This window comes from Pseudorasbora parva, chromosome 23 (genome assembly GCF_024679245.1).
Source record: "Pseudorasbora parva isolate DD20220531a chromosome 23, ASM2467924v1, whole genome shotgun sequence".
NCBI classification, from domain to species: Eukaryota; Metazoa; Chordata; class Actinopteri; order Cypriniformes; family Gobionidae; genus Pseudorasbora; species Pseudorasbora parva.
Genome location: NC_090194.1, coordinates 32,043,203 through 32,550,782, shown reverse-complemented (window position 1 = coordinate 32,550,782; position 507,580 = coordinate 32,043,203). Strand labels below are relative to the sequence as shown.

The 507,580-nt window shown below is 37.9% G+C and overlaps 18 protein-coding genes and 3 long non-coding RNA genes across 41 annotated transcripts in view; 8 read left to right on the top strand and 13 right to left on the bottom strand.

Moving 5' to 3' along the window:
- The window catches only part of slc4a5b (solute carrier family 4 member 5b), a 56,109-nt gene extending 48,040 nt beyond the window's left edge, over positions 1-8,069 (bottom strand). For 2 of the 6 annotated variants that reach the window (XM_067433419.1, XM_067433418.1), the window contains exons 1-2: positions 3,335-3,375; positions 3,146-3,207 (exon numbers count right to left, since the gene is read on the bottom strand). The gene's annotated coding sequence lies outside the window, so the exon portion shown is untranslated. Of the gene's footprint in view, positions 1-96; positions 165-3,145; positions 3,208-3,334; positions 3,376-5,706; positions 5,807-7,948 lie in introns of those variants that run through there. The other 4 variants (XM_067433414.1, XM_067433416.1, XM_067433417.1 and 1 more) reach the window with 4 other exon arrangements.
- A 63-nt stretch (positions 8,070-8,132) lies between these two features.
- Positions 8,133-20,411, top strand: tacr1b (tachykinin receptor 1b). Its single transcript, XM_067433421.1, has 5 exons — positions 8,133-9,007; positions 11,468-11,662; positions 15,343-15,493; positions 16,852-17,048; positions 17,117-20,411. Exons 1-5 carry the CDS (start codon positions 8,601-8,603, stop codon positions 17,400-17,402), a joined length of 1,236 nt encoding a protein of 411 aa, XP_067289522.1. The 5' UTR covers positions 8,133-8,600; the 3' UTR covers positions 17,403-20,411.
- On the bottom strand, positions 11,584-31,163 carry LOC137062542 (uncharacterized). The gene is made up of 4 exons (XR_010901242.1): positions 31,035-31,163; positions 26,323-26,448; positions 15,407-15,501; positions 11,584-11,710 (listed from the first exon to the last, which is right to left on the bottom strand). It is a non-coding gene; the product is annotated as an uncharacterized lncRNA (long non-coding RNA).
- A 639-nt stretch (positions 31,164-31,802) lies between these two features.
- Positions 31,803-44,150, bottom strand: scarb1 (scavenger receptor class B, member 1). Of its 3 annotated transcripts, XM_067433543.1 has the most exons (14): positions 43,768-44,150; positions 42,571-42,731; positions 40,686-40,827; positions 39,092-39,295; positions 38,904-38,999; positions 38,490-38,605; positions 38,232-38,398; positions 37,756-37,874; positions 35,416-35,489; positions 35,241-35,292; positions 34,692-34,838; positions 34,377-34,415; positions 33,816-33,888; positions 31,803-32,108 (listed from the first exon to the last, which is right to left on the bottom strand). In XM_067433543.1, exons 1-14 carry the CDS (start codon positions 43,885-43,887, stop codon positions 32,098-32,100), a joined length of 1,521 nt encoding a protein of 506 aa, XP_067289644.1. In that variant the 5' UTR covers positions 43,888-44,150; the 3' UTR covers positions 31,803-32,097. The 3 variants fall into 3 exon arrangements, with proteins under 3 accessions (XP_067289644.1, XP_067289646.1, XP_067289645.1); XM_067433545.1 differs by lacking the exon at positions 34,377-34,415 and having other exon boundaries at positions 43,768-44,149; XM_067433544.1 differs by lacking the exons at positions 33,816-33,888; positions 34,377-34,415 and having other exon boundaries at positions 43,768-44,142.
- A 6,599-nt stretch (positions 44,151-50,749) lies between these two features.
- On the bottom strand, positions 50,750-54,164 carry ubc (ubiquitin C). The gene is made up of 2 exons (XM_067433656.1): positions 54,030-54,164; positions 50,750-52,911 (listed from the first exon to the last, which is right to left on the bottom strand). The coding sequence occupies exon 2, from the start codon at positions 52,902-52,904 to the stop codon at positions 50,847-50,849; it is 2,058 nt and encodes a 685-aa protein (XP_067289757.1). The 5' UTR covers positions 52,905-52,911; positions 54,030-54,164; the 3' UTR covers positions 50,750-50,846.
- Positions 54,165-54,782: 618 nt separating this feature from the next.
- On the bottom strand, positions 54,783-62,009 carry tpst2 (tyrosylprotein sulfotransferase 2). The gene is made up of 5 exons (XM_067433056.1): positions 61,099-62,009; positions 57,401-57,718; positions 57,125-57,323; positions 55,909-55,957; positions 54,783-55,008 (listed from the first exon to the last, which is right to left on the bottom strand). Exons 1-5 carry the CDS (start codon positions 61,593-61,595, stop codon positions 54,986-54,988), a joined length of 1,086 nt encoding a protein of 361 aa, XP_067289157.1. The 5' UTR covers positions 61,596-62,009; the 3' UTR covers positions 54,783-54,985.
- A 9,186-nt stretch (positions 62,010-71,195) lies between these two features.
- LOC137062313 (seizure 6-like protein) lies at positions 71,196-142,944 on the bottom strand. Of its 3 annotated transcripts, XM_067433177.1 has the most exons (18): positions 142,816-142,944; positions 140,790-140,967; positions 95,766-96,212; positions 92,735-92,874; positions 90,967-91,162; positions 90,287-90,472; positions 88,445-88,616; positions 88,195-88,364; positions 86,881-87,075; positions 85,627-85,765; positions 85,200-85,396; positions 75,749-75,943; positions 75,434-75,625; positions 75,144-75,338; positions 74,649-74,684; positions 74,357-74,471; positions 73,458-73,563; positions 71,196-71,975 (listed from the first exon to the last, which is right to left on the bottom strand). In XM_067433177.1, exons 3-18 carry the CDS (start codon positions 96,169-96,171, stop codon positions 71,946-71,948), a joined length of 2,670 nt encoding a protein of 889 aa, XP_067289278.1. In that variant the 5' UTR covers positions 96,172-96,212; positions 140,790-140,967; positions 142,816-142,944; the 3' UTR covers positions 71,196-71,945. The 3 variants fall into 3 exon arrangements, with proteins under 3 accessions (XP_067289278.1, XP_067289277.1, XP_067289279.1); XM_067433176.1 differs by lacking the exons at positions 140,790-140,967; positions 142,816-142,944 and adding an exon at positions 133,039-133,342; XM_067433178.1 differs by lacking the exons at positions 140,790-140,967; positions 142,816-142,944 and adding an exon at positions 105,064-105,181.
- Positions 142,546-144,794, top strand: npm2b (nucleophosmin/nucleoplasmin, 2b). The gene is made up of 10 exons (XM_067433179.1): positions 142,546-142,633; positions 142,708-142,764; positions 142,858-142,940; positions 143,019-143,138; positions 143,972-144,065; positions 144,148-144,263; positions 144,342-144,370; positions 144,442-144,475; positions 144,547-144,592; positions 144,673-144,794. The coding sequence occupies exons 2-9, from the start codon at positions 142,728-142,730 to the stop codon at positions 144,586-144,588; spliced, it is 555 nt and encodes a 184-aa protein (XP_067289280.1). The 5' UTR covers positions 142,546-142,633; positions 142,708-142,727; the 3' UTR covers positions 144,589-144,592; positions 144,673-144,794.
- An 863-nt stretch (positions 144,795-145,657) lies between these two features.
- Positions 145,658-212,021, bottom strand: LOC137062315 (unconventional myosin-XVIIIb-like). 5 transcript variants are annotated; one of them, XM_067433182.1, is made up of 44 exons: positions 211,867-212,021; positions 204,744-204,877; positions 202,110-202,267; positions 199,718-200,143; positions 197,658-197,718; positions 196,707-196,819; positions 195,060-195,227; positions 193,492-193,699; positions 192,981-193,123; positions 192,609-192,709; positions 192,169-192,232; positions 190,906-191,050; positions 190,642-190,812; positions 189,027-189,117; positions 188,757-188,949; positions 187,604-187,684; positions 187,391-187,511; positions 187,164-187,311; positions 185,017-185,200; positions 184,776-184,926; positions 182,686-182,795; positions 182,405-182,470; positions 181,920-182,048; positions 181,497-181,640; positions 180,705-180,794; positions 180,295-180,414; positions 179,523-179,628; positions 179,305-179,429; positions 176,867-177,021; positions 176,624-176,747; positions 175,303-175,503; positions 174,332-174,442; positions 174,121-174,225; positions 168,736-168,897; positions 167,359-167,472; positions 167,154-167,270; positions 165,913-165,996; positions 164,990-165,127; positions 164,676-164,861; positions 160,227-160,360; positions 155,781-155,822; positions 149,302-149,472; positions 146,404-147,329; positions 145,659-145,955 (listed from the first exon to the last, which is right to left on the bottom strand). In XM_067433182.1, the coding sequence occupies exons 2-43, from the start codon at positions 204,778-204,780 to the stop codon at positions 146,417-146,419; spliced, it is 6,411 nt and encodes a 2,136-aa protein (XP_067289283.1). In that variant the 5' UTR covers positions 204,781-204,877; positions 211,867-212,021; the 3' UTR covers positions 145,659-145,955; positions 146,404-146,416. The 5 variants fall into 5 exon arrangements, with proteins under 5 accessions (XP_067289281.1, XP_067289283.1, XP_067289285.1 ...); XM_067433184.1 differs by having other exon boundaries at positions 202,170-202,267; XM_067433180.1 differs by having other exon boundaries at positions 145,658-145,955; positions 179,305-179,628.
- Positions 212,022-216,288: 4,267 nt separating this feature from the next.
- Positions 216,289-292,768, bottom strand: grk3 (G protein-coupled receptor kinase 3). Its single transcript, XM_067434089.1, has 21 exons — positions 291,302-292,768; positions 276,016-276,092; positions 242,546-242,619; positions 242,217-242,318; positions 241,472-241,546; positions 241,265-241,326; positions 241,104-241,155; positions 240,878-240,969; positions 240,695-240,794; positions 240,502-240,580; positions 239,645-239,775; positions 236,376-236,470; positions 234,924-235,031; positions 234,039-234,105; positions 228,849-228,949; positions 228,378-228,444; positions 225,451-225,546; positions 224,932-225,094; positions 223,155-223,291; positions 221,141-221,254; positions 216,289-219,896 (listed from the first exon to the last, which is right to left on the bottom strand). Exons 1-21 carry the CDS (start codon positions 291,412-291,414, stop codon positions 219,735-219,737), a joined length of 2,067 nt encoding a protein of 688 aa, XP_067290190.1. The 5' UTR covers positions 291,415-292,768; the 3' UTR covers positions 216,289-219,734.
- Positions 246,116-351,361, top strand: septin5b (septin 5b). The gene is made up of 13 exons (XM_067434091.1): positions 246,116-246,148; positions 338,520-338,598; positions 338,755-338,768; positions 340,421-340,511; positions 342,343-342,429; positions 342,506-342,629; positions 342,716-342,850; positions 346,137-346,254; positions 346,382-346,483; positions 347,839-347,935; positions 348,096-348,231; positions 348,322-348,424; positions 350,324-351,361. The coding sequence occupies exons 1-13, from the start codon at positions 246,131-246,133 to the stop codon at positions 350,384-350,386; spliced, it is 1,167 nt and encodes a 388-aa protein (XP_067290192.1). The 5' UTR covers positions 246,116-246,130; the 3' UTR covers positions 350,387-351,361.
- Positions 296,249-336,535, bottom strand: cryba4 (crystallin, beta A4). 5 transcript variants are annotated; one of them, XM_067434097.1, is made up of 7 exons: positions 305,452-305,595; positions 298,712-299,048; positions 298,397-298,443; positions 298,040-298,158; positions 296,848-296,989; positions 296,577-296,719; positions 296,249-296,481 (listed from the first exon to the last, which is right to left on the bottom strand). In XM_067434097.1, exons 3-7 carry the CDS (start codon positions 298,433-298,435, stop codon positions 296,334-296,336), a joined length of 591 nt encoding a protein of 196 aa, XP_067290198.1. In that variant the 5' UTR covers positions 298,436-298,443; positions 298,712-299,048; positions 305,452-305,595; the 3' UTR covers positions 296,249-296,333. The 5 variants fall into 5 exon arrangements, with proteins under 5 accessions (XP_067290198.1, XP_067290200.1, XP_067290199.1 ...); XM_067434099.1 differs by lacking the exons at positions 298,712-299,048; positions 305,452-305,595 and adding an exon at positions 336,489-336,535; XM_067434098.1 differs by lacking the exon at positions 298,712-299,048 and having other exon boundaries at positions 298,397-298,440.
- crybb1 (crystallin, beta B1) lies at positions 298,068-304,334 on the top strand. 2 transcript variants are annotated; one of them, XM_067434093.1, is made up of 7 exons: positions 298,068-298,171; positions 298,368-298,426; positions 302,768-302,914; positions 303,297-303,415; positions 303,591-303,723; positions 303,804-303,946; positions 304,028-304,334. In XM_067434093.1, the coding sequence occupies exons 2-7, from the start codon at positions 298,403-298,405 to the stop codon at positions 304,203-304,205; spliced, it is 744 nt and encodes a 247-aa protein (XP_067290194.1). In that variant the 5' UTR covers positions 298,068-298,171; positions 298,368-298,402; the 3' UTR covers positions 304,206-304,334. The 2 variants fall into 2 exon arrangements, with proteins under 2 accessions (XP_067290194.1, XP_067290193.1); XM_067434092.1 differs by having other exon boundaries at positions 298,133-298,426.
- On the top strand, positions 305,058-313,998 carry acads (acyl-CoA dehydrogenase short chain). The gene is made up of 10 exons (XM_067434090.1): positions 305,058-305,154; positions 308,394-308,557; positions 308,667-308,816; positions 310,073-310,184; positions 310,337-310,488; positions 310,656-310,826; positions 311,623-311,760; positions 311,852-311,947; positions 312,644-312,700; positions 313,463-313,998. Exons 1-10 carry the CDS (start codon positions 305,127-305,129, stop codon positions 313,613-313,615), a joined length of 1,221 nt encoding a protein of 406 aa, XP_067290191.1. The 5' UTR covers positions 305,058-305,126; the 3' UTR covers positions 313,616-313,998.
- Positions 318,666-320,237, bottom strand: cldn5b (claudin 5b). Its single transcript, XM_067434094.1, has one exon. The coding sequence runs from the start codon at positions 319,921-319,923 to the stop codon at positions 319,270-319,272; it is 654 nt and encodes a 217-aa protein (XP_067290195.1). The 5' UTR covers positions 319,924-320,237; the 3' UTR covers positions 318,666-319,269.
- LOC137063071 (uncharacterized) lies at positions 339,194-429,969 on the bottom strand. Its single transcript, XR_010901339.1, has 4 exons — positions 429,581-429,969; positions 376,886-376,991; positions 369,778-369,827; positions 339,194-339,856 (listed from the first exon to the last, which is right to left on the bottom strand). It is a non-coding gene; the product is annotated as an uncharacterized lncRNA (long non-coding RNA).
- Positions 356,563-413,006, top strand: mctp1b (multiple C2 domains, transmembrane 1b). Of its 2 annotated transcripts, XM_067434087.1 has the most exons (21): positions 356,563-357,552; positions 368,273-368,384; positions 368,547-368,689; positions 369,727-369,806; positions 370,813-370,936; positions 371,803-371,841; positions 372,908-373,087; positions 374,573-374,703; positions 374,860-375,046; positions 375,723-375,816; positions 379,198-379,300; positions 394,817-394,919; positions 395,276-395,377; positions 395,527-395,601; positions 399,625-399,744; positions 401,384-401,503; positions 405,861-405,917; positions 407,916-408,025; positions 408,133-408,242; positions 411,086-411,183; positions 411,268-413,006. In XM_067434087.1, exons 1-21 carry the CDS (start codon positions 357,091-357,093, stop codon positions 411,337-411,339), a joined length of 2,622 nt encoding a protein of 873 aa, XP_067290188.1. In that variant the 5' UTR covers positions 356,563-357,090; the 3' UTR covers positions 411,340-413,006. The 2 variants fall into 2 exon arrangements, with proteins under 2 accessions (XP_067290188.1, XP_067290189.1); XM_067434088.1 differs by lacking the exon at positions 371,803-371,841 and having other exon boundaries at positions 356,564-357,552; positions 411,268-413,003.
- On the top strand, positions 422,778-428,074 carry tlr8b (toll-like receptor 8b). The gene is made up of 2 exons (XM_067433058.1): positions 422,778-422,807; positions 424,497-428,074. The coding sequence occupies exon 2, from the start codon at positions 424,519-424,521 to the stop codon at positions 427,555-427,557; it is 3,039 nt and encodes a 1,012-aa protein (XP_067289159.1). The 5' UTR covers positions 422,778-422,807; positions 424,497-424,518; the 3' UTR covers positions 427,558-428,074.
- A 26,681-nt stretch (positions 429,970-456,650) lies between the features above and the next one.
- On the bottom strand, positions 456,651-461,501 carry nr2f1b (nuclear receptor subfamily 2, group F, member 1b). Its single transcript, XM_067432800.1, has 3 exons — positions 460,258-461,501; positions 459,102-459,629; positions 456,651-457,491 (listed from the first exon to the last, which is right to left on the bottom strand). The coding sequence occupies exons 1-3, from the start codon at positions 460,661-460,663 to the stop codon at positions 457,217-457,219; spliced, it is 1,209 nt and encodes a 402-aa protein (XP_067288901.1). The 5' UTR covers positions 460,664-461,501; the 3' UTR covers positions 456,651-457,216.
- A 158-nt stretch (positions 461,502-461,659) lies between these two features.
- LOC137063044 (uncharacterized) lies at positions 461,660-470,423 on the bottom strand. Its single transcript, XR_010901338.1, has 5 exons — positions 470,331-470,423; positions 466,510-466,705; positions 464,160-464,290; positions 462,179-462,394; positions 461,660-461,871 (listed from the first exon to the last, which is right to left on the bottom strand). It is a non-coding gene; the product is annotated as an uncharacterized lncRNA (long non-coding RNA).
- Positions 470,424-477,248: 6,825 nt separating this feature from the next.
- Positions 477,249-483,237, top strand: arrdc3b (arrestin domain containing 3b). Of its 2 annotated transcripts, none has more exons than XM_067432681.1 (8): positions 477,249-477,724; positions 479,714-479,795; positions 479,879-480,026; positions 480,137-480,239; positions 480,327-480,583; positions 480,753-480,909; positions 481,297-481,439; positions 481,529-483,237. In XM_067432681.1, the coding sequence occupies exons 1-8, from the start codon at positions 477,445-477,447 to the stop codon at positions 481,595-481,597; spliced, it is 1,239 nt and encodes a 412-aa protein (XP_067288782.1). In that variant the 5' UTR covers positions 477,249-477,444; the 3' UTR covers positions 481,598-483,237. The 2 variants fall into 2 exon arrangements, with proteins under 2 accessions (XP_067288782.1, XP_067288783.1); XM_067432682.1 differs by having other exon boundaries at positions 477,582-477,724; positions 479,650-479,795.
- The last annotated feature ends 24,343 nt before the right edge of the window (positions 483,238-507,580 follow it).

Sequence of the window (507,580 nt, the reverse complement as noted above, 5' to 3'; positions counted from 1 at the left end):
CAACATAATTACTCAAGTCTAATTTACATATCATTTAGCAAAAAAGATTTTCAGTTTCTCCTCCTTGTAAGCGTTGATGGGCCGCTTGTACTATACCTATTCATTATGTAATTAGGAATCAAACGTCTGAAGATGGAAAGTTGCAATAGTCTTTTCTTTTTGTGATGTCTATCCAAGTGAAACGGCTTCTAGAACAAGAAAAAAAATTGTCCCTCAGCAATTGATTGGATGGTTGTGAGTTGCTCGGTCGCCCTTACAAAAAATTATTTTATGAATTTGTGCTATTAGCAGCTATACTTCTTTTAAACTAAAAATAACAAAGTATACTTTCAGTCTACTTTTTATGCAAATTTTAGAAATATACTTAAAACTTGACTTATACTAACAGAAAAGTCTAGGGTCCCTATTTTAAAGATCTGAGAAGATGGTCTAAAGCTCATGGCGTGCGTGTGCACTTAGGGAGTGTCCGAATCCATGACGGATTAACAACGGAAAAAAAACGGTCGGCATGCCAGGCGCATGGTCCAAATGGTTTGTACCTAGTCTCTTAATGAGTCATGGGTGTGTTTTGGGCGCAACGTGCAGCGGAGTCTCATCTCCCATTCCCTTTAAAAGCCAGTTGCGCTCGCATGGCAGAATAAGTATGTTGTGCTATGCTACAAGCGAGTGTACGCGCGTTGTGCAACCGCCTATAGGCACATATTACTAACTCGCCCTTTAAATAACACAAAAAATACTGCAGTATTGACTTTACAGAGGTTGGTCAATTGTGCAGTTGATTTCATTTCCTCAAAAGAGCAACATGCCAACAATGCGCCTGAACACACCTGGTTTCAGACCAGCACGCCCGTGGGCGAACATGGGTGTGAGAGCATTCGCTATTTAAACAACGTGGAACTGTACGCTAAAATGATAACTGCGTCGGGCTGAAACTAGCAAAAAACACTTGCATCGCGCCTGGCGAGATATAATTAAATATTCTAAGTATACTTGGCTTGTAGTTGTTTACTTTTTTCTGATTGAGTAGCCTATTATGACAATGTAAGAATGTGTGCCTTGAATGCAATGTATGTCGCTTTGGATAGCGTCTACCAAATGCATAAATGTAAATGTATTAAATACTTTATTTTTCATACTGTCTTATAAACTTACATTGTTTGAAAATATTGATTTATAAATAAAACACATATGTTCCTAATTTTGAGTATCTATATTTTTGTGTAGGCTAGTCCACTGGTAGTGTAGCCTGACATGGTCATACTCAATTCTAGTCAGAATATGAGTCTGAAACTGCTCCATTGGGCTGTGATTATGGGGCGTGTTTCAACCCAACCAGGAAAGACCTCAATTGGACAGACCTGCAACCAATCAGAGCAACGAAGCATTGTCAAATGTCAACAGACAGAGCTCAACTACTGTGTTGCCAAGTCCGCGTTTTTCCCCCGCGGGTTGTTTTCTATGTCCGCAGGTTGAAGCGACTATTATGTGATATATAGACCCATGAGTGCGAATTTTAGCAGGCAACCTTGCCAAAATAACACACATTTTACCCCCGGAGAACCCCCCTGAGAATAAAAAATTAAATAAAATAATTTAATTGATTATCATTTTTGAGAGAAATAGTGAAGGTGAGTGTAGATACAAACAAGCTCTCCGTTTAGGATTCAAAGAAATATAATCCAAGCCCCTTTGATGACGTGATGATTACATTACTGTTGATCATCTGTCATTGGCTAAAGCCCGCCCTGATGATTTCAATGGTCCGAACAGTTTCTGTTCGGGGATAATTACTCCTCTATGGAGCGAGGCCAGACTGAAATGCTGACCTAAACATTTTGTGGGCGGGGCTAAGTTCAGCTGGCATCCAGGCTACTGGTAGTGTATACAGGAATTTACTTAAAATCTACTTAACTCTTTTCCCACCACTGACTGAATTTTACGGCTATCCATGTTCTCAAACAGTACAGAATATCCAGATCAAAACAAGAAGAAGAAGCAGAAAATTGCTTACCCAAATGTAAAATAATGCGATCAACAAACATTAAAAAGCGGTTCAAAACTGTTTAACGCAACAGAAAGAAATTTCAAACCCATGAAGAGAAACAGACTGTAAAGGGTGTTGATGGACTTGATCTGCTCAATCTGTGTTTTGATTTTCTCAGCTTTTTGTTTTAAATGTTGCTTTTTTTAAACAAAACTTATATAATAAAAAGGATGCATGAAGCAAGAATAAAAATGTTTTTTTTTTTTTTAAATGGAAAAAGTTAAAGTATATAATAATAATACCTCAAGAGGAACATGGTAGTATACTTAATATGCAAAAATAATACATCAGTAATAAACTATACGTATGAAGTTATGTTAACTACAAGTACACTTGTAGTATACAACTACTAAACTTGTAGTTTACATGAGAGTATATTTAAAAGTGTGCTTTCATAAACTAAAATAATGGGCTATAAGTATTAGACTAGTAAATTATCAGCGTACCTGAGAGTTTACTTCTAGTATATTTGCAGTATACACAAAAAACTTAGTTGTAAACTAGTTGTGTACTCAAAGTTTACAACTGCTTCACCTTATAGACTAAAAAGGGACAATTTATTCCCACAGTACACTTACAAGTATATTTCTTGTACATTATTAGTATACTTACTCCATAAAGTATCATTTAAAATATACTTCAACTGTACTTAAGTATACTTAATAAATAAACTTGAAGTATACATTTTTGTAAGGTTGATCTCATGTGAGGGAGGGGAAGTTATTCTGATTAAAGATTTGATTAATAATAATGTGCATGTGTGATGAATCATTTATAATAAATACTGCAATGTTCAATAAAAAACAAGAATTGTTCATTTTGATTTCATGGTGACTTTAACCCACAAAGAGAACTGCCTACAACAGATCATATATTTATTTATTAAGTATGTGAGAAGAACGCTAGTAATTGTATCAGTTTGTTCACTCATTGAAACAGACATGATTGCATGGCTCCATTCTTCAAAAAGATCCCTCTTCAAATCCAATTTAATTTGTGTGAACCCTGATATGGAGCATGTACATCCAATTTCTCTATAAAATTGGAATTGACATTTCATTTCTGGAGATCACGTGTGCATGGCGGCTTGTTAGCGCTCACCTGGTCCTGCAGTGTCGTATGTCACCCTTGCTTGTCATGGGCTCATCAGAGATAATCCTAAACTGAATGAATAAATAATTTTGCTAAATAAATACAACAGCTGAGCTCTTGACACAACCCTTAATGGGATTGAAATTTATGATGTTTGGGTCCTTGTGGAAAAAAAAGGCTCAAATAAGAGAAACTCACCGACTTTGATCAAACAACGCCATAATTTTCCAAACAAGGATCTGTGAAGATATCAGTTATTTAAAAACATATTAATTAATAGGATTTAAAGGGTTAGTTCACCCAAAAATGAAATTGATGTCATTAATGACTCATTCTAATGTCGTTCCACACTTGTAAGACCTCCGTTCATCTTCAGAACACAGTTTAAGATATTTTATATTTAGTCCGAGAGCGAATGGAAGTGTATGCACACTATACTGTCCATGTCCAGAAAGGGAATAAAAACATCATCACAGTAGTCCATATGTGACATCAGTTAGTTCATTAGAATCTCTTGAAGCATCGAAAATACATTTTGGTCCAAAAATAACAAAAACTACGACTTTATTCAGCATTGTCTTCTCTTCCTTGTTTGTGTTCAATCCTCAAAGATTCAAACGGTTATGAATCAGTGAATCGCTCAATGATTCGGATTGCTAATGTCACGTGATTTCAGCAGGTTGGCATGTGATCCGAATCATTGATCGATTCACTGAATCAATAACCGTTTGAATCTTTATTTGAGGTTTGAACACAAACACTGAAGAGAAGATAATGCTGAATAAAGTCGTACTTTTTGTTATTTTTGGACCAAAATGCATTTTCGATGCTTCAAGAGATTCTAATTAACAAACTGATGTCACATATGGACTACTGTGATGATGTTTTTATTCCCGTTCTGGACATGGACAGTATAGTGTGCATACACTTGCATACGCTCTCGGACTAAAATATAAAATATCTTAAACTGTGTTCTGAAGATGAACGGAGGTCTTACGGGTGTGGAACGACATTAGGGTGAGGAGTTAATGACATCAATTTCATTTTTGGGTGAACTAACCCTTTAATGGAATTGAATGAAAAAATCCTTAACATATAGAACAAGTCTAAAATACTGATTAAACATTGATGTTTTTTTCGTAGTAATGACTGAATTTTAAGAGACACAATAATTTATTCTCCTAGTTTAATGATATGGGACGGTATAGACTGTATTGATTATCAGTCACTCACTGTTAAAAACAGTTCCTCAACATGAATCTCTTTTCTATTCGTTGCATGCCTTCAAGGCAATTCTACCATGTGAATGAGTTTTCTGCAAAGCAGCGTCTCTGAAACTCAATTACCATTCATGACTCCAGGGTCAAGCACTTTGCAGGGCAACGTTTTAAATATTCATGTATTCTCTGGTTTTAATTCTAAGACTACAGCGTTATCAACTAGATACTATATTGCAGGGTGAAATTAATATTGGTCAAGTCTTCATGTTTAGTGATGAAGATATTAGTTTCTCTTTCTCTTCCCTTCATTCTGGTGGACTGCATTCTAGCGAGGTGACGTGTGAAATTGAATTTCCATTTCCCTGCTGTCAATTCTGATCGCTCACATTTGGTTGGACACTTGAAGCCACCAGGGAGGACTGAACAGGTGCATAGAATGGGACCAAAACAAAACAAATCAACGGATAAAACATCCCTGGTGATCTGAACTGGCCAAGAACATTCACCCCATCAAAACACCATTTGACCATTTCAAACTATCCCTGCACGCCTCTGACAGCACGCCATAAGTTCTTACTTTGATCCGATAACCGCAAAGCATCTTCATGGGTACCAACAACGGTTCCAGGTTAATTTCACTTTTTCTGTCTTATGGTGCATTGGTTTTGTTCCTAGATTTATATCTTTTGGGACACTTTCTTAACAAAAAAAATCTCAAAAATGGTTATGGAGAATATTACTTGTTACAGTAGCAGAATGAAGCAACATTATGTTTCAGACAAAAGATAGTTTGGCAGTGGAGCATGGCATTTTGGCAAAATACAAGAATTGCTTTTATTCTGCACTCAGTAATATAATAGCCCAATGTCCCCTCTGCTGTCAAGTTATTCTTAGCCTCTGGATAACCCCGCGTGCTTGACTGCATATTTCATTTGCAATGTACTGAAGGCTGTTGTGGAATATAAGAAAAAGTCAAAAGACATATTGAGAGATTGCATCACCCTCTTGAAGAATGAAATGACCTATAATCTGCATAGGTCAGTAAAGATATAATTATTTATTGGCATGTGCAGAGGTCACTTACTACTGGGTCACTTTACTAATAGAACTTGTCTTTGCTTTGATTAATTGATTCTGTTTCGGTGATTTCTTTTGTCACGCTTCAAGTACTGTTTTCCTCTTTCTTTTATTTTGTCTGGAAAATAATGTAATTTATATCCTTGGCCATCGTTTTTAACAACATTTTTCTGATGATGATTTATGACCCAACCTTACAAAAATGATTTTAGGCGTTAAGATGTTTTTTTTTTTTTTTTTGTAGTGAGAAATTGCTTGTCAATGAAAACCCACCCAGCTCAACTAATCGCAGACTCTGCAGCAGCTCAAGGATTGTGCATTGATCCAGTCATCATATCTTGATATATATGCACGCAGTGACCTTGGTGTGTGGCTGAAGGTTAAACGTTAATGGAATCTGATCTGAAAATGCCACATTCAGGGATGGAAAATCTAACATTTTTCTGAAAAAGATGAAAATAAAAGTAATTGATTTAGCCATCAGTTGATGTCATCACGTTTGAGCTTCAGCAAGAACCAATGAGGTTCATTCTTGTGTTACGCATCACATTTGAGCTTCAGCGAGAACCAATGAGGTTCATTCTCGTGTTACGCATCAACTTTGAGCTTCAGCAAGAACCAATGAGGTTCATTCTCATGTTACGAAGCACGTTTGAGTTTTAGCAAGAACCAATGAGGTTCATTCTTGTGTTACGTAACAAGTTTGAGCTTCTGCAAGAACCAATGAGGTTTATTCTCGTGTTACGCAGCACGTTTGAGCGTGTCAAGCAGGTTCGTTTGAGCTTTTGTTTATGTTCGCTAATCAATGTTTATATGTGAATAAAAGCCAAAATGAAATCTGTTTTATGATATAAAGTGATCGAGTATCATCAGAAAATTCAGAATAAACAGCTCAATTTATTTGGATTAGTTTTATGATCTCTTTATGAACAATTTGAAGCTTAAAAGTGGTAGTTGCGTAGCTGTCAATGGAGGGACAGAAAGCTCTCATATTTCATCAAAAAGCAAAAAGATCTAAATTGTTTTCATTTTTGGGTGAACTATCCCTTTAAAATAAAAAATACCATAGCAATTTGTATGTTTTAATTCTAAGAATATAACAATAAAGTTTAGTAAAGAAGCTTTCAGGATGATATAATTACACTGGTGGGTAACATGGCTGGGCGACAATATTAATCGCAATAATCAAACAATCAATATAAAATTAAAGAATATTGTGAAGACCGAATATTGTTGAAAATTAAGATTAATGTGCCAAAGACAGCACCAATTTGCCATTTCATTCCTCCTAAAAAACTAGCCAAGAAGTACTTGAGTTCCAGCAACTAGTTCCCCATCTGAAAGTGTTTAGTGCCAGTGAAAACATAGAGCCTCTTTTAAACCGTTGATAGACTTCACTAAAAACTTGTGAAACACTTGCATAATTTACCCTTTTGCAGTAGGTTGCGAGGTTGAGCCACTGTAGATTGGAGGCCAGGGCAATACCTTGAACTCTTCATTCTGTTCAGAACAATGTGTGCAGTGTGGCAGGCTACATTATTCTGCTGAAAGAGGTGGCATCAGGGAACACCATCGCCATGCCTGGTTTACAACCCTGATTAGGAGGCAAAACTGACGTCCACATGAACGGTAGGTTTCCAGCAAAACAGAGCATCACACTCCCATTGCCGGCTGTCCCACAGTGCATCCTTGTGTATCACTTCCCCAGGCAAATGGACCACATGTACATGGCTGCCCACTTTATCTGATTTCTAATTTGTGATGCAGCCTAAATCATAATCACACCATGTTCGTTCCTTGGTCAGAGGAGAACATGCACTTTAGTTTGGGACTAGCTTTCTGTGAAACTTGGGGTAAATATTCAACAATATTATTGTTTTGACTCCAATGACACAACAGGAAAATGATATCATCAGTTTAATCCAATTATCACTGTAAAGCTGCTTTAGAATCATCTGTCTTGTATAAAGCGCTATATAAATAAAGGTGACTTGACTTTGACTTTTGCATCAATAAGCCTTGGGCTTAATGTTTGGCTAATCAGTATATGTTTATTTAATTAAAAAGGTCTACATTTTTTGGCACTAAATATTTTGAATGTGAAGCATTAGCTATTCTATTGCAATCATTTTGTTGCTTTTTTAAAAATGGGTGAAAGAAAAACGTTTTGAATTATTCTAGAGCAAATCCAAAAATGTATATCACTCAGCCCTAGTGGTTAATAACAAATTCCTACAGTTTTAGTGTAGTAATAACTGTAATCTGGTTAAACAGGATGGATGTTTTAGAGAGAGAGAGAGAGAGAGAGAGAGAGAGAGGAGAGAGAGAGAGAGAAGAGAGAGAGAGAGAGAGAGAGAGAGAGAGAGAGAGAGAGAGAGAGAGAGAGAGAGAGAGAGAGAGAGAGAGAGAGAGAGAGAGAGAGAGAGAGAGAGAGAGAGAGACTTATACCACAAAACATCACATAATTCATCAGTCATTTCTAATACTGATGTACTGTTATTTTCTCTCCACTTACCGGAAGATGATATTCTGAGCAATTTGACAGACAGGGTGGAGCGTGATGTTGAGCACATGGAAAAAAACATTAAAAAAAATGTTTTAAAAAATGTCAACCTGAAAAAAACAAAACAAATGAAGAAACACATTTTTTAATATACTTCAATCCATTTTAAAGATGACAATTCACATACAATTGATAATTTCCATAATTTCCATCTTCAAAAATGAAGTGATTTTATCCAATCCAATACATTTAGAAATCCTTTACGAAAAATAACCATGGCTTTGCTACGAAGCCAAAAAAACATGGAAATGCTCTGCGCAGTAAGAATGAATAAAGTTATTACGTTCTTACATTGCTCGAATTTAAATGGATATTAATAAGTTGGCTTTTTGATCTCAAAACCCATTTTAAACTGACAAGTGACAGTAAGGATGCGCGTGTTGACTGGCGCGTGACTGGAAAGCTGCAGGTCAGCTCTGGATCGGTTCGAGACAGCGCAGTCACTTGGTGAGGCGCGCCGGGTATGCGCTCGCGATTCAGCCTGCAGCTGCTGGGAAATGAACACTGACATTTCATTTGGATCTAATTTTCTAACCCAATCTTAAAACAACAAAACCTAAACTTTTCTTTGTTGAAATGCTTTTCCTCTGATGATTTGTGGATCATGGATCCTCTCTACATCACTTCGCAAAACTCAAGCGGCAACGGGACCAACGGCTCATTGGTGAATGACACAGACGTGTTCTCGAACCAGTTCGTTCAGCCGGTTTGGCAGATAGTTCTGTGGGCCATCGCATATTCCTGTATAGTTCTGGTGTCGGTTGTTGGAAATATCACTGTCATCTGGATCATTTTAGCGCATAAGCGCATGAGAACCGTTACCAACTATTTTCTGGTGAATCTTGCGTTCGCAGAGGCGTCTATGTCGGCTTTCAACACCGTTATTAACTTTGTGTATGCAGTGCACAACGAGTGGTATTTTGGACTTGTTTACTGCAAGTTTCACAACTTCTTTCCAATAGCAGCTGTGTTCGCAAGTATTTACTCAATGACGGCAATAGCGCTGGACAGGTGAGCTGCTTATTTACACTGACAAATGGTTACATGGGGTTTTTGTGTTGTTGGTGTTGGTACATGTACTATGGCATTCTTGAAATAACCTTGGAGGCCAATGTAAATAACATAGTAACTTCCGTAATACATCAGATAGCATTGTGTTACCATCATTGTACAAGCATGGCACTGCCACTGTACTATTTTGTAAGGATCAACTGGGTATAAGACACACACTCCTTTACCTCTGCTTCATGGGTTTGCTTTAGAGAAGGTTTTAATTTTAAAAGGTGAAATAGTTTTGTAGTTTTATTTTAATGCCAGGTGAATCTAAATCACTGTCAAATGTGCAGGCTAAACAAGTGTATGAGTAAGAGTATACAGCACATGTCAAAAGTTTCGAAACTGATATTTTTTCAGTTTTTGAAAGAAGTTTCTTATGCTCACCAAGGCTGCATTTATTTAATCAGAAATACAGTAAAACAGCAATATTGCGAAATATTATTGCAAATTAAAATAACTGTTTTTATTTGAATATGTTTTAAAATGTAATTTATTCCCTCAAAGCTGCATTTTCATTCAGCATCATCACAGTGTCACATGATCTTTCAGAAATTATTCATTGATTATCAATATTGAAAATGTGTTAAATGTTGAAAATCAATGTTTAAATAGAAAACTTTTGTAACATTACACATTTCATCAGTCAATTTTGATCAATTAAATGCATACTAGATGAATACAAATATTATTTCTCTCTTTTTTTAATCTTATCACAAATGTTAGAATGCTTGTTTCCATAAAAAAATTTTAAGCAACAAAAACAGCATTGATACTAACAATCACAAATGTTTTCCTGAGTTTCTAGAATGGTTTCTGAAGGATCACGTGAGACTGAAGACTAGTAGGATTTATAACCATGTTCACTGTACAGATGTATGCTGAACCATGAAAAAAATACACCTCTATTGTGCCATATCTGTTTTTTATTAAAGGTATCATAAACTGGCTTTTTTAAAAATGTTATACTGCTTTACGTCTGAGGTCAACCAATGACATCTGTGTGTTTTTGACATTCAAAAACATAATGAATAAGTAATAGGCAATTTTCGACAGTGGTTTTGAGGCTCTCTCCTGAACACTGGGTTTTGATGGGCGTGCCGCACTGGAGAATTGGAAGTAAACACCCACCAAGGCTAGGATTGGATAAGATTTGCATAATAATTGAGCTTCAACTCCCCTGTCAGTTCATGGGAGGCATTGTTTTGAAAGCGGCAATCGGAATAATTCTCTGATGGGGCTCGGTCTCAAAACGTATTTATCAAACAAACACCACCCTCGATTGATTTCTTTTTTTATTACTTGAACCGCCCGATCGGTGGATCGCTCTTCAGATATAAAGTCAAGAGGGTGAACATTAACAACACAGATCAAGAAATTAAAGTTATTTCACTATTTAAGATTCACCGGCCTGCCGACGTGCTAAGGTTTTGGTCTAGGAAACACATAGTCCTGGGCGAGCCCCCTGGCCCATAACATTACATGTCCAATCTGATCTGTTCTGATCTCGAATCATAATGAACCAACAAATAAGGGATTCTCCAGCCTGTGACAGCATGCTACGGTAGGCTATGTTCTGTTAGACACGTACACATAATCGATCTGTAACAATGCAATACTATCACGTTTACTAACACGCTTTACTCACATAAATGTGCTGCATCATTCCTGTCAGATCCAATATAGAAGGCACAGCACAATGGAGATTGTGTTTTAATCTCAATATGTCTGCTAATCCAGTGTCGATCTGTGTCTTGATTACAAATTATTTTCTTGCTGTCTTCGGCATGTTTATTGCTCGGTAACGTGATCAGTTTAGCTCCACGAGTCGGTGGACGGGGCTACAGAAGCAGCGTTTCCTTCTAATACGTCATTGATTTGAGAGCCTCGTTTTCTGGGCCTGGTGTCTATAATGCTTTTCTTTTACTAACAAGGAAGTTATCAGCTCCGTAATTTACAGGATATTCATATATTACCATGACCTTTTATATATCAAAGGCTCAAGGGAAAGCGGACATCTCAATTCATCACCCCTTTAATCTATACTATGGTATTTTTACTTTAAGAGTCAGTCTTACCTTAAGTACTTTGAAATACCATGTAAATTAGTATTGTCACCATTTAGTACCATTGTACTGTGATCTGTTACATCACTGTAGAACCACTACTGGGATTTTTTTGGGAGGATGGAATTGATGCAGTTAGAAACGCTGTTGAAACACAAAGCAAATATCAAAGAGCAAAGCTGCATCCTTTCTATAGTAGCTGTGAGGAAAGACCCAACACACTAAAAAGACAAAATTCACTTGTTGTCACCTCTTACTCCTCGAATCAAATCAGCAGGACCAGGCAAATATTTGTGCTCCTTTGAGTTTGCATAAATAGCAGGTCATTGCTTTTGTTAAACTTCCCCTGCAGGTACATGGCTATCATCCACCCACTCCAGCAGCGCCTGTCGTCCACTGAGACCAAGTTGGTGGTGGGGGTGATCTGGGCCCTGGCGCTGCTCCTGGCTTTCCCCCAGTACTATTTTTCCAGCACTGCTCAGCTGCCAGGACGTGTCGTGTGCTACATCAATTGGCCAGAGTACAGCGTGTGGGATTTTCAAAAGACGTAAGTGCATGCTGTTGAGTCCGACTGTCAAAGTCAATGATAATGTACCTGTAAAAAAAATAATTCATAAATAAAAACTGTCACATATGATCAGTACTCTGAAATAAACCTAAATTGCATATTTGTTGGACAGCCTACCTGAAATAACATTTAAAAATGTCCTAATCCCCACAAAGGCCTGTAAACTGGAAATGAGCTACAGTCAAACTCACACTTCAAAACACCAAAAAAGACCTGCTATTGAAATAATAATAATATGAAAAAACCCCAAAAACAATTAAAATATCTCAAGGCATTAAAGGGATAGTTCACCCAAAAATGTTAATTCTGTAATTAATTACTTGACCTCATGCAGTTTCAAACCGATAAGACCTTCATTCCTCTTCGGAAAACAAATGAAGATAATTTTGATGACCATAGACAGCAATTTAATTAACACTTTCAAAGCCCAGTAAGGAAGTAAAGACATAGCCCATGTGACTCCAGTGGTTTAACCTATATTTTATGCAACGAGAATACCTTTTGTGCACAAAAATAACGACTTCATTCAAAAATTTCGTTCTTGCCTGTGTCAGACTCCTACGCAGTTTCTGTTGTACATACATGCAGCGTGGTGCTCACGTGAACAGCATTGGCTGCCGAAACTCGAAAGCGATTCATGTAAACTGCGTAGAAGTCTAATGCCTGGTTCAGCAGACTACACGATATTACCCGAATTTGGTACGATCTGTTTGACGTAAGGTGTCGTAGGGATTCGTAAACGGTAATGGACGTCGGGATGCAAGAATCGATCGTTTCATCTCGTATAGTGTCATAGTATACGACAACCGAATCCGCGTCTGCGATAGTTCACAACGTCACGACAGAAAGACTAGCATGTTTAATTTTTTTGCGGTCCTTCACGACGGGTTCTGTCACGTGTGACGCTGACCAACCGGAGCACAGACAGTTTTTGTACACAGCTTTCAAACACGGCGAAATGCATGAGAGATGAAGGAGCGGCTAACTTTAAATGGAATTATAAAATGGAGGAAAGGTTCGTGGAGTTGTGGCAACAGTACTCCTGCCTGTACGATGTGTCATCGACGGACTACCACAACCAAATAAGAAAAATGCTGGCGAACGATACAGGAAGCACTTCAGGAACCCGGTGAGTAACGTTACTGGAATGTAAGCTTAATAGATGTTTTACAAATACGTTGTGGTGGCAAGCTTTTACTACTGGCTAATAACTAAATATTTAATATAAAAAGAACAATATTTTAACTCAAGTTCTCTTTGGAGGATTGACAGGCCATAATGTCCTCTTCCAGCAAGTCAGGAACATGTCTTTGTTGGGTTTTCTTTTTATTTTTGCACTTTTCTAAACATAAAACAGCCAAAACACGCTGCTTCAGGCATCGTTTGTTTTACGTTATTGTTTCTTAAAGTTGATGACATCACGCACGCCGTGACAACAAGCGATGATTCGTCGAGTAGCAACGTGTAGTCTGACATGTTTCTAGTCCAGGACACGACAAGATTTTAGGAGTAAAAATCGCATAATCTGACACAGTAACTATCGTAACAGACAAAAATATCTTGTAGTCTGAACCAGGCATAACACAGGCTACAAAGGAATTGTTGAATAAAGCCTTTAGGTTTGTTTGTTTTTGCGCACAAAAAGCATTTTTGTGGCTTCATAAAATTAAGGTTGAACCACTGGAGTCACATGGAGGAATTTGTTTTTTCACTACCTTTCTGGGTCTTGAAAGTGTTAAATTAAATCGTTATCGTAAAAAAACAACAACAACAACGTATGAATCAGTGTGTCGATTCATGTTTCTGATTGCCAAAGTCACGTGATTTCAGCAATTTGACCCACGATCCGAATCATGAATCGATAGACTGATTCATAACACTTCAAAGCTTTGTTTTGAAATCGGCACATCACTATATAAGTCGTTATATTTTTTCACACAAAAACTATTCAAAATTATTGTAGAGCCACTGTAGTGAGATGAGCTTTGTAACGCCGTCTTTAGTGCCTTTATGGGTCTTAAGGAAGGAAATGACATTGATGTCAATGAAGGCCTTTCTGAGCCATTGATTTCAACAAAAATATCTTCATTTGTGATCCAAAAATGAACGGAGGTCCTACGGGTGTTGAACGGCATGAGGGTAAGTAATAAATGACAGAATTGTAATTTTTTCATTTACATTTTCGGGTGAACTATCCCTTTATGCATACTTACATCCTCCTTTTTTCTGTCATTCTGGCTTCTTAAGCAAAGGCAGCAAACTTTCAAGTTGGTGTAGTTTGGTTTGCCAAACACTAACAACATAGCAATAAGAAATCTGCCAATGCAGTATGAAAACAACATTAGGGTGCACTCTCTCTGTATTCGGTCGGACCAGTATGTGATGCCAGTGTATGGCGTGGTCTGATTTACGATATGAATATTTAAACTGTGGCCAAGTAGCAATATGCCCTGTCCTGCATCTTAATCACATATTTATCAGCTACTGAATGAGTTTTGATACCTCTCCGCATACGCTCAACACTTTAATTGCTACCGACTCCAATACGATCTCTAATATCCTGCCAGTTTCCTGCTATGGCTCTGTAGGTGTCAGGTGTCAGGCTTCTCCCTGTCACGCCAAAACAGGGAACGTGTCTACCTCCTTCAAGTGACCTGTCAGACCTCAACAATCTGACTTTGCAGTAGTCAAATCTTGAGGTTGTATCTCAAGCTTTTGTCTGCCCAAACTTTTCTTAGATACCGATAGTCTCTGAGGGACCAAATCTTGGTAACACTGGTGTATGAGATAAGAAGCACTGATCAATGAACTCTCTTTAACTGGCTGGTAGATCTTTGTGTGTGTGAGAGAGAAAAATGATAGATAGAGAGGGACGAAAAGGGGATTAGATTCAAAGCCGCTAATGTTTTCTGTCGCACTCACATATTTCGCGTCTAGCCCTCGAATTCTCCCGGATTTTGGTAAGTGCACTGCATGCTTTTGTTTTTGTGCAATCACCCATCATGTAAGCATGATTGTCTCATTTTCTTCCACGTTACAAGCGTTTTTGAAATTAATCAACTGGACAATATTTAATTACCTCTCACCCAATGAGATAGTTATGGAAGCTTGAAAAGGAAAACGGTCAAGCCCCACAACTCATTTGGATCATTTTAAATAGCATGTCTGTTGGACACGTTTTAACAAAACAACAAAAGAGAAAAAGGCATTTACAATGATTTTTTTGGATGGTCTTACGGTACAGGGATTCAGAATGTTTTGGTTCATGAGTGAAAGGCCTGTGTATATTTTCCCTCTATACCTCTCCTGTGAGGCGAGTGTCTTTCTAGATAAGCCTCAAGTTAATTGGCATGTTGAATTGCACAGCGCTCCAAAAGAAGAGAGGCACTGCCACAGCGCCTGAATCCTGCGAGCATTCACAGTTCACGACTCAAAAGTTTTCCAGCGGTTATTTTTAAGTGACAGCTAATGCGAGAAAACACTTGGGACTCTGAGGTATTGGTGTGTGGCATCCTTTTGTGTAAATGTGCACTCAAAATATGTCTCAACAACTTTGGGTCTATTTTCATCTTGGGTTTCTTGTCTTGTTCTTGTTCGCTGGCTGCCTCTCCCGTACTAATTCTCCATCTGGCTGCCTTCTGTCTCTTCCTCTCTTGCAGGTATTACGTTTGTGTGGTTGGCCTTATTTACTTTCTACCTTTGCTCATCATGGGTTGTGCTTACCTTGTGGTGGGATGCACTCTCTGGGCTAGCGAGATTCCTGGAGACTCTTCAGACCGCTATCGGCAGCAGCTAACCGCCAAACGGAAGGTCATCATCTGCAGAGTGACATAAAACATGACATAAATGTCAATTGCATTGCTAAAAAGATCAGCTTGGATAGTATGAGTAACCGAGCAAATTATCTGATGAAGCTTGGTGAGGTCTTGACAGATTATCTTGCTGTTAAGTCAGGTTCACACTGTATGATTCTGGCCAGGATTTGGTAGTCTACAAATGTTGAGAATCCTAAAAGATTCCTTTGTTCCTAGGCCAAAATCTGGAGTCTTTGATCGCTAGTTTGACATGTTTGCAGACAGCCGATTTAATGATCAAAATTCTGGCATTTCTCCAACGACAACCATCAAAACAAGAACCAATAAGAGTGCCAAACCTGATGACACAATTATTAAGACAACAACAAACAACCACTTGCTCCACAAACAGGATATATTCAAAATGAATGGTAGTAATTGCTTTTGTTTGCTAGCCATTTAAAACCTGCATGCTATGCGCTTCACAGTCACTGAACGTGTCACAGATTGATGATTTGGATTAGTACTTCAATTTTTAATGCATTTTGACTGTCGTACAGTCTAACATGAATGTCAGCTGAGATCCTACAGTGTGACATGGCTTACAATTCACACAATCTGACAAGCAACAGTTTTAAAGGGTTAGTTCACCCAAAAATGAAATTGATGTCATTAATGACTCACTCTAATGTCGTTCCTCACCCGTAAGACCTCCGTTCATCTTCAGAACTCAGCTTAAGATATTTTATATTTTAGTTCGAGAGCATATTCAAGTGTATGGACACTGATTCATGATTCGGATCGCCAATGTCACGTGATTTTAGCAGTTTGGAAGTTTGACACACAATCCGAACCATGAATCAATACGGTGATTCATAACCATTTGAATCTTTATTTGAGGATTAAAAACAAACCAGGAAGAGAAGACAATGCTGAATAAAGTCTTCGTTTTTGTGATTTTTGGACCAAAATGTATTTTCGAAGCTTCAAGAGATTCTAATGAACTGATGTCACATATGGACTACTGTGATGATGTTTTTATTCCCTTTCTGGACATGGACAGTAAAGTGTGCATACACTTCCATTCGCTCTCGGACTAAATATAAAATATCTTAAACTGTGTTCTGAAGATGAACGGAGGTCTTACGAGTGTGGAACCACATTAGGGTGAGTCATTAATGACATCAATTTCATTTTTGGGTGAACTAACCCTTTAAAGGACTATTATATTTCATACAGTGTGCACTCGCCTTTAGATTCCATTCTTGGGGACCAGCATCCAAAACATAAGCTGATGGCCAACTTTGGTCTGTTCAACAGGAACATGACTAGGTTTTTAACTTACTTCGGCTCCTTCTATTTTAACTTACGTAGGTGGTGAAGATGATGATCGTCGTTGTGTGCACTTTCGCCGTCTGTTGGCTGCCCTATCATGTCTACTTCCTGGTGCACCAGTTCCTTCCCCACTTGTTTGAGGAACCCTACATCCAGCAGGTGTACTTAGGAATCATGTGGCTTGCCATGAGCTCCACCATGTACAATCCCATTATCTACTGTCTTCTCAATGACAGGTAAGAGTGAGAAACAGGCTTAGGTTTTGAAGGGAATCATGCATAGTCATGCTAATCTATCTGTGCAGGTTTCGAGCTGGATTCCAACAGGCGTTCTTTTGGTGTCCATGTGTCCCTCAAGGCTCTTATGAAGGTTTGGAGCTCAAGTCAACTCGCTATCTTCAGACACAAGCCAGCATTTACCGTGCCAGCCAAATGGAGACCACAGTATCAACAGTCATGCCAATTGGCGAGGGGGACCTTCAGGAGAACAATAATCGAAGTTCCATAGATCTCACGTCCAATGGTTCTTCACGAAGCGCCTCAAAGACTGTATCGGAGTCCAGCTTCTATTCTAGTAACAACCTAGCTTAGAATGGAATGCAAGAAGTACTTTCAGTGTTATAGTACCAATCCTGTGAAGAGAAGTGCAAACATTTGTGTTCCAGGGAATGTTGTGATGTGAGGTAAAACAAACCAAACAGGTTTCAAGATTTTCTTAAGGAAGGGAGGCTAATGTATTGATCATTATACTTTATCATTTGAGCACATTATCATGTACTGTGAATCATTAATACTGTCTTTGTCTTCAGCTAAGTTTTACTTCTCGAGGCAGCTGGCCAGAAATCAACCCAGTAAGAGTTCACCCAACAACTTACCCAACCGCTATTTGCTTCAGGAGTGCAGGACCCAGCAGGTTTAGGAAAGCTTGACCAGCTGATGCCCTTGCCAATGATCTGTCTGCCATTACTGCTAGTTGTTGATGATATGATAGCCAGCATGACTACATGGAAGGGCTTGCACCTGTTGCTGCCTATTATTGGACTACGGAGACGACAATGTAAAGGATTTGTCTGGAAGGCAGAGGGTCATGATAAATATAGCACAGAGAGAGCGAGAGAACTCTGTACGAACATAGTTACTTCCATTTATATCACTATAATCATCTGTTAAATCCAGAGTTTATTCTTAGCAAGTTACATTTAGCAGATGCTTTTATTTAAAGTGACTTACAATTGATGAATACAACAAGCAATGCATCTTAAACAGGCAATAAACACAAAAATGTGCTAGTGAGAATTGTACAAGCAAAAGTAAGGAGGGATGAAAGAATAGTGAAATAGAATAAATTTTTTCATAAGTGTTAACTTTCCGTAGCAGCTACACTACCTTTACAAAAAAGACAAAATACATTTAAATTAATTAACTTTAAAATGTTAAATACATTTTATTAGGGGTGTATTTCTCTCTTTTGTATTATTTTAAAGGTCCCGTTCTTCGCGTGTTTTCGAAGCTCTGATTATGTTTACAGTGTGCAATATAACATGAGTTCATGTTCCGCGTGTAAAAAAAAACAGTATTTTTCACACTATTGACTTATCTGTACAGCGCTGTTTCCTCTGTCCTAAAAACAGCCTGATGATTTCCTTGTTCTATGAAGTCCCTCCTTCAGAAACACGTAACGAGTTCTGATTGGGCCAGCGCTTCCCGTGTTGTGATTGGACAGCAGCTTAGCGCACTTTGCCCGGAAAGGTCCCGCCTCTTACCATAACGTTCTCTCCACGTGAGAGAGCAACGAGACCACGCCCCCTATTTTGCGTGTACTTGTGGGCGGAGGGATAGTCAACAAATGGTTCTAGTGATGTCATTCATGCCAGGAAATGCAGAGGTGTAGTCCAAACCGGCCGTTCGCTGTAGGCTTTGAAAGGGAACTTCTGTTAAATAATATATCTCGCTTGGCATTGAACTTTGAGCTTTATAATTTTACAGGTATTATTTATGCTCCAACAGCAAAATTTCACACTAACTAAAGTTTGAAAGATGGAATCGCGAAGAACGGGACCTTTAAGACTCTCATTTTTGATTGTATAATTTAAAAACAGCCTTTTGTAAAAACTAGCTTTTGTTTTGTGGCGACTGATTTGCAAAAAAGAAAAGAAAGGCATAGATATATTCGTAAAGATTGTGCATTAAACTTATAATGGCATTTTGATATACTGTATTTGCCAAGCTATACAGCTTGTGCAGAATTTTGTGCAGCAAATACAGACCTTTTTCAGCATTATCAAAATCTATATTCCAATAAGTGCTAGTTTTACACGTTGCTTTTAATCTGAGGTCCATTTTCTCACACAGTGGTTGTTGTACATCTGTGTGTAATATCATGATGCTGTTTGGCGTGGCTTGTGCTCGCTTTACATGCTTTTTTTAGCATAAAATTGTAGAGGCTTTTGCTTTGTTGGGCAGGTGTTAGAGCTGCTTTGATGCCTGCAGAAGAACAAAAGAGCAGTGATGTTGCACCTTTTGAACTGCTCTGCAGCTGCATGCGCTTGCATCTAGCGTAATATCTCAGCCCTCTTAATGGACACATGTTTAGAGTCACTGTATTTTTTTAGACTGTTATAAAAAGACAGAAACACAGTACTGGTTAGAATTGCTTTTACATAATGTGACGCAGCACCATCTGCCTGTTCTGTGTGTTGTATTGATTTTATCAACAGATCTTTTACCAGGGAAATAAAAAATTTCTAGGGACCATAATATCAAGAAGAGGGCATATATGAGATCGAATTGGTCCATGTCTGTAAGCTTTGAGGTCTAGATTGTATGGAATATGCAGTAAGTTTAATTTTAGTTTAAATTTCAGCAGGAACACATTTTAAATGACAGTGTGTATCTAGGTAATTTGACTTATGTGGTCCATATTCAGTTTTTTTGTTTGATCAATTGCTCTCTAGAATGACAATGTCCCCTCAATTTAATATAACTAGCCACTACAACTTAAAAATAAAAAATCAAGGTTTTACCAGACGTAGCCTATAGGCTGTCCTTAGATACTTTGTCTTGTTCCAACGGGATATACGTAATACGTTGTATGTAAAGCTAGTTTAGAAAAGCTGCTGACACCAGAAACATCAGTGATCACAAAAAAAACACAATCTTTTAATGTGATTGTCTGTTTAAAGGTTAATAATCTCTGCTCTACTACAGGAAGCATAAAAATAATAACCTGCAAAAATAAATCAGGTTGACCAATCTCTCCTAGCACACCTCCGGATAGCTAGGTCCTCAACTCACACCCCCAGAAGTTGGTGTTAAAGCACTCCGACAGAGTATAATGTTATAAAGCATCAAAGAACCACATAGATTACACGCAAAAACATTCTGATTTTTGTATGTACAAATAATGTATTTAATTTATTTATCTGTTATAAGACTTGTGCATAAAAAAAGCTACTGCTTGTCTGTAAGAGTGTAAGAACTTTAAATCTATATAGCCATACACTGCTAATATTAGACTGCAATTAAATAAACATTACTGTGTACTGTGAGGCTTGTTATTGCTTTTTGATGTTCTGAGGGAAATAAAAAATCTCAAATGACTCTTGTTTGCATCTCTGCTTTGCTCAATAAAGTCAAATACCATTACTATATTATGATATATACAAGTGCTTGCTGTTATTTTTATTTATTTAAATTCTGAAAAAAGATAGCCTGCTTTTCACACTCCAGTCAAATTCTGTTGTTATTTAGCTGAATCCTTTTCCAACCATTTAGTCTCTAAATTTGGTAAATCTCTGTGGAAAATACTACTATTCTAAAGTTAGAAAGGGAGATCAATAAGATTTCTTTGAAAGAAATTCATTATTTTATTCCTGCATTACACTGATCAGAAGTGACACTATAAAGACATTGATTTATTTTGTCCCTCAAGGCTGTTATGAAGGTCTGAAGCTTAAGTCAACTCACTATCTTCAGACACAAGCCAGTATTTACAGTCATTGAGGCGCTTCGTGAAGAACCATTGGACGTGAGCTATATGAGACTTTGATTAGTGTTCTCCTGAAGGTCCCCCTCGTCAATCGGCATGACTGTGGATACTGTTGTCTCCATTCGGCTGGCACGGTAAATGCTGGCTTGCGTCTGAAGATAAATGAGTTGACTTGAGCTCCAAACCTTCAAGAGCCTTGAGGGACAAACGATTTCTAATTAAAATAAATGGCCATCTTCCTATTCTTTAAAAAAACATCAGATGTTTTGAGCAGCAAATCAGCATATTAGAATGATTTCTGAAGGATTATGTGACAGTATTAATGATGTTGAAAACTCAGCTTTACTTCACAGGAATAAACTAAATTTTATCATATCTATAATATAAACTAGTATTATTATTATGGAGCCAGAATGGTGACTTTTTCCTTTTTCAGTTCTGCTTTTGTTTTCAATGACAATTTTAATTTGTGATGCCAAATATTAAAGTCACCATTCTGGCTCCATATATTATTAGAATAGTATTTTAAAATGTAATAATATTTCACAATATTGCTGTTTTAACTGTATTTTAGATCAAATAAATGTAGCCTTAGAGACTTCTTTCAAAAATTTCAAATTCTTACTGACCCCAAAATGTTTAACAGTAGTGTACATATTTAAGCCAATTTCAAATAAAATCTTTAATATTTAACAGTTAAAGGGTTACTTCAGCGATTAGCATATGGCTTTGTATCAGTAGAAATCCGGGAGTATATTCGAATGACCTTGAAAGTTTAGCTTCCAAAGGCATGAACTGAAAGCGCGGCAGACTGAACACGTGCTGTGAATGTATGCCATGCCCGCGCTTGATGAATGTAATCTGACTCGTGCGTTTGTGGCATGACACTCGCTCTATAACACATTATATTGAACAGACACGTTCGGTTTTTAATTGTAGAGTCTGTTCTCTAACTGAACTAAATAATTTTATGAGAATGAACACAATGGTAGGGGTGTTGCCGCGGTGGGCAAGTGATCCAGTAGCGGTGGCTTTGGGAGTGGCCTCATTATAGGGCAGCGAAGCCAGTGCATTCTGGGAGTTGTTGTCTTTCATCCACATGAGATTTCTGTCTTTTCTCAGTCTAAAAGAGACCAAATTTAAAAATTATTTCACATTCCTACTACATTAATGACCCAGTTTAAATACAAAGCTTAATGCTAAATCACTCAAGTAACCCTTTAAGCTTCCCATTTAAACAAAAGCAATCATTGCATCGTTCTTATTAGAGAATTCAATTTATAGCACAAAACAAAGAGTCAGATATCAGGATCATTGAACCCTGAATGAACCAACGCAAATGGAAATGTAGAGAAGACAAATTAAATGTTCAAGGCTGTGTGGAAATAACTAAGGCGGTAACGGTAGCAGCAGATCTGTAATCTCTATGTCCAGACACTCTTCCGAGCGTGTGCATGTTTTCGGCAGCCTAAAGCACTAATATCAATTTGTTACCTTCCATATCTTGAAAGCTAAACCCCCTCCTGCATTAATGAATGAGCAAAATTGACAAGCCGAAGCACTGCAATGAGATTTTTCCTTCTTAAATACCCCCATCCAGACAGGGAAAAACTGGAACTATGCTGTACTTCTGATGAGCGCTATTTCTAAAAACTATTACAAATACTACAGCAAGCTGTTCAGAGAACAATAAGAACACCCTGCCAAGTTTGAGCATCGCTCTCTGAATTTGATAAGACAGAAACAGTCTGTTCACTGAGGAGAAAATGAAATCTGTTAGGTTTAATATCATCAGCGTATCCTGTGTGCTCTGCCAAGATGTCTGGCATTGCCCTCGCCCTTCTCTGTACAGCAATGTTCAGGAAGTGGCTTGTGTCAAGCTTTCATTTGATTTAATGAACTTTTTCATTAGCTCTAAAAGACTGGGCTCATACTTTTATAGAGAAGCCCTCGGAGACACTAACGTTTTAGCAAAAGACAGACTATTACAGACTACAGCACAGGGGGCAATAGAGTTTAGGCAAGTACTGCACTATCATTACATCTCATGCATTGAACACTTAAGAAATTGAAAGACCGGTTTATAGTCTGGGAAGTTTTATGATTTTAAAATAGCCCCATTATGCTATTTTAAAGTTCTCTAATTTAGTTTTTGGAGGTCTCCAACAGCAGGTCTACATGCATCAAATAAAAAAAATAAAAAATTCTCGTTTTCTCACAATATACATTGCACATCACCACAGTGTACAATGATTCTCAAAAAACTCAATGGATTAATCAGTCTCTCTAAATCACCACTTCCAAGGGCCTACTCTGCTCTGATTGGTCAGATGGCCCAGTCTGTTGTGATTGGTCTACCACAAACAGCATGTATTTCCGAAACAAACCCCCATCAAGAAGAAAACTCCACGAGGAGGCTTTTTAAAGCTCAGCATTAGGCCCTACTCGCTGTAAAGACGGTAATACAGACGTTGATTTTACATAAATCCCAGTGTGAGTCTGAATCGATGATGAAACACTGGAAAAACCCGAACCTTGAGCAGGATGTTTCTCAGTGATGCTACTCAGTTTGAGGTACATGAGATGTTTCAACTGTAATTCCTCACCTTTAGCATTAGCAAGTGTGCTTTCATCAACAAATACAAATCCGTGTGCGTGTTTCTAATTTATTGCGGTGCACATGTTGGAACTGTATCAATAACAGTGCATACGTTAGCCGAGCACTAACGCGAATGACTGATGTATCATTAAAGTTTGCCAAGCAGATCTTGCTCCATCCTTCATCTTTTCTCAAAGTAGTAAGAATTGCAGACAATATGCATTAATAAATACAATTTTAGGTTATACTGCAGCCCACAGCTGATTTACAGCAGTATTTCAGTTAGACAGTAAGTTAGCCGGTTAGCCAGATACTTAAAGGGTTACTTCAGCGATTAGACTGATCTATTAGTAGAAATCCTGGAGTATATTCGAATGATCATGCTCCCCCCTCTCATATCCCCCTGAGACGAGAGATTTATGCATTTTATTTCTGGAAAAATGACTACGGTGAAGCAAATATCGTCAATTTGCATCATCGGTAAAATGCTTGGCCAGATGCTAAAGACTACAGCCAGCAGAGGGAGCCATTTCTGCATGTTTTCAACTCGCACATGGGGGATGGGGGTCGCACTCACAGCTCAGCTCGGCTCATGCATTCATGGAAACGGCGGAATCTTCCAAAGCCATGAACTGAAAACGCGCCAGACTGAACACACGCTGAGAACGACTGCCGCGAGCGTGGTCGCATTTCCCTTAGCTCTCATCACGAGAGCTCATTCAGCTCACTCATCACGATGCGTGTAATCTGACTCCTGCTGCGTTTGTTCTGACACTTCCTCAGCGGCTAAATCACAATACATTGAACAGACACGTTCAGTTTTTAATTGTAGTGTCTGTTCTCTAACTGAACTGATTTTATGAAGATGAACGCGGTGGTGGGAAAGTAAAAGTGATTCAGTAGCAGTGGCTTTGAAAGTTGCTTCGTAGAGCAGCGAAGCATTCTGGGAATTGTTTCATCCCCATGAGACAAAAAACACATTTTCTGTCTTTTCTCAGTCTAGAAAGCACCAAATTCAAAAATAATTTCACATTTCTACTACATTAATGACCCAGTTTAAATACAGATTCATCTTCCCATCGCTGAAGTACCCCTTTAAACAATATGAAATAATGCGTGCAAAATAAGCGGATGGGCGGATATGCTAATGTTTTGTCTTGACTTCACAACCAAATGGCTTGCAATTCATTTCAAAGATGATTAATTTAATTGACTCTACCTTTTAAGAGGCAATAACTTTATACACGGTGCACTTTCAGATTTAAAACTGCAGGATGTTTTCATTCACTTAGAACTGTTACACACTACAACAACCCTTAGGAAAAAACCTGTAAATGTAAATGATTAAATGAAAAGAATACATATATTTTTTGTATTATTATTTGTTACCTAAAAATGTATATGATCAATAAATAATTACATGTTTTTTATATGCAACATTTTTTTTATATGCAACTTTTTTTTTTTTTATTAAAAATGTTAATACACATTTTTTGCATTAAAATACACATATTGTTTCTATTCTTTATTTATTATTTTACTATTTATTACTTTAATATTAATACAGATAACTAATTTGCTTGTGTTTCATTTGCAATACTGCAGATATTGTCAAATGTGTACATTATACAAAAATAGCAAAAGAATGACCCTTCACTTTTTCAGTGGCCTTGATTTTGAAAGTATTTGTTCTGTTCATTTTCTCCATAGAAAGAGTTTAAAGCCATAAACTGAGACAAAACGCTCTGTGATTTCAAACTTTGCTGATTTGAAGCAAAAAAAGAATGAGCATATGCTTAATGTCTTTTATGAGAGAATAAACTTGCAATTTTTAAAGTTAAATTCACAACTTTGGTTGGAAAAAAGTTTTTTAGAAAAAAGTTACCTGGTTGCCTTAAAATTTAGAGTTCATTGAAATTAAAATTTTGAGTTAATACAATGAACATTTTTTTGAGATTCGATAGCTTTATTAAAATATTATTAAACGATTTTGTAAGCATATTGGGTAATTGTGTGTGTTTTATTTCTGATGATGCAGTGAAACATGGCAAATTATGCTATTTTCATGATTTATCACATTTTTTATGTGGTTCAGATACAATAATATTTTGAGTTTCTATTTATTAAACACATCTCCTTCATTGTATCAACTCAAATTTTTAATTTCAATAAACTCAAAATTTTAAGGCAACCAGGTTACTTACTTTTTTAAGTTAAACCAACAAAAACCAACAACAATTTTTTACAGTGTAGGTAGCTTTTACAGAAGCATATTTTATTTTTTAACAACAAAGTTCAGGGTATGTCTGTTCTGAAAAGTTAATAGTTTATTGCTAAAAATCGAGTCCTCTATAGAAAAAATGAATGTGCTTTTTACTTTTGGAACTGCTCTGTAACGCAAGGCAATTTAGATTCTCAAGGCCATAGATGTAATTCACAAAGAGCTCACTGAAATTCAGCATAACACGTCGATGAAATGATTTAGTGCACCAAGCAGAACTGCTCTTTTGTCCATTACAGGGTTTAGGCCATTTGTTTTGCTAGAGGCGTGGATAGAGGATGATGAAGAGGAAGACGATGCACTTCTCCTGCATGTTTTGCCTCTATCTGTCTTTTACCATGACTGAGCTTTATGATTCACTATTAATTATTGAGGATTGTAAATGCAGACAGCTAGGCCTCATCAATCAAGGAATATCTAGGCTATGTATAATTATTCTATGCAGATGGCTTGGGGTGCTGTGATTAATCATTTATTAAAGAGGCATTCTTTGATATGTCTGCTTGGACTCCATAAAGCATATCATTAAAACCCATTTAGCTATTCGAAAGATAGAATGACAGGTTATCAAAGACAAGCTGATCCCCGCCTCGCCACTTCAGCTGAAGATGTCACTGTAGCATCTGATTATTTCAAGACTTACCGGTATGAACAGAACTCTCTGTGTGCAACCGGTCTCTGGGAGCCGCTCTCGGCGAGTGAGTGATGCTCAAAGATCCTTTCAAGGTAAATCATATTCTGTCCTTTGATAAGGGGTTGGAGAGCAGGTCTGAAAATGAAAACATGTGGACACACAACTTTAGTGTTCTGTGTTTAAGTGTTCTCCATCATATGTTTGGAATTCATTCTTGGTGAACAATGGGCCAAATGTGTACAACACTGGTTAAACTGCAGGGTTTTCATAATTTCCAACTGCTTGTTTAATGACTACTTGGAACGCTGCTGTGAAATAATCAATATGTGGTGAATGAAAAGCTAATCCGGATAAAAATATCAGAATCAATATTTTCCTCATGTTTTTCCACAGCACTGCCAAAAGACTTGTTAATCAAGATTATATATGCTTCATGACTGTAATATTAGCCAAAGTATGGGTGTGGCATCACAAAAAACAAACAAAATGAAACCAAAAGCAAGTTCAAATTCATGCATCCTTGCACGTCTTAATATTAGGCCAAAAATGTGATTTAATGTCACTATTAGTAGTATGACCCCTGTGTAATATCAGTTTTTAAAGCAAGACTATATACACTATATTGCCAAAGATTTTGGGAGGTCTGCCTTTACATGCACATGAACTTTAATGACCATCCCATTCTTAATCCGTATGGTTTAATATGGAGTTGGCCCACCCTTTGCAACTATCAAAGCTTTAACTCTTCTGGGGAAGCTTTCCACAAGGTTAAGGAGTTTGTTTATGGGAATTTATGACCATTCTTAGAAGCGTATTTGTGAGGTAAGGCACTGATGTTGGACGAGAAGGCCTGGCTCACAGTCTTCGCTCTAATTCATCCCAAAGGTGTTCTGTCAGGTTGAGGTCAGGACTCTTCCAGTAAAATTCCAAACCAAACTCACTCATCCATGTATTTATGGACCTTGCTTTGTGCACTGGTGCGCAGTCATGGTGGACCAGGAAGGGGCCATCCCCAAACTGTTCCCACAAAGTTGGGAGCATGAAATTGTCCAAAATGTCTTGGTATGCTGAAGCATTAAGAGTTCCTTTCACTGGAACTAAGGGCCCAAGCCCCGACCCTAAAAAACAACCCCACACCATAATCCTCTCTCCACCAAACTCTACATTTGCCACAATGCAGTCCCCTTCTCCTGGCAACCGCCAAACCAGACTCGTCCTTCACATTGCCAGACAGAGAAGTGTGATTGGTCACTCCACTGCTCTAGAGAGTCCAGTAGCGGCGTGCTTTACACCACTGCATCCAACGCTTTGCATTGCACTTGGTGATGTAAGGCTTGGATGCAGCTCCATGGAAACCGATTCCATGAAGCTCGCTATGCACTGTTCTTGAGCTAAACTGAAGCCAATTAGTTAGGAGGTCTGTAGCTATTGACTCTGCAGAAAGTTGGCGTTTTCTGCACACTGTGCACTTCAGCATGCGCTGACCCCGTTCTGTTATTTTGCATTGCTGTTGCTCCCAATTGCTTCCATTTTGTTATAATACCACTAACAGTTGGCCATGGAATATTTAGTAGTGAGGAAAGTTCACAAATGGACTTATTGCACAGGTGGCAATCTATCACGGTACCACGCTTGAGTTCGCTGAGAGCGTTCTACAAATGTTTGTAGAAGCGTCTGCATGACTAGTGGCCATGGAAGTGATTGAACACCTGAATTCACTGATTTGTTGGGGTGTCTCAATACTTTTGGCAATATAGTGTAAAGATGTAGTGTATAAATGTTAGCGGCATCTAGTGGTAAGTTTGTGAATTGCAATAACCCACCACTCACCCCTCCCTTTCGAGGCACATAGAGAAACGACGGGAGTCCATTTTGGAGTTTGTCCATTTAGAGCTACTGTGGAAATATGACAGTGCAAAATAGCGATTTCACTGTAAAGGCTTTAACATACTCCACAAGAACAGAGAAAAAAGTTTTTGCTCCCAGGGCTGTGAGAAAATGACGTAATTTTGTTCTCACAGCCCTGGTTAGGGAGTTCTCGCAGTTTGTTCTCGACACATCGCCTGAGCAGAACTTTTTTCTTGCGGGTGTCCGAGAACTATTGTGTGATTGGTCAGACATTTAAAGTGGCCGTGGTTAAAGCGGAGAAACGCAGATGATCGCCACCTGCTTTTCTTGTGAAGTATGGAATGTACTGGAAAGAACGAACTTTGTTCTTGTTCTTTTCACCTCGAGAAAACGAACAAATTTCTTTGTTCTTGCAGAGTACGTTCCAAGCTTTAGGGGACCAGTGGTGTATGTAGATCGAAATGGCTCACTCATTATGTAAGGTCTTTATACACCACTGAAAACATAGTTATGTATATTATATTGCATTTCTGTCAATAGATCCTCGTAAATACTACACACTGCACCTTTAAAGTGTACATAAAGTATACTTGCTATGGTTCCATTTTAGCACAATCAAATGTACTAAAGTATATCTTTATTTGGACTTCAGTACTATTTCTGGATAAACAATTATGTACAAAAATACTTTAAATATATCCAATTAGTTTACCAAAAGTAAAATTGCAAGGTATGTATATTAAGTATAAATATGTAAATGTATTTACAAATACATTTTGGTACATTTATTTTTCGCAAGGAGTGTATTTTTTCCTTAATTTTGGAATTTCTTTTTTCCATATGGGATGGAATACGACCTGGACATGTTTTCATTAACTTCACCATCATCTTATTCTGCATCAGCATTAATATTCTGTGTCTACTCCATCAAAATTTCACACCAGACTTTGGTCACACTTGGGTTCCAGACATCAAAGATGTTGGAAGGATGGTCACAATTGCATCTCGGTTTGATGTTTCTCGAAGGGATGACCTGCACCCTCCCTTTGGATGTCAAACCCACTCCAGCTCCAGTGGGGCGGTAAACAGGAGCCAAATTATCATCAGACACAACAGGAATACAAACACTGAATAGCTCAGGTAAACGGCTGGCCATGTTGACTCCAGGAGACATGAAAGAAATGGAAAACAAAATGAACAACGACAAACCAACAGGTACTGAATGCATGTTAAAGAGATAATCCTGTCATTATTTATTCACCCTCAAGTTGTCCCAAACCTGCATAAATTTATTTCTTCTGCTGAAGACAAAGGTTTTTTTTTTTTGTGTGAAGAATATCTTGTCAGTCACCATTGGATGTAGTACGTATATCTTCCTTTGTGTTCAGCAGAAGAAAGAAACGCATACATGTTTTGAACAACTTGAGGGTGAATAAAATCATTAATTTTTGGGTGAACTCTCCCTTTAACTTTTCATCATGTTTGATGGATAAAACAACTTTTACTGGAGTCCTCAAATAGAACAATATATTGACTGGCCAGAACCCAATGGAGGCCATTATATATTTGAAGCATCTTTTCTCCTTGCATTAGGCTCTTGAAGCACTGCTGCTTGGGTTGCCAAATCTGGTATGGCGTTGTTCTGCCTGTTTCCTAATTACTTTGTCAAACCGAGACTACTGAAACAGTTAAATCAAAGAAAAATAAATCTCTACAACACCTACAAAGTGGCAGACTACTCCTATATTTCACATGCAAGACAGCTTTGTGGCCACGACACCACGGTACCGTAATCAGCAGTGAGGGTCAAGGAAACACAGAGACAAGCGTCCCCTAAGGACATGTGATTGAAATGCGGGAGCTCTGCGGAAAAGGTCACAGCTACACGTTTGCCAACTTTATCGATTGAACAGTCAACAAACAGACAGCCGAAGCACATTTTCTCCTCCTGTACGCTTCGTTTCAAATGTTGAAGTTCTGATGACCTGCACTGATAAAGTGGTAACCCTTCCGTTAGGGACCTTCAGGGCCTTCACATACATCAAAGCACACTTTTCATTGACACATCAGGTTGACACTTATTAACTTTTGCTAATTTTATGAGAACATTTTTTAAACTAAAATATTAACTTGCTTTAAACAACACCCATGAAAATAATACATAATTTGTTTGTGTGGTAGGCTACTAGAACAAAAAGGATAGTTTACATTTGCTACCTATTATTGCAGGTGGAATTAGGGCAAGGGACAATCAAAGGCAGACATTTTATTGGACAAAAAAAAGAAAAAAAAAGAAAGAACACCCACTAAATAGATTTAAAATATATAGGGTCTAACTGCACAAATCTAATTGTGATTTCATAAAGCTTTACCCCTGTAAAGACTGGCATTAAATAATGGCCAGAATGGGACCTATAAAACATATGTTTCGTATGTTGTTACATCAGGGCTTTATGGCCCATTTAGTATGAATATAGAGCTTAAACTGGAGGGGGTGAATAGTCAGTTAAACTGGAGCAAAAATATGCAATTCAGAGGATGGATTATATATATTTGCCCAAAGTGTCAGAATAAATTCTGGTAGTTTAACGTAAATTAATGAAATTTACATTAGTATAAAATGCTAATTAAAACGTTTGCTTTATCCACAAAAATCCATGTATCCGGATGCTCAAGGTTACATGTTCAATAATAACACAACGTTACCCATGTTGTTAGTTTCACAGCATGATCAATTTTGAAGGTAAAATAATATAGCTCTGAAATGACTAAGCATGGCATTGAGTTCTCTTGGACCTTAAACAAACAGTTAATCTGAACCTAAAACCTTCCGTTCATGTTTTGGAATATCATTTTACTCTGTAAAAACTCACATCAGCAGCTCTTCGTTTCTGTCAACATAACAGCGACACTTTGCCAGGTTGTGCATTTCTTCGACAGCGCTCTGCTACGCAGTAATATTAATAAATTAAACCCATTTGATTAATAATCAACAATTAAATAAATGACATTCCAAAGAATGACTATTCAACACAAACCCGGCGTGGCCTCTGTACTGTTGCTCGCTTCTGCCATCTTGCGATGGTAAAGAGAACTGCGATTTTAGAAAATGGCGGAACTGCCATGGAGTAGACGCAGTCTCGTTACTGAAATGCTATTGAATAATGACAGTCATTTTGAAGTACAATTTATAAATCCTAGTTTTATTTATCACAAGATATCTTAAAAAAAAGTTATTCCATTTAAATACTGAACAACAATTGAGATGGCAAACAATGAACACGATTATTTTTTTACACATCCATCAAATACAAGTGGCTTTACAAATACAAGCAACAGGCATTAAGCATACCGAGAAAATGTGTTAGTTCAGCACTTTCTGCTATCTGAGGATTTCATTTAGTGGCATGCAGTTAGGGTTCACATCCCTTCCTTATTAACCGGATAAAAGGTTAAATGTCTTCAAATGCACATTTCCCTCTAAGGAAGTAAGGTTTGGAGTGTTTTGACCAGTTAGGCTCTTGTGTAGACTAGACAAATGCACCATTTGCAAATTCATTGTCTAGTATACAGTCAAGCCGCCCATTTTTCTTTGAGTGTACATTAAAAAAATGTTACCACAGTGCAGATTGTCATCTCATACAGATAATTATCCTTTTTTAGTAAATAGTATTGACCCCACAGAGCACTTTAGGCCCAACTGCTGTGCAAAAAAACCCACAAGAAAGCCACCCCAAAGTGCTCATAACCCTGTTCTTGATCCAGTCCATTCAACTACAACACAAATAACTTTTCTGCTCAGTGGGTTGTGCATTTAGAGTAATTTATAAATGAACATGTGGATAGTGGTTTTAGCTGGTTGCGGCCTGTAGTAACGGGGCCTTTTCACTGGCTGAGCTGGATGGATCCACATCTGTGCAGGGCTGGCCACAAATCTTAGTTTTTACCTGCCCAAGAAAAAAAGAAAAGAAAAAAAACATTAGTACAAAAACGGTCTCCAATAAACCTATTACAAACCTTGCATTTTACTTTTAGTAATAAATAAATGCTTTTTTATTAAGTCTGATTTGCACACACAAAAAACTAAACATTAAAGTATAAAACGGGGAAGGGGGCAAACTAAACTAAAATTGCATCCTTTTTTTAAATCATAAAAAGAAAAAGCTAATCAATCAGCTGCTGCAAATGACCATGAGTTGGTTAACATCTGGAGCCACTCTATTGGAGTGTTGTTTGTAATTTCTGTAATTAAAAGTCTGTTTGAAAAAAAAAAAAAAAAAAAGGGAACTGTTTGTCCTCTACACAGTTCTCTTTGCAATTTCCAAGTTTACAAGTAGTGCCGAGACATAACCGATGGTTAGTGCAGTACGGTTAATTTACGATAGTCTCAGTTGAAATGCCTTAATTTGCTTTCATATTAAGTCTAATAAATAATTAATCTCAAAGGGATTGGCATAGCAAGGGCCACAATACATTTCAAACAAAATAGAAAAAAAACCAACTAATGGGACTTCTTTGGGAAGCAGTTTTAAACTCAACTAAGCAAATGTTCTAGAAAAGTTCTCCGGCTGATAAACCTCTTTATGCTACTATTGGTCTGTGACAATTACGTAATTGGTAGCTGCGTTTTGAGACTCAACCTTCTTTCATGTAGAAATGCTTTCTGGTTTATTCGTTTAGTCTGCGAGGTTAAACATCTGCGAGTGAAAACATGCACACCTGAGAACTGTTTTATAGTAGAAAATTAAGTTGTACTTTTTATGAAACTGACACTTAAAATCTTTATGAAATGCACAGTGATCTATTGAATCGTGATATTTAAATAAAAGTGACTTTACTAGAGTGCCATAGAGCTTTCACATTGCTACATAAATGCTTTCCTTATGCTTTATAATAAAAAGCTTGCCGGTTTCTCAGTTTTGTTGTTTGTTTTGAAGAAACCAGTACATATTTACCATAGACTGTAAGAAAAAAATATGGACATAGAGTCCATTGCATCTCCCGTAGGTTCCTGAAGAGCCTTTTTGAAACCCAAAAGTGGGTGGAGCCAATGGTCACCATCTTAGCAGCGAGTCTCCACGCATCACTTTAGTAGCAATGCCCTTAATCATGCAGAACTTTAAGGCTTAATATTATTTAAACTGACAAGTTGTAGATAAAATTGAAAACCTTGTACCAAGATGTTTAGACACCGAAGGACATGGAGTGATATATAAAGATTTTAAAATCAATATGGTGGGTAACAAACACCACTGTCATTACAACAATGTTTATATAGCATCTAATAACCAACATAATCGTATAATGAACACTTAAACATACATGAGGAGTACTAGCTAAAAAGACAAACCAAAATTGTAGAAGTATAATTGGATTTTTAGTTTGGGTCGCGAGACATCCCGGTTGATTACATCGAAAAAGTGGGTTTATGACGGATACTGCGGCCAGTCACTGGAAAGGTGTTCAAAATGCGCGGCACTTAGTTACAAATTAGAAGGTACATTGCCCGCAAAGTTCTGATGAGATGTGATGGACAGATCAGTGAAGCAGATGAAATGGTTACAGTGACTATAAAAGTGAAAGAGCGCATGTGGCTTGTGACTCCAAAAAAGGAGAAGAGTTTGAGAAGAGGCATGTCTGAGCCTAAAACCCACCTGTGTCAGTCATGTTACATTTTTCATCCTGCGTCTCATTGGTGGGGTTGTTTTTTGTATCTTTTACGCTTTCCTAAAAGAATAACCAGACCTCATTGAACATCAGGTGGGCAGTGACAGTGATTTGGAGCCAGTGCTCTTCAGGTTGATTATTGGACACTGACAGTGTTGATCACAGCGGACAGAAACGGAAGGGAATTTGAACGGGCCGTAGTGTTCGTGCTTAGCAACGCATGCATGAAGTGTCATTGATTGTAAAGGGGTGGGAGCATGCAAGATGAACATGATCGTGCAGTCGTTTAAAAAAAAACAAAACAAAAAAAACACATGCTTTAATTTTTATAATAAAACTCGTGCAATAAGATTCACATCTGACGGGGATCATCTCACGCAGGCTTTTCATTTTTTTTTAGAGCAGCAACATTACATTTAAGGTTGATCAGTCTTTGCTCAATCAAGCAACGGTTTATAAACGTGGAACAATTACATGCATAAACACATTTGATTGTAATTCTCATTGAATTTTTTGATTTTTGAATATGTATATATAACATTGCTGACCCCTTGTGTGAGAGACAGGGATGTCTTTCTCCTGACTTTCTGCAACACAAACCATTCAAACGTTGCACTTTAGAGCAGCTAAGCCCATGCAGAGTGTTAGAGTTGAGTGATAAAGGAATATTAAATGTGCTTTTGGGTTCTTACGCCAAACTTTGCCTCCTCAGACACGCTTAAACACAAACCCACATTTGCTTCTCATGTAACCCCACTTCCTCTCCAAATATCTTGCACATGCACTCAGACAAACACTGATACAAACGTCACTTTTTTTAGTAAAACTGCATAAGCAGCATGCATACAAAGTGCAGTACATACCTTGTCACTGAGGTATAACATCACAGCTCCCAAAATGGTTGCGAGTCCGAGACCAATGAAGATGTACTGCATGTACTCCATGACCATGGGTAGCACCACCAGATTAGTGCGGAACGTTTTGAGAACAGGACCGTCAATGTAGCCGCTCTGAGAAATACAACAGATCAATTTCTACTGAATTCAAGTCACATAGCGCTTTAGACAATACAAGCCTTCCATTCATTAGTTCAATCTTGATTCAGTTTGGCTCAATAACAGTGTGAATGCTGCAAAATCCATAAGTTAAGAAATGATAGATTCAGCTATAAATCAGCTCTACAGAAGACAATAGTCATTATCCAGCACAATATCAAATTGATAATATTACTGAATATTAAGTGTCTAATTATAAAGAAATTTGAGAATTGAGACACGAAACAAATGTAAATAAATTTAAGTCACACCTGTATTTAGGCACATTTAAGCCATTTTAATATGCAGGCGTTTTTCAAAATATTTTAGGGCAGTACGAGTAATTGCGCAAAGGTTCTCTTTGTAATTCACTCTTACCTCTTCAAACCAGATCATGGGCATCACCACCTCTGCGATCTTTCCTGTTTCTCTGAAACAACCGCACACAAATGAGTCCATTGGAGACCGTAGAGTACAGAACGGTGCAGTGCTTCTGTCAAAAACATTTCAGAGTGCCATGACTGTTGACCTAGTGTATTTGTGCTGTACTTACGAGATGCCTGAAACGCTCTTCATGAGCAGGTTGAGCTGCAGCCGTATGGAAACGTTCATCGGCACTCCAGTCTCCTGTAATACAAAGCCCTCGATGAAAAACTGTTGCATATGTTATGTTAACACTCTAAAGAGATTCATTCATAAAGTGCATTGCACTCTGGAAGAGAATTTCAGCAAAAAAAAAAAAAAAAACACTTTTCAACAATTTGGGGTCAACAACATCAACTTATGTTTTGAAAAGTCAATCTGACCAGGGACGCATTAATTTGAACAGAAATATTACAATTTAAAAAATAAATATACATTTCTGTGATCAAAGCGTAATTTTCAGCATCATTACTCAAGTCTTCAGTGTTGCATGATCCTTCAGAAATCATTCTAATATGCCAATTTGCTGCACAAAAACTGTTTATGAATGTTGAAAATGGTGGTACTGCTTAATATTTATTTATGTAACATTTTAAAGAGGGGGGAAAAAAAAAAAAACCATAAAAAAAAAAAAAAAGTACTTTATCAGAAAACATTGAGAAATGTATGTTACGTAGAACAGGCTAAAGATAAGAGTCATAAAAACCTGAAGAGTGACTATTAGAACTGCTCACTTGATTGGCTTCTCAACATCTATGATATTTATGGGCAGTTATATCCAAAAGACAGAACTTCAACCTTGCTCCTGGCGACCCGCTTTGATTAGGGTTGGAGCTAAACTCTGCAGGAGTCCTCAGGAGCAGGGTTGAAGACCTCCAAGATATAATCTTCTGAAATGAAAGGCACTGATTTACTGTGAGATGATCAGAAGTTAAGTGCCAACAAGGCCTCTACAGCCTCAAAAGGAAGAATGAATTTTTACACTATGAACTGCAATATGCAACTAAACTCCAAAGTCATTAGTTTGATTCCCAGGGAACACAATTTTGTTAGTTGTAAATGGCAGTTGCCATGAAATAGGAGTTGGCATGCCCTGCAGTGGTATTTAGACATGGAGTTATGACCATATGAATTAGGAAAGCGTGGGAAATACATCTGGGGTGGCAGATTCACCGGTGGCCTAGTTATGAACAGAAATGGATTTGCTCTTACAGAAAACACTGAAGAAACCAAAGAAAGAGCTGTTTTCATGACAACTTCGCATGAGGTCTGATCCATTGAATCAATTACAGTGAATTTGTCCCAGACGTTCAACCCTGCAGCACTTTCAGAAAAAGGTCTTTGGAAAAGATGAAGGGAGAACGATGAGATTGCCATCACATTCTGCAGCCAGATCAACAGCCAGTCAAGCAGTGTGTTGGGGCAATTCTGTCAAATTCAGCAACAAATCTGTGTCCGTTATTGGCAGCTCTAACTAATCAGAAGTCATAAAGTGGAGTTTGTCGGCAGACATCAGGAGTTCAACATCTATATGTGCTCAGTGAGCACCACTTTAATGCAAAAACCAATTTAATAAATGGTCAACTGTCAGATTTCCAGCAATGCTTGACCACAAATAAACCACAGTACTTGTCACTAAAATTTGAACGAAAGACGCATGTAATCAGAAACCTTTAGTCAGTCACTGACCATATAAAAAGCACATAAATCTTAATCTTGTTTATAATGGGACATTCAGTTGCTGAGAGCTATAAAAACCATCATAAAGGTCATGATAACCGTAATTTCCAATTAGCTTATCAGATGTTGTAATGGTATAATGGCAGTAATGAACAACGTAATCTTATTATCAAACAAGTGACAAAGCTGAAACTACCACAACCCACCTTTACCCGTTTACATTCTGGTGATTGCCACCTACATTTGAGTTCTGTATTTTGTGCTACTCCAAAATGATTTTAGTTGAGGTCATTTGTAGCATAGGAAGGGTCCCAAACACAAACTCAAGCCCAGGGGCCCTCAGCCCTGCATGGCTCTTGAAATTAGGTTGGATAAAATGGTTATGAGTGTTAGAGGAAGACAAATCAGGCGTTTATGCAACAAATTTAGATAAGACATAAGGACCAATTTCAGAGATAAAGCTGTTAGTTTTTTTTAAAAAGTCATAACAGCCGATAATCAATAACCTTGAGAGATAAAGTTCAAAACTTGCTCGGTCACCCGATGAGAAAGAAACAGTCCACTGGTGATTTTGTTTGCCGTCTCCAAGTGACAAATATTTGTTATGCAATAGTTATGAAAGTTGACAAAATGAAAGTTACAAATTGTATAATTTAGAACTATACATGTTGCAAATACTTTTGTTCCTAGAAAGAATAAAATCAGTACTAGAAAAATGCCATGTAATGATATTAAGTAGTTCCCAATAGTAATGTCACATGTTCCGTTTGTGTGTGCCTGGATATCTTACCGGGTGAATATCGATAAAAAGTCCATGATCATCTTCATTTGGGCTCAATCCACTAACGGTTTCCAAAAGGACAGGATCAGCCTCAAAAAAGTGCGGATGGGAAATGAACACAGGGGAATCTGATATATGAGAAGGAAAACAAAAAAAAGATGATGAAAGATATAAAAGGAAATGAAATGGATAAGGTAAATATAAAAAAAGAAGCAAAGGATAGGACAAAAAAAGGAGACAAAAGAAAAAAAGGTAAGAATGTGAAAGAGGAAAGTGAGAATTAACAAACACAAAAAGGGTAGAAAAACAAGACGAAAAAGAACGAACAATGTAAGAAAGTAAAAAGAAATAAGAGAAAGTTCAAGAAAAGGGTAGGAAGAGTAGAGATATTTATATAGTACAAAAGAGAAAAAAAAAGGGTAAAAAAATGTGACCGATTTAAAAAAAAGGAAAGGAAAAAAAAAAAAAAGCATCTGGAGACTCACTGTGTCTGCAGCTGCTGACGTTAAGGAGGCCTGACTGCCGGCACGGACAGAAGCCCTCATTGGGAGGATAATCTGCACCATTCGCAAAAAGAGTCTTTGGGGCCACGAAGCGGTACACAGGAATGCCACTTGACACACCCGTACTCTGGAACACCAGCTCCATGGACCTGAGATTGGAGAGTTGCCACACAAAAACGCACCTTCAGAAACCATACAGCCCTTAAAAGCACATTCTGAAGGGCATAAGTATGAGTCAACCTGCACGCATCAGGGCTGTAGAAGGGCAGGGTGGACTCCGTGGTCATGAATGGAGGCCACATTTGGCCTGCTGTCCCATTGATCATGTTACACTGTTCAGACCTCCAGTAATCCACCTGCACCAATTTAACAAAGACCCTTTGCTATGGATTCGCATACAGAATATCATTTGTTATACAACTCGACATGATCTATTCCAAAACATGTTGCATCCCAATTCACCTACTTGTACAATGCCCTAAAAGTATTTGTTTTTGAAGAATTGCTGAACCATTACCAACGCAATCAAGTTTGCATTAAAAAAAGTGCGCATTTATGAACATGCACAGTGTATGTTTCATGCACTAAGTAGGTAGCTCACTAGGTTTGAAATGGAGCTAGTCTTATTGCATTACAAAAATGCATTTGGCTCACGTTTTTCAGGCCATTCCAAGAGTCCACCTTATGAACTTTCCGGATGTCATCTTGGCCTGTGAAGACTGTGAACTGCCCAGTGTTTGAGTTGTTAAACTACATGGGGAGCGAAACAAAGCAAGAAAATCAGCTGAGGCTAAAACACCAGCAACTGTAAAAAGACAACTCAATGCACAGGAAACACCCACCTCTGCAAACAGGCCAAACTTGCCGCTGGATGGAAGCATGCCAGGAAGATAATTGTTCAGGAAGTCCACCAACTTGCTGTCGTAGCCCCACATGAGTTCTCCCACTGATTTGGTCAAGAAAGGTCCCTCGTTGAATGTCTTGAATGTGGTGCTGAGCAAAATGCGTATAGGATACGGCATATTCTCCATCATTACCGATGCACCCTAAAAGGGTGAGTGAAGAAAAACGGTGTTAAAGTTCTCAATTGTTTTAAATGGTGGTAGGGTATAGTTTGAAGAAGAAAAAAAAATGATGTCGACTTCAGTAAGGTTTTCAATAGTGTTTTTGATTTCAATAGGGCCACAGAATAAATGTGAATGATACCCAAGGTTTTTTTTTTTAAGTCTTTTTGCAAAACAATTCATTATAGCTGGATGCCATGGAAATAAATGAAAAAACCTGCAGTCTCAAAACTCATGGTGTTTAAACAGAACCACACTGGACAACTAGTTGTTGGTCACGATGCAGTGAAAGTCACTCTGCTAAAGGGTTGTGTGGTTTCTGTGTTGGTTCCGTGTTACAGGGACAGAGATGTGAGCAGTGCGACCTGAAGTTTCTAGATCCAGTCACTGTTCTCCACTGGTGCGACTCGAATGCCCAGTCATGCGGCGAGAGTTCAAGAGTTAACTAGTTCGGCTAGTGTGATTGAAGCTTCTGTTGGTTAACGAAGATCTGACAAAAATCTTGCAGCTCAACTGGACTCTTGCCATGTCAAGTGATAAGACTTCAGTTTTATGGATGTCACCATCTTTGTGATTCTTTTCCTCACCTTCATATGGATACTGGTTACAGTATACAGGCTTGACTCCCATTGCACTCTCATACAGACAGTATTCGAGGCGCTACTGCAAGTTGCCGTGCGAACGGGACATTGAGACTCACACCTGTGGTTGTTAGTCCCAAAAATTGACTGTGAACATAGCCAGTATGAGAGGTGGATTTCTGTGAGCACAGCATGCAGATCTTACGCTTGAATGGTTTAAAGTCATTAAAATACATACACAAGGGATCGGAATTAATTTAACATCTGATTTCTGACCTTAAGAGATTTGTTTTGTGAACTAAGTTGTCATTACTCACCCTCATGTTGTTCCAAACCCGAAGATTTTTAGAACACAAATGAAAAGGGAACAAAGAACTAATTTCATGCTTTATATTTTAGCTGGATAGAAAATTAAGACATGTTACATTGTGATGTATTTTCTGGAATAAAGTTATTTTTGCACACAAAAAGAATTCGTGTCGCTTCACAACAGTAAGATTGAACCACTACAGGAACCATTTTAACAATGTCTGTACTATCTTTCTGGGCCTTGAAAGTTGCAATGACATTGCTGCCTATGGGTGGTTGAGAAAGCTTTTGGATTTTACCAAAAATAACTTAATTTGTGCTCCAAAGCTGAGCATAGGTCTCACAGGTTTGAAACGACATGAGGATTAATTCATGACAATTTTAATTTTTGGGTGAACTATCCCATATCTACTCCAGAATGGGAATAGATTACAATTCCTGACACTACATTGTGGGATAAATATTCTGACATAAATTCTCACCAGCACTAGCATGTTAGGGATGGTGACCACATCGGATTCATCTCCCACAGACATGCCCTCGTTAAAGAAATACTGCCGAAATTCCTTATACGAAACTGTGTTGTTTTCATGGAATGTGATGTTGTCCTTCCAGCGCTTTTCACTGAAAAACATGTCAAAACAGCAGAAAAATGTGACTCAGTGACATTATCCAAACACTGCTAAATTCAGATTTTAGAGGAACTTTGAAATTCTCAAGTCAGCATAAATTGGAAAGGCACACAAAAACACGCCGATTGTGCAACGCAAGTGCATGGCTTGTTTAAAGTAGAGATGCCACAAACATGTCATGTGTCTAATCTAAAAAAAAAAGACCACAACTGTGGAAACAAATGCACATTTAACAAGCAATGATAAAACAACAAAGGGACCTAGCCAAAAGCAACTTTCAAGCAATAAATGTCCTTACTCCAAAGTCCAATCAGCATGCCAACATAAGTACACTAATGTATGAAATGACTACATACAGCAATTAAAAGGCACTACTGATACTAATATTGTAACATTTTACACTACACAGTCAAAAAAAGAAAAAGGTCGCTGTTTGGATTTAAATGGGTAAGATTCTTAAGAGTCAAACTGGCTCATTATTGTGTTGCTATAGCGTGGCATGTTAGGCAACAGTTCTTCTAACACTAGTAGATGTGCATTTAGCTTTTTATCCAGCACATCACACAAACTTTCAGAAGAGCTGATTCATGTGTGAAAGGGATCCTTTATGCTCTCGCAACCATTCAGTCACAGTTTGACCTGATAAATCTTGTCATCCTGGAATATGGCCATGACACATCTTCCTGTTTGAAATGAAAAGCTACACTCCATCAGTTAGGGTTAGAGAACTGTTGCCAAACATACTAGAAACAATCACTGCATTAAATGATCCAATCAGAGACTCTTAAGCATTTGCCCATTTATATCCAGTGACTTTTTTTGGGCGGTGTATAAAATGATGAATAAAATAGATTCTAATGTAGAATCTTGTCAGTTTCATTCCAGAGAGAGTCTGCGATTAAAATATTTGTGTTAGAATCTTTTTCGTAAGAGTTAGACAATCAGATTGTTTTGGGCAGAAGTGTGGACCATCCTTGTACTCTGTACACCTTGTACTCAGTTCCAGCACTATGCCTGTTTTTACTCAGTGAAATGCTCTAGTATGCATGGCCCAAGGGTAGGATCACAGCTTCACTCCAATAACAATAAAAAGTCAGACAGATTAGGGAATAAAGAAAAAAATGGTGGACAAATAAAGTGAATGCATAAAAATGGGTCAAATTAAATAAATAAATAAAAAGGCATTACCATGCAAAAGTTAGGAGTCAGTTTTTGAAATAAGTCTCTTGCTCAACAAGGATGCAGCGTTAATTTAAAAAACCTGTAACTGTGAAATCTAATCACGTTCAATTTGAAATTTGATCACCACATGATCCTTCAGAAACTATAATACACTGATTTGCTTACAAGACCACTAAACTGACCAGATCCCGACTTACTGTATATGTTGGGGCAGGTTATGCACAAAAGGAATGCTTTAAGAGTCATGCTGACAAACCCAGTCTTCTCAAGTTATATTGCACAGTTATACATTTCTACAAGTCACTCTGGGATGGACAGGACCCTTTATATCCTGAGGGGGACCTAAAACAGCCTTTATGGTAGTCCTGTCTGGACAATTGACAATGCACATGAAAACCACTGGGCACACACCTACCATAAACTTCAGTGCCATAGGGCTTTGACATGCAGGTCTGAACATCAAAGCCATAATATGTCCAGTCAAATCTAGGGATTTGTACAATACATACGGTTTCAAAGCAGCTTTACAGAAAGAGAAGGAAACAGTCCTTACCTGTACACATATGGCCCCCTCTGTATCACCATGGGCTTTTCTCCTTTTAGGATTTCATCAGGATTGACAATATGAAAGAAATATACAGACATAAAGAAGGGAACCGGGATGTCCTTCCACATTGTGTAGGAGAGTTCATTCTTTGGGTTGATTTCTACATTCTGTAAGGATTTGAAGTATGCAGATGGTTAATGATCGGTGTAAGATATGCTGCATTTAAAAGAGTTTAGCCTAAAATATGTATAATCCAATATTACTACATGCATACTTATGGCATATTGAAGGGAGACAGAATATACACAAAAAAAAGGGATTTTCTTCAAGAAAATGAGTAATTGTCGGAACAGAATTCAGAAGTTTAGAACAAGTCTCTTCTGCTCAAGAAGACTGCATTTATCTGATTAAAACAGTAAAAACAGAAAAAGAGTTAATGAAAGTTTATTTTTCAGCTTTCTATTGCAATATATTTTTAAATGTAATTTATTCTTGTGATTGAAGACTAATGATACTCAAAATTCAGCGTTAGTGTCACATGATCCAGAAATCAATCTAATATGATGATTTAAACTCAAGAAACATTTCTTAATACCTAATATCAACGTTGAAAATGGACACTTTTTTGCATGGCTCTTTGGTGAATAAAGTCCCCTAGTACAATTTATTTGAAGTGTAAATCTGGTCACCTTCGAATTAAATGCCCTTGCTAAATAAAAGTATTAAGACTAATTTAATGACACCAGGGTAACATGCCTACAAGAATAGTACACCTCGGCAAATAGTATTTAAAAGTCCAAAACACAACATTAAGATAAAAACAAAACGTGACTTAAGGAAAGGAAGGAAACAAGGCGGCAGTCAAGACGACAATGTGATTGATTACACACGTTTGACAAATTAAGACAATTAGCCTATATAATCGTTGTTTGTCACGGATTTATGCTTGGAGTACATTTTTTAATCAGGCTACCAATATTATTAATAAGCCTTAATAGGCTATAGTTCCCCAAATACTGTAACGTTATAGGCTATACATTTCATTTTAAACGCACGAAGCAACTTTAGAACGTCCTAATCAAGCTCATTTTAATGATTTGACAAAAGCGTTTCTTTTTTTCCTTCAGGGCTCCTGTTTCTTTTTTTTTAATCTAAAGAGGTTTGATACGAGCGCCTCGTGCACCTGTGAGATGTAGAACTTACCTTCACTATTTGATCGTCTATTATAATAGGTCCAACAAACACCAGCACAGTCCCGAACAAAACTGCCAAACATCCGAGAACTAAAAAAACGATCGCTAGTGTAGATTTAGAAACCGCCATCCTTACTTCACACACTTCACGTTACAAGTGAACGCTAAAGTTTGAGAACAATAAAGTTAAATCTTCTGGAAAGCGCACTCAAAGCACGCGTCAGTCCTCACTCCACAGCTGAACAAACTATCACTTGTGGGCTACGCGATAAAGCCGTAAAACCCTGGTCATTGAGTTAATAACGCTGTCCCGTCTTTATGACCATGTACATTACAGCTGTGAGTGATGTTAAAGTCCGGTTCGCTGATCGAACAGCTTTTATAGCGTTCTTGCTGGGTGATTATCATGTTTACAACGCTCAAAGCGCCGCCTATAAGCCAGAGGATTCTGGGTAATGTAGTTAGTTACAGTAGCCTATATGTTTCCTCCATGGGGAGTCTGTCTGGATCGCTTTAAGAGATATGTTTACAAGGAGCATAAATATTTTTTTCTTCAAAATGTATGATAGATAGATAGATAGATAGATAGATAGATAGATAGATAGATAGATAGATAGATAGATAGATAGATAGATAGATAGATAGATAGATAGATAGATAGATAGATAGATAGATAGATAGATAGATAGATAGATAGATAGATAGATAGATAGATAGATAGATAGATAGATAGATAGATAGATAGATAGATAGATAGATAGATCGACTTATTGTCCAACGTTGAACTGTCCAAACTTGCTTGATATCCCAAAGAAAATAATAATAATAGCCTAATTGTTTACTTATTGTTTTAAGTACATTTTGTTGTTTACTTATTGTTTGACTGTTAACCCTGTCTTATGCCATTGAAAACATTATGTCTGACAGAGCAGATTATGTAGTGTTATGATAAATGTTCAAACAGAGCTGCTGAAAGAACATGATAAGAGTATTGAATCTTTGTTAGACAAGTATTTGACACTGATAATGCATATGTTACATGAATCTCTTATCTAGAGCCTGTGGTGACGCAGCTATATTTATCTTTGTGGAATGAACATTTCTGAGGCAGTATCTGTCATAGTTTGATACTTTCATAGTATCATAGTATTTTTGGGGAAAACAATCTACAAATATCCATTTAAATTGTTTTTTTTAAAAAGTATTTATGGACCTTACTTGTACTGGTGTGCAGTCATGTTGGACATCCTCAAACTGTCAAACAAAGGGACATCCTCAAACCACAAAGTTGGGAGCATGAAATTGTCCAAAATGTCTTGGTATACTGAAGCATTAAGAGTTCCTTTCACTGGAACTAAGCGGCGAAGCCCAACCCCTGAAAAACAACCCCACACCATAATCACACCCTTCACCAAACTCTACACTTGGCACAATACAGTCAGGCCGTTCTCCTGAACAAGTAATGCCACTGGGCATGCACACATTTCAACATTCAATTACTGGATTTGCATTATTGTAAGGGTAGGCTTAGGGTTGGGGTAGGTGTAGACATTAATAAAACCCAATCTGATACGTATAAATTTCATTTATTTTTATTTTATTGTGAGATTTTGTCTCACTTCCAGCCGTTGCTTTATCCCTTAATTCTAGATTGACACAACTGTCAATCAGGGGGTACCCTTCGTATAAAAACATGAATGGGGAAATGCGTGGCCTGGATGGGTTGAGTTTTCCCCCAGGCCAGCTCTGATGATTCCTCTCTTCTTGAGCCAGAAAGAAGACCTTCTCATCATGAAAATATTTAAAGAAAACTCCTTAAGGCAGTTGTTGCTGTTTCTGGAAACCGGTTTGCTTTGACCTCACATCTGGTGTTAATGCATTTATGCGGTTAATGAGTTGCAGCCTGGAATATTTTATATAGACCTACTTTATTAAAATAGAATATTCAGTAAACACTGATCAGGCATAACATAATGACCACTGACTGGTGAAGTAAATAACTCTAATTATCTCTTCATCACGGCACCTGTTTGTGGGTGGGATATATTAGGTAGCAAGTGAACATTTTGTACTCAAAGTTGATGTGTTAGAAGCAGGAGAAATGGGCAAGCTTAAAGATTTGAGGGAGTTTGACAGGTGCCAAATTGTTATGGCTAGATGACTGGATCAGAGCATCTCCAAATCTGCAGCCCTTGAGAAGTGATCGCAGTTTGCAGTGGTAATTTCTATCAAAAGTGATCCAAGAAAGAAACAGTGTTTAACCAGAGAGGCGGTCAAGGCTCATTGATGCACTTGGGGAGAGAAGGCTGGCCTGTGTTGTCTGATCAAAAAGACGAGATAGCTCAAATTGCTCAAAAAGTTAATGCTACTTCTGAGAAAGGTTTCACAATACACAGTGCATCACAGAAGGCAAGCCGGCAAAAGCGTGTGATGCTTTCAATGTTTTCCATGGGAAACATTGGGTCCTCCCATCCATGTGGACATTACTTTGACATGTACCACCTACCTAAGCATTTTTGCCGACCATAGGTGCTGGTCATATAATTAGAATATCATCAAAAAGGTGATTTATTTCACTAATTCCATTAAAAAGTGAAACGTGTAGGCCTATATTATATCAATTCATTACACACAGAGTGATATTTTTCAAATGTTTCTTTCTTTTCATTTTGATGATTATAACTGAAAACTAAGGAAAATCCCAAATTAAGTATCTCAGAAAATTAGAATATTGTGAAAAGGTTCAATATTGAAGACACCTGGTGCCACACTCTAATCAGCTCAAAAACTCAAAACACCTGCAAAGGCCTTTAAATAGTCTCTCAGTCTAGTTCTGTAGGGTACACAATCACGGGGAAGACTGCAGACTTGACTGTTTTACAAAAGATCACCAATACACATAATATTATGCATGATTGGTGTTTTAGAGGTTGGTTTTTTTCTACTATGAAGAGGGCTCAGGATTCTCTTGGAGCACCAGTACAAGTATAACATCAATGAATCCATCAACCAGTATGTAAAACTAACAGAAACCTTCACCTTATTTGACATTTTATACTGTAATACTATACAAAAGAGCTTTTAAAAGAGGCAATTCATGTGATTTTTGATACCAAATCCAAGACAAATCTAGACTGCACAATGAAACAAGAGAACTTTTTGAGTCCTGAAGAGCATGACAAATATGATTAACTGCAAATTATAAATGATATTTGCTGGTGCATAAATGTATCAATGGATTTAGTGAATGAAAACACATGACAATGTGATTCATCTGAAAATAGTGTCTAAATGTCATTATGTACTAACCTTTCATATATTGACACAAGCAATTAGTTGAATTTAGAAACTATTTAAAATCAGACACACTATAACACTGACAAGTCCATTTATTCCCTTTAAATTAAAAGGTCAGTTAATCTCATCAAAGCAGGTTAAAATCATTTCATTTTAGATGTAAGAATAATGCCACGCTTAGAGAAGAGCCACTCTTTAGAAAACAATGTACGTTTCTTGAAATTAACATTCAAACTGTCTTGCAAAATTACCATCCCCGTCTGAGATGCAATAATATTGAGATCACACCTCACATTGAGTCTATTGTCTTTTCTGCTTTCCTTCCCTTTACCCATCTTCCTCCAGCATTATACATGTTTGATATTGTTTGAAATGTCTCAGTGTGACTGGTTTCATCTCCAGAGCTAAACTAAAAAGTATAATAAAGAGTTTAGGGATATCTTGCTTACTCTGGATCATCTGCCAATATCTTTCATGCAAATCTGTCCTACTACCCAGGCCTGTATTAATGAAAGTCCAATTGTAGATTCATGTCTCACTTGGTCTAATGTCAGCATCCCACCGCTGGGAAGTTTGCTATTATATATTTAAAATAATAATATTTTAAAAAGCTAAAGTAACATTGGCAAACCATAAATAATTTGAAAGCTTAAACTTTAGTTTTCATTTTTCATGACTGATTTTCAAGATAAATTACAAATGAGCAGTAATTTATTCATTTGCAAAAATAATATGTTTATACATATTTCTTTCCACGTCTTTTATGTGTTAGAGGTTGATTTTAAATCAAATGCTGCCAAACTGCCATTCAAAAAAAGCGCCTCATGCTGCAAGAAAGCGTTCTGATCGGGGCCTAAAGAAACTTAAAGACTACAAATAAAAAAAAATTCACTAGCGAGGTAATAACAGCGCTGTTTAGAGAGGTAGCCTAAGGCCCCGATCATGATTTAGCCTACTCACCCGCCTTAAAGGGTACAAGAGGTAAAAACAATATAAATACTGTTCGTTTTCTCAAACAAACCGCTCGTTTGGTGTCTTAGGCCATCAGTGTGTACTTACGATGAGGGATTGTTTAATTTGGACTTCTCTGTGTATGCTCTTTGAGGTGGTGACCATAGACCTGCATTATGTGAGGCACAGACAAGAACGGTTTGACCTAAATGATCAAAATTGAAACTACTGGGGAAACAAATACTCCTACATCTCGGATGCCCATGAGGTAAGCTAAAACATATCAAAATTTTATTTCAAAGTGAACTATCCCTTTAAGCCATAAGTGTATATGACAAAGTTTCTTTCAGGCGAATAAAATTATATTTAAAAAGTCCTGGCTCTTCCACGCTTTTTTTTTTTAAAGTCTATAAAAGTGCATCTATCCATCATATAACTGCTCCACACCACTCCAGGGGGTTAATAAAGGCCTTCTGAAGCAAAGTGATGTGTTTGTGTAAGAAAAAATATCCATATTTAAAACTTTATAAAGTAAAATATCTAGCTTATACCAGATTGCCTTCCGTATACATTTACAGAAAAAGTGTAACGGCCATTTTGCAGTTCAAAATGCTTACATCTTAGGACACTGCACACCAGTTACGTTTTTTCCGATCTGGTGGAAGCTAGATATTACTTCACGTTACGGAAGGTAGCTTTAAGTGACATTTTTACAGTTCCTATATTGAGTGCAGGTTCTAATCCTTTCCAAAAAACAAAAAGACACCACATGACCATTCCTTCTGCGAAAAATACTATAAAAAAAGATATTAACATGTCTTATATTATTCATGCTGAGTTTTTGTCATACTGCCTAAACTGTTTGTGTGAAGCATTATAAAGTTATATCATTTTAATCTTAGCTTCTAAAAGATATAGCTACCATGTCAAGGCTATTGTGTCAAGCTTTATCACGGCTGTCAGTGTCCCTCTATGACAACAATTAATGTAAGTATTGTGTTACTCTAAAAAGTAATTAAATTAATTACTAACTACTACATCTTTAAATAGCCAGCAGGTATATGCCCCCTTTTAAGTAAATACTGTCAGATTATAGGCCACAATGTAGGTAAAACTTGTACTCAGAAATAGTCACAAATGTTGCATATTAATTATTCTTATATATATATATATATATATATATATATATATATATATATATATATATATATATATATATATATATATATATATATATATATACTGTAATATTGTAATGCATTACTTTTAAAAGTAACTTTTCCCAACACAACCTTAAAGTATATATACATTTTTGTGTATTTTTTGCTACTCTATAATGATATTCTAGTTTGTCTAGTCATTTGTAGCGTGGTTAGGGTTAAGTTACCAGGCATAAACTTAAAACCTAAAAAAAAAAAAAATGCAGGGCAAATAAAAATCTGGACCAGAATGAAACCGTAGAAAAGCTTTTCATTGAGACCTGCAAATACAGAGTTCCTTTTAAGACCTGCCTCTTTTGTTATAAAATTAAGTTTTGTTAAAGAGGAAAATATAATGTTAAAAGTCTAGGCCCACACTGTATCTCAACGCTGGAGCCAGGCCTGGCAAAACATGTTAGATAATGGTTATTTACCTTCAATTGACAATTTGACCATTAGGCTAAATATGTGATCAGCCCAATTATACGCTTCAAGCTGTTCTCTTGTGCAAATAGTACAAGAAGTCCATGTTCTATAAAGGGCAAACCGTTTTTTCCAGCACGTTAATAAACCATAACAGTTGCCCTCAAGCAACCTAGACTGAAGGATATTTGCACAAGGATTTTCATGAGGGCACCTGATATTACTCTGATTTCATCATTACCCACCATGTTTCAAGGGGTAGGACAAGACATCAAAAAGAAAGCCAAAACAGACATCCAAAAAATAATAGTATTAAAAGGGTCACAATGCCTAGCCTTTTTGCTTGACCTCTGGCGACATCGTGTGGCCAGTATAATAATTGCAACCTGTCACAGAGGAATTATGGCACATTTCAGAACTGCCTCAGGGTCTTTCTAATCTCAAGAAAAATAAAGTATCGTTTTAGATGCCATGGAACCCAAATATAAAAAACAAAACACCCACCTGTACATTTAAAGGGATTACCAACCCAAAAATTAAAATTTGATGTTTATCTGCTTACACTAGGGCATACAGGATGTCTCTTTAGTACACAAATTAAGATTTTTAACTCCAACCATTGCTTGTATAATGCATGTCAACATGCATAAAATAGTCTTCTACTGAATAAACAAACACACCTACATCTTGGATGCCCCTGGGTAAGCAGATAACCATCAAATTCTATTTTTTCTAAAACTAGCCCTTTAAGGCATATTTATTTTATAATGAAATTTGACATCCTATAGAAATACTGTTATGTGCTTGTTAACTTTTGTATATACACTTACCAATCAATCCAATGAGGTCCTGTTTGAAAACCCCTCTATTATTGAGACTGAACATCCCTCAAGACATTAGAACCACTTTTATTTTTAGATTTCAGTTAACATTGTGCCCAACAAAAGACCCAAATTAAATGCATCTTTCATGCAAATACGAGCAATTAGTCAACATTTCATTTTAAGTTGGGCTTACCCAAAATACAGAAATAAATTTGAAGAATTTAAACTTAAATTTGTAGTGTATTAAAAATATATTCAATATAACTGTAAATGACTCCAGAGATGACAGACAACAAAATCAGGAATGCCAGAACTTTATTGAATGATTAATAGGAACAAAGGAAATGGGAATTGGTCTGATAATTTTCAAGACTTATATATTAAACTCAAACAAATTAATTGCCCCCACGAAGACGAAGGACCAGATGAAGGGTGGACTCCTTCTGGATGTTGTAGTCGGACAGCGTGCGGCCATCTTCCAACTGTTTGCCGGCAAAGATCAGACGCTGCTGGTCAGGAGGAATGCCCTCCTTGTCCTGGATCTTGGCCTTGACGTTCTCAATGGTGTCACTGGGCTCAACCTCAAGGGTGATGGTCTTTCCAGTCAGAGTCTTGACAAAGATCTGCATACCACCTCTCAGACGAAGGACCAGATGAAGGGTTGATTCCTTCTGGATGTTGTAGTCGGAAAGGGTGCGGCCATCTTCCAACTGTTTGCCGGCAAAGATCAGACGCTGCTGGTCAGGAGGAATGCCTTCCTTATCCTGGATCTTGGCCTTGACGTTCTCAATAGTGTCACTTGGTTCCACCTCAAGGGTGATGGTCTTGCCAGTCAGAGTCTTGACGAAGATCTGCATACCACCTCTCAGACGGAGCACCAGATGAAGAGTGGATTCTTTCTGGATGTTGTAGTCAGACAGTGTGCGACCATCTTCCAACTGTTTGCCGGCAAAGATCAGACGCTGCTGGTCAGGAGGAATGCCTTCCTTATCCTGGATCTTGGCCTTGACGTTCTCAATAGTGTCACTTGGTTCCACCTCAAGGGTGATGGTCTTGCCAGTCAGAGTCTTGACAAAGATCTGCATACCACCTCTCAGACGAAGGACCAGATGAAGAGTGGATTCTTTTTGGATGTTGTAGTCAGACAGCGTGCGGCCATCTTCCAACTGTTTGCCAGCAAAGATCAGACGCTGCTGGTCAGGAGGAATGCCCTCCTTGTCTTGGATTTTAGCCTTGACGTTCTCAATGGTGTCACTGGGCTCAACCTCAAGGGTGATGGTCTTTCCAGTCAGAGTCTTGACAAAGATCTGCATACCACCTCTCAGACGAAGGACCAGATGAAGGGTGGATTCCTTCTGGATGTTGTAGTCGGAAAGGGTGCGGCCATCTTCCAATTGTTTGCCGGCAAAGATCAGACGCTGCTGGTCAGGAGGAATGCCCTCCTTGTCCTGGATCTTGGCCTTGACGTTCTCAATGGTGTCACTTGGTTCCACCTCGAGGGTGATGGTCTTGCCAGTCAGAGTCTTGACAAAGATCTGCATACCACCTCTCAGACGAAGGACCAGATGAAGGGTGGATTCCTTCTGGATATTGTAGTCGGACAGCGTGCGGCCATCTTCCAACTGTTTGCCGGCAAAGATCAGACGCTGCTGGTCAGGAGGAATGCCCTCCTTGTCTTGGATTTTAGCCTTGACGTTCTCAATGGTGTCACTGGGCTCAACCTCAAGGGTGATGGTCTTTCCAGTCAGAGTCTTGACAAAGATCTGCATACCACCTCTCAGACGAAGGACCAGATGAAGGGTGGATTCCTTCTGGATGTTGTAGTCGGAAAGGGTGCGGCCATCTTCCAATTGTTTGCCGGCAAAGATCAGACGCTGCTGGTCAGGAGGAATGCCCTCCTTGTCCTGGATCTTGGCCTTGACGTTCTCAATGGTGTCACTTGGTTCCACCTCGAGGGTGATGGTCTTGCCAGTCAGAGTCTTGACAAAGATCTGCATACCACCTCTCAGACGAAGGACCAGATGAAGGGTGGATTCCTTCTGGATGTTGTAGTCGGAAAGGGTGCGGCCATCTTCCAATTGTTTGCCGGCAAAGATCAGACGCTGCTGGTCAGGAGGAATGCCCTCCTTGTCCTGGATCTTGGCCTTGACGTTCTCAATGGTGTCACTTGGTTCCACCTCAAGGGTGATGGTCTTGCCAGTCAGGGTCTTCACAAAGATCTGCATACCACCTCTCAGACGGAGCACCAGATGAAGGGTGGATTCCTTCTGGATGTTGTAATCAGACAGCGTGCGCCCATCTTCCAACTGTTTGCCAGCAAAGATCAGACGCTGCTGGTCAGGAGGAATGCCTTCCTTATCTTGAATCTTGGCCTTGACATTTTCAATGGTGTCACTTGGTTCCACCTCAAGAGTGATGGTCTTTCCAGTCAGCGTCTTTACAAAGATCTGCATCTTTACGCTAGAAAGCAAAGAGAGTCAAATTAATTTCAGCATATTGCATTGGTGAAACGCTAAAAATCAGGGCTCAAAGCCTTGTTGTGCTTGTCATTCGGCCAGTCAATTGCCAGATAAATATAATTAATATTCTGAAGCAATATATTTGATTCAACCAAATCATCCAAAATGTTTTATCAGTAATGAAACGAGTGCTGCGGTTACATTTTCAATCTTGATGGTAGTTGCTCAACTAGCATATGGATATAAGATTGTGCTCATTGATTTCGATTTCCCCTTGGAGGCTTCGTGAGCCTCAACAGCGCAACCTTGAGTTACTGTCAGCAAGTTAGATCATTAACCACTACCGCCACTTTAACTAAATGTAATTAAATCAATTTTCACGTTATAGTGATTTCTTAGTTATTGTAGTTAATCGAGCCAACTTGTTACGTCAGGCAAGTAAAACCAATTTGCTCTTCAAAAAATAAAAATCCGTCAGAACAAGCGTTAATGTCTCTCTCTATAAAGGAGTAACGTAAACTTGTATGTTCATTTAGGATTGTTAGACAAGCCTGGGAATTTGCTAGAATGTTCCTCACAACAACAAAAAACAAGTTAGGTGAGCTCACCACCATCACGAGTGCTGACACAGCGGTGAGTCAGGTTTAACAAATGGCGATTGAAAACAAAATGGCGACATTAACAAAATGGCCAAAAAAAATATTGAAACGGAATAAAGACATACTTAGCAAAACGACTTATAATTCGTTCAGAGAAATCATTTGAAGTGGTTTCGACGGCTGACAAAGGTTTTGGAATGCCAAGATGAATTCAGAGATTCGACGACTTCACCGCCCTATTTCGCCGCCTAATTACTGACGTCGAACAAAACATACCAAATTCATCGAAGTACACGGTTAAAATACTAACCGTGAATAATTAAACTGAGCTACAACAACAAAAAGAACAAGTTTGGTCATCAGAAACCACCAGGCCGGCTACCATAAAAGCTAACGCCTTAGCCTTTTCAAAAATATACGTTCATATATTCGACAAAGACTTCCGAATCAAATCAAATACTGTTATTTTTAAGCAGTAATATGTCTAGCGTCGTTTGCGTATACTTGACTTCGTACTTACAAACAAATGTTCTTTTCTGGAAGAGCGCGGAGTGTATGAATCTCTGTCCTCTCGTCACGGGAGCGAATCTAACTGCTCAAAACAAAAGCTCTGGGTTTTTATACAGAACGCGCTGTATCCTTCCACCGCTACGCCCAACGCACTATTTAAACAGCTGTAGTTATTGGATTTGAAAATATGGTTTCATGGAAAACAAGGACATACATCTTATGTTGAACATATACCAATATGCGTTTTATAAATTAATTTTGTGGACTTAAAAATATGTATCTATTTATTTGGTGTGTTCAGGGTGAGGTTGGGAGACCAGCGGAGTGATATGATGTGCTGCACACGGTCGGCTGTGCCCAAATGTTTTGAGATCAAAATAACATAATATAATGATAATATATATCATTATATTATATATATTATATTATTACATTATATAACATAATAATAATATAATGCACTTTTGGAAACACTGATGAAAACAAATGTGTGTTTTGGCACTAGGAAAAGTAGTCTCCATTTAACTAGGTCAAGAAAATGAGCGCTAGCATAGCAACAACATTCTGTGCGTCACCAAGCGCAACGTCACGCTTCCCATGTCCTAAAACAAGATATGAAATTGCAATGTTCAGGAGAATGATGATGTCTTCTATCTGTATACTCTGAGAACATCAGTATGTAAACATGTAGATATCTGTCCAGTGTTTAATGTTCTTCTTGAGGCATTGCATTACAACATTGTGGTACATTATATTAAGTAGGCCTAGCCTATATTAAGATTCAGTTACTTGTTAAGGTGACACAGGAATATAATCACAGTTTTTTGCATATTAATGACACTATTCCTCGTCATGTTGCTCTTCTTGTGATCTTGTGAAAGGCCTCTAAGGTGTAAATGGTAAAGTCAACCAAATGCTGAACACAAGAACATATTGCAGTTAAACTCTGTTCAGTTTCCTCCTCCTTTAGAATTTATCTTTGGCGATACCTGTCAAACAAGAAATATTTTTAAAATGAGCATGGTTTATGGGAAGAAAAAAAAAAACAGGCTACAGTATCATAATATATAGGCTACTTAAACAGTGCGCAGAAAGTATTGGGACATATAATATTGCATTAGATAAAACTCCAATTAAGTGGCATCTGCACACAAGCGATGCATCAAAATGTTCTAACTAACCATTTTTGCACTTAAATCAACTGAAACCGACTTAACCGTAACCACACATGTAGTTCACCATAGGGTTAGTTCACCCAAAAATTAAAATTAGCCCATGATTACTCCCCCTCAAGTCATAGACGTTAGGCATATATGACATTTTTCTTTCAGACGAACACAATCAGAGTTATATAAAAATGTCCTGGCTCTTCCAAGCTTTATAATAGCTGTTATTAAAAATGCTCTGGTCAGACATATAGCGTAAGCATTTTAATCTGCAAGAGGCGTTACACTTTTTGAATAAGTTGAATAAGGCGATTCTCCGGAAGCTAGATCATTTACTTTATAAAGTTCTAGATATGGATATTTTTCTTACACAAACGCATTGCTTCACTTCACTTCAAGAGAACTTTATTAACTCCCAGGGCCGTGTGGAGCAGTTATATGATGGATAGATGCAGTTTCATGGACTTAAAAAAACGAGGCAACGGTCACTGCCATTAAAAAGCAGTGCCAGGACATTTATGTGAAAACAATCTATGTCCAAAATCATATACAATTTTTATTTATATCATTTCAAACCTAACAAACATATTTACATCAACTGTTTAGTCTGAAATGCGTGCTTGTGCTGTCTTTCTTTCAAATAAATGACACTTGCCATTAATGTAAGTGTTTTAAAAAAAGTATTTCAAAAGTATGTTAAACAATCAACAAGCATTCACTCACGTGCCCATCTTTTCAGGCTTGTGGGAGTTTTAAAATCTCCTCTCAACACCTAAGGGAAAAAACAGAGAAATTGCTTGATTACATTTACAAATGGCTACAAACTCTTAAAAATTATGGTTCTAAAAGTTTTTTTTTTCTCACAACAATGTCATTAAAGTACCATTTTTTTGTTCCTCAAAGAATCTTTTAGTTTTAAAGAACCATTTTTTACTTTTTAAAAATCTAAAGGATTTTTTATTTTTTTATTTTTATGTAATGGATGTTAATTGTTAATCACGGAACCAGATGCTAAAGAACAAGTGTTGGGCAGTAGCTCACTACAAAGGCGACACTACTAACTACTAGTGAAGGTTACACTTTTTTACATCCAGGTGAATAACCTTTTTAAATTGATTAATTGCCCTGCTTTATTGCACTAATGTCTATTTCTGATTTTATGATGACCCGTCATAGTTTAATCTGTCCCGCCATAGTTTTTTAATGTATGGAAGCTTGTTTCCACCAGATAATAAAATATTTTAATAGATAATTGCGACTTTTTATCTCACAATTCAGTTTTTTTTTTAATTGTGAGACATAAAGTAAGAATTGTGAGACATAAAGTAAGAATTGGAGATATAAAGTCAGAATTGTGTGATCTAAAGTCAGAATTGTGAGAAAAAAGTCAGAACTGTGAGATATAAAGTCACAATTGCGAGTTTGCAAGTATCTCTCTCAATTCTGACTTTTTTTCACCCAATTGCGACTTAATACCACACAAATCTGAGAAAAAAATTCTGAATTGTGAGGGAAACTATCGCAATTACCCTTTTTATTTTTTTATTCTGTGGCGGAAACAAGCTTCCATAGTAATGAAACTAAAAGATGAACAATGCTGTGCTTGGTGCCAATTGCTTTGGTGAAGAATCTGTCAATCGAAAAGAACTCAAAACAATTATTCAGTTATTTGTAACATACAATGTTATTTCAAAAGAAAATCTAAGTAGTTTCAATGTAGCTAGCTACTTTTTGATAGTAACTTGTAGTGTAGATAACTACCTTTTCTGAAGGGTATTGACTCGATATTGTCTTCATTTATGAGTAGCTTGTCAAACTACAGTTTTAGAGTAGCTTCCCCAAAACTGATAAAAAACCTTTTATTTTATGAGTGTAGAAACTCTGATCTTTGAGCTGTACTGAATGAATTGAAATGCACACATTCTGTGTTCAAATTTACCCTTTGAGTATTGTTGACCACTTCCGGATCCGGTTGGCCATAGTCTGGGGGATTGGCGTTGGGGTTGTAGCCCAGCTTACGGAGCATTGGGGCGATGTTCTCCATGTCCCCCTGGACGTCTGCTGGGATGTGGCCGACCCATCGTGTGAGAGCTTCCAGGTTAACAGGTTTGATCACCTGATCCGTGGAGCGTTCGGTTCTTAAAAACATAGTGAAAAGTGAGTATTGACAAGAAACAGCAGAAGGTCTAAAATGTGAAATGTATTTCCACCCTACCGAGACAGCGATACCCCTCCTGGCTGGCCGATGGCCTCCTCATGGTGAAGCACACCCTCATGCCACGGAGATTTCAGAAAACGCAGCACACGCTGCATGGTGGCTCGTGGCTGCAGCACCAGATCCTCATAGCGGACTGCCATACACCGCTTTTGGCCTACCGCCATACACTGGGAGAGCATCACTTCGATAGCGTTGCTCCATTTAGTCAGACAGTCCCTGTAGCTGGACAGGTTGAAGCCAGCGATAGACACTCGCCTGGAGATCATAGAATGCACGGACGCCCGACCGTCTCGGAGCATTAGCAGGAATTTCGAGCTAAAAGGATAGATTATGGCAGGTGGAATGAGTAAAATGTGATGAAATTTAAAGGATATTTCTGCAATTTGAGCAAACAATAAAATGCAAAGCATTTATTTTAGACATGTTTCAATTTGAATATATATTAAAATGTAAGGTAAATCAGAGTAAGATGATCCCCTCCCCCCACCTATTTTTTTTCCGTGACCATAGATTACAATATCTGAATGGTTATGCTATTTTTTGTAATTTCATCTGATTATCAGCATTTGTGAGATTTAGTCAGTCGAAACAGTAGCGCTAAATGACAAAGTGACCTGTGACTGTATTATGTGAAAGTTATAGGGTTACTTCAATGATTTAGCATTAAGCTTTGTATTGAATTGGGTCATTATTGTAGTAGAAATGTGTAATTAAAGTTTTGAATTTGGTTCCTTCTACACTGAGAAAAGCCAGAAAATGTACTTTTGGCTCATGTGGATGAAAGACAACAACTCCCAGAATGCACTTGCTTCTCTGCCCTATACAAAAGCCACTGTACACTTCTCCGCAAGTTGAATATGGAAGGCGATTCGCCAGAAGCTAGATAATTTACTTTATAAAGTTTTAAATATGGATATTTTTCTTACACAAATACATCGATTCACTTCAGAAGGCCTTTATTAACCCCCAGGGCCGTGTGGAGCAGTTATATGATGGGTGGATGCACTTTTATGGACTTCAAAAATGACCCAACAGTCACTGCCATTATAAAGCTTAGAGCCAGAAAAAGTTTGATATAATTTCAATTGTATTCATCTGAAAGAAGCATGTCCTATACACCTATGACTTGAGGGTGAGTAAATCATGAGCTGATTTTCATTCGTGGGTGAACTAGGGAGAGTAAGCGATGACTTTTTTGTCTTTGGGTGAACTATCCCTTTAAAGAGGACATCTTTTCCCATGTTACCCTAATATACAGGTCCTTCTCAAAGAATTAGCATATTGTGATAGAGTTCATTATTTTCCATAATGTAATGATAAAAATTTAACTTTCATATGTTTTAGAGTCATTGCACTCCAACTGAAATATTTCAGGTCTTTTATTGTTTTAATACTGATGATTTTGGCATACAGCTCATGAAAACCCCAAATTCCTATCTCAAAAAATGAGCATATTTCATCCGACCAATAAAAGAAAAGTGTTTTAATACAAAAAAAGTCAACCTTCAAATAATTATGTTCAGTTATGCACTCAATACTTGGTGGGGAATCCTTTTGCAGAAATGACTGCTTCAATGCGGCGTGGCGTGGAGGCGATCAGCCTGTGGCTCTGCTGAGGTGTTCTGGAGGCCCAGGATGCTTCGATAGCGGCCTTAAGCTCATCCAGAGTGTTGGGTCTTTCGTCTCTCAACTTTCTCTTCACAATATCCCACAGATTCTCTCTGGGGTTCAGGTCAGGTCCTTCTCCACAATCGTCCTCAGGGCCCGGTCACCTCTTCTCGTTGTGCAGCGTTTTTTGCCACACTTTTTCCTTCCCACAGAGTTTTTTAAAGCCTCAGGAATCTTTTGCAGGTGTTTAGAGTTAATTAGTTGATTCAGATGATCAGGTTAATAGCTTGTTTAGAGAACCTTTTTGAGATTTTGAATTTTGGGTTTTCATGAGCTGTATGCCAAAATCATCAGTATTAAAACAATAAAAGACCTGAAATATTTCAGTTGGAGTGCAATGAATCTAAAATATATGAAAGTTTACTTTTTATCATTACATTATGGAAAATAATGAACTTTATCACAATATGCACATTTTTTGGAAGGACCTGTATTCCCATGATGCAATGGTGAATTTTCAACATCATTCCTCCAGTCTTCAGTGTCACATGATCCTTCAGAAATCATTCTAATTTGGTGATTTGCTACTCAAGAAACATTTCTGATTATTTGTGCTGCTTACCATAATATTTTTTTTTCTAGATCCTGACTCTAACCCTTAATAAACACAAATTTAAAAAGAATTTAAAATTTTGGTTATAGTGTGAAAGTGTTGACTGCCACTTTTGATCAATTTAAAGGGTTAGTTCACCCAAAAACGAAATTGATGTCATTAACTCCTCACCCTAATGTCATTCCACACCCTTAAGACCTCCGTTCATCTTCAGAACACAGTTTAAGATATTTTATATTTAGTCCGAGAGCGTATGCAAGTGTATGCACACTATACTGTCCATGTCCAGAAAGGGAAAAAAAACATCATCACAGTAGTCCATATGTGACATCAGTTAGTTAATTAGGATCTCTCGAAGCATCGAAAATACATTTTGGTCCAAAAATAACAAAAACTACGACTTTATTCAGCATTGTCTTCTCTTCCACATTTGTTTTTAAATCTCAAATAAAGATTCAAACGGCCATGAATCAGTGAATCGATCAATGATTCGGATCACCAATGTCGCATGATTTCAGCAGTTTGGATCACGTGTCAAACTGCTGAAATCACGTGACATTGGCGATATGGCATAAAGTTTTAATTGGGTCGATATAATCCCACTATATCTGTGACAATAACAGCATGCGTGAGTCACACACAGAATTTTTTTTATTATTATTATATGTTTCTTTTACAATTTTAGTTGTTGTCGTTATTGGGGTTATACTGACAAAAGACAAATGGAAAAATAAAGCCAAAAATAGTCAACTTAAGCAATTATTTAATTCATGTCGCTATGGGAGTAGCCTACACTTCCTCAGATCTCAGATAGAATTAAGTTGTCAAAACTTAAACAGTTTAAGTAAGAGCAACTTAATGGGATTAAGGCAACGAGTTTGCACAATTGAACTAAGTAAGCTAAAAAAAAAGTTAACAGTGTATTGATACTGCACTTATTGGTGTGAATATTTTTTTTAGTGAGAGAGTAATATTTTAAAATATCTAAAATAAAATTGATCATGGAGGAGCTAAGGAAATGTCACCTGTCTACAAAGAGTAGCCTACTTATAGCTTTTAAAAATAGTTCATTTATTTACTTCAGTAGGCCTAGATATTTATTTATTTTGCTTTATTGTTGAATATGAAATTGTTTATTTAATGAATTATCTACAAAAAAATAATAAATCAATATTGCCTCCATCTTTAAGTGGATGTAACCTGCCATGCAATAAGAGAGATCAAGCTTTGCTTGGAGCTTTGTTTTTTTTTTTTAATGCTTTCAATTCCAATATTTGTCGATCTTTAACACATTTAAAACCATGCCGTATAATTCCGCAGATTTTTCAAAAAATTCTGCGCAGATATCACCAAAAAAAAAAAAAAAAATCCTGTGTGGCCCTGTTAATGACTAATGAACTGTAAATGTATTTGTGTAGGCCTATAACTTTTTAATTAGCATAAAAACAAATCTTCTAAAAGGGAGATATCTTACTTGGGAAAAATGTGTGACAGATAAACTGCACTCTTCAGAGTAAAGGGGTCTTTATTGCACAGCACTCGTGCAGGTTCTCCATGACGCGCGATGACCTCCAGTAGGAAGGCAGTGGTTGCAGCGTCCAGCATCTCTTGACTGACTCCCTCGTCCTCCAGGGCCAAGCGGTCCTCAGTCTGCCTCCCCCAGCCCTGTCGCAGCGACAGCATCCTGGGTATCACCCGCGTCTCTTCCCCGCAGCGGATGTCAGGGTGGGCGTCTAGCATGACACGCATCAAGGTGGTCCCTGACCGTGGAACCCCACCCACAAACACCATTGGTGTCTTCTGATTATACCGATACTTTGTCTGGTTCCAGTTTCGTGTCAGTACGGACACCATATGAGTTCTAGGAAACTCTCTGTGGCACGCCAGCACTCGATAAAGAGTCCTAGTTAGAGTACACGCTACGAACACGGTTAGCAAGAGCACAACTGCCCGTTTGACTGACAGCCGCATCACTCTTGAGTCATTGCACGAAAAATGTTACATTTAAACCGAATTGACTGCACTTCCTCTGTTGGCTACTTCTGCAAATATTTTGTTGTTAACTTGCAAAATAACTGTTTACATGTGTCTTTAAAGAGCTCGATGGATTAATCAGTTCGAATCACACAGCATTCTTTAAAAATCACTTTTGTTTTGCAAAAAAGTGAAAGTGGTTTTATGTCACATATGCAAAGGAAATGTTGACTGCATGTAGAGCTGAAAAAGATCTGATAAAGTGACATGAAACGAGATGCCTTAAACACAACACGCAGAACTCATAAAGGAAACCATTAACTCACCGTCACAAACTATGAACATTGCATGCTCACGAGGCTGTGAAGTCAAATGGGCAGAATGCACGAAGAGGAAGTGAACGCAGCTTATAAAAAGTATCAGTTGAGAGATCTTTCCTGACAACCACAAGCAGTTCTCCTCTCAACCAAAACTTTGCGACATGTCTTCCTGTGTTACTGAGCTGAATGGTTTTTAAAAGATATATAGGCTAAAATGTGCAATCTGATATAGCCTAATGCAGACATTTAACACTTTCAAAAGAATATAAAAAACATTTAAAGGAAATGAGGAAAAGGAGTGAAACTGACTTGTAATTATGGCATTTGCATGCATGAGGCTGGATGTTTCCCCTCCATTAGATGTGCTGACACACCCAGAGGGAAATGTTTTGCTTGCAGATTGCTTTATTGCTTATGTATCTCAGAAGATTCATCAGCAAATCTAGACAGATACTGACATGTACTAGTAAAAAAAAACAGAGCTATATAATGAAAGTGGAAGTATTCGATTGAATTATCATTTTGAGTTAAGGTGTTCTGAAGTCACATTTACTGTTGTTCGGCAAACTGCAGGCATCGATGCAAATTGCAGTTTTGCCCGGGGCGAAATATTTACCCACTCAGGTTTCACAAAGGTTTCAAGTTGGTCACACAAATTCACCATGTTGGCCAACAGAAATCTGCTTAGTATGATTTTTGTGACTGCTGGGCATCGTTACTGTAGAGCAGGGGTGGGGAACGCAGGGTGCGAACTACGGGGGAGCTAGGGGGAGCTCGGCTCCCCTAAATAAGACATGGGCTCCCCTGAAAACGTGATTTGAGAAATTTTGGGGGGTCTCAAAAATATTGACACCGTGTTATTTTGAGGTGCAATTTCAGTTTTCTGTAATGTGATCATCGTGGATTATTATATGTAAAATTGCTAAAAATATATAATTAATTCATGCATGACGGCAATTTAAATCTAATTCACTTCCATAAAGATCAAGTACACCTGGCTGCAGCCTGCAGATCGAGGCGGGGTTGCATGTGGGGGCGGGGCTGCACGTGTCCCCCCGCCCACAACTCGTCTCATTGGTTAGTGCCAAAGTATGACGTCGATTGAGGCGGGGTTGCACCTGGAGCGGGGCTGCACGACTCGTCCCGCCCGCAACTCTTCTCATTGGTTAGTGGCGTCAAGTCTGACGACGACGTTGCGGCAAACAGGAAATGCGATTAATAATATCGTTTCTTATACTTATGAAGTACTAGCATGCATAAAAAACAAAACGGTGAATGCGTTAATTACTTATACCTGGTGATAATATATCAAACACAACACATTGTAAATTGGTTAATTTTTGGAAAACGTTTTATGTATGTAGACTACTTTCCTAACAAGGTTAGGTTACTGCTTTTGACTTTTCACATCGCATTTGTAATGTTACAATGCAATAGTTTTAAATTATTTGTAAACTGTATATTATTTATTTATAACTTATTTGTAAGTTATATATCTTATTTGGTTGTTTATATTGTTATTTTAGTGTATTCTTTATGGTTACACGCATGCATTAACATATAAATAAAAGTTTAATGTTCTCAGCAAGAATGTCAAGTCTTATGATGTTATTAAAATGAATAGATTATGGGTTTACTTGATAATGAAAAGGGTTAGGGTAAAAATACCAGCATGGTTTGTATATGAATAACATGCCAAGACAAATAGTTAAATGTTATTGAGATATAAAAAACGTTTAATTAATTCTAATAAAGAAGGTGGGATTTGTATATACAACTACACACACACACACACACACACACACACACACACACACACACACACACACACACACACACACACACACACACACACACACACACACACACACACACACACACACACCCCTTCTCTATAATTCAATTCAAGAAGCTTTATTGGCATGACAAAAAATACATTTTGTATTGCCAAGGCATTCAAACAATAGAAAAATGATTTGTAACATCTGAATATATTTAGAGATATTAGTAATAATAATAGAACTAAAATAAAAAGACATACATAGTAGGCTATGTGCAGATATAGCAAAATAATACATTTTAATAAAATATTAATGATAAAATAAATAAATAATAATAACAATAAATAAAACATGTAATACAGAAATCATGTAACAACTGAACATATACATTATATACGATGTATAATATCTCTCTATTTCTCTATATCTTTCAGATATAGATCAGATTCAGATTTGTTTTATTGGCATGAATGTAAATCATATAATATTGCCAAAGCTAGGAATTTATGAACATAATTAAAAATACATATATGAACATTAATCATAATAATAATATATAATATATACACATAGCCTACATACACACACACACACACACACACACACACACACACACACACACACACACACACACACACACACACACACACACACACTGAGCTGAGGTTACTGTGGTGGACAGTAGAGAAACACACAGAGTTCAGACGCAATACATACATTACACACGTTTCAATGCCTTGGCAATACAAAATTTATTTTTTTGTCATGCCAAAAGCTTCTTGAATTGAATTATAGAGAAGCTGTGTGTGTGTGTGTGTGCAATGAACTATTTGTCTTGGCATGTTGTTATACAAACCATGCTGGTATTTTTTTTTTAACCCTTTTCATTATTAAGTAAATCCATAATCTATTCATTTTAATAACATCCTAAGACTTGCTGAGAATATTAAACTTTTATTTAAATGATGCGTGTACCATAAAAGATATATATAAAATATAATTATATTAACCAAATAAGATGGAAATAACAATAGAAATAACTTACAAATAAGTAATTAAGTTAATGTATATTGTTATAAACAATATACATTAACAAAAATAATTTTAAACTATTGCATTGCACAACCCCAAATCAGAAAAAGTTGGGACAGTTTGGAAAACGCAAATAAAAAAAGTAGTGATTTCTACATTTACTTTGACTTGTATTTCATTGCAGACAATATGAACACAAAATATTTCATGTTTTGTTTGGTCAACTTCATGTCATTTGTAAATATGCATCCTTTCCTGTCATTCAGACCTGCAACACATTTCAAAAAAAGTTGGGACAGGAGCAATTTAGGGCTAGTAATGAGGTAAAAGGGTTAAATAATGATGTGATTTGAAACAGGTGATGTCAACAGGTTATTGAAATTATGATTTGGTACAAAAGCAGCATCCAAGAACGATCTAATCCTTTAGGAGCAATGGGGCCGAGGATCGCCAGTTTGCCAACAAATACGTGAGAAAATTATTGAAATGTTTAAAAACAATGTTCCTCAAAGAAAGATAGGAAGAGATTTGGATATTTCACATTCAACAGTGCATAACATAATTACAAGATTCAAGGAATCTGGAGGAATTTCAGTGCGTAAAGGACAAGGCCGCAAGCCTAAGCTGAACAACCGTGATCTCTGATCCCTCAGGCGGCACTGCATCAAGAATATTCATTCATCTATAAGCGATATCACCACATGGGCTCAGGACTACTTTGGCAAACCTTTGTCAAGTACCACAATACGTGGTTACATCCACAAATGCCAGTTAAAACTGTTCTGTGCCAAAAGGAAGCCTTATGTTAACAGTGTCCAGAAGCGCCTCTGAAGCGTTCTCTGGGCTCGGAGGCATCTGGGATGGACCATCATCACTTGGTGTCTTCAGTCCCTAAACGTCTTTTACGTGTTGTGAAAAGGAAGGGCAACATTACAAAGTGGTAAATGCTTTACTGTTCCAACTTTTTTTGAAATGTGTTGCAGGTCTGAATGACAGGAAAGGATGCATATTTACAAATGACATGAAGTTGACCAGACAAAACATGAAATATTTTGTGTTCATATTGTCTGCAATGAAATACAAGTCAAAGTAATTTTAGAAATCACTTCTTTTTTATTTGCACATTCCATACTGTCCCAACTTTTTCTGATTTGGGGTTGTAACATTGCGATGTGAAAAGTCAAAAGCAGTAACCTAACCTTGTTAGGAAAGTAGTCTACATACATAAAACGTTTTCCAAAAATTAACCAATTTACAATGTGTTGTGTTTGATACTATATATTATCACCAGGTATAAGTAATTAACGGATGCACAGTTTTGTTTTATACATGATAGTACTTCATAAGTATAAGAAATTATAAACATTGTTATTAACATATTTTTTTTTTATTGCGAGAAAAAACATGTAATATGCAACAAATAAAACATATTAATACATATATACAACAAAATAAAATAAAAAAAGAACAATGAAACAAAAAAAGGCCAGAGTGTACAAACCTTGATAAATTAATTTAAAAAAAAGTATATTCATTAAGAATATTACAAGTCTTTCTTTCTTTTTTATTCACAATATTATTCAAACTGGTGCAATAGTCCTTAGTCTCCTGAAGAAAATGAATAAAATGTGGCTTGGATCTTGACCATTTCTTTTTGTGTTCCCAAAATAATAAAAGGTTGAACAATAAAGGTGAAATTATTATTATTATTATTATTATTATTATTATTATTACATCCATTGGAATAATATACATATATCAAAATTATTTAATTTAAATATAACATTTGTTTTCTTTCTAATGAAATTTTCCACATCTACCCAAAAAAATCTTTGTGTATATACAATAACAAAATAGATGAATACTATATAATTTTTCTATTGAACAAAAATCACATGAATAATCAATATCTAAATTAAACCTCTCTATCACACTTTTAGCTGGATATATACCATGTAAAAATTTAAATGTAACTTCTTTTACTTTATTATTTAAGCAGTATGCTTCAAAAATACACCAAGCTTTATTCCAGTTTATATTTCTAAACACACTGTTCCACAATAAACTTTTATGAGTAGCTGTTTCACCTGTTATAATATCCCTAATATGTTTATTAGTAGGCCTACAACTGTGTTTCAGAATATCAATGTCTCCTAAAAACATGCTGTCTTGAACATATACTGCCTCAGGACATTGTTATTAATCGCATTTCCTGATTGCCGTAACGTCGTCAGACTTGAACGCCACTAACCAATGAGAAGAGTTGCGGGCGGGACGAGTCGTGCAGTCCCGCTCCAGGTGCAACCCCGCCTCAATCGACGTCATACTTTGGCACTAACCAATGAGACGAGTTGTGGGCGGGGGGACACGTGCAACCCCGCCCCCACATGCAACCCCGCCTCGATCTGCAGGCTGCAGCCAGGTGCTTCTCATAAAGATAGCTATTCATGCTGTTCTTGTCATGACCATCAAGGTGTGGTGGCGCTGCGGTGCAAATTCCACTCATGTTTAGTACATGTCAACGCTAAGATTCGTAGAAAAAACTAAAACGAATATCCACTTCTTGATCTTGGATTTCTGGAAGAACAGCAAAGGAAGCTGACCCCATGCCTCTGTGGTCGATTCTGTGATAAGGCATGTTATTCCCAATTATGTGTTGTGGCTGGGTTGATATAGGTCTGCGCGACTATCGATGTCCTAATAAGACTAACGTTAATTAAATGGAGGAATTATGGTATTCTTCTGTATGACGACTCAAAGACAGCCGGATGCTTTGTTTATAGACTATTTGTGGGCTTTTTGACCTATCAATTCTTGTTTTTTCTTCCTTCATTAAAATCAAAGATGTTCTTTAATGTTTGTAAATTGTATATTAAGAGTCTCCGCAATGCATTAAGCAATAGATTGACCCGTTCACCAGTGTGTGAAGGAATATACACGTCTTCTCTTCCACGCGCACACCCCCCCCCCCCCCCCCCCCCCCCCCCACACACACACACACACCCGAAAAGTGGGCTCCCCCAAAGGCCACGATATAGTTCGAACACTGGGGGAACGTCCTGGAGGGCCAATCTCTTGCAGAGTTTAGCTCCAACCCTAAAGACAAACCCTCACCTGCCAGTAGTCCTGAAGACCTTGAATAGCTTCAGGTGTGTTTGATTAGGGTTGGAGCTAAACTTTGCAAGAGCGTGGCCCTCCAGGATCAGTGTTCCCCACCCCTGCTATAGAGGGTACGGCTTATGCATTGACATCAATTTCCCACCGGAACAGGTCCCCTCAAGCCGGACTGAGTGGCAAAATAGCTGCTGCATAAATGGAGTTAATAGGGGAAAAATGCAAAAACACGTAAAACAAAAATTTTCTGTTTAAGTTAAAGCTTGGACTTGATATAAGTGTTCCTTAAAACTTACCAAAGATCCAGTGATCAATGGATATAAATATCCAGCCAGGATTCATGTTTCCTGACATTTATATATGCCTGATTTTGATGCTGGGCAAGTACACAAAGCAAATTTGCCAGTGAACGCTTTACAATATGTGACCCAGGACCACAAAGCCAGTCATAAGAGTCAATTTATTAAAAATTGATATTTATGTATCTTCTGAAAGCTGAATAAATAAACTTTCCATTAATGTATGGTTTGTTAGGATAGGATAATATTTGTCTGGGTCCAAATTAAGTCCTTAGCAATGCATACTACCACTAGTACTAAATATTATTGTAACGACATTCTTAGCTGGGAAGGAAGGAGGCAGGAACCGGCGAATGTTTGACAAACTTTAATTCAAAATAAATAAACAAAATGAAAGTAAACCGCGGGCAGCCCCTCACGGACGACTGCCCGCACACACACAACAAAACGTAAACAAAACATAACATAAATTCAGGACCCTAACGAAACAAAAATATATTGCAGTATATTGGAAAATATCATGTAATACATTAGGCAATATATTCACATATATGGGATTTAATATTTATTTTCGCCAATATATTGCAATATATGAAAGCGGCAATCATTTGTATATTTTGCAATATATTACAGGAATATATAATATATTGTATAATACCATCAATATATTATTCCATGTATTTACAATATATTATAATATATTTTGAAGTAATATATTGGTAAATATATTTTCCTTTCATAAGGGGAGGGATTTTGGCCCACTCCTCCACACAGATCTTCTCTGGATCAGTCAGGTTTCTGGCCTGTCGCTGAGAAACACGGAGTTTGAGCCTCCTCCAAAGATTCTCTATTGGGTTTAGGTCTGGAGACTGGCTAGGCCACGCCAGAACGATATGCTTCTTACAGAGCCACTCCTTGGTTATCCTGGCTGTGCTTCGGGTCATTGTCATGTTGGAAGACCCAGCATTGGCAAACTTAAGAAGGACATGTGCTGGTTTAAGCAGGGGAAACTTCCGTGCCATGAATGATTTCAAACCATGAAGTCTTAGTGTATTACTAACAGTAACCTTGGAAACGGTGGTCCCAGCTCTTTTCAGGTCATTGACCAGCTCCTCCCGTGTAGCTCTGGGCTGATTTCTCACCTTTCTTAGGATCATTGAGACCCCACAAGGTGAGATCTTGCATGGAGCCCCAGTCCGAGGGAGACTGACAGTCATGTTTAGCTTCTTCCATTTTCTAATGATTGCTCCAACAGTGGACCTTTTTTCACCACGCTGCTTGACAATTTCCCTGCAGCCCTTTCCAGCCTTGTGGAGGTGTACAATTTTGTCTCTAGTGTCTTTGGACAGCTCTTTGGTCTTGGCCATGTTAGTAGTTGGATTCTTACTGATTGTATGAGGTGGACAGGTGTCTTTATGCAGCTAACCACCTCAAACAGCAGCATCTAATGTAGGATAATAAATGGAGTGGAGGTGGACATTTTAAAGGCAGACTAACCGGTCTTTGAGTGTCAGAATTCTAGCTGATAGACAGGTGTTCAAATACTTATTTGCAGCTGTATCATACAAATAAATAGTTAAAAAATCATATATTGTGATTTCTGGATTTTTTTTTACATTATGTCTCTCACAGTGGACATGTACCTACGATGACAATTTCAGACCCCTCCATGATTTCTAAGTCATATTCACAATAAATAAATTCACAAAATCTTCATGGAACGTGATCTTTACTTGATATCCTAATGATTTTTGGCATAAAAGAAAAATCTATAATTTTGACCCATACAATACATCACATGGGTATATTTCACAAATATTCCCGTGTGACTTATGACTAGTTTTGTGGTCCAGGTTCCCATATAGGTAGGTCTATATAATGTTGTCATACTCCAGCCCTAAAACTTGTATTTTTTTTCAGTGTTTGCTTAAAAACATCCAATTTACGCAGAATATAAATAAATATTTAATTGATGAGTTTTCAATACAATATATATGGTATGATTTTACCCCAAAATTCAACATTTTGACTCAAAATGATAACTGCAAATCCACATTTTTGCCTGGAGTCCAATTGTTTCTGTAAATTTCAGCGATCCATTTGCTTTTTTTCTGTAGCTTTTGGCAGTCTGTAAAAATTTACCTCAGATTTCTTGTCAAATCAATCTCAAAGCTCTCCTGTTTTAGATGTGTTTTTCGCAGCCTTCATGCTGTAAACCAGTGCTTCCTCTTTTTGCCACTCAGTGGTCGTAATTACCGTCAAAGCCAAAGGGGACATCACAGGAATTAAAAAAAGTATTTGTTAAAGAGTTATAAGCCATGAAACAAGCCAATCAGCTATGAGGCGAATCACAACATGAGAGAACTAAAACAGGTGAAAACTACAATCCCATGAAGCATTGCAAACAGCATAATGAATTAAAATGATGGAGAAATATAAAACTTCTTATGTACAAATGTTGATATATCAACAATATATTTTAAGTTTATTGTAAAATATTCATATATACAAATATTTACGTATTTTGAGAGCTAAACAGCTATTTTGGAGTTGACTTCCTGATTGGTGTAATTTGCTGTACAGCATCATGGGAAATTGAGTTTTTTCATTGGGAATTCTGCTTGTAAAATATCTGAAATAGCGTGGACTGATAACTTCAGCAGAAGCAAAGGCCATAGATTAACCACCTCGTCGCTCACAGTAGGGCTGCCTTTAAAGGTTTAAAAGTTATCGTTCAAAATCAACTTCTCTATGAAAAAAATGAGTGAACCGACTGACTTCCCCACAAATTTTTACGAATGTGACTAATGAGCAACTTTAAGACTTGACTTTTCTTAGGAAACACATCTGAAATTAATACATATTGGGACACTGTATCGGGAATAAATATCGAGACTCTAGCAAAAGTCTCCATACTAAATTACATTACATTTTTGTCAGATGTTTGGCAGATTTTGTCACTGATTTGTAATCACTGGAGCATAAATGCCCTATTTCTGTCAGATCTCTTTAAAAATAAAAGCCTTTAATAAAAATCAGGACGCTTCAGGGTTAGAAAAGATTTAAATTAATTTATTTTTCACATTTCTTTAGAGAAATCAGTTACATTTTTTTTCTTGATCTCCAAAATGAAGTATTCATTAAACAGCAGAGAACATTTCACATATACTTCAAAATAAATACATCATCTGGTCTCTGCTGCAGTAGGACGTCACTTGCAGGGGAAAAATACTACTTTAAAACCTGCACTACAAACTGCTCTAAGTACAAAGACTTAAAAATGACAGCAGGCAGGACGGGCCACAGACAGACAGACACAGGACGGCGCCACCACGACCCCTTTATATCGGAGCATGTACCTCAGGGTTAGACTGTCCCATAAGTCACGGTGCTGAGGCGAAAGAACACTGTGCAAACCCGTCACTCGTTTTTTTCCATTCACTCATGTCACACACACACACACAAACACACACACACACACACACACACACACACACACACACACACACACACACACACACGCACGCACGTTTGTGAACAGCAGAATGAGAACCTCCGGCTGTGAGTGCATACGTGTTTAGTCACATGTGGTAAAACCACAGTAACGTCTACAGGCCGAACAATCTCTGCACTGATACTTCCTGTTTCAGAGACCCTTTCCCTTCACGCCCCTCTCTCTCTCGGCTGATGAGCGCCCTTTCCTCTGGAGGTTGGGGAGGTGGGGAGAGTGGAATTTTCAGGATCTATTTACATCACTTTCTCTAAGAGCTGGAGTAATACGGGACGTGTCTGTGGGCCTCTTCATATGGACACCTCATATTCTCTCGTGTCCTGTAGAAAAAAACCCACAAAGAGAATTACGTTCATGTTAGCATTCTGGAGCATCTTCCAGCATTTGATCATGCAAAAACTCATTGCTCCCACAGGTCATGTTGTTCTACTAGGTGATTTCCTGGCCCCTGCGGTTGAGGATGGTTGGTTAGGCTATTGCTTAAGTTTTCAGGGAGTTGCTATGTGGTTTCTCAGATGTTTTGGATGATTACAAAGACTTATGCAGTTGCTAGGGTGCTCTTGGAAGTTGGCATGTCAGTCCTATATGGTTGCTAAGGGGTTCTAGATGGTTGTTAGGGAGTTGCTAGGTGATTGTTAGGGTTTTCTAATCTTTTTGGATGATTGCCAAAGACTTATGCAGTTGCAAGGGTGCTCTGGGAAGTTGCCTGGGAAGTTGCCAGGGCAGTGCTATGTGGTTCCTAAGGGGTTCTAGACGGTTGCTAGGGAGTTGCTATGGCTTTCTGGGAGTTGCTAAGTGGTTTCTCAGATGTTTTTGGCTGACTAGACTTATGCAGTTGCAAGGGTGCTTTGGGAAGTTGCCTGGGAATTTGCCAGGGCAGCGCTATGTGGTTCCTAAGGGGTTCTAGACGGTTGCTAGGGAGTTGCTATGGCTTTCTGGGAGTTGCTAAGTGGTTTCTCAGATGTTTTTGGCTGACTAGACTTATGCAGTTGCTAGGGTGCTCTGGGAAGTTGCCAGGGCAGTGCTATGTGGTTCCAAAGGGGTTTTAGATGGTTGCTAGGGAGTTGCTATGGTTGTCTGGGAGTTGCCAAGTGGTTTCTCAGATGTTTTTGGCTGACTAGACTTATGCGGTTTCTAGGGTGCTCTGGGAAGTTGCCAAGGAAGTGTTATGTGGTTGCTAAGGGGTTCTAGACAGTTGTTAGTGCTTTCTTGGAATTGCTAAGTGGTTTCTTAGATGTTTTGGTTGATTGCCAGGACTGCTATATGGTTGCTAGGGTGCTCTGGTAAATTGCTAGGGCAGTGCTATGTGGTTTCTAAGGGGTTCTGGAAGGTTGCCAAGGTGGCGCTATGTTGCTGTGGAGTCTCTATGTGTTTCTTCAGATGTTTTGGATAATTGCCAGGACTAGGGTTCTCTGGGAGGTTGCCAGGGCAGTGTCATGTAGTTCACAAGGGGTAGTTGCTAGGTGGTTTCTAGGGTATTCTGGAAGATTTCGAAGGTGGTAAATTACTGTAATATGTGGTTCATAAGGGGTTTTGAATGGTTGCTTGGGAGTTTCTTGGTTGTTGCTCAGATGAGCAACTTCAGTCCTGGAGGGCCAATGTTCTGCAGAGTTTAGCCTAATCAAACACACCTATTTAATCAATCTTCAGGGTTAAAGCTATACAGGCAGGTGAGTTTATATCAGGGTTGCAGCTAAACTCTGCAGGACTGCAGCCCTCCAGGACCGAAGTGCCCATCCCTGTTCTATTTGATTGCCAAAGCTTTGTTATGCAGTTGTAAAGGTGTTCTAGGAGACTCTCACCCCCCCAGTTTCGTAGAGGGGGTTGTCAAACTCGGTTTCCACTGTGATTTGGCTGTAGGGATGCGGATACATCAGAGGAAGTCTCAGGTTTGAATGATAACGGCACCTGAGGAACACAATGGACAATCGTAGTGTTTATCCACCCACACATCATTACACTTCAAGCTATTCATTGTTTTATGAAAAAAAAAAACAATCTCATTTCAAAACATTATTAGTACAAGCAGCTTTGAGCAGTCTATTAAATGAGCAACAGAACATGTGTAAGTGCTCATGAACAGGCAGCTCTTTATAGTTGTACAACAGTCAGGTTCCGGAAGTAAAACATCCACTCATTTTCTCCATTAGGAAAATGATTTTGAATGATAACTTATAAACCTTTAAAGACAGGCCTACTGTGAGCTATGAGGTAGGTAATCCATAGTATTTGTGTTGAAATTCCTGTGTAATAATCAGAGAATTTTGCTGCTGTACCATGGGTGCAGCGCCGCAATGATATTACGCAGCGCCTTATCATTGAGCTGCTGCACCCATGGCACGGCAGCAAAGTTTCTGGATTATTACGCATTTCATTTTTAATTTAATTTAGTCACTTATTGCAGTAGGCTAGATGGAGCCATTTACCTCCAGTCTTTGTGCTAAGCTAGGCTGTGTGACAGAGTTATGGCACGCACAGAGATGAGAATGGTATGTATGGACTTATCTATCTCTGGGGGATATGATGATTAAGCTAAAGACCCAAAAAGTGGCTGCGTTCCTTTTACAGCAGAATTCCTGGTGGAAAACTACATTACCCATGATGCTGTACAGAAATAAAAAATACTTCCGGCACCAAAAACGGGGTGGGCGCAAATGCACTCCATTTGTAATACTTACACTTTCCACAGTATATTGCTCACCTTGTGACATAGATGTAGGCCCCTCCCAGTAAAACAGACACTAGCAGCACCAGTATAAATATTGCTAGAGCCATACTTCCCCCGTCAAAAGAAGAGTCTGCCGCAGCTTCAGCCACTAGACAAGATACAAAGATGAGACACGACAAGAATTCATTTTCGCCCGCTTTACCCACTACAACAACCGTGAAACTTTATAAAATCTCTCTGATAACAAGGATAACAACGGGTAAATACTTCAATCTATAAAATTTAATTATTCGCTTAGATTAGTACATTAAACATTAAAACTTACCCTCTAGTGCATGATTGCCAGAACATTCATGATTGGCTGAAAATATTAAGGAAAAAATTATATATATTTCAGCTTCTAACATATTATATAATAGTAATAAAGCAATAACAAAAAAGCATTTTGTTTTTATGTACACTGTAAAAAAAAAATGTCTCCAATTTAAAATTTTCTAGTGACTGATCACATCAAAATTTTTGAGTTGGCCGAATTGAAATTCTGTGAATTGATGCAACTGAAAAAATTTAGATGTGATCAGTCACTTGTTTTCACATTACAGACATTTAAATATTTTATTTGAATATTCATTCAAAATGTCTGTTATGCAGCTTCATTATGGTAATTATAAATAGAAAACAAAATGCAATTATTGGGAATAGTAAAACATTATAGTAATATTTTTATAATAAAAATAATGATAATAACAATAATACATCTTGGTGTAAGGGATAAATCCCTGTACATTTATACTTATTCTCTGTAAATATCCTTTCTTACCTTTGCAAAGAGGTAATGGACCACTCCAAAATGAGGGATTTCCCAGAATGCACTTGATGGCCATCTCACCAATGAGCTCATAGCCTTGGTAGCACATGAAGGTTAGAGACTCTCCCGGTAGGTAAAGCCTTTTAGACAATATCTGGTAGCCGTTGTCAGGAAGGCCAGGATTCTCACAGGACACAGACTCTTCCGCTTTTAGAAAATAAAATCAGGAAAAATAGAGGGATTAAAAAGGCATTTAAATATAAAATACAGAAATTTTGGATGAAACATTTGTGGGAACTCACAAACGCAATGTGGCAAGCGAGACGTCCAAACAGGGGTGCCGGGTTCTCGACCATAGCAAGTGAGTGTGGCGCCTCCCTGCAGGATGTATCCAGGAATGCAGCTATACTGGATAGTGGTGCCAACCAAGAGTTTGGGATCAGACAGAGTGCGTGTGGAGTGCTCCACGTGTCCAGGGTCTGTGCAGTACATAACTAATGAGGGGAAGGGAGGAGAAAAAGAGACAAAGATGAGAAGGATGACATTTGAATCTGCAGAAAGTAAAAGTGCGTCAGACTCCAATTAGCAAAGAAGACATGCAACTATGCTTGACTTACTCTTCTCACAGAATGGAGGCTGGGTGTTCCAGCTTAGGTCCACCTGACAGGTCAGGGTTTCACTGCCCACGAGGTCATACCCCGGGTCGCACTGATATGTGATGCGGGCTCCACGCACCAGCGCTGCGTGAGACGTGGTCTTCCAGCCATTCTGAATCTCAGGTAGATCTGGACACGAGTCATTACGTGATACCTCTGGAAAACAGGGGTAAAATTATTTAACCTCTAGCATTCCTCAAACATAAGTTAGAGATTTGTTTTGTGCATAACCTGTTCATTGACATATATTAGTGCGTTCAAATCAACTTGTATGTTTGTAGATATAGAATATAGTATGTGTGTGTGTGTGTGTGTGTGTGTGTGTGTGTGTGTGTGTGTGTGTGTGTATACACTCACCTAAAGGATTATTAGGAACACCTGTTCAATTTCTCATTAATGCAAATATCTAATCAACCCATCACATGGCAGTTGCTTCAATGCATAAGGGGTGTGGTCCTGGTCAAGACAATCTCCTGAACTCCAAACTGAATGTCAGAATGTGAAAGAAAGGTGATTTAAGCCATTTTGAGCGTGGCATGATTGCTGGTGCCAGACAGGCCGGTCTGAGTATTTCACAATCTGCTCAGTTACAGGGATTTTCACGCACAACCATTTCTAGGGTTTACAAAGAAAACAATGGTGTGAAAAGGAAAAAAAAACATCCAGTATGCGGCAGTCCTGTGGGCGAAAATGCCTTGTTGATGCTAGAGGTCAGAGGAGAATGGGCCGACTGATTCAAGCTGAGAGAAGAGCAACTTTGACTGAAATAACCACTCATTACAACCGAGGTATGCAGCAAAGCATTTGTAAAGCCACAACACGCACAACCTTGAGGCAAATGCGCTACAACAGCATAAGACCCCACCGGTACCACTCATCTCCACTACAAATAGGAAAAAGAGGCTACAGTTTGCATGAGCTCACCAACATTGGACAGTTGAAGACTAGACCTGGTCTGATGAGTCTCGATTTCGGTTGAGACATTCAGATGGTAGAGTCAGAATTAGGTGTAAACAGAATGAGAACATGGATCCATCATGCCTTGTTACCACCGTGCAGGCTGCTAGTGGTGGTGTAATGGTGTGGGGGATGTTTTCTTGGCACACTTTAGGCCCCTTAGTGCCAATTGGGCATCGTTTAAATGCCACGGCCTACCTAAGCATTGTTTCTGACCATGTCCATCCCTTTATGACCATCATGTACCCATCCTCTGATGGCTACTTCCAGCAGGATAATGCACCATGTCACAAAGCTCCAATCATTTCAAATTGGTTTCTTGAACATGACAATGAGTTCACTGTACTAAAAAATCCTCCACAGTCACCAGATCTCAAGCCAATAGAGCATCTTTGGGATGTGGTGGAACGGGAGCTTCGTGCCCTGGATGTACATCCCACAAATCTCCATCAACTGCAAGATGCTATCCTATCAATATGGGCCAACATTTCTAAAGAATGCTTTCAGCACCTTGATGAGTCAGTGCCACCTAGAATTAAGGCAGTTCTGAAGGCGAAAGGGGGTCAAACACAGTATTAGCATGGTGTTCCTAATAATCCTTTGGGTGAGCATATATATATATATATATATATATACACACACATTATATATATATATATATATATATATATATATATATATATATATATATATATATATATATATATATATATATATATATATATATATATATATATATATATATATATATACGAGAAGGCCTGGATCACAGTCTTCGCTCTAATTCATCCCAAAGGTGTTCTATCAGGTTGAGGTCAGGACTCTTCCAGTCAATGTCCTCCACACCAAACTCGCTCATCCATGTCTTTATGGACCTTCCTTTGTGCACTGGTAAGCAGTCATGGTGGACCAGGAAGGGGCCATCCCCAAACTGGTTCCACAAAGTTTGAGCATGAAATTGTCCAAAATGTTTTAGTATGCGGAGGCATTAAGCGTTCCTTTCACTGGAACTAAAGGACCAAGCTCAAACCCTAAAAAAACGAACAAAAAACCCCCCACAAAAAACACCATAATCTCCTCTCCACCAAACTTTACACTTGGCACAATGCAGTCAGGCAAGTACCGTTCTCCCTACAACTGCCAAACTCAGACTCATCTATCAGATTGCCAGACAGAGAAGCGTGATTGGTCACTCCAGAGAACACGTCTCCACTGCTCTAGAGTCCAGTAGCGGCGTGCTTTACACCACTGCATCCGATGCTTTGCATTGCACTTGGTGATATAAGGCTTGGATACAGCCACTCAGCCATGGAAACCCAATTCCATTAGTCTCTCTATGCACTTTTCTTGAGCTAATCTGAAGGCCACACAAAGTTTGGAGGTCTAGCTATTGAAGAAGTTATTGAGAAAGTTGGTGACTTTTGCACACTGTGGACCATAGCATGCGCTGACCTCGCTCTGTGATTTTAAATGGCCTACCACTTCGTGGCTGAGTTGCTGTTGTTCCCAATTGCTTCCACTTTGTTATAATACAAATGGACTTATTGCACAAGTGGCAACCTATCACGGTACCACGCTTGAATTCACTGAGCGACACATTCTTTCACAAATGTTTGTAGAAGTGTCTGCATGCCTAGGTGCTGGATTTTATACACCTGTGGCCATGGAAGTGATTAGAAAACTTTTAATTTATCCATATACAAAATGTATGCGTATACATCTAGAAAACCATTCTATGGAAGCACATTTCAACCACGAAAAAGAAAAGAAAAAGTAATTGCCACTTTTATCTCACAATTCAGACTTTATAACTTGCAATTATAAGTTTATATCCCAAAATTCGGAGGAAAAAAAAAGAGTCAGAATTACGAGTTCTAAACCTGCAATTGTGGGAAATAAAGTCAGAATTCTGAGATATAAAATTGGGATTACAGGGAGAAAGAGTCAGAATTGTGAGATCTTTTTATTTTTAATCCATAGCGGAATGAAGCTTCAATATAGTAAGTATATACACATTAGATTTACCTTAAGAGGTGCGTTATTACTTTTCTAAGAGATTAGAATTATGATTTCTGCCTAGCAGATGATAGAAGTCCCATCTACATAGATTAAAGAAGGGATCTGAGTCATAGAGACCAGAATATCACTTGAGGGTGGATTTTATTGACCTAGGCCAGTAAGTAACCACTTAGTAAACACCAAGAACACTCTGGTGACCACATATAGCAAAGCACTAACAAATAACAACCACCCACCCACAGCACACTAGGATCTTAGAGGGACTTATGCATGGGCAAGTACCACACATTTTTAGGAAATGTAAAATCTAGTTTTATATTATTTTTGGCCTTTTGAGAATCAAAAGGTCTACTTGAACTTGCTTCACCCACACGAACGTGTCGGCTTGGTGTGTAGGAGCATGTGCGCTAACCACTAGGTCAGAGCCCTGACAATTTTACTTTATTCATAAGATTTCAGATCATGCAAAATAATTAAAAATAAATGTAAAATGTCTGAGCAAACACATTTTTTATTTAAAAGGCATTCAAAACAGATTCAAAAGCTTAGCATGGCTGGATGTTCGTGTATGAAGTTAGTGCAGTGCTAATGGGGTTTTCTTTATATTCCACATGCATTCAGTTCATTAGCTGTTTGATCGTGAGCCATTGTGAATTCATAAGGCATTGGTGACCTTTATTCTCCTGGGAACTTTATCCTCCACCATTATACGAACATAAAAAGAGTATCTCTGTCTCTTTAGTTCAAGCCATTACATGCAAACGTGCTATGTGTGTAGGGTATGTGTGTTTCCCATGGGAGAGGATAGAGACAAAACTAAATGTGAATGAATGAGGACAGCCAGGAGAGAAGGAGGAGAAAAAGGAGGAAGGGAGATTTCAGGAGCTGAAAATAGTTGCGCCTGTGCAAAAAAAAAGAAGCATTGATTGAAATGCATGCCGACCACTTGAGAACATAATGGATCGGTTGAAGTAATTTGAAAAGAAAGAGTTGCATCGAGACTCTCTGTGAGTTCGGGACACTCATACCCGACTGAAAGTTTGTGTATAAAGCTTGTCCTTTAGCCAGATTTTCAACAAAGTCTGATACAGTGTTGTACTAAACCTATAATATATAAATATATATATATAATAAAATAAATATAATTGAAATAAAGCTGAAATAAATAAAATTAAATATAAATATTTAAATATTTGATAAAATGTTGGCAACTAAATTTAATTAAATTAAATAAATGTAAAAAATGAAAACACACACACACACACACACACACACACACACACACACACACACACACACACACACACACACACACACACACACACACACACACACACACACACACACACATTTTATATTCTAAACTTTTTTAACAAATCAAAAACTGAAAAATTGGGCGTGCAAAATTATTCGGCCCCTTTACTTTCAGTGCAGCAAACTCTCTCCAGAAGTTCAGTGAGGATCTCTGAATGATCCAATGCTGACCTAAATGACTAATGATGATAAATAGAATCCACCTGTGTGTAATCAAGTCTCCGTATAAATGCACCTGCACTGTGATGCGCTCTGCTCTTTAAACGGACCTCTGAGACTATCATGAAGAACAAGGAACACACCAGGCAGGTCCGAGATACTGTTGTGGAGAAGTTTAAAGCTGGATTTGGATACAAAAAGATTTCCCAAGCTTTAATCATCCTAAGGAGCACTGTGCAAGCGATAATATTGAAATGGAAAGAAATCAAGACCACTGCAAATCTACCAAGACCTGGCCGTCCCTCTAAACTTTCAGCTCATACAAGGAGAAGACTGATCAGAGATGCAGCCAAGAGGCCCATGATCACTCTGGATGAACTGCAGAGATTTACAGCTGAGGTGGGAGACTCTGACCATACAATCAGTCGTATACTGCACAAATCTGACCTTTATGGAAGAGTGGCAAGAAGAAAATAGTGTCGTTTAAAATTTACCACAAGCCACCTGGGAGACACACCAAACATGTGGAAGAAGGTGCTCTGGTCAGATGAAACCAAAATTGAACTTTTTGGCAACAATGCAAAAGTTATGTTTGGCGTAAAAGCAACACAGCTCATCACCCTGAACACATCATCCCCACTGTCAAACATGGTGGTGGCAGCATCATGGTTTGGGCCTGCTTTTCTTCAGCAGGGACAGGGAAGATGGTTAAAATTGATGGGAAGATGGATGGAGCCAAATACAGGACCATTCTGGAATAAAACCTGATGGAGTCTGCAAAAGACCTGAGACTGGGACGGAGATTTGTCTTCCAACAAGACAATGATCCAAAACATAAAGCAAAATCTACAATGGAATGGTTCAGAAATAAACATATCCAGGTGTTAGAATGGCCAAGTCAAAGTCCAGACCTGAATCCAATCGAGAAATCTGTGGAAAGAACTGAAAACTGCGTTCACAAACGCTCTCCATCCAACCTCACTGAGCTCCAGCTGTTCTGCAAGGAGGAATGGGCAAAAATTTCAGTCTCTCGATGTGCAAAACTGATAGAGGCATACCCCAAGGGACTTACAGCTGTAATCGCAGCATAAGGTGGCCCTACAAAGTATTAACTTAAGGGGGCCGAATAATTTTGCACGCCCAATTTTTCAGTTTTTGATTTGTTAAAAAAGTTTGAAATATAACAATTAACCTAATCATCTGAATCAACTAATTAAATCTAAACATCTGCAAAAGATTCCTGAGGCTTTTAAAAACTCCCAGCCTGGTTCATTACTCAAAACCGCAATCATGGGTAAGACTGCCGACCTGACTGCTGTCCAGAAGGCCATCATTGACACCCTCACCCTCATCATTGGCACAGAAAGAAATTTCTGAACGAATAGGCTGTTCCCAGAGTGCTGTATCAAGCCACCTCAGTGGGAAGTCTGTGGGAAGGAAAAAGTGTGGCAAAAAACGAGAAGAGGTGACCGGACCCTGAGGAAGATTGGAGAAGGACCGATTCCAGACCTTGGGGGACCTGCGGAAGCAGTGGACTGAGTCTGGAGTAGAAACATCTAGAGCCACCGTGCACAGGCGTGTGCAGGAAATGGGCTACAGGTGCCGCATTCTCCAGGTCAAGACACTTTTGGGCTACAGAGAAGCAGCACTGGACTGTTGCTCAGTGGTCCAAAGTACTTTTTTCGGATGAAAGCAAATTTTGCATGTCATTTGGAAATCAAGGTGCCAGAGTCTGGAGGAAGACTGGGGAGAAGGAAATGCCAAAATGCCTGAAGTCCAGTGTCAAGTACCCACAGTCAGTGATGGTCTGGGCTGCCATGTCAGCTGCTGGTGTTGGTCCACTGTGTTTTATCAAGGGCAGGGTCAATGCAGCTAGCTATCAGGAGATTTTGGAGCTCCTCATGCTTCCATCTGCTGAAAAGCTTTATGGAGATGAAGATTTGTTTTTTCAGCACGACCTGGCACCTGCTCACAGTGCCAAAACCACTGGTAAATAGTTTACTGACCATGGTATTACTGTGCTCAATTGGCCTGCCAACTCTCCTGACCTGAACCCCAGAGAGAATCTGTGGGATATTGTGAAGAGAAAGTTGAGAGACGAAAGACCCAACACTCTGGATGAGCTTAAGGCCGCTATCGAAGCATCCTGGGCCTCCATAACACCTCAGCAGAGCCACAGGCTGATCGCCTCCACGCCACGCCGCACTGAAGCAGTCATTTCTGCAAAAGGATTCCTGACCAAGTATTGAGTGCATAACTGAACATAATTATTTGAAGGTTGACTTTTTTTGTATTAAAACACTTTTCTTTTATTGGTCGCATGAAATATGCTCATTTTTTGAGATAGGAATTTTGGGTTTTTCATGAGCTGTATGCCAAAATCATCAGTATTAAAACAATAAAAGACCTGAAATATTTCAGTTGGAGTGCAATGAATCTAAAATATATGAAAGTTAAATTTTTATCATTACATTATGGAAAATAATGAACTTTATCACAATATGCTAATTTTTTGAAAAGGACCTGTATATATATGTGTGTGTGTGTGTGTGTGTGTTTTCATTTTTAACATTTATTTAATGAGTGAGAGAATGTTGTCTGAATAAATTTTGGCTTGATATATGTCTATCTATCTATCTATCTATCTATCTATCTATCTATCTATCTATCTATCTATCTATCTATCTATCTATCTATCTATCTATCTATCTATCTATCTATCTATCTATCTATCTATCTATCTGTCAGCTGTCACATTTAGGTACACAATTAGATAATACCAATTTACGTCAACCAATGAACAAGAAATGCTTTATTCTGTTCAGTCTGTGGTGTAAAAGGTCACATTATCAATTAAAGAAAAAAACACTTCAGCAAAACTCGCTCAGAGAGCGCTCCAGTACCGCTCTATCCTGAGTACAATTCCTGCCAATGGCCCATAACATAACTGCATTTTTAGCCAGAAATCACACGTTAGACACATTTAACTAGCTTGATACAAATGGATCACTCAGATCAGAAGGAATGTTAAGGTTATGATGACAGAGATGGACATGAGGGGAATGTTACAGTTCAAGGAATTACCCGTAGATAAAATAACTAATGAAAACTTACTATTTTGAGTACAATCTTTTCAACAAAATATTCACTGCAAAAAGCAGCAATGAGATTTATTTTTTAATGTTGATAAAGCCTAATAAGCATGGCATGTCATAGGAAAAAATATTTGCACATTAGTTTTCCAATAACCCAATAATATTCCATTATTATTTTTTTTTAAATTTGTTAATAAATTTAACGTGTTATAAACCAAACTTTTGTGAAATTTCAGAGCTTACTTAAATACTTTAGCCGCAAATTTTCCATGGAGCGAAGAAGGAGCGATGTTTCTGCTAACAGTGAGCGAAGAGTGGAGCGGGGAGTGGGAAATTATTTGATTATTGCCGCTCTACCTCAATCACATACTCTGGTGAGAGCGGAACTGGCTTTTAAAGGGAATGGGAGATAAGACTCTGATTGGTTTATTGCATGTTATGCCCAAAGTACCCCCACGAGACAACCCTTTTGGACCCTGTGCCTGGCATGCCATCCGTTTTTTTCTGTCATTAAACTAGCAAAAGTAGATTCGGACTCCTTAAGTGCACCTGCGCCGTGCCCTTCAGAACATATACGTTCAGAATGTTATTTTCCGTTATGAAAATTTTCCCGCCATTTTGAATTTTCTGAAAAACCTGCTTTTTCGAGCTCCTATTAGGCCGTTCCTCTGATTTTCACAAAATTGAAAAAGATCATCTTCAGATCATGGCGACAGAAAACATGGAATTCAAGTTGATTTGTCAAAACGTTTTCGATAAACACGCAAAGAAATTTTACATAGCGGCTGCAAAAATACACGTAAGGCTACATCTCTGCACCGCTTTATCGTACTCAAACCAAACTTGGCACATATCATCACAAGCATGACTTGAAGCAAACTGCAGTGTTTCAGCACAGCATCCCCTACTGGTCCGGAGTTACATTTTTATTTTATTTTTAATTTTAACTTCTGAACCCTTTGGCAAAAAAATCATAAAATTGGTCTCGTGAGATTCAGGGTGTCATGCCGAGTTGACCATGTGGGCCATTTTTGCTGTCGGCCATTTCGAATTATGTGCTAAAATGCTGTATTTTATGAACGCATGAACAGATTGTTATGAAACTTGGTATGGGTCATCACCACGATGCCCTTAGGTAGCCTGAGAAGTTTCGATACAGCGCCACCTAGAGGAGATTTTTTTTCCCAAACACTTTTAACTTTGGGTGTGGTTTACATATTTTGATGGGAGTAATTTTTTTTTGTCTCCTAAACCCTTGATGAGTCCGACGATACCAGATTTGAAGGATTTTAATGTATGGGTTGTGCTGCGTTGTAATTAAGCGCTAATAAAACATTAGCTGATATCTTCCAAACCGCTAGTCCGATCAAGAAGAAACCAGCGTCAGAAGTTTGGAAACATAGATCGATAGCAAAATGCAATAAACCAAATGTCAAAATATTGATAGTAAGGGGTAGTAATATCCAATCAAAGTCAGGTGTCAGTCATTTTTTATGTGTTTTTTTTCACGTAAATGTCTATGTAAATGAAACGAGATATTTTCACCAAAATGCACACACACATCTATGGGCTAACTATGAGGAAACGCAACAAAAATGGTAGGATAATGCCTCTTGGTGGTGCTATAATTAAACAAAACATGAAATTGACACTATACATCAATGTATTAACATGGGGTTTCAACATCTCCAAATGTTTTTACTCATTTTTGCAGTTGGTCTGCTGCTAGCTTTCTTGTTTGCTTCTGTTGCGCTTTGGCCCTGGTAATGCTTGCAGCTGTATTTTTGGCTCTTTCTGTTTGCAAGATGCATGAGACTGTGTCTAATGTGGTGCCCTTTAACTGTTGCAATTAGCTTGAGTGTCCTTACCCATGTAGTTGATGATGAAACCCTCCCCCTTCCCGAAGACCAGGCCGGCTGGGTCTGAGTGGAAGGTGATGGTGAGGTCAGGGGTCGAGGAGGACATCTTAAATGGGCTGGTGCCTCCAACAAACTGGCCCAGTATACGCGTTGTGACCTCATCTCCATCCAAAATGGTTAGCATATCACTGTTGCTCAGATTCAAGCTAATGAGAGAGAGAGAGAGAGACAGTGGGCGAGAGGTGAGTGGTGTGGGAGGAAATGAGAAAATGAACGAGTCATTCAGGCAGAGTCATTCAGTTGGTGAGTCATCACATCCAGCAGGTCTGTGGGTTTCATTCGATTTCAGCAGCAGCTTGACGCATCAGCCACCAGAGCAGCTAAACCTGCAGATTTTTCTGTTGTTCTCCAAACAGAATGTTCCAGATGGACTTACAGCTGCACGTCTAACAGGACGCGTTTGTCCTCGCCAGCGTGAATCCTCCAGCTGCAATCCTCGCCCTCCCCGTACCACTCGGGCCAGTTTGGGGACAGAATAACGCCGCTGGGGCCGGACAGGTCACCGCCACAGAGAGCTGCAGAGAGTCGACATAGACACGCGTCACATTGATTTCTCTGACACACTGTCGATTCAGAGGAACATATTTCAAAAGTCTGTCATGTCACAGTTACTATCCTTTTTATATATACTGTATATGCATACATGGAATTGTATTTGTAATTTTATATATATTCTGGCTTTGGCTTTTAATATTTATTGACAATAATTATATTTATGTTTTCAAATATTTATAAGAAGTTTATATCAGCATATATATATATATATATATATATAATATATATATATATATATATATATATTGGCAATAAATAAGTATATAATTCTAAATAATTAAAATGAAATAAATAATTGTCTAATAAAATAGTGTACATAATAGATAATTTTTTTTTACATTGACACACACACACACACACACACACACACACACACACACACACACACACACACACACACACACACACACACACACACACACACACACACACACACACACACACACACACACACACACACACACACACACACACACACACACACACGCACACTACAGAACACCTGAGCGTCACCGGACTCACCTGGACCCGTTCAGGTATATATATATATAATTTTTTTTCCAGTTATACTCTGAAGTGTGTCTAGTTTGTCCATTTGGTAGTATGAATGTGCATTTTGATATTAATTGCATGTGACACTCATGCGATAACAATGTGTAATACATCATGTGGGGTTGACCAGTGTTACGTTCAGCTGTTATCTATTACGAACTATTGTCAGTCACAGAAAACCTAATTTATCCCATCTAAAGATGAATTACAACTAGGTTAAATATAGAGCAATAAGTAATACTCATCGACTACTGATGCTTAGGCCTATTTGTGAAAATATTCATTAGCCTAGAAGCAAGAAATATGAAATTCTAAAAAGCACTTCTTAAATCAAAGGCTTTTTTATTAACATGCCATTAACATTCAATGCAATTACCATAACATAATTAGAGAAAATGTTCCAATTAGCTTGAAATCTGCCATCCCATGACATTTAGTAAAGGATTAATGTTATCTTATGTAACATGCGGGGTAATGTAATAGTCTGCCGTAGATACCAGATCCTGCAAGTTCACAAGTCTACCTTTGCAGAGGGGCTCTGTGTCGTTCCAGTAGGGGTCTCGTGTGTTGATGCACTCAATGACGGGCGGGCCCTGCTCCAGCGAGTGGCCGGGGTCACAGGTGAACTGCACCACCGTCCCAACGCCGTAAGTCGGGTCTGTCGTGCTGAAGTTTCCATTTTGGATGTACGGCTCATAGCAGTGGCCCTTCTCGAATGCTAAGCGTGAAGAGTTAAAAGTAACAATAAACAATCCAGAGAAACATTAATCTTAGCTGTTATTTATATGTGTTAAAATGTTATTGCATGAGATATAATATAAGATATAAATATATAAAACAATCATTTTACAATAAGCTTCGATTTGTTAACAATTGCGAACATGAACAACAAAAACATGTCTAAAGCATTTATTAATCTTGGTTAATATTCAATTCAAGATTTACTAATACAATATAAAGTTGAGTCTGTTATTATAATTATTATTTAATGGACCTGAGCTAACATGAACTAACAATGAACAGTTGTATTTTTATTAACTAACATTACCAAATATTTATATACAGTATATATACAGTATACATATATATATACACACATTAATATGTGTTTATCTAAAATGTGTTTGGACACATTACTATTTGTAATGTTTTTGAAAGAAGTTTCTTCTGCTCATCAAGCCTGCATTTATTTGATCAAAAATACAGAATTTTTTTCTGTGGTACTGGTGCGCTTCACATTACCAATTCTTCATACGAACTGTGCCCTGTTCTGAATTAAACTGCCAGTGTAAAAACTCCCTTTATTTATATTCTTAAAATGAGAGAAAACACTGCTTATTCTGAATTTTTAAGCTTAGGCTTAAGAGACATGAACTAGTTCTTTGAAAAACATCTATGACCTTTGATAGCCTACATGTCTATTATTCATGCTCTGAGTATGGTTCCACTAATAATAAACGTAGATTTGCATAAAGCATGCATATTTGTCCATACCCATGTTGATTAGAGTATTAAAAACTTGAAACATATTAATTTAAGGTACATTTAGAACGGATAAAAATGTGTGATTAAACTGCGATTAATCTAAAATACATAAAAATATTAGATATTTTTAGATTTCTAAATATTAGATTTCAAGTACTACATTTCACTAAATTTCACTTTTATTTTGGGGTTTAAATGATAAAAAATAGACAGATTTCAATTTAATCTAATGAAATGGAATTCATACATTTTTAAGCTTTACTTAAATATCCACATATTTTTTTGGCTGCTCTACATTCAGTTTAAAAATCACCCAAACATATTTTGTGCCACAGAGGTCAAACTGGCCTACCTTCATAACGTATGTTAAAGCCAGTGTTGTGACTGTTAGGTTGGTCTGTTATAAACTGGACCCGTACAGCCGGGCCTTCACTGATCACGCCCTCAAACGGTATGGGGCCGCCACGTCCGGAATCAAACAGGACCACCGAACCTGCATCGAGGCCGCTCCATAAGACAAGCCTGTATCATGGGAGAAATGCTGAGCTCTTTTATACACATATATAAAAACATGCATTGATTTAGATGATACGTGCATTTACCTGTCTGTCGGACCCAACACCATTCTCTCCAAATGCAGGTGCAGCCTTTGGCCATTAGGAGCCTCCAGGGACCAAGAGCAGCTGCGGTCCAGGGTGCTGTTAGGGCCCGAATGGGGTGAGGGGGACAGAACGCGTCCCACCATAGCGTTTTTTACAACCCCGCCACACAAAGCTTGAAAAGAATGGGTAAATAAGAGCAAGGGTTATAATGCACATTTTTAAATAAATGATAAAAGAAAGTATAATATTAAAGGTGTTTATATATTACATGCTTATTATGAATATATTATATATAATATATATAATGTATAAATCAATTTTTTATTATAAAATAAAATAAAATAAAAAATATATACATTTTTTTTTTTATAAAAATATATTTATGTTTAATAAATATTTAGTTTGGGTGGTTGTCAGGGCATTGATAGGTAGATTTTAGCTTATTGTTGAGTGGTTGCCATGCCCAAGTCTGTAGGTATCTCCATCAATGTAAGTCTATGGCATTTTTCTGCCCATTTAATTTCTCTTCCAGGTGAGAATATACACCGATCAGGCATAACATAATGACCACTGAGAGGTGAAGTGAATAACACTGATTATCTCTTCATCACGGCACCTGTTAGTGAGTGGGATATATTTTGCAGAAAGTGAACATTTTGTCCTCAAAGTTGATGTGTTAGAAGTAGAAAAAATGGGCAAGTGTAAGGATTTGAGTGAGTTTGACAATGGTCAAATTGTGATGGCTAGACGACTTGGCAGATCATCTCCAAAACTGCAGCTCTTGTGCGGTGCACCCGGTCTGCAGTGGTCAGTATCTATCAAAAGTTGTCCAAAAGGAAGTAACAGTGGTGAACCGGTGACAGGGTCATGGGCGGCCAAGGCTCATTGATGCACGTGGGGAGCGAAGGCTGGCCCGTGTGGTCCGATCAAACAGGTGAGAGACTGTAGCTCACATTTGCTCAAGTTAATGCTGGTTCTGATAGAAAGGTGTCAGAATACACAGTACATGGGGCTGCATAGCCGCAGACCAGTCAGGGTGCCCATGCTGACCCCTGTCCACCGACGAAAGCACCACCAGTGGGCACAGGAGCATCAGAACTGGATCACGGAGCAATGGAAGAAAGTGGTCTGGTCTGATGAATCACATTTTCTTTTACATCACGTGAATGGCCGGGTGTGTGAGTCACTTACCTGGGGAACATGGCACCAGGATGCACTATGGGAAGAAGGCAAGCTGGCGGAGGCAGTGTGATGCTTTGGGCAATGTTCTGCTGGGAAAACTTGGGTCCTCCCATCCATGTGAATATTACTTTGACATGTACCACATACCTAAGCATTGCTGCAGACAATGTGTCCACTCTTTCACAAAAACAGTATTCCCTGGTGGCTGTGGCCTCTTTCAGCAGGATAATGCGCCTGCCACAAAGCAAAAATGGTTCAGCAATGGTTTGAGGTGCACAACAAGTTTAAGGTGTTGACTTGGCCTCCAAATCCCCAAGATCTGAATCTAATCGAGCATCTTTGGGATGTGCTGAACAAACAAGTCTGATCCATGAATGCTCTACCTCGCAATTTAATGGATTTAAAGGATCTGCTGCTTGGTGCCAGATACCACAGCACACCTTCAGGGGTCAAGTGGAGTCCATACCTTGATGGGTCAGGGCTGTTTTGGCAGCAAAAGGGGGACTAACACAATATTACGTCATAATGTTATGTCTAATCGGTGTATACGTTTAATATTTAGTATTAGGGGTTTGTTTAAATGACCACTAATTATTTTTATAAATATTTTTGATATTTCAGCTATTTTCACACCTGTTCGTGTGATTCTCAAAGTCTCACCTCTGCAGCTTGGCTCACGTTGGCTCCACACAGGCAGCGAGGCATTAAGGCATGTGAGTGTGTCGTCCCCCTGCAGATGGTATCCCATGTGACACTGGAAATGGGCCGTGCCTCCAGGATGTAGATTTTTGACTGACACCTCCCCAAAATGCGGCCGTCGAGGTAGGGCACAACTCAGGCGAAAAACTGGACAAAAAATACCAGATTATCCTTTTAAAATGCTCCTTTTATGACATCTGAGTAAATAATGACAGATTTTTGCAGGGTGAACTACTCCTTTAATCATTTATGAGTAAAATGAAAGCTAATTCTACTCGAGAACGCTGATCAAAACAAATTGCATCCAAGGCAGAACAAGAAAGCCTTGTGAAATGAGCCCTGGAGTGAAACTACAAGTACATTAGCCGGTTAATGGACATAGCAGAAGCTATCAAGTTAGATAACCGAGCAAATTAACCAAACAGAGAATTTTCCAATTAAAAGTTCGGAGAGAAAGTCAACTGCTGAGACTTCTGGATGAGGAGCATTTTTAACATTTTTACACAAGGACCTGTGGGATCCATTACCATAATATTATATAAACTTCAGTTTTATGTAAAAGAGCAATTATCTCTATAAAACCACAAGTCCCAAAGATGCGCTGTTTAATGCACAAGTGGCTTGTTTTGAAAAAGACTCACTTTGATAATGCAGCTGGAACATGCCGACTCCTCCCTCTGGAGACGACCGGTAGAACACGGACAGCGTGTTGGTTGGACTGCGGATCACCTGACCTTCCACCAGAAGCGTCTGATTGGCCAGTACGAGCAAGGCTCCACCTTCATCTTCCCCTCTGATTGACAGCTGCTCGCCCTCTGACAGGTTGACACTTTTGACCTACAACAGAAGAATGCCAATCATCTGGTTAGACATCCACAATACATTATAAAGCATGAGCACGACCACGTGCTGTTGTAGCTCCATCACAACTTGGCCTTGCAGTGCAGGCACGTCATATGGATCGGTCACAATTCCTGGTGGATACCCTTCATGGAATGGGATTTGCTTCCTCATACAAGGAAATTTTGCATTTTGAAAAGAATGTAGCAGATTCAGTTGCTCCAGATATGTTAGCGGATGACATAGATGTTCTTTTTGCTGGGGACAATGTTAGGCAATGTTGACAACAGCATCCTTACTATTGATCCCGCCATTCACAATAACATATTTTCAAGTTTATTTGAGAACAAAAGCAACGTGTACTATGGTACAAATATTTTATCTGAAGATAATACCGTGGTACTTTCATGTTTGGCTAGTTCTCAAAATATAGAGACATGTCCCGTTTTAATATATCTATATATAATGGAATATTTACAATATTGTAATTGTTCTTTTGATTCTTATTATTATATTATAATCATGTCAAATATTTAGATTCACATACAGATTATTATAATAAAAAATTGACTAACCTTGAAAAAAAAATCATGGTTCATTCAATATGATTTTTCACACCATGTTAAAAAGATATTTATTTAAATACATAGTTTTATTTGTGTCATAGGTGTTACACTGCTTAATTTTCACAGATTGGAAGGCAGAGGCAGAGGAAATTGATTGCAAGAACTTTTTTTTCTTTTCTTTGAAACAACATGCACCAATAAATAGCGCGCAATGACAGCAGGAACATGCATTAAGAAAAGCACATCACGGCCAGCATGGATTATCCATATATATCCGATCCCTGGAGGACAGTGTGTGTATACATACCAAATTAATTGGGACTGTTTTAATCCCATGAGACAGAATATTTAACACACACACAGACACACAACAGGCCTTTGGCGGTGGATTAGAGTGGTAATTAGAGATTATGTCACGGGCATGAATTATCCACAGAGGGAGAGCGGACGTGTACACGGGATTACGGCAGGCTGCACGCGGGCACTGCGGCAACAAGCCCCCGTTTCTCTCATTAACATCTGCTTGTGTGGCTCCAGCTCTCTGGGAACATACTGCTGCCGGCCCAAAGTGCTCAACTCCAGTAATTAGATCCCTGCAATTACACCATCTGCCACTAGAGGGCACGTTCCACCGGACGCAGAGTTGTTAAGCGCAGTCACCTGTATCCGAGGGTGTCGGGGACAATGTGCTAGGCACAGGAGAAATTGGATTGCAATGCAAGAAAAAAAAGCTTGTTAGGCAGCAGATTGCGTTTCCAGATAACTCCCTCGGGGCCACAGGCTGTGGTCGGTGTTCTGCAGCTGGTTATTTGCTGAATTACACAGTCTATTAGCATATCATTTAAAGAGGTTCATGCATTAACAGGTGCCTGTTCAGTCAAGAGAATCCAGCGCAGTTTGTCATATCATTTGAAGGAGTAGGAAAGTATGATTAATGAATGCAATATTCAATCCTCATATTAAAAGGCCTGCAAATATGAACCCAGAAGAGCTGGAAGTGTACCTGTAGCTCCACGCCGTAGCCAGTGTACACCGTCACGGTGTACGTGCACTGCAGGAAGGCTCCTTCAGGAAGGGGCGGATCGTCTGAAGAATCGATGTAGCCCTCTGGGTCGGTGAAATTGACCCTGCAGTTTGATACAGCTGGAGGAAAATGCCAGACAGACAACAACTGTTCATCTGAGAATTTATAAAAAGGGATTTGAGAAGGGCAACACCAGTAAGGAGAAACATCTTCATCATCGAGCTATACGCTACAGGTCAAAAGTTTGGAATAATTAAGATTTCTTAAATGTGTTTGAAACAAGTCCCTTATAATACCCAATAAGCTTGCGTTTATTTAATCACAAATACAGTAAAAATGTAAATTTTTCTATTTTAAAATGTAATTTATTCCTGTGATCAAAGCTGAATTTGCAGCATTATTACTTCAGTCTTCAGTGTCACCTGATCCTTCAGAAATCATTTGAATATCAAATGAATTAAACTTCTAGATACAGGTATTCAAACTAGCTATATTACCATTCAAGTTGCAAATTTAATTAGTAAAAAACTTAGTGGATAAAGCAGCAATTACATCTCATGTGTTCAAGAGAACTAAATTACTTCTGGAGGAAATTGTTGCAAATACATCTATACAACAAGTATAATTAGCAACAAATATCTTGTTTACACTAATGCAAACAGTGACAGATGCTATTAACACAAAATGTCATATAATATGTTATTAGTATATGATATCTGGGGCAACGGTTGGCAGAGTTAGTGAAAAAAGCATTTACACTCAAATAGACACCGGCTCGAATTTATATGATAAATTACTTTTAACAGAACATTACAGTTTAGAGCGAACAGACAAATCTCTCTGACAAAATGTTGTTAGTCATCACAATAGATATTGGATAGTAGCAGTATTATATTTTTTTAGCATTATTAATCAGTTGAAGGCACAATATGTACGATTTTTGGACATCTAAAAAACCACTTAAACAATGTTACATATTTTGTTGACTTGTGTACTTGTAGAATGTTTAAATCCCCCCCAAAATAAGTGATTTTAACCAGGACACTGATGTGTCTGTGTCTATTGACCAATAGAAGCACAGAAGCACTTCCATTAACAATGTATCAAAAGAGAGATGATGGTATTGGTGCTGCTAACTTAGCCCCGCCCACAAAATTTTTAGGTCCAGCAATTCGGTCTGGCCTTGCTCCATAGAGGAGTAATTATCCCCGAACAGAAACTGTTCGGACCAATGAAATCATCAGGGCGGGCTTTAGCCGATGACGGACAGATGATAAACAGTAACGTAATCATGCACGTCATCAAAGGGGCTTGGGTTATATTTGTTTGAATCCTAAACGGAGAGCTTGTTTGTATCTGCATTCACCTTCACAATTTCTCTAAGAAATGATGATCATGTTGGGTAAGTACTCGGTGTATCATTAAATTATTTTACAACACTGGCAAAGATCGTGTATTCCAGCCTGATTTCAGCGCGCGTGCAGACAGGGTTGCCATGTTTTTACAACAAAACGCGGCAACTACTGGGGGGGGGGGGGGGGGGGGGTTCTCCGGGGGAAAAAATGGCGTTTGGGGGGTAAAATGTGTGTTATTTTGGCAAGGTTGCCTGCTAAAATTCGCACTCATGGGTCTATATATATCACATAATAGTCGCTTCAACCCGCGGACATAGAAAACAACCAGCGGAAAAAACAAAATTGCATAATTGTAGTTATAATATCATTTAATATTTTATATTATTTCAGCTTTAATCTCAATTAACATTTTTTTTTTTAAATGGTTTTAGTTAACAAAAAGTGTGTTCTTTTTGAAGCGGTGATGGTTAGATGTCAAACAGCGATCGGTCTGCAAAGTGCATACACCTAAAAACGCCACAACACTGCATCTGACCAAATTATTCAGTCACTTTACTTTTTTGATTTGCATGTCTCACTTTAAGATAGCATATTTTTATGTCCATTCTGGATTTTATTCAGATCTTTGGGTTTCCACCCAGCACTTTTTACACAATCTCAGAACATTTGCATAACAAAAGTTAATGGAAACAGTTAGCTAATGATTTTCAGTGGTAAAGCAATCATAAGTCATTCACTTTCAATGAGAGTTGACGAGACTGCTGGGAATGTGATGATTTTAATTAGAGGTCAACTCTTAATTGGTTTGCCTGGTATCTTTCCATGAGAAATGTTTTATCCTATTTGGCTTTAATGAAATACAGGGGTTCCTCAGGGATCGATATTGGGTCCAATCTTGTTTTCCATCTACATGCTTCCCTTGGCTGATATTTATCAGAAACAATGTATGGGTGGGTAAAGGTGGGGGGATAACTTGGCTCTACAGTCCCTTTTTGGTTGTTTTAATGACATTAAGGATTGAATGGCGGCCAATTTTCTCCATTTGAATAAATCAAAGACTGACGTGTGCTTTTCACTGGGACTAGGAAATATGCATATATATATATAACCTGTATTAGCATCCCTCAATTGGCTTCCAGTCAAATTAAGAATTCAGTATAAGATGTTATTTGTTTTCAAGGGTTTAAATGGGTTGGCACCTGTTATATTAATTAATTTCTTCAACAACTAACATCCTCTAGCCATTAAGAGCTGTACAAAGGTTTTAGTTAACTTTTCCAAGTCTAAAATCAAAAGGACTAATCTCTGTTGCAGCTCCTCACTTACCTCCCAATATTAAATCCTGCGCCACTCTTGATACATTTAAATATCATTTAAAAAAAAAAATTCTCACGCATTGAACTGTGCTTAATCTTGTGTTATTTTGTATTTGTCATATACTTGGATTCATAATCCTAGATTTTATTAATGTCCTGGTATGTAAAGCCCTTTGGCCAACACGTGTTGTTTTTAAATGTGCTATATTAATATATGTGATTGATTTCATTGATTGATTGAACTACATGTAAATGTGCAGCAGCATAAGGAACAACTACTAGCAAGCAAGAGTATAATGACTCATTCCTGATTAAGGTTTTTCTGAAACTCGGTCTTACCTGAGGAGAGAACTCCAGACATTGTTTCAACGTTTACAGTGGTAGGAACCACTTCTGCAACCGAAGGCCTTGTGTGAGGGGTTGGAGCATCGGTATCCCAGCTCGGCGTTGCGACAGCCTCCGGGGGTTCGGTGGGGAGGTCGTAGGCTGGAGGTAAAGTGGGGTGGCCAGTGCCACTGTGTGCAGGGAGCATCTTCCTCAGGAAGGGCTGGTCGGGTGACAGGGCATCAGCTCCAGCCTCGAGCCCCTTTCCCAACATGGGCACCAGATTAGGGGGTAAACCGCTGGGAAGGGTCACACCCTTCTGGGCCAGAAGATGATCCTTGCGTGACAGGACAGACTCTAGGAAGTCCTGCCCCATGGATGCAACTCCTCTGGGGGATTCTTTAGGGGCTGGTACCTGCATCACTGGAGTGAAGCTGGGTGGAGGGGTCAAATCGGTCTCGTCTGGGACAAAGAAAAGAGTTTGAAAACAATTAGTAGGGAGTCACTAAGTTCCTTTCTGCAAATTTAACTGATATCCCAATTGTTTGAAAAATACAGCAATGGAGTGCAGAGACTTTGCTCTGCTTTTCAAAATTGTCTCCTGTGAAAAAGAGCCCAGTGACACTGCAGTTTCAGAAGAGATCTCAACACAGTTTGGATATTTCTCCTCAAAATCTTCCAAGATCAGATCATCTGAGCTGCTATCCATACTTTTACTTTTTTTTTTACTTTTGAAATTGCATACTCTGAGTAGTTGGCTCTCATTTTGAAGTAATTACTACATGACAGTTAAAAAAAGTATGTTCAATATAATAATAATGTAATCCAGACGTACTACATCCGCCATGTTGTCATAGTCATGTGACATACCAGTGTCAGTCACATCACTTCACTGTCATTCATAAATCCTCTCCTGTGGCCTCATGGGATAGTGTTCATTGTAAAAATATATTAAAAACATGTTTGTTTGTTCAAATAAAGCAGCGCCAGTCATGACACGTGTTTGTTGCTAGTTTCAGCAGACGCAGTCATTTTCATACACTGCGCCAGATTGTTTAAAAAGCAAAAGCACTCGCGCCCATGGGCATGCTGGTCTGAAAACAAGGTGTGTTATTTTGAAGAACTGAAATAGACTGAACCAACTGAAACCTGGTCTAAAGTCAATTTTGTTTAAAAAATAAAATAAAAAAATATTTAAAGAGTGCATTAGTAATATTTGCCTATAAAGCGGGTGTATACACACACGCACGCACGCACGCACGCACGCACACACATACACACACCCACACACACACACACACACACACACACACACACACACACACACACACACACACACACACACACACAACAAACACACAAACACACATGGACATGCAGCAGCACACAAAGATTTTCAAACGTTAAAAATAAAAAGATTCCTCTTTGGAGAAGACTTCAGTCTTTTCACTCGCAGATTTCGCCATGTAAATAGCGAACTGGCCTTGGTGTAAACGCAACTGGCTTTTAAAGGGAATGGGAAATGAGACTTTGATTAGTTTATTGCACGTTACACCCCATTACTCATTAAGAGAATAGGGACAACCCTTTTAGACCATGAACCGGGCGCCCCAATCATTTCTCCTTGTTATTAAATGTCCCAAAGTGGATTCGGACACGCCCTGAGTACACTTGCGCTGGTGCGCATTAGATCATGCACTTAGATCAGTTATACAGGTCCCAAAGTGTCACTGTCACCATTCTCACTGGCTCCACCACCACAACAAAAAATTCAATTTTATGTGTAAAGATAAAACAAATATACTTATGATGACATACAAATGATAACATATTGCTGGATATTATAAAACCATAATGCAACTTTCTTACTCCATAGTTAACATTTAAGAAATCTGATAATAGATTTTTACATTGTGTAATGTAATTCTTGTGAGCTATAACATTTTCCTCTGGAAAAGCATCTCACCAAACACATAAGAGTTTAATATGCATGCTTTACAATGAGGTTATGGTAAAGTACTGGCTTTCACTGCTGTATTCATTCAGGGCAGATGTCAGCTGTATCACTGATGAGGGGTCGCTGTACAAGAGGTGGGAGTTCCAGTTAAGGGAGAATCTAGTTTTACAGCACTATTCTGGGTCTGTCCGGTTGACTGGACCACTGCCAGGACTGTAAGTTATTAAAACTCCCTCTCTTTCTGTGCTGCCGATTCAGGTTTGCAGACAGTCCTTCACGGGGAAGATGGACTGGAACGCAAATGAAGCGTGTCGAAGAAATGGCGCCGTAAGAAATGCGCCGACACGCCGTATCCTATGTGTGTTAATATGTGGGGCTTCACCTCCTGCGCACCAACCCACTGCCTGAACTCATTCTAATGCTCACTGAAACACCTCAACCTTTCCTTTTCTGCCAAAACGGTGTCATTAGACATAAAAAGTGACATTGTCATGCTTATGTATTGTTTAAATTAGACTTTAACCAAAGAAGACAATTTTCTGCTCAATATATACTCCCACTAGCCTAGAAATTTAGACGCACCCTAGCGACAGCAAATCTAATCTGCCCGTGAGTGTCGTCTAGCAATTCACTTCTGAGCTGTAAACGCCAAACTCTTGTCAGGCCAATCACATCGTGTATAGAGTCGGTGGGCGGGGCCATAATGACGACGGCCGAGTTGCGTTTGCGTGCTTCTAGTAAACTCAGAAACTGGCGAACGACAGTCTTTCGAATCAGCTTTGACTGCGACTCTGGAAGACTTGGAGTTAAGCTTTTCTCTGAGAAAAGATCGGCACTGAAGTCGTTCTTAAAAAGAGAAGATGTGTTCGGAGTTTTGCCGACCGGATACGGCGAATGTTTAATCTTTTCAAGTAGCTCTGCTTCACCTTCGTTGCTCTTGTTGGTTGTAGCGCTATCCTATCGCGTGCAGAGGGAGTTTGAAAGACAACCGTTTATCCCGCCCCTCGGATTGAGCTGTCAATGGTGAGTTTCCAGACCAAACATCTTGATATACTCTGGCTTGTCAGGCTGTACTCCCACTTGTAAGGATCCAAAAATATGAGACCACATTCAAAATTTGGGATAATGATTATAATAAAATATAAAAAATGTATATTATAGTGTGGAATTACATTACAACACCATATACTAAATATACCTTTCCATATCAAACTAATTCAGATGCATACGACTTCTAATCTCTGTTGGCTTTTTCACCACAGTGGCCATTCCTCAAGGTGAAAAAAAGAGGAAGTGCCTGATCAATTAAATTACACAGGCGAAAAAAGCTATTACCCTCAGAGAGTGATAGAGTGTTGTCCAGGGACGTTGTCTGAGCAATAAAACATGTAATGAAAGTGAGTACAAGAGAAAACCACCTGACGTGGAGTACACACAGCCACTTCGTCCTCTAGTGAAAGTTAATTGGTCCATGTACGTTATACATGCACTTCTGCTCAATATAAGCAATTCTGAATTTATTAAGAGATTCAAACCAGAAGCCAGTTGACAACTGGATTTATAACAGATATTTTTAAAGGGGTCATGACATGGAAATTATATATATAGAATTGCAGGAGAATCGTGATCTGTATTTGAAATAAAAAAAATTGTGACTCTCTGTGACTCAGGGCTTGTTTATATTGAGAAGGATGTTTTAAGTTTGAAACTTACAGAATGTTTTTACAAAATGTAGATTCTGTTTTTAGGTTTTAGAAGAAAAAAAAATCCACATATGACATTTTTGCAACTTATCTCTTCACAGTCTGTCAGAAACGCTTTGTTTAGTTCCAGTCCCTATGAAGCTCCTCCTATTGAGATGCACAATGTGCTCTTATTGGTTGGCTGGATCAGTGTGTTACTGCGAATAACTGCGAGTTTCAACCAAGCGGCAACCTCCCCAAGTTTCTCTTGAAGCACATACGGAAGTAAATAAACTGCAATTCATCGACTGGCCGCTAGAGACGATTTTACAAATTGGGGTTTTGGTCTATATGGCTAATAAAAAAATAAAATAAAAAAAAGTTTGTCTGCTGTCTGTTAGTCGTCACGTCACCTCAGCTCCACCCACATCCCGCATCTTTGCCCATTGCCAGTTATCTGGGAGAGACTTTAAGCTTCAAAAACTCTTCAGAAATCTATCGTGATGCCATGGACACTACGTCCATATTTGTTTTACAGTCTATGGTTTCAACACACTACTAACTAAATCAACCAGTCCTTTTTTGTATTTTTTGGGTGGTAATTATTTAAATGAAAAATATGTGACAAAAACTCAAAGACTACAATCAAGGCATTTCAGGGAGTTCAGAAACAATGTGCACTGATATAGAGAATAACAATGGAGGGACTTTGTGCTTTGGAACTTTGCAGAGCTTTTTCATGCTCAAACATTACACATTAAAGACAGTTGAGCGTGAAAAAAAGCACAATAGATCCTCTTTAATGGTACAAAAACCTCTTGCATGTCAAAAGATCAGGGAACATTTTATTTCTTATATCATAAGGTCGCTTATTCATAGCTCAGAAATCAATTGACTTGCTCAATGACTTGCTAATTAAATTCCTAAAATATATATTTTTTAATTCATAAAAAAAGAGAAAAACAAGACCATTATTAAAACACAGTAAGTGCAGAGCTATACAATGAATGTGGATAAATGCACAGATAAATTGGTCTTAGGAAAATTTGATGAGAAATTTGTTTGAGTTTATCTTTTCTCTTTGATTGCTCTGAGAGAGCTAAAGTCAAGCTAAAGTCTGCAGTTTGAGATCTCTTCTGAAGCTCTAGAAGAGACATATTCTACTTCAAGAATAGAACAATCTCTACTTCAGCAATGCCTCCTTTTGATCTTCTAATCTAATCGCTGTCTAAAAGAAACAATTGAAGTATTAAATAGATTTGTATTCATATGAGATGACTAAAACATCTGACCTATGAGGAATTGGATTTTATAACATTCATTGCGATTCAGTGCTAAAAACAACAACAACAGTCCTTCATCCATTAATGTTTCGATTTGAGGCAAAAGCTTTCCGTGATCACTGTTTGTGAGTGCACTGCGTTATCTCTGTCAATCATTTAATCTATAGGGACAAAGAGTAGTAATTTCACTCCATTGTTCACTGGATCTTTTTCATCGCGTTGAATTGCTGTTCTACACTGTTGGACTTTTATTTATAGCAAGTGGGTCAGACAAAGCCAACACCATCTGACACTAAAACTCCAGCGTCACTAAACACTACTGGGTTGTATAGTTAGGACAGGAGCCATTATCCACACAGAAAGAGAGAGAGAGAGAAAGAGAGAGAGAGAGAGAGAGAGAGAGAGAGAGAGAGAGTTTTAATGACACTATTTTTCAAACCTGCTATTTTGAATGTCAAATGGACTATTTCACCAGTCAGAAATTGCAAGCAGACACATTAAAAGCTTGTCACCACCGAAACCATTTTTCTGCTGTCTGCAACCTCCGGATATGAAATAGATGCAAATGTCATAAACCCCTGCACATTAATAAATCAAATGAGCAATCAATTATAAAAAATAATAATAAAGAAAATTACAGTAAAAAAATCAATGAATAAAAATAAAAAAAATCAAATGAAAAATGCGGTAGAATGTATTACTTTTTTAATTTGCAAGATGTAAATTACACACACACACACACACACACACACACACACACACACACACACACACACACACACACACACACACACACACACACACACACACACACACACACACACACACACACACACACACACGCACACACACACACACACGCACAAATTAAACCAATTTTTTTTTAAATTAAAACTTAAAAAAATAAATTCAAATGGGAATTTTCAGTCTAACAAGTAACAAGTCTAATGTATGACTATGAATGCATGATTATGAATATGTTTTATAATGAAATTATGATTTATGAAATGTTTTAATTTGTAAAAACAATATGGAAATTATATAAAGGCTAATTAAACAAAAACAAAAATAAAGCGAATTAAATACACTAAAAATGCAATATTCCATTTAGCAATTTATAATGCATACACACTCACCTAAAGGACTATTATGAACACCTGTTCAATTTCTCATTAATGCAGTTATCTAATCAACCAATCACATGGCAGTTGCTTCAATGCATAAGGGGTGTGGTCCTGGTCAAGACAATCTCCTGAACTCCAAACTGAATGTCAGAATGGGAAAGAAAGGTGATTTAAGCATTTTTGAGCGTGGCATGGTTATTGGGGCCAGACGGACCGGTCTGAGTATTTCACAATCTACTCAGTTACTGGGATTTTCACGCACAACCATTTCTAGGGTTTACAAAGAATGGTGTGAAAAGGGAAAAACACCCAGTCTGCGGCAGTCCTGTGGGCGAAAATGCCTTGTTGATGCTAGAGGTCAGAGGAGAATGGGCCGACTGTTTCATGCTGATAGAAGAGCAACTTTGACTGAAATAACCACTCATTACAACCGAGGTATGCAGCAAAGCCTTTATGAAGCCACAACACGCCCAACCTTGAGGCGGATAACCTAAACCTTAATGTGTATCTGATATGAATAAAACATTTATTTAAATTATAATTGAAAGCATTATTATTGCAGCGTCCATAGATATCAGCGTATGGAATCAAAATTTAAAGGTGCCCTAGAATCAAAATTTTAATTAACCTTGCCATAGTTAAATAAAAAAAGTTCAGTAAATGGACATCACATACTGTGAGTCTCAAACACCATTGCTATTATATCAAACAGGCTATTTTCAACATAACGCCAACTGTGACGCTTTTCATAGCCTTCCCACAGATAAAAAATATTGACAGTCATGGTTGAAGTTTATTTACAATCGGATACAGCAACAATTTAATCCAAAGTTATTCGTTTGTTCGGCTCATTTCACCTTGGAGAGTTTTTCTAACCTGGGGCAATATAGCAGGATTCGCTCAGTATCTAAAACTGAAGAAAGGGCCGATTCCAACCGTATTCCTGCAAGCAGTGAGTAGTGATTTATCCACTTCTTGACTGTCAAACCCATTTCTGATTCAATTGACAGTTTCTTAGTAAGACATCATTACGGTAATATCCCCTGTGCGGTCTAGATCTAACGCAAGATGGTAGTATAGGAAACTCCAAGTTGCACACATAACAGTTTGTCAGATTACAAAAGTTAATATTATTTCCTGCCACTGTTGTCATAAAATATGTCGATCCTTGTAGCTAACGTCACCTTCTTCACCATCTAAGTTAAAACGATAGTCATTTGACAAGGCTTAGTCAATTTGTTAAATAAATATGCATTTTTGAGAACTGAAGTATGATTATTTTGCAGCGGGTGAGTAGTAAACATGACACTGACTATTTTGAGTGGCTTCTGCATTACTTTGTTTGTTCGATTCTAAATAAATCGACTTTTAAATCAGTACTCTACTGTCAAAATGTACCGTTACTGTACAAACAACATATTTACGCGCTGCCCAGTTCAGTTCGTGATTCAAAGTTAAGAAGCTATCATTGTAAAATCATTGCCATGATGGATGGTATAACGTTAGATGTGTTAGCTGTCATTGAGCCATGCGGTGAAACAGCCAATCAGAGCAGAACTCTGCATTAATATTCATGACCCATCCATATAAGGCAAAAACAGAGCATTACATCCTAAGGACAATTTCTATGGTTGTAAATGGACCTGTAAAACCGTATCTGAACAATTTTTGACCTTAAATAAGCCACATACCCTCTATGTAGATATCAGAGAACAATTTAAAATATTGTTTCAAATCATTCTAGGACACCTTTAACAAACTACAGGTTACCTGTCTTTTTTATATATAGGCTAGTAATTCATTTAAATGTCTATTGGTCTATAAGGTTGAATAGTGATAACGTTATATGAAAAGCACTGAGCGGGTCGTTTCTGGCTCAGCGCCAGCCAAAGCGGAAGCAGGTTTAAATGCATCAGTGACACAAACAAACCAAAATAGACATGACTTTCTCAGGCCACATATAAAATTAGATGAGTTAAAAAGATTACTAAAATAAATAGGTATGGATGACAGTTAGTGACAGAATAAAAAGTTCAGTTTATCCCCTCATACTGACATGGATGTTCACAGAGCAGAGGTCACCTTTCTTTATTTCCTTTCTTTAATTCCAAAGGGATTATTATTTTGTGCGGTTTTATTTTGTTACTGTGTTATTTCTGGTTCAAAATGTAGCAAAAAATAACACTATAATATCTAAAGAGTGTTCATGTGATTTTATAAATGGGTGTGAAATTAATGAATACATAATAATCGTGATAATCGTGAAACCGTGATTATTTCTCAGACTGAAATCGTACCAACAAAATCTATAATATAATGCGTCTCTATGTGGAACGGGAGCTTCGTGCCCTGGATGTACATCCCACAAATCTCCATCAACGGCAAGATGCTATCCTATCAATATGGGCCAACATTTCTAAAGAAAGCTTTCAGCACCTTGTTGAATCAATGCCACCTAGAATTAACGTTCATTTCTGAAGGCGAAAGGGGGTCAAACACAGTATTAGTATGGTGTTCCTAATAATCCTTTAGGTGAGTGTGTATATGTATATATATAGTGATTAATTATGTGTATATTAATTAGTGATTAATCACATCCAAAATAAAAGTTTGTGTTTACATAATGTGTGTGTACGGTGTATAATTATTATGTATATATAAATAAATACACACACGTGTATATATTTAAGAAATATTTGCATGTACTGTATATATAATTTATCTAATATATATATATATATATATATATATATATATATATATATATATATATATATATAATTTTTTAATAAAAATACAATTTAAATATTAATATGTTATATTTTCCACCAAAAAACTTTTACATTAAAAATGTCATATTGTAAATTGTAATAAATTATATCAGAATTATATATTCTTATGGCTCACTCTGCTCTCTCATCAACATCAACCATCAAAAAAGAAAAATGCATGTGCACCAACTTTAATAACCAGAAATGAGGGTGTTATTTTCCCCGCTACTCTGAAGGACAAATGAACTATTCCACCGGTTAGAAATTGCTCACGTCAAGTAAACACATTAACACCCGTCCACACCGAGCCAGCGAAGCGCCTCGCAGTGATGTCAGTACGTTTGAGCTGGCCTGTGAACGCCATTCATTCACATGAGATAATGAGCCCCAAACACAGGGGCCCCAACAGCACAGCAATTACTAAGAGCACAGAGTCCAACACTGCTGCTGATTGAGAAATTAATCCTCCTCTAGCTGTCATCAACTTAAACCTCACCGTCTCTCCCTCGCTCATGCTGTCTCTCTCCCTCCCCGTCTCTCTCTCTCTCCCGCTGTCTCCGTCTTTTCTTTATCTTGTTTCCTCGACTCGGCTTCTTTCCGTCCCCCCGCACACTGCTTATTCTGTCGGATTATGACTCAGACAGCTTTCCTGACAGTGACGGTGGAAACAGAAGAAATGCAATTCAATAAATGGACAGCGCTGAGAAAAACGCAGGAGGGGCGGAAAAAAAAACCCGGTGGCAGCTCAACCATGCGAGAAATATTAATGTCTAAAACTGGACTGAGCTTCTAATGGTAGTTTCTAGCTGCTGTTTTTCTGGTTTTGGTGCTTTTGTAGCATATCTTTTGGATTGTAAATATATGACTGGTAATCAAACTCAGCAAAAAAATAAATGTCCCTTTTTCAGGATAATAAAGATTTTTAGTAAAACCCAAATAGGCTTTACAGACCTTCATTGGGAAATGTTTAAACAATTTTTTTCATGCTTGTTAAATGAACCATAAACTATTTTTGCACATGCTCAGGCGGTAGACAATTAATGTCATTGTTTCAGTAAATTTGGATATTAAAGAGACCTCTTTACTGACTCTGAAATACAACAAGAGAAAGATGGCCATAGCTGGGGTGTCCAGGGCCTGGTGGTGTATTAGTATACACTGCTCCAAATAATAAAAAGAAAACACTTACGGCTGGTTTCCACTGAGCATTGCGGTACAGGTTAGTACAGTAAAATTCTTTACCGTAAACCCTGATCTGGCTTGCATTTCCACCACCAACAGTACCTTATGATAGGCATGGTGTAGCTATCAACGTCATTCTCGTGCAAAGACGAGAGCAACACAGTGGACGACATACAGCAGATCTTGTTCTTGTTTCTTGGCATGTGGCTGTTGTCACAAGAACAAGCCATGCTTTGTTTGAGCCAAGGCTGCAAGAAAAAACACAGCTGAATTATTATTTTTTTGACGATTCTGTCAACTAATTAATGTTCTGCAGTGAGTCTAGCTCCACCCTTTAGTACGGGACTACTGTGCTAGGTAGCCCAAGGGAAGGGTGCCAAAAAAGTGGTACGGTATGGTTCAGAATTAAGGTACCATTCACAACTTCTGACAATGGAAACTGCTAATTTGCATACCGTACTGAACCTTACTGGTGGAAACGAGCCAAACAAGCCAATTAAACTTCTGGGATATCGATCTGTCCAGTTAGGAAAAATAAGTGTCACGGTGCATTTTGGTTTTGTTACCTGTTCATGTCTTTTATTTTAAAATTGATCAGTCATGTGATTCCCTTGCCCTTATGTAATCATGTCATGTGCTTACCTAGTTTCGTGTGTCTTGTTCTGATTGGTTCCCTTGTCTATGTGTCATGTCATGTGTCTAGTCATAATGACGTCGGTTAGAGGTTTGATTTATCGTCCTGCCCTACCTGCAACCCAATCAGTTTGCATAGACATTCTTGCCGTGCCATCACTAGGAGATTTGGTGTGTCTCCCAGCACAGTTTCAAGAGCATGGAGGATATACCAGGAAACAGGTCATTACACAAGGAGAGCTAGATAGCAGGGAAACATAGCAGGGCAACAACCCAGCAGCAGAACGGGTAACTGCTCCTTTGTGCGAGGAGGAGCACTGCCAGAGCTCTACTAAATGACCTCCAGCAGGCTACAGGTGTGCATGTTTCTGACCAAACTGTCAGGAACAGACTTTATAATGGTGGCATGAGCAGAGGTGGACAAACTACACAACTTCATCACTTAAAAGTAACAGTACTATTGATCAAATATTACTCTGTTACAAGTGAAAGTTGTAAAAACTGATTTTTACTTGAAAAAGTTTTACTTTGTAAAAGTACAGAAGTATTTGTTCTCAAACGTACTTAAGTATCAAAAGTAAATTTCCTTGACAACTCATTATTTTATTAGTGTTGTATAAATGCATACTATGCCATCATGGTTTAAGCCAGTCAGTGATGCTCCATCCGACATACTAGCATATGACAAACTTAAACTCATTTACATACTTGTATAAAAGTTACAAAGAACTTTACAAAGCTGCAGTCACTTTGAGGCCGAATGCACGGATCCAATACACTTATACACATCTGATATTCTCCAACTGCTACTCAACAAAATGAACATTTTGACATCCGTTGTCTTCCATTTAGCTATAAACTATTAATCAATGTTCAAAAAATGCTGGGAAATCATTGAACTTCACGTGACTCTACAAGAGTGATTCCTGAAAGGCTTTCTGCAAAATCCCAAACCCATCCATGGAAAAAAATCACCCACTTACTTTAAGAGCTATTACAGAAACAACTTCAAGAAAAAATAATACTCAAGTAAAGTACAGATACTCAAAAAGTGTACTTAAGTACAGTACTCAGGTAAATGTACTTATTAATTGTCCACCTCTGGGCATGAGGGCTTGACGTCCTCTAGTGGGGCCTGTGCCCACAGCTCATCACTGTGCACTGCAGCTCGATTGGCATTTGCCAGAGAACACCAGAATCCAAGACCGCCATTGGAACCCCATTCTCTTTACGGATGAGAGCAGGCAAACACTGAGCATTTGACAGATGTGAAAGAGTCTGGAGATGCTAGGGAACGTTCGGCTGAGTGCAACATAATCCAACATGACCTGTTTGGTGGTGGGTCAGTAATGGTCTGAGGAGGAATATCCTTGGAGGGTGGACAGACCTCCATGTGCAATGGTTCCCTTACTGCTGTTGGGTACCAGGATAAAATCCTCACATCCATTGTCAGACCATATGCTGGTGCAGTGGGCCCTCCAGGAGGTTCCTTCTGGTGCATGATAATGCTCAGCCTCATGTGGCTAGAATGTGTAAGCAGTTTTTTAGATGACGATGCCATTGACTGGCCCGCACATTCCCCAGACCTGAATCCATTTGAGAACCTCAGGGACATTATGTATCAGAGCATCCAAAGCCTTAGTAACACCACAGACTGTCCAGGAGCTCACTGATGCCCTGATCCAGGTCTGTGAGGAGATCCCCCAGGACAGCATCCGCCATCTCACCTGGAGCGTACCCAAATATTGTCATGAGTGCATACAGGCACATGGGGGCCATACACACTACTGACGTACATTATGAGTTGCCGTTAACCAATCAGCCTGTGATTTCAGTGTTGTACATGGATTTTAGATTTTGAATTCAGCCCTCAGTGTTTTGATAATTTTGGTTTCCATTAACGAAACAGATTTTTTTTTCTTAACAAATTATCGAATGTATATAAATTAGATTTTCAAATTGAATATTTCAATCATTGAGATCCAATGTGAATCTCTTGACCGAATGATGCTTTTAATTGCAACAAGTACTACCAGCACACAATCATGGTAATACCATAGTTTTAGTACCATCAAAACACTGTAGTGTAAATATGGTAATTTAGTACCATGGTAGTAGCATTTACCACAATACATTTTTGTAATGAGATAATTTACAAAAAAGACATAAAAGTGTATATGTCATAGCTCAACTGTTAGAAAGTAAATTGTTAGAAAGTATTCCTTTTATTAGGAAGCAAATAAAACTTGAGTAACATACTGTATCTGCATCAGTTTAAATAATCCAAAAGGGTTTTATGTCATATGACATTATGGTTAAAAACATCCCATGCTACTCTAGCCGAAGCTGTCTCAGTAACAAGCCATATTCCAAGGCTTTCGTCTCTTGAAATCTAGGAATATAATTCCTCTCAGCAGCATCCTTTGACATTCAAACAGAGGTGAAAGAGGGCCAATCACACGGCACAATGGTCTTTTCATCACTAGGGCTTGACAAGAGGAAGATCCTGACCAATCTGGATCAGAAAGAACCCTGAGATCCTGTCAACTAAGTACAAATGCTTGATGGTTAGTATCCCGCCTCTCTTTGTCTGTCTGTATCAAATCCAAAAGCGGTTCGAAGCGAATATGCCAAAATCAAAATAAAGGCATTCAGTTGTCATAATTGCAGCCTAGAGAGCAGTTGGAGGATTTTCAGTTATACTCTGCTGCCGCAACAACCTGGAGAGATTTACCAAGCGTTCTCTGCTGTTGATAAAGCACAGCGTATTTACCTCCATGAGACACTGTTGTCTTTATCAGGATGCTGCTAAAAGCCAGCAGCTATAGAGAGCAGCAAGCGCTCCAGAAGTAAAAATACTATTCATTTTCTTTAGAGGAAAAACTGGCTTTTAGCAATAACGTATTAAAACCCAGAGTCCTACCGTGAGTTCTGAGCATGAGAGATGGTCTTCTGCTTTTACCATGGAAACAAAAAATGTAGCAATAGAAATTACTTATTTTATTAAAAATAAACCTTTCTTTTCTAAGCAAAAACATGCCTCTTTCAATGCAAATTAGTTGATTTTTAGAATATAAATTATTGAATGTATTGCTAGGCACAATTTAAATAATTTATGCTTCAAGTCAAACTTTGTAATGTTACGATTCATCTGGGAGCTGGTTGGTTCGCTTCAAGGTTCAGAACCCTTTTATGAAATCCCTATGGCAAAAATTAATAGGAAAAACTATTTCCAGAAGCAACAGCACTGAAAGAAATTGGGAAGTCATAGTACAAGAAAAGGCATTAAAATAAGCTACAAATGACTTGACCGAACCAATAAACACGCTCTCGTGGATTTGAGCAGAGCTTCCCACACACTTCCACATCTCCCCCGTTCTACACGGCATCCCATTATCACCGTTTAGTGCATGACTGTGTGCTGACTCATTAAAGGTGTCAATGATCCCACCATAGAGAAAGAGTAACAGAGTGGTTGTGAAAGGAGGGATTTCATGAGATAAAGAGGACGGTGGGAGGGGAGAGAGAGAGAGAGAGAGAGAGAGAGAGAGAGAGAGAGAGAGAGAGAGAGAGAGAGAGAGAGAGAGAGAGAGAGAGAGAGAGAGACCAAGCAACTGTGTGTTTCTGGGCAGAGCAGATAAAGGCCACCGCCATTGGCTGTATGGATGCGGGGAAGAATTGCATGCTTGTCAAGGTTTGAACGCATGGCTGAATAGAAAAACATATAACTAACCTTGACTTTTCAATCTCCACATTTATCTGCTTTTATGCCCTTCCTCTTTCCACCGCCGGTGACATTCTCTGCGCGCTTTACAGCTGTCAAACAGACAATTACTGTAACCGTAAATTCCTGAGGCACATTCCCCGTCTGTTCATATTCAGTTGCTGTAGAAAAGCACCGTGTGTGAAGGCTACATTGCTTATGACTACATGCTACAAAACGCCACGCATATTAGGGGGGGGGGGGGGGGGGGGAATTAGCTTAATAGCTGTCCGTGAGAATGATTTAACCCCAGGGAAAAGAAACACAAGTGTAACGTAAACATAACAGTGTTGGCAACTGACAAGTACCAGACGGTGTTCACAATTAGCAACCTTTATAGCTCCGACGGTTGTTCTTGGAGCCTAGCTGAGCGTTCTGGGAGGTCTATGTACAGCAGTGGTTCTTCTGCAGGAGCGCAGGGATCACAATCACCAAATACCAAATACCATATATGTATAGATAACAGATATGTATTAGCTGAATCCGATCGATAGCCATGGGTTTCTCCACGCTTGAGGACGTCATCGCTTTGCGCGCTCGTCATTCTTTAGCTCCGCCCACACGATACGCCTCCAGGCGCTCGTTTTTTTCGGAAAGACTCGGTACAGCCCATATTTCTTTTATAAATATAATAAAACTAAAGACTTTTCGGAGATATGAAGGATGCAATACTACTCTATAGATACTCAAGATTGACATGAGATTGACTGAAACTGAGTGTTTCACCCCCCCTTTAATAACTGCCAGCATTGGCTAAAAGACTGTTAGTAGAGCTGCACAATATACTCCCTGTAAAAAAAAATTAAGCTCCCAAAAAGCTTCATTTTGGGGTGAACTAACCCTTTAACTATTTTTCTTAGTATAAATAACATTTTAAAAATCCACTACAGTACAAATAACCTTTTGTGGAATGGTGAAGTTCCATGGATATTAAAGGTTTATCATGGGACCATATGACAATAGAGAACCTAGAAAAACATACTAATGAGTCAGATTCAATGCAACCCCATGAGCAGGATTTAGGCTGAATTTGAATTGACTCACTTAAAAAGAATCTGTTTATAAGAGTCATTTGTTCATGAATCGGATATCAATCACAGCTTGCGCTGTATTTGTTATTGCAGTTCACTTTACAAAGAAACTATGTCAGGTAAAACCAGATAGAAACAGAAAATATCATGGCGTATTAGTGGTGCTAAGGCAGATGTTTCAGGTTTTTTTGCCTGACAGACAATGCAAATACCATAGATTTATACTACCTTTCAAAAGTTTGGGGTTGGTAAGATTTTTACAAAAAGTTTTTGAAATTCTCTTATGCTTACCAATCCTGTATTTATTTGATCCGAAATACCATAAAACAAAGTTTACAATATAAAGTAACGGTTTTATATTTGGATGTACTGCTGTGATACGGTGGCCCAGTAGTGCACAACACAACGAAATTTAACAGCAAACATACGTTCACAACACAAAGAAATCAAGCCACAACACAATGGCAAGTAAAACTAACTTTACCTCACTCCGAGTGGTCGGGAGCATTTCTGTTGTGTTGAACTTGTGGCTTTATTTCATTGTGTTGTGAATTTATGTATGCTTTTTAAATTTCGTTGTGTTGTGCACTATTGGGTCACTGTACTCGACCACCGTAGACTTGGCTGAAGATCCAAATGCAGTCATTATTAACCTGTTTGCATCTTTTTTCTTATTTCTGGAAACTTTAAAAGTGTTTTTGTTTTTGTTTTGCTTTTTGATTCATGTCATGATTAAAATGCGTCAATGTCATATAACTAATGTGAAAGGTCACATGACCAGTTCGGTTTACTTCCTGCTTTCACATCTAGCAGATGTCTTCCTTAGACTACAAAAAGAAGATATATATATATATATATATATATTTCTCATAAGAGATGTAAATAACCCCCCTCCCCTAAGTGCTGTGTGTAGCATCACCTCCACTCCCACACTAAAAAACGGCTGAATTTTCTGCATCATTACTCCAGAAATGAATCTAATGTGATGATTTTGTAAAGTCCTTAGTAAATAAAAGTATTCATTTATTCTTTTTTCCCCAATCTTGCTGACTTTTGAATGGTACGGTATATCTAAGAAGGAACCAAGTCAAATCTAGAGATTAGGATATTTCATAGACTTGGAACTGGCTCATTTGACTTACGCTAGCAAATAACACCCTAGCAACCACTCAGAACACCATAGTAACCACATAGCAAAATGTTAAAACCAATCTTACACCTTACAGCAACCACTTGGAAACCACTCCAACACAATATTTTTCCAAACAATACCTGCATATTAATTATATTTGAACTATTGACTCAAGCGCACATTTCAACATTAATTAATCTAAATTCTCTATATGACGGCAGCCATTTTCTCAAGGGATCATTGGCCTGGCTCACTTATTTGAACACCTGCCTCATTAGCTGTGGCGCTCGGCCCTGAGCTCAATGGCAGTTACAGTGGCTATTACTAGGAAGTCACACCAAAGAGATAGAGACAGAGAAGAGCAGGATTCAGAAATAATGATTTTTTTTTCCAGTGGAAGCTAATGAGCACAGCACAGACATCGGGTCGATGTCTCGGGACAGTTGCTGTATGCCCCCAGTGGGTCAGCCGAGCCCTCTAGATCTAAAGCTGAACTGGAGCAGTCATTGATCGCATCGGGACGGGCCACATGACACATCATCTCTGCCTGAAGTGCTGCCCAATGCACCACGGACACAATATTAAACCAATGAACTACCACGCGAACATCTTAATCATCAGCCGAGAGTCTGTAAATATGTACAAATTACATCAAGAGTCTTGGACAAATGCCTGGTGACTTTATGAACAAATTGGTGGTGAATGTACTGTACAGTTCTAGATTGACTCAGTCGTCCGTCGATGTGGAAAATAAGAGCTGTCAATTCTGTTCCAGTACAGATGGCAAATTCACACGGCATGTAAAGCTTTTCAGCACAAATCAGCTTGAGTCTGTAATAAGATGGGTAAAAGACTTGGCATCAAAATGGTAAAATATAGGTGTTTAATAAGCTTATTTTGTTGCTTAAAGGTAAAGTGTGCTATTTTAAATATAATTTTTTTTCCTATTCAAGTGAAATGTGCAAAGACAACTATAAGCATTCATTAGTTGGTGATGAACATTCACGACTCATTTTACACTTGTAATGTGATGTATTTCTGAGTGAAACAGCACACAGAACCAAAAAATGTCAAGCAGGAAAACGGATTGTTTTACATTTTAATTCTACCTGCTCAAATTTGAATTGCAATTCTCCATCATGTTTGCTTTGCTCCCTCAATTCAAATCCAATTCAATTTCAGGATCTGAATTGGAATTCAAAAGGCATTCTTGAATCAATTCTGAATGGCTCACAACCTGATTTCATATAATGGGAACAGATGGCAAGTTTAAACTGTATTAAATAGGGCTGTGCAATATATCGAAATTATCGAAATATCGCAAATGTACATATCGCAATATGCATATCGCAACGACAGGCAATATCTGAATGATTTTAATCGGCTACTTCAACATTTTGAAAAGTATATGTCTTAGGTCGACAGAGTAGAGAATAGACTGGGCAAACGACTGTTACTTATGGGACTTGCTTGATGTCAAAAAGAGTTATTAAATGCGATAATTTGCGAAAATCTACAGTCTCACGCTGTCTGACACACACACACACACCGAAATGTGGAAATAAATGTTTGCTAAAAAACTGCTGGTCACTTTCAGGAGTTGTAGCGATGCTTTCTTTTTCCAGAAAGAATGTGAAACAAATTGTTTCATTCTCATTTTTTAAATAATTTTTTTAGTATAATTTAAATAGATTTTACACTCTAATAGCAAAATCGTATCGCATATTGCAGTATTTAACAAGATATTGCATATCGCATTTTCTTCAATATCGCACCACCCTAGTATTAAAGTATGGGCTCAAATAAATGTAAATCATACTTAAATCCAATTTATGGTGAGGTAAGTTTAGCGATCTACTACAATGTCGAATGGCTTTCACTCTAAGAAAAGTGTGTGAAAATATGTCTAATATGAAAGAATGTCCTGTATTGTTTTTTCTCATGTTTTACCCTTTTTTAAAATTGCACTGTTTTAACATTGAAGAAATATCCATAACAGAAAAGGGTACTGCCAGGATCTGTTTGACTTACAGCTACTTCAGCCTAATAAACGGGAGACGGGAGGGACTATTTTAATGCTTTGCATCGTCTCCATGATCATTGCTGCCTTTAGAGGGATCTCCTCCACTCTCAGATGCTCTGGGGCCGATTGTGTTGGATTCCCTCCAGGATGGCGACTGGCGCAGTGAGGCAGATGGCATCTCCTGGCCGTTTGTCATCCAAGCGTCTCCGAGCAGCTGCACAGGTGTGTCTACTGCACAGACAGCTGTCCTACCCCTCTCTCTCCTCTCACATCCTTCCCTCTTTCCTTTGCCTTTAATCTCAGCGCTCCTCCCTCAACATTCTGACCTTTGCTTCGCTTTCATTTATGTTATTTTGGGACGGTGCGTTCCACAAAGGTGAAACGAATAACGTTTTCTACGATACGACGAGAGCGTGATTAACCACTTCTCTGGAGAACAAAGGGTGACAATACATCAAAGGGCCGCATCCTCTCCATTCTTCCTCTCCTGCCTTCATTTAACTTACAAAGTGTGCACCGGGATCCAAAAGATCAAGAAGACTGATAGAACGATCCCACTCGCTTCTTTTCTCTTGCTCTGGGCATTAGCATACACAAACACAGATTCCTCACAAAATAGCACACTACTACCATTTCTTTAGTACGCATTATATACACAAATGTTCAAATGTTCGGGGTCAGTATGAATTTTTTTCTAAAATAGAAATAAATGATTTTATTCAGCAAGGACTCATTAAATTGATAAAAGGCGACATTTATAATTAAAAAAGATTTCAATTTTTTAATAAATGCTGTTCTTTTCAACATTCTATTCATCAACGAATCCTGAAAAAAAGACATTGGTTTCCACAACAATATTTCTTAGCACAACTGTTTTAAATGAAAATAATGAATATTTCTTAAGCAACAAATTATCATATTAGAATGATTTCTGAAGGATCATGTGACACTGAAGACTGGAGTAATGATGCTGAAAATACAGCTTTGATCACAGGAATATATTACAATACAGTTTTACCGTATTTTAAATAAAATAAATGCAGCCTTGATGAGCATAAGAGACTTATTTCTTGTTTCACAGAAATTCACATTACATACTATAAACAGTGCACAGCAATAGTATGCATACTTGCTTTCATAAAAGCTACTTAGTATGCCATTTGAAAAGATATTTTGCGATTCTTACCTACATATCTTTTCATGCCAATGTCGCATTTGGCATGTTCACTATGTACTTTTCTTTGTAAAGCTACTTTGGAACATTTTGAATAGAAAAAGTGTTCCATTAAATATAAAACACAATGGAACTGAGGCTGAATTCCACTCTTGTTTTTCCAAAGAATCCCTGTGTTGATATTCATATTGCCATGACAACCCATCTTAAAAGCCTTCTCCATTTACAATTAATGCGGTTGCATTTATTTATTGATTTATTTATGCTTTATGCTACCCAGAGGAAACCCGTCGTACGTCTAAAAATCAAAGTGCTTGTCTGTCATCAAAACACAGATCTTACAGTCTCATGACAGTGAGGAGGCTTCATAAGCAAGTTTGATGGATGCAAGATGGAAGGAAGGGGTAAATGAAAAGAGTGTTTTTCTCTTTTTTTCTCCCTCTTCTCCATGCCTTGACTCCTCCATCTTGAGCTCCATGCATGAACGGGAGGCAGTCAGGAGTGTGAGTGGTGTTTCAATGACTGTTGCCCACAGAGAAGCACTAAAGTGTGCAGGCCTGCCAAGAACCCTCCAACCGATCGCTCATTCACACGCTCAAAAGACCTGGATCCGACCGCAGCCGAGACCGCACAGACAGAAAACAGCCGGCCACACATATTTAACACCTAACATCTCACGCTTACTGCGTACCATGGTATTGCCATGCTTTTTTTAAATCATGGTAATATCACTGTATTCTTTGAAATACTTTGACTTTATCACTTTTGTAAGGAAAATGGTAATACCATAAATTAAATATTTACCATGCAATGCTTTTGATATGATACCAATGTAATTCGCACTTTATCAAACTCGCCATTTTATGAGGACATTTTTCGGTTTATGGATTATTGTATGCGACTAAACCTTAGCAGTAGCAAGCAAAACGGTTTTGCACGTCAGACTACTGTAACGTTATACAGAGAACAGCAATGGAGTAACCGTTAGCGCATTTGAATGACGAAGCACGCGATCGTGTCGTTTACTGATGTTTACTCACGCGACGATAGCCAACAGCACAGACATTTGAAGCAGTTTTACTCACCGGCTGCTTCCAAAGCAGGACCGAACCTTTATCACTGGGACCGCTCCGTCAAAAACACACTTCTTTGGTATGATTTGGTGAAGTCCTGTGACAGCAGTGGCGTGGAGATCCACTTTGCGACGCGACTAAAGCGATGTTGTGAAGCTTCCCGTCATTTCTGCGTTCAAATCGGTTTAAATGCAGCGCTGCCTTCCCGGAATGCTGTGCTGAAGCGTTGAAGTCGCTTGACGTCACCCATAGGAATAAAGCGGAGCGCGGCACGGACTATAACCGACATAAGTGAAACTTTGTCTATGTTTAGGATGGGAATCCAAGTCTTTAACAGTGTAAAAAGCTCAGTATGCATGAAACAGCATTTCACCCCCCCCCCTTTAAGTACAGTGGCGGTGCCATGGTATCAGACATTAATATGGTACTTTGAAACACTTACCATGACTTGTAAAACAAAACATTGTTTTACCTTGTACAAAAACACCATTGTAGTAAAATGCTGCATGTCTAAAGTACCATGTTCCATTTTGTAAGTTTGGTCTAAGGTAATACAATTTTTTGGACAATAGAATAGCGTGATATTTTTAGAAAAAATATCTAATACTATGTAAATAAATACTATAGTACATGATTTATAATAACATGGTAAAAACACTATTTTAAAGAGAAAATTGTAAAAAAAGAAAGAAAAAGAAAAGTTCACCCAAAAATGAAATCTATGTCATTAATGACTCACCCTAATGTCGATCCACACCCGTAAGACTTCCGTTCATCTTCAGAACACAGTTTAAGATATTTTATCTTTAATAGTTTTATATATAATAGTGTATGCAGGTGTATGCACACTATACTGTCCATGTGAATAAAGATTCAAATGGTAATGAATCAGCGGATTGATTCATGATTCGGATCGCCAATGTCACGTGATTTCAGGAGTTTGATACGTGATTCGAATCATGAATCAATACGCTGATTCATTACCGTTTGAATCTTTATTTGAGGTTTGAAAACAAAAGCGGAAGAGAAGACAATCCTGAATAAAGTGATAGTTTTTGCTGTTTTTGGACCAAAATGTATTTTCAATGCTTCAAGAGATTCTAGTTAACTAACTGATGTTACATATGGACTACAGTGATGATGATTTTTTTCCCTTTCTGGACATGGACAGTATAGTGTGCTTACACTTGCATACGCTCTCGGACTAAATATAAAATATCTTAAACTGTGTTCTGAAGATGAACGGAGGTCTTACGGGTGTGGAATGACATTAGGGTGAGGAGTTAATGAAATCAATTTCATTTTTGGGTGAACTAACCCTTTAATATATATTATATTTAGTAATGCATGACACAACGCTGGATGTCAAAAATACTACATGCTTTTTGGTTATGTACCTTACAAAAGTGAGGGTATCAGAAGGTAAATTACTATGGTGCATATTTACACAGTATAATGTCTAAAATACCAGGGTGCTTTTTTAAGGGGTTCAATGGCATTACCGTGTTATTTTGACATGCACTAATGCTATGCTACATTAATAATAAGTAAACATTCTGTATCCTGGTATAGCCTATATCAAAAGTATGATGGTATGGTATGTGTAAAGGGCATTAAAGCCCTTCGGTCACATTTCAAAACATTAATTCTCATTTACAAAAGCAGCAGGCACGATACTCTCACATTCAGAAATGATTCAGATCTAAACGTTTGAAATTACATTAATTCAGAGGCTCTGTCTAAAGCTGTCTTCATGCCCTGAATAAGTCATTTCCATAATAGCTGTAAAATGAAGTTTTGGCACTAAATCGACTCTCCCCACCTGCTGAGACTGTCCGTCTGCATTAGCGGCTGACAGCGCTCGCAAGCACAGGATGGAACAAAACCCGACAGCCGAAGGTGTGTAAAACATCGAGCTAAAACGTTAAGGCAAACACTCGCTCTTAATGTCACCGCGGAGACAGGGGAGCTGACGGCAATGCTTTGACTGCATTTCTCACCTCATCTCGACGCGCTAAATGCGCCCGTGCTCAGGTGAAGGCAGCTCTCAAGTCAGAGAAACAGGTTGGGACTTTTCAGAACATGCGACCTGTCAGCCACTGCTTTGAAGTAAAGGGAAGCTGAAATATTAAGCATGTAAAATGCTCCACGGAAATTGAGGTGTCATGCGCCTGACAGATGGCGCATGCTTTGCACCAACCGTTCCATCTGGCTGAAGTGACACCGTCATATTCAGAGGCTCAGATTCATCATGGAGCGTCTTCAAAGTTCAGCGCTGACGTTCTGAATCGCTCATTCACGTGCATCATTAGAGATGTAGCCGTGTTAGGAGCGATTATGAGCTATTCCTCAACTTTATCTCTCTTTTTAAATCAAGGCGTCTGTTGGCAACAGCAAACCTCTAGATGTTTTAAAAGCTTTGTTTTACAGTTATAGGGCCAGATTAAGGCTACTAAACAGGGCAAATTAGCAGGAAAGCACGATTCCATAAATGCGCTGATGGGAGTGGAAAGCTCTGCGCGTGATCTACTGAAAACGTGCAAATTAATGAACACAGACAATTTTCATAATGATCAATGCAATCTTCCCGTTAGCGTCTGGTTTAAGACGTGCTTTTTTTGGGCGGTAAATAACGGCGCAAATACCAGTAAATTGATGAGTGCAAACCTTTAAATCATCTTGCGTGATTAATTTAAATACTCTCCTTCCGTAAATTTTAAGGCCTCTGCCCTGTAATGTAATGTAGTGTAATATGTGTCTATGTAATTAATCTAAATTTTCTTTTTCCTAGATTCGCGGTATATTCTAGCCTGACAAGCCAGACCCACATCAAGATGTTTGGTCTGGAAACTCACCATTGACAGCTCAATCCGAGGGGCGGATAAACGGTTGTCTTTCAAACTCCCTCTGCACGCGATAGGATAGCGCTACAACCAACCAGAGCAACGAAGGTGAAGCGGAGCTAGATGACAGATTAAAATTTTGTCGTATCCGGTCGGCAAAACTCCGAACACATCTTCCCTTTTTAAGAATGACTTCAGTGCCGTTCTTTGTTCTTTTCTCAGAGAAAAGCTTAACTCCAAGTCTTCCAGAGTCTCGGTCAAAGCTGATCTGAAAGGCCGCCGTTGGCCAGCTTCTGTGTTTACTAGAAGCACGCAAGCGCAACTCGGCCATCATAATGTTAAGCCCCGCCCACCGCCCAAATGTGATTGGCCCGACCAGAGTTTGGTTTTTACAGCTCAGAAGTGAATTGAGAGTTGCTAGATGATACTCGGGGCAGATTAGATTTGCTGCCACTAGGGTGCGTCTAGATTTCTAGGGTATATTCGTTTTCTCCGGACAAATTTTTACCGGTCCAATCACTAACAGAGGGAGTGGCTGACAACGATGACGTTGATATTGTGCGCTAGTTTGAGTTGCATATCAGTAATGGCGGCGGAGAAAGTTGCGAGCAAAGGCATTCGGTCCATTGTGGCAACGCTGCCGAATTATATTATAAGTTAAAGCCAGAGCAAGAACAATCTTTGCTGAGTTTTGTTGGTGCCCATGATGTTGTGGCCCTCCATCCCATTGGGTTTGGAAAAAGTTTGATTTCTTCAGCTCGCTCTGTTTGTGGTAAAGGAGTTGGCTAAGGCGAACGCAATGACATACGACATGACCAAATGTTAGCGACTGGTTATGGCAGAGTTAACGCTTGTGAATGGAGAGTGGCCAGACTCTTTGTACAAATGAAATGTACAAAAGTCTGGTAGGACCAGGAAACGTACACATAATTTCATTACAGTAAACATGAGTTTATGGCCTTTTCTTTCCACAACAACAGTAGATAGCACATGTAATCAGAGGAAACAAAATCACAAAGACGATTCAAACTCACACTTCCCATTTGAGCATCATGGCTCAACATGTGGGAGAAACATGGTGGTCACAACCCAATGCAATTCATTTCTGAGACGATATTCTTTTGCATTAAATAATACCAGGATCATCTAAAAATTAATAGGTTGATTTTTATTCATGTTGATTAATCGTAGGCATGCACTCACACGCTTTTCAGTAAAACTTCAGTTTCATTTGTTAGCATTATTTATTTAACATGAACTAACAATGAAAAATACTTGCCGTTATAGATGTTAATGCCAACATGTCTTAAAATCAAAAGTTCCATCTGTTTATATTATTTAAAGGCCCACTGAAGTGCCTTGAAACATGCCGCATTATTCAACGTGTTGACATCATTTCCAAAGAAACAGGATGACAGGGCAGGACGTATCAAACAGCTCCTCCCCTTTTTTTAAAACAGCCAATAGTATTTTGTTTATATCACAGCTTGACTAGATCCTTTCAGTAAAGCTGCAGTTTCTTCCTAATCTCTAACAGTTTCTCTTCACAATCTCCATTTCACTTTGAAATACAGCCTTCTGTACAGAATTTAAATGAGCTCGATACGTTTTGTGTTCTGCGCGGACTCGATCATACGAGCCGCTCTGTGCTCTCGTGTCTGCGGCAGCTGCGGCAGTGCACGTGAAACTACCGTCAAACCAGACTTCATTCACCTCAAATGAAAGCATATTATAAAGTGCGCTCTGTGCCATTGACCATATAGAATATTAAATGTGTGAACAAGTGACTGATTTCAACATCTATTTAGGGGGTTGGTCACTTCAGATTAGAGAGCATTTGACTGGATAGAAAATCTGATGAGAAGCTGAAAGGCAGCGTGATGTCATCAAACTCATTGATCATTTTTGGCGGTTATATTTTCTAAATGTGAAGTTTGTCGTCGTTTTGGAGAACACTAGCTTATAGATAACAATAAGGCTAACATATTCATAAGAAAAAGCCAAAAAACTCCTATTTTGATTTCTGGGGGACTATAGCTAACATTAACTATTATGTAACTCAACAAAGATTAATAAATACTGTAAAAAATGTATTGTAGTTAATGCATTAACTAGTTAACTATTGGACCTTATTGTAAAGTTTACCCACTATCAGAGTAAACATTTTAGTGCATTTAATGATGCAATTCATAAATGGATCCAGTGCAAATAAACACAAAACATGCACTATTCTCTTTTCATGGTCAAGATGAACTAATCCTTTGAGCCATTCATTAGTTTTGTCAGATTCAACCGACCAATACGATCAGTCAGGGCTGATTAACACTGCCTGATCATTTCATTAACACTCTGAGGCAACAGATGCTCGGCTGTGAAACTCTTGTGTCAGGATGTTTACACTAAACTGTTTCCTCACGTTTTCATCGGGAAACATTAAAGAGGGCCTTAATTTCACATCAAGTCTTTTTTCATTTGACAGGCTCTGCCTCTTTTACACACTGCCTACTAGGTAAGGGAGTGTAATGGTTAAAATTAAATTGGCTGTTAACCAATAGTTTGATGGGCTAAAGAAGAAAAGCATCCATATTTTGCCCTTCAGCAAAACACAGATTGCTCCAGGGGGATTGAACCTGAAACAAGACCTAGAGAAGCATTTACCCGTGCAAAATAAATTACAAAGGTAACACTGTTTCTGGCAGCTAACATATAATATCACAGCTGAGATCAAGAGGGAAATGTAACTGGTTGTGAAATGTGAATTCTATGACTGAGTTTAAACGAAAGAAATGCTCTATAAACAATACATGCCGGTATATACTACAGCTGCACTGTAAACCGTTAAAAGATAATGATTTTGATTCAAACACCCATGTGATCTTATTTCTAAATGATAACTATTTGGCTGTTTGTGCTGCTGGCCGCTAAACCGAAGTACTTATGTATGAAACTGTATGTCTTTTCAACCACAAAGTATTGTTATTTATACAATAATTCAAATAATCATATAAGTATATAGCTTTATTTGGATATAAACACTATGCCTACGGTATAGTGATCAAAATATTGCAGATCCCTTTTGAAAGTAACTTATTGCTTCAAATAGCCATTGTATTGATTACATTTTGACAGTTAAAACATGCTTGTCATTGAATCATTCATTCAATAGATTCGTTCAAAAATCTAATCTAACAGCGCTTCATCTAGTAATGAAGCAAGTGAATTATTTATGATGAGTGAGTCATTGGGTTCTATCATACACCCAGCTCAATGTGATGGAAGTGAATTAGTCTCAACCCGACGCAGTTATCATTTAGACATCCAGCATGGTATGCACTCGTGCCCCCATCTGTTCGCCCATGCATGGGCATGCTGGTCTGAAAACATGGTGTGTTCAGGCACATTGTTGGTGTGTTGCTATTTTGAGGCACAGTATTTTTTGTTTTTTAAAGGGCGAGTTAGTGAAATTTACATATAGGCGGGTGCACAATGGGCGTAAACTCTGTTTATTACACACACAGGGACGTGCAGCAGCACACAAACATTTTTAAATATTAAAAATAAAAGGATTACAATGTAAAATTATTGTGTACATAAAGATAAAAATGTCAAATGGATGGTCATTGAGTGTGTCAGAAATACCTATTTGTAGTGATGATGAATGAAATTTAACCAAACGTGGCAATACACACATGTATTTAAAGCTACTGTGTAACTTTTTTAGTTTATTCTTGGCTAAAAACACTTAGTTCTTTCAAAAATATATGTGCTCATTAATGTATATTTACTTATGTAATGTATATATACTCTGGTAAGTTTATAATATGCCATTGAAAATGCATACGGGTGAGGGGTTCGAATGCTGATCGCCATGTTGCTCCTCCATCTTGAAAGTACATTAGCCAAAGAGGGACATACCCGTAAATTCAAGCTTCGCCTTTCACGTTTTAACACTCGATGGCACCTTGTCGAATGTGAAGAGAGGGATTGCCATGTTAATCTTGGACTTAATCGGCCACCGTAGGAGTTAAAACGAAATCAGAATTGAGAGGAACATAAACTATTATCCCCTCGATGGTCATACCTTTACACCGCTAGATGGAGGAAAATATCACAGTGTAGCTTTAAACTGAATTGTCGGGTTGAATGTTTCTATATTCCGCCCTGTAAATAGCAAATCCGCCGTGGTGTAAGCGCAACTGGCTTTTAAAGGAAATGGGAGACTCAGATTGGTTTATTGCACGTTATGCCCAAAACTCACCCATGACTCAATAAGAGACTAGAGTCAACACTTTTGGACCATGCGCAGACTGTTTTTATCGCCGTTAAAAACTAACAAAAGTGGATTCGGACATGCCCTAAGTGCACCTGCGCCATGTGCTTCAAACCATGCACTCAGATCGTTAAAATAGGGCCCACTGAATCATTCAATCAAGAGATTCGTTCAAAAATGCTGATTCATCTTTGAGTGAGTAATTTTTTATAATTCATTTAAATAAATTAAACATTTTTTTAAAATAGACTGCAGCAATTCATATTTTGTCAGAACCTAGTAAATTACATTATTTTATTTAGTTGTCTGTTCAGAATCGTGATCTCTATTTCAAACAAAAAACTCAATTTATTCATATTTTTACACTAGGAAGATTTCTAATAGGTTGTAATTCTTTAGAAAAAATAAGTTAAAAAAAGGTCTCCACCCCACTTATAATCTTTATGTTACCCACATCTCTTCTACCTCCTCAAAGCAACAAATCTCGTCTGTTTAGCGATGTAGGACACCACTGCTCAGAGAAAACTCGAGAAAGTCTCACCAAATCCCAATGACTAGAGAATCCTCTGTGTGAACAAGGAGGAGCTGCTGAGTCGGGCTCCAGGCGCTGAAGAGAAGCTGTCAGTCGCCCTCCCGTCAGCAAACCTCCAGGGCATCAGATGCAAACCTCTCGTTCGGAGGAAACTACAGCAGAAAGCACTTTCAAAGATCCACTGTACAAACACAGGCCGGTATAGAGCTACAGGATAGCTGATATTACGCAAGCTGCCCTACTGTCAGTGCTTATAAAATGCCAGTGATCTTGCGTAAAACATCGTATCCTGATGTAGACAGAAATCTTAAGAGCTTATTGCTATTTTTAATGCACCACATGCTTAACTCAAATAATACCATAATGCCAGCCAACAGATTATACTTGAGATATTAACTTAGCGAACATGCCAGCGTTCAACGGACAGCAATGTTTGTTTTCATATCAGATTAGGGCAAGACAATATTAGCAAAACGAACACCTGAAAATGGATTCAGAACCAGACAGAAGCCCAACATTTCCTGAATCAACAAACCCACACCGGAGCAATCAAATGAGTCATTCTGAAACAGGTTGGGTGCTTTTTGCAATTCAAAATTATATATTTGCTTAAATAATTGTAACCATAATTTTACACATTTAAAAAGTAATATGCATTTCATTTTTCAATTATTATTTATAATATAAATAATTTATAAATATAAACAGTTAGACCATTTAAGTAGTTTTTATTAGCATGCCTTAAAAAAGATTACTGGTGTCCATCTTGAGAAAATATTTGAAGATATGCCAGAGCAAGTAGCTTTCAGTTAAGACAGCTCAAGCATGCATTTTGGTCTAGGACAAGGCTTAAGCCGTGTCTGTAAAACCGGGGGATTATTTTCATGTTAAAGAGTCAAAAGGCACCAGATTTCCCACTCCATAAACACACAGCACAGGACACTGCCCCGGACACACACATTTGAGCCTGTTGTAGTCCTCTGGGAGAACATCTCACACACTTGTTTTAGTTCCTATCAGACATTTCCTGCAGGACATTCTTGCCCTTTCTATTCTGATTTGGCTTTGTGAATCAGAAACCAGGGAGAGCTGCGGAGAAAGACTGGAAGTGATGTGATGGGAAGAGAAGGACAAATTCCAGATGAGTGAGTTTCAGAAGGTGCAGAACAGACAGTCTGTCACCAAGAGAGTTCTGGCCCTGTGAAAATAACACTGACAGCACTGCCAGAAAAGTCAACTTTTGGGAGAGCTACTGTGAATTTGCTTAAAAACGTAAAAATGCATGCGATAGTTCTGTGGTATATCACAAATCGGTTAGGGGGTAGCAAGCATTGCAATTAAAGGAATTATTCACTCAAAAATGACTCATTTACTCACCCCTGTATGACTTTCTTCTGTTGAAGCAGAGCATATGACTACTTTTATGTTGCTTTTGAAGCATCAAAACTCTGTTCATTGTAATTGCATGGAAGAAAGCAACCAGAAGAATTCATACACGAGTGAAAGAACACCATGGAGAGTAAAGAGTGACAGAGTGAATTATTTCTTTAAAACAATCATTTTGATTCATTTGAGTCAGTGGTAAAATAGATATTTCATGTGTTTCATAGCATGGAAGAGCTCCAACTATTATATCACCAGCAGTAAATAAAGACACCTAGAGTGTAGCTAAGATCTTGTTCGCTTCAACAGTGTGCCAAAACAATGAGAGCTCTATTATCATGGGACCTAATCCAGAGTGAACACGAGGGATATGATAACTTTTGTAATCCAACCGTTCTAGTTAAAGGAATGTGCTGGGTTCAGTACAAGTTTAAGTTCCATAATAAGTAATTAACACAGATGCTGATGACAATAGCCTACTTTTGAATGCTCTTATGTTGTGTTTAATTTAACTCAACATGAATTTGAATGCGGATATCTAGAATTTAATCAACTCTAAGCAAATGCTAGCATTGCCATTTTATGTATTTATATATCATATTCTGAACAGACCGAAAACTAGATGGTTGAAATAGAAATATTTCACATTCAGAATTGATTTAACACAACATCACAATGAAAGTCAGTGGGGACACCGGAAAAATACGTAATATACACAAGACTAAGACTATTACTTATTCATTAACATAACACTTACCATTCATCACTGTGCAAAAATAGGCTATATCCAATATTTCAGCTGTTGTAATGGTCATTTGCATGATACATTACGGGAGGTAAACTACCTACAGAGAACTGTTAGTAGAAAACCACACTGGTATTATCAAGTCCTCCTGGGAATTTCGAGTTGAGAAGTCATGTTTACGACGTCAGGTGCGTTCGAGTCACTTTCGCCAGAGGGAGATGGCGGTGAACCGTCTCTTAATTAACTACAAGGTTTTTAAACTCTGCTTCTAGAAATTTTTTTCCCTTTTTTTCCCTTTTTTTTTTTTTTTTTTTTATGAAGCCACTGTAAATTTTATTGTTAGATATTGTTATATTACAAAGCTATATTTTGTGCAGGTAATTGTCTTATTTTATTGTAAATAAAAAAGCCTGACAATGTCTGCTTATGCTGTAGTTCTTGTTGTCAGAATGAACAGGAATCATGGAAACACTCACCTATTTGTTGGGAAAATGTTATTAAAATGAAAATGATATGAAGCGGCACATGAACTGACAACCATATAAACATTTTAGATTCTTTTCAGGTAAGGTTAGTCCGCTTTCTGTCGAGTTTCATTCAAATGCAGGCTATTTCACTGTATAGCCAAAACAAAAATATGCTTCAAATAATTAAATACAGGCCTACATTAATGTACTTTCATGTTGAGCCGATCTAGCTGTTTTGGGGGAAACTGATAAATCATAGGCCTTCCTGTCACAGTTTAAGGCCTACAGTTTGTCGCACACCCATCTTGAGAATTTGGGTATCAAAATTATTTCCGTGGTTCCCAGTCGTAAACACATTGGAGGGCGTTCATGTGCAGTTTTCTTACCTCACAAAAACATTGATCGATTCTGATAGTACATGAAGGCATACGTGTATTCTGCCACGTTTCTCATTGACACGCCCAACTCGTAAAGATTGGTACTTATGCTGCCTTTACGTGCTATCAGCACTATCAGAATCATCATAAATGCTGCTGGTAGAGGTTTTAGTGAGGCCAGCAGGAGGTGCTCACCCTGTGGTCTGTGTGGGTCCTAACACCCCAGTATAGTGATGGGACACTATACTGACAAAGAGCACCGTCCTTCGGATGAGACGTTAAACCGAGGTCCTGACTCTCTGTGATTGTTAAAAGGTCCCACGATGTCGATAAATAGTAGGGGTGTAACCCTGGCATCCTGGCCAAATTTGCCCATTGGCCCCTGTCTTTCATGATCTCCTAATAATCCCATATAATGATTGACATAATTACTAGGTCTCCTCTCCACCAATCAGCTGGTGTGTGGTGAGCGTTCTGGCGCAATATGGCTGCCGTCGCATCATCCAGGTGGGTGCTGCACATTGGTGGTGGTTGAGGAGATTGCCCCCTTCTATATGTAAAGCGCTTTCGGTGTCTAGAAAAAGCGCTATATAAATGTAATGAATTATTATTAATATTATTATTATTATTATAAAATATGAGTTTCCGGGGTAAAAATTGCACTTGAATGTCCTGATGTCGTGTTTACTACTAGGCAGTGCGGAAATAATTTTGATACCCAAATTTCCGAGATGGGCTTGCTATAAGTGAAGTTTTATTAACTAATTTCGGGAGGAGCACATTCAGATAATTAAACCAATTAAACATTGGAGCACATCACCTAATCAAACCTAATTAACAAGGGGAGCACGTCAGATAACTTTACCTATTTAAACAAGTGGAGTACGGCAGATAATTAAACCTAATTAAACACAAGTGGAGGACATTAAGCTAATCAATCTAATCAACCATAAGAGGTGTACAAACACAACAGATTTACCTTCTCTCGTTGATCATTTTTATTTTAGCAGCCCTCCACCACCCCATCTCCGCACTTTAAAGGAGTACTTCAGCGCTGGGAAGATGAATCTGTATTTAAACTGGGCCATTAATGTAGTAGAAATGTGAAATTATTTTTTTTATTTGGTGCTATCTAGACTGAGAAAAGACAGAAAATGTATTTTTGTCTCATGGGGATGAAAGACAACAATTCCCAGAATGCTTCACTGCCCTACGAGGCCACTCCCAAAGCCACCGCTACTAGATTACTGGATCACTGATCACTTTCCCTCTGCGACCGCGATCATCTTCTTAAAATCAGTTCAGGTAGAGAACAGACACTACATTTAAAAACTGAACGTGTCTGTTCAATATGTTATTTAGCCGTTGAGGGAGTCTCACAGCCCAAAACACTGCAGGAGTCACATTGACAGTCATGGATGAGCTTGAGAGCTGAGATAAACGCATCCGCTGCATAGATTCACAGCGCATGTTTAGTCTGCTGCGTTTTCAGTTCATCCCTTTGAAAGCTTAACTTTCATAGGAATTAGTTTGAGAAGTTGAAAGACTTACTTTGCTCTGCCGGCCCCACCGTTTAAACATGAATGCCTGAGGCTGCAGCTGTGAGCTGAGTGCTGTGAGTGTGATCTCCAGCCCCCACGCGCGAGTTGAAAACATGCGGAAATGGCTCCCTCTGCTGGCTGTAGTCTTTAGCCTCTGGCCAACAATTCCTCTGATGGCGCAAATTGACGATATATGCGTCATGGGAGGAATTTTTCCAGAAATAAAATGCATAAATCTCTTGTCTCAAGGTGATATGAGGGGGGAAAGCACAATCATTTGAATATACTCCAGGGTTTCTACTGATACAAAGCCATATGCTAATCGCTGAAGTAACCCTTTAATTCAACTACTCTGGGCTCGGGCAAAAATTCAGAGCCCGGAGCCCTCCCCTGGACAGCACGCCAAATACGCATTATCACTCTGTTTAATTTGATGTAAGTATGAACTCATGAAACCTTAAACATGGTGGGGTGAGAACTGCTGGGACGGGTATGAATATGATTTAGTTTTTTACTCCAAAACAGCTAGATCGTCTAGTCTTGTCTTTTAATGTAGCCTAGCTAGTGTAGGTCGCATTTACATACACAAGTAGGCTAATCATTTGAAGCAACTATTGTATGTTTTATTCACTGTGAAAATTTGACCGAAATTACAGAATCTGGCATCATGTTTATGGTTGTCACTCAGTGCATGTCATGGGATATAGGCATATCATTTTGGGTTTGATAAAATGTTCCTAATAAATAGGAGAGAATTAACATGGTGTCCTCCATGGTTCTTGTTAATTCCGACAGCAAAGCACTTGAATGCAACAAGCTCGTAATCACGACTTCTGACGTGTAAAGTAGCCAGGGCTGGACTGGGGCTAAAATTCGGCTCTGGCATACCCGGCACATCCGGCCCATGAGTTCACCGTGAATGTTTTTGCTGGGGTTGGGGCCTTAAATTGGCGTATATAAATAAAACTAGGACAAGGACAAATAATGAGAGATATCATCGAATTTGCTGCAAATGCTGATAAACATAATATTGCTTTTTTTGTCACACAGAAATGCCCTTGGTAGTAAAGCACTGATGATTTTGAGCTAGGATGCAGTAAAGTAAATGTACTTCTTTTAAATGCTGTCATCATTTACTTACTCTCGTGTCATTCCAAACCTGTATGATTTCTGTGTTCTGTGAAACACAAAAGAAGATGTTTTGAAGAATGTTGGCAACCGAGCCATTTTGGTTAGGCTACCATTTGAATATTGTATGAACAAAAAAACAGACTCAAATTATTTTATTTTATGCTTCACAGAAATAAATTCATTTAGGTTTGGAATGACATTAGGGCGAGTAAACGATCACATTTTTGGGTTGAACAATCATATTTTTCAAGAGTTAACACATCATTTAAGTAAGACACTGATATCTATCTTTCATGAGGATATTACATTTAATTAAATCTATTAAAAAAAGTTAATAAAACTTTTAAAGAGGAAAAAAAGCTTTGTCCTTAATTCATGGGATCCAGACTTAAAGCTGTTTTATAGAGTATAGTTTTAACTGTATAGGCCAGTTTCATTTAAATGTAAGATCATGGTAGTCTCAGGGTAAAAAACATATAATGAGGAGCAAGGTTTTTACAGTCTATGGCTATATGGTTTCCCAAACTATATAAAACATATATAATAAACTATTATATTTGTAAGTAAAAAAAATGTAAAAACACCTGTAGAAAATACGAAAACAGCCTCTATAAAAGTGATTTAAATTCTGCAATATTAATTTATGTAATATAGCAACATTTTTAATAAATGTTTCTTCCAAAACACCATATTTCTTCGCTGTTAGTAGCTGCAGAATAGCCTAAGTTGTGGTTCTGCTAAAGTGAAACGTGTGTGTGTATTGCCGTTTTCCACTTTACCTCGTCATGAATAGGCCTACATGCTCGCGGCTGTTTTCAGCTGATTCACCACAGAACTGTAATGTTTCCATATCACACGATTGTATAAAACAAAATAAGTCAAAGTGCCGTTCATAGAGCAGCATTTAAACGCAGCGTACGTTCGTCAGCGGCTGCGCTGTGCGGATGTTCGCCTCTTGCACTTACATGCGCTCAAATAATAAATAAATAAATAGAAAAAAGCGCCTAATATGGAGGGGAGGTCTCTCTCTTGCTTCGGCTTGTCAATTCAGAAGACAAACCAATGGGCCGATGTCGCTGCATGCTGTCAGTGGTACAAAAAAAACAAAAATTCTTTTTTTTTTTTTTTTTTTTTTTTTTAACAATACACCGGCCCCAAAGTGCGTCGGCCCACCGGGCAAATGCCCGGTATGCCAGATTACCAGTCCAGCCCTGAAAGTAGCCTAAGTTAGGACATTTCCGATAGCACGTGAAGGCAGCCTTAAAGAAAAACCTGAGCTTCCCACTCTGACCTTATGGTAACGTTCATTTGCGTTCAACTCATAAATACAATCTTTTCAACATGACTTGAATAACTCGGTAAACAGCCACTCACATTGATGACGTCATAATTGGTTGCTAGGCCTTCTTAGCGTAGTCAAAAATAAAATTAAAATAGAATATTACAAAACGTGACACTAATTTTTCTGAAGTAACACAATTCAAAAGATGCAGCTTCAGAATACTGTGTCTTCTATTTCAGACTGTTAATCATGACATACAAAGATAGATTAGTAGATGCAACGCTAAAAGCACTTGCGAGTGAAATTGTCTCTGCTATTGGCTGATCACGCTGTCAACGGAATAAAGCCCGCCCACGACGTTCACTCCAGGTGCGCATGAATGCAATTCACTAAAAAAAATAAAAACACTCTTTATAATCCCCCCCCCCCCCCCCCCCCGGTAAAATCTGAATCAAAATGAACTTGAAATGACTTAGTAAAAATAAACCTGAACCTCATTGTCTGCTACTACACGCTCGATAGATTTGATGATTAGGTCTATAGATCAAATTACGACTAATAATAAAACACTAAACAACAGTTTATAGTAGCTAAAGAATAACATATTTGATAACGTATTATTGTAGTAATATTTTTAAAGCAATGCAAATAAGGACGTTGATTGTAGCTATATAAAGAGCAGGGACACGTATGCTGTGATTTCACATTAAAAAATAGTCTCTCTCCGTAACAACGGCATACATGACTTGATATGTTTATATAAAACAAATTGGCCAAATAATATAAGCTATCTAGTAGTAATTTTTAGTGTAAGAGAGATGCTGTTCATTCAACCTGGATAAAGTGGAAACGTCAAAACTGCATGAGCTGGACCATGACTTATTAGACTAAAATAATCTAAACGCACAGTGGGGTCTTTTCCTTCTCATTTCTGATTATCACCGCACAACACTGAGGGGAAATAAAAAAAAAATGTTTTACTAGAGGACGGAACTGTGTTATGGAGCCACATGCACTCGCGCATGTCCCGATTAAAGATGAGTTGCCCACGCGCTTGGAACTGAGCTAAATTTACACAGCAAGTGATTAAAGAGCTGCTCGGGGAAGAAAAAACGCGGGTGGATGAACCAACACAGTCATTTGACTTCTTGTTCACGCATCTGCATGAATAATGCAACAGCATTGCATTTATTACACCAGGTCAGGGAGGGCGAGTGCTCCTGTATTGGGGAGGTGACACTTACTGAAATCAAAACTGCCCGTTTCTGATGAAAGCACAAATGGTTTACAAAACAAATAATTTATTTCTACCGCAACCTTGCACACACAAACTCATAACAGCTTGTAAATGAAGCATGCTTATGAATGGGCAAGCGCACGCACACAATAGCCAACAACAAACCAATGCGTTTTCATTGCAGTTAAAGCGCAAGTCTAAAGGGTCCTTCTGACCATTTCGAGTGTGATGTACAACGTTAAGCGCGATGTCTGTGCATTAAACCTATACATGTGTTACATTAGAACCGTCATTCATTTGGAATCCCGCAGCGTTTCTTTGTCCACGCGCGTTATTATGCACCAGATGCGCACATAAGCATGTTTCCTTCAATGTTTCTGCCCCACTTTTGTCTTGAAAACAATCCTGCCAGCGCATGCACGATCCAAACTGATCAAAACCGGCATGTTTGTCTCATCTGATCTTGTCCGCAAGCCCCACACGTCGCATCAGGGTGACTAAACTTGTGCTGCAACGAGTCTTTTATTAAACGGGCTGTGCGTAATTGTTATAAAAGTGAGGTGATTGTGGTGTTAAAGTTTCCAGGAGGGCTTCAGCAGTGTTAGTCCATCAAAGACACAAGGGCATGAATCAGTGCAGTGATGAACATTACCTTGGGTTGTGATCTCTCCCCATAGGATTCCCATCCAAACCATCAAGCCAAGCAGCAGAGCACCACTTTGAACTCCCAGCATGTTAAGACACAGTCCAAAGGGGGTCCAGACCAGAATAATCACAGATGCGGCGTTGAAGTCCACAGTAGAGCTGCTTAGTGTCAGAGACGTGGAGTTGAACTCACCGACGGTGTGTTTGCATGAGCTCCTGTGTGTTCACAGCTCTGTGATGTCGGTTTGGTCTCTGTCTCCAGCTCTCTTCATCTCTCCTCTGCTGAACTCCGCAGTGTGTCTTCTCCTTCACTCACCCCTCCTCTCTCTCTCTCTCTCTCTCTCTCTCTCTCTCTCTCTCTCTCTCTCTCTCTCTCTCTCTCTCTCTCTCTCTGCCTTCTGGTTTGTGTGTGTGTGTGTGTAAAAGTTGCTGATGCTGTGAGGGGAATATGCTTCTACAGTTTCCAATCAGAGTTCAGGGAAATAATGAATGCTTATTTGCTGGATGGATGGATGGCTGGCTATATAGATAGATAGATAGGCAGATAGATAGGCAGGACTTCAGAAATACATGTAAGAAGCATGAGCATAGTTTTCTACATGAAACATCTTTGACTTTCCAATCAATCTGCTGCTTGTTTTCTCTCCAATATGGTAGGAAGAATAGTTTTTGTAGTGTAAAATTAAGGAAATTAAATGATCAAATGTACAGTGTATACATGTGGATGTTAACTGTGACTGGAGGGTTGACAAGCTGGTTTATGGTGACAGAATGCATAGATGCAAATTTTATGATGTGCTGGTATGTCAGCAGGTAGTCTCGCTTTGCCAGACCTTCAGACTGACGGCAGCTTTCCAAACTCCATCGCAGCTTTCATTGGCAAGGCCCGCCCAGAGTCCACCTGACTGACATGAAAAACAACCAATCACAGTTTGTTTTGTTCATGCCATGTTTATGGGTGTGAAAATGTACCGTCCGTCAATATCCCAATGATAACAGACCGGTATGTAAAACTCTCTGACATATTTTAAAGAGTATACGGCGCAAACGTTACATAGCCTATTCCGATGCTTTCGAAAATCCATCCTTTAGTTGACCCTGATAAGCGCTCATTGTCACAGTCCAAACATGCCAGTGTTCTTCTTCCATGTGGGGGTTTGGCATCACAACGGCTTTGTTTCCAGGTGGACCATTAAAGAATGTGACACTCATATCTCCCGGACATCCTGTAGAATTCAACCAATCGAGTGGCGACTTATAAAATCCTAAAGTGTTTCCAGTTTGGTGTGCCATATGCACACTATGACGTTCAGCCAGCAGTCCCATGAGCATGACATTTGAGGCTGAGACTAGTCGACGGGTGGCATGGTGGCTCAATGGGTAGCTCTGTCGCCTCAGAGCAAGAAGGTCCTCGGTATGAGCCCCTGCTGAGCTAGGAGACCTCTCTGTGTGGAGTTTGCATGTTCTTCCCGTGTCAGCTCTGGTTTACAGGTTAGATGGACTGGACATGTCAAATTAGCCATAGGTGTAAATGTGTGTGTGAGTCCCAAGCCATGTAATGGGGAGGGTTGGGCAACCTACCCCAGAAAAAAATATTGCCAAGAAAATTCATGGACAGTCTCTTGCATATGGCGAGAGACGGGCATAGAATCACCAAGAGTCAACCGAAATGGTAATAGAACGATAGTAAGGCAACATGTTTGCCTTCTCTTCTGCTACAAACTTAAATGTATCTAATTTTTCTTCTTAAAAAAGTACACACATTAAGGGCATAGTATAAGAGATGTAGCAGATTTCTGAGAATTGGGTGACAACTAACCCCAGTCTCCATTTTACCATAAATGCAATCTAAAACTCCCAGTGGAAAGGTTAGGCTCTACTTACATTACAAAATATGATATCATGCATGACTTCACCGGTCAAGGGAATTCATAGTCCAGTAACAGCGTTAGCATTTATCCCACATCTCTCATCTCTGGCTAAAAGGCTCCTGGCCTGCACTAAGACATGAGACAGACTTCATGTTTGAGGTGCCACGATCAGAGCAGACCGTGGATTCAAACAGATATCACCCGGCTAAGTGAGAAGAGCTGGACAGAAACCACATAAAGACATCTGGCCCGCTTATTTATATTATGCGCTTATTTTTTTCTCTCAATCCAACCTGAGAAGAAAGTAATTTCTCTGAGCATTGTTTTCAAATGCTTGTTAGCTGGAACAAGCTGTGTTGTGATAATCTCTGTTAATTACTTCTGAGTGTTTGTTCCAGAAGAGAAAAAGAACACATTAATCAGGAGAAATTCACTTAAAGGGACAGTTCACTTAAAGATTAAAATTCTGTCATCGTTTGGGTTAGTGAGTCCACCAAAGTGCTTCTTCCCAAGACTAGCATATTTTTTCAATTGTTTTCAACAGAAGCAGCAGCGTGATCATGCACTGAGCATCTATTTCAGCTTTCTTTTGCATTTTTTCATTTACCAGTGACCAAGAGTTGAAGGTGGTTCTACTTTTAGAGAAAGCCAGCGTTCATCACTGTCACTTTTTACCCAGCCGTCCAATCACAGTAGAGGAGGAGGAGCGGGACAAATACCACACCAACCATCCTCACATTCTGCTTGTACAACGATAACAAATGACAAAAACAAACACATTTCTTCATTCAAAACGAGTGCCCCACAACAAGTACATCACATTGTGCTGACATTTTTATATTCAGAAAAAAACATTTGCAAAATCAGACACTAGTAACCGCCCTCTTGGTAGATTGTGTCGGCCATTATGGAAATGATCTGACTGCGTCTGTGTCGTCAGTAGATCACACCCAGAACTTTCCACTCCCATCGGTGCTATTTTTGGATTTGCCCTCTCATGTTAATTTGCCCTGTTTTTAGTAAAAAGCCCATAGCGTCTCGACTGAAAAAATGCTGCACCTCCAAAGTGCTCTCAAGCGCCTGCACAACAGGCCATTTTTAAGAGGAGCACTGGCGTTTCCTGCTGGCCTTAATAGTCACCATCAAATTGTTTCAAACTTGTATGACTTTCTGATGTGGAACAACAACAAAAAAGAAAAAGAAAAGATTCCGAAAAATGCCTTAGTACTTTTTGTCCATACAGTGAATGTTAATGAGGTCCAATGTTGTTTGGAAATGATAAAAACTGAATAAGCAGTTTGGTTGTGTAAACCTTTTCATCTACAATCGACTGACTGGTTCTAAGGCTTTTAAGATCTCAGCTCAGTGTTGGCAATGCCACTCACCCTCATAGACTAATGACGCGTGACACATGGCACAAGTATGGATCATTGCCGGGCACTGAACCGCTGTGTACCATAGTTAAAAGTCAGCTGCTGAATATAATGATGATAAGTTTACAAACAGATAAAGTAAAACTTGTTTTTAGCAATTTATGTATATTTGAATACACACACATACATGTATATATTTCAGAAATAATTGCATGTATCTGTATAAATATTTATATAATTTATATTCTATAAATCTAAATATTTTATATATAAAAACAATTAAATATACATGAATGTGTATTAAAATATACATAATTACACACATATATTGTAATGTGCATACCTACAGGTCCTTCTCAAAGAATTAGCATATTGTGATAAAGTTAATTGTTTTCCATAATGTAATGATAAAAATTAAACTTTCATATATTTTAGATTCATTGCACACCAACTGAAATATTTCAGGTCTTTTATTGTTTTAATACTGATGATTTTGGCATACAGCTCATGAAAAAACTAAAATCTCAAAACATTAGCATATTTCATCCGACCAATAAAAGAAAAGTGTTTTTAATACAAAAAAAGTCAACCTTCAAATAATTATGTTCAGTTATGCACTCAATACTTGGTGGGGAATCCTTTTGCAGAAATGACTGCTTCAATGCGGCGTGGCGTGGAGGCGATCAGCCTGTGGCTCTGCTGAGGTGTTATGGAGGCCCAGGATGCTTCGATAGCGGCCTTAAGCTCATCCAGAGTGTTGGGTCTTGCGGCTTCAGGTCAGGAGAGTTGGCAGGCCAGTTGAGCACAGTAATACCATGGTCAGTAAACCATTTACCAGTGGTTTTGGCACTGTGAGCAGGTGCCAGGTCGTGCTGAAAAATGAAATCTTCATCTCCATAAAGCTTTTCAGCAGATGGAAGCATGAAGTGCTCCAAAATCTCCTGATAGCGAGCTGCATTGACCCTGCCCTTGATAAAACACAGTGGACCAACACCAGCAGCTGACATGGCACCCCAGACCATCACTGCCTGCGGGTACTTGACACTGGACTTCAGGCATTTTGGCATTTCCTTCTCCCCAGTCTTCCTCCAGACTCTGGCACCTTGAATGACATGCAAAATTTGCTTTCATCCGAAAAAAGTACTTTGGACCACTGAGCAACAGTCCAGTGCTGCTTCTCTGTAGCCCAAAAGTGTCTTGACCTGGGGAATGCGGCACCTGTAGCCCATTTCCTGCACACGCCTGTGTACGGCGGCTCTGGATGTTTCTGCTCCAGACTCAGTCCACTGCTTCCGCAGGTCCCCCAAGGTCTGGAATCGGTCCTTCTCCACAATCTTCCTCAGGGTCCGGTCACCTCTTCTCGTTGTGCAGCGTTTGCCACACTTTTTCCTTCCCACAGACTTCCCACTGAGGTGGCTTGATACAGCACTCTGGGAACAGCCTATTCGTTCAGAAATTTCTTTCTGTGTCTTACCCTCTCGCTTGAGGGTGTCAATGATGGCCTTCTGGACAGGGTCGGGTCAGCAGTCTTACCCATGATTGCGGTTTTGAGTAATGAACCAGGCTGGGAGTTTTTAAAAAGCCTCAGGAATCTTTTGCAGATGTTTAGAGTTAATTAGTTGATTCTGATGATTAGGTTAATAGCTCGTTTAGAGAACCTTTTCATGATATGCTCATTTTTTGAGATTTAGAATTTTGGGTTTTCATGAGCTGTATGCCAAAATCATCAGTATTAAAACAATAAAAGACCTGAAATATTTCAGTTGGTGTGCAATAATTCTAAAATATATGAAAGTTAAATTTTTATCATTACCTTATGGAAAATAATGAACTTTATCACAATATGCACATTTTTTGAGAAGGACCTGTATATGTAAATACAAACTTTTATTTTGAATGCGAGTAATTGTGATTAATCGATTCAACAGCACTTTAAAAAAATATATTTTTCTTAAGACAGCTGAACCGACAACATTTACAAATTGCATTAATGCATCTGTCACTCATCCAAAACCATTTAGGCTACATAGCCACGTTTACATGCACACTTTTTTGTCATTCCGATTAAAATAATTCCGATTGAAAGATTCAGTGGACTGTTCACATGAGACGTTATCTAAACCGATCTGGGGTTTACATGTGCTGACTTTCAATCGCAACCCTCACAGAGCAGTTTGTCTGCCGCATCAGAAATGTCGACGCTGTCCTCTCCAGCAGCTGGAATGTGTTCACGGATGCCATAGCAACCCTCAACGGCAACCAGGACTTATACGGTTTTATAAAAGCTATTTATTTGTTGTAAAGTGTAATCACCTCAGAAAAAATACATTCTTCTGTCAGGCGCAGTTGAAGTATAAAGTGCCTGGGACAAACGCTGTCAAGATGAGGGTGTAGCCAGGCTATGTCTGTGTCATAATGCCAACATTATCTTCATAACTTCTTACGAAATAGAAAGTTTACCAATTTAGAAAAATGTACTTTCCTCTCAACATTATAGCCTGCGGCTGCGTGTGAGCGCGGCGTGTGATCATCGGTGATTCTGGTGAAGGCGCGCGCTGTGTATCACGTCATATAAGGACGCACACTGAAAAGTAATCAGGTCGGGTCATTTACATGGTTCAATTTTTCGTTTGATTGGTTCATGAAAAGGTTTATCCCGCCACTCTCAAATCAATTACAATTTCATTCGGTTTGGGCATTTTTATTCCGATTGAGGTGTTTATATGGAGCATTTTCATTCAGATTGAACTTTTAAACCGATTACAGTGCTCCATGTAAACACATCTATTGTATTTAAAATATATATTTTTATCACTTCATGCATTCCCTGGCAACCAAACTCAACCAAACCAAGACCATGCTCTTCTGCCTGAGGTACAGAAATGAAGAAAATCAGAGAAACGACGGTTTCTCAAAGTGAATGACACTCTATTGACACACTATAGAGGGGTCCGATCCCTCCCGTTCCTTGAGAAAATCTTAATTAGATCTGAAGGTCTAAGGATTATCTGTTATTTTCCACACCGTCTCCATTTTCCTTCCGCCTATCAGCCGGTCGCTGTAATTCCACTGAAATGCCACCAATCGAGCACATCCACAATATGCTTAGTTTACTTTGGAAGTGCTGAAATAGGTGTTCTACAGCTAATGCGGTGTGGAAAGGTCCTCAGGGATGGGGTACTTTTTTAGTTTTCAGCACCTTTGGAGCATTTCCCAGGAACAATTAAAGTCAACATTTAATGGGTTTTTGCAACCCATTTTACTGCAGTAAGGTGATGCATTAGAACAACAACAACAACAAAAACAGAAAAGTAGAGCAGGACTTGATCAGGAACTGAGGTCATGAAAAGCAGGTTAAATATACCAGTGTTGAGTCTTCATATCTACCATTATTTGCTATTATTTCAGCAATATTAAACAACTTTTTTTGGTTTATTTTTTTCCTGACAGGTTTGTTTGAGCTGCACCCTCTACTGTACAGGAATGAATTTGCATTTCCTTCCAGCTGAGGTTTATTCACTGCACTTTTAGTGTGGAAGGATCTAAACAGAGCTCCGCACATGACATGCAAGGAAAAAAGTTAATTGTGCAAACAATCAAATCCCTCGATTTGCTTAATCATGAGCACAATTTACCAATTTGTTCCCTTGATTTAAAAATTGTGTGCACGTGTTGTGTGTAACGTTTTCGAAAAAAGTGAACTTTTCTTTTTCATTTGCTATTAAAAAACGAATAATCAAGCCCAGCCCAGGTGAGAAAAGTAACACATAAGTACTTTTTCAGGGAGTAATGCAATATTTTAGCACATTACTTTTAAAAGTAACTTTTCCCGACACTGTATATAAATCAGAATCTTTACATTTGTGCGGTCCGTTGCATTAAAAACCCCTAGCCTAGATCACTGATAACGTTGTCTGAGAGGCGGAGCAAGAATAAGAAAACAAGCATTCTTTATAATAACATTTAACGACAAATCATCCTTAATAAGACCTCAAATGTGTATTAAGAAAGTAAAAAGGTCAATTTTAATTTCATGTTGACATTAGAGCACACTTGTCACGTTTCAGAACAGGCGTTTGGCACCGTGCACCGCGTGTGTCATTCATTGCGTTAGACAGCCCACAACTGCTCTTAGTCACCATTAATAATAGCCATCAAATGCTCACTGGGTTCATTTGTGCTTTTAAACTTAGACTTTGTGTGTGAGTGTTTCACAGAGGAGAACGGGGCCCACACACACCGAGGATTCACTTCAGCCCTCCCACGCGCTCTCTAAAGCATCCTATACGCCGTCAGGAGTGGAGATTGTGTGAGTGGAGCTCCCATGTGGCTTCCAATTTCATTTACAAGGCATTTGCCTCTATTTTTCGCATGTCATTCTGGCGAGCAGCCGAGCACAGGTGTGCAGATACAGATAATTATGAAGTTATATTAAAAATACTGCTCATAATACTGCCTAATGTCAATATATAATATGTGTGTGTATAATATTGATATACCCATCACCCCCACACCTCGTAATATCACAGTCTCTTTGTCCTCATGCCATCTTCGGCCCCTCCTCTAGCTTCTTTTCATCCGGCAGCTCGTGGTCTTTGATGGCGGTGAGGGGCTGGCAGTGGAACCCAGGGGAGCGGCGGTCAAACTCAAAGCCCATGTTCTCTCCGTTCTGTAATCCACAGGCTGAGCGATCTGGGTGCAAAAGGGGTCTGTTAATAATAGATCACACAAGTCTAGAATGAGAGCCACATATGGAACTGAGGGGGGTCAGAGAAACATAAACTGACATGGCAAATATAAGTTAAAAGAAATGGAATACATATTCCAGCTGAAATTTTAATAATACTATATATATATTTTTTAAATCTGGATTAATTTGGAATTCTGCCGAAGGCATTTAGAATGTGTGTGCTACCGAAATAATAGGTGCGTTTTCATGAAGCACTGTAAATGGTTTAAAAGTCCAATTCAAATGAAAATACTCCATATAAACACCTCAATCAGAATAAAAATGCCCAAACCGATAAACCTTTTCATCAACCGATCAAATGAAAAATTTCACCATCACTGTATCCCAATTCGGATACTATCCATACTAAATAGTATTCAAAAATAGAATTAGTATGTCCCAAATCGTAGTATGTTGAAAAGAGTATTCCAGAGATACCCGACTGGTTTACTTTTTCCGGTCCGAATTCGAAGTGCGAATCTGAATTTAAACGGCAAACACACTATGGTGTGGGGTTGTTTTTCAGGGGTTGGGCTTGGGCCCTTAGTTCCAGTGAAAGGAACTCTTAATGCTTCAGCATACCAAGACATTTTGGACAATTTCATGCTCCCAACTTTGTGGGAACAGTTTGGGGATGGCCTCTTCCTGTTCCAACATCACTGTGCACCAGTGCACAAAGCAAGACATAAAAGACATGGATGAGCGAGTTTGGTGTGGAGGAATTTGATTGGCCTGAGTCCTGACCTCAACCCGACAGAACACCTTTGGGATGAATTAGAGCGGAGACTGTGAGCCAGGCCTTCTCGTTCAACATCAGTGCCTGACCTCACAATGTACTTCTAGAATAATGGTCAAAAATGTCCATAAACAAACTCCTAAACCAGAGTTGAAGATGTTATAGCAGCAAATGGTGAGCCAACTCCATATTAAACCCTACGGATTAAGAATGGGATGTCATTTAAGTTAATTTGCATGTAAAGGCAGGCATTCCCAAAACTTTTGGCATCTTGTGGGACCTCTTTTACTACAGTGAATATTTCTAATTTAAATTTCTTTAAATATATATATATACATACACACAAATGTCGGAATACAAAAGAAGTGAATCAACATTTCCACCCTTAAATAGATTTGTGTCAACATGCACCAATAGAGGATAAGTGGTCACAGTAGAAACCTGCTATTTATTTGACACTTCTTCCACAACATGTGTTTACAATGTACTATTGGATATAAAGTCATGAACTCAAAACTGCACACAATTTTTTATTTAATTCATGTGAACTCATGTGTTGGTTTTCCATTAGTTTTATATGAGCATATTAAACCACTATACAATATAGTGCAAATACACATTTTGTAGATATAGACCCCAGGTATTTGATTATGATATTAAACAACAACTATTTAGAATGCATAATTATGTGTCAGCTTAATTCTATTCGATTAAAACATGATTATAAAGAAGTGAATTTTCAGAAGGTCGGACCTATAATTAACCTGCAGTGATCCAGACTTAATTACTGTCACCTGATGAGCAATTAACTTCCACTTTAAACGTTCACTGGGCGCAAACTCATTCTTGTTTTTCTTATGCTGTCCTAGAAACAGCCCTGAAGATTATTTCTGGTGAGGCTATAAAACGCATTCATAAGTAATTCGCATTGCATTAAACTAATACATTTATTGTGTGTGCGGTTTAGCTTTTTGTATCTGTATCAAAATGAGCAAAACCGAGAAACCTTTATCCACCATTTGGGGTAGGAGTTTATGCGGTATTATCTTTAAGTAAAACATAACATCATACTTACCAATATTGGAAGGTTAACTCGATACACGACGCTTTGTTTTAGGTTGTGAACTCAGTGGATCTAATAAAGAAGAGTCCTTCAAGACGGATGACACGAACCATCAACACCAGCTGGCACTGAGAACGGTTGGTTCAGGGATTATCGAGGTAAACATGACATTCTCGGTGTTTGTTACCGTTAATCTGTTAATATTTACTTTCAAGATGTGTCTTGGTCACACCGCCAAAGATGAGTTTAATATTGTCGAGCTGGTCACTGGTGAGGGCAACAGCAGCGCGAAAGCTGTTCCCATCGCAACACTACACGCCAAATCCATGCCTACGGTAAGATTGCTTTATTTGATACTAGTTTTAAATTTAAATTACGCATCATTATATTTTATTAAACATTAACCCTGTAGTGTCCCGCTGCATAAGGCTGGCTAGCTAAAAAAAAGTGGGTGTTATTTCGGCCTTGACCCCTATTTATTGTATTTAAACAATGTTTACCACTAGTTACCTTTATAGCTTATTTTGAATACAAATGTAGCCTACACTACTGGTCAAAAGTTTGGAAACATTTTAATGGGTCTAGTCTCATAATCTCACCATGGCTGCATTTATCTGATCAAATACAGTAAAAATAGATACTCTGAAATATTACAATTTAAATTAACTGATCTGTTGTAATGTACATTCTCCCCCCAGCATTACCAGTCTTCAGTGTCACATGATGCTTCAGAAATCATTCTATTTCTTTTTTAGAAATCATATCTTCCCATTCAAAAGAATGGAAAGATAAAGGATTAAGTGCTTCTATTTAGCAAAGGTCCATTTAAATCGATTATAAACGTATTACAAAGTTACTTACAATGAATGCTTTTTAAATAAAAAAACGTACTTATTCAAAGAATGTTTCTACAAATATTTCACAGCATAACTTTGCTGTTTTAAATCATTTCTTAACCAAATCAGCATATTAGAATGATTTCTGAAGGACCATGTGACCCTGACTGGAGTTATGTTGAATCAGATTTGTGATTACAAATTTTAAACTTAATGTTGCTTTAACGTGTAGTAATTTCATAGTATTACTGTTGCTGGTGGCACTGAGACTACTTGCCGTTACTGTACTTATCAGTACCTGTGTTCCTCATGAGACTTCATTCTCCCATCAGGTTAACCTCTCTGGTTTGGATCTTCATCCACCTGTGACCTTTCGCCTGAAGCATGGCTCTGGGCCGGTGTATGTCGGAGCTGAACACTTGGCCTGTGAGTGGCCACTAGCTCAATTTTTTACTATCTTTAGTCAGGCTACTAGTCATTGATTCCTGTGCCAAAATCTCTCTCTCAGTGGAGGAGTACTCTGATGACGAGCTGGATGAAGAAATGGATGAGGAGGTAGAAGAAGAGGAGGAAGATATTGAGGAATCACCGGTTAAGAAAGTCTCAAAAAATGGTGCTGGCAAAGTAAGCCCTTGTCTTATAAGTCACAAATCATTGAAATGTAACTCTGCCATTTCTCACTGCTCCCTTTTTTTTCTAAAGCGAAAGAAGCCAGAAAAGGGAGAAGATGAGTAAGTTAAATCTGACAATGAGGTTTTTTTTTTCACACTTGTTCTGCAAACTAAATGTTTCCTAAATGCAGGGAAGTCTCAGATGGTGAAAATCCACCCAAAAAGGTACCTTTCCCTCCCCATAAATTTCCCCCTCCCCAGCGCAAATGAATAACATGCGTTTCTGTGTCCTTCAGGGTAAAGGAAGGGGGCGGAAGGCGCAAGCTGCGAAGGTGTGATGAGGCAAGGACCCACAGGCACAGATGACTACACTAGTTTGATCATGTAGTGACTCGAGCATTGATCATGTTCTCTTATTGCAGATGTGAATGGGAAGTGCTGCGTTCCCAGAAGGCCGCTGGTGGACCTTTGAGTTGGGAGCTCAAATTTCTCACCATTGTCCCACTGTAGCTATGCTTCATATCAATAAAACTGTTGGAGGGAAGACCAAAACTTGTCTTTTCTCAATGCAACAAAAGTGGGTTTATGTAAATCTGTCTGCAGCTGTTAATGCAATGGGCACACCAATTTAAGAGTTTCAAGCTCAAAGCTGAGCTACAATAACACCATTTACAGAGGAAGCAAATCCGGTCAGTCTGAAGACATTAAAATTCTCACTTTCAATTGTAGAGCCACACAACATAACCGGTATGCACGTTAAACAAGGTTTTTTTTTTTTTTTAGCATAAATTGCTGCAAGCACTTAACCACCCCACAACCCAAGGCAAATTACTTGCTACAAAAATGTGTATGCTGTGCATGGCTGAGATGACTTGCTTGTTCCTCTTTTGAATAACTTGTTGATAAAAGCGCCTGCTAAATGAATAAAAGATTATCCAATTTTACAACTTCATAGCCATGACCAGAGTTAGGTCAAATCATGCCAAATAATTCTAGTGCTTTCATAAAATAAGCATCCCACTTTTGCTCTTAAAATCTCCATAATTGGGCCTCATTTCTGTTTTAAGTGCCTCACTGTAACCAGTGTTTTAAGTCAATTATTTGTGGTAATTAACATGCCACAAATGCTTTTGTTTTACTAAAACATGAACAAGGAGCATTCTTAACTACCCTGTATGTGGTTTTCTCTTGCCAAACCACTTGGTGGATTGCTATAGAGCACAGGGTCACGTGTTAGTGGTTTCCAAAAACCTGTTCCAAACTTTTTTTTTTTCTGTCCCTTGGCAAATGTTAATGATTTAGTTGTAGAAACCATTCTCAATTTTGGACATCCTCTGCTTTTGTAAAATGCTCGGTTTCAGATGTTTTCCTCTGTGAATGTGATGCTGCTCTCCTTTGAAAGGTCAGAAGCAAATACCAATGATTCCGCTTGACGTTTTTATTTACATCTGTTGGAGTTCAACAAATTTGCACTGACTGCTGAGAGGGAAAGAGAGCGCTCGCTGGTCAAGATTCATTTCCCTGACCTGAAGCCCCCGCGGGTATCAGCACAGCTCAAATAAAGGGCATGTTTACAGTGAGAATTTTAGGAATTAAATATGTTCGCTTTAACATCTTTATGTGTACAAACAGTGCTCAAAATAAATCCTGTGTATTTGTGCTTCCAGTTAAATGCATTCTGGACAGGGGCGATTCTCCACACATCCTGTCAGGAGGAAAAAAAACAGTGACTAAATGATTGATTCACATTCTTTCACAACTAATATTTATTATATATTTTTTGTGCTGTCATTTAAAGGGGTCATGCACTTTTTTATAATGCCAAAAAAAAAAAAAGACTACCACTATCTTTAAGACTTCCATGTAAACATCCACCTGCCTTACATTGTGATAGGATCACAAAACAATCAAAAAATAAAGAAAGGATGGCAGTCTAGAGGAATACTTTTAATTTGTTAAACAACAGAAAATGTTTCTGACAATACATATCCAAGAATTTCATAATATCCCTGGATTTGGGACTGGGAGGAAGTTTTGCGTTCTCAAAGTTACAGTATGTTTCAGTACAAACCATCTCAAAATATCAAGGAAAATTAGGTTCCTCATATGACCCCCTTAAATGTAAAGCAGGCCAGTGCAGTTTTAAGCTTAACCTTGTTGAGTCTTCTAGTCGACTTCTGCTTTTTTGAGGTACTTCTTCATCACGGAGTTGACATCCTCGCTGCCCTCGGCTTCCAGCCTCTCTCCTTGAGGCCCACGGCGCTGCTGAGATCCACCAGAACTTGAAGAGTCTGAGTCTGACTCCCTACGTGATGCTCTGGATGGGGGCAACTCTCCAAAGTGCACGCTGAGAGCTCGCTTCTGGCCCGTTCTGGAGCCGCTAGACGCCAGACTGCTGGTGGACTGCGCTCGTCGGATTGCTGGGAGAATGTCTGAACTGGCGTCGTCTCCGGCCCTCTCCTTGTCCTGATTCCCAAGGAATCTACGATTCTGGAACACAAGGGGTTCTGCTCCTAATTGTGACTCTCCGGTTTCGGCCACCAGGCCACCAAGTAGACGATGGCGGTTTGGTTGATAGGAGCCAAGACGAGGCATGGCTTTCGAGTTGGGCTCCTCTTCCCCTTCCTCAGGGATGGCGAGGCTGGACAAATGGTGGCGGGAATTTGAGGTTGAGGTCACGGAGCCGAGGGATTCGCAGGAGCTGAAGCGGTTCATCTTTCCTGTGGTGGTTGTGGTGGTGTTGGATGTTGGGCTTGCCTCGGAGAGGGAGCGGAGGCTGGAGGCACGGGGCATGTGGGGACTGGGAGGTTTCAGTATGCCTGGTCGAGGCAGGTCCGGCAGACCTTCCTCTGCTTCTAGCGACAGCGCTGAGGCCCTGCGGCGTAGGGTGGAGGCCCCTGTCGTCTGATAGATGGGAAGGGACACTGTGCTACCCTCGCCTGCCTCGGAGCCTCTTTCCCACCCAGCGCGTTTCTTCCTCAGACCCTCCAGAAGCTCAGATAGGGCCGTGGACGACGACGCTCTACCAAGACTTCCAGAGCTTTCTTTGACATCTTCGTCCAGGTCTTGCGTGCAAGATCTATCGTAGGAGATAAAAGACAATAGCAATGTATATATAACTATGGATAAGTTCAAGCCCATTTGGCTTTCTTGCTTCCATGGAACACAAAAGGAGATGTTTTGAAGTATCTGACAAGACATAATTAATCAACACTTTTGTCAATCCTTACTTAGGCTACACTCCATTTGTTAAATGTCTGATACATATGGCTGACTAAACTGGAAACACTTGTAAAGTCAGAAGTCTACAGTAAATCTGTAACGGTCTGCCAGAAAACAAAGCCTTGTTCACGATGTCCAAGACAATGAGCAACTAAACAGTAGATGTGAAAGTTTGTGAAGCTGAAATCCAGCGTTTAGTTGCTCATGTGTTTTTAATGCAGACTGTTGCACCATTATTTGTTTTAACTTTTATGTTGACCTTTAAAGAATGACATGTGGCTGTCTTGAAAAAGGTGGTTGTTAACAAGTGGCTAAATGGGTATAAAGGTTCTCAAGGACATTAAACGTCATCGTGATCATGTTAATGAATGAATGAATAAATGAAGCATTTATATAGCACTTTCATATGTACTACTGTACACCCATAGCGCTCAACACTCATGTCAGGGGTCTCTCCTCAACCCCCAGCAGTGTGCAGCTCCACTTGGATGATGTGACGCAGCCACAGTATAACTCACCACACACCAGAGATAGTGGGGAGGAGAGAGGGTGATGGAGCCAATTCGGGGGATGGGGATTATTAGGAGGCCAGGATTGGTAAGGGCCAATTGAGGGAATTTGATAACCACAGAGAGTCAGGACCTCGGTTTAACATCTCATCAGAAGGACGGTGCTCTTTGACAGTACAGTGTCCCATCACTATACTGGGGTGTTAGGTCCCACACAGACCACAGGGTGAGCACCTCCTGCTGGCCTCACTAACACCTCTACAAGCAGCAACCTAGTTTTCCCAGTTGGTCTCCCATCCATCTACTGACCAGGCTCAGCCCTGCTTAGCTTCAGTGTGAAACTAGTCTTGGGCTACAGGGTTATATGGATGCTAGTAAACTCCTCTACTCACTAATCCGCTTCACAGCCTCATTGTGTTTATAATCACACTTGCGAACTATTCTATATAAAACGTTAAGGGGATTTTTTTTCTTTTTTTTTAAACACTTAAGGAGTTATCTGAAGCTTAAAGGTGGTGAAGGTGGCGACTATGGTCAAAGACTTTTACAGTGCACACGTCTTGCTATAAATGGGAGAAAGTGCAAAGAGCGAAATATGGCAGAGTAAGTCTTGCCTTCTAAATAAGAGCCAATTGCCGATTGGTAAAGTCATCACATCACTGCAGCTGCCGTTAGAAGCTCCGACTGCTTTAGAGACAGGGAGTGTTCTTAAACACACTTAGGACAGCACATGCGCATTAGCTTAGTCCATCAGCCTAAAAAAAAGGATTTTTTTTTTCTCATGATTTGAGCGTTTACAAACAACATTTTTGAGACAGTCGTTAGTTTTCATTGGTGATTTCAAATATGAACAGAACTGAACAGAATTAGATGTTTCCCCATTCACAGAGATAGGAGCTGCACTTGCATGCCTGAGAGTCATTTCAAAGATGGCCGCAGAGGGAAATGACTTGTTTTAAAGGGACTTTCCTATGATGTAGTTTGTTTATAGTCTACATTTAGCTTTTTACTTTTGGTGATTGGCTTAATTTGTGAAGATTATTATTATTATAATACAAAATGTCAGAGAATCATAAACATTTGTTTGTCACAAAGCTTATTTGCTCCAATAATCCAAAAGCCAATAGAAATCCTGTTAACTTTCATTGTATGAAAATAATCAGCATTTCTCCTTTTGTGTTTCCCAAAAGTCAGTCACCAACATGCTCTTGAGAACGGTTCTACTGTGTCTGCTAAAAAATGACTACTTACCCAATCTGGCCTGTGTTACCTTGATCATTGAAGTACAACAGTACTGATTGGATTTTGTTGCCATGTTACCTGAAACTGTATGTGCTCATGGTGTCGGTGACAGATTGGCGGCCAGAGCTGCTTCCTGCGTAAGGAGAGGTCCCACCTCCTCGGGCCCCTCGCGGCACACCCGCCCAATGACGGATCCCTTCACCAACGTCTTCGGTGCCCACGCTGGATCCAACACTGGACATGGTGTCGCTGAAATTTAAACTCCACGTCACTCAATTTGACAGTGTAAAAAATATATACTGACTTTCATCGGAAAGATCAACAGTTGTGCAACATGCTCTTAAAGCGCAAGCGATCAAATCAGTATAAACCCGTATCAATGCATACAGTATATGACCTACATGAATATGATCATGCGCATGGCTCGAGAGGAGATCTCTCTTGATGGGTGCTGTAACGCCACACATGGGGGTGATATTAGCTCTGATCCTCATTGCTACCCAGCAGGCCATGTGTGTTCAGTGAACTGTAAGTTCATTAGTCTTGAGAGTGCTGTCATTATCAGGGCTCATAGAGGCACAACGCACTGATCCACAGCCTGTTTACAGACTTACTAAAACTGTTTGCCTGAGATCCAAAAGCATAAGCTTTGATCCAAGAGCTAGTAAGCTGCCTTTCTGCGTATTGCTTAAACAGGCAGCTAACCTTCTAATTGAGCATACTACTCTAAAAAGAGGTTTTTCATAGCGATGCAATAGAATAATCATATTGGGTTTGCTAAAATACCTTTTTGTGAACAATTATTAAAGGGGGGGTGAAATGCTGTTTCATGCATACTGATCTTTTTACACTGTTAAAGACTTGGAATCCCATACTAAACATAGACAAAGTTTCAAAAGTTAAGGTGGACGTTTGATGGGAGTATTTCTTTGTCAAAAATACTACTTCCGGTTAGTCATACGTTTCGGCAAATTTTTTGCGATCATGGGTCCACTTGACGTTAAAAGGTCGGAATTTCCTTGTATGGGCCGTACGGACAATTCTACCGGAAGAGCGTGAGAGAGAGAGAGAGAGAGAGAGAGAGAGAGAGAGTGCGAAAGCAACAGGCTACGCCCATCAAAGCGCTGGCTCGTAGGCTGCGCTGCACAGGTGATGTGACTTCAAGAAATTAACAATGTCACCAAAAAAGTGCGTTTTTGGTTGCCAGACCAAGACAGTCCTGTACAGATTGCCAAAAAACCCCGCGTTAAGGCAACAGTGGATGTAATTTGCTTTTCCAGATCAGCAACTGATTTGCACAAAGGTTTATGTCTGTTCGCTGCATTTCGGTGCCGACTGTTTCATAAACAAGGCCCAGCTCGACGCCGGATTTTCCGATCGCCTAATGCTGAAGGATGGAGCAGTCCCAACGATAAAGGTCCCAACGTTAGAACCGCAGGCGGTAAGACTGCTTCAAATGTCTGTGTTTTTGCCTATGGCCATCAAGTAGCCCAAACATGATCACGTATAGTTAATTGATCAATGGAGCATGCGATGTGTAGTGCGTGTACATTTGTTTAGCTGGCCACTATATGTGTAACTTTATGTTTGTGTATTGTAAAAGCACTCCAAACAACAATACACAAAGAGTGGGGAAATATGTTGAACTAAATAAGCGCGCTTCTTCATTCAAATGCGCTACTATTCCGTGTCTTTCTATGTAAACACTAGCCTGCCGTGCAAAACCAGTCCGCTTACTGTCTACACAAACCACGCGTAAACACACACACACACGTGCACAACTGCACTTCCCACATGTACACCTTCAAAGACAAAAATACGACGATATAATTCAAGTATAAATATGTAAATAACACAAGTCGCTAAGCATATTATATAGTTAGTGTATAACTTGTACCACATAGAGACGTCCTGCTCTAGTCGTTTTTGCTGCTGCTCCTGTTCAACTGCAGCCTCTGGGTCTGATTCCGGATCATAGATGTATGGCTGTATCTGATTAAAAGCCATATTTTTATTTTGAATAAAGTTTTTTCCCGCTGTTAGGGATGACACAGCTTTACGACGCACTCAACACAATAGCAGCAGCGAGCACACGTCATTATTTAGCCCCGCCCACACGATACGCCCCCACCCGCTCGGCTTTTTTCGGAAAGACTCGGAACAGCGCATCTTTCTTATATAATTATAAAAAAAATAAAGACTTTTCGGAGATATGCAGGATGCAATGCTACTCTATAGGTACTCAAGATTGACATGACACTGACTGAAACTGAGTGTTTCACCCCCCCTTTAAAAGAACCATCTTTTCTTAATGTGAAAATTCAGAAGTTTTTTTTTTTTCATTAACAACATTTTGTTCAATTAAAAGTATCCATGGACGTTAAAGGTTTTTCATGGAACCATCAATGCCAATAAAGAACTACTACTTTAGCGTTTATCCTGTTTGGTAGCAATTTGGTCCAGTTTGGTCCAATTTTTTTCTGCTGGCTGAACGGTGGACCAAACTGGTAAGTTTGAGGTCGTTGTGCAGAGTGTCGAGCCAGTGCTGCTTTGGTCTTTTCTGTGGTTGCTTTCCGCTGACTTCCAGCTGGAGGCCCATTTTGGCAAGCATTGTATGGTCAGTGCGCAGAAAATAACAGTAAGTAACCAAAGACAGGCTTTGCGTAGCTTATCATTACAGACATTACATTATTAAAGTGCGTGATGCCGGAGAGGCGGCGTTCTGCTTCTTTCCTCGTAGGTCAACACTGAGCGCCATATAGAGCAACAGGATGAATGATGGTACGTTAGATCTTCGACTTGAGACGGCCACTTGTCTTCTATTGCACAGGAAGCTGGTTGTTGTGCACCACTTCAGCCAGGCAGCATTGACTCGCGCAGTGACTTCATGGTTCAGGCTTCCATCAGCTGCAATCGTTGAGCCAAGATACTTGTAAGGGGGGACCCAGAATAGTTGATGATTTGATGCTTCGTTAGGAGGAGCCTGATTTGACTTCCAATCTCATCGCCGAATCATGCCATTGTGGATAGATGGGGATGCTCAATAGTCCCTTTCGCACATTTAAAATGACTGGTAAATGATCATGTGTGAACATGACCTTTTCAGAAATACAGTTAAATCAGTTCTTGTAGTATACCCGTAACGTAAGTTGTAACATTACATTACTAATAAATCACCGGTAATGTGCGCTGAGTGAACACAGAATGAAGTTTGCGAGCACACACAAAGTCAGAACAGTGCAAGAAGCCTGCTTTGGGCCAATCATAAGTTCATATGGAGATTACATGATCAGCACTTCGTGCTGTTTACAGTCATTTTTAATTCGTTTTACTATTTAAGTATGTGTTAAATGATCATCTTTGCTCACAAGTTTTGCAAACAAGTGTCACGCTTGTTTTTACGAATGTTATCCCCACACGCGCGATTCGACTATCAGTCGACTACAGGCAAGACTTGGCATTCAGCCCCCCTAAACTTCTGCCCTGGCCCCCTAAATGTTGTGATTAACTCGGTAATCTGTACACTAATTTATGATCACTTCAGTCAACTTTAAAACTCAAATGAAAATGGCAGCAGGCTTCAGATCCGCCCCGTCTAGTCAGCGCTATTCAGAGCATTCTTCAGTCCACAGCAGCGACGAGCAGAGCAAACGCCCGAAGCATAGGACAAGGTGTGTGCATAAACATGGCTGTAGCAAGCTAGGAGGTCAAACCTCCATTTTTTTTTGAGGTGTATAAAGGTAGTGAAATAATTGCCCCATATACAGCTCCGTAAAAATTAAGAGACCACTTAACATTGAGAAATCAATGTTCAAGGGTTAGTTCACCCAAAAATTAAACATCTGTCATGAATTACTGACCCTAATGTCGTTCGACACCCGTAAGACCTCCGTTCATCTTCAGAACACAAATGAAGATATGTTTGTTGAAATCTGATGGCCCAGAAAGGCCTCCATTGACACCAATGTCATTTCCTCTCTCAAGACCCATAAAGGCACTAAAGACGGCGTTACAAAGCCCATCTCACTACAGTGGCTCTACAATCATTTTATGAAGCGATGAGTATAGATTTTGTGCGCAAAAAAAACTAAATAATTAATTATATAGTGATGGGCTGATTTCAAATCAGCGTATTGATTCATGATTCGAATCGCATGTCAAACTGCCTAACTGCTTAAATCACGTGACATTACCGAATCATGAATCGATACACTGATTCATAACATTCTAAACATTGTTTTGAAATCGGCCCATCACTATATAAGCCATTATTTCAGGGGGTTTTGCGCACAAAATCTATTCTCGTTGCTTTATAAAATGATTGTAGAACCACTGTAGTGAGATGGGCTTTGTAACGACGTATTTAGTGCCTTTTATAGGTCTTCTTGAGAGAGGAAATGACATCGGTGTCAATGAAGGTCTTTCTAAGCCATCGGATTTCAACAAAAATATCTTCATTTGTGTTCTGAAGATGAACGGAGGTCTTACGGGTGTGGAACGACATTAGGGTTAGTCATTAATGACTAAATTTTCATTTTTGGGTGAACTAACCCTTTAAGTGGTCTCTTCATTTTTTCCATAGCTGTATAACGGTAGTATAGTTCTGCAAGGATATTGTGGGATATGAAAACCCTCATTGGTGGCTGAGCCCCCCTAAAATGAAAATCCTAGAATTACCCCTGCTTGCCATCAATTGATTTATTTGCTTTATTATCTATATATTTTTATATTAATCATTTATTTTTAAGAGTGTAGCCATGAATCCTCATAAGTGATTGATTTGAAGTGGAAACATGCTTCTCCCCGACCCATGACAGGTGAATACAGGACTTGTACTTATTATTACTGTATTAGACTTGAAAAGTTAAGATGCTCACCGTGTGGCTCACTTAAAACCTTTTATAAGACTTGGGAGCCCTTTATGGACTATATTAAAGGCTTATCTAGCACACCTGCAATAATACATAACTGTCATCTATTAGAAGAAAAATTCTATTTAAAAAAAATGTAATTTATTTATTTGAATCTCTGTCCATTTTGTTGGAATTTTGTCCAGTGTGTTGGACAATGACTCACTGTTTTCAGTTCTGCTTTTCAGTACCAATTCAGTACTTGCTTGTTGCAATGAATTTTGCATTTATGGATACATGAGATGCTGCCTTCGAATTTGCTCAAAACAAGTTATTTACCTGTTAGAAACGCTTTCATGTTGTGTGCACACCTATGATTCCTTCAAATGGCAGCCAGCTCACTACGTTTTGGAACAGAGCTATTGTGTCAAACGTATTTTAGCTTCCAGAAGCTCTCAGTCAAGCATACAAGAGAAAGGTAAGAAAAACGTTGTTAATTTGCTTGCATCTGCCATGGGTTCTCTCCTACCTTGCTCTTGTAATCAGTCTCACCACATTCATACAGAGATTTAAGAGCCAAACGACTGAGCAACTGCAACACAGTTCCTTTTCCCCCTTTTCGCTCGCACAGACAATTGAAAGAGAAGAGAAGCGGGGGGTCTCGCCTAACGCACATGCATTATTCAGAGGACAAAGCATATCACAGCTGGTGAACTTTAAAAGGACTTTCTAGCAGAGAGGAAAGCTTCTTGCATTTAACAAAGCAAAGTGAAGTGGCTGTGTGGGTACGCGGCGGTTTGTGTCCAACGAGTAGGTGTCTGTTCAACATCCACCCAACAGAGACTCTCGTCTATCTTCATACAGATGCGTCAAAGGAAACGTGACCTTATACACTTACAATACTGAGCAACAGGCTAAGCAAGCAACATTAACAGCCAAACGCAGCGTTGGCCCATCCATCAACATTTACTTGTAGTATTTGATGGGGACTTTTTAGACCAAAGAGAGAAGGATGGTTATGTGTTAGAGTCCACCAAAGCCATTAAGCCGCGGTTCACAAAGAGACGCCGTGCATTTATATGCAAAAAAGAAATCACACTGCATAAAGCAGTACATTTCAAGTTGCAGCAAACGTTAATGTATGTTATGCAACTACTAGATCCAGAAAATATAGGGAATAGATTTGCAATCCTTTTTCTGGCAATATAAAATTTTGTAACGTCCTTGATGACTTTAATGCACTTTTATTAGGCTGTTAAGTTTTTTGAAGATTGTGTCAGTTTAGTTCCACAATCCTTCTTTGTCAAGGGATTTGTGAGTATGAGAATGCTACGACTAATATTTTTAAGTGCAGCTCATATTTAAACGTAAGTAGCAAAAACAGCTAGTAGGTTGGTTTAATTTGATTAAATAATGTAATTATAAAAATATATGTATTGAAGGTTTAGCATTCTATAATTTTTGTTAAAATATTAATGACTAAAAAGCACTAAAATTGCATATATTTTAAAAGTCTAAAAAACGAATCAAGAAATTTCTGAAAATTTCTATAAATTCAGAGGAAATCAAGACATTCTTTCCCTATATCGTCCAGTCCAATATACAACCAGTGGCCTAGTTTGAAACCGGCATTATTGCTCATTCCCAAATGCATAACACAGAAATTGAACAGTAGAGCAACAACAGGATGGGGGATGGAGTGCTTACAGATCTTTCCTTCTAGAGAACGACTCCACAGCCGTCTGCACACTGTGAAGAGGGAGACGCAGTCAGAGACGTACAGGAGTGGCGTGGAAAGCTAAAAGGGTTGGGGGTACGAGGAAAGCAAGCATATCAAATTTTCAGGGAAGTCTAAGCGGTCTGGCGGAGAAGATCAAAGTCTGTGAACTCCGATACATCAGACTCCATTTTACTATGGGTGTCGAGGGAGAAAGGCATTATTGAAGCATTTATAGTACTAAAGTGTGGCCTTGATTTTGCGGAGTGAGGAAAATCTCTTTACATTTCAACATTTCAGATCAACTGAAAAAGAATGAAAACAATTAAAAGTAACAGCAAAAAGCAAAACTTTAAATCCAGAGGGAAGCAAACTAATACACACACCGTATATATAGACACCAATCAGGCATAACATTATGACATAATAACAATAATAATATAATATTGTGTTGGTCTCCCTTTTGCTGCCAAAACAGCCCTGACGCGTTGAGGCAGAGCCGGCCCTAGACCTTTGGGGGCCCTAAGCAAAATTTGGTTGGAGGCCCTTGACCGTTTTAAGTAAGGCCTAAAGAAAAGCAATGACTACCTTATAACTATACTGTACATATATCTACTATGTTACTTAAAAATTTTGTAGTCTATTAAATTATGTTTTAATTTAAGGCAAAAACAGCACACGATAACAAATTTTGCTGGACAATAAATTGGTCAAGAAATTATTGCGATAAATGATAAGATTTTTCGTTCATTTTCATCTAAAATAATGATAATGGCATAATAATGCAGGTACACCTTTTTTAAAGATCAATAAACTTTTATCTCTAAAGACTGATGCGGAAAACATTTTAAATATCCACAATAAATTAACAAAACAACCAAAAAACAAGAAAAGCAATGGACTCTCAGTCTGTTAACAAAAAATACACTTGAATAAATACCAAAAGCAATAAATAAAATTGATGAAAACTGCTTTAGGTACACATAGGGCTGGTCGATTCCGAAATTTTTGGAATCGATTCCGATTCCAATTCCTGTTTCCGGAATCGAAGGAGTCGATTCCAAGAATCGATTCCGCACTGTTGTTTTCGATTCCTTTTCGATTTTTCTTTTTTTAACAAAATCGATGGAGGAACCTAGTTCCGGAGTTACCGCAGGATAGAAGGATGTAGAAAGTATCCTTCTCCGAAACTTTATTTGTAAAATGATGATACATTTCCATAACTCTGGTGAATTTTAAATGATGGATTCTCCTAAAATGGCCCATATAGCCCAGAAGTAAATGCGATTTTGCCTAATAAATAAAAAGGAATGCACATTATTCATGGATGTGCATTTATAGCATGTTTAAAACTTCATGACATGTCTAAAATGCATGTGCACAGTTAAGTTAAACGATGTTCAAATAAGTGCTTTTGCACAGAATGTACGAGGCAAAATAACCACAATATTAACAAAAACAATAATATAAGAGTGTGCAGTTTATTTGTCAATCAGATGTGCGAGCAAGTTGCGTTCATTACTATAGCAACATAGACTCGGTCATTAAGCTGTACTCTAGTCTAGGCGCATTTTCTTTCAGTTATCAATGGATTAAAGAAAATAAAAGAAAATAGAAAATTAAAATAAGACCCTCACATCTGCATCTGTAAGCAGCTCTCAAAACCTACCGTTGTGGACAACAACCATTTCACAATTTAAAATTATGGAGTTTTTGTGTGCAAAATGTAGCAAACTTGTCCACGATGCAGGATCACAGAAGGAAACAATGACAATAAACACTATTAAACTAAGCGATATGCGTTCACATGGCTTGATTTGAACGTTTCATACCATAAAAATAAGTAGTTAGAATTACGTTCTAGCGACGTCATCACGCAATGACGCAAAAAACCCCAGCTGAATTGCTTTATTTTTAACTCGTTATTTGAAACTAACTGTTCAAAAGAACCTTTTGCAAAAATTAAATAGACTTCCAATCATTATTAGTAAGTGAGAGACAAGTGAATAAAGAGGAGTCGATTCCCCCCGATGGAATCGATTCCAAACGTTGGAATCGATTCTCGATTCCCAACGCCTTGGAATCGAGGAATCGATTCTTTTTGGAATCGATTCCCAGCCCTAGTGGCACGGTTCACAAAAGCCACGGTTCGGTTCGTATCACGGCTTTAGGGTCACGGTTTTTAAGTTCTGTACGGTTGTTGTTGTTGTTTTTGCTTTTACTTGTTAAGACTCCAGAAATTTACTTCAGCATAATATGATATATAGCTTACTTATCCACAATTCAGGATACAGTATTAACACAATTGTTATATCATGTAATCATGCACAAACTGAACTTGACTATCTCTGAGGAAAGCTAGGTGAGATTTTGATACAGCAAGAGAAAGACATTGATGACATGCTTTCATTTATTTGGCAAAAAAAAAAAAAGGAGAATGTGTTTGCTATCTCTACAGGAACTTATGTGCCTTTTTTAGACACAAATATTGAACTGAAGAATTAACTTGCATTTATCACACGGCCAACTTCAGTGTAGCTTTAAGCCTTGTTTATACTTGACGCGTCCGCACGAGCGCGGCAAAAATTGCGTCAACGAGGAGTGCGCGAGACCCAATTTCGCTTGGCGGTGTGCACGTCAAATTTTGTAACTTTGCGTGCGGCTCCGCAACCGAAGAAGCTCGAGGCGAATCTGGCCGAGCATGACGTCTCATCACGCCTGCACCCAGTCTGCGCTTCGAGTATAATAAACACCTCCCCAAACAGATGAGGCGAGGTGCGTGCACTCTCTAGGGGGCCCTCTGCTGGCCACGGGGCCCTTTGCAATTGCAAGGGTCGCTTAGTGGCTGGGCCGGCTCTGCGTTGAGGCATGGACTCCACAGACCCCTAAAGGTGTGCTGTGGTATCTGGCACCAAGATGTTAGCAGCAGATCCTGTAAGTTGCGAGGTGGGCCTTCATGCATCGGACTTGTTTGTTTGGAGGCTAAGTTAACAGCTCAAACTTGTTGTTGTGCTCCTAAACCATTCCTGAACCATTTTTGCATTGTGGTAGGTGCATTATCCTGCTGAAAGAGGCCACTGCCACCAGGGAATACCGTTTCCATGAAAGGGTGTACATGGTCTTTGGTACATGTCAAAGTAACATCCACATGGATGGGAGGACCCAAGTTTTCCCAGCAGAACATTGCCCAAAGCATCACACTGCCTCCTCTGGCTTGCCTTCTTTCCATTGTGCATCCTGGTGCCATGTGTTCCCCAGGTAAGCCACACACACACAACCGGCTATCCATGTGATGTAAAAAAAAACGTGATTCATCAGACCAGGCCATCTTCTTCTATTACTCCGTGGTCCAGTTCTGATGCTCATGTGCCCACTATTGGCACTTTCAGAGGTGGACTGGGGTCAGCAAGGGCATTAACTTCTTGAGCAATTTGAGCTACAGTAGCTCGTTTCTTTGATCGGACAACATGGGCCAGTCTCGCCAAGCTGCAGTTATGGAGATGCCCTGACCCAGTCGTCTAGCCAACACAATTTGGCCCTTGTCATACTCGCTCAAATCCTTACACTTGCCAATTTTCCACATCCACTTTGACAAAATGTTCACTTGCTGCCTAATATCTCCCACCCACTAACAGGTGCCGTGATGAAGAGAATCAGTGTTATTTATTTCACGTCATAATGTTTTGCCTGATCAGTGTATATAGAATGTATAGTTTCCAAACTGGGTTTCAGACAGTAGCTATATTTACATGGACACATTTTGTTTCAACTGAGTGTTTACATGGAGGCTAAATAAAGTGATTCGGTTGATGTGCACATTTATGTCATGCTTAAAATCAGAAATGATTTTTTAACACTGAACGGACATTTAGAGTTTCTCGCTGTTTGCGTATAATATTCTCCTACTTCACTTCTTTTCTTTGTTTTAAAGAGTAGATTTAATATTTATCTATTTAGGGTCCTAGCAAGGGGATGACAAGCACATGAACCGTTGTGCCGTCCTTCCCGCTCCCGAAACAAGTCTATGGGTTAAAACAAGGACTGTTGGGACTCTGTCCTTGGAAGGAAGTTTTTAGAATAACATGACAGTCATTCATAACAGTATATGTCATTAAGCCATTTCTATGTCATTGTACATGCGCAATACTTTGCAGTTTCAGTTTTCAATCCGATCAGTGTTTACATGTCCTCTGATCGGATCAGAAAAGGTTTAAACCGCCCCTTACCATTGGAAAGACATTTTAATTGGATTTTCCAATTAATTCCAAATGACGTGATTACATGTGACTTTTTTATTTCAACTGTACTACTAGTCCGATTACAATCTGATTATTAGGGTCCATGTGAATGCAGCTCGTGTCCCCTTGCTATGCTAGACTGAGGTATGCAAACAAAAAAGGAAATAGAAAAGGTCAGGCGCACGCCGCTAGCGATACCTTTCAGTATCACTTTCATCGCTGGACTCCACCTCCTCCAGCGCAGCTTGTAGATCAACGATACGCCGGATTGATGTCTCTAGATCAGCTTGCAGGGTCTGTCTTACTGCACTAAGCTCTTCCACTTGCATTTCCTGGAAACAGATAAGACAAGTTAAAATCAGATAACGTGTGACGGTCACACTGGATCTCCAGAGGAAATAAAGACCTTGCAATAGGACAAGAGAAATCATTATCCAAGTGTTTAATCTCAAAATATATCAAATTAATTAATTGCTCGGTAAGGCTGGCATCATTATTAGGCTGCTCACATTTTTTTAAGAAAGCATATTAATGTGGCATATTAAAGAGGTTATGAATTTGAGGCCTACAGAGTTGTTTTTATCCTTTTAACTTTTTGAATACAAAAAACAACACATTTAAACAAAAAAATTCTATGCATTGTCAAAACATAAATTTATATTTGAGTATTTATCCATATTTGTTCAAGATTAATATTATGTAACAGTATAGAGGTGAAAAAGATTTCATTCACCCCAAAATACTTTTTGATTTAAAGAAAATTAATGCTGCTGTCCGTAACTTTTTTTGTGTTCAAGATTTACAAAATTTATATAATAAGAATGTACAACATTAATCCATTTTCCAAACTGTGTTTTTGTCTTGGCCTGAATCATTATGGTACACTTATAATAAGTGTTATATTGGGACTATTTCAGAGCGGTCTGGTAGGAACCGCTGCGGAGGAGCACAGTCCCTGCGTGACTCGCCATAGACGTAAACTGAGAGAAGTAGCTCCGGATGCAATGTTTGTCCGCAAGACGCATGCAGATCTGTTTATTAAAGGCTACAGTGCATAAAGTTATGGACTGCAATAAGTATAAGTATAATACAGCTCGGAAAAAAATTAAGAGACCACCAATATATATATATATTTTGCATAGTTGAGCTTGGAGTCAATTGTTTTATTTATGATAACGCAATGAAACATCATTTTTGGCCAGGCTGTAGTTCAAAGAATTATGGACACATGCAAAAACCAGAGAGAACCAACTAAATATTAATATCCGATTATGCTGTAGTCAATGCATGCTTTTCATGTCAGCTTTTTGCATTTTTTTATGAAAATGCTTTGCATAGTAAAATAAAACCTGAAGCTGTAGTTTGCCTTTATTTGTCAAATAATTTTGTAAAATACCTTGACCAAGTTCAGTGTTTTGTTCTTCCCTCAGATTTGAAAAATGAAATATTTTCCTCATATGTTGATGCTTTTATTTGTAGGTTCATAACAAATAAAAAATCCCCTCCGGACATCACTTTTGGCCAGTAATGTATGTATAAATTTGTAATGTAATATACTGTATATGTATTTGTAATGAAAATAAAGTATATTTTCTTCTATATTATATTTCAATCAAATGTAAAATACTTCACACAAATACAAAAGTTACATTTAAAATATGTGTAGTACTGGCCTTAATTTACACAGAAATAAATAAATAAAATCACTGTATAATAGTGTTTTTTTGGCAAGCCTTTTTCTTTAACTTCTAAAGTGCCTGTTTGCTAAAGGACAATCTTGTGCTATCGATCACAAGCTATTGTTTACAGAATAATTTGATAATGAGTGCTCGAGAGCCAGTGGAGCGACTGATTACACGATTCATTTTCCTCTTCCCTTCTTTGTCCGTCCCCAGTCTCTTGCTCTACTGGACGAGCCGCCACTGTCTGTCTGTGATTAATTCCCATTGTCTCCTCAAGGTTATTGATACAACAAATCCCATTCCGCTCCTCTCATCTCCATGACAACCACACCTTCGCTGTTGCCCCCTCCCTTTCATAACCAATAACCTGGAGAGCCTCAGCATGTGTGTGCGCTTGTCTTAGCATCGGGAAGGAACACATCCCAGACTTCACTCTCTGTGTATGCACCAGACACTGGTAACGCTGTAGCTAATATTCATAATTTCGAAACCCCTTTTGACTCTCAGAACGCAGGTCAAAATGCATTACACGCCGCCAGGTGCTGTACTGATGTAGGGACTCCTCCTTTGTGTTAAATTATGAATATTTACAGGTTTTTCAGGAGAGTTCGTTGTATTCTCCTGGGCAATAACGTGTCAGGCTCGTGGCGGCCACTAAGGGGGAAAATGCAGCGAGCGGTTGTACATATGAATACATTAGTTATGAGGACAGTCGTTCAACCTGCTGTGGAGTTTCACAAAAGCTGTTCAATTATAACGAACATTCTCACACAAATTCAAAGATCAATGATGATTTCAGCATTTTTTTATTTTAATATATTACAGAAAATTAAGGATTCTACAACTGTATTCAATTTAATACTTAGGTTATATCAGGTATTTGCCTTTATTTGTAATTTATTTTTTAATTTATTGGTATTGACTGATATAAATCCACACGACTACCTTACTGACGTTTTGGGTCAGTGAGATTTTTTTGTTTTTAATTTTTTTTAATACTTTTATTCATTAAGCATGCATTATATTGATCAAAGGGTCACAATAACAACATGATTATAATGTTGTAAAATATTTCAATTAGTTATTTTTAAATTCTTTAAAGGATACTTCACCGCTTTCCAATATTAAACTATGTTATTCCCTTTACAATCTGATAGCATTTAGCTTAGCCCACTAAGCCCAGTTCATTCACTATGGACCAAACAGAGATCAAGTTAGAAGCGACCAAACAACTCCACGTTTCCCCTATTTAAATACAGTTACACGAATAGTTGAACGACCTAGTATGATGACAAAATAAAACGTGGCGCTTTCTAAGCGGATTAAAAATGAGAACTCTAATGTATGGCAGAATAGCACTTCTGAGAGTACTTTGACTCGGTGCAGTAAAAAGTCACGGGCTGAAACATCCTCCTCACATCTCCCCCTCCCCCCTATTGAAAAGAAATTAGCTTCTAACTAGATCTCTGTTGGTACCATACTGACTTAACTAGGCTTAGTGGCTAAGCTAAATGCTATCAGATCATCACCACGTGTCAAAGCGATTAGAGATGAGAGAGGTATGTATCAACTCATCTAGTTAAAGGAGTACTTCAGCGATGGGAAGATGAATCTGTATTTAAACTAGGTCATTAATGTAGTAGAAATGTGAAATTATTTTTTAATTTTGGTGCTTTCTAGACTGAGAAAAGACAGAAAATGTATTTTTGTCTCATGGGGATGAAAGACAACAATTCCCAGAATGCTTCACTGCCCTACGAGGCCACTCCCAAAGCCACCGCTACTAGATTACTGGATCACTGATCACTTTCCCTCCGCGACCGCGATCATCTTCATAAAAATCAGTTCAGTAAGAGAACAGACCACTACATTTAAAAACTGAACGTGTCTGTTCAATATATTGTGATTTAGCCGCTGAGAAAGTGTCACAGCCCAAACTGCAGAGTCAAATTACACACATTCGTGATGAATGAGCTGAATGAGCTTTCGTGATGAGAGCTGAGGTAAATGTGACCGCACTCGCGGCATAGATTCACAGCGCGTGTTCAGTCTGGCGCGTTTTCAGTTCATGTCTTTGGAAGCTCAACTTTCATAGGAATTAATTTGAGAAGTTTAAACACTTTGCTTCGCCTGCCGCCCCGTTTACATGAAAACCTGAGGCTGTGGCTGCTCGAGCTGAGCTGTGAGTGCGATCTCCATCCCCCATGTGCGAGTTGAAAACGTGGTAATAGCTCCCTCTGCTGGCTGTAGTCTTTAGCCTCTGGCCAAAAATTCCTCCGATTCCTCCCATCTGAGGAATTTTTTCCAGAAATAAAATGCATAAATCTCTTGTCTCAAGGTGATATGAGGGGGGAAAGCACAATCATTTGAATATACTCCAGGGTTTCTACTGATACAAAGCCATATGCTAATCGCTGAAGTAACCCTTTAAGGGAATAACATAGTTTAATATGAAAAAGCGGTAAAGTTTCCCTTTAAAGGACCTTAAAAACATATCATTTATATCATTTATCTTGCAACATTTATATGCAAGATAATGTCAAAATTATAAATACATGTTTTATTAATATTTAAATAATAATAATCGTAAAATATGAATATATCACAGTAAGATAATATAAGTAATTATTTAATTGTTAATAACTGTTAAATCTTAATATTACAGCTGTTTTCAACATTGATAATAAATGTTTCTTGAGCAGCAAAATCATCATATTAGAATGATTTCTGAAGGATCATGTGACAATGAAGGCTGGAGTAATGATGCTGAAAATTCAGCTTTGATCACAGAAATATATATTTTTTAGTATATTCAAATAAAAAAACATTCATTGTTCAGTTTTTGATCAAATTAATGCAGCCTTAGTGAGCATAAGAAACATCTTTCAAAAACAAAATTGTACTGACTAGTGAAAAATAGTGTGTTACTTCATCAGCTATGATTATGTTTGTTTGTGTCAGTCACCAGCTCCATGCGTCGACGGCTGCTCTCCTGTTCTCTGACACTCAGGTCGTCCATTTCCAGTCTCATATCCGCCAGTCTCTGCTGATAGTATCGAGAGTTCTCCCTCTCTCTGGCCTCGGCCTGGGCCGCCTGCTCCAGCTCCTCGCCCAGCCGCACAACACTGTCCCTTAGACGCAGAACCAGGACCTGAATACACACACACACACACACACACACACACACACACACACACACACACACACACACACACACACACACAGTAAGACTATAAAGATCCTCTCTGAGAATGAGAATAAAGTGGAAGCTGGACTGACCTCAAATCTCTTGACCTGTCCTCTCTGGAACTCCAATTTGTTCTCTAGATCACAGATACGAGCTTCTTGCTTGCTTACAATGCTACGGGCCACCGTGGACGACTCCAGGAACTGCACACGTGCTACACTCGTCTGCAGCTGGGAAGATAAGCACTGCTGGGTTACAACCACGCTTGTGAAACAGCTCAAAGAAATACAAACACGATTTTAACTTCATGTTGACGACAGTCTTGCTCAGTGGAAGTGAATTTACAATAAAATAAAAATGAAAATATAATAAAAGTAGGCCTATTTGAGATAAGGATTAGAGTGTCCCGAATCGTAATACTCTGAAAATAAGCGTATTCAAAAAGTGCTAATGCTAAAAAAATGCTAACAGCATGTTAAATCATGCTAGCAGGTTGCAAATACATAATAGCAAACAAGCTAGCAAGTTATGTTAAATCTTGCTAGCAAAATGCACAAACATGCTATCAAAATGTTAAAATGTGCTAGCAATATGCTAAAACATAACAGAAAGATGCTAGCAACAGATACTGTAAATTAAATCAAGTTAGTAATTCTAAAACATAATAGCAACTTGCTAAAGCAGGCTATTAATGTGTTAAATGTGCTTAACATGTTAAAACATGCGCTAAAACATTCTGAAAGATTTTTAAAACAGTATTAAACAGTCAGACAAGGCATTGCGAAGTCAACATCAAAGATTGTCTATATTCTTTCTTTCTTTCTTTCTTTCTTTCTTTCTTTCTTTCTTTCATGTGTACTTCAAACTTAAAAGTACACATTTTACTAACAGAAGCGCAGTAGTATTTTACGTGGTCAGTAGAAGTATGCAAACTGTGTTCATATGTGCCAGTTCCACCTGTGAATGGACATCACATGTCTATATCTCAGTGTGTCTGTCTGCAGGTCTGTCTCACCTCCTCCTGTAGGGTCTGTCGCTGTTTCTTCAGTTCTTCCATTTCAGCCTGAAGCTCTCGGATCTGAGAGATATCACTGGAAGACTGGGATAAACAAACATGCTTGCTTGGCTTTGGGACATTTTACATAACCTTATACATTATATATGTATGTGTCTATGTATATATATATAGAGGATTGAGCAATATATATATATATATATATAGCTCAACCTTCTCCAGGTGGGATTCGAATCAGCTATTTTGGAAAAGGAGGCGCGGATGCTAACAAGGGCACTAGACCCTCTCTACATCGGTATATATATGTCTTTTCTGAGCAAAGGGTCTGAATACTTAGAACCATGTGATATTTCAGTTTTTCTTTTTTAAATCTGCAAAAATGTCAACAATTCTGTGTTTTTCTGTCAATTTGGGGTGCTGTGTGTACATTAACGGAAAATGGCTGTGAATATACATATGGCTATATATATATATATATATATATATATATATATATATATATATATATATATATATATATATATATATATATATATATATATATATATATATATGTGGTGTGATTTATAAATAGGCCTATATGTATTATTATAAAAATATTAATATGAACTAATAAGGATAATTTAGAAATACATTCATAACCTGAGACCAACCCTAATAAGATCAAACAATAAATAATCCTCTGAAAATCAAATAAATTCCTACTGGATAATCTTCCATTTTTATATATATTTTATATTCTCATAGTCATAAACATCAGTCATTAAAATGTTTATTTTGCTATAAAAAGAAAACATCTAATGATATTGCCCAAGGACTGGAACACTATTAAGTGATGACTCAAGTAAAAGTATAAACCATTTTAACGAACCATCCATTTAGCTAAGTGATTTACTCAAATGAATCAGACCAGAGAGAGAGAGAGAGAGAGAGAGAGAGAGAGAGAGAGAGAGAGAGAGAGAGAGAGAGAGAGAGAGAGAGAGAGAGAGAGAGAGAGAGAGAGAGAGAGAGAGAGAGAGAGAGAGAGAGAGAGAGAGAGAGAGAGAGAGAGAGAGAGAGAGAGAGAGAGAGAGAGAGGATAATATGAGAGAGAGCAACGCAATGTGACAAATTATATAATTTTGTCACACTTCCCGACTACTTGAAGGGGAAAAATAGCTCATTATTAGAAAAGCTGCAGTATTTTGTATAACTGTCACAGCTCTCCAAGAGTGAAGCGCACGCATGCATCTCCAGCAGACCTGAGCGATGAGGTCTTTGTGCTTCTGCATGAGCTCGTTGAGGTCCTCCTGGTCTTCCTCGAGCCTCTTCATCAGGTCAGTCCTCTCATAGTGTAGCTGAGCCAGCTGCTCATCCACCTGGGACAGCACACAGACACAGACTGAGATAAACCTGAGATCGGCTCTGTGCACCTGTGCACCTCACTTCATGTCTCCCAGGCCTCACCAGGCTCTTCTGCTTGCAGATGCTCTCCAGTTCGATCTGAGCGTTCTCCAGCTCCGCAGCGAGAGTCTTCTGAACACTTTCAGCCTCCAACCGTCTGGCTTCACTGTCCTCCAGCTAGAATAAAAACAGATGTACACAAAGTCAAGTATATCCGATGAAGGTAACCGCAGACCACTAATGGGTTTTGGACAATATCAGTTATCTTTTTTAGATAACTATTGTATTGACAACACAAACTATGCAAACATACACTACTGGTAAAAAGTTTGGAATACTTAAGATTTTTTTAAATGTTTAAAAAGTATCATCTTATGCTCACCAAGGCTGCATTAATTTGATCAAAAATACAGTAAAACAGAAGTAATATTAGTAAATATTATTACAATTTAAAATTAAAGGTGCAGTGTGTAGTATTTATGAGGATCTACTGACAGAAATGAAATATAATATACATAATGTTTCAGTGGTGTATAAAGACCTTACATAATGAACCGGTGTGTTTTTATTACCTTAGAATAAGCCATTTAGATCAAATGAAATGAAATCTATAATGGTTCTGGAATTTTGTAGTAGTTGTAAAATATATATATATATATCCGTGCACATCCTTTTTTGAAAAAGAATGTGACCTCATAATCTTTAATCAAAATAACTTCCCCTCCCATTTGCAGAGACATCTCTACTCTGATGGCATGTTTATTATGTGAGGGCGGGGCAACCTGTCACTCAGAAGAGATCGGCCAATAGCAAACTACAACCATCCAATCAATTCCCCATGGACAAAATCAAGTCTCGCCCTACATTTTTTTTCTTGTTTCCCTCAGATATACGTCATAATAGGAAAGAAAAAAAACAATGTTTCCATTTCATGCCAACTTTAAAATGTACAGGGCAAATGAAGCTTGCGCCACAAACAAACTAAACAAAAACAAATATATTTTTTCTATGTTAATAAATGGATATTTCACCCAAAAATAAGAATTCTGTCATCATTTACTCACCCTCAAGTTATTCCAAACCCTGTATGAATTTCTTTCTTCTGCTGAACGCAAAAGATGATATTTTGAAGAATATGGTTCACCAAACAGTTGATGGACCCCACTAAATTCATTAGTAGGAAGAAAATACTATGGAAGTCAAGGGGGCTGATCAACTGTTTGGCTTCCGACATTCTTCAAAATATCTTCATTTGCGTTCAGCAGAAGAAAGAAATTAATACGGGTTTGATATAACTTGAGGGTGTGTAAATGATGACAGAACTTTTATTTTTGGGTGAACTATCCCTTTAAGGGGTTCACAGTGGGACATTTGAAGACCAATAATGCAGCAGTGCAGCGTGTGAGCCATGCTGAGTTAATGATGGGATGGCAGCGGCACCTGGCAGCGCAGTCTCTCCAGCTGCTCCTTGGCACCGGGGTCATGACCCTGCCCGGGCTGTTCAACGGTGGACAACAGCAGCTGGGCATCACTGAGTAGAGCATGTGTGCGCTTCAGGTCTCGCCTCAGCCTCTTCTCCACGTCAAAGTCTCTGTGGCCCACCTGAGACCAGAGAGAGAGAAATCTTTACATCACACTGAAGCACAAACAGAGAGCCTTTACACTTCACAACAGAGGGGCATCTCTGGATACCAGTGGTGACTTTCAGACTCAGTTAAGACCATAGGAACTGAGTAATGATGTTGGACACGAAAACACAGAGACATACAAACTCCTGCTTGTGGGAAACAGAGCAAATCCCAGAAGCTCAATAAATCATTATGGCTCTAAATATGAGCTGATACGCAAGGAATGAGAATGAGAACTAGTGCTTGAGAGATATGGGCTTTTTAATGGACATATATACAGAAATCAAGATAGCCAATATACTATAGTATATATTATAATAAAGAAAACTACAAAGACATTTTCTAATCTGCCTTGAGTGTCGTCTAGCAACTCTCAATACCTTCTGAGCTGTATAAACCAAACTCTGATCAGGCCAATCACATCGTGTATAGAGTTGGTGGGCGGGGCTTAACATAATAACGGCCGAGTTACGCTTGCGTGCTTCTAGTAAACACAGAGGCTGGCCAACGGCGGTCTTTCGCTTTAACCGCGACCCTGGAAGACTTGAAGTTAAGCTTTTCTCTGAGAAAAGAACAGCACTGAAGTCATTCTTAAAGCTACACTGTGTGATATTTTCCCCCATATAGTGGTGAAAAGGTATATGACCATCCAGTGAATAATAGTTTCTGCTCCTCTCAATTTCGATTTCGTTTCAACTCCTACGGTGGCCGATTTAGTCATGGCTTCCAGTTCGACCTCTTCGGTGAGTGTTGCTTCAACTCAAGTGATGAGGTAATTTTTGAAAACTATTATAATTTGCAGTTATTTAATTTACCAAATGATCTATGATCAAATTAATCTATGTAAAATGAATAATAGTTTTACGTTTTCGTTATTTTTAACCAGTTCATTGCTAACATCAGCTTTCAGGTTCCCAGACGAATGCAAGCTAATCTTAGTAAAGTAACTTTTATCAGTGCTATCGTTATTCTGTATATTCTACAACACCACTAGCGTAAGGCAAACAAATTATAATGCAATTAAAATATTAATCTCATGTTATCCGTCATAGAACACGGATTTATGTTATGTTAAGGTAAACAATACTTTTTCATCATTGACGCGAGGAAAACTATCCTAGACATCGTTCTAGTGTTATGCACAGCACACCATGATATAATTAGCCAAGCAACAATAAAACTTCCAATATACACAAATAGGCTGAATTAATATTACCTGTCGAGAAGAAAGCAGGCAACGTCGGCGTTCTTTTTAAAATCGTTGCTCCTCATGAGCTCTTTCCATCTTGGAAAGGCCACTCCAATATTTACTTTTGTCTTGTTGATTTGCCCGTTGCGTTGCCGTCTTAATTCTCTTTTTCGCTTCCTTGGCGACTCTGATACATATCCCGCAATGTTACTAGGTCCCCGACCCGGGTCGAATTCGGTAATCAATTCCGGGACGTGGTTGCTTTCACACAGAAGGCGACCCGGCAATGTTCCGGGAATATTGCGGGTCCGACGTGCAGTGTGAAAGGGGCTTAAGAGTGATCCTCCAACATCATATAGCAGCCTCAAGCAATCCCCCTCTTCACTTTCGACACAGTGCCATCGAGTGTAAAAACGCGAAAAGCGAAGCTTGAATTTACGGGTATGTCCCTCTTTGGCGAATGTACTTTCAAGAAAGTAATGCGACATGGCGACCGCCATCCGAACCCTCAACACGTATGTATTTTCAATGGTATATTATGAAATTACAAGAATGCATTATTACTTGAAAGAAGTAAATATACATTAATGAGCATATATATTTTTGAAAGAACTAAGTGATTTTAGCTAAGAATAAACTAAAAAAGTTACACAGTGTAGCTTTAAAAAGGGAAGATGTGTTCGGACTCGGAGTTTTGCCGACCGGATACGGCGAAAGTTTAATCTGTCAACTAGCTCCGCTTCACGTGTCTGGTTGGTTGTAGCGCTATCCTATCGCGTGCAGAGGGAGTTTGAAAGACAACCGTTTATCCCGCCCCTCGGATTGAGCTGTCAATGGTGAGTTTCCAGACCAAACATCTTGATGTGGGTCTGGCTTGTCAGGCTAGCACAGACAGCCTTCATCATGCACAATAAGACCAGCAACATTTATTAAAAATAATTCATTGTATTTAGTAAATACAAAATGTAGACTGTATTATTTGTGTAATATATAATATATAATATATTGAGAAGACTACAAAGATGGATATCATAATATAATGAATCCTGTTTGTAGTACATTGTAATATTGATCTTATTATATTATAAAGACTACAAAGATGAAAACCATGCACAGTAAGATCAGCAACATGTATTACAAACATTATTCATTTTATTTACTGAATGTATAGAACATTATCTTAAATCTCAAGTAACGCACAAAATAATAAGTTCTAAGGTCGGGGAAGGTTTGGTTGGCAGTGAGTACACATGCCCTGGAAAATCCAGCAGGTCAATACATGCATGAAAAGCAGGAGCGTTATACATCCTCTTACTCAATACAATAGTGATTTTGAGCAGCAGTGTTTACGTGCAGCTCGGGTCATAAACCAGGGGTCATTGTTAACAGCAGCAGATGAGTAGCTTCATCATATCGATCTCGGGAGCGATCACGCTTCCAGAGCGCAGTCACATTAGAGAGCTCACCATGGCCCAGGGGCAGGACGTTCAGGTCAGTGCGTGTACAGTATCTCTAAAGGACCCCTCTCAGCGTAGCCACAAGATATTAGCTAAGTTTAGCACAGGGCACATGAGCGAGAGCATGTCCAATGCTATAAATCCTCTAAAACTAACAATGTACAAAGTAACATAGTCCAGCGAACATTCCAATTATGCAAAGGTTATAAAAATAAAATAATATAAAAAATGTCCTCTTATTTCTGTTCTGAGTACTGTTAAAAGAGCATCCTACTAAATAAAATAATTTGTTATGGTTATTTTATAGATACAACACAATAGACTATTGGAAAATAAATGAACAATTTGAATGTCAAGATCATAAGTGCATAATATTCTAAAAAATGTGTTGTCTGAAACTTGAACCAAAATCATATAAACAAATAATAATAATATTTTTTATATAAATGTTATATAATAATAAAAATCAACTCATAGTATCAATATGCACATAGTTTTATATTATAAATTATAAATTATATATATATAACATTGTATTATTATTAGTCCTGTCAAATTGATTAATCACCTTAACCAGTTTGTTTACATAATATGTTTATGTGTGTGCGACCTGGTAATCCCTACGTTATGGGGACAAAATGTCCCCACAAAGATGGCAATATCCGAAATCCTTGTCCTTGTGGGGACATTTTTAGGTCCCCATGAGGAAAACATCTTATAAATCACACAGAAGGAGTTTTTTGGAGAAAGTAAAAATGCAGAATGTTTCCTGTGATGGGTAGGTTTAGGGGCAGGGGCAGTGTAAGGGGATAGGATGTACAGTTTGTACAGTATGAAATCTATTACGCCTATGGAAAGTCCCCATAAAACATGGAAACACGACTGTGCGTGTGTGTGTGTGTGTGTGTGTGTGTGTGTGTGTGTGTGTGTGTGTGTGTGTGTGTGTGTGTGTGTGTGTGTGTGTGTGTGTGTGTGTGTGTGTATATACACCGATCAGGCATAACATGTCCTAATATTGTGTTGGTCCCCTTTTGCTGCCAAAACAGCCCTGACCCATCGAGGCATGGACTCCATTAGACCCTTGAAGGTGTGCTGTGATATCTGGAACCAAGATGTTAGCAGCAGATCTTTTAAGTCCTGTTATTAATAATAATAATAATAGTAATATAATGGTAAACTCAAAATCATGCAGAAAATTTTTGGCCAGGCTTTCATACAAAGAAATTATGAACACATGCAAAAACAAGAGAGAACCAACAAAATATTACAAAATAATATATATAATAACTGATGTTGTAGTCAGTGTAGTCTATGATTTTGTTTTTGCATAATAAAATAAAACATTTAGCTTGACTTTTTTGCCATGTAATTTTGTCAGATAAATACCTTAACGAAGTTTAGTGTTTTTTCCTTCAATCATATTTAAAATATTTTAAAAATATTTTTTAAAAATCTCATATTTTAATGATTTATTTAAACTTGTAGGGTCATTTTTTTTAAAAAATCCCCTCCGGACATAACTTTTGGCCACTACTGTAACTTTATATTATAACAAATACAATGTAGCTCCACATATGAAATGACTTTCCTTTTTGGCCACTATTACTATTCCTTCTTATCATTGGATCCTATTAAACTTTTCACCATCCATTCAATTGCCAAAGGATATAACCGAGCCCTGCCCGACAGATTATGTCACACTGCTGAAGTTAAATGGGTTACAATTTCCATTTTACTGAAGACATTAATACAAATGAGGTTGAGAATGTTTGCTTAGCTTTAACATTCCCACAAACAAATTGGACTGAAGAGCCCCGATGGACGAGGTTCATGTAGATTCAGAGCTGGGCACTGAGACAGGCAGTCTGTAGTGCTCTTATATCAGAACAGAGAGGGACACGACAGCTTTACAGATCCTCATAAGCCCTGACATGACTATAACTGTGATCTATTATGCAGCGCGTATGGTCCAAACAACTGACCCACATATACTGTATTTAATAAATATCACTCCTGGAATGTAATGAAAGTTGGTTGGATTCAGCGAGGCATTAGAGTCATTACAACTACAGTAGGTGTGTTACTGGCCACTGTTTTAACCTACTTATATGAAATGCATAACAAATTTCTATGAATGTATTGGATTTATTTTGGTGAAGCGCCTTCATTTCTTCATTTCAATGTTTTCGACCATCTATATACTGCCTTATATTCATGTTGCGCAATGTTGTCTTAAATGAACATAGTTTCTTCAGCATGCCAAAAATGTGATGCCTTCTTTACCGTTATGTTTTCAGCGTCTATCTATGTTTCAAGCACATGCACACTTTGGTGTGGAATAGATGCCATTAAAGTATTAACATGCCTGTTTACGTGCCGAGGCATACACCACATATTTTACTATGATTGTGAGCTTAATCGGGTCAGTTTGATGGAAGTGTTGAGTTCGCTGTGTTTAAATCGCAATATTGCCTAAATCTCTTTATAATCACATTATGCTACATATCTAGTTACATAACGCATATAAAAATGTTAAAATATGTGTGTTTACCTGTTCACACAGTGTGGCAATCAGCCCCTCTAAGTCATGCTTCTCATGAACCACCATCTGTTTCTCTTCATATTCCTGTTCCAGTTGCATCTCCAGCTGCCGGAGCTGCACACACACACATACACACACACACAGACACAGACAGGAAAGGATGTTTGAGACAGGGTTGCAAGGTGGTCTGTCGAGCTGTAATTTATTCTGCGTCCCTCACCCGTCTCTGTGAGGACTTCTGCACGTCCTCAAGCTCCTCGTCCTTGTCCTCAAGCTCCTTCTGGTGGATCTGCTTCATTCTCTCCATTTCCATCTCAAAGCGCAGGTGCATCTGTGGAGAACAGAGATCAGAGGTCAAGTCACCTTTGAAATGAATGAACAGTTTATCTAAATGCATTATCTAAATATGAATGTTTGCTAATTAATTCCAGTTATTTTTATCTTAAACTTTATGTAAGCAACTGTTCTGGGTGATCAGAATCTGTTAAAAAAATCATGTCAATTGTTTTTTAAACATACATCATTTTTTAATAGCCTAATGTTTTTACTCAGTTGTGCAATTGTAAGGGGATATATGGCATTTTTAAAAATATTTTTAAAAAGATATGTATATACAGGTTTATCTAAAATAGCCAAAAAATTACATAAAATGCACACTAAATATACAAATTTCTTAAAGTTTATTTTATGGTGAAAACATGAGCATGCATAGTTTAGTGGAGGATATACGTATACACACATTTTTGTGTATATATATGTGTGTGTGTGTGTGTCATTGTTGATTTGTGGGGACCAAATATCCCCATAATGATAGTAATAGCTGATAGTAGTCACTTTTCAACCGGCTCATTGAAAAGTGAGCTGGTCCCCACTTTTCAAAATGCTTATAAATCATACAGGATTTTTTTTTTTTTTTTAGAAAGTAAAAATGCAGAATGTTTCCTGTGATGGGTAGGTTTAGGGGCAATGTAGGGGGATAGTAAATACAGGTTGTACAGTATAAAAACCATTACGTCTATGGAGAGTCCCCATAAAGATAGTGAACCAGACATGTGTGTGTGTGTGTTTGTTTAGTTTTATTTTAAAAATGATTTTAAAAAAAACATATAAAAACCTTGATACAAGGGGCACCAAGTAAAATCTTGCCTAGGGCAGCAAATTGGTCAGGGCCGGCCCTGCAGGTTACTGTACCTGCTCCTGCTGTTTGATTCTGGCCGTCATCTGGCTGATCTCCTCCGAGCGCTCCTTGTCTCTGGTCTCCAGCTCACGGAGCTGCTTCTTTAGTTCAGGGATGGAGTCGGAGGTGAGATGGAGAGGGACACGCATGTCACGGATCTGAGCGCACAACTCCTCCTTCTGCTGCTGCAGGTTCGTGACCTCCACTTGACTCTCCTGGAAACACACAAAATTATGCACATATACAAATGTAAATACATAAAAACAACATTCGCACATGCAAGAGCAATACACCTACTGTATAACGAACACACACACACAAAAAAAAAACTAAAAATACCCACAACAACCATACTAAACATACAAAAAAGCACTCCTGCACATACACAAGCAATTGTACAAACAAGCTCAACGATCATAAACACAAACGAAAGTAGATGTAGAAGCTACAAACGTCATTCCGTCAAGAGCAGTGAGTGATTTACTCTCTGTCTTTTGTTCTTTGAGTAACATAAATGACAGAAAGCAGTGGGTTTGGTGTCACTTTAAGAGCTGACGCACATGACCCAGATCTGATACACATCCCATTTTCTCACATATCTTTATGTTAATCTAACACTTTTCTTAACACAACTTATTTAAGACTGTGCTTATGAAGATACTCGACAAAAGTATTTCTTCTTAATTTTTTGTGTTTTTATCCATTCAAGCATGAAAGAGAACTCAATGCGGCGCTGACACGCTGTCTGAAGAAACTTTTTGTGTGCATTTGGGGCGTTTATTCACAGAGAGCCGCTTCACAGACACTCGCCAGTAAAGATTTGAGTTCTTTTTTTGCATCTTATTCCGCTTGAATGGTTTATTAGCCCTTAAATGAATGATAGCGTGATCATATAACTGTAACGCAACCAAATGACAGAAAAAACGGATGGTGCGTTAATTGCATTAAATATTTTTTATGTGTTAAACTAAACAAATGTATAGCAAAACTTACTTTAACAGCCTTACAAACAACATGACATGTTTTATATTATAGCTTTGTATGACTGCTATATGGACATTACGTGATACACTCATCTGTGACTAATAACAAAATACTTCCTAAATTGCAACACTGAAACAACTTTTTCTGTAAAGCTGCTTTGAAATGTTTGGGGAAAAGCACTTTCCAAATAAACTGGAACATTAACATAATCTGATGGACTCAAAGCAGAACTTGTCTCCTTTGTTCATTTGGGATTTCTGGGAAATCGTTTAGATTACAGACAGAGGACACCCGGAGTACACGGACACCAATGCAGATGGTGGACGCTTGACCTTTGACCTCGGCCCGTACCTTCAGCGTTTTGCGAAGGCTGAAGATCTCTGCGCCGAGGACGGTGTTCTCCTGGATGGCTCTCTCCTTCTGGTCCCTCTCATTATCAGCCTGTTCCAAAGCCTGGGTCAGCTCGCTGTCAAACCTACAAACACGCACACACACGGACACAGGCGCACGGGAGAAACAAAGCTTGAGAATTTATATTCAAGCAGCCAGAGAGCGTAGTGCTGAATATTAATGTTATATGCAAATGAGACAGACCTTCTCTGTTTCCTATCCAGCTCGTGAGCGCGACCCTGCAGGCTGTCTGTCAGCACGCGGGCGTCCTGGAGGTCAGAGGTCAACCGCCGGCAGTGCCGTTTTAGCTCTGTCACGGAACGTTTGGATTGATCAAGCTGAGACTGCAGTTCCTGGACCTGCCACAAAGGGGAGATAGAAAGACAAACATTTCATCTATAATGTATTATATATGAGCTCTTGAATATTTCATTATTTTAAGAACAAATCCAACAGGATCATTCATATAGCCTAAGAGAGACATGGTCAGTGTTACATAAATGAGGTACACCGGGGCTAGTTGTCACAACGACTACACCTCAGGAGGCTAACCCTTATTTTTTGAGTCTAACTACACAAATGCTTGTATTCTATAACAGTTTATTATTGTTATAATTACATTTTAAACCTAACTATATATATTTTTTATTGTTTTAAATGAATATTTAATTATTTTAAACATTTTAAAATAATTATAAATATATATATATATATATATATATATATATATATATATATATATATATATATATATATAAAATTAAAGTTATTTTAAAATGTTTAAAATATATTATGTATATAGATATATATCCATTAATTATGTTTCAAATGTTTTTATGTAAAATATATAATACATTATGTTAACTGTAGTATATAGTATATTTTTATTTCATTTCACCTTTTACATTTTTGTTGTTTCATTAATTGTTTTTTCTTTTACTGTTTATATTTTATTTAAAAGCCATTAAATATCCCAAAATACACATTAAATTGCTGATATGTTCTAAAGATGGCTTTTTACTTTAGATAATTAAAAAAATACACTCTGAAATAATAAATAAATCTGAAATAAAGAAATAAATGCCCATAGTGAAATATACCTTTAAATGTGTGACAACATGCCCCATTCTATGTAAGATGTGCTGCGTCTGTGTTCTGAGCAATAATTGTGGAAATATTCATACTTCAGGCATCTGCATACAAAAAATGACTTTTGGCAACAGTGTTATTTTTATTTATATACTATTATAGTGTTTATTCATATTTTGAAAACGCTTTTATTTTTGTATTTTATTTTATTATTTTTGAATTATTGGTAAAGTTTTAGTAATTTTGTTATGTGCATTTAAACAATGTTTTTTAATACTTTTGTATGTGACACCGGACCACAAAACCAGTCATAAGTCGCACGGGTATATTTGCGGCAATAGCCAACAATAACATTGTATGGGTCAAAATTTGCGAATTTGTTATGTCAAAATCATTAGTATAAGTTAAGATAATGTATTTTATAAATTTCCTATTGTAAATACAGTATATCAAAATGTATAATTAGTAGTAATATGCATGGCTAAGGACTTCGTTTGGAAAACTTTAACTGCTTTTAAAGTTTTTTGATTTTTAAATAATTGTATCTCGGCCAAATATTTTCTATAAACTATACATCAATAGAATCAATGGAAAGCTTATATATTTAGCGTTCAGTTGATGTTAAAGAAATTGACACTTATGACTGGGTTTGTGGTCCAGGGTCACATATTTCAATGGATATGTTCAATACCAGCATTTAATTGAATAGCTTTAATGTATGTTTATGTCAGATTTATTCATTTTAGCTTTTAAACGTATTTCAGTTAGTTGCCGAGGTAACTAGTTCTTCAAGTTTAAGAACTTTACGTTTTTTTTTAAGTTAAGTTTTTCATCTTATATTTTTTATTTCAATGATTGAAAATGATTTTTAGTTTTAGTTTAAGCCAACACTGAACCAGACCATTTATGAAAACTAAAATTGGGCATTTGGTTCAAAAAACCATGGCTGTGTTTGAAATCGTCCCCTATACCCTTTATATCGGGCACTATTTGAGAGGACAGCCATTTGTAGTGGTGTCCGAAACCATAGTGGACACTATCAAGTGTACTCATTCAATCCAAAACAAAGTGTACAACCAATGTACATTTAACAGTCAGAAAATACCCATAATGCACTGTGAGGGTCAGCGCAAAATTAATTCCGGAGTCTCCTCAGAGGATGGTCATCACAGCTGAATCATCCATACATTTTCCAAATCGCGCTGGTCCAATGTGGGTACAGCATAATATCATACAGGTAAAAATTCATTAGTAATTGATTAAATTGTTTAATTAAGGTTTATGCATATTAGTTTCCATGACAGAGTTCAAGAGAAATCTTTTTATTGTTACTGGAGCTGCCAATTTGCTACGTTTCATATAATTGATTTCATACTATGCAAAAGCGACAGCCCTTCTGGCACACTCAGAGTCCGAATTCACTCACTCGTTTTCATTCATTCGTTCTAGTGGACTAATGTAGGCAACAGTGAATAATGCAATAGGGGGCAATTTATGCTGCCTCTTTAAGCTCATAAATTGAGAGAACAATTAACACCAGGTGGGTCTCATACCTTTGTATCCAACAGCTGACGGGCTTCTTTCTCACCCTCAAGTCTTTCCTCTGTCTGCCGCAGACGCCTGCGCAGAAACTCCACCTCCGTCTGCGCGCATTCCAGCTGCAGCTGCAGCTCACTTTCTGCATGTAGGGATTCACACACACCCACACGAAGAGTCATTATCTTTCTTCTGCCAGCATGTTTGATTGCATCTACGCTGAAGACTATCTTACCTGTCGCCACTCCGCTAAGAGCTTCTTTATTCTTGACTTTCTGTTTTTCTTCCTCTAACTGCCTCTCGAGAGCCTCTAAAGACACTTTACTCTGGTCCACACGACTCTGAGACACAGCACAGAATAAAAACCCACAATACAACAGAAGCCGTGAGGCGTTTGGGACAATATGACAGGCTATGTTTGGATAAGCACACTAATCTTACTTTTTCTGCATTATATTGCATATATGCTGTGCAAAATATGCACAATATCAATATGCAGTAAATATTTGCATTACTAACTATAATTTCCTGAAACAGTTTCTAGTGTGTTACATTTACATTTTAGTGTAATGATGAATCAATAGCAATAGCACCCACGGTTTTTAACGATTAATCACTTTCTTAACTCATTATTAGATTGTACAATCTATATTGTACAGTCAATAGTAAATGTATTTGTACACCGTTATTTAAAAATACAAAATTTTGAAAATAACTGATGAAAGGTGCTAACTGGATGCCATTCACTCGATTATTTGACTGCAAACATAATTTTATAGCATGTGAAGCAGTTTGAAGAATGCACCCCAGTTTTCTAAAAATTGGCAGAGTAAGAAATTTGGCTTACTATGTACATTTTGCATAATGTAATTCTGAATATGAACACTCTGAATAATGCCATTATAACACCTTACCACATCACTGAATAGTTTGTGATTCAATTTGACCAATTAGAAACAGGGAAACAGAGAGAGATAGACAGGATAATGGCTGGGTTGTACTCGTACCTGCAGTTCCTTGTTCTCTTTGGTGAAACGCAGTCTCTCCGTGCGCTCGGTGTCTAGAGCTTGACTCATGGCCTCCCCTCTGAACCGCTCATCACTTAATTCAGATACAACAGCCGTTACCTGCAAACACACACACACACACACACACACACACACACACACACACCATCATCTGTCAGTGTCTCAGCAGAAGAGCGGTTCATTCATCATCAGCAGTCATATGACAGAGATTAGCGCTTCATGAGCCGATCACAAGCGAGTTTGTGTTAATATGCTTTCACTGATGAGAATTCATAACCAGACTCCATCCATCACTGTGAACACCGACTGCTAAGAAATGTTATTTGGGGATTTAGGATCTGACAGTATCGTTTCATGTGGGGCTCAAGGGGCACGGCACAAACACATACCTTGGTCTCCAGGTTGTCTGCGGTCTGACGCAGCTCGTTTCGTTCTTTCTCTGACTTTTCCAGACGTCTCCTCAGAGCAGTGATCTCATCCTGATCAACCGAATAATGTCAATTATAATAGAGTGAAACAAATCTCATACATCACATCATAAAACATCACAAGCTACAACGCAAACCTGAAGAATACCTTTAAAATTCCTGAGATGGATAGATCGAATTACAGAAAGATGGACGAACAGGGACATAGATAGATAGATAGATAGATAGATAGATAGATAGATAGATAGATAGATAGATAGATAGATAGATAGATAGATAGATAGATAGATAGATAGATAGATAGATAGAGAGATAGATAGATAGATAGATAGATAGATAGATAGATAGATAGATAGATAGATAGATAGATAGATAGATAGATAGATAGATAGATAGATAGAAATAAAAAAGTAAGTAAGTAAATAAATAAATCCTTGAGCTTTCCTATAGCTCAACCAGTAGAGTGTGGCGCTAGCAACGCCAAGGTCATGGGTTCGATTCCCTGGGAAAGCAAGAACTGATAATAATGTAAAATGTGTACCTTGAATGCAATGTAAGTCGCTTTGGATAAAAGCGTCTGCCAAATGCATAAATGTAAATAGATAAATATCATTATGCAAAGTGCGATTGCCAAATTTTAATTTTTTTAACTGGACAGTTTCTATTGTACAGATGAGTACTAGATGATGTGATAATTCAGTGGTTTAAATGTGATGTATGGTGTGAACATGTCCATTTTGAATGGGTCAGTACCTCTTTGGATCTGAGCCGCTGGTCATCCATGTTGACGTCCAGCAGGGGGCGCACTCTGCACAGCAGCTTCCACCAGCTCCAGCGGGACACTGCAGTGAGGACTCGCACATTTCTCTGAATACAGCACACTGCCATCTGCTGAACCTGATCCCAGAACAGCACACACATTAGACGCCTCATCAGACTGCAGTGACACAACTATAAGACTGCAACACTACTGAAGTGGCCACATTCTACACTTTTCCTACAATTTCAATTTTCCCCTGAAGTTAATCAAGGATTATTGCAGTAGAAATGTCATTCTTTAGTTGGATTGGCCATTTTGTGTCCTCTCGCAGAACATTTAGTCGCTACTGGGAGGAACACAGTGATCTCTGAGCCCCCGTCCGCAGATCAATAAACAGAGGACGAGGAAACACTCACCTTCATGCGCCGGTATTTCTGTCGGCCCAGATGACCCAGACAGGACGCTTGAAGCTGCACCAGCCAGCCGCTCAACAACCGATCTCTCTGCTGATCTAAAGACCTCAGGACACCGCGCTTCATAAACACCTACACACACACACACACACACAGCAGAGTGAGAATGACCTGAAAACTTCCAAAGTGAAAGATAAAAGAAAACCTGTTTATGTTATAGGTATATTTGGAGTATTTTCAATAATGGTAAAAGAAAGGACGGACGGACGGACGGACAAGACAGACAGAGAGACAGAGAGAGAGAGAGAGAGAGAGAGAGAGAGAGAGAGAGAGAGAGAGAGAGAGAGAGAGAGAGAGAGAGAGAGAGAGAGAGAGAGAGAGAGAGATAGATAGATAGATAGATAGATAGATAGATAGATAGATAGATAGATAGATAGATAGATAGATAGATAGATAGATAGATAGATAGATAGATGACTCTTGCTCACCCTGCTTGCTCCCAAAATAATGCTTTTCTTGTCCAAATCCAGATCAATCAATAACTCCTCCACGGCCTGATATAAAGGGATGTAAACACAAACAGATCTCAGGCCCTCTTTTGGAGAGCAGCTCCTCCAAATCAATGAGGGCTGTTCAAGCAAAAACCGGCTAATCAATAAACTTGCTAATAAACAGGGAAATAAATAACGTCATCATTTCACATCATTAAAAATAAATGACAATTCAACAGAGGGTAATGAGGCGTGTGTGTGATTCAGGACGTCCAGACCTTCCTCTCGTCTGGGGTAATGAAGACAGAACCGTATCGCTTCATTATGGGAGCAGAGAGGGCCTGGAAACGACAGCGGAAATCACCCAGGGACATGTGCTCAGGGTAGCCTGCCAGACACAGAGACGGAGGGCAAGAGTTTGCTGTTTTTGTTAGGACATTTGGAAGTAAATCCTGAAAATTATACTATAGACACTGGTCCTTATGATGAGAAGTGCTTCAGATGTTCGATATTTTGGAGATTGCTCTTTCTGCGGTGTGTAATATGTTTACTGAGCGTGCACAGTCTGTATGCTAAATGTCCGGTACACAACCAAAGGTATTAATCATGTCTGTAGCACAAACTGTGCAGGATGATTTACACTCCAAAATTATTATAATAATTTTTTGTATGCCAGAAGCTAATTTGCTTTAATGAATGTGTGGGAATGTGTGTGTGTTCATGTTTTTCTGTCCTGGTGGTGTCTGAAACCTGAAGGCACACAGGCTCATGTGGACTCGTGTCACTGTGTAGTCCTTAATTGAGGTCCCCATGAGGAAACAAGCTTATAAATCATACAGAATGAGTCCTTATGACAATGTCAAAATGCAGAAGTTTTCTGTGATGGGTAGGGTTAGAGTAAGGCGAGAGAATATACAGAGTATACAGTGAATCAGTCGTGTGTGTGTCAGAGTGTGTGTGCCCTTGTTTATATTACATTGTGGGGACCAAATGTCCCCATAAGGATAGTAAAACCTGAGATTAGCTACATTGTGGGAACCAGCCAGCGGTCCCCACTTTTCAAAAGACTTATAAATCATACATGATGAGTTTTTTTGAGAAAGTAAAAATGCAGAATGTTTCCTGTGATGGGTAGATTTAGGGGCAGGGGCAGTGTAAGGGGATAGAAAATACAGTTTGTACGGTATAAAAACCATTACACCTATGGAGAGTCCCCACAAAGATAGTGAACCAGATGTGTGTGTGTGTGTGTGTGTGTGTGTGCGAGTGAGAGAGAGTGAGTGTGTATGTGTGAGAAAGAGAGAGAGAGAGTGTGTGTGTGTGTGTGTGCGGTGCGCGTGTGAATGAGTGAGTGAGTGAGTGTGTGTGTGTGATAGAGAGAGTTTGTATGTGTATGTATGTGTGTTTGTGAGAATGTGTGTGCGTGAGTGAGAGAGAGTGAGTGAGAGAGAGAGAGTGAGTGAGAGAGAGAGACAGTGCGTGTGTCTTTGTGTGTGCATGTGACTGTCTATGTGTGTGTGTGTGTGTGATAGAGAGAGTTTGTATGTGTATGTATGTGTGTTTGTGAGAATGTGTGTGCGTGAGTGAGAGAGAGTGAGTGAGAGAGAGAGTGAGTGAGAGAGAGAGACAGTGCGTGTGTGTGTGTGTGTGTGTGTGTGCATGTGACTGTCTATGTGTGTGTGTGTGTGTGTGTGTGTGTGTGTGTGTGCGTGTCCAGGTGTATGTGTGTGTGCGAGTGAGTGAGAGAGAGAGAGAGTGAGGGAGTGAGTGTGTGTAAGAGAGTGTAAGTGTGTGTGTCTGTGTGCGTGAGTGAGTGAGTGTGTGTGTGTGTGTGTGTGTGTGTGTGTGTGTGTGTGTGTGTGTGTGTGTGTGTGTGCATGTGTATGTGTGCGTGCGAGTGAGAGAGAGTGAGGGAGTGAGTGTGTGTAAGAGAGTGTGAGTGTGTGTGTCTGTGTGCGTGAGTGTGTGCGTGTGTGTGTGTGTGTGTGTGTGCGTGCGTGAGTGAGAGAGTGTGTGTGTGTGTGTGTGTGTGTGTGTGAGTGTTTTTCTATCCCATTGGGGCTCATGTGGACACCGTGTCACTGTGTGGACCTAAATTGAGGTCCCCATGAGGAAACAAGCTTATAAATCATACAGAATTAGTTTTTTGACAATGTAACAATGCAGAAACTTTTCTATAATGGCCATTTTAGAGGTAGAGTTAGCGTAAGGGGAGAGAATACAGTTTGTAAAGTATAAAAGCCATTAAGGTTCCCACATAGATAGCGAACCAGACGTGTGTTGTGTGTGAGAGTGAGTAATGAGTGTGTGTGTGTGTGTGTGTGTGTGTGTGTGTGTGTGTGTGTGTGTGTGTGTGTGTGTGTGTGACCTGTTCGGTACAGCTGCAGTGCCGGCAGCAGGTGTGTGGAGTGCAGCTGTACACGCAGTGCTGGGACATCAAAGCCACAGCCATCTGTCTTAGCACTCAAACACTGCAGGAAGACCGGCCGCGCTCGCCGAATCAGATTCACCAGAGCATCCTGCTCAGAGAGAGTCATGGAAAGAGTGAAGAGGATCCACAGACAAAAGGCAGATGGAAACGACTTCATAACAACCCATTTGTTCCTCACCGCCTGCAGTTTGACAGCGATGCACTGGGAATGTCTCCTGAGGGCCGCCATCCCTCCGCTCAGAGTCTTCCTCACGGTGCCGCTCCTCTCCAGAGAGCGCTGAGAGCCGCCCTCCACGCCGCCCAAACCCCGGCAGAGAGGGGGCACGGACGCCCGCGGGCTGAACAGGCCCTTCACCGCTCCACTGAGAACAGAGAAGGAGCGAGAGAATTAGGAGGTTTTCACACTGAAGCCTTTCGTTTGAACCCGGTTCTGTGTATCGTCAGTTTGGTTTGTTTCTTAAACAGAATGGTTTACAACTGCCATGTTTCGTACACAGGAACTACAGTACCGCTGATGTAAAAGTCATTAGTATTACCAGAAAGTGAATTTCCTGTCATCTCTGAAAACCACGAGCATCAGAAATGCATCAAGATTGCATCAGTTAATCTTGTATACCAAGCTGATGGCAGGCCTCGCGCTGATGCTGCAGACGGCTGTGTTCACGCTTGCCTTTATTGCGGTGCGTTTACGTCAAAAGCTTGACCGTCGTGAGTACGAGCAGCAGATGTTTACCACTGTTACTAAGTAACAGCTAAGAAGGACAAGGCGCAAGTATCACTGTGTTATTGAATTTGATTTACCACCAAAACTCACACACAGCACTTGCTTTTGTCTGCCGCAGACGTACTGCAAGAGACGTGAAGAATGCAAGCTGCTCTCCAACGGCAATTTATTCAGAGACAAGCAGCTATGAGAAAAGCATTATACTATATTAAATGAGACATGGAGGAATGAAAAAATGCAATTCATACAGAATGTCATTAATAGCAGTTCACTTCAGTGAGTGAGGACTGTTATACTAATTCCAAATGTAACCAAGATCAAATGAAATCAACACCAGACAAATAAAATAAAATATGTACCAGAGTTCACATGAAATGAACACCAATCCAAAAATAAAAAATATTTCCCATACATATTTTATGTCTAGTTCATTATATTTTCTAATATGTATTATTCAAACACACCAGAAATAATAATAATAATAAAAATAATAATAAAAATATTTAAAAAAACATTCCCACCGATATTTAACATCTATTTCCTTATATTTTCTCAAACACACCAGAAATATATATATTTTTTAATAAATTATAATTAAATGATAAAAAAAATTATAATAAAATATAAAAAAATAATCATTCCCACCTATATTTAACATCTATTTCCTTATATTTTCTAATAAGTATTTTCCAAATACACCATAAATAATAAAAAATTATAATGATAATAAAATAAATATTAATAATAAAATCTAAAAAATATATAAATTCCCACCGATATTTAACATCTATTTCCTTATATTTTCTCATTTGTATTTTCCAAACACACTAGAAATAATAAATTAAAAATAATAATAATAATAATAATAATAATAATAAAACATTCCCACCGATATTTAACATCTATTTCCTTATATTTTCTAATATGAATTTTCCAAACACACTAGAAATAATGTAAAATTATAATAATAGTAATAATAATAAAATAATAACAAATAATTATAATAAAATATTTAAAAAATAAACATTCCTACCGATAATTATCATCTATTTCCTTATATTTTCTAATAGGTATTTCCCAAACGTGGTAGAGTTCACATGAATAAAATAAAATATGTAATTCACATGAACTGAACAAATCAGTTCAGTAAAAAGTAAATAAATAAATACAATTAAATTAAAATATTTCCCACCCATATTTTGTCTAGTTCATTATATTTTCTAAATATGTATTTTCCAAACATAGGCTACCAGAAATAAAAATAAAATAAAATGTTCTAAATGTACCAGAGTTTACAGGAATGAACACCAGGCAAATAAAATAAAATAAATATATTCCCATATATTTTCTAATATGAATTTTCCAAAGATAGCAGAATTCACATGAACCCCAAACAAAACCTTCCCACCCATATTTGTCAAATCTAATAGTATTTTTGTATATTTTACTGCCTTTTTGTGCTATTTGTTCTATATGCTTTATCTATATGTCAGACCTGCTATCTGCTTTTCATGGCACTTTTATTTATATAAAATTGGAGAGATTACTCATAATTCATATTAATGTGTATAAGTGCTGATCAGAGATCCGCCCTCTCTTACATTGAGGAGTTCTGCAGCAGGGAGCTGGCGTTGAGCACAGATGGATTGTTCTGGACCTGACTGAACCAGCCTGAGAGATCGTAGCGAACTGGATCCGAACCCATCAGGTGAGCGATCTCACACTGCAGAGGCTGCTCACACTGACGCACTGAGAAGCAAGCAAACAGAAAGATGACGAAACGTCTCAAAAAACGCCCCAGGAGAAGGTCAGGCTCAGACTGAAGTACCTGTGCCACTGAAGTACTGACACACTCGTTCCAGAACTGTGCTCTCGCTGGAACCAGGAGTGACCATCTCTTCATCCAGAACCCACAGGAGACCTCGAGAGTCGCCTTCTGGTGCTCGAACCTGAGAACGCACACACACACACACACACACGGTGTGAAATGACATGGCATGTTGATGTCTGTGAGAAGTGTGTGAGAACTAGTGTGTTATACCTGCAGTCCTGGATGGTCAACAGCACACACAACCTCTGACGGGCTCGTCTCAGGAGCTGTGAAATCTACAGGCACTCCTTCCTGTGGAAAATATTCATAAAGTTATTAATGATTTCAAATTATTTATTAGTATTATTAAAAAGTAAATTTCTTGTCACCTCTCTATTATTATATAAAATTATGTTATATTATTATTTATTATTGTTATTAATATTATGATTATATAATTATATATTATATTTTTCAATATTTGTTTTTAGTATTAACAATAAAAAAAATAAAAAAATAAGAATGTGGTGCCATGAAAAAAACAAAACAAAAAACAGATATGGAATTTTTAGATATAGTACTTTGACCAAATAACAAAATGGCAGTAAAACAAAGGAATATGAGTTATAAATATGTGTAATTTTATTTGAGATATTATTTTATTTGATTCTTTTTAATTAAATTAAATTAAATAAAAAATTAAATAAAAACAAATGTAATCAGCAAAGTTCATTATTTATTTATGGTTGTCATGGAGCATTTTTACATATAGTTTATTGACCAAAATAACAAAATAGCAGCAAAACATACAGAAATAGAAGTTTATTTAAATTAAATAAAGAAAAATGACATTAAAAAAATTATTTCACTATTTATTTGAGGTTTTCATATGTCCTTTTTAGATACAGAAGCTATAAATATGCATAAGATCAATATTTTATATATTATTTTATTGCATTATGTATACATTTCATTAAATTTAAAATTAAAAGTAAAATTTATTCAGCAAAGTTAATTTTCATATTCAATATTTAATTAAAGTTGTCATATGCCATTTTTAGACAGTTTATAATATCAGTAAAACATACATATTATTCATGGGAATGTTACTTTATATTATTTTATTAAATTATTTTTTTTATTAAATTTTAAAATAAATATGTATATTCACTATTTACTTGAGGTTGTCATACAACATTTTTAGATATAGTTCATAAAAAAATGGCAGTAAAACATGCAGAAATAGAACTTGGAATATGAATTTATTTAAGATTGATTAAAGATAAAATCAATAAAGATTGATATTCAATATTAGTTTGAGGCATAGCACACAGCAGTATGAAGCCCTTCATTCTCCTAGGTAGGAGGTGGCGTGTTACAGTACCCGTGTGTATCGCTCCAGCGTCTGTGTGAACGTGTGACTGAAGTATAGCTCCAGCAGTCTCTCCTGTAAGTAGTTGTGACAGAGCTCAGAGAAGCCGGCAGCCCGATCATCGCCTCCGTGTCTGGGGTTCCTCAGGCCTGGGGTGTCCACCACCATCACAGAGGCCAGCGTCAGCTGCTGAGAGTGCAGCGCTCTGGTGAGAGAACAGAAACACTGCAATATCAATAACACTTCAGAGACACATAATGGAGCAGAACACTGTGTATTTACCTGTTGATCAGAGACACAATAGTGGTGAAGAGTTCCTCATAGAGACCAGCCGCCATCCCTTCTACACACTGAGCAGCACTCAGTTTTGGACCTAAAACACACACAAACGGGTTGATCTAGCTCTATAAATAAGAAGAAATTTTGTCAAATTAAAATCATTATAATTACAGTAGACATACTAATACTGTATTTTTTGCTCACCAAGGCTGCATTTATTTGATCAGAAATACAGTAAAATCTGTGATATTAGGAAATATTATAAAAAAATGTAGGCTGCATTGCATCTTTACACAGAATTTTGAGCAGGCACAGAGTAGCCTTAACTCAGCTGTGTAAAGATGCCGTAGGGAGGTAGGGAGCAGGAGGACTTCCAGCATGATATCACACACACACTATATTGCCAAAGGCTTTCATGCACATGAGCTTTAATGACATCCCATTCTTAATCCATAGGGTTTAATATGGTGTTGGCCCACCCTTTGCAACTATAACAGCTTCAACTCTTCTAGGAAAGCTTTCCACAAAGTTAAGGAGTGTGTTTATGGGGATTTTTGACCATTCTCCATTCGTGTGGTCAGGCACTGATGTTGGACGGGAAGGCCTAGCTCACAGTCTCCGCTCGAATTCATCCCAAAAATGTTCTGTCGGGTTGAGCTCAGGACTCTGTGCAGGCCAGTCAAGGTCCTCCACACCAAACTCGCTCATCCATGTCTTTATGGACCTTGCTTTGTGCACTGGTGTACAGTCAGGTTGGAACAGGAAGGGACCATCCCCAAACTGTTCCCATAAAGTTGTCCAAAATGTCTTAGTATGTTACTAAGACATAGTATGTTACTACTTAGTATGTTCCTTTCATTGGAACTAAGGGACCAAGCCCAAACCCTGAAAAACAACCCCACACCATAACCCCCCCTCCACCAAACTTTACACTTGACACAATGCAATCAGGCAAGTAACGTTCTCCAGGCAACTGCCAAACCCAGACTCGTCCATGAGATTGCCAGACAGAGAAGCGTGATTTGTCACTCCAAAGAACAGGTCTCCAATGCTCTAGTCCAGTGGTGGCTGCTTTACACTACTGCATCCGACGTTTTGCATTGCACTTGGTGATGTAAGGTTTGGATTCAGCTACTAGGCCATAGAAGCCCATTCCATGAAGCTCTCTAGACACTGTTCTTGAGCTAATCTGAAAGTCACATGAAGTTCGGAGGTCTGTAGCTATTGACTCTTCAGAAAGTTGGTGAATTCTGCGCACTGTGCACCTCAGCATGCGCTGACCCTACTCTTTAATATTACGTGGCCTACCACTTCGTGGCTGAGTTGCTGTTGTTCCCACTTTGTTATAATACCACTAACAGTTGACCGTGGAATATTTAGTAGTGAAGAAATTTCACAAATGGACATATTGCACAGGTGGCAAGCAATCACAGTACCACGCTTGAGTTCACTGAGCTCCTGAGAGCGACTCATTCTTTCAAGATTTGCAGAAGCATCTGAATGCTTAGGTGCTTGATTTTATACACATGTGGCCATGGAAGTGATTGGAACACCTGAAATCAGTCATTTGGAGGGGTGTCCTAATACTTTTGATAATATATTTTGACTGTATTCTGACCTTCCTCTGGTTCCTCTGCGGCGCGCCGCTCTCTGACGCCTCCGGTCGCTCTCTGCAGTAACTGCCTCAGGTGGTGTTTGAACACGGCAGTGTGGAGCTCCTCTCCCTCACAACCCAGGATGGCGCTGGCTGTCTGCGCGCTGTCAAAACTCATAAACTGCTTACGGCCCACTGAAGCCGGAGAAGAAAGGGAAAAAAAGAGTAAAGACTCACCAAATTCTTTGCGCTTCACAAAATACAGTGATCAGTGTAATCCTGTCTTACCTTTGCATGTTCCTGCGACACCAAGATGGTATATTCCAGCTAAAACATGCCAAATGGCCTTCTGCTCATCCACGGAGAATCCCAAAGTGTTCATGGCGGCCAGCAGTTTCCCAAAACCTACTAAAGCTCTCTGCTTTTCATCCACCTAAAGTGAGGGATGAAAACCACTTCTGATTATGAGAGAAAAGTTAGAGCAAAAGTGTGCTCATCTGGGTGACAGGTTCAAGTCTGACAATACGATATAACAATTATAAGGCCAAAAAGGAAAGGTTTATTTTAGTATTAAATAAAAAAATAAACACTTTTCATAATACATTTTTTTTTCAAAGCAGAAAATCTTCATGGTAATGTTTATAATATCTTTATGCCTTAATACAGTAGTTACATTTTGCATATTAAAGTTGGGCAAAAATACATTTCACATTTTGCGATTATATAAACAATCAGGATGTTGAGATTTGCTTTTTTGGGGCATTTTTGAAAAAAGTAATTTTATTTATCATGCTATGTCATGAACACGGAGACTCAGTAAAAAAATAAAAGACATGCAGTTACATTTATAGATTAAAAACAACAATTACAAAAATAATATTTTAATCAATTTTTGGGTCTCAAGACTTCTTTTTTAAACAAACTGTATAAAGATGATTCTCAACTTATGAAAGATATAATGGAATGAATTGATATACCATTTTACTACTATGTGGGTAAAATGGCCATAAATGGGTTGTCCCATTCAATACAATACAATGTATTTAATTTGCATATTAATATATTCTTGGAGCAACATGGAATAAAAAAAGAAGTGTAATAATGGGAGTAATAATATCTAATATTTCATAGGAATATTGATATATAATTTCACTTATTATGTCTCCCAAAGTGCCTGTGATGGTACATGTTTGAAATCAATGTCCTGTTTGTAACAGAAAATTATATTTTGATTAGAAACCCCATAACCCCATTAATATATGACAAACAATTTAAAAATATTAATCAGATTTAAATGATGATTACAAAATGTTGTCATTTTCCATGAAAGTAATTTGATTGCTAAATTACAACATACAGCTGGGTTGTTTATTTGAAGGAATTGTGGGTAAAAGTGGGGAGAACAGAATCCAAGAAATGTTGCAAGCCAGACTTAAACATGTGTTCCTGGCATGAGCACCAAAGCTCAACATGTCAAAGCACATGCACTAATCTGGTTCCTAATCCTGATATTTTCCACACTTTTTGTTTGTTTGTTTAAACAGTTCATACCTTGGTTGGGCATGTGATTCCAAATGAGTTGTATTCCTTTAACTGGTGCAGCTGCAATTCAGTCCTTTGATGAGAGAACAAGACAGTTACACTCAAATTTAAACAGGAAATGACATCAGATGAGATCCTGCCCCTTCAAGCTCTCTGGAGCTTTTGTTTTAATGCAAAGCTATGAAAAGGGCAGGCATTCTGCCAAAACGGCGTTCGCTGAGGAGCTTGTGCGTGCCTCTGAGGGGAAACTGAATCCAAAAACAAACCCCTAACAATAGGGTGAATGATCTGGGGTTTAATGACGGGCAACTTTATCTTCACCGTCTAATAATGCTGCACTCAGGCCTGTGAGGAAAGTAGCCAGGAAACCAGAAAGACGCTTCACAATACAAGAAGCAAACCGCTACTGACTGTGACTGACCACAGAGAGCTCCAGGGAAAGAACTGACCTCATGTCTGTGCTGAGGCCTGCGAGCATCTGGGAGAACACCAGGAAGTTACTCTCTCCATCCGGCCTCTGACACACCCTCCATTTCTCCAACAGCATGGTCTAAAACAGACAGACAGAGAAAACATTAGACAGATGGATAGACGGATGGACAGACAGACAGACAGACAGACAGACAGACAGACAGACAGATAGACAGATAGATAGATAGATAGATAGATAGATAGATAGATAGATAGATAGATAGATAGATAGATAGATAGATAGAGAGATAGAGAGATAGATAGATAGATAGATAGATAGATAGATAGATAGATAGATAGATAGATAGATAGATAGATAGATAGATAGATAGATAGATAGATAGGAGCACCTGTAGATGTGCAGCAGCAGCGTGTCCAGCGTGGTTGAAGTCCAGGGAGAGAACCATAGCGAATCGAGTCGAGGCTTCACTGTGAGACGAGCTCACACACCCAAAGGAGCGCAGCACTGTAAACACTGCCTGCAGACGCTCTACTGCAGTTACACACAAACCATCACAACGTGTGACACTTACAGCTTACAAAGTGACAACAGACAGGGCTAAACAGCCTTTAAATTACTGCTATAGCATTTCAGCATACACACACACACACACACACACACACACACACACGGATATTCAGTGGAGCGAAATATGTCACACTGAGAGGAAGATGCTGTTGTAATTAATTACTGGATAGGAGCTTGTAAACACTACCAGAGGCTCTTTGAGAAACAGAATTCAGCAAAGACAACGCTAATTATTCAAGGTCTTCTTTGATTGGCTCCTACAGGTAAGTTTTAGATGTACTCAAGAGCTGCTGTTTTCTGATGTGTTCTGTAGCTTTGGGTTATAAACTCACACGTAAGGCATCCTCCCGCTGTTCCCGCTTGCTTGAGCAGCTCCTGGGAAAATGACTGACAGGAAGTGGTTTTCCCTGTGCCACTGCGACCCAAAGCCACCAGAGTCTGGTCCCTCCGCTGACCCACCATGGACACGTACACCCTCCTCACCAGAGCCTGCAGTGGGCCAGGGGCCTCCCAGGACTCCCAGCGTCGGCTCCGAAGCCCCTGACACAGAAAGCAAACACATTTCAATATAGAAAAGGTCTGTTTACTGCACTAAAAAAATTCTGCATGTCAAACCAAGTTTTCATCTTCGAATTGGAGTATTCAAGGACATGACCCCTTTTTCGATATTGGATAAAATGAAAGCCAATTTACTACATTAATTAATTAATTAATTAATTAATTAATTTTATATAACTACAGCCTCTGGTAACAATAAATATGATATAAAAAATAATAAAAAGAATTACAAATAAATCTATATATAAAAATTCCATAATTATTTTATTTGAAGTCTGAGTATTTTAATTGCCATGGAACTGAATTTAAAAGGCATGGTCAATTCTACAGCATTTAATTGTCCATTTTAATAAGCAATTATTTCTTAAATAATGCTCAACCCGGACATAGTAATACCATGGTACTTTTTTGTAAGGGAAATACATATATATGTATATATATACACACCGCTCAGGCATAACATTATGACCTAATAATAATATAATATTGTGTTCCGTCGAGGTATCCTATCCTTGATAGAACCCAAAAGGTGTGCTGTGGCATCTGGCACTAAGATGTTAGCAGCAGATCCTTTAAGTCCTGTAAGTTGCGAGGTGGGGCCTTCATGGATCGACTTGTTTGTTAAATACATCCCACAAATGCTCGATTGGCTTGAGATCTGGGAAATTTGGATGCCAAGTGAACACCTCTGATGCATTATCAGGACCCACTGTTGGTGCTTTCGGTGGTGGACTGGGTCAGCATGGGCACCCTGACTGGTCTGAGGCTATGCAGCCCCATACTCAACAAACTGCGATGCACTGTGTATTCAGACACCTTTCTATCAGCATTAACTTCTTGAACAATTTGAGCTACAGTAGCTCGGCTGTTTGATTGGACCACACGGGCCAGACTTCGCGTGCATCAATGAGCCTTGGCCGCCCATGACTCTGTCGTCGGTTCACCACTGTTCCTTCCTTGGATCACTTTTGATAGATCCTGACAACTGCAGACCGGGAACACCGCACAAGAGCTGCAGTTTTGGAGATGCTCTGACCCAGTCGTCGAGCCATCACAATTTGGCCTTTGTCAAACTAACAAATACGCTTGCCCATTTTTTCCCGCTTCTAAGACATCAACTTTGAGGACAAAATGTTCACTTACTGCCTAATATATCCCACCCACTAACAGGTGCCATGACGAAGAGATAATCAGTGTTATTCACTTCACCGGTCATAATGTTATGCTTGATCATTGTATAATATATGTATATACAACTAATGTGATGTATATAACTACTATAACTAATGTCAAGCGAAATATACATGTCACATAGACGGTTTTATAAATGCACTGATCTTACCTTGGCTGGCGAGGACAGAGGAGGCCACAGTGCAAGCAGATTGGGTCCAGCGTGGGTCAGGGGTAGATATCCTTTAGCTCGACTGGTCAGCGTGTGAAGGGTGCTCGACTCGTTCATGCTCACAAGGTCACTCAAGTCCTCACACAGGTCCAGCTCAGGAGGGTTCAGCTGAACAACCAACGAAAGAAGTCAGCTCTGGTTATGCACATCATATGAGCTGAGAAAGGGATCACGCACATCCAGCCGGTTGTCGAAATTATAACATACCAGTAAGTCATATTTATAAGATGAAAAGTCAGAATTATGACATACTGGCCTGGTTTCACAAACAGGGCTTAGATTAAGTCAGGGTTTGGCCTTAGTTCAATTAGGACAGTTAAGTAGCTTTTATAAACGTGACATTACCAGTGTGCATCTTGGCACTGACATATTTTAAAATATTTCATGCAAGTTGCTTTCAGTTAAAACAGCTCAAACATGGATTTAATGAGACTATCTTAAGCCTTGTCTGTGAAACCGGGGGCCTAAGTCATAATTATGACATTCAAATTCATAGTTATGATGTCAATTATGAGATAAAGAGTTGAAATTATGTCAAACTTAATTATGGCTTAGAACATCCTAATTATGACATTAAATACTAAACAAAGTAAAAATTCAGACTTTGAAATTAATTTGACATAAAAAGTTAAAATCATGGCACTAAGTAATAAGTACATAGTCAATATTATGATAACATTGAAATTGACATTCTAAGTCAGTTATGACGCAAGTCATAATTATGAGAGAAAAAAATAAGGATTATGACTTAAAAATTCAATCATGAAATTTTTTTAAATTATGAAACAAAGATGAAATTATGACACTGACTTGAAATTATTGCTTAAAAAGTCAATTATGAAAAAAGTTGTTACATAAGCGATATGAGATAAAGTTGTAGTATGTTATCATAGTTATGACGCATGATGAAATCATGAAATTATGACAAACTAAATTGAAATTATGGCTTAAAATTAAATAATTATATTAAAAATTCAAAATGCTGCCTTCAAAATTCAATGGTGACATAAAAAGGTGATGCAAAAAGTCAATTATGAGATAAAAACTTAGTATAAAAATATACTAAGTGTAAATATACTAAGTAAAATATACTAAGTATAAAAATATACTAAGTCAATTATGAACTGAAAAGTCAAAATGAATGAAGTCATATCTATTAGATGAAAGGTCAAAATTATGAAATTATTTTTTTAATTATGAAATTAAAAAGTAAAATGTCAAAGTTCTGACATAAGTCAATTATGGCAATAACTTTAAATTACGCATAATTATGACAAGAAAAAAGTCAATTATGAGATTAAAAAAATCTAAATGATGACATACAAAGTTAATTTTTTAGATTAAAAATAGAAATTATGACAATACCAAGTCAACTGACTCAATTAATTATGACATTTCAAAAATAAAAAAGGTAAAAATTCTTAAGTCAATTATGACATAAAAAGTTTAAATTATGACATACTATGAAATAAGTTAAAAAGTATGAGATAAGGTTGAAATTGACTTTTTGTGTCATAATTATGACTTACTAAAGCATGATTTTTTCCCCCTGGGCTTCCATAAATGACAGCATTAAATAAAGTTCACCTTTTCGATCTCATACTGGGTTACATCATGGACGGATCCATCTGAGGCCAGCCGAACCCTCACCCTGCCGTCAGGGAGCTCCGGTGTGCCCTCGTCCGGCTTCAGCTGAGTGGCTGTGACAAGTCAGAGGTCAGGCGGGTCAAAGGTGACTCATACTCAATGCGAATCAATGTCAATTGTGTACAGGGCATAGATTGAATTTCTACTCAGTGGGGAGCAACAAACAAGACAATTTCATTACAATATTGATTGTAACGTTGACAGAAAATCTTCCCATCCGCTGCTTCCACATGTGGAAAGATGCCACCGTTGGCACTCGGCGCATCATTTACGTCAAACCTGACACAACAACACATTATATGGACTTTTTAATGGTGCTTTTGTTGTTCTTGACAGACTTTGGTGCATGGTTCACTGTAGTACTGAATGTTTTTTGTTGCAGTTGCTAATCTTTGAATCTTATAACATGGCAGCTTTGGCGCGTAGATTTAGCGAGGCTATGAGTCTGATAAGATAATAACACTGAACCCATTCATCACGAAACTGAAGCAGGAAGAAGATTAGCCTGTGAGCAACACGCCACAAGTTACACAGTAGAGCTTATGATCCTTTCATGCAAAGAGAGAATTTGGCAAAACAAGAGATGTGTATTAAGCAATATTAAGCTAAAATAAGGAAATAGGGCGGCTTTTTCATAGTGCAAAAACATCTCGGGATAGTCCCAAAATCAATAATAAGGCCACATGTAAATATAGCATCCTCTAAGACAACACACTATTCATAACTTGTAACTCAACACCCCAGGAGAGCTGCTCTAACCTTCAAACATACAATTCAGGAATAATAAACTAAAACAAATACTGAAAATGCCAGTCGATGCCGCATTTACAACACAATTTGTTCTCTTAAAGTCAGGTGGACACTCAAGCGCAGGTATAAGAGGTGACTAACCGAGTGTGTATCCATCTTTGTGAGCATACCACACCTTACCAGCTTCATACCACACATCCCTCTGCAGAGAGAAAGAGAAAGAGAGAATCAGGCCAGAAACAGTGCAGAAGCAGGTAAAACAACTTTACAAAGTGCTGTTTACTGTAACTAAAGAAATAAAATATTAGATAAAAAAAATTAAAGGGTTAGTTTACTCAAAAATGTAAATTATTTCATTAATTACTCACCCTCATGTCGTTCGACACCCGTAACACCTTCATTCATCTTCTAAACACAAATGAAGATATTTTTGTTGAAAGCAGATGGCTGAGAAAGGCTTCAGAAAGGCCTCCATTGGCCTTCAGTATATTCCCACTCACAAGACCCATAAAGGCACAAAACACATCGATACAAAGTCCATCTCACTACAGTGGCTGTACAATAATTTTACGAAGCGACAAGAATAGTTTTTCTGCGCAAAAAAAAAATCGAAATAATGTCTTTATCCACCGAGTTATTGTCTTCCGTGTAGGTCTCGGACGTGAACTCACGCGATATGTCATATATCTGAACGACGGATCTGCGTCATATTCTCACGCATGCGTCAAGTTCACGTCAATAAAGTCGTTATTTTGATTTTTGTGTGCACAATAACTATTTTCTTCACATTGTAAAAATATAGTACAGCCACTGTAGTTAGATGGACTGTTATGATGTTTTTAGTGCCTTTATGGGTCTTGTGAGTGGATCGGTGGGAATGGAGGCCTTTCTGAAGCCTTTCTCGGCCATCAGCTTTCAACAAAAATATCTTCATTTGTGTTCTGAAGATGAACGAAGGTCTTACGGGTGTCCAACGACATGAGGGTGAGTAATTAATGAAATAATTTACATTTTTGGGCAATCACTTTCAAATGACTGTAGAGCGGTGTATCCCCTCTCCCCCTCCCCCTGACTCGAGGCAACCCGGATGCCGAAACACTACTGACTTCGTGAGTGGTCGATATGTGGAGGGCGGAGCTTCAGGCCAAACCACAACTTTTCTGTGACAGCTGCTGTTAACGAGTGGCAGTAACATAGTTAACAGTTAAAAACTAAACAGGGTTCACAACCTGTCTCAATATGTTCACCGTGGTCAATTTATTTACATAACAACGAGTATAAACTACAAAATCGCATCATGGCAAGATATAAGTCAACATTTGAACCAATTTAAAGTTATGTTTATTTTTACAATTGTATCATTAGATATGAGTAAAGTTGAAACCCAATACTTACATTTTAAAGTATAATTCAGCAATTTCTTTAAAGAAAAATCCTGTCGCCACAGGTACGCAATGAATTATGGGGTAGGCAAGGCCGCGAACAATCCGTCTGTTTCATCCTTCATTTCATGGATAACGAAGGACGCATTTGAAGGAACCTTCGGATTGGGACAACCTTGGTCATGCAGCGGTGACGCCGTCGGCCTTTGGATGCAGTTTTCGAAGGATGCAGCCTCTGAATTGGGATTTGGCGCACAGCTAACACATCCCTTTGTTTGTTTTAAGCGTGCGCTGCAGTTTTATCGACGGTCTCCGAGCTCTTTAAAGCAGGATGGATTCTAATTGGCTGTCAATGTTTTTATTGTTCATCAGTTGCAAAAAAAGTTTAAAAAGTGATCCCAACGATGTTGTTTCTCTGCCATTATCATTATAGTTGTGGCATGAACTCTGCTATTCGTTTAAATTTAGAAAGATTTTTAAAACTGTATCTTTATCAGCATCTTTATAGTTATCATTCTTGGTGTGAACAGGCCTTTAGTTGACATGTAGTTGCAAAACTACTTATAGTAAGTAGAATATCTAAAGTGGACTACTGAAATAAAGTGTTGCCAACTTTACTGTGTTTAATGTACTAAAATATTAAAACTATATAGACAATACAGACAAAAATATTACTTAATAAAAATGACAAACGCAACAAAATTACAAAAAATTTAACTAAAATTAAAATGAAATATTAAAATAAAAACTAATTCAAAAAATTAAAAAAACACTATAATAGTATCTCAATGATACTGAAGTAACCCTGGTTGTACGTACCACTGGCACCTTGGGCTCCTCTTTTATATGGGTTACAGTGAGCTGACCCTCGGGCTCTTGCCTCAGCTCTTTCACTTCCTGTTTCAGCAGTTTAACTCCCTGTTGTACCTTTACTTCTTCCTTCTTCACTTCTTTTTCCATGGGTGGACCTGGAGATTTAGCTTTATCTGCGCTGGGGCTGGGCACCTGTTCCTGGTGGTTGACCTCTGGAGTTGTGGACTTTGAATTGCTTCTTGGACTTTTTGGGTTTTCGGGTGACATTATCCTCCTGGGAGAGGACGTCTTCTTCTCCGTCAGTGCGGTGTGGCGGCCACGTTCCCCGTTCACTAACTGCTCTGCTCGAAGTGCCATCTCCGCTTCCAGTATCGGTGGAGTTTGGTCGGGAAGTAAGAAATTCTGAACCAGGTTGTCGCTGAGTTTCCTGGGCTGTGAGGGGCATTATAAACCACAAAGAGACTCAGATTCTCATGACAACAAAGACCCTCCCCTGCTGGTAAACCCAACTAAAACCAGCTGATAATGTTGAGGTAATAAGTGTCAAATGTTTAGCCAGGTAGGAGATCCTGGAGCTGGATTCATGAAAGTCTTCTTAAGAAAGACGTTAAGACATTTCTTATAGGCCCAAGAAGAGCCTTGAAACGCACAGCATTATTCAACGTGTTGACATCATTTCCACTGAAACAGGATGACATTACAGCTCCTCCCATTTTCTAAAATAACCAATAGCGTTTTGTTTATATCACAGCTCGGCCAGAGACATTGAGCTTGGTAAAAATGTCTTCTCTTGTGTTAAGCAGAATAATGAAACTCATACAGGTTCAACATGAGGGTGAGTTATTAATGATGACAGAATTTTCATTTTTAGGTGAACTATCCCTTTAAGTTGTGTTATGGGAAAATTATAATCACTGATGAAGAATATTGATTATTTAGAGTGTGTTTGCATTCATACAGAAGCTAATATGTGTCGCTCCCATGCAGGACACTTCTGTGCTATGTTTAACACTCTTACCATGTGTGGAAAACTACTGAGAGGGATTGTTTTTACAGTGACGGCCGAGTTGCGTTTGCGTGCTTCTAGTAAACACAGAAACTGGCCAACGGCGGTCTTTTGAATCAGCTTTGACCGCAACCCTGGAAGACTCGGACTTAAGCTTTTCTCTGAGAAAAGAACAAAGAACGGCACTGAAGTCATTCTTAAAAAGGGAAGATGTGTTCGGAGTTTTGCCGACCGGATACTCCGAAAGTTTAATCTGTCATCAAGCTCTGCTTCACCTTCGTTGCTCTGGTTGGTTGTAGCGCTATCCTATCGCGTGCAGAGGGAGTTTGAAAGACAACCATTTATCCGCCCCTTGGATTGAGCTGTCAATGGTGAGTTTCCAGACCAAACATCTTGATGTGGGTCTGGCTTGTCAGGCTAATTGTCAATAATTTTATCCCTTAAAACGTATCTTTGATCACTAAAATGACATTTAAACGTACCAAAAAAGCCTGCATGTAACTCTACACCCATTTCAGTTAGTATACGTGGTTGCATATGAATATGCAAATTAGCCCAACCTCCACTCACTCGCACCAGCTCAAAGAGCCACTCGCTGATGATCACAATATTATTTCAAACCGTGAGACTGTTTCAGTCTCTTTTTTCACTGTAGTTTTAAAGGGTTAGTTTACCTAAAAATGAAAATAAGCCCATGATTTACTCATCCTCAAGTGATGGTGTAGATGTATATGACCTTCTTCTTTCAGACGAATACAATCTGCGTTATATTAAAAATGTCCTGGCTCTTCCAAGCTTTATAATGGCAGTGAATGGCTGTTTCCGTTTTAAAGTCCATAAAAGTGCTAGCCATAAAAGTGCATTTATCCATCATAAAAGTGATCAACAATAAAGTTAATAAGCTAATAAAGGCCTTTTGAACAAACCGATGCGTTTGTGTCAGAAAAATATCCATATTTAAACAAACTGTAATCTCTAACTTCCGCTAACTGACGTACGCACGTCCATGAGAGACTGGCGTTCCAGAGAATGACATAGGACTTTAAGACATTTTTGGAAGTGAAGTTGGTTGGAACTGGTGGACTGCCCTCTTCCTTGTTAAAAAAAACTACTTGACCATATAAAACTTGCATTTTTAATAGACTGGAGAGGTTGCTCACTGCAGAGCCATGGGTGTGAAGTCCAGCTCCACTTCTCCAGATGTAATTTGGGTGTAATAGGTGGAGAAGGACCAGCCACACCCTAACCCTACTCATAACTCTATCCCTCCACCCATTAGATCAAGCTCAACCCATGACATCCAGAGAGGGGGGTCTGGACGTCATTTGGCTCTGCAGTGAACACCACTTGGGGTTTACCAGCAGATTCCCACCCACTGAAGTGAGATCTCACCGCCTTCTCCTCTTTGAGCTCTGGCTCTTTGTGGCGTGTCTCTTTCTCGGTCTCTCTCACCAGCTGTTTGAGGAATCCTCCAGGTACGGCGGAGAGAGGAGGAGGAGGAGGAGGCTGTGCGGCGACGGCGGCTGGTGTCGTCTTCTCCTCCTTGATCTGTTCACAGATGAGGAAAAAGGAGCTCCAGTCATGAACTCCATTTTAACAAACTGTCCGTCTAACTGACTGACACAAATCAAATGAAAAGGGGTTAAAAGGTCACTTTCCCACTGCAAACATGCGTTTTCTTGACATTTTGTCAAAAGTGAATGCATGATATTGTAAGGATGTTTATATTTTTATCTGATAAACAAATACAAAATATAAATAAAAAGATTTAGATTTTTGTATTGTTTATCCCTTTCAAAAATATACGTAAAAATTTCAGTTAAATATTTTTAAATATTAAAAAAATGCCCAAAAATAAGATGCTAATATAGATGTAAAAATAAAATAAATTAAAAAATAAATTAAAAAAAAAAAAAATATATATATATATATATATATATATATATATATATATATATATATATATATATATATATATATATATATATATATATATATATATATATATATATATATATATATATATATATATATATTTATAGGTTTACTCATATTTCCTCATAAATGTTGCCATTTTAAAATGAATTTTTATCTGGAAAACAAATAGTAATACTCATTAAAATATAATTACAAATATTTTAATAATTTATCTTATTTGCTAGTAAAAACAAAACCCAAATTGTGATGAGGTTTATGCAACAACAAAAAATAATTTAAATTATATTAATAATTTACATAAGTAAAATGTATGTATTAATGATATTTTATATTTTTATCTAGAAAACACCATAGTAAATAAAATGGTAATAGCCTAATATTTTAATATATTTATAATAATAATTATTATTATTTAAATTTAAATATTATTAATTTAAATTGAATATATAATGTTTAACAATGCTTTTTTATATTTATAGCTGAAACATTGTGAATCAATGTGACTATTTATCAAACAAAATACAGTGTGCAATACAGCTATACTAAAGATAGTTGAACTATAGTAAAACCATGGTAAATTTTATGCAGGTGAACTCTAAAGACATAGCCTAGTATTGTTAGTAGCCTAAGCGTCCCATAAACGCTCTGACAGTTTCCGCTGCTGCCCTTGACACTGTATTCGCAGCACATACAGTGATATATGCCTGTGGCTAAATGTTAGCTGAAGGCAGTAGGTACCCTTCAGAAGGCCAACAGAGCCGTACTACTATATAAAGTGTAAAATAACTGCACTTCATGACTGCTAGCCAGCGGAAATAGTTCAGTTTGCATTCTCCAATACTAATTAGCTAAAACTGCCAGTGAAATCGTGCGCTTTACCATGTAAGCTACAGCGTATGCACATGGCAGCGGAGATCAACTGGAAAAGTAATTTAAATGGGCTTTAGAATATTAAAGACCAAATGACAGATTCAAGAGAGGTTACACCTGACATATACATCAAATAACACCACAGACTCTATAGAATAATGTCATCATTCTTAGCGCAGCACAGGGAGCGGACCACCTTAGAGACCGGCATAGCAGCAACAAGGGTCGCACTGGGAGAATTAAAGCCTGCTTAAAATTGTTATGAAATATTAATGAATTATTTGGTTTTGGACACACACATATTGTAAACAATAAATCTCTGCAGTCAAACAGAATGTTTATTCTATACATCTATCTATCTACGCCGCTAGCACACGCATTTCAAGTAGATGCTATTTGATGTATAAATTTTAATCCGCAAGATGTAGTTTTTAGAGTGTTTGCTCATCTGCAATATCTCAAAATATAGAGTTTTGAATATAGAAATAACAAATGTACTGTATATAATTTAAATATAATTAATATACTTCAAAAGAACAGTTTTTTTTTAACACACAACAACAAATACTTTTTCCCAATATATTTTGTGGGGTTTATTTACAAAAAATATATATTTCCACTGTAAATATACCTAAAAATGTATTTTAAAGAACATTTTCTTGCCCCTCGAATGAGTTTTCTAATAAACTTGACCAATCGAAGGTTTAAACTAAATATATTTTAAATGTAAATTTTAAAAATTTTCAGCAGTGATGTCAAAGTACTAGCCACCGTTAAGATAGGCTTGAGCAGTAGGAAATTAATTTGATCTTCTCAGGAACAGCCCATCACATTATTTTTGTTTTTTTACCCTAGGACATACATTATTAGGACAAGCCTGAATATAGCTACATATTTTGTGATTTGAGGAAAATAAGCTACATTTAGGACACCACTGTTGTTATATTTCACATTTGTGATCAAAATGTAATATAAGCATATATTTCAGTCTTTCCCCCTCATAGAAGCAGTGCTTGTTGTAAACCTATCACCTGCATAGAAAATACAAAGACTTAAAAAGACACAGACGATGAGCGGCATGTTTAAGACTGAGAAGAGACAACAAGCATCTCCAAAAGGACAGTGATTAATCTCTTTGCTGGTTAATGAACTGCAAGTCAAGCATGAGTCGTGTTAATTGAGCTGAACTGCAGACATGCAGCCGTCCTGCACTTCCCTTCTGTTCCCAGAGTTTTAAGCGTGAGGAGAGCGCCATGACGGGACGAGGGGCGAAGGCAGGGAGATCTCAGCCAGGTGTGATGCTAAGGAGGACAAAGTGGAGCAAAGAAAATGGAAACAGTGACACTGTGGACCTGTCAAGGGAGAAAGAGACAGTGAACATGAGAGAATATCACAGAATTGTCATCTCACAAAGAAATGTCTGGGACATATTTGATCTAGAAATAAATCGTAAAGTAAAAAAATAAAATAAAATAAAAAATAATAATATATGAACATTTTACTATTATAATAAACATTTTATTATATATTGTTTTGCACTTATTGTAATATATAATATATAAATATAATTAAAAATGTATAATAGAAATGTTTTGCTAAGTAACATTTTTATTAGATTCCCTGTTTTGGAATCTGAAATTTGTGACATTTTTTAAATACCAAAATATTTAAATAAATATTATTATATTTTATATTATTTATACAATATCTAATATAATTGATAGTTAAATATAACTAATAATTAATTAATAATAAAGTAATGAACAAAAGACTACGGGCTGTTGTATTATTATTAATATAACGGTTACCACGCACCTCATGACAGTGTCAGATGTTGTATTTCAAGATATTTGTCAGATTTTTGTCCTTTAAACGCTCTTGCGTGCAGGAATAATCCGTCTAATGTTTCATGCATCTAATACCAAAACTCCGTTGCTTCCAAAACGCTAGGTAGCAGAACAAGGGACAGTTTGACACTGACTAGACAATTCTCAAATTATTCGATTTTTAAAATGTGAGAGACCAGTTTGTTTCAACCTAGCATTATAATCCTCCGAAAATTCGTCCAGATCGCGAGACCACACACACCTGTCGAAAGTTTTCACAGCGAGACGAAATCTCACGGAGACTCGCGAGATCAAACGAGAGTTGAGAAGAAAAACAGATGGAGGACTTTCGACGTCATCGGCTGGTTCTCCTTGTGTGAGTTTTGTTTTACGGGAAGAAAAAAGTATGGGGGATCTTTCCGCCACTAAATAAAAAAAATAAAAAGAGTAATTGAGACTTTATTTTTAGAATTCTGACTTTTTCCCCTCACAATTGCGAGTTAAAAAGTCAGAATTCTTAGATAAACCTGCAATTGCGTGATATAAAGTTACAATTCTGAAATATCGCGTCAGAGGTAGCCCAATCAAGAGTCGTAAATATAAATCATGTTTCGGGCCGCGCCCCCCGATTGCTTGGGTGCGCAAATCAAGTCTGGCTGGCGGCTGTCCCAGACAAACGATTGTCATCATGAAATAATCGTGGCAATTTCTGTGATCGTGGCTCCTAATCGTCGGTCCTATGTCATACAGTAAGAGAGGTTCAAAGACGGCCGTTGTCACTTGCGACCCAAGGTTTTAAAATGCTAATTTTCTGAAAGTGTCAGAAATTCATCATCATCATCGCACAAGTGCTGCTACGTCTACTGACTAGCCAATAATAATGCAACATGAAATCAATGCAACATGGCGCTAAAACTTAAAACTGCTCACCTCAAGCTCTTTTCCCTTCCTCTTTACCATTAGCACACGCTGATGACTTTTTATTCTTCAGTAGAAACGTGCATCATAGCCTATCAATAGGTGTCATCATCCAACAGTCTACAAACATGTCGTACCTGGTTTAATAGATCCATGTCATACAGTGTGATTTGTAATGATCTTATAGGATTGCTAAAATCGATCGTGCAGTGTATCCCGGGCTTAAAGGGGTCATCAGATGCAAAATACACTTTTATATGGTGTTTTATATGGTTTGCATATAAATGTCACTGCAGTGTGGGGACACAACCATCCTACAATTATAAAAAAAATCATTCACTCTTTTTTTTACCCTCAAAAAGCCTAAACACTTTTAAAAAAGCATAATCAAGGTGTTTTAATTTTCGGAGCAATATGATGCCATATTGTCAGTTCTTCACTTCACTTCACTTCAGTCTACACCACTCAATAAGTTTTTGCTCCTTTCTGGAGCCTGTCCCTAGTGGCCAGTCGAGGAATTCCAGTTCACATTACTTCCGTATTGGCTTCAAGAGAGATCGCGGGAGGTTGCCGCTTGGTCTACACCAAGCCTTCAGTATCCCTCTCAGAAACTGAAGCTCTCGTGCCTCGATCGCCCCCGCTGACCGGTCCCAGTATAGCCGCCCCTCTGTGTTTTCTAATGGACGCGAGGCAAACTAAACAATAAAATTACACTTTAAATATTTTTTTATCATCACGATGATTTCATTTCAAGTGCTCATTTTTAAAATAAGTTTAGTTTTAGCTAGTTATCTGATGCTATAAAAACAGCTTTAGCTGTTTAAAAAATTAAAAATATTAAAGCTTTAATTTCTACATTTCCATAACTTTTTATTTCACACCAACATAATTAATTGTTCTGCATCTGCGAGAGTGTGGGCGGGCTTTTGATATCACAGCAGTACTTCCTGCTCTACTTCCTGCTCTCTACTGCACAACTCCGGTCCCGAAATCTCTACTGCGCAGACTCGGTCCCAAGATGCCAGCGCCGTGCAGGCCGCCTGAAAGCTTAAAATCTGGCAAGCGGAAACGGATGATGTCGAGTCGTCCATATTTTTTTACGGTCTATGGTCTCTACACCATATGGACGTAGTTTCCATGACGTCACCCATAGGTTTCTAAAGAGCAGTTTTGAAGCGTAAACTTTGTCCGCTGTCATCTTGGCAGTGCATCACCATGTGTCACTCCCAGATAACTGAAAATGGGCAAAGAGCCGGGACGTGGGTGGAGCTGAGGTGATGACTAGCAGACAATCAGCAATGCACCTGGCACTCAAAGTGGCCACGCCCTTAATTATGCAGAACTTTAAAGATTTATATAAAGTAAACAAATGAGTTTGAATGAGACCCCCCCCCCCACACACACACACACACACCCACACACACACACAGTTGTCATGAAGGGCAAATTTTGCCGTATAGACCAAAACAATAATTTGTACAGCCTAATATTACAGAGAAAGAGATTATGCGTGTATGAATTACTTAATGAGTCTGTGTCTCTCATCAGTGTTCGTCACCATTGTTACTAAATGTGAAACTAAGTTTATCTGCTTCAAGAACAGCGCTGTTATTAACTCAAAGGATAGTTCACCCAAAAATGAATTTATTCCTTGTTCTGTTGAACACTAAAGGTATTTTGAAGAATGTTTGTAGCCGAGGACATAGAGCAGAAACCATTGATTACCATAGTATTTTCCCCTACTATGGTAGTCAATGGTAGCTCTATCTGCTTTGTTACAAACATTCTTCAAAATATCTTCTTTTCTGTTCAGCAGAACAAGGAAACTCATACAGGTTTGGAACAACTTGAGGGTGAATAAATGATGACAGAATTTTCATTTTTGGGTGAACTATCCCTTAACTAGTTTGAAATCTCATGTAGCTTTTAAGTTGCCAAACTATTTTATTGATATAAACGACAGAGCGCCAACAACGCGTTTCTGTGCGAGTGTGTGTCCGTACTGTACATGTATGTAAAGAGAAAAGAGAGCGAGAGAAAGTATGTTTTCCATAAATCATAAAATGTATTCGTCACAAAAAACATGGAAATAATTTGCCGTTTTTTTGCAATGTTTACTATATTTATTTGCTTAGTCAGTGTCGTTGTGGGGGTTTGTTCTGCTGTTGTCGGCTGTAAGAACCTTTGAAATAATTCAAATCATTTGGTGAAGTGATATAGAACTGTAATGCGGTCCAGACCTGCCTGGAACTACTTTAGCCACAAGTTTCCCTGAAAATAATTGCACACCTTAGAGCGTTCATCAACCAATCAGATTCAAGCATTCAACAGCCACCGTAGTATAATATAATTAATAATATAATATATCATTGGCATATATATTATTCAAGATGAGATCCCCTCTAAATAAACATGGTTTATTAAAAATCCACAGTTTATGTTTGATATGGAAACTGGTTAAACAGACATTAGCAGATAAGTGCTGTGAAAACATCTTCACTTGCAGCCCTGATGGTGCAAGATATTACATCACTTCAAATGAAATAAAAGTTCTCCATATTTGTTCTTCTTTTAACAGTTGAGGTAGAAGGAGAGAATGAAAGCTCAAGCCCAGTTCTGCGGGTAACAGAGGTCACTGCTGGACTGACCTGGGTGTAATTAATAGTGGCTGTTGCTAAGGACCTGGGGATCACTAGCCCACTGCTGCTCATACGTAAATATCAAATGCATTATGGAGTAAGGAGAGAACAGTCATATTTAGGAAACTGAATATCAGAGATTTGGGGTAGGAGTAATGCCCTTGCAATGCCTTAGAAACGACCCTAGCAACTGCATAGCAACACCCTGGCAACCACCCAAAACAGCCTGGTATCAAGACCATGCGTTTTGCACAGGCAAATATCCAGAAAATGTCAAATTTAGAATTAGGCTGTTGATGATAAACCCAACTGAGCTTGTTCAGGCAATAACATACTAAATGAAAGAGATTTTGTTCTTCTACAGTCTTCAGTAAAGCATTCGCTCCATGATAAATACAGACCTCCCGCTCAACAACACAAACAAATGATGAAAACAAACCCAGAAGCCGGCTCTAATGAAGGCCAAATGGCAGGAATTGACTGGAAACAGCTCAGATCTGCAGTTCATTACCATGTCAACGTTCAGCCAGCAGTTTTTCATTTTAGAAATGGCTTTCACTTTGTTGACACTTTGCTCGTGGTAAGGTCTGTATAACCACTTTTGGCAAACCTATCAAGCTTCAATGGATTTACCATTTTAATATCGCCTCAATAAATTAAAATGTTATATTTTAAGCTGCTGTCTGTAACTTTTTTTGTGTTCAAGATTTACAAAAATATGAGAATGTACAACATGAATCTAATTTCCAAACCGTGTTTTTGTCTTGCCCTGAATCATTATGGTACACTTATAATAAGTGTTATATTGGACTAAGTATATTGGACCGCTCTGACTATTTCAGTCCGGTCTGGTAGGAACCGCTGCGGAGGAGCACAGTCCCTGCGTGACTCGCCATAGATGTAAACTGAGAGAAGCAGCTCCGGCTGCAATGTTTGTCGTCAAGACGCATGTAGATCTGATTATTAACAGCTAGAGTGCATAATGTTATGGAGTGCAGCTTTAAATTATATGACCAAAATCTATGTTATTTGTTAAATCAAACAAAATACTGTATTTATAAAATATCAAATAAATATATATATTTTTTTAATACAAATTCAGAGCTGATAGCCTTGCGTGCAGTTTTGTTTCAAAGGGAATAAATAAAAATGAACTGCTTATACACTGTTAAAAATTTTTTTGGTTTAACTTAAAAAAGTAAGTTACCTGGTTGCCTTAAAATTGTGAGTTTATTGAAATAAAAAATTTGAGTTGATACAATGAAGGACATTTTTTTAATAAATAGAAACTCAAAATATTATTGTATCTGAACCACATAAAAAAATTGATAAATCATGAAAATTGCACTGTTTGGCATGTTTCACTGCGTCATCAGAAATAAAACACACACAATAACCCAATTACTTACACAATCTTTTAATAATATTTTAATAAAGGTTGTTGAATCTCAAAAAATGTTCATTATATTAACTCAATTTTAAAACAACCAGGTAACATTTTTTCTAAATATTTTTTTAGTGTACCATTTTATTTCTAATATATGCTGTAAAAGGCACCAGTATTATTTACTTATTATGTTTTGGACATGTACCATAGAAAAAAATGCTCCCATTTTTTTTATACCTCATTTTAAATGTTTTTTTTTTTTTAACCTAAAAAACCCAATTAAGGTCTAAAAAAGTAATTAAAAAAGTGTCCTTAAATTAAGTACAATCAACTTGGATATTTAAGTCATTTGAATTTAAATTTCAATAAATTGACTTAAAGAAAGAGTTTAAATCTTGAATAACTTATAAAAAAGTTGAAAATTGCTTAACTTATTTTGATGAATGGAGATTTTTACATCATTTGAAAGCCGATAATAAAAGCTTTTCATTAATGTATGGTTTGTTTGGACTAGAGTTGGCCGAGATGCAATATAATTGAAAATCTGAAATCCGAAGGTGCAAAAAAAAAATCTAAATATTGAGAAAATCACTTTTAAAATTGTCCAAATGAAGTCCTAAGCAATGCATTTACTAATAATAAAACATTTTTCATACCATTACAGTAGGACATTTACAAAATATCTTTATGGAACATGATATTTACTTAATAGCCTAATGATTTTTGGCATAAAAGAAAAAATGGACAATTTTGACCCATAGAATGTTATTGCTGGCTATTGCCACAAACATACCCGTGTGACTTATGACTGGTTTTGTGACCCATGGTCGCTGTCTGTCATAACTTATAAATCATTACATTTTTTACAATGTATATTGGACATATATTGGCTTTAAACATTTTAAACTCCTCGGCATTTTATTAATTTCTGACGATGGTACCACGGAAATACCATGATTTTTGGACAGATAGTATGGTAATATTAAGTAGATTGGAGTATCACGTAAATACCATATGAAAATCACTATATAAAAATCACATGGACCTTTTTTGTAAAGAGCTGCTGCTTCTAGAAAACAAATTTTTGTTTGCTTGCTTCCCGCAAATCAATGAATCTCAATGCAAATGCACACTAAACACTGACTGATGAGAAGCTTAGGTCACAGGATCATGACATTGCACGAAAACAGATCAAACTCTGCCAAACCTCGACATCTTGTCATCCACTTCGACATTAGATGGCAAACAACAAAACAAATTAGTCAGAGGCTGAAAATGATCCTGGGAGAGAGAGCTCAGATTTCAGCTCGAGTCAGCTCCGCGTTTAGTCACAGAATATCCCGTCGCTCCAAACAGAAGGCCTTTAATTTCTCAACCAGGACAAAACACTCAACTTCTGGGCCTAGACGTACAGACAAACGTCCATAATTTCGTTAGGAACACACTAGCCGGCTAGACCAGCCATACAGGACCTGGATGCCTGTGAGGGTCTGGGATCTATAAATAAATCACAGTATCTACAAAAGAAACAGATACATTTGGGTGTCAATAAGAAAAACCAACAGGCGTACCTTGTGATGGCTTCCCTCTATGGAAAAAATACATCCAATGAAAGTTTTGTATGTGCGAAACTTCGGGGAAAAAACGAAGAGGCCTAAAGCAAGGCACACAGTCTCACTGTCACTGAGAGGGTGAAGCTACCATCTGAAATAGAGTGGCATGGACACACACACACACACACACACAGATAAGCATGGCAGCTGAGTTAACACAAGACCCGGCTATAAATAACCCCCAGCAAGAAGAGGTGGGATATACTACCCTGTTTGGGAAACACTTTGTGGAGAAGCTGGACATGATTTCGCTACAGACATGACTGGCTGTGATTATTTCAAAACACAGTAGATTCATTTGGCAGGAATACTTCATAACAGTCCAGCAGGGACTCAATCTGGGTCAGATGTTCAGAATAACCCCCTTCCATTAGAAGTTTTAGGATAAAAAGTGCACCTGGATATTCGTCAAGATATAAACCTGTGAAAACACAGTCCTGGCAACAGCTAGAAAAAGACGACAAGTCAACTGTCCGCAGGCTTCCTAATGGCTGCCGGTGCGGTTTGACGGACAGACTCAGCTGCGAGACGCAGGGGGTGGGAGGTGAGAGCTGTGGGAGGAGGTGTCAGAGCGAATTAGAGAGAGAACAGAACCGTATCATCACAGGGAGGAACCGCCGAAGGCTAAAGGATATTGCGGTTTTTGAAAGGGTCGAATGAAGGCGTCATGGAGGAATATCTCAAGACACCCTTCTTGATATCAAGATGATCTCCAGATTATAAATGTAATCTTTCGCTAACTTCATTTTAAACTGTTAAATCAATTTCACACGGAAGGTCTTTATATTAAATGGGTGAACCTGTATGATGTCATATAGGGTGGATTTCCTTGTATGGGCACTTCTCCCGGAACGAGCCCATCAACGAGCTTTGTTCGGCTTGCGGAAGCCGTCGGCAGCGCTGACATTTTTTATACAACAAAATAATCAATGTCTCTAAAGAAGTGTGTTTGGTTGTGAGGGAAAGATAACCTTGTTCAGCTTCCCAAATAACCCATTGTTAAGGAAACAGGGGATGCAGTTTTTTTTTGAGTAGCAACAGGGTTCTTTAAATGTGTTTTTGTTTGTTTCTGGTCATGAGTTGAATGAGTTTTGTTGGCAGTCAGCGTGTAAGTGCATATAATGTCAACAACACAAACGTATAATTAATTGTAAGTTATCCAGGGATGATCTCTTGATGTGTGTGTGTGCTCGAGATAGCTCCGCCCACTGCACACCTGGGGGGTATTCCAGAAAGCAGGTTGTGTGACATACCTGGGTATGTTTAAGAGCAACCTCAACCTCAACTTAACGGATAACCTCAACTTTCAGTTCCAAAAACAGAGGCAACTTTCAAGGTTTGTAAGTAGCCATAGCCATTCACTCTCTGAACAAAACTTGCTCCAGAGATGAAAGGAAACTGTGTGTGTTATGTACCCTAAGGCGTATTGATGAAAAAATAAAACGGATGACCACGTCAAGTTGTTAACATTTTGAGGTTAAACAGAACAGCACTGCGCTAACAATAACATGGGTTGAATTCCCAGGGATGCATGAACTGATAACGTATGCAATGCAAGCCGCTTTGGATAAAAGCATCTGCCAAATCCATAAATGTCAATGACAAGCATATAAAAAAAATAGAGAAAAAAAGAGGGTTTTGAATTCAAAAACACTTTAACCGGAAGTTTGCCATTATCCATTTAAAACAATAATATCTTTGCAAAAATCTAAAGTAATATTGACAAAATATTCATTTGTGGTCAGAATTATTGGCCCCTTTGGTAAATATGATCAGAGATAAATCTATATGGTTTATCCTGTTGATCTTTTATTTAAGCAATCACAAAAATCGAACCTTTCATTGAAGTAAAAAGTTGTGGGTAAATTACATTATGATATAAATGTTTTTTTTTTTTCAGAAAACATTGGACAGTTATTACAAATATCTCTGAAGTATATTCAACATTCATTTTTATGTTTTAGCACACTATTAACATGAAATTGTCCAGCTATGACGTCTTATGCAGGAGTAGAAATATGAGGAAACATGGAGGCTAAATCCCCTTAAATCATTCATCAGAATGAGTAAAACCAAATACTATAGTTCTGATGTGCAGCAAAAGATTGTTGAGCTTCACAAAATAGAAAGTGGCTGTAAGAAAACAGCTAAAGCATTGAAAATCTCCATTCCTACCATCAGGGCAATAATTAAGAAGCTCCATTTAACTGAAGATGTCACGGATCTGCCTGGAAGAGTGTGTCTATACCGTACTAATGCACGGCGAGGAGGAGCGCTCGAGTGGACAAAGACTCGAAGAATCACAGATGGAGAATTGTAGAGATTAGTTGAGTCCTGGGGTCAGAAAGCCTAAAAACGTTTCTCAAACAAACCCTACATCACCACAAGATGTTTGGGAGGGTTTCATGAAAAATCCTCCTCACTCATCCAGACACTGGAACTAAAAAATGCACCTGGTTCTGTGGTCAAATGGAAAAAAAGAAAAAAAAGAAGAGCTTTTTGGCAGCAAAAACATCAGATGGATCTGTGAGAGTTTTTGTTGCTGGAGGTCCTGGAAATCTTGTTCAGATATATGGTATCCTGGACTCTACCAAATACCAGCAGATTAAAAAAAATCTAATCCTGACGGCCTCTGCTAGAAAACTTATAATGGGCCGTGGTTGGATCTTCCATCAGGACGGTGTCCAAAACAAACATCATAATCAACATAAATGTGTCACTGAGCACAAAATGAAGCTTCTGCCATGATCATCCCAGTTCCATGACCTGAACCCTGTAGAGAATGACTCTGAGAGTGAACTGAAGAGAAGAAGCCCCAGCATGGATCTGGGAATCTGAAGGATCTGGAGAGATTCTGTCAGGAAGAATGATCTCTGAGCTCTTGTCAGGTGTTCTTCAAACTCATCAGGCATTATAGGAGAAGACTCAGAGCTGTCACCTAGGGAAAAGGAGGTTGAGTAAAGTATTTAATAAAAAGGTGCCATAAATTATGGCCAACGTGTTTTGGAGTAAAACATCTATTTCATAAATAGATTTTACCCAAATGTTCAATTCCTTTACTTCAATAAAAAAAAAAAAAAATTCTGGGGGTGGCAATAATTCTGTCCACAACTGTAATCATTTGAAAGCTTACAAACTCTAGTTTTCATATTTGCTTATTTCCTAAATAAATTATAATTATTAATTTAAACAATAATATTTTATACTCATAAGGTGTGTTCAGCCCTTTATTTTGAAATGGCAAGGAACAAGAAAAATCATGAAAGATTGGTAGAAACCTGTTTTTATGATAAGAGTTCAAAAGTCAAAAGCCATAAAAAAGTCTGAATGTTTTAAATATAAAGAAAAATATTATAGATTCGCAATTTGTGAAGCACCGTTGAGCTATAGCACGTGTCTTTTTTCCACACTACTTTTGTGCTATATTTGAGGTTTTATTTTAAATCAGATACTATCAAACTGCCCATACTAGGATGTCTAATTCAAAAATTGTATGGAAATACATGGTTCAGATCACAATACATATATGGATTTGGAGGCGCCCTTATATGGTCAGTAATGGAGCGTCTAGTGGAAGTGTTTGGTACTGCGCCCAAACAAAAACTCACTGAAAGCTCATTTTCGGAGCTATCACCCTCAAATTTGTAAACGTTCATTTTTTGGCTTTGATTTTCTTGCAGATTTAGAGTAAACCATGTTTTTAATTTTTTATTTGTATTTCTATATATCACTTTTACAATAATCTGCCGAGCGTCCTCTTTAAAACAAGACCAACCGTAGGTCTATATTCCTATATTCTTGAATTACAACTATTTAAGTTTTCATCTCTATGTGAAGGGGCTATACATGTTGCATGAGGACAAAAACAGAGCATTTTAAAGAAACAATTTAAGGAAACCACTCTCACAAGGGGAACTGTCTGAACAAGTCTAGCAGCATTTAGATTTTCTTATCTAATGACATTTAGACACGATCGCTCCAAATGCGTTTGAGGCTGTTGCGGTTTCAATCAGTGCAGTGAAAAACACCATTTAGCTTTTTCACATCTAGGCACAAAGAGAGAGGTAAACGAGGACAGATATTACAATATGGGGAGGATAATGAACCTCAAGAACCCTTAGACTCATGGGAGCTTTGATTATAGCTGCAGGATAAAGGAGGACATCCAAGAGAGGACTGTTTACTCCAGAACACTAATGCACAGCTCAATCACACCGAGATCTGGCCACAGTTCCTCGAAATGGCTTTAACATGCCCTGAAAGTTGCCTAATTGAGGTTTCAGTTTATAAATCTCACATTAAAGAGTTAGTTTAAATCGACTGCCCTTGTTCTGACATAAACAGAATAAATCCCGAAAGCATGGAGACAACAGACACGGCAACACGAAAAAGGGGCTTTTATTTCTGAACTGTTTTTATAAGCAGTCCAACACACATGTTCCTAGCTGTTCTGAAAAACAAAACAAAAAACAAACAAAAGAAAATAATTTTAACAATTATCATTCATTGAATAATATTATCAATAATTATTATAATCATCATCATCATCATCATCATCATCATCATAACCTTAAATGGTAATAACCCCAGACAGTAGTATTTGCGTTTGTTTGTGGCACATGAAAAAGAGTTTCGGTTGACTGTAAACCCGGATACTCGACAGCTCCGTGCCCTAGGAAAACCCACGCACAGAGGGACTAGCTCCCCGACCAGACAATAAATATGAAAGAGAGCAAGAGAGTCCTGTATTAAACGAACAAAAATAATAATCTGCAACTCGTAGGTACAATATCTAAACTTTTATGTGCAAGATCTGAGCTGATTCTTCACCACAAATAGTTGAACTCACATCAAACCCGATCCCTTCCCGAGTCAATTTGTGTCTACGTCGTAAAATCTTTTAAATAAACCTAAGCTCATCTGTTTTCATTTCATATACACATATATACTTAGATTTTTGTTAGTTTGTTTTTCTTTGTTATTCCTATTTATCGGTCCTCTTCCATTTCGAAACCTGCGTTCGCCCACAGACAAATTCACCGCTACGGAACAGACACACAAGCACTTGAATGAAGCAAACACTGACGACGTGAATGAAAAGCTACCGTTAAAATAAAATATAAAACCCCTGAATAAACCATGGATATTTAGGACTGGTGGAGGTGCCACCCTTCTTGAGAAACACGATACACGTCAGTAGCTTTGAGGCGTATCGTCAATGACGTAGGATCGTTCGCCCCGCGGCACACTTGTTCCACGTCACCTGAATTTGGTCACATTTTTGTACCCTTTCTCAAACTCGTCGACACTCGCCTGTTAAAACGTACCAATTTTAGTCTCGAAAATAGGCAGCGAGCGTCGCATGAGCTTTTCATTGGTTCAAGGACATTCTCCTACAGTCGTTTGGCACATTTTTGTTTTTCATCAGCCCGTGAAGCGTGATGGAAAAGTGCAGTGATAATATTTCAAAACATTTTGGTTTCAAAATAAAACCCTCGAAGGGCACTAAAACATCCTCAGGATGGCACCTCCCCGACACAAAGGCTACAGAAACTGGTCCGACTCCCAAAACCCTGCAATTTTTGCAGAGCGTCGCATGCAAATCACTCGAAATGCACAGACGGGAGTCGTAGAAAAAAGAAAATTACTGCATGGAGGAAAAAAAAGAAGAAAAGAACCTGAATATACATGAAGAAAACACTTCTTTAAAATCATCTCATGCCTGTTAAGCTGTGCTTGTTTTTCCTTTCAAAAAAACAAACAAAAACAAAATAAATGCACATAACATGCTCAAAAAAATATGTCATCTATAGAAATCTGCATTTGCGTCACATTCAAAACAATATAAAAATTGAAACTATATTCAAATCAAGCCTTACAACAAATAGTTTTAAGTTGTCTCTCCTTCCAGGATCCAAGCAGCCCACCTTTCCGAACACCTGTGAGTGCGAGCGTACTACCTTCGTTCTTAATAACAGTGTGTCTGCCCGTGAATGGATAATGGCGATGCCGCGTTGCACGTCTCGCCCTCGGAAGCGCCGGCATAACTACACACAAAGACAGACAGACAGAAGACCTCCTCGCACCTCATTATGAGATAAGTCATCCAACTCCCCGCTCTTTCACACCGATGGTCCTAAAAGAGGCGCGAACGCACAGTTCTCTCAGCCTGAGGTTTGCACGTGCCGCAGATTGACAGATGTGAACCCCGCCCACCCCGCCCGCCCCCAAGCTGAGACATAGGGACAAACACAGACAGGCAGAGACAGAGATTCGCCATATATGCAAACATTGTCAAGAAGATTATACTGTAGATGCACAGAGAAAGGATTCATATATACAGTCGGATAAAAGACTCCAGGGATGCTGCTGTTGCTGCTGCGTACTTCCTAAGTGGTCCCTCTAACCGAGACATCATGCATCGTCAATCGTCCACTGGCGTGTATGTTCGCCGAAGCCGTTCAAGCGACCGGAGGTCTGCAATTCAGATTTTTCAACACTGTTCTCAGAGCCGTTCACAGGGAGATCGAGGAATTCTCAGGTGTCTCAAGTCAACATTTATTTCATTGGCACTTTTTGCACTTCTGCGGGTTCATGGGGAAGGGGTTCAAGAAGGGGGCGTGTCCTCGTAAACATCCTGCCACGTTCCTTCCCATTGTGTCAAGCAGCGTAAAATCACTCCACCCTCGAAAAAAAAAAAATCAACAAAGAGAAACAAAAAAAATACATTCAAGGTGAAAGAAAACATTTCTTCCAGGTGACAACATGGGGGCATATCCTTTAAAGCAACAACACCTACTTTTTGCATCGTGTACACACACACAACGGCACGCAGCAACCCAACTGAATTTGGTTTTTACAAGGGCTGAGCACCAAAAAAAAAAAGAACGAAAGAAAAATGTTCCCTAATTTTTACACTGTATGTCGTGAGAGCACAACTTGGATGTGCGCAACACTTGCAACTCATGCGGTTACACTCGTTCAATCCGACAGCGAGCATCAAGGAAGTGTCGAAGACTTTTGTACTTTACAAGCACAGGACAGGGGTCGGGTGCCACAACAGTCCACAAATCCAAATCCATTTAGTATGAAACTGCATGCATGCCATGCGCCCACAATGTTGACAGAAAGTGGTGCAAAGCATACGCTTCAAGAATGGCACAGTCCGTGAGGTGGCCTTGGCGTTTCCACGAAGGACATGACAAGACAATGGGAGTGATATCGTTCAAGCCATCATCTATTGAGATTGTTTTCATCCGATTAGCACTCAGGCTGCATGGCTCTAGGTTCCCTAGCCGAAAAGGATCCACAGGCTCAGCAGCAGAGGTACTGATACTGTCCAGGTCTAGCACACTGCCACTTGGTAAAGAAGCTCCAAGTGGACATTGGTTGGGTTTTTGGGACCCTTACAGCAGAGGCCTTTTTCTTTGCCTATTTATGAGCATGCCAGCGTGTGCAAGGAGAATGTGGGGATCACAGAAGAAACAAGAGTGACGTGCTTACAACAGAGGTGCAGTATCCCAGCCTGCACCACTGGTCAAAACAAGGTCCCAGGTTCAGCATTGACATCACTGACTGTTCTTGAGCATTATCCTGGAGTGACACCAACCCCAAGGAACCGTGTGTGCGTATGTGCATTTGATTGACAGACAGTTGAGGAACAGCAGGGCACAGTCCAGCAGAACCTTCCGAGATGGACCATGTGCCGGGTGGGAAGCTGGATGGTGCTGGACAAGCGTTTTGCTGGGAGAGAGTGTGAGAGCATGTGTGTGTTGATGAAAAGGATGGAGAGGAGCAGTGGACAAGGGTGGCGGGAGGTGGGCGGCTCACAGGCCATTACTGTTGCGGTGAGTGAGTGGAGGTTTGGACAGTTCCACTACGTTAGTTCGCCCCTTGCCAATGACTTTGGGGGCACGACGCAGCAGCTTCTGGGCCTCGGTGAATGCTTCCGTGAGTTCTTTCTTCCACTGTACGAACTCTGGGTCACTCTGTGAGAAGAGGAAGAACATTAGCAATTTATCCTCATCTGATTTGTTATTTTAAAAGCAAAAACACTAATGGATAAAACCCTAGTGAGCTACCTATACAGCATTTTAGGCAGTATTTAAAATAATACGATTTTGGACAAATGCATCTTTTGTAGATAAGGCACAACCAGACAGCATTCTGAAAGCCAGTAAAGGGAGGTTACTTTGAATTTATTCAAAAAGTATTGGTGTACATTTTTTTTCTCCTATGTTTTCACTATTTAATCCCTCCCTGTTCTAACTCGTACTAGTCTCAATGATGTCTTAAACGTATTACTAGCACTTCTCATGTTTATTACCTCAAGATTAATTGCTTGCATTCATCACTTTGGATAAAAGCATCTGATATATGAATATAAATGGAAGTATTGATAGAAAAAATTTACCGATAAAAAATGCACCAATATGTTGGTGTGCTTTTCATTTTTTGTGCCTAGAGTATCATTACCATGCAAATGTCAAACTGGACTGGAATCAGTCAAGCTGAGGGCTCATCCATTTAACGTGAAAGCTATTCATATGACACGAGCTGCCTGTAAAAAGCGTTTCAAATCAGCCCCTTATGTGCTTTCATTTCGGCTAGAATAATATAAGGCACTTCTGATGGGAAAAAATATTCCCGACAGAAAGCGGGCTCAAAAACTTCAGGAGATAAGGAACGCTTCCAAGGAAAGTTCATAGCAGAACATACAGAAGCCAACAGAGACTGCATTTTTCCCCCTGGATAATTTAATATCATATATAAGAAGCCCACATAGTCAGTGCTTTACTTTTGCAGTCCTATTTTTGTGACTGAAACCAGTTTTCTTCTCTTTTTTGAATAGCGGTAATATATTACACTAGGTACCATTTTATTATGAATTGTTTTATTATTATAAATTATATCATTCTGAGTTTGATTCTCAATCTAAACATGGGCAAAATTAAAAAAAAAAAGAGCTGGCTGTATGATGGAGTATTTCTATGCCAAATACACCCCTTCAGGATTCAAATAAGTTTCTGAATTTTTTTTTTTTTTTGAGAATGCCGCTGTATGGCGGCATAAAAGCCGGAATTACTTGTGTAGGCACTTTTCACTCATGATTTTAGTAAAAAAATGTAGTTTGGTAAAGATGCACAGGGAACAATAAAAGTGAAGCAGGATAATACAAAAGAAAAAGGGGAAGAAAGAAACCCATGATGAGAACAGCATGAAGGTGCCCTACCTCGCACTGCAGGACAAACTGTTTCCCTCCTTTGATCCTCAGCAGGATGCACTTTTTGTCCTTGATCTGCGTCTCCTCCACAGTCACGATCTGCTCCATGGTCAGCAGGTTTTGCTGGAGGGAGGAAAGACTAATTAGCACATCCCTTCAAGAGTCTTCTCACAAACTATCCTACAGAGTTTGCGAGGAACACGCCATGCTACCCACTAGCTCTGGATGGGTGGGAATTTAATCCTATTCTTCAGGTATATGCATCTATGGGTCACTTACACTGAGGTGACTAGAACTTCTAGAGGTTGTCTCAGGCTACGAATGAGAAAAGACGAATGACAAGCTGTTCTTGTACTCAGTGAGTCAGTGTTGGTACAACAGGCAGCAGACGTAGCGTCTCGTAACATCTGATCTTGGATACCTGATTCCCCTCAGACTGAAGGATAATGGAAGACATCTCTATTCTGTACAAACATTTTTCCTCTAAACGACACGACCACATTCAGTCTGGTTTCTAAGGACCTTGGTTTAAAGTATGACAAAAAGTATTTTGCTCACCGCTCCAGCTTTCAGAATAGAAAAAGATTTTCAAACATCACTATACCACAGCACAAAACGAGGGATGCAGTGATTTTTGAAAAATAAAAATAAATAAATATATACTAAGGTTAAGCAGAAAGATTTATATTATGGTAACAGTAAATTAGACAATATATTTATCTGCTTGAATGGATGTTTTTTTATATTAAATAACTGCTGTAATTATTAACTGATAATTATCGTAATTGTAACTGATGATTATTAACTTTTTTTAATAATCCAGTCAATTACTTCAACTTCAACTATTCAATTATTCAACTTCAACAATTAAATATTTTAGTGTAATATTATCATATATACAAGTCCAAAAACACAGTAAAATGAAATAAAACAAAAATTAAATTAACATTTTGTTCACTGATCCAGCATACAGCTCTGAAAAAAATTAAGAGACCACTTAACATTCATTTTTCAATGTCAAGTGGTCTCTTAATTTTATAAATAAACTACAATATATATATATATATATATATATATATATACACACACACACACACACACACACACACACACTAAGGTTGGGCAATATGAAACTAATTTATTTAACTGAATTTATTTTTTTATATTAGATTATGTTGTAATTGCTACTTTTTGATAATCTAGTGAAATACATTAAATTGATAATTAATAATAATATTAACTTTTTATCTGGAGCGGGATAGGTGAAAACTAAAAGATTATACATAAATTAATGACTGGCTTAAGTTAAAAAGCACAATATATAAATTAAATAAATGAACAAATCAATTGAAGTCAGGTTGCCTCTTTAAAAGTAAACTTAAAACATCTTCAATATAGTCAAGAGCAAGCATCACTGCCTCCCTCTCTGTCTGTTTCCATGCATCTCATCTCCAGCATGTTCCACAGGAAGTGCATATACCCTTCAGATTGAAGACTCGGGAGCTCAGGGAGTTAAAAATGCAGGAAACTGGTGAAATCTGCACTTCTTTATCTTAGTTACAGATCAGGGCAGAAACTCTCTGGCCCTGGGGAATCTGCAATGACCTACTTCTGCATTACACAGACCTGCGCGCAAACACAATCGCTTCCTCCGGATGGGAAATACTGAGGGATTGGTTTAGCGGTGGAAATAAGCAGGAGATATTAAAAGGAGAGGTGGGCATCTCAATGGTTTGCGGCTTCACTTAACGCAGCTGCAGGTGAACCTACATCACTGAGGGAATTTCACAACAGGACGGAGCACTACGATCTAAAGTGATGCTATTCCTCCTCCTCTTATAATGAAAGGAGGGGAAATCAGCTAAAATGCACCAGACTCACCTTAAATTTATGTTTTTTTAAAGTTTTAGTCCAATGTTCCTATAGCGCAGGGACAACACAGGCAATGTTCATTCTCCAAAAATGGTCTATTAACCCCTTATATAGATTCAAACACAAACAAACCCCCCAAAAAACTACTTACCCGAGACTCTCCTTCACCTCTCCACTCAACGCGGTTGGGAAACAGGTAGAAATACCGCCGCTGCCACTGTGTCAGGAAGGGGTTTCCTAGCTTCAGCATGTAGCCGTGCATAATACAGTCCTTCCCCAGCGCGTAGTCTGCAAACACCACACAGACACTCGCAATTACATAATGCTCAATTGTTGGACACAACATCATCTTGGTATAAATAGCTGTATTTAATTCAATTTTGGTATTTTCTCATTCATATTCATTATATTTTTTTGTGTTCTGAAGAAGAAAGTCACCTTTAGAAAGACATGAAAGTGAATAAATGCCCTAATTAGAGTTTAACACACTCCAGTTCCTGCTCATAACTCCCGTGCTTGTATCTTGGGGTCATGACGCATGCGATTATTTCGCTGTTTGCCAAAATACATGGGCTCTTTCAGATCTATTTCTGACCATCACACAGACGGTCATGTGATGGGTGCTGTGTCTTTCCCTTGAGGGAAGCACGTGGCACCAGCACTGTTAACAAGTACGTTGGGTTCAAGCCTGCCCTCGAGGTCGCTGGTGGAACTGACACTGGACCTGTGAAAGACGATTAGCTGACGTCACCTGGGCCTTTAATTCATGCTGGAGAATTTGGCACTACCGTAGCAGAGGCCGTTTTCTTCTCTTGGCACCGCTGTGTGAAATTACTGCTTGTCAATTCCGTATACAGCTTATGATTTAATGCAAACTGGAGTTTCCACCAAAAACAATCTTTTGGACCCCTTAAAACCTGGGTAAATGACCTAGTACTGCAGACAATGTGACGCCTAGAGTGGCTGTTCATTAGATTTCATGAAAACACATTCAAAACATTTATCTTGACCCTCTGGAAGTCCAAAATACAAGTCACTCCCAAACGAGCCACTACAGTTCTCGGAAGTTAGAAAATGAGAGTTTGCTGAACACGAGCTGGAAGCAGGATGTTTACAAACAGTATTTTACAGCCAGCTGTTCTCTTCTGTACACTGCCATGACACAAACTTGTATATGAAAGTGTATATAAAAAGATTTCTCCAAAAAGACCAAAAAAATTGGTGGACATATTCACAATATCAGGGCTATATTTCAAGATTTAAAAAAAAATATATATATATATAAATATAAATAATGTGTAAATTTTTGTTTGAATTATTTTTTTAAATTCACAATTTTTTAAAAGAATAAAAAAGTAAGACTTTTTTAAAATTAATTAATTATTATACACTGATATTCGGCACTGAACTAATCAAAAGTGAAAGTAAAGACATTTATAAATATTTCTATTTCAAATAAAAATTGTTCTTTTGAGCTTTCCATTTATCAACGAATTCTTAAAGAGAAAAAACAACAACTACGGTTTCCACAAAAATATAAAGCAGCACAACTGTTGTCAACACTGATAATAAAAATAAATGTTTCTTGAGCAGCAAATAATCATACAAGAATGATATCTGAAGGATCAGGTGACACTGAAGACTGGACTAATGATGCTGAAAATACAGATTTGATCACAATAATACATTTTAAAATATACTTATTGTATTTTTGAGCAAATAAATGTAACCTTGGTGAGCTTATTTCTTTCAAAAAAAAATCTTACCGACCGCAAACTTGTGATAAAAATGATAGGATATTATTTTATATACAATATAAAATGATATTTTAATAATAAGCCATTGTTCATTAAAGAAAGTAGAATTTGGTGGATAATGCACAGAAATTAATGTAACAAAAAAACGAGTCCTAATGTGCAGTGTCTCACCCTCTTCATGGCCCTGTTGCTTGTTTTTGGCCCGCTTGCGTGCCTCATTCTTATCCGTGTCACTGTTGACAGCATCATACACCGTCTCGGCCACCTCCTGCTGCCAGCGCTCAGAGATCACCAGCGGAAAGTTCTTATAGAGCTCCTGATCGCTGTCAAGCAGCTGAGAGAGACACACAAAGATGAAAATAACATTTAATTCAGACAGCCTCTTTCTGTCTAAATGGGCAGTCCCATTTAGTCGCAATGTGGACCAGAATTTACGCTGGAAGTCAAATTTTGGCTAAAAGGGAATCATTTCAAAAAGCTAAAAAGAATTCCTCCAGATTTCCAAGCATGAAAGACAAGCTTAAGTGCTTTTAAATTTCATACAGTTCTCTCAGTGCTGGACACAATCTTGGGTCCACATGAAAAAAAATAATAGTCCACTTTGATGGTCACTGAGCTGAAGCAAAGACATCAGCCTTAAGCATCAAATGAAATAAGTGAAGATTTTGGTCCCACAGTGACTGGTTTTACCTTGATTCCCTTGGTGTCCTCCTCGTCAAAGGAGCCGATGTCAAAGGCGTCTGCAGCGTTGACCTCTCCTCTGGGAGGAATGAGGGGTGGGGGGTACTGCAACCAAAGATCAGATGCAGAGAATTCATATTACACAAACCCTCAGAAAAATGCTCATGGAAGGAATGTGCAAAACAACCGACTAGTTCATCTTGCAGAATTATCGCTCATTTACATCAGGAACACCACTTTTTCAGCAGCAATCGTTCCAAAAGTATTTTTTACACATATTTTTTCCATTGGGAATTTTAGTCTTTTTAATTTTAAGTCTTTGTCAAAGCATTAAAAGCAAGCCAACCAGCTATGAGTTGAATCACAACATTAACTTTTTATTTAAGGCAAGAATTGAGAATTAGGCAAAAAGACAAAAGGTACAAGACTGTACTTAACGGCTTGAGTGAGAGAAAGAACTACAATCCCATGAAGCATTGTGAATGACGATTAAAAACGGGGAAATAGGGGAAATGTTAAACTATCTTTATATGGATATAGATATAGGGGCTTTTGCACCGGGTAGTTCTAGGAATTTGATTATAGGAACAAACAACCAGGGCGGTTCCCCGAGAACTAAAAGCTCCCCTAGGGCCATTTTCTGATTACATTCGCACCTCCAGTAGGAACTCTGAAGTGACATAAGCCGTGTTTGTTGGGACTTTTATTTTGTTGGCGTGGCGAACCTTTATTTTGATGGCAGTGAGAACGCCAGAGCCTGAGCACACAACTCTCACATTCTCTGTCTTCATTTGTTTTCGATCTGTTTAACAGTCCTGTCAAATATGCTAAAAGATAGAACTGTTATACAAAGAAAGTAGATAGTGTATGAAATAGTATCAGAGTTTGCCATGTGATTGATGTCCAATTTCGCCAGCGGAGCGGAAATTAGATACCAAAATTCCTGCGGTGCACACACCAAAATCTGGGTACTTCCGCCAATGGTTCTAGGAACTGTGAAAAGGTTCCTCCGGGGCAAAAGCCCCTTATTATGTCATTTGTGGTGCTTCATGGGAGCTGCAAGCTCTATTGGCATGATTTGCTAACCTTAACTCTCAGATTGGTGCAATTTTATGTACAGCATCATGGGTAGTGCATTTTTGTTGTTGTCTTTTACCACCAATTTAGTTAAAAATAATGCGAATGGATCGCTACAATAAAAGAAACAACATCAATTGACAACCTTGTGACAGAAGTTATCATTAAAAATGAATTTACCAATTGAAAAAATGAATGAGTTTTTACTTCTGGAAACCAACTGTTGCATTCTGACTCTTGTCTGGCTATCACCAGACCAAGCTCAATTTAAGATTGAATATTGGGCTGGTGAGTCTGCTCTGTATTTTCTACTGCACAAGAGCTGTGATAAAGAGCATTATTCAAATGACTCTGTATGCAATTGAATAGTCCTTTAACCAATCAGACCGCGATCAACGGGCAACGACCCATCGCTTCTCTATCCATCATCGTGTAAAACCCGCCAATGGTACGCCAGGTGGATAAGCCAGTCTGTGATTGGTTCCGAAAAAGTGTTACAGCAGCAAAAAATAAATAAATCAAATCGCGTGCAGATCAGACTGGGTTTACCCAGTCTACTCTGACTCAGTAACTCACTATACTCTTCTACATAAAAAACAACAACAACAGTCCTCATCAAACAGAGATCTACAGATTGTGCACACTAATGGGAACACTGCTCACAGGAAGTAATTTGAGGTCTGACAGTAATTGTCTTATGAAAATGTATTGTTGAAGGCTTCACTTTGTGCATTGATGGTGCAGTAAAGAGAATGAAATTGGAGTCACAACTTCCTGGAGAGGATTTTAGCGTACTAACAGCCACTGTCAGCACTCTAATACACACTCTCCGCAAAGATGCTTGTCTAAATTCATTCCTTTTAACGCAGCACCACTAAAAAGAGAAAATCTTAGCCTTGCTAATCAATTGTTGGATGACAAGTCAACCATCCGGACTCTAAATTTGATAATTTAAAGGTGGGGTAAGTGCTTTCTGGTAACCATTGCTGATATTTCATATCACTAAAACAAACACGCCCCTACCCACAAAAGGATCTCGCCCCTTTTTTGATAGCTCCGCCCCACACTTACATAACCTAGGCAAAGATGGCAGAATCTGTGTTATTAATCCAGGTTGGATATTCAATGACAAAGTCACCCCTTCCATCACAAAAACACAAACCGTTCTCATGAACAACTCGACAGTACACAAGCACGACTGTCCAACTAACGAACATATTACAATATTGACCAGATTAGAAAGTTATAGCGATCACAAAACACAAACCGTTTTCATGAACAACTCGATAGTAGCCTACATGAGCACAACAGTCCAACTAACAACATATTACAATTATGACCGGATTAGGGTTTTATAGATCACGAAAAGAGTAAAACTAACATATATTATTATCTTACTTGTCGGACACATTGTGAGCTGATGCTTAAACCAGACAGTGAGGAGATTAAGATGCTCCATACGGTGTGGAAATGAACGGGTCTTTATCATCGCTGAAGTGAGCCACAATACGATCGCAAATGAACAAACAAGCGAACATGACACACGAGCATATTCAAGCAAAAGCCAGCATATGTTAGTTCTCGGCTATTGTCAGTCATGTGTGACTTGTGTGTTTTGAATAATGACGTGCACTGAGCCTCTCTTCTCACCATAGACACGCCCCTTACCTGCTGATTGTCTACAAGTTTGCTATTGGACTCGGCCTGAGTCGATTTTGTAAAACAGTTTTGAAATACCACTTACCACACCTTTAAACATTGCAGTTACATAAAACCGTATTCTAACACACTATAAATTATGAGCAATTCAACAAGGCTTCTTAGGGCTGATACTGAAAACGGAAGGTTAAAGATATCACCTTCTGGAGATAGACCTGCTGCCAATCGATTCCCTTGAAGAACACATGCTCCTTTACCTCTGACGCCCTACAGCATATAAGAGAGATCACATTCAGACAAGTATAAGTCAAATGTATTTTTATAGCACTTGTCACAAAAGACACTGCTTCACAGAGCTTTACGGAAAAATAAAAAAAATATTTTTATGAATGTTTGTAATATCTTAATATTTGATGCCTTATAGCTGTATTTAGCAGAGCATAATTTGCATTTTGTGATGATATGAGCAATATTGTGGCAAAAAAAAAAAACTAAACAGGTTGTGTTTTTAATTAAGTATATATTGCTTTACAGGTAAAGTAGGATGTACTTTATCAACCATCACCACTTCTGACCAGCAGGTGTCAGCAATTCAGAACGAGCTGCAAATAATTCCCAGCATGCTCTTCTGTCTAATCTAAATGTTTTAAGACAGAGAGCGTTTGACTTACCCCCGCCCCAGACAACCCAATCTTTTGGCGACATCTCGCTGTAAGAGTCCTTCCAAGAGAGACTTGAGCTCAGGTGAGAAGGAGTCAGGCAACTCCACATTCTAAAGAAACAGAGGAACAGGAAGTGGCTCATGAGTTTGATTGATGTCACATTAAACATGACTTGCTATGCAGTGTGGCCTGGTGTTTGACGATTCAAATGAGTGAGTGTTTGCTTTTGTTTCATTAGCTTTTCTCATCAGTTACACAGAACATTCATTAGTAAAATGTAAATATGCAGGAACAGCAAACTTTCTAGTTACCATCTAGATCAACAGAGCATTAACAGTACCGAGTGCTTAACGGTATTTAAATATCCTCATAATCATACAAATGAATGTGAGGACAACCTGAAAAAAACAATTCGCTTACATAACAGGCAGTGCGCCAACTGCACATTCAAATCAAGGTCAACATTCACCAAAGTCACAGAAAATGCAGATGAACAAACGCAATTCAGGCTGTCAGGTTCCATCGCAGTTACACTGAACTATAGTTTAAAAAAATAGTTTTAGCATGTTTCATGTAGTTGCTAAATAAACCACCATTAAAAGGTTTCTATTCAAAGAACCCTGAAAAGAAACATAATGCATCCACAAAAATTGACATTTGTAAGAAATGTTTCTTGAGTAGCAGATATTGCAATGATTCTGAAGGATCATGTGACTGGAGTAATAACGTTGAAATATTGCCATGATGCTTGCCATAATAGGATAAATTATATTATTAAATGTATATTAAAACAGAAAAGAGTCATTTGAAAATATAATAACATCTCACAATTTTACTGTTTGAGAGTATTTCTGATCAAATAAATAAAAAATCTTACTGACCTTCAAACTCTTGAACAGTAGTCTATGTTGGCCAATCAACCTCTACGTAATGATTACGTTTCCCAGTCCAATTTTTAAATAAATCTGATGGGAGTATAAAACCGCTTATTTTATAAATTACTTTCTAAATCCTTGAATAATGAAATCTGGAGACATTTTTTCCTGGGAGTTCGAAAAAAAAAAAAAAACCTCAGAAGCTAAATTATTGTGTCAGTCCACTGGAATGTCGTTTCATCATCAAAAAAACAAAACAAAAAAAAAGATTTACTGCTGGACAGTGTAAAAAGGAAAGTACATTGTGTCAGCACTCTCAGTCTTGGCTTAAAATTTTTGTATTCCAGTTTCCAAACAAAACATGATCATCTTGTTTGCCAGAGGAAAACTCTTTAACGTCTTTGCTAAACACCACCAAGGTCTTTGTGCTTATTTCTGAACAGTTTTTCCCAAGTACTTTATGCTTGGGATTAGGGATGTAAACGATTAATCGTCGATCACATAACTGGTAGATTGTCGATTAAGCAGGGTCATGCGTGTAGGTGCTGCTCAACTGCGAAACACGTAAAGCAGACACGAGGGATAATAATGTGAGTGCTGGAGTTCTGTTTGGGACCATTTTACAGCTGGAGTTACACCATCATAGCTATATGTGCGTGTGCATTCACAGCCTTTTATTTTGTGCAAATGTAAGTTGTAATATTGTGTTTATTTTGCGTAGGCCTAGCTGTATCTGATTCATCTCATACAGGATGCATTTGTTTAAGAATTAACGTGGTAGTAAAGTGCGCCGGTGATCAGCTTCAGCTTCAGCGCGTGCAGCTCAAACAGCCATGCACAACTAATGAGTATAATGATTGGGACAGTCACATTACATAACATTATAAAGAAGACAATTTTGTAATAAAACATTGTGAATTACTTGGGTTTAGTTGCTGTGTTTCATCACTTTGTTTCAGGAAGTGCCCTTTCACAACACGAGTCACACATTCCGAAGAGCACGTAACTTAGTTCAAGTTCACTTTTATAATTGAGGCATTTTGTGCAGATATAATTTGTAATATTCGGTTTATTTTGTATATGTCTTTTTAATCTCATATAGGGTGCATTTGTTTAAGAATTAACATGGTAGTAAAGTGCGCCGGTGATCAGCTTCAGCTTCAGCGCGTGCAGCTCAAACAGCCATGCACAACTAATGACTATGATTGGGACAGTCACATTACATAACATTATAAAGAAGACAATTTTGTGATAAAACATTGTGAATTACGTGGGTTTAGTTGCTGTGTTTCATCACTTTGTTTCAGGAAGTGCCCGTCCACAACACGAGTCACACATTCCGAAGAGCACGTAACTTAGTTCAAGTTCACTTTTATATTTGAGGCATTTTGTGCAGATATAATTTGTAATATTCTGTTTATTTTGTATGTCTTTTCAATCTCATATAGGGTGCGAGTTAAATAACGAGCTAGCAAAGTGTCCAGATTACCAGTGTTTATTCAGCACGCACAGCTCAAACAGCAACACACGACAACTGTGTATACTATAATATACTATAATAACTACGATTGAGACTGTCATATTGCATACCATTAATGAGAAGACTATTTTAATAAATTGTTGTGAATTCATTGGGTTTAGCTGCTGTTTCCAGCGCATCCACATAGTGAATAGCATACATCTGAGGCAGCGTTGGTGACACATTGAATTAGTCAACATTTTACAATCCTCCCATCCCTTTATTAAGATTAAAACCCCTTCTCATTCATTTGGTGAGGAGCATGGCCTTTTGAGCAGCATTTGCAAACCCTGTCATGCTGTTGACTATAAGACACTGCTGTAGACGAATTTTGCAGTATTAAGGCTAACGATTAATTGATTGTTAATTGTAACAAGATCGACAATGGAAATTTGTGCAAATTGACATCCCTACTTGGGATATAATATATAGAATAAGGTTCTTTTATCAATCAACTTGAGTCCACTATGAACACATGGCATCTGGGATGAGTCTTATTGTGCCTGGATTTATTTTCCAAGAGGATAATGACCCGAAACATTCTTCTAACTATTGCTGCATTGTAATAGCTGCAAAAGTGGACATACCAAATATTAAAGTTAAAGGGGGATAAAAACAATACAACTCGCATCATCTGATATTTAATGGTCAGCGCAACCATCTGTTTCATAAACATTATGACATTCAATCACGTTTTGGAGGCAAAAAAGGTCAATATTTTCAGATCTGTCTGGTGTTCTAACAAATTTGGCAACCACTGTAATTAGGGGGGGAGGGAAACACTCAATTTCAGTCAATCTCATGTCAATCTTGAGTATCTATAGAGTAGAATTGCATCCTTCATATCTCCGAAAAGTCTTTAGTTTTATTATATTTATAAAAGAAATATAGGCTGTACCGAGTCTTTCCGGAAAAAAACGAGCGCCTGGAGGCGTATCGTGTGGGCGGAGCTAAAGAATGACGAGTGCGCACAAAGCAGTGACGTCCTCAAGCGTGGAGAAACCCATGGCTATCGATCCAGAATCAGATTCAGAGGCTGAAATAAATTGAACAGGAGAAACAGCAACAGCAGGACTTCCGTCTCTGTGGTATGTACTGTATTTAGTGGCCTGTCAACATTTGTGTGTCTTTACTTGCAGTTTATGAGGACATGATTCGGTTTATGGACTATTGTATGCGACTAAACCTTAGCAGTAACAAGCAAAACGGTTTTGCACATCAGACTAGTGTAACGTTATACATAGAACAGCAATGGAGTAACCGTTAGCGCATTTGAATGACGAAGCACGCGATCGTGTCGTTTACTGATGTTTACTCACGCGACGGTAGCCAACAGGAGACATTTGAAGCAGTTTTACTCACCGGCTGCTTCCAAAGCAGGACCGAACCTTTATCGCTGGGACCGCTCCGTCAAAAACACACTTCTTTGGTATGATTTGGTGAAGTCCTATGACAGCAGTGGCGTGGAAATCCACTTTGCGACGCGACTGAAGCGATGTTGTGAAGATTCCCGTTATTTCTGCGGTCAAATAAGTTAAAATGCAGCGCTGCCTTCCCGGAATGCTGTGCTGAAGCGCTGAAGTCGCTTGACGTCACTCATAGGAATAAAGTGGAGCGCGGCGTGGACTATAACGACATAAGTGTTCACAGACGAGTGGATCTGCACCTGAGCGAGTGTTTATGGGCGTGCATTTCCTCTAGTCACGCGCGCGCGCGGCGCACCCTACCGGGAGAAGAGCCCGTACGGCTCATACAAGGACATTCAGCTCTATCGACGTTAAGCCGACCCATACTCGAAAAAAACTCTCCGAAACTTGTGTGAAACCGGAAGGAGTATTTTTGACACAGAAATACTCCATCAAACGTCCAACATTAGTTTTTGAAACTTTGTCTATGTTTAGGATGGGAATCCAAGTCTTTAACAGTGTAAAAAGCTCAGTATGCATGAAACAGCATTTCACCCCCCCTTTAACGCATCATCCAGGTATTCAAAGTGCAGGGTGAACACACTACTCACATGATTTATACAACAAAATGTCATTGAATAGTGCGTAAGTACACAAATTAGGATGCTCTTTATGTTTTGAGTCATAATGACTCATCTGAAATAACCTTGAAAAGCAGCGAAATAGAGTCTGACATTAGCAAGTTGTTGCAATGTATTCTGGGACTGGTTTATCTCTGAAAGATGCATGCAATGCTAATTATGATTTTAATAAAAACCCAGGTGTCTCAGAAGATAGCATATTTTGCCTTGGGAGAATCGACACCTAAATAGGCAGCTCGCTTGTGTCTTTGTTTAAAGGGAAACTACAAAAAGATCCAAATCAGCAAAACAAGTAACAAGTGACTTCCTTTCTGGTGACTGTACAACAGTCAAGAGCGTGGCAGCTCGGTGAGGACTAAATTACTGCAATGGCGAGAGGAGGACAGTAAATGCAAAGCGTGGATGCAAATTCCTCTCCATTAGCGTTCCCTTGTTAAACAGTGGGTGTATAGGCACAGGTGTTCCAATGATGAAATGCTCCCTCTTCACTTTTATGGAAAGCTGTGGCTCGTTTATCTTTCTCCTGTTTCACTGCAATTTCAGTCATTCAGCATAAAGGAGCTCTACAAAAGACACTTTCCAGTTTGAACTTGAAGTTTGAATAGGTAACATTTCACCTAAAGTCTTTAAAGCTATAACTACGATCTGGGTGATTGCAATTTTAAATTAGATTGCTATCATATATATATGTGATTATGTGTAAAGGTACATAAAGACAAACAACTTAGAATGACAAAAAGCTGCGTGTAGTCGCTTACCATGGTAAGGGTCATGCGGTCAATCTCATGTTTGTCTTTGGTCTTGTGCTGTCTGAATGGACTGTGCCTATGAGAACAGCAGAAACAGAGTTCATGTAACAGCCTCACAACGTCATACACAACCACACATGTGGTGATTTAGCAGTGACAGGTAGGTGGGAGGGGGATTTCCATGAGAGATCAAAAACACTTCAATCTCAGTTGTTTACCGTGAGATACAAGCAAATCATTGTCTTACTTGTCGCCTTGGTGTAAAGCAACAATTGAGATGGACTGACATCCTTCAGATGGCTTATTGGTAGTATTGTTATTGAGAAATTCTCATAAAGTAAAAATAAAATGCTATAAATTTTTTATATGAACTACAAATTATTTAAAATCAATCACACATATTAATATTAAAGTAGAATTTAAAATGCCATATAAATTATTTTTTTAATCATTTAAAAAAAAAAAAGTACATACACATACATTTATTTATTTATTATGTATACACGCATACATATGTACCTTTTTTATGAGGGGTTTAAAGTTTAAATGTATAGAGAGCTTTCCGATGCCTGTACTGACCCACTTTCATTCTGCTTTGAAGTGTGTGAGACATACAACTCAATGGAAAGACATGTAACAGACCCCGCCCCCATTTCATCTTCCTCTCACCCCCCACTCTCTACCTAGCAACCGGTTCAGTGGTCTCCACCCCCCCCCCCCCGTCTTTTTTCTCTATGATGTCTGCTCCTGACCTCCTGCTTCCAAACCCCTGACATTTAGACCTTACACTCCACATCAAACAGGTGAGAAACACAGACAGAGACTAAAAGAGAGAGAGAAAGAGAGAGACAGATAAAGAATTCATGAGCGGGCCGCTGCTGAGGGCGGTCTTACCCTCGCAAGAGTTTGAACAGCATGCAGCCCAGAGAGAACCAGTCGGCGCTGCTGTCGTACGCTGTTCCTTTCTGCAGAACCTCAGGTGCCATGTAGCCATGGGTACCTCTGCAAACACAGCAATTAATGCACATTAAATTCAAAGTGTACACACCCCCTAGGCTGAACACACACACTGACTGTAAACAAAACAAAACTCATTCTCATACATAACAGTTAAAAGAACTGCTACATTACACATAAAAAGATCATTTTGTTTGAAGTCCACACTCCCAAAAACTAATTATTAGCATTTACATTTTGTTTTACATCATCTCTCTGACCCTTTGAATTAACTCGGATGTTTGTGCTACTGTGCCTTTAAGATTGTACCGTCTATATTTAAATGAGAACATTTGATTATATTTAATCAATATTAGCATTATATTGGTGCTGACATGTAAATGTGTGGGGGGTAAATATGTACAATTATCCCAGCTATGATATCATAACCACAATAATTTAATTTTTACAACTGTGTTTTTATAGCTTTGCTGTGTAAACATCAGATTGTCTGCTTATTGCACTACCAATCAAACGTTTGGGGTCAATACGATTTAATTTTAATACATTATTTTTGTTCAGCAATGACACTTTAAATTGATCAAAAGTGACAAGAGACATTTGTAATGTCACAAAAGCTTTCTAATAAATAAAAATCTGTTCTTCTGAACTCTAATCATCAAAGAAAAAGAATATCACTGTTTACACAAAAATATTAAGCAGCACAACCATTTTCAACAAAGATAATAGGAGGAGGAGGAGGAGGAGGAAGAAGAAGAGGAATAAGAAGCTTCTTGAGCATCAAATCAACATATTATTAATCAACATATTATTAAATTATTATTAAATTACATTTTAAAATATATACCAATAGAAAACAGTTATTTTAATTTGTAATAATATTTTAGAATAATGCTGTTTTTAATGTAATTTTGATCAAATAAAACTTTTGAAAGAAAGTGTACATGGAGGTTATTTAAAACAAACAACAACAAAAAACAAACAAAACAGATTTGTCCGGATCTGTCATGTTTCCAATGAATGAACATTTGTTGTATTACAACAAAATTATAAATTTGAACAATTCCAATAAAATGACACTGAGATAACACTGAAACATACTGTATACAATTATGTGAGCACAAGTATAACGTGACTGCTAATATGAAATTCATTGGTTAAAGCATTTGTATATTTGCACAAAGAAAAAATAGATTAGGCTGGTTTAAGATTTGATTACCAGCACTATTAGACAAAAAAACTATGAGACAACTATGAGAAGAGCTTGTGTCATTTCAGAGAGACATTGTCAAAGAACAGAAGTAACCACGCTTTTCCCAAATAAGATGCACTTTTTTATTTTACACTAATAAAAGTTGAGGCTTTGAACCCTTGTGAAGAGGAACTTACACACTGGCGTGTGGTTTCTTCTTGGAGAAATCGCAGGCTAGTCCCAGGTCAGAAATGCGAACGTGTCCGTGTTCATCTAAGAGGATATTCGCAGGCTGTGGGGAACAGCAAGTGATGTGAAGATTAGGACACAGTAAAGAAAAAATCTTTTTAAGTGCCTGATAAAGAACAGACTGTCTGTTTGTAAGCAACACCTCCAAAAACAGCATCAATGTGATTCAATAGAGAGCATTTACTGAAGAAGAAAAAATAGCAATAGTGTAACACTTTGTCCAAGCCAAAAGTTTCTAGCAGGAAACAACCATCACGAACACAACGAAAAGCGCGCTCAATAGGGCTGGGTTAAAAATACTAATTTCTTAACTTAAATTGATTTTTATTGTGAAGAACCACTATCGATTCTTAAATCCCAAGAAGCAATCTTTCAGCCTATGCTTTTCAGTTGATGAATGAACAAAGCTTTGTAACGCAACGAAAAGTATTTAAATTCTGTCAACTTTCTTACGCAATTCAAACAACAAATACCAGTTTGCTGCTCTTTAATGTAGAGCGACAGATTGCTGTGGCGCCTCAGTTAAAGTGGCAGCGTGGAGCATACATGGACTGGTCGTCTCTTCCGCTTTATTACTAGTTAAAGCAAAAAATAAACAAAGAAACTTAAAACATACAGTACAACATATTAAATTCCATATTATGTCTCACGTAATCGCTCATTCAGGGTTTCAACTGCCGAAAGACGTCAAAAACAGCTTGTAAACAAAAGAAAAGCCATTCAAAGCCTGTTAGGCAGCTAGAAAAAATTACTGTAGAGGAGCATTTTGATAAACATATGCACTATACTGCATATTCATAGTATTTTTTACTTAATGTGTTCTTCGATATTATTGAATAAATCGGTCATGTCTTTATGACTGCCATCATTTAAATGTTTGTATTTAAAAAATAAAACAAGTAAAAACATAAGTAATTAAAAATGTATTATTATTAGGTTATTACTATCAAATAAACTTCCTTACATGCAATTTAAATGCAAGTAGACCACGAATCAGTTAATTAATATTACAGTGTACCAACTGGAGTTCAGTGTATAGTTTACAGCATTAGCTGAGATATTTTTTCCTTAAGGAAATTTGTCATGTACTGTACCTGGCCCTCAACTAATCCATATTGAATTGAAATCGAATCATGAAATTTGTGTCAATGCCTACCCATAGTGCATCATATTGCACTATCACAGCCAATGAGAACACATTTGATGTTTATCATATAAAAAAGTGACCATAATGCTATACAATGTCAAAATAAAAAATAAAAAAATTCCGAAATGTTTTAAAAAGTTGGATTCGCATGCTAAATATGGCCAAGATAATAAAAAAAAAAAAAAAAAAAATAAAAAAAAAGAGAGTTGGAGGTATGACGGAGTATTTCGGTGCCAAATTCATTTCAGAAAGAAATTCGTTTTTTTCCCGAGTATGGCGCCGTGTGCACATCAACCAGAAATACAGCAAGAGCGCACAAATCAACAAGCTTCGTTCGGGTTACAGAAGTCATCGGCAGCAGAAACTGCATCAAATGTCTGTGTTTTGTTGGCAGTAGGTATAGTGTATAGTGAATCGAAAGTTATCCAGGGATAAGGCCATGATGTATTGTGTGTGTGTGTGTGTGTGTGTGTGTGCATGCCCATGACTCTTTAGTTCCACCCACTGCACACCGGCATGAGATGAGGTGGAGGAAAGTCTAGCAAGGTGGAGGTTTGCTTTGGAGAGAAGAGGAATGAAGGTTAGTCGCAGCAAGACAGAATACGTGTGTGTGAATGAGAGAGAACCAAGTGGAACAGTGAGGTTACAGGGAGAAGATGTAAAGAATGTGCAGGATTTTAACTTGGGGTCAACAGTCCAGAGCAACGGGGAGTGTGGGAAAGAGGTGAAGAAGCGTGTGCAGGCAGGTTGGAATGGGTGGTCAGGTTTGTTGTGTGATAGAGTAATGTACACTTTACACTTTCCTGTACACTTTTCCTTTCAGCAAGAATGAAAGAAAAGGTGTACAGGACAGTAGTGAGACCAGCGATGTTGTTTAGTTTGGAAACAGTTGCACTGAGGAAAAGACAGGAGGAAGAGCTAGAGGTAGCAGAGCTGAAGATGCTGAGGTTCTCTTTGGGAGTGACGAGGATGGATAGGATCAGGAATGAGTACACCAGAGGGACAGCAAATGTGAGATGTTTTGGAGACAAAGTTAGAGAGGCCAGGTTGAGATGGTTTGGACATGTTCAGAGGAGGGAGAGTGAATATATCAGTAAAAGGATGCTGAGGTTAGAGCTGTCAGGCAGGAGGTCACGAGGAAGACCAAAGAGGAGGTTTATGGATGTAGTGAAGGAGGACATGAAGGTAGTTTGTCTGAGAGAAGAGGATACTGATGATAGGACTAGATGGAGGCAGATGATTCGCTGTGGTGGCCAATAAAGGGAACAGCCGAAAGAAAAAGTAGAAAAAGAATATAAGAATGTATAAAAAGATCTGCATGACGGTTATTAAAACATTATCTTTCACATACTATTATTGGCATAAAGGTTTCGAATGATATAATGGCAAGTAAACAATAACAAATACAATTTTAGGGTTAAACTATCTTTGTAAGACACATCTTTCCATGCATTATGTTTTTCAGGAATGTTGCGGTAGAAGCAAGCAAATGTGATCTATTTCACACAGAGTTTTTCTTCTACACAAACCAGCAGTGATACTGCCAAAAAACAACAGGATTGTTCGCTCACAGAATGCACCCCACTCGCATGTGCAGTCTCCCGTTTCAGGAGCTTGCCAGGGAAGATCCTGCATATCCTCAGCAATCTGGCAGCGCAAAGCCCAAACATCTCACTTAAAATTGCATAATTCACAACGATTGCATAACTATACTCCTGCTGCTCGCACACGGAGGGCCGACAAATTATGTGATATTAGCGGTCATCGCAATGGCAGGATAAACTCTACATTTGGGACCGTAGGTTAACCTCGACTCGCTCCGTCATATGACGTACTTTTCCTTTTAAAGACAATAAACAGTGCTGCCAAGAGAGACAGCTCAGCCAAACTTAATAAAAAATAAACTCAGACAACGACACAGAACAGATACAAGCTTACATTACCAAATACACAAACTCAGACGGAACATTTCATTTTCCCTTTTTGGCGGGAACAGGGAATCACAAGCAAAGGTTTTCCAGTGAGAGCGTACAGTATGAAAAAGAATGACTGTGATGCAGATTAACTTACTTTGAGATCTCTGTAGACGACGAAACGATTGTGCATGTGTTCAAGGCCCAGTATGATCTCAGCCGCATAAAAACGCATATCCTTCTCACTGAAGACCCCGTGCTGAGATAGGTGATAATGAAGGTCTCCGCCTGAAAAACACAAGTACAATCAAACTATTAAATTGCGCAATATCAAGATCAACAGAAGATACAATAGAATAACAGCACAATAAATCAGGGATTACATACAATGTAACCAATTATGCTTTATTTTACTACTTTGTTTTTATGTTACTTAATTAACTTTTTTAAGCTCCCTAACAAACAACTGAAAAGTAAAAATCATTGAAATCATCAAGGACATTCAGAGAAGTGGCCCGAACTGCAGCGCAGATACAGGAAGTGTGAGTGTGTCTGAAGAGGAAGCTCCGCCCCATGTTTAGGCTGACATTGAGTTATAGAGGAAGGTCAAAATGAGAGCCCTAAATGGCCTTCTACGATCTACTTCTACGCTGGGTGGTATTGGCTTGGATTGGTGAGACCATTTAAATTACAGCACAAAAATATGCTTCATGAATCGAAAACAAAACATCAAATGAAATCACTCTGAACCCCAGAGCAATGAATAGACAGAATCCAAAGCATTGCACTTCTGTTTTTTTTTGTGGAGTTTTAAAGTAGTTGCACACTGGACGACAAGAGTCATGTCTAGAAGTATTGCACACCAGAATTACTAAAGCCAGTTTGTGGTAAACAATATTGGTATGTTTAAGGATATTATGAAATGAAGATAATGTCTGTACTGCAGTCCAGTCATTATACATTGGAATTGGCATGAAGAAGCCTTTAGACCGAAGAGATGATGGCTAGCCTTACCATTCATCAAGTCCAGGATGAAACACAGTTTATCAGGGGTGTGGAAGGCATATGTCATACACACTATGAAAGGACAATCCTGCAGAGAGAAAAAGAGATGGAGAGGGTACAACAAATGAGACATGGATGTTATTGTGCAGTCTGACTATGACGACGAGTGGGTTTTACACTTGTGTATGTATGCGCCACTCACCCCGGTGCTGACCAATGACAGCATGATTCTCTCATTGAGCGCCAGCGTTTCCCCCTGCTTCATTTTGATCCGCTTTTTATCCAAACACTTCATGGCATACCTGAGACACACGCAGTGAGCACATCCTTTTATTCAAACACAAAAGAAGCTTCTTTTTGGTTACATTCTTACAACAGCACTTACATTTTCCCTGTGTCCGCCTTTCTGCATCCATACACCTCACCAAAACCACCTCTACCGATGATCCGATGCACACTGAAGTCATTCATTGTCAACTAAATGCAAAAATAAAACAATTAAGTAAACCATGATTTTAAAAGGTGCATGAAGAACCTTTGGATATATAAAGCACAAGGGACCAAAATGTAAGAAGAAGGAAAAGGAAAAAACAACAACAACAACCACTTACATGGATGTTGAGCTCTACATTCTTCCACTGGCAGAAACGTGTGAACTTGTCGCTGTAGAGAAAAGAGGCTTTAATGTTAAAATCATTCCCAACAAACAAAATAACTCAACCATGTGCATGTGAATAGTGTGCTTTTTTCTTTCTTTGTAGCCATCTGTCACCTTTCAATGTATTTCTGAAAGATCTTTCCTCGAAGACTGTCGCAGATTTCAACTATGTATGGCTGGAAAAAGGCAAGCAAACAAATGCATCAGGATCTGTTGTGAGTCCTTGCTATATAAACACGCTACTTCCATTGTGTTAAACACACAAAAGCCAATCTACACCCGGAAAAACAGGTTCAATTTTACTTCATGTGGGGGACTTACCTGAAAGAGATTTGGAGGAACTTGTTTCTTTGCTAGGTGAGTCTGGACATGGTCTACTGCCTTCTTAGAGAAGGGCTGTGAGAAAGGAAGGCAGATTAAGTGACATTTGTGATAAGGGAGGTCAAAACAGTAGTAGAACAACAAGAACAGTTTCCCCTGAATATACGACAAGCACTGACATTAACCTCCTAAGCATTCCTGGTTATCATAACATAAAGCACTGTGACATAATCACACAGGCCTTGAGTGTCCTATAAAGCTATTGTGTTGGTTCATTCAGGCTTCCTGTTTCTGAAAAGCTACGACTGGAGACTGACGGAGGCTAATGGGACTCTTGTTTTCTCAATAGAAAACATTTGAATGGAGTCTCCAGATCTATGGGCCATAAGAACCATCATTCCTCCAGCTAGCAGCATTATAGAACCATGTTCCTTTGCATGCATCCCATTGGGGCTTAAAATTGATTCTATACAATTGATATAATATATAATGCATGAATTCATCTTCATTTTAGTTTTTGGATCACTACTTGATCTTGCAAACAATCAGGTAGCAAATAGAAAGCTTTGACATAGCAGGACCAGATCTAAATTAGATGCTGTAACCGAAACGTTTCAAAATGAGTAGAACAGAAGTGACAGAGGCAAAAGATTTATTCATTATTTATTAATTGCGCAGTCTATGTCGTATAAATGAGAAATAACTGCTAGTGACCAATTTATAGATTCTGACATTTATTTCTTACATGTGAACACGACAAAAGCTCCTTCATTATGTAGACGTCGTAAATCTGTCGACTGCGAGTCAGCCTCTCCTCTTCTGAATCCAACTTCTCGTACTCTTTAATCTGAAAAGGACAAAACAAGATTAACGTCATCGCAGAGACAATCCCACACTCCTTTAATAGGATACATGGTGTTCTTCTGGTCACTGGAAGGGCAAAGAAATTATTGATTAGCCATGTCATTTGTAGGTCAAGTCAGGACAAATACAAAAACGATTTAGTAAAAACATGCCACGAAGCCCACTGAAGGAAACACACAGATGCTTGCTTGCAAAGAAAACCAATTTTACCTCCTCATAAAACTTCAGCTGCGGAACGGCCTCGTCGATCTCGTTCATGCAGAAATCCTTGAACAAGAGGAAACCTGGACAACAGAGGAAGGAAAGAGAGCAGTTAGATAAGGTGTGAAACAGAATGAATGATGGAAAGATCTGACCTTTTTAGTGCACAATGCAAGAAAATGTATATAAAGCAAATAAAACAGTAGCTATATTGATGCCTTTTGAAAGCACGATTCCTGAAAGGCATTCATGCTAAAGTAAACAAAAGTATAACCAGAGTAAATAATGAAGAGACAACTCAAATAGCAGCTATACCACCATGAATAAACATAATACGATTGCTTTGAAAGGGGAAGTTGTTCCAACAAAGCAGTATTTTCATAACCAAATCAATATCACGTGGTGAAGAAAACACAAGAAAGACCACAAGCGATGCACAATATTTTATGGATATTCATTATAGACATGCATTTAGCCTTGCAAAAACGTTCCTGTTTTGTCATGAACATAATGACATTAAATGGCTATGTTTTTATGCACAACAATTTAATCTTTTCCCCTTTTGATTTAGGATTAAATATGATGCAAACTGCTTCTGAGATTCACCCAAACAGTTTAGCTCTCATTCGGGACTTGCGGATACTGGTACAGTGCTGACGGTAAACGCTCTCAATGAATGAGGGATAATAATAAAAACAACCTAACCAGTGGACCGCGGATTAGTTACTGTTGAGAGGATTATCCTTAAATCACAGGGCAGACACCACTATCCTAATTCAGAAAATCCCCCATCAGACAGCCACCTTGACCTTTCATTTCACTCAATCCTGCCATTTTCTTCTGCTTTTCACTTGTTTGCTGTTCAACAAAGCACAGCAGAAGTTACCAGTTAAACAACCCATGCACTCACGTAGAGACAACGTGGCATAGAGGGAGAAGATCAGCACAGACAGCAAAGTTGAGACTGTTCCCATGGCAACAATAATGGGCCACCATCATGAGCGGAGGGGACAGGCCTCAGAGAAAGATTGCTGCCTGTCACAGTGTTTGATTGGGTGACTGCACAGGGCAAAAGTCACTGAATGAAATGCAATTCAAGGGTGTCAAGAGTGATATGGCCCTCACAAGTGATATAAAGGAGCAGATAAAAGATGCAGGAGGAACGTTGTGCTAGTTGCATAGCGTGAGGTGCTGAGATCTGAGAGTGTGGCCGCATCTGATACCTGCAGCATTAGTGCGAGCTGATTACCAATGTTAAAATAGGAGGGCAGTGCAGGCGTTAATTGGATCACAGTGGAATTATCTTTCAGGAGATTAAAAGCAAAAAAATACAACACAACAAACATGGTGCTGCAGGGCAGCTAGAGCACAATGTCTATACCCATTCAGTGTTTTATATAATAACAATAGTACTATAATAATAATTTAAAGATGCTTTTATCCAGAATGACTTACATTGCATAATGGATATTTTGGTCACAATGCTGTAGAAATGTATAGTGATACTTTATTTATTCTCATCCAGTCCATGCAGATATACATTTTTTAAACACAAACACAAACACACACAAACACACACACACACACAAACACACACACACACACACACACACACACACACACACACACACACACACACACACACACACACACACACACAGGTTCTTCATTGGTTATTTGGGGTGGTTGAGGTGCTATATAGCACCGCTGCCATAAATAACCTTTTAAGCCCCTGTATAGTTCTTTAAAGGTTCTCGAACTCTCTCTTAGTCTCTTAGTTCAGTTGGGGAAGGGATAGAATAAAAACCTAAATTAAAATACTGTGTATTTCCTGTAGGGATGTGGTTCTCAACCTTTTTGCCCCCCATTCCCTATAAGGAAATATTCCAGGGCCCCCCCACAAGACTTTATGACCTCAGGACATCATAAAAGTGATTCAAAACAGCTTTTGTTATTGTTGTAAATTCTCATTCATAGCAGACATATAAGAGTGCAGTAACATATCTAAAATCGAATAGGGTGGTTGTCAGATGCAACAAGACAACAAGTTTGGATAGTGTGAAATGTCAGTTGCAGTTAAAATTATGTGAAAGGAGGAATGAGCTGAGAACAAAATAAGATCTTGTGATTGGCTGTAGTCTTTGAATGAATGTACCTTTTATAGGACCATTTGACAAAGGTTCTGTATAGCCCCTTTAAAGATAGGTGCTATATATCACTAGGCCTGTCACGATAACAAATTTTGCTGAACGATAAATTGGCCAGGAAATTATTGCGATTAACGATAACATTGTCGTTCTGAGACCATTTTCATCTAAAATAATGATATTGGCATAAAAATGTAGGTACACCTTTTCAAAGATCAATAAACTTTAATTTCTAAAGACTATTTAACACACAAAAAAAGGAAAACATTTTAAATAACCACAATTAATGAACAAAAAAAACAAAAACAATAAAAGCATGGACTCTCAGTCTGTTTAAAAAAATGCATTTAATTAAGTACCAAAAACAATAAATAAAACGGATGAAAACTGCAACGGATGACTGTTTTAGGTGCATATTAGGGGCGGCACGGTTCACAAAACCCACGGTTTTCTGTTCTGTACGGTTCTTTTTTTTTATTATCCAGAAATGTACTTCAGCATATGATATATTAATTATCCACAATTTAGGATACAGTATTAAAAAAAAATTGTTATATCATAGCCTAATCATGCACAAACTGAACTTGACCATGTCTGAGGAAAGTGATATTTTGATACAGCAAGAGAAGAAGACATTGATGACATGCTTTTAATTTATGAATGTGTATTGCTATCTCTACAGGAACTTGTGCCTTTTTAGCACACAAAGATTGAACTGAAGAATTAACTTGCGTTTATCAAACTTCAGTGTAGCTTTAAGCCTTGTTTATACACGACGCGTCTGCTCGAGCACGAGGGTGCGCGCGGCAAAAATGCCGTCGACGCGGAGTGCGCGAGACCCCATTTCGCTTGCCGTTGTGCATGCGCACATCAAATTTTGTAACTTTGCGTGTGGCTCCGCAACCGAAGAGCCATGAGTTCCAGACGCAATTATCATGACCGGAAAAATTATCGAGCTCATTTTTTTAAATTGTGGTCGATTAATTGATTTATAGTTTCCCATCGGCAGTAACTTCCGTTAAGTCAGGTCAAAACCAACGCAATCATAGATATATACCATGTAGTCTCCTCATTCGATCGATCTGCACAGGCACAAATGAGGATCTATATATATACACCGGTATCTATGATCGCGTCCGTTTTGACCTCACCTAACGGAAGTTACTGCCGATGGGAAAACTTAATCAGACTCGTCGGGATAGGAGGTAAAACAATAACAAATACTGTTGGGTTTCTCACAGAAACCGATCGGTTCATGTCTTAACAAATCAATGTGTCGTGAGGAGCAGCAGGGTTTTTGTGCACGTTGCCTAAGCATGTATTTTTGTTTGTCTGTTTTCCTCTCATAGACTTGTTACCTATTCACCCCATCACATGACTGGCACACAGCAACGGTTGGAGTTAAAAATCTTCATTTGTGTTCTGCTAAAGAAACAGACACAGCTACATGTTGGATGCACTGGGGGTAAGCAGATAAACATCTAATTTTCATTTTCGGGTGAACTAACCCTTTAAGTCAAAATCAAATATCTATAGGAAATTTATTTATTCAACTTTTTTTCCCCCATGATACCACAATTGTCTGATTAACATTAATGAAACAGCCAGCCTATATATTAAGATCTACGGGCACAAATATTTCAATGGTACAAATATGATGTTTTTCCACAACAGTTAACCAAATGTTCACATCAGACATGGACATTTTAAAGTACTGTAATTCTATGTATGTGTGTGGATCTGTCCATCAGTGAGTAAGATTTGTGCGCAACAGAGCCTGATAGTGTCTGATAAATGTCTTATCTTGTAGAATGCATGCTCAGCACCACTGATGCCTATAGAATATGTGTGATCGCGAATCAAAAGCAAAAGTAAACGCGAGTTCCGTGATTCGTGCAAATTAGGCGACATACAATCAAATCTAATGCTGGTGTAGTTGTAACCTCCTCTTCGCTATGGTCTCTGTCTACACTTAGAATATTGAGAGAGTACTTGAATTATGGTTGCACTTAGTGTTTGCTCTTAAGACAAAAAACAAAACAAAAACATTTTTGTTATGAATACTGCTTGTTCAATTTGTAGAAAGGATTTCTATTAGGTGGTTCACACATAGCCTCAGTTAGAAGTTCTGGAAGCTCATCATTCATATATAGTAAGGTCTGAAAAGACTTGTGTGAAATGACATTCATTACAAGATGATTAGTTGAATCATTTTAAAATGCACCTGCATTTTTCCAGTCATAAATTTTGCCATTGAGGATTTCTAAAAAATACTGTGTAAAAATCACATCTCATTCTTGTGAACCCAATCTTGTGTCTCGTCTAGTGACACCTCTACTAATATTTAATAAAAAGATCAGCTCCCACTGGGATACATCAAGCAGCTTAAATAAATATGGCCTGATCTATTTCTTTTCAATCAACTACAATCTTCTAGTGTTGTCACGATCCCAAAATTATGACTTCGATACAATACCAGACTAAAATACCTCGATACCGATACTAAATCGATACCACGGTAAAAACAAACAAAAAACATAAAATAAATAAAATGACAACAGAACTTATTATTCATTGTTTTATTTGTTTACTAAAAATTCACTTGTCCAGCATGTCCCTGCCCTGTTTTTTTAACCATTCCCTCCTCTTATTGCTATAATAACTACATGCCAGTGTGAATATCCTTACAGAGCTCACCATTATCAATCATGTTATCTTTCACTCACCTTTCACTTCTCAACAGGTTGGGATGACGAAAATCTTATTTTGTGATATGAGTAATTTAATATTTTTTGAATGTATAATTATAATATAGATTTTCAATTGCATGTATTTAAAAATAAGCAAAAAATGCAAATTACAAACATGACAAAGTCAGTGCTTTATTTTTCAGCTACATTAGGTCTATTCAACAGTAGCAAGTCAAGAAAGAAATTAAATAATCAAATATAAAACTAGTCTTCACTCTATAATTTAACTATACACTGATTCTTAATAAATATATTTTAGTTATTTAGCAAAGCATGAGGTGGTTTTCTATTTTTCATTGTTTGCTTAACATTAATCACAGAATATTAGGTCTGGCAAGACCTGCACGGCTCTCATTAACTCAGCTGTAGGCTACACGTTCACTAAAGACATATCCGACTGTGTTTACCTGAATACTCGCCAGACCGTGCATTTTTACATATGCTTGACCATTTAAACCCAAATAATAATCCGGGAAAGAACTGAATGTTGATCGCATGTTTGCTGTCTGAAGGGCACGTGTGTGTGTGCGTGCGTGTGCTTCAGGTCAGAGTCCGGCAACGCGAGCACGTCCCGCTCCGCGCTTTTTCTTCTTTTATCATGCGTTGCGCGTATTTAACTCTTCTACTTTCAATGTTTAGTGAACGGTGGAAGCAGAGCTCTACACACACGTCCTGACACCTGCTGTCACACATGACGCATATTAAGAAATACAGCTCATATTAGCGCTGGCCTCCTTAAAGTACCGGTACTAATAAAAGTCCATATCGTACCGTTTGTAATAGCAGGGTATCGCAATACTTTTCTAGTACCGGTATATCGTGTAACACTACAATCTTCAGGTTTGAAACTGCTACTTTTCACAATCCAGTCAATACACAATGGAAAAAGTCATGTTTTGTCCTTCTATTTTTATTAATCCATCACATTAATGAAGTAAAACTGGCTGTGAAAGCTGCTTCACATTGCCATCTCTGTCTCCCAAAAAGAAAAACATTTACACCAAAATAATACAACACAAAGCTGAAATGAAATAGGGCCTAATGGACATCATGGCTGCAATGATATTTATACTATGATTTTTAATTCTCACTATCCACAAGCTATACGATTTGAGATATAGTTTATGTTCATACCACAATCAGACCCAGACTATGAGCAATAGTAGTGAATAGTAGTAGCGATACTAATAAGGCCCCTTTCTGCAACATTTTTTCTCCTCTCAGTATCTTCCCCGCAGTCCTCTTCCTCCTCTCTGTTATCTCTCAGACACTCATCTTTGTTTTCCTCCCTTTCCTGCCGTCTGCAGTGTAGAGTCAGGAGGTCTTAAATACAATTCAGAGAGGAATAAACCCATAGACTGATCACAGTTTTAAAACTAGTTTACACTAACTGTTCCAGCTCTAAATGTCAGATTAGCCCCATATAAACAAACACACTGACTGCACATCAATTGAAATTGCAGATAAAAGAGTCTAATCCAGGGTTTCCTATCCTTATGTTCAGAGCAGCAATGAGGAGGTGAGCAAGAGTGATAGATATAAATATCACACTGAAGAGGATGCGGCTTACGTCACAGAGTTCATGGATTTACCCTTAATCGCACTTTGAATGCACAAAGCGATCTCTCTGCTTGATTGCAGGATTCTCACTAGAGCCCAAGTACAGGTGGGGTAAGCTTGCTGATGGGACCACTCAGTGGGTGCTTTCTCTTGAAGCACAGATCTGGGAGGACGGTCACGGAATCACTCATCAGTGCCATAATCCAGTAGAAATCCAACAAGAGTATCTGAATACAGCTGAGGAATAATTACATGTAGGTCTACAAGGAATCTGCACTATTTTATTCACCACTGTAAAACAAGTGGTGAATCAAGTAAACTTTAAATCAAAACTGCCAATTCGCTATTTAGGCTATAGGCTATATATATATTTATATATATATATATATATATAAAAGATAATGTGTAACTAATTGTTGATGAAAATTCAGCTTTGCATCACATAAATTAATTATATTTTAAGTATAATGAAATAAAAAAAACTTTTAAATTGTAATACAATTTCACAATATTACTGGGGTTTTTTCTCTGTATTTTAAATCAAATAAATACAGGCCTGATGAGTATACGAGACTTCTTTCAAAAACAGTCATGCGTCCAAACTTTTGCATTATATGTGAGTATTGTATCCTTCTAAAGGCCATTTAATCATTTTGGACTTTTCAGTGCGAGTTAAATCTGTTTTTTGGCTCATTTTATCTGTAAAAGTAAATGTGCCTAATTCTGCACACCTGAATATAAGGTGTTTTTAATTTCCAGCCTTCACAAACAATTATATTTCACTTATAAATTATTAAAAACTAAATTAATAGTAGTTATTAGGTTAGTTATTTATGTGGTTTGAAATTGGTCAAATGTCCCTGGAAAAAAAATGTGATCAGAAAATCAACCAGGTGAGGTAAGTGCTTTCTGGTAACCGATGTTGATATTTCCAATGACCAAAACAAACACGGCCCATTTTGATAGCTCCGCCCCACACATACGTAACCCAGCCAACGACTGTGTTGGAATCTGTTACACTATGGCAGTGGTCGGCAACTGCGCCCGCAGCCAGATTATTCTGATACCGTCTGGTTCTGAAATATATCTGTCATTATAGTCTAACAGAGACGAGCTTGTGAGAGCTGTGCAGGTAAACTCCCTTCATGTCAAGAAATGTTCTAGTAGCTTATGCAAAAAGTTGCACCGTTTAGCCTAATTTTTAGAGCGTCAGACTCTCATGCGGATACACCCGAGTTCGAGCACCGCTTACAGTACAATTTGTTAAGACCGTTTAGAGCAGGCATTGCGAATCAAATAAATCACTACAACAGTTGATAATGTGTTTATCTTGAGTGATTTTGCCTTCAAAAAAGTATAAAAACATATTTTGGGCAATGTTTTATTTTGGAATGAATGGAGAGCTTCTGAAAAACATTCAAGAGTCTGTGGAATGGATCGCTAGACACGCCTCTAAAACAGCCGCCATGAAATGTGTGGTATGACAAAATGAACAGTGAACCATTGAAACGTTTGCTTACGTCGCGGGGCCTCAGCACATCACACGTGAACAAGAACTCAAATTCAGCTTCCTTTTTATCAATAATATTGACAAGACAACCAGCAAAAAAGGTGACATGCTTCATCTGGGGGTGCCGTCTAATATTATATTTTTTACAAACAGCCACAACTTCGTTGCCAGCTTTGCATTCACAAAACCAGGTAGGATGAACGCATAGTTGCCCTATTTTCGAGGTCGACGGAATAAAGAGAAAATAAAAACACAATTTGTTAAGAGCATGACTCAACAGTAATGTCATTAATGGGCTTAATCAAGTCTTTTTTTTTTGTTATTTTTATTCATTACGCATCTCCCACATGCGTTTTAGCAATGGGGTCTGTGCTGCAAGTGGGTGAATGAAGATACTTGCCAGGTTACATGTCACTGCTGCTTTATTTTTTTTTAAATTTTTTATTTTTTTTAACAGAGTAACAGCTTACTACCAGTTACAAAAGACACTGTAACTATGTCAGGCAAATCCTAATTCTAGTTGTCTTTTTCATCAATTTATTTCTTATATTATCGAATATAATTATTTATATTCTGGCCCGCATTCTAGTGGCGATTTTCTTTTTGGCCTATGGCCAAATATACTTGCCGACCCCTACACTATGGTTATCCAGGTCAACTATTCAATGAAAAAATCACCGCTTCCATCCCAAAAACACAAACAGTTCTCGATAGCACACAAACACAACAGTCCAACTAACGAACATATTACAATTATGACCAGATAAGAGAGGCATATCGATCACAAAAAGAGGAAACAAACATACCGTAGAAGTATATTATCTTACTTGTCAGACACATTTAGGTAGCTTACGCTTGAAACAGACAGTGAGGAAGTTTAGGCGCTGCAGGCATGGCCGTAGCTAGAGGATTTGGGGCCCCCTGAAAAAATATTGATGTGAGCACCCACCACCAAAATCATACAACAAATCATACTCTGTAGAAAACAAATACCTTATCAAGAATAAACCAATACTTTCCAATTCAATTCAGTTAAAATATATTTGACTACTAAATACAAACAAATAAAGTGAGTCCTAACAATGAGTATCTTCTGCACTGACCCTCCATGTCATGTTTGGAATGGGGTTGTGTGGCAGTTTATGCCACATATGTTCCCAAGTCCCTATGACAGTCTATATGTAACAGAAGATGGGGGTCTTGTTGTAAGCCCTTTATTTTAAAAGGTAAATGTTTATATACATTTTTACAACTAATAAAAACTAACAAAAACCAAGAAATTGTTAAATAATAAAATCAAAAAGTAATCATAAATAAATTGTCAAGAATGCAGTCACATGTAAAAACTTGTTTTTTTTCACAAGAATTACTTGTTTTATTTATATAAAGATTAGTAACTGTGTAATATATTATTAAATAAAGCTAATGAATGTATCCATCCAAGAACAGTGTGTTGATCTTGTTTTCGACTGTAATAAAATTAATCAACAGCCGGCAGGTGGATAATGCTTGCGACATGCGTTGAGACAATTTTTTTCTGTTCATTATACAAACAAACTCTATTTACAATAGCGTAAAAAGACATTGATTAGACCACGTAATCACTTGATTAATTTGCCGGCGGTTCGTGCCGCGGTGCCGGTAATGACAGTAGGCGGCAGTTTTCCCACAAAAGTAAATCTGACTGCGAAATAGCAATACACAAAGTTACTAACCTGTCTTAAACAACGTCTTGACCGACTGGGATACAGTAACTCTCCTGGCCTCCCTCTCGTTTTTTTCAAGGCGTTTCTGGTACCCTGATTTATGTTTTCTTTTCTCCAAAATTTTCTCCTGTTCTTTCAACATTGTTAACTTCAACTGCCGCCTCAACTCCAATTGGTTCTGTTCACGAGCTGGGGTGGGACTTACAATTTTATTGGGTCAACTGATCTAATGTTTGTCACTGACTGATTTAATTAATGAATATTAAACCGGACTGAACCATTTGTAGGGAGAGATAACAATAATAGATGTGGAAGTGTTTTAAATATTTTTGGAATATACAAATAAGAAAAGTTGAAAAGAATGTTTAAACATGAAACTAAACGGCTAGTAGGGGGCGCAAGTGACTGCCTTAATGAGTGAATCATTGAGTCAATTCATTCAAACGACTGAATCATTTAAGAATCATTCTGTTAATGAACAGGTCATTGAATCTTTGATTCAACCGATAGATTCAAACGCTGAATCATTCAGTAACACACTGTTGCTGTGACACGTAATGGTTCTGCTGTGATCTTTGTTTAGAAGTATTTTCACAGCTGAAATAGAACAAAAACAGTCAATATTGCACTTAAAATGTAAGTGACTTGCTGTTAATTAATTGTTTATGGAACTGTCATATGAAATCAGTGTCAAATTTTCAGTCATGATGGTATTCAGGAAAACAATAATCTTGCTCATTTAAATGTTGTTTAACTTTATCATGTTGTTATAAATACAATAACTCCACATTTCAAATATTGCATTTTACTGCAATATTTATGGAGTTTTTCTGCATGAGTGGCGCAGATTTGTTTTTGATTTGTCCTCGAGAGACATCACGAGCGTCATTGTACTACATTATATATTATCATCCACTATCAATCCCCACTTACACGAAATTAATGCAGAATCTTACAAATTCTTGCATTTTGGGGATTCCTGAGATATTTTTTTTCCGTTTTTGACGTTTTAATCAACTAATTTCAATTGTCCCTTCAAAAAATCCACTTGTCCCAGGCAAGCGTTAATGTAAGGGTGTAAATTGACAATTTTCAATATATATATTTTTATATTTACATTAAGGAAGTAAATTTGGCTATGAATGCATGCACTGATCAAACGTATACTCTGAATGCAACACATTGTATAAAAGCGTCTGACAGAAGTAGAAGTAGCTGAGAGTGCTAGAGTTTCATTAGCATTTGAAAGCATTATCAAATAAGCCTAAAAGCTACATAAACATTGAGGGGACAAAATAGAAGGCCTGACTCTCTCCTCACCTTTTGTTTGACAAAACTGATTCTGTCTTTTTCACCAGCCACCCAGAAGCATGCAATCAATACTGAGATGCGGGGGACTATGAGAAGAGGGAGGAGCGATCAAAAGCGCGTGCAAGCGTGCAGGCCAACACTAACCACACTGCCCACGCACAGCCCAAAAACACAAGGAACTACATTAAGAGTTTACTGTTGGCCATCGCAAAGGGAAACAACCACCATTTCCTGGGCGGCCTGTGAGAGGTAGCTTAGTGGGCCAGGTTAATGTGTCTTTATTTTACAATACCTTGCCAACAAGGTGAGTGTCTTAGTGATGTTTACAAGGCGGGCAAAGATGGAACATGGAAAAACGGACAGCCCATTAAACACACACAAGCGCACAGACACACACCCACCCACACACACTGCAGACTCAGCAAACAAGAGTCCGTTTATTTTAGGTCTAAATTGTCATGACTCCATTTCACACACACCCTCGCCCTCTCTTATTTTGTGACACACACACACACACACACAAACACTTCCCTATGCATAGTTTCAATATCATCACCAGCAAAAACACAGCATGCTCATGGAAGACCGAATGGAGAGTGGGCTTGAGACTCGCAGCCAGAGCTTCTGTTTCAGGTTCAGATCCTTCTAGTCTCGAGCATTATGACTATATATGATAAATCAGTCCAATAGGCGTTGCACATGTCATGTTGGCCAAGTTTTGCACCAGCTTGGGAAATGCAGGATCTTCTTGATATTAAATGTACAAGGTGCTGAAAAGTGTCATTTCTGTGGCAGAACTGCAAAAATAAATGTTCACCCATATGCCAAACAAATAGTTACATGCACCAGCGTTCACACTTTTTGCAGAAATGTAACCTTACAAAAGACTAAATATTATATTTCCCCCAAAAATGTAAGTTAATTTATCATTTCCTCATTTTAACGATTTATTTTGTCCCTAGAATGAACATTATTGGGTCCTGACTTTCACAGTATCGAAAAAGTAACACTGGTTTGGAATGACATTTGAGTAAATTGACAATTTTCATTTTGGGGTGAACTATACCTTTAATATGAATTAGTTGACGAGTTCGGATTCAAAAACAGGGGTCTCAAACTCAACTTACCTGGGGGCCGCTATAGGTAGACTCTGGGTCAGGCCGCGTCAAGTATTCCACGATCAAAGATGTACAGCAATGATTGTATATAAAGAGCAGGGACACGTTTGTGTGCATTTTGTTTAGTAATTTCACCGGAAATAATAGAGTCTCTCTCCACATTGGCATTAAGCAATAGATTGACACGATTGTCTGTGTGTGAAGACTGTGCATGAGCCAAAAGAGAACTTGCACCCCACCTACTTTTATTTGATTGGCCATCTCAATCATTTTGACATTGATAAACGCTGTTAGACCACATTCGTTTCCACTTTCTGATCAGCCTCACATTCTGTTCGTGTCAATCACGGGGCATCAACCAATTATACTACATGAGGGAGGGCCGAGCCAACTCACACATTCACACTTACACAGAAAGTGAGGAAGCTTGCATTTCTGAAAATAAAAGCGTGGCAAGCGTGGCACACACACAACAACTCAGCAAAAAGGTGCATTTCAGAACAACGCATGGGCCGCACTAACACTAAGGATTAATATCAAGAAGGGGGCTACAAAATATCACAACTTAAGGCCCGCGGGCTGCGAGTTTGAACCCATGTTCAGAAACCTTTAAGTCCATCTGCTGTTTCTTGTAAATTTCCTTTTTTTTCCTTTTCTTTTTTTAAATCAGGCTCCTTTGTTTAGGTTCAGCAATTTCACTTTAATGTCAAATAGGGGTGTGACGAGACCAAGACAAGAAGATTTTTACATAGTATTTTTAAGAAATCCACAATGATGAAATACATGAATAGAAGTTAAAAATTGTTTGCAGGTGCATTTGAAATGTTTTAACTAATCATCTTGTAATGAATATCATTTCATTTCTACTTTCTGAGTATGAATTCATCATGTACAGTAAAGACAACAGTACTGTATTATTTCTTGTATGATTGTCTCTTTAGACCTAAGAACTGCACAAGCTTCTTTTGACATAACTCCTTTCTACAAATTGATCATAGATATTAACTGCCAACAATAACCATAATCAAAGTACTCAATATTCAAACTGCAAATAGAGAAAAAAATTTATTCAAGCATGATACAAAGCTAAGAGATGATTACATCTAGATAGCTTTCATATCGAGAGATATTCTCATGCCTCAGGGAGCAGCTTTCAAACAGCGGTAACATATTGAAATCGCGTTTGAATGTGCGTTCCCTTTTATTTCAATTTGGAGATTGTGCGTATACTCTGTGATCAGGAAGCGGTGGTGCCAAATGCACAATTTAAAATATAATAAGTCTTGCGCTTCTGCTGCACAACGAATCCTCCGCCACGGTCTTGTCCACTAACATGTAACACACTCCTAACACACGCTCAATGCGAGCGCTTCACTAACACGTGACACACTCATAACCAGAGGTGGACCGTAACTAAGTAAATTCGCTTGAGTACTGTACTTAAGTGTACCTTTTGAGTATCTGTACTTTACTTGAGTATTACTTTTCGGGAAACTTTAACTTCACTACATTAGTAAGACAAATATCGTCCTTTTTACTCCACTACATTTCTATCAAGGTCCTTGAAGACGAAAGTCGTTGCTGTAGCAGCTCTGAAAGTCAGTGGATTTGCTTCTTCTTTTTTTGCAGACAGTAATCAGTAATCACTCTTGTAAGTAGGGTTGGGCATCGTTTTGATTTGAACGATTCTGATTCCGATTCCGATTCTTACTTTCGATTCCGGTTCTTTTCGATTCTCGATTCCGATTCTTTGAGGGGTGGAGTCAAAACATGTCACATCGATATTCAATGCTATTTTCAATACAACGGGGGGGGGAAACGCTGCATATACTGTCAATTAGATATTTTTAATATAATACATTTTTTTGTCTTTTGAAAGTCTAGGCAATCAAACATTTCTTCTGAAGAGATCACTTTATATGATAAAGCTTTTAAGCTTTTTCTCATATATAAACATTGATCAATTACTATTAAAATTATCTCACAAATATTTGTTAACTCAATGTATTTTTTACAACGGGGTAATTGTGTTGCAATAGTTTACACACAGCACAAGTAAGCTTGATTTTGAATGTTAATTTGAATAAACAAAGATACATATTACAAAAAATAGCACAAATAAATACAATAGAATAAAAGATATAAATGAAATAGACTGCTTTATTTTTTCAGGTAGGTCTAACATTCAGGTAAGAAACTGAATAAAAAAACGCAAAGTGGCTATATACATTTAAAATAACATTGGATAATGTTTTTTGTAAAAAATTAAATAGTTTCATATAAAACCATTAAAGTTACACACGTTGATCAGTCAAGAGCAGTGTGATCGTTTGTCTTTTTGTAGTTTGACTTTGAATAACAAATGACTGCTGTCCCTTTAAGAACTGCACTCATGGATCCTGAACACTGTTCCTGTTACTCTTTCTTCATTTCTTCCTGAATTGTTTTAGACTGTGTTTACATACTCTTCAAAATGTGCACTGATAATTTGTTTGAGTGTATTTGACCAATAATAGGCTGGAAAAAGAAGCAAATATTTGCACTTGTATGTCAGGGGCGGCTGTATTACGTTAGGCTATGTGTGTGTGTGTGCGCGCTTCAGATGTGAGCTTGAAATCTGCGGGGATTCGTAGAATTATGTGCAATCCCGCGCAAAATTCAGACCGATCACACACACTAACACTAACACGCTGTCGTAAGGAAAAGTCCAGCAGAACGCGCGTCCGTCGTGTTCAGAGGTTAACCGGGCTGAGTGAGAATATGCGGCTGCGCGTCAACTCGCTGTCGGTCAGAGAGGAGAGCAGCTGGGATCGATTGTGTAGGCTGAGCAGGCTATCGTATCTTTTCAGATATTTCAGTATCGATATTTTTGACAACACTAGTTGCACTGTGCCGATCCAGGCTTTTAAAGGTGAAATAAATCCACACTTCAGAGCCGCTTACCGGGCTTCCATGACTAAAGAACAAGCGGGCGCGCAAGCACCGGAAATCAGGTGGCCATGGAAACCAAAACTTGCGCGCTTGGAACCGAAGATCGGAACCGAAAATAAATTTTCTAAACGATTCCACTGGAATCGTTATTTTTTAAACGGTTCCAAGTTAGAACCGGTTCTCGATGCCCAACCCTACTTGTAAGGTCATGTGAATTTTTCACTGATCAGTTTATAGCAAAATGGAAGTAGACGGTTCCTCAGTGCAGTTATACTTGGCACTCATGGCCATATTTAGTATGTTTCAGTTTTCTGAAAAAAATTAAACATTAGTTAATTGGCTTGTACACTTGATGCATATCTCATAAAAGGTTCAAAAATTTAAACGTCTGGGAGAACGAGAAGAGTAAACAGTCGGGAGATTATGGGAAGTGTATCAGAGTATAGGGTCTGTGCATTCAGCCTTAAAGTGACAGCAGCATTATAAAGAGGTTTGTAACTTTTATACAAGTATTGAAATAAGTTTAAGGTTGTCACGGAGTAATATTTGACTAGTAGTACTTCTACTCAAGTAATGAAGTTTTGTACTTTGTCCACCTCTGCTAACACACACGTCTTCTCGTCATGTGATCAGTGCTGCGCAAGACTCGAACAGCTCGTTCAAGATGAGCTGATGAAATTGAAGCAACTGCTACGATTATAAAAAAAATAAACTAGAGTGGAGACACAATATAAACTTCACACTCCATCATAACCAGGCCATGAGAATGTGACACGAGACAGCTTTTCACCTCGACACCGTTTAGTTTCGCACAACCCTAATGGCTATGAAAAGATAGTTATAATTAGTCAAATACTGAAATCCCTTGTTTTCAAAAATGTCACTTTAATCAATTCATTGGTATTTAACAAATGTAATTTTAACTGTATTTTGTGGCAAGTCTATGTTTGAGCGTTCAATCAACATTTTCTCATTTTTGATGGAGGTGGCGTTTAGCGGCTTTTGTATCTGAACTTCACACGTGGAAACAACTTTTAACAGAAAAGAATACAGTTTAGTGAATGCACATAGGACGATAGTCATCTAATAATGATAAAAATGCTGAGCTATGCGAAGCGGTAGACACTCATTAAACTCACATCATTTCCATGCTAGAGAAAACAACTTTAACACTGTTTTCTTCCTGTAAAAAAATCATAATAAAAGGTGGCGGATGTGGCTTCCATGAAGACTGTTATTTTATGCAAATTGCAAGATGATCCAACTTTTCTTTCTGCCTATCGCCTAATGTGACGTTCTTCAAACAAACGTTATTTGTCATCTGTCATGTAACACAAACCTTTCATCCAAAAGCCCACATTTTGTAAACTAGCTGCCGCTGTCACTTATTTAAATGACGCAGCATCAACTTAAGGTTCATTTTCTCTGGTAGAAAATACTGACTTGGCAGTCTGAAATGTATTACTACTTCATCTGGATAAAAAATCTACTTCTCAGCGGGAAACTCCCGTGGTGGAGCAGCTTGGAGCAGGAGATTGATCTTTTGGAAGCTATGGCTCATTTTTCAAACGGTCATCTCATCGTCAAACTCTGGCAGGTTTGGCAAACTGCCGTGCGTTCAAGGAAGGTCATAAGCTTAAATTGAAAAGTAGCAAACATCTCCAGCTGCATATATTGACAAATGTGACAGCTTTTTAAAACTGTCATTCAAACTCTCCAAGAGTCAACAGGATGTTCAGTATCACAGTGATCTAACCTACAGGACCTGATTGGTAAAACTGGTGGAAAAAAATAACTAAAGAGCTGTGTCACACGACTAGAATAAACACAGCAATTACAGGGCAAAGGCACATATACAGATACGGCCTGGGAAAATAACTGTACGACAGACCACAGCATGTAAAAAACCCACATGGGCCAAGGGCCAAAATCGGACAGAGGACAAGAGACTGCGGCAGAGATTGTGTGAGAGAATGCCTGCAGTCACGGCATATAAATGCTGTTGTAAATGCTTAAGAGGATCAGGCCCAAATTGGATATGTTTGGATGTGAATCAACCCAAAACACAGTAGGGATGTTAATTTCGGTCATTTGGACTGCTCAAGTAACCGACAGATAGATACATTGAATGCATCAAATATAAAGTAATGGGACAAGCTCTCTGGAGCGTTTTTTTTGAATATGCAAATATATGAATCAGTTGCACCTACATCACATATCACAACATGTGGGTCACAACACTCAAATAATGCATTTTGGTATTTAAAAAAATTAATTGAACAGCATTTAATCATCTACACTCTAAAAACTAATTCAGAGGACCTTTAGTCATTACATAAATATATATATTGTTGTGAAATAAAAAATCAAGTTCTGAGAAACTATTAGACTTTTTAATTGTAATTGTTATTTTATTGAGTTGGGATGACACACAAATTATGCCTATTGATGAAATATACTATCATGACTTGTCAGAGTTTAACATTTTCAGTTAATCAAGAAACAATTTAATTTTAAGTTCTGTTAATGTAAAAAACAATTTGATGACGTGCAAACAGCTAGCCCACAGTTTCCGCGCACAAGGCAATGCAACGAGACGAGTGAAGCATGTGGTGAATGGTAAGTAGTTTTATGCTTAATTACACATATTCGCATTCGCTCAGGATTCAGTTGGTGACAGCCTGCAGTGGTTGGCCAAAAGTGGCTCGCCAGCGACAATATCTGGCCCGCCAGCGACAATATCTGGCCCGCGGCGAGCCCGCATCTGCCGAATCTGGCAGATTGTTTTGATAGTGGCTGGTTCTGAAACATATCTGTCAGTGTAACGGAGGCGAGTTAATGAGAACTGTGCAGGTAAACTCCCGTTATTTCAAGAGACGATCACTTGATCTATGTGGCCGGTGGAAAATTACGCAGCATTTAGTCTCATCGTTAGAGCGTCAGACTCCCGTGCAGAAAAGACCGGAGTTCGAGCCCCGCTCAGGGTGGGTAGTGCGAATTTATATCAACATTCAATCAAGTTTGTCTTTAGTGATTTTGCCTTTTTTTTTTTAAAAAAATACAGCAACGTTTTAGCAGCAATGTTTTATTTTAGGATAAATTCAGAGCTTTCAATTTGAAAAGTTCTGAAAGACATTCAAGAGTCTGTGGAATAGATCGCTAGACACGCCTCTAAAAGAGCCGTCATGAAATGTCTGGTATGATGACAAAACGAACAGTGAAATATTGAAACGTTTGATTATATCGCGGGGCGTCAGCACCAACACGTGAACAATAACAACTCAAATTCAGCTTCCTTTTTATCAAAAAATATTGACAAGAACCAGCAAAAAGGGGCCATGCTTCAACTTCGTTGCAGATTAGACACACTAGCTTTGCATTCACAAAACCAGGTAGGATGCATGCACAGATGTCTGCCCATTCTTCTTTGTATGCCCTGTTTTTGCTGTTAACTTTTTAGACTCTTTGATAGTGCTATCTTAAATGTTAACATCACTCTGCACTCGCCTAATAGTTTAGCCTGCCACCAAAACGCAAACGATTGCAAAAAAATGCAGTTTACTACGTGAGGATGCCAAGGAATAATTCTGAGCGTAAAAGTATGCCACATGACGTCAAATAAGTATTACAATAGGTTCCATGTGTAACAAGCAAATTTAAATACATTTATAATTCACAATATGGAAAGTGGAAATAATAAAACATAGTTCGTTAAGAGCAATCAAACATGCCAATAATGGGCTTATTCAAATCCTCTTTTATGTTTTGACTTATTTTTATTTATTTATTTATTCATTAAATTATCCCTTGATTATATTCTGGCCCGCCATCTAGTGGCAATTTTTTTTGGGCCCGTGGCCAAATATAGGCTACTTGTAACCAAATACTGAAATCTGTAAGTCCTTACTCTGAAATCTGCGCAGTGTTGATAGTAACGTTATAACTGGTCTGTGTGCCGAGGAGGTAAAGTTAGCTAACGTTATAGCTGTAGCCTGTCACTAATTGAGCTAACTTAGCTACACTATTTGTTCAGATACTTTGTTCAAAACCAGTCGGAATTATGTAGGGCCCTATGAATTACGTTTTATTTTTTCCTAAATTTCGTTTTAGTTATTTCTCAGAATTTCGTTTTTTTTTAACCTTCTGCTCGTATTTTACCTCAAAAAAGTGTGTTTTACAGCCTGTTCTCGTCTGTTAAGAATTTATTTTGAAGAACCATATTTCATAAGGTTCAATATTCACGTTAAGACCGTGAATGTGATAATTAGTTAAACACATGGGTTACAGAGGGGCTGGGCGATAAAACGACATGTCTCGAGATAGACATGTAATCAATAGGCTTTTTTTATTTATTAAATATACGTTATATTTTTCTTCGTCGGAAGAAACGGGAGGCTGAGTGTGGCTAAAGATTTTTTCTCACGGTCATGACAGAAGAGCAAAAACATGGTAAGCCTGAATGTCATTAGGAAAAAAAAAAAAATTATCATTAATGGTGTCTATTTATATTTTAAAAAATTAGCTTCCTGGAAAACACAGAAAAAATTATTTTCTATAGCTAGGACAGGGCTCAACTTAATTATTAAGCTCATGTTACTTAGAAATGTGTTTTATTGTGGCCAAAAAACTTTTTCACCTAACTTAAAACATTATGTTGGATCAACTTAATTACTTGCATTCATGTAGAAAATTATTAAGTTCATGTTACTTAAAAATGTGTTTTATTGTTGCCTAAAAGGTAATTCACCATACTCAAAATATCGCTTAGAATTAATGTAATTCTGCCAGTAGTCTTAACATTAAAATTCTAGTGGAAAACGTTAACATATTTTTTTTTGTTGACCCAATGTTTTATTTTTTAGAGTGTAGATTAATGTTATATATAAATATACTATTGAATTACTTAATTGTTAATTCATGACAATGTAATGAAGTGTTTCTCAATTGGTGGGTCACAAGGCCGTTTTGAGTGGGTCACGGAGGTCACAACTTTTGTCTGAATCAAGACTTATTTTGAAAGACTGAAAGATGTTGAGTCCTCTGTCAGACTCTTCTGACTTTTTAAGTAAAGAGTGTCAAGAAAGACACTGTACTGCTTCAGTATCTGTGGTCAGATGAGACGTTGACAGGCTATATATTAGTGTCATTCTTTTAACGTTATTTTCATAACTTGTTAATAAATAAAAGATTTCTCACCTCAGAAAACACCTTCCTGTCCTGTCGTTGCAAACGTTGTACTGCACATGTAGTGTGCACCTTCAATTGCATGCAGAAACGTGGAGGCACGTGCTGTATACTACACTATATTTAAAGAGCAAAATAAATTACGAGCATGCAATGTCGTAGTTATGTTGTCAAGTTGTAAGTCATGAAATTACAAAAAGTACCAATCCATTAAGTAACTTGTACTTTGTGTGTTAGCTGGGAAGGATTTGCATAAAGGTATGAGGTTTACTATTCATCAGGAGCAGGCTCCATATGTTTCATTAACAGTGTGTTGGGTATTGTGTATTTACCATGGTAAATGTTGTTTCCATAACCCCCATAATACCATATAATTTTCACTTTGTGTTATTTTGTATAATTTTTAAATTACTGGTTTTGTACTGCTAATTAGGAGCCTTCCCTTATACTATTTATTCTTCCGCATTAGTCATATTATTACAGTTTATGTGTATATGTATATTAAAGGTGCAAAAAGTGATTCTCTACAGAAACATTTATGCTGGTTGAAAGTCTGTTCATAACCTGATGGTAATCACTATGTTAAGCAGTCAATGTATTTTTATAATAATAATAATAATGATGATAATATTATTATTATTATTAATAATAATGTCGGTGGAAGGTGTATAACCATAAAACGTTCGTTCAATCATTGCATTCAGTGTGTTCCTAATCAGTCAATGGTTGTTTGCAAACCGCTGCACAGCCTGTTCACACAGACATCATACGCAGTTCATGAATGATACATACGTGGCTTTGGATGCAGGGAGGGTAGGACATGCTTGCAATGCTAGCAGGCTAAAGTTAGCATTTCACAGATTACCTATTGCAAATAAGTAAACTGGGATGATACTTGTGTGAGTGATAAATTTGCTTGGATTTTAAAAGCTAATTTATTACACATTTTATTATTTATCTCTCTCTCTCTCTTATATATATATATATATATATATATATATATATATATATATATATGGTACTAGAAAAGTATTGCGATACCTTGCTACTACAAACGGTACTAACATTTTTTTTAAAAAATTGTACAATTTTTTTTTTTTTAAAGAAGTCTTTTAAGCTTTTATAGAATGTAAGTACAATTTGAAACAACTTTCTCTTTTAATTAAAATGTCAGCATCTTTACTCCAGTCTTTAGTGTCACATGATCCTTCAGAAAATGTCCTAATATGTGGCTCAAGAAATGTTGTAATGAGAATTTTTCAGAATTCTTGGATGAATAGAAAGTAGAAGTAGCCACTTAATGCGTCCTTTTTAAAAAGTCAACCAAACCAAACTCTGACCCGAAATTATTGAATAGTAGTGCAAGTAAAAAAAAAACATTTTTTAAAATTAACTAATATATTGTCCATGATACCTATAGCATGAACTTAAGGAACTTTACTGTAAAGTGTTGGCATCCAGATTTATATCTAACTGACATTTCTCTCTTTTGGCTCCACATCTAGGATTGATTACTTTACTAAAATTGTTGCAGTGCATTGTGGGTTTTCCTTCGCCACATACATGCAATGTTTTTGTAGAATTTGGCAAAAAGAAGAAAATAAGCTACTCACTAGGTTGGGGAACACAGCTTTGCCAAGGAAGACCAGCGCCTCTCCCAACAGTTCACACAGCAACGGGAAGAGACAAGCAGCCTTCAAATATTAATATTGGCTCTGGTCTATACGCAAAGGAGAGCCCGCCACCACAAACTGGCCATTATTTTTGTCTCTTCTATGCCTGGGCTACACGTGAGCAACAATGCAAATGCATAAATTACCGGTATGTAAATAATGTGTTACATTGCACGTCATAATGGGAAATAGAAAGGGTCTTTAAAACAGACTACTACAACTATTTTGATTGAAAGAATGTAAAAACGAAGCTGATAAAAGACAGCTGTAATTGATGGTTACAGCACACTTAACAACCAATATTACCAGGTCATTTTATCCATTGACCCCGGTCACCCTGCGTTTTCTAAAAGTGTCCCTCAAGCTGCGTAATTTGAGTGTCCCTAGAGCAAGTCAAAGACGGACAGAGTGAGGGCGAGCGGGGTGGAAATAATGACATTGACTGGCCAATTAATTCTCCAAATCCCAGAGCAATTAACAGAGACTGGTGGATCAAAGAACTGTCAATTAATGCAATGCTAGTGCACACATTCGCACGTATGCATGAACTCACACACAAACACATCTGGGAACAGGCGCTTTGACTTGCTAATAAAGGACACGCATCAATATGTTGCACTCTCGGGCATGTATCACCCTACCATTACAGACGAGGGCCAAACGTGTATTTGGGGTGATCTAAACACAGGGAAAATGAAACCTAAACCGTTAATAGGCATTGATCAATCCGACCAATCAGAGTCACCAGCCTCGGGCCAGAAAAAGGACGGGTGTAATTATCCCACTATTTTATCGAAGTATAATCTGTTAGGGGTTTTATTTGCTTTCTTTGAATGGAAATCATCTATTTCCTTCTTTAATTCATCCTTTAATTTCATTTTCCCGGTCGCCAAGCAAACAAAGAATATCTTTGGCGTTCCCATGGAAACCGCAGTTGCTAGGCAACACAAAACTCTCAAACATCCATTCCAGAACTCAGACAGATGGAACGAGAGAGAGAAAGGAAGATGTGAATGAGGGAGGAGGAGGAGGGGTGGACAGGCAGAACACAAATGAAGAAACCAGGAGGAGGGCAGATAGAGGAATAACATAACAGATCGGAACGTTAGGGAGATCAATAGGAGCTGTGAACGCCTCCCTCAGGCACCAAAGCCATGAGACGCATGCAGCAGAATAAATGACAGCCGACCGGCTGAAAGCGATCGCAGTGAACCCAGGACGGTTTTACGACGTGTGAGCTCGGGGATGGTGTGTACTGTGTCCTTTGACAGCTCTGGCCTGTCATTGTGAACCCATTACTGATGATAAAGAGGGGGGCGGGGTCTGCATGATAAGTGATGGTTCTGAAGGGGGGTGGGCCAGGAAATGAAGAGACTGCTCATCTGGCTGTGTATCATAAACAAGTACTCTGACTCACAGCAGAGCAATCACAGCTATTGATGGTATTTTCGCCTGTTTTGGATGACCCTGACAGGACAAATTAAGAAGCGTGATCACACTAATACTACGTCTGAACTAACATTAAATATTCATTACTTTCATTCAAAATGATGTGTGAAATGCATATAAGAGTGGTTTTAAAGGATTAGTTCTGACAATAATTTAAATTGAGTCATTTACTCGCCCCCACCCTGTTTGTCTTTCTTCCGGAGAACATAAAAGGAGAAGCTTAGCAGAATGTCCGAACTACTCTTTTCGTCATTTAACAAAAGCAAGAGGCCAGGAGCTGTCAAGCTTCAAAAAGGACTAAATACCCAAGTCTTCTGAAGCTATGCAATAGCATTGTGTGAGAAACAGACTTGAACGTAAAGCCACTATTCACAGATAAAAGTCATTCTACATGTGCATTTTTTTTATCATCATCATTCCTGTTGCTCGAGCAGTAGACAAGTCAATGCCAAGGTCATGGGTTCAATTCCCAGGGAACGCATTAACTGAGAGTTTTATAACTTGAATGCAATGCAAGCTGCTTTGGAAGCATCTGTCAAATGCATGAATTTAATGTTATACTTTTACTTTCGTGCCATATGGAAGAAAACATCTATAGATTTAACAACACGAAGATAAGCAAAATTGGTGAAGCTGATGAAGAATAGTTTACCCAAAAGTGAACACTCCTTGAGCATCTTCATCTATATCTCGTTACCATGTTTGTGCGATTATGAAAGTGTAAAGGCTACGATTTTAATGAAATGCATATATGCCCAGCGTGTTAGTGAAGAGCGGTAATAAACGCTGCTCCGTCTGAAAGCACTATGAGTTATACCTAGTTCAGACTGCACGATTTTTAAACTGGTCGGATCTCTGCTCTTTTCACACTGCATGACTATCTGGGGTAGCATTCAGTCACTGCTGTGTTCACACTGCACGATGGATCGGCAATGTGGTGGTGGTGGTGTGTGTGTGTGTGTGTTGGGGGGGGGGTCACATTGCATGACTGTACAAAGGGAAGAATCGCTGACAACTCTCTCCGGTGCACAAACTACGTTTCCCAACTAAACACACGTGCGAAGTAAATGACACGAGAGGATTCGCGCGAGACTTGTGATATTGTTATTAAAAATTATAAACTGCAGAAAGATTGTACACCAAATGGTCTGTGCGCTGATTTCACACAGCAGGAGTTTGAATCGCCGACAGGTCCAGATATTTAGCATGCCAAATATCTCACGGACGGCCGATCATGCACACTGCAGTGTGATCATGCACACCGCGCGATTTGCCTATGATTTCTGGTATTTGTTACCGATTTCGCAAAACCTGTCGCCAAGTCAAAATCGGCGCTAAAATCAGGCAGTGTAAACTAGGCATTAGTCTCTTATAACGTGCGTTTGAAAAAAGAAAAAAAAAGACAACATTTAATAACGTTTTAACTCACTGTTGGGAATATCCTTTTTGTGAGCTGATGTGGCTTCTTATCAGACAATAAATGATTTTATAGTAATCAGTGAAGAAGTCTTTTTTTGATTAGCATTGCATTATAATATACTTTATTATTATGCAAATTAGAGAAGGCATGAAGAACTCAAATACACCATAGCTTGATGCAATCGTGTTTATTGTCTTCATGTTTAATCAGTGAAAGTGTTTGCTTTACAATAGAGATTTTCTGGAAACGTCATTATATTACTTCTCACTGAGGTAAATGTGGCGTTTCTGCTCGAGGGTGCCCTCTGGCCTCCAGTATGAATGAAACATGAAATCATTGCTTGCTCCATAAAATTAATACTTCTCTTATAGCAGGGCTCTACGCTAACTTTTTTCTTGAGGAGCACATGTGCTCCTAATTTAAAAAAAATTAATCAGTCAAATTTAGGAGCACATTCTTATCCATCAAACACATTCCAATTATAACTTTCCTATCACAGGACAATATTTGTCCTTTTAAATTTATGTCCATGGGCATTTTTACCATTATAAGGGCATTTATATTCTAATCTTATTAAATAATAACAATAATAATACATTTTATTTGTATTGCACTTTACATTTGTAACAAATGTATGCATCATCTGTCAATTTCTTAAATTAAAATAGAAAAGTTGTTTTTAAAATGTTAATTTAAACAATAATTTCTAGAACAATTAGACACAATCAGACGTGGCACAGAAGCTCGATCTGAAGTGGGATTTAGACACATTTACATTGTGTTTAATGCAGCTCATGGGTAAATGTTGTATGAATGTTTTACATATAAGTTTTTGAATTTACAAATATGTAAAAATTAAAATGTTTAATATTTTAAATCCATGAAAAGTCCATGCAAAGTATAAATATGAAAAGAAAACCACCAGTAGGTGGCGGCAATTCATTCAGTCAATAGTTCAAAACACAGATTCATTTGAATCGAATCGCTTGGAGATGCGAATCAGTTCTGGTAAGGCTTTGATTTTCACAAATAGGCAGTGTTGTGGCTAAAACGTTGTTACTTAATTTCAACTTGTCTATTGGATTTTTGTGCAAGATCAGTATTACATATGCAATCATACCAATATTCGGAGCAAAAGCAAGCCGTAACTTTTGGCACTTTGGCGCTTCATAAACAGAACCGCATGTGTCTTGTGGAAGAACATTGCAGCCGGATCTACTTCTCTCTGTTTGTCTATGGCGAGTCACGCAGATACGGTGCTAATCCGCAGAGGGAATAAAAACACTTATTTTATGTGTACCATTGTGATTCAGGATAAGACAAAAAAACGGTTAGCTGTGATATCCTTGCTCATTAAATTTAGTATTTTTTGAAACAGCATGTGTGATAAAGATTAAACTCAATGGCTTTTTAAATGTATTATTAATAAATTATTTTTTTATGGCATTTACGCCCCAAGCATCCGCTAATTTCTGAGCTTGTTTATGATAATCCAAATGTGGTATTTCCAATTCATTTTGATTTGGCTGTAAATCATCAGCGTGAGGTGTTTGGTAAAGTGTGCATGGCTGCGTCGTCGTACCCTTTTCACTTTGTAAACAATCGTTGTTTGAAATGTAGACCGTCGCACACGTTTTTGCACTTATTCTGCTGACTGAAGGCATTAAAAGCAGTTGATTGCAGTAGGAAACGTAGCCTAACAGTTTCTCAGTGTTGATGCACTTTGAAAGTTGTAGTTTTTAATTCCGATTGTATTACAAATCCATTCATTGGAATTGATCGGGTCACTCGCACCGGTGCGCCTAAATATTTTTTCAGTCGCACGCAGTAATTTTCAGGTGTAAATGCGCCCAAAATGGGCGTTATGTAGAACCCTGAATAGTGTTGTCACGATACCAAAATTATGACTTCGATATGATACCAGACTAAAATACCTCGATACCAATACTAAATCGATACCACAGATAAACAAGACAATTGACAAAAAAAAAAAAAAAAGTGATTTTTTTTTTTTTTTTTACTAAAAATTAACATGGCCAGCAAGTTCCTGCCCTGGTTTTTGCCCGTTCCCTCCTCTTATTGCTATAATAACTACATGCCAGTGTGAATATCCTTACAGAGATCATCATTATCAGCCATGTTATAAATTACTAACCTTGCACTTCTGAACAGGTTTGAAGTATGGAATGACGCGAATAAATCGCGCTATTCGTGCAAAGTTGGACGCGTGAACATTTTGAATCCATTCGCGCGTGACATTCACAACACACCAGAGGCGAATTCACGTCATGGGAGGGGGTTCTGCCAGGCAGTCGGGAGAAGGACTAGCCGAGTTAAGGCTGCTCTCACCAGGGTTGATGAGCGCCGAGCTCCGGTGATCGCCTGGGTCTCACACCTCCGAAAGGACCAGATCAAATTTATAAATAGGAGCTCTCTTAATAAATCAATCACATATATGAGCTTTAAACAACTCCATTCTCGCCTGAAAAACTATTAAAACTAAATCTTGTGACACAATAACAGTAATTTTTAAATTACTCTGGCCTCTGGGTTTCCCCTATGGGTTTCCCATCCGTCACTTCACCACGTGACAGCAGTAAGCAGGCTCCTCATTGGTTAACGCGACGCGAATATTCGCCAAAGTTCAGATTTTTCAACTTGAGCGATTCAAAACGCTCAATTCGTGTGATCCTCGCGCCGCAGAATGCCTATTCAGATCTCTGCATTGACTTAACATGTAAATCACTCGCGCGAATCGCGTCATTCGCGTGCGGTGTGAAAGCAGCATAATAATGCTTTAGGTAACTCTTCTACTTCCAATGTTTAGTGAACGGTGGAAGCAGAGCTCTGCACACATGTCCTGACACCAGCTGTCACACACCGACACAAATAAAGAAATACAGCTCATATTAGCGCTGTCCTCCTTAAAGTACCGGTGCTAATAAAATTCCATATCGTACCGTTTGTAATAGCAGGGATTTGTAATCGCAATACTTTTCTAGTACCGGTATATCGTGCAACATGTTCTCTAAATAAATGTAGATGAAAATCCATGTTTTTCTATAAAATATATAATAGGGTTTAAGACCTTGTTTCAAAAATTCAGCTAGTTGCAAAAAGCAAAATTTATGTCAGCTGCCACAAAGTGAAACATGCTAAAAGAACAAAAGGATAAGTGTGAAAAGAGAGAATTGCACTGCGGTGCAGCATCTCTGTTTCACAGTACTAACATCGCCATACAATAAATCATGTGTCATGAAGAAGGGATGGAGAGACATCAGCCCAAAAACTGCTGTCAAACTGTCACGTTTCTGCACAGATACATGCATACAAGTGTTCATGCACTGATACACCAATGTCGTTCTGCTAACAGGGCTATTTATCTTCAACCTGAGCTGCCCCACATTATTTATTACAGCCAGTCATGACTTCCCAGACTTAAATAAAAAGCCTCTATGCACCAAGCTTATCGATCTGCAGAGCAGTCAAGATCTTTGGTGCATGTAGGTCATGGAAGAGTTTGAGAATGGGGGGTAAACTGATTTAGCTCAGACGGAAGAGAGAGCGTAGAGAGAACAGTGATAGCTGTGAAATGCTACACTTGTCGGGCAACATCAGAGGATGAAGATGCAACGTTTTTTCTTCCATTACAGTGGACAGATATTGGTCACATGGCTCAAAAGGACTGTTAATCACTTCAAAGCTTTTAATGCTGAGAAAATAAAAGGATTAAAATCATCAAAACATTCCGAACAACGCTGATGATCTTGAACTTCAGCACGACATCTTAAATCTTGCTGAAGAGAAAAAAACATCCCAGGCTTGGCTAAATAACCCTTTACTTCATCTTTCAATGTTTATCTATGATTTTCATATTATAACATGTATAGACAGATTTCCAGATGTGCCAGAAAATCGAGTTCTGCTGCCAATAAAGTCTCGGTTTTACCACGCAAACATCTTCATGGTTGAGACTGTCAAATCAGATTAAATCAATGAAGGAGGATGGCATTTTCCTCTGTCATTCTCGGCCGACAGACACCCCAGAGCCTGAGCTTTTCATCCTCTTGTTGTTCTCTACATCTCCTCCAGCTAAGCAAGATTCATTTCTATTAATTTCTCATGCAATTTTAATGGTAAATGCTACTTGTTGCTCCCCATTACTAGGTCTCATATGACTAGGTGGATCACAGCGTGTGTAGGGTCTTCACAGTAGGAAGAACGAAGGAGTTATTGCAGTAAATCAAGATGGCCTATTAAAAAAAAGAGATGAATCATATGAGAGGCAATGCAATATTAATGTTTTTGGAAGTTAACATGTTATGCACAAGAACAAAAACAAACCCATATGCCACAGCTATGACAACTGAATGTGACCTTAAAGAAGAATCGGCTCAAAAGCCATCATTCACCATTATTCGGTTCATCAAATAAACACAAAATGCCACAGTAATGAGGGTTAAAAGACAAAGACAGAAGGGAAGCATCTGATTATGCAACCAGCGCCTGAGTCATTATCTCCTTCCACTGGTCAGATGCAAAACCATGACATTTGTCATTCAAATTCAGTATGGTGAACTAGCGGCACCACAGCGGACTTTGGTTTCCTGCTTCACATCTCTCTTCAGAGAGGACCTGGAAAATTTGCACGCTTCAGATATTAGCATTAGAAAAATACTTCTTTAATTTAATTAATGCTTTTTTTTTTGTTATTTAGCCTTATCGACACGTCACTCGCACAGCGGTTTGATTTCCCCGTTAAGATCACAAACAGCTTTCCCACTCGTTTAAATATACATAGAGTGACTCATCATATATCATGCAACACTTTTGTAACAACACTGACAGTCACATAAGCGCCTATAGCCTATGAAAACACGAGAATACATAAACACTACCAGTCAAACGTCTGGACACACCTACGTATTATTTATTAATACTATTTTCCACATATTACAATGGCTTCTTAACAACAAGAGGTGTATCCTGGGATATTTTTAAAACAGTACTGAAGGAGTTCACATACATGCAGGGCACTTGTTGACCGCTTTTCATTCACTATACACCATTCTTCCTACCATGGGATCAATAAAAGACCTTTATCATAGTGTCTTTAAACAGCTGATCTAGGGGCACAATGGCCTAATGATAGCTTCTTTTCCATTGTCGGGTGGATTGATTCTAAGAAGGGGAAGGAATGGTTCCAGTTATATCCACTTAATCTAGGTTCTGCACGACACGATTACAAATCGTTCACAGCCCGGAAACCGAGCTGCTAGAATGCGTGTAGGGATATCGCCACTCAGGATTGGTCACTTGTCTGTTGCCTGGCAACCAGTTTTTCTTTAGCTGACCAAGCTCGCTATTTTAACAAAGTAAACGCCAGTTAATAATAAAATTAAAAGAAATATCTGACCATACTCCATAACGCAAGTCACTATTTACATCTCAAACTGTCTGTACATTTTAGCATTATCAAGATAGCGCCTTGTGTAACGCATCTGTATTAGAATCCAAAGGGCCCTGTTATCAGCCCCACAGTGGAAAATTAAAAATTGAAATAACCTGTTGTCCAGATTTACATGCAAACCAATAACCCGACAATGCAAGTAAACTACGTTTACAAGATTTCATTAATAAATCAGGTTATTCACTAGTAGCTGCGTCAAAATGTAATAATTTGTGTAGTCCAAGTATTAAATTTATGTCGGCTGTGACGTAAAATAAAGCCTTACAAACAAGGGATGCACGATATTTTTTCAGAACCGATCCATTATTAAAAATTCTGAGTATCGGCCGATACCGATACTAAACCGATACCAATGCAGTTTTGTTTAAAAATTATATGTAGAATTTCTATACCTCAGACTGTTGAACAGATAATCATTCTTTTGTGAGTTAAACACAATCTACTAAATACAGACAACTTCATTATAAAGAAAAACAAAAAACGATGTAATCACAATCTATGAAAAATATACTAGAATACACTAGATGGTGAATAAATTAGATTAGTGAATAATTCAGCAGCAAATGTGCACAATAATTGTATAAAATCTAAATTTAGCGGGGAAAAATAATAAAGAAATTCATAAAAGTGAATAATTGTCGCTCTAAATCTGGTAAAATTTTACACAAAATACATTCATGAAAAACAAGTAAATATATTTATAGAAATAGGGCCTCTATACTAAGAAATTACATTTGTTTAAAATGTATAGCTTATGTTTTTCATGAGGCAGCAACATATAGATAGGGCATAACAAGAAAGACTATTAAGTATTATACTTAATAGCAAAAGTATTATAATACAGAGCGGCTTAAAGCGTGTATGCGCATCCCTTGCTCAAGATGATCCGCTTAAAGCAACAGAGTAGAATTAAAAAGCGCGTATGCACATCCCGTGCGCAGAGTGATCCGCTTGTAGCAACACACAGTCAGCCCGCTGCACTCCGTTCGCATTGAGAAGTTCAAAACACAAAGGGAAGAAAATATATATATAAATAGGGAAATATATATATATATATATATATATATATATATATATATTGACGCGTAAAGTGTATCCATGCAATATTTTAATGAGCCGTTTCTTTTAACAGTTTAACATTTCAGTTACTGTTTGTGAAGAACAATACAATCTCTAGTCCAGTGTTGTGAACTGATACCCGGGAGAAAGTAACACTATTTACAGCAATAAACGGCAGCAGAATTTTTTTTTAAACCAAAGAGCGTTATCTACAGATCAAGCATAGTAACAAAAACAATGAATAATCTTGGAGAGAGTTTCATTGTGTTGACTGTCGTAACCGAACGTGACACACAGTTTAAAGCTGAATGGAGAGTGACTGACAGCCGCAGTAAACTCAGTGTGAACATGTCACTGCAGCGCAGAGCGAACGCACAGAGGAACGTCATAACATCATTTTAAACACACTTAAATGTATCTGATATGATAAACAGAGCTGCTTTACCTTATAATCATGACGGGAAAAAGTGGAAGTGTGAGCGGCCGGCGACTGTGTCCCGTCCCATCATAATAAAAGTCCCGGTACTCGCGAGCCGTGTGTTTGTATAACAATCGCTGCAGCGGCGGTGCTCAGCTCCACAACACTTGGTTCTGCTCTGCTTTACACTACAGTAACGTTAATAACTGCATCCATCAACATGATTTCTGCCCGAGTCCTATTTTCCACTGGCTGTGAGGTGAAGACATGTCCCAAGATACTGAGCTCACACTTGGCGTCATCAAACCACGCCTTTGTTTAGAATAGGCGATTCAAATTCAAGGACCTATCAAAGACTTTCCAGGTCCAATACCCTCAAATTCACAGACTTATGTAGGGACACATTTCAAGTGAGAGCAAGGTTACATTGTGTTACCTTGTAAGATACATTGTAACAGTTTTCATGTGTCAAACACAACTATGCAAAAAAGCCTTTTATTCATTCACATAAAACGTAAATCACAGTAACGTAAATCAAGCAAGCTAGTATGCATACGCACATTAGCAGACCAGAAGGGAATAAAATGGAATTTTCTCCCCAAAACTTTGTGCACAAAATTAATTCAAGTACTTTCAAGGACCTGTACCTATGCATGTTTATTTTCAAAAACGTTCAAGGGCACTGAATTATAAAAAAATAAAAAAAAACAGATTCAAAACCTTTCAAGGATTTCAAGGACCCGTGGGAACCCTGCTTTTAATATTACTCCGCTTGTTTTTGGCTGAAAGAAGAAAGTCATAAACACCTAGGATGGCTTGAGGGTGAGTAAATTATGGGATTATTTTTGAGTGAACTAACCCTTTTAGCAAATATTTATTAATTTAACAATCCATTTGCATATCCACAGATCTCTGATGTCTGATAATGGTCACATGACATGCAGTTAAACAAATACATTTAAATATATTTTTTAAATATTAGTATCTATATTAAATCAAGTATTTTAATGTTTTTAAGATTATATAAATGATTAGGGTTTTTTTATTATTTATTTTAATAACCCTAACACATCTAACCTGGCTTCTCATTTCAATGGTCAAAATGTTACTACCATAACATATAGCGCATGGCACAATCAGATTAGGTATGTTATTGTATAATGCATGGAGGAAATATGAGTGAAAGAAGTCAGAAGAGACAGAGAGAAAGCACTGAAGCAGATCCTCACTTGGGACTTCAGACACAAAAGTAAGTAAAAATTAAAGTTAATCAAAATCTGGGGCTGGCTGCAGTGTTCCCATGGTGCCTTCACAGCTCACACTTCACACATTACAGCAAACGCCTTCTCTCCAAAAGCACAGAATGGAAAAAAAACCATGCTTTCACTTAGGTACCTGACGTTATTCGGGCATAAGCATTTATCAAACCACAACAAAAGCACATTTGTACGACACACTGTCTGACAAAGAGTTTAACTGTTCAGGTGACCAATAGAAAAAAGCAGACATAACATCCAGCGATAAAAAAGAACAAAGAGCCATCTTTGACTCAGATAAGAAAAAGGAAGAACAAGATCCTTATTTAACTTCATGGTGATTAAAATGACATCCTCAAGGGTCTGGGGTGTTTTCTAGATGCTTATGCAAAAAATTACTCAGTGTGGACGCTCAAAAATGGCCCTTTTCCAAAGCTGAAATCATGACATTAAGAATTTCTGACCTTTTAGCAATGCAAAACTGGCTCAAAGCAATACAAGCATTGAGAAAACTCACCAATCTTCTGGTTGAAGATTTTGTCAAAGGTCAGTTCATCCCTTTCCTCCAGGTACTTCTGCATGACACTCCGAATACTGCGAGAAAATGGGTAGAAATAGAGATTATTTTAGTTCAAAACTTGATATGCAAAACAAACACAATCCAAACCCCACAGCAGCTAAAACCCATCTCGCTCTGAGAGAGGCAACTGGATTTTTGTCACTGAGGTGAAGTCAGCCACCCACGCTGTCCTTCCACCTCGGGATCCTGGCCTTAGTTTAGGTCTCTCCACAACCACCTGCTCAATTCTCTGCCTGTCGCTCCCCAAAGGAGGGCACTGCCGTGCTACCCTGGGAGAGGGTGTTAATGAGCATCAAGTTTGAGAGACTGAATCAATTAGCACCCCCTCCAAGGGCTCATTATCACCCAACCACAGCCCCACAGAGTCAGAGTGCAGGTCAGGTGTCCCTAAACATGCTCCTGCAGTCCTGGACCAGACACAGACACCCCTGCAGTAAGTGGCCTGACCCATTACAGCAAATGGATAGGCCTGATATCAGGATTGCCATTATAATAAATAGGGCTGTGCAATGATATATAAACAATCATTATGTTTGTATAGTAATTTAGTTGGCCATATAAAATTAAGCAATATTGTGAATATCATGAAGAAATAATGCAATTTATATTTGGCCTAAAGTTTCCTAAAGACAGTGTACAAAAATGAGATTAGAAAGTTTGGTTGCGTAAATTAATCAGTTCATGGCTGTAATTCAACAATTCGTTTTTATCATTATTTAAAAAGGTTCATTAAAATGGTCAGTAAGAATTCTTTTAAAGAAACATATACTTTAATTCAGCAAGAACACAATAAACTGATCAAAAGAGACAAATACATTTATAATGTTACAAAGGATCTCCCATTTTAAATAAATACTGTTCTATTCATCAAACTCTATTCATATTTCCTGCATAGAGAATTACGAGGCGGCCATATCCGTCAAATTTCGTGCCACCTTTGCCTGTCGACAAAACTCAAATGCTCATATTAGGCCTGACATGATAATTAAATAATCAGAAATATATATCAGTGGCACATGATCCTTCTGTAATCATTCTAAAATAATGATTAGCTGCTATATGTCATATAAAGCCATCCCATAGCGTAAAGTGAGGGACAGAAGAATATCTACCATGTTAAATTAAAGTTGACAGAAACTCATCTTCCCTCCGCTGAAGCTGTCAATCATTACCTGGTTAGCATTTAAAACAGCGCATTGCATTTGGTTACGACCTCTTTTTTTACAGACTATAGACGTGTTTCCACCACGGGAGCTGTCGACAGGAACTGGGGACTTTAAGTGGTTCTTGATGCGTTTCAACCGCAGGAACCAGGGCATAAATAAAGGTCCAGGTAAAAATGTCCCCCTCAAAACGGCCCTGCTTGCGAGGTAGTCATTTTTCAAAGTTCAGGAACTTTCAGGGTGGGACTTGGGCGATGAACATGCTGATTGGTTGAGTTCAAGCATAATTTTATTTTAACCTAAAAGTCTGTTGCAGTGTGTGCAGTAAGAGTTGATTACCATTCGAATCAACAATGGAGTTTAAAAATGCGACTGATTATCCGACTACTAGGTTCAGGCTTTATCACGTGGGAACTGCATGTCGCGTGCAGTCCTATGTCACCGGACTAATCTTCACGGTAGTTTAGACCACGACGGAAACGCAGACAGCAACAGATCTGGGGGGAAAAAGGAGGAAAAAATGTCCTTTGTCCCAGGAAATTTGTTCCTGGGACAAATTGTTCTGGGTCATTTCGGTGAAAACTGGGCTTATGGTTATGAGCATCTTGCTGGAGTTATTGCCGTTTATAAACAATGTTGTACACACTAGTACCAGGTGCCTGTTAGATCAAACAACACAAGGACTAAGAATTGGCATCACACGCACACTAACTGTAATTCAAAACTGTGAAGAAACAAAGGATCAAAAAACTGTAGAACAGATACACACTAGATGTGCGCTCAACATCTCTTCGCTTTGTACCGTGAACTTTTCAATGCGCAGCGCACTCTTGACTCCATGTTGCTTTAAGCACATGCACCCGAGATGAGCATAAGCACTTTGTGCCGCTCTGTTTTGAAATGTTTCATATTTTCACAGGTTTTTGCACAATGAAAGATTAATAAAAGCCTATCTTGTTCAGAGGCCTGTTGCATGAAGCTAGCTGAAGAAACTCTGAGTTTCAGAGTTAACAAATCCAGACAAATCCAACCTGGCTTAGATCAAATTCAACCGTTTCTCAAAGCTTGGTATAAACTCTCTCTGTCAACTCAGGTTTAATCAACTCAGAGTTAGCGATTAACTCTGAAGCACGTGCACCTGAAAGTGTGACACGTGCAGCAAACAGCCAATCACAGTGTCCGTTTGATTCACTTCTCTACTGAAGATTGAGAGATTGTTTTGATAATGATCATGACATTAAATGCGTTTACAAAGCAGGAATAAACACTTTAGTTTGAGGAGGCAGCTGAAAGAATACCTGACTATATCAAATACATGATGTAAATCAAAGAAATATGCCTAATAATTATAGGTTCACAAAGAGCTCAAATGAATACACATTGTTTAAAAGAATTGTTAATGCATGTTTTATATTTATATTAATATGTGGCCATTTGTCAATTAATATAATAATTATATAAATATATTGTATTAATTAAAAGTAAAATTTGTCAAAATTGTCTCTGATGGTTTTTTCACTATAAACTGCAAATTCGGAACAGGGGTGTGGCTTTAGTGCATCTTTACTTGCAGCTGATTGGTCCCGTTTGGGTTTGCAATCTCAACCCAGAATAAAACCTGCTCCAGAGCAGGTTAGCCGTGTAGTGTAAATTACCAATGCCGATGAACCCTGATAAAAACCAATCCACCTTCTTGAGCCCGAAAAACCAGAGTTTGCTCAAACTAATCTTGAACTTACCTGGGTAGCAACTGAAACCTGCTTTGTGCAACAGGCCACTGTAGTATCTAGCCTAGCTTGTTGTCCCATTAAAAAGCTGCACATTACATGTAAAATAAGTCTTTTAATGTTATATTATTTGTGTATGCCCACCTAGATACAATATTATATATAAATCATATATTATAACTTGTTTTCCATAATGTATTTTATATGAACACAAACAGTAATATGTATCTTTTTATCAACATGTTTAGATTTTATAAAATTACTGTCCAAAGTTTTTTTTCCAATAATTACTTAGCTGAAATATACACTCACTATCATTTTGTTTTGTCATAATAAATTAAATAAAAATATCTAACCATAAGCTGTTTTCTCTATAATGAAGTAGTGTGTACTTAGTGGATTCTGGATTGTGTTTAAAACAAAAAGAGTGGCCATTAGTTCCACAAACACAGATGTATAGAAATCCTATAGTGATAGAAATTTATGAATGATGCATTTATAACCCTTTTCTTATGCCAGATTGTTGTGATTGTTTCAGTTATTTACTGAATTTAAATAAATACTTAAATATTTCAAGGTGTTAGCTGTAATCTTGCATAGCAAAATGATAACTTACAAAATATTACATTTAGCACAATTATTTAATGAACAAAGTACACAGAAAATGTATGACGAAGCCTTAAATCAGAGAATTGATCGGCATAATCACGGGCCGCGGGTCAACCGGGCCAAGTATTTTACCACCTCCACCTCATTTTGACCAGGAGGTTTTTCCTGGCTCAAAATGAAGTGGTTAAAAGCCTTTAAAATATATTACAGTTTCCACTGAAATATGAAGCAGCACAACTGTTTTTAACACTGATAAAATTTAGAAATATTTCTTGAGCAGCAAATCATCATATTAGAATGATTTCTGAAGGATCATGTGACACTGAAGACTGGAGTAATGATGCTGAAAATACAGCTTTGATATCACAGGAATAAATAATATTTTAAAATGTATTAAAATAGAAAACAGTTTTTTTAATTGTAATGTTTCACATGCTCAGTAATATTTCACATAAGAGATTCTTTCAAAACCATAAAAAACCTGATCAACCCCAAATAGTACACTGCTGTTTATTAGCATTTATTATATTGGTGCACAATAGGGATGTCACAAGAATCGGCACTGAAATAATACAAATGTGATGATACCAGCATTTCTGTGGTACCAGTAGTACCGACTCCCGCGGTACCCGCAGATGCGTTCAGTCGCTTCCGTGTTTATATGCGCAGGGCTCTAGACTGTGGCCGAATATATATGCTAGTGTTTGTGAATATTTAACTGCAAAATACTATCTAAATATTACTCCTGCATGTTCTGCGTCTCTGTGACTGAAGTCGAACACACTCGCTGTCTTTGTCGTCTCTACCGCGTGTCACTATATAAAACGACAGGAACGCATAAACAGTCCCTTTATGGGAATTTACCGTTTCATTTGAGAAAATATCATGTCACATACACACAGACACTCAAAGCTCTTCACAGCAACCCGTCAAAATATTTTTTTTAAATTGACAGAATATATTAGTCTACTGTTGTACAGTAAATTTAGCCATGTCTATGTAATAAAAATAATACTTCTCTATTAATAATAATTATGCCTAGATGGTTGATTTTTTTTTTTACTTGATCTTTTTTTATAAAAGTAGTTTTATATTTAATTTTAAACAGGATACAGCCTTTAAATGTTTTTATTATTTATTTATAATGATTATCATAATAAATAATAAACTTAATACATTTAATTTTTTTTAAATAGTTAAAAAGCTGTGGTACCGAAACTGGTACCGAGTACCGTACAATTTTATGATATAGGTACAGACTACTGGAATTTTGGTACCGTGACATCACTACACATAAAATAAAATAATTAAATATTTAGTCTACTTCTTGCATTAAACATGCAAAAATCCCACCCTTTTAAGCCATTTCTGAGCATAGCTATATAAATAGAGCTATATCGGCTCAATATAGACTAAAAAGCAACATTTTAGCGCCCTGCCCTAGTAAATGACCTGACACATTACCGTAAAAACCAAACGCTGATATCTGAAGCGCTTCTAAACCATAGACTTGAGTGGTTGAAACCTCAAGCCTGCAATGAGACCTTTTAAGACATAAACAAACTTCTCATTTATTAATGACTGCATGTTTTACTCACGCAGCGCATTCATATTTTATCACCTGACCTACATTATTATGACACATTAACTGGCCTTTAGCATCTGAAAAGTGGTAACTAGTTCAAAACCACTGACTAATGGATGCGATTTAAAATGCAGGATTGCACCCGTGCAAGAGAAATTGCATTCAACCACAACATCCTCGACCCCTTGGTGCCTGTCTCTCTCTGGATTCAGACACATTCATCTCTTTCTCTGTCTGTCTGCAATCGCATCAGTTCCGTCCCACGGTCCAACGTCTACGTGACTGAAACAATCTCTAGTCTCTTCCACTCGTCTCGCTGTCAAACAATCCCGCCAGCTCCTCAAACACTTCCAGTCATGCTGTCAAAATCTCACCTCTCTGCCAGCGGGCTCGCGACTGGCCCGAGGAGAATGTAGCAGAGCCGCGCTATCTCTCTCCGCCGCTACTTTCTCTGCTGGCAAAGGACAAAGTACCTTCTATTTATTAACAAACGCCTTTATTGTACCAACAGCTTATGTTTTCATGCACGCTGGATCATTACAGCTGCCAATATGGTATATTGATATGGTTCCTTTACACCACAGTTGCTTAAAACAGTTGCTTACTGAACAATAACAAACAAGCACTCGGACGTCACGAGGAGATTTTGATGGTGAATTACTTGTGTTAGTTAGAAGGTGCAGCTGGGAGTGGCACAAAGCTTATGGAGCCCATAATAATGCTAATGATGGGGACACTGATGTCAACGGCTAATGCTTTCACTCGATCTGCGGTAATGCCGCCCTGCTGCGGGCTACAGTAATCCCTCAGAGCAAACAGAGCCACTAAAGCAGCCTAATTACAATGAGGAGCGGATGTATGGCTTACCATTTGTTGAACGGAAAAGCCAACCGGTATCGTTTCAGATTCGTACCACGCATTAATACATCATCAGGGAGGCTAAATTGCCCACCGGCACAGGCCTCATCTCAGCCCAGAGAGAGAATTCATATTAGCCTTGGCGTAGGAAGGAAGATGATTAACCGTGAATGAATCTCACTATGAGTTTACTGTGGCTCTGTTCTGCTGCTGGCCGACTCACAGAACACTCTTCAAAAACGCCTGGTTGAATGCTTTTGCATGGCTATATGTTGTGTTTATATTGGTGACAATCATTAAGGATCTGCTCTATAAATAAGTGGGAGTTAATCTGAAAGATTCCGTAATAAAATTAAGCACTTAAATGGACTAAAAATATTTTTGGATTAAGGTTTTAGACTCATCACATGAACAACAATCTCTTTAAAGCTCAAGGTGGCACAATTTCAAACTGAATGCTACAAAACAAAAGTCATGAACACAATGCTTGAAATGTTTTATTTAACTAACAAATAAAGCAACATGTTATATATATATATATATATTATTATATTATTATCTTATAATTAGAGATGCACCAATTGCAAGTATCTTGGTCAATTACAATTTCTATAATCGACTTTTCTTCAATGCAAAATTCTATTTTCATTTTAAAAAAAAGCACAAATGAAAAGTTTGAACAACAGCACAAATAAATGTAATATAATAAAGAGAGATGTGAAATAAACACTGCTTCAAGTTTTTTAGATGGGTCTAACAGTAGGATTGGTATTCAGGTAAGAAATACCACAGAAATTAAAGTAATCAAATGTAAAATAACACGGGACAGTCTTCATTATAAGAATTATATAAGATTAATTTAAGATTAATGTTTGCAATTAAAGTTACAAAAGTTATTCAGCCAAGAGCAGAGCGTGATTGACTGACAGCAGAAGGAATATTAGTCTGCTGTCACTTTTAGAGTTCATGCACTGATCCAAATATGCTGTTGCACAACATGTGAGAACGCACAGCTGACTTTATTGCCTGTTCCGCTGGCAACAAATCAGACTGGTTAGGAAACGGAAAAAGACTGAGACTGCCCGGGGGGTCACTGGTCCGGGCCGACCATCCAGAAAAACGTCAGATTTCAGTCCCATGCAGGTCGATTGGTGCATCTCTACTAGGGCTGGGCGATAAAACGATAACGATAATTATCACGATATAATTTTCCTTGATAAACGATAACAACAGTTGCTGCGCATGCCTATTGCAGACCGGGCTTCTGGGTGCTGCACGCGCTGCTGTTTACAGTCAGTGACTGACAGGCTTGGAGGATCAGAGTGAAGTGGAGTGAGAAAAATGAGTGATCGTGAAGAAAACTCAGAGCTCGCGACCAGCTTGGAGGACACAGATATCGTTGACAAGTTAGTTCGCTCAACTTCAGTGGTTTAGAGATTTTTTTGGCGATCCCATCCGACATAAAACAGCGACGAAGGCTACGTGGACTGCTTATCATAGGTTCACGTTCACCACACGGAATTTATTTATTAAATGATCGTGCTTCTTCTAAGTTCTTCCATATAACATTGAGCCCAACACAGCGGTAAATCTACATTAACTACATTCACACACAGGCTTATTACCTTGTTAGTTGCGGTGGGTGACTTACAACAAGCTAACGCTACCAAACTATAATCACTAAAACATCGGACGTGTACACGATCGCTATCATAACTGTTTGTGTTTGGTGATGTATTAATGACTCAGCATCGCCTGTATCAAAAGAGAAATAACGTCATCTGATGTTTAAAATGAATAAAATAGACTAGACAGCCCTTACTGGAGATCCACAAATACTGAACTTTGCTCTCTCCCTCCTCTCGCAACCAGCCAGCCCACTGTTGGTGAGGTGTGTGTGTCGCGCGCACATGTGTGAGAGAGAGAGGTGCACAGGGGACCCTTTTTTTTTTTTTACCCGTTAGCGTTTTTAGTGTTTTACTACTAACACGATTAAGTAATGATATTATAATCATAATAATCAATGCACACTATGCTGTACTGCTTATCAAAAATTGGTGAAAATACCTGTATAGTGAAGCTGTTGTCTATTCAAGTGTATTGAATAGACACAGCGCTGGTTTGAACTATTGAGAGCGCCGTGATCACGAGCGCCGGCACGAGTGGAACTCATGTCACAACTGTTATCAACGTCTCTGGTTTTAACTGTTATGCCACACTAAGTGCACCAAAACGCTATTGGTTGTTTGAATTACAAGTGTGTGTGTTGTGAGTGAGTGAGTGAGCGAGCGAGCGAGCGTGCTAGAGAGACGCGAGATGGAGGGAGAGTAGGGAAAGGAAATGTAGCTGAACGAATACACTGCGTGCGTGTTTTAAATAACGTTTAAAAAAATTACGAAGCGCAATATGTGGTGGCTGGTGTTGATTAGACTAGTCTTTGTGCGGAAAACACTGGGACATTCTAATGAAATTCTTAGGAAAATATACATTTTATTACTACATTTTTATTAATTACTTTTATTACATTATTACACATTTTTGTACATTACATATTGTCCCAAAAACACATTAATATGTAAATTTGATATAGTGTATAGATGCATTGCATAGAATGGGAGTGACATTCACGGCCATGTTTATCATTAATTATTCTAGTGTGTAGTGCACAATAGGGATGTCACAAGAACCGGTACTTCGGTACCAAGTCGGTACTGAAATTTAAAAAATTTGACGATACTAGCATTTCTGTAGTACCAACTCCCGAGTATATTCGTTACCCGCAGCTGTTTCAGTTGCTTCCCTTTTTATCTATGCGCAGGGCTTTAGACTGTAGCCGAATATATAAACTAGTGACTATGAATATTAAACTGCAAAATACTATTTCAATATTACTCCTGCATGTTCTGCATCGCTGTGTGAATGATGCGCAAATGCGTGGTTTCGTTTGCAACTTGTACACTCTCACACACACACTCTCTCACACTCTCTCACACACACACTCTCACACACACACTCTCTCACACACACTCTCTCACACGCACTCTCTCACACACACTCACTCACACACACACACTCACTCACACACACTCACTCACTCACACTCACACTCACTCACTCACACACACTCACTCACACTCACACTCACTCACACACACTCACTCACACACACTCACTCACACACACTCACTCACACACACTCACTCACACACACTCACTCACACACACTCACTCACACACACTCACTCACACACACACACTCACTCACACACACTCACTCACACACACTCACTCACACACACTCACACTCACACACTCACACTCACACACTCACACTCACACACTCACACTCACACACTCACACACTCACACACACACTGTCTTTTTAGCCTCTGCCATCTCACGTATGATGAAGATATGAACGCATAAACTGTCACTTCATGAGAATTTAATATTTAATTTGAGAAAACATGATATTGTGATGAACAGACACACAGCTCTTTACGGCAACCCGTCAAAATAAAAAACTTCATCTTTTTTTATAAACAATGTTTACTTTCAAACAGCATGTTGCCTTTAAAGGTAGGGTAGATAAGAATTGATCAGCAAGGAGTCATTTTTCAGCCCCTTGAGGTCCCTCAGTTCTCACCATCGTTGGAAACCCACGCCAATATTTACTCGCGTTTGATTTCTTTGTTTATCCAAAGACTTTTTGTGCATTGCCTTTTCTTGTACTGTCTTCCTATTTCCATTGTTTTCCTTTTGCTGACTGCAAATCCCGGCACTGTGAATTTTGAATGCTTTTGCTCTTCCTAGGGGTGCACGCATGTGGGCAGATCCTGTAGCAAAAGGGAGCAAAAGGGGTGGTAGCCATGGTAGCGAGAGAGAGTGACAGTCGCCCAAGCCAATCACTTGTTTCGTCCCGAACGAAAATAATGAGGGGTGTTTATTGAAGATTAGAAAGTCTAGAGTCACTCGAATTTCTGCTGTGGTACTGAAATTGGTACCGAGAACCGTACATTTTTATGGTAACAGTACCGAATATTGGAATTTTGACATTCGTAGTGTACAAAATTTTGAGTTTAGAAATGTTGTGCATCCACTTATTATTAGTGTGACATTTTAGCATGCAAATGAAGGGGGAAACTTCCACGATATCAGCACTATCGGCCTGCACATATCGGCCATCGGTTGACCCTGACCCTGGTATTGGTTATAGAAAAAACACATATCTGTCGATCTCTACTACCAACTAGCTCCGCTGCTGGGAAAACGCATGGGTCTCACCACTGATAGCGCTCTGCTTGGTTGTAGAAATATCCTTTTGCGTGCAGAGAGAATCTGAAAGACAACCGTTTATCCATCCCCAACATCTTGATGTGGGTCTGGCTTGTTAGGCTATAAAACCGCCTCTCAAACAGCTTGCAACTACCAAATTTAGTTCTTTTTCACAGCTTATTACACTTAAATGGCCAAATACATACAATATAATATCAAAATACAGGTCTTAGCAAGTATTAGGGGTGGCACAACTCACCCACGGTTCGGTTCGTAACACGGTTTTAGGGTCACGGTTGTCGGTTCTGTAAGGTTCTTGTTGTTTTCTTTTAAATGTTAACACTTCAGAAATTTACTTCAGCATATGATATATAGTTTAATCATCAACAATTTAAGGAAACAGTATTTTTTTTTAAAGTTATATAATGTAAAATTTGTTTCCTAACTGGCTGTCTCCTGCTTACGCTTTCCAACACATTTCCTGCAGGGTGGAAGGCAACATCAATAGTCTAAAATACCAAGAAATCTTAGCTACCTCTTATATTTCCAACCATAAAAGAGGCCAAATTCTTCCATCGCATACTTCCATCTCCACATCAAAGTTCCTCAAGGCGAATAAGATCAAGATGCTCCAGGATTGGCCAGCCCAGTCACCAGACATGAACATCATTGAGCATATGTGGGGTAGGATGAAAGAGGACGCATGGAAGACGAAACCAAAGAATATTGATGAACTCTGGGAGGCATGCAAGACTGCTTCCTTAGCTATTCCTGATGACTTCATCAATAAATTGTATGAATCCTTGCCAAACCGCATGGATGCAGTCCTTCAAGCTCATGGAAGTCATACAAGATATTAAATTTGGATCTCATAGCACCACAACTTAATTTGCTGACATATTTTTGTATTTGCAGTAAATTTGTTCAATTTCTTTATAGGCACAAAACTTTTGTCTTGCCAAAATTTGACCTTTCTGTCTTGATTATATGATAAATATTTTTTCTGTGAACATTATTTATTTCAGTGCATTAAACATCATTTGGGAGGGTTTTAGCTTTTCATATGAGCTATTTCTAACACCAATGAATTAATTAAAAGTCAGGTTAATATCAGGTATTTCTAGAAAATAGATAAGCGACAAGACTTTTGTTAGGGATTGTACTTATATACAACATGTAATATACATGTGTGTTTGGGAAAGAGGGATCACGGTCCTATTTGCAGCAGATATATGCTGCCCATCATAAATCAAAGCAGGAGAATGACGGGTGTCAGGGGAGAACACCGTCAAAGGTGACAGTATGCACGTTATTTGTCCGTATTTGCAATACAGGAGCTGCGGTTCAGCTGCGCGAGACAAACGCTGGCAGTGTGAATGCACACTGGGCGTGAGCGGCTCCCGCTCTCCAGACACACTTCTTCTGCCCTGCCAGCGCAGTGCTTGTGTGTGCGGTGTAAAGCCGGCGTTATGCGAAGTTGGCGCAACCTCCAGCACGACCAGCCTTCTTTATCTCTCCCACCTGCCATTTCTACATGTGACTACATTTTTCCTCCTACTGTGATGTCACAGTAGGGACAAGACCCACCCACTGGTCATGATCTCTGCCCTATTAGCATAGTTTCCTGAGTGAGTCGCACACGGTCCACCATGTTTATATCCTCGCTAGAGCAGCTGCGCAAACATTATAAGTGTTCTGATGTTGGCAGTAATAATGAACATAAGAGTCTACATAGACTCATGGCATCTGAGCCACTGAGGATGCAGTGGATTCGTTTAAATTAATAAAGAGAATGTGTCCAAGGAAACAGCTAAATTCAAACACGCTTGTGTGAATCATTTCACACCGGAGTGCTTTGCAAACATGGGTATGTAAAACATGTTGATTCTTAAAAATGGATCAGTACCAACTGTTTGTGATCAAATTTCATATCCAGAACACAAGAATTGCACATTGATTCATGAATGTTTGCAAATCGCCTTTCTGAATCTGCTTGTTAGCACATTGCCTTTAACTGAATTCAAAGAGATGAGAGCTATGTGGTTATTTTAACCTCAAAACGCTCACCTTAACAACATAGCTCTGGTCTCTGTGAACGCAGTCAGAGACTATGGTAACTTTAACCACATTAGCTGTACAACGTGCTAGCAAGCACATTCAGAAAGGCGATTTGCAAACATTTGCAAAAACTAAAGTGCGATACTGGCGTATTCTGGATATGAAGTTTAATCATGAATAGTTAGTAGTGAACCATCTTTGGAGAATTCCACTCGCTGTGTGAGGATCCACAGTTCTGACCTGTTGTTGATCTTATTCTGACTAGAATCTGTGTATGACGAAGTCAGGCTAAGAAGATTTGGTTTCAAAGCGAACCATAAAAGCACTCTATAGAAATTTGAACCCAAAAAACCCAATGCTAATATGGAACTCAGTTTTGAAGTTACGGTTCAGTACAGCAGGGGAGAGAAAACTAAATATAATTTTTTTATTTTTTTTATTGTATTAACAGTGGTTTACTGAATACATTTTGTCTGTCCTTAAATGAACTCAATTTTAACAAAGTTTCTTAAAGATTCTTTTTTCTGCTAATGCTGTAAAGTGTAAACTATATAGGAAGTCCTTACACATTACTATAGGCTAATAAAACAACAGAGCCCAAATTAGCCAATTGCTATTTATTTTTAGATATAATAATCACACTCAAATTAACACATTGTATGCATACTTCACATAAGGCAGTTTTTGCATTAACTTCTAAATCTAATTATAAAATTATGTTTTTACTTCAATTCGTTGTTGAAATATAATTATTTATACATTGTCTGTCATTTTCATGACGGTTATTTAAACATGCATTAAATAAAGACATTAATAACAGGTTAAGTAGAATATGAATATATATGCTAAATGTAGTGCATATATTTAGCGAAATAATTCATTTAGCGAATGAACCAGCTGTGGACACTGAATGACTTGCCTGAGGTAAATGTAATGTTACGTCACGTTACATTTTTTACAATCTATTTTATTGACGTCTTTCCACTGTTGAAACACTGATTGAGCGAGGATTTAAGTATTTTCCACGCGTAAAACAGGTCTACTCTTAACTGTTAAAGATTGCATTCGTAAAACACATGCCCCATACCGGAAGTCCTGTACCGAAACGGTTTGGTACGAATACACCGTTACACTCCTAGTTTTAAGCCATTGTACTGGTTTGCTGTTGTTTTTCATTAAGAATAATAATGAACCCATTATTCAAACTATTGCCACTAATTCTAAAGCGAAAGTAAAAAAGCCACACAGGCAATCATAAACTATTTTAAAGCGAGGTGGAAAAGAGGGAAGACCTCATTACTGGTGTCGTCACATGTCGATTAACTGGTGGGAAAGTTTCCTCAGGTCACATCCCTAATACACATTCTCTATGATAATCGTAGAGTTTTTATGAGCCAAAATATTAAAATATAATGTTTTTGAAAAATACCCATCTTTAACAAAAAACAATACCCATTTTATTGTATTTGTTAGTTACTTTTTTTGTGGTGGGGCCACAATTTGAACGACTCTCCAGACTTGACCAGAAGAACAAAATCCTTTGTGTTGAGCCCTAAGCTACACTGAGAGATCACTAATCACTTTTAAGTGTTATATAAACTTTAAAAACATTCCAACTACTGCAATTCCACGAATGCACGGTCTATATTGAGATATCGCATGTAAACTGTACAATAAAACCTCTGTGTTGAACTAAAGGCTTTTTCATTGTAAACTGACAGTCATATTGCCATTGTGAACGCATGAGATGAGCAAACTATTAAATCTGAAATACCATTTCTTTTGCTTTGGCCTCGTTTGTTACCAAAAGCAGGTTTAAACAACATTTACAGTGTTCACTGTTGAGTCTCCCGATGGGGTTGTAAACGGCCAAATAACTACATAAAATGTGACGGCATAGCCAATTTATCACTTTTACGGTTTTCAGACAGTGGCAATAAAATAAATCCAATACACACAATGGACTTCTCACATGATATCTAGAGAATCGGTACAATCAACTGCAACAGAGACCATAATTATTAAATTATACCAGGTCTATCTGACTATCTACTTATGTTTACAGGTTTATTCTTTTTTAAATACACCACAGTAACCATCTAATTCCTGTATTTGCTTTCTGAGGGGCAGGTGTTGTTGAATGCCTAGCTAATATGAAATGGTTTATGTACATGCTGGTTATTTCTTTAAATTAATCAAATGGAAAACATCAGCAGACTGAATGTTAACTGGTACGAGATAAGAGAAACAAATTCCATTTATACTCCATTACAACAGATATGGGTTGTCTTTTACATTTCCAAGGCCTAAACATATACAACAGTCACACAAACCCAACAAAAGGCACTTGTAGTATGCCTTATTGAGTATGCAAGACCAAATGGGAAGCCAATGTCCGAATTTCGACCTGTTTGCAGTGAATATCACCCTCAACCTGGTTCAAATCTACAGGTGATAAGAGCCATTGATTCACATGGGGGAATTTTGCCAACAGGGCCCAGTAACTGCTGAACAGCCTCAAAAACACTAAAAACAGCACAAAACGTGTGACATAAGCTTTTTAACACAAGAAAAACCCAATATTTAGGATCGAGGCAACGCTTAGAAAAAGAGTAATGGTGTTCCCATGGTCTCAGAACGGGCCTAATTATGATATGCCATTGTTTTTGTATGACATTTTAAAGTAATTCAATAATTTGGTTATTACTAAAGTATATCTCCAAATAAACGAATAGCTTATACGAGAATAGCATAGTACTTTTATGTAAGCGAAAGCAAGTAACGTTAAACAGCAAACCCTGTGTGTACATGAGGCCATTATTACTAAAGATGGTGACAGTAAATTTCTACCGTCAATATTCAGGGGAATGATATGTTGACATCTCAACGCTTTATAATAAAATATTATGCATGAATTACGTTAACTGTCTGACACTCATTTCGCTTACCTGGGTTCGGGAAGGATGATTTTTTTGCTCGCCCGGGCCGCTGGAGTAGATTTGCTCTTCTCCATCGCCATCAGGTAGCTGACATCGGCGAGAACCGCTTCGAGGTCCGCCATCTTCGAGCCCTCTGGGTCGAAGCGACTCGCTAACGGTACCAGAACCAGCCGTGAGGGGGGACGTGAGGGAACGATGATGTTGCGCGCTCGCGCGCGGGCGGAATCAGCACGAGACGAGCACGGGAGCTGTGGTGGTGGTGATGAAGAGGATGATGCACGAGAGAGGCGCGAACATCTATTCCAGCCTCAGTTGTTTTATTATCGTGCTTCCCAACCCAAAAGGCTCAGAAATCAACCATCGTGGATGACAATACACACACACACACACACACAAAAACGGAAGAAGAAAAAAATCCACTCTAGATGGAAAATATATAGGGTGCTTAGCTATGAAGCAACGTCGCCCTCGGGTCCACTGGAATTGCAGAAATGGCTTCTTGTTTCAGAGAGGAAGAATATATGTGCATGTCATCTTCAGTAATAATTCTAGATGGTGATAACGATAATATCGATTAAGCTATTCTAGCCTGCAGATGCCCCCATCCAGCATACATCCTTTGGGTGAGTTTAACACGAACAACCCACCTAACGACCGTCAAAAAACGACATACAAGTTAATTTGAGCCACCGTCTGTCCGTTCAGATGGATGGAAATAACGGTGGTAGCTGGTTAACTACAAATACATGTAAGCTGGCCCGTCAGTGTCATTTGCAATCAATCCCCAAGATGATCCTATAATCAAAACGACCGTGCAATCCCGTTAAAATCAACAAGATATAGAAAATAAGTCGTAAACGAGCGGACGATATGCTTAGGGTATTAAAATAAAGCAAGCCAGCTTGCTCCAAAAACGCAATAAGGCATGAAAACGCACTAGTATGCGCCAATATTTCCCTGTTTAATCACATTTACCAGATGACAGCATACAAACGGACCTCGAATAAAATGGGTTAGTATCCTCCTCTTCTTAAAAGGCGGAAAGATGGTGGAAATCTGAAGCCCAATGGTTGGAGAAACATAAATAATGGCTATCGGTGCGACACGGGCTCGATTGTTTTCTTAATATCCACAAATGCGAGACAAAAAGAAATAATTCAAGGTCTAAACAGCATATGCATATTTGTATCAATATCCTGGTAATATCACAAACAAATCCCCATTTTTGTAGCACGATGGTTGAGATCTGCCTGTCACTCCTCTTGCTGATCCAAGCTGATTGTCTTGATCTCACAAGCCAATTAAAGAGACAAAATTAAACTAGTTGTGTTTTGATGTGGCGAGTCCATTGCCTTGTGCAGTGCAATGCACAGTGCCTCCTCCTTAACTGGATTCGCTTGCTCGTCGGTTTATTTATATAATGAGAGGTGTGCTCTGAGATGTTGCTCTACTGTAACCTACAGATGAGGGGAGGGAGGGAGGGAGGGAGGGGGGGGCGCTAGAAAAGGAAATAAGCAAATGTGAACGAAACCAATCCGAGTTTCCTTTTTCTAAAAAAAAAAAAAAAAAAAAAAAAAATCGCGATGGTGTCAAAAAACGTGGTCCGATGAAAGGCTGGGATATATAGAAAACACAGCAACTGTGCTTTTTCTTGCAAATAAAAACAAAAAAAATAAGATTTCACCCTGAAATCTCTGCGCGAGATCTTGTGCGTCTCAAACTCAAGCTTGTATGGACGAAACTAACGTTACGAGTTTCGAGGGAAAAAACAACAACAACACGACGTGGCTTTTAACGCCGATACGCTTCGTTCTATGGTTTTAAATGTACCTTCCTCCAAAATACATCTGCTTTTGAATTTTCGATGTTACTGCCGAAAGAAACCACTCTTTTCTTTTCCATCCGTGTTTGGGTCGCAGATCCAAGTCTTCATCTCTTCCGACATCGCTCAACAAAAACACAATATTCTTCCACATAAAACACTCCAGTCCGATTCCACTCAGACCCTCCGGGAAAGAGTGCTTCTTGTGGTTTCCCAACGGTTAATCCAGGTGGGAATATGCGAGTATTTTCTTGTTTTAGTGCTTGTGTGTGAGCTGAGCCCCACGGCGCGTCGTGAAGTGAATTTCAGGCTCTTCTGAGAGCTGCACTTCCTCCCAGCGGCCGGTTCGATGCAAAACCCGGCGCTGGTGTTTCAAAACAAGGACTGGAACGTTATGACAAGGCGGAGCTGAACTCCAGTGAAATACCAACGGACTCTTTTCACAGACTATGATGACGCATTTTAATGGTCACCAGCATCGTAAAAGTTTTATATGCATACATTTTATTTTAAAACGTATGTGCATTTATAACACTGCACTTTGTATTACCTTTGTCTCAAATTACCAAAAACTAGTTAGCCTGTGAGGTGTGAGGGAATAAAATTGGCATCTTTCTCTCTTCTGATTGCACTCTCAATTTTTGTACTCTTTTGAAAGATATGAAAACACCATTGTGGAGTTTTTCTTTTACTATTTGAGTAAAAGGGAATACAAACATGATATATTTAATGTAGTATCTCAGAAGCTGCTATAGAAGTTTACAACAAATATCTCATCAAATATGACGAGACGACTTCCGCTTCTAAACTGGAAATGTGGAGACTCCGGGCTGTAGTCTTCGATCTGTCTTGTTTGAGTTTATTTACATTTTATCAAGGCTTTTATATGAAATGTCAAAATTATTGTTTTAAAGGAACTGTAGTCCTACGTAAGAAATATTTCAACTAATCATAAAATGGCCCTGATATGTCACTAGACATTAAGAAATCATGTTAATTTTACTTATATCACAACAATAGTCCGGCCAGGATATTGTCATTTTAAAGTTGTTGTGGCAGCCCTCAACTGATGTTTATGTTGATGTTGTGTTTTGGCCTGAAGCTCCGCCCTCCACCTATCGACCAATCACAAAGTCAGTAGTGCTTCAGTCTGAATGGGCTTTTTTGAATGGTTTCCGGCTTTATTTGCCAGAAGCGCTTTACTCTTAGCAGTGTGCAACAAGTGTCAAAGCAGCCGCCTAGCGCACGCACATAGTAGGCCTAATGTCATAACATCATGTTCAACACACTCAAATGTATCTAATACGATAAACAGAGCTACGTTATCTCATACGTATGACTGGGAAAGCAGAAATAGCACCCGTGCCCAGCAAATGTGTCCCGTCATAATAAAAGTCCACGTATGTCGTTCTCGTCTCATTAACAATCGCTCCAGTGGCCTTGCTCAGCTCCACAACACTCGGTCCTGCTCTGCTTCATACTACAGTAACGTTAATAACCGCATCCATCAAGATGATTTCTGCCACGAGTCCTATCCTGATTCTTTTCCACCGGCTGTGAGGTGAAGACCACATATCCCAAGATGCTGCGCTCAAACTTGGCATCATCAAACTACACCTTGTTTTGAATAGGTGGCCTCTAGCAGACGGAAAAGTTGCATAGTGCACCTTTAAATGGCTGACATAAGGTCTGTGGTGAACACAAACTCAAGACATTTTCACGTTTTATTCTACTACATAAAATACATCAGTATTATCCCCTCAAGATATTTTAAGCTGTTACATGTCTTGAAAAAGGCGTTTCATTAAATGGGACTACATAGTCCGGTTATAGTCCACCTTTAGCTTTTTAATTCTGGTTAATGCATTTAGGCTTCAAAATAATAAAAGTTGTGTTCATCTGTGATGGACAAAACGTGCAAGTATCATAAACTTTTGTTGATCACAGAGCTTGTTTTTGGCTGTAATCCAAAAGCCTATGGGAAAATTCTGTTGGGTTTTTCTGGAGGGAATCAGTGTAACACTAACCGCTGATTGGCCTACAAAGTGACGCCATACCTGCCACTTTATTGAAGTTTACCCAAATATGAGGACTAGCTACCACTTCTAAGAAAGCAGCAAATGTGGAGACTGTAGGCTTTAATCTGTATTCCAGTTTGAATTTATTTAGGTTTTATCATGGCTTTTGTGTGAAATGTGTCTCAGAATTGTTGTTTTGATACCATTTTGTTTTATTTATCTTTTTTTTCTCACATTTCTCTCGACTTTAATTTACACACTGTATACTCTCTCTTTAAATAAAAGCGTAAAAAACGAAGCACGCAAAACTACGAAGCCTACTAGGGCGAGGGCTTGAGTTATGCATATTAAATAGATTCTGCTGACGTTGCTTAGTAACCTTCCTGAAGCGCCCAGTCACGTTACTTCACTAATATTCATAAGACAAGCCTTCTCCATAAAAGGACCTTTTAATTCGCTGTCTGAATAGCGCCCACCAGCGCCCACGCACCTTTCAGCAAATCAGCGGAGCCTACTGGCGTACGTCACATTACGTAATTAATATTCATAACCCATGGCTACGTCGTAGTAGGTCTTTGCTGGCTGCGCCATGTTATCTAAATAAAATCGTTGTGTAAGCGCATCCCACCTCTTTTATCAACACTGCATCTGGAAAAAAAGCATTGCGCTGTGTTTTTATGTTTTGGTTTCTTATTTCAATTCCTGGTCATGTGATTTAATCTGACAAACAATGGCATTTAAACAAAGTCACTTTAAGGTACAAGTTAAGCCATTCTATAAACTGTTTTAGTGCTACATATATTTAATTTCTCAGTATTATTGTTTTTATTCCATGCCTCTCTCAATAGTAATAATTTGACTCGGAGGGTTATTGCTCCCTCTGGCGGAAAAGGGATAAAAGTGCATTTTGTTTCCTTCCTTTATTTAAGGCACAGAGACTAGATGCACTCTTCATTCATCACAAAATGGTTTCAAACCATTTTTAATAAAAGACACACCATTTATTATTATTGTTATTTGTAAGTGTCCAAAAACCCTCAATGTTGCTTTGAGGTTTCTGTAAATGCACTCTTTCCTCTTCTTTTTTTTGGACACAGATCTATAACAGGAGGTCAGTGAGGTTTAAGAAAGACAGTTTATTTAGCATCGGGCAGAAAGGGGCATGAGAGTTTTTGCAAGGAGAGGGGCAAGGAGAAATCCGTTACTGCTGGATACGGCGGATGGACTGGATCTGAGGGGTCTGGGAATGGGAGCCGAACTCCTTGAAGTGTTTGTACTCCCCACAGTGGCGGTCACACTCCATGATATACTGGTATCCACGATAACCAGGGAACTGGTAGCACACAAACCTGTGTAGATCAAATAATAGATAGCGGTGAACAAAACAAGCATGGCATGGAAGCAACGAGGGGGAAAAAATAGAAGAACCCAAGCAGGTACTCACGCTCCGGACTGAACACGCAGAGAACCCACTTCGTTGTTGCACCATCCCATAGCCTGAAGAGAAGGGTAATCGTCACTGAGCTCTCCCTTGCGGCCCAGGAAGTTCTCCCTCTCATAGATGGTCATTCTGCACTCCCTGTGGTTCTGGGTAGAATCACATCAAACATAATGACATGGATCACTTTTCGGCTTTCATTTGCAATCATAGTACATTTTGTAAAAGACAACCAATGGGTCATTTATGCATGATAAGGTTCGTTAAGTGAACTTACAGCACAGGAAATGGGTCTAAAGGAGGTCATTCTCTCGATGTGGTAAGCATTGCTTCCCCCAAAGGCATCGCACTGAGGGTACTCTCCACGCTCCAGCACGAACTGCTGACCCTGGTATGAGCCGTGCTCGTAGCCAACCCACCTGAGGAGAAACACAGGGTCAAAACAAGAGCCTTGTGGGCCACCGTGTTGTTATCGCTTGCTAAAACTAAAACTAATATTCGATAACTGAAATAAAGCTAAAGTAAAATACACATTAGAGGAAAAACTTAAAAAGCTTAAATAACAATGAGAAATGTTGCCTTGGTTACCTAACAATACCTAAAAAAATTATGTGTGTGTTTATATACGTGCTTGTGTGTATGTGTGTGTATATATATATATATATATATATATACATTCAAACACTCAAAGACTGAAATTTCTAGTAAGTGTCACAAATAATTACAAAAAAAATGTTAAATTTAAACACAAGACTTTCAAATAAAAGACTGAAATGTCATTTTCTTGTAAAATATTATCCAGTAATCTTATTAGGCCCATGAACCTTTCATTTCAGATCGTCCTTAATCATGAAATCTTCTAAAAATGACCTCTCTGCTCACAGAATGCCACACGGAATGAGGACATGGTTGTGAAACAAGCCCCTGCTGACCAAGAATTACTATTACTATTACTCATACCTAGACTTAGTGATTTTAATAAACCATTAACCCTACGTATCAGACTTCTGGCACTAGCACTGTTTATTATACATCATGAATAATAAATGGACTTACTTTAAGGGTGAGAGCCATGAGACCTGAGAATTAGGCTTTTTTTGTTTAAGAAACCACTGAGAATATCCTAGCAATCACCTAGAAACTCCCTAGCAACCACCTTGAAGACCTCAACATGCATAGAACTGTTTCGAATTGTTGCAAATGCATAGCAACGCCCTGGCAACCGCCTACAACTCTCCAGCATCACAGAAGTGAGCTTTGCTTGGGTACCACTCACATTTCTTTCAGAAACAACAAAATGTTGTTGCTTTCAGCTTTATAGAGCTGTTTTGTGTGCGTGTGAAAGGCCAAATCATTGGTTTGGGTGATCCTTCTTCCCAGATCCGGAGTCACAGTCAGCTGAAATAATTGGCACAAACCTCTCGAAATTATGTAAACTATAGAACAAAGACTCTGGTGAAAACACTCACGCTCCGCTCTCCACTCTCAATGAGCGCACGGACTCGAAACCGAACTCCATGACATTGCAGCACTCTGAGGTGAACTCATGGTGACGACCCTGGAAGCACTCCTCGTCGTAGATGATGATCTGGAAGACAGAGGTTGGGCACCGTTTAAGATTTCAAGGGGACAGTTAAAGACTCGCATGTTGGGGAAAAGACCAAATGGGATGTGAACTACTGTCGAGAATGACACTGCTGAATTACAGCCTGCCAGATAACAGCATTCCTTGCAATCATTATGAAATCTTTTGAGACTTGTGTAAGATTCTCTGGAAAGCAAAATCTTGTTTTGCAGATCTTGATGAGTGACAGTGTCGAGCATACCTTCCAATGGCCAGAGAACTTGGTGCAATGGTGAGTCATCTCGTCTGCTTGAAAACAAAGAGCAAGTTGGTACAAGCACTTCAGATTTGCAGATAAAACATATAATTTGTGTATAATTAACCTACGCTAAATATAAACATGCCAAAACCACAAAACATCCTCAGAATGCAGGTGAGCAGCTAAATGTGACTACATTTCTCTAGTTATCGGACCAAACAGGAAAGCCTCTCTAGGAGAAGCCGAGGCCGGTGGCGGTATAAATGTATGTGGGAGGTGGGGGGACACACAACGGGCCCGTAGCGGAGAAGAACTCACCTCGCTTCGATGCCCTTGGGACGTCCTGATGTGAGAGTGAAAGCTGGGCATGTGCATGTACCCTTTTAAAGCCTCCCCTGGCAAAGGTCCCAGTAAAAGCCCCGGCTCAGCAGCGAGGGAGGGGCCTGCCATTGTCCAGCTGACAAAGGAGGGGTTAAATCTATACAGCTGGAGAAGTGCAGACGCCACACTATCCCCGGCGGGCCAATCTCTGCGCCCGGGCCTGAACACTCGGACCTGGATGCACACGAGTCACATGCACACACTCTAAGGGCCGACACACAGATGTCAGTGGTCAAGAGATGTGGTGGTCTTGGCCCCGTTCCATTATGATGCTCTTGTTTTGGTGAATGCGGTAAAAAGAAAGGTGACAGCAGGGAGGTCACTGCATACAGCTATGATATGAAGATGTCATGCATTTACAGCAAATATGGTAATAAAATAAATACAATTATTCAAATGTATGCAGTGCTGTAAAAAAAAAAATATATATATATATTAAAAACACCCCTTGTTTTGTGCACCAGAATAATTAGTTAAATATAGATCATATAAGCATATAGATAACCTTTGAATATGTTGAGGAAAGGAATTCATTTACGTCCCTTTTTTTAAATAGTTTTTTATATACATAATGGAAAAGGTGTGTGTGTGTGTGTGGGGGGGTAATTTACACACTTTAAAGAGGAATTAATTATAAAAGTACAACCTATATTGCATTTATTTGATCAAAAATACAGAATATTGTGAAATATTATTAGATTTTATAATAACCATTTTCTATTTGAATATATTTTAAAATGTAATTTATTCCTGTGACAAAGTGCTTAATACAGCATTGATTTGAAATATAAATATTTTGTATCTTTATAAATGATCAGTTTAACAAAAGTATTAATTTCTCTAAAATAAACATCTTATTGACCCCAAACGTTGGAAAAATATGTTACTGGAATATTCTACATCTGTTGCATTTATCTATTTATTGTCATCATATATGTTATTTATTTCTATAATTCAGAAATGGCATTTCCATAGTCTCACTATATAGTAATTTACACAGAATTCTGGCATTCATAATCAAAGCACTGCAAAAAATGCTTTTCTTACTTAGTATTTTTGTCTTGTTTCGTCAAAGTATCCCAAAAATCTCACATTAAGAAACATTTACTAGACAAGTAAAAATTATTGTCTTGTTTTGAGAAAAAAGAACTCAAAATTTGAGTTTTTGCTTAAAATAAGGTAATTAATCTGCCAATGAGGTAAACAAAATAATTGTTTGAATTAAGATTATTTTGCTTACCCCAATGGCAGATTATTTTGATTATTTAAAGCAAATTTTGAGTTAATTTTGAGTTATTTTTCCCCAAAATGAGACAATTACTTTTGCTTGTCTAGTAAATACGTTTTAAGAATTTTTTGATGTTTGGACTAGAAACAAGACCAAAACACTAAGTAAGAAAAGCCTTTTTTGCAGTGAGGAAACTTAATGTAAAATTACATAACACACGTACATAACACACACAGTTTCTCCCAGTCTCGTTTTATTATTGCATCCTTCATATCTCCTATACAGTAGCCTGACAAGCCAGACCCACATCAAGATGTTTGGTCTGTAAACTCACCATTGACAGCTCAATCCGAGGGGCGGATAAACGGTTGCCTTTCAAACTCCCTCTGCACACGATAGGATAGCGCTACAACCAACCAGAGACACGAGGGTGAAGCGGAGCTAGCTGACAGATTAAACTTTCTCTGTATCCGGTCGGCAAAACTCTGAACACATCTTCCCTTCTTATGAATGACTTCAGTGCCGGTCTTTGTTTTTTTCTCAAACAAAAGCTTAACTTTAAGTCTTCCAGAGTTGATTCGAAAGGCCGCCGTTCGCCAGCTTCTCTATGTTTACAAGAAGGACGCGGAACCACGGCAACTCAGCCCTCATTATGTTAAACCCGCCCACCGACTCTATACACGATGTGATTGGCCCGACCAGAGTTTGGTTTTTCCAGCGCAAGTCTATGGAGAGTTGCTAGACGACCCTCAATGCAAATTAGATTTGCTGCTGCTAGGGTGCATCTAGACTTCTAGACTAGTCATACAGGGCCATACTAAACAAAAACTTTCAGAAACTTGTTTGCGTCCTGAAGGAGTGTATTTGGCACAGAAATACTCCGTTAAACGTCCAACTCGTTTCTATTTTATTATTGTTATTTTTTATTTTAGCCATGTTTAGCATGAGAATCCTACTCTTCAACAGTGTAAATAAGTCAGAATGCATGAAAGAGCATTAGACCCCCTGTGACAAAACAACTCTAATAATAAACCTTTTATTTGTATATCATATAAAATGCAGCTCAAGTTCAAGTCAGAAGAAAACATATATTATGCAAGATAAAAACAGTAAAAGACTTCTAGCTAAATTATGTTAAGGTTCATAGGCTGATCCTATTTTTTCAAAGGTTATTTCTAATCATTGAGTGAGTCAGTAAGGAGAGACACATTGCAGTTGTTACAGGACTATTGCAGCACCCATTTTAAAAGATTGTAGCCGTATCTCAAAGTGCGGGTTCAAAGAGTGCCCGCGAGATTCTCTGTAACTCATGAGGGTTTCTATTGCATAATGACATTCAGCATCTGCTATCACAGACTACATTTAAAGACACAAGCACATTTTCAAATAGCACTTAAAATGTAATATTACGCCTAAGAAATCATGAGAAACAGCATGATTCCCAATCCCAATCATTCAGTTTCTCATTATTTCTACTAGGCTTAATATTACAATATTATTAATAAATGTATTAATATTACATAAAAGTATCAATCTGTGTGTATATATATATATATATATATATATATATATATATATATATATATATATATATATATATATATATATATATATATATATATATAACACATACAACAGAATAAATTAAAAGATATATAATGACTATAATAACTATATAATAACTGCACATTATATTATATTATATTATATTATATTATATTATATTATATTATATTATATTATATTATATTATATTATATTATTATGCCACATGAAAAAAAAACCTTATTGTATCTACAAGTGTTATGAACTGACTGTGATATCTATGGACATTTTTAAATAAAAATGAAAAACTTTTAGATACCAATCTGTATATGCAATGGACATCAGCTCATGCTCATCTTTGCTCGCACCTTTGAAAGTATAGCAGCTCTAGCAAAGCACATGCAAAAGACTTGAATCAGAAGCAATGTGTCCTAGAAGTTTGTTGTGCCTAACCCCTATTATATATTATATTATATTTATATATTATTATATTTTATTATTCATGTAAAATGTGTTGTTCTTCAAAACACTGCATCTGAAGTCAGAGTGTAACTCTGATGCAAAACATCCCATGCAGCGTGTATTGTGAAGCTCAGAGTCAGAGAGCAGAGAAGAGCGGATTAGCATCATGTGACCTCTGGCCTCTGTGCATACGTTTGGTCCATATGTAGCCTATAGCATAGAGTGCTGGCTAAAAGAGGAAAGTGCTATTGTCAGGGCTTTCCATTGACTGTAAAATGCTTACGGGCGCTGCGGAGAGAGCGTTCGGGCTATGCGATGACCCTGCGGCTTTGGCACGGGCAAAGTCTGATGACGCCGTGTTTCTATTGTACGCCGAGCGCCTCTGTACTCCCCTTGCCAGGGTATAAAAGTTAGAGCACTGGTCAGAGGGGGTCAGCACGAGCCAGCCATCCCAGCACAGCTGTACTCAAGCAGGTAAGAGCCCAGGTGAAACGGACACAGCAAAAACTGTTTTACAGCTGGGAGTCCCTTCACTAATGTCTCATGGATGTAGTAGGGAATTGCACTGGATTCACTTATTTTTCTCTTTTGTTTTTTTTTTGGGATTGAAAGCAAGCATTTGAAATGCAAAGCCCAAACCCTACCATCCCTAACATTCAACCCCTGTCCCACAACCCCAGCCCCGATGGGTATTTTGGATTATATGCACCAATTCCAAGGCTCATGGCCTTTCCCACCCTTTGCTCTTTCTCCCACAGACGTTCTTGAACCCCTTCACCATGTCTCAGGCCACCAAGTCCACCTCCAACCAGGGCACTGATGCCAAGGACAAGGGAGCTCCTGCCCCTGCCGCCACCAGCAAGGCTTCCAAGACCGGAGACCCCGGATTCATGGGTAACTACAGAGTGAGTATCTGCGTTTAAATGGTTTGAGGGACTGGATTTGGGCAGACAAACTACCAACAGATATTTAATGCAATGCTGTGTCTGGCATGAAACCTACCATCTTAAAAATCAATGGTCCTTTGAAGACCCACAAAAAAAAAAGTTTTAAAACTGTTCTTTGGGGAATTCTTCTACAGTCTTATTTGCATATGATGCCATGAAGATCCTTTAACATCCATGGAAACTTTATAGCGGAAAAGGGTTATTTAAATGTTCTTCACACTAAGCAAAAATGGCTGTTTTAAGATGCTTCCCAAAAAGGTTCATCTATAATTTCACTGCTATTTAAGATGATTAGAGACTATCCATAAAGTAAGTTGGTCTACATCATCTTCTCTTGCAGATCTTCCTGTTCGACCAGGAGAACTTCCAGGGCAGGATGATGGAGGTCCAGAATGAGTGCATGAACGTTTGTGAACGCGGAATGGACAGAGTCCGCAGTATCATTGTTGAGTGCGGCCCGTAAGTCACCGTCCAGTGGATTGTGTCCAAGCATTAATCGGTGTTGTTTTAGGATCACAGAGATACTATAGTGTTTATTTTGTTGGTACCATCCCTACAAACTCATGCTGTCATCCCTCTTTCCCCCCTCATCCAATGTCTGGTACACATCTCTCCCTGATGTGCATGTCTTCAGCTTTGTTGCCTTCGAGCAGACTAACTTCCGTGGGGAGATGTTCATCCTGGAGAAGGGCGAGTATCCTCGCTGGGACACCTGGTCAAACAGCTACCGCAGTGATTGTCTCATGTCCCTCAGACCCATCCGCATGGTATGACCCTCTGAGAGCCGTCGCATCTTCACACTAAGTGAATTCAAATGCATGTAGCTAATTTGTCTTGATGCGTACAGGACCCCATGGAGCACAAGATCTGCCTGTTTGAGCTGTCCGACTTCAAGGGCAACAAGATGGAGATCCAGGAGGATGACGTGCCAACCCTGTGGGCGCATGGCTTCTGCGACAGAGTGGGCAGCGTGAGGGTCCCCGGAGGAGCGTGAGTAACACATCAAAACCAACAGCAATAATGTCTCCCATCTTTCACGCATTCTGAATGACTCTCTTCCTCTTTTTGAAGTTGGGTGGGATACCAGTACCCCGGCTACAGAGGATACCAGTATCTGTTTGAGTGCGGCGACTACAGACACTACAACGAGTTTTGCGCCTTCCAGCCTCAGATTCAGTCCATGCGCCGTGTGAGGGACATGCAGTTCCACCAGCGCGGCTGCTTCAATCTGACCGCCGCTAAACAGTGAACTCACCTCGCTGCGCTCCTGCAGCATAGCAACTAGCCTTCTCATGGCACTTTTTATCCCCTTACCTCCCCCTTTTCTCTGACTTCTCCCCACCCCCAGAATAGATTCATTTTAAATGGTCCAGGACATCCAACTGACTTTTTATGATGCCAATAATAAACATGTTTTGGAAAAACAAACAAAGCTGACTTCTCTTGTTACTCTTTTCTAACTTTATCATTAACATGAACCAGTAACATCAAAGAACACAATACAAATACACAATTCATCAGGCTTAAAAACATGAACATTTCCTACTCAAAATCTCAAAATCAAAATGTGTCACAAATCTTTATTCATTCAAATAAACTATAGGGTTAATAATAATAATAATAATAATAATAATAATAATAATAATAATAATAATAATTTTAAATGTATAAATAATAAATCAAATATACATTTATTTAAAAAAAATATATAGATTTTTATAAATATTTTATTTTACCTAGACATTTCAAATAAAATCCATTAACATCATTGTGTAAATGTAAATATTATATTTAATGTAAACTCAAATTATATACTTTAAAGTTCCAAGTAAATACTAATATTCACAAATTAACTAAATGTCTTTAGTGTCTTTGTTTTTTTATTGAAATGTATCTTTCTCTATGATTTCATTGCTTTATCATAAAAGAGTGAAACATTTGTAAATATAAATGAATACAATGATCATGTAAAATTAAATAATTTGGTTATTATGCATTAGTATTGCAATATTTTACTATGATTCCATTGCTTTAAAAACTTAATTTACCTACACATTTGAAAGCATACAGATAATATAAAATAAAATGTTTGCGTGACGTCATGGTCACATGATACGACCGCTCGCACACCGCTTCCTGTTTGCTGTTGCAAAAGCAGCCCAGAGCCAAGATGGCGGCGCTTTTCAAAGCACGGAGAGGTCAGTAGTGTTACTGATTATTACTGTATTTATACACCAGTGTCACTCACTGCTCGCGAGCGACTCTGTGTGCATGTTTTAATATACAGCTGGATGCATTTGCAGCTGATTTATTAAAGAGACCAGTGCAGAATGATTCTAAGCACACCAAAGTGCACTAACATTTTACGACTCACTGAATCTCTGTTGGAAATGTAAATATTAACATAGGACATAATTATTTTCTCTGTATTTCCTCTTTCGACTAGGTATTTAATTCACGACAATAAACTAGTCAATAACAAATCATGTGCTTACCTTATTAAACTTCACTTGAAATGGCTCCTTCATGATTAATGATATTATGAAATGTTAGATTGATGTCTTCGTTTTATTTTGTTCAGGTCATTGTCATATGGGTTTAATCTTTACCCTGACAGCTGATCATTTCGTTCAAATGTCATTCAGGGTGAACAGTGAAACTGCTCCTGGTTTCAAAAAGTGCACGCATTATGCAATTAGATTTGTTCTGAGTTAGTAATTATACATTTACATAAACACAATTCTACAGTTTAATTCACTCCTCTTTTTATTTTTTTTAAAATGTACATTATATATAGTAGTGCTGCAACGACGCGTCGACGTCATCGATGACGTCGACTACGGAAATACGTCGACGTTCGTGAAATGCGTCGACGCGTCGTGTCAGGCGTTCATCTCGCGTAATGTTGGCTTCTGCTCCTGGTTCTATCACAAAAACCTAGACCGCGAATATCAAAAGTATGGGAATACTTTAAACAGAGGCCAAACAGTGTTTCCCACACATAGACTAATTTGTGGCGGACTGCCACATAATCAATAACGGCCGCCACATTCGTCATTCATTCATTTTTACGCTAATTAAAAGACGCACGCATATTCGTTTAGCTCTCTCCGCCCTTTTGCGCGTCTCTTACTCACTCACACACACACGCGTTGCATTCGACCGTAAAACAAGTTTTATTGCATTTTGGCGCATTTAGACATAGCTTTTAAAAGCAGAGCAGTTGAATAACAGAGTGGCGACACGCATTCATCACGCGGCAGCGCGCGGTCACGGCGCTCATATAATTCTAAACAAACCAGCGCGGTGTCAATCAATACAGACCAGTGTTTCCCAACCGGGATCCCGAGCAAAAGTTGCGGGGACGCACTTACACTTCGGTTCATCTCACACCTGATGACGCATCTTTAATATGGGTTGTAACTTGAAAATAATGCTGTATGTATGTTTCTGTCGGATACACGTGCTGACTCCTCAGGTATAATTACACTACAACAACAGCGATAATAAAAGAAAAACGTGGGCAAAACGGTCTCTCTTTGTAAATTTTATAAAACGCATGCGAGTGCTGCTGTACGTCCGAATATGAGCAGTCATTTTCACCGTCATCACCCCCGTGTAGCCAGGAGACTCGAATGAGAAGATCTGTCTTTGTGCACTCGTCCCAAAGCGCGCAAATATTGAGTTATCTTTCAAATCCTGTGCTTAAACGGACAAACTCACAAAAAGTATGTCAAAATGTCATAGCCTACTCTATGCCTTAAGTGAACTTACAGAAAATACGACGATCCTTGGGTCTTAAAGGGGCAGTAGCATTCACTGCTGTCTGTTTAATGTCAAACAAAAGATAAAGACATCACTCACTGCTCCTGACTGAATAGCTTTTGTAAGTTTAATAAGGATTATTTTTTTAATTTTGTACAGTTAAATATTTTATACAAAAATAAATGTGGTTATTTTACTTTGATTACTTCATTCCATTTCTCTACCTAAAAACTAATGTTAGACCTACCTGAAAAGCATTGTTTATTTTATTCTCATCTTTGCTCAATAGTATTTATTTGTGCTGCTGCTTCTATTTAAGTTATCTGTTCTTATTTTCTTTATTTTCATTTGACAGTAGTCCTTTTTCCCCTGAACATAGCAAATACCGAACTGTACTGAAACGTGAACCTAAAACCGTGATACAAAGCGAACTGTGAGCAGTCTGTACTGTTACACCTCTAGCGTAACTTATGTGAGGGGGTGCCACAGAATTGTGAAAAATTTCAAAGGGTAAAAAAATTAATCGTTAGATTAGTCGACTAATCGAAAAAATAATCGTTAGATTAGTCGACAGAAAAAATAATCGTTAGTTGCAGCTCTAATATATAGCTATTTATGCGTAGGCTCTCCGTGACCTTTCACCTACATTTACGCTGCAGAATGCGCATGCGCACAAACTTATTATTATTATTTTTATACGTGTCTAGAAATATTTGAAGTACAATAATAAATTGCACACGGGCCATGGTAGTATCATGATTTTCTTTAAAGTACTGTGTAAAAACGACAATAGTCACATATTTGGTCTAATGCTTGTAAGCCATGTATTGATATTAGATTATGTATTATTATTGCAATTTATGCAGTTTTTGTATTGAAAATTTGTATTGAATGTCTACTCCCATCACAATCCCAAAAAATGTAATATCGGAACTAATACAAGTAATTTTTTCAGTACCAATACCTTTTTTTGGACATAAATTATATTACGATTTCACTGTTTTATTGTAAAGACTGAACATAAAATAATAATAATAATAATAATAATAGATTTTATTTATAACCCACTTTTCATTCCGAAGAATCTCAAAGTGCAACAATGGAAAAGGGAAAAATAACAAAAATGTAGATTACAAACAATCAACACATGAAAGCCTTTCTGAACAGAAAAGTCTTCACTTCTGCTTTAAACTGGTCCAGGCCGCGGTGCAGACGAGCAGAAAGCTTGATCTATATCTATAGTAGAATCATATTTATGTTGCAGTTGTGTTTATGGTGTACTCAACCACCTATTTCTTAACAGAAATATGATGATTTCTTAATCAGGATGTTTTTATTGAAACTTGAATGTTTCTAGGCTTCCGGTCTCATCAGCTAATTATTTTAGCTGTACAAAAACTATCCACATGCTGCTGCTTGATACTGCAAACTGATATTTATGAACATACTGGTAGTGCAAATTATTTTATTATTTTAGGGTTAGTTAGTTAGTTAGGGTTTTGCTATTCTTCCAGTTATTTACCTATAGTGGCTAATGAATTGGAAGTTCACACACATTCATAAAAGTTAATCCATGTTGCATAGATTGCTCTCTTAATACGCTTTATCATTAATTATTTAAAAATACATGAAGTATATCTGCTGATATTATCCCTCTTACTTTCTTCATCAGCTCTTGGCATGGTGGTAGGGCATGGCGTTCGCTGTTTGTCCCAGCTGGCGGAGCTGCCAGAGCTGCACCAGATGATGAGGCAGACGTGTAGGGACTACGCCCTAAAGGAACTCACGCCAATCGCTGCCCAGCTGGACAAAGATCACATGTTCCCAGCCAAGCAGGTAAAAGGAACCTCAGTCATGGAGCTCCACAGTCTACAACAGTTATTGCCTCTTGATTTGAGCATACATACGGATTATCGCGATCCTACATTGATTTTCACCGATGTAGGTACAAGAACTCGGAGCGATGGGTGTCATGGCTGTAGAGGTACCAGAGAGTCTGGGTGGAGCTGGGATGGATTATCTCGCGTACTGTCTCGCCGTTGAGGAGCTCAGCAGAGGATGTGCCTCGACTGGAGTAATCGTCAGTGTGAATAATGTAAGTCGATTTTAACTCTCGCTACGTCTAAACAAGACGCATTCTTCCCTACTATATAGTATGCCTGCAGAGTATTTTGTCTGAAGTCATAAAAATTTAAAATACAGTACCTGGATGAACTACTAATCATTGGACCATTGTTAGAGGATTTGTGAATGGCGGTAAAGCAACGCAACTGATAGGTCACATGTCAGGGACAACATGGTGGATGTAGTTACCTACATGGCCTGATTTAACACCCACCGACCCACCATTCGCGGGTGGATTGCAGCTGTGGCGTGTAACGCAGTGACTCCCACTAGCCACTTTGGCATTTTATTGCAGTCTTATCAAAAGACATCTGTTATAATTGCTTTGCACTTTATAACAATCACACACCATTCTTTTGAGCTTATGAATGCATTGTCTAATAATCAGAAGCGCTCAGATTAGTTCAGTTTTGATCTGATTGCGCTCTCGCTCGTTGAAATCTGCACTCTCAACAAAGCAGAGATGTATGTGCGATAAAAACGCAGGAGATTCATTCATCATACTGTTTTTGTTCTATTTCAACAGCAAAAAAGATTTCAAACTAAGATCACAGCTGAACCACAGCACATCTGATTTGACTGGCATAAAGTTGCTTGATGTTGGACGTTCAATATTCATAAATTTAGCAGCCATCTCTAAAGTTACTTACGACATAGGTGTACACCTTTCTAACTTCAATAGCATTTGAAGAGAATGACTTGCAGTCATAAAACCAACTGTAAAGTGTTCATCTAGGTATGATGCACACCTTTAAACTGTTAAATCATATTAAAATATGGATTTGTATTTCACTAGACTACTGTATGGGCTCATACACAAAACATGCTAGATTTAAATATGCCTGATAGAACACTGATGAGAATACTGCATGAGAATAAATTATATTTACACCAAAATTTGTATTTTTTCAGACAAGCAACTGTTGGTGTTTCTCTGTCTAGATTGAGGAGTTTTACACTCAACCTTATCAGAGCTAAATAGGCCTATTTGACATGTCATTATTGTAAAAGTAAAAAAAATGTACACACTTATAATGCTATACTCTGTGTTATAGTACCATGGCAGTAAATGCATGTTTCTAATTCAACAGCTGAGGGAGTAATGCAAATTTGACATCAATCTGTCAATATTTTTCTTTATTTTGGAAAGTCATGGAAATGCTAACGGCGAGTTTTTCTGTTGCTTTTAGAGCATGTAACATGTATTTACCAAATATTTGTTTTTAGTCGCTGTACCTGGGTCCAATTCTGAAGTTTGGCACAGAAGAACAGAAAAAGCAGTGGATTACGCCTTTCACAACAGGGGAAAAAGTGGGCTGTTTCGCTCTGAGTGAACCAGGTAAACACGACTGCGCTTTTATGCGCTCTGACAAACACAGGTGCAATGTTATATCTCTAGATCCATAGAGTTGCAGTGTTTACAGTAACATCAGTGATTTCATCTTTGTGTTAAATCACTGTATGAAAAGACGCGTTTTATTTGCTATAAAGGAAACGGCAGCGATGCAGGTGCGGCATCAACAATGGCACGGCAGGAGGGAGACGAGTGGGTTCTGAACGGAACCAAAGCCTGGATAACCAACTGCTGGGACGCCTCCGCCACCGTCGTTTTTGCCACAACAGACAAGAGCCTAAAACACAAGGTGCTAGTTTCAATAATGAATGAACCGATTTGAAAAAGATTGATTATACAGTATAATTGTAATGTCAGAAAAATGTGAACAGCCATTTAATTTGATATTCAAGGGTTGAATAGGAAATTTTAAAATCAGAAAAATATAGATTTTTTTTATTCTTCATATAAAATCAGGGAATTAGTGCCTTCCTAGTGCCGATGCCTCATCCGGGGTTGTCTTTAGGGAAGAAAGAAGACAAACTGGGAATTCGAGCTTCATCTACTGCCAATATAATTCTGGAAGACTGCCGCGTCCCACTTGGCAACATGCTGGGAGAGCGAGGAATGGGCTTTAAGATTGCAATGGTATGATTTTTAACATGCTGATGTCAATCCAGTGTTTTTCTCATATGTGTAATATTATTCAAACAAACTTAAAATGCTTCTGTAAGTTACTGTAAATAAAACCATTTCATTTAAGGCAAGTTGTAAAACTGAAGTGCTAGAGCCGCATGATTAATCATTAATAGATCTCCAATGTCATTCCTAAATGAGAACGATTCGTCTTAAACTTTCAGATCTGTGTTGGCGCTGCCGTTACTCAGAGCAATTGTCATGTATATGTATGAAACCACCCGTTATTTCTGTGTTAAAAATATTCATATTATCACAGAAGAACTGGGATAGCATTTTATAGTTCAGATATAAACACAGATACAAAAATGATTAAAATAGAACAATTCACCTTTATAAAGTAACATAGTGCTTCAAATAACAATTACATTGTTAGGCCAGTAGGTGGCGACAAGGGACTGTTAAAAAATGAATTTGTCATTGAATCATTGATTCAAGAGATTTGTTAAAATAAAACAAACATTTAAACCAGTTTAAGAAAATAATGAATTCAGATTAATTAAATATTTTAATTAGACTGCAGCAATTAACATTTAATCAGAACCTCTAGTAAATGTAGTTTTTCTTTTTTAAGTTTTCCGTTCAGAATTGCAGGACAATTGTGATCGCTGTTAGAAAAAAAAATTGTGATTCTCAATTTATCCTGAATCGTGCAGCTCTATAAAGCACTTTCACACTTGCTTTCTATGTGATTTGTTTACTTGTGATCTAATGCAGTTGTTTTTACTTGTAATGGCTTCTTTAACAGCAAACTCTAGACAGTGGGCGGCTTGGTATCGCAGCACAGGCTCTTGGTATCGCACAGGCAGCGCTGGACTGTGCGGCTGATTATGCTCATAAAAGAATGGCTTTTGGCGCTCCGATTGGAAAACTGCAGGCAATACAGGTAAGGAAGGAAGTGGAAAGTGGAAAAGTGTTTTCATCTTTTACCTGCAATGATTCAGCTGCTGAAGTTTATCTATAAATGCCTCTTTCAGTTTAAACTGGCAGACATGGCCTTGGCCACAGAGAGCGCTCGACTTCTCACCTGGAAAGCTGCTATGCTGCGGGATGCAAAGAAACCTTTTACTAAGGTTAGTGTGTCTTCTCATAAAAAACAAAAAAACTATTGTAAAAATTCATGGTAAATGTGCTGTTTGTTCATAATTGATGCACTACAAATACCCTGCATACTGTACTGCATATGAACCCCCCTAGTAGAAGTGTGTATATACAACTCAACCACAAAGCTACGTGATATCACAGAGCAGTGTCAGCACACCATGCAGAAAAGTCACCAACTCTCTGCAGAGTCAATAGCTACAAACCTCCAAACTTCATTTAGCCTTCAGTTTAGCTCAAGAACAGTGTGTAGAGAGCTTCATGGAATGGGTTTCCATGGAGCTGCATCCAAGCCTTACATCACCAAGTGCAATGCAAAACATTGGATGCAGTGGTGTAAAGCACGGCGCTACTCTAGAGCAGAGGAGACGTGTTCTCTGGAGTAACCAATCACTCTTCTGTGTCTGGAAATCCAATGGACGAGTCTGGGTTTGCCGGTTGCCAGGAGAATGGTACTTGCCTGACTGCATTGTGCCATGTGTAAAGTTTGGTGGAGGGGGGATTATGGTGTGGGGTTGTTTTTCAGGGTTTGGGCTTGACTCCTTAGTTCCAGTGAAAGGAACTCTTAATGCTTCAACATACCAAGACAATTTGGACAATTTTATGCTCCCAACTGGCCCTTTCCTGTTCCAACATATATATATTTGTGTTTTTTTTTTGTTCTCCAGGAAGCTGCCATGGCTAAATTGGCTGCATCTGAAGCTGCTACCTTTGTCTCCCATCAGGTAATCATGTAATCACACAGAAATTAACTGTACACAAGGCTTGACATTAACACCTGCCAACCTGCCAAATGTTGGTGGATTTCAGTAGCAGCGTGTAACACGCTAAAAAAATAATAAAAACATGCTTTTCTTTTGCCCCCATTAAAACAACAAAAACTATTTAGATTCAATTAAATACAAAATGTTCACATTTAGTGAACAGGTTGGGATGACCAAAATCTTAATATTTTTTAAATTTACCTTTATAATTATAATATAGATTTTTAATTTTATCTTTGTAAAAATTGAGAAAAACATGCAAATTATAAACAATATGACAAACAGTGCTTTATTTTTCATCTATATTTCACCTATATTTAACATAGCAAGTCAAGAAAGACATAAATGGTTGAAACAGACCTCTGCATGTTATGCGTTATCTGGTAACGTTCTTTGGGAAAGTATTTAAAATTCATCAAAGCTATTGCAATATTATCGCTAATATTCGATATATTGCCCTATGTGTAACAGTATAATGGATCTGTGCGTCAGGTCTTAAAGTGACAACAGCCAAATATACCTGCTGGCAAATTAGATATTACAAATATAAATATAGCAGTTATCCCCCATGGTTTCGATTGTCAAAATCATGGCCAGTGAATTGCTGTTTGAGCTGGTGAGCAAAAATGTTAATGTCAAGCCCTGATTGTATCATTTTTTACTTATAACGCAAGAAACATTCGCAGACCATAGATCCAGTAACATCCATATTTTGTTGCGAAGGCCATCCAGGTGCTGGGCGGAATGGGTTACGTCACAGACATGCCTGCTGAGAGACACTACCGCGACGCCCGCATCACAGAAATTTATGAGGGCACCAGTGAGATCCAGAGATTAGTAATTGCAAACAACGTTCTCAAAGAATATCAACAGTAGGAGAGCTGATGTTCACGTCAACTCGCTCTGCAAAATACTGCCGTTACGTTACAGTGCCTGGATTGGCTGATCTGGTCGGTCACAGATCTCGGGACTGTATTACTGTGATTGGCCGGTGCTGAATGAAGATGCAGCCTGCCCTGTATTGATGTTGCTGTATCTGAGAGACATGAGGCTGTTTGAAGTGCATTTTCTTATTTGTGCCACAAGAGTGCAGTAGAGTGTCTGGCTCTTTTGCCTTGACTCATGCTCCGCAATGCCAACTCCAGTTTTTCCTAAAGAACTTTGCTGATTTCGCTGGGAATTTAAATGCATATCTGATTGTAAATAATGAATTGGATTTATTTGTTGTGCATTTTAAAATAAATAATAATATAACATTTTATTACTTCAAATTATTTTCAGTTTTTATTGTAACCACAAATATTCCTCTGCTAGATTTTACTCTTGTTATAGGTGAATTATTCATGACATGGGACACAGGTTAAGGATTTTGAAACTGCTTAACACAACTGACACATGTTACAAATGTTTCTTTGGATAGAATATGTGGATAATTGAACTGCAATGCTTTAATTATAGACAATTTTCATAGAACATTTTCATGAATGCTTGTTTTTTTGTCATTAACAGCATACCAGTTTGTTTGAATATTCTTAGTATATGATCACATGATTAGTTACCTAGAGAAAGAGCTGACTATGACATATTTCTTCTTTATTTTACATACTTATTTTAATGTTTTAAATAGTATAATATTGTAAATATTATGTTTGTTTATGTCCAGATTTACATGAAAATATTTATTGCATATGGTTCTAAATGAAACTATTAATAACTTACCCCTTCAGACCTGTTTTTTTTCCTCTAATAATTTTTTAGCTAGTTGATATTTATTATTTTCCAATGTAGATATGGGTCTTATATAAACGATATTTGTGCCATCAATTTTTATTTATTTAATTTCTGCAGTGTGTGAACTAGTGTTGAAGATTTTGAAAAGAACACACAAACTAACAATGAGCAATGTAGAAAAAAAGGTAAGGTGAAATCTCCCAAAACTTGTTGATATCCCTATTAAAGTCCTCATGAAATCAAAATCGATCTTATTTACGTTATTAGCACATATTACAGGTCTTAGGGTGAACAATTCATCCGTGCAAGTTAATACACAGAAAACGATTGTTTGCCGTAGTAATCTTTAATCAAAATCTGAAAAGTTACTTCCGGTCTGGAAACGGCGTTCCTTCACAGATGATGTCAGTTTGACGGCTTAGGTTTGAAAATGCGTAACCACACCCCTCTGACCGTTAGTCTGCTCTGAGCGAGAGAAGGAGCGCTGAGGTCAAACCCTGCCCTCTGTTTAATATTTACTTGGAAATACGTCACAGCACTGAAGAAAACTCACTCGCTACTTCCGGTTCAGTGGGACTTTAAAGGGATACTTCACCACTTTTTCATATTTAACTGTTATTTCCTTAACGAAGATGAGTTGATATACCTCTCTCGTCTCAGTGCGTGCACTTAATCGCTCTGACGCGCGGTGACGATCTGATAGCATTTAGCTTAGCCCACTAAGCCCAGTTCATTCACTATGGTACCAAACAGAGATCAAGTTAGAAGTGACCACACACCTCCACGTTTACCCTATTTAAATACAGTTACACAAATAGCTGAAAGATCTAGTATGATGACAAAATAAAACATGTCGCTTTTCTAAACGGATTAAAATGGAGTACTATAATGTATGGCGGAATAGCACTTCTGAGAGTACTTCGACTCGGCGCAGTAAAAAGTCCCGGCTGAAACATCCTCCCTCACATCTCCCCCTCCCACCTATTGACAGAAATGAGAGCGGGAGGGGGAGATGTGAGAGAGGATTAAGTGCACGCACTGAGACGAGAGAGGTATGTATCAACTCGTTTTAGTCATGAAGATCAAAATTAGCCTTATAGGCAAAACCACAATTTGTACAGGCTGTAAAAATGTTTTTTCTGCTTTAAAGTTGGGAATTTTAACATGGGGCTCAATGAGATTCTGCTCCTTTCTGGAGCCTGTCCCTAGTGGCCAGTCGATGAATTGCAGTTTACATTACTTCCGTATTGGCTTCAAGAGAGATCGTGGGAGGTTGCCGCTTGGGAATAACAGTTTAATATGAAAAAGCGGTGAAGTATCCTTTAAAAGCTACAGGCCGTAAGTTTTGCCTCTTTGTTGCCATCTCTGTTTGAAACCTGCAATTGCAGTTCTTTGTGGAATTATCGCCTTTACCATATCATCTGCCTATACCGGAGGCTGCACTTTTTCAACCTTATTTTTAACAAAACAGTAGGCTCGGCCATTTTAAACTTAGTTTCTTAATTTAGTTTAAATATTTCATCAGGGTTATCAATGGGTAGGTTTAGGACAATATATCGATTAAACTTAACTGTGCATCATCACGGCTCCTCAGTGTGGATGAATCTAATGTTTTGAGGAGTGTGTGTGGCTGGCTGGTGTGGATACTGTACTTCAGAATCACAGATTCTACAGCTTGGAGTATGCCCAAAATTACAATTATAGGTAATATGTCTACCACTTTTGTTCTGACTATGCAAATTCTTATTATTGTAAAATTGTTAATGTTAACAAAATCACCATTACGCGTGACTGTGTATTTAGTGTGTATTTAGTGTGTATTAGCGTTACCAGTGTAGAAGTGTATATTTCAATTTCCGTACAGTCTAATCTTTCAGCTTTTGACTACGGGTGAATCTCCAGTTGTCACTGATGATTGTCGTTTGGTCCTTTCTGGATTACAACCCGTCATGAGAATAGTTATTCCAGCTGCTGTGAGAAAAGGCTATAAATGATCTGCCACCTGCAGCATCCTCACATGCGATTATAGCCTACCTGGCACTCCTCTTTCATGTATACAGACGTGACGTAATGACGAAAAAAGATGGCATGTTGAAATTTCCCGCTGAAAGTTTGGTACCACACAAATTATAACGCATTATTACAAGCTTACCTTTGTGAAGCAAGCTACGGTAAGGAGATCGTTTAAACACTGGCTGGTTATGTATACTTGCTTAAATTGATTTAGAATAATTTTTAACCAAAAAAATGTATAGTCTGCAGCTTTAAAGAACCTGTTTATATAATCAATGATCAATGCATTTGTTAGTGCATCTGCATTTCTCTCCCTTCTTCCTGAGCTTATAGGAAATGAGTGTTTGACCAGATTTGGCTTCAGTCCCTCCTGCTGCTGGACTCTAATCTACCGGCCACATCAGGGAAAAAGAGGCGCCATCATTTCTTGTGTGCAGTTTCTGTCATTTAATAGCAAGCTTTACTCACAGGACTCAGAACTGGGTCAGAGTTCCAGAATTGCTGAGACCTGATGCTGATGAGGTTTATGAGAATAAAGGTCACAGCTCTTGGCTGAGATCACAATAAAAGTATATCAGACACTTAAGATAAATCATTTTTTTTTAAAGAAAGATAGCAAAACACATAGTTCAAAGGAAAACATTTAGAAAAGGAATAAATGTTATATTTTAATGTAGTATGGAGCCCATAAAGGGACTTGGTGGTGGGACAAAAATGAGATGGGAGGGAAAAAAAACCTTTGAAACTTTGCGTTTGCTTGCAAAATGAGACATTTTGCATTCGTTCACAAAATGGTTTATGTTCCGCCAAATTTTTATTCCACTCGTACGCAAAATGTTTGACTAGAAACGTTACGCCTAGAAACTTTGCGTTTGCTTGCAAAATGTTTACGTTTAGAGAAATTTTGCATTTGTTCACAAAATGTTTGCGCTCCGCCTAGAAACTTTGCGCTTGCAAAATATTTGAGTTCCACCGAGAAACTTTGAGTTTGCTTGTAAAATGTTTCCGTTCAGAGAAATGTTTGCTTTTCAGTGAGAAACTTTGCGTTCTTTTACAAATGTTTATGTTCCACCAAGAAATGTTGTGTTTATTCGCAAAATTTTTGCATTGAAATTTTGCGCTTGTTGGCAAAATGTTTGCTCTCCACCTAGAACCTTTGTGCTTGCTTGCAAAATATTTGAGTTCCACTGAGAAACTTTGCATTTGCTTATAAAATGTTTACGTTCAGAGAAATGTTCAGAGAAATTTTGCATTCGTTCACAAAATGTTTGCGTTCCAGCGAGAAACTTTGCGTTCTTTCACAAATGTTTGTTCCGCCAATTTTTTTTGCCCTCGTTCGCAAAATGTTTGCGTTATGCCTAGAAACTTTGCGTTTGCTTGCAAAATGTTTACATTCAGAGAAATTTTGCATTTGTTCACTAAATGTCTTCATTCTGGCGAGAAACTTTGTTTTCTTGCTAAATGTTTAAATTCAGAGAAATTTTGCATTCCTTCACAAAATGTTTGCATTCCAGCAAGAAACTTTGCATTCGCAAAAAGTTTGCACTCCGCCTAGAAACTTTGCATTTGTTCGCAAAGTATTTGCGTTCCGCTTAGTAACCTTGCCTGATGCCAAATGTTTTGCTCCCTGAGAAACTCACAATTCTTTCCATTACTATGTCACTTTAGGGGCTCTGTACTATTTTAAGGGATTTTACGTTCAATCGCAAAAAAAATTCGTTCCCCTGAGAAACTTTGCATTCGCTTGCAAGGAACTCAAATTTTTTATGAGCAAGTGCAAAGATTCTTGGGGGAGCCCAAACGTTTTAAGCAGGCGAATGCAAAGCTTCTTTGGGAAACGCAAACATTTTGTAACCAAAGTTTCACAAAAGCATTGAAATAGTTCTCCCATCTCATATTTTTTCCATCACCATGTCCATACCTTTTAGTATATTAGATAAATTGAACTGTATATAAACAAAAACTGGGAAGGTTTTTTTTTCAACACAAAAATCCCAAAACAAAATTACATTTGGATTTTTCTGCAGTTCTTTAATGAAAGTACACATCAGACACTTCAAGGATATGAAGCCTGGATCAAGGATTATTGTTATGTTCCAGCAAAATATGAAACAAGACACATTATTAACAAAAAACTTTTATTTATTACTTTGAATATGCACAGATTTACTAAAAAAAAAAAAAAAAAGGTTTCATACAATTATGTACAATCAGGAGGTTTAGATGATCAAAACAGTCAAGCTTTTGTGTAAAAGCCGGAGCCTGGAGTCTATAAGCAGAACAATAGGCATTATTCAGTGTCTTATTGAAGCACAGACTGAGTCTAATTAGTGCAGTATCGTAAAGCAGAACAAAAACAAGAATTACAGCCCCTCCCTCCATTCCCTCCCCCACCCTTCAGCCACAGTGGTGGGCTATTGACCCTAACATCATTAACAAAGACAAAAATACCCGTGTAAATCTAATCCATTATTACCATGATACGGTTCACAGAGCAAATGACAGAAAAACATACTCAAACATGTTTATACACTCTGTCATTCCATTAACTGAATGTTTGAAGACCTGTTGCACGTAATGGGACGCTGGCAGTGTCCTGCAGTCTGACATGCTTTATTTCATCTTTTTAACATTTCTTTGTATAATGACATGCAGGAATATTTGTCAAAAAATCATTTCTCACACTGCATGGTCATTTAAAGGAATGCTTGTTGGTGAACTAAGCAAAATAGTCTTGAAAGTCCATATGCGCAGAGCCACTAGTCCATGGTTAATGGTTGAGGTGATCACACGTAGTTGCGTTTGTCATAGTCCCCATTGACTGATGCGCTTTTTGTAGGTGGAGGTACATATTTGAGGGCATACAAGGATTTTTCATCTTGTGGACGGGAGAAGCACAGAATTACTCCTCCGACCAGAAGCATGGCAGATGCTGCCCATCCGATGTAGAGCGCAGCTCCAATTTCTCTCTTCTGCGGATTAGGAACTTGAGGGTTGTAGAAGTCTGAGATGATGTTATTGGCCATCCAGCACAAAGGCACCAGCACAAACAAGCCTGCGATGATGTATATCACCCCTCCGACGTTGACTACTTTGGCTTTGATGGATTCTTTACTGATGCAGTTGGTGCACTGAGCACCGGCGATGGTTATCATCAGAGCCTGGACGCCCAAGACAGCCGAGATGACCGTCAGAGCCCGAGCAGTCTGGAGGTCAGTGGTCAGCGCCAGGACGGAGTCATGCGTTTTACACTGCATCTGACCCGTGCTTTGAACCACACAGGACATCCACAGCCCGTCCCAGATGGTTTGCGCCACCACAATGTTGCCCTCGATGAAGGCGGACACTTTCCACATGGGCAAGCCGCAAGCCACCATCACCAAAAGTGTCCCGATGACGCTCAAGCCGAGTCCGACAATCTCCAGACACGCAGAAATCATCTTTGCAAAGTTGTTTTGATGCTCCTTCTCTTAGTTTAGAAAGTCTAGTGAAGTCTAGATCCCTCCTGTAAATCTCAAGCCAGGTGTTTTGAGCAGAAGAATCTCTACATCGCTTGGCAGTGTTGCAGGAGGAGAGGCTGTGGGAGTTTTCTGCTCTGGTATGCCGGGAGGATGCTGTTATAGTGCACTCACAACAAAGAGGAGCAGCTCCAGCCAATCAGAGCACAGCGCGTCTCTCAACAGCCAGTCAGAGGTGAGAGGCGCTGGACAAATCCAGATCCGTTGAAAAACTGGATAAGGTTAAACTGCAACACAATTCTGACTGAGTTTTCAAAAAATGACGGGAGCAGGGATATACTGGAAGTGGGATTTCCTTGTCTTCCTGGTATTCTTTTGGAAGAAATGACCCTTTACCTTTACACAAGGGGGACAAGTAGTTTTTATGAGAGGTCGAACAGCAGGCTGCATCAAAAATATTGAATCATCTAAGAATATTAAAGCTCTTAAGACATTAAACTTTTCAACTTTTGTTTTAAACTTTTCAACTTTAAGTTTTCCGTTCAGTTTTTTTCTTCTGTGTATATAAGCTATATGAAACATATATGTATATATGTATAAATGATGCTTTGCTTTCAGTATCATTTCATTTTCAAAAATGATATTTTTCCTTTTTTTATGCTCTAAACGTAATGACATAAAAAATATTAAATTCACAAAACCTTTTTTTCCCTTCCTGGAAGCAGTCTGGAACTTCTTTATAAGCATCAGCCCATAAAAACCCTTAAAATATGCAGAGAAACCAGCCAAAACCGCCTAGAAACAGCAGAGTAACCATTCAAAACACATTAGAAAGAGAGCTAGAACTCTTTAGATGCCAACAGGACCATCTTGGCAACACTTTTCCTGTTTATCTGTCTTACTTATTCACTTGAAATGCACTTTTAAAGTGATTTAAACAGACTATAGGCTATTTCAAAGTAAAAGTCTAAGTCAAAGTTAAGTAGTACATTTTTTAATTGTGTGTGTGTGTGTGTGTGTGTGTGTGTGTGGTGGTGGTGGGGGGGGGGGGGTCTATTGTTATTACACTGTTAAAGAGTTGGATTCTCATGCTAAACATAGCCACAATTTCAATAAAACTATTTGGATGTATGGAGCATTTCTGTGCCAAATACAGGATTTGTATTCAGGATTCTAATATGTTTGAAAAGTGTTTGCGTATGGCCCTGTATGATATCATAAAGGTCGTAATATTCCCGGATGAGGGCGTGCGCACGTCAACACATCAACAAGTTTCGTTCGGGTTACAGGAGCCGTCGGCAGCGCTGTCATTTAGTTTTTAGACTAGCGTTTCCCAACCGGGGTGCCGTGTAAAAGGTGTCGGCACGCACTTGTACCGCGGTTCATTTCGCATCTGATGAAGCATCTGTAATATGGGTTGTAATCTGAAAATAATGCTTTATGTATGTTTCTGTTGATGGATACACATGCTGGCTCCTCAGTGATACACTACAACAGCGATAATAAAAGAAAATCGGGGCAAAACGGTCTCTCTTTGTAAACTGTGTTCAATGGATGCGAGTGCTGTATGAGCAGTCATTTTCACCGTCATCACCCGGGTATATTCGCCAGAAGATACAGTTAAATATGCAGTTATTTTTCATTTGATTACTTTATTCAATTTCTTTACCTAAATACTAATGTTAGACAAACCTGAAAAGCATTGTGGACCCACTTTATATTAGGTGGCCTTAACTACTATGTACTAACATTGTAATTAATCATTTGATACAATGCACTTATTGTGTACATACATGTTTTTACACTGTACTTACATTTAAAAAAATACCTGCATGCAATTACGTCTGTAATTAATTTCTGTAGTTACATATGTAATTACACAGTTGGCACTTCCCTTACACATAACCATATCCTTAAACTTACCCACACCACCCCACCCATCCCTAACTCTACCCATATCCCACCTCAATATCAGCAAAAGTGCTTTGAAATACAATTTGAACACAGTAAGTACATTGTACCTATTTTTTGATGTAAGTACATAGTACTTAAGGCCACCTAATATAAAGTGGGGCCAGCATTGTTTATTTTATTAGAATCTTTGCTCAATAGTATTTATGTGTGCTGCTGCTTGTATTTAAGTTATTTGTTCATATTTTCTTTATTTTTATTTGACAGTAGTCCTTTTTTCCCTGAACATAGCAAATACCGAACCGTACTGAAACCATGAACCTAAAACCCTGATACAAACCGAAACGTGAGCAATCTGTAACGTTACACCCCTAGCGTAAAGTATGCGAGGGAGTGCCACAAAATTGTGAAAATTTTCAAAGAGTGCCATGACTGAAAAAAGGTTGGGAAACACTGTTTTAGACCACAAAATCAACAATGTCACTAAAGAAGTGTGTTTGTTGTGGGGGAAAAATAACCTTGTCCAGCTTCCAAAATAACCCATCGTTAAGGAATGGATGCAGTTTGTTTTTCCGGAGAAGCAACGTAGTTCTGCAAAAACACAGTTGTGTGTTTGCTACAATTTCGTTCACGACTCCTCCAAAACACCTTTCCCGTGGCCTCATGGGACAGTAAGGTGTCCATCATATGCACACTTCACAATCTCGCTGGAAGTAGTATGTCATCCAGGTACTTTTTACCAACTCTTGTATGAGTACTGAGAATTCGGACATACTTCTTTTGTCACATACTGCTTATCACCCACTAAATAGGAAAGTATGTGATTTCGGATGCAGCCACTGTCTAGATCAGGGGTGTCCAATCCTGCTCCTGGAGGGCCAGTGTCCTGCAGAGTTTAGCTTAAACCCAAATTAAACACACCTGTACCAGCTAATCAAGGTCGTATTAGGCATACTTCCAGACAGGTGTGTTGAGGCAAGTTGGAGCTAAAATCTGCAGGACACTGGCCCTCCAGGACTGACTTTGGACACCCCTGGTCTAAATCAACGTGCATAGGCCTATTTAAAAAAAATGTAAACTTGAATTTGTTTTAAAATACAACAAAAATCCAATTTGTTTATATTTAAATCCATATGACATTATAAATAAATGTATTATTATTATTATAAAAATAGCATGATTTTGCAATGCACTTTATATTAAACAAAATCTCAAGTGCTAAAATATTTAAAATATATTTAATATAATATATATTCAATTTATTTATATTTAAAATACACTTTATTTTTATCACATCTTTAAAGCAATCTGAAAACCATGCATGGGGGTAAACTATACATGAAAACCTTTTAATGTCTTTCAACTCGCGTGATACGGTTTCTTCTACGTGCAGCTGAGTGTGTCATGTGTACAGTCATAATGTATGCTTAGATTTGTTACTTCCTCTCCTAAAGCATGCTGAGGAGTGGCGCTGGAAAAACAGGAAGAGGGGTGAACTGTCTCATATTTGTGATTGTGAACATGCAGCTGCAGAGAAAACGACGGAAGACGGCTACCCTACCACCTTAGATACAAAAGACTCAGAGCCAAACAGTTTGCCGACCTTCTGAATCATCAGTGTTGAACTCAGAGAACCAGTGACTTCAGAATGAAGAAATGAAAGTGAAGCTTAAAAAGGAAAGACAATTTCTAATAAAGTATTATTATTCACTCTTTTTTAAATGAAGATACAATTTTATATAAATTATTATTAGATTTCTGTTAAATGGACAAAATAGGGCACAGTGTACTGTATAAATATGAAGGAATTTTCCGTATTGTTTTTTTTTTTTTTTTTACAGGTGTTTTACCTTTGTTTTGAATTACACATTAACACATTAACGGTTAACAGAAATTTCCGTAAAATGACTGGATAATGTTCTGACAGAAATTTACCAGTACATTTTCCGTTCATATTTTTTACAATGCACAAAGCTGCTTTCCAAGAAGTGACAATTTCCTATCCCAAAGTTTCACTTTACTGGAGTGAACGCCCGCCATGAAAAACTATTGATGACATTTACTGTAATCAGGTTGCCGGGGTCACAGATGAAGTACAAAAGAAAAGAACTGTATCCCGTACCAGTAAAGCAGCTGTTTTCTAAAGTGCTGTAACATTTCTGAGCAGCACACCTCAACATGAGGCTTATAGTTGTCACAATGACGACTTTTCAATATTTCTAAATGTAAATGTTCTCAAATTGTCTAATGGAAACCGATATGCAAATGCTTTGGTTATTTAGTTTTATTCGTTTTTGTCTTAAACATCCTTGTGGTTTCGGTGTTTGTCACCAAACACAGTCCTGTAAACTGCATTTTGCATTGTTTGATGTTAACAGGATGCCAGTAATTGCCGATGACAGCGACAGATGCTCTCGAAGGTTGATTCAAGTTTTTTTTACTTAATGGGCTTGCGGTAAAGTAAATGTAGCATGATGATCACAAGATAGACCACACCAAAACGCTAACGTTCACTACTTAAAACTATTTATTCTACTCATAACAGTGGGAAAATGTACCCCATGTAGAAACCCAAAATGCAACCACTGAAGTCTCCTTATTTAGTGTGGCATGTGTGTAAGAACAGCTACTCTCGTGACCTAATTTAATAGGGAGGCGTCTGATAAGAAAATTACCATACGGAAGGAAAAGTGGGGGTTTTACGATAAGAGAGAGATGGAAAATGTACAGTCAGACCAGAATGCAAGTGCAAAACCCAGTTTCCATAGGCAAGCATCGACATTACTATTGCTAATATTTATTTCAAAACATTATGATAGATAGATAGATAGATAGATAGATAGATAGATAGATAGATAGATAGATAGATAGATAGATAGATAGATAGATAGATAGATAGATAGATAGATAGATAGATAGATAGATAGATAGGTAGGTAGGTAGGTAGGTAGGTAGGTAGGTAGGTAGGTAGGTAGGTAGGCAGGCAGACAGACAGACAGACAGACAGACAGACAGACAGACAGACAGACAGACAGACAGACAGACAGACAGACAGACAGACAGACAGACAGACAGACAGATAGATAGATAGATAGATAGATAGATAGATAGATAGATAGATAGATAGATAGATATTAAATTCCTCTTCCCGTCATTCCAATTCAACTTCCTGTTGATGTTTACATTCTTTTAAGAATGCACCATTGATGTGCACGTTTAATCCGAGCACACATTAAAACAGGGTCACCTAATAACATGCCGTGATTTCCTGAGAACAATCCGCTCCTCATCCACAATGGAAGTATAATTAAAAAGAACACAAACAACGCTGCGCTAATCAAAGGCTGAGCTCATGCACTAGCCACGGGACGTCCCAGCATTCCAGGGAGGCGATATGTTTTATCACTTTTAGCAAGAATCGGGAGTGCAGTCCAGACAGACACCTAGCACCAGAAGTGCACAAGAAAGCGCTGATGTGCATGTTTTCTCCAGATGTTTCCTCTGGGCAGAGGCCACGCCAGGTGTTTGGGATTAAACACGTATCTAATGGGTCAGTAACCCAATCAGTAACATCAGTCAGGACGTGAGCACAGAAACAAAGCATCAAGGCCTCCTTCTTTGGCCCCGGCCACAGCAGCTGAGAATCACGGCCTGTGGATGACGAACACTGCGGCTGAGGTGAGCCATGGTGTCACGTGGGCTGGGGAAGGATGGAGTTGTATAGCGTGGAAATCCTGTCCTGTCTTATATTTCCCTCAAGACTATTGTTCTAGTGTGACAGCGAATCCAACAACCCAACCAACCATTCATTTTTATATTATTAACTTTTCACAAGCTTTTTAACTGTTGTAAGTGATTGCTTGTGATGGATATTGCTCATACTTCTCTAAGTTAAGAACTTAAACAGGCGAAAATAAAAACATAGATTACATCCTCATCTAAGACTAGCCAACATTAAAACCACAAGTGTTTGGGACTAACAACCAGTGGTTTTCAACACGTTTTAGTTTATAAGCCACTGCTGTATGACCGATTATTCTATGTAAACCCTTTTTTCATGACTACAACGAATATCAAGGGTAAACATAGGGATAGTGAGTGATAATCATCCTTCAATTGGACAGCATGATTGAGTTTTAAGTGCAGCTAGCCTGACAAGCCAGACCCACATCAAGATGTTTGGTCTGGAAACTCACCATTGACAGGGCTCAATCAGAGGGGCGGATAAACGGTTGTCTTTCAAACTCCCTCTGCACGCGATAGGATAGCGCTACAACCAACCAGGGCAACGAAGGTGAAGCAGAGCTGACAGATTAAACTTTTACCGTATCCGGTCGGCAAAACTCCGAACACATCTTCCCTTTTTAAGAATGACTTCAGTGCCGTTCTTTGTTCTTTTCTCAGAGAAAAGCTTAACTCCAAGTCTTCCTCGCGGTCAAACCGAAAGACCGAAAGACTGCCGTTGGCCAGTTTCTGTGTTTACTAGAAGCACAAATCAGCCTTCATTATGTTAAGCCCCGCCCACCGACTCTATACACGATGTGATTGGCCCGACCAGAGTTTGGCGTTTACAGCTCAGAAGGGTATTGAGAGTTGCTAGACGACATTCGTGGCAGATTAGATTTGCTGCCGCTAGGGTGCGTCTAGATTTCTAGGCTAAAGTGCAGCATTAGGACAACAAAATTGACAGGATCAGCGTCAGTGGAATTCGGCATATGAATTTAAAATCTTGGATGACACAGTTTATTTATCCGTCTCTGTGAATTACCAAAAAAACCACGAGCAAACACGCGACGCCTGCGAAGAACACAACGAGCATGTGCAGAGCAAAGTGACTCTTTCACACTGACATAACCGACGTTTCATTCACACTGCAATAAAAAATATACGTGTGAGTTTGGTTATTGTATGATCTATATATAGATCAGTGGAGAAAACCCATATTAAGTGTGAATGTAAACTCTGTGTTCATTGTGGGGTAAGATGAGCCAGTGGATAAGTTGACCCACCGCCTTTATCTTGGCAACTTTTATTGTCTCGTCTCTTGTGAGCATATACTTTGGAACCACCCATCATTTCTGCCAGACTGTGAAAAGGAGAAACACATGGGAGGAGTGGAAGGCACCCATTTACTCTAAAATGTTTTTGGCTTGTCAATTTAAAGGCTGTTACATCAAAGAAAAAAATAAATAAAATAGTTGACCTAACTTAACAAAATATGGCAACTTATCGCATTCGAATTTTTAAGTTAACTCAACTAACCCACTCCAGTTAAAGTCAACTTAAAGAGAACCTATTATATTATGGAAAATTCACTTTTACGTGTTTGATCATGAATGTGTGTCGGCAGTGTGCCTATGTGTTGGGTGTGTGTGCTCAAGTTATAAGGTTTTAAACGCATGCAGATGATAATATTTCATGATCATGGAGAACTGCAATGTCACGTGAGCGTGTCTGAGTTGATGACACAACATTTGCTCATCTCAAACCCAGAAATTGGCATTTTCAAATGGTATATTAAATGATCTGTTACACACTCTATAGGGATACCTGAGACTTATATTATCTTTTAAAAGGGGGCATAATAGGTGCCCTTTATAACTAATTTGTCATCGGGAGATATTTATTTAAGTTAACTTAAAAAGTGGAGTGTGATAGGTTGCCTTATTTTTTAAAGTTGTTTCAACTTGTTTTTTTGTTGGTTTTCTTGATGAAGTTAAGTTCAAATGATTACTCATTAGATTAACAAAAGTATTTAAGTTGATTTTAACTGGCGTGGATTAGTTGCGTTAACTTAAAAAGTTATTAAAAAATAAAAAGTTATTTTTTAAGTTAGCTCAACTTTTTTTTTTTTTTTTTTTTTTTTAACAGTGTGGCCCATATAGGTAATGTATCAATGTATAAAACTATGCAAATCATTTTGCTAGCTAATTTTGTCCAAAATGGCAGCTCTGGAGCAAAGTCAGCCAAATGCTGTGGGGTAAATTGAGCCAGCATTTTAACTTACCCCACCATAAGGCACTGTATTCAAGTAAATCTCTGAAATATAAACTTGTTTAATTTCCATGTAATGTTAAACAACTGGTTTAGTTTGAGTTGATTTAATTGGAACAATAGAAATACACCAAATGCTTCTCTGATAAGGACCAGAAGATGCTTCATCACATACAGTATCTGTATCCCTTTAAAAAACTACCATGCCAAGAACTTTTTTGACTAAAATGTTTATTAGTTTTAATTACATTTATTAATTCATTCAAACTCAGTTTGTATTTTATTTAATTTGTATTTAATTTTACTCAACAAACTCCCTGGTTAGTCTGTTTTTGGAAGGTTACAACTATGGTGTTCAACATATTATTTCAGAAATGCAAACAATTAAAGATATTGAAATTTCAACTTAATTTGGTTGGTTTTATGTTGTTTAGGTTAGCTTTAAGAAAATAAATATGACTGGTAAAGGAAATGAAATGTGTTATTGAAGGTGTTTTTAAAAGAGATAAATTATCTTTACCATTTCACTTGATTCAGATTCAACAGATGCTCCGTTTACACCCAGATGGTGCAATTTACCACTGACTCGGCTTAAATCACCCCTAACCTGGGGTAAACTGAGCCACAGGAACACATTTTTTTGTGAGAAGCCATATTTTTACCCTTTGCCAGAGATGTATTCTGATTACTAGATACTTTCATTGTACTTCTGCCTTACTTTCTCTTATCTTGAGGACCACATAAGTAAAAAAATGGATCATCTTACCCCACTCTTCTCATTGGCTATTGAATTTTGCACTAACAGTATTAAGCAAATTGTAGGATATATTGTTAATGAGTAAATTATTAAAAATCTTGTGAAATATGAAGGCTGGCTCTTCAAGGTGATTTATGCCACCGGAAGTTTTGTTTATATTCGAAATTGCACATTGGAATAAACAAATGCCAAACTTTAAGAGTCATGGAGTGCTTAAAAAAAATCACCCTTCCTTCATGAGTCATTTTAACGATTTGCTAGTTATTTAAACTGGCTATATTACAAAATGAATTTTACAATGTGCTCCTCAAGTGCAGTAATGAAGTTTATATCCAGGTCCAGTTATCACCAGGAAGCAGGTCTGATTGTTTCTTGTACATTAATATTGTCATTTCTGAAGGAAATTGTGAGTCAAGTACTTTATATAAAGCAATGTTTGCAGTCATTGTACAAGCATGGCCATCGTTTTATCTGATACATAGCTGGGAATTACTCATTTATGCCCCACAGGGTAAACTGGTTCTTACTGGTCCTCTCACAGTGGTGAAAATTCACTCATCTGACTCACTGTTTCCTTCAAACTTCCGGAGCCATTTTCCCTATCAATCGTGAGATCAGTCAGCATCTTTTAAAACCAAGGCTACTTCCTGTGCAATCATAAAGGAACTGTATAGCCCCTCACAGAACCGTTTCACAATATTTGCACCATTGCACATGGTTATGACAGTCTCTAGAGCAATGGGGGTTTCAGTTCCTGGAAATTTGATAAGCTGACTAATCAATTTAGAGATAGACAAGTGTTTTTTACTTTCTACTCAAGTACATTTTTCAAGTGTCTGTACTTTATCAGAGTGTTTTTCTGTGGAAAACTTTTATTTCACTACTTTCTAAAGCACAATGTCATACTTGTTACTGCACTATAAATTTCATTTTTTTTATATCTTTGATAATGCTTAATTACATAAAACATAGTACTTTCTTACTTGTACTCAAGTAAAACTCTTAATTACTTTTACTTAAGTTAAAGTAAGAAAATAGTTCATTTTAAATGTAATTAAGTATTAAATTATATGCAATATGAAACGTAGTGCAGTAAAAAGTACGACATTATGCTTTGGAGGGTTGTGAAGTAAATATTTCCCAAAGAAAAACACTGAGAAGTACAGACACTTGGAAAAATACTTCACTACTGTCCGCCTCTGAAATGTATTACATTTTCTTACACATTTGTAAATTAAATAATATATCAAAAAAGCAATTTGTGATTATAAAGACCTACTTTTCTTTCTTACTTTCATATTCATTATTTATTGACAATTAAACTTATGGCAGGGCTTAACTAACTCATTGGCATACTGCATTTTTTTTAAATTATTTTTAAATAATAATTATCTGAAAAGTTTGATTTTTTTTTAAATATTTTTTTGTAACACTTTAGGGTTTCGATAGTTAACTACATAGTTAACATGAACTAGGAATAATAATACTTCTACAGCATTTATTAATCTTAGTTAATGTAAATTTCAGCATTTACTAATAGATTAAAATCTAAAGATGTATTTGTTAACATTAATTAATGCACTGTGAACAAATGAACAGCTGTATTTTTATTCACTAACATTAACAAAGATTAATAAATACTGCAACAAATGTACTGCTCATTGTTAGTTCATGTTAGTTAATGCATTGAGTGTTAATGAATGAGACCTTATTGTAAAGTGGGTAACACTTTACAATAATGTCATATTAGTTAACATTAACATGAACTATCCATTAACAACACCTCTGTAAAGCAGTAGTTAATCTTTGTTTAAGTTAGTTAATATAAATCCAGCTGTTCATGGTTTGTTCATGTTAGTTCAAAGTACAATTTTAAAGTACAAAGTACAACTAATGTTAACACATTTTTTATAATGCTTTAGTAAATGTTGAAATTAACATTAACACAAATAAAAAATGCTTTAAAAGTGCAGTTCATTATTAGTTCATATGCCTTATTGTAAAGTGTTACCGTAAAGTGTTGCCATTTTTTATTATTAAAACATTTCTATTATTTTTCACTTTCCTGTACTTACACTTCTTGGCTAATTTTACTATTTTTCATATGTTCAAAAATTAATTGGCAGCTTTCAGTCTGAATTGGGTTTTACGTGAACAGAAAGAAACATTTGCCTTAACCCCCACCCGTCTTGCTTCAATTGTTCGTAGTGAGAAGAGAAACAAAGAAACAGCTTGTACAGAACAATAAACGTTTCCTGCAATGTGCCAGGCATCTTTACCGAGGTGGTGCGAAGCCGCTCGAGCCACCTTTAATGAGCTATTGTATGGATGCGTAACACAAACCCTGTGTTTGAGATGCCAGTTTCCCAAGCAAAGTTATTGTGAGCCTCAGTTGTTGCTGTCCATTGCAGGAAGCGTTCAGAAAGCTTCCATGCCCATCCTGTGGTACGTTTTGTTTCTTAGAGCACTTTAAGACGCTCCAAACAGAAACAAATAAGGTGCCTCAGCGTCACTGCGACTGGCACAAATCCATATGTTTTGTGTGGTGCTTACGTAATCTTCACTTCTACCAGGTTACATAATGCCCTATTCGAATTGCCAGATCGCAGGTTTTCTTTTCCTGTAAACTGTTTACACAAATACGTAAGCGTGATCAGGCTTTTTCCTTGGTAAGGCATGACATTAAAGGGATAGTTCACCCAAAAATTAACATTTGATGTTTACCCCCAGGGCATCCAAGACATAGGTGACTTTGTTTCTTCAGTAGAACACAAATTAAGATTTGTAACTCCAACGTTGCAGTCTGTCAGTCATATAATGCATGTGAATTAAAGCAAAATCTATCAGAGTAAAAAAAAAAACAAGCACATACAAATGTATATGAAACCCTGCGGCTTGCGGCGACACACTGATAAGACACGAAGTGATTTGTTAGTACGAGAAACCGAAGAGTTTATATATATATATATATATATATATATATATATATATATATATATATATATATATATATATATATATATATATATATATATATATATATATATATATATAATTTGTTCATTTGATTTTTTTACCTCTAATACACCATGTCCTGGATTTTACACCACTGCACAATCACTTCCGGTGAGTGAGGTTAATATTTCCAGTTATGATATTACTAAATCAATAGAACCACTGATTGTTTGTTTCTTCATATGTTTTCTAAAGTGTGTATTTGGTCTCTGAGGAGTGACTGAGGGTCTGGCCTAGAGATGTGTGATGTGTCGCTAAACACTTAATGACTTGTGTGTATTTGGATTTTGGAAGTATCACACACCCCTAACATGCCCGGAGTGCAGAAACAGTGCTTGCTCACTTAGTCCAGCTTCCAAAGGATTTGTCTTTCATTTTATTTATTTTTTTATTCATTTTATATTTCCTTTCCTTTACTGAAACAGTAAAGAGTCAAGATGAATATTCCCTGTACTACTGTCTGTACTTCTCACTGAGAGAAAGCACGTTATCATTTTGTTTTGGGAAAGAACTAAGCTTAATCTACTCCAACCTTGGAGAGAGACTGTGTATCTGTATGTGTGCAGTTTTCTGTGTTACAGATCAGTATTGGAGGTGGATTACAGTGCCCTGAGAGATTGGTGAACGTGTTGTTCTGGACAAGCTGGCGCCTGCTCCAGACCTGGAAGGTCACAATGGACCTAATTTCGGAGTGAAAGCTTCAACACGTGATCTATGGACACATACATCTGATTATTAACTGACAATTACCACGACTGTCCATTTTCTCTGAGCCAATCAGAATCATCCACCTTGCATAAAGATGTGGATAGATCTTGAAAACAGTAAAACTGTTGAGAAATTGTATGTATGAAAAGACAGGTAGAGAGGGAGCGTGGTCTACGAACTCCTTGTGAGATTCGAAGCGGCTTCTGCTGATGAAACTGCAAATGTTTTATGTTTTATTAACTGGTCTTGGGTCCTAAACTGTTATCCCCTAACAGGTGATTTAAGAAATTGAGCATGGCATGGTTATTGGGGCCAGACGGGCCGGTCTGAGTATTTCACAGTTCTGCTCAGTTACTGGGATTTTCACGCACAACCATTTCTAGGTTTTACAAAGAATGGTGTGAAAAGGGAAAAACATCCAGTATGCGGCAGTCCTGTGGGCGAAAATGCCTTGTTGATGCTAGAGGTCAGAGGAGAATGGGCCGACTGATTCAAGCTGATAGAAGAGCAACTTTAACTGAAATAACCACTCATTACAACCGAGGTATGCAGCAAAGCATTTGTGAAGCCACAACACGCACAACCTTGAGGCGGATGGGCTACAACAGCAGAAGACCCCACCGGGTACCACTCCTCTCCACTACAAATAGGAAAAAGAGGCTACAATTTGCACAAGCTCACCAAAATTGGACAGTTGAAGAAAAAATGTTGCCTGGTCTGATGAGTCTCGATTTCTGTTGAGACATTCAGATGGTAGAGTCAGAATTTGGCGTAAACAGAATGAGAACATGGATCCATCATGCCTTGTTACCACTGTGCAGGCTGGTGGTGGTGGTGTAATGGTGTGGGGGATGTTTCCTTGGCACACTTTAGGCCCCTTAGTGCCAATTGGGCATCGTTTAAATGCCATGGCCTACCTGAGCATTCTTTCTGACCATGTCCATCCCTTTATGACCACCATGAACCCATCCTCTGATGGCTGCTGATGTCACAAAGCAAGAATCATTTCAAATTGGTTTTTTTAACATGACAATGAGTTCACTGTACTAAAATAGCCCCACAACACCAGAGAGCAAAACCAGAGAGACGTGGAAGAAAACGGAAGACAACCATCAAAATGGATAGCAGAATAACCAGAATGGCAAAGGCTCAGCCAATGATCACCTCCAGGATGATCAAAGACAGTCTGGAGTTACCTGTAAGTACTGTGACAGTTAGAAGACGTCTGTGTGAAGCTAATCTATTTTCAAGAATCCTCTGCAAAGTCCCTCTGTTAAAAAAAGGCATGTGCAGAAGAGGTTACAATTTGCCAAAGAACACATCAACTGGCCTAAAGAGAAATGGAGGAACATTTTGTGGACTGATGAGAGTAAAATTGTTCTTTTTGGGTCCAAGGGCCACAGGCAGTTTGTGAGACGACCCCCAAACTCTGAATTCAAGCCACAGTACACAGTGAAGACAGTGAAGCATGGAGGTGCAAGCATCATGATATGGGCATGTTTCTCCTACTATGGTGTTGGGCCTATTTATCGCATACCAGGGATCATGGATCAGTTTGCATATGTTAAAATACTTGAAGAGGTCATGTTGCCCTATGCTGAAGAGGACATGCCCTTGAAACGGTTGTTTCAACAAGACAATGACCCAAAACACACTAGTAAACGGGCAAAGTCTTGGTTCCAAACCAACAAAATTAATGTTATGGAGTGGCCAGCCCAATCTCCAGACCTTAATCCAATTGAGAACTTGTGGGGTGATATCAAAAATGCTGTTTCTGAAGCAAAACCAAGAAATGTGAATGAATTGTGGAATGTTGTTAAAGAATCATGGAGTGGAATAACAGCTGAGAGGTGCCACAAGTTGGTTGACTCCATGCCACACAGATGTCAAGCAGTTTTAAAAAACTGGTCATACAACTAAATATTAGTTTAGATATTCACAGGATTGCTAAATCCCAGAAAAAAAAAATGTTTGTACAAAATAGTTTTGAGTTTGTACAGTCAAAGGTAGACACTGCTATTTTTTTGAACACACCCCTTTCAACTAATTGCCCAATTGCACAGCCTTAAGAGCGTGCATATCATGAATGCTGGGTCTCATTTGTTTTCTGAGAATCTACTGAACCTACTGGTAACTTGTTTGCCACGTAGCAATAAAAAATATACTAAAAACCTTGATTATTCTGGTTAGTCACATTGTACTGCTATTATTTTGAACAAGACTGTATATATATATATATATATATATATATATATATATATATATATATATATATATATATATATATAATGTATGTGTGTGTGTGTAAAGATAAGTAGATTTGGATTTAATGGATGCACAAAGCTTGCCAACAATGGACTTAGTTCAAGGAAAAAGAAACTGTTTGTAAATACTCTGATGAAATAGCGGGAAAGCATGATGACATCAGAGCCATGATTTCAATTAAGAAACCGAACTACAAGTTAGCGAAGCTATTGAAGAATGAAAATACAACAACAATGCTTGTGTGACTGCCAAATAGCTGGGCTGGGATTGTTCAGATCTGGAGTGAACAGAGGACTATTATAATTGCAGCGTGCAGCATTAATTGTTTGGCTGCTGTCTAACCAGCACTGAAGCACAGGAAGGTGAGCAGCTGGATTATTTCACTGTTTCTACAGGATTTTCCCATCATTGTTTTCCTCCGGTTTGCCCTTGCGCTAGAGTGGCCGCATGAGTGATCGTAAGCACCCCTGCTTCTCTGTGTTTACGAGGTTTTTGTTTTGTTGCACCATTGTTTATAACGATCAGCTTTCGTCAGACTAATAACAACAGAGACTCTGAGGCTGATGAGCGGATTACCGACTGCAGATCCTTAGATGTGCTTCTCGTTTTTCAATATGCTTTATAGGGCTAACTATGGCGCCATTGAAAATGATATCAGATAAACATGTTTGACTCTTAACTTCAGGTCAAATAAAGCTATATGTAATTGTCTTTCATTACAACAACAAGTGATGAAAACCACAATTTGATGGATGTCAAATGAATGTTCCACACAATTTCATGATGCAAACCGTTCAAAAGGTTTTTGTTGGCAAGAAATTCATAGAGTATATTCATTTATTCAGCAAGGACGCATACAGTTGATAAAAAGAGACAATAAAGACATTTATACAAAATATTTTCTGCTGTTCTCTTAACATCCTATTTTGTGCTTAAAAATGTATCACTGTTTCCAGAAAAATAATAAGCAGCATAACTGTTTTCAACATTGAAAATAATAATAAATGTTTCTTGAGCAAAAAATTACAACCCTAAACCTTGCAAGCACAAGATCTCTTTAATAATATTTTATTAACGGCCGTATGCGTGTCCACGCGAGAGTCAAGTTCCGGCAGAAGGGTGACCTCTGACCTGACTTGTGAAGTAGGATGTAATGCTGGCCATTGCCGGAAGCCAGTGATTATACTGTAGTTTATAAAGTTTTAAATATGGATATTTTTTCTTACAAAAATCCATCACTTCACCTCAGAAGACCTTTATTAACCCATTGGAATCATGTGGATTAATTTTATGATGGATGGATGCAATTTTTTAGACCTTCAAAAACTTGGGCACTATTGAATACCATTACAGAGATGAGAATTATTTAATATTATTCATAGTATAAAGGGTAGGATATTAGGATATTATTGGTATTATCCAGGATATTATTTAATAGAGGGTCATAGCCACCATAAACAATGAGCACGCGACAGTTAGAAATGGCCAAATATTTTAGGAGTGAAAGAGTGTGTGGTAAGACATAAGAAGCAACACATTTAGTATTTGACTATGTTTTACAATAGTAATAGCAATAATATCCAGTGATGTAAACATTTTTATGGAATTTTACTATTTTGAATATGTGAAAATATGCTATTATTTACATGATTCATAATTCATAATTAAATGTGACGAGACATTATTAATGTTTTGCACGTAAAAAATAAATACATTTGTTTATACATATTAGACGTGTGTTATTATTTTTTTCCGTAAGTAGCCTAATAATCACCAAATGAATGCGTATCAGAAGCCTAATACATATTTGAACAGTAACAAATGCTATCAAATAGGCTTTAGGGCGATTAAAGGGTTAGTTCACCCAAAAATGAAAATTAGATATTTATCTGCTTACCCCCAGTGCATTCGACATGTAGCTCGACATGTTAACTCCAAGCTGGTGCGATCATAGGTATATACCATGTAGATTCCTCATTCAATCGATCCGCACAGGTACAAATGAGGATCTCTCTCTCTCATATATATATATATATATATATATATATATATATATATATATATATATATATATATATATATATATATATATATATATATATATATATATATATAATTTTCATTTTTGTGTGAACTAACCCTTTAAAAATATAAGTATATGTTTTCAATTCACTGGCCAGCAGTTTCTAAAGATATATCAACATTATCTCCTCAACAAACTTCTAAGGCTCAAAGGAAATTTCTCTCACAATACAGGCCACATTCATTCATGAGCCTACTTCGTTTTTTCACCAACAAATTTACAATGTCAGCATTGTCCTAATTTAAGCGGCCTTTACTGTGTTTTTAGAATAAATAAACAGATCTGTTTCGGACAGGAACAATTCCCTTTAGTCAGGCCTGGTAAACTGTCACAGGGTTTCCTGGGCAGTATTTACAGAGCAGGGTCTCATTGTGTTGCTCTCCGGACATCTTCCTTTCCACGCTGTCCTCTGTGAGGAAATTCACAATGCATGAGAATACATACATGACCTAAAATGGAGAAGTTGAGCACTCAAATGCTTTCTCACATACACAGATCAGGCATAAAATGAATAACATATATATCCTAATGTTGTGTTGGTCCCCCTTTTGGAGGCCAAGTCAACACCTCAAACTCCTCAAACCATTCCTGAACCATTTTTGACTGGTCTGCGGCTATGCAGTCCGATACGCAACAAAAATGTAATGGACCTTTAACTGTAGCACTTTGAGATTTGTTCCAAATGTAAAGTGCAATAAAAATAAAATGTATTATGATTATTATTACCTTTCTATCAGAACCAGCATTAACTTCCTAAGCAATCTGAGCTAGCTCGTCTGTTTGATGAGACCACACGGGCCAACCTTCGCTTCCCACGTGCAAATGTGCCTCGGCCGCCCATGACCGTCGTCGGTTCACCACTGTTTCGTGCTTAGATCACTTTTGATCGAAACTGACCACTGCAGACCAGGAACACCCATAGGGAACACCCCACAAGAGCTGGAGTTTTGGAGAGGCTCTGACCCAGTCGTCACAATTTTGTCCTTGTCAAACCATTTTTCCTGCTTTTAACACATCAACTTTGAGGACAAAATGTTCACTTGCTGTCTAATATATATTCCACCCACTGCCGTGATAAAAAGATAATCAGTATTATTACTTCACCTGTCATAATGTTATGCCTGACCGGTGTAAATCCATTCATTCAAACGAGTCTGGATATGGCGTTATACTGCCACCATGCGTCATGTGTTGATACAATAACACCAGAACTGTACAGTAGCTATATGTATTGGAGCTAGACAACCACTTTTACTGTATATAAACTATCCTTTTACAATGTATTAATTGCCTAAATTTAAAGAAAAATAAATATTCTAAAATATTTGATTATTAAAATAATTGGCAAATGCTTTAAAGTAGTATTAATTGTATTTTTTTTTCAATTATTATTACTATTTTATATTTAACTAAACAATTAAATACAGTAACACTTTAGGTATGTCGAATCATTGGTCAGTTTGAAAGTGTCAGTTTATTTATTAATAAATCCTTGTTTTATTTGTAAATCACGTGGTCTTTAAATGTAAATATCGATTTATTGCCAGTTTTATATGATCAATAAAGGTAATTCGCAAATGGTTGGTCTTATATGATTGATCAGATGTCGTTACTGTTAGATTGTTCCCCTCCAAATCCGACAATCATATTTATTCCAGCTGTTCTCAAAGCGAAAATATGAATCCTACTATGGCTGAACCTCTTCTAATGAATATTAATTACGTAATGCCGCCGTCCCGCGGTTGTCATCCAATAGCATTGGACTTGGAATAAGCATTCGGCGCGCAGGCCGTCCAATAGAGAAGGCTGTGCTAATGAATATTAATGAGCAAGCCTTCTCCATAGTACGCTTTGAGATTTCGCGTTCCGAAAGCGGTCGGGATGACGAGCAGCGCCAGGTACAAGAGCCGGACGGTGAAATCAGGTAAGTGGTGAGGTAATAATGGCATGTGGCTGAATTAGCAGCGATATTTAATAACAGAGATGTAATTTGTCTGTTTGCATCAATCGTCGTGGATTTCTCAACGCTTGAATGGGCGTCTGCATCCTTAACCTGCTGCGGGCATCTCACATCACACAGCAGAGGATGGAGAGGTAAGCGTACTTTATTGTCTCATATCATCAATATAAATAGTGCGATGCATTTATGAGTTTAACATCTTGATCCGATCTGTGAGCACGCCTCGTATATTTCTGGGACATTGCTATGAATAGAGCCATATGACGGTCCTGCACCAGCATCACTCACAGCTTCTATCTACATCTGTTTGGTTAGGAGAGTAACAATGAGCCCCAAAAATAGCTAGCATACATATATTTGGACATGCATTTAAGGGTTGCTAATATTTCTTCCATTAAATGCATGGATGCTGTCCATTTTCAGAGATGCATGAAACTAATCCTCACTGGCTGCTTTCAGTGTCCCACATTTCATCTCTGTTTAACCTCACTGTAAAGCAGCAGGAGAACTGCATCCATTGCATCATTTGAGAACAATGATGCTGATACCGTCAGCCACTGTCTTAAAGTTTTCGTTAAATGTCACTGAATCTAATTACATAATGTGAATCTCGAAGAAAGGCCAACACCAAAAAGAAACAGAAAAGTGATAAACTGCATTTTTGCGTCACGGTTTATTGCAAATTAGATTGCTTGCATTGTGACACTAATACACATTACTATCATGAGAATGCATGTTAAAGAAATAATATCACAATGCAAAAAATCTTAATAGATTTTTTATAATAATAATCATTTCTTTTAAATTACAGGGTGAAATTTACCCGTGTAGGGCTTTTAATGATACATTATAGGCTTTTTTCATTCGTTTTGCTGTATTTTTCTTAAAAAACAACAACATAAAAACAGGATAAATGTGAGTTAAGCTGATGTTCGTGTGGTCTGCTGTGTACTGGCTTAGAAAATGTCTAAATGTGCACTTGGCTCTCCTCCGTATGTCCACCCGAGGGCGAACTGTCAGTCAATCTGGACGACTGATGAAAGTAACGCTAATGCCTCTTTCTGCTCGGATTCATTTCTTGTGTTGTGTCTCAGTGAACGCCCACGAACGCATGCACACGGTTTCCAGTGACTGAGACTGTTGTCAGCTGTGCATGAAAGCCAAATCCAATATCCATGGCCCTAGGTGAGGATAAACCTTTCTCCAGACAGGCCAAACAATCCTGGAGATGCAGGAGAAAGACAGATGGTTTGACCTCCACTTTCTGATCCAAAATTGCTATTTCAATAAATGCTTTCTCAAAAGCAAGCACTAATTAGTCTTCAACCTTGGCCATTAGCTCATGCACTTTCCTACAGATTTGCATATACTCTCCTGCCCTCTAAGATGATTTGGATCAATAACCAGGGCCAATTTTGCATATTCATGATGCAAACCAAGCATAATGATTGTATATGACAGCAGAGAGGTTTATATAATAGGATAAATTATGTCATATTTTAAATACGGACTGCGAAGCCTTTAGGCATGAACGCTCCCGCACAGACTCTCTAAGCACAATGAAACATGGCAGGAATTCTGGGATTGCCCTAGTAATGTAGAGAGTGTGGGATACGTCAGGTTGGGGGTGGGGCGCTTGGATTCATTTTTATCCCTTTAGCCATCACATGCTTTGGCTTGCCGATGTCCGTTTTTTGCATGCTGTACAGTTGTTTTGATATGGAAATGAATATTGTAGTATGAGTGCTGTGTTATTGAATTATGTCATTATAATCCAATGTTTCAGGAAAAAGAGTATGTTGGCTTCGCCACCCTCCCAAACCAGGTTCACAGGAAGTCGGTCAAAAAAGGCTTTGATTTCACACTCATGGTGGCAGGTGAGTTTCCTTATCACCAGTGTCGTTATTATTGTTAACTAAAGACACAATTATAACTATCAAATATTGTTTTCCTTCATTGAGCTAATGCGGAAATAAAACATAAAATATTAGATGAAAACTTACAGTCACTATATGAAATCAAAATAGACAATATTTATATTTTAGGACTTGCAGTATTTATTATAAATTATGTATCACATCATTATCTTATTAAAATTAATGCCTAATCTTTAATTGAAATACTGTAACTTCCCCTCCCTCGAAGCGACATGTCTATGGAAGCTTGTTCTACCCCTCTATCTATATTGTTTTATTCACTTAGAGATACAGGTGCAATAAAAAAAATATGTGAACCGTTTGCAGAATCTGAGAAATAATTTTGACAAAATTAAAGACATCATACAAAATGTGTTATTTTTTATTTAGTGCTGTCCTGAATTAGATATTTTACATAAAATGTGTTTTACATATAGTCCACAAGACAATAAATAGCTGAATTTATTAAAATGACCCATTCAAAAGTTTAGGAAGCGTACAGGGGAACAGGATTAGGATGTCCACATTTTTCTTATTTTGTTTAAATATTATATATATATATATATCTGTTTTAGTCTGAGTATGCATTTCTTAGGATTTTTTCAAAAGTTGGGATTCAGCTTAACAGGTTAAAATAAAATAAGGTTAATTAAATATATATATATATATATATTACTTAAAGTCTGCTAAATTGGAGCTAATTTTGTGTTAATTTACTTTTTTTATACGGAAAAAGTGCTGAGGTCCAAATAAAGATCGGGGTCAATGACAAATGGGGTTTTTAAGATAAAATAAATAAATAATTTTAAGCAAAACCGTTTTAAAATGCTTACAGCTTTTAAGGCAACATTAAATCATTTTGAAATAAGATTTCTGGTTTTACCACCCAGAAAACTGTGGTAAATTTAATTTAAAATAATATACATTTAATGCAATTAGCACTACTGAGAACTTGTAGATATGAATCATTGTATTGTCTGAAATGCATATCACATGGTAAATTCCCTTTCCATTTCTTTATGTATTGCCCTTTTGATCCAATTCATATAAACAGACACAATTTTCCATAAGGAGTTTTTATGTTTTGTTTTTAACTCTAAAAATGTGTTAATAGTCATTAACTAACGGTTTAGTTATATTTCTTACTTCATTTTGCGATTGCAGGGGGAATTGATACTTTTAAATGTAAATTGGCTGGTCGCACCACTTGACATTTCAAACTCAACTAAAATCTAGCAGGCATTAACTTGGACACCTATACAAATGTTTGACCATATGCCCAAGGTTATACATAGATTTTTTTTAAATCCACACTTTTATAATAACACTTTTTCAAAGTTTCCCAGTGGTCATACCACTTGACGTGATAAGTTGAATCAACCTCATCTTTACTCAAAATATTTATGGGAGGGTGACTAAGATTGTTACTGCATCAAAGGGGTCCTCTGGGGGTCTTCTGTGTGATGTCATATGCTGTCACATGTTTTTTTTTAAAGTAACATTGAATAAAAAGACATTTTTATGTTGGTGGAAATATTGTAGATCAATTTGATATATGACATGTATTTATTAATGTTTTTAGGAAAATAATGAATTTGAAAACAAAAAAAAATATGTCATGTCATTGACCCATATACTTAAACATATTCGATTGTGCTAAAGTGGAACTATCGCAGTTTAATTATAATATTTAAATCAGTACGTCTCCCTCTGACCAGAAGCATGACAGCTCAATGTATCCTGGGTCATATCATTAGTGCATTTCTGAATGTTTAAACTCTTTGTTTTTCAGGGGAATCTGGTCTTGGAAAGTCCACCCTGATCAACAGTTTGTTCCTCACAGATTTGTACAAGGACAGGAAACTACTGAATGCTGAAGGTATATTTTTGCTTCCAGGCTTGCATATTTTACTGCAATTTAAATAATGCCATCAAATGTGTATTTTGTTGATTAGAGCGTATTAGTCAGACTGTGGAGATCATCAAACACACCGTCGACATTGAGGAGAAGGGCGTTAAGCTGAAACTGACCATTATAGACACACCAGGTTTTGGAGACGCTGTCAATAACACGGAGAGGTACATACTTTGAGCTTACCACAGAGTTGTTCATTAAATTATTGGTAGTTTTTCTGCTAATCAGAATCTTTTGTCTTGATCTTCAGCTGGAAGAACATTACTGATTATATTGACCAGCAGTTTGAACAGTATTTTCGGGATGAAAGTGGCTTGAACAGGAAGAACATCCAGGATAATCGTGTCCACTGCTGTTTGTACTTCATCCCTCCATTTGGCCATGGGTAATACATCCCAGACTCTCTGCTGATATATATGTATACACACACACACACCGATCAGGCATAACTTTATGACCACCTTCCTAATATTGTGTTGGTCCCCTTTAGCAGCTGAAACAGCCCTGACCCATCAAAGCATAGAACCCTGAAGGTGTGCTGTGGTATCTGGCACCAAGATGTTAGCAGCAGATCCTTTAAGTCACGTAAGTTGCGAGGTGGGGCCTCCATGATCGGACTTGTTTGTTCAGCACATCCCACAGATGCTCGATTGGATTGAGATCTGGGGAATTTGGAGGCTAAGTCAACACCTCAAACTCGTTGTTGTGCTCCTCAAACCATTCCTGAACCATTTTTGCTTTGTGGCAGGCGCATTATCCTGCTGAAAGAGGCCACAGCCACCAGGGAATACCGTTTCCATGAAAGGGTGTACATGTTCTTTGGTACATGTCAAAGTAACATCCACATGGATGGGAGGACACAAGTTTTCCCTGCAGAACATTGCCTAAAGCATCACGCTGCCTCCTCTGGCTTGCCTTCTTTCCATTGTGCATCCTGGTGCCATGTGTTCCCCAGGTAAGTGACACACATGCACCCCTCCATCCATGTGATGTAAAAGAAAACATGATTCATCAGACCAGGCCATCTTCTTCCATTGCTCCGTGGTCCAGTTCTGATGCTCACAATTTGAGCTACAGTAGCTCACCTGTTTGATCGGACCACACAGGCCAGCCTTCGCTCCCCACGTGCATCAATGAGCCTTTGCCGCCAATGATCCTGTCGCCGGTTCACCACTGTTCCTTCCTTGGATCATTTTTGATAGATACTGACCACGGTTCCACAGACCGGGAACACCGCACAAGAGCTGCAGTTTTGGAGATGCTCTGACCCAGTCACCATAATTTGGTGACCTTTGTCAAACTCACTCAAATCCTTACGCTTTCCCATTTCTCCTGCTTCTAACACATCAACTTTGAGGACAAAATGTTCACTGGCTGCCTAATATATCCCACCCACTAACAGGTGCTGTGATGTAGAGATAATCAGTGTTATTCACTTCACCGGTCATAATGTTATGGATGATCGGTGTATAGTATATACAGTCTTGTTCAAAATAATAGCAGTACAATGTGACTAACCAGAATAATCAAGGTTTTTAGTATATTTTTTATTGCTACGTGGCAAACAAGTCACCAGTAGGTTCAGTAGATTCTCAGAAAACAAACAAGACCCAGCATTCATGATATGCACGCTCTTAAGGCTGTGCAATTGGGCAATTAGTTGAAAGGGGTGTGTTCAAAAAAATAGCAGTGTCTACCTTTGACTGTACAAACTCAAAACTATTTTGTACAAACATTTTTTTTTTCTGGGATTTAGCAATCCTGTGAATCACTAAACTAATATTTAGTTGTATGACCACAGTTTTTTAAAACTGCTTGACATCTGTGTGGCATGGAGTCAACCAACTTGTGGCACCTCTCAGCTGTTATTCCACTCCATGATTCTTTAACAACATTCCACAATTCATTCACATTTCTTGGTTTTGCTTCAGAAACAGCATTTTTGATATCACCCCACAAGTTCTCAATTGGATTAAGGTCTGGAGATTGGGCTGGCCACTCCATAACATTAATTTTGTTGGTTTGGAACCAAGACTTTGCCCGTTTACTAGTGTGTTTTGGGTCATTGTCTTGTTGAAACAACCGTTTCAAGGGCATGTCCTCTTCAGCATAGGGCAACATGACCTCTTCAAGTATTTTAACATATGCAAACTGATCCATGACCCCTGGTATGCGATAAATAGGCCCAACACCATAGTAGGAGAAACATGCCCATATCATGATGCTTGCACCTCCATGCTTCACTGTCTTCACTGTGTACTGTGGCTTGAATTCAGAGTTTGGGGGTCGTCTCACAAACTGCCTGTGGCCCTTGGACCCAAAAAGAACAATTTTACTCTCATCAGTACACAAAATGTTCCTCCATTTCTCTTTAGGCCAGTTGATGTGTTCTTTGGCAAATTGTAACCTCTTCTGCACATGCCTTTTTTTTAACAGAGGGACTTTGCGGGGGATTCTTGAAAATAGATTAGCTTCACACAGACGTCTTCTAACTGTCACAGTACTTACAGGTAACTCCAGACTGTCTTTGATCATCCTGGAGGTGATCATTGGCTGAGCCTTTGCCATTCTGGTTATTCTTCTATCCATTTTGATGGTTGTCTTCCGTTTTCTTCCACGTCTCTCTGGTTTTGCTCTCCATTTTAAGGCATTGGAGATAATTTTAGCTGAACAGCCTATCATTTTTTGCACCTCTTTATAGGTTTTCCCCTCTCTAATCAACTTTTTAATCAAAGTACGCTGTTCTTCTGAACAATGTCTTGAACGACCCATTTTCCTCAGCTTTCAAATGCATGTTCAACAAGTGTTGGCTTCATCCTTAAATAGGGGCCACCTGATTCACACCTGTTTCTTCACAAAATTGATGACCTCAGTGATTGAATGCCACACTGCTATTTTTTTGAACACACCCCTTTTAACTAATTCAACAAATTGCCCAATTGCCCAGCCTTAAGAGCGTGCATATCATGAATGCTGGGTCTCATTTGTTTTCTGAGAATCTACTGAACCTACTGGTAACTTGTTTGCCACGTAGCAATAAAAAAATATACGAAAAACCTTGATTATTCTGGTTAGTCACATTGTACTGCTATTATTTTGAACAAGACTGTATATATAAAAAACTGAAAAACAATCTCTATTATGAAAGAGCAAAAAATCTTGTTGTCTAGCATATCGCTTGTTTTACTGAAATTAAAATATACACTACTATTCAAACATTGGGGTCAGTAAGATAAAAAAAGAAACATTTTTAATATTTCAAAACAAACTTAAAAAATGCTGTTTGTTTGAACTAAAATATTAAGAAGCATAACAGTTTTCAACATTGATGATAATTAGTTAGAAATGTTTTTTGAGCAGTATATTAGAATGATTTCTGAAGGACCATGTGACACTGAGGACTGGAGTAATGATGCTGAAAATACAGCTTTGATCACAGGAATAAATTACATTTTAAAATATATTGTAATATTTAGTTTTTGTATTTTGTATTTAGTAATTGTATTTGTATTAATATCTCAAAATATTACCGTCTTGACTCTATTTTAATCAAATAAATGCAGCCTTGGTGAGAATAAGAGACTTAAGAAACATAAAAAAAACCTGAACTTAAAGTAAATAAAGCATCTCAGACTGGATAAGCCCACTCACTCTCTCTGCTCTCCTCCCAGGCTGCGGCCCGTGGACGTGGAGTTTATGAAGGCACTGCAGGACAAGGTGAACGTGGTTCCACTTATTTCCAAGGCTGACTGTCTGACGCCAGCGGAGATGAGGAAGATGAAGGACAGGGTAAGTCGGATCCACCTCCGCCTGTTTATACATACACACGCTCTGTTCATGTTCATACGCACACCGTGTCCTTGCTTGATAGTGTCAGGGCTTCTGACGTAAAATGTTTTTGATCCTTCTATTCAAGGTAAGGGAGGAGATCGAGAAGTTTGGAATCAAAGTGTACCAGTTCCCAGACTGTGATTCTGATGAGGACGAGGAGCTCAAGCAGCAGGACCGAGAGCTGAAGGTCTGTATTATGACACATAAATGGATGCTTGAGCACTTATTATGCCAACCAGGCTGATGTCTGGCTGACGTCCATGCCAGAATAAAACCATGGTTTCCATCAAGGGGTTTAACGGTTTCCACAAAAAAAAATTAAGCAACATTGATAATAATAAGAAATATTTCTTGAGCAGCAAATCATCTGAAGGATCATGTGACACTGAAGACTGGAGTAATGATGCTAAAAATTCAGCTTTGATCACAGGAATACATTACATTTTAAAATGTATTCAAATATAAAAACAGTTCTTGTTATAATTGTAATTATTAGGGAAACTATGGGAGCTTGCCCTCTGTCAAGGTGTTAAGGTTTGGCTGGGTAATTCGTTTGATCCAGTTAGGCAGATGCTGTAACTACACCTCTGGCACATTCTATTTAAAACGTATGGAAGTTTGAACGATCGCAGAATAAAACTATTATAGATAATTGCGTCTTCTTATCTCACAAATCAGATTTTTTTTTCTTTTGCAGTTGTGAGTTTATGATTGTTATAAAGACTCAGAACAGTCAATTCTGAGAAAAAAAGTCAGAATTACGCAATTCTGACTTTATAACTCTCAATAACAAGTTTATATCTCGCAAATTCGGACTTTATAACTCACAATTGGGAGTTTATATCACGCAATTCATAATTGCGAGATGTAAACTTGCAATTGCAAGAAAAAAGTCAGAGTCGTGATTACCCTTTTTATTTTGTATTCAGTCGTGGAAAAAAGCTTACATAATAACTAGCGGTGTATTTTGAAAAATAAAAATAAATTAGATAAAATAATAAAACATTGAAATAAAATGCTTAATTGAAATAAAATAAAAATAAATGTTTCACTCGAACAAGGGAAACAGTTATTTTAGTATCATTGAGATTTAGTTTTGATTAATATTTAGATTTTTAATCAAATTAATTTAATTTGAATTAAATTAATTTATTTTAATTTGAGTAATTGTGCTTTTGTAATTTAATTTTATTAAATAAACATTTTATTTAATAAAAATGTTTACTAATTTTGATTTCAGTCATAGTTATGTTAGTACATCAAGTTAAAATAAAATAAGGTTAATTAAATATATATATATATATATATATATATATAGATATAGATATATTTTTTTTCATTACAGTAAACGTTTATATTATTTCAAGTAACAGAAGTTTTTTTTTAAAGATGTAGTTTTAGTCAACTATAATAACCCTGGCAAAATTTCTAATAAACTCAATTCTTCCTGAAAAACGTGACTAACTAGCTAACTAATGTAAACTTTAAAAGAATTAAAACCTAAAAGCAATAAATATAAATCTCTGTGTTTTGTGCTTTTAGGAGAGCACTCCATTTGCTGTGATTGGAAGCAACACAATAGTAGAGGTCAAAGGTCAGCGGGTGAGAGGGAGACTTTACCCATGGGGCATCGTGGAAGGTCAGTACGAATCTGTGCTTGGATAGCTACATTTTGCACATGAAAAACTCTGTACTGATAAGCATTGAAAGTAAGACTTGCATTTCAGATAATCAACCAACTAGATACATTTCAACCAAAAAAAAAAAAGATTTGTGTGCATACTTTTTTTTTGTCACAGTGGACAATCAGTCCCATTGTGATTTCGTCAAGCTGAGGACTATGTTGATTCGTTCACACATGCATGACCTGAAAGACATCACGTGTGACGTGCACTATGAAAACTACAGGGCGCAGTGCATACAGCAAATGACAAGGTAACTCACAATGGGTTTTCCAGACATCTTGGTAACATAATAGCACAAGATACGTTGCCATTGAGTTTACTTATGTTCTGTATTCACCAGCAAACTGACCCAGGATAATCGCGTGGAGAGTCCCATCCCCATACTACCACTGTCCACACCGGACGTAGAGACAGAAAAGCTGATAAAGATGAAGGATGAAGAGGTCACCTGTCCTGCTTAATCTAGCCATTTCATTTCTTAAAGGGATAGTTCACACAAAAATTAAAGTTGTCATCATTTACTCACCCTCAAGTTGTTCCAAACCTGTATGAATTTCTTTCTTCTGTTGAACACAAAATAAGATATTTTAAAGAATGTTGGTAACCAGACAGTTGATGGGCCCCATTGACTTTTTTCCCCTACTATGGAATTGAATTAGCCTGACGTGGTCATACGCAATTCTAGTCAGAATATGAGTCTGAAACGGCTCCATTGGGCTGTGATTATGGGGCGTGTTTCAACCGAACCAGGAAAGACCTCAATTGGACAGACCTGCAACCAATCAGAGCAACGAAGCGACGCATTACGCTAGTTGTCAAATGTCAACTGAGCTCAACTGCACTGTGTTGCCAAGTCCGCGTTTTTTTCCGTAGGCTGTTTTCAATAGCTGTGTCTCATTTCGTTAAATTTCGAAGGCTGCATCCTCCGGAGGACACGTCCTGTGTAGGATGCAGTATACGGAGTGTCCTCAATCAGAATTAAACGAGACGTCCTTCGTAGGACACACAGGCAGGAAGTATCACGTTGCTATGCCAACAAGTTCAGCCTCGTTGCGCTCTCACGTCAGTTATATGAATGGAAATTATTTATAACTTGAAAATGACTATGAAATGTTTCTTGTCTTGACAACAATTTACTGTTCTAAACGTTTAAAATGCACTAAACAGCTGTAATCCTGTTTACCAAAACCATCTGTTTGAGGTAATAGAGCTTAAAAAAAAAAAAAAAAAAAGCTTGAACTACTTATTTTAAACACCATACCTACGCTTGCATGTATATCTGGCGGTGGTGCCGTTTTTTCATATAAAAAAAAAAAATGACGGTTGTTAACGGAGACGCAAAGAATTGTGGGTTATCTCCAGCCGTGAAGGCTACACCTCATGCACACTCTGAATTCCTGTGAAAGAAGGACACATTCGAAGGTCGCATTTGGAGTGTCCTACTCACTTTTTTGAAATGAGACGGCCTTATGACGTATGCACCCTTCGAATGCGACCTCCGGAGGATGCAGCCTTCTGAAATGAGACACAGCTTATGTCTGCGGGTTGAAACGACTATGTGATATATAGACCCATGAGTGCGAATTTTAGCAGGCAACCTTGCCAAAATAACACACATTTTACCCCCCAAACGCCATTGTTTTCTGGAGAACCCCCCGAGAAGCTATTGTTTTGGGCTAGTAGTTGGCGGGTTTTGTTGTAAAAACTTGGCAACCCTGTCTGCACGCGCGCTGGAATAAACGATCTTTGCCGGTGTTGTAAAATAATAAAATAATTTAATGATACACAGAGTACTTACCCAACATGATCATCATTTTTGAGAGAAATAGTGAAGGTGAATGCAGATACAAACAAGCTCTCCGTTTAGGATTCGAAGAAATATAATCCAAGCCCCTCTGATGACGTGATGATTACGATACTGTTGATCATCTGTCTGTCATCGTCTAAAGCTCGCCCTGATGATTTCATTGGTCCGAACAGTTTCTGTTCGGGGATAATTACTCCTCTATGGAGCGAGGCCAGACCGAACTGCCCGACCTAAAAATGTTATGGGCGGGGCTAAATTCGGCTGGCATCCAGGCTAGAATTTAATGGCTACCGTCAATTTTTCGATTACCAGCTTTCTTTAAAATATCTTCTTTTGTGTTCAGCAGAAGAAAGAAACTCATACAGTTTTGGAACAACTTGAGGCTGGGTAAATGATAACAGCATTTCCATTTTTGGGTGAACTATCACTTTAACTCTAACTTTTTTAATGTGGCACTGAGCACAAAACTAGTCAGTAGGATAGTATTTTGAGACATTTGCAAAGGCTGAATATTTTCTCACTTTGTCCCTTACAGTTGCGGAGGATGCAGGAGATGCTTCAAAAAATGCAACAGCAGATGCATGAACAGGACCTGTGAATCTATTCCTGCACAGAAACGTCTGATTTCTACTTTAACACTTTAACATCACACTGAAGGATATGCAGTAGTGAATTAAAACACAATACACAGATATGAATGCATGTGTTGAGCACTGCGGTTAACAGGGTCACTTCTGAGCCTGACATTTAAAACCAGGCTCCAAGTTGAAATATTTAGTAACGCTAAAAGATTTAGTGATTCCTTCGTTTTCACACTTTGTACAGTCCATTTGATGATTATAAATGACTGTTTCCATGGCAAAGACTGCTTTATTCACAGTAGACATGGCAAATGTTCTGTCTCGTTCTATTGGTTTTTGTGACCTGTTTCTATCCCATTTTTAAAATATTTTTAGTAATTTATGTGTGCGAGTGTGCGCCTGTGCCGATTTGGAAAACGAATCATTTGAGTGATTTTCTACTTTTGAAGCAGCTATACCAACAAAGTCATTAAATTTTGAACGAGGTTTACGCAGTTATGAAGGATCAACATTTGGAGTTAATTTCAAACTCTTTAACCAGAAGTATAAAACCTTAATTTTTTATTAATTTATTTGTCTCTGAAGGCCTTATCAGAGCACCCTTCAGTTGCAAACTTTGCTGTACGATTGCTGTATTTTAAAGGGAATTTTCTCAGATCAAACCTGTTTTCTTTTATCAACTGCACATGAAAATATGATTCTTTTTGTCAACTTTATTCATTCAGCTTATAATAATCCACTTAAAACAAATACTCCAGCCCTAAAATACCAGATTATTCATAAAATTAAAAAAAAAATGGATATCAGACAATCTTTATCTGTAAAAAGGCTCTGACATATTTCATATCACCTGCTGTTGGTTTTTAGATGGATGCATTGAGATATTGATTTGTATTGTCTGTATGTGTTTACTCAAGCTATTACTATGAGCATGATAAATGCACCATTTGTCATATCATGATTCCTTTGAAAAATAAACACATCCTCTGTGGTAAAAACCTGTCTGATCTGTACATCTTTTCATCACGGTTGTGATCATCCCAGCGCCCGTTTATGATAAGCGGGTGAAGGTTTCTGCGGTCTTTTCTCAGCGTGGTAATGTCATTCCAATTTACTTTTATCTGACTCTATTTTATCATGACCTCAATTTTAGGTTAGAATTCTGATTGTTGTTTTTTGGTCATTTGTATAATAGTTTAACTACACTTTTGATTATTCTGTTTAACTCTTTATTGAAATGATATGCTCATCAATATGCAAGACTATAGGCTATCTCTAACCAGAGGCAATGACCATTGCCATAGAACCAAGCGGCTACCCTATTTAGATAATCAATACATAACATTAAATGCTCTGAAGTAGGCTAAAGTGTAAAAGATGGATACCTGACATCAGAAAATTACATAACACTAAGAGTCTGGAAGACGCACAGCATTACAGGCAGATCTGAGTAAAGTAAAGTATTGTGCCCAGAATTTCCTGCACCATCTTCTTAGATACTCAGACCAAGAGAGAAGCCTCTTTCAAACATAAGCATGAGTTCACAATGGGAATTTGCAATTTGGTCAAGTCTCCAGAGTTTAAATCTTTTTAAGGACAGGTGGTAATATGCATGAAATACCTTTTGGCAGAGTATCTGCCCTTCACTGAAAGCTAAATATCTCTAAACTCCTTTAATATCTCTAAAACCTTTAATTGCCTTTTGGTTTACTTCTGTGGGAATGATAACTTTGTACCAGTATTAGTATAATAATGATTCGTTTTCTGTCGATTAATGTATTATGCAGTTGCTCACCTGTCTAATAAAACATATAATATATTAAAGTGTCTTTGGTGTTTCCATGGTTTCTACAAAATAAAACCAGAAATCGAGGGTAACGTGAGTTTGATGTCATTGATAAGCGAAGAACGGACATGTCCTCTGATTGCGAGCTACAGACGGGGCCTATGCCAAAGTACTTTATTGCTTGCTGGGTTGTTAATAAATGGATAATTGTCACAGTATTTATTCTCCTGAGTCTATCTGGCAGAACTTTCAAAAGATTCGTTCAGTGAGACAACGATTCACTCACCGATTCGTCGAGTGAAACGAGTGTCTTCATATCTACTAAGGCCCTGTCTGAAATGGCACACTTCATGGGCCCTGTCCCAAATAGCACAGTTCATGTGCACTTTCAGTCTTGTGGACTTGCAATGGCCATTTCGTGCACATGTCCGTTAAGTCCACAAGACCGTAGGGTGTCCCATTCGTCATTTAAGCTTAAAGACGGGTGCTCGTGATGCTTTGTGGCTGCTATGCGCCCTCGATGTGCAGCTTCAGAAAGATTTTGAAGTTTTCCCTCACAATTAGCCTACCCATTTAATTTTTAACTAGTGATTTTACTAAATGTTTACAGTATAAAATAACCACGAACGTATTAGTTAATTCACGCACACGTTTAAAAAACTAAGCAAAGAGGGCACATTTCGTTAAAGGGGGGGTGAAACACTCAGTTTCAGTCAATCTCATGTCAATCTTGAGTACCTATAGAGTAGTATTACATCCTTCATATCTCCGAAAAGTCTTTAGTTTTATTATATTTATAAAAGAAATATGGGCTTTACCGAGTCTTTCCGGAAAAAAACGAGCGCCTGGAGGCATATCGTGTGGGCAGAGCTAAAGAATGACGAGTGCGCACAAAGCGGTGACGTCCTCAAGCGTGGAGAAACCCATCGCTATCGATCTCAGCTAATAGATATATGATCCAGAATCAAATCTGAGGCAGAAATAAATTGAACAGGAGAAACAGCAACATCAGGACGTCCGTCTCTGTGGTATGGACTGTATTTAGTGGCCTGTCAACATTTGTGTGTCTTTACTCGCAGTTTATGAGGACATGATTCGGTTTATGGACTATTGTATGCGACTAAACCTTAGCAGTAGCAAGCAAAACGGTTTTGCACGTCAGACTAGTGTAACGTTATACAGAGAACAGCAATGGAGTAACCGTTAGCGCATTTGCGCGATCGTGTCATTTACTGATGTTTACTCACGCGACGATAGCCAACAGCACAGACATTTGAAGCAGTTTTACTCACCGGCTGCTTCCAAAGCAGGACCGAACCTTTATCGCTGGGACCGTTCCGTCAAAAACACACTTCTTTGGTATGATTTGGTGAAGTCCTGTGACAGCAGTGACCGTGGAAATCCACTTTGAGACGCGACTGAAGCGATGTTGTAAAGCTTCCCGTCATTTCTGCGTTCAAATCGGTTCAAATGCAGCGCTGCCTTCCAGGAATGCTGTGCTGAAGCGCTGAAGTCGCTTGACGTCACCCATAGGAATGAAGTGGAGCGCGGCGCGGACTATAACGACATAAGTGTTCACAGACGAGTGGATCTGCACCCAGAGTGTTTACGGCCGTGCATTTCCTCTCTCGCTCTAGTCACGCGCGCGCGCACCCTACCGGGAGAAGAGCCGTACGGCCCATACAAGGACCTTCCGTTCTATTAACGTCAAGCCGACCCATACTCGAAAAAAACTCTCCGAAACTTGTGAGAAACCGCAAGGAGTATTTTTGACACAGAAATACTCCATCAAATGTCCAACATTAGTTTTTGAAACTTTGTCTATGTTTAGGATGGGAATCCAAGTCTTTAACAGTGTAAAAAGATCAGTATGCATGAAACAGCATTTCACCCCCTCCCCCCCCCTTTAAGTATCCCAACCAATCAAACCTCCCTTTCACAGCCAACATTCGAACGCCATTGTTCGCGCTACAATCATTATTTGAAGGCTGTCATAGGTATGGAATTACCTTTGTCTCAATAAAACTGAACGAAACTTTATAAAACTGAACGAAACTTTTTCAGAAACTATCAAAAATATGCCATTTCAAAAGAAGAAAAACACATTAAAAATGAAATAAATGAACTCAGCCGCACAAATGTAACTGGATATTCAGTATGCTTCATTCTTTGTTCATGTTTTTCAAAGATTTGTTTTCGCAAATCTTGGATTGTGAATGCATTGCCAAAGATTTCGCTTACGTTTCTCAGTTTTTCGTTTGCAGTTTTGACACAAACCTCTCGTGAATGATGGAATGTGGAATGATCTCGCGGTGCTTTGTATTAGGCTAGTTCGTGAAGATGAGCTCTCAGGAACGGTGGCGGCTTCATCTTCATCATCTTCACCCGCTTGTTCTTCAAGGCAGCAATAAGTTTGTGAATCTCTTTACGAATCTTTGAAAAACATAAACAAAGAATGAAGCATACTGAATATCCTGTTACATTTGTGCGACTGAGTTCATTTATTTCATTTTCAATGTGTTTTTCTTCTTTTGTAATGGCATATTTTTGATAGTTTCTGAATTATTTTTAGCCTTGTTAGTTGTATTAACTAGCGATTTAATTTCACTACCCTGTGCCCCCCCTTACGAAACAAAAATATATTGCAATATACTAGAATTTATATTGCAATACATTAGAAAATATATTTCAATGTATCAGAAACTTCCTCATATATTTGAAAATATATAGCAATATATGGATGGACAACCTATTGCTATATATTGATTCATATATTAAAATACATTGATATACAAACAAAACTGAATTATTTTATGTATGTTTATTGAAACAAAGTATTTTTTGTGAGTTAAGCAAGCTCCTGCATATGTTTACAGAGGTTGATTAACAATAGCCCAAATCAGATGGTGCATGACATTCAATATATTTTCTATATTTAGAAAATATGATGGTGCATGACATTCAATATATTTTCTATATTTAGAAAATATTTCTATTAGGGCCGGGACTTTAACGCGTTAATTAAGATTAATTAATTACGTGACTTTAACGCGTTAATTACGTGACTTTAACGCGTTAATTAATTACGCAAAAAAAAAAACCGCGGAACGTTTTTCAATGAATGAGTTTCGACGGACCAATTATACTGGAACACCAACTAGCGCTCCGGAGTCACGACAACAACGAGCCATGTGAACATGAACGAAGCTATGGAACGAAGAAGCTGATGAGACTGCTTTGCTTGGCCCCGTGGATGGGAAATTTTGTTTAAAAAAACGAAAGAATGGAAGCGTCGTCAAGAGCATGGTTGTGTGCAAGCTATACAACAAGGAATTCGCGTATCACCGCAGCACATTGAGCCTCAAATATCACAAATATGCTTTTGCTAAACTGGCAAACATGCACTGGTCTGCTGGACTGAAATAAATAAACAATATTTTGTTGATTAAGCTTATGTATTCAGTCATTATTCAATGGTATACTAAAAATACATGTGAAAAATTACTTCTCATTGTTCTCAGGTCAAATATTTATATGCAATTAAAATGCGATTAATTAATTACAAAGCCTCAAATTAATTAGATTTTTTTTTAATCGAGTCGCGGCCCTAATTTCTATATTATATTTTAATCTGTTATATTTTAAAATATATGAGAGACAGTGTACATTAGATTATTTCATATTTACCATGTATACAATATATATGATAATTATATACTATGTAATATAAAACAATATATTTAAGACATATGCTCCCATATAAATCTGATTATATTATCCAGTACATTGAGGTATATTATCTCATATAATTTTACATATATATTTACATATATATACAATGACTCTTCCAATATATAATTTCATATATTGTAGGATATATTTCAATATACATAGCAATATATTGAATAGTATAATGATATGTATTTATTCAATATATGAAAACGGCAATAATTGCAGTATTGTCCCATATAGGCTATTGCAATATATAACTTGCATATATAATATATTATTATATAATATATCATATGATATATTACCATGTAAATTTCACAATATATGGAGACACATGAAATATATTGCCAACTAATATATTGAGAAATATATTGCCAACTAATATATTGAGAAATATATTGTCAACTAATATATTGAGAAATATATTTTTGTTGCGTAAGGGCCATAGACTAGTGTTATAAGATAATCTGTTTTTAGAGATAAAACATTTTCATGAAAACGCATCCCAGAGAACGATCTACTCTGTAAACATCTGTTAATTACCCCTAGGTTCATTTCTCACCGGAGTTGTCCTTTAAATGAGGAATGGGACACCCCACGGTCTTGTGGACTTAACGGACACGCGCACGCAATGGCCACAAGACCTAAAGTGCACATGAAGTGTGCCATTGAACTGAATGCGAACGAGAATAATTTTGTTCACTCGATCGGTCGAAACACGAACGACCAAGGTGTGCAAGTAAACTGTGCGGATAATGCGCCAGTCACAGGTTTATCTTGAGGTAAAATCGTATTTTCATACATATTTGCATAAGAACATTATTCGATCACGTCGTATCAGGTTATCGTATCACGACGTAAGGAATTTAACACTGCATGTAAATAAAAGCTCGCCGGGCAGGAAAACCGCTCTGCATAATCATGGATACAGTATTTAGCCTGTGAAGTATGGGGTTTCTGCAACTTTGTAAAATACTGGGCGTGGATGGGGAGTAAAGACTGGGCAGCCTAGTTGTATAAAACCAGAAAGGTTTGCAGATGCTGTGTGAAAAAACTTGCCTCTACATCACTCTACTTCCGCATCAAACATGTTTTAACGCGCAACATGTCCTACTGAGCACAACACTGTAAATCAATTTGCATTGGTTTGCATGTTTTTAACATTTCAAACATCTGACTGGGACGCAGCAGCAGAGATCATATATGGAAGGGAAACTGGACATGGATGATGTTTCTCCGTCCCATCTGCATCAGCGGGGCTTGTGGAAATCCTTCCACGGCAAAGCCAAACTCACTGGCAGCCCAAAACTGGGCAAAAAAGACAGAAAGCAAGAAAGTGGGTTTTGGATATTTAAGAAGAAACGACCAAATGGTTTGGACCGAGCGTTCTCTTCGTCACAGCCCAATCTGCACAGCGCAGAAACAGCTCTGGATGGCGGTGAGAGCGGGAGGACGCGCTGCGGCACGCCGGAGCAGAGTGACGGTACGGCGGACACAGCTGCAGCGTCGCTCGGTGCGGAGATCCAGATGCTGGAAAGAACCGTCAGCTCCAAACCGCCACTCTCTCAATTGGTGCAGTCTCAACATAAACCTGCTCCGCAAGAGTCCACATGCATTGATGATGTTGTGATGGACAGCAATGAAGAACAGGTCAATAAAAGTGTGGTAAGATTTTTGTTTTGTTTTTGCACTGCAGTAATAAATGATGGATGCAGTTTTTCATTGGATCATATTACAACTTGACAGCTAATTTATCTACATTCACACTCGCAGATGTTTTAAAACTCACTCTATTGTTTTTAATAGTGAGCATCCAAAGGTGGGACATATTTTTGGTAACGTTAAATAAATGTGTTATGGATAACTGAGACCTCAGGGATGTGCTGTGATGACACATCCGACATGCAGCCATAAATGTAAATGTATTAAAATCATTTGAAAATTATATACTTTCACTTTTTAGGTCATTGGTAAAGGTGAACCAATGAATTCAGGCCTATATAACATATGTTTGCTGCAATTGAAATAAAATATGGAATATGAAGTGATCAATTACGGTCAGGTTTTGGAAACCTGCTGGCTGATTTGTTACAGGCTCAACTTGATCAAGGTGTGCAGCCAAATCTGGACAACCTCAGCATTACTGGCATGGTTCAGCCATATAAAACTAGGATAACACAGAAATCCGTTAGATGTTGAAGCTTGATCACATCACCAGGATGATGTCAGAGAAACATTTTCAGAATGACTCACATAGGATTTAAATGCTGAATCCACCGAACCAACTACTTTGAATTAGAAAACAATCAAACAAAACCAGAAAGATTTTGACACTACATTATTTTTACAGTGCAAGTCCAAATCTGGTGAACTTCTGCAATACTCAGTAGACAATCACTTTGTTGCATGCTTGTGAATATCCTTGTCCCTGTATACATATTCAACATGTGATATATGCACACCTGAATCAGGTGCTTCTGTGCGTGGCCATTTTGACATCACATGCAAAGTGATGTGTTTGCATAGTCAAACTCATTTCAGATTACCATCCACACAAGACCATGTGCCAGAACCAGCTTGCCATTTTGGGGATTGCTAAAAGTCTGCCTTTTTTCCAACCAAAAAAAAAAAACTGTGTGTGTACTGTGCTAGACTTAATTGCACTATTGCTGGTTCGCTTGCGTCTGATGTTCTCATTTGTAAATTGCTTTGGACAAAAGCATCTGCTAAATGATTAAATGGAAACGCACAAAGATATTTTCTTTAAAAACCTGTAAAGTTTGTCCTTGATGTTTCAACTAACTGTAGAGTTGGCTCTGTATTTAGTTTTCTGAGGGTGTTTGCCAAGCTGATTTGCAAGAAGAGGAACTTGCCTAAAAGTAAAGACACATGAACACATTAAAGGGTTAGTTCACCCAAAAAGGATATTTATGTCATTAATGACTCACCCTAATGTCGTTCCACACCCGTAAGACCTCCGTTCATCATCAGAACACAGTTTGAGATATTTTATATTTGTCTCAGAGCATATGCAGTCTATGCACACTTTATTGTCCATGTCCAGAAAGGGAATAAAAACATCATCACAGTAGTTCATATGTGACATAAGTAGACATACTTGTACTTATTTTGGGTGAAAACACTTATTATAGTCAGTAGAACAGGGGTCCCCAATCTCGGTTCTGGAGAGTCACTGTCCTGCAGAGTTTAGCTCCAACCTCAATCAAACACTAGCCTAGAAATTTAGACGCACACTAGTGGCAGCAAATCTAATCTGCCCGCGAGTGTCGTCTAGCAACTCTCAATACCCTTCTGAGCTGTAAACGTCAAACTCTTGCCGGGCCAATCACATCGTGTATAGAGTCGGTGGGCGGGGCCATAATGCTGACGGCCGAGTTGCGTTTGCGTGCTTCTAGTAAACACAGAAACTGGCGAACTGCAGTCTTTCGGATCAGCTTTGACCCCGACTCTGGAAGACTTGGAGTTAAGCTTTTCTCTGAGAAAAGAACAAAGAACGGCACTGAAGTCATTCTTAAAAAGGGAAGATGTGTTCGGAGTTTTGCAGACCAGATACGGCGAATGTTTACTCTATCAACAAGCTCCGCTTCACCTTCGTTGCTCTGGTTGGTGTAGCACTATCCTATCACGTGCAGAGGGAGTTTGAAAGACAACCATTTATCCCGCCCCTCGGATTGAGCCCTGTCAATGGTGAGTTTCCAGACCAAACATCTTGATGTGGGTCTGGCTTGTCAGGCTAATCAAACACACCTGAAACAGCTAATCAATGCCTTTATTAATGTGAGTTTGATTGGGGTTGGAGCTAAACTGTGTAGGACAGTGGCCCTCCAGGACCGAGATTGGGGACCCCTGCAGTAGAATGTCTGTTGGGCAATCATCAGAATAAAGTGTAAGCAGAATTAAACAGACAGTCTACTAATAGTCTTATGATTGCAAGTCGACATGTAGTTGCAAAGTTACTTTTATAGTTAGTAGAATGTCTGAAGTTGTCGTGTAACCCTTCCTGTTCGAACCACCTGCTCCAAGCAGGACTCGAACCCTGGTCCGCCGGAATGAGAGTCGGACGCTTTAACAAGAAGGCTAAAGGCTGCAACCTCTAGTGTCAGTCATATATACACTGTATATAAAGACTAAGATTAAAATTATTGAGATTAAAATGTTGTTTTTTGGCTCTGATAGAGTTGTCACTGCACTTTAGGGTTAGTATGAGACAGTGGGTTGGTCTCTTGAGGATAGAGGAGTAGGGTTTACCTGCACAGTGACTACCGTTACATAAGTGTTACTAGATAGTCATGTATGTATTATGTGTAAATAATGACAGAATTATAATTTTTGGGTGACCCATCCCTTTAAATAATTCTAATATAACATCCAGTCCTGTCCTATAATCAGGAAACCCTTTGAGCAATAAAGTTTGGCCTGCCATCATTGAAGTTAGCTTAAGCTTGTCTGTAAGCATGTCCGTCTTAATCCATTATATCACTGTAGCATTCAGCCACCAATGGTACAGCTGAGGTTAGAGTCAGACAAACAACATTGCCCGAAGCTGAGTTCCTCTGAACCATCTCTATACTCCATTACATGTCTGGACTTGACCTACAGTCTTGGTATGGAGCTGCCTGAGATTTCTTTGTGGTTAGATTTCTGGGAAAGGGCTCTGGGAGGTTTGAGATTTGAAAAACAGCAACATGTCTTTTTTAAGAAGTTTGTTTTGTATTAGCGCCACTTTCCCTGCTATCCGTGACTCAAGGTCTGGCAACTGAGACAAGCAACTCAGATCAACTCGTAGGCGTTGATTTCGGTGAGCATGTTGACACTCTTTAACTAATATATATATATATATATATATATATATATATATATATATATATATATATATATATATATATATACTGTATATAAAGACTAAGATGAAAATTATTGAGATTAAAATGTTGTTTTTTGGCTCTGATACAGTTGTCACAATACTTTAGGGTTAGTGTGAGACAGTAGGTTGGTTGAGTATCGTAGCCACAGCTACAAACAGGTAATGTTTACTGACATTAGTGTCGGACTGCTCATGGCTTAAATGCTACATGCATAAAACAGATCACGTTTCCACAAAATTACACTAAATACAAGTGCATTTTGCACACATCCCCTGAGTCCTCTATAAAGGACCTCAGACTTTCCATGTTTAAAGGCTGTTTTTCAAACAGGAAGTGGCTCTGTAACTTTTACCACCACGCTGTCAACTGCTACATCTTCCTGTTAAAACCCCATGCCAAGTTATTCTGAAACATTTTCTCTTGCCTAATATCAATCATCACGACTACAGAGGTTTGTAGGATCCAACTCTATCCGTATCCCATTGCACTAATGCATATTTGCATTACAGATGCTGTCGCTCATGTTGAATGATTTCTGGTTGCTTATTATACATTAAGTACAACAGTAAGTTTTGTTGTCTTAAAGGGTCATGAAACCCCCCTGCTGCAGCGGTGTGTTTTTACACACCTTCGATTTGAAAAGGCTTGTTAAAAGGGGAGTGGTTGACTGTGAAAAGGTGGGATGGTATTGTGTGGAAAGAGGGAATGGTTTGCATAAATAGGGGAGTGTCAGTAGGTGCATTAAGATTAGCGATGCTAGCAGCAGTTACAGCGGTTCTGGGTTCACGTTGGCAAATTGGCATAGTTTACCACAGTGAGATTAAATGAGGGATGAGTACAGCGAATGAGAGAGCTATGAGTGGCGTGCAGCAGAGATCGCAAATCAAGATCAGCTCTTCAAAGTTCAAACCAGCATAATTTAGGGAGAAATGAAAATAAATGTTATTCTGCAGTTGGTTATTATTGAAATATTTTGCAAACGTGATAAAACTATATTTGTCCAAATATGCACGCTGTTTGGCAAGATGAACAATGCGCCGACGTGATAAGAGAACGTGAACCACCCAACATGCGATGCGACAGAGATGTGTAATTCTAGATCGGGGTAAAAGTAAAGGGATTTGAGGCTAGTCTCGACCGCGCATCTAAAGCACAGAGCGACGCACGCTGGGTTGCCATGACGATCCGCGCTCACTCGGCAGCTAAATCTATATTTGTCCAAATATGCTCACTGGTTTCACTAAGAGCCCGAACACATGCGGTTTAGTGCATGGCTGTGACCACAAATAAAACGGAGAGGACGTGGCTTTTGTTCATTATCCTACAGATTACAGATTGGTTATTTTGCACTCCTGACAAAAATTAGTAGGGCTGTACTAGAATAATCGAATATTCGAATATTCGTTCGGTGAGGTGGCATTCGATTTTCAGTTTTGAGATTCGAATATTCGGTTTTTTTTTTTCAACACTTGACTTCCGTAGCGGACTCATTCTCACTCATGCTTGAAATAATAATAATAAATAAAAAATAACACAGCAACATGTTTTCAATAAAAGCATCGCGCATTTTAAAGATTTAAATTTACAAAAAGTCAGAATAAGACAAAATAAATCCCTTATATAGAATAAAACTAATTGTAATAGATTTTACATTTTGTGTCATTTTAAAAACAATTCATTTATTCTTATTCAACTTTTTATAAGCATGCTACCGTGTTCTTTATTTATTACAGTTCATTGAAATCACTGTGTGTTACTAATTTAATTTCTGTTTTGGGATTCATTTGTTTTAAAGAAAGGTTCGTTATTAATACCTTATTAAAGTTCTTGCTCTCAACAGACTTTGTGTTTTGTATCACTTGTGCACTGTCCGTTTTCGGAGCATAAACCTGCCCGTGTAATGTGTACCGGAAACTGTTCTATTTAAAAGATTATTAAATGTTTATTAATATTTAAAGAATGTGTGCCACCTGATCATATTGCACCAAATGCAACACTGCACTCCACTGGGTCTGCCACAACACAATTACGATGGCGAAGAGTGAAACGTGAAGTCGTGAAAGATGATACAAATGCAAACCGACACTATTATTATATATTTAGCCCCACCCACCGAAGCTTCGAATATTCGATATTGATTGCCACCTAAGCTTCGAAGCTCAAAAAATGGCATTCGAAACAGCCCTAAAAATTAGATAGTCAACGTTTGCAGGTTCGGCGTGCGATTGCTCAAATTAATATTACTTTACCGAGCCTTTGTAGCAAAGGCTTCCACAGACGGCGCCGGTTACACCTCGCTCAGCGCCCTTTACGTTATTTCGTATCAGCACAACGCCTCACTTTCCTCCGTGACTTTTCCGCACGCTGCTTCCAAAACTTCCCCACCATATCTCTACAATAATGAGGGAAGACGAGCCTGACAGAAGTGACTGTCTCATGCATATTAACTAAATTATCTTGTATGCATACTACAGCGCAGGGATTGGACTGAATGAGCTTTATGTCATGAATATATATCGAGAATCGCTCAGAGCGTTCGATGTCAGCATGTGCCCAGCAGCCCATACTTGGGCCGAAAAGGCCGCGCCGACGTCAGCATTTGTGACGTTGCTCCGACTAAGCTTTTTAAACCGGAAGACAGAAATCGCTCTGAAAAATGACAAAATAACTATTTTCACATATGAATACCATTAATGAGTACCCTTAGTGTTTTCAATGATGTGCAGCCTATACATATCTGTTTACATCTCAAAAAAGTGTTTGGGGTTTCATGACCCTTTAATTATGAAAATAAATTGTACTTGGGCTGTCCCCCTCACACTTTTTGAACTTAATGGAGAAAGAGGGATCGTACGATGAGTTTTTGATTGATAGACACAAACAACATGATCTAATACAAACCGCAATAAAGATTTTCAGTGCAGCGATTGAAGTGTTTTATTGGCTGGCACCACTCAGTGTCTTTCTCCTTTGGAGACCTGCTCTTGTTATTACCTCACAGTGGATGTGAAATGGTAAACGGAAGGCATTTATATAGCGCTTTTAACACACCCTATGGCCATCCAAAGCGCTTTACATTTTACCTCACATTCACCCATTCAAACACCTATGTAAGGCACCATCCAGCTGGGGTTAGGTGTCTTGCTCATGGCCACCTCGACACTTGGTCATGTGGAATCGGGGATTGAGCCACTGCCGAAACAACATGTGTTTTTTCTTACAGAGCTACAGAACAGAGGAAGGTGAATTAATCTTAGACAGATCTTATACTGATCTTATAAACGAATTTGGGTCATTTCATTTGGAAGCGCAACATGCTCCAACCATCTTCCCAGACTTGTAGAAGCGCTAAAACATCTGTTGTCAACAAAAGAGCTATAAAGTTCACCCAAAAATGTTTCTCACACTCACGTCATTCCAAATCTGTAAGACGTTCATTCATCTTTGACACACAAATAAAGATCTTTTTTAGAGAGAGTTTTTTGTCCCTCCGTTTATTGTCCCTCCAACAGCTACAGAACTACAGCTCTGATGATGTTTAGTCCAAATGTTCTGAAGAGAGTTGATCACTTTGTTCACCTATAAAAATTCAACTCACACATCAGTTGTGGTAACGGAAGCTCAAGCATGTTTACTTGATGTGCGAGAACCATTGAGGTTCATTCTTGTGTTACGCAGCACGTTTAAGCTTCTGTAAGAACCAATGAGGTTCCTTCTCGTGTTACGCAGCACGTTTAAGCTTCTGTAAGAACCAATGAGGTTCATTCTCGTGTTACGCAGCACGTTTAAGCTTCTGTAAGAACCAGTGAGGTTCATTCTCGTGTTACGCAGCACGTTTAAGCTTCTGTAAGAACCAATGAGGTTCATTCTCGTGTTACGCAGCACTTTTAAGCTTCTGTAAGAACCAATGAGGTTCATTTCCGTGTTACGCAGCACGTTTAAGCTTCTGTAAGAACCAGTGAGGTTCATTCTCGTGTTACGCAGCACGTTTAAGCTTCTGTAAGAACCAATGAGGTTCATTCTCGTGTTACGCAGCACGTTTGAGCTTCAGCAAGAACCAATGAGGTTCATTCTCGTGTTACGCAGCACGTTTAAGCTTCTGTAAGAACCAATGAGGTTCATTCTCGTGTTACGCAGCACTTTTAAGCTTCTGTAAGAACCAATGAGGTTCATTTCCGTGTTACGCAGCACGTTTAAGCTTCTGTAAGAACCAATGAGGTTCATTCCCGTGTTACGCAGCACGTTTAAAGGGGGGGTGAAATGCTGTTTCATGCATACTGATCTTTTTACACTGTTAAAGACTTGGAATCCCATACTAAACATAGACAAAGTTTCAAAAGTTAAGGTGGACGTTTGATGGGAGTATTTCTTTGTCAAAAATACTACTTCCGGTTAGTCATAAGTTTCGGCAAGTTTTTTGAGATCATGCGTCCCCTTTGACGTTAATGGGGGCGGAATTTCCTTGTATGGGCCTTACGGACAATTCTACCGGAAGCGCGTGAGAGAGAGCGAGGGAGAGAGCGAAAGTAACAGGCTACGCCCATCAAAGCGCTGGCTTGTAGGATGCTGGACAGGTGATGTGCACATAACAATGTCACCAAAAAAGTGCGTTTTTGGTTGCCAGACCAAGACAGTCCTGCACAGATTCGCCAAAAACCCCGCGTTAAGGCAACAGTGGATGTAATTTGCTTTTCCGGATCAGCAACTGAGTTGCGCGAATGTTTATATCTGTTCGCTGCATTTCGGTGCCGACTGTTTCATAAACAAGGCCCAGCTCGACGCCGGATTTTCCCAATCGCCTAATGCTGAATGATGGAGCAGTCCCAACGTTAGAAGGGTGAGTGAGACTGCTTCAAATGTCTGTGTTTTTTTTAGTCCGCTTACTGTCTACACAAACCACGCGTAAACACACAAACACACGTGCACAACTGCACTTCCCACATGTACACCTTCAAAGACAAAAATACGACGATATAATTCAAGTATAAACATGTAAATAACACAAGCCGCTAAGCATATTATATAGTTAGTGTATAACTTGTACCACATAGAGACGTCCTGCTCCTGTTCAACTGCAGCCTCTGGGTCTGATTCCGGATCATAGATGTATGGCTGTATCTGATTAAAAGCCATATTTTTATTTTGAATAAAGTTTTTTTCCCGCTGTTGACACAGCTTTACGACACACTCGACTCAACATAGCAGCAGCGAGCACACGTCATTATTTAGCTCCGCTCACACGACACGCCCCCACCCGCTCGGCTTTTTTCGGAAAGACTCGGAACAGCGCATCTTTCTTATATAATTATTAAAAAAATAAAGACTTTTCGGAGATATGCAGGATGCAATGCTACTCTATAGGTACTCAAGATTGACATGACACTGACTGAAACTGAGTGTTTCACCCCCCCTTTAAGCTTCTGTAAGAACCAATGAGGTTCATTCTCGTGTTACGCAGCACGTTTGAGCGCGTCAAGCAGGTTAATTTGAGCTTCTGTTGATGTTTGCTGATCAATGTTTATATGTGAATAAAAGCCTAAATTAATTCTGTTCATCATATTAGCAAACGAGTCTGAAGAAAATTTGGACTAAACCGCTCAATTCATATGGATTAGTTTTATAATCTCTTTATGAACTTTTTGAAGTGTCAAAAGGGGTAGTTTTAAAAGGACTAGTTTTTAGTCTCCAATTGAAAATTTTCTAGTGACTGATCACATCTGAACTTTTCATTTGGCCAAATTGAATTTCTGTGAATTGATGCAATTTAATTGACAGAAATTTAATTTGGCCAACTAGAACATTTTCAATTGGAGACCTGAATTTTGTTATTTTTTTGACAATGTAGCTGTCAATGGAGGGACAGAAAGCTCTCAGATTTCATCAAAAGAGAATGACACGAGAGAGAGTTATTAATGACAGATTTTTGGGGGTTTCAAAACCTATTATTCATTATATTTGGTATTCTGTTTGATGCTAGTGGAGCAGAAATATTACTGAGATGTTATTCCCGATAGATGCTGTCATTTGAAATGGAGGAAGATAAATATTGGATTTTCTAAATGTAAATTAGTAATCTCACCCTTATCATCACAAACATGGCACCAGGATGTTATTGGGGGAATCCTCATCTAATAAAATATTCTATATCCTTATTTTGGCAATCCTGTTACTAAGCAGGATGTTAAATAGGCCCTTCAGGCCCACAATGCAAATCACCTGCTTTCAGCTGACACTACAAACACATTTACTGTGTGATTGAAATTTGTTTTTGACCTCATCTTTCGCTTAAGGGCAAAAAGTGGAAGTGGAACTTTCACTGTGTGTAGCGCTTGTCCAAATAGTGCCTGTGTGTTTATGTGTGACATAACTTTTTTGTCACGTAACTCACTCCGCACCATTTGTACTACAGACAAATTGAATAGCCTCAAATTGTGTGACATGTTGAGAAGACGTGTGCTAATACTTTTCTAAGTAAGCAGACCTGCAGTTTTTACTCATATGACTTATTGATCTGACCCCATGTCAATAGTCCAATATCACTTGTAGGTGGACTCTTTTAACCTGGGCCAGTAAACAACTACCCTATAACACCTTTGTAACCACATTAGACACACCCTAGCAACACATTACTTATTCTGGACTCCAACAAGCTGTTTTAAGCACTGTCAGATGCGTGAAGTTGAGATCACACACACAGTACTTGACTTCCTAAGCAAATATTAGCCACTGACAGTAAACAGTTAGTTTAGTCTCCTGTGACTCTCACATTGCAGCTTATTCTTTTCAAGAACTGGCACCTTAGACAGGACAAGACCATCTGACTGACATTTAAAGTGACAACTATAACTGATAAGATGAAGTAATGAAGTGTGATGCAACCACAAAAGATTCTACAGCTAAGAAAATGAGTGCTGACATTGTGAAAAGTATGAAAACCGTGGAATCCCAAAATCACACTCCAAGTAACTGTATTATACCATTGGATGTGTTCTTATTAGCTGTGATTGTGCCACATTGGACAGCATTGTTGCTTTCATTGTGGGCAGATAATTTACTTCAACTTTGCAACATGCCATTACAAAACACTGCTACAATAGTTCTATAAGAGCCAAAAATGTGACTTAAACAAGAAAATGTGTTGTTAAATAAATGCAGAGTGCAAGTTGCCATTCTAATATAAAACTGTTAGAACAGAATATAAAGCATTTCACTAGCCCAATCTCGCTGGGTTTATAGCACCAGTTCATTAGTTCTTAGCATCTTGAAATATCCTGTCAAAATTTCAATCATAAATCGCCTGTCCAGGCATAACGCTTTATTAGAGATTAACTAAACATTGTCATTTAACAACAGAGTTCTCCCCTATAATCACTCATGATGAGTAAGTAAAACTCTCATATGATATAAGGTTTGGCATTAATGGTTTTGGACACACTGTGTTTGTGGAGGTCTTATGATATGTGCACTAAAGTTTTTTGGACAATTTCTGTTTTCTTCAGGGCATTAATAACGGTAACGGTGGCACACAGACTTCACTGCCCATTTCAGCAATGTACCAGTTGGACATTGTGCTGAAAAGAGGAAACAACCTGGCAATTCGAGACCGAGGCGGTAAGACCTGCATATTTTATGCTCATGTTATGGTATTGTGCATATGTGGTCAGCTGGTCACTGTCAGGAGAATGTGTTTTACTTTGTATTTATATGCTATTTAGAGATAATGTTCAATAGTTGTTTAATTAGTATTTGCAATCTAAATTGTATGTGTTTCAGGAACAAGTGACCCATATGTGAAGTTCAAAATAGCTGGAAAAGAAGTTTTTCGCAGTAGAATCATACACAAGAACCTTAACCCGGTTTGGGACGAGCGCGTTTGCCTGATAGTGGACAATTTACAAGAGCCTCTATATATGAAGGTAATAATGCAGCTTTTATTGCTTAATGCTGATGGATCAGCCATTATGTTGATTTCTTTGGATGCTTGTTTCTAGTGTGTAGTTTAAATCCCAAATGAATGGCTCTTATGAGGTGGTTCATTTTAGTGAATTAAAAACATACTGATTAAACAGTGTTTTCCAAAACCTGAATTAATGAGTCTTATGGGACGTTTCATTTTAATGAATCAAAAAAATACACTGCATGACTTGTATAGTTTGATTCCCGAACGAATGACTCTTATAAGGCGGTTTGTTTTAGTGACCAAAAATCAAAAACCGTTCCAGTCCGATTTCCAAATTAATCACTCTAAGTAGGCGATTCATTTTAACAAACTAAACACATACTACTGGTGTAGTCCAGTTCCCGAACAAAGGACTCTTATGAGGTGGTTCAATTTAGTGAATCAAAAACCTACCGTGCAACCGGTCCAGTCCGATTCCCGAACGAATGACTCTTATGAGGCGATTCATTTTAGTGAATCAAAAATATACTGCATGACTGGTGTAGTCTGATTCCCAAATGAATGACTCGTATGAGGTGGTTCTTTTTAGTGCAAATCAAAAACATATTGGTTGACCAGTGTAGACCGATTCCCGAATAAATGACTCTTATTAGGCAATTCATTTTAACGAAGCAGTTCCCAAACAAATGACTCTTATGAGCCAGTTCGTTTTAGTTTTAGTGAGTGAGTTAAAACACTGTTCACATTCCTGAACATATGACTCCCACGAGCTGGTTCTTTTTACTTAATCAAAAATATTACTATGTGACTTAAATTTAATCAATCGAAAACAGTTATGAATCAGTCAGAGGAGTTAGCAGCTTAATCCAACTCACTTATTGAACCACAAGTTATAAATTAGATTGTATTTACGCTGAAAACTCATTAAAAAGTTAACAGATTTTGGAATAATTACATTTATGTCTGATTTGAATGTGTTCTTTTGAAATCTAGAATAATCTCTGATACTGTATTTCTTCCTTTAAGAATGTTCCCTTTTGCAATCTATTTTAGGTGTTTGACTATGATTTTGGCCTTCAAGATGATTTCATGGGCTCAGCTTACCTGTACCTTGAGTCTCTGGAGCATCTGAGGTATCATGTCTTCATTTATTACTGCAAAAATATAAGAATTCAAAATTTAGCGTCAAATTAATACATTTTAAATTAGCATTAAAAGGGAGTTTGAATGCATTAGTTAACCATCAGAGGAGTTTTATGAAATTAAAGGTGTGGGTATTTTTTTGGATGATGTTTTGTTGTTTTCTAAGAGTTTATAATGACATCTAATTCGGTGGATTCTCATAACACGCCATTGTAAATGGACTGTAGTGACAAGTGTACTTGTCACCCATTTTACTGCATGACTGAAAAAAAGGGAATTGAAGTATTTGACTGGTCATGGGCGGCCACAACGTGAGTGGACATCGTCAAACAGATTTATCAATCCATCCATCTTCTTCTGCTTATCCGGGGCCGGGACGTGGGGGCAACAGTCTAAACAGAGACGCCCAGACTTCCTTCTCCCTAGACACTTCCTCCAAGGCCAACCGGGAGAAATAATCCCTTCAGCGTGTCCTGGAAGGCGTCCAGGAGTAATCTGAAACATATGCCGAGCCACCTCAGCTTTCTCCTCTCAATGTGGAGGAGCAATGGCTGTTCTCTGAGCTCCTCCTGAGTGACCGAGCTTCTCACCCTATCTCGAAGGGAGCGACCTGCCACCCTGCGAGGAAAGCTCGTTTCTGCCGCCTATCCGAGATCTTGTTCTTTCAGTCAAGACCCACAACTCATGACCATAGGTGAGAGTAGGAACGTAGATCAAACGATAAAATCGAGACCTTCGTCTTACAGCTCGGCTCCTTGTTCACCACGACTGCAGAAGCTGTACCGATCGGTCTGCCCATCTCCCGTTCCATCCTTCCCTCACTCGTGAACAAGACCCCGAGATACTTAAACTCCACTTGAGGAAGGAACTCTCTCGGGCTCGGCGGTGCTGATTCTCATCCCAAACGCTTTACACATTCGGCTGCAAAAGCGCAATGTTTTTCTTTAGGTGTTAAACTATACATCGACTTATTTTTGGCCATGTGTTTTGTCACAGACCTAATGATGTTCGGTTGGACCTTAAAGATCCTCACTGCCCTGAACAGGACCTGGGCTCTCTGGAGCTGGTGGTCACACTGTTTCCAAGAAGTACAGAGGACAGAGAGGCCCTCCGACAGGTGGTAAGACTCATTTGGCAGATTAATGTTGTTTTATACTTGTAAATGATGGGGAAATTTTCCAGCAAGCTCTCAACGTGCATCCAGTAAGTCTTCTGACACATTTACAAACCTCACACTTGTTTCACACTTTTCTTTTAAAAATGTAGAATCTATTTCTAGCTGTTAGGAAGTAGAAAATATTTGTAGCTTTCCTTTTCTGTGTCTTTTCCTTTTGCCTCTTCTTAAAGTGGCCATATTATCCAGTCTCACTTTTTGTTACATACCTGCGTAACAATGTAACACATCTGCATACATAGTGCCAGCCTATACTGTTCATTGGCTGTGGCGGACAATGTCTACTTTGCCCCGCCCTCAAACACAGTAGTTTTGTAGCCGTGACTGGAAGAGTTTGGTACATGTTGTCGACATATCGAGGAAGATGCTGTTTTCTGTGCTGTGAAAGCAAATCTGCTTTACACACACTTCCAAATGAGGATGACTCGGGCTGGAATTGATACAGAAAAACTGACGCCATTGTCATTGAATGGGCCATCTGACCAATCAGAGCAGAGTAGACCAATCACAACAGACTGGGCCATCTGACCAATCAGAGCAGAGTAGACCAATCAGAGCAGAGTAGACCAATCAGAGCAGAGTAGACCAATCACAACAGACTGGGCCATCTGACCAATCAGAGCAGAGAAGACTAATGGAAATGCACATGGTGTTCCAGCAGCAGAGGAAACGACAGTCTGATGGGCAGCTTTAAATCACTGATCGGATGTACAGTACAACAGCAGGCGTGGCATTAATAAAAGCCTGCCTACCTCCACCCCAGTCTCCTGTATATACAGTAACACACATGACCTGCTCTGTTGTTTTTGTAGACCGTGCTACTGGGGAGAAGCTGGAAGGGAAGCATTAAGGTAAAAAACAGCAAGAGTGTTTGCCCCCATATTCTCTGACTAGCTGCGGTGTAAACCATCCCACCGCTGTACCTGCTCTATTAGCGATGGCGTTTTTGCAGAATGACCTATGCAATATAAATGGTCTGTTAAAAGAGAAATTGGATTGTGTGCAATGCTGAAGAGATACGGGTGAGCAGTCTGGTCAGAGGATCCATTAGATGCCGCAGTCATGCATCCCTCAGGGTGATGGGCCATGCCTTTTTTAGACATTTGCATTTCATGCTTTGGTGACCCAGTCATCCATGGTGCGTGTTAAACCATTCCACACACCTCTCCCCATTGTGAACATTGTCTTAAAGGGATAGTCAAAAAAGTGGCAATTCTGTCATCATGTACACGAGCATTCAAAAGATTGGAATCGGTAAGATTTCTTTATTGTTTTTGTCTCACCAATGCATACTTTATGCACACCTAGATAAAAAATACAGAAATATTATTATAATTTTAAATAACTGTTTTCTATTGGTATATATTTTAAAATGTATTTTATTCCTGTGATGTACAGCTGAATTTTCAGCATCATTACTGCAGTCTTCAGTGTCACATGATCCTTCAGAAATCCTTCTAATATGATTGGCTGCTCATTACTATGATTATTATCAATGTTGAAAACAGTTGTGCTGCACTTTTGTTGTATATATACTGTTGTAGAAGCCATATTTTTTTCATGATTCTGTGTTTGAATAATTTTGTAACATAAATGTCACTTTTGATCAGTTAATGCATCCTTGCTGAATAAAAAATATTCTTAAAAAAAGAAGAAATTCATCCTGACCCCAGACTTTTGAATGGTTGTGTGTACATAGCCTCATGATGCTCACGTTGTTGTCTTCGGGGCTTTACAGCTGCGATCACCACACACTTTTGTTGTAAGGACAAAAGCATCTCATTTTGTATCCAGTAGAAAAGAAAAATCATGTTTTGAGCAACATAAGGCTGAGTAGATGACAGAATTATGATTTTTGACTGAAGTAACCCTTAATGTCCTGCGATGTGTGTGTGTGTGTGTGTGTGTGTCCCGCAGCAACAGCAGCTGCAGCAGCAGAATCTCCGACTGTCGGACCTGTACAGGAAGGCTCAGCTGTGGCGGGGCATTGTGAGCATCAGACTGATAGAGGGTCGCAACCTCATCCCCATGGACCAGAACGGCTTCAGTGACCCTTACGTCAAGTTCAAACTAGGCCCTCAGAAGTACAAGAGTAAGGTATGAACGGCTGCTGCATTTCAACATGACAAGTTTAATAAAACATGACAGAGAACTCTCTTCTTAAATGTCCCTGGTCTTACTGTCCACGATTCAACTGTTATTACAAAGAAAAAAGGTTCAAAGCGTTAGTTCACCCCAAATATCTATCTATCTATCTATCTATCTATCTATCTATCTATCTATCTATCTATCTATCTATCTATCTATCTATCTATCTATCCATCCATCCATCCATCCATCCATCCATCCATCCATCCATCCATCCATCCATCCATCCATCCATCCATCCATCCATCCATCCATCATGTCTGTCTATCTATCTATCCGTCATCCAACCATCCATCCATCATGTCTGTCTGTCTGTCTATCCATCCATCCATCCATCCATCCATCCATCCATCCATCCATCCATCCATCCATCCATCCATCCATCCATCATGTCTGTCTGTCTATCTATCTATCCGTCATCCAACCATCCATCCATCATGTCTGTCTGTCTGTCTGTCTGTCTATCTATCTATCTATCTATCTATCTATCTATCTATCTATCTATCTATCTATCTATCTATCTATCTATCTATCTATCTATCTATCTATCTTTCATCCAACCATCCATCCATCCATCATGTCTGTCTGTCTATCTGTCTATCTGTCTATCTATCTATCTATCTATCTATCTATCTATCTATCTATCTATCTATCTATCTATCTATCTATCTATCTATCTATCTATCTATCTATCTATCTATCTATCATCCAACCATCATGTGTATCTATCTATCTATCTATCTATCTATCTATCTATCTATCTATCTATCTATCTATCTATCTATCTATCTATCTATCTATCTATCTATCTATCTATCATCATCCAACCATCCATCCATCATGTCTGTCTGTCTGTCTGTCTATCTATCTATCTATCTATCTATCTATCTATCTATCTATCTATCTATCTATCTATCTATCTATCTATCTATCTATTTATCTATCTATCTATCTATCTATCTATCTATCTATCTATCTATCTATCTATCTATCTATCTATCTATCTATCTATCTATCTATCTATCATCCAACCATCATGTGTATCTATCTATCTATCTATCTATCTATCTATCTATCTATCTATCTATCTATCTATCTATCTATCTATCTATCTATCTATCTATCTATCTATCTATCATCATCCAACCATCCATCCATCATGTCTGTCTGTCTGTCTGTCTGTCTGTCTGTCTGTCTGTCTGTCTATCTATCTATCTATCTATCTATCTATCTATCTATCTATCTATCTATCTATCTATCTATCATCCAACCAACCATCCATCCATCCATCCATCCATCCATCCATCCATCCATCCATCCATCCATCCATCATGTCTGTCTCTCTGTCTGCAGACCGAAGATTTGTCTAAGAATTTATTATAAATTCTCTATTATTATTTCTCAGTGACTTATTCTTATCTTCTGTGCAAACAGACAATTCCCAAGAGCCTCAACCCTCAGTGGAGGGAGCAGTTTGACCTGCATCTGTTCGATGAGGACGGAGGCGTTCTGGAGATCTCAGTTTGGGACAAAGACATTGGAATGAGAGATGACTTCATCGGACAGTGAGTCCGATTTCAAATGCTGATGTTGACTTTTCTTCACATTATCATTATGTCTGTTACTTGGGAATTGAACCCATGATTATGCCATTGCCATCCGTCTCTAACATTTGACCTACCAGAAGGATATGTGTTGAGGATGGTGTTAAATCATTTTAGATGTCAGCTGGACCTGTCAGAGTTGAGCCGAGAGAAAACACATGAGCTGGAACTCGAGCTGGACGAGGACAAAGGGACACTGGTGCTGCTGGTGACTCTCACCGCCACAGTCGCCGTCTCCATCTCTGACCTGTCTGTCAACCAACTAGACGACCCACAAGAACGCCAGCAGATCATTAAGAGATATGTAAGTGTGATGTACCCAAACAAAATTTCTGTACAGAAGCTGTATCATCCACATCAGGACTAAAAGTGTTGTTGCTAATCGTTTCCTCTGAGAGACAAAGTTGTTCTCCAGCAGAGGGTGCTTTGACAGCGCAGAAACTGGTAATGCTCCACCCTGCAATACACTTCTGTGACCAAAAGGGGGCGTAAGATGACCACAGTCAGGTGCACTACTGGATTAAAGCAGTCTCGTTCACAACTGGACAACGGTGGAGTACCTCAGACGAAACAAAGACGGGGAGAGAAAGAGAGAGAGAGAGACATCTCGCTCCTCTTAGAGTGGTCTGTCCTCTCTATTCACAGTTTGTCTTTGTCCTGCCACTGTCCCCTGGAGGGCCGGTCAGTGAACGGCTTACAGAAACTCACCGCCAATGCAGACTGACCTTCTTTCATAACAGCTGCATAATGAAGATGTATTCGTGAGAGCCACCAGATAATCTGGCGTGGCGGCTCAATGTTTTTGTCTCAGTGTCCACGGCCGAGCGGCTTTGACGTGGACACAAAACTGCTTGCGGACTTTGACAGGGGATTAGAGAAAGTTAGGGCCAAAATAGAGCTGTCAGAAACATATGGATGTATTACTGCTCGCTGTGAATGTAGTGCTGGGCCTCTCTGATGTGCTTTTGTTCTTTTTTCAGAGTCCTATGCGGTCCTTCTTTAACCTGAAGGATGTAGGAATCGTGCAGATAAAGATCCTGCGGGCCGAGGGGCTGATGGCTGCTGATGTCACAGGTACTATCATGTCACTTCCTGTATTCATTTGTGCCCAATGGAACAATAAGCAGGATTCCTACACAGTCATGAAAAACCTGGGAGTAGCAGGTGGCCTGGAAAAGTCATGGTCACTCTTAAAAATAAAGGTTCTTTATTGGCATTGATGGTTTCATGAAAACCTTTAACCTCCATGGAATCATTTCATTGCACAAAAGGTTCGTTAAGGCGGGAAAAAATTCTATAGATGAATACAATGTTCTTCACACAGGAAAAAAATGCTTCTTTTAAGAACTGTTCATTAAAAGTTTATTTGGGGAACCAAAATCACCACCATGAAAAACGATTTAATTGACTAGATTCTGCCATTGTATGAAAAAATAACTTTTTCCGCGATAAAGTGAAACAAATTAAACAACTTGTTGGAGTGTTTTTCCAAAAAATCCAAACACTTTTAGTGTGTGTTCCCTCGTGCCATTGCTCTGTTAGTGCGGTTCATTTGAATAAGTGTGAACACTGTCATCTGAACCCTGGTGCGCACCAAACAAGTGGACCGAGACCGCTGACAAGATGGGTCTTGGTCACCTTCCTAACAAACTAGTGCGGTTCGACGGAAATATAAACCAGACACGGACCAAAGACATGTGACCAAAAATGGGTGTCACAAGATGCGACCCTCAAAAGGATTTTCTCGTCATAGTCACTGTTGCCCATTTCAGTTCGGTACAAGCATCAGAACCACATCTCCTCGCAGCAGATCTTCACTTGTGTGTGTGACGGAGGGATTCCTGCTGCTGTTTTGACTCCTTTACACATTTTATAAACTCTTCACGAGTTCCCAGCTGGTCAAAATACCATCATATGTAGCATCGCACATACAACGAGCGCATTTAGCCCAGCACACAGCATTGCTTTGGATATTCGGTAAGTTCAGTCGCTAAATATATGTAATAAAAGCCGACCAATCAGTTTGTGAACATATCCCTATGCCTTTAGGTTCGGTGTTAAAATGCCAATCTGAATGCTAAGGTACTAAATGTTTGATTTTTGGCGCCGGACTAAGAGAACAGAACTAAAAGTGTGAACACACCCTTAAATGTTCCCGTGCCGTAAACTGGAGGGTCCATGAGACTCTTTCCCAGTGAGGTCAACACCTCGGTCTCTCTTCAGGAGGTGTATGATGGAAAGATGACTGTCTGAAAGAGAGAGAGGAGTCTCTTAGGGTATGTTTACATGACATCAGTGTGCTAAAAACTGACGTTTTTTTCTTTGTACAGGTGACACCGTTATTAAAACGATCTCCGTTAACACGAATTCGTGAAAACGACTAATAATGCTGTATTACTCATGCCACTTTGCAAAGAAAGACTACGTGCCTGTGCGCATACGCATTCTTAAACTACAGTGCACTCAAGCCGAACGCAATTCTCACATTCTATAATTTGTTTAGATTAAAGTGTTAAGACTGTATTATTACTTATTCTTCTGGGTAAATTTAATCTCCACAAAGCCAGAAACATTTACCGTAATCTCAATATATACATTCTCCTCTGATATAACGTCCCTTTTGACTTTCTTTAAGAAAATGTCAAAACCTTTCAACACAAAGGTTTCGAAAACATATCTTTGAGGCTGTTGTAAATAAGCTATAATAAACCTGCAATTCTTATAACCACTTGTGATGTCCATATGCCCCCCCCCCCCCCATTATTTCTTACTGTTAATATCTGTATCCTTTCATTTGCCAAAAAAATGAATAATGAATAGTCTACGCATATGCATGACGTCACCATTTTCACAGATTCGTGTTTTTGTAGTTTATACGGAGATGATAAGGGTGTCGTTTTCAAAAGTTTGCGTTTTTAGGCCACCAAAACGCCAATGCCGTGTAAATGAAAGGCCAAAAAGCATAAAAAGTCGTATTCTTAATTTTTTTTCTCATGAGTTCATCTAGTTTTTTAGGTTTACTATTCTTTCAGGAGCGGCCCACCGCACTGGGTTATGATTTCACGGTTCTTCTAATACCACACCATGGTGAACTGACAAAGGCTTTTACACGCACACACATACACACACACGCACGCACACACAGTTTTCAGTGCTTTCATCCAGGCTGTGGTTTAAAAAGACTTTCCAATCTGATTCTTTGCTCTTCGTCCACACCGACACACTCTTTTTCGTTTTGCTAGCGTTCCAAAATAAGCCAAAATATTTCACAAAACAACATGCAATTGATGGGGGATGTGTGGAATTAAAGTTTCAGCAGAGATGTCATAGACGGTTTACTTGTAGACATGTTATGATCACCTTATAAATTTGAATAAAGGTTGTCAAAAATATTTGAATAAAGGTTGTCAATTCCTATTCCTAATTTTTATTTTATTTCAATTAACAAAAGATTTTAAGGCAACCAGGTAAGTTATTTTTTTACATTTTTTCAGATTACTGTTTACTACACTGTAAATTATTTAGAAAAAAAAGTTATCTGAGTAACTTAAAATTGAGTTCATTGAAATTAAAATTTTGAGTTAATACGATGACCATTTTTTGAAATTCGACAACCTTTATTAAAATATTATTAAAATATTTTGTAAGTATATTTGGTAATTGTGTGTTTTATTTCTGATGACCCAGTGAAACATTTTCATGATTTATCACATTTTTTATGCGGTTCAGATACAATAATATTTTGATTTTCTATTTATTAAACAAATTTCCTTCATTGTATCAACTCAAATTTTTAATATCGAAAAACTCAAAATGTTAAGGCAACCAGGTTATTTACTTTTTTAAGTTAAACCAACAAAAACAAAAACCAACAATTTTTTTACAGTGTACTAAAAATGTCTAATTCTTGTGATGCAAACTGAATTTTCAGCATCATTCCTCCAGTCTTCAGTGTCACATGATCCTTCAGAAATCATTCTGATATGATGATTTGCTGCTCATGAAACATTTCTTCTTATTATTATTCATTATTACATTCATGTTAAAAACAGTTTTCCCCCAGAATTCTTAGATTAAAAGAATGTTTAAAATCACAGCATTGATTTAAATCAGTTATCTATTTCATATGAAACATTACAAATGTCTTCACTGTCATTTTTTACTTTAATGAGCCCAAGTTTTTAAATGGTAGTATTTATTAAATTACTCTGGAGAAAGAGAAGGAATGGTATTGTAACATTGTTGGCCCGACTCAAAGTTGTACTCTACCAATTTCAAACTGTTTTAAATAAATGCATCATTATCATTAATATCAAGTAATAATACTTAACTAGATAGATGTTTTATAGCTACAGAGTTCAATATTTAATTTCATGGTTCTCATTAAATACATATCATATTCATATCTCAGTTGGGAATTTTTAACTAAACCTTTTGAATGCAACACTGTTTCAGGAAAGAGCGACCCGTTCTGCATTGCAGAGTTGTGTAACGACCGTCTGCAGACACACACACTCTACAAGACACTGAACCCTGAGTGGAATAAAGTCTTCACCTTGTGAGTTCATTATGCACATCCACCGCTGCCTCCAACAGGGGACGAATTCAAATATTCACAGCTGATGAAGCTGGCCTGACACCTGGACTCAAACATGCAGATTGGATTGCGCTTACAAAACCAGCAATCAGCTGCATTTTGGCTTTGTTGTGTAATATATTACATGAAAATGTTAGATAATAAATACACGTAATAATACATGAATGTACTTCATTATCAGGTGGAAAATGCTTTCATTATCTTTTATCAAAATGCAATGACTTTCAAAAATCTTACATGTTTCAATGGTCCCCTTTAGACACACTCTACTATCTATAAGTAACTTGCAACTACATGTCAACCAACTCTCAGTAGAGTATTAGTAGACTGGTAGGTAGAGCTGCACGATTCTGGATCAGGTGAGAATCACGATTTTTTGGTTTTAATTGAGATCATGGTTTTGAAGAAGAAAAAAACATTACACAACTAAACAAAATAACACTCGCTCATTGGTTAACATGGGCCGCGACAAAATATGCGCTGCTCACGCGGGAATCGCAATATTTTAACGATTAATTGTGCAGCTTTAATGTTAGGTTGGTAGAATAAGTAGACAATCGGTAGAATGTCTGTTGGGGAATAATCAGAATAAAGTGTTAGCAAATATTAAAGCAGACATGTAGTTTACAAAGTTACAAGTTAGTAGCAGGGTGCGAATAACCGTGGGATTGTGTTTTTGACAACAACAACAAAAATCATTCAAATTAATCATCTGTTAAACTAAAGTAACATTTATAGAATAATCATGAACTTTAATGAAACAATATCTGACATTTTCGGCAAAACATTTTTAAATCCATTTTTACATTTTAATTCAGAGCGATTTACATTTATTTAGAGTGAGAGTTTCGCCCTTGTCCTTTCTTCATTGGGCAGCACTCATACACATTATAAACATCTACGTTTGAGCTGTTTGGTTTTATATGGATTACATAATCAGAGAATATTTGTTCACATTTCAAACTTTCTCTTTCAAATTTTACATACATTTGTTGTTGAAATTGCTTTTATGGTTAGAGGTAGTAGTGGTGGTAGTTGTATTAATATTTATATTATTACAGAATAATGTCTTCCTTTCTCCTTCCTGTTAAAATCTGAATCCAAAAACATTTTATATATATATATATATATATATATATATATATATATATATATATATATATATATATATATATATATATATATAAGCACTTATAACATACTCTCTATTAAGCTGTCTGGGTCTGGCGGCTGCTCTAATGCTGTCGGGTGGGTGCGATTGGCGGGTCTTTTCGGCATGGGCATTACTGGTTGGGTTGTTGATTTGCCTGGTCCCTCCCTTTGCCATCTCTGCCGGCGGGCCCTACCCCCATTTAAAGTGATGGCGTTGGAGTGCTGAGTTTGATGTGATGTCTCTGGCTGGGGAGCTAGCACGGTTTTCGGCCACAGAATGCAATCTAAAAATGTTGGGTTATCTGCCAGGTCACAATCAGACCAGGCGAGTTTGGTCTGGAGGTGCCTGTCGTGGGGGAGGACACAGCAGAGTACAGAGGCTCAGCTGCTGGTATATGGCTGGTTGGGTTTCGGTCGGGGAGGGGGGCCAGGTGGATCAGAGGTGGGCTTGGTGTCTTGGTTGTGTTCGCCGGTAGTGGTGGAGTGGCTCCCAGACCTAGAGAGTGATGTGTATCTAAACTCCCATAAAACTGAGATAATATATTTATATTGTTATTATTTGTATCAGTGCTGTTGCTACTACTACTGCGACAGTATTATTAAAACGGTAACACTTTACAACAAGGTTGTATTAGTTAACATGAACATGCATTAGTCAGACATGAACATGAACATGCATTAGTCAGAATTGTGAGATATAAAGTCAGAATTGCGAGATATAAAGTCAGAATTGCGAGATATAAAGTCAGAACAGCGAGATATAAAGTCAGAATTGTGAGTTATAAAGTCAGAATTGTGAGTTATAAAGTCAGAATTGTGAGATATAAAGTCAGAATTGTGAGATATAAAGTCAGAACAGCGAGATATAAAGTCAGAATTGTGAGTTATAAAGTCAGAATTGTGAGTTATAAAAGTCAGAATTGTGAGATATAAAGTCAGAATTGTGAGATATAAAGTCAGAATTGTGAGTTATAAAGTCAGAATTGTGAGTTATAAAGTCAGAATTGTGAGTTATAAAGTCAGAATTGTGAGATATAAAGTCAGAATTGTGAGATATAAAGTCAGAATTGTGAGATATAAAGTCAGAATTGTGAGTTATAAAGTCAGAATTGTGAGTTATAAAGTCAGAATTGTGAGATATAAAGTCATAATTGTGAGATATAAAGTCATAATTGTGAGATATAAAGTCATAATTGTGAGATATAAAGTCATAATTGTGAGATATAAAGTCATAATTGTGAGTTATAAAGTCAGAATTGTTAGATATAAAGTCAGAATTGTGAGTTATAAAGTCAGAATTGTTAGATATAAAGTCAGAATTGTGAGATATAAAGTCAGAACTGCGAGATATAAAGTCAGAATTGCGAGATATAAAGTCAGAATTGTGAGTTATAAAGTCAGAATTGTGAGTTATAAAGTCAGAATTGTGAGATATAAAGTCAGAATTGTGAGTTATAAAGTCAGAATTGTGAGATATAAAGTCAGAATTGTGAGTTATAAAGTCAGAATTGTGAGATATAAAATCAGAATTGTGAGATATGAAGTCAGAATTGTCAGATATAAAGTCAGAATTGTGAGATATAAAGTCAGAATTGTCAGATATGAAGTCAGAATTGTCAGATATAAAGTCAGAATTGTGAGATATAAAGTCAGAATTGTGAGTTATAAAGTCAGAATTGTGAGATATAAAGTCAGAATTGTGAGATATAAAGTCAGAATTGTGAGTTATAAAGTCAGAATTGTGAGATATAAAGTCAGAATTGTCAGATATGAAGTCAGAATTGTGAGTTATAAAGTCAGAATTGTGAGATATAAAGTCAGAATTGTGAGATATAAAGTCAGAATTGTGAGTTATAAAGTCAGAATTGTGAGTTATAAAGTCAGAATTGTGAGATATAAAGTCGGAATTGTGAGTTATAAAGTCAGAATTGTGAGTTATAAAGTCAGAATTGTGAGATATAAAGTCAGAATTGTGAGATATGAAGTCAGAATTGTGAGATATAAAGTCAGAATTGTGAGATATGAAGTCAGAATTGTGAGATATAAAGTCATAATTGTGAGATATAAAGTCAGAATTGTGAGTTATAAAGTCAGAATTGTGAGATATAAAGTCAGAATTGTGAGATATAAAGTCAGAATTGTGAGTTATAAAGTCAGAATTGTGAGATATAAAGTCGGAATTGTGAGTTATAAAGTCAGAATTGTGAGATATAAAGTCAGAATTGTGAGATATGAAGTCAGAATTGTGAGATATAAAGTCAGAATTGTGAGATATGAAGTCAGAATTGTGAGATATAAAGTCAGAATTGTGAGATATAAAGTCAGAATTGTGAGATATGAAGTCAGAATTGTGAGATATAAAGTCAGAATTGTGAGATATGAAGTCAGAATTGTGAGATATAAAGTCAGAATTGTGAGATATAAAGTCAGAATTGTGAGTTATAAAGTCAGAATTGTGAGTTATAAAGTCAGAATTGTGAGATATAAAGTCAGAATTGTGAGATATAAAGTCAGAATTGTGAGATATGAAGTCAGAATTGTGAGATATGAAGTCAGAATTGTGAGATATGAAGTCAGAATTGTGAGATATAAAGTCAGAATTGTGAGTTATTAAGTCAGAATTGTGAGATATAAAGTCAGAATTGTGAGATATAAAGTCAGAATTGTGAGATATAAAGTCAGAATTGTGAGATATAAAGTCAGAATTGAGAGTTATAAAGTCAGAATTGTGAGTTATAAAGTCAGAATTGTGAGATATAAAGTCATAATTGTGAGATATAAAGTCAGAATTGTGAGATATAAAGTCAGAATTGTGAGTTATAAAGTCAGAATTGTGAGTTATAAAGTCAGAATTGTGAGATATAAAGTCAGAATTGTGAGATATAAAGTCAGAATTGTGAGATATAAAGTCAGAATTGTGAGATATAATTGTGAGTTATAAAGTCATAATTGTGAGATATAAAGTCATAATTGTGAGATATAAAGTCATAATTGTGAGTTATAAAGTCAGAATTGTGAGATATAAAGTCAGAATTGTGAGTTATAAAGTCATAATTGTGAGATATAAAGTCATAATTGTGAGATATAAAGTCATAATTGTGAGATATAAAGTCATAATTGTGAGATATAAAGTCATAATTGTGAGATATAAAGTCATAATTGTGAGATATAAAGTCAGAATTGTGAGTTATAAAGTCAGAATTGTGAGTTATAAAGTCAGAATTGTGAGATATAAAGTCAGAATTGTGAGTTATAAAGTCAGAATTGTGAGTTATTAAGTCAGAATTGTGAGATATAAAGTCAGAATTGTGAGATATAAAGTCAGAATTGTGAGATATAAAGTCAGAATTGTGAGTTATAAAGTCAGAATTGTGAGATATAAAGTCAGAATTGTGAGATATAAAGTCAGAATTGTGAGTTATAAAGTCAGAATTGTGAGTTATTAAGTCAGAATTGTGAGTTATTAAGTCAGAATTGTGAGATATAAAGTCAGAATTGTGAGATATAAAGTCAGAATTGTGAGTTATTAAGTCAGAATTGTCAGATATAAAGTCAGAATTGTGAGATATAAAGTCAGAATTGTGAGTTATAAAGTCAGAATTGTGAGTTATTAAGTCAGAATTGTGAGATATAAAGTCAGAATTGTGAGATATAAAGTCAGAATTGTGAGTTATTAAGTCAGAATTGTGAGATATAAAGTCAGAATTGTGAGATATAAAGTCAGAATTGTCAGATATAAAGTCAGAATTGTGAGTTATTAAGTCAGAATTGTGAGATATAAAGTCAGAATTGTGAGTTATTAAGTCAGAATTGTCAGATATAAAGTCAGAATTGTGAGTTATTAAGTCAGAATTGTGAGTTATAAAGTCAGAATTGTGAGTTATAAAGTCAGAATTGTGAGATATAAAGTCAGAATTGTGAGATATAAAGTCAGAATTGTGAGTTATAAAGTCAGAATTGTGAGTTATTAAGTCAGAATTGTGAGATATAAAGTCAGAATTGTGAGTTATAAAGTCAGAATTGTGAGTTATTAAGTCAGAATTGTGAGTTATTAAGTCAGAATTGTGAGATATAAAGTCAGAATTGTGAGATATAAAGTCAGAATTGTGAGTTATTAAGTCAGAATTGTCAGATATAAAGTCAGAATTGTGAGATATAAAGTCAGAATTGTGAGTTATAAAGTCAGAATTGTGAGTTATTAAGTCAGAATTGTGAGATATAAAGTCAGAATTGTGAGATATAAAGTCAGAATTGTGAGTTATTAAGTCAGAATTGTGAGATATAAAGTCAGAATTGTGAGATATAAAGTCAGAATTGTCAGATATAAAGTCAGAATTGTGAGTTATTAAGTCAGAATTGTGAGATATAAAGTCAGAATTGTGAGTTATTAAGTCAGAATTGTCAGATATAAAGTCAGAATTGTGAGTTATTAAGTCAGAATTGTGAGTTATAAAGTCAGAATTGTCAGATATAAAGTCAGAATTGTGAGTTATTAAGTCAGAATTGTGAGATATAAAGTCAGAATTGTGAGTTATTAAGTCAGAATTGTCAGATATAAAGTCAGAATTGTGAGTTATTAAGTCAGAATTGTGAGTTATAAAGTCAGAATTGTGAGTTATAAAGTCAGAATTGTGAGATATAAAGTCAGAATTGTGAGATATAAAGTCAGAATTGTGAGTTATAAAGTCAGAATTGTGAGTTATTAAGTCAGAATTGTGAGATATAAAGTCAGAATTGTGAGATATAAAGTCAGAATTGTGAGTTATTAAGTCAGAATTGTGAGATATAAAGTCAGAATTGTGAGATATAAAGTCAGAATTGTCAGATATAAAGTCAGAATTGTGAGTTATTAAGTCAGAATTGTGAGATATAAAGTCAGAATTGTGAGATATAAAGTCAGAATTGTCAGATATAAAGTCAGAATTGTGAGTTATTAAGTCAGAATTGTGAGTTATAAAGTCAGAATTGTGAGTTATAAAGTCAGAATTGTGAGATATAAAGTCAGAATTGTGAGATATAAAGTCAGAATTGTGAGATATAAAGTCAGAATTGAGAGTTATAAAGTCAGAATTGTGAGTTATAAAGTCAGAATTGTGAGATATAAAGTCATAATTGTGAGATATAAAGTCAGAATTGTGAGATATAAAGTCAGAATTGTGAGATATAAAGTCATAATTGTGAGATATAAAGTCAGAATTGTGAGATATAAAGTCAGAATTGTGAGATATAATTGTGAGTTATAAAGTCATAATTGTGAGATATAAAGTCATAATTGTGAGATATAAAGTCATAATTGTGAGTTATAAAGTCAGAATTGTGAGATATAAAGTCAGAATTGTGAGTTATAAAGTCATAATTGTGAGATATAAAGTCATAATTGTGAGATATAAAGTCATAATTGTGAGATATAAAGTCATAATTGTGAGATATAAAGTCATAATTGTGAGATATAAAGTCATAATTGTGAGATATAAAGTCAGAATTGTGAGTTATAAAGTCAGAATTGTGAGTTATAAAGTCAGAATTGTGAGATATAAAGTCAGAATTGTGAGTTATAAAGTCATAATTGTGAGTTATAAAGTCAGAATTGTGAGTTATTAAGTCAGAATTGTGAGATATAAAGTCAGAATTGTGAGATATAAAGTCAGAATTGTCAGATATAAAGTCAGAATTGTGAGTTATTAAGTCAGAATTGTGAGATATAAAGTCAGAATTGTGAGATATAAAGTCAGAATTGTCAGATATAAAGTAGGAATTGTGAGTTATTAAGTCAGAATTGTCAGATATAAAGTCAGAATTGTGAGATATAAAGTCAGAATTGTGAGTTATAAAGTCAGAATTGTGAGTTATTAAGTCAGAATTGTGAGTTATTAAGTCAGAATTGTGAGATATAAAGTCAGAATTGTGAGATATAAAGTCAGAATTGTGAGTTATTAAGTCAGAATTGTGAGATATAAAGTCAGAATTGTGAGATATAAAGTCAGAATTGTCAGATATAAAGTCAGAATTGTGAGTTATTAAGTCAGAATTGTGAGATATAAAGTCAGAATTGTGAGATATAAAGTCAGAATTGTGAGTTATAAAGTCAGAATTGTGAGTTATTAAGTCAGAATTGTGAGATATAAAGTCAGAATTGTGAGATATAAAGTCAGAATTGTGAGATATAAAGTCAGAATTGTGAGATATAAAGTCAGAATTGAGAGTTATAAAGTCAGAATTGTGAGTTATAAAGTCAGAATTGTGAGATATAAAGTCATAATTGTGAGATATAAAGTCAGAATTGTGAGATATAAAGTCAGAATTGTGAGATATAAAGTCATAATTGTGAGATATAAAGTCAGAATTGTGAGATATAAAGTCAGAATTGTGAGATATAATTGTGAGTTATAAAGTCATAATTGTGAGATATAAAGTCATAATTGTGAGATATAAAGTCATAATTGTGAGTTATAAAGTCAGAATTGTGAGATATAAAGTCAGAATTGTGAGTTATAAAGTCATAATTGTGAGATATAAAGTCATAATTGTGAGATATAAAGTCATAATTGTGAGATATAAAGTCATAATTGTGAGATATAAAGTCATAATTGTGAGATATAAAGTCATAATTGTGAGATATAAAGTCAGAATTGTGAGTTATAAAGTCAGAATTGTGAGTTATAAAGTCAGAATTGTGAGATATAAAGTCAGAATTGTGAGTTATAAAGTCATAATTGTGAGTTATAAAGTCAGAATTGTGAGTTATTAAGTCAGAATTGTGAGATATAAAGTCAGAATTGTGAGATATAAAGTCAGAATTGTCAGATATAAAGTCAGAATTGTGAGTTATTAAGTCAGAATTGTGAGATATAAAGTCAGAATTGTGAGATATAAAGTCAGAATTGTGAGTTATAAAGTCAGAATTGTGAGTTATTAAGTCAGAATTGTGAGATATAAAGTCAGAATTGTGAGATATAAAGTCAGAATTGTGAGTTATTAAGTCAGAATTGTGAGATATAAAGTCAGAATTGTGAGATATAAAGTCAGAATTGTCAGATATAAAGTCAGAATTGTGAGTTATTAAGTCAGAATTGTGAGATATAAAGTCAGAATTGTGAGATATAAAGTCAGAATTGTCAGATATAAAGTCAGAATTGTGAGTTATTAAGTCAGAATTGTGAGTTATAAAGTCAGAATTGTGAGTTATAAAGTCAGAATTGTGAGATATAAAGTCAGAATTGTGAGATATAAAGTCAGAATTGTGAGATATAAAGTCAGAATTGAGAGTTATAAAGTCAGAATTGTGAGTTATAAAGTCAGAATTGTGAGATATAAAGTCATAATTGTGAGATATAAAGTCAGAATTGTGAGATATAAAGTCAGAATTGTGAGATATAAAGTCATAATTGTGAGATATAAAGTCAGAATTGTGAGATATAAAGTCAGAATTGTGAGATATAATTGTGAGTTATAAAGTCATAATTGTGAGATATAAAGTCATAATTGTGAGATATAAAGTCATAATTGTGAGTTATAAAGTCAGAATTGTGAGATATAAAGTCAGAATTGTGAGTTATAAAGTCATAATTGTGAGATATAAAGTCATAATTGTGAGATATAAAGTCATAATTGTGAGATATAAAGTCATAATTGTGAGATATAAAGTCATAATTGTGAGATATAAAGTCATAATTGTGAGATATAAAGTCAGAATTGTGAGTTATAAAGTCAGAATTGTGAGTTATAAAGTCAGAATTGTGAGATATAAAGTCAGAATTGTGAGTTATAAAGTCATAATTGTGAGTTATAAAGTCAGAATTGTGAGTTATTAAGTCAGAATTGTGAGATATAAAGTCAGAATTGTGAGATATAAAGTCAGAATTGTCAGATATAAAGTCAGAATTGTGAGTTATTAAGTCAGAATTGTGAGATATAAAGTCAGAATTGTGAGATATAAAGTCAGAATTGTCAGATATAAAGTAGGAATTGTGAGTTATTAAGTCAGAATTGTCAGATATAAAGTCAGAATTGTGAGATATAAAGTCAGAATTGTGAGTTATAAAGTCAGAATTGTGAGTTATTAAGTCAGAATTGTGAGTTATTAAGTCAGAATTGTGAGATATAAAGTCAGAATTGTGAGATATAAAGTCAGAATTGTGAGTTATTAAGTCAGAATTGTGAGATATAAAGTCAGAATTGTGAGATATAAAGTCAGAATTGTGAGTTATAAAGTCAGAATTGTGAGTTATTAAGTCAGAATTGTGAGATATAAAGTCAGAATTGTGAGATATAAAGTCAGAATTGTGAGTTATTAAGTCAGAATTGTGAGATATAAAGTCAGAATTGTGAGATATAAAGTCAGAATTGTCAGATATAAAGTCAGAATTGTGAGTTATTAAGTCAGAATTGTGAGATATAAAGTCAGAATTGTGAGTTATTAAGTCAGAATTGTGAGATATAAAGTCAGAATTGTGAGATATAAAGTCAGAATTGTGAGATATAAAGTCAGAATTGTGAGATATAAAGTCAGAATTGTGAGTTATAAAGTCAGAATTGTGAGATATAAAGTCAGAATTGTGAGATATAAAGTCAGAATTGTGAGATATAAAGTCAGAATTGTGAGATATAAAGTCAGAATTGTGAGTTATTAAGTCAGAATTGTGAGATATAAAGTCAGAATTGTGAGATATAAAGTCAGAATTGTGAGATATAAAGTCAGAATTGTGAGATATAAAGTCAGAATTGTCAGATATAAAGTAGGAATTGTGAGTTATTAAGTCAGAATTGTGAGATATAAAGTCAGAATTGTGAGATATAAAGTCAGAATTGTCAGATATAAAGTCAGAATTGTGAGTTATTAAGTCAGAATTGTGAGTTATAAAGTCAGAATTGTGAGTTATAAAGTCAGAATTGTGAGATATAAAGTCAGAATTGTGAGATATAAAGTCAGAATTGTGAGATATAAAGTCAGAATTGAGAGTTATAAAGTCAGAATTGTGAGTTATAAAGTCAGAATTGTGAGATATAAAGTCATAATTGTGAGATATAAAGTCAGAATTGTGAGATATAAAGTCAGAATTGTGAGTTATAAAGTCAGAATTGTGAGTTATAAAGTCAGAATTGTGAGATATAAAGTCAGAATTGTGAGATATAAAGTCAGAATTGTGAGATATAAAGTCAGAATTGTGAGATATAATTGTGAGTTATAAAGTCATAATTGTGAGATATAAAGTCATAATTGTGAGATATAAAGTCATAATTGTGAGTTATAAAGTCAGAATTGTGAGATATAAAGTCAGAATTGTGAGTTATAAAGTCATAATTGTGAGATATAAAGTCATAATTGTGAGATATAAAGTCATAATTGTGAGATATAAAGTCATAATTGTGAGATATAAAGTCATAATTGTGAGATATAAAGTCATAATTGTGAGATATAAAGTCAGAATTGTGAGTTATAAAGTCAGAATTGTGAGTTATAAAGTCAGAATTGTGAGATATAAAGTCATAATTGTGTTATAAAGTCATAATTGTGAGTTATAAAGTCAGAATTGTGAGTTATTAAGTCAGAATTGTGAGATATAAAGTCAGAATTGTGAGATATAAAGTCAGAATTGTCAGATATAAAGTCAGAATTGTGAGTTATTAAGTCAGAATTGTGAGATATAAAGTCAGAATTGTGAGATATAAAGTCAGAATTGTGAGTTATAAAGTCAGAATTGTGAGTTATTAAGTCAGAATTGTGAGTTATTAAGTCAGAATTGTGAGATATAAAGTCAGAATTGTGAGATATAAAGTCAGAATTGTGAGTTATTAAGTCAGAATTGTGAGATATAAAGTCAGAATTGTGAGATATAAAGTCAGAATTGTGAGTTATAAAGTCAGAATTGTGAGTTATTAAGTCAGAATTGTGAGATATAAAGTCAGAATTGTGAGATATAAAGTCAGAATTGTGAGTTATTAAGTCAGAATTGTGAGATATAAAGTCAGAATTGTGAGATATAAAGTCAGAATTGTCAGATATAAAGTCAGAATTGTGAGTTATTAAGTCAGAATTGTGAGATATAAAGTCAGAATTGTGAGTTATTAAGTCAGAATTGTGAGATATAAAGTCAGAATTGTGAGATATAAAGTCAGAATTGTGAGATATAAAGTCAGAATTGTGAGTTATAAAGTCAGAATTGTGAGATATAAAGTCAGAATTGTGAGATATAAAGTCAGAATTGTGAGATATAAAGTCAGAATTGTGAGATATAAAGTCAGAATTGTGAGTTATTAAGTCAGAATTGTGAGATATAAAGTCAGAATTGTGAGATATAAAGTCAGAATTGTGAGATATAATTGTGAGTTATAAAGTCATAATTGTGAGATATAAAGTCATAATTGTGAGATATAAAGTCATAATTGTGAGTTATAAAGTCAGAATTGTGAGATATAAAGTCAGAATTGTGAGTTATAAAGTCATAATTGTGAGATATAAAGTCATAATTGTGAGATATAAAGTCATAATTGTGAGATATAAAGTCATAATTGTGAGATATAAAGTCATAATTGTGAGATATAAAGTCATAATTGTGAGATATAAAGTCAGAATTGTGAGTTATAAAGTCAGAATTGTGAGTTATAAAGTCAGAATTGTGAGATATAAAGTCAGAATTGTGAGTTATAAAGTCATAATTGTGAGTTATAAAGTCAGAATTGTGAGTTATTAAGTCAGAATTGTGAGATATAAAGTCAGAATTGTGAGATATAAAGTCAGAATTGTCAGATATAAAGTCAGAATTGTGAGTTATTAAGTCAGAATTGTGAGATATAAAGTCAGAATTGTGAGATATAAAGTCAGAATTGTCAGATATAAAGTAGGAATTGTGAGTTATTAAGTCAGAATTGTCAGATATAAAGTCAGAATTGTGAGATATAAAGTCAGAATTGTGAGTTATAAAGTCAGAATTGTGAGTTATTAAGTCAGAATTGTGAGTTATTAAGTCAGAATTGTGAGATATAAAGTCAGAATTGTGAGATATAAAGTCAGAATTGTGAGTTATTAAGTCAGAATTGTGAGATATAAAGTCAGAATTGTGAGATATAAAGTCAGAATTGTGAGTTATAAAGTCAGAATTGTGAGTTATTAAGTCAGAATTGTGAGATATAAAGTCAGAATTGTGAGATATAAAGTCAGAATTGTGAGTTATTAAGTCAGAATTGTGAGATATAAAGTCAGAATTGTGAGATATAAAGTCAGAATTGTCAGATATAAAGTCAGAATTGTGAGTTATTAAGTCAGAATTGTGAGATATAAAGTCAGAATTGTGAGTTATTAAGTCAGAATTGTGAGATATAAAGTCAGAATTGTGAGATATAAAGTCAGAATTGTGAGATATAAAGTCAGAATTGTGAGATATAAAGTCAGAATTGTGAGTTATAAAGTCAGAATTGTGAGATATAAAGTCAGAATTGTGAGATATAAAGTCAGAATTGTGAGATATAAAGTCAGAATTGTGAGATATAAAGTCAGAATTGTGAGTTATTAAGTCAGAATTGTGAGATATAAAGTCAGAATTGTGAGATATAAAGTCAGAATTGTGAGATATAAAGTCAGAATTGTGAGATATAAAGTCAGAATTGTGAGATATAAAGTAGGAATTGTGAGTTATTAAGTCAGAATTGTGAGATATAAAGTCAGAATTGTGAGATATAAAGTCAGAATTGTCAGATATAAAGTCAGAATTGTGAGTTATTAAGTCAGAATTGTGAGTTATAAAGTCAGAATTGTGAGTTATAAAGTCAGAATTGTGAGATATAAAGTCAGAATTGTGAGATATAAAGTCAGAATTGTGAGATATAAAGTCAGAATTGAGAGTTATAAAGTCAGAATTGTGAGTTATAAAGTCAGAATTGTGAGATATAAAGTCAGAATTGTGAGATATAAAGTCAGAATTGTGAGTTATAAAGTCAGAATTGTGAGTTATAAAGTCAGAATTGTGAGATATAAAGTCAGAATTGTGAGATATAAAGTCAGAATTGTGAGATATAAAGTCAGAATTGTGAGATATAATTGTGAGTTATAAAGTCATAATTGTGAGATATAAAGTCATAATTGTGAGATATAAAGTCATAATTGTGAGTTATAAAGTCAGAATTGTGAGATATAAAGTCATAATTGTGAGTTATAAAGTCATAATTGTGAGATATAAAGTCATAATTGTGAGATATAAAGTCATAATTGTGAGATATAAAGTCATAATTGTGAGATATAAAGTCATAATTGTGAGATATAAAGTCATAATTGTGAGATATAAAGTCAGAATTGTGAGTTATAAAGTCAGAATTGTGAGTTATAAAGTCAGAATTGTGAGATATAAAGTCAGAATTGTGAGTTATAAAGTCATAATTGTGAGTTATAAAGTCAGAATTGTGAGTTATTAAGTCAGAATTGTGAGATATAAAGTCAGAATTGTGAGATATAAAGTCAGAATTGTGAGATATAAAGTCAGAATTGTGAGATATAAAGTCAGAATTGTGAGTTATAAAGTCAGAATTGTGAGTTATTAAGTCAGAATTGTGAGTTATTAAGTCAGAATTGTGAGATATAAAGTCAGAATTGTGAGATATAAAGTCAGAATTGTGAGTTATTAAGTCAGAATTGTGAGATATAAAGTCAGAATTGTGAGATATAAAGTCAGAATTGTGAGTTATAAAGTCAGAATTGTAAGTTATTAAGTCAGAATTGTGAGATATAAAGTCAGAATTGTGAGATATAAAGTCAGAATTGTGAGTTATTAAGTCAGAATTGTGAGATATAAAGTCAGAATTGTGAGATATAAAGTCAGAATTGTCAGATATAAAGTCAGAATTGTGAGTTATTAAGTCAGAATTGTGAGATATAAAGTCAGAATTGTGAGTTATTAAGTCAGAATTGTGAGATATAAAGTCAGAATTGTGAGATATAAAGTCAGAATTGTGAGATATAAAGTCAGAATTGTGAGATATAAAGTCAGAATTGTGAGTTATAAAGTCAGAATTGTGAGATATAAAGTCAGAATTGTGAGATATAAAGTCAGAATTGTGAGATATAAAGTCAGAATTGTGAGATATAAAGTCAGAATTGTGAGTTATTAAGTCAGAATTGTGAGATATAAAGTCAGAATTGTGAGATATAAAGTCAGAATTGTGAGATATAAAGTCAGAATTGTGAGATATAAAGTCAGAATTGTCAGATATAAAGTAGGAATTGTGAGTTATTAAGTCAGAATTGTGAGATATAAAGTCAGAATTGTGAGTTATTAAGTCAGAATTGTGAGATATAAAGTCAGAATTGTGAGATATAAAGTCAGAATTGTGAGATATAAAGTCAGAATTGTGAGATATAAAGTCAGAATTGTGAGATATAAAGTCAGAATTGTGAGTTATTAAGTCAGAATTGTGAGTTATAAAGTCAGAATTGTGAGTTATTAAGTCAGAATTGTGAGATATAAAGTCAGAATTGTGAGATATAAAGTCAGAATTGTGAGATATAAAGTCAGAATTGTGAGATATAAAGTCAGAATTGTGAGATATAAAGTCAGAATTGTGAGTTATTAAGTCAGAATTGTGAGATATAAAGTAAGAATTGTGAGATATAAAGTCAGAATTGTGAGATATAAAGTCAGAATTGTGAGTTATAAAGTCAGAATTGTGAGTTATTAAGTCAGAATTGTGAGATATAAAGTCAGAATTGTGAGATATAAAGTCAGAATTGTGAGTTATAAAGTCAGAATTGTGAGATATAAAGTCAGAACAGCGAGATATAAAGTCAGAATTGTGAGATATAAAGTCAGAATTGTGAGATATAAAGTCAGAATTGTGAGTTATAAAGTCAGAATTGTGAGATATAAAGTCGGAATTGTGAGTTATAAAGTCAGAATTGTGAGATATAAAGTCAGAATTGTGAGATATGAAGTCAGAATTGTGAGATATAAAGTCAAAATTGTGAGTTATAAAGTCAGAATTGTGAGATATAAAGTCAGAATTGTTAGATATAAAGTCAGAATTGTGAGATATAAAGTCAGAATTGTGAGTTATAAAGTCAGAATTGTGAGATATAAAGTCAGAATTGTGAGATATAAAGTCAGAATTGTGAGATATAAAGTCAGAATTGTGAGATATAAAGTCAGAATAAAAAATAATATAATAAAGTCAGTTCAGGACTCTTTCAGGAGATACGCAATAGCGCCCCTACTGTAGAAGTTAACAGTGAAACCACGGATAGCCGGAAAAATCCGTCAATGGCAGGGAAAGAGTTAATAGAAATGTTTCTGGGTATTTTGTTTTGTGTTTGATGAAAAAACTCTCTTTTTAACCCCGCAGTAACGTCAAAGACATTCACTCGGTGCTGGAGATCACCGTGTACGACGAGGACAGAGATCGCAGTGCTGATTTCCTGGGCAAAGTGGCCATCCCTTTATTAAACGTAAGTTCGCCACATTCAGCTTCTCCAAATTCTTAGATCGGTGTGTGTTTTAAAAGGCGCTTTTATAGACACGTTTGAAACAAATAGACTCGCCGGTCGGCGAGATTGATGGTGGCGCGTCTTTAAAAGCGCACACAGCTGGGCCTCCCGGTGCCTGGGTAATGTCTCGATGACAGAGGGATGCTGGTAATGAGCAGGTACTTGTCAGAGTTGGAAGTGGTGGAAGGAGGGGAGGGACGGGGAGGGAATGTGCGGCTGGCTGTTTGATGCTGCCGCTGGGAGATCAGGGGTCAGCCGAAGAGGGGGGTCCGCTGGGGCTCTGCCAGACAGCAGGCTGTCACGTCTTCTTCACACAGATCCGCAACAGCGAACAGAAGGCCTACGTCTTAAAAAACAAGGAGCTGACAGGGCCAACAAAGGGGGTCATCTTTCTCGAAGCAGACGTCATCTTCAACGCCGTAAGTGTGCGCTGCGCCTGGAGCGCTGGATGTTGTCTTTTGTTTCTGCTGTGTTTTTTTTCACACTGTCGAATCTGCAATAATTATTGATGCATAGAGAACTCCAGCACTAATTAAAACAAATCATACGTGCTTCGTTTCGCTTCAAGGTGAAAGCCAGTTTGCGGACGTTCGTTCCACCAGAACAGAAGTACATCGAAGAGGAGGCCAAAGTCTCTAAACAGGTAATATGACAATATAACTATTCTGTCATTATTTACTCCCCTTTGTGTTGTTCCAAACCTACATTATGCAATATAAATCTGAAAAACACAAAGGGATCATTTTCAAAGAATTACTAAATGGTGTTTTCAATACAATGACACTTTGAAGTGCCCCGAAACCTCCAAAATGGACAAACCCCGCCCCCAAAGTAGTTCAGATGGCTTGTGTGATTTATTAAAAATTATTAAAAAATGGCGACACCAAAATAGCATTTTTGACTTGCGAATAAGAATGTGAGCTAATCGCAAACCTCATTGAACATATAATTTATAATTTAAATTAGAATTTATACGTTTGTATCAGGATTTTAGCATCTTAAAAACACATTTCCCCCCACTTTCTTTTACTTTAATGAAAAGTTAGAATTTTGACTTTTGTTTTTTAAATAAAAGATTAAAAAGATAAACAATGCAGATTTATTTTTACAGCCATCTTTGATCATATTTACCAAGGGGGCCAATAATTCTGACCTGAATAAACATAATGTATGTGTGTATATATACACACACACACACACATATATATATATATATATATATATATATATATATATATATATATATATATATATATATATATATATATATATATATATATATATATATATATAAATAAAGGTTAAATAATTTTGTCTTCTTTTAATATGTGTATATAGTTTTTTAATTTTTTGTTTAATTTTTTTGTACATCAAGTTAAATGATGAAAATAAGAAACCAGCTTCTTTGCAACCAGCTTAAATAAAGTTTAATATTTAATTTCAGTTATCATTTATTTTATTTAAAGTAATAAAAATGGTTTATTTTATTTACTATAATAACCCTGCTTTGGAATATATCGCATGATAGAATATATCGCATATAGTCGTGGGCCTCTTTTATCAATGCTTTTATGACTACTGTGTGTGTGTGTGTGTGTGTGTGTGTGTGTGTGTGTGAAAGCTCCACATTTGTCTTCCATCAATAAAATAAGAGCATACGGGTGTGCAACCACATAAAGGGCGGGTAAATAATAAAACAATACTTTTAGGTGAACTGTTCCTTTAATCCAAGGCTGCAATCAAATCAAATTCACCCCAATGAGGGCCGGCGGTCCCATGCCCGCCACACAATAGGCCGACGTGTTTGGGACAGGGGGCGCAAGTGCTGAATCGCAGCATTTTCCCCCTTGCCCTGCCGCTCTAGGTGTTGAATAGAAATGTCAAGCCGGCCCTCATGAGAGGAGAGGGGCCACCCCAGAGGGCCCGGCTGCAGCTCTACGGCTGTGCCTGCTCATTGTCCTCTCTCTCAATGTGCCTGCGTGACAAAAGCGCTGAATTGGAGGGGCTGGGCTGAATCAGACGCTGTCACAAAGCTGCGCATTGAGCAGAACAGACCGATTCTTCAGTCCTTTATGCCCGTCTCAGTGAAGAGTTCAACCGTGGATTCAACCCGTATATCTAACCCCAGCTGTCAGTCACACCATCACTTATGGAGATGATTACATTTGCCTCATTTTTTGGGGTATGCCATGAGTTTTGTGCACCTTTAGGGGTGGTTGGGGTTAATCATGCTTACCAGAAAAAAGTTGTTTGATTTTCTTTAGTTCGGCCTTTGATGAAAGAGAATAATATTTATCTTTTATATATAAAAGAATATTCATAAAGTAACAAAAGTTTTTTTTATTGATGCTTTTATTCAGCAAGGACGCATTCAATTGATCAAACATGACATTAAAGATATTATAATAGTTCAAAATATTTCTATGTCAAATGAATGCTGTTCTTTTGAACTTTCTGTTCATCTATGAATCTTTAAAAAAAGCATCAAAATTCCACAAAAATATGAAGTGGCACAACTTTTTTCAACACTGATAATCAGCATATTAGGATGATTTCAGAAGGCTCATGTGACACTGATGCTGAAAATACAGCTTTGATCACAGGAATAAATTATATTTTAAAATATATTCATATAGAAAACAGAATTGCAATAATATTTCACAATATCAAATAAAATAAATACAGCATAAGAGATTTACCAACCCCAAACTTATTATTTTATTGTTTTGGTTGGAATAATATGATATCATTACTACATAATTATATTCATACTTTTGAAAAATATGTCTAATCTCCGGCATTCAGGAATGTTCTGTGAAAATTAACTTATTTATAAAATATATTTTATGATCATATGAATGAACATGAATATAATTTTAGTTTCAATGTCATAAAATTGTATTAATATTATATATACAGAATATAGTGAGCCAGATAGCGTGGCATATACACGCTGTAAGGTGTGTATCATATGCACATACATTCCACGAGATTGCACACTCGTACACTGTAAAAAATTATTAAGAAAAAAAGTTACCTGGTTGCCTTCAAATTTTGATTTCATTGAAATTAAAATTTTGAGTTAATACAATGAACATTTTTTGAAATTCGACAACCTTTATTCAAATATTATTAAAAGATTTTGTAAGCATATTGGATAATTGTGTGTTTTATTTCTGATGACGCAGTGAAGCATGCCAAATAGTGCTATTTTCATGATTTATCACATTTTTTATGTGGTTCAGATACAATAATATTTTAAGTTTCTATTTATTAAACAAATTTCCTTCATTGTATCAACTCAAATTTTTAATTTCAATAAACTCAACATTTTAAGGCAACCAGGTTACTTACTTTTTTAAGTTAAACCAACAAAAACCAATATTTTTTTTTTACAGTGTACTATTGATACGCATTCACATTTGATCTTGTTGAATATAGTATATATATACAGCGCTGGAAAAAATTGAGACCACTTACCATTGAGAAATTAATGTCTCTTAATTTTTCCCAGAGCTGTATATATATATACTGTATATTAGTGCTGTCAAATTTAGTGCGTTAACCCATGCGATTTTCCCCCCAGTTTAACACGTAAAAGATATTTAACAGAATTAACAAAGCATCTGTTTTTTCCCTTCCTTTGGCCAGTGTACGAAAGCAATGAAAGACGCGCTCCAGTATCGTACGCGCTGACAGTGCGCCAGAATCGAGTTCTCTTTCATGCTTCAACAAACAATAACACAGAATTATGCCAAAATGGCCGTTTTGTTGAGTTATTCTCATAAGAGAAGTATTAAATTAGTTAAATAACGTCTTAAATTAACTTAAAAAGTTGTGAGAAAATGAGACACGTGATAGCGCGTCAGATCCATGTCATGTTCGCAGATCTTAAAGTGACAGCAGCCTAATAAACCAGTTGCTGTGATGTCTGTCATTTAATGTTAATCAAAGAACAAAGGTAACAAAATATTGTTATATATATATATATATATATATATATATATATATATATATATATATATATATATATATATATATATATATATATATATAGTTTATGCAGTGCATGATGTTTAACTTTACTCAATTTCTGTATATTGATTATATATGAAGGCCACAGATAAATATGACATTTATTATAATGGGTTTATATGAAGATTGTTTTAAGTTACTTAAATTAAAAGTTGTTTTTTAGGCCTACTAAATGTTGAAAATGATAGCTTTCAATTATTTATACTGTAATGTTAAATATCTGTCAGTAATGTTTTAAAAATATAAATTTCATAGAGACATCAGTACCATCATTAGTAACAGTGATGCTGGCCTTTATTCATAAAAAGATGCCACTATAACAAATATTAAAATAAATACTGTCTTCAAGTTGTTTCTATATTCACTTTGACATTAACTGTGAAATTATTACAATATAATTTTTTAAAAATATTTTTAATCACTATTAATTACAGAAAAAAGTGATTAATTAGTTAATTAAATTAACTATAAAAAATATAATCATGAACTATATCAGTATATTTGGGTAATATATTGTAAATAATAATAAAATATTTTCTAACTCAGGTATTCAGGTGTATTGTCATATAATGATTATTTTTGAAGAGGTTGATTTGTGATTTAATTTCTCTCTCATATTCTCTCATGTCAGCTGCTGCAGCAGAATTTTAACCGAGTGAAGCGCTGCATCCTCTTCCTCATTAACGTGGGCTCCTACATCAACAGCTGCTTTCAATGGGAGTCCCCCCGCAGGAGTTTTTGTGCTTTCTTGGTAGGTGGCAAAACACTACTGGTATAAACATACAGAAACAAACAAACCTACACCATACTGATATGATACATACAACTCAGAGAAACTCAAACTCACTTACGAAAGATGGATGGATGTTTGGTGACTCTTGTGTGTTGAAGAGCTGTGATGTGTGAAGTGTGCTCATAGTTTAGCGCTGAAGAACACTTGAGCTAAAACGAGTAGATGTGATCTCTTAGACGACGTCCCGCTGTGACCTCGCGCCCGACCTCACCCCGCGCCCCCGCCTGCCCCTCTCTGAACACCTCAAGAGTCCTTCACATGGTTCCCTCTCGCTTTTACACACATTCACACACTCTGTCCGCACGCTTCCCTCATGTACCTGAAGGAGGCGCTGTACACTCTCAGTCTCTCTAATAATAGATTCACACTATTTTCATCTGTACCTCCTCTTAAAAAAGTAAAGTTCAACTCTGGTTTACAGCTATGACATCCATCCATAACACACACACACACATATATATATAGTCAAACCAAAAATGATTCAGACACCAGATATCATTTTTTACTAGTTGTTGCTTTTACTACTAAGTCAGGACAGCAAAATGAAGTAAACTGTGACATACCAAAAATTCTTCATACAAAAGACTAGCAATAAAATTGATACAAATTTGGCACCAAAATGATTCAGACACTTTGACCTGACCATGTTTTGCTGAAGTTTTTTTTTTTTTTAATTGCTAATGCAACCTTTTACACCACACGCTGAACTAAATAAAGCATTGCTTGCTCATTGGTTGACCTAAATTGGTATTATCTAATTGTGTACTTAAATGTAACAGCTGATTGGTTGATTGTAATCCATTACATCCCTTCCTATCAAAATGATCTGACATTATCAAGATTAATGTTCTAATACAGTTAGTCATATTTTATTACCATTTTCTAAACTATAGCAAATAAACTGTGATAATGTGAGAAAATGTTGAAGGTGTCTGAATAAATTTTGGTTTGACTATTTATATATATAATAGGTCTATATAAAGAAGTCTCACCAAAGCTGCATTTATTTGATTAAAAATATCGTAAAAAGTGTAATATTGTGAAATATTATTAGAACTTAAAATAACATTTATTAATAAAAAAATGTATTAATGCATCACTCCTTAATTCTGTGATTAATATAAAGTTCAGAACAGTTTTTTTTATATAAATATTTTGTAATGGAGGATTTTACTGTGCACTTTTGATCAATTCTAAGCGTGAATAAAAAAAAACATTTAAAAAGAAAAAACACAAGTGTCACAAGGTTGTCGTAGCTTGGCAATCATAAACCTTCACAGTAAGTATAACAGCTGTATTAGTATACTACTAAACAAGTTTATTTGAATATTCTATTGTGATGATGATTAATAATAATACATGTATTATTTATTGAACATAAGTTCAAGTATATATTTGAGTATATATTAATTATAATACCTATAATGGTTTATTGCTTTATTAACTTTAAATTGAAGTGTATTAATGTTATTAAACGTTAGATTATATTTTAATTGTAGTAAGTTATTGTTATGAAGTCATTTTAATCATTTGGACATTTACTTCTTTTAATCAATAAAAACCTATTTCTAATCGTCACATTGTCCTGATTGTTCAGATCTTTGTGGTGGTGGTTTGGAATTTCGAGATCTACATGGTTCCGTTGTCCTTGCTGCTGCTGCTGACCTGGAATTACTTCCTGCTGGCCTCCGGGAAGGAGCCGCGCGAGGGAAGTGTGGTGAGGGTTTTTATGAGTCTAATGATTGCTAAATTTGTGACATTTATCTCTAGCTCATTTTAAGCACATGGCGGTTGTAGGCCGTCACAGGAAATTGAAACGTCCCCCCGAACCCAAGCGATCTTTGATTATTTGAACCAGCCATCAACTATTCCAGGTCAATAAACAGTTGTGTTATATTGTGCATGTTTATTTTTTAAAGATGTGTGCACAGCTGGAATTGAATGCTTTTATTCCAATTACTTCAGGTAATTAAAAGTAGCACAGATATACGAGCTCTTAAATGTGCCATTCCACTTACCTGGTGTATTTACTTATCGCATTTTCCAATTAAATTGTGTCAAACTAATTTCATGCCATCGTGAAATGTTGCCAATCACACTAAGTGTGTAGGCAAAACTCCCTGAAAATTGATTCCATTTTAATTGTTCAAATGGCGTGGAATGAGTGCTGATGACTTTCAATGAGAGGGTGTTCACTTCCCAATTAAGCCATCAAAATTTTAATTAAATTTTTATACAGGAGTATCCGGTCAAAGAGTCAGTAGTGATATGCATCAGATGAATCTCAAAACAATAAAATAATAATTTTCCACTTCTTCACAAATTAAAATGGAATTATCACCAGCATGAATTTTAAAATTATAATAATGTATTGCTTTTTTTTGCTGGATTTCAGCTGATGGACACATGGCAGACACAGAGAGAATTGTTTTCACATTCAGAAGGAGATTGACACAAATATACAGTCTGTCACAAATCTGAGTCGTGGATGTTTTCATATGTGGCCTAGCGGCTAATAAATGGCGGAACAGTTGCCGTTAAATTGCCATCAGTCTGCATGGGATGCAACGTGAGATTTTAAACTCGCCAGAGGAAAGTGTTATTGCTCAGAAGTTGATCTCTTGATTGGTCAGGAGACATTATGAAGTCTTCCTTTATGACTCATTTAGATATCAACTTCGTATCAGATGTTTCTTTTGAAACTGCTGATGAAGAAATACAAATGAGACGTGATTGTAAAATTTTGTTTAAAAATTTTTTTGTTTCTCGTGATTGTAAAATTGTGATTTATAGGCTTGGAAAAGTCAGGGAAATTTTTTAATCTTAAAATATCATGATAATTTTTCTAACTGATAAATGCTGTTATTAGTATTGTATGGCTCTAGCCTGACAAGCCAGACGAGGGGCGGATAAACGGTTGTCTTTCAAACTCCCTCTGCATGCGATAGGACCAACCAACCAGAGCAACGAAGGTGAAGCGGAGCTCGTTGACAGATTAAACTTTCGCCGTATCCGGTCGGCAAAACTCCGAACACATCTTCCCTTTTTAAGAATGACTTCAGTGCCGTTCTTTGTTCTTTTCTCAGAGAAAAGCTTAACCCCAAGTCTTCCAGAGTCGCGGTCAAAGCGGATTCGAAAGACCGCCGCTCGCCAGTTTCTGTGTTTACTAGAAGCACGCAAACGCAAGTCGGCCGTCATCATGTTAAGCCCCGCCCACCGACTCTATACACGATGTGATTGGCCTGACCAGAGTTTGGTTTTTACAGCTCAAACGTGTATTGAGAGTTGCTAGATGACACTCACGGCAGATTAGATTTGCTGCCACTAGGGTGCGTCTAGATTTCTAGGCTAGTATGGCTCATGCATTTACATTATTTGAGCACGTGGATCATTTAGATTAGATACAGACCAGAGCGAGCATGTTTCAAGTTTTAAAAGGACATATTTCATATACTCTAGTGCTCTAAACATGAACAAGCACCGTGTATGTGCACATATTTAATCATGTCATCTTCAAATGAAATATATATGCAAATAAGGACACGTCTGATCATGAACGTGATGTCACGATGAATTATTCTGATAAGACAATGATGTAGACCGACAAGTCAAAGAATAGGCAAAAAAGTAGCCGTCACTCTTTCTGTGTTAAACTGACGTGTACAGAGACTGGAGTGCAAATATTATTAGACCTTTTAAATGTTCTTTCGCGTTTTTCCTTTGTTTTGGCAGTTTGTTCTTATATAGGGTTAGTTTTTTTTTTAAATACATCAAGGTGCCCTCAACTTTGTTTAGTTTTTTCCTCCGTGGTCATATTTTAATATTCATGTGTCTGTATAATGAGTGTGTTGTAGGTCTGTGTTTTATTGGTTGTTGTCTTCCCTCATCCCCCTCTACAGTCTCACTTTTCCACAGCTTTACACGCTCATTTCTTGAGACTTTTTCCAACGCTGAGTTGTGAACGACCAGACTACGACCAGGCAGGGTGTATGGTTTCATGAAGAACCTTTAATATCCAAAGAATCTTTCCATTGCACAAAAGATTCTTTGTAGTACAAAAATTATCTTTAGACAAAAAAATGGCTAGAAAAAAAATGATTCTTTAAAGAACCTTTCACAAAAACGGTTCTTTGGGGAACCAAAAATGGTTCTTCAGTGGCATTACTGTAAAAAAAAAACATTTTTGGTTCTTCCTGGCACCTTTATTTTTAAGGGTGTAAACAATGTTTGAGTTATCATGATTTCACTTGTTATGATTCAAGTTATATTGACTTTTGCAAACTTTGGTATAGTGGCAAATCTGAGCGCAGTTTAAGATCTCATCTAAAGGAGACGCCTGTAAAATGACTAGGGTGTATTTCGAAGGAGAGCAAAATATATTTGCTCTTCATTTTTACTCTTTCCCCGCCAGCATTTTAAAAAAATAGTAATAATAATTGCCAGCCACTACCAGCATGTTTTATAATTTTCACAAAAGTTTCATGGCCCCCAGAAAATTTTGTTGTATGAATATCTGAACATTCAGTATATCAAAAGACAGAACAGAGCCTCTGCTTTAAAAACAACAACAACAGCAGTGTTTTAATCTAGCTTAATGCAGAAAAAAGCAACATTTTGAGCAAAAAGCTGAGAAAAATGCCTTTTTTTCAAAGACTACATCCAGATCTGATTCAGAATTATGATCAAAACACAGATGGGGTGGATCGAGTCCATCAACAGCCTGAAAGCTTTACAGTCATACACCTCGACCTGACTCAACATTTCATTCACTAATGTTGGCAGTTTTGATTTATATGCTGTTTAATGTCGATGATTGCATTTTTTTTTACATATGCATATGATTGCATGTATGATACATAAAATGTACTTAAAGGATGAGTTCACTTTAAAATGAAAATTACCCCATGATTAACTCACTCTCAAGCCATCCTAGGTGTATATGACTTTCTTCTTTCTCATGAACACAATCAGTGTTACATTAATTAATAGCTTGATGTTGCCAAGCTTTATAATGTCAGTGACAGGGTCCATTGAGTTTGACGCTCAATAAAGCACATCCATCCATCATGAAAGCAATCCACACGGCTCCAGGGGGTAATGAAGGCCTTCTGAAGCAAATTATTGGGGTTTTGTAAGAAAAATATCAATATTTAACATGTTATAAAGTGAAATATCTAGCTTCCGGGAGACCGCATTCAGTATTCAACTTATGAAAAAAAGCGTAATAGACGTGACGTATGATGTACTGTATGTTGTAGCGTAAGCGTTCTGAACTAATTTACTTGATACATTTTTACAAAATTTATATTTTTCTTACAAAACCCAGTGATTTGCTTCAGAAGACCTTTATTAACCCCCTGGAGCCGTGTGAAGTATGTTTATGATGGTTGGATGCACTTTTTTGAGCTTCTCAATGGACCCCGTCAATGCCATTATAAAGCTTGGCTACATCAAGACATTTATTAATATAACACTGATATACACCTAGGATGGTGTATATGAAGCAGGTAAATAAATAAAGAGTATAAAGAGTCGTTTTCTTTTAAAAGTGAACATACTTTAAGATTTTGCAGATTTTTAAAGTACATTTTACATATGGAATTAAGTAAACAATACTTAACTAAGTTAAGTAAAAATAAAAAATAAAATAAGTTATTTTAACTTGGCCAGTAAAAGGTTGAAGAAAAAAAGTTTCCGTTGCAATATTATTTACTTATAAACAATATAAAGCTGAATTAAACCACGCTTAAATTGTGTGCTTTACTATGATATTATATGAGATATTATGAGGACACCATACCTACATAACAGAAGTAATGCGTAACCTGAACACAGACCTTAATACTTGATAAACAACAATGATGTAACATTCGATAGATCATTTTTGAGTATGAATGTGTAATTTTGACTAGAAAATGAACTCATAGCGCCCCATACGTTACAGTGAAAACTTCGAAAGCTGGACATTTCGGTCAATGGCGGGGAAAGAGTTAAACTCATTGCTGTTTTCTTCTTGATACTTCTGAGATATCAAAGAGATCGCATTTGTGATTTGTCTCATTGTTGCTTTATAGCAAGCGATGGAGGACCTTCTTGAGGATGTGGATGAAGAATATGACAAGGATGACAAGGTAACCATACATTTCTATGTGGAAGCCTCATTATTTCCTAATTCACTCATTAAGACTCTTCTTTCCTCTTGGTGACGCGCAGTATGAGAGGAAATCTAGCCTTGTTTCTCTAGAATAGCACTATCGTTTGCTAGCTGGAGCTCTAGGGGACAGCTGAAAGGTTGGTGCACGGACACTCAGTTTAATATATGTGTCAGTGCTTTAGTTTAATTGCACCTGAGGCTTGGGTTGCCAAATATACTCAACATATCCCAGATGTTTAACTTCAGCCGTTCTTCACGTTCCCATAACCCTTTGTGCGCCACAAGGCAGCCATTAGCGGCCTGACCTTTGACCCTGGGAGCTAACTTGGGTATTTTGGCACAAATGACCCAGACACCTGTTTTCCATTCATGAGGACCCCTCATAGGCCCGGGCTAAGCCTGGACATATGTTTGCACTTAGCGTACCGACGGCTGGTCGTGAAAATACAGCGAGGGTTGGTATCGCTCTCCAAGCTTTCAGAAATTGTTTCTGCTAATTTATGAGGACAATTGATTTGTTGAACTCCGACTCTGTAAGTTGGCGGAGAAAGAATAACACAACTCGCAGCCCGTCCCATTGATTTTCCATCCAACCCGTCGCAGGTGAGGCCTGGGGTTCAGAATAAATGCTGTCATTATCGCGTATGCGTTTGAGTACAAAGGCAACATGAGGAAAAAACACAAGCTAGATTTTTTTTGTGGAAAAATGTATCCATTAGATCGAACATTAAATGCCCCACCACATTTTATAATTAAAAATCATGGGTTGACGTATTTCCTGTTGACACAGGAAGCAGGAGATATTGAAGTGCTCTTCCTTTTTGAATAGTTGTAAGGTTTTTTCATGTTGTGAGAGTCTCTTTTGCTCATTTATTTGATAAAAATACAGTAACATTGAAAAATATTATTACAAATTAAAATAACTTTCTTCTTGAATATATTTTCAAATAAAAATGTATTTCTATGATCAAAGCTGAATTTTCAGCATCATTCCTCCAGTCTTCAGTGTCACATGATCCTTCAGAAATCATTCTAATATGATGAGAAACATTTCTGATTATTATTAATGTTGAAAACAGTTGTGCTTCTTAATATTTCTGTGGAAACTGATACTTTGTCAGGAATTTCAAAAGAACAGCATTTATTTGTAATATATATATATATATATATATTACATTATATATATATGTTTTTTTATATTATTTTTTATTATAATTACATAAATGTTTATCCATTTTGATCAATTTATAATGCATCCTTACAAAAGTATTAATTTCTTTAAAACACATCTTACCAAACATTTGAACGATATTGTTTTAGAGAATATTATATCAAATCCCTATAATGAACTGCCTCGTGTTGCTTTATTAACTTACAATTAACTGTATTTTAATACATATACATTAGCAGTCATTTTTATTATAGTAACTTAATTTATTATAAATTAATTGTTAATTTTTATCATATAAACATTTACTAGAAAATAGAATTGCAGCCTGACTGTTTTGCTACTTGCTAGTAAAAATACATTTATGTTTTTGTTCCGCACTCAAACAAACACCAGGATATGGAATACTCATGACTTCAGTTTGATTTCCCAATATTTAAAATCGTAACTTTTGAAATCTTCATTGTTAGAATTTGATTGATTTAAAAAAAATTAAATTTAAAGCCTAATGTTAAATATTATTCTGTTTTGTTCCAATGAATTGTATCATTTAGAGGCCTCTTTTCCTTTGGAGACTCGCTGCTTTTGTGTTAAGTTACACCATCTAACCTTTTAGTCTAAAGAGAAGAAACACCAGCTAGCAAACAAAAGCTTCCCCACCCCCACATCTTTCATTTCTCATAACAACTAAACTCATGTTACCTTACTAGACGATATCCTACAGACCAAAGCACAACTGTCCAACATTTGCAAGTGCATATGACTCAAAATGAATTCTAACATACGAGGTGTTGTGCACTCAACCAGGACTCGGAAAAAAAGGGCTTCTTGGACAAATTCTACGCGGTTCAAGATGTGATCCTTACGGTTCAGAACGCTCTGGATGAAGTGGCCTGCTTAGGGGAACGAGTGAAGAAGTGAGAAGTTTGGATATTATTTCATACCTGCGTAGCTTCATGTTTGTATTGATTTCATGTAATTAATGCATATTATATTCTCATGCTGTTCCTCTTTTCTTTTTTAGCACGTTTAACTGGTCTGTGCCTTTTCTGAGCTGGTTAGCCATAACAGTGCTATGTGCCGGTGCCACGCTAATATACTTCATTCCACTACGGTACATTGTGCTGGTCTGGGGTGAGAAATCCTATTGCTCTTGTGTATTAAACACTTTCTTAATGGTTTAGCATTTAAATGAATTGCACAGTTCTTTTGATAGATGTCCAAAACTAAAGCTATAGGTGTCAGTTGATTTAGATCAGATGCATTTCTCTGAAGTAAGGGATGCGATATATCAACCACCATATCAGTTACGGTATCGGCTGATACATGTTCATTTTAAATGTTATTGTTTTTGGCCCAATAAAACAAATTTGGCCAATATATTAAAGCTGATAAATGGATTAATTCCTTCAGATCTGCATGGTTCGCCATTATGGTTTAGAATTGCTTGATATATGATTGGAATTGCTTCAAAAAAAGGAAAATTTAGTTAAAGGACAACTCCGGGGAATTTGTAAGTTAATTTTGATCGTTATACCTTTGTGAGTACAGTCTATAGAAGAAGAAAAAACTAACCGTATTGGTGCTTGCAACACGGAGCTATTACAGCACAAGTCTGTTATATATGCTATATAAAATGATAATGAGAGCATTATAATTGTGTGCTTGGGGCAAGCATTTTAATGTTGAGACTTTTGTTTTTGTAATCAGGCACTCTTAAATTATATAAAAACTTAGATTTAGATCTATCGGCCCATATATTCGGTTATCGTCTTCCAAACATGCCACATGTGCACTTAGGGCATGTCCGAATCCACTTCTGTAGGTCCGCACACCCGGAAGCATGGTCCAAAAGTGTTGTACCTAGTCTCTTAATGAGTCATGAGTGTGTTTTGGGGCTTAACGTGCAATAAACCAATCAGAGTCTTATCTCTATTCCCGTTAAAAAGCGAGTTGCGTTTGCGCCATGGCGGATTCGCTATTTCATGGCGGAATTTGCAAGCAGAAAGATTGAAAGCTTCTCCAGAGAGGAATCATTTTATTTTTAATGTTTAAAAATGTTTGTGTGCTGCTGCTCGTCTCTGTGTGTGTAACAAGCAGAGTGTACGTGGGTTGTGCACCTGCCTATAGGCGCATATTACTAACACACCCTTTAAAAAACACAAAAATACTGCGCTATTGACTTTAGACCAGGTTTTTGTTCGTCAATGCCGCAGTCATTTTCAGTTGTCAGAAAATAGCAACACACCAACAATGCTCCTGAACACACCTGGTTTTCAGACCAGCACGCATGGCGGGACAGATGGGTGAGAGCATTTGCTATTTAAATAACGTGGCTGGATGTGAAAATGACAACTGCGTTAAGCTGAAACTAGCAAAAAAACAGCACTTGCATTGCGCCAGGTGTATAATAGGGCTCAAAGAATTATCGATGATTGCATTGGCCAAAAATGCCATCTCAGCGCATCCCTACTCTGAAGGCTTTTACATAAGGCGTGTTCTTGCATTCAAGTGATTTACTAGGATATTAACATGACATCATGACTTTGCCTAAACACATAAACGCCACTTTCTAAAGCCAAGTGGCGTTATCTGTATGCAATTTGAGCTATCCGCTTGTAGGTCTACGCCGAAACTAACCATTATGTGTGTGTGTCCACAATGTAATTGGATTTATAAACATCCAAAATTATGTTTTTTTTGAAAATGTAAAAATGCAGAATGTTTCTTGTAATGGGTAGGTTTAGAGGCAGGGGCAGTGTGTGTTTGTGTGTGTTAGGGCTGCACGTTTTCAAGTTTTTCATTAACCGTTAACCGAGGCCCTTAGCGGTTAATACTCGGTTAACCATAGTGTGCGTCAGGGTTATTTTTAGTTTATTAATTTGACGACCGCCATCTCCGTAGTGAACGCGCCTATATAGAGAAATGCACATCATGGATTACATAATCAGAGAGTAGCCTATTTCTTTTCGTTTTAAATTGTTAAAAGACATTTCGAGCTTTCTTAAGATCTATTTCATGTCTGCGAGCCGTACGCTGAGTTTCGTTAAATTAGGATGAGCTGCGCGCTCCAGTTCACGAGCAATGCAAGTGGCCGCGAGGGCGCCTGCATGATTAGAGCATGTAACGTTAGTAAAATATGCAGCGGAGAATGATTCACACAGACACAGCGTTTGACTCGCGCGGCTGAGCCTCTCCCGGCAGAGTTCAAGCATCTGTGGACTCGTCCCTTCAGCTCTGGCCATCTTGCTTTCAGTCCGCGATTAGCTTTTTTGTTTTCTTCATTACAGTTAAAGTAACGTCTGCTTTTCTCTAGTCATTCACAAGTTTCTCACTTCAAAATTTCTTTCTTCTGCTCCGTTATGCACAGCACGCGCGGCTCGCGCTCTGCTTCTGCCCTAATGCGACTTTTAGTCCAGTGCGACGTATGTTATTTTCCTCTTCATGATGCATATTTTGACTGATGCGACTCATACTCCGGAGCAACTTATAGCCTGAAAAATGCGGTAAGCACTGCATTGCAATACTTGCATTTTGCCCCATCACTCTCATTTTTAAAGTGCTCCCACGCTTTCTTTGCCCGCTTAGAAAGCTGGTCATGACTTCTTCTTGTGGATATTACAAATGTCTGGGAGCGCTCTGGCGGTCTCTAGGGGTGCAAACATATATTACAACTAAATTCAAGGCACGTCATTGACGCCACTTAACCGAGCAAAATGTTTCACTCGGTTACGCAATTTTTAACGGTTAATCGGTCAATCGGTTAACCATGGACACCCCTAGTGTGTGTTTGTGATGGGTAGGTTTAGGGGTAGAGGCAGTGTAGGGGGATAGAATGAAACGCCGTTGATAAACACGCTAAAAAGTGGTTATGCGTCTTGATAGCATGCCAAAATGGCATACGAATTGGCGTATCATACATACACCATTTCATGAGATCAGTCTGAGGATATTAACTATATGCATGTCCCACTCAGGTATCAATAAATTCACCAAAAAACTTCGGGACCCCTACAACATTGAGAACAACGAGCTGCTGGACTTCCTGTCTAGAGTTCCCTCAGACATTCAGATGGTAAGTGATCGATGATGATAGGTGACGGTCTTTCATTCTTTTGCGTGTGATTCGCCACTCATTTGTGCAAAATCTCCACTTCAGGTTCAGTACAAAGAGCTCAAACCAGAGAACAATCAGAGTCCCAGCAGGAAAAGGAGGAGCAATCCCAAGTAGATACTTTACATTTCTAATCAACGGTCTCCAAAGAACTGCTCACTGTGCAAAGACTTTAAAAAGGGGATTGTTTAAAAAAAGTATATTTATATCATTTCTATCATTTATGCAAACTGCCCAACTACAATAGCACAAAAATGAATTGTTGTTCATAAAATGTACTTTTAATTATTTGTATGTCTATTTTTCAGTGAGAACCACAGCTCAAAAAACATGTGCCTACCTCTTGGTCACCATCTCCAACAATTTAGTCTTTACTCTTTTTAAATGACTTAAATCAGAGTATATAATTTGGTTTCTGGTGCAAAAATATCAGCCTAAGAGTGTTTGGCTTGCGCAAACTTCTGCACAATTGAATGTATTGTATACCACTGGTTAAACTTCAGCTGACCACAGCGGGTTTTCTTGAAAACACCCCCAAAACTTTACAGTGAACTTTGCTCTTTTGAGGTTGCTGTTCATATCAAACACCGTGGATAATTATTTTTATCTACAAGCGCATATTTTATGGAGAAACTGCATGCTGTGCATCTGAATCGAAATAGTATATGTGTGCATGGAAAAAAGTGATTGTAAATATACAATGTGGAAACATGTTTTTATGGATGTTTACCCATGAAAGATATATTCTATATGATAAATGATGAAATGGTGTTTTATTGTAATATTTGTACATTATGTTATATGTACATGGTATATGAGCATGTATAAACTTTAACCAGATATACTCGAGGAGAATAACTATTATCAGTTGGAAAACTTTATACAATTTTCAATTAAGAAATGTTTTGCACATTCAGAGGGAAAAAAATGCAATAGCTTTGAGTTTGCATGTTCATACAGGGCTGGAACCAACCAATGAAAACATCTGTGAACTTTGGGATATTTTTTGTTGTTGTTATATTTATTGCTCTTTTAAAGTCAAAGTTCTCATGATGAAACATGTCAATGTGAAATAACATTTGCAACCTATTTTAATTCTATCGAAAGTGGGGAAAAAAAGAAGTATCCATCAGGATTTTTTGGGGAAATCAAGAAAGTGGACTCACTCAATATGACTATATATAATGCCTTATTAACAAAAAGACCAGGAATGTGTATTAAAAGAGTAAATAGGAACCATTTTGGTTTCATGTTGACTAAGTAACCACACCCTAAAGAAGAAGAAAAAATCATTAATTAAAAACAAATTAAAACATTGTGCCAAGGGGTTTTAAGAGCATATGGCATTGCATAATCCAGTATTTACTCCTTGTGTAAAATGTAGATTGTTAATCATTTGTCCAAGAGCATCCAATTAACTAATCCAGATTAGAGATACAGTATGTGTGAAGTGAAGCATTTTTCGGGGTGGGGGAGGGACAGTACGAGATAATGAATGAGTCATCAGGTAGAGTTTTGGTTCTACATTAACATGTTCAAATGGGCAACTGGAGGGTCAATCTCCCAGTTACAAATGAAAGGTTTATAATTAGTTTCTTTAATCTCTGCCTTATTAAATAAATGCTTCTTTGGGAATCAGGACAGACTAATTGAGCTATGAAGGGCATCTTTTTAAAGTAGCAAAAGAGCAGTCTCTCCCATGGCCTGGGCTTTTAAAAGAGATTAATGAGAATTTAAAATGATCTTGGGTTTCCCTTCTCACTTCACTTCAATAAAGACCAATGAAAAACTACGGTGTTTTCATTGATGGTGTTAAGATCCAGAAGAATACGGTTGGTTGGGTAAACTCAGCTGTACGGCTGTATAATCAGTACACTAAACAAAGGAAGAAAAATGTTTTTTTTTATCGTCAAGTCAAAGATGTAAGTCCCTATCTTTCAGAGAAGTTGCTATTTCACAATTAATGTCAAGTTCAACACAGATCTATATTTAAAGGTGCCCTAGAATGAGTTGAAACAATATTTTAAATTGTTCTCTGATATCTACATAGAGGGTATGTGACTTATGTAAGGGTTCAAATTGTCCAGATACGGTTTTACAGATCCATTTACAACCCTAGAAATTGTCCCTTGGATGTAATGCTCTGTTTTTGCCTTATTTGGAAGAGTCATGAATATTAAAGGGGGGGTGAAATGCTGTTTCATGCATGCTGAGCTTTTTACACTGTTAAAGACTTGGATTCCCATCCTAAACATAGACAAAGTTTCAAAAACTAATGTTGGACGTTTGATGGAGTATTTCTGTGTTAAAAATACTCCTTCCGGTTTCTCGGAATTCACTTTATTCCTATGGGTGACGTCAAGCGGCTTCAACGCTTCAGCACAGCATTCTGGGAAGGCAGCGCTGCATTTGAACCGATTTGAACGCAGAAATGATGGGAAGCTTCACAACATCGCTTCAGTCGCGTCGCAAAAGTGGATCTCCACCGTTCACTGCTGTCAGGACTTCACCAAATCATACCAAAGAAGTGTGTTTTTGACGGAGGGGTCCCAGCGATAAAGGTTCAGTCCTGCTTTGGAAGCAGCCGGTGAGTAAAACTGCTTCAAATGTCTCTGCTGTTGGCTACCGTCACGTGAGTAAACATCAGTAAATGACACGATCGCGTGCTTCGTCATTCAAATGCGCTAATGGACTCTATTGTGTTGTTCTAACTTATGTACACTAGTCTGACGTGCAAAGAGACAGTAAAGACACACAAATGTTGACAGGCCACTAAATACAGTACATACCACAGAGACGGACGTCCTGCTGTTGCCGTTTCTCCTGTTCAATTTATTTCTGCCTCCGAATGATTCTGGATCATATCTGTATTAGCTGAATCTGATCGATAGCCATGGGTTTCTCCACGCTTGAGGACGTCACCGCTTTGTTCGCGATCGTCATTCTTTAGCTCCGCCCACACGATACGCCTCCAGGCGCTCGGTTTTTTCCGGAAAGACTCGGTACAGCCCATATTTCTTTTATAAATATAATAAAACTAAAGACTTTTCGGAGATATGAAGGATGCAATACTACTCTATAAGTACTCAAGATTAACATGAGATTGACTGAAACTGAGTGTTTCACCCCCCCTTTAATGTAGAGTTCGGCTCTGATTGGCTGTTTCACTGCCCGGCTCCTTTTAATAACAAAAACACATCTACAGTAGCCTATATTTTATGCATCCAACCTTCTGTTTGATCCTGTTTCTGAGGAAGATAAAGATTTTGAGGAACAACCAATTGTTTTGAGATTGGAAATGGACGTTTTTGAGTGGTAAGTTTCGTCTTTATTTTTAGTAAGATCTGCAAAACGTAAAGTCAGTACTATAACTTCAGCTTACATGTGAACTAACATTTAACATTAACTTTACACGTTAACTCATATTTTCAGCAGTCGCAACTTTGTTTTTAGCATTTTAAAAACATTTTAATCACTATAATGCGTCGTCGTTTGATTTTACAATGATAGCTTCTTCACTTGAATCACATACTCTAAACAGCGAACTGGGGAACGTTAGCGCACAAATTTGTTGTTTGTACAGTACAGTAAATTAGTAGCCTGACAAGCCAGACCCACATAAAGATGTTTGGTCTGGAAACTCACTATTGACAGCTCAATCCGAGGGGCGGGATAAACGGTTGTCTTTCAAACTCCCTCTGCACGCGATAGGATAGCGCTACAACCAACCAGAGCAACGAAGATGAAGCGGAGCTTGTTTATAGATTAATAACATCTTCCCTTTTTAAGAATGACTTCAGTGCCATTCTTTGTTCTTTTCTCAGAGAAAAGCTTAACTCCAAGTCTTCCAGAATCTCAGACAAAGCTGATTCAAAAGACCGCCGCCGTTCGCCAGTTTCTGTGTTTACTAGAAGCACGCAAACGCAACTCGGCCGTCGTCATTATGGCCCCGCCCACCGACTCTATACACGATGTGATTGGCCCGTCCAGAGTGAGGGGAATACAGCTCAGAAGGGTATTGAGAGTTCCTAGATGACACTTGCGGACAGATTAAATTTGCTGCCGCTAGGGTGCGTCTAGATTTCTAGGCTAGTAAGTTAGCCTACAGTTTGTTTTTTTAAACAAATTTACGATGCCTTGTCAATTTGCTACCGTTTTAAAGGTGGTGGAGATGACGTTAGCTAAAAGGATCAAGTGAGTAATCTGTAAGCAAACTAACATAGTTAGCTCCTGTTGTTGATGAAAATAGCCTATATGCTACATTATAATTCTATCCGACAAAAGGGATTGCCATATGTATCTGCAGTTGAATTTTGTAGATTTGTATGACAACACTGGCAGGAAATATTAACTTTGACATTTGTCATACTGATGTATATACTTTGGAGTTTCCTATTGTTACAGTACTAGCATCTTGCGTTGGATCTAGACAACACAGGGGATATTATCGTTAATGTTGTCTCACTTAGAAACTTTCAGTTTAATCAGAAATTGTCTAGACAGTCAATAAGTGGATAAATCACTACTTACTGCTCGCAGGGATATAGTTTGAATTGCTGCTTCTCCAGTATCAGACGCTGAATGAAGTCTGCTATTGTCCAGGTTAGAAAAACTGTCCGTGGTGAAATGGGCCGAGCAAACAAACAACTTTGAATTAAACTGTTGCGGTATCCGGTTATAGATAAACATATCCTGTTGACTGTTTTGTTCAGTGGGAAGGGTTTAAAAAAGTCCCCACGGCCAATGCACAGCCTGGAACATAACATCTATTTCCATGATCTGCCATTTTCGTTATCCTCGCGTGACACATGCGCTGCCGTATACAAATGTTGGGGGCGTACATATTAATGATCCCAGCGATTGCGTCACCGATGGCGATATGTTAAGAATCATCTGTTTTTCCGTGGTGTTTTTCACAAACAAGATTTACATATGAAGGAGGAAATAATGGTGTTTGAGACTCACTGTATGTGATGTCCATGTACTGAACTCTTGTTATTCAACAATGCCATGGTTAATTCAATTTTTCATTCTAGGGCACCTTTAAAGACTTGACTGCTATCTATGTCGGTTTTTGCATTTTCAGCAATCTCTGGCTGAATCTCATGAAAACAGGTCAGGTCACAGTTCCTTCCATACTTTGTGTATTTTATATATATATATATATATATATATATATATATATATATATATATATATATATATATATATATATATATATATATATATATATATATATATATATATATATATATAAAATTATTTAAAAAATTTTTTTTTATTATTATTTAATTTAAAAAAAAATAAAACATTTAATTGCTTTCAAAATCTGTACGGTGTATAAATATGATGATGTATATGTATGTATTTAAAACACACACACACACACACACACACACACACACACACACACACACACACACACACACACACACACACACACACACACACACACACACACACACACACACACACACACACCTGAAAAGAATTCACAGCGCTTAAATTGGATGGATTAATTTCAATATATTTTTTTAAATTCTACAAACAATCCCCCATAATGACAACGTAAAAGCAGTTTGTTTAAAATTTATAAAAAATATAATGAAAAAAAAAAAAAAAATCACAGCCTTTGCCCATGTCCACATTGATACGTTTTCGTTTGAAAACGCCTCTTGTTCTCTTCGTTTTGGCTTTCCGTCCACACTGAGAAATAGCTTTTTGAAAACACTCTCCAAAGTGCATTCATTTGAAAATGCCGCCTTCGTGTCGTAGTGTGGACTTTGAAGACTGAGGTATTTGAAAATGATGACTCATGTTTAGTCATGTCATGCATATTGTACCAGAAGTATGTTTATACCGCTGTTGTGCCTGTTATATGCTATTTACTTTCACGCAGTTGCTTTACACACTTCATATCACAGTCCTGCAAGAATGACAGAAAATGTACTCGCATTTGCTGTCCTTTGAAAACATGAGAGAAGTTGCCTTTTAGACCAAACATAATAAGTCCAGACAGAATTGTATTGAGGCACAGATCTGGGGAAGGGTACAGAAAAATCCCTGCAGCATTAAAGGGGGGGTGAAACACTCAGTTTCAGTCAGTGTCATGTCAATCTTGAGTACCTATAGAGTAGCATTGCATCCTGCATATCTCCGAAAAGTCTTTATTTTTTTAATAATTATATAAGAAAGATGCGCTGTTCCGAGTCTTTCCGAAAAAAGCCGAGCGGGTGGGGGCGTGTCGTGTGAGCGGAGCTAAATAATGACGTGTACAGCAGCGCTGTAGTGTTGAGTCGAGTCCGTCATCCCTAACAGCGGGAAAAAAACTTTATTCAAAATAAAAATATGGCTTTTAATCAGATACAGCCATACATCTATGATCCGGAATCAGACCCAGAGGCTGCAGTTGAACAGGAGCAGCAGCAAAAACGACTAGAGCAGGACGTCTGTATGTGGTAAGTTACAAGTTATACACTAACTATATAATATGCTTAGCGGCTTGTGTTATTTACATATTTATACTTGAATTATATCGTCGTATTTTTGTCTTTGAAGGTGTACATGTGGGAAGTGCAGTTGTGCACGTGTGTTTGTGTGTTTACGCGTGGTTTGTGTAGAGACATTTGAAGCAGTCTCACTCACCCTTCTAACGTTGGGACTGCTCCATCCTTCAGCATTAGGCGATTGGGAAAATGCGGCGTCGAGCTGGGCCTTGTGAAACAGTCGGCACCGAAATGCAGCGAACAGATATAAACATTCGCGCAACTCAGTTGCTGATCCGGAAAAGCAAATTACATCCACTGTTGCCTTAACGCGGGGTTTTGGAGAATCTGTGCAAGACTGTCTTGGTCTGGCAACCAAAAACGCACTTTTTTGGTGACATTATGTGTAATTGTCACCTGTCCAGCAATCTACAAACCAGCGCTTTGATGGGCGTAGGCTGTTGCTTTCGCTCTCTCCCTCGCTCTCTCTCACGCGCTTCCGGTAGAATTGTCCGTAAGGCCCATACAAGGAAATTCCGCCCCCACTAACGTCAATGGGGACGCATGATCTCAAAAAACTTGCCGAAACTTATGACTAACCGGAAGTAGTATTTTTGACAAAGAAATACTCCCATCAAACGTCCACCTTAACTTTTGAAACTTTGTCTATGTTTAGTATGGGATTCCAAGTCTTTAACAGTGTAAAAAGATCAGTATGCATGAAACAGCATTTCACCCCCCCTTTAAAGGTCCCAATGAGCACAGTGGCCTCCATCATCCATAAATGGAAGAAGTTAGGAACCACCTGGACTCTTCCTAGAGCTGCCCGCCCCGCCAAACTGAGCGATCAAGGAAGAAGGGCCTTAGTCACTAGGAGACCAGTCAGGATTGACGGAAAGATGAATGCAGCAATGTACAGAGGCATCCTTGATTAAAACCTGCTCCAGAACGCTCTGGACCTCAGACAGGGGCGAGGGTTTATCTTCCAACAGATCAACGACGCTAAGCACACATCCGAGATTACAAAGGGGCGGGTACGGGACAACTCTGTGAATGTCCTTGAGTGGCCCAACCAGAGGCCAGACTTGAACCCGATTGAATATCTCTGGAGAGACCTGAAAATGTGCACCGACACTCCCCATTCAACCTGATAGAGCTTGAGAGGTCCTGCAAAGAAGAATGGGAGAAACTGCACCAAATTAGGTGTGCTAAGCTGTAACATCATACTCAAAAAAAGCTGCAATTGGTGCCAAAGGTGCTTTTAACAAAGTATCGAGCAAAGTTTGTGAATACTTATGTACATGTGATGTAGTTCCTTTTTTAATTTTTGTATACATTTGTAAAGATTTCAAACAAACTTCTTTCATGTTGTCATTATGGGGTATTGTTTGCAGAATTTTGAGTAAAATAATGAATTTAATGAATTTTGGAATAAGGTTGTAACATAACAAAATGTGGAAAAAGTGAATACTTTCCGGATGCACTATTTAAGAAATATTTGCATGTCTACATATAAATACATAATTAATTAATTGTATATTATGTATAAATATATGATATATAATTATAACGCAGTTTCTTAAATATATACATGCGTGTGTGTATTTATATATACACATAATAAATATACACACTACATACACATATTATATAAACACAAACTTTTATTTTGGATTAATTCAAATGAAAATGAATCGTTTGACAGCACTAAATATAATTTAAATTTAAGTAATTAGGCCATTTTTGTATTGCATCCATGAATTTCAATGAGGGGAAATGTGCTTAATTGGTAAATGGTACTAAAAATGGTTTGCATTTAAATGTGTTGTATCCATGCCACAGTATGAGCAATTTTGAATTTAGGTAAACATTTATATTATAAAATATATTTCTCAAATATTTATTTTGATTTTGGATTGAAATATGATCCTGACATATTGTGAGATTCACCTGTCATGTTGACTCAATTCAGATATTGACTGTATTGGAAATCAACATTAAAGGGGGGGTGAAATGCTGTTTCATGCATACTAAACTTTTTACACTGTTAAAGACTTGGATTCCCATCCTAAACATAGACAAAGTTTCAAAAACTAATGTTGGACATTTGATGGAGTATTTCTGTGTCAAAAATACTCCTTCCGGTTTCTCACAAGTTTCAGAGAGTTTTTTTCGAGTATGGGTCGGCTTGACGTTGATAGAACGAAAGGTCCTCGTATGGGCCGTACGGGCTCTTCTCCCGATAGGGTGCGCACGCGCGTGACTACAGCGAGAGAGGAAATGCACGCCCATAAACACTCTCTCAGGTGCAGATCCACTTGTCCGTGAACACTTATGTCATTATAGTCCGCGCCGTGCTCCACTTTATTCCTATGGGTGACGTCAAGCGACTTCAGCGCTTCAGCACAGCATTCCTGGAAGGCAGCGCTGCATTTGAACCGATTTGAACGCAGAAATGACGGGAAGCGTCACAACATTGCGGATCTCCACGGTCACTGCTGTCACAGGACTTCACCAAATCATACCAAAGAAGTGTGTTTTTGACGGAGTGGTCTCAGCGATAAAGGTTCGGTCCTGCTTTGGAAACAGGCGGTGAGTAAAACTGCTTCAAATGTCTATGCTGTTGGCTATCGTCGTGTGAGTAAACATCAGTAAACAACACGATCGTGTATAGTTAATTTATCAATGGAGCATGCGATCTATGGTGTGCATCTAAATACATTTGTTTAGCTGACCACTATAGGTGTCAGTAAAACCACCCAAACATAAACCTAGCGTTCTCACAAAGCGTGCTTCGTCATTCAAATGCGCTAACGGTTACTCCATTGCTGTTCTATGTATAGCGTTACACTAGTCTGACGTGCAAAACCGTTTTGCTTGCTACTGCTAAGGTTTAGTCGCATACAATAGTCCATAAACCGAATCACGTCCTCATAAACTGCGAGTAAACACACACAAATGTTGACAGGCCACTAAATACAGTACATACCACAGAGACGGACGTCCTGATGTTGCTGTTTCTCCTGTTCAATTTATTTCAGCCTCCGAATGATTCTGGATCATATATCTATTAGCTGAGATCGATAGCCATGGGTTTCTCCACGCTTGAGGACGTCACCGCTTTGTGCGCACTCGTCATTCTTTAGCTCCGCCCATACGATACGCCTCCAGGCGCTCGTTTTTTTCCGGAAAGACTCGGTACAGCCTATATTTCTTTTATAAATATAATAAAACTAAAGACTTTCCGGAGATATGAAGGGTGCAATACTACTCTATAGGTACTCAAGATTGACATGAGATTGACTGAAACTGAGTGTTTCACCCCCCCCTTTAATTACAGTTCAAAAACAAGAGAAAAGAAAACCCAAATAACAAACATTCTAATCTGCACTAGACCTCAATCAAGTTTCATCACATCATATCTTTGCTTGCTATGGAAATCCAGTCACACACACAAGACTAAAACACAGCTCTGTGGAAGCAAAATTCACTCTTCCTCTGCAACTCACCATCACTATTGAACTGCAGTCCAGTATTCCTCAAGAGCTTGAAGCTCATCCCCACAACTCAAACATAACGCCCCGGGCAGGATTCAACACCCCCTCAGGCTCTGATACCCCACCGGTGAAGGGTGGAAAAGGTGAAAAGTGCAGGATGCAACCTAGAAATCATTGTCAAGATAATGTTCAACTCATTGTTCAAGGATTTGCTCGTATGCTGAAAAGGAGTATTAGTAGCACATCTTATAAGGTTTGTTTTGCTCTTCTTACACAGCTTTGTGCAATCAGAATGAGTTCCCAGAAAACAACACTTTAATCTAACTTAAGATGTCACCACTCTTCACATAAAAACGACATGCTAAACACCAGCACTAATACAATGCATGATGCTGAAACATCAAATTACAGAGTGAAACACGCCTATATAATGAACCATGCCTTGTTCATCTCCATACCTCATCCCTACTGATCAGAAATACCAAAGACTGTGGCATGGACACAACACATTTAAAATTAATAATGGTCCGATCTGTATGTGGAACACGTAGCAGCGGTTGGAAAGCAATGCATGAAAGCTGCCCCCAGGTGCTGAGCAGAATATGAGCACTGGCACCTCTGCGGGTTCACACAAAGTGCTATGCATCTAATTGCTGGAGTGTCCACTCACAGTCGCCGTGTTTCTCCACGGCATACTAATGCACTCGCGGCTCCGCATGCGATGAGTGCCAGTCTGGCCTTGCATACTCCTGGTGTCTGTAGAGCTGATTAGGGGGGGATTTTAGCCACTGCTGGAGAGCTGTGCAAACAGAAGAAACAGACTGCTGAGTGTTTGCAGATCAGGTTATTGTTTAGATCTGCTGGCAATGGTCACAATCTTAGTTTCAATCGAAGATCGTATTGAATCAAGTTGGATTAGAAGTTTAAAAAAGGATTGCTATTGACTATGAGTGGAGCGTTTACTATTCTTTAGGTTTTGGATCATTTGGTTTGGCCAGTCTCACAATATGCCTGTCTATGTTAGTAACAATGTTCTTGCAAATTTTTGTAAAATATAATAATGTTGATGACGATAATAAACACAAGTTTGGCCCAATGTAAAATGCTTTTAACTGAGATAAAACGAGGAAAAAAAACATAATTTCCATTCAAAATCAACCAAGCCCAAGGGTTAGTCAAGGTTCAGAGACTACACTTGACAACAACTTTTTTTCATTGATAATCATTTAAAAATAGTCAGGTAAATATTCTATATATTCTGAAAATTCTGTTATAATTTTCTCACTAATGGAGGCATTAGGGTGAAAAATGCTTCAATTTGCTTCCTAATGCTTCCAAATCTATGACTTTTATGGAACACAAAATGATATACCGGTATTTAGAAAAATGCCTTGTTGTTTTGGTCTACAATGAACGTCAGTAGAGTTCAACATTTTTCTTTTTTAGGTAAACTATCCCTTTAAGGCACACAGATTAAAACGGCATTTCATTGGTTTAGATGGAGAATAAGGAAGCATTCTGAAAGTCAAAAGGGGAAACTACTTTCAGTTAAAAAAGCTTATATATGCCTCAACCATGCCTTTCCTCACGACGGACTGCTCTGGTAAGCACACTTTCTGATCTGTTACACAACTACACTATACCGATCACACTTTTGGGATCAATTTTATATATATATATAACTTTATTGCAGACACAGGTCCATATAACACATCAAACAGTACAATAAGATACAAAGGAGATACAAAATATACATAAAATATACAGGATATATCGGCTATACAGGCAATAAAATATACAGGCTATTGCACCAATTTCGTCTTAACCTAGAAGTGTATCTTTAACAACTTTTCAAAAGACTGACTAGGGCTTCAATTATATGGTTCACTGACTTGTCCAGGCGACACATAACTAAACATCAATTGTCTTAAGAGTGCCTCCCAAGTTGGCACCCTAATAGACACAAACAAATGGCTAACACTATGCCGCCTAGGCACACAAAGCAGCAACCGCATTGCATCATTGTATGCTACCTTGAGCCTCTGCATACTCTTTTTCTTATAGTTAGACCACAATTGAGCAGTATACAGCGGTGGGATATACGATCTAAACAGAAAGCACTTCACAGAGTCAGAGCACTTCACAGAGATATTAGCTTGAGAATAAATTTTACATCGCTGACGATACAGGTCTTTGTCATCCATCCAATCATCAGATATAACATGACCTAAATATTTAACTTCCTTACACATGTCAATAGGGCTATCTGACAAATAAAAGATCGGAAAAGTTGATTTCCTGTCCTCATCACTTCTAACTATCATTATGTGACTTTTCTTAGCGTTATACTTTATAGCATCTTCATAATTGAGTATTGGATTCTGTGTAGAAAATCTATCATTATATCTTCTGTAATATATGCTAAGAAATTTCGTTTTTTTGAAGGCTGGGGATTTATGTTTCAAGGATGTATCTCAAGCTGTCTAGTATGGCAACTCGAGCACCTGAGCCTACGCCTTTCGCCAAATCCAAAGATTGTCAATAAATGTAATTCTCAAAGTGGTCCTGACTGAAAGATATTTTGTCTTACTGCAACTTGGTTATACTTACATTTCAAATGATCTTGTTTTAAGCTTTCAAACACTGATTAATACAAGTAAATCAAAAAAAAAATTAAAAAGAAAAAATTAAAGAATAACAATTGTACTGCAGTGTATTGGATCAGTTGTTCTAAACTGAATTTGCTATAGTACCCAGATTTCTAAAAATGGATTACAGTAATATTGAGGTTTTGCCTCATCTTTTGAATTTTGATGAGAGTTTCATGCTCTCAGTAGCCAATAATTCAAAGCAAAAAAAACAACAACACATGCATATTCTCCCTGCAGTGATCTGTATTCAATGTAGTTTGGATTGTATCTTCTTTAACTTTGCTGAGTTTTTGTTCGCTGGGTTTTATTTATTATTCATTTATTTTTTTGAGTATGAGATGAGAGCATGCCATGAAACCTGTCCATTGGCATGCATATATTATATATATATATATATATATATATATATATATATATATATATATATATATATATATTAAACAATTGACAGAAGAATTTGCAACAAAACACTATAGAGTTTGATTGTATGCAAATTGCAAAGCATTTGACGCCAACAACAAAAGATGTTTCTCCTCCAATTTTAGCTGATGTTTTTTTTTTAAATTATGTCCCCTCTTTAAGACTGTGCTTCATAAAGTAACTAGTAATAATAGATTCTCAATATGTTCTCTCATTCACAGGAGTCTCCACAATCTCAAGAAAATGATATTTGTGTTTATTTTGATATGTATCGCCCACTCGTCTCAAGGCCTCATATGGGCTTGGAGAAAGCTTCCATGTAACGTGACATTTGACAACCACTCTGTAGTCTTGGACTGTTCAGAAAGATATTTGAAAAGAATCCCGAAAAACCTGATTTGGAATACAACTGAACTAGACTTTGCAAAAAATGAAATACACTACCTCCCGAGGGATGCCTTCTGGAATCTGACTAATGTTACATTGATAAACCTCAGAAAGAATCAGATTGAAAAATGCCTTGAAAAAGACCTTGGTATTTTCTCAAGATTGGCAACCCTGCAGACTTTGCTACTCGATGATAATAAGATTTCAGCAATTCCTAGAGACCTCCCTCCTAGATTACAACAGCTGAGCCTCAATTCCAACCGTATCAAGAAAATTGGACCATCAGACTTTGCAGGAACAAAGGAACTCAAAGTTTTGAAATTAAATAGGAATTGCTATCATGATGTCAGTGTAGAACTGACAATTCACAATGAAACATTTCAACATTTACAACTAACTGAGCTAGAACTGTCCAGAAATGGAATACAGAAAATACCATCTGGTTTACCCAGATCCCTCCAAAAACTCTCACTTCTCTTAAACAGGATTGAGCAAGTTCATGACTCTGACCTGAACAGTCTAACAAACCTGACAGTTCTTGATTTATCTGGAAACTGCCCTTTTTGTTTAACTGCTCCTTTCCCATGCACTACCTGTCAGACTAAGAATAACGCTCTACAGATTCATCCGGATGCGTTCAACAAACTATCCCAACTGCAAGACCTGCGACTGTCTGGAAATTCTTTAATTTCAATCAACCCGTCATGGTTCCGGAATCTTACTATGTTAAAGTACTTGTACCTTTCCTTCAACTCATTGATAAGTGAATTTTACAGCGGAAATTTCTTCAGTGTCCTACCTCAAGTGGAAGTTGTAGATTTCTCATACAATAATCCATTACAAACATTTTACCCAAGACTTCAGCTCTCAAAAGGTTTTTCAAGTTTGAAATCACTGCAAACACTTCACATGGAAGGTTACATTTTCCACAGTCTTTGTGAGGAAGATCTCCGACCTCTCTTCGGTTTGAGAAACCTATCCGTCCTAAACTTGGGAGTCAACTTTCTCGAACATGTCAATCTATCGGTGTTCAGGAACTTTCACAACCTATCTTTGATTTCGTTGATTGACAACAGACTAACACTCACAAGTCCTATTTGGAGACAAGAGTGCCGAAGTGATGCTCTTTCTTATAAGGGAGACCGTCGTGAAGACCCCTACATTCACACAAATGAAGAGTTCCGCAATTACCCACCGTTTACCAAAGCTGAGTGTCTGGCAACAGGACCAGTTTTGGACCTCAGTAGGAACAACATTTACCATATCAAACAAATTTTCTTCACAGGAGCAGAGAATATTACTTGCCTCAATCTTTCCTCAAACTTTATTGCTTCATATTTCAATGGTACAGAGTTTGCTCACTTTCCCAAGCTGAAGTATCTTGACCTGTCTCGAAACAGAGTCTACATGCGTTCAGATTTAGCACTGAACGAACTGAAAGAATTAGAAGTTTTGGACTTAAGTCACAACAAACATTACTTTGAGGTAGCGGGTGTCAGGAGCACTCTGACATTCCTGGAAAACCTTCAGTTCCTTAAAGTGCTGAATCTCAGTTGGAATGAGATAAATACTCTGACCAATAAGACTCTGCAGAGCGACTCGCTGAAGGAGCTACAGTTCCAAGCCAATCGACTAGATATAATGTGGAAGAAGGGTCGTGGATTCAAAGGTCTTTTTAAGTCTCTCTCAAACCTAACACACCTTGATATAGCATACAACAAGCTTTCAGAAATACCAGACGATATTTTCAGCTATTTTCCATGTACTTTAAAATATCTTGGCATGAGCAGGAACACACTTGCTGCTTTTGAGTGGGAACAGCTCAAATATTTACCCCAGTTGGAGACTCTGGATCTAAGCAAGAACAAATTGAGTAAAATCACTAGAAAATTATCAAAACATACAAATTCATTGAGGGTCTTAGACCTGAGTCATAATCTGATCGTCAAACTGAATCCCAGCTTTCTCAAAGATGTCAAAAGCCTGATGATCCTTAATCTTGCTTTCAACCACTTAAAACATATCAGTGACCAATCCTTCCAGACAGGTAGCGATCACTACCTAAGAATGCTGAACCTGCAGAGAAACCCTATCCGCTGCAACTGTGACCTTCTGGACTTCATTCTCTGGTTAGAGAAAAGTGACACAGTCCTTCCTCGTCTAGCAACAGACATCTTGTGCGACCTTCCTGAATCCAGAAGGGGACTTCCAATGGTAAATCTGGACTTTCAAAATGCCTGCATCAACAATAGTATTGCTCAAATCCTATATGTGCTCACCTCATCCATCATCATTGCCATGATGTCTATAACTATCGCAATACATGTGTTCTACTGGGACATATCGTACATTTATAATTTCTGGAGAGCCAAAATTAAGAGTTATTACTTGAAGACGACTGACTGCACCTATGATGCCTTTGTTATGTACGACACCAAGGATCCAATGGCAGAAGAGTGGGTACTGAACCACTTGCGTTTTGAGTTGGAAGATAGAGGAAGACGAGTTCATCCGCTCTGTCTGGCGGAAAGAGATTGGACTCCTGGTACACCCATCATGGATAACCTAAACCAGAGCATACACCGGAGTAGGAAGACGATATTTGTGCTGACAGAAGGATTTGTTCACAGTGGGATCTTCAAGATGGCGTCCTTCCTAGCACAACAAAGGCTTCTGGAAGAGGGTGTGGATGTGATGGTGTTGGTATTGTTGGAACCGGTTCTTCGGCACTCGAGAATACTAAATTTGCGGCGCTGTCTGTGTGGACACAGTGTGCTGGAGTGGCCCAGAAACCCAGCGGCGGAAAGCTGGTTCTGGCAGAGCCTGAGAAACGCAGTTAGGTTTAAGACTCAAGGTGTGCAAAGCAAAATGTTCACAAATTACTTCAGTGGATGATGAACTGGTACAAAATTAGACCTTTCCGTTTTTATACATAGATCCTCTCTCATAAATAATGTGTTTACCATTAGCATTAGAGAAGGTTTTATCAGGAGTGGGAATCTTTTGGAATCTCAAGAATCAATTTGTATAGATTATTGGGGTCATGATTACAAAAACTATGTAATGATGTTACATCATACAATTTAAAGGAAAGTGATGTTTTAAGTTACTTTTGTGTTTTATTTCCCCACCATTAGTTGCCTGAAACTCTCTCTTCTCCAGAGCCAAAAATGGGTTGAAAGAACACTCTCTAGAACTGCTTTACCCATAATGCTTTTAATACAACCATCTTAAAGGATTTGTTAACTTCAAAATAAAAATGTCCTGATCATTTACTCACCCCCATCTCATCAAAGATGTGCATGTCATTTTTTGAAGAAAACATTCCCCAACAGGTTGAAGGACCAATTCAACGCAGCTTTAAAGGGCTTTAAAGGGCTCTGCACGATCCCGGACAAAGAATAGGGTGTTATCTAGCGAAACAATTGGTAATTTTCTTTTAAAAATGTCAAATAAATAAATAAACTTTTTAACCACCAATGCTCGACTTCTGCTTTTGCACGCTGTATGACCACATCACGAGCATTGGTGGTTAAAAAGTATATACTTTTGTTTGTTTTTTTAAGAAAATGATTGATTGTTTAGCTAGATAAGACCCTATTGCTCTGCTGGCATCGTGTAGAGCCCTCTAAAGCCCTTCGAAGCCATTTGAAACTGCATTGATTTGGACCTTCAACCTGTTGGTTGCCATTTAGGTCCCTTATGTGGAGAAAAGGAAAGACATGAGCATCTTGGATGAGATGGTGGTGAGTAAATGATCAGATTTTCATTTAGAAGCAAACTAATTCTTACATATCCCTATTTTTCTGTACATTGGGGGGAAAAATCAGAAAATAAATTAAGCAAATAAAATAAGCTAATTAAATAAATAGAAAATAGTAGCAACATTGCATATTTGGCAAAAGTAACTGATGTTATTTATTGTCTCAATTGATAAAGTAATGCTAAATTACTAATTGCTAAATAATCAGATAAATGTAACAAGTAATGCATTACTCATAGTCATAACACGCATCTCATCTCATGAAACCGAAGTGCAATAGATTTTCACCTTTCTATGTAAAGAAGACCTTCCCCACCATTGCAGTCACTTCCCTCTTGAACTAATTTTAACAACTTCCCATTAGTCTCAGTTATGGTGCAATGAGTTACATTTGTACAGCAAATACCGAGATACACTTTCTCACTCTAGCGAGCGATACAGCGTGGTGGTGACAGATTTTATCAGTGTCTTTTGTGGACTCGCATAGTTACAATACACAAACACAAAGATACTCCAGCTCTCTACGTCCTTCCCTTTTTCATGTTTTATTCATCATGAAACCAGCGATGAAAAATTCATGACTCAAAGCAATGAAATGAATGCAAAATGAAAACTGTGGGCGTATAAAAAAGGGTGAGAGAAAGAATGTCTCAATCTAGGGTGACGCTGGCACAAGGTGCGGATCACAGCGAGGGAGGGTAGTGGGTTCTGGAGAACAACTCTGCTAACTCTCTCTATGTTAATAAAGTAGATGAACTTCTGATGGACCGGTTTCATTTCTAGCATTACGAGAACCTGCTACTACACTGTGTGCTTGCTGAACAATATTGTACAGTATGACAAAAAGTGACAAAAAAGCAAGGGAAAATGGTGTAGCTCCAATTTAAGAGCACATAAACCCTTACTTTACATTTGCAGAGCCATAATCACATTTGAATGAACCACATTCAATTTGTACATTAAAATGTTCATGTCATGTGCCATTAAAAAAATCTAGAAAAATTTAGGAATAGCATAATGCCATACTATTTCTGTTTACTAGTATATTAAGTAACATAAAAAAACAATAAAGCAGATTCATGTTTAAAACCTATTGTAGCCTACACTAGCATGCCATTCCGAATACCCTTGATGATTTTTGCCGTTAGTGCTTACCTCTTCTCACTGGATGTTTACACAAAGTTTGCCGCAAGAATCAAGTATGATGATGTAGGACAGATCTGTTCTGCGCATGCCATGGAGCCTTTAGGGACGGTTGGTCTTCAGATGTCAGTCCAGGTAAGTGTAACGTTACATCGCTGCTCGCATAGGGTTGTGTTGGTTTGGACAAGCCTGGATAGGACTCCTTTGCTTCAGCCTAAAAATCAAGCGTCCAGTTTTGCTTCAGCCAGTGATTTTGATATGCCGCGCGGGCGAACCCAAGAGCAGCGTTATTGCAAATATCGCAAATAACTGTCATTTTGTTTAAAGGGGACGAAATAATTTTCATTGTAATTGTAAATATGAAGCAGTCGATGTTAAACTGCTAAGTTTACAACGAAATAAATCTCAGTAACATTTTTTTCTGGCGCACCGCTGTACAGGCCTTACACCACGTACGTAATAAACGTACGTCATATGATTACGTCACTGTTTTGCAATATATTTTTATTAATTTATTTTTTTAAAACTTTATTTCAGCCATAAAAGAACTTTTAAAGGTATTATTTTCTGGAAGTCACAGAATAAAACAATTTAAAAGATAATTGTGACTTTTTTTCTCACAATTGCGAGTTTAAGCCTACATCGCTAAATTCTGACTATTTTGCGAGTTGCAAGTCAGAATTGCACAAAAAAAAATCTCGCAATTGTGATGTAAAAAGTCAGAATTGTGGGATATAAACGTGCAGTTTTTACCTTTTTTCTCGCAATTGCACATTTATATTTTGCCATTCTGACTTAATAACGCACAATTCATACTTTTTTCCCTCATATTTTCAAGTCATAAAGTCCAATTCTGAGGGGGAAAAAATTTTTTTCTGAGTTTCTATCTCACAATTTGGACTTTATAACTCATAATTGTGAATTTATACTCCAAAAAAAAAAAAAAAGTAATAATCGCAAGATATCTGCAAAAAATATTCTATTTATATCTATTCTAAAAGATATTCTGGGGGAAAAATGGCTGCAGCTTAGACTGTGTCCGTGTATTGTTGCCTGCATATGCAACCGTATAGTATCAAGCTAGGGAGCATGGACGTCACACACTCCCTGAAGGGCCAGCTGTCAGTACGCAGATGCCGGCCCCACAGGAACCCACACTGGCCCCAGTGGTAGATGCACGGAGCCAACCAGTACACAGCTTCGGTGTAATGAGACAGGACCTTTCCCTGACAGTCCACCCCTGAGTGAATACTGCGCCTGACATACATTTGACAACTCCCTCGTCACAAATTCAGAACATGAGCACAAACAACACAATCTCTCTCTCTCTCTCTCTCTCTCTCTCTCTCTCTCTCTCTCTCTCTCTCTCTCTCTCTCTCTCTCTCTCTCTCTCTCTCTCTCTATTCATTACCATTGTTCTGCAAGTTGCTGGGACTCCTTCAGCTTGTGCTGTTGAGTTTTGGGGCCCACTGAGACTTGAATGAGCGTGAACCCCACTGTAGTGTGAAACGTGAGTGTGTGTGGTCCTCCTGGCTTTTTAATTCTGCCTTATTAAAGAGAACATGCTAGTGGCTAATTAGGCATTGATGCGCCCCCCTCTCGTCTCATTGCCGAGTTAGCATCTCTCTGGTAAACTGATTGCTTGCGTTGAGTTTTGTGCCGTTTCGCTGACATTGACCCTGCCAGAACGCTCCAGATGCCATGCTTCGACGTGACTGGAAAGGCAGAGCAGGAGCGTGGAGGCTCTTTTTCATTTCATTGGTTCATCAACAGGCCAGTGAAATCAGTAAACAACACAGACACTCAAATGCATGACTAATTTGCTGTGGTTTCACATCCCAATTTTGTATCATTTTAGGTTTCTACTTCTAGTCACATCTAAACAAAAATTCTTTACATATTCATGTAATTTGATTTTGATTCACAAAAAATATTGTGTTGGAGTTATGGGTGGGAATGTCTAGGCACTGAGATCCGATTCGATTGGGATGATAAAACGATTATCAATGCATTGATGCATCTTTTTTTCTAGACAAGATTACATTTTTGCCTGTGTAAAAACCCATAATGTGGCATAATTGTTATGCAAAATATGTCTTTTTTTTCTTCTTTTGATTTTTGGGTGAATTGTGACTGAGGTATTTTCATGAGCTTTATCGTTTACTGTATGAGCCGGTTTGTTTTGTGCATTAATCAATTCTAAAAAAAAATCCATGCTAAACCGTGAGTCGATTTAAACTAAAACTCCAGATTCGTTTTCCTATTTAAGGCTGGATTTGTCTATTGGGAGAAAAGTGTTTTCCCATGGATATTGAGATTCGCAGGAAAATGAGCATGTTTCAGATATAGCCAATGGCAGTCGACTCTATTATAGATTTAATATAGAGGGCATTCCTGAGAGACACACAAGATTTCTCTCCTTTTCTCGCTCTCTTTCTTTCTCTTTGAGTGTTTTGAATATCCTAAGGTGCCATGACCTGAGAAAGTATTAATGGCATCAGTGCCATTTTAAGTGGGTCATTTGGAGGTTCAGACATATGAAATGCTGTCGCATTCTGGGGCAAATCATTGCTGCATGCGCATCTTTATGATATGAAATTCATTATGAGTGAACCAGACCATGTAACAGATTTGGAACTGCAAACTCTCGCTATTATTTTGAAAGCTCTTATTAGGGTGTTGTTGCAAAGTATAGGCCTACCATTTGAACTGTATAATTAAGTGTTTGTAAAGGGTAACATATTTTGATACAGACATGAATGACATCAAATTATAATAATCCCATAAATTTACATTGAAGAAGGGACTCTCAACCTTACCCTAAAAATCATGGGTTATTTTATTCTACCCAAATCCTGGTCATTTTTATGGGTTTATTTTTTCAGTATTTGGGTAGTTTTTATATTACCCAGCTCCTGGGTCAGAAGTAACCCAGAGGTTGGGTTATTTTTGCGACCTCTTGAGAAGAGAGCAGTGCAGCTCCATTAAATTGGTGCATGTCTTTAGTAAAATACAGGATTGTGTTAGCCTAGAAATCTAGACGCACCCTAGCGGCAGCAAATTTAATCTGCCCGCGAGTGTCGTCTAGGAACTCTCAATACCCTTCTGAGCTGTAATCCCCTAACTCTTGCCGGGCCAATCACATCGTGTATTGAGTCGGTGGGCGGGGCCATAATGACGGCGGCCGTGTTGCGTTTGCGTGCTTCTAGTAAACACAGAAACTGGCGAACGGCGGTCTTTCGAATCAGCTTTGACCGTGACTCTGGAAGACTTGGAGTTAAGCTTTTCTCTGAGAAAAGAACAAAGAACGGCACTGAAGTCATTCTTAAAAAGGGAAGATGTGTTCGGAGTTTGCTGACCGGATACGGCGAATGTTTAATGTAGAGGTAGAGGTGAAAACGTTCTCCTAGTAATCCGCACTCGATCTCTGCGTCATCAATCTACACCTTTGTTTTGAATAGGCGACTTTAGTGCTGAAAAACTACATATTGTGCCTTTAAATTAATCCGTAGACATTAATGTATGAAGTAAAGAAAATACATAATTATAGAAAAATTGATCAAATATGCTGGGTTAAAGCCACCCATTATGCTGGGTTAAATAATCAACCCAATTTGCAGGGTAAAATTAACCCAACATGTGTTCTGTCCTAATATTTACCCAGCCATTGGGTTGTTTTTAACCCAGTGTTTTTTAGAATGTAGGGAAAGTTACTTTAAAATTAATGTGTTACAATATTGTGTTATTTCCTAAAAAAAACTATATTGCATTACTTAGTTACTTAGTAATGTGTTGCGTTACTTTTGCATGACTTTTTCTCACCTGGGTTGGCTTTGCGTGTACTATTTTTTGGTAAATGTTTTAACTAGGGATGCACTGATATGATTTTTTTTGGGCCGATACCGATTTAACAAACAATTGTTGGTCAATACCAATACCGACACCGATATTTGTCACGTGCCCTCTTATTTGGAATTGTGTCATTAAAATAGTGTTTTGATCATGTTTTAAATCAGCAAACTAAAAAAAAAACTAAAAAAAATTACACATTAACTTATAGCCTACTAGCTAGTCTATTAGTTTATTGCTGCATTAGCAAATCATTTCTAATCAGCATAGACTGGATCTTTGAACATTCAGCTGGCCAATATATATATAGGCCTATTTGGCGCGGTCCGAACTGCTGAAATCACGTGACATTGGCGACCCGAATCATTGATCGATTCACTGATTCATGAACCGTTTGATTCTTTTTGGAGGCACATGGAGGAGAAGACAATGCTAAATAAAATTGTAGTTTTAGATATTTTTGGACCAAAATGAATTTTCGATGCTTCAAGAGACTCTAATCAACTAACTGATGTCAAATATGGACTACTTTGATGATGTTTTTATTCCCTTTCTGGACATGGACAGTAAAGTGTGCATTGACTGCATTATCCTCTGGGACTAAAATATAAAATATCTTAAACTGTGTCTGAAGATGAACGGAGGTCTTACGGGTGTGGAACGACATTAGGGTGAGTCATTAATGACATAAATTTCATTTTTGGGTGAACTAATCCTTTAATATATCAGCCTTTTTCATGCTATAGCCGATATGCAGATGGTTGTAAATTGATCAAAAATCGGCCGATAAATATCAGCGGCCGATACATCAGTGCATCCCTAGTTTTAACACCTAAACTGAAGTGATTAAGCCTCAGGCTGACGGAAATGCAAATTACATACCACCTCTGCACATATGCTGCCACATGTTAGCGGTCATTTTATAATTCCCAGTTCAGAAGTCGTGATTACAAGCTTGTTGCATTCAAGTGTTTTGTAGTCGAAATGAACAGGACTCATGGAGGACACCAGGTTTATTTTTTGCCTTTTTATTGGAAAAAAAGTGTCCCAAATTCAGTCACCCTAAATTCACCACGTACGATGCTGTCCAGATAGTCTGCTTTCTGTGGCTTGTGTAATTTCGGTCAAATGCAGCCTATATTTTTTACTGTGTATAACATACAATGCTCTTTGAATTAACTGTAGAAATATGCAAATATTTTAATGATCAGACAAGATGGTAGCTGTTTCAGGGAAAGCGGATAAATCATACCAATCCCAGCAGTAGTTCCCCCGCCCCCATATTTAAAGTTTATGGCAGGCCCATCTCTGGAATTTGGGTATGAAAATTATTTTTAAACTTCACAGTGGTAAACACGACATCTGAGGGCGTTCATGTGCAATTTTTACCTAGGAAACTCATATTTACGGTAATTCTGATAGCGCATGAAGGCAGCATTAGGCCTACTCCTGAGTTCTCAACATAGGAACAGCGTTACCACCAACACTACTGCATTAATGCGTTGATTTATTTTGTATGTTTTACAAGTGAGAAGCTTGAACTGTATGTTTTATTCATAAACACAAAGAGAGTTCATGGAAAACTGTAGAAAGAACCACTTCAGTGGCTTTTCCCCCTGTGGATTGTCTTTCAGGATGAATCAGTTTTTGCTAAATGAGAAAAGTGTCCTCCTTCTCTGTAGGCCAGAAACAACAAGAGACATTCAGTTGAGAATAAACATGCTTGAAGTGGCTTTAAACACTTTAAATACGCACGTTGACGTGTAGAGTCTTAAAGAGGGAAGGGATGTAACACTGGCTTCAGATCTTTTGTACTACAGATCAAAATGGGACACACTATAGCCTACAGCCTGTGGTAATTATCTTTATCTGAGAGCCAACAGTGTTTGAGTGGAGAGAGCCAGAGGGCGACAGTGCACGAGTTTACTGAGAAGTGAGGGATCGCGCTGGCTTTGGGCGCTATGACGACTTCAATTAGTAAAAACCTTTAAACGTGTTATTCAGCGGAGCCATCGGGATTGGAACAGTACTGAAACAATGTTTGTTTGCTGAATTTTGTGGATTTTGTTTTGTTGTAGTAATTCATGCAGCAAAAAGATAAAATGTAACAGTCAATTAACATATCTTTTTCCTCGTATATTTCTCGCAAGAAAAAAAGACTTGAGTTTCAAGAAAGTTTCAGAAGAGATCATTATAACATTAGTTTACTACATTAGCTAGCATGAACTAATTATGAACTGCACTTCTAGAGATGTATTAATCTTAGTTAATGTTAATTTCAACATTTACTAATATATTATTAAAATCAAAAGTTGTATTTAAACATGTTAATGTACTGTGAACTATTATGAACAAACAATGAACTGTATTTCTTTTATTTACTAATGTTAATAAAAACAGTAACAAATGTATGCTCATAGTTAAATAATGTAACAAATGAAACCCTTACTGTTTTTGACTTAGAATATAGAACAAAAACTGTATGTATATTCTCTAATAATAATAATGGTTTTAATTTCATAACCATAAACTAATCTTCCCTAGAATGTTTTTTTTGACAACATAAAAACCAAAAGAAAAGAATGTTTTTATTAAAAAGAATGTTTTTTTCTGATTCTGAACTGCACTGATAGATAGATAGATAGATAGATAGATAGATAGATAGATAGATAGATAGATAGATAGATAGATAGATAGATAGATAGATAGATAGATAGATAGATAGATAGATAGATAGATAGATAGTATGAAACTAAAAATAATATCATTTGTTATTTCCAATATGTATTACCTCCCCTTATATTTCTCATCTCATCTGTTTTTACTTTTGTCTTCACACTTGCTCTCTCTCTCTCTCTCTCTCTCTCTCTCTCTCTCTCTCTCTCTCTCTCTCTCTCTCTCTCTCTCTCTCTCTCTCTCTCTCTCTCTCTCTCTCTCTCTCTCTCTCTCTCTCTCTCTCTCATGTTAACCTGTCGATGGCGTGTGCGGTGTGACTCTGACCTCCATCTGCCCATATGTGACTCCTCACCCTCCCACGAGACCCTGCGCTGCGTTCTGACAGCCCGTGATTAATTACTCACCCTTATGATTCATGCCTTAGAAATATTTCACAATAATGGACAACAGGTGGTCCTTCAGGACATTATTTTAAAGGCACATGTGTGTGTGTGTGTGTGAACCTGCTAGAATATGTATTCGTATATGAGGATGGAATGTGTGCATGATTGGTGATATATGATGATTTAATTTAACTTTCTAATGTGGTCTAGTCTCCACATTTTGTTACTCACTAAAATGTTTTCAAGAATTTCAGACTTTTGAAAGAAGGATGGCAGGTTATGTATGGAATCAAAAGCCATCAATTAATATTTATACTTTAATTTAGAAGTTTTAATCAACTTGAAAATCCAATACTTTCTTCTGTCTCAGTTCATTATGCAGAGAAAACTGAGACATTCATAGGTTGATTCCTACGAAAATTCCTGAATAATTAATTAGGCAAATAATTGCTGTTTTTAAGCATCTCAACATCTTTCAACCAATGGCATGAAACCTGTTCAAAAAGAGGTTATTTTTGCAATTCAGTGGCACTAGTGATGCAGACGTTACATAATTAAGCTTTAAAACTAGAGATAGGTCTAATTAACATTTTCTGAAGAAAACATGAGTGGTCATTGCATATGGAAAACCTGCCACCATGATGTTGGAGTGTGCTTGAAAATGTTCAGTATTTGCTCTTTGTTTGTTGCCACAGCATGACTGATTTGCTGTAATATGGTGCTCCGGGTAGTTGCTAGGGTATTCTAGATGGTTGTTAGGGTTTTATAGTTTGCTTCTAGGTTTTTGCTGTTTACTTGCTTAATCTAGAAAACTAAGTCCAAAAATAAGCATAACTGCACACATCTCAAGGTATATAAATTGATGTAGTATGAGTTACACACAAACTTTTAACCCTTAAAGGGTTAGTTCACCTAAAAATGAAAATTCTGTCATTAATTACTCACCCTCATGTCATTCGATACCCATTAGACCTCCGTTCATCTTCAGAACACAAATGAAGATATTTGTGTTGAAGTCCAATGGCTCAGAAAGGCCTTCAAAGGCACTAAAGACGGCGTTACAAAGCCCATCTCACTACAGTGACTCCAAGAATAGTTTTTGTGCACAAAAAATGAAATATTGACTTATATAATGATGGGCTGATTTCAAAACAAATCTTCGAACCGTTATGAATCAGCGTATTGATTCATGATTGGGATCGCCAAAGTCACGTGATTTCAGCAGTTTGGCAGTTTGACATGCGATCCGAATCATGAATCAATACGCTGATTCATAACCGTTTTTAAATCGGCTCATAAGTCGTTATTTTGTTTTTTTGCTCACAAAAACTATTCTCGTCGCTTCATAAAATGATTGTAGAGTCACTGTAGTGAGATGGGCTTTGTAACGCCGTCTTTAGTGCCTTTATGGGTCTTGAGAGAGGAAATGACATTGGTGTCAATGGAGGCCTTTCTGAGCCATCGGATTTCAACAAAAATATCTTCATTTGTGTTCTGAATATGAATGGAGGTGTTACAGGTGTCGAACAACATTAGGGTGAGTAATTAATGACAGAAATTTCATTTTTAGGTGAACTAACCCTTTATGGCTTGTTCACACTTTAACAAGTGTGTAAGCCGTGTGTAAGGCAAGGACAATAAATAGAAATATGGTTTTAATAATTGTTCTAATTGAGAACAGGGAAGTCAACACCACAAAATACTAAATTATTAATGAATTGATGAACAATAAAAGCAGTGACAACCAAGCAGAATCCATTCTGTCATGAAGAACTTTAGCATTTAAAGTAGCCGATGACTTATAATAAACAGAATGTTATTGTGCGCTGGTAGATGCTAATATAGTTATTGCTATAGTTGTTGTTCTTGGTGTGAATGCCTTTAATGTTATGACTCTTAAAATCAATAATCCTAAAAAAATATTTGGCTATATTTTATATACATATGAAAAATCCCCAAAATCCATGAGACACGATCGTACATACAGTATAATGAACAGATTAAATTTAGGTTTTATTCACATGTAAACATTCTTTAGCTTACACATAATTTGTGGTAAATGTAAGATCAGGAAATGTAAGAATGTAAATTTATTCTCGTGTTACGCAGCACGTTAAAGCTTCAAGATTCTCACATGTCAAGCAGGTTCGGTTGAGGTTCTGTTTATGTTTGCTGATCAGTGTTTATGTGAATAAAAGCCTAAATTGAATCTGTTCATCATATAAAGCGATTGCGTAATGTCTGAAAATTTGGACTAAATCGCTCAAATTTTATGGATTAATCTTACGACCTCTTTATGAACTTTTTAAAGCGTCGCGTAGCTATGGTAGGACAGAAAGCTCTCCCAGTTCATCAAAAAGATCTTGGTGTTCTGAAGATGAACAAAAGTCTTACGGGTTTGGAACGACATGATGGCGAGTGATTAATGGCAGAATTCTCAATTTTGGGTGAACTTTAGGAAGCATTTACATTGTATCTCACAAAAAAATAATATAAAAGCTAACTTATTTCAATAAAACAATCCTTTTTAAAATTATAAATAATCTTTAATTCACCTTGATAGAATTAAAATGTGCTGTCTGGTATAAAATACCCTTTTTTGTGTTGCAAAGTCTTTTGTGTTGACACACACACACACACACACACACACACACACACACACACACACACACACACACACACACACACACACACACACACACACACACACAGTGCACCTCATGACTTTATTGTCTCCTTCATGTGTGATCTGTTGGAGGGCCTTTCATTTGCATCGCCCAGGGCAGAGTTTCCCTCTGGCAGTGATCCGCGGATGGGCCGGCTGGGCCGCTCACCTCTGTGTGATGAATACTGCTGCTGCTCCCACAGACACTGGCACATGGAGTTCAGCTCTGACAGCTCAGACACAACACAGAGAGGAACCACTGTTCACTTAGCTCTTTCAGATACAAAGCCCTAGGAAAAATCACAGTTGAGATCACTTTAATGCCTTACGGCTTATCTGATAAGAAAAAAATGAGGGCAGGGTTTGATTTTGCCCTTCGGGAATTGATTAGATGGTTGTGGTTTGCTATTGGTCGATCTCATGTGAGTGACAGGTCGCCCCGCCCTCACGCCAGTAAACAGGTCATCAGAGAAGAAAAGAGATGTCATTGTGGCAGGGGAGGGGGAGATTTATTTTAATAAAGATTACAAGGACACATGAATGTTTGAAAACTAATGATGTTCACGGATAAATAATTTATCTTAAATACCGCAATATTCTAAAAGAACACAAGAACCGTCGATTTTGATTTCATGCTTTAAGCAAGTAAATAACGTTGACTTTACATGAAACGCCACTGAGCAATGAAATATTCCACTGAGAATTACATCAATGTCTTACCTGCATGACAGATGTACCAGAACGCATATCAAATCTCATTATATTTCATTTCTGATGCTTCAAAAAGCCAAGCGGGAAATGAAGCGGATCAGTCTGTAGGTGTTAACAGCACAAGCGCTGATAATAACCTCTCTGGGTTGAAAAAATCCCTCTCTTTTCTTTTATCCCAAGGACAAGCGCATGGCATGACTGGTTCAGACGTACAGAATCCATTTCAGAGAGCCTGGAGGGTGAACAGACAGTGCGGGTTCATTCAGAGAGCAGACTCTATATAATATTCGCACCCTGTGGAAAGTTGCTCACAGAACGGAGCATGTGCAGACTTCCAAACTTTTGCATTTGAGGAGGAATCGTATGAAGAGCAAAATACTCTAAAGTCCTATAAAAAATGTATATTGATCAGATGTTGAAAAATGACTCATTGGTGAACCAAAATGGTAGTTTTAGGTTACAGATTAAAGCACAAAAAATATTGTATTTACTTTGAAACAATTTTCACAAATAGTGACAAAGAAACAGCAAGTAACATATTGAATTAAACGTAAAACTTTAGTTAGACTAAAAAAGATGTTTTTTTGTTGCAAAAACTTAAAATATTTTTACTGTATAGCTCAATTCAAGAACCCAGGTCTTGTGCACTTTTTCAAAGTGGGAAATAAAACAAAGATTACTGGAGTATTTATAAGAAAATACAATTTAAGTTTTTCCTCTCCAAAATGTTTAATTCAGTGTTGCTTGCCGTTTCTTTGTAACTGTTTGTAAAAATGTACCAGCAGTTATATATTGGGTGAAAATCGTTTATATGCCACATTTTTCTGTGTACTGCTTATTTTATGATTTTTTTACTTTAACCCTCTACTGTTCACGTCTGTTAAAATTACCAAAAATAGTTACTATATTTTAGTTAGATAATATTTTTTATTTAGTATTTAGTATTTTTGGGGGATTTGATGGTACTAAATTAAATCTATACATGCTGTAAAACTATTGTTGGTTTAACTTAAAAAACTAAGTTACCTGGTTGCCTTAACATTTTGAGTCCATGACATTAAAAATACAGTGGAGACTGAATCAGTGGAGACAAAATGTTGGTATATGAACCTGAACCACATTACCACATAATCCTGAAAAGGAAATTTCCAACTTAAACGCTCATACATCTTTATACTCTGGTGCACAGACTTAAGTTTGGTCTCTTTTTTAAGATGGTACTTGACAGATTATTACTGAAGTGAAAAATGTGTTTCAAAAAATTAAAGTGAAAAAAGTTATAAAATTTTACATTTATTATGAAAAATGCACAAAAATAAAATGTAAGTTTTATATGAAATATATATTTTCCGAAAACAAAATCGATGCTAAAACTGCCATAAATCTAGCTGTGTTCCAAATTTGAGGCCGATATCTCAAATAATGAGCTTTCAGTAAGATTTTGTTTGGGCACAATACCAAACTAGCCTGGTCCTACTCTCGTTGCATTTCATTTGTACAGAGTGTCTGGCAACTCTCCATTGACAAGCGTTAACTTCCTTGAAGGCGGGTACTCTGTTGAAGTTTAAAACTATTGGATCTGCCCAGAGCCACTCCGGATCTGCCATAACCAATCGCTAACGTGTCATCTCAACGTCATGGTTCTCAGCCACTCCCTCTTTTAACTGATTGGACCGGTTAAAATTTGACCGGAGAAAACCAGAGAGTATACAGCAATCCCAGAAGGAGTACTGAAGGAAAATGAAAGATGAGCGGAAGTACTTAGGAGGGCGGAGCCAGGCTAGTACCAAACTCTTCCACTAGACAAGATGAGAATTTTCTCTCATTCATTTCCAGTGTGATCATTTTAGAATACTTGAACAATAGAAGTGTGACACTTATTCAGGACCATTTACCTTTTTTTCCTTCACAAACAAGTACCAAAACTATTCGTACCATTCCGATGAAATAAAAAATAGGACCGAACATCACCAGAGGGTTTATTACAATATTATGCATTATATATTTTACCATTATATGCATGAACTTATAGGTGTGTAATGAAGTTTCTCTGTCATCAGGGATGTTGAGATGTAAATGTCCCCTCATTCTAAAACCTACTTTTTGTGTGTGACATTTTTCTGTTTATGGAGGTTGCACTGCTACCATACTTTTATTTCTAAGAGAATTGCATCACTCCAAATGCATTTCTTAGTCAAGTCGCATAGAAGCTACCACATGACTCCAGAATGAGGTCTTTTGAAGGCCAGTGGTTCCTTAATTAGAAAGAGATTCGACTTCAAAGAAGCAGAAAGTGGATTAATGTATTTCTGTGCTGAGAAGCAGAAGAGGTGAATGTGAATCCATTATAAAAGTTTGTAGATAACTTCATTGCAAAGTCATGATCTTTGTTTTTGGAATTCATTAATTTCAGAAAAGTAGAAAAGAGGTGTTAAAAAGATTTCTCGAACGTTTGAAAGTCTATTTGTCATATGTTGGATTGAACCGTAATATTAATGTATTATTAAATATAAAGTGATAATGAGGACAGATTGCAACTTAGCTTGGGAATTATAATTGAATCAAAAGCAAACGTGCTATTAAAAAACTTTAACAGTCACTATCATCACCTTCTTTTTGGTGTCAGTTCGAGTGGATGTTTGAGCATGTGTGTATGCGTCTGCACGTTTGTGAGTAATGAGTGGGCTGCCGACAAGCTGTTGTCTCAGAAGTTGTGGCCCCCTAGTGCGCAAGACTTCGCTAGAGCCGGGACGACCCTGCAGTGACCCCATCAATACAGTTACCTTAATATTGCATATTTTCTTTTAAAAAACAGCGACTTTGCACAGTCATATGTGATAAATCTGTGGGCAATTCATTGATTTCAGTGGTCAAATGCAGTTGAATTAATGCTAAGAATATGACAACATTGCACAGACACCATATTCAGCTCACATGGTTTGTGGAGAGCGGCTAATTCATTCTTAATGTACTTGTGCATGGGTTCATTGGTCCATAGGAACACATCCTATGGCTCATCCTCAGGCCGTCTGGAGCGGATTAGGGACAATGTTGTGTGCAAGACGGTGCGGCATTACGAGGAAATCCATGTTTACTTCATTAGCAGGATTACTACAGTGGGGAGATCTAAGGAGAGAGAGAGAGCGTTGTTCTATCAACACTTATTACACACCGGTGATTTAGTTAAAGCGTTACTGGGTTAAACAGAGGATTCTGGACTATATAATTATATGGCTTGATAAGGTCGCCATTTTGCTTATAAAAAGTTAGTTCACCCTAAAATGAAAATGAATTAATAATTGACTCGCCCTTGTTCTAATGCCGTATGCCTTTCTTTCTTTCATGGTCATGCTCATCTTTATAATGGCAGTGACTAGCCACCAGACTCAAGCTTTTTTTTAAAGACACAAAAGTTTCACAGAATGGTCCAATGCTATGTGTCGTATCCCAGCATGCAATGGTCGTCATTTCACGGTCTCCGTTAACTGTAGTCCGCATGAGTAACCCACTAACAGCTAAAATAACCTTGAATTTGGTTACATGTCGTTTTTTGCCAAAATAAATGGTGAGATGTATGATATTCCATCATGTAAGCAAAGTCAACTGTGATTAAAAGGTGTTTGATTTCATTTCTTTGGCATGTTCATGTGATATAGTCTATTCTTGGGCTATGGTTAGACGTCTATTATATTTTCACTGACTTGAAAATATAATATTTAATAAAACAAATTTTGCCTTGTTTAGCCTGGATGTCATGGCTGTGCTTTGGACGGCTATTAGATATATTTTAAAAGCAATATCGCTTGCTGGGATATCCCACGTGTTCTGGGGGTGTATATGATAGGGTTTGGTCAGGGCTGGGCTAGACTGGGGCTAAAATTCAGGGTTTACTTTTACTCTGGACATGCTAGCTGGCAACATAGGATTCCATTCATTATGCTAAGCTAAGCTAGCGGTGACCCTGCCAAACTAAAACAATGCATGCACTGAGCACTTGAATAAGCCCTATTTGTATAAACGGTGAAGTGTTCCTTTAATACTGCAATTTAGTCACAAAAGCCTTGTTTCTGCTGAAATTACCTGGAACAAGTTTTCTCAGCAACTCTGCACCACCCTAAAGTCCTTAGCTCCTGGGGAAAGTTCCTGCGGTGGAAATGCGGCAAAGGAAATCGACTGATTTTGAGTAAGTATGTCATAAAGTAAATTCACTGCTATTAAATGCTGTCAGTCTTTACTCACCCTCATGCCATTCTAAACCTGTATGCCTTTCTCTTTTCTGTGAAACACAAAAGATATTCTGAAGAATGTTGGCAACCAAATCATTTAGACTACCCTTGACTTCTATTGTATGGACAAAAAAACCCAAAAACAGACTCAAATGATTTTCTTTTATTTTCCACAGAAAGAAAGTCATTCAGGTTTGGAATGACATTAGATTGAGTAAACATTTTGACATTTTGGGTTGAACTACCCCTTTAAAAACAATCACATTTGTAAACAGTTAACACCTAATTTATGTAAGACACTGATATCTATCTTTTATGAGGCTCTCATTTTACCTCAATTAAAATTCATTAGACCTATTCAAAAGTTTATAAAAGATATATTTAAAGAGAAAAAGCTTAATTAATTCATGGGATCCAGGTTTTAAAGCTGTTTTGTTAAATTATCATTTTAATTGCCTTAATAAAATGTACCACAGTTACACAGAATCCAGAGTTTAACTGTAGTAATAACTGTAAAATCATAGTAGACTCATAAAACCATAATTTTCAGCTATTCACCACAGAACCTATAGTGTTTCACATGGCTGTAAAATTCTCAATGGATCAAGCGACTTGTGCTGTTTATCACTTCATAGAGCGGCAGAAGCCCAGTGCATATTCATCAGCAGCAGCGCTGTGGACAGCGCACCTTCACTCTCTTCATTGTAGAGAAATTAAGCCGCCAATGTCTAAATATGGCGCTGACATCAGGGGCCTGAATCTATGCAGTAAATGTGAAGTGGACAATCCCACAGAATCGGTTAGTACAGTTTACTGCAGAACAAAATAAACAGTAATGAAATGTCAAATTTAATACAACTTAACTTTAACTAATAAAATAACTAATAAAAGTTGGAGCTTCAATCTCCTCCCGAAAATCCTGAAAAAGTTTGTTAGTGCGTCAGTGACACTGAAACCATTTATGGATAAATTTATTTAATTAAGGTGTATTTTGGTTGTTTAGTTTGTCGTCCCATTTTATTACAAAGTTTATGAGCTATACTGCATCCAGCCACGTGGGGCCGATCAAAACTGGGAGGGGGAGGTCTATCTCTCTCCCTTTGGCCTGTTAATTCAGAAGAATGATGGGCCAGTCTGTGCCACAAAAACCTTGTATTGGCCCCAAAGTGTGCCGGCCCACCCGGAAAATGCTCGATATTGCCACATTACCAATCCAGCCCTGGGTTTGGAGAAAAACGAACCAAAATCGAATGTCTTAAAATTGGTCTTCTGTGCATGATTGAGCGTTCGTGTGACTTTTATCACCGCAGTTAACTCTGTCTCGCTCAGAAAAAGCACACAAGTTATGAGAAATCAAGATGAACAAAAATATGACATGGAATAGAAATCCCCCCCAAAAAGGTATCCGTATACGTACTTCACTAATTCAAATATCACTGGACTGGAACTCCTTGTTTAATGCTTCATGTGAACGCGATAATATCTTGTTGTCAACGAACGCATGCATATACCTCAGAGAAAAAGGCACCTATGAATTGTATTTGTATTTCATGTTGCGTAATTTGAGTGGAACACTTGGAATATAAGGCACTAATATTTTTCTGTCCTTTTTAAAAAGTTTGTTGATGGATTTACTGCCATTATAAGAATGAGCACGAGTGGGACATTTTTTTTATTTTTTATTCTCCTCTTGTGGACCATAAAAGAAAGAAGGGTACACAGCAAAAACCAAACCAGGGTGAGTAAATTATGACTTAATTTTCATTTTAGGGTGAACTATCCCTTTAGGTTGTTTAGTGTTTTGTAAAACCACTTAGGGGTGAATTCAGGTAAATTGGGACACGTTTTACCTTTGAGATGATTGGGGAAAATGTCCCAATTATCTTGAATTAACCCTAACAAAAGCTGTTATTATACAAATCAATACAGTGGGGCAAAAAAGTATTTAGTCAGCCACCAATTGTGCAAGTTTTCCCACTTAAAAAGATGAGAGAGGCCTGTAATTTTCATCATCCGGTTGTTAAGGCTGACGTCACGCGGCAGCGCTTCCGGGTCCAAACGCTCTATCTTATACCACAAGAAAAACTACAAACGGTGCGAATTTACACACACAATGTGGTGTGATACTACAAAAAAAGCTATAATCATAACCTTTTTCTCCATACCAAAATTCCAGATGGTCAGACAGTGATTCATCTTTTTTAAATCGTTAAAATATTAATGTATGTGACGCTGTGAGCACAGAGACTTAAGCTTGTCTCATTGGTTACTTTTAAGAGGATATTAACTGACTTGGAAGCAGCCACATCTGGCTGTAGTTGTTATGCATGATATGCTAAGGATTTGTGGTTGTTGTATCTGCTATTTTAGTTGTCTTATGTTATTGTGTGTTCTGTGTTGTATGTATGGTTGTACTGCTGCCTATCTTGGCCAGGACACTCTTGAAAAAGAGATTTTTAATCTCAACGAGTACTTTCCTGGTTAAATAAAGGTAAAGAAGACTGTTCTGTAGACTGTAAGTATTTAAAATGTTAAACTTTTTTAAACGTTTGATGTTTAATATGAATAAATCGTGCTCATAAACGGGCGTCAATGGCATTCTCAAGTGAAACGAGTTGAGGCTTGGACCCAGAAACGGCGTTCCTTACGTCACGAATTAACAAGCGGATAGGTACACTTTAACTATGAGAGACAGAATGAGAAAAAAAATCCAGAAAATCACATAAGAATTAAAGAATTTATTTGCAAATTATGGTGGAAAATAAGTATTTGGTCACCTACAAAAAAGCAAGATTTATGGCTCTCACAGACCTGAACTTGTTCTTTTGTCCTCCACTCATTACCTGTATTAATGTCAACTGTATAAACTTATCAGTATAAAAGACACTTGTCCACAACCTCAAACAGTCAGACTCCAAACTCCACTATGACCAAGACCAAAGAGCTGTCAAAGGACACCAGAAACAAAATTGTAGATCTGCACCAGGCTGGGAAGACTGAATCTGCTATATGTAATCAGCTTGGTAACAAAATAAACTGTGGAAGCAATTATTAGAAAATGGAAGACATATAAGACCACTGATAATCTGGGGCTCCACGCAAGATCTAATGGGGTCAAAGTGATCACAGGAACGGTGAGCAAAAACCCCAGAACCACACGGGGGACCTAGTGAAGGACCTGCAGAGAGCTGGGATCAAAGTAACAAAGGCTACCATCAGTTACACACTACGCCACCAGGGATTTATATACTGCTATATACTACAGACGTGTCCCCCTGCTTAAGCCAGTACATGTCCGGGCCTGTCTGAAGTTTGCTAAAGAGCATTTGAATGATCCAGAAGAGGATTGGGAGAATGTCATTTGGTCAGGTAAAACCAAAATAGAACTTTTTGGTAAAAACTCAACTTTTCGTGTTGGGAGGAGAAAGAATGCTGAGTTGCACCATACCTACTGTGAAGCATGGGGGTGGAAACATCATGCTTTGGGGCTATTTTTCTGCAAAGGGACGAAGACAACTGATCTGTGTAACGGAAAGAATGAATGGTGCCATGTATTGTAAGATTTTAAGTAAAAACCTTCTTCTATCATCAAGGGCATTGAAGATTAAACGTGGCTGGGTCCCAAACACACCACCCGGGCAACAAAGTAGTGGCTTTGTAAGAAGCATTTCAAGGTCCTGGAGTGGCCTAGCCAGTCTCCAGATCTCAATCCCATAGAAAATCTTTGAAAATCGTGTTGCCCAGCGACAACCCCGAAACATCACTGATTTAGAGGACATCTGCATGGAGGAATGGGCCATACAGAAAACGTTTGACCTCTGTCATTGCCAACAAAGGGTATATAACCAAGTATTGAGATTAACTTTTGTTATTGACCAAATACTTATTTTCCACCCTAATTTGCAAATAAATTCTTTAAAAATCAGACAATGTGATTTTCTGGATTTTTTTCTCATTCTGTCTCTCATAAAGTGTACCTATGGTGGAAATTGCAGGCCTCTCTCATATTTTTAAGTACTTTTTTGCACCACTGTATGTGTTAGCAATAAATTGAATGAATTATGTGCATTAAATATGTGAGAACTAATTTAAATAATAATAATAATTTAACCATTTATAGCTGTTTAACCTTATCTAGAAAATTACTTCACTTACAAAAGCCTTCATGACATCATCTTCCAGGAAGTTATATCATTTTGGTGGCAAATTAAAATCACAAGTGTTACTAATGGATTTGATGAAATCTCTGTTAAAAAGTCATATATAAAAAAAAAAACCTAAATTGTAATTTTACTTTTAAGCTGTTACTTTTAAGCTTTTGTACAATCTGGTAACTAACAAAAGCCTTATGACGTCACCTTCCAGGAAGTGACATCATTTTGGTGGCAAATCAACACCACAAGCGTCAGTAAGTCTTACAAATGGAATTCTGTGAGTTCTGAAAGTTTGTGCACTTTTATACTGTAGAAATACTTGGTTACACACAAGCATAGTAATTTTATTTTCATAAGAAGACTGACCCAGTTATCAATGACATTTTAAACTGCAGAGCACTATATTTCACCATTTTTCTTAAATGCATATGTTTGTATAAATTCTATTATCATTCAACTTTCAAAATCAGTGGCAGTTCTGTCCATGTTCATGAGTGTAACTTCTTATGGAACAGATTATGTTTGAATGGAATGCTTGGACAATTAAAACATGTGTCAGATGCATTCAGGCCAAGTTAAAAATGAACAAAGGCTGATAATGGGCCAGACAGTAAAGTGCCGTGTAATTACACCAGCAGGACGTAATCGACTGGGAGAAGAAGAGACGATGTCTGACAATCAGTGAGCGACAAAAGAGCAGATACCATCTCTGATCGTCTGAGAGACAAAGACAAATTAACCTTGATGATCAAAGATTACTTGCTATGATCGGGATTTAAGAATGGGCTTTTTTCGATTCACGAGTAAGAGTATGAATTAATTTAGCCACAACACACAATGTTGAATTTGAATGACAGCAAATTTACTAAATTGCAATTTGAGCAAATTCATTAGTTATACAAATTCAAATATATATTTATGGATAGACACATCTTCATTTGTCTATTTATCTCTCTCTCTCTCTCTCTCTCTCTCTCTCTCTCTCTCTCTCTCTCTCTCTCTCTCTCACACTCACACTCACACTCACACACACACACACACACACACACACACACACACACACACACACACACACACACACACACACACATATATATATATATATATATATATATATATATATATATATATATATATATATATATATATATTCTAATATTCTAAGTTCTCCCACTTAGAAATCATGGAGGGGTCTGAAATTGTCATCAAAGGTATATGTCCATTGTAAAAGACTTAATCTAAGAAAAAAAATCAGAAATCACAATATATTATTTTTTAAATATTTATTTGTATGATACTGCTGCAAAAAAGTATTTGAACACCTAAGAAAATCAATGTTACTATTTGGTACAGTAGCCTTTGCAACTACAGAGGTCAAACGCTTTCTGTAGTTTTTCACCAGGTTTGCACACACTGCAGGAGGGATTTTGGCCCACTTCTCCACACAGATCTTCTCTAGATCAGTCAGGTTTCTGGCCTGTCGCTGAGAAACACGCAGTTTGAGCCTCCTCCAAATATTCTCTATTGGGTTTAGGTCTGGAGACTGGCTAGGTCACACCAGACCCTTGATATGCTTCTTACAGAGCTACTCCTTGGTTATCTGGCTGTGTGCTTCGGGTCATTGTCATGTTGGAAGACCCAGCCTCGACTCATCTTCAATGCTCTAACTGAGAGAAGGAGGTTGTGCCCCAAAATCTCACAATAAATGGCTCCGGTCATCTTCTCCTTAATACAGAGCAGTCGCCCTGTCTCATGTGCAGAAAAACACCCCAAAGCATGATGCTGCCACCCCCATGCTTCACAGTAGGGATGGTGTTCTTGGGATGGTACTCATCATTCTTCTTCCTCCAAACACGTTAAGTGGAATTAGGACCAAAAAGTTATATTTTGGTCTCATCTGACCACATTGCTTTCTCCCAAGACTCCTCTGGATCATCCAAATGGTCATTGGCAAACTTAAGACAGGCCTGGACATGTGCTGGTTTAAGCAGGGGAACCTTCCGTGCCATGCAAACCATGACGTCTTAGTGTATTACCAACAGTAACCTTGGAAACGGTGGTCCCAGCTCTTTTCAGGTCATTGACCAGCTCCTCCCGTGTAGCTCTGGGCTGATTTCTCACCTTTCTTATCATTGAGACCCCACGAGGTGAGATCTTGCATGGAGCCCGAGTCCGAGGGAGATTGACAGTCATGTTTAGCTTCTTCTATTTTCTAATTATTGCTCCAACAGTGGACCTTTTTTCACCAAGCTGCTTGGTAATTTCCAGCCTTGTGGAGGTGTACAATTTTTGTCTCTAGTGTCTTTGGACAGCTCTTTGGTCTTGGCCATGTTAGTAGTTGGATTCTTAATGATTGTATGGGGTGGACAGGTGTCTTTATGCAGCTAACGACCTCAAACAGGTGCATCTAATGTAGGATAATAAATGGAGTGGAGCTGGACATTTTAAAGGCAGACTAACCGGTATTTAAGGATCAGAATTCTAGCTGATAGACAGGTGTTCAAATACTTATTTGCAGCTGCATCGTAAAAATAAATAGTTAAAAAAAACATATATTGTGATTTTTGGATTTTATTTTATGTCTCTCACAGTGGACATGCACCTACGATGACAATTTCAGACCCCTCCATGATTTCCAAGTGGGAGAACTTGTAAAATAGTAGGGTGTTTAAATACTTATTTTCCTCACTATATATATATATATATATATATATATATATATATATATATATATATATATATATATATATATATATATATATATATATATATATATACTTCATTAGTAAACATTTGAATTCAAACAACAACTTCTGCATCTGTTGGCTACCAGTTTCATTTGGATTGGAATTTAAAGTCCACTCTCATAGATGTCCGTGGGCCCTGAATCTAATCTGCCATCTTTATAGCGCCTTCCAATCCACTTAAAATATAGAACCTTGATTCTCCAAGTGAGCTAATTAAGCCAGGCCTAGCAATACAATAAAGGCTGCATTAAAGTCTTAAACTAGGATTTGGAGTTCCCTTCGACTCCTGTGCTAAAAAGCCTATTGTCCATTACCTAGGATCCTGGATCCTATTGGTGACATGTCCTGTTGACTTGATTCATTTAGCACTCCTGTCTCCAGATTGCGTCGTAAGCCCCCTTTCCTGGTATGCCTGCTCTATATGTTTTTACAGGTTGCTAATCCAACAAAGTGCAGTAAGACTTTAATGCTGCTCATGACAGGAAGCTCCATATTTACATGCCCACATGACCTTTAAATCTGATCTTTAATTTACCTGACATACTTTTTAATTCATATTTACAGAACATCACATTTGCAGTCAGAAACCACAGCTTTCTTAGCACTTTTGTACTCACAAGTGTCTATGTTTGCATTCCCCCACTAGCTCCTTGGACACAGCTTCCTCTGACAGCTGTACCCTTGATCCGAGCACGAATGATAACTTCCAACAAAGACCCTCCTCGTGGCCATCAGGAATCCCCCTGTGGATTAGCCCGTGCTTTATTCAGAGCTCCGGTTCTCCACGCGGGTCCCCAGGCACCGCCGGGGTCATGGCTAACCCAGGCACGGTGTCAGCGATTCATCTGAGATGCCACGAGTTCATGATCCACCTATGAGAGGGGGGAAGCTCGGGAGGAGATCCGCACATGATGAGAGCGGTGCGGGGTCACAGAGTTCACACAGACCGTCGCAATAACTAGAGACTCTGGCTGTCAGACTCGACACAGAAACATGGAGGAACACACACAGGCTTTCTTTACAGGCTAACATGGGGAGTTGCCACATGCTTCTGTTGTTTTTATATAAAACTGATTATTTTGACTGACTAAAAGTAATTTATTAAAGAAAACAGATGTCTCCAAGCAGAGATTAGATTTAGATTTAGGCCACTTCTGCATGGAGACAATTTTGACACTAAATACATAGGAGAGCGCGGGCGGGGTAGGCTACAACCCAATGGAGTTGTAACACACATGGTTTAAACCTTTCCACACATGCCAGTAACTTATGTAAGTTACATGATGTAACTTATTATATTTACTAGTTGATATATCAGCACAAAAAATTGTGCCAATATTAAAAAAGATATCACTGAACATTTACTTAACCATAGCAAAAGTACATTTCTTACTGAAGTTAATATTTGAACTCTGATTTTTGTTCATTTAAAAAAAGACAATTCTGATATTTTAATCTTAGCCTGGTTTAAATCCCAGTTGTACAAGTGTGTTGTCAGACTGTTACAATGTGCCCAGAACGATTCTATTCTATTCTATTCTATTCTATTCTATTCTATTCTATTCTATTCTATTCTATTCTATTCTATTCTATTCTATTCAGAATTCCATTGAGAAACCATTAAAAAAGCGTGAATAAAGACCAAATGTCAATGTTCATAAATTATTATTATTTTTTTTACTATGTTTTGAACTATGCTGTATATGTTTTACGGTGTGTTTATTGTCAAACTCAAAAATGTATATATTTTTAACTATTAAAAAATGGCATTATTTTGTATTAAAAAGCTGGGCCCCACTTTATATTACATGGCCTTAACTACTATGTACTTACATAAAAAGTACATTGTACTTATTGTGTTCATATTGTATTGCAAAACATTTTTGCTGATATTGAGATGGGACACGGGTAAAGTCATGGACAGGTGGGGTGGTATGGCTAAGTTTAAGGGTAGGTTTAGGTGTAAGCGAAGTGTTAACTGCGTAATTATAAATGTAACTACAGAAATTAATTACAGATGTAATTACATGCAGGTATTTTTTTAAATGTATGTACATTGTATCAAAGTAATAATTTAAATGTTAGTACATAGCAGTTAAGGCCACCTGATATATAGTGGGTCCAAAAGTTGTAATTGTATTTTATTGACAATATATTTTAGTTTTTTTTACATGTTTATATTTTTTTTATTAGATCAGGTAACATTTTTAATCTGTCATTTGGTCGTGTTAATGCACCTCACCTATGGGGCATGTTGTCACATTTCACTTCCATTCTTTCAGGGTATATATCAAGAAAAAAGTATACACTGTATTAATGAAACAAAACCACATGAGTGTACTAGATGTGGGAAATTAATTTGGGAAAAATAAATACTCTGAATCTCAAGTGGATTTACATAAAGTCAAAAAGTGTTCTCATTCTCCCCTACACATAAAATCTGTCAAAATAATACAGAAAAATAAAATAAAGCATTTTTATTTTTGACATTTTGTGAGATAGATTTGATTGAAAATCCTGAAATTTTTTATCCTGATTTAGACCAGCGACACGAAAATACAAGTATCTGTCACTTTCAGGTCATTTTCAGCAGGCTACACCGACTGAAAAGGCCTGAAAACGAGTTTCTTGCACTCGCGCATGCGTATCATCATCGTCATTACAGTAACAGATAAAGGCCTAATAATCAGAACCGTCATTAAAGTCAAAAGACAATAATTATGAGTTTAAATTTAATCGATATGACGAGTGACGACAGTTTATTTCGTTGACAAACATGGTTTGAGAGATTTTTCTCTCTGTAATGAACCTATATCTAATGGATTGTTATTGATTTCAAGCATGCTTCGACTTTATTAGGCTAAATGTTTCTATTATCACTTACATTGAAAGAAAATGCTTGATGAATTAAAGTGAGGTGGTCAGAAAAACGTGTGACTTTAACTTGTAGCCTGCATATATCAAGCAAACTAACCGTTCAGATATCAGTGTACCAGGGGCGAGGCTACATAAGGGCCAGGGTGGCACTGGCCCACTCAGATTGACGGCTGGCCCACCCAATCAGAACAGACAAAAAAAAAAAAAAAAAAATGTGGGATAGCAGAAAGAATATGCCTATGTGACAACACAAATCACTTAAACACGTACAAAAAGTTTCATTAAAAAATAGGGCTGTCAAATATGTTAATAACGCGTTAACGCAAATTCATTTTAACAGCACTAAATTTATTAACGCAGCGCGCATTTTCTGTTTGATCTGTGGCATAGCCCGTAGTTGGAAAAAGTGAGAGCAGTCAGACGCAAAGGATGCAGCACCAAACATTAATAGGGAAAGAAAAGGGTTGACATTAATATTCTAAACCAAAAGAGCAGTTATTGCCAACATAAGCTACCGCATAAGCTACCACATTTTTTGTTTAACTTTTATTAGACTTCAGAAAGAAAAGTGCGTTTTTTTTCACAGAGCGCATTCTCTGCAGTCTGAGCGCGATGCACTGCAACTCACTCTCGCTCATGTCTGAGGTAAATCATTATCACCGCTTACAGTACACCTGTTTTATTGAACTAAATACATTACAATCGGCTAAAACGAATGCACAGGTTACTTTCCTGAACAAGCGCGCTCTCGAGTCCATGTTCTTCACACTGTCCACGTGAATCGCAGCCCAGTTCGGTGCGCACATGCAAAATACCGGCAGTTCAATAGGGAGCGCGCGTCTCTTAAAGGGGCCGCACTATATTCCTACTCGTTGAATATGGACCTCCTCCAGGTATGGTGTGGATCTGGTGCGCTCACTGGTACACATTAACAATTTTTCATACGAACTTTGCCCTGCTCTGAATTAAACTTCCAGTGTAAAAACTCCCTTTATATTCTTAAAATGAGAGAAATCACTACTTACACTTAATTTTTTAATTTAGGCTTAAGAGACATTTCAACAAACCATTTCTTAGATAAACATCTATGACCTTTGATACGTCTAATCTTCATGCTGTATTGATTATTATTGAATAAGTATGGTTTTACTAATAATAAATGTACGTTTGCATAAAGCATGCATATTTGTCCATACTCATGTTGATTAGAGTATTAAAAACTTAATTTAGATTTACAATTGCTAAAAATGTGCGATTAAATTGCGATTAAATATTTTAATCGATTGACAGCCCTATTAAAAAATGATTACTGTAGAGCGAAAACATTTTCATATAACTGCCTTATTGCAACAGCCAATCAATAAGCTTAGTAGTAATGTTTAGCCAATCGCATATTGTTGAGGGGATGGGAAGATGAGTTTACGTCTGCTAGTGAAATAAACTTTTAACACTGGCCACGGTGCATAACACAAGACGAAATTCTCATAGGTTAAGCTGCAAATACATGTTTGACAACAGTTATACTGAGTTGCATAAGTGACAAGAACTGGTTATTCCATTTTAAAATTAACCCAATTACTACACACTTATGTCTTGTTACAGTGGTCATATAGCAGCACAATATCTATATTTGTCGTCCTTGCAATAGGCTTTGTAGCTGCTTGTTATAAATTAATTTTGTATATGAATTATATGAATTTGTTGGCAAAAAATAAATCATATATAGCTTATATTTACTGTCAAGTGATTTTGTCCCATATTGGTAAATTTGTGTAATTTGAGAGTAGTCATTGAGGTCCACCCTATTCCACCAAGGTCCACTCAGTTAAAAATTTCTGGCCTCGCCACTGCAGTGTACAGTCGTAGCCTATTGCACACGATATAATATAATCATGATGGGCAAAACTGTCTCTGGAAAATGAAAGATAAACGAGCGATTTGAGAGATGGCACATATCAGCACAGATTGAAACCCATCGCATTAGAAAGGGCACAATCTTTATAGTCCAATTACAATTAATCTCGTGTGTTTGAAGCCAGATCTGATAAATGCGATAAGATCACAGCGCTTTCCTGACACCTCAGCACAAAACACACCTCACCTGTCCAGGTTCTCATCGGTCTGACTCTGATCAGATCAAATTCAAATGTTTCTGATAAACATGAACCTTTACAGGACAAACGAGATATCTTTTTCAAGGTTAGATGGGAAAATAGCGTTTCAGGCACATCTTTTTTTAATGAACCATGTCGACAAATCTACAGCGGTGCCTATTTTGTGAAGCGGCATTTTATTTATTTATAAGATAGGCTATAAAACTGCGAATTTCTTTTTCGAAGTTAACTTTTCCCACGGACGTCTTTTATATTTTTTTTTTATATAGGCTATCCTAGGCTATATTTTATTTAACTTACTGAAGGCGCGTGAGTGTATTGTCCGTTTAAAAATGCATATGAAGAACATCAATACAATTCACATTTTTCTTAATAGTTTAAGGCACGAATAAAATAAAACGAATATCGTATTTGTCGTGATGAACAATTGCATATTTAGCACATATTTTAATGCCAAAATGACCTTTTGAGTTTTAGTTTCTTTGCATGTTCACAGTTGCTGCAAAATATCTCAAAACATTTCAAACAAAAGGTTAAAGCGAATCAAGCATGACAAGTAATGAAAATGAATATCAGTTTGCCTCTCAAAGTTATGAAAACTATCTTTATTAGAAAAAGTAGAAACAAAAGAACATTTACGCACGAAATGATTAATGAAAATTGTTTAATCAAATGTTGCATCGTACATCAAATCCAACAGCCCACCCTGATCATCTAAGGGGTTGAAGTGTAATATTTCATAGCGAGAAAAATACACCAATAACATTTATTGTCGAGCCTCAGAAAAACATAACCGTAAGTGCTGTGGTTGATTGTTTAGATCATGCGTACAGGAAGTTGATGAGCAGGAAAATAAATACAGCAAAATAAATAAGCGTTAAATCCATTGTCTCCGCGAAACAAACGTGGTGTTTTGTTGAACGATTTTAGGTTAACACCAAGAGTGATTTGATGTGTTATTTTGGGGCAAAGCATATCCTAGCATAACTAAATTAAGACATTTTGCATTTGATTTTAAAATATGGACAATTATACACTGTGAGGAAAAGAGTCAAACGTTATTTTATAAAGTCTGTATGGCACGTTATGATGCTTGACTGTTAAAAGTAGAGATCAGAAGAAAGAGAGTAACGATATCTTCACGTTTTCACAAATATCATTGCTATGTAAGTCGACACTGGGTGAGAGAGTTTCATCCATGTTACGTTTTTTATGTCTGTAAATGCTCACCATCTTCATCTCCCTCTCATTGAATGGACATATAGGGCCAGTTGAAACTGCTCCCAGATAGCAGCATATCCCTGATGAGCGTCTCGATGGGCGTTTTACCCACCAGGCGAACGAAGAAAAGCTGTTCTATGACGGAGGAGGAGACCATGCGGAGCGCGGGGAGTCTCAGCAGCAGCTTGCCGAAGCGAGTGGGCTGGTTCGGGTACTGGCTCCTCACATACTCCTCGAGCGCGCACTGAGACTTCTCCTGAAGACCTTCAATATGCGGCACGTCCGAAAGGCCGCATGCATCTGTGCACAAATGCAAACAAGCATTATTCAGAAGGATAGCCTCTCTGACATATATTATGCACAAACTTCTGGTGTTACTTATCAAGATTGTGTGTAATGGTTCAAACTGCAAGAAATAGTAGTGAATGTATTTTCTTAAAGCGAATTTATTCGTTTGAAATCATTTAAAAAGCTTTAGGCCTACAATAGCTACATTCATTTAGTACGGTGAATTCAGGGTGAGGGGGACACTTTTTGCATTTGAGATGACTTGAAAAAGGTGCCCCACTCACCCTGAATTCACTGTACACACGTATTTTCCTTTCAAGAAATCATTAGTCATTTAAACGATACCATGTGCATGTCAGTTTAATGTCTTAATGTTTCTGTTATTTATATCGAAGAAATAGAAAATATGTAGGCCTACAACGAATTACTGAAACGAATAAAGCACTGTGTGCTCCATTATTTATTCAAAATGTTTAATAGGAACGTGTCAGTAATTAGCTTATTAAAACAACAACGAAACTCCTCGAATTGTTATGTTATGTAGGCTTACACTCTCAATTTCCATGAACTATTTAACCAGCCTTTATAATGTCCATTATAACCTATATTATAACTCCTTTTTGGAGTATTACACTATCTATTCAGTGTTCTTGAGTGAGGTTTATACTTTAGGAAGTGTGACGAGCGTTTGACTTTTAGAGGGTCTACTTTTCTGTCAGTAGTAGCCTAGGCTATTATTTCTGGGCACATTCGGTCAACATAAATGCCTTGTGTCGCTATAGTCTAGCAACATTTTACACAAAATATTACTTTTAATCGTAGGACTTGTGGTATGTACATTTATAATATAATTAAAAGTACAATTAGGCCTATTTCTTTTTTTCAATGTGTTGTCTCCCATGTGTGAGAAGCCTACTAACTGAAACGGAAGACGTTCGAGCGGCGTGCTGTTGCTATAGTAACCTCCTAGACTGCGCGAGCTTATGTTTAGCGCACTCTGCCTAAAACTTGCAGTCGAACTTTGCTGTTTACTCAAAAAACTTTGTAGGGGAATATATATATATATATATATATATATATATATATATATATATATATATATATATATATATATATATATATATATATATATATATATATATAGGCTATATGAACATAAGTAGCCTAGTAATTGGGAATGGGGGGCGGGACACGTAAAACTCGATTTAATTCATATTGGTGAATTAAAGCCTATATTTAACTCTATTTTTTTGTTCACATTTGAAGACTAAATTAAATATTGTCACACCAAAATAAACATTTAGAATGATAATTTAAACCTAAAACATCAATGTCAATTAGAACTGATGACAAACATAGGCCTAATTGAATTATTGTGTTGATGTTTAATATGATTACAAGAATGAGTTATTGAGCAATGCGCAAAATTATAATGTTAAAACCCATCATTTTTAAACAAACTATGGCCTTTAATCTGACTGTGCGAAAATTGTAATTTTGACAGATTAATAGTCAATTAGGCCTATTTGAAACAAACATCGCGGAACAAATGGGATTATTTTATAGACACGATCATTAAAGTGTAGAATAAGTTTACTCGATCTTGAATGATTTGGGCCTACCTGAGGTGAACAGCACTATTGCTTTGGCACAGCTGTACTCGGCGGAGTCCACCTGCAGGGCCTTCAGTTTCTCCACCTGCTCCTGGAAGAATCGGATATGATCCATGAAGGCCACGACACGATCCGCGGTCATCGGGGACGCGTGAAGCCCTGCGGCGGCGAGGAGAGGGGCCACGTGGAGCGGCATGGAGCACTGCGCAGCGTTCAGAACAAAAAGTTCACTCCAGGTGAGTCTGAGGAGAGACACCTGATCCGTGATTTGCAGGTCAGGAAAGAAAGGGATGTTCCTTGCCCATTCCACCGCACTGAAGAGCAAACGGGCCGCCAGCTCGCAGATGTTCTCTATGCCCATGATGTTGCCGGACTGCATGCACTGGTTTCCATATCGTGAGGCTGGATATGGTTCGGCCCGAAGCAGGAGGGATATGTAGCCGGATAGGTAGCACTGGCCATTCAGGGGGTCTCCGTTGACCAGCGCGTAATGGCTCGGGTTCGGCTGGTTCGGTGGCATTCTTCCTCGCTGAACCGCTATCAAAACAGGAGGAGATGGAGAAGAAATGTGCATGCAAATAACTTATAATGTTATAAATAAACTCATCTCTCTCTATACTGTCTGTAAATTATATGCACTGCAATCATTGGAAGGATGAATTCTATCTATCTATCTATCTATCTATCTATCTATCTATCTATCTATCTATCTATCTATCTATCTATCTATCTATCTATCTATCTATCTATCTATCTACACAAGACTGAAATAAACTACTCTTAATATTTTTCATTTTTACACTGACAATTCATATTAAATAGTGGTGTATCGATACAATAAAGTAACTTTTCATGTTCAGTGATTAATTGCAGGCCAACTCTAGAGTTATTGCTTGCATAAGTTTCTTTATAAATAAAGTTAAATTATTACATCAAGCATCATTTAAGAAACCTTATTAATTATAAGGTATTTTGTGTACAAAATTGACACATCTTCAATTGTGTTGCTTTTAAATGATATGCAAGCTGGTATAGCGTTTGTTGTGCTATTTTTTATATTAGTTTATAATATACAAGCATAGTTATTATTTTTAAACATCTATATTGTATTATAATGATCTAGCCTACTTCTTTCTACAAAAGACAAAACCCACTGAACACTCACCTTCGCGTCTCATGCCCACTTTCAGGCATTTCTTCAGGCGGCAGTACTGGCACTGGTTCCTGTGGTGCTGATCCACCGGGCAGCTTCTGTTGGCACGGCACGTGTACGTTAAGTTCCGCCGAACACTCCGCTTGAAGAAACTTTTGCATCCCTCACACGTGAACTGTCCGTAGTGCTTCCCGCTGGATTTATCCCCGCAAACAACGCACTCAATGTGCTGCTGGTTCTGCGCTGAGTTCTGCCCTTTATCCTCCGCGGAGGGAAGTCCGGTGTTTGGAGAGTGCGCGGCTGCGCTCAAGCGGTGGTGATGGTGGTGGTCTCTCCCCGGTCCGCTCTGATCTTCCAGTGATCCCCCCGGTGCCAGTTCCTCCTGCGGATCTCTCCACACGCTCACCACCATGGCCATGGCTGGACTGCGAACCTTTTACGCGTTTTCTCCAGAATTATTCAAGAGGAAGAAGGCCGGTCGCTGTTTATCCATGCAGAAGAAGCAACTGATGTGGAATGCTCATCGAGCAGACTGAAAATATGCGTCCAACAAGTTCAGACAGCAGAGCCGAATGAACATCAAAAATCGCGCCGATTTAAGGAACTCCGTGTTGGTGATGTCTTTGTGCGTAAAAGGGACAATCGGAAACCCCAAATGAATCAGATCCGAGGGGAGCAAAGACGCGGCGTAGCGCAGCCTTCTGTTGGCATGATTGACACGAGCGTGAATGGAAGAATTCGACTCTAACTAAAAACGGCCTTATTTGGAGAATCCGTACAAACAGAGCTGAACGGACTCAACTTTGGCATGATGGTGACCCAAATGACCACACCTTTACTTGGTCTTACGCGCTTCAGTGGTGGTCTATTGAATGGACTGTATTAGGGATCATCAGGTATTAAAGCACAGAAGTGGGCGGCTCCTTTAAGCTCGAAAGCTCTGTTTGATTGGACATTCATCTCACATCCCTCCAAAGGCGGCTGGCTGCAATTATGTGCTTCAAGTCACTTTTTACAAACACTGAGACTTTTATGGGTTTGTATTTTTTCTCACACTGGAGAGGATTTTATAGGATTTTTACATTTTAGCTATTCAAAAGATAGGTTATACTTTTAAAAAATATCAATCTGCTTGCTATGCATGTAGGTCATTTGTCATATTTGCAATTGATCATTACAATATATTTAATCTTATGCTCACACAAGTGTATAAAAATAGAAGGACTGCCATCTAGTGTGAAAAGACAAAGTATATTAAGGGAAAAAAGCAAAGAGTCTAGTGAGGCACTAATATACAATACACTTAATATATATATATATATATATATATATATATATATATATATATATATATATATATATATATATATATATATATATATATATATATATATTTTAAATAATTGTAGTTTTTTACATGTGAACAACCAAGGTATTTATAGGAACAGGTATTACAAAATTACTATTAATAACAGGGATTGCTCTTCCAGCAGCAAATATATTTCTCATGCATAATTCAGTGAGTTCAAGGGTCAAAGTTTTGCTTTGAGTTGCTGGTGAACCTCAAGGCTCGGGATGGAGAAGGATCACATGATTGGTGGTATGTTTGTGAACAGGTTGTAGGAGCTGCAGGTTAAAGGGTCAAAGCGATACAATGAGCAAAGACAAGGACAGAGCCCAGGGTCAAAGGTCAAAAGTAGGGTCACTACTCCAAAAACAATGTGCTAAATTCAGCTAAGCATATGTATCTTTATTTGTCTATTAATATTTGTCAGGAATACCAAATTGTTTTAATAGGTTATAGCGCTAAGAGTTGTTTTTTAATTGCTCTCTAAACCATTTACTATTAAACTTAATCTAAAAATTAAAAATGCATTGTTGTACTAGGATCGCAAAGTAACTTCTCCTGTTCAGTGATTGAGTGCAGACTTACCTCAGGTGCCTAAATCACAGCGGTCGACACTAGTGCTGGCACTTCATGTACCATGAGGGCCACAGAGGCTCAGGGGCAGCGGGTGGTGTCAAAGGGCATCACATTTCACATGCAGATGTGTGACCTCTCTGACCTCTGGAAGGACTGAGCTATTTGGAAGCCAAATGCATGCAGCTGGATCTCTGACAGATTGAAATGTAGGCTACCCCAGCACACCTGGATGATATAAAGTAGTTCTATTACATATGACACATTCCCAGATGTAGCTCATTTATTTATGAACGTTTAAACTGATATTGATTAGCAGTGACATAGGTCTCTTAGTACTAGAAGGAAAATAAACAACGTGCAGTCTTCTTAAGCTCACTAAGCTTTGAGATTCAGGTATCAACTTATGATAAAGTGGGTCCTTGACTGCAGTTTAAAGGAATTGTGTTTCAATAGAGGGTCAGGACCTCAACGTACCACCATTAAACAGTTCAGTGTTTTTCACATCTGAAATAATGAGATAGTTGCTTCTGCATCATTCTAAACCTTAGTCCTGGGTTATCTTGTTTCTGCTCATACTTTACTTATAGAGTTAACAAATAAAGGCACAATATGTAAGATTTTTGGTGTGATAAATGTTTTAGGTCGGGCAGTTCGGTCTGGCCTCGCTCCATAGAGGAGTAATTATCCCCGAACAGAAACTGTTCGGACCAATGAAATCATCAGGGCGGGCTTTAGACGATGACGGACAGATGATCAACAGTAATGTAATCCTCACGTCATCAAAGGGGCTTGGATTATATTTGTTCAAATCCTGAAAGGAGAGCTTGTTTGTATCTGCATTCACCTTCACTATTTCTCTCAAAAATGATGATCATGTTGGGTAAGTACTCTGTGTATCATTCAATTATTTTATTTTTTTACAACACCGGCAAAGATCGTTTATTCCAACCTGATTTCAGTGCGCGTGCAGACAGGGTTGCCAAGTTTTTACGACAAAACCCGCCAACTACTATCCCTAAACAATAGCTTCTGGGGGGGGGGGGGGGGGGGGGACCCATAGATTGAATATGGGTCTATATATCACATAGTCGCTTCAACCCGCGGATATAAAAAACAACCCACGGGGAAAAAAACGTGGACGTGGCAACACACTGCATTTGAACTATGTTGACGTCGCTTCGTTGCTCTGATTGGTTGTAGGTCTGTCCAGTTGAGGTCTTTCCTGGTTGGGTTGAAACACGCCCCATAATCACAGCCCAATGGAGCCGTTTCAGACTCATATTCTGACTAGAATTGAGTATGACCACGTCAGGCTAACGAGTACCATGTTTTACTGTGTCTAATATTGATCAGGTTTACTGTAGTGTGAACAAGTGTCTCATAGTAGCCGTCGAGCAAACGCACTGATTAGTCTTATAACATAACTTTCAACACATTCAAATGTATGTAATATGATAAAACCGCACTGCGTTAGCTCACATAGGCCTACACATGAGCAGAAGAAGCGGAAGTGGCATCTGCGGCATTATAAAAGCTCTGCAAAATCAAGGCGTCATCAAGCTATGCCTTTGTTTTGAACGATTGATCTCTAGGGGCGAAAAATTACACATTGTGGCTTTAATCCTGGGAATTCACTGAATTTTTTATACTGTATATTCCTAAACCCTGGGTTAACTTCCTTATTTGCTGTGTCAGCTTCATGGATGTGTATATGTTTATAAACCCTATAGCCTAAACTATAACGTTTTTCCCGAATAGGCTTTTCAAATTATAAAGGTACGAACAAAATCTCTTCTTCACTTCAATTCATGTTTCTGTCACCATTTCACATTATAGCCCTTAAACGCTGAATTACTTTTTTTATTCAACACGCAACCTGTCCAAAGCACGGAAATACGAGACAGGTGATTGGTTGTCGGTTGCTAAGCATCTAGATGTAACATTCTAAAGGCCTGCACACCAACAATGAATGTAGTTTCTGTGACGTCACCCGTAGTTTCTGAAGAGCATTTTTGAAGTCCAAAGTGGCAGGAGCCATCTTGGCAGCGCGTCACCGCGTGTCCAGATAACTGAAAATGGCCGAAGAGGTGGGACATGGGTGGAGCTGAGGTGACCTGTTGGCTTACAGAAAGCAGACAAACGACAATCCACTAGTGATATTCAAGTTGCCATGCCCTTAATTATGCAGAATTTTAAGGATTAATATAATTTAAATATAATTCAATGTAGTTATAATTTAAAATGGGCAAAATTAACTGCATTTACCAAAACCACTTTTTGTACGAGGCTGTAAAAAAATATTTTTTTCTCCTGAAAAGAAAAGACAGTAACCTGGTGGAGATCACAGACAGTAAAAGAAATGAACACAGCGACCCCATAGACTTCAACGTCGAATTGTGAAGTCAATTAGAAGCGCTCACTTCCTGATGGCTGAGCGAACTGCGCAGGCTCAGACTGAGCTTGAGGACGTAGATGTGACGTGAGCCTCCTGTCTGACAGCTGTAGGTCTTCTAGTAGTTGTGGAAAGTGAAATCTGAATCACGTTGTTTAAATATTTTCTCCCGTTGCTTTTTGCTCACTATGGGCTTCTCCCCATTCTTCTCCCTTGACTTTATCAGACTTTGTCTCCACGTCCCCCCGACTGTCTCATAGACAGTAAAAGATTGCCTGCGAGCGTCTCCTCAGGTCTATACAGTAATTTCTCAACTGTGCGACACCTCGCGTTGGTTATGACGCAATCGTTAGCCTATTTTTACAAAAGCAGCTTCTACGGGGCGATAGAGTATAATACAAGGTAATGGAGCGTTTTATACATTGTCATGTTTCTTTAGAAATAAACAATGGACAAATGGAGTCTTTAAACGCTTCAGATGTAAAGTTATTCACTGTCAAAGTGACTCAAAAATTAATGGGAGTCAATGGGATGCTAACAGCAGGTGATGGCTTGGTTAGCAATGGCCGCCCCTATGGGTGGAACGCTTTTCGAATGTTAGATTACCCCTTTGGGGGAGATACAGATCTCTATCGGCCAGTCGATGAATTGCAGTTTAAGTCACTTCCGTTTTGGCTTTAAGAGAGACTCAGGACGATACACCAAGGACGATAACTATAAATATAACCGTAAAGATATACTTCTAAAAATCATTCTGAATGTTAAAGAATAGCAGAGTTCACATCACAGCTACAATAATAACGGCCCAGGAAACTATATTGTTGGAATTACTTTCAGAACAATTTTATCCAACGATTGACAGCCAATCAGAATTTGCCCTGCTGTAACGAGCTTGAGTATTTAAAGTGACAGACAAGCATAGAATTAACAGAAGGATATCATCCCCTGGTGTGAACACTGATATAGTTATCTTTATTGTTATCGTTCTTGTAAACCAAGTGTGCCGCCAGAAAAGTGAAGCCAAAACGTTTTGATCGCGCCCAGGTAGCATATCTCATAAACCCGCCCTCTCTTTATGTAATCGAATGGGACGTAAAAGGGGGTATGAAGTCATGATTGACGCGATTCTGCGGGAGTGTGGGCGGGGCCTTGATACCGTGGCTCCACTTCACGCTCACTACTGCGCAGACTCGGCTCCAAGATGTCAGTGGATTCAGCGCTATATTTAAACATTAGTGGCTTCACTCTTCTATAATAGTAGAGAGTGAAGGTGTGAACTAGATCTAGTGGACGAGTAAAAGTCTTTTTTACAGTCTATCGAGTAAACAGGCCTTAAAGGGGTGGTTGCATGCGATTCCACTTTTTTAACTTTAGTTAGTGTGTAATGTTGCTGCGCGAGCATAAACAGTATCTGCAAAGTTACATCGCTGAAAGTTCAATGCAAACGGAGATATTGTCTTTTAAAGTTATGGCAGTTTATTGCCTACAAAAACGGCCAGTTTGGACTACAGCGAGCGTCTTCCAGGGCTGGTGACATCATAAACCCTCGCTAGTCACCGCAGATGTGACTTCTGCCCGTAATGGGAAGGGGCGTGGCGTTTCCGGACAACCTGTGCTTGGCACTTCAGCCAATAAAAATACAGAAAACTGCATTTGGCCATCTAACCAATCAAAGACCATTGAGTTTTTCAGAGGGATGGGCTTCATAGAAGCAGGAAGCAAACGAGCCGTTCAAAGGACAGTGGAGACAGCGGTGTGGAATAAATGTCAAATATAGCGTTTAAAAAGAAGAAGTATGAAGACATGTTATACTGCACCCCATAAACACAACCAAGCCTAGAAAAAAAACCACGGAAGCACCCCTTTAACACCGCAATTCTTTATAAGAGAAAACTATTCAGTAAATGTTAGAATAGCTATCAATGGTGTCAGAAAGTCACATAATTACCAAATCATTTGTCCCTTTCCTCTCCTTTTTTTGGACAAATTAGATGTACGAGCTGTCAACAGAATATCCGATAAATCTGACTCGGATGAGATTACACAGAACGGGTCTGTATCGTTTACCACTCTGTCAACAGCTTGGTCCTTCATGTTTACTGGGGGACAAATCTGTGTCAAAGGTCACAGGACCCTCTGTTGACCTGTTGAACAGATGGAAGCTTTTAGTTTCCCAGGCTGTCAGGGATCCCTCTCCAAGTGTGGGAAAGATTTGAGTCTTCACATTACATCATGGCTCTAAAACACACACACACACACACACACACACACACAAACACACACACACACACACACACACACACACACGCACGCACGCACGCTTTATGCTTTGGAAACTGAACTCACAGCTCGAAAGACAAATAAACTCATTCAAAGTTATAAAATAATTATGTACATTAAAATAAATGAAGTAAAGTACTGTTAAATCTGAGTAATACAAATCTTGATACGTCCTATATTTAGCCAATGTGGATGCTTCACTTCACTAGAATTGTCTAATTTATTTTTTTAATTCTAATTAGATATATCTTTCATTCGTTTAGGAGCCAATAGTATACTAATAAGAGACTACCCGTAACCAACAGCGTTTTGTAAGCTCTTCAATTTAAATACAAAATTTAACCTTTGACCTCTGCCAGTGACCTCTGACCCGGAGAGAGCAGACCTGTCCCCGCTCTGTAGGATGGAATTGATAAGATCATTCAGTGAATTACATAAAACGAAGACTAGGAAAGGTACAAATGGATCCATCATCTCAGTCATGGCCGTTGTTTTAGTTTGACAGGACATTGCCTGAAAGGGTCTTTGTCTTGAGCTATAATAGTCATCCAATGAGAATTGATCTGAACAGAATCAATTACTTGGTGAAAATTATTCCAGAATCTTTATGATCATAAACATGCATGGTTTTGTGCGCGAGATTTGTTTTGAAATGAATATACGCTTTAAGTTTTAAAGCAGGTAGAGTTAAATATGGGAAAATGTAAAAAAAAAAAAAAAAAAAAAAAAAAATCATATATAATGTTCATACACCTCCATGGACCATAGCTGGAAAATAAAAATCATAATTGTTATCGTGTTTATAGCAGTTGTACTTAAATTTATGATGGAACTTTGAAATAATTTATGGAGTTCATGAATTAAAATAGAGCTATGCTGCCATCTGCTGTTGAGTATTTGACAGCTAATATGGATTTTGAAGCAAGTTTCATGTTCAAGTTGTGCATATTTTAATTTAGATTAACTCTATCATGGTCAATATGTATTCTTTGTTTTTTAACCCTTTTTTGTAGTTAGTCCTACAGTGACAAAGGACAATTCCTTATAGACTTATAGACTAATTAACAGGAGATCATAAAACATGTATGCATGAAAAATGCTTAAAATAATCACAGAAATGTTGTTTGAAATAGTTTTAGATAAAGTATAGCATGTCACACTGCAGACACTGCTTGAATGTTGTCGTAATTGTTAAGTAAAATTATTCATTTTTGGTAAATCTAAAATAAATGGAAATATTAGATGAAAAACCTTTTGAAAAACTTAAATAAAAAACTATTAAGATTATTTGGGTCAAATATGGACAAACACATCCCTATAACCCATACCTATAATCCAACCTTTGGGTTAAAATAAAAATAATGTGTGTTCATATTTGACCCAAATTTAGATTCAAACATCCCAGCAATTTCTTGTCAAATAACTGAAATAAATGCATTTAATGTAATACACTCAAAAAAAAAAAAAAAAAAAAAAAAAAAAAAAACCAACCAAAAAAAAAACTTGTTTGTCTAACTTAATAAAATGATGACACCTGTTTCCACACAGCTGAACTGATTTATTTGAACTTAAACTGGGTTAATTGCACCTAGTAAAATTCATCCAAAGTTAATGAGATCACACCAGTTTCATTTGACGTATTCTGTGAATGTTTCCTGAACATTATTTACTAATTTTGTTGTGTCAACCAGTGCTGTTGCTGGTCAGGCTGGTGCCCTTGGGCAGACTTGCACTCATTTTCTGTGTTTTTAAGAAAATGGAAAGACCTGATAGACTTTAGATGTATAATATTTAATTATTTTGAACATTAAACAGAAATTATAGCAGGTCCTGAAAGCACACGCTCTACACTTCACCACAATAACTCCTCCAAAACACTAACATAACAGAAACCTTTAAATACCAACATAACAGAACATTAAACATTAACAATCTCTCCATTTTCTCATATTGTTAAAAGTGCATAAAATGGCACTTTATTTAAAGGGGTGGTTCAATGGTTTTTTTCTAGCCTTGGTTGTGATTATGGCAGAGGTGGGAGTCACAGATGTGCAAGTCACAAGTCTTAACCTTCAAGTCATTTGTTGTGACAATCAAGTTAAGTCCAGTCAAGTCAAGTCACTGCTTTATGTCAAGCAAGTCAAGTCAAGTTAAGTCAAGTCATAGCTTGGGTCAAGCAAGTCACTGGCAAGTCATACAAATGTTCAACGATTTTACTGAATTTATATATTAAAATTAGCTACAACTACAGTAGTTATGGACTATGAGAGTTTTATTTCCAAATTGCAACAAAAAATGCAATATGCATTTCTACCCAAAAAAGGTGTCCACATACACTGTAAAAAAATTTGGTTGGTTTTTGTTGGTTTAACTTAAAAAAGTAAGTAACCTGGTTGCCTTAAAATTGTGAGTTTATTGAAATAAAAAATTTTTAGTTGATACAATGAATGAAATTTGTTTAATAAATAGAAACTCCAAATATTATTTTATCTGAACCACAATTGTTTTTGATAAATCATGAAAATAGCACTATTTGGCATGTTTCACTGCGTCATCAGAAATAAAACACACACAATTACCAAATATGCTTACAAAATCTTTTAATAATATTTTAATAAAGGTTGTCAAATCTCAAAAAATGTTCATTGTATTAACTCAAAATTTTAATTTCAATGAACTCAAAATTTTAAGGCTACCAGGTAACTTTTTTCTAAATAATTATTTACAGTGTACAGTTGAGTTGTTAATACAATAAAATTCAAAATAAATAAATTAAAACTACATAACCTAAAATTGAAATGTAACTGAAATTAGGCCAATATATTGGGCGAGATAAATTATCTTTGTATTATTTGAATGTGATGATTAATATTATAATTAATAAACTTAATGTAAACTTAAACTAATAAAAAATGTAGCTAATATTCCTCCTCTAAATCATGTTTTACTAAAATGTTTTACATGCAGTGTTGGCTGGATTTCAGCATTTTTATTTATATCATTTCAGTCAATGGGAGAGTATAGAAATTACTTTTTGTTACATAATTTGTCAAAAATCATCTCCAATGCAGAACACACACAGAAATGTCGTCTAATCACAGCAATCTAATCACAAACACAACACTGACCAACCATCCCATTTTGCTTGTACAATGTCAACAGATTACAACAAGAAGTATAAAAGCTGAGCAAAATTATTGAAAATAAGAGCCAGAGCAAATACTTTACATTGTGTCAACATTTATATGTAGAAATAATATAGAAAACAATCTGTGAACTGAGATACTATAGTAAAACTTCCGCGGATATTCCTTTAACACACACACACACACACACACACACACACACACACACACAACGCTATACGCTGTCGAAAGTTGAAACGCTCACAGTAGGTGTCTTCAGCAAAACTGGTTGATTATTCAACAAGAGAAATATGCAGTTATCCATCATTGTGCTACACAAGACGGATAACACATTTCAACTTACAGTGCTTGACGGTTTCGTATAGTGAAGAGGGTTTTTTTTGTGCAATTTTGAGCTCATTGCTGAAAATGATGGATACAGCGCGACCCGGAGCCCCATTCTGGCAACACTGCAGCGAGGACTTCTTGGATTACCATGGAAACTTTGCAGCGCCACGTGGTTAGGTTGCGGTGCATTCAAAAACCGATATTTATTTACAAAAATAAGTCATTTAACTCAAGTCCGAGTCAAGTCTCAAGTCATGAATATCAAGCCAAAGTCAAGTCGAGTCTTTTATTAATAATTGTCAAGCAAGTCTAATAATTGTCAAGTCCTAAAAAAGTGCTACCAACCAGCTGGTTTATGGGGCGCAGTATAAAATATACTTTTTCTTTTTCTTTTAAAAAACACTGTATTTTTCTTATATTTGACCTTTATTCCACACCGCTGTCTCCACTGTCCTTTGAACGGCTCGTTTGCTTCCTGCTTCTATGAAGCCCATCCCTCCGAAAAACGCAATGGTCTTTGATTGGTTAGATGGTAGTTTCATGTATTTTTATTGGCTGAAGTGCCAAGCAGGTTGTCCAGAAACGTCACGCTCCTTACCATTATGGGCAGAAGCATAGATTGTAAAAGAATATGGACGTAGTGTCCATGACATTACCCATAGGATTCCGATAAGCCGCTCTGAAGCATAAAGGGATACTTCACCGCTTTTTCATCTTAAACGATGTTATTCCCTTAACTAAAAGTTGATACATACCTCTCTCGTCTCAGTGCGTGCACTTAATCTCTCTGACATGCGGTGACGATCTGATAGCATTTAGCTTAGCCCACTAAGCCCAGTTCATTCACTATGGTACCAAACAGAGATCAAGTTAGAAGCGACCAAACACCTCCACGTTTCCCCTATTTAAATACAGTTACACGAATAGTTGAACGATCTAGTATGGTGACACAAACTAAAACGTGGCGCTTTTCTAAGCAGATTAAAAAGGAGAACTATAATGTTTGGCAGAATAGCACTTCTGAGAGTACTCCGACTTGGCGCAGTAAAAAGTTCCGGCTCCCTCACATCTCCCCCTCCCCCCTATTGACAGAAATGAGAGAGGGAGGGGGAGATGTGATACCTTTAAAGTAAAGACGAGCTGACCGTTGGCCGTCATCGCGTATCACTAACGGATAACAGAAAATGGGCAAAAGGGCGGGATGTGGGCAGAGCTTAGGTGACGCAATGACTATAGACGACGGATAAATGGCTATCCACCTGTCACTCAAAGTAACCACGCATAATTAATGCCTGCAACCATTTTTAATGTCAGACATTATACTTTTTATATAGGTCTATTGTTTATCCTATTATTTATGGGCCTAACAGTAAATTAATTGTAATCAACACCTGCAACACTTTTTAAGAGTAAAAATATATGTGTATATTATAATGTATTCTCTTGAAAACTCTTTATTGTCAAATGTGTGTTAAATGTAAACTCCTCTTAGGAATGTCATAATTCAAATGTGAATTTATCTGAGAATATTCTTAAATATGGACATCTATTCAGTGATTGGTTCATGACATCATCCAAAATCCCTTTTGTGGCACTCTAATCGACTCTAAGACTGACACTTAAGATTTTGTCCTTCACTCTATGATTGGGATGCTTAATAACTTTTTGTTGAGCCAAGAATTTTTTTACTCTTAAGTCAATTCTTAGCAGTGTTCTTGTGAGTAATTCTAAGATGTTTGATAAATACGGGCCCTGGTGTTTCCTAATTCCTACCAGGGCTGATGTGGCCTCTGAACATCTCCCAGTCTCAAAAGTTAAAAAACTGGAGAGGGCGATCTGCTCATTTGTTAAAAAAATGACTAGGTGCATGAGCAATGTATGGAAAAAACATATTGGCGCTCTAGTCTTGTTGAAGAATTCAAATGCTAAGGCTGGAAATGACACTGACAGAATCCTGTGATCCATTCATAGCCCAAAGAGTTCCTGCTCTTAAAACTGCAACAAAGTGGACTCCATCTACAGCTGTACGAGCCAAGTAAGCCCTTAAGAACCGAGATATTGTTGGCCATGTGCAGCAAGGTAGAGGAGGCCTCAGCCTTGGAGACAGTAGACCATCCTGGCACAAGGCAACTCTGTCCCAGCGTCGAAAACTTGTGGAAGAGGAGGTAAGCTGGCAAGAGCAAGCAATGAGATGTGCAAAGGCTATCTCCCAAGCAAAGCAAGGGCAGTGGATGAAATGGGAGGGGGTTCTCTTGGAAGGAGCTGTGGGGCATGGAAGCATCTTTAATTAGTTTCCATTTACGAGCTACCTATGATGTCTTTCAATCTCCAGTAAACCTCAGCAAATGATCCAGGGAAGATTCCCCCTGCTCATCTCCAGTGAACCTGGAGCACATCGTGTTTGTCTACAAGGTGAGCTTGATGCAAGGTTAAGGCACAACCAGGTGCTGAAGTATCTTGCAGTGCCATTGGACTCCAGATGGACCTCCACCGGCTGTCAGTGAAAATTTTATAGACGTCGAACCATAGCCCAAGAATAGTCATCTAGAACCTGAACATGTCAAAGAAACCAAACACCTTGTAATCACTGTTGACTTTGCTTACATGATGGAATCCCAGATAGCAGACAAACACTGAATCAGCGTTAAATCAATGTTAATGCATCAACTAAAATATCATTGTATCAATGTTGAGATTTAACATTGATTTTTCATCAGGTTTGCCTCCTGAAATAATGTTATTTAAATGATGAAAAATAGATCAATCTTGCTTTATGTACAGCAGGATTCTATGCCAGTTAATTGTCTCTTTATTTTATTCATTTTAATCAGAGACCATGTATGGCTGCAATCGATATGATTTTGTATCAGAAAGAAACTCAAAGTAAACAACATCCTTCAGTTTACATCCAAATGTATTTATTTATGCCCGCACAGTTACAACAAGAAATCTCACATTGACTTGAAACAATTACACCTGAATTTATAACACTAATGTCAGGAGAAGAGCCTGGGAAAACATGACAACTTGCATCTGCAAAATGGAAGTAAATACAAATGTAAACTTGCCAATAAATACAGAAATGGGACAGTACTACTGAAAGAAAGAAGGTAGAAGAAATAATAAAATACTCTGAATAATCTAAACTCAGAGGTTTCCACCATGAGCAATGTCCCCAAGCCTTTCAGGTTGTAACAGAGCCAATTTTGCACCGTCCCACCAAAGAAACCCTGATGCCTCCTTTTTATCAGCATTCACTTGTAAGGCATCTTAAAGATCAACACGAAGATAGTAAATATTTGGAAATGTGATTAATTATACATTACAAATGTATTTTAGCAAAATCTTTGCATTCCAGTTAAAACACGCTGAATTTAAATGTAGGACTATTTAATGAATTTTAGTAGCCTATAGACTTTTCCCTTAAGACTAACTTAGCAGACTCACAGGAGGAATGAATGGAAAAGCAAAATGAATATATCCAGTGTTTTATCTATTAGTATCATTGTATTTAATAGTAAACGTGCGTAGTAAATAATAAATAATATTCTAAATAATAATAAAGAATAGTAAATAAATAAATAAAGTGTGAAAGTGAAACAAGTAAATTAATGGTCAAGTATCTAAATTAATAAAAGAGGAGCTGGATAGGCTATAGGGGTTTTCAAACTTTATGATGACAAGGACCCCCAAATATGATGAACCTTTATGAGGGACCCCCTTTCTAAAACCTATTTTTATCTAAGAAAAAAAATCAACATTTTAACTGTTAGATAAATATTAAGTGTGACATTTATAAATACAACAAAATATAAGTTTCCCAACTTAAATCGGCTATACTTAATATTGGATATATAAACCTGAAGAACATTTTCAATAAAAAAAAAATTGTATAAGCAAATTTCACAATAAATGTTTTTAAGCAGTTTGTGTTCTTGCCTTACAACCCCAGTGAGCGAGATATAGGGGGCTATAGTGAAAAAAACTAGAACGATGCAAAGCAAATGTATTCAATTCTGTAAAGTATGTCTACAACAACAAATGAGAGAAACATTGTGAAATTAAACAGCTAGTGTAGACTTTATCCATTATTGCTTTGTCTTTTTATTCACTGAAATTTTCTGGGGACCCCTTAGAACCTTCTGGAGGACCCCTGGGGGGACCCCAGACCCCAGTTTGAAAACTCCTGGGCTACACGGTGGTTTGGAAAAGATTCTCCATTTACAACATGAACTGGAGGCGCAACAGTAAGTTTTTGTACTTACCTATAAAAAACACTGTCGCTGTACTGTGTCTGGTTGTGTGTGTGTGTGTGTGTGTGTGTGTGTGTGTGTTTCCGCGCTTGAAGTCTGTTCGGTTCCTGTTGATGGTTCAGTTGCTCTTTGATCTGGTGGTTGTCTTGAAGGCGCATTACCGCCACCTGCTGGATTGGACTGTGGCGCATTCGATAGGTGATAGGTGAAAATATTTTAAATTCTTTATTAACCCTGTATTCTTTAGATAAATAATTAAATGGATTTAAATTCTACATGAATGCCCTAAACGTTTAAAATTGTTTAAAACTTATTTGACCACAGGAATTACTCTGTGACATTATATACAATCTCACATACGCTGTAGCAAGCAAAAACAACTAAGGGATTGGAGATGTTTTCCGTGATGGAGGAAATTTTAAAACAATAAACATTTAATTATATTAATATTAATACTAATACTATTCAAGTTCTTTGTTAATCCACACACTCGTTGGTGGACTCTTCCTATCCTTTGAGGATAATGAATGTGCGCACATTTCCCAGAAATGTACCCAACAGATTTGGATTTGCTTTAACATGTTGAATGATGGACAGATAGATTGACCGTAAGGCTCACCAGTGGAGAAATAAGTTGACCAAACTTCAGCATTGTCTTTTCAACACTGAAAAGCTTGGAATTATCAACATTGATCCAATGTTTTTAGCATCTAATTTTCAACATTAATCCAATATTACTTAGCATTAACATTTCAACCTCAACCAAACTGATGATTCTGATGGAATTTCAACTTTGACTCAATGTCACAATGCTATCTGGGATATCATACATCTCGCAAGTTATTCAAGGTTATTTTGGCTAGTAGTGGGTTACTCATAGCCGGACTATCAGGGCCGAGACGGTAAAATGACGGCTATTGCTTGCTGGGGAGGTCAAAGTGAAGACACTGGCCAGCTGGGTGACGCTTGTGATTGGAAGCTGAATCTGAGGTTTTGTTTCCCATCTGAAATTGTAGTTAGCAGTCTCAGACCTTGTGCTTTGGTCCTCCAAACGTTGCACTGTGTTTAGAGCTTACTGTGCCTGGGAGGATGCTGTGGAGGAGGCCTATGAACGTAAGAGCCTTAAATATGCTGAGTTTGCCCTGTTAAAGTTGGCTGTTGAGGCTTTGTCGGTAAAGCTGTCATCAAAATTTTTAAGGGCTTAGGAATCCGAGGCCAAGCCCATCGGCAAGCTGTTAAGGCTCTCTCCAGCGCCGCTAATCAAGCGAGTCGATGGCTCTGGATTAAGAGGAGGGACATCAGTTGGGCCCTGTAACAACAGAGGCACAGAGTGGGGTAAAAGTAAGGGCGGGGGGGGGGGGGGGGGGGGGGGTCACCGATGAGCCCTCTGGAGGTGTTGTGTGCATATATCATCGAAACACCAAGGAAAGATGACCCACCTGAAGACCCCATTAAAGTCTTTGTACTTCTATCCCTTTTCCTTCCATCGGTTCCCCATTCATCCCAGGAAGGTGCAATAAGAGTAAGAGATATTACCTTCTAGTCTTAAAATATAATAGTATTTTGTGCCTGTATGGTAGGTATTTACAAATAGAATAACAAAATAAGAAAACTGAAGAAGTTGATTTCATAGAGCCTCAAGATTTATCTTTCCCTCCCACGTTGTATTTACATCGTACTAGTTTACAATATAGAAAAGATTAAAGAACATAAGATTTATTCTGTTCTGTCAAAGTCTGAAGCAAAAGTTTGTTTCCTGACTGTAGATTCAGTTTGAATGAAGTATGGCATTTAGGAATTATCATATGCAATAACCACTTTTAACAGGCAGGTGGCAGTGAAGCAGAGAAGAGCAACGGGGAAAAAACTATGAAAGCTCTATGCTTGAACTGAAGAGATTTGAAGGGATAATTTTAAAAAATTAAATTCAGTCATCATTTTCTCACTCTTAAGTTGTTCCAGACTGGTATGAATTTCTTTCTTCGGCTGAACACACACAAAAAATACATTTTGAAGAATATCTTACCAAATTAGGCCTAGGTGATGGGCCCCATTGACTTCCACAGTATGTTTTCCTCATATGGGTATGAATATGGTTACCCCATATTCTTTAAAATAACTTTGTTTGTGTTGAGCAGAAGAAAAAAACTCCAAACAAGGTTTGGAACAACTTGAGTGTGAGTAAATGATGACTAAATTTATATTTTTGGGGGGACATCCAATCCCTGAAACAATAGGACTACGTGACAAGAAAACAAAATATCAATACAGTCATATAAGGCAGAAAACTAAATATCCAAATCAAATTTATTTAAAACTTGCAATACCAGCCTAAAATTGCTTTATATAAAGCCAAATGGGTGAGTGAAAATTTCACCTCTGCATAGTCAAAAACTCTCTCTTTGTGTCCAGTTCATTTCGTTCCTCCCATGTTTTATGTTGTAGGCTATATATGATACTACCATAATGTAGTAGGCATAGGAGTCACTTGTTCATGAGTAAAACGCTTTAGAAGAGCGAGCAATGCTACTTTTAAACAATACAACAAAGACTTAAGCACAGGCAGCATAGGAAGGCAGAAGAAGAGACCAGCACAAGCAGCAGTAGGCAGGAGCCTTATCGATTGCGCATGCGCAGTCTGGTTGTTTTTCCACCAAACGGAGGTATTAAAGCAGAGTCGGAGTCAGAGCGCAGAGGCACAGCTGCATCTTCGCATGCAGTTACCACAAAACTCAATGAATGACAGGCAACTATAGCACCGAACCTGCCTGCAGCATCCCTGCACGGCAAAAAAACCTTAAACGATTCATAAAAACATCTGACAGATGATTGAATCTTTTTATTTTATATATCGTACAGCTTAGTAACATTTCCACCATGGTGCTCGGAAAGGTGAAAAACTTCTTTGTCAGCTACGACTGTATCAATGACAGTAATGTCCCTGTTTTTGCCAGTGGGGACTTTGTGTCAGGTCGAGTGACCATTGAAGTTACCGGAGAAATTCGTGTGAAATCTTTGAACATTCACGCCAAGGGACTGGCGAAAGTTCGTTGGACTGAATCACGCAATGCTGGATCCAACACTGCCTACACACAGAATTTCACTGAAGAAGTGGAATATTTAAACCACAGAGACGTCCTTATTGGACATGATCGAGGTAAGGAGCATTTTATTTCAGTACTTTATATTCATGAAAGATGAATGACAGATGCTCCTTACATTGTACCTTTTGTTTGCTTTCTTGTCAGTTCTGCTCATATACAGTTCAGTTTTTACTCTGTGAACAGGTTGATCCATTGGCATAGGTAGAAACTAAAATGAAAACTGTAACATTTCTTTAAGAACAAATATGTAGATGATGCTTGGTGTAATCGTCTTCCTTGCTCTGAAGTAGTTTATTTCAAGCCATATAAGAAATATATTTTAAAACAAACATCCTGGGTCAGATATGAATTCTTTTAAAAGTATTCCAAAAATATGAACGCTTAAATTAAGTTGTTTTTTAAAGCACTTAGAGCTTATAAACAACATGCCCTTCGGACCAAAACAGCCACTGTTCATCTTTTACCATCAATATTCTCCTACAGAATCGGCAATAAACGTTTTTTATATCGACAGTTACCTTGTAATCATATCGTGACATGCGTTTTTTTAAATTATACGTTACAGTTTCTTTCATAGACGGTTCTAGTAAGTTTGTAGTCTTTGTTAGAAGCGGTTTAAACCTGTTCAGAAACTGGTGGAGAGGGGGGGTTGTGCGGACCGAGCCTCTGCTCGCTGATTGGTGGAGATCAATCCTACCTTTTCGGTAATTGGTGGAAGTGCTCGTGTGCCCCCGGTGATATCATATCTTTGCAGAAGTGTCAAGACTGCGACGGAACTTATTCGCAACAATGCAGGACTGATTGAAAGTTCGTTTAAAATGTAATGTTTTCAGCATTCACCATATGTATTATTCTACATTCGTTAAAAGTATTTTTCGAGTCATTTTTGGCTCGAACAGCAACTGTAAGTGCTGTAGAGATGTATGAACTGACTTCCTATGCCATTGGTTAATATGAGTTTTTCTTTAAAATATGGTCAGCAACATAAATGTCATATTTTGTTTATATTCTGCGAATGTAATATTTTGAGTTATGGTCTTTGTGCGTTGTCATACTGAATCAAATGTGCTCTGTAACAACTATTAAAGTAAATATGCAGTTTCTGTAATGTAGACTTTTCCACTAATAAAATGTCAAATTTGATTGTTATTGTCTTGCGTATTTTTTCCCCACTAAACGTGTCATTAATTTTCTTTAACCTTACACTTAAACCACGCTGCAGTACGTGCAGTACACATGTGGCTTCCTAATAGGGGCGTATTCTAGACAAAAACACTCTGGCTCAGCCAATCAGCTGTCGCCTAGTAATATATGCATGAGGAAATCCGGCTGAGAGAGGCTGCTCGCGCCGGTTCAGTCCGGTCCTCTCTAGCTCTTGACTGCCTTCAGTAACAGGCTCATAGTTATTTACAGCAGGCAATGGAACTGCTGAGATGGCAATAAAAAGAACAGAGGCAATAAATGAATTTCATAAAATAAAAATGAATGAAAATATTATCTTCAACCTGTTTATGACAATGATTCCTGGTATTTAGGGCCATAATTATTTACACCAGTCTTTGGAACTGCTGACTCGGAAATAAAAACATTATTACATTATAAAATAATAATTATACATTAAAGACAATGGATGTTAGTAAACATAGCATCTATACAAATAAATATTCCTATATTCCATTCAATTTTTTTTGTTCTGAATCAAGTTATGCCAAATATATTACATTTTAACTAGTTATTTTGTTTGTATATTGGTTTATTTCCCCCTTTTCTTTTGAAATGTATAAAAATATAACTGTCAAATTATTCTGAAATGTTTGCTGTTTTATTTCCACTTTAAAAAGGTTTTTTGAAAAAAAAAAGTTTTATGTATATTCATATGCTGACATTGTTTTGACCAATAAATATATTTTATAATCTTTTTTTCTTATGAAGCACTGAGACAATGTTGGTCGTATCTCTGTCTTTGTCTTGTGTTTAGGGTCTTGAGGAATATTGCAGGTATGGTATATTGGTATATCGAATTTTATTCTCCTTTCTTTTAGATGATGACAACTGCGACGAAGGCGTCACCATTCTTCACTCAGGACGACATGAGTTTCCCTTCAGCCTTGAACTGCCCCAGACGTAAGCAACTCTCCTGTCTGAATGTACACATATATAATGTATTGACTGAAACGCTTACATTATTTTTTCATGCCTCTCTCCAGGCCTTTGGCGACATCCTTTGAAGGCAAACACGGCAGCGTGCGGTACTGGGTGAAGGCGGAGCTTCATAGGCCATGGCTCCTGCCCATGAAAACCAAGAAGGAGTTCACTGTCTTTGAGCACATTGACATCAACACTCCATTGTTACTTGTAAGAGAAAAGCATTTGAAGTCTAAATACCTTACAGTGCAAAACTGAACATTTGCTTGAGCTGTATTATGATGAGAGAGGCTAATATCTTGTCCTTATTTCATTCATAGTCTCCTCAGGCTGGCACAAAGGACAAAACTCTTTGCTGCTGGTTCTGCACCTCAGGGCCTGTATCACTAAGTGCCAAAATCGAGAGGAAGGGCTACACTCCTGGTGAGATGAGAAACCTGTTTTTTGGTTTAGCCCCTAGTTTTGTAATACTTGTTCAGATTGAGTGAATTTGCTTGGGTTTCTTTGCAGGAGAGTCCATCCAGATCTTTGCAGAGATTGAAAACTGCTCTTCCCGTGTGGTTGTGCCAAAGGCAGCCATCTACCAAACACAGACTTTCTTTGCCAAAGGGAAGATCAAGGAGATCAAACAGCTTGTATCTAACCTCCGTGGAGATCCTCTACCCCCCGGCAAGACTGAGACTTGGGACGGCAAGATGCTGAAGATCCCACCCATATCGCCTTCCATTCTTGACTGCAGCATCATCCATGTGGAATATTCGCTCATGGTCAGTTCTCAATCCATTTCATTCAAAAGATGGTAGTTTTGGTCGCAGATACCATGCCATGCAGCTAACCTCCTACATTTAATTTTTTTTACATTTAATCATTTAGCAGATGCTTTTATCCAAAGTGATTTACAAACCTGATCAAACCTGATCTCTTGATTCTCAACAGGTGTATGTGGACATCCCTCGAGCAGTAAACCTGACCTTGAACCTGCCCCTAGTTATCGGCACCATTCCCCTCCACTCCTTCGGCAGCCGCACATCTTCCGTTAGCAGTCAGTGCAGCATGGCCATGAGCTGGTTGGGATTGCCCGAGAGACCTGAAGGTATGGCACAAATCCTAAAGATGTCATCTCAACATTTAAGATCATGAATGGGCAACTCTGGCCTCCCAGATCCACTTTCTTGCTGAGCGTAGCTCCAACTTTAACACTACCGAACAGGCTAATACATTTTTTCAGGAAAACATTTTTTACTAGAAAGTTACAGCCAGGTGATTTTGATCATGGATTTTGAAACAGGCAGCTTTAGATCATGGGTACTCAGTCCTGCTCCTTGAGGACCACATCTTGTAAATCAAAGATAGATTTCCATGAGTTGCACTGATTGACACCCACTGCTTAAGATGCCCAATTTACTTTCACAACTGTTTAACATTAAAGTTTAGAATTCTATTTTTGGTCTAATGTTGGCTTTGCTCTCGACTCTTCCAGCTCCACCAAGCTACTCTGAAATCATCACTGATGAGGAGCGACAGAACAACTTGGAGCTCCCAGCTGTGAGAGATGAGATTGAAGGACCACTTTACGCTTACATTCACGAGTTCCGCTTCCAGCCTCCGCCGCTGTATTCCGAGGTGTGTTGAGTTCCTAGACTTAGTAGTTTGTATCTTGCTAATGCATTTGAGCTCCTGTATTCTGAAACCTTGCCCTTCTCCCTTGATAGGTTGATCCCAATCCTGATCAGGTGTGCGGATCAATGGACAGGAGACCAGATACCTGTCCATCCCGCTGAAAGAGTGACCACACCTGACCAGTGCTGTCAGGGATCTCTTATCTCTACAACCTCAACTGGGGTTTGATCATCCTCCATGAGGAGGCACAAAAGCGGCCCTCTTGGTAAGACAGATGGATGTCCTCAAGGAAACACTCCCAAATCCAGGTCGAGTCCAGCTCAGTAGCATGTAAAAGCTGCTGAAGATCTTGAGTGAATCCCCCTCCCCTTCCATCATTGGTGAAAAGAGTACAGACAGGATTTGTCGGAGTTTAACTGTGCTCTTGACACCTAGATGGACTAAATACAACACCACTAAGCAGAACTGTGTCCAAACGTCTCCAACTTTGTTTTGGATATGATTCTTCACATTTTTTAATGATTTGACTGAATCACCTTGAAGATTTATCGGTGTATCATTATACTAAGAGCAACAAATAACTCCAGCCATCCTACAACCACTCCAACAGAACAACGGCAGGCTTTCTTTTTGTCAATTGTTTGTCGGTTTTTGATTTAGATGAAGCGGCTCTTCCACATCGATTTTCTTGAAAAAAAATTGAGAATGTTGGACACTGTAGATGTGGCTACAGCAAGAGTGGGATTCTGACATGCCACGTTGCCTTTCTGCTAGGAAGAAACTGCGAGAGCATCAAACAGCTCTTGGCACTGATTCAAGTGGTGAAAGAAAAAGACCATTGACAGCGAGCAAGGAGGACACTCATCGAGATGCAAGACATTCCTGAATAAGTCCTCCTGCTCTCGCTGTTATGAAATACACAGAAAACTGCACTCAGAACTCTTGGTTGAGCCTCGCACTGTATGTGCAACTAAGAGCTAACTAGACTTTCGACATGTATTCTTTTTTTTTGGTACTCAACTGACTGTGGCCTGTTGGCGTAGGCCTTTTTTGTTTAATGACAATTAGCACTTTTCATCGATTGCATTCAAAGTGTATACTGAAGCTTGGCTAATATGATACACAACAAAACATATGCTCTGACGTTGTGATTTAGTTATGTTTGTTTACATAAATGTACTGTTAACAGACAAACTATTCACTAGTTATGCGTTTAGACTAATGAAACAATCGTTGTGGCCTTGGCACAAAACCGTGTTTTTTTTTTTCTCCACTGTAAATGTGCGCTGTGTTGACATTTACCTATTAAAAAAGGGACTATGTACTTCATGTGAACCATATGCATCCTTATTTTAATGTTTGTGCTTAATTCACTGTGGGTCTTGGTGAAAATTGTGTTTTGTATTTTATATTAGAGACTACAAGAACATTCTTAAACATGCACTTCCAGGGAACTAAATAACCCTCATAGAGACTGAAGATGTAATGTATACTGCATATAGGAAGTAACATTGCTCTTCAGTCAGGCAGGTCCAGAGCTAATTAAACTGGCTTCCATTTTATTTTCCATTTCAGGGGTTGATGGGTGCAAATTTTGAAATGGGTATTAAGCTACTCCTAAATCGAACAGTGCAATATCTGCTGCGTGTTTTCAACGTGTTTCCACATAATTTTGTATTACTGGCTTGTTTCTTACTTTTGTACCATTTTGTAGGTGGTGTATATTATGTCACAGCAAAAAAACATGTATGTTTGTCTGTTTATGCTCCAATCTGTTGAAATAAATATGCCATTTTCTACAAAAAAAGTAAGGTTTATTTTTTTCCCTTTTAGTGTTAGAATTGCATTAATATACTTCATGAACACCAATTCATATTTGCAATGGAAAATATGATACATTAGGCAAACACAGGTGTTCCTTCATGTTCAGACAAAAAGTCATTGTAACAAATCATTTTGACAAAGTTGTAAATGACAGGTACTGTACAGTATATCATTGCTGTGGTTACTGCCAATAGCTCATGTCAAAAGTACACACACAAAAAAAACAGATGGTGGTGACATATGCCTTAGTGGCCCAGGTTTTTGAAACATGATGGGATTAAATGTAAAATAGCACAAAATGCAAACAGACAGACTGTTACGTATCCTGAGGCAAGAACCAGTTTGTTGTGTTGACAAGCTTCACTGTGAAGCTTTTCTCTACCAGCATTTCCATTACCTTTGCATTGAAATCGTTCAGAAAACAGCCTCCAAGGTATAAAAATGAAAATGTAACATACTACTTAGCAAACATCATTACAAAGTAGTTTGACTTCACATTCTTCAACAAGTTCAACTTCCTTTTGGAGGAAACGTCTTTTCCTCTCTGTCCTCTTGGCATTCCAGCACACAGGCCATCTAAGGACCAGATGCTGACCAAACACAAGGAGTTCGTTGTCTCTGTGCACACAGCCCTCATGTGTGCTAGAAGCGCCTCATATTTTCCACTCCTCTTCCCAGGCTCAAATGGAGCAGATGTTTGCTCCCAAGAGCTGTAAGTGGACCACTAACCTAGTTTCCCTTCATTGGCCAGGGATATTACTGGATCACTTCAGCTCATTGCTAAATGGAGTGTAAAATGCTCAAGTGTACAGCTGGAAATTTAAACTAAATTTAACAGATAGGATTATGTAGAGTTTTAAATAAATTCATTTTTAGTATAAATTAAGTTTGATTTACATGGGCTTTACGAAGGGCTTGTGTTACACTGTTTACTTTTATTTTTAAGAATTTTTTTAAAATAGAAAAACACCCCCCATTAAAGTATGTTCTTTCTCAGACACAAGAAAAACAAACTGGGTTTGAAGAAAAACACATCGAAATGTAATGTATTAATTTATTTAACGAAAATCATGACCTTTGCTGGTCTTCCGCGTTCGCGAGACTCGATTAGCGCCTCTGTTTCACTCCGACTCACCCAGAAAAAGCACAAAATTTGTGAGAAATCAAGATTAATAAAATGCATCATAAAATACAACAGCAACATAAATCCAAAAACACTAGTGGAAAAAAGATTATGACATTTCTTCCCTGAGTTAAATATCTCCGGACATAAACATATTTATCTGATGAGTGTCATGACAGTTGACAGAGATGTGAACGCGATAACTTTTAGTTGTGATGAGCACAACGAATATATTCACCTCAGAGACAGTGTACATGTACTGTTTTTCCTTTCTCGCAACCTTTTCTGGACGAGTCGGAGTAAACTATTTCAATAACAGAATCACATAACCAACAGCGAACGACAGATTTGAATACACTAAATTTTACTTGGATTTTTTTAACCAAACCTTATATCAACAGAACACTTGGAATATATGGCACTGGCACTACATGGCCGATAGGCCGAGCCTGAGAGGCTTTTTATTTTTATTTTATGTACAAATTTTTTGGTCTGAAAAAGAAAGAAGGGTAGGACCTATAGGACAAGAACAACGGGTGAGTAAACAATGACTTACATTACATTTTAAGGGGAAATAACCCTTAAAAGTCATGGCCACAAAAAAGGAGCCAAGGTCAGGATTTTCATTCAACAATACATACAACTTTACTTTGTTTTTCAACCAAACCCTATTTCCTATTGTATTTCCACCCGTACACCTGGAATATATGACGTGTTGCATGAGACTATTCTGTTACTTTTTGCGTCTTTTATTTAAAAGCTTGATGGATGTCGCTGTTCACTGGATAATTCTTTTAATCTTTCCTTTTGTGGTCCGAAATAGAAATAAATGGTATATGGCATAAGAACAACACCAATGTGAGTAAATAATGATTTACATTTCATTTTAGGGTGAACTAACCCTTTAAAACTAAGATAGGGACCCATATCCACACATGACAGATGTGGGCCGACACTGTTGCTGTCTGGGAGGTCATGCCTTCAAAAAATGGCAACATGTCCTAAAAGCAGATTTTTTTGTCTTGCTAAATGTAGGCTATACAAAAGGAACAAGATGTTTGAAACAAAAAAACAAACAAGAACAAAGACACTTTTGTTCAATTGGACTTTTGACTAAAAACCCCCCGTATGATGTCAGTATTTCAGCACAGCGCATAACTGGCCTAACCAGCTCAAGAAGAACATCAATAACTGGATGAGAAATGTGTCTTAACGGATAGCGATGATGTAACTGATTCACCCAGGGCTCTTTTTGACAAGTGTTAATAATTCAACTGTCTCCAGACATGTTCGATAGCTACTTTATGTGATGAACTTGACAAGGCCCCCGGCAGCCTGTGTGTGTGGCAGGTGTTTACAGCACTACAGGATTAACCTGAGGAAAACGATCAGCCTGCGTCATCCGCGCTCTCAGTGAATGGTTTAACCTGCCGCACACGCTTCAACACAAATGAAAGTCTTGTGAAAAGATCCCTGAACATGTCAAAGTCTAGACTTGCAGGCGACAAAAGAATGTCTGATTTGCTTTTATTTGCATTTGGTCTCTCAGTGGAGCTGAAACACAATGGCAAGGAATATGATATCAAAGTGTCTCTAAATCAAATATAATGCATCTATTTTGCCGTTTTCATGTGCAACAGGTGCAAACACAGAATTGCATTAAAGGGCAAGTTCACCAAAAAATGAAAATTCTGTCATTAATTACTCACCCTCATGTTGTTTGATACCGTAAGACCTCCGTTCATCTTCAGAACACAAATGAAGATATTTTTGTTGAAATCCGATGGATCAGAAAGGCCTCGATTGACACCGATGTCATTTCCTCTCTCAAGCCGATCTCACTACAGTGGTTCTACAATAAATGTATAAAGTGACGAGAATAGATTTTGTGCTCAAAAAACCTAAATAATGACTTCTAAAGCAAAGGCCCATTTCAACCCCCCCCCCCCCCCCCCCCCGTAAAGTCAAGTCAAGTCAACCTTTATTTATAAAGCGCATTTAAAAACAACAAAGGTTGAGCCAAAGTGCTTTACAAATGAATAAAATTTTAAAACAGTTAACAACACATAATTCTATCAACATCAACACATAATTTATAATCTATTCAAAGGCTACAGAGAACAGATATGTCTTCAAGGACGACTTAAAAATCGCTAAAGATGAAGATGACCTCACATAGAGAGGAAGACTATTCCACAATTTCGGACCCCTCACCGAAAAAGCGTGGTCACCCTTAGATTTATTGCGGCAGCGAGGAACCGTCAGTAACAGTGGGTCAGAGGACCTTAGTGCTCTAGTCGGAGAGTAAGAATGTAAAAGATCGCTGATGTACTTGGGAGCGAGGCCAGATAATGCTTTGTAAACAAACATCAAAATTTTGAAATCCACCCTAAATTTGACCGGGAGCCAGTGTAAGTTTCTCAGCACTGGGGTAATGTGATCCCTTTAACTTAATCCAAGTAACAGTCTGGCTGCAGCATTCTGAACAAGTTGTAAACGAGATAATGCATTTTGGGGCAAGCCACTGTACAGTGAATTACAATAATCTAACCTAGATGTAATAAATGAATGGATTACAATTTCCAAGTTAGAAGGGGAAGCAAAGATTTAATTTGAGCAATTTGTCTTAGATGGTAAAAACTGCTTTTTACAACGGCACTAATCTGCTTATTGAAAAGAAGGGAGGAATCAAAAATTACTCCAAGGTTCCTCACAGGATCTTGTATGTTCGATGCTAACGGGCCTAGTTCGACGACTAGTCCAGGTTGACTGGACAAGGAGGATCCAAGAATCAGGACTTCCGTTTTACTCTCATTTAATTGTAAAAAGTTATTTGCCAGCCACTGTTTTATATCTTTAAAACAATTTAATGCATTGTTAGATGCACGGTTCTTGTCTATACTCACGGGAAAATAAAATTGGGAGTCGTCTGCATAGCAGTGGTAGGATATACTATACTTCTGAAAGATGGAACTCAGGGGAAGCATGTACAATGAAAATAACAGGGGTCCCAAAATTGACCCCTGAGGGACACCACATTTTAACTGAGACGAAGCAGAAGAGAAATTGGCCATGTTCACAGAGAAAGTCCTTTCTTTTAAATAGGAAGAAAACCACTGAAGGGTTGTCCCATGAATGCCCACCATGCATTCTAAACGTTTCAGAAGAATATCATGATCAATTGTATCAAACGCAGCACTGAGATAAAGTAAAGCTGAAGTAAAGCTTCAAACCGTTATGAATCAGTGTATCGAATAAGCGGTTCGGATCCTCAAAGTCATGTGATTTCAGCAGTCTGGTGGTGTCACATCCGAATCATCAATCCATACGCTGATTCCTTATGCTCAGAGGCTTCATGATGCAGTGTTTTGAAATTAGCCATCACTATATAAGTTGTTATTTAGTTGGATTTTGTTTGTGCACAAAAACTATTCTCGTCGCTTCATAACATGATTGTAGAGCCACTGTAGTGAGATGGGCTTTGTAACGCCATCTTTAGTGCCTTTATGGGTCTCGAGAGAGAGAGAGGAAATGACATTGGTGTCAATGAAGGCCTTTCTGAGCCATCGGACTTCAACACAAATATCTTCATTTGTGTTCCGAAGATGAACGGAGGTCTTACGGGTGTCGAACAACATGAGGGTGAGTAATTAATGACAGAATTTTCATTTTTGGGTCAACTAACCCTTTAAGACCCTTCTCTCCCCTTTACATAATGTCCTGGCTCTAAATATGGGAATGGAGGACACTTTCATAACTGTAACATTAGGCCAGAAACGGCGGGACATGTTTCTAAGAAGGGACATGCTCCGCGAGTCAGGGATTGTCGGTCGGTGACTGGGCTGCCAGAGGGGTCAGTCCTGACACACAACACCCTGACGTTCAGCTGAGTCAGTGTAACCAGTGGTCAGCAGTGCAGGCCCCGCCCCTTTCACAGACATGCTGTGGTTCTAATGGTGGAGAAGTGCCAGATCGCTCCTGATTGGCTGCCACCTGCACAAAGATTCTTGAAGGATTCTGGTTTATCTAAACAAAATTAATATAATTTAATGATCACAATATAAATATATAATATATATCATATTAAATATATGAATACAATTTGATATAAAAATTATAAATTATAGCAATGCTTTGTCTTCTAGATCATCATTTTGGGTCATGTTTAAAGTGTTAGTTCACCCCAAAATTTTAATTGTCATTAATTACCCCTAAACCTCATGTCCTTCCAAACCTGCAAGACCTTCCGGGTTGTATATAAGAACGGCACCTAATTATTGGCCAGCTCCTGTGTCAGCATCACACACATGCATTGTGGTGCTCAGGTAGACTAAGTAAACCCAGCCTGATCTGCCGGCGATTTGATTTGCAACTCAGTCTGGAAACCTTTACATTTATTTCTACTGCTTCTATTACACTTTAGTAGGAACCAATCACAGACTGGCTTATCCACCTGGCACACTATTGGCGGGTTTACCCACATCAAGATGTTTGGTCTGGAAACTCACCATTGACAGCTCAATACGAGGGGCCGGATAAACGGTTGTCTTTCAAACTCCCTCTGCATGCGATAGGATAGTGCTACAACCAACCAGAGCAACGAAGGTGAAACAGAGCTTGTTGATAGATTAAACATTCACCGTATCCGGTCAGCAAAATCTCGAACACATCTTCCCTTTTTAAGAATGACATCAGTGCCGTTCTTTGTTCTTTTCTCAGAGAAAAGCTTAACTCCAAGTCTTCCAGAGTCGCGGTCAAAGCCCAATCGAAAGACCGCCATTCGCCAGTTTCTGTGTTTACTAGAAGCACGCAAACGCAACTCGGTCCTCATCATTATGGCCCCGCCCACCGACTCTATACATGATGTGATTGGCCCGCGAAGAGTTTGGCGATTAGAGCTCAGAATTGTATTGAGAGTTGCTAGACGACACTCGCGGGCAGATTAGATTTGCTGCCGCTAGGGTGCTTCTAGATTTCTAGGCTACTCTTCTGCAGTAGAAAATATAAATGTTTTGGTTCGAAAGCCACCAGTTGAAAGCCAATGGGATCATGCATTTAAAATGTGATATAATTTATTTCAAATCTTAAACTTTTTTGTTGAATTTAAATCAAAGCAACAACAACAAAAAAAGCTGCATCAAAGCTTTACTCTCATATCCGAGCTTTCAAGATGATTAAGCATTAAGCAGCAAAATAAGCAAAGCCAACAATAATTCTTTGTTTTGGACAACTTTGACCTCAAGCTCACAATGCAAATGAGTCACGTATGTTTGTGCTCAATGCAGTGACAAGTCTCATTTGCTCGCTTGCAGTTGTTGATACAAGGGCAGCCAGTGTGCCAGTGACAAACAAGAACTGGTTTGGACTGGCCTATGACAGAGGCGGCCAGAGCGGCAACCTAATAGCTCTGCGTGTGCGCTTACTTCTCGACATACATACTTGGGAGTGTTGAAATATTTTATCAGGGCACATTCAGCCCCGGGCTGTGAAGTGGAGTTCACACCGAGTGCGCACACTGAGATACGGCCTCTCCGTGTCCGTATCTCTCTCGCCTTACAGTTCTGGCCAGTTCAATCCGGCTGCCATTGACTTTTACAGGAGCTTATTTTTACCTGATCCTTCCTTTCAGCCCACCAAAATGGCTCCTGTCTGATTAAAAGATGCATCCTTGCTCCTTGTACTGTGGTATCTATCTATCTATCTATCTATCTATCTATCTATCTATCTATCTATCTATCTATCTGTCTGTCTGTCTGTCTGTCTGTCCGTCCGTCCGTCCGTCCGTCCGTCCGTCCGTCCGTCCGTCCGTCCGTCCGTCCGTCCGTCCGTCCGTCCGTCCGTCCGTCCGTCCGTCCGTCCGTCCGTCCGTCCGTCCGTCCGTCCGTCCGTCCGTCCGTCCGTCCGTCCGTCCGTCCGTCCGTCCGTCCGTCCGTCCGTCCGTCCGTCCGTCCGTCCGTCCGTCTGCTCTGTTAAAGCTGCACTATGTAACTTTTCCGTCCGCTAGAGGGCGCCTTTTCAAAACAAAGGTGCAGTTTGATGACAGGTATTAACGTTACTGTAGTATGAAGCAGAGCAGGACCGAGTGTTGTGGAGCTGAGCAAGGCCGCTGGAGCGATTGTTACACAAACACACGGCTCGCGAGCAGCGGGTCTTTTATTATGATGGGACACAGTTGCCAGCGATATTTCCGCTTTTCCGGTCATGAGTATGAGGTAACGCAGCTCTGTTTATCATATTAGATACATTTGAGTGTGTTGAAAATTATGTTATGATGTTTTGGATATTTTACTGCAAAAATAAAACCTTTAAAATGATTGATAAGTTTTAATACTTATAAATGAACATCCCCTGAAGAATACTCCTAAAAAGATTATGTATTGCAGATTAAATTGTGCTTGGTACTTCAACATACATGAGATGCAATGATGATTTATGATCTAAAGATTATGTAACACAGCACTGCGTCAATATCCCATCCACCTGAGAGGTTCAGAAGTAAAAAAAAAAAAAAACGATAGATGAAACCACGTATCATTAGTGTCCCACTGACTCTTGGATATGATTGCAATGTGTTGGCAACATTTCTGCTGTATCTGTAGTTGCAGAAGCTTTGCCGATAGGTGAGTGAGATATCAGATGTCCACGGTGCAGCTCAGCATTACCATTAGACTAAACATACAGCGGTCATACTGTAATCCATACAGAAGGTGTATGTCAAAGAGCTGCATGGCTTCAGGTCCATTTTAGACTTTGCAAACTGCCATCAGTCAGTGCAGAAAGCTGATGACAGCCTGTGGTTTGGACGCAGAGCAAATGAACTCTTCCAACTAGCTCTCAAATGCCTTTTAACATACCTCTTATATGTGAACGATGTGCCAATCAAACTGCAACACATACACAACAAACCAGGTACTCGGATAAACGAGACCTTTAAAATTTAAATCTGTGTAGGTGGTTCATTTGCACACAAGGCAAAGAGGAAGTAAACTGCGTAGGACGGAAGGGACCGGAAATTTTTTACAACCACACGTCCATGAGAAAAGAACCCACAAAGGTGTGATGGAAGCTTGAATGCTGAAATGTCTTGGGTGGTTTTACTGTAGCACCAGCCTGTGACATGTTCCACCTCAGTATGACCCGTCTGAGAACATGACAAACACGTCACTGCAGGACCCTTCAGGATAGTCATTGCATCTGTCCTGGTTAATAACTGACATATTAGTTTTGAGTGATAAAGATGTAACAGATGATAAGTAAATGCGTAAGTGCGGTGCAACGCAACAAATTAGTAAACTGATTCCCTGTTCTATTTCTGATGTATTCCAAGCGCTTGCGCTGCTTCTGACACGGAAAAATTGATTTTTTGCTTTTATGCGTCCAATGAAGATAGCCTCGCATAGTGACAACAGTCAAAAAGTTATTGTTTAACTAATTTATTTATATATTTATTATATCATCCGATTGTGTGATTCAAAACTATACTTTTAACACCCTCTTTTCTTGAGAATAGATGTTAAAATGCATTATCCAAGCTTAAATGTTTGTAATTCGAGAATGCTTTGGAATATAAATTATCCATTGCCCATTCCAACTCCTTTTGCCAGAACAGATCACATAAGTTGTGTTCCAAATTTGAAGTTGATATCACAAAAATGTAAGTTCCTATGAGATTTTGTTTAGGCGCTGTACTAAAATAGCCTCCGGGTGTCAGCCATTCATTTAATTAAAATAAAATAAAATGCATTCTCCTGTAACAACTTACTATATTTATTTCCAAATATCACTTCTACACTGTAAAACATTTGTGTTGGTTTTTGTTGGTTTAACTTAAAAAAGTAAGTAACCTGGTTGCCTTAAAATTTTGAGTTTATTGAAATTAAAAATTTGAGTTGATACAATGAAGGAAATTAGTTTAATAAATAGAAACTCAAAATATTTTTGTATCTGAACCACATAAAAAATGTGATAAATCATGAAAATAGCACAATTTGGCATGTTTCACTGCGTCATCAGAAATAACACACACATTATTACCCAATATGCTTACAAAATCTTTTAATAATCTTTTAATAAAGGTTGTCGAATCTCAAAAAACGTTCATCATATTAACTCAAAATTTTAATTTCAATGATCTCAAAATTTTAAGGCATCCAGGTTACTTTTTTTTCTAAATAATTGTTTACAGTGTATTACAAAAAAGTTGTCAAATATGGAACCCTGAGACTTTTCCGACGATATGTGTTTTGTCAAGATTAGAAAAGGTCTTGATTATAAAGTAGTAGTTTTGATCATAATAATACATTTTGTAATATGAAACATGACACCGCCCACTAGGGGAAGAGCCCTAAAAGAATTTAAAGTACTGTTTCCATGGTAACGCAACATCTTATTTTAAAATGGATGAATTTTAAGTTGGAAAGCTTTTGAATGATACCTAATTTATGATGATTATTAAAATGTGATACAAAAAAAAGGCATTAAAAAAGGTGACACTTAAGTGGTTAAACTGTTTACATTAAAAACTAATTAAATACACTGAAGTAAAGCAAATGACGAACCATTACGTCACATACAGGCCTAGGAAAGGTGGATATGATTACAACTGGTTATGAAAGAATCAGCGATTACGGATTACAAATGGATTAAAGATCTTTCTTTAGTCCTTGGAAATGTTCCTGTCCACGTGACACTTTTGTACCAGCCTTTTGAGTTAACCCACAAACAGGTAAAAAATTTGTCTTTTCTTTTTTTATTGTTTATTGACTTTATCAGCTTCATTACAGGTACCCAAAGACGTTTGTCGGAGGGGAACACTGAATTATTTTGCTGTTACAGTGAATTGTCAAAGCATTTTTACTCAAGTTAAAATACAAGATTAAAAGAAAAGGAAGAATAAAATACTTAATAAAGGTATGTGAAGTCCACTTAAAATCCATAATCATTTAAAAGTCTACACATATATGGAATAGGTGATCTCTTGAATTGTTCCGTTCGGCATCTGGGGATTGTCAGTTTAGAAGAGTTCCTCATCTGGCGTCCAGTCAGCTGCTCCCTGAGTGGTGGTAGCCAATCTCTAAAGTTAGACTTATATAGCTTCCTAGCAAAATCAAGGCTCAATTGGACTCGTCTCTCTGCTAGTGTACTCAATCCAAGAAGAGAAAGGGCATCAGAATATCCTTCATACCTTCGTCCCAGTATGATTTTACAAACTCTTTTCTGCACTCTTTCCAACCTTTTAATTTGATCGGTGGTCAAGGAATTATGCCAAACTGGGACTGCATACTCTAACACTGGGCGTACGTACCCAGTATAGATGGTAACCAGTTCCTGATCATGAACTCCAAATTTCTTTAGCCGGCGGAAAGCAAAAAGCTTTCTATTAGCTGAGGACAGCATGTGGTCCACTTGTCCGTCCCATTTTAAGTCACTCTGAATGGTTACTCCTAAGATCTTAACAGAGTCACAGGTGTTTAGAATATTCTGATCTATAGAGAGTTGTGGCCAAGTTGGCAAGTGTTTCATACGGGAGACATGTAAAACATTGCATTTTTTTGGGTTGAGTTTCATTTTATGGTCCTCAACCCAAATGCCAAGGTTATTTAATGTAAGCTGGAGAGTACAGGGCTGTTGAACTGTCCACCTTTGGGCCATAGTCATGTCATCCACGTATTTCCAGTGATTTATTTGATCTTGAAGAGCATTGTTAATCAGTGCTAGGAAGATTATGGGTCCCAATATGGTTCCTTGGGCAACTCCGCATGAAGGGTACTCCCAATCAGATAAATATCCATGGTAACGCACTCTTTGACGGCGATTAGACATAAAATTACTTATCCATGGAATTAGACTAGGTCTCGCTCCTAGATCCAGGAGGCACTTTATTGCTACTGTGTGGTCGAGAGCATCAAAAGCTTTTGCAAAATCTGTTGTAACTAATGTGCACACTGAACCTGGTTCATCACAAGCTTTATACACAAAGTCCATCAGGCTAACTAAATTATGTGTTGTGGAATGATTATGTCGACTACCGAACTGCCTAGGATCTAGGTTTGGTGTGATATCATTCACGATCCATTGCTCAATGAATTTTTCACAAATTTTTGACAATTGGGATGTTAATGAGATCGGTCTTAGTTCCTCAATATTCGGGGGAGAAGATTTTGGTATGGGAACGACAATGGCCTCTTTCCATTGTATGGGAACTACACCTTCTACAAGGGAGCTGTTAATAATGTCACAAATAGGATTGCTGATTTCACATGCAAACTCCTTCAATAGTCTTGGGGGAATCATATCAGGGCCAGGGGATTTGTGACAATTTAGGGAAGATAATTTTCTGTACACTTCCCATTCTGGAATGGTGGGCAATGGTGGAGATGGAAGATACGACGGTAGGTCTGCATACTTGAGAGGCGGGAGGGATTGAGACACCTTGACCAACTTTGTGTTAATCACATTCGCAGTTGTTACAAAATCTTGGGGGTTAATTCCCGGGACTTCAATTCGATCCACCTTTTTCACTGATCCGCACATTGATTTGATTTTCCTGTGCCAAGCCCTCGGACTCCCTTTGATTGTACCTTCTACCCTTGATTTATAGTAGTGTTTTTTTGCAGCGCTTATTTCCTTTTGGACTTTGTTCCTGTAGAATTTTGATAGAGAGCTTGATTTCCGAGTCTTGAAAGCTTTTTGTCTCAGGCAGATTAAATGCTTAATTTTTGGAGTAATCCATGGTTTATCTGAAGGATACATTTTTACTGTCTTCGTAGGAAAATGACGGTCAATTTCAGGCATGATGGTACTATAAAAAGCGTTAGCCTTTTCATTGGTACCTGAAGCTTCATTTACCTGCTGCCATGATTGAGTAGTAATCCATCTACCAAACTCATTCAAACTGGACTCATGCATGGGTCGAATTACCTGCTTAATGCACTGAGGGGGTCTTGCATGTACTTTAGGACTCCACAAAACACAATTATGATCTGATGAGCTGACTGGGGGGAGAATTTCCGGTTTCTTGTACACTGATTTCATATTAGTGATGATCATATCAAGTATTGCATCACCTCTAGTGTTATTCTGGACAACCTGGCAGAGTTTATTATCCAAACAGATGTCCTGGATTCTGAGATGATTCAAATCACCGAGAATAATGAGGCCAATATCAGGGTACTTTGTGCACAGCAGATCAGATGATGTTGTTAAATGGTCAATGAGTTCTTCTTGATATGGTGATTGAGGCGGTGAATACACTACGCACACAGCAATAGCAGATATGTGTCGTGGGAGCCTTGATGGTCTCACCTTTACCCACAGACATTCAAGGTGATCAGGAACCCTAATACAGGTTAAAGGGTAAGATGGGACACTTTCTTTGATGTACAATGCAACTCCTCCACCTCGACGTGCGGTTCTGCATTTAGAGAATAAAGTGTATCCATCAATACCCAATAAATCCTCTGGCATGTGGGGGGTGAACCAGGACTCAGAAATTGCAGCTATGTGAACATCATTTTCCATCAAAATAGCTTGAATCTCATCAATCTTATTTAAAAGAGATCTAGGGTTCGTCATTAAAACAGTTGGAAGTATAGCATGATTAGTTGACTTTTTATGCTCAACTCTGACTTGTATCAAACTGGATTTGAGTGCGTCTCTTTTTCGCAATCCAAGCAAGCATGATGTTTTGTAATCAAATCTTCTACCAACAATGGTCTTAATTTTGTGCAAAGTCTTCTTACCTCCTCTGCATCCTCTTTTCCTGACTGGTGTCAGTGCAAGTCCTTCATTATATAAGAGCTTTCTTAGTTGAGAGCTTGGTGGAGGAGCTGATTGCTTGAGGCCTTTCAGGAAATCCATGGAATACTTAAATATGGGTTTCTTTTCTTCCATTTTTTAAAAGGATGTTCCAAGCTGTTCCAGTTAAGTACGTAGGAAAACTAAGTTTCAGAAGCTCAGACGGATGGTTATCCTAAAGAAAGATTCTTATCAGATTGCAGGGAGCACATCTTGCTACCCAAACACATGTGGCAGCCATCTTGGGCGCCATCTTGGAGAAATCTTACAACTTTTTTTCATTGAGTTGTAAGATTTAAACAACAGTCTGATTTATTTAAAGGAATTATTTCTATTTAGCAAGGATGCATTAAATTACAGAATAAATACTGTTCTTTTGAACGTTCTATTCATCAAATAATCCTGAAATAAAAGTATCACAGTTACCACAAAAATACAGTTTTCAACATTGAAAATTCTTCATAGCCATCATATTATAATGATTTCTGAAAGATCATGGGACACTGAAGACTGGAGGAATGATGATGAAAAGTCAGCTTTACCATCACAGGAATAGAGTAGATTTTAAACAACAAAATAGAAAGTTATTATAAATTGCAATAATATTTCACAGTATTACTGTATTTTTGATCAAATAAATACAGTCTTGGTGAAAGTAGGTGGCCCACCAGTCCTAACCAGGTTGACCAAGATGGCTTTTCGGGTTAAAACCAGTTCCACCGGCTGGTACTTTGAAAGATTGCTGGTTTAAGCTGGATATTTCAGCAAGGAGTCCTTGTCTGTGAACAGAGGTATCTTATATCATTCTGCCTGATGCTCTCAAATCTTAAAACAGGAAATGACACGGGTCAGCAGATCTCACAAGAACACATTTTGTGTCTTTGATATGATTCCGGCAGCTCCTTCCAGTCTTCAGTGAGCATGAGACATCGTTTAAAAAATATCAGAGCAGCACAAGCTGCCTCATTCACATAGTGGTGTTGCATGCAAACGGAGGCGCCAGTGACGCACTTCACCGAGACAATGATCTTCAGCAAAGAGAGAAGGAAATGCCCGTGAAAATGCTGTGCTGGCACTGCTGGAAAGTTTAAACAAATTAAAGACTGAAGAAAGTGCAATTTCATTATTGTGAATGTTTATTTGCGAGGTTCTCTCAAGTGAGAGCTAGCTTCAGTAAGCTGCAGAAAGTCAGCAAGAAGTCAATAAAAGTAAGAAATCAATCTTCTGTGAGAAATCAATAGCCTACTAAAGTGTAGTTACAGATTTACATTTAATGAGTCCTATTCAGACAGGACTTGTCTTGTCTGAGGCGGTCAGGTTAATTTGTGTTAAATTTGTGATTTCAATTCCATCTGAACTAAACAACTGCACTGTAAGAAATAATTTCAAAAGTTATAAATAAAACAACAATTATTGGAGTATGATTTACATGGCCGTAACCATGACTTGAAGTGAACAGTGTGTGTGTGTGTGCGTGTGTGTGTGTGTGTGGGGGGGTCTTTTTATTCCAAAGAAATTAAGCAAATTAAAGGATTAATGCGATGTGAAAAGATTCCAGCGTCAAGCTATTTGTCTGTCCACAATCAATCAAAAACAGCAGCCAATCAGAACAGCGTGTGGGCGGGCTCTCGTGGCAAATGTAGGATATTATGCTGCGTTCCAGGCCACCCGTAACCCATGTTTTTCCAACCCTCTACGCGTGGAAGTGCACTGGAACGGCATTCAAACTCGTGGCTTCCTGCCTCTGAATTCGTACTAAATCGATGTACTCCCAGTTACACGCTCTGATGTCACATAGCCCGCGAAACAACAATGGCAGCCCCTACGGTTGGGGTGTTTTTGAAAGTCGTACGAGGTGAGAACGTTATTTATCCGCAAATGTTATGCATTATCGTCAGCTTTTCTAGCTTTAGCTAGTTTTCAGTCCATTGAGTGCAAGAATAAAATAATACCAAATACATTTCCCATGAATACATTTCACTTTTATATTTTTGTTTTTGCCAGTTGGTTTTGTTATAAAAGATCTTCAGTACGTATTGTCACTTGCGTCTATCTGCCGCGAATGCACTGCAAATGCTCTAAAGAACGCCGAAGACGAGCAGAAATTAGATCTACAGCTCTCTGCTTACAGTATATCAGTGATGCTCGTCAGGTAAATGACTGAAACACACACAAAACACACATTTTTATCAACTCATATGTCATTAGCGGTTCACTTCCACGATTTAGTACGATTGCGTTCACATTAGCCGAACCGAACCCCAGACCACCTTTTTAAGCGGACTCGGAAAGACCGCTTTCACATCATCCAAAAATATCTTCATTTGTGTTCCAAAGATGAACGAAGGTCTTACGGGTTGGCAATGGCATGAGGGTGAGCACCACTGTACTAATGCACTCTTTATAAGTTATCATTCACATGACATTTCGATTGGCCTGGTATTATAGATGTCATTTGTAAATAATTCTAGACATTTCAAAATGTTATTTTAAAACTAAATTCTGTCCAAACATGGCTTTAGAATCTCAAAACAGCCAAATGTACCTTCAGTAAAATACAAACAAAGCAGTTTGCTGCATGTCATCATGCTTTAAAAACATGTGCAACATGCAGCCTTTTGTTTGAGATTGATGATTATCACAACACATCATGTAAAGAAAGTTCCCATACAGACAAATCAATTACTTTACTGATGATCGAGGGCTGCTACCTGCAGATTTCTCGAGGTCTGATTTGGTGCAGTCAAGAGTGTAAGGTATTGGATAATGAGGCCGTGAGGGCAGCTGGTGGTTGTGGATTTGATGTCAGAGCGGGTGATAATCTTCTTCAGCAATCTGTGATTTGATGTACCTCTGTGTGCGTCAGACAGTAGTGCAGATGTAACTCTCAACCCCGCTGTTGTCCTTTAACTGCAATTTTGACCTGCGCTCTGTTGCAACAATCTCCTGGAGATGTTTATGTGTTCTGGAAAACCGCTCTGCATGATTGAAATGCAGGTGTTAAAGCTGTCGTAAGACATTTAAGCCATTTTGCAAACGCAACCACATGCTCACTCTACACACGTCAGCAAAACCAACTTTTTTTTCAGAGTCTAGTGGAGTGTTATTTTAGTATCATTTGAGATACTATTATAGTTTTTATTAACATTTTTAATGTTCATTTTTAGATTTTCCATTTTAGTTTTGTTTAGTTTATGCACAATTAGATTTTTGTTGTTGTTGTACACTGTAAAATAAATTGTTGGTTTTTGTTGGTTTAACTGAAAAAAGTAAGTAACCTGGTTGCCTTAAAATTTTGAGTTTATTGAAATTAAAAATTTGAGTTGATACAATGAAGGAAATTTGTTTAGTAAATAGAAACTCAAAATATGATTGTATCTGAACCACATAAAAAAATTGATAAGTTGTGAAAATAGCACTATTTGGCATGTTTCACTGTGTCATCAGAAATAAAACACACAATTATCCAATATGCTTACACATTCTTTTAATAATATTTTAATAAAGGTTGTCGAATCTCAAAAAATGTTCATTGTATTAACTTAAAATTTTAATTTCAATGAACTCAAAATTTTAAGGCAACCAGGTAACTTTTTTTCTAAATAATTTTTTACAGTGTAATTGTTGTTGGCATTTTTCATGCAAGATTTTTAGGCTAATTGTCAAAGCAACTTCTTACTCGCTTTCTACAACAGAATCTAGTCATGCATTTATACCTTTATATGAACCAGACCATTGCTACCCGCACTGCTGATCTCAATGTTTGCAGCCATTACAAAACAAACAAGCAGCAACAGAAAGTGAAAGCGGTTGTTCCTCTTTTGCACTAGGTGTAGCCTAATCGTGAGAACATCTTGTACCATTGTCGAGCGGCAGGCAGGTGTTACGTGCTCAGAGCCACGCGGGATGGGGGGTTCAGCTTCACACCTGTGTGAACGACACAAAGCAGAGGAGGATCATTTTAGGGCGAAAAACAAACTGGCTTGAACCAGATATCCAATTGGCATGCATCAGCTCCTTTCTCACATCACATAACATCTTCAGTCAGAACACGTCAGAGATTCAACATACTGAGATGCTTAATTGAAGTCCTTTTTATACAAAACATGGTATAGATGGTATCATTTGTAACCTTTAAGCAACTCTTTTGCAATCGCAGTTGTAAAACTCCTGATGTTCGCTCTTTTGAGGTCAAGTTGGTCCGTCCTGTTATGGGATGACCTTTTTGTACCAGTTACTGAGAGCCTCTGAGCTGTTCACTGCCTGGCGTTTGTTTAAACCCTTCCTTTCTCATCCAAATCAGCTTAACTTCTTCCTTAACCACTCATAAATAACCCTCTGATGAATCTAAAACATTTGGACCTATTTGACAGATTTTACAAAAAGATTCCGAGCAAAGTCGCTATTCAGTGTGGTAAAATGAACATGAAATCATTTTCACACCCCAATGTGTTACTAAGAGAAAAATGATAAGTGAAAGAGAAATTCAATGGCAAAAAATGTGGGACTTGATAATCTGCAGATATTTAAAAATAGCTGTCACAAAATATTGTGCGTTTAATATGAGTGCAAAAAGGTTTGATATCCTGTCTCTTTTAAAGGGGTCATGAACTGCATTGTTTTATAATGTTTCCTGTGGTGCACTTAAAATGTAAGTATGACATTTACATCATAAATTATCATAATTTAGAAAGAAAAGGTATGATTTTAGCCCTCTGATTTGACCGCTCTATTTGAAGGGGTGTGTCTGCATTGAGACTTCAGTGTAAACGCCCACTGCCACTAACATCTTTGCATATGAAATAGCTAGTATTACATATTAAAACTTTTATCACATTTTACTGTTACCGCTCTCAAGGCTAACTGATCGTGAACAGTGTTTATTATATCATTATATTTAAATATATGGCATTATATTTAGATGGCATGAAAGGTTGCAGTGACGAGCAATGTATCCGATCACAGACATGCTGAACACATGAATGCATTGCAACTCAGTTTCTGCACTCTAATAAATGCTATCATTATAACTAACAGTGCAAACACAATGTAAATAAGACATTTGTTGATTATTATGCAAGTTTTAGCACAAGCCCACTGGCCGGTTGGACTTGGATTCCCATCCTAAACATAGACAAAGTTTCAAAAACTAATGTTGGACGTTTGATGGAGTATTTCTGTGTCAAAAATACTCCTTCTGGTTTCTCACAAGTTTTGGAGAGTTTTTTTTGAGTATGGGTCTACTTGACGTTAATAGAGCGGAAGGTCCTTGTATGGGCCGTACAGGCTCTTCTCCCGGTAGGGTGCGCGCGAACGTGACTAGAGCGAGAGAGGAAATGGACGCCCATAAACACTCGCTCAGCTGCAGATCCACTCGTCTGTGAACACTTATGTCGGTTATAGTCCGCGCCGCGCTCCACTTTATTCCTATGGGTGACGTCAAGCGACTTCAGCGCTTCAGTACAGCATTCCGGGAAGGCAGCGCTGCATTTGAACCGATTTCAGTAAAACTGCTTCAAATGTCTGTGCTTTTGGCTATCATCGCGCGAGTAAACATCAGTAAACGACACGATCGCGTGCTTCGTCATTCAAATGCGCTAACGGTTACTCCATTGTTGTTCTATGTATAACGTTACACTAGTCTGACGTGCAAAACCGTTTTGCTTGCTACTGCTAAGGTTTAGTCGCATACAATAGTCCATAAACCGAATCACGTCCTCATAAACTGCGAGTAAAGACACACAAATGTTGACAGGCCACTAAATACAGTACATACCACAGAGACGGGCGTCCTGATGTTGCCGTTTCTCCTGTTCAATTTATTTCTGCCTCCGGATCTGATTCTGGATCATATATGTATTAGCTGAATCTGATCGATAGCCATGGGTTTCTCCACGCTTGAGGACGTCACCGCTGTGTGCGCTCTCGTCATTCTTTAGCTCCGCCCACACGATACGCCTCCAGGCGCTCGTTTTTTTCCGGAAAGACTCGGTACAGCCTATATTTCTATTATAAATATAATAAAACTAAAGACTTTTCGCAGATGTGAAGGATGCAATACTACTCTATAGGTATCAAGATTGGCATGAGATTGACTGAAACTGAGTGTTTCACTCCCCCTTTAAGAACCTTTATCTTTATATTAAGAGTGTAGTCTTAAAAGTTAGTTAAAGTTAGTACGTCATTTTTTAACAGTTTAAATAACAGATTGTTTTCATTCTACTAAGAGAAACAATGTGAAGTTGATTGTTTACTCACTTGTTTTGATTTACTGACACTTAGACAAATAACATCTGACTGTACATGAATCATTACATATCAGAAATCCCTGGCCACAGAGCATGCATTAGAATAACAATGTTACATGTTGTTGCTTTACTGTCGAGTCCATATCATAAAAATCTGTTTGCAAAGCCTGGGCCAAAATTGCAACTGATTTAGCTACCAAAGATTCCACAGTAAAATGTACCAGAAATAAATAATGCTCAGCTGAGACTTTCACACTGTTGAAAATAAATAAGGACATTCAGCATTAGGATCCCTTGGAAGGTAATGTTATTTTTATTCCAGTAATCCTGTATCCCTCCTCTCTCCTTGTCATCTCACTAACACACCAGTGGGCGGGGCCAAAGATGCAATGATAAGTATTTTGAGGAGTAAAAAATCTACCCCGCCTCACACATATGGTAGTTCAGTGCAGCGGGACACAGAGATGGACGTTGAAGTTACAGCATCATAATAATAACTGTCTGTATTGCCTTTTGGATGAAGTGTTTTGCAAGAATGCAAAAAAAAGAAAAACATAACATAAAAAAACCACAACCACACAAACCAGTCTGTTGAGTGGTGACAATAAATGGGTTATTCCCAGAAAACAAGAGCATCTTCGTTTAGTCTCCAATCTGACAGCCTTTGGTGGTTCAGCAACCTGAGCTGGCAACTTGTATTATATAGTGAAAAGCTACTTAGAGCCAAACTTTTTTTTTTTTCAATGAGGAAGGTCATGTAAACATGTGGGAGGTCCAGATTCAAAGTTTAGTCATACCTCACCTCATCGTCATTTTGACCCATCTTCAGTTCACTTTACAATATCTCAATCAGTTTCTCGCTGATGTCTCTGACCCTTAGAATCTCCTTACTCACTATGGACTTGAATGCAGCTCTAACTTTACATCATGCATCATATCATCCTACACTCTCGCATATAGAAGATTGATCAGACGGTCCAGAATAACTGTTCTGTTTTTCTCGGCGTTGGGAAAAATTGGCTGGATCCCAGGATCTCCTGTGGTGGCATGATTTGGAATTGTGTACACACAACATCTGCCGTTCCTTCTTTCTCAGCGAGAGAAAGCAAGCGAGAAGCCACATGAGCGCATGTGGTCTTTAACCTTCTGCCACAAGAAAAACATCTCCACATGATTATCACTGCAACGGCCCTGCAGAGTCACGCGTCCCTCTGATGTCTAGATAAATACGGCTACTGAAGGAGCTTTTATGTGACCGCACATAAAGTGTTAGCTTATTAAAAATGTTGTCATGTTATCTTCTAAAATTGATGTTAAACTTAGCTATGAGACAGCAAACATATCACTGCACAGCCCATCACCTCCATGGACACATCACCTACTTCATCCAATGAGAATGCCGAAACAATGAGGGGGCGTGTCTAGAATATCACGCCACCATTGAGTTGTAAGAACAGGTATTTGGGGAGGAGCTTAAGGAGTGGTAAGGACTATGAGATATAGTAGTGTTGTTACTGTAATTCAGTTTTCCCACATATACCATAATGAGTCAGTAAGCTATGCCATGGATGCTAGTCATTGATGCAACCTTTTTCTCACTGTCCATGACATCTGCATCGGTTTATTACTTATATCATAACAGTCAATACACACTGAAGTGAAAGCACAAATGCAAAAGTTAACAAAACATTGCCAGCAGGGAAAATGATACTTAAGTACCTGACGTCCATTAATAAGCCTACATCTTACATTGAAACAATATCATACATATGTCGGCATTATAAAACAGGCATGACCTAATTTACAGTGAAATTTACAGTGATTAACATATTGTTACAAATGACATATACAATTTTATTTTTTATCTTTTAAGTCTGTAAGTTGTGAGGTGGGGCCTCCATGCAGTTCTTCTGTTTGATCGGACCACATGGGTCAGCCTCCACTCCCCTAGGCATCAATGCGCCATGTCGCCGACCCTGTCGCCGGTTCACCACTGTTCCTTCCTTGGATCACTTTTGATAGATACTGACCACTGCAGACCTGGAACACCAGACAAGAGCTGCAGTTTTGGAGATGCTCTGACCCAGTCGTCACAAATGGGCCTTTGTCAAACTTGCTCAAATCCTTACGCATGCCAATTTTTCCTGCTTCAAACACATCAACTTTGAGGACAAAATGTTCACTTGCTGCCTAATATATCCATGGTGAAGAGATAATCATTGTTATTCACTTCACACACATCATAATGTTATGCGTGATCGGTAAAATGTCTCAACCGACTGATTGTTGAGATATGGAACAAAAAATGACCTAAAGACAAAAGTTATGTTAAAAAGTAGTTTATAAAAGTAGTTTATCAACAAAATAAAGCTACTTTAAAAGTTACATCTAAAGGAAATGTTTATACTCAAGGCATTTATTGCGTATACTTTTTATAAATAATTGATTTAGTATTATTTTAAAAGCACATAATTAGAAACAGTAAAGCAGTGTCTTGGGCAGCTTTAACTCTGAAGAGCATTTACTATTTCCTGCTCATTGTGGATCTCACAGCGGGACACATAGTCCTGGGAGTTATAGATATTTTTTTTCTATTTTAAACAAACAATATTGAAGTCTCTGCGGCCACAGCTTTTACATGTCAACTCCATCATCATCGCAGTGTAATAGTTTCTGTAAATACTGTAGTTGAAAAAAGACAAAGACATTGCTCCACTGTACAACGTGGTTACACATTTGTTTTGTCTATCCGGCCAGACTTCAGCTCCGTCTGCTTTTATGTCTGATGGTTGACAAGTGCTCTCAAAAAGTCTGTATAATGTGATTTAATGTGTTTTTTTTCTTCTAATGTTGATTCATAATTCTATTTACATATCCTGTATATTTGGCTCCAGTTGGACTCCATCAGTATTTAACACCGAAAGAAAATGTCTTCCTTTTTAGATCTATCTATCTATCTATCTATCTATCTATCTATCTATCTATCTATCTATCTATCTATCTATCTATCTATCTATCTATCTATCTATCTATCTATCTGTCTGTCTGTCTGTCTATCTGTCTATAATCATAACTAACACACACTTCTATAACCTTTACAATATGCAGAATAAAGAGCAGGAAAGAGTTTTAACTTCCACCATCTCAGGGCAGTGCATACTATAATTACATCTTACATAGTAACTGTGAAACCTCTGAAGACGGTTTCCCTATATTAATCACACAGATGACAATAAAAAAACTCCCACCGCCAAAGATCCCTTCAGTGTTGAAGCCAGCACCCAGCTACCGGTCTGAACTAGATCTCTCCAGCCTCGGCAGCATCACAGTAGTTCCTCATCTGCTTTTGTTCAGTATGAGCCAGTCAAAGCTAGTCAAACCTCCCCCACAGATGCATTACAAACTAGAGCACAACAATATCACACTATAAAACAGGGTTAAGCGGAGTAATGAGCTCAAAAATGACCGGTAGTTGAGTGTGAAATTAATTTATTCTCACAAAATATTTTAGAATGATTATATAGTTATTTTATGTGATACACAACATCACAATCGTCTAGCAAAACACAAACAAGTCCAGATGGTCCAGGCATTCGAGGGTCCTTATGACTAAGACACTGCGCCGTGACTGTCACAAGTAGGCTAATGAAATGAATGGACAGTCATGTGACCTGCTCCGTCCAATGAGCACAGACTTACTTCATGGGACGCACAAACTCTGTTCTACAAAACTCATAGCCAGGGATCTGTACTCCGAGCCATGCTTGCTCTTGAGATAGACATCATGTATTTTATGAAAACCTCTTCCTTGTGTTAGTGTGCAAAATTTCCAGCAAACGCTCACACCTCTTATGAGTAATAATTAGCGAGCGTGCGAGCATGTTGTTTCTCAATACAACCTATCAAATGTCAGCATTTGCCAAGGTAATCTTTGTTGTTGCAGTAACAGACTTTTCTGGTTCCAAGTGCTATAACTCAGATAAGCAAGTTCAGTCAAAACACAAAAGCATGCAGTGTGCACTTAAAAACTGCAGCCGCATTCCATATTTATGATGAAATGTTGGGCTTTCTTTCTTTCTTTCTTTCTTTCTTTCTTTCTTTCTTTCTTTCTTTCTTTCTTTCTTTCTTTCTTTCTTTCTTTCTTTCTTTCTTTCTTTCTTTCTTTCTTTCTTTCTTTCTTTCTTTCTTTCTTGTTGCACGACACTAGAACAAGTAAACTATAGGCTCCATTGGTGCATTTGTTCTTCCTGGATAAAACAAGACAAAATATATAGTCATTATGCAAGATAAAGTTTGCACTTGAATCTATTGATGAGAACATCCAATGCACCTCACAGGACTAATCTGTTTTACTTTTCTCCAGGACTGAGCCTATTAGGGTGTAGTTTCATGACCTTAAGACCTTTCAAGCTTTAACCCACATCAGCCTCATGAGACCAGACTCAGAGGCACATTTTGTGCTCATCACCAGAGGAAGTGGTTTGGGAGCCACCCATCAAACTTCCTTAAATGTGCTGTAAAGATATTGCCACCGATCATTATGTTACAACAAGAGAATACTAATATTTTATGATATTTAATTAATGAATTACATAAAACTATTTTTGTGCTACGTCTTAAAAGAGTTTCTTTTATTTCCTGTTGCAGTTCAAGTTGCATTTAGGAACCATACGTGTTGTCATGGTGTGGGGCGTCCTCTATTGGTGGTTGACTGCAATTACTAAATTGAGTAATAAAAACGTATTTTAATATGTTAGTTATTCAATATCATCAAAAATAAGCATGTTAATAAATAGCAACAGGAAGTAAAAATGAAATAAAAGTCCCTTTTACATCATCAGAGTTTTAGTACAATTTTATTGTTTTTCACCCAAAAAATCGGTTGTTTCAGACCTGAATTTCTTCCAAATCTGCTGAATACAAAATAAGATATTTTGAAGAATGTCAGTAAGTAAAAGGTTGATGGGCCCCATTGACTTTCACAGTATTGTTTCCCCTCCTCATCAACTGTTTGGTTACAGACACTTTGTAAAATATCTTCTTTTGTTTTCAGTAGAAAAATACATTATACAGGTTTTGAACTTGTTGAGTAAATGATGACAGAATTACATATTTTGTGTGAACTATCCCTTTAAATAGTTGAGCAATTCCTA

Coding starts and splice junctions, on each gene's coding strand:
- npm2b (XM_067433179.1), top strand. CDS start 142,728: ATGAGCAAAACCGAGAAACCTTTATCCACCATTTGGG. Junction 142,765..142,857: donor ACCTTTATCCACCATTTGGG/GTAGGAGTTTAT, acceptor GCTTTGTTTTAG/GTTGTGAACTCAGTGGATCT. Junction 144,371..144,441: donor CCAGAAAAGGGAGAAGATGA/GTAAGTTAAATC, acceptor TCCTAAATGCAG/GGAAGTCTCAGATGGTGAAA.
- cryba4 (XM_067434099.1), bottom strand. CDS start 298,435: ATGACTCACCATTGCACCAAGTTCTCTGGCCATTGGAAG. Junction 298,159..298,396: donor AGTTCTCTGGCCATTGGAAG/GTATGCTCGACA, acceptor TCTGTCTTCCAG/ATCATCATCTACGACGAGGA. Junction 296,720..296,847: donor TTAGACCCATTTCCTGTGCT/GTAAGTTCACTT, acceptor GATTCTACCCAG/AACCACAGGGAGTGCAGAAT.
- LOC137062313 (XM_067433176.1), bottom strand. CDS start 133,120: ATGCTGGGAGTTCAAAGTGGTGCTCTGCTGCTTGGCTTGATGGTTTGG. Junction 75,944..85,199: donor TTTCATCATCAACTACATGG/GTAAGGACACTC, acceptor CCTGTTTTCCAG/AGGTATCACGTAATGACTCG. Junction 75,339..75,433: donor TCGCTTGCCACATTGCGTTT/GTGAGTTCCCAC, acceptor ATTTTCTAAAAG/CGGAAGAGTCTGTGTCCTGT.
- LOC137062315 (XM_067433180.1), bottom strand. CDS start 204,780: ATGGCGCTCTCCTCACGCTTAAAACTCTGGGAACAGA. Junction 180,415..180,704: donor CAGACAACCTGGAGACCAAG/GTATGTGTTTGT, acceptor GTGTGTTTGCAG/GTAACGGCTGTTGTATCTGA. Junction 165,128..165,912: donor GACAGACCCTACAGGAGGAG/GTGAGACAGACC, acceptor TTATCTTCCCAG/CTGCAGACGAGTGTAGCACG.
- acads (XM_067434090.1), top strand. CDS start 305,127: ATGGCGGCGCTTTTCAAAGCACGGAGAG. Junction 308,817..310,072: donor TAATCGTCAGTGTGAATAAT/GTAAGTCGATTT, acceptor ATTTGTTTTTAG/TCGCTGTACCTGGGTCCAAT. Junction 310,185..310,336: donor TTTCGCTCTGAGTGAACCAG/GTAAACACGACT, acceptor TTTGCTATAAAG/GAAACGGCAGCGATGCAGGT.
- tpst2 (XM_067433056.1), bottom strand. CDS start 61,595: ATGCGGCTGTCAGTCAAACGGGCAGTTGTGCTCTTGCTAACCGTGTTC. Junction 57,719..61,098: donor CTGTCACACATTTTTCCCAA/GTAAGATATCTC, acceptor CTATCCTTTTAG/CTCGAAATTCCTGCTAATGC. Junction 55,009..55,908: donor AAGCCTGAAAAGATGGGCAC/GTGAGTGAATGC, acceptor CTTGTTTGACAG/GTATCGCCAAAGATAAATTC.
- grk3 (XM_067434089.1), bottom strand. CDS start 291,414: ATGGCGGACCTCGAAGCGGTTCTCGCCGATGTCAGCTACCTGATGGCG. Junction 236,471..239,644: donor TCGTCTACAGAGATCTCAAA/GTAAGTTAATCT, acceptor TGTTCCCCACAG/CCTGCGAATATCCTCTTAGA. Junction 234,106..234,923: donor CTGTTCAAACTCTTGCGAGG/GTAAGACCGCCC, acceptor CTGTTCTCATAG/GCACAGTCCATTCAGACAGC.
- ubc (XM_067433656.1), bottom strand. CDS start 52,904: ATGCAGATCTTTGTAAAGACGCTGACTGGAAAGACCATCACTCTTGAG.
- nr2f1b (XM_067432800.1), bottom strand. CDS start 460,663: ATGGCCATGGTGGTGAGCGTGTGGAGAGATCCGCAGGAGGAACTGGCA. Junction 459,630..460,257: donor AGTGGGCATGAGACGCGAAG/GTGAGTGTTCAG, acceptor CTGTTTTGATAG/CGGTTCAGCGAGGAAGAATG. Junction 457,492..459,101: donor AATAGTGCTGTTCACCTCAG/GTAGGCCCAAAT, acceptor ATTTGTGCACAG/ATGCATGCGGCCTTTCGGAC.
- tlr8b (XM_067433058.1), top strand. CDS start 424,519: ATGATATTTGTGTTTATTTTGATATGTATCGCCCACTCGTCTCAAGGC.
- crybb1 (XM_067434093.1), top strand. CDS start 298,403: ATGGCCAGAGAACTTGGTGCAATG. Junction 302,915..303,296: donor GATTCATGGGTAACTACAGA/GTGAGTATCTGC, acceptor CTTCTCTTGCAG/ATCTTCCTGTTCGACCAGGA. Junction 303,416..303,590: donor ATCATTGTTGAGTGCGGCCC/GTAAGTCACCGT, acceptor GCATGTCTTCAG/CTTTGTTGCCTTCGAGCAGA.
- cldn5b (XM_067434094.1), bottom strand. CDS start 319,923: ATGATTTCTGCGTGTCTGGAGATTGTCGGACTCGGCTTGAGCGTCATC.
- arrdc3b (XM_067432681.1), top strand. CDS start 477,445: ATGGTGCTCGGAAAGGTGAAAAACTTCTTTGTCAGCTACGACTGTATC. Junction 479,796..479,878: donor AGCCTTGAACTGCCCCAGAC/GTAAGCAACTCT, acceptor GCCTCTCTCCAG/GCCTTTGGCGACATCCTTTG. Junction 480,027..480,136: donor TCAACACTCCATTGTTACTT/GTAAGAGAAAAG, acceptor TTTCATTCATAG/TCTCCTCAGGCTGGCACAAA.
- tacr1b (XM_067433421.1), top strand. CDS start 8,601: ATGGATCCTCTCTACATCACTTCGCAAAACTCAAGCGGCAACGGGACC. Junction 11,663..15,342: donor GTGTGGGATTTTCAAAAGAC/GTAAGTGCATGC, acceptor CCTCTCTTGCAG/GTATTACGTTTGTGTGGTTG. Junction 17,049..17,116: donor TACTGTCTTCTCAATGACAG/GTAAGAGTGAGA, acceptor CTATCTGTGCAG/GTTTCGAGCTGGATTCCAAC.
- mctp1b (XM_067434087.1), top strand. CDS start 357,091: ATGGAAGGGAAACTGGACATGGATGATGTTTCTCCGTCCCATCTGCAT. Junction 368,690..369,726: donor AAGAGCCTCTATATATGAAG/GTAATAATGCAG, acceptor AATCTATTTTAG/GTGTTTGACTATGATTTTGG. Junction 408,026..408,132: donor TTAGGGGAACGAGTGAAGAA/GTGAGAAGTTTG, acceptor TTTCTTTTTTAG/CACGTTTAACTGGTCTGTGC.
- scarb1 (XM_067433543.1), bottom strand. CDS start 43,887: ATGGCGGTTTCTAAATCTACACTAGCGATCGTTTTTTTAGTTCTCGGA. Junction 39,000..39,091: donor AGTTTGGCCTGTTTGCAGAG/GTGGGTGTTTCC, acceptor CTCCCCATGTAG/TTTAACAACTCAAACACTGG. Junction 37,875..38,231: donor CGTCAGCAGCTGCAGACACA/GTGAGTCTCCAG, acceptor CTCATATATCAG/ATTCCCCTGTGTTCATTTCC.
- septin5b (XM_067434091.1), top strand. Junction 342,851..346,136: donor ATCCCTCCATTTGGCCATGG/GTAATACATCCC, acceptor CTCTCCTCCCAG/GCTGCGGCCCGTGGACGTGG. Junction 346,484..347,838: donor AGCAGGACCGAGAGCTGAAG/GTCTGTATTATG, acceptor TTGTGCTTTTAG/GAGAGCACTCCATTTGCTGT.